The sequence below is a fragment of the Mchenga conophoros genome, linkage group LG8, assembly GCF_057382185.1.
Source record: "Mchenga conophoros isolate Kocher_MC1m ecotype Shallow Benthic linkage group LG8, M_conophoros_male_GT1.1, whole genome shotgun sequence".
Lineage (NCBI taxonomy): Eukaryota > Metazoa > Chordata > Actinopteri > Cichliformes > Cichlidae > Mchenga > Mchenga conophoros.
Genome location: NC_140533.1, coordinates 12,146,976 through 12,685,216, shown reverse-complemented (window position 1 = coordinate 12,685,216; position 538,241 = coordinate 12,146,976). Strand labels below are relative to the sequence as shown.

At 40.7% G+C, this 538,241-nt stretch overlaps 44 protein-coding genes, 1 long non-coding RNA gene and 2 pseudogenes across 104 annotated transcripts; 24 read left to right on the top strand and 23 right to left on the bottom strand.

Moving 5' to 3' along the window:
• Positions 1-29,124: 29,124 nt before the first annotated feature.
• On the top strand, positions 29,125-41,774 carry nlrc3 (NLR family, CARD domain containing 3). The gene is made up of 17 exons (XM_085284232.1): positions 29,125-29,338; positions 29,975-31,721; positions 31,793-31,879; positions 32,121-32,204; positions 33,063-33,146; positions 33,246-33,329; positions 33,402-33,485; positions 33,759-33,842; positions 33,993-34,076; positions 35,464-35,547; positions 35,934-36,017; positions 36,563-36,646; positions 36,880-36,963; positions 37,049-37,132; positions 40,462-40,545; positions 40,896-40,979; positions 41,055-41,774. Exons 1-17 carry the CDS (start codon positions 29,155-29,157, stop codon positions 41,143-41,145), a joined length of 3,201 nt encoding a protein of 1,066 aa, XP_085140358.1. The 5' UTR covers positions 29,125-29,154; the 3' UTR covers positions 41,146-41,774.
• Positions 41,775-63,736: 21,962 nt separating this feature from the next.
• LOC146568274 (XK-related protein 8-like) lies at positions 63,737-68,363 on the bottom strand. Its single transcript, XM_085284230.1, has 3 exons — positions 67,912-68,363; positions 67,339-67,529; positions 63,737-65,665 (listed from the first exon to the last, which is right to left on the bottom strand). Exons 1-3 carry the CDS (start codon positions 68,217-68,219, stop codon positions 64,941-64,943), a joined length of 1,224 nt encoding a protein of 407 aa, XP_085140356.1. The 5' UTR covers positions 68,220-68,363; the 3' UTR covers positions 63,737-64,940.
• Positions 68,364-68,499: 136 nt separating this feature from the next.
• LOC146568273 (XK-related protein 8-like) lies at positions 68,500-72,525 on the bottom strand (annotated as a pseudogene). The gene is made up of 3 exons (XR_014893589.1): positions 71,926-72,525; positions 70,755-70,942; positions 68,500-70,670 (listed from the first exon to the last, which is right to left on the bottom strand). The product of XR_014893589.1 is annotated as an XK-related protein 8-like (transcript).
• Positions 70,763-80,281, top strand: LOC146568272 (uncharacterized). Its single transcript, XM_085284229.1, has 11 exons — positions 70,763-70,869; positions 72,920-73,147; positions 73,377-73,530; positions 73,730-73,802; positions 74,049-74,391; positions 74,875-74,970; positions 75,503-75,813; positions 76,941-77,122; positions 77,528-77,697; positions 78,263-78,477; positions 78,988-80,281. Exons 1-10 carry the CDS (start codon positions 70,850-70,852, stop codon positions 78,405-78,407), a joined length of 1,722 nt encoding a protein of 573 aa, XP_085140355.1. The 5' UTR covers positions 70,763-70,849; the 3' UTR covers positions 78,408-78,477; positions 78,988-80,281.
• Positions 80,282-86,974: 6,693 nt separating this feature from the next.
• On the top strand, positions 86,975-94,883 carry LOC146568271 (glucagon receptor-like). Its single transcript, XM_085283379.1, has 14 exons — positions 86,975-87,002; positions 88,519-88,602; positions 88,888-88,990; positions 89,110-89,220; positions 89,835-89,956; positions 91,124-91,230; positions 91,528-91,684; positions 91,944-92,103; positions 92,425-92,485; positions 92,565-92,634; positions 92,754-92,845; positions 92,949-93,087; positions 94,080-94,121; positions 94,472-94,883. The coding sequence occupies exons 2-14, from the start codon at positions 88,543-88,545 to the stop codon at positions 94,541-94,543; spliced, it is 1,296 nt and encodes a 431-aa protein (XP_085139505.1). The 5' UTR covers positions 86,975-87,002; positions 88,519-88,542; the 3' UTR covers positions 94,544-94,883.
• Positions 94,884-96,286: 1,403 nt separating this feature from the next.
• wdr90 (WD repeat domain 90) lies at positions 96,287-115,668 on the top strand. 4 transcript variants are annotated; one of them, XM_085284214.1, is made up of 43 exons: positions 96,287-96,573; positions 96,716-96,807; positions 96,958-97,134; positions 97,238-97,376; positions 97,720-97,890; positions 98,173-98,299; positions 98,634-98,701; positions 98,963-99,036; positions 99,632-99,832; positions 99,994-100,056; positions 100,146-100,214; positions 100,305-100,415; positions 100,510-100,655; positions 100,758-100,815; positions 101,044-101,162; positions 101,697-101,858; positions 101,961-102,091; positions 102,247-102,363; positions 102,871-103,106; positions 103,203-103,339; positions 103,420-103,550; positions 104,044-104,174; positions 104,277-104,438; positions 104,687-104,815; positions 106,055-106,188; positions 106,272-106,306; positions 106,430-106,546; positions 106,799-106,873; positions 107,072-107,154; positions 107,227-107,329; positions 107,585-107,706; positions 108,511-108,664; positions 108,811-109,001; positions 109,178-109,346; positions 109,505-109,628; positions 110,694-110,865; positions 111,962-112,084; positions 112,273-112,441; positions 112,651-112,781; positions 113,463-113,606; positions 114,586-114,702; positions 114,848-114,932; positions 115,075-115,668. In XM_085284214.1, the coding sequence occupies exons 1-43, from the start codon at positions 96,561-96,563 to the stop codon at positions 115,230-115,232; spliced, it is 5,370 nt and encodes a 1,789-aa protein (XP_085140340.1). In that variant the 5' UTR covers positions 96,287-96,560; the 3' UTR covers positions 115,233-115,668. The 4 variants fall into 4 exon arrangements, with proteins under 4 accessions (XP_085140340.1, XP_085140339.1, XP_085140338.1 ...); XM_085284213.1 differs by having other exon boundaries at positions 106,799-106,933; XM_085284212.1 differs by having other exon boundaries at positions 106,799-106,951.
• A 541-nt stretch (positions 115,669-116,209) lies between these two features.
• On the top strand, positions 116,210-126,129 carry rhot2 (ras homolog family member T2). Of its 2 annotated transcripts, none has more exons than XM_085284216.1 (19): positions 116,210-116,413; positions 117,084-117,142; positions 118,038-118,119; positions 118,253-118,296; positions 118,607-118,660; positions 118,748-118,800; positions 119,151-119,259; positions 119,437-119,538; positions 119,678-119,776; positions 119,867-119,975; positions 120,092-120,212; positions 120,430-120,514; positions 121,193-121,338; positions 121,445-121,545; positions 122,871-123,001; positions 123,126-123,206; positions 123,297-123,419; positions 123,937-124,139; positions 124,800-126,129. In XM_085284216.1, exons 1-19 carry the CDS (start codon positions 116,377-116,379, stop codon positions 124,915-124,917), a joined length of 1,857 nt encoding a protein of 618 aa, XP_085140342.1. In that variant the 5' UTR covers positions 116,210-116,376; the 3' UTR covers positions 124,918-126,129. The 2 variants fall into 2 exon arrangements, with proteins under 2 accessions (XP_085140342.1, XP_085140343.1); XM_085284217.1 differs by lacking the exon at positions 116,210-116,413 and adding an exon at positions 116,603-116,891.
• Positions 126,130-126,417: 288 nt separating this feature from the next.
• rhbdl1 (rhomboid, veinlet-like 1 (Drosophila)) lies at positions 126,418-194,714 on the top strand. Of its 7 annotated transcripts, XM_085284225.1 has the most exons (9): positions 126,418-126,497; positions 126,586-126,683; positions 149,229-149,387; positions 158,019-158,243; positions 159,201-159,349; positions 159,470-159,582; positions 184,868-184,968; positions 187,775-187,835; positions 189,799-194,714. In XM_085284225.1, exons 3-9 carry the CDS (start codon positions 149,322-149,324, stop codon positions 190,068-190,070), a joined length of 987 nt encoding a protein of 328 aa, XP_085140351.1. In that variant the 5' UTR covers positions 126,418-126,497; positions 126,586-126,683; positions 149,229-149,321; the 3' UTR covers positions 190,071-194,714. The 7 variants fall into 7 exon arrangements, with proteins under 7 accessions (XP_085140351.1, XP_085140347.1, XP_085140346.1 ...); XM_085284221.1 differs by lacking the exons at positions 126,418-126,497; positions 126,586-126,683 and adding an exon at positions 135,299-135,410; XM_085284220.1 differs by lacking the exons at positions 126,418-126,497; positions 126,586-126,683 and adding an exon at positions 141,536-141,997.
• h1-0 (H1.0 linker histone) lies at positions 127,367-128,794 on the bottom strand. The gene has a single exon (XM_085284228.1). It carries the CDS (start codon positions 128,532-128,534, stop codon positions 127,941-127,943), a length of 594 nt encoding a protein of 197 aa, XP_085140354.1. The 5' UTR covers positions 128,535-128,794; the 3' UTR covers positions 127,367-127,940.
• A 60-nt stretch (positions 194,715-194,774) lies between the features above and the next one.
• LOC146568266 (uncharacterized) lies at positions 194,775-197,564 on the bottom strand. 2 transcript variants are annotated; one of them, XM_085284226.1, is made up of 6 exons: positions 197,462-197,564; positions 197,165-197,314; positions 196,821-196,914; positions 195,555-195,714; positions 195,215-195,367; positions 194,775-195,041 (listed from the first exon to the last, which is right to left on the bottom strand). In XM_085284226.1, the coding sequence occupies exons 2-6, from the start codon at positions 197,287-197,289 to the stop codon at positions 194,860-194,862; spliced, it is 714 nt and encodes a 237-aa protein (XP_085140352.1). In that variant the 5' UTR covers positions 197,290-197,314; positions 197,462-197,564; the 3' UTR covers positions 194,775-194,859. The 2 variants fall into 2 exon arrangements, with proteins under 2 accessions (XP_085140352.1, XP_085140353.1); XM_085284227.1 differs by having other exon boundaries at positions 197,423-197,512.
• wdr24 (WD repeat domain 24) lies at positions 197,556-207,190 on the top strand. Its single transcript, XM_085284215.1, has 10 exons — positions 197,556-197,600; positions 199,304-199,788; positions 200,228-200,405; positions 200,549-201,221; positions 202,576-202,688; positions 202,777-202,901; positions 203,254-203,358; positions 203,477-203,814; positions 203,992-204,176; positions 206,577-207,190. The coding sequence occupies exons 2-10, from the start codon at positions 199,308-199,310 to the stop codon at positions 206,743-206,745; spliced, it is 2,367 nt and encodes a 788-aa protein (XP_085140341.1). The 5' UTR covers positions 197,556-197,600; positions 199,304-199,307; the 3' UTR covers positions 206,746-207,190.
• A 99-nt stretch (positions 207,191-207,289) lies between these two features.
• Positions 207,290-215,493, bottom strand: anks3 (ankyrin repeat and sterile alpha motif domain containing 3). The gene is made up of 16 exons (XM_085284210.1): positions 215,414-215,493; positions 214,878-215,059; positions 214,599-214,797; positions 213,592-213,713; positions 213,414-213,495; positions 213,094-213,211; positions 212,818-212,967; positions 211,953-212,078; positions 211,266-211,381; positions 211,032-211,184; positions 210,821-210,945; positions 210,252-210,393; positions 209,900-210,158; positions 209,759-209,830; positions 209,579-209,670; positions 207,290-209,488 (listed from the first exon to the last, which is right to left on the bottom strand). Exons 2-15 carry the CDS (start codon positions 215,042-215,044, stop codon positions 209,588-209,590), a joined length of 1,914 nt encoding a protein of 637 aa, XP_085140336.1. The 5' UTR covers positions 215,045-215,059; positions 215,414-215,493; the 3' UTR covers positions 207,290-209,488; positions 209,579-209,587.
• Positions 215,494-216,316: 823 nt separating this feature from the next.
• lg8h8orf33 (linkage group 8 C8orf33 homolog) lies at positions 216,317-218,448 on the bottom strand. 2 transcript variants are annotated; one of them, XM_085283377.1, is made up of 5 exons: positions 218,197-218,448; positions 217,610-218,046; positions 217,434-217,524; positions 217,094-217,240; positions 216,317-217,013 (listed from the first exon to the last, which is right to left on the bottom strand). In XM_085283377.1, exons 1-5 carry the CDS (start codon positions 218,225-218,227, stop codon positions 216,799-216,801), a joined length of 921 nt encoding a protein of 306 aa, XP_085139503.1. In that variant the 5' UTR covers positions 218,228-218,448; the 3' UTR covers positions 216,317-216,798. The 2 variants fall into 2 exon arrangements, with proteins under 2 accessions (XP_085139503.1, XP_085139504.1); XM_085283378.1 differs by having other exon boundaries at positions 218,256-218,448.
• Positions 218,449-219,339: 891 nt separating this feature from the next.
• h3f3d (H3 histone, family 3D) lies at positions 219,340-221,240 on the top strand. The gene is made up of 4 exons (XM_085284207.1): positions 219,340-219,498; positions 220,239-220,381; positions 220,532-220,685; positions 220,774-221,240. The coding sequence occupies exons 2-4, from the start codon at positions 220,254-220,256 to the stop codon at positions 220,900-220,902; spliced, it is 411 nt and encodes a 136-aa protein (XP_085140333.1). The 5' UTR covers positions 219,340-219,498; positions 220,239-220,253; the 3' UTR covers positions 220,903-221,240.
• Positions 221,241-221,407: 167 nt separating this feature from the next.
• uqcc4 (ubiquinol-cytochrome c reductase complex assembly factor 4) lies at positions 221,408-223,248 on the bottom strand. The gene is made up of 2 exons (XM_085284208.1): positions 223,065-223,248; positions 221,408-222,177 (listed from the first exon to the last, which is right to left on the bottom strand). The coding sequence occupies exons 1-2, from the start codon at positions 223,148-223,150 to the stop codon at positions 221,853-221,855; spliced, it is 411 nt and encodes a 136-aa protein (XP_085140334.1). The 5' UTR covers positions 223,151-223,248; the 3' UTR covers positions 221,408-221,852.
• A 289-nt stretch (positions 223,249-223,537) lies between these two features.
• Positions 223,538-233,896, top strand: chlsn (cholesin). 2 transcript variants are annotated; one of them, XM_085284205.1, is made up of 6 exons: positions 223,538-223,787; positions 223,978-224,114; positions 224,192-224,305; positions 230,697-230,908; positions 233,092-233,173; positions 233,554-233,896. In XM_085284205.1, the coding sequence occupies exons 1-6, from the start codon at positions 223,652-223,654 to the stop codon at positions 233,731-233,733; spliced, it is 861 nt and encodes a 286-aa protein (XP_085140331.1). In that variant the 5' UTR covers positions 223,538-223,651; the 3' UTR covers positions 233,734-233,896. The 2 variants fall into 2 exon arrangements, with proteins under 2 accessions (XP_085140331.1, XP_085140332.1); XM_085284206.1 differs by having other exon boundaries at positions 223,546-223,787; positions 224,195-224,305.
• Positions 224,364-227,231, bottom strand: LOC146568260 (G protein-coupled estrogen receptor 1 pseudogene; annotated as a pseudogene). The gene is made up of 2 exons (XR_014893587.1): positions 227,186-227,231; positions 224,364-225,974 (listed from the first exon to the last, which is right to left on the bottom strand). The product of XR_014893587.1 is annotated as a G protein-coupled estrogen receptor 1 pseudogene (transcript).
• LOC146568259 (uncharacterized) lies at positions 228,238-230,423 on the bottom strand. The gene is made up of 2 exons (XM_085284202.1): positions 229,928-230,423; positions 228,238-229,590 (listed from the first exon to the last, which is right to left on the bottom strand). Exons 1-2 carry the CDS (start codon positions 229,928-229,930, stop codon positions 228,511-228,513), a joined length of 1,083 nt encoding a protein of 360 aa, XP_085140328.1. The 5' UTR covers positions 229,931-230,423; the 3' UTR covers positions 228,238-228,510.
• Positions 233,897-235,053: 1,157 nt separating the features above from the next.
• Positions 235,054-238,593, bottom strand: gnptg (N-acetylglucosamine-1-phosphate transferase subunit gamma). Its single transcript, XM_085284203.1, has 11 exons — positions 238,434-238,593; positions 238,291-238,345; positions 238,144-238,211; positions 237,527-237,581; positions 237,309-237,392; positions 237,118-237,211; positions 236,586-236,700; positions 236,432-236,514; positions 235,628-235,756; positions 235,452-235,533; positions 235,054-235,375 (listed from the first exon to the last, which is right to left on the bottom strand). Exons 1-11 carry the CDS (start codon positions 238,498-238,500, stop codon positions 235,296-235,298), a joined length of 912 nt encoding a protein of 303 aa, XP_085140329.1. The 5' UTR covers positions 238,501-238,593; the 3' UTR covers positions 235,054-235,295.
• A 14-nt stretch (positions 238,594-238,607) lies between these two features.
• Positions 238,608-245,954, top strand: tsr3 (TSR3 ribosome maturation factor). Its single transcript, XM_085284204.1, has 6 exons — positions 238,608-239,032; positions 239,221-239,431; positions 240,544-240,737; positions 240,843-241,013; positions 245,248-245,302; positions 245,522-245,954. Exons 1-6 carry the CDS (start codon positions 238,912-238,914, stop codon positions 245,658-245,660), a joined length of 891 nt encoding a protein of 296 aa, XP_085140330.1. The 5' UTR covers positions 238,608-238,911; the 3' UTR covers positions 245,661-245,954.
• A 287-nt stretch (positions 245,955-246,241) lies between these two features.
• On the top strand, positions 246,242-254,522 carry pdpk1b (3-phosphoinositide dependent protein kinase 1b). Of its 3 annotated transcripts, XR_014893586.1 has the most exons (15): positions 246,242-246,404; positions 248,529-248,819; positions 249,033-249,075; positions 249,161-249,298; positions 249,394-249,538; positions 249,646-249,743; positions 250,191-250,266; positions 250,350-250,418; positions 250,543-250,639; positions 250,755-250,928; positions 251,135-251,352; positions 251,598-251,655; positions 251,949-252,101; positions 252,214-253,218; positions 254,435-254,522. XR_014893586.1 is itself a non-coding variant. In XM_085284196.1 (14 exons), the coding sequence occupies exons 1-14, from the start codon at positions 246,381-246,383 to the stop codon at positions 252,325-252,327; spliced, it is 1,698 nt and encodes a 565-aa protein (XP_085140322.1). In that variant the 5' UTR covers positions 246,242-246,380; the 3' UTR covers positions 252,328-254,522. The 3 variants fall into 3 exon arrangements, 2 of the variants coding, with proteins under 2 accessions (XP_085140322.1, XP_085140323.1); XM_085284196.1 differs by having other exon boundaries at positions 252,214-254,522; XM_085284197.1 differs by lacking the exon at positions 246,242-246,404 and adding an exon at positions 246,810-247,088 and having other exon boundaries at positions 252,214-254,522.
• A 273-nt stretch (positions 254,523-254,795) lies between these two features.
• Positions 254,796-276,114, top strand: kctd5b (potassium channel tetramerization domain containing 5b). 4 transcript variants are annotated; one of them, XM_085284198.1, is made up of 8 exons: positions 254,796-255,178; positions 264,432-264,540; positions 265,221-265,312; positions 265,412-265,507; positions 265,746-265,850; positions 268,260-268,385; positions 270,500-270,567; positions 272,120-276,114. In XM_085284198.1, exons 1-7 carry the CDS (start codon positions 254,855-254,857, stop codon positions 270,542-270,544), a joined length of 897 nt encoding a protein of 298 aa, XP_085140324.1. In that variant the 5' UTR covers positions 254,796-254,854; the 3' UTR covers positions 270,545-270,567; positions 272,120-276,114. The 4 variants fall into 4 exon arrangements, with proteins under 4 accessions (XP_085140324.1, XP_085140326.1, XP_085140325.1 ...); XM_085284200.1 differs by lacking the exon at positions 265,746-265,850; XM_085284199.1 differs by lacking the exon at positions 270,500-270,567.
• A 447-nt stretch (positions 276,115-276,561) lies between these two features.
• On the top strand, positions 276,562-283,569 carry ube2ib (ubiquitin-conjugating enzyme E2Ib). Of its 4 annotated transcripts, XM_085284192.1 has the most exons (8): positions 276,967-277,238; positions 278,245-278,339; positions 278,590-278,668; positions 278,776-278,859; positions 279,144-279,216; positions 280,538-280,647; positions 281,429-281,508; positions 282,798-283,569. In XM_085284192.1, exons 3-8 carry the CDS (start codon positions 278,603-278,605, stop codon positions 282,859-282,861), a joined length of 477 nt encoding a protein of 158 aa, XP_085140318.1. In that variant the 5' UTR covers positions 276,967-277,238; positions 278,245-278,339; positions 278,590-278,602; the 3' UTR covers positions 282,862-283,569. The 4 variants fall into 4 exon arrangements, with proteins under 4 accessions (XP_085140319.1, XP_085140318.1, XP_085140317.1 ...); XM_085284193.1 differs by lacking the exons at positions 276,967-277,238; positions 278,245-278,339 and adding an exon at positions 276,562-276,690; XM_085284191.1 differs by lacking the exon at positions 278,245-278,339 and having other exon boundaries at positions 276,981-277,238.
• Positions 283,567-290,635, bottom strand: LOC146568252 (interleukin-21 receptor). Its single transcript, XM_085284190.1, has 8 exons — positions 288,747-290,635; positions 287,455-287,581; positions 287,187-287,368; positions 286,946-287,100; positions 284,980-285,157; positions 284,762-284,867; positions 284,591-284,669; positions 283,567-284,505 (listed from the first exon to the last, which is right to left on the bottom strand). The coding sequence occupies exons 1-8, from the start codon at positions 288,844-288,846 to the stop codon at positions 284,086-284,088; spliced, it is 1,347 nt and encodes a 448-aa protein (XP_085140316.1). The 5' UTR covers positions 288,847-290,635; the 3' UTR covers positions 283,567-284,085.
• A 126-nt stretch (positions 290,636-290,761) lies between these two features.
• Positions 290,762-296,314, bottom strand: LOC146568251 (uncharacterized). Of its 4 annotated transcripts, none has more exons than XM_085284188.1 (14): positions 296,208-296,311; positions 295,937-296,005; positions 295,754-295,852; positions 294,750-294,909; positions 294,383-294,613; positions 294,165-294,293; positions 293,865-294,044; positions 293,427-293,587; positions 293,175-293,336; positions 292,963-293,075; positions 291,787-291,901; positions 291,527-291,625; positions 291,261-291,432; positions 290,762-291,175 (listed from the first exon to the last, which is right to left on the bottom strand). In XM_085284188.1, the coding sequence occupies exons 3-14, from the start codon at positions 295,793-295,795 to the stop codon at positions 291,042-291,044; spliced, it is 1,698 nt and encodes a 565-aa protein (XP_085140314.1). In that variant the 5' UTR covers positions 295,796-295,852; positions 295,937-296,005; positions 296,208-296,311; the 3' UTR covers positions 290,762-291,041. The 4 variants fall into 4 exon arrangements, with proteins under 4 accessions (XP_085140314.1, XP_085140315.1, XP_085140313.1 ...); XM_085284189.1 differs by having other exon boundaries at positions 295,944-296,005; XM_085284187.1 differs by lacking the exon at positions 295,937-296,005 and having other exon boundaries at positions 296,208-296,314.
• A 126-nt stretch (positions 296,315-296,440) lies between these two features.
• On the top strand, positions 296,441-301,111 carry cfap119 (cilia and flagella associated protein 119). Of its 6 annotated transcripts, none has more exons than XM_085284183.1 (9): positions 296,441-296,754; positions 297,419-297,453; positions 297,567-297,627; positions 297,717-297,880; positions 298,207-298,277; positions 298,389-298,505; positions 299,188-299,266; positions 300,298-300,372; positions 300,479-301,111. In XM_085284183.1, exons 3-9 carry the CDS (start codon positions 297,584-297,586, stop codon positions 300,631-300,633), a joined length of 705 nt encoding a protein of 234 aa, XP_085140309.1. In that variant the 5' UTR covers positions 296,441-296,754; positions 297,419-297,453; positions 297,567-297,583; the 3' UTR covers positions 300,634-301,111. The 6 variants fall into 6 exon arrangements, with proteins under 6 accessions (XP_085140309.1, XP_085140305.1, XP_085140306.1 ...); XM_085284179.1 differs by having other exon boundaries at positions 297,562-297,627; XM_085284180.1 differs by having other exon boundaries at positions 296,441-296,769.
• phkg2 (phosphorylase kinase, gamma 2 (testis)) lies at positions 300,699-306,346 on the bottom strand. Its single transcript, XM_085284176.1, has 10 exons — positions 306,032-306,346; positions 305,678-305,789; positions 304,353-304,528; positions 304,199-304,253; positions 304,025-304,090; positions 302,972-303,135; positions 302,799-302,889; positions 302,559-302,712; positions 302,289-302,414; positions 300,699-302,194 (listed from the first exon to the last, which is right to left on the bottom strand). The coding sequence occupies exons 2-10, from the start codon at positions 305,770-305,772 to the stop codon at positions 301,949-301,951; spliced, it is 1,173 nt and encodes a 390-aa protein (XP_085140302.1). The 5' UTR covers positions 305,773-305,789; positions 306,032-306,346; the 3' UTR covers positions 300,699-301,948.
• Positions 306,185-325,016, top strand: rnf40 (ring finger protein 40). The gene is made up of 20 exons (XM_085284171.1): positions 306,185-306,577; positions 306,983-307,130; positions 307,252-307,419; positions 308,414-308,708; positions 311,307-311,507; positions 313,321-313,442; positions 313,584-313,730; positions 314,792-314,866; positions 314,990-315,109; positions 315,232-315,411; positions 315,821-315,956; positions 316,317-316,438; positions 316,543-316,814; positions 317,086-317,203; positions 317,314-317,463; positions 321,370-321,582; positions 321,698-321,823; positions 322,376-322,516; positions 322,604-322,705; positions 323,011-325,016. The coding sequence occupies exons 2-20, from the start codon at positions 306,993-306,995 to the stop codon at positions 323,185-323,187; spliced, it is 3,003 nt and encodes a 1,000-aa protein (XP_085140297.1). The 5' UTR covers positions 306,185-306,577; positions 306,983-306,992; the 3' UTR covers positions 323,188-325,016.
• Positions 325,017-325,506: 490 nt separating this feature from the next.
• Positions 325,507-334,488, top strand: LOC146568247 (uncharacterized). Its single transcript, XM_085284185.1, has 5 exons — positions 325,507-325,974; positions 330,307-330,405; positions 331,904-332,047; positions 332,635-332,683; positions 332,906-334,488. Exons 1-4 carry the CDS (start codon positions 325,893-325,895, stop codon positions 332,673-332,675), a joined length of 366 nt encoding a protein of 121 aa, XP_085140311.1. The 5' UTR covers positions 325,507-325,892; the 3' UTR covers positions 332,676-332,683; positions 332,906-334,488.
• A 3,053-nt stretch (positions 334,489-337,541) lies between these two features.
• znf646 (zinc finger protein 646) lies at positions 337,542-345,787 on the bottom strand. Of its 2 annotated transcripts, none has more exons than XM_085284170.1 (4): positions 345,714-345,787; positions 341,529-344,332; positions 340,224-341,300; positions 337,542-338,463 (listed from the first exon to the last, which is right to left on the bottom strand). In XM_085284170.1, the coding sequence occupies exons 2-4, from the start codon at positions 344,129-344,131 to the stop codon at positions 337,569-337,571; spliced, it is 4,575 nt and encodes a 1,524-aa protein (XP_085140296.1). In that variant the 5' UTR covers positions 344,132-344,332; positions 345,714-345,787; the 3' UTR covers positions 337,542-337,568. The 2 variants fall into 2 exon arrangements, with proteins under 2 accessions (XP_085140296.1, XP_085140295.1); XM_085284169.1 differs by lacking the exon at positions 345,714-345,787 and adding an exon at positions 344,871-345,033.
• On the top strand, positions 345,023-348,596 carry znf668 (zinc finger protein 668). Of its 2 annotated transcripts, XM_085284174.1 has the most exons (3): positions 345,037-345,103; positions 345,413-345,529; positions 346,124-348,596. In XM_085284174.1, exon 3 carries the CDS (start codon positions 346,132-346,134, stop codon positions 348,091-348,093), a length of 1,962 nt encoding a protein of 653 aa, XP_085140300.1. In that variant the 5' UTR covers positions 345,037-345,103; positions 345,413-345,529; positions 346,124-346,131; the 3' UTR covers positions 348,094-348,596. The 2 variants fall into 2 exon arrangements, with proteins under 2 accessions (XP_085140301.1, XP_085140300.1); XM_085284175.1 differs by lacking the exon at positions 345,413-345,529 and having other exon boundaries at positions 345,023-345,103.
• Positions 348,597-349,132: 536 nt separating this feature from the next.
• gjz1 (gap junction protein zeta 1) lies at positions 349,133-350,140 on the top strand. Its single transcript, XM_085284184.1, has one exon. It carries the CDS (start codon positions 349,133-349,135, stop codon positions 349,889-349,891), a length of 759 nt encoding a protein of 252 aa, XP_085140310.1. The 3' UTR covers positions 349,892-350,140.
• LOC146568243 (circularly permutated Ras protein 1-like) lies at positions 349,639-360,075 on the bottom strand. Of its 2 annotated transcripts, XM_085284172.1 has the most exons (21): positions 359,981-360,075; positions 359,679-359,774; positions 358,519-358,728; positions 357,672-357,899; positions 357,456-357,578; positions 357,297-357,368; positions 357,085-357,158; positions 356,715-356,900; positions 356,581-356,622; positions 356,333-356,422; positions 355,741-355,892; positions 355,558-355,639; positions 355,041-355,171; positions 354,438-354,522; positions 354,240-354,346; positions 354,023-354,135; positions 353,004-353,121; positions 352,375-352,515; positions 350,745-350,829; positions 350,632-350,658; positions 349,639-350,536 (listed from the first exon to the last, which is right to left on the bottom strand). In XM_085284172.1, exons 2-21 carry the CDS (start codon positions 359,761-359,763, stop codon positions 350,465-350,467), a joined length of 2,223 nt encoding a protein of 740 aa, XP_085140298.1. In that variant the 5' UTR covers positions 359,764-359,774; positions 359,981-360,075; the 3' UTR covers positions 349,639-350,464. The 2 variants fall into 2 exon arrangements, with proteins under 2 accessions (XP_085140298.1, XP_085140299.1); XM_085284173.1 differs by lacking the exons at positions 358,519-358,728; positions 359,679-359,774; positions 359,981-360,075 and adding an exon at positions 357,986-358,064 and having other exon boundaries at positions 349,929-350,536.
• Positions 360,076-363,227: 3,152 nt separating this feature from the next.
• On the bottom strand, positions 363,228-371,899 carry LOC146568242 (protein kinase C and casein kinase II substrate protein 3). Of its 2 annotated transcripts, none has more exons than XM_085284166.1 (10): positions 371,704-371,899; positions 370,158-370,228; positions 369,907-370,063; positions 369,420-369,655; positions 367,122-367,277; positions 366,590-366,765; positions 366,379-366,499; positions 365,590-365,657; positions 364,683-364,762; positions 363,228-363,851 (listed from the first exon to the last, which is right to left on the bottom strand). In XM_085284166.1, exons 2-10 carry the CDS (start codon positions 370,212-370,214, stop codon positions 363,739-363,741), a joined length of 1,164 nt encoding a protein of 387 aa, XP_085140292.1. In that variant the 5' UTR covers positions 370,215-370,228; positions 371,704-371,899; the 3' UTR covers positions 363,228-363,738. The 2 variants fall into 2 exon arrangements, with proteins under 2 accessions (XP_085140292.1, XP_085140293.1); XM_085284167.1 differs by lacking the exon at positions 371,704-371,899 and adding an exon at positions 371,377-371,632.
• Positions 365,919-388,282, top strand: LOC146568241 (uncharacterized). Its single transcript, XR_014893585.1, has 3 exons — positions 365,919-366,064; positions 378,122-378,226; positions 387,864-388,282. It is a non-coding gene; the product is annotated as an uncharacterized LOC146568241 (long non-coding RNA).
• LOC146568240 (SH3 and multiple ankyrin repeat domains protein 1-like) lies at positions 375,729-421,518 on the bottom strand. The gene is made up of 30 exons (XM_085284165.1): positions 421,280-421,518; positions 421,120-421,173; positions 409,132-409,183; positions 406,544-407,102; positions 402,779-402,982; positions 400,603-400,674; positions 400,417-400,525; positions 400,173-400,324; positions 399,303-399,470; positions 398,957-398,998; positions 398,192-398,308; positions 398,009-398,086; positions 397,798-397,864; positions 397,430-397,605; positions 397,178-397,308; positions 394,965-395,104; positions 394,552-394,665; positions 393,976-394,054; positions 388,163-388,245; positions 387,912-388,036; positions 386,987-387,122; positions 386,747-386,827; positions 386,334-386,342; positions 386,120-386,146; positions 385,973-386,029; positions 384,885-385,006; positions 382,453-382,579; positions 379,129-382,363; positions 378,143-379,039; positions 375,729-377,861 (listed from the first exon to the last, which is right to left on the bottom strand). The coding sequence occupies exons 4-30, from the start codon at positions 406,997-406,999 to the stop codon at positions 377,810-377,812; spliced, it is 7,056 nt and encodes a 2,351-aa protein (XP_085140291.1). The 5' UTR covers positions 407,000-407,102; positions 409,132-409,183; positions 421,120-421,173; positions 421,280-421,518; the 3' UTR covers positions 375,729-377,809.
• A 7,041-nt stretch (positions 421,519-428,559) lies between these two features.
• On the top strand, positions 428,560-432,233 carry LOC146568239 (uncharacterized). Its single transcript, XM_085284164.1, has 6 exons — positions 428,560-428,674; positions 430,002-430,037; positions 430,202-430,420; positions 430,527-430,808; positions 430,915-431,049; positions 431,149-432,233. The coding sequence occupies exons 1-6, from the start codon at positions 428,641-428,643 to the stop codon at positions 431,595-431,597; spliced, it is 1,155 nt and encodes a 384-aa protein (XP_085140290.1). The 5' UTR covers positions 428,560-428,640; the 3' UTR covers positions 431,598-432,233.
• Positions 432,234-435,092: 2,859 nt separating this feature from the next.
• Positions 435,093-450,739, bottom strand: LOC146568238 (vesicular glutamate transporter 1-like). The gene is made up of 13 exons (XM_085284163.1): positions 450,251-450,739; positions 443,703-443,955; positions 442,557-442,675; positions 442,344-442,458; positions 442,153-442,240; positions 441,949-442,035; positions 440,273-440,409; positions 439,679-439,828; positions 438,470-438,602; positions 437,622-437,732; positions 437,373-437,500; positions 437,204-437,273; positions 435,093-437,078 (listed from the first exon to the last, which is right to left on the bottom strand). The coding sequence occupies exons 1-13, from the start codon at positions 450,310-450,312 to the stop codon at positions 436,786-436,788; spliced, it is 1,746 nt and encodes a 581-aa protein (XP_085140289.1). The 5' UTR covers positions 450,313-450,739; the 3' UTR covers positions 435,093-436,785.
• Positions 450,740-452,189: 1,450 nt separating this feature from the next.
• On the bottom strand, positions 452,190-454,375 carry LOC146568237 (uncharacterized). The gene is made up of 3 exons (XM_085283376.1): positions 454,180-454,375; positions 453,110-453,259; positions 452,190-452,706 (listed from the first exon to the last, which is right to left on the bottom strand). Exons 1-3 carry the CDS (start codon positions 454,373-454,375, stop codon positions 452,477-452,479), a joined length of 576 nt encoding a protein of 191 aa, XP_085139502.1. The 3' UTR covers positions 452,190-452,476.
• Positions 454,376-458,831: 4,456 nt separating this feature from the next.
• LOC146568236 (sodium-dependent neutral amino acid transporter B(0)AT2-like) lies at positions 458,832-471,079 on the bottom strand. Of its 3 annotated transcripts, XM_085284161.1 has the most exons (13): positions 470,971-471,079; positions 469,745-469,871; positions 468,719-468,932; positions 467,867-468,024; positions 467,393-467,513; positions 467,114-467,289; positions 464,215-464,325; positions 463,884-464,125; positions 463,559-463,742; positions 463,258-463,459; positions 462,666-462,825; positions 462,413-462,575; positions 458,832-461,122 (listed from the first exon to the last, which is right to left on the bottom strand). In XM_085284161.1, the coding sequence occupies exons 3-13, from the start codon at positions 468,930-468,932 to the stop codon at positions 460,886-460,888; spliced, it is 1,968 nt and encodes a 655-aa protein (XP_085140287.1). In that variant the 5' UTR covers positions 469,745-469,871; positions 470,971-471,079; the 3' UTR covers positions 458,832-460,885. The 3 variants fall into 3 exon arrangements, with proteins under 3 accessions (XP_085140287.1, XP_085140288.1, XP_085140286.1); XM_085284162.1 differs by lacking the exon at positions 469,745-469,871 and having other exon boundaries at positions 470,971-471,065; XM_085284160.1 differs by lacking the exon at positions 470,971-471,079 and having other exon boundaries at positions 469,745-470,234.
• A 405-nt stretch (positions 471,080-471,484) lies between these two features.
• LOC146568235 (epidermal growth factor receptor kinase substrate 8-like protein 1) lies at positions 471,485-483,432 on the top strand. 2 transcript variants are annotated; one of them, XM_085284151.1, is made up of 20 exons: positions 471,485-471,537; positions 472,817-472,981; positions 473,964-474,057; positions 474,135-474,293; positions 474,405-474,554; positions 474,668-474,750; positions 475,964-476,076; positions 476,322-476,368; positions 476,452-476,581; positions 476,672-476,760; positions 476,841-476,915; positions 478,220-478,368; positions 479,150-479,294; positions 479,677-479,708; positions 479,814-479,916; positions 480,063-480,188; positions 480,305-480,458; positions 480,764-480,929; positions 481,074-481,206; positions 481,904-483,432. In XM_085284151.1, the coding sequence occupies exons 3-20, from the start codon at positions 474,028-474,030 to the stop codon at positions 481,988-481,990; spliced, it is 1,971 nt and encodes a 656-aa protein (XP_085140277.1). In that variant the 5' UTR covers positions 471,485-471,537; positions 472,817-472,981; positions 473,964-474,027; the 3' UTR covers positions 481,991-483,432. The 2 variants fall into 2 exon arrangements, with proteins under 2 accessions (XP_085140277.1, XP_085140278.1); XM_085284152.1 differs by lacking the exons at positions 471,485-471,537; positions 472,817-472,981 and having other exon boundaries at positions 473,807-474,057.
• Positions 483,019-489,647, bottom strand: luc7l (LUC7-like (S. cerevisiae)). Of its 3 annotated transcripts, none has more exons than XM_085284157.1 (10): positions 489,420-489,647; positions 486,636-486,730; positions 486,323-486,421; positions 485,572-485,682; positions 485,298-485,441; positions 485,013-485,189; positions 484,788-484,876; positions 484,678-484,707; positions 484,405-484,566; positions 483,019-484,131 (listed from the first exon to the last, which is right to left on the bottom strand). In XM_085284157.1, the coding sequence occupies exons 1-10, from the start codon at positions 489,478-489,480 to the stop codon at positions 483,990-483,992; spliced, it is 1,110 nt and encodes a 369-aa protein (XP_085140283.1). In that variant the 5' UTR covers positions 489,481-489,647; the 3' UTR covers positions 483,019-483,989. The 3 variants fall into 3 exon arrangements, with proteins under 3 accessions (XP_085140283.1, XP_085140285.1, XP_085140284.1); XM_085284159.1 differs by having other exon boundaries at positions 487,852-489,646; XM_085284158.1 differs by having other exon boundaries at positions 486,636-487,922; positions 489,420-489,646.
• Positions 489,648-489,712: 65 nt separating this feature from the next.
• On the top strand, positions 489,713-497,236 carry fam234a (family with sequence similarity 234 member A). 3 transcript variants are annotated; one of them, XM_085284154.1, is made up of 12 exons: positions 489,713-489,852; positions 490,792-491,094; positions 491,172-491,282; positions 491,365-491,547; positions 491,825-491,955; positions 492,136-492,268; positions 492,873-493,005; positions 493,098-493,238; positions 495,241-495,322; positions 495,434-495,586; positions 495,676-495,778; positions 496,095-497,236. In XM_085284154.1, the coding sequence occupies exons 2-12, from the start codon at positions 490,827-490,829 to the stop codon at positions 496,301-496,303; spliced, it is 1,647 nt and encodes a 548-aa protein (XP_085140280.1). In that variant the 5' UTR covers positions 489,713-489,852; positions 490,792-490,826; the 3' UTR covers positions 496,304-497,236. The 3 variants fall into 3 exon arrangements, with proteins under 3 accessions (XP_085140280.1, XP_085140281.1, XP_085140279.1); XM_085284155.1 differs by lacking the exon at positions 489,713-489,852 and adding an exon at positions 489,977-490,101 and having other exon boundaries at positions 491,825-491,949; XM_085284153.1 differs by lacking the exon at positions 489,713-489,852 and adding an exon at positions 489,977-490,101.
• A 950-nt stretch (positions 497,237-498,186) lies between these two features.
• cox6b1 (cytochrome c oxidase subunit 6B1) lies at positions 498,187-500,211 on the top strand. Its single transcript, XM_085284150.1, has 4 exons — positions 498,187-498,343; positions 499,023-499,149; positions 499,431-499,531; positions 499,948-500,211. Exons 2-4 carry the CDS (start codon positions 499,044-499,046, stop codon positions 499,999-500,001), a joined length of 261 nt encoding a protein of 86 aa, XP_085140276.1. The 5' UTR covers positions 498,187-498,343; positions 499,023-499,043; the 3' UTR covers positions 500,002-500,211.
• A 255-nt stretch (positions 500,212-500,466) lies between these two features.
• katnip (katanin interacting protein) lies at positions 500,467-519,465 on the bottom strand. Of its 10 annotated transcripts, XM_085284147.1 has the most exons (29): positions 519,253-519,465; positions 518,555-518,677; positions 517,227-517,315; positions 516,784-516,959; positions 516,241-516,353; positions 516,022-516,123; positions 515,727-515,867; positions 515,240-515,483; positions 514,940-515,071; positions 514,679-514,830; positions 514,390-514,496; positions 512,501-512,597; positions 512,111-512,320; positions 511,618-511,755; positions 509,978-510,833; positions 508,686-509,453; positions 508,391-508,599; positions 508,119-508,197; positions 507,840-508,017; positions 507,561-507,726; positions 506,763-506,929; positions 506,604-506,668; positions 505,537-505,647; positions 503,542-503,681; positions 503,356-503,457; positions 503,112-503,272; positions 502,464-502,490; positions 502,114-502,199; positions 500,467-502,015 (listed from the first exon to the last, which is right to left on the bottom strand). In XM_085284147.1, the coding sequence occupies exons 2-29, from the start codon at positions 518,564-518,566 to the stop codon at positions 501,957-501,959; spliced, it is 4,887 nt and encodes a 1,628-aa protein (XP_085140273.1). In that variant the 5' UTR covers positions 518,567-518,677; positions 519,253-519,465; the 3' UTR covers positions 500,467-501,956. The 10 variants fall into 10 exon arrangements, with proteins under 10 accessions (XP_085140273.1, XP_085140267.1, XP_085140266.1 ...); XM_085284141.1 differs by having other exon boundaries at positions 503,356-503,681; positions 519,187-519,465; XM_085284140.1 differs by having other exon boundaries at positions 503,356-503,681.
• A 137-nt stretch (positions 519,466-519,602) lies between these two features.
• dcun1d3 (defective in cullin neddylation 1 domain containing 3) lies at positions 519,603-528,114 on the bottom strand. Of its 3 annotated transcripts, none has more exons than XM_085284129.1 (5): positions 527,591-528,114; positions 526,480-526,542; positions 525,567-525,617; positions 524,910-525,456; positions 519,603-521,706 (listed from the first exon to the last, which is right to left on the bottom strand). In XM_085284129.1, exons 4-5 carry the CDS (start codon positions 525,344-525,346, stop codon positions 521,163-521,165), a joined length of 981 nt encoding a protein of 326 aa, XP_085140255.1. In that variant the 5' UTR covers positions 525,347-525,456; positions 525,567-525,617; positions 526,480-526,542; positions 527,591-528,114; the 3' UTR covers positions 519,603-521,162. The 3 variants fall into 3 exon arrangements, with proteins under 3 accessions (XP_085140255.1, XP_085140257.1, XP_085140256.1); XM_085284131.1 differs by lacking the exon at positions 527,591-528,114 and adding an exon at positions 527,351-527,546; XM_085284130.1 differs by lacking the exon at positions 526,480-526,542.
• lyrm1 (LYR motif containing 1) lies at positions 527,142-534,308 on the top strand. 7 transcript variants are annotated; one of them, XM_085284133.1, is made up of 6 exons: positions 528,304-528,372; positions 528,497-528,548; positions 529,900-530,071; positions 530,171-530,231; positions 530,803-530,834; positions 530,916-534,308. In XM_085284133.1, the coding sequence occupies exons 2-6, from the start codon at positions 528,535-528,537 to the stop codon at positions 531,027-531,029; spliced, it is 393 nt and encodes a 130-aa protein (XP_085140259.1). In that variant the 5' UTR covers positions 528,304-528,372; positions 528,497-528,534; the 3' UTR covers positions 531,030-534,308. The 7 variants fall into 7 exon arrangements, with proteins under 7 accessions (XP_085140263.1, XP_085140264.1, XP_085140261.1 ...); XM_085284132.1 differs by having other exon boundaries at positions 528,348-528,372; positions 529,876-530,071; XM_085284137.1 differs by lacking the exons at positions 528,304-528,372; positions 528,497-528,548 and adding an exon at positions 527,142-527,281.
• The last annotated feature ends 3,933 nt before the right edge of the window (positions 534,309-538,241 follow it).

Sequence of the window (538,241 nt, the reverse complement as noted above, 5' to 3'; positions counted from 1 at the left end):
TCAAAAATGAGCAATCAGGAAGGAAAACCAGAATTTGTCTTCACTCTGCCAAAGAGTGCACTCGACAACCTCATGCTGGTTAGGAAAGCCTTGCAAAACACTCTGACTGAAAACAAACTTTTAAAAGAGGGTGAAAGTAGAGCCAGACAGCAAATCAAACAGATGATGACTCAAATTTCAAACATGCGCACCAAGCTGGAGCTGTATGAGAACCAAGCTGCAGGAGTCACTGACGAATCAGTGTCGCGCAAACCGCAGGTGAGCAGCGCCACCAAAGAAAAAGAGCAACAGACGTGTTCAGATCAGGAAAAGGTCAGCAACCTTGACCTTGAGATGAACTGTCTGAAAGAGCAGCTTCAGCAGAGGGACAACGAAATCCTGATGCTGAAACAGGAGAAGGACACTCTGTCTGCCAAGTTCACGCAGCTCCAGAAACATGAAAGAGATCTGAAAGAAACTATGTGGAATGCTCTGTGGAAAGAACAAACACTGAGAGAGAATCTGGAGCAGGAGAAAAAAGTCCTGGAGGAACAAAATAAGAAACTCCTGGAAGAACAGAAAGTGGTGAAGGACACAAAAGAAGAAGTCAAAGAGGCCATCACAAAATGTCAGGATGCAGAGAAAGAAGAGAAAGAACTGGAGGAGGACAAGAAAGCTCTGCAGCCACAGAGTGAGGACTCCAGCGAGATTAAAGAAAGTCAGGCAGAGACAAACATACCAGAAATGCAGACAGAACTGGACACGCAGAGAAAAGAATTAGTAGAGTCTCAGACTGAAACACAGGAGACGGCAACCCCAGAGTCGTCCTCATCTGATTGTCTGAGTGGGGAAAAGTTGTGTGTCAACAAAGTGATTGAGTTGGTGGTTTCACAGGCCATAGAACAAGTCTCCACTAAATACAAGCTCTTCACAGAGCGCCTCACTGCTGACTGCATCAGCGATCGCCTGATGGAAAAAATTTGGCCTGAAATTGAGCTGAAACATTTGGATCTATCCCCCAAATGGCTGAAAAACATAGACAAGGCCATTCTCAAGGATCTTTGCAAAAGACACAACTGCAAGGGAAAATATCTGATTTTCAATCTGAGGGAACAGCTTGATAGTATTACTGTCCCAGCCTTCACCAAACACCTGTTGGCATTACCAACAAGAGTACTTAGTGTCTCTAAACACAGGGAAGAGTACCAGGAGGCTGTGAAAAATGTCACCAAAGATCTGGTAATGCACGCTATGAAGGGAGAAAATGAGGCAGCTACATGGAATGCAGGAACATCAGAGTTTATTGTACAGAGGCTTTCCCACAAGATCTGGAACAAAATTTTGTCCAAAAGCTACAAAATGTCCATGGAAAACATTGAGCAACTTGGCCTGAAAGTAGCCAATGATCTCCGTGAAAAGTGGCCTTCTCCAATACTGTTAATGAGGTCAAGCAACCCAGTGGTTGACGAAGCGGTCGTCAGCATATTCAAAAAACATGCCAAGCTGAGGAGCCAAAATGTCATCTTGAGGGTTTTCTCATGTGCACGCTAAAATCGAACTGAAACGTGCACGTGATTCTGTTACAAAACTCTTAAACTGGCGTCAAATGTTCTTTTAATTCAGCAACCTAAATTACATTTTAAAACCCCAACTTCCTTCCCTCATCACTAACTGGCCGAGGCAGATGGCCACCCCATCTCAGAGCCTGGTTCTGCCGGAGGTTTCTTTCTTTTAAAAGTGAGTTTTTCCTTCCCACTGTCGCCAATGTGCTTGCTCTAGGGGGTTCGTTTTTGTGCATTCTTGTAGGGTCTTCACCTGACAATATAAAGCACCATGAGGGAAGTGTTGTTGGGGCTTGGCGCTGTTTCTTAGCTCAAAATGTCCAATTACAACAGGACATTTTGAGTTAAGAAACAGCGTCAAACCACAAATTAAAATAAAAAAATTTAATTAAAAAAACAACTGTGACTTTGTGCTTTGTTTCATTTGCTGTAAATTTGCTAAGAATGTAATATAAGATTAGAATAGTGTTTATTTGTCTGCTTATTTATAAGGAACTCCATTAGCTTCCACAACAGTGGTTGCTAGTCTTCCTGGGGCCTAAGCCATCAAATACAATCAATTAAAATATTACACAATAAAGTGGATGCAAAATATCCACAATTTGGCTCTTACATCCACAGTGAGATTTTGCAATTGTGAAAATATAAGCATATAAATATCAATAACACTGAGGCAAAACACACCAATAATGTTGTTTAGATATTCTACTTTCCATGTTCCAGATCCCCAGAATTGATATTTTCACCGAATGGTCTTTTCTGTCTGCCAGTGTGTCATGCAGATTTCAAGATTAATAAGCGCTGACACTCAACCTGACAAAGTGTGAATTTGCCAAGGCCACTGTAACATACTTGAGCAGGGAAGTGGGACGTGGTCAGGTGCGGCCCCTTAGCGCCAAAGTGGTGGCGATTAATGAATATCCCACACCTAAATAAAGGACTTGAACTGTGCAGATTCCTGGGAATGGTAGGTTATTACAGGAACTTCTGCAAAAACCTCTCCTCCATAGTCCAGCCATTAACTGATCTACTTAGTCCAAAAGTGGATTTTATATGAAAGTGCAAAATTCCTCCTCTGCCACACTCCTGGCTGTAATCTAAAGCACAGCGTTAACATAACTTTATGGCAGTTCAGGTACTACCATAAACAAGGTATAGCGTCACATCAGCAGTGACAACATCAGTGACATCGCTTCACGTCCTTTATAAGATTTCTTTTTTTCCTGATGTGTCATGATTTTTAGTATTCCCCAAAATCCGTAATTAGTAATAAGCTGTTGAAAAATAAAAAGATCACCTTAAAAAAACCTAGTACACATATTCTCTGTGTTTTAATTTGATGCAGGATGAAAGCAAACATGTCACACTGATGTGTTACAGCATTTTTCTTTTTTTAAATGAGTGAAGTTATCAAACCAGAAGCCAAGAGGCTTGATGTTGTGTCCACTCCTACTGGATCCCTACTGTCTGTTTAACGAGCAGGCTGTGAAGTGTTAACAGCTCAATGTTGCTCTTTTTTTTGGCACCTGTTAGATGTTTAGTAATGATGCTGGATTCCTGATTCCTTGCAAGCTTTGTTTACTATGTAACTGAGAGACATTAGATGCAAGCAGCTTGACTCCCGGGGGCGGGTCTAGCGTTAGACGTTTTCTCACTGGCTGCGTGCGCAGAGTATTACTTTGAACAGGAATAGGAAACAAGCATTAATGAACAATACTAATCAGATGTTCTACAGCACCTGAAACATTTGAACAAGCTAAACAAACACTGGATGACTGAATAAAATTAGCACTAAATCTGGTACTTGAACACAGTGAAATCTCTTCATTTCTAACATATTTATGGCTGTGATGAACACGCAGCGCTCTGAAAATGGGCTTAGGTTAAATTTAGAAGAGGGATGAATTAAAATTTAAAAAAAAACAAAAACATATTTCAAATTAATGTATGAATTTAACTGACAAATTCTGAGAGCCTGTGGGCGGGACCTATTTTCAATGGGCGGGACCTATTTTCAAACATCAAAGCAAAGAGAATGAGGCCATGACATCACAGTCACCAAAATTCTATAAATAGGGGTGAAACAGCACACTGGTCAAGCACGTTTCTTACTTACAGTCACGAGCGATTCACTAGACGAACTTTTGTTCTGCTACAGCCAACTTCAAACCCTGATTCACATTTGATTATCGAACTCACATCTGAATATCTTATTTAGTGTAACACGCTAAATTTGTTTCAAAGTTAAATATCAAAAATGAGCAATCAGGAAGGAAAACCAGAATTTGTCTTCACTCTGCCAAAGAGTGCACTCGACAACCTCATGCTGGTTAGGAAAGCCTTGCAAAACTCTCTGACTGAAAACAAACTTTTAAAAGAGGGTGAAAGTAGAGCCAGACAGCAAATCAAACAGATGATGACTCAAATTTCAAACATGCGCACCAAGCTGGAGCTGTATGAGAACCAAGCTGCAGGAGTCACTGACGAATCAGTGTCGCGCAAACCGCAGGTGAGCAGCGCCACCAAAGAAAAAGAGCAACAGACGTGTTCAGATCAGGAAAAGGTCAGCAACCTTGACCTTGAGATGAACTGTCTGAAAGAGCAGCTTCAGCAGAGGGACAACGAAATCCTGATGCTGAAACAGGAGAAGGACACTCTGTCTGCCAAGTTCACGCAGCTCCAGAAACATGAAAGAGATCTGGAAGAAACTATGTGGAATGCTCTGTGGAAAGAACAAACACTGAGAGAGAATCTGGAGCAGGAGAAAAAAGTCCTGGAGGAACAAAATAAGAAACTCCTGGAAGAACAGAAAGTGGTGAAGGACACAAAAGAAGAAGTCAAAGAGGCCATCACAAAATGTCAGGATGCAGAGAAAGAAGAGAAAGAACTGGAGGAGGACAAGAAAGCTCTGCAGCCACAGAGTGAGGACTCCAGCGAGATTAAAGAAAGTCAGGCAGAGACAAACATACCAGAAATGCAGACAGAACTGGACACGCAGAGAAAAGAATTAGTAGAGTCTCAGACTGAAACACAGGAGACGGCAACCCCAGAGTCGTCCTCATCTGATTGTCTGAGTGGGGAAAAGTTGTGTGTCAACAAAGTGATTGAGTTGGTGGTTTCACAGGCCATAGAACAAGTCTCCACTAAATACAAGCTCTTCACAGAGCGCCTCACTGCTGACTGCATTAGCGATCGCCTGATGGAAAAAATTTGGCCTGAAATTGAGCTGAAACATTTGGATCTATCCCCCAAATGGCTGAAAAACATAGACAAGGCCATTCTCAAGGATCTTTGCAAAAGACACAACTGCAAGGGAAAATATCTGATTTTCAATCTGAGGGAACAGCTTGATAGTATTACTGTCCCAACCTTCACCAAACACCTGTTGGCATTACCAACAAGAGTACTTAGTGTCTCTAAACACAGGGAAGAGTACCAGGAGGCTGTGAAAAATGTCACCAAAGATCTGGTAATGCACGCTATGAAGGGAGAAAATGAGGCAGCTACATGGAATGCAGGAACATCAGAGTTTATTGTACAGAGGCTTTCCCACAAGATCTGGAACAAAATTTTGTCCAAAAGCTACAAAATGTCCATGGAAAACATTGAACAACTCGGCCTGAAAGTAGCCAATGATCTCCGTGAAAAGTGGCCTTCTCCAATACTGTTAATGAGGTCAAGCAACCCAGTGGTTGACGAAGCGGTCGTCAGCATATTCAAAAAACATGCCAAGCTGAGGAGCCAAAATGTCATCTTGAGGGTTTTCTCATGTGCACGCTAAAATCGAACTGAAACGTGCACGTGATTCTGTTACAAAACTCTTAAACTGGCGTCAAATGTTCTTTTAATTCAGCAACCTAAATTACATTTTAAAACCCCAACTTCCTTCCCTCATCACTAACTGGCCGAGGCAGATGGCCACCCCCATCTCAGAGCCTGGTTCTGCCGGAGGTTTCTCTCTTTTAAAAGTGAGTTTTTCCTTCCCACTGTCGCCAATGTGCTTGCTCTAGGGGGTTCGTTTTTGTGCATTATTGTAGGGTCTTCACCTGACAATATAAAGCACCATGAGGGAAGTGTTGTTGGGGCTTGGCGCTGTTTCTTATCTCAAAATGTCCAATTACAACAGGACATTTTGAGTTAAGAAACAGCGTCAAACCACAAATTAAAATAAAAAATTTAATTAAAAAAAACAACTGTGACTTTGTGCTTTGTTTCATTTGCTGTAAATTTGCTAAGAATGTAATATAAGATTAGAATAGTGTTTATTTGTCTGCTTATTTATAAGGAACTCCATTAGCTTCCACAACAGTGGTTGCTAGTCTTCCTGGGGCCTAAGCCATCAAATACAATCAATTAAAATATTACACAATAAAGTGGATGCAAAATATCCACAATTTGGCTCTTACATCCACAGTGAGATTTTGCAATTGTGAAAATATAAGCATATAAATATCAATAACACTGAGGCAAAACACACCAATAATGTTGTTTAGATATTCTACTTTCCATGTTCCAGATCCCCAGAATTGATATTTTCACCGAATGGTCTTTTCTGTCTGCCAGTGTGTCATGCAGATTTCAAGATTAATAAGCGCTGACACTCAACCTGACAAAGTGTGAATTTGCCAAGGCCACTGTAACATACTTGAGCAGGGAAGTGGGACGTGGTCAGGTGCGGCCCCTTAGCGCCAAAGTGGTGGCGATTAATGAATATCCCACACCTAAATAAAGGACTTGAACTGTGCAGATTCCTGGGAATGGTAGGTTATTACAGGAACTTCTGCAAAAACTTCTCCTCCATAGTCCAGCCATTAACTGATCTACTTAGTCCAAAAGTGGATTTTATATGAAAGTGCAAAATTCCTCCTCTGCCACACTCCTGGCTGTAATCTAAAGCACAGCGTTAACATAACTTTATGGCAGTTCAGGTACTACCATAAACAAGGTATAGCGTCACATCAGCAGTGACAACATCAGTGACATCGCTTCACGTCCTTTATAAGATTTTTTTTTCCTGATGTGTCATGATTTTTAGTATTCCCCAAAATCCGTAATTAGTAATAAGCTGTTGAAAAATAAAAAGATCACCTTAAAAAAACCTAGTACACATATTCACTGTGTTTTAATTTGATGCAGGATGAAAGCAAACATGTCACACTGATGTGTTACAGCATTTTTCTTTTTTTAAATGAGTGAAGTTATCAAACCAGAAGCCAAGAGGCTTGATGTTGTGTCCAGTCCTACTGGATCCCTACTGTCTGTTTAACGAGCAGGCTGTGAAGTGTTAACAGCTCAATGTTGCTCTTTTTTTTGGCACCTGTTAGATGTTTAGTAATGATGCTGGATTCCTGATTCCTTGCAAGCTTTGTTTACTATGTAACTGAGAGACATTAGATGCAAGCAGCTTGACTCCCGGGGGCGGGTCTAGCGTTAGACGTTTTCTCACTGGCTGCGTGCGCAGAGTATTACTTTGAACAGGAATAGGAAACAAGCATTAATGAACAATACTAATCAGATGTTCTACAGCACCTGAAACATTTGAACAAGCTAAACAAACACTGGATGACTGAATAAAATTAGCACTAAATCTGGTACTTGAACACAGTGAAATCTCTTCATTTCTAACATATTTATGGCTGTGATGAACACGCAGCGCTCTGAAAATGGGCTTAGGTTAAATTTAGAAGAGGGATGAATTAAAATTTAAAAATAAACAAAAACATATTTCAAATTAATGTATGAATTTAACTGACAAATTCTGAGAGCCTGTGGGCGGGACCTATTTTCAATGGGCGGGACCTATTTTCAAACATCAAAGCAAAGAGAATGAGGCCATGACATCACAGTCACCAAAATTCTATAAATAGGGGTGAAACAGCACACTGGTCAAGCACGTTTCTTACTTACAGTCACGAGCGATTCACTAGACGAACTTTTGTTCTGCTACAGCCAACTTCAAACCCTGATTCACATTTGATTATCGAACTCACATCTGAATATCTTATTTAGTGTAACACGCTAAATTTGTTTCAAAGTTAAATATCAAAAATGAGCAATCAGGAAGGAAAACCAGAATTTGTCTTCACTCTGCCAAAGAGTGCACTCGACAACCTCATGCTGGTTAGGAAAGCCTTGCAAAACTCTCTGACTGAAAACAAACTTTTAAAAGAGGGTGAAAGTAGAGCCAGACAGCAAATCAAACAGATGATGACTCAAATTTCAAACATGCGCACCAAGCTGGAGCTGTATGAGAACCAAGCTGCAGGAGTCACTGACGAATCAGTGTCGCGCAAACCGCAGGTGAGCAGCGCCACCAAAGAAAAAGAGCAACAGACGTGTTCAGATCAGGAAAAGGTCAGCAACCTTGACCTTGAGATGAACTGTCTGAAAGAGCAGCTTCAGCAGAGGGACAACGAAATCCTGATGCTGAAACAGGAGAAGGACACTCTGTCTGCCAAGTTCACGCAGCTCCAGAAACATGAAAGAGATCTGAAAGAAACTATGTGGAATGCTCTGTGGAAAGAACAAACACTGAGAGAGAATCTGGAGCAGGAGAAAAAAGTCCTGGAGGAACAAAATAAGAAACTCCTGGAAGAACAGAAAGTGGTGAAGGACACAAAAGAAGAAGTCAAAGAGGCCATCACAAAATGTCAGGATGCAGAGAAAGAAGAGAAAGAACTGGAGGAGGACAAGAAAGCTCTGCAGCCACAGAGTGAGGACTCCAGCGAGATTAAAGAAAGTCAGGCAGAGACAAACATACCAGAAATGCAGACAGAACTGGACACGCAGAGAAAAGAATTAGTAGAGTCTCAGACTGAAACACAGGAGACGGCAACCCCAGAGTCGTCCTCATCTGATTGTCTGAGTGGGGAAAAGTTGTGTGTCAACAAAGTGATTGAGTTGGTGGTTTCACAGGCCATAGAACAAGTCTCCACTAAATACAAGCTCTTCACAGAGCGCCTCACTGCTGACTGCATTAGCGATCGCCTGATGGAAAAAATTTGGCCTGAAATTGAGCTGAAACATTTGGATCTATCCCCCAAATGGCTGAAAAACATAGACAAGGCCATTCTCAAGGATCTTTGCAAGACACACAACTGCAAGGGAAAATATCTGATTTTCAATCTGAGGGAACAGCTTGATAGTATTACTGTCCCAACCTTCACCAAACACCTGTTGGCATTACCAACAAGAGTACTTAGTGTCTCTAAACACAGGGAAGAGTACCAGGAGGCTGTGAAAAATGTCACCAAAGATCTGGTAATGCACGCTATGAAGGGAGAAAATGAGGCAGCTACATGGAATGCAGGAACATCAGAGTTTATTGTACAGAGGCTTTCCCACAAGATCTGGAACAAAATTTTGTCCAAAAGCTACAAAATGTCCATGGAAAACATTGAACAACTCGGCCTGAAAGTAGCCAATGATCTCCGTGAAAAGTGGCCTTCTCCAATACTGTTAATGAGGTCAAGCAACCCAGTGGTTGACGAAGCGGTCGTCAGCATATTCAAAAAACATGCCAAGCTGAGGAGCCAAAATGTCATCTTGAGGGTTTTCTCATGTGCACGCTAAAATCGAACTGAAACGTGCACGTGATTCTGTTACAAAACTCTTAAACTGGCGTCAAATGTTCTTTTAATTCAGCAACCTAAATTACATTTTAAAACCCCAACTTCCTTCCCTCATCACTAACTGGCCGAGGCAGATGGCCACCCCCATCTCAGAGCCTGGTTCTGCCGGAGGTTTCTCTCTTTTAAAAGTGAGTTTTTCCTTCCCACTGTCGCCAATGTGCTTGCTCTAGGGGGTTCGTTTTTGTGCATTATTGTAGGGTCTTCACCTGACAATATAAAGCACCATGAGGGAAGTGTTGTTGGGGCTTGGCGCTGTTTCTTAGCTCAAAATGTCCAATTACAACAGGACATTTTGAGTTAAGAAACAGCGTCAAACCACAAATTAAAATAAAAAATTAAATTAAAAAAAACAACTGTGACTTTGTGCTTTGTTTCATTTGCTGTAAATTTGCTAAGAATGTAATATAAGATTAGAATAGTGTTTATTTGTCTGCTTATTTATAAGGAACTCCATTAGCTTCCACAACAGTGGTTGCTAGTCTTCCTGGGGCCTAAGCCATCAAATACAATCAATTAAAATATTACACAATAAAGTGGATGCAAAATATCCACAATTTGGCTCTTACATCCACAGTGAGATTTTGCAATTGTGAAAATATAAGCATATAAATATCAATAACACTGAGGCAAAACACACCAATAATGTTGTTTAGATATTCTACTTTCCATGTTCCAGATCCCCAGAATTGATATTTTCACCGAATGGTCTTTTCTGTCTGCCAGTGTGTCATGCAGATTTCAAGATTAATAAGCGCTGACACTCAACCTGACAAAGTGTGAATTTGCCAAGGCCACTGTAACATACTTGAGCAGGGAAGTGGGACGTGGTCAGGTGCGGCCCCTTAGCGCCAAAGTGGTGGCGATTAATGAATATCCCACACCTAAATAAAGGACTTGAACTGTGCAGATTCCTGGGAATGGTAGGTTATTACAGGAACTTCTGCAAAAACTTCTCCTCCATAGTCCAGCCATTAACTGATCTACTTAGTCCAAAAGTGGATTTTATATGAAAGTGCAAAATTCCTCCTCTGCCACACTCCTGGCTGTAATCTAAAGCACAGCGTTAACATAACTTTATGGCAGTTCAGGTACTACCATAAACAAGGTATAGCGTCACATCAGCAGTGACAACATCAGTGACATCGCTTCACGTCCTTTATAAGATTTTTTTTTCCTGATGTGTCATGATTTTTAGTATTCCCCAAAATCCGTAATTAGTAATAAGCTGTTGAAAAATAAAAAGATCACCTTAAAAAAACCTAGTACACATATTCACTGTGTTTTAATTTGATGCAGGATGAAAGCAAACATGTCACACTGATGTGTTACAGCATTTTTCTTTTTTTAAATGAGTGAAGTTATCAAACCAGAAGCCAAGAGGCTTGATGTTGTGTCCAGTCCTACTGGATCCCTACTGTCTGTTTAACGAGCAGGCTGTGAAGTGTTAACAGCTCAATGTTGCTCTTTTTTTTGGCACCTGTTAGATGTTTAGTAATGATGCTGGATTCCTGATTCCTTGCAAGCTTTGTTTACTATGTAACTGAGAGACATTAGATGCAAGCAGCTTGACTCCCGGGGGCGGGTCTAGCGTTAGACGTTTTCTCACTGGCTGCGTGCGCAGAGTATTACTTTGAACAGGAATAGGAAACAAGCATTAATGAACAATACTAATCAGATGTTCTACAGCACCTGAAACATTTGAACAAGCTAAACAAACACTGGATGACTGAATAAAATTAGCACTAAATCTGGTACTTGAACACAGTGAAATCTCTTCATTTCTAACATATTTATGGCTGTGATGAACACGCAGCGCTCTGAAAATGGGCTTAGGTTAAATTTAGAAGAGGGATGAATTAAAATTAAAAAAAAAAACAAAAACATATTTCAAATTAATGTATGAATTTAACTGACAAATTCTGAGAGCCTGTGGGCGGGACCTATTTTCAATGGGCGGGACCTATTTTCAAACATCAAAGCAAAGAGAATGAGGCCATGACATCACAGTCACCAAAATTCTATAAATAGGGGTGAAACAGCACACTGGTCAAGCACGTTTCTTACTTACAGTCACGAGCGATTCACTAGACGAACTTTTGTTCTGCTACAGCCAACTTCAAACCCTGATTCACATTTGATTATCGAATTCACATCTGAATATCTTATTTAGTGTAACACGCTAAATTTGTTTCAAAGTTAAATATCAAAAATGAGCAATCAGGAAGGAAAACCAGAATTTGTCTTCACTCTGCCAAAGAGTGCACTCGACAACCTCATGCTGGTTAGGAAAGCCTTGCAAAACTCTCTGACTGAAAACAAACTTTTAAAAGAGGGTGAAAGTAGAGCCAGACAGCAAATCAAACAGATGATGACTCAAATTTCAAACATGCGCACCAAGCTGGAGCTGTATGAGAACCAAGCTGCAGGAGTCACTGACGAATCAGTGTCGCGCAAACCGCAGGTGAGCAGCGCCACCAAAGAAAAAGAGCAACAGACGTGTTCAGATCAGGAAAAGGTCAGCAACCTTGACCTTGAGATGAACTGTCTGAAAGAGCAGCTTCAGCAGAGGGACAACGAAATCCTGATGCTGAAACAGGAGAAGGACACTCTGTCTGCCAAGTTCACGCAGCTCCAGAAACATGAAAGAGATCTGAAAGAAACTATGTGGAATGCTCTGTGGAAAGAACAAACACTGAGAGAGAATCTGGAGCAGGAGAAAAAAGTCCTGGAGGAACAAAATAAGAAACTCCTGGAAGAACAGAAAGTGGTGAAGGACACAAAAGAAGAAGTCAAAGAGGCCATCACAAAATGTCAGGATGCAGAGAAAGAAGAGAAAGAACTGGAGGAGGACAAGAAAGCTCTGCAGCCACAGAGTGAGGACTCCAGCGAGATTAAAGAAAGTCAGGCAGAGACAAACATACCAGAAATGCAGACAGAACTGGACACGCAGAGAAAAGAATTAGTAGAGTCTCAGACTGAAACACAGGAGACGGCAACCCCAGAGTCGTCCTCATCTGATTGTCTGAGTGGGGAAAAGTTGTGTGTCAACAAAGTGATTGAGTTGGTGGTTTCACAGGCCATAGAACAAGTCTCCACTAAATACAAGCTCTTCACAGAGCGCCTCACTGCTGACTGCATTAGCGATCGCCTGATTGAAAAAATTTGGCCTGAAATTGAGCTGAAACATTTGGATCTATCCCCCAAATGGCTGAAAAACATAGACAAGGCCATTCTCAAGGATCTTTGCAAAAGACACAACTGCAAGGGAAAATATCTGATTTTCAATCTGAGGGAACAGCTTGATAGTATTACTGTCCCAGCCTTCACCAAACACCTGTTGGCATTACCAACAAGAGTACTTAGTGTCTCTAAACACAGGGAAGAGTACCAGGAGGCTGTGAAAAATGTCACCAAAGATCTGGTAATGCACGCTATGAAGGGAGAAAATGAGGCAGCTACATGGAATGCAGGAACATCAGAGTTTATTGTACAGAGGCTTTCCCACAAGATCTGGAACAAAATTTTGTCCAAAAGCTACAAAATGTCCATGGAAAACATTGAACAACTCGGCCTGAAAGTAGCCAATGATCTCCGTGAAAAGTGGCCTTCTCCAATACTGTTAATGAGGTCAAGCAACCCAGTGGTTGACGAAGCGGTCGTCAGCATATTCAAAAAACATGCCAAGCTGAGGAGCCAAAATGTCATCTTGAGGGTTTTCTCATGTGCACGCTAAAATCGAACTGAAACGTGCACGTGATTCTGTTACAAAACTCTTAAACTGGCGTCAAATGTTCTTTTAATTCAGCAACCTAAATTACATTTTAAAACCCCAACTTCCTTCCCTCATCACTAACTGGCCGAGGCAGATGGCCACCCCCATCTCAGAGCCTGGTTCTGCCGGAGGTTTCTCTCTTTTAAAAGTGAGTTTTTCCTTCCCACTGTCGCCAATGTGCTTGCTCTAGGGGGTTCGTTTTTGTGCATTATTGTAGGGTCTTCACCTGACAATATAAAGCACCATGAGGGAAGTGTTGTTGGGGCTTGGCGCTGTTTCTTAGCTCAAAATGTCCAATTACAACAGGACATTTTGAGTTAAGAAACAGCGTCAAACCACAAATTAAAATAAAAAATTAAATAAAAAAAAACAACTGTGACTTTGTGCTTTGTTTCATTTGCTGTAAATTTGCTAAGAATGTAATATAAGATTAGAATAGTGTTTATTTGTCTGCTTATTTATAAGGAACTCCATTAGCTTCCACAACAGTGGTTGCTAGTCTTCCTGGGGCCTAAGCCATCAAATACAATCAATTAAAATATTACACAATAAAGTGGATGCAAAATATCCACAATTTGGCTCTTACATCCACAGTGAGATTTTGCAATTGTGAAAATATAAGCATATAAATATCAATAACACTGAGGCAAAACACACCAATAATGTTGTTTAGATATTCTACTTTCCATGTTCCAGATCCCCAGAATTGATATTTTCACCGAATGGTCTTTTCTGTCTGCCAGTGTGTCATGCAGATTTCAAGATTAATAAGCGCTGACACTCAACCTGACAAAGTGTGAATTTGCCAAGGCCACTGTAACATACTTGAGCAGGGAAGTGGGACGTGGTCAGGTGCGGCCCCTTAGCGCCAAAGTGGTGGCGATTAATGAATATCCCACACCTAAATAAAGGACTTGAACTGTGCAGATTACAGGGAATGGTAGGTTATTACAGGAACTTCTGCAAAAACTTCTCCTCCATAGTCCAGCCATTAACTGATCTACTTAGTCCAAAAGTGGATTTTATATGAAAGTGCAAAATTCCTCCTCTGCCACACTCCTGGCTGTAATCTAAAGCACAGCGTTAACATAACTTTATGGCAGTTCAGGTACTACCATAAACAAGGTATAGCGTCACATCAGCAGTGACAACATCAGTGACATCGCTTCACGTCCTTTATAAGATTTTTTTTTCCTGATGTGTCATGATTTTTAGTATTCCCCAAAATCCGTAATTAGTAATAAGCTGTTGAAAAATAAAAAGATCACCTTAAAAAAACCTAGTACACATATTCTCTGTGTTTTAATTTGATGCAGGATGAAAGCAAACATGTCACACTGATGTGTTACAGCATTTTTCTTTTTTTAAATGAGTGAAGTTATCAAACCAGAAGCCAAGAGGCTTGATGTTGTGTCCAGTCCTACTGGATCCCTACTGTCTGTTTAACGAGCAGGCTGTGAAGTGTTAACAGCTCAATGTTGCTCTTTTTTTTGGCACCTGTTAGATGTTTAGTAATGATGCTGGATTCCTGATTCCTTGCAAGCTTTGTTTACTATGTAACTGAGAGACATTAGATGCAAGCAGCTTGACTCCCGGGGGCGGGTCTAGCGTTAGACGTTTTCTCACTGGCTGCGTGCGCAGAGTATTACTTTGAACAGGAATAGGAAACAAGCATTAATGAACAATACTAATCAGATGTTCTACAGCACCTGAAACATTTGAACAAGCTAAACAAACACTGGATGACTGAATAAAATTAGCACTAAATCTGGTACTTGAACACAGTGAAATCTCTTCATTTCTAACATATTTATGGCTGTGATGAACACGCAGCGCTCTGAAAATGGGCTTAGGTTAAATTTAGAAGAGGGATGAATTAAAATTTAAAAAAAAAACAAAAACATATTTCAAATTAATGTATGAATTTAACTGACAAATTCTGAGAGCCTGTGGGCGGGACCTATTTTCAATGGGCGGGACCTATTTTCAAACATCAAAGCAAAGAGAATGAGGCCATGACATCACAGTCACCAAAATTCTATAAATAGGGGTGAAACAGCACACTGGTCAAGCACGTTTCTTACTTACAGTCACGAGCGATTCACTAGACAAACTTTTGTTCTGCTACAGCCAACTTCAAACCCTGATTCACATTTGATTATCGAACTCACATCTGAATATCTTATTTAGTGTAACACGCTAAATTTGTTTCAAAGTTAAATATCAAAAATGAGCAATCAGGAAGGAAAACCAGAATTTGTCTTCACTCTGCCAAAGAGTGCACTCGACAACCTCATGCTGGTTAGGAAAGCCTTGCAAAACTCTCTGACTGAAAACAAACTTTTAAAAGAGGGTGAAAGTAGAGCCAGACAGCAAATCAAACAGATGATGACTCAAATTTCAAACATGCGCACCAAGCTGGAGCTGTATGAGAACCAAGCTGCAGGAGTCACTGACGAATCAGTGTCGCGCAAACCGCAGGTGAGCAGCGCCACCAAAGAAAAAGAGCAACAGACGTGTTCAGATCAGGAAAAGGTCAGCAACCTTGACCTTGAGATGAACTGTCTGAAAGAGCAGCTTCAGCAGAGGGACAACGAAATCCTGATGCTGAAACAGGAGAAGGACACTCTGTCTGCCAAGTTCACGCAGCTCCAGAAACATGAAAGAGATCTGAAAGAAACTATGTGGAATGCTCTGTGGAAAGAACAAACACTGAGAGAGAATCTGGAGCAGGAGAAAAAAGTCCTGGAGGAACAAAATAAGAAACTCCTGGAAGAACAGAAAGTGGTGAAGGACACAAAAGAAGAAGTCAAAGAGGCCATCACAAAATGTCAGGATGCAGAGAAAGAAGAGAAAGAACTGGAGGAGGACAAGAAAGCTCTGCAGCCACAGAGTGAGGACTCCAGCGAGATTAAAGAAAGTCAGGCAGAGACAAACATACCAGAAATGCAGACAGAACTGGACACGCAGAGAAAAGAATTAGTAGAGTCTCAGACTGAAACACAGGAGACGGCAACCCCAGAGTCGTCCTCATCTGATTGTCTGAGTGGGGAAAAGTTGTGTGTCAACAAAGTGATTGAGTTGGTGGTTTCACAGGCCATAGAACAAGTCTCCACTAAATACAAGCTCTTCACAGAGCGCCTCACTGCTGACTGCATTAGCGATCGCCTGATGGAAAAAATTTGGCCTGAAATTGAGCTGAAACATTTGGATCTATCCCCCAAATGGCTGAAAAACATAGACAAGGCCATTCTCAAGGATCTTTGCAAGACACACAATTGCAAGGGAAAATATCTGATTTTCAATCTGAGGGAACAGCTTGATAGTATTACTGTCCCAACCTTCACCAAACACCTGTTGGCATTACCAACAAGAGTACTTAGTGTCTCTAAACACAGGGAAGAGTACCAGGAGGCTGTGAAAAATGTCACCAAAGATCTTGTAATGCACGCTATGAAGGGAGAAAATGAGGCAGCTACATGGAATGCAGGAACATCAGAGTTTATTGTACAGAGGCTTTCCCACAAGATCTGGAACAAAATTTTGTCCAAAAGCTACAAAATGTCCATGGAAAACATTGAACAACTCGGCCTGAAAGTAGCCAATGATCTCCGTGAAAAGTGGCCTTCTCCAATACTGTTAATGAGGTCAAGCAACCCAGTGGTTGACGAAGCGGTCGTCAGCATATTCAAAAAACATGCCAAGCTGAGGAGCCAAAATGTCATCTTGAGGGTTTTCTCATGTGCACGCTAAAATCGAACTGAAACGTGCACGTGATTCTGTTACAAAACTCTTAAACTGGCGTCAAATGTTCTTTTAATTCAGCAACCTAAATTACATTTTAAAACCCCAACTTCCTTCCCTCATCACTAACTGGCCGAGGCAGATGGCCACCCCCATCTCAGAGCCTGGTTCTGCCGGAGGTTTCTCTCTTTTAAAAGTGAGTTTTTCCTTCCCACTGTCGCCAATGTGCTTGCTCTAGGGGGTTCGTTTTTGTGCATTATTGTAGGGTCTTCACCTGACAATATAAAGCACCATGAGGGAAGTGTTGTTGGGGCTTGGCGCTGTTTCTTATCTCAAAATGTCCAATTACAACAGGACATTTTGAGTTAAGAAACAGCGTCAAACCACAAATTAAAATAAAAAATTAAATAAAAAAAAACAACTGTGACTTTGTGCTTTGTTTCATTTGCTGTAAATTTGCTAAGAATGTAATATAAGATTAGAATAGTGTTTATTTGTCTGCTTATTTATAAGGAACTCCATTAGCTTCCACAACAGTGGTTGCTAGTCTTCCTGGGGCCTAAGCCATCAAATACAATCAATTAAAATATTACACAATAAAGTGGATGCAAAATATCCACAATTTGGCTCTTACATCCACAGTGAGATTTTGCAATTGTGAAAATATAAGCATATAAATATCAATAACACTGAGGCAAAACACACCAATAATGTTGTTTAGATATTCTACTTTCCATGTTCCAGATCCCCAGAATTGATATTTTCACCGAATGGTCTTTTCTGTCTGCCAGTGTGTCATGCAGATTTCAAGATTAATAAGCGCTGACACTCAACCTGACAAAGTGTGAATTTGCCAAGGCCACTGTAACATACTTGAGCAGGGAAGTGGGACGTGGTCAGGTGCGGCCCCTTAGCGCCAAAGTGGTGGCGATTAATGAATATCCCACACCTAAATAAAGGACTTGAACTGTGCAGATTCCTGGGAATGGTAGGTTATTACAGGAACTTCTGCAAAAACTTCTCCTCCATAGTCCAGCCATTAACTGATCTACTTAGTCCAAAAGTGGATTTTATATGAAAGTGCAAAATTCCTCCTCTGCCACACTCCTGGCTGTAATCTAAAGCACAGCGTTAACATAACTTTATGGCAGTTCAGGTACTACCATAAACAAGGTATAGCGTCACATCAGCAGTGACAACATCAGTGACATCGCTTCACGTCCTTTATAAGATTTTTTTTTCCTGATGTGTCATGATTTTTAGTATTCCCCAAAATCCGTAATTAGTAATAAGCTGTTGAAAAATAAAAAGATCACCTTAAAAAAACCTAGTACACATATTCACTGTGTTTTAATTTGATGCAGGATGAAAGCAAACATGTCACACTGATGTGTTACAGCATTTTTCTTTTTTTAAATGAGTGAAGTTATCAAACCAGAAGCCAAGAGGCTTGATGTTGTGTCCAGTCCTACTGGATCCCTACTGTCTGTTTAACGAGCAGGCTGTGAAGTGTTAACAGCTCAATGTTGCTCTTTTTTTTGGCACCTGTTAGATGTTTAGTAATGATGCTGGATTCCTGATTCCTTGCAAGCTTTGTTTACTATGTAACTGAGAGACATTAGATGCAAGCAGCTTGACTCCCGGGGGCGGGTCTAGCGTTAGACGTTTTCTCACTGGCTGCGTGCGCAGAGTATTACTTTGAACAGGAATAGGAAACAAGCATTAATGAACAATACTAATCAGATGTTCTACAGCACCTGAAACATTTGAACAAGCTAAACAAACACTGGATGACTGAATAAAATTAGCACTAAATCTGGTACTTGAACACAGTGAAATCTCTTCATTTCTAACATATTTATGGCTGTGATGAACACGCAGCGCTCTGAAAATGGGCTTAGGTTAAATTTAGAAGAGGGATGAATTAAAATTAAAAAAAAAAACAAAAACATATTTCAAATTAATGTATGAATTTAACTGACAAATTCTGAGAGCCTGTGGGCGGGACCTATTTTCAATGGGCGGGACCTATTTTCAAACATCAAAGCAAAGAGAATGAGGCCATGACATCACAGTCACCAAAATTCTATAAATAGGGGTGAAACAGCACACTGGTCAAGCACGTTTCTTACTTACAGTCACGAGCGATTCACTAGACGAACTTTTGTTCTGCTACAGCCAACTTCAAACCCTGATTCACATTTGATTATCGAATTCACATCTGAATATCTTATTTAGTGTAACACGCTAAATTTGTTTCAAAGTTAAATATCAAAAATGAGCAATCAGGAAGGAAAACCAGAATTTGTCTTCACTCTGCCAAAGAGTGCACTCGACAACCTCATGCTGGTTAGGAAAGCCTTGCAAAACTCTCTGACTGAAAACAAACTTTTAAAAGAGGGTGAAAGTAGAGCCAGACAGCAAATCAAACAGATGATGACTCAAATTTCAAACATGCGCACCAAGCTGGAGCTGTATGAGAACCAAGCTGCAGGAGTCACTGACGAATCAGTGTCGCGCAAACCGCAGGTGAGCAGCGCCACCAAAGAAAAAGAGCAACAGACGTGTTCAGATCAGGAAAAGGTCAGCAACCTTGACCTTGAGATGAACTGTCTGAAAGAGCAGCTTCAGCAGAGGGACAACGAAATCCTGATGCTGAAACAGGAGAAGGACACTCTGTCTGCCAAGTTCACGCAGCTCCAGAAACATGAAAGAGATCTGAAAGAAACTATGTGGAATGCTCTGTGGAAAGAACAAACACTGAGAGAGAATCTGGAGCAGGAGAAAAAAGTCCTGGAGGAACAAAATAAGAAACTCCTGGAAGAACAGAAAGTGGTGAAGGACACAAAAGAAGAAGTCAAAGAGGCCATCACAAAATGTCAGGATGCAGAGAAAGAAGAGAAAGAACTGGAGGAGGACAAGAAAGCTCTGCAGCCACAGAGTGAGGACTCCAGCGAGATTAAAGAAAGTCAGGCAGAGACAAACATACCAGAAATGCAGACAGAACTGGACACGCAGAGAAAAGAATTAGTAGAGTCTCAGACTGAAACACAGGAGACGGCAACCCCAGAGTCGTCCTCATCTGATTGTCTGAGTGGGGAAAAGTTGTGTGTCAACAAAGTGATTGAGTTGGTGGTTTCACAGGCCATAGAACAAGTCTCCACTAAATACAAGCTCTTCACAGAGCGCCTCACTGCTGACTGCATTAGCGATCGCCTGATTGAAAAAATTTGGCCTGAAATTGAGCTGAAACATTTGGATCTATCCCCCAAATGGCTGAAAAACATAGACAAGGCCATTCTCAAGGATCTTTGCAAAAGACACAACTGCAAGGGAAAATATCTGATTTTCAATCTGAGGGAACAGCTTGATAGTATTACTGTCCCAACCTTCACCAAACACCTGTTGGCATTACCAACAAGAGTACTTAGTGTCTCTAAACACAGGGAAGAGTACCAGGAGGCTGTGAAAAATGTCACCAAAGATCTGGTAATGCACGCTATGAAGGGAGAAAATGAGGCAGCTACATGGAATGCAGGAACATCAGAGTTTATTGTACAGAGGCTCTCCCACAAGATCTGGAACAAAATTTTGTCCAAAAGCTACAAAATGTCCATGGAAAACATTGAACAACTCGGCCTGAAAGTAGCCAATGATCTCCGTGAAAAGTGGCCTTCTCCAATACTGTTAATGAGGTCAAGCAACCCAGTGGTTGACGAAGCGGTCGTCAGCATATTCAAAAAACATGCCAAGCTGAGGAGCCAAAATGTCATCTTGAGGGTTTTCTCATGTGCACGCTAAAATCGAACTGAAACGTGCACGTGATTCTGTTACAAAACTCTTAAACTGGCGTCAAATGTTCTTTTAATTCAGCAACCTAAATTACATTTTAAAACCCCAACTTCCTTCCCTCATCACTAACTGGCCGAGGCAGATGGCCACCCCCATCTCAGAGCCTGGTTCTGCCGGAGGTTTCTCTCTTTTAAAAGTGAGTTTTTCCTTCCCACTGTCGCCAATGTGCTTGCTCTAGGGGGTTCGTTTTTGTGCATTATTGTAGGGTCTTCACCTGACAATATAAAGCACCATGAGGGAAGTGTTGTTGGGGCTTGGCGCTGTTTCTTAGCTCAAAATGTCCAATTACAACAGGACATTTTGAGTTAAGAAACAGCGTCAAACCACAAATTAAAATAAAAAATTAAATAAAAAAAAACAACTGTGACTTTGTGCTTTGTTTCATTTGCTGTAAATTTGCTAAGAATGTAATATAAGATTAGAATAGTGTTTATTTGTCTGCTTATTTATAAGGAACTCCATTAGCTTCCACAACAGTGGTTGCTAGTCTTCCTGGGGCCTAAGCCATCAAATACAATCAATTAAAATATTACACAATAAAGTGGATGCAAAATATCCACAATTTGGCTCTTACATCCACAGTGAGATTTTGCAATTGTGAAAATATAAGCATATAAATATCAATAACACTGAGGCAAAACACACCAATAATGTTGTTTAGATATTCTACTTTCCATGTTCCAGATCCCCAGAATTGATATTTTCACCGAATGGTCTTTTCTGTCTGCCAGTGTGTCATGCAGATTTCAAGATTAATAAGCGCTGACACTCAACCTGACAAAGTGTGAATTTGCCAAGGCCACTGTAACATACTTGAGCAGGGAAGTGGGACGTGGTCAGGTGCGGCCCCTTAGCGCCAAAGTGGTGGCGATTAATGAATATCCCACACCTAAATAAAGGACTTGAACTGTGCAGATTACAGGGAATGGTAGGTTATTACAGGAACTTCTGCAAAAACTTCTCCTCCATAGTCCAGCCATTAACTGATCTACTTAGTCCAAAAGTGGATTTTATATGAAAGTGCAAAATTCCTCCTCTGCCACACTCCTGGCTGTAATCTAAAGCACAGCGTTAACATAACTTTATGGCAGTTCAGGTACTACCATAAACAAGGTATAGCGTCACATCAGCAGTGACAACATCAGTGACATCGCTTCACGTCCTTTATAAGATTTTTTTTTCCTGATGTGTCATGATTTTTAGTATTCCCCAAAATCCGTAATTAGTAATAAGCTGTTGAAAAATAAAAAGATCACCTTAAAAAAACCTAGTACACATATTCTCTGTGTTTTAATTTGATGCAGGATGAAAGCAAACATGTCACACTGATGTGTTACAGCATTTTTCTTTTTTTAAATGAGTGAAGTTATCAAACCAGAAGCCAAGAGGCTTGATGTTGTGTCCAGTCCTACTGGATCCCTACTGTCTGTTTAACGAGCAGGCTGTGAAGTGTTAACAGCTCAATGTTGCTCTTTTTTTTGGCACCTGTTAGATGTTTAGTAATGATGCTGGATTCCTGATTCCTTGCAAGCTTTGTTTACTATGTAACTGAGAGACATTAGATGCAAGCAGCTTGACTCCCGGGGGCGGGTCTAGCGTTAGACGTTTTCTCACTGGCTGCGTGCGCAGAGTATTACTTTGAACAGGAATAGGAAACAAGCATTAATGAACAATACTAATCAGATGTTCTACAGCACCTGAAACATTTGAACAAGCTAAACAAACACTGGATGACTGAATAAAATTAGCACTAAATCTGGTACTTGAACACAGTGAAATCTCTTCATTTCTAACATATTTATGGCTGTGATGAACACGCAGCGCTCTGAAAATGGGCTTAGGTTAAATTTAGAAGAGGGATGAATTAAAATTTAAAAAAAAAACAAAAACATATTTCAAATTAATGTATGAATTTAACTGACAAATTCTGAGAGCCTGTGGGCGGGACCTATTTTCAATGGGCGGGACCTATTTTCAAACATCAAAGCAAAGAGAATGAGGCCATGACATCACAGTCACCAAAATTCTATAAATAGGGGTGAAACAGCACACTGGTCAAGCACGTTTCTTACTTACAGTCACGAGCGATTCACTAGACAAACTTTTGTTCTGCTACAGCCAACTTCAAACCCTGATTCACATTTGATTATCGAACTCACATCTGAATATCTTATTTAGTGTAACACGCTAAATTTGTTTCAAAGTTAAATATCAAAAATGAGCAATCAGGAAGGAAAACCAGAATTTGTCTTCACTCTGCCAAAGAGTGCACTCGACAACCTCATGCTGGTTAGGAAAGCCTTGCAAAACTCTCTGACTGAAAACAAACTTTTAAAAGAGGGTGAAAGTAGAGCCAGACAGCAAATCAAACAGATGATGACTCAAATTTCAAACATGCGCACCAAGCTGGAGCTGTATGAGAACCAAGCTGCAGGAGTCACTGACGAATCAGTGTCGCGCAAACCGCAGGTGAGCAGCGCCACCAAAGAAAAAGAGCAACAGACGTGTTCAGATCAGGAAAAGGTCAGCAACCTTGACCTTGAGATGAACTGTCTGAAAGAGCAGCTTCAGCAGAGGGACAACGAAATCCTGATGCTGAAACAGGAGAAGGACACTCTGTCTGCCAAGTTCACGCAGCTCCAGAAACATGAAAGAGATCTGAAAGAAACTATGTGGAATGCTCTGTGGAAAGAACAAACACTGAGAGAGAATCTGGAGCAGGAGAAAAAAGTCCTGGAGGAACAAAATAAGAAACTCCTGGAAGAACAGAAAGTGGTGAAGGACACAAAAGAAGAAGTCAAAGAGGCCATCACAAAATGTCAGGATGCAGAGAAAGAAGAGAAAGAACTGGAGGAGGACAAGAAAGCTCTGCAGCCACAGAGTGAGGACTCCAGCGAGATTAAAGAAAGTCAGGCAGAGACAAACATACCAGAAATGCAGACAGAACTGGACACGCAGAGAAAAGAATTAGTAGAGTCTCAGACTGAAACACAGGAGACGGCAACCCCAGAGTCGTCCTCATCTGATTGTCTGAGTGGGGAAAAGTTGTGTGTCAACAAAGTGATTGAGTTGGTGGTTTCACAGGCCATAGAACAAGTCTCCACTAAATACAAGCTCTTCACAGAGCGCCTCACTGCTGACTGCATTAGCGATCGCCTGATTGAAAAAATTTGGCCTGAAATTGAGCTGAAACATTTGGATCTATCCCCCAAATGGCTGAAAAACATAGACAAGGCCATTCTCAAGGATCTTTGCAAAAGACACAACTGCAAGGGAAAATATCTGATTTTCAATCTGAGGGAACAGCTTGATAGTATTACTGTCCCAACCTTCACCAAACACCTGTTGGCATTACCAACAAGAGTACTTAGTGTCTCTAAACACAGGGAAGAGTACCAGGAGGCTGTGAAAAATGTCACCAAAGATCTTGTAATGCACGCTATGAAGGGAGAAAATGAGGCAGCTACATGGAATGCAGGAACATCAGAGTTTATTGTACAGAGGCTTTCCCACAAGATCTGGAACAAAATTTTGTCCAAAAGCTACAAAATGTCCATGGAAAACATTGAACAACTCGGCCTGAAAGTAGCCAATGATCTCCGTGAAAAGTGGCCTTCTCCAATACTGTTAATGAGGTCAAGCAACCCAGTGGTTGACGAAGCGGTCGTCAGCATATTCAAAAAACATGCCAAGCTGAGGAGCCAAAATGTCATCTTGAGGGTTTTCTCATGTGCACGCTAAAATCGAACTGAAACGTGCACGTGATTCTGTTACAAAACTCTTAAACTGGCGTCAAATGTTCTTTTAATTCAGCAACCTAAATTACATTTTAAAACCCCAACTTCCTTCCCTCATCACTAACTGGCCGAGGCAGATGGCCACCCCCATCTCAGAGCCTGGTTCTGCCGGAGGTTTCTCTCTTTTAAAAGTGAGTTTTTCCTTCCCACTGTCGCCAATGTGCTTGCTCTAGGGGGTTCGTTTTTGTGCATTATTGTAGGGTCTTCACCTGACAATATAAAGCACCATGAGGGAAGTGTTGTTGGGGCTTGGCGCTGTTTCTTATCTCAAAATGTCCAATTACAACAGGACATTTTGAGTTAAGAAACAGCGTCAAACCACAAATTAAAATAAAAAATTAAATAAAAAAAAACAACTGTGACTTTGTGCTTTGTTTCATTTGCTGTAAATTTGCTAAGAATGTAATATAAGATTAGAATAGTGTTTATTTGTCTGCTTATTTATAAGGAACTCCATTAGCTTCCACAACAGTGGTTGCTAGTCTTCCTGGGGCCTAAGCCATCAAATACAATCAATTAAAATATTACACAATAAAGTGGATGCAAAATATCCACAATTTGGCTCTTACATCCACAGTGAGATTTTGCAATTGTGAAAATATAAGCATATAAATATCAATAACACTGAGGCAAAACACACCAATAATGTTGTTTAGATATTCTACTTTCCATGTTCCAGATCCCCAGAATTGATATTTTCACCGAATGGTCTTTTCTGTCTGCCAGTGTGTCATGCAGATTTCAAGATTAATAAGCGCTGACACTCAACCTGACAAAGTGTGAATTTGCCAAGGCCACTGTAACATACTTGAGCAGGGAAGTGGGACGTGGTCAGGTGCGGCCCCTTAGCGCCAAAGTGGTGGCGATTAATGAATATCCCACACCTAAATAAAGGACTTGAACTGTGCAGATTCCTGGGAATGGTAGGTTATTACAGGAACTTCTGCAAAAACTTCTCCTCCATAGTCCAGCCATTAACTGATCTACTTAGTCCAAAAGTGGATTTTATATGAAAGTGCAAAATTCCTCCTCTGCCACACTCCTGGCTGTAATCTAAAGCACAGCGTTAACATAACTTTATGGCAGTTCAGGTACTACCATAAACAAGGTATAGCGTCACATCAGCAGTGACAACATCAGTGACATCGCTTCACGTCCTTTATAAGATTTTTTTTTCCTGATGTGTCATGATTTTTAGTATTCCCCAAAATCCGTAATTAGTAATAAGCTGTTGAAAAATAAAAAGATCACCTTAAAAAAACCTAGTACACATATTCACTGTGTTTTAATTTGATGCAGGATGAAAGCAAACATGTCACACTGATGTGTTACAGCATTTTTCTTTTTTTAAATGAGTGAAGTTATCAAACCAGAAGCCAAGAGGCTTGATGTTGTGTCCAGTCCTACTGGATCCCTACTGTCTGTTTAACGAGCAGGCTGTGAAGTGTTAACAGCTCAATGTTGCTCTTTTTTTTGGCACCTGTTAGATGTTTAGTAATGATGCTGGATTCCTGATTCCTTGCAAGCTTTGTTTACTATGTAACTGAGAGACATTAGATGCAAGCAGCTTGACTCCCGGGGGCGGGTCTAGCGTTAGACGTTTTCTCACTGGCTGCGTGCGCAGAGTATTACTTTGAACAGGAATAGGAAACAAGCATTAATGAACAATACTAATCAGATGTTCTACAGCACCTGAAACATTTGAACAAGCTAAACAAACACTGGATGACTGAATAAAATTAGCACTAAATCTGGTACTTGAACACAGTGAAATCTCTTCATTTCTAACATATTTATGGCTGTGATGAACACGCAGCGCTCTGAAAATGGGCTTAGGTTAAATTTAGAAGAGGGATGAATTAAAATTTAAAAAAAAAACAAAAACATATTTCAAATTAATGTATGAATTTAACTGACAAATTCTGAGAGCCTGTGGGCGGGACCTATTTTCAATGGGCGGGACCTATTTTCAAACATCAAAGCAAAGAGAATGAGGCCATGACATCACAGTCACCAAAATTCTATAAATAGGGGTGAAACAGCACACTGGTCAAGCACGTTTCTTACTTACAGTCACGAGCGATTCACTAGACGAACTTTTGTTCTGCTACAGCCAACTTCAAACCCTGATTCACATTTGATTATCGAATTCACATCTGAATATCTTATTTAGTGTAACACGCTAAATTTGTTTCAAAGTTAAATATCAAAAATGAGCAATCAGGAAGGAAAACCAGAATTTGTCTTCACTCTGCCAAAGAGTGCACTCGACAACCTCATGCTGGTTAGGAAAGCCTTGCAAAACTCTCTGACTGAAAACAAACTTTTAAAAGAGGGTGAAAGTAGAGCCAGACAGCAAATCAAACAGATGATGACTCAAATTTCAAACATGCGCACCAAGCTGGAGCTGTATGAGAACCAAGCTGCAGGAGTCACTGACGAATCAGTGTCGCGCAAACCGCAGGTGAGCAGCGCCACCAAAGAAAAAGAGCAACAGACGTGTTCAGATCAGGAAAAGGTCAGCAACCTTGACCTTGAGATGAACTGTCTGAAAGAGCAGCTTCAGCAGAGGGACAACGAAATCCTGATGCTGAAACAGGAGAAGGACACTCTGTCTGCCAAGTTCACGCAGCTCCAGAAACATGAAAGAGATCTGAAAGAAACTATGTGGAATGCTCTGTGGAAAGAACAAACACTGAGAGAGAATCTGGAGCAGGAGAAAAAAGTCCTGGAGGAACAAAATAAGAAACTCCTGGAAGAACAGAAAGTGGTGAAGGACACAAAAGAAGAAGTCAAAGAGGCCATCACAAAATGTCAGGATGCAGAGAAAGAAGAGAAAGAACTGGAGGAGGACAAGAAAGCTCTGCAGCCACAGAGTGAGGACTCCAGCGAGATTAAAGAAAGTCAGGCAGAGACAAACATACCAGAAATGCAGACAGAACTGGACACGCAGAGAAAAGAATTAGTAGAGTCTCAGACTGAAACACAGGAGACGGCAACCCCAGAGTCGTCCTCATCTGATTGTCTGAGTGGGGAAAAGTTGTGTGTCAACAAAGTGATTGAGTTGGTGGTTTCACAGGCCATAGAACAAGTCTCCACTAAATACAAGCTCTTCACAGAGCGCCTCACTGCTGACTGCATTAGCGATCGCCTGATTGAAAAAATTTGGCCTGAAATTGAGCTGAAACATTTGGATCTATCCCCCAAATGGCTGAAAAACATAGACAAGGCCATTCTCAAGGATCTTTGCAAAAGACACAACTGCAAGGGAAAATATCTGATTTTCAATCTGAGGGAACAGCTTGATAGTATTACTGTCCCAACCTTCACCAAACACCTGTTGGCATTACCAACAAGAGTACTTAGTGTCTCTAAACACAGGGAAGAGTACCAGGAGGCTGTGAAAAATGTCACCAAAGATCTGGTAATGCACGCTATGAAGGGAGAAAATGAGGCAGCTACATGGAATGCAGGAACATCAGAGTTTATTGTACAGAGGCTCTCCCACAAGATCTGGAACAAAATTTTGTCCAAAAGCTACAAAATGTCCATGGAAAACATTGAACAACTCGGCCTGAAAGTAGCCAATGATCTCCGTGAAAAGTGGCCTTCTCCAATACTGTTAATGAGGTCAAGCAACCCAGTGGTTGACGAAGCGGTCGTCAGCATATTCAAAAAACATGCCAAGCTGAGGAGCCAAAATGTCATCTTGAGGGTTTTCTCATGTGCACGCTAAAATCGAACTGAAACGTGCACGTGATTCTGTTACAAAACTCTTAAACTGGCGTCAAATGTTCTTTTAATTCAGCAACCTAAATTACATTTTAAAACCCCAACTTCCTTCCCTCATCACTAACTGGCCGAGGCAGATGGCCACCCCCATCTCAGAGCCTGGTTCTGCCGGAGGTTTCTCTCTTTTAAAAGTGAGTTTTTCCTTCCCACTGTCGCCAATGTGCTTGCTCTAGGGGGTTCGTTTTTGTGCATTATTGTAGGGTCTTCACCTGACAATATAAAGCACCATGAGGGAAGTGTTGTTGGGGCTTGGCGCTGTTTCTTATCTCAAAATGTCCAATTACAACAGGACATTTTGAGTTAAGAAACAGCGTCAAACCACAAATTAAAATAAAAAATTAAATAAAAAAAAACAACTGTGACTTTGTGCTTTGTTTCATTTGCTGTAAATTTGCTAAGAATGTAATATAAGATTAGAATAGTGTTTATTTGTCTGCTTATTTATAAGGAACTCCATTAGCTTCCACAACAGTGGTTGCTAGTCTTCCTGGGGCCTAAGCCATCAAATACAATCAATTAAAATATTACACAATAAAGTGGATGCAAAATATCCACAATTTGGCTCTTACATCCACAGTGAGATTTTGCAATTGTGAAAATATAAGCATATAAATATCAATAACACTGAGGCAAAACACACCAATAATGTTGTTTAGATATTCTACTTTCCATGTTCCAGATCCCCAGAATTGATATTTTCACCGAATGGTCTTTTCTGTCTGCCAGTGTGTCATGCAGATTTCAAGATTAATAAGCGCTGACACTCAACCTGACAAAGTGTGAATTTGCCAAGGCCACTGTAACATACTTGAGCAGGGAAGTGGGACGTGGTCAGGTGCGGCCCCTTAGCGCCAAAGTGGTGGCGATTAATGAATATCCCACACCTAAATAAAGGACTTGAACTGTGCAGATTCCTGGGAATGGTAGGTTATTACAGGAACTTCTGCAGAAACTTCTCCTCCATAGTCCAGCCATTAACTGATCTACTTATTACGCCCTCCTTCCTGGGGGAGATCTTAAACCACATGAGAAACCTGGATGTGCTCATTTCAGCTGAGGAGGCCAAGGTCAAGGAAGAAGGCCGACTGCAGGATCAGGTTAACATGCTCACCACTATTGTCACTGCCAAGGACAGTCAAGCCTCTGACGTCCTTCAGGGTTTTATAGAGAGCTCAGATTCTCAGGTTGCCCAGCTCATCATTAACCACGGTAAGAGGCTGCTTCTCTCTGTCCTGTGTAATTCTTTAAAATGGTCATGGGGGTTAAGTAGCTCAGGCAACGAGTCTGGAGGAACGAAACTGCAAAGAAAATAAATCAATAAAATAATATTCTGTAAGTTCTGTCTGGCTCTGCCGGATGTTTCTTCCTGTTAAAAGGGAGTTTTTCCTTCCCACTGTCGCCAAAGTGCTTGCTCACAGGGCGCCATATGATTGTTGGGTTTTTCTCTGTATGTTTTATTGTAGGGTCTACCTTACAATATAAAGCGCCTAGAGGTTACTGCTGTTGTGATTTAGCGCTGTATAAATAAATTTGAATGGAATTGAATTATTTCCCATTTTTGTTTACTAATTAATAATTTTTAAAATGTTTATTTGTTTGCTTGCTTGCATATGGAAATATGTATATGAAATGTAGATATTAATACTTTTTCTGCCAGTTTGGTTCCTCCATAGACGTGCGGCTTTTACAAGTGTTTCTATAGTGTTTAGTGTATGATTGTGTAAGTTTAAATGCAAAGCACTTTTCACTCACTGGGATCAAAGCTTAGTACAAAGTTACTCTTCCATATTAGTGTCCTTTTTCCAGAGAATAACCGATGTGAATTTCTTTTGTTTTTGTCTGTAGATGCCATGGTAAAAGAGCACAAGGAGGTCCTCTTACGCCGATATGAACAGTACAGAGACAGAGACTCAATCAGCTGCCCCAGACTTAACATCTCATCAAGAACCTTACTACTTGTCGATGGACTTTCTGACCTCCAACAAAAGGAGCATGACCTGATGCAGGTGGGAGTGACTCGAGGAGAGAAAAGAAATCATCTTAGGCAGCTGGGGTTAGCAAAATTGTTTGAGCCCCTTACCCGAGTCAGTATGCCCCCTAGGGTCTCCCTCACAGTTGGGGTAGCTGGTATCGGCAAAACAACCTGGGTGAGACACTTTGTCCGGCAGTGGTGCCAAGGGATCATCTGTACAGACATAAACTTTGTGCTACCGTTCACATTTGCCGAGCTGAACTTGCTGGACAAGCTTTCTGCTGAGAGGCTGGTGAAAATGGCTTTTCCTCATATATCTGATCCCAGTCTGGTCCTGAACAGCTCCTGTCGGACTCTGCTCATACTTGATGGTTTGGACGAATTCCGCTGCAAATTAAATTTTTCCGACGCAGCTTCTTGCAGCGACCCAAAAAAAGAAGTGCCTATTGACGACTTAGTTACCAACATCATTCGAGGGAATCTGCTTCCCGATATAGCAGTCTGGGTGACTTCCAGGCCAAGAGTAGCTTCCCTTATCCCCGGAGGTCTGGTTGACAGGGTGACTGAGATCCCAGGATTTAGTCCTAAGGATATAGAGATCTTTCTGAATCACCATTTCTCTGAGAAGGATTTTGCCAGGAAAATATGGTCACACTTGGAATCCAATAAGATCTTGATGGTGATGTGCTACATACCCTGCATTTGCTGGATAGTAGCTGATACTTTGTTATACATCATGCAGAATGAAGCACAGGAGAGTCTTCCGAGGACTTGCACTGAGCTGTATGCCAATTTCTGTTCAATGAAAGCAGAATTGGGCGAACCAAGAGGCAGAGAGCCTGTAAAAACGGAGCAACTTCACGGGAGCAATCGGAAACTGCTGGGGAATCTCGGACGACTGGCTTTCTATGGGCTTCTTAAACACAAGTATGTCTTCAGTGAACAAGACCTCAAGAACTATGGGATTGAGCTACTGCTGACTCAAAGCAGTCTCGGTTCTGGAGTTCTTGTTCGAGAGGAGTCAACCATCAACACGACGTTCCGCTTCACACATTTGACTCTGCAGGAGTTTCTTGCAGCTACCTTCTACCATGTTTCCTCAAAGCGGGCAATCTTTGACTTGTTCTCTGAGAGCTCCATGTCCTGGCCCAAGATTGGTTTCCAGAACCACTTCAGAAGTGCCTTTCAGCACTCACAACAAGCTGAGGATGGTCACCTGGATGTGTTCGTACGCTTCCTAACAGGCCTGCTGTGCTCAGCTGCAATCAAACCTCTTGCTGGACTTCTGGCCCTCGGGAAAGACGATGGCAACAACAAGGCATGGGCAGCAGGGTTTTTGCAGGGTCTGTTGGTCAGCGGGGGTGCTGTGGTCTCCCTGCGTGCAGTCAACCTAGCTTACTGTTTACAGGAGCTGCAGCACACAGAGATGCTGCGGAGCGTAGAGGAGGATTTACGGCTCAGCAGTCTAGCGGGAAAGTTAACGCGGCCTCACTGTGTGGTGCTGGGTTACCTGCTCCACGTGTCTCCGGAGTGCAGCGAACAAACCAACCTGACAGCCTCTCTGAACGCCTCGACAGTGAAATGTTTGCTCCCGCAGCTGCTGTACTGTAGGCATCTAAGGTGAGCTTCTCAACCCAAATACATCCAATAAAAGGAAAACTCCAGATTCAGTGGTTTTATCTGCTCATCAGGTTGGAGAATAATCACTTTAAAGATGATGTCATGGAGTTGCTGGGAAGTCTCCTGAGTGCCAAAGACTGCCATATCCAAAAAATAAGGTGAGCCTTTTTTGTGGTAAAGCATCATACGAGGAACAATTGTTGTTCTGAACAACTGTATCACATCAAGCTGCTTTATAAACTCAGACAAACAGCGGAGCTTTTAAATGAAGTTATGATTGACCTTGCTGATTACTCTCAGTGGTTGTGTGATTGTATGATTGGTGAAAGTATAATTGTGGTTGTAATTATTATTAATACTCGAACAACATAAATACAATTTCTTTTATCCCTCCATCAGTCTGGCGGACAATGCCATCAGCAACAAAGGAGCCAAAGCCCTGAGTCGAGCCCTCTTGGTGAACCGCACGCTGACTTCTCTCAAGTGAGATCTGCAGTGTTTGATGTCTGAATGAACAAATAAAACCTTTTGAGTTCAGTATTTCCAATTATCTGTATATAAAGCTGCTGCCCCCAGGTCTGGAAAGTATATTTTATGGTGTCAGTAGCTAGTTTTAATTCATTTATTACAGACACTCAAAGCCAAGTATGCTCTAGAGGAGCTATTCCCAGTCAAGAGTGCTGTGACCCATTTAATAAAACAGGAAATCCCATGGAGCCCCCCCCCCCCCCCAATCTTAAATCTTCACTCTAATCAAAATACAGGAGTGGGAGTATTAAGGCCAATAGGTGATCCACCTGCCACTGGGACACAAGCGTCAATAAAAGAGCAGTGAATTTAGGTCAGAGTAATATCACTAATAACCACCTCCAAGTACCAGTTTTAATTCACTTTTTATTTAAATCAATTAATATAAATAAGTAACTGTACATTATTATGAGTCATTTCAAACTCAATTTCTTGGGAATCACTGCTCTAGAGCTTGGCTAGCTGTTAGTGTGCAGGGTCTCAGTTTCTCTTGTGTCTAGATTCAAAAACTAAGATGGCAGTGGATAAATTGCTCACACTAAAGCTTTAAAAGATGAGTAACCATGACAACATGGGGGCTACTTCCATCTTTTATATACAGTATATAATGTTTTCCAAAAACAGAACCTTGTAATAAAAATGAGTAATCTGAAATGGGGAAAAGGCTTTTAGTTTTGATGTAGTATAGTCATTCAAGAGTTGATCATAATACTACATAATAATAATGCTAAACCTGCATCTTATAATTTACATCTTATTATTGCTAAGTAGAGTTTTAATAAATCATCTAATGACCTGTTTATGTTGTTTTAGTCTTCGGAATAACAACATCGGCTCCAAAGGTGCAAAGTTCCTAGCAGAGGCTCTGAAAATGAACCAAGTCCTGACATCAATCAAGTTGAGTATAATTGCTCTACAGCTTAACTGACACACCCAGAATTCCAGTTTATTTACTCTAGTTGGTGTATTTGCTCAATTTCCCCGACTTCTCATCAGCTTTCAGAACAACGCCATCGAGGAGGAGGGTGCTCAGTCGCTTGCAGAAGTGCTGCAGTGCAACCGCAAACTGGTGTCTCTGAAGTGAGTTTGGTCTTGTTTACAGATGTTGTTTTAATGAATGTTCTGTAGATTAATGTGCATCTTTTTTTTTAGTATACGGAAGAATACAATCGCAGCAGGTGGAGCCAAAAGGATTGCAGAAGCACTGAAGACCAACCGGACTCTCACAAAGTTGATGTAATGCAGAATTAATATTCATTCAGTGATCTTGGAGATAATGTACTGAACTTCTAGGCCAGAACATTTAAAGACTAAAAGTTAATCATTACTTCTTCACATTTTTGCAGATTGATGATGAGGTGTACAGTTATGATAGCTCATTGACACACTTGTTTGTTACTAGGCTTCATTTGATCTTGTTTACCACCACACCTGAACCTGGTTCACATACTGATAACTCAGGTTTTCTTTCTCCTAATGTGTCGGGTGTATTTGTGTTCTTGTCTGCAGCCTTTGTGGTAATCAGCTTGGGGATAAAGGGACGGTAGCTCTGGCCGAGGCTTTGGCGGTCAACCACACTCTTCTCTCACTCCAGTTAGTATCTTCTGCCCATGAGTGCAATGCAAATGCATTTTAATAGTGTGGGAAGTGACATTTCAATTCATGCACCACAGAAGGGGAAATGGTGTTTGCTTTGAATGCTATTCATTACAGCTGCATTTAACTTTTCATCTCTTTTCATAGACTTCAGAGTAACTCGATCAGCAACAAGGGCATGACAGCCTTAACCAAAGCACTGAGGCTGAACCATGGCCTTGTCTCCTTGAAGTAAGGACCAAGCTTAAAGTTTCACTCTGTTTCCCTGTTTGTATTTGTGCATTAACCCAAGAATATTTTGTCTTTTTTGGGAGAACGTGATTTTCCAACAAGCAGCTGTCAGTTAAACTCAGAAGAGAGTTACTTTAGCTAAGAAATTATTTAAAACGCTGATGTTATTTTGAGCTTTAGGAGACCAATCAGTGATCAGGGTCAGTTATTTGTCTTACTTAGCTTCAGTAGGCATCTTGAAGTCCATGCAAGCTTTTCCTCAAGCTTTTCTTTCTGTGCAGATTAATTTTATTAGCACTGAAGAAAGTTAGTATGTTGTTTCCCTCTGCACCTCCGACTCTTTATGTATGGCTAATTAGCTGCAGACTTTGGTTCAACAGAATAAAGTTTAAATGATTTTACAGTTACAGAAGTGCAGTTTTTTCACATTATTTTGCCTCTGTACACCACTACAGTGGATTTTAAATCAGTCAAGATGTGATTACAGTTTAGACTTTAATTCAATTGATTTAATTTTATTTACTATTTAGGGATTATAGCCATTTCATACAGTCTACCATTTTAAGAAGCTCAAAATTAATTGGACTAAACTAAAAAAATTAAATAAAAAGATTGTTTTTAATACTTGGAGGAAAATCATTTGCAGTCAATGAGTACCTGCAGGCATCACCAAATGCTGTTTCTTCCCTTTTTATTTTTACTTTTTCAGAACTGTGCAGTTTCTTTTAGAAGTTTCCTGGCGAAGGCTACGTTAGCGTTGTTATTCTTGAATGTAGTTATTTGCACCTTCATTTTAAACCCTCTCTATTTCCATTCATCAAGGCATGTGTTTACTGCAGACTGATATTTATACGCCTACCTCCTTGAAAAACAGTTTTGACTTGGTTAGATGTTTTAAAGGTGTTTGGGTTTTTTTTCCTTTAACCATGGAAATAATTCTGTCATCATCCACTTTAGTTGTCTTCTGTGGTTTTTCTGTTTTTTTTTTGTTGTGGAGCAGGGGGGCTTTGCGTAAAGATGGCTGTAATTCCTGATTATTTAAGGCACAACTTTTGTTAAACACCTTAAAAGAAAACTGAAAGTCTGCACATCATTCACACTTGATTATTTGATATAAAATCCACTGATGTGGTGTGCGGAGGCAAAATGACAAATATTGTCTCGCTGTTCAAAAACCTATAAAACTAATTGTATCATATGTGCAGTATATCTTATCTGTTAGACACATGTGATCAGTATTCATATTTTGTGTCTCAAAAAAGGGAGTAAAAAAAGCCTCTCTTTGGAAAAGGTTTGCTAAATTGGCAGTATCTTGGCATTTTAGTGGCTGTAAAGTTGTCATGCTTGTGTCTTATGTCACTTTTCATGTGTTTTTCTGTCTATTTAGTCTGAGGGAGAACTCCATTGGGGTAGAGGGAGCAAAGAACATGGCCCATGCCCTCCACGAGAACAACACTCTGCAGGACCTCGAGTGAGTCAGCTCGTTAATAGTAGTACAGTATCATCCCTCACAGAACTGCAGGAATACCCAACTGTTCAGTAAATGTCATTCCCCCAGATCATGCCCTGTCATACAATACTGCTGCATGATGAAAAGCACAAAAACTGTGAGATAACTGTTTGTATTGTGTAGCTCTTTGAGGTAATGTGGGGACATTTCCAACCTACTGCAACACTGAGAGCAGCAGCCATATTCTAGTGTTATAATACTTCCTGTAAACACCTTTTTCCAGTGTTATTTTCAAAACTTGAAGCTTCTGTGAAAGCAGACATGTTGAAAACGCTCTGACAGTCTTTGCATTACATACAACAGTGCTCATATTTGTGTTTTTGTTTGCATATTTGTGTGTTTTCCAGTCTCACAGCCAACCTTTTGCATGATGACGGAGTTCAAGCTATCGCTGGTGCAATCAAGTTTAATCGAGGCCTGACCTCCTTGCAGTAAGTGGAGCTTGAATCGGAAATAAACACATCCAAACAGATACACACAAGTCTGAGAGTAGAAGTGGGAGTCTGCACTGCACAGCAACCGATGCATTCTCAGTGATGTAATAAAGTTCTAGTGAACAAAGCAGGATATTTATACCTACATCTTTAAGCACACACTCTACCCATAACCCTGATAAGGACAAGTGGAAGAGAATGAATGGTTAGAGTCTTTGATTCTGAAATGTGGTTGAGCAGAAATTTGAGCTAAATCAAAATAGTAAAGTAAACGATTTGGTTCTTATGTAGCACTTTTCTACTTGAGCTTTTAAAGCGCCTCATTCAACACCCCTCATTCAACCATATTTTTTCGACACCTAAATGCTTTCTAAGATTCACACGTTGATGGACACATGGAGAGCAACTTTAAGGTTCAAGTATACTTCGGCATGCAGAGTAGAGCATCCAGGGATTGAACCAGCAACCTGTTTAATAGATCTTTAATGAATTCAAGTGTATTTGCTTCATACTGGGTCTCTTCTTTTCCTCTCTTTTCACAGTCTGCAGTGGAATTTCATCAAGTCCACGGCCACTAAAGCTCTGGCCCATGCACTCCTCTCCAATTCCACAATGCAACTCCTGGAGTAAGACCAATAAACCTTTTTCACTCCTTTGTTTGTAAATATATCGATCTCAACCAAAATTTCAAAACTCTTTCCTCAAAGCCTGCGCTGATATTACTTTGAGAAAATGACTCGCTCCAGGCTTTGAGTGAACATATTTCATCAGCAACCATGCAATTATGTAAAACTTTATTCGCAAGGCTTTATTGTTATTCATAGCAGTTTCTGTGTGTGCTTCTATTTCCATTCTACAGTCTTCAAGAAAATGCTATCGGGAATGAAGGAGTCACTTATCTTGCTGAGGCTCTGAAAACCAACACGTCACTGCGCACTTTATGGTTGGCATAACGATCATGTCCATCGACAGATCAATCATTTTTGTGGTTGTGGTGGTTGTGACCCTTTTGTGTGACGTCTCTTCAGTCTTCAGGGAGTCTCAGCAGGGATGAGTGGCGCCATTAAAATGGCAGAAGCTCTGATGACCAACCAGACCCTCCAAACATTAGAGTGAGTACAAATTTTACCTTGTGTCAACCTTTCCTTTGTTTTAGCTGCATATCATTGACACGCTCTTCGGCAGTTCAGCTTTGTCAGTTAAAGTTGGCCTAATCAACAGCAGAGTGAAACCAAGCAGCACTCGTTAACTTCTATCTGAAACTAACTGTCTATCTAAACTAACTGCTAGTCTCTTATCTGTCTGCTTCTAAAGATTAATAGCTTTTGATTGGTTCCTGTTATGAACTGTGTTTATCTTCATTTGAGAATCCCAGCATGCAATTTGAATTTACTGATTGCAGTCTGGCAATGTTGTGTCTGCTTGAGGTAGATATTATTTTAAGAAGGCAGTTAGTTGTCTCTAACAGATCACTGACAAGTCACGATTGCGATCACTAGATCAAATGAGTGCGCCTCCCTGGAAACGTTCGTTATTTCCAAATGTTAAACAATAAAAGTGATGATTCATCAGAATACCTCCAGACCTTCTCTTTGTGAATAATGTGAGAAAATTCACCAACCAATCCTCAACCAGATTGAGACTATTTAAGCTCTCGTGCTGCTTGATGATTAAATGACTCAGTGTGTTTTAATGGCAACTTTACTTTTCTTTATTTTTTTTCACATGTAATGACTTGTCTATATTATTGTTGATTTACATTCACTCTGATTTTATAGAGTTAAATTTAAACATACCATAACAATATTACAATACATACAGCCATGTGAAAAAGAAATGCAACAATCCCAGTAATGTGAAAAACACCAAACTGCTTCTATAAGACTTAAGAAGGCAGGTGCTGCTAATCAAATACACTTGATTAACTGATCATCAGCAAGTGCGAGCACCTCTGTGAAAGCAAAGGTTTTGGCATTTTGCTGGTTTGGAGAATTCAGGTGTGTTAACACAATGTCACAGTCTTCCCAAGAGTGAACAGCCCACCAGTTTTCCCTGAGGTCAGACCATGCAGTGCTCAAGGAAACTGCAAAACAAACCAAGAGCTACATCACAGACTCTACAGGCCTAAGCATTAAATTTCATGATGGCGCAATGATAACAAGATTGAACCAGTGTGGCTTGTTCGAAAGGGTTGCCAGGACGACACCTCTTCTCTTTAAGAAGTTGCACAGGTTAGGATAGTAAAGTTGTATTTGAACAAACCACAAGATTTCTGGGACTTTGGACCTCATTTACTAACAATGTGCAATCAAAAATACAGACAAATTAAAATCTGGCTGTCGTAGGAAATTTCTACAGGATGTTTAGAATTACAGTTATTTTTTATTTTTAAAAAAAGCCTTGATATTAGTGCTGGATGTCTTTCAGTCTAATTTCTTGGCCCTCTCTAATGGATGCTGAAAAATAGAATTCAGTGAGTTTATTATCACAGATTGACAGATATGGTCCTCTTTGTTCTTTTTCTCTCATTCAGTTAGACTTTTTTATATCAACTTTGAGTTCCAAGCAAGTCTCAGGGGATGTGATATACAGAGCTACTATTTTGTCAGTAGGAGCCCCACTTTTCATTTTTCTTTTAAACTGTTGAAAACACTCTGGAAAGCTGTGCCTTTTCCTCTTTGGACAATTGTTTAAGTTTCTTCAGTTGGATTTTCTCCTGTTTTCCTCTTTTAGTGGTGCACGGTTCTCTCTTGCAAGATAGTAACTGCTTTCTCTGCTTTACCTGGAAGTACTAGAGTTGGATGTCTTGACTGGTCTCAAGACCACTTTTACGTGGTCTTGATCTTGTCTCGGTCTCGACGGACTTTGGTCTTGTCTTGGTCTCACTGTCTTGATCTTGCTGTCTAATGTGTCATGCGCAAAAGCATCAGCTCTAAGAGCCGTGCTTAGAGAGTGCTTTGTAGTGAATCACAAGAGTCGACTCCCAGTAAGCGAGAGCCGGCTCCTCACTTAATTTCCTTTCACTGCTCAGCTCTCACACAGTGGCTCAGCTATGCTCCAATCCCTCCATATTGTGGCCAATCACATGCGAGGATATAGGATAATATCATTATGTGAAAAACAGAGAGGGTGAGAGACGCGGCAGTCAAGTGGAGTCTGTCTTCCCAGTAAGTGAGTGAGACAGTAGACAGTGGTGAGGAGGGCTGTGCGAGTGCATCACAAAAACACATAAATATGCCCGACACCCGTAAACGAATCAGCATCTGGCTGCAGTTTAAAGACTTTTTCGTCTCGGTCTTTGTCTCGTCTCAACTTTGTCTTGGTCTTGACTTGGTCTGTCTTGGTCTTGGTCTTGTCTTGGTCTCGATACCCTCTGATCTTGGTATTGTCTTGGTTTAGGCGGTCTTGACTACAAGTCAAGCACGTACGCCTGAATGACATGGAGACGTGACAATATCCAGATTTTATGGCGATTACAAAGGGCTCTTTGTTCATAAAGAGTCTGATTTATCAACATATAAACTGTGGTAAGAATAAAAACAAGCTGGTGCACGTGTTTCTTAAATCTAAGAGTAATTTTGCATAGCCACTTGTTTGTTTGAATAGAGTAAGAACTCCACGCACATTAAATGAAGCCCATTGTCCTTTAAACAGAAAAGACCAAAGTGGAGATGTTTGGCCACAATGCACAGAGTAACATTTGGGGAAATTTGAACACAGCACAAACACTTCATAACAACTGTCAATCACTGTGTTGGAGGGATGGTGATTTGGCCTTGTTTTGCAGCCACAGGATCTGGACACCTTGCAGTCCTTAGGTCAACCATGACCTCCTCTGTACCTGGAATAATTTTGGAATCAAATATGGGGACCAAAATGCTTCCACAGTGATGTGAGACACTGATAAAAACATGCTGAAATGATTATTCCTGCTAGAGGTGACTCTACAAGCTACTGAAACATGCAATGTAGTTCGTTTTTCATCAGTAATTTGGCATTTTTATTGATCTTATTGTAAATTTAAAATGTAAAATCTCTTTGTTTATTCAAATGGCTTTTTTTGCAGCAGTGAACAAAGATTGGTCAGCGGATTTTAGAATGAGTTGGACTGCTTCTTATTTGCTGAAGTAACCAATACAAACTTTCTTCATTAGTGACTTTTTATCTCAAGATTTTCTTGATGGGTTTGTCATAACCTTTCAGGAACTTCACTAAAAGGATAATTAATTTTTTTTTTTTTGAAGCAACAAAAGAGACAATTAAAATACAATTGCCTCCAGCAGCTCATTGCAAATTGTCGTTTTTAGTCCTGGTAAACAACCAATTTCACCTGTCATTGGACGACACAAGAGAAAAGTGAGAAAAATGATAGAAGGCTCTAGTTTGATGAGACGCTCACCTGGGTGGAGCTCGGCAGCTCATTTTCCACTATGTTTTTCAGTCTGCGTGGGAACACTGTAGGAATGGAGGGAGCCAAGGCCCTGGCCAACGCCTTGAAATCCAACAGAAGCCTCAAGGCGCTGAAGTAAGCACAACTGGAACTTCATTTCATGACATAAACTACATTCGTATATTAAACCTGTGGTAGAAAAGTAAATGCAGCTGCTGATTTCATGCTGCCTGATTTATCTGTTCAATCAGGGCTGAAGTTTATTCTCCCACACTCTCCTCCGCTGTTCATCCATTATTTGGTTAGCTGCAAATAACCCCAGCTACAGAGATGCATGTGTGCTGAACTCCCTGATTTTGTTTTTGTTTTCTTCTGGAATCCAACAGTCATCAATATCCAGACCTTTACATTTGAAATTTAGAGAGTTACTCACAGATATCGCTACATTTGATCAAAAAATAAATCTTCTGTGTGTGATTCATCAGTCTGCAGGAGAACTCTCTGGGCATGGACGGAGCCATATTCATTGCAACAGCTTTGAAGGGAAACCACCAACTGACATACATCAAGTAAGTTTTCTTTTACCGTTTATTTATTGTTATTTACCTGTTTATCGATTTGTCGTATTAAAACTGTTCCTTCAGTTTGCAGGGAAATGGCATTGGAGAATCTGGAGCTAAAGTCATATCTGATGCTATAAGAGCCAGTGCCTCTGGCTGCGTGGTGGACATCTAGCCCACCAGAGAGAGCAGCCGTCACTGAGGAGGGTCATGCTACCAGCACGGGGATAACAGCTGCTGTTGTTATACAAAGCAGATGTAAACTATGTAATTTAACTCATTCTGTATAATAGTTCTGACAAGTTATTTGGTGCATTGCATTTTTATATAGATTCTGTAATATTTATTAGATGACTAAACAGCTGTTTTGAAGCTGCAGTTCAGCTTTAGACAAACACTTGAGAAGCACAATATGTAATGTAATAAACACACATTAAGCTCAGGAAGTTAAAGTAGAGCAGAATTCCTCCATTAAGGTGCCATTTTGTACATTTGCTCTGTTTGCACAATTAAATGTGGCAAAAAAAAAAAAGTAAGTTACTTCAGGAGGACCAAACTGGTTTTATAACCTTTGTTGTTCTATTTGGTTTATTATGCCTGTCTTACAAGTGTTAAATACCAGAAATACTGACATGACACAAATACACTCCAACTGAGCAGAACTGAGTAAAACCTTTTATTTATTCCAATGTTTCTTGTTGCAGTCGACCTTATTGGAAATGAGGCTTTTGGCTATTTTAAGCCTGCATGTTATAGATGCAGTTATTATGATGTTTGGAGCCTCTGAAGACAATGAACTGAGAAGGAGAACATGTATTTAAAATTGTAAGAAGAAAATGATCTGTGTCCTTTGACCCATATTTAATAGTGCTTTGTGGACCATCCAGTTCATTATTTGTCTTGGCTTGTTTAGCTAGCACCTCAGTGTGCCAATAACAGCATATATATATATATATATATATATATATATATATATATATATATATATATATATATATATATATATATATATACATACCTGCGAGGAATGGCACTATGAGCCAGTCCGCACGGAATTTTGTGGCTCAAATTCTAAGGAATGAGGAGCTAATTAACACCCTGGCAAATGCATGTTCTGGCCAACCTAATATTTGTACTAGTGTACCGCATCGTACTACTGATGAAGAAATTTATTCACTTATTCATCGTGGAAGACCAAATGCAGTGAACCTCTCCGGTCAGATAACCCCTGGTTATCCAGCTAACGTTATGGAGAACGTGCCTTCCACATCACAGGAGTGCCCCACAACAGGTCCCATCTACAATCTTAGGCTACGTTCACACTGCAGGCGAAAGCGCATCAAATCCGATTTTTTTGACCCTATGCGACCCATATCCGATCATGCTATGACAGTGTGAACGGCGCAAATCCGATATTTTCAAATCCGATCTGGGTCACTTTCGTATGTGGTACTGAATCCGATACATATCCGATGTTTTAGAAAGCGACTGCTGTGTGAACGGTCAAGTCGCATTAAATCCGCCTTTTACGTCACCGACACAAGACTGAAGCCAATTATCAGCGACAGAGAAGACATCGCGAACGCTTCCTGGCCATCCAGTGTAGATGTCAGTGAAAATGTTGGGAAGACAACGTAAACATTTTATTTGTACTGTAATCTGCAGATTCTGACAGAAATCTGCAACTATCCTTTGAAGCACCGCTCCTCTCTAAAACAGCAATAAGGATCATTATTAGGTTATTTACATTATTATGTAAATAACAAAATAACTTAAAGCAAAAATTGGGAAACGTGAAGTCCGAAGTCTTTATATTAAACTGGCGTCAAATATTCTTTTAATTCAGCAACCTAAATTACATTTTAAAACCCCAACTTCCTTCCCTCATCACTAACTGGCCGAGGCAGATGGCCACCCCCATCTCAGAGCCTGGTTCTGCCGGAGGTTTCTCTCTTTTAAAAGTGAGTTTTTCCTTCCCACTGTCGCCAATGTGCTTGCTCTAGGGGGTTAGTTTTTGTGCATTATTGTAGGGTCTTCACCTTACAATATAAAGCACCATGAGGGAAGTGTTGTTGGGGCTTGGCGCTGTTTCTTTGCTCAAAATGTCCAATTACAACAGGACATTTTGAGTTAAGAAACAGCGTCAAACCACAAATTAAAATAAAAAAATTAAATAAAAAAAAAACAACTGTGACTTTGTGCTTTGTTTCATTTGCTGTAAATTTGCTAAGAATGTAATATAAGATTAGAATAGTGTTTATTTGTCTGCTTATTTATAAGGAACTCCATTAGCTTCCACAACAGTGGTTGCTAGTCTTCCTGGGGCCTAAGCCATCAAATACAATCAATTAAAATATTACACAATAAAGTGGATGCAAAATATCCACAATTTGGCTCTTACATCCACAGTGAGATTTTGCAATTGTGAAAATATAAGCATATAAATATCAATAACACTGAGGCAAAACACACCAATAATGTTGTTTAGATATTCTACTTTCCATGTTCCAGATCCCCAGAATTGATATTTTCACCGAATGGTCTTTTCTGTCTGCCAGTGTGTCATGCAGATTTCAAGATTAATAAGCGCTGACACTCAACCTGACAAAGTGTGAATTTGCCAAGGCCACTGTAACATACTTGAGCAGGGAAGTGGGACGTGGTCAGGTGCGGCCCCTTAGCGCCAAAGTGGTGGCGATTAATGAATATCCCACACCTAAATAAAGGACTTGAACTGTGCAGATTCCTGGGAATGGTAGGTTATTACAGGAACTTCTGCAAAAACTTCTCCTCCATAGTCCAGCCATTAACTGATCTACTTAGTCCAAAAGTGGATTTTATATGAAAGTGCAAAATTCCTCCTCTGCCACACTCCTGGCTGTAATCTAAAGCACAGCGTTAACATAACTTTATGGCAGTTCAGGTACTACCATAAACAAGGTATAGCGTCACATCAGCAGTGACAACATCAGTGACATCGCTTCACGTCCTTTATAAGATTTTTTTTTCCTGATGTGTCATGATTTTTAGTATTCCCCAAAATCCGTAATTAGTAATAAGCTGTTGAAAAATAAAAAGATCACCTTAAAAAAACCTAGTACACATATTCTCTGTGTTTTAATTTGATGCAGGATGAAAGCAAACATGTCACACTGATGTGTTACAGCATTTTTCTTTTTTAAATGAGTGAAGTTATCAAACCAGAAGCCAAGAGGCTTGATGTTGTGTCCAGTCCTACTGGATCCCTACTGTCTGTTTAACGAGCAGGCTGTGAAGTGTTAACAGCTCAATGTTGCTCTTTTTTTTGGCACCTGTTAGATGTTTAGTAATGATGCTGGATTCCTGATTCCTTGCAAGCTTTGTTTACTATGTAACTGAGAGACATTAGATGCAAGCAGCTTGACTCCCGGGGGCGGGTCTAGCGTTAGACGTTTTCTCACTGGCTGCGTGCGCAGAGTATTACTTTGAACAGGAATAGGAAACAAGCATTAATGAACAATACTAATCAGATGTTCTACAGCACCTGAAACATTTGAACAAGCTAAACAAACACTGGATGACTGAATAAAATTAGCACTAAATCTGGTACTTGAACACAGTGAAATCTCTTCATTTCTAACATATTTATGGCTGTGATGAACACGCAGCGCTCTGAAAATGGGCTTAGGTTAAATTTAGAAGAGGGATGAATTAAAATTTAAAAAAAAACAAAAACATATTTCAAATGAATGTATGAATTTAACTGACAAATTCTGAGAGCCTGTGGGCGGGACCTATTTTCAATGGGCGGGACCTATTTTCAAACATCAAAGCAAAGAGAATGAGGCCATGACATCACAGTCACCAAAATTCTATAAATAGGGGTGAAACAGCACACTGGTCAAGCACGTTTCTTACTTACAGTCACGAGCGATTCACTAGACGAACTTTTGTTCTGCTACAGCCAACTTCAAACCCTGATTCACATTTGATTATCGAATTCACATCTGATTATCGAACTCACATCTGAATATCTTATTTAGTGTAACACGCTAAATTTGTTTCAAAGTTAAATATCAAAAATGAGCAATCAGGAAGGAAAACCAGAATTTGTCTTCACTCTGCCAAAGAGTGCACTCGACAACCTCATGCTGGTTAGGAAAGCCTTGCAAAACTCTCTGACTGAAAACAAACTTTTAAAAGAGGGTGAAAGTAGAGCCAGACAGCAAATCAAACAGATGATGACTCAAATTTCAAACATGCGCACCAAGCTGGAGCTGTATGAGAACCAAGCTGCAGGAGTCACTGACGAATCAGTGTCGCGCAAACCGCAGGTGAGCAGCGCCACCAAAGAAAAAGAGCAACAGACGTGTTCAGATCAGGAAAAGGTCAGCAACCTTGACCTTGAGATGAACTGTCTGAAAGAGCAGCTTCAGCAGAGGGACAACGAAATCCTGATGCTGAAACAGGAGAAGGACACTCTGTCTGCCAAGTTCACGCAGCTCCAGAAACATGAAAGATATCTGGAAGAAACTATGTGGAATGCTCTGTGGAAAGAACAAACACTGAGAGAGAATCTGGAGCAGGAGAAAAAAGTCCTGGAGGAACAAAATAAGAAACTCCTGGAAGAACAGAAAGTGGTGAAGGACACAAAAGAAGAAGTCAAAGAGGCCATCACAAAATGTCAGGATGCAGAGAAAGAAGAGAAAGAACTGGAGGAGGACAAGAAAGCTCTGCAGCCACAGAGTGAGGACTCCAGCGAGATTAAAGAAAGTCAGGCAGAGACAAACATACCAGAAATGCAGACAGAACTGGACACGCAGAGAAAAGAATTAGTAGAGTCTCAGACTGAAACACAGGAGACGGCAACCCCAGAGTCGTCCTCATCTGATTGTCTGAGTGGGGAAAAGTTGTGTGTCAACAAAGTGATTGAGTTGGTGGTTTCACAGGCCATAGAACAAGTCTCCACTAAATACAAGCTCTTCACAGAGCGCCTCACTGCTGACTGCATTAGCGATCGCCTGATGGAAAAAATTTGGCCTGAAATTGAGCTGAAACATTTGGATCTATCCCCCAAATGGCTGAAAAACATAGACAAGGCCATTCTCAAGGATCTTTGCAAAAGACACAACTGCAAGGGAAAATATCTGATTTTCAATCTGAGGGAACAGCTTGATAGTATTACTGTCCCAGCCTTCACCAAACACCTGTTGGCATTACCAACAAGAGTACTTAGTGTCTCTAAACACAGGGAAGAGTACCAGGAGGCTGTGAAAAATGTCACCAAAGATCTGGTAATGCACGCTATGAAGGGAGAAAATGAGGCAGCTACATGGAATGCAGGAACATCAGAGTTTATTGTACAGAGGCTTTCCCACAAGATCTGGAACAAAATTTTGTCCAAAAGCTACAAAATGTCCATGGAAAACATTGAACAACTCGGCCTGAAAGTAGCCAATGATCTCCGTGAAAAGTGGCCTTCTCCAATACTGTTAATGAGGTCAAGCAACCCAGTGGTTGACGAAGCGGTCGTCAGCATATTCAAAAAACATGCCAAGCTGAGGAGCCAAAATGTCATCTTGAGGGTTTTCTCATGTGCACGCTAAAATCGAACTGAAACGTGCACGTGATTCTGTTACAAAACTCTTAAACTGGCGTCAAATGTTCTTTTAATTCAGCAACCTAAATTACATTTTAAAACCCCAACTTCCTTCCCTCATCACTAACTGGCCGAGGCAGATGGCCACCCCCATCTCAGAGCCTGGTTCTGCCGGAGGTTTCTCTCTTTTAAAAGTGAGTTTTTCCTTCCCACTGTCGCCAATGTGCTTGCTCTAGGGGGTTCATTTTTGTGCATTATTGTAGGGTCTTCACCTTACAATATAAAGCACCATGAGGGAAGTGTTGTTGGGGCTTGGCGCTGTTTCTTAGCTCAAAATGTCCAATTACAACAGGACATTTTGAGTTAAGAAACAGCGTCAAACCACAAATTAAAATAAAAAATTAAATAAAAAAAAACAACTGTGACTTTGTGCTTTGTTTCATTTGCTGTAAATTTGCTAAGAATGTAATATAAGATTAGAATAGTGTTTATTTGTCTGCTTATTTATAAGGAACTCCATTAGCTTCCACAACAGTGGTTGCTAGTCTTCCTGGGGCCTAAGCCATCAAATACAATCAATTAAAATATTACACAATAAAGTGGATGCAAAATATCTACAATTTGGCTCTTACATCCACAGTGAGATTTTGCAATTGTGAAAATATAAGCATATAAATATCAATAACACTGAGGCAAAACACACCAATAATGTTGTTTAGATATTCTACTTTCCATGTTCCAGATCCCCAGAATTGATATTTTCACCGAATGGTCTTTTCTGTCTGCCAGTGTGTCATGCAGATTTCAAGATTAATAAGCGCTGACACTCAACCTGACAAAGTGTGAATTTGCCAAGGCCACTGTAACATACTTGAGCAGGGAAGTGGGACGTGGTCAGGTGCGGCCCCTTAGCGCCAAAGTGGTGGCGATTAATGAATATCCCACACCTAAATAAAGGACTTGAACTGTGCAGATTCCTGGGAATGGTAGGTTATTACAGGAACTTCTGCAAAAACTTCTCCTCCATAGTCCAGCCATTAACTGATCTACTTAGTCCAAAAGTGGATTTTATATGAAAGTGCAAAATTCCTCCTCTGCCACACTCCTGGCTGTAATCTAAAGCACAGCGTTAACATAACTTTATGGCAGTTCAGGTACTACCATAAACAAGGTATAGCGTCACATCAGCAGTGACAACATCAGTGACATCGCTTCACGTCCTTTATAAGATTTTTTTTTCCTGATGTGTCATGATTTTTAGTATTCCCCAAAATCCGTAATTAGTAATAAGCTGTTGAAAAATAAAAAGATCACCTTAAAAAAACCTAGTACACATATTCTCTGTGTTTTAATTTGATGCAGGATGAAAGCAAACATGTCACACTGATGTGTTACAGCATTTTTCTTTTTTAAATGAGTGAAGTTATCAAACCAGAAGCCAAGAGGCTTGATGTTGTGTCCAGTCCTACTGGATCCCTACTGTCTGTTTAACGAGCAGGCTGTGAAGTGTTAACAGCTCAGTGTTGCTCTTTTTTTTGGCACCTGTTAGATGTTTAGTAATGATGCTGGATTCCTGATTCCTTGCAAGCTTTGTTTACTATGTAACTGAGAGACATTAGATGCAAGCAGCTTGACTCCCGGGGGCGGGTCTAGCGTTAGACGTTTTCTCACTGGCTGCGTGCGCAGAGTATTACTTTGAACAGGAATAGGAAACAAGCATTAATGAACAATACTAATCAGATGTTCTACAGCACCTGAAACATTTGAACAAGCTAAACAAACACTGGATGACTGAATAAAATTAGCACTAAATCTGGTACTTGAACACAGTGAAATCTCTTCATTTCTAACATATTTATGGCTGTGATGAACACGCAGCGCTCTGAAAATGGGCTTAGGTTAAATTTAGAAGAGGGATGAATTAAAATTAAAAAAAAAACAAAAACATATTTCAAATTAATGTATGAATTTAACTGACAAATTCTGAGAGCCTGTGGGCGGGACCTATTTTCAATGGGCGGGACCTATTTTCAAACATCAAAGCAAAGAGAATGAGGCCATGACATCACAGTCACCAAAATTCTATAAATAGGGGTGAAACAGCACACTGGTCAAGCACGTTTCTTACTTACAGTCACGAGCGATTCACTAGACGAACTTTTGTTCTGCTACAGCCAACTTCAAACCCTGATTCACATCTGATTATCGAACTCACATCTGATTATCTTATTTAGTGTAACACGCTAAATTTGTTTCAAAGTTAAATATCAAAAATGAGCAATCAGGAAGGAAAACCAGAATTTGTCTTCACTCTGCCAAAGAGTGCACTCGACAACCTCATGCTGGTTAGGAAAGCCTTGCAAAACACTCTGACTGAAAACAAACTTTTAAAAGAGGGTGAAAGTAGAGCCAGACAGCAAATCAAACAGATGATGACTCAAATTTCAAACATGCGCACCAAGCTGGAGCTGTATGAGAACCAAGCTGCAGGAGTCACTGACGAATCAGTGTCGCGCAAACCGCAGGTGAGCAGCGCCACCAAAGAAAAAGAGCAACAGACGTGTTCAGATCAGGAAAAGGTCAGCAACCTTGACCTTGAGATGAACTGTCTGAAAGAGCAGCTTCAGCAGAGGGACAACGAAATCCTGATGCTGAAACAGGAGAAGGACACTCTGTCTGCCAAGTTCACGCAGCTCCAGAAACATGAAAGAGATCTGAAAGAAACTATGTGGAATGCTCTGTGGAAAGAACAAACACTGAGAGAGAATCTGGAGCAGGAGAAAAAAGTCCTGGAGGAACAAAATAAGAAACTCCTGGAAGAACAGAAAGTGGTGAAGGACACAAAAGAAGAAGTCAAAGAGGCCATCACAAAATGTCAGGATGCAGAGAAAGAAGAGAAAGAACTGGAGGAGGACAAGAAAGCTCTGCAGCCACAGAGTGAGGACTCCAGCGAGATTAAAGAAAGTCAGGCAGAGACAAACATACCAGAAATGCAGACAGAACTGGACACGCAGAGAAAAGAATTAGTAGAGTCTCAGACTGAAACACAGGAGACGGCAACCCCAGAGTCGTCCTCATCTGATTGTCTGAGTGGGGAAAAGTTGTGTGTCAACAAAGTGATTGAGTTGGTGGTTTCACAGGCCATAGAACAAGTCTCCACTAAATACAAGCTCTTCACAGAGCGCCTCACTGCTGACTGCATTAGCGATCGCCTGATGGAAAAAATTTGGCCTGAAATTGAGCTGAAACATTTGGATCTATCCCCCAAATGGCTGAAAAACATAGACAAGGCCATTCTCAAGGATCTTTGCAAGACACACAACTGCAAGGGAAAATATCTGATTTTCAATCTGAGGGAACAGCTTGATAGTATTACTGTCCCAGCCTTCACCAAACACCTGTTGGCATTACCAACAAGAGTACTTAGTGTCTCTAAACACAGGGAAGAGTACCAGGAGGCTGTGAAAAATGTCACCAAAGATCTGGTAATGCACGCTATGAAGGGAGAAAATGAGGCAGCTACATGGAATGCAGGAACATCAGAGTTTATTGTACAGAGGCTTTCCCACAAGATCTGGAACAAAATTTTGTCCAAAAGCTACAAAATGTCCATGGAAAACATTGAACAACTCGGCCTGAAAGTAGCCAATGATCTCCGTGAAAAGTGGCCTTCTCCAATACTGTTAATGAGGTCAAGCAACCCAGTGGTTGACGAAGCGGTCGTCAGCATATTCAAAAAACATGCCAAGCTGAGGAGCCAAAATGTCATCTTGAGGGTTTTCTCATGTGCACGCTAAAATCGAACTGAAACGTGCACGTGATTCTGTTACAAAACTCTTAAACTGGCGTCAAATGTTCTTTTAATTCAGCAACCTAAATTACATTTTAAAACCCCAACTTCCTTCCCTCATCACTAACTGGCCGAGGCAGATGGCCACCCCCATCTCAGAGCCTGGTTCTGCCGGAGGTTTCTCTCTTTTAAAAGTGAGTTTTTCCTTCCCACTGTCGCCAATGTGCTTGCTCTAGGGGGTTCGTTTTTGTGCATTCTTGTAGGGTCTTCACCTGACAATATAAAGCACCATGAGGGAAGTGTTGTTGGGGCTTGGCGCTGTTTCTTAGCTCAAAATGTCCAATTACAACAGGACATTTTGAGTTAAGAAACAGCGTCAAACCACAAATTAAAATAAAAAATTAAATAAAAAAAAACAACTGTGACTTTGTGCTTTGTTTCATTTGCTGTAAATTTGCTAAGAATGTAATATAAGATTAGAATAGTGTTTATTTGTCTGCTTATTTATAAGGAACTCCATTAGCTTCCACAACAGTGGTTGCTAGTCTTCCTGGGGCCTAAGCCATCAAATACAATCAATTAAAATATTACACAATAAAGTGGATGCAAAATATCCACAATTTGGCTCTTACATCCACAGTGAGATTTTGCAATTGTGAAAATATAAGCATATAAATATCAATAACACTGAGGCAAAACACACCAATAATGTTGTTTAGATATTCTACTTTCCATGTTCCAGATCCCCAGAATTGATATTTTCACCGAATGGTCTTTTCTGTCTGCCAGTGTGTCATGCAGATTTCAAGATTAATAAGCGCTGACACTCAACCTGACAAAGTGTGAATTTGCCAAGGCCACTGTAACATACTTGAGCAAGGAAGTGGGACGTGGTCAGGTGCGGCCCCTTAGCGCCAAAGTGGTGGCGATTAATGAATATCCCACACCTAAATAAAGGACTTGAACTGTGCAGATTCCTGGGAATGGTAGGTTATTACAGGAACTTCTGCAAAAACTTCTCCTCCATAGTCCAGCCATTAACTGATCTACTTAGTCCAAAAGTGGATTTTATATGAAAGTGCAAAATTCCTCCTCTGCCACACTCCTGGCTGTAATCTAAAGCACAGCGTTAACATAACTTTATGGCAGTTCAGGTACTACCATAAACAAGGTATAGCGTCACATCAGCAGTGACAACATCAGTGACATCGCTTCACGTCCTTTATAAGATTTTTTTTTCCTGATGTGTCATGATTTTTAGTATTCCCCAAAATCCGTAATTAGTAATAAGCTGTTGAAAAATAAAAAGATCACCTTAAAAAAACCTAGTACACATATTCTCTGTGTTTTAATTTGATGCAGGATGAAAGCAAACATGTCACACTGATGTGTTACAGCATTTTTCTTTTTTAAATGAGTGAAGTTATCAAACCAGAAGCCAAGAGGCTTGATGTTGTGTCCAGTCCTACTGGATCCCTACTGTCTGTTTAACGAGCAGGCTGTGAAGTGTTAACAGCTCAATGTTGCTCTTTTTTTTGGCACCTGTTAGATGTTTAGTAATGATGCTGGATTCCTGATTCCTTGCAAGCTTTGTTTACTATGTAACTGAGAGACATTAGATGCAAGCAGCTTGACTCCCGGGGGCGGGTCTAGCGTTAGACGTTTTCTCACTGGCTGCGTGCGCAGAGTATTACTTTGAACAGGAATAGGAAACAAGCATTAATGAACAATACTAATCAGATGTTCTACAGCACCTGAAACATTTGAACAAGCTAAACAAACACTGGATGACTGAATAAAATTAGCACTAAATCTGGTACTTGAACACAGTGAAATCTCTTCATTTCTAACATATTTATGGCTGTGATGAACACGCAGCGCTCTGAAAATGGGCTTAGGTTAAATTTAGAAGAGGGATGAATTAAAATTTAAAAAAAAACAAAAACATATTTCAAATTAATGTATGAATTTAACTGACAAATTCTGAGAGCCTGTGGGCGGGACCTATTTTCAATGGGCGGGACCTATTTTCAAACATCAAAGCAAAGAGAATGAGGCCATGACATCACAGTCACCAAAATTCTATAAATAGGGGTGAAACAGCACACTGGTCAAGCACGTTTCTTACTTACAGTCACGAGCGATTCACTAGACGAACTTTTGTTCTGCTACAGCCAACTTCAAACCCTGATTCACATTTGATTATCGAATTCACATCTGATTATCGAACTCACATCTGAATATCTTATTTAGTGTAACACGCTAAATTTGTTTCAAAGTTAAATATCAAAAATGAGCAATCAGGAAGGAAAACCAGAATTTGTCTTCACTCTGCCAAAGAGTGCACTCGACAACCTCATGCTGGTTAGGAAAGCCTTGCAAAACTCTCTGACTGAAAACAAACTTTTAAAAGAGGGTGAAAGTAGAGCCAGACAGCAAATCAAACAGATGATGACTCAAATTTCAAACATGCGCACCAAGCTGGAGCTGTATGAGAACCAAGCTGCAGGAGTCACTGACGAATCAGTGTCGCGCAAACCGCAGGTGAGCAGCGCCACCAAAGAAAAAGAGCAACAGACGTGTTCAGATCAGGAAAAGGTCAGCAACCTTGACCTTGAGATGAACTGTCTGAAAGAGCAGCTTCAGCAGAGGGACAACGAAATCCTGATGCTGAAACAGGAGAAGGACACTCTGTCTGCCAAGTTCACGCAGCTCCAGAAACATGAAAGATATCTGGAAGAAACTATGTGGAATGCTCTGTGGAAAGAACAAACACTGAGAGAGAATCTGGAGCAGGAGAAAAAAGTCCTGGAGGAACAAAATAAGAAACTCCTGGAAGAACAGAAAGTGGTGAAGGACACAAAAGAAGAAGTCAAAGAGGCCATCACAAAATGTCAGGATGCAGAGAAAGAAGAGAAAGAACTGGAGGAGGACAAGAAAGCTCTGCAGCCACAGAGTGAGGACTCCAGCGAGATTAAAGAAAGTCAGGCAGAGACAAACATACCAGAAATGCAGACAGAACTGGACACGCAGAGAAAAGAATTAGTAGAGTCTCAGACTGAAACACAGGAGACGGCAACCCCAGAGTCGTCCTCATCTGATTGTCTGAGTGGGGAAAAGTTGTGTGTCAACAAAGTGATTGAGTTGGTGGTTTCACAGGCCATAGAACAAGTCTCCACTAAATACAAGCTCTTCACAGAGCGCCTCACTGCTGACTGCATTAGCGATCGCCTGATGGAAAAAATTTGGCCTGAAATTGAGCTGAAACATTTGGATCTATCCCCCAAATGGCTGAAAAACATAGACAAGGCCATTCTCAAGGATCTTTGCAAAAGACACAACTGCAAGGGAAAATATCTGATTTTCAATCTGAGGGAACAGCTTGATAGTATTACTGTCCCAGCCTTCACCAAACACCTGTTGGCATTACCAACAAGAGTACTTAGTGTCTCTAAACACAGGGAAGAGTACCAGGAGGCTGTGAAAAATGTCACCAAAGATCTGGTAATGCACGCTATGAAGGGAGAAAATGAGGCAGCTACATGGAATGCAGGAACATCAGAGTTTATTGTACAGAGGCTTTCCCACAAGATCTGGAACAAAATTTTGTCCAAAAGCTACAAAATGTCCATGGAAAACATTGAACAACTCGGCCTGAAAGTAGCCAATGATCTCCGTGAAAAGTGGCCTTCTCCAATACTGTTAATGAGGTCAAGCAACCCAGTGGTTGACGAAGCGGTCGTCAGCATATTCAAAAAACATGCCAAGCTGAGGAGCCAAAATGTCATCTTGAGGGTTTTCTCATGTGCACGCTAAAATCGAACTGAAACGTGCACGTGATTCTGTTACAAAACTCTTAAACTGGCGTCAAATGTTCTTTTAATTCAGCAACCTAAATTACATTTTAAAACCCCAACTTCCTTCCCTCATCACTAACTGGCCGAGGCAGATGGCCACCCCCATCTCAGAGCCTGGTTCTGCCGGAGGTTTCTCTCTTTTAAAAGTGAGTTTTTCCTTCCCACTGTCGCCAATGTGCTTGCTCTAGGGGGTTCATTTTTGTGCATTATTGTAGGGTCTTCACCTTACAATATAAAGCACCATGAGGGAAGTGTTGTTGGGGCTTGGCGCTGTTTCTTAGCTCAAAATGTCCAATTACAACAGGACATTTTGAGTTAAGAAACAGCGTCAAACCACAAATTAAAATAAAAAATTAAATAAAAAAAAACAACTGTGACTTTGTGCTTTGTTTCATTTGCTGTAAATTTGCTAAGAATGTAATATAAGATTAGAATAGTGTTTATTTGTCTGCTTATTTATAAGGAACTCCATTAGCTTCCACAACAGTGGTTGCTAGTCTTCCTGGGGCCTAAGCCATCAAATACAATCAATTAAAATATTACACAATAAAGTGGATGCAAAATATCTACAATTTGGCTCTTACATCCACAGTGAGATTTTGCAATTGTGAAAATATAAGCATATAAATATCAATAACACTGAGGCAAAACACACCAATAATGTTGTTTAGATATTCTACTTTCCATGTTCCAGATCCCCAGAATTGATATTTTCACCGAATGGTCTTTTCTGTCTGCCAGTGTGTCATGCAGATTTCAAGATTAATAAGCGCTGACACTCAACCTGACAAAGTGTGAATTTGCCAAGGCCACTGTAACATACTTGAGCAGGGAAGTGGGACGTGGTCAGGTGCGGCCCCTTAGCGCCAAAGTGGTGGCGATTAATGAATATCCCACACCTAAATAAAGGACTTGAACTGTGCAGATTCCTGGGAATGGTAGGTTATTACAGGAACTTCTGCAAAAACTTCTCCTCCATAGTCCAGCCATTAACTGATCTACTTAGTCCAAAAGTGGATTTTATATGAAAGTGCAAAATTCCTCCTCTGCCACACTCCTGGCTGTAATCTAAAGCACAGCGTTAACATAACTTTATGGCAGTTCAGGTACTACCATAAACAAGGTATAGCGTCACATCAGCAGTGACAACATCAGTGACATCGCTTCACGTCCTTTATAAGATTTTTTTTTCCTGATGTGTCATGATTTTTAGTATTCCCCAAAATCCGTAATTAGTAATAAGCTGTTGAAAAATAAAAAGATCACCTTAAAAAAACCTAGTACACATATTCTCTGTGTTTTAATTTGATGCAGGATGAAAGCAAACATGTCACACTGATGTGTTACAGCATTTTTCTTTTTTTAAATGAGTGAAGTTATCAAACCAGAAGCCAAGAGGCTTGATGTTGTGTCCAGTCCTACTGGATCCCTACTGTCTGTTTAACGAGCAGGCTGTGAAGTGTTAACAGCTCAATGTTGCTCTTTTTTTTGGCACCTGTTAGATGTTTAGTAATGATGCTGGATTCCTGATTCCTTGCAAGCTTTGTTTACTATGTAACTGAGAGACATTAGATGCAAGCAGCTTGACTCCCAGGGGCGGGTCTAGCGTTAGACGTTTTCTCACTGGCTGCGTGCGCAGAGTATTACTTTGAACAGGAATAGGAAACAAGCATTAATGAACAATACTAATCAGATGTTCTACAGCACCTGAAACATTTGAACAAGCTAAACAAACACTGGATGACTGAATAAAATTAGCACTAAATCTGGTACTTGAACACAGTGAAATCTCTTCATTTCTAACATATTTATGGCTGTGATGAACACGCAGCGCTCTGAAAATGGGCTTAGGTTAAATTTAGAAGAGGGATGAATTAAAATTAAAAAAAAAACAAAAACATATTTCAAATTAATGTATGAATTTAACTGACAAATTCTGAGAGCCTGTGGGCGGGACCTATTTTCAATGGGCGGGACCTATTTTCAAACATCAAAGCAAAGAGAATGAGGCCATGACATCACAGTCACCAAAATTCTATAAATAGGGGTGAAACAGCACACTGGTCAAGCACGTTTCTTACTTACAGTCACGAGCGATTCACTAGACGAACTTTTGTTCTGCTACAGCCAACTTCAAACCCTGATTCACATTTGATTATCGAACTCACATCTGATTATCGAATTCACATCTGATTATCTTATTTAGTGTAACACGCTAAATTTGTTTCAAAGTTAAATATCAAAAATGAGCAATCAGGAAGGAAAACCAGAATTTGTCTTCACTCTGCCAAAGAGTGCACTCGACAACCTCATGCTGGTTAGGAAAGCCTTGCAAAACACTCTGACTGAAAACAAACTTTTAAAAGAGGGTGAAAGTAGAGCCAGACAGCAAATCAAACAGATGATGACTCAAATTTCAAACATGCGCACCAAGCTGGAGCTGTATGAGAACCAAGCTGCAGGAGTCACTGACGAATCAGTGTCGCGCAAACCGCAGGTGAGCAGCGCCACCAAAGAAAAAGAGCAACAGACGTGTTCAGATCAGGAAAAGGTCAGCAACCTTGACCTTGAGATGAACTGTCTGAAAGAGCAGCTTCAGCAGAGGGACAACGAAATCCTGATGCTGAAACAGGAGAAGGACACTCTGTCTGCCAAGTTCACGCAGCTCCAGAAACATGAAAGAGATCTGAAAGAAACTATGTGGAATGCTCTGTGGAAAGAACAAACACTGAGAGAGAATCTGGAGCAGGAGAAAAAAGTCCTGGAGGAACAAAATAAGAAACTCCTGGAAGAACAGAAAGTGGTGAAGGACACAAAAGAAGAAGTCAAAGAGGCCATCACAAAATGTCAGGATGCAGAGAAAGAAGAGAAAGAACTGGAGGAGGACAAGAAAGCTCTGCAGCCACAGAGTGAGGACTCCAGCGAGATTAAAGAAAGTCAGGCAGAGACAAACATACCAGAAATGCAGACAGAACTGGACACGCAGAGAAAAGAATTAGTAGAGTCTCAGACTGAAACACAGGAGACGGCAACCCCAGAGTCGTCCTCATCTGATTGTCTGAGTGGGGAAAAGTTGTGTGTCAACAAAGTGATTGAGTTGGTGGTTTCACAGGCCATAGAACAAGTCTCCACTAAATACAAGCTCTTCACAGAGCGCCTCACTGCTGACTGCATTAGCGATCGCCTGATGGAAAAAATTTGGCCTGAAATTGAGCTGAAACATTTGGATCTATCCCCCAAATGGCTGAAAAACATAGACAAGGCCATTCTCAAGGATCTTTGCAAGACACACAACTGCAAGGGAAAATATCTGATTTTCAATCTGAGGGAACAGCTTGATAGTATTACTGTCCCAGCCTTCACCAAACACCTGTTGGCATTACCAACAAGAGTACTTAGTGTCTCTAAACACAGGGAAGAGTACCAGGAGGCTGTGAAAAATGTCACCAAAGATCTGGTAATGCACGCTATGAAGGGAGAAAATGAGGCAGCTACATGGAATGCAGGAACATCAGAGTTTATTGTACAGAGGCTTTCCCACAAGATCTGGAACAAAATTTTGTCCAAAAGCTACAAAATGTCCATGGAAAACATTGAACAACTCGGCCTGAAAGTAGCCAATGATCTCCGTGAAAAGTGGCCTTCTCCAATACTGTTAATGAGGTCAAGCAACCCAGTGGTTGACGAAGCGGTCGTCAGCATATTCAAAAAACATGCCAAGCTGAGGAGCCAAAATGTCATCTTGAGGGTTTTCTCATGTGCACGCTAAAATCGAACTGAAACGTGCACGTGATTCTGTTACAAAACTCTTAAACTGGCGTCAAATGTTCTTTTAATTCAGCAACCTAAATTACATTTTAAAACCCCAACTTCCTTCCCTCATCACTAACTGGCCGAGGCAGATGGCCACCCCCATCTCAGAGCCTGGTTCTGCCGGAGGTTTCTCTCTTTTAAAAGTGAGTTTTTCCTTCCCACTGTCGCCAATGTGCTTGCTCTAGGGGGTTAGTTTTTGTGCATTCTTGTAGGGTCTTCACCTGACAATATAAAGCACCATGAGGGAAGTGTTGTTGGGGCTTGGCGCTGTTTCTTATCTCAAAATGTCCAATTACAACAGGACATTTTGAGTTAAGAAACAGCGTCAAACCACAAATTAAAATAAAAAAATTAAATTAAAAAAAACAACTGTGACTTTGTGCTTCGTTTCATTTGCTGTAAATTTACAAAGAATGTAATAGTAGATTAGAATAGTGTGTCTCAATATTATGTATCATAGCATCATTTCCCAGTTTGAAGTGGATGTCATAGTACTGTCTTTCTGTATGTGAAAAAACTCAGAAGATAAATAAAGTATAACCTGTGTTTGATGTTAGCTGGTTACATTTGTTTAGATATTCTACTTTCCGTGTTCCAGATCACTTTGCCCAGATAGCTTCCTGTATTTGAAGATATTTACAAGTATTTCTAGTAGGGCTGGGCGATACATTGAATTTTTAGGTTATTTACATATATCGTGATACAGCAAAACAGAAATGTTCTTATTTGAGATTTTCCTCACATTGCCCAGCCCTAATTTTTTGCACCCAATACAACAGGCAACATGGTATAGTATAAAGCAACATTTGTGCTGATGTGTGGGCTGGAAGCCCCAATGGGTGACACCAGCTAAGGTGATCGGGAATGACCGAATTAAGATCACGTGGGAGGTGGGTCGTGTGGATGGCTTCAGTTGTCACAGCTGTACCACATCCAGCTGTTAACCTGAGTGAATCATGATGAGCCCATAAGAAACAGCAGTCAGCTGCTTTGAAGTCTGTGTTGCAACATCCAGCGTGTGGCTGTTTTACACACAATGTGTGTGACCTCCGTCACGCAAACATGAATGACAAAGCAATACTGAAAGTAGTAAGAAGTGTGGGAAAATGAAACTGAATGTGTTTCAGCGAGGGAGTTTTCTATATGACGTTATCAGTCTCTCACATCATTGCGAAGGAATTTTGACCCACTCTTCTACATCACACAATGTTGTTTTGGATCATCAAGTTATCCTAAGTTTCTCTTGTGCACAGCTCTCTCACGGTTCTGCCACAGCATTTAAATTAAATGGAATCTGGACTTTGTGGCTGGACAATTCAAACATTCAATTGTTTTTCAGCCATTCTGTTGTAGATCTACTGCTGTTCAAATACACAGAGAAAGAGAACAATGGTTTTCTCCTGGTAACCACTGAAAAAAATAATTGTTCAGCCCTTTTCTAATTCAACTGTCATTAATATTTAACATGCTGTGGCAGTTTTTCTGAGCATTGCACTCTCTGGCTTTGGGATGAATTTTCTCCTGGGAGGTGTAACAGTCTGTTAACACACACCTGAGTGCTCTATGCTGATGCTCAGCTCTTGATCAGTATATCAGTCCTGGGGTAATTTTTGCCTAAATCTGCATGACCTAGCTTGAGTAATAAACTCTTGTCACAGGATCCAGCTGAAGGAAAAATGGTGAGCATGCACATGACATAAGCCATGGAGCACTGCCACGAACATTCATAACATGCGGACATCATGGTTCAGGAATCTGGACACACTCTTACTGACTTTGTGTAGAAGCTCTGTGTGTTTCTCTTGTTTTCCATGAATCCTCTGTGACTGAGAGCCAAACGATTATGAAACATAACCAGCTTCTCTGGAAAACAGCATTTTTGTCACACACAAGAAGAAGCAAATAAATTCAGTTACAACAAATGAAAGAAAACTTTTGTTATTGTAAGTCAGGAGACTGAGACTTGACTCATGCATCAACATTTTCCCAGTTCTTAAATGAGTCTACACACAGGCATATTTTACAACAAGGAGACGTGAAACCGATGATGTAATCTATAGATGGTTTATTGCAGCAGACTCAGCCACTGGAGTTACTGTGGTTTGGTCCTGAACCTCTGACTTCATGTCAAAGTTTTCACAGTTGGAGAGAAGCTGTATCTTCTCTCCAGAGCACACCTCCACCTCACCTGCTCCCTACTCTCACTACATATCACAGTGTCATCAACAAACATCACAGTTCACAGAGACTCCTGCTGACCTCATCTGTCAGGCAGTCCATCACTACTGCTTCATCAGTTTATGTGGAAATAAAGACACAAATCAAATCAAATCAAATCACTTTTATTGTCACATCACATGTGCAGGTACATTGGTACAGCACATGTGAGTGAAATTCTTGTGTGCGAGCTTCACAAGCAACAGAGTTGTGCAAAATACAATAATGTAAACAAGCAAAATACAAGAATGGCTACATCTGAAACTAATAAATATATGTACAATATATAATAGTATATGCATTTCTGGATGTGTATACTAAATATTTTTCTACGTGTGTGTGTGTGTGTGTGTGTGTGTGTGTGTGTGTGTGTGTGTGTGTGTGTGTGTGTGTGTGTGTGTGTGTACACATATTTTACAAATTAAATAGAGTAAACAATAAATAAAATATATAAAATAAATAAAATAAAATATACAGAGTGAGACATGTGCAAAACAGTGGCATTACTGTACAGTATGGAGTGCATAATGTTAAAGTTCCAGTAGTGAAGCTGAGGTGTCTATGAAGTGTTCAGCAGTCTGATGGCCTGGTGGAAGAAGCTGTCTCTCAGTCTGCTGGTACGGGATCGGATGCTGCAGAACCTCCTTCCTGATGGAAGTAGTCTGAACAGTTTATGGCTGGGGTGACTGGAGTCCTTGATGATCCTCCCCGCTTTCCTCAGGCACCGCTTCCTGTAGATGTCTTGGAGGGAGGGAAGCTCACCTCCAATTATCCGTTCAGAGCACCGCACTACTTGCTGGAGAGCTTTGCGGTTGTAGGCGGTGCTGTTGCCATACCAGGTGGTGATGCATCCAGTGAGGATGCTCTCAATGGCACAGTGATAGAAGGTCCTGAGGATGCGGGGGCTCATGCCGAATCTTTTCAGTCTCCTGAGAAAGAAGAGGCGCTGCTGCGCCTTCTTCACTGTTTTGTTTGTGTGTACTGACCACGTAAGATCCTCAGCCAGGTGTACACCAAGGAACCAGAAGCTGCTCACTCTCTCCACAGCAGCGCCGCTGATGGTGATGGGGGTGTGTACTTCTCTGCACCTCCGGAAGTCCACTATCAACTCCTTTGTCTTTGCGACGTTGAGGGTGAGATGGTTGTCTTGACACCAGTGGGTCAGGGCGCTGACCTCCTCCCTGTAGGCCGTCTCATCACCGTTGGTGATAAGACCCACCACTGTAGTGTCGTCCGCAAACTTCACAATGATGTTGGAGTTGTTAGTGGCTGTGCAGTCGTAGGTGTAGAGTGAGTATAGGAGAGGGCTCAGTACACACCCCTGTGGAGCACCAGTGTTCAGTGTGATGGGGATGAGGTGATGCTGCCCAATCTGACCACTTGGTGTCTGTCAGACAGGAAGCTAAGGATCCAGCTGCAGAGGGAGCTGCTCAGTCCTAGATCCTGCAGTTTCCTGTCCAGCTTCGAGGGAACGATGGTATTGAATGCTGAGCTGTAATCTACAAACAGCATTCTCACATACGTGTCTCTCTTCTCCAGGTGTGACAGGGCAGTGTGTAGTGTCAGGGCTATGGCATCATCAGTGGACCTGTTGTGGCGGTATGCAAACTGTAGAGGGTCCTGTGAGAGTCGGGTAGTGCAGAGCAGATGAAGTCCCTGACCAGCTTCTCGAAGCATTTGCTTACGATGGGGGTCAGGGCTACAGGTCGCCAGTCGTTCAATGAGGAGATGGTGGAGGATTTGGGTACAGGGACGATGGTGGCCATTTTGAAGCAGGCTGGGACTACAGACAGAGAGAGGGAAAGGTTGAAGATGTGCGTGAACACTCCAGCCAGCTGAGCCGCGCATGACTTGAGGACGCGGCCGGGAATCCCGTCCGGACCAGTAGCTTTGCGTGCGTTCACCTTCCTGAAGCACCTCCACACATCCTCCTCAGACAGTGTGCGCACTGACGTCATCCGCGGTGCGCACACTGTCCGGTCTCATGGTGTTCGCTGTGTCGAATCTAGCGTAGAATACGTTTAGATCCTCACACAGAGAGGCCGTGGTCTGCGGTGTGCTGGTTTTCCCTCTAAAGTCTGTGATCGTGTTTAGTCCCTGCCACATACTCCGAGGGTTGTCAAACTGTTGCTCCACCTTGTCCCTGTACTCACGTTTGGCTGCTTTGATCGTCTTCCGGAGTTGGTAATGTGCGTGTTTGTAGTCCGATGTGTTCGCGGAGGCAAAAGCGGTGCTCCGTGCCGCCAGTGCCGCGCGAACATCTCCGTTAATCCAGGGTTTTTGATTTGGGAAGGATTTAACTGTTCTGGATGGGACGACATCTTCCACGCATTTCCTGATAAATCCGCAGACTGAGTCTGTGTATTCATCAATGCCCCTAGCAGCCACGTGAAACATTTCCCAGTCCACGTGATCAAAACAGTCCCGCAGCGCAGACTCCGATTGGTCCGTCCAACAGTGCACCGCCCTCCGGATTGGAGCTTCCTGTTTCAGCTTCTGCCTGTAGGCGGGCAGGAGCAGGATGGAGCGGTGATCTGATTGGCCGAATGGGGCGCGGGGGAGGGCTTTGTACGCATCCCGGAAAGAGGTGTAGCAGTGGTCGAGTAGCCGATCTCCACGAGTGTTAAAGTGGATGTGTTGGTGGAGTTTGGGTGAGACTTTCTTCAGGTTTCCCTTATTAAAGTCTCCGGCTGTGATAAACGCCGCCTCTGGGTGTGCGGTTTCCTCGCTGCTGATCGCGCTGTACAGTTCCCTGAGTGCACGGTCAGTGTCGGCTTGTGGGGGAATGTAAACAGCCGTAATAATCACTGCTGTAAATTCCCTCGGTAGCCAGAATGGCCGGCACTTAATCATCAGGTACTCCAGGTCCGGTGAGCAGAAGGATTTGACCGGGTGCACGTTCGCATAATCACACCAGCTGTTGTTGATCATGAAACATACACCACCGCCTCTGCTTTTCCCAGTAAGATCCTGTGACCTGTCCGCGCGATGCACGGAGAACCCCGGTAGTTGTATTGCGGAGTCCGGTACCTTGTCCGATAGCCAGGTTTCTGTGAGGCAGATCACGCAGCAGTCCCGCATCTCTCGCTGGAATGAGATCCGTGCCCGAAGCTCGCACAGCTTGTTCTCCAGAGACTGCACATTAGCCAGTAATAAACTGGGTAACGGTGGTCTGTTAGTGCGCCGTCTCAGTCGAACCAGAACGCCAGATCTTCTCCCTCTGCGTCGGCGTTTGCGGCCTCCAGGGCCAGAGAACAAAGGCGTCTCAGGTGAGATGAATGGGGGGTCTGCAAACGGAGCGTCCGTGTTGCAAAACTTGAACTCCGGAAAGTTATAAGAAAGACCGCCTTTTATGTCCAGTAAGGTTTGTCGGTCGTACACAAGGAGACATGTGCTACTCGCGAAAAAATGAAGGAAAAGTAAAATTAAACACAGAAAAAAGCTGTTGCTTGGGGGAGCTCGCGACAAGGCTGCCATACTCGGCGCCATCTTGAATCAGAACAAAACATCATAGAAGAAAAAGAAGTGATTTAATACTTTAGTAATTACACTGAAGAGATGAAAAAGTTTTCAACAAACAGAGATTTGATGTCTAAAATATTCATTTCTTCGATTAATCAACATGTGAGCTGAACTCACAACTAACATCTTTTGTAAAAAAGGAGAAAACATTCATGTCAGAGTTTAGATTTGCATTCGAGTGGTTCAAAACAATAACGACAACAAAAACTTAATGCACATTATTTAAAGCTTAAGTGTTGTGTAGAAACCTCATAAATACAACCAATGTCATTTTCACAAATGTAAAGTTTAGTGGAAATGTTCAGATGTCCAGGAACTCTCGGCCAGAGCTTTTCAGCTGCCGGCTACACACACACACACACACACACACACAACAACACAACCTCAGGTCCCGACACGTCATATGCAGTGGAGGTGTGATGAGCTCATTGAGCTCCGCTGTGTCAGCCTCACCTGCAGCCGTGCACAAATCAAAGTGAAGTAAGAAAAACCGGAACAAACGCACACTAATCATGAAGCTACAGAGCCCCTTTACTCACATGGGTAAGGAATATTTTCATTGCATGTCCACATGTTGATGTGGCAACAAGACATATACAGCAGGTTACCCCACAGTCAGACGCCTGCCATCTACCAGCTAACTGTGTGAAGAGGAAAAATTGCTATAAATGTCTGTTTTTTTGTTGACACGCCTCCTCAGTTTATGGTAGAAGCAACTTAATCCAGTGCTAAGCACAGTGAGACTGATTACGTTGACATTCGTAGAAACCTTCTTGTCTGGGAGGAGGGATGGCAGACTCAGTCACTGCTGACAATAATTTTAACCTGTTACATTCTTTAGAAAAGATGATCCAGTGAAAGAGCCTTTGAAAAAGGATCTCTTCACATGTAAACAACAATTATTTATTACAGATTTGATAATTAAAGCCTCTCATTTTCCACCTCGTTTACCCTTTAATTTACGACTGATATGTTGAAATGTTTTGACACACAGTGAAATGATTTAATGCACAGCAGAAAGTGCATATTCAAATTCATCTCCACATTAAGATGAGTAATGCCTTGAGACATTATATCTGTGGCAAAAACAGACAAAAGGTCAGAGTCCTAGAAAACACAGCCAAGTGATCTCAAATAAAACATTCTACATGACTCGGTCTCTTTCCAGTCGTCCCATGGATATCAAGTGCACATCAGGAGTAAAAGTTCTCGGCCAGCTTCCTCATTCTTTTATTGCAGTGTGGTGATGGGGCGGGCGGATGATGAGCTGCCACGTTTGCTGCGGCTGCAAACATACAAAGTCCCACTTCACCTTCAGGTTGCTGCTTTGTGCTGGCCCCTTTAAGCTCATCTTTGTCAGGGTTTGGATGGAAGACTTTATAATAAATAATTTTAAGTATTAGACCGAGGACGTAAACTGCAATAACACAGGCACCTGTGATTAAAGCGTGCATGGGCTCTATCACAAAATCAGGAGGATCTGTGCTCATCTTCCAGCACCACACAGCACAGAGGATGCAAATATCAGTCAGTATATACCCGTGATAGAGCACAGTCCTGTACCGCGTCTTCCCCTCGGCCACATTAAACCAGTCGAAATACCAAATGATGCCAACAGTGGCTCGATAAAGCCATTCTCCACAAGGACTTTCCATGAAGTCCGTCTTGGATCGCCAAGCGAAGAAGAATAAAACCAACCAAGAGCAGATGAAGTGGGCAAAGATGAAGCAGGGCAGCACGGAGGTGAAAAGAGCGAGAGCAGTGAGACGAGAAGAGATGAGAACCAGGTTCCAGATGAAGTAGATGACTGATGAGGTTATCTTCTGGTTTTCTTTGGCAGGCAGGAAGGAGCGCAGCGAGCGATGGTAGGCCGTCACAGTGAAGGCGATAGCTGAGGCTGAGCCGACGGCTTTTAGAACTGAGGGAGAACGAGAGGCAGCGTCAGAACAAGCAAAGAGAAATGTTGTGAAGTGTGCCACTCCACATAACGACAAGCAAACCTGGTCCCAGATCAACAACTTTTAATGTATCATAACTTTGGTATATTTAGAGAAATTTTAGGTTCAGGTTGTGCAAAAGTGCAAAAGTCTAGCATAGGCCTCAGTTTTCAACAGAGTCACATATGAAAATTTTAGGTCTGAAAAAACACATTTGAAAATGTTGGCTTCAAAATGCAGATAAAAATCAGACCTTTGATATGGTAGAACTGTTTGGATCAGGCCCCATCACTCACATAAAAATAACCTGAAAAGCACTTTGTTAAGTTTTCCCAACTGAATGATCAGGAAGAAGAACAAGGATCCCATGCATCCCAAGCATCACCGATATTAAACTGGTCCAGGTTTGTGATTGAAACACTGGTTTATGCCATTAGATTAGTGGTTATTTAAAAAAATCTGTTTTCAATTTGTAACATTTGAAGTGGGTGTAAAATTGATTTGAGCTCAAACATGTTTTTCAGCGCTGAATAATTCACGTGGATATCGCCTGTATTTAAGAGTTATCGAAGATCAACAACATCACCTTTAAAACCACTCCCGTGTACTTCACCAGCCTGTAACTCACAAAGCATTTGTAGTGTGAAGGTAAAGTTTTGCATGATTTCAACAAATATGCCAGAGTTCTTATACAAGGAAATCAGCTGATTCTGTGAGGGTCATGTGGAAGGCAATGACCTGTCTTGGGTTCCTCTTCAAGCATTGTTCCTTTTAATGGTTAGGGATTTTCCTGCACAAGAAATTTTTTGATATGCATGTGATCGGTAGCTGGAGTTACAAAGGACACAAATTACATTACTTTTTTTAAAAAGTTTTTTTTTAAAACTGTGGCACAGAAGAACATGTGTCTGTATTTGTTTGGATTAGGCTAATCGTTCTAGGCCAAATACATGTTTTTGGTCTCTCACTCTTATCAGATTTTTGTGCATGTGGCAGAAATTAATCAGGAATAATACTTTAAACAAAAACATGTAAGTACAATAAACATGGCTTTGTTTTTGAATCTTTTAGCCGAGCGCCGGAAAATGTTTCAGCGCGTGGTGACCCTGTTGTGTAACTTTATGTGGTCTGCCACTTCCTGTCCAGGTTGCTGAGGTTCCTAAACACTGAGGTTGGAGTAATTTCACTTACAGATGATAAAGGAATATCTGGGAGGGGAGACATTTCACAAACTGAATGGTTACTGAACTATGGCTTGATATTACAGCACCACACTTGAATTGAGTGAGCTCTTTAGAACAAAGCATTCTTTTAAAAATGTTTTTGACAGCGTGGCTAGCTACCTTAATTATTTTGTACACGGTGGCACTGAGATCAAAGATCTGTGGCTGAATACTTTTGTATTGTGCATATTGTATTTGTACTGTGTACAAAAAGTGCATACTCTATGTCTAAGTACACTGCTAGCATAAAAATACTTTCGGCTTAGTTGAAGTGAATATGGGTGAGCTGATCTTTGATAATCTGAAGACTTTAAACTTACTTTAAAGTAGCAATGAGCCTCCCCATTTAGTTTTTCATTAAGAATTTATTTTACAGTGTCACTATTTCTGCCCAAAACATACATGACTTTAACTCGAGTAATAAACTGTACCTGTAACAGGATCCAGATGGCCCTGCTGCAGAATGATGGTGAGCATGAGTGTGAGCTGCGGGGCGCTCTCTGAAAACGTCTCTACGATTCGCAACATGCTCAGATCTTGGCTCAGAAACACAGCTACACCCTCAGGGTCAGGGAGCTTTGTGCGGAAGCTTTCTACAGCCTTTTCCAGGACTCCTGCGTGCCTGAGAGCCAAAATATAATAAATGAGTCACAACCAGGTAAAGCAAATCCAAATGTCAAACACACCTAGTTGAATTTTCCTGAAAGCATTCTTGTTATGGAAGCAAGTGAGCAAATGAAATCAGTTTGCCCGACACACAGTGAAGGAAAGAAAACAAAATGTAGCTTATCTTGTGAAACAGAGAAAATTAAAGCATGACTCGGGAATTCGGGAAGTTATAAATGCTGATTTTCACATAATAGTTCAAAAATAAGATAAAATGAAACTGACAGAACCACAGCACTACAGATGATGAAATCTGTACTCTTGTGGTTTAATGCACAAACCTGATGGAGTTCTTGCACTACAGGCACTTTAAACACGCTTTATTAATTTAATACTACCTGAAGTAGATGCCCAGCTGGAAAACATGCAACAGTTTGAGCAGCCTCTTGGTAGGCCAGCCCTCGACCTTTGTCTTCATCCTGAACTTGTCATAGCTATACCAAAGCCAGCTGTAAGCCTGAGTGAGCAGTGACGAGACCAGGAGCAGAAACAGCAGAACAGCAAGGCACACGTAGGCCTTTTCCTTATAGAAGGACACAGCGGTCCATATATCCAGCCCTATGTCAACCAGGTACAGCGGCAGGCCCACACAAGTGAAGAGGAAGTCCCAGCAGGAGTATTTAAAGTTAGCCTGAGTGCCTGACATGTTCACCCGTCTCTCTGCGTGCCTCTAACACAGCTGCATGTGATGCATGAGCTGAAAGACAACTTATATAGACAGATAACAAAAGTAAGCTCAAGATTTGAGAGTTTCAAAACCCCTCCTACCAACCAGCCCGTGTCCTGAAACTTATCTTAAAGGCACATTGTGTTAATTCACACACATACACACCTCCTGCTGGCGAATATCCCGCTAACAGTAAACATCGTCTTTGGATGACTGTCAGAAAGACTGAAACTGAAATTCCTTTCTGGATATTTTAAGCATCATCCAGAAATCCTGCCCTTTAGTCTTCTCCTTACCTGGCACAGGTTGACAGCTGTGAGGTGGGAGCCCTGCATTAATGCACCCGCTGGTTTACCTAAAGGGGAAGCCCAGATCTTTTTACTGTAAGCCAATGACTTACAGTAAAAAGATGTGCGGATGCTCGTAATCTGGGTTTGCAGAAAGACACAAAAACAAAAAGAAGTGACTTAACTTAGGTACTACTTTAATAATTGCACGGGACAGATGAGGTAAATGTTTAACAGGAAGTAATCCCCTTAACTTTTCATACCAGCTGACAGCATGCCAAAAAGTGGCTCCAAACACTATCAACTCTTTTACAGAACAGAGTTTCAACATATAGTAAATGATGTAAATGATGATGTGGAGGCAGGTTTACTGAAAAAGCTGAGAGAAGGATGTGCTTTCAGCTCTGCATGTATACTAAAGTAAAAGTATCTTGGCACATGACATATTTGAACAAGCTAAACAGATAGTGGATGGATGAGCGACAATAACACTAGATTTGGCAGCTAAATGCAGAGAAATATCTAAAACATTCGTGTCTGTGACAAATCAGCAGGTTAGCTGAACTCGCTTTACAACACAAAAGAAAAAAGTAGAAACCAAGCTAGTGGATTTAAAACACTTGACCAGCTTTTGAAAAGAAACTATGAACGAACGAACTTACAGTGAAATTTACATTCAAAAAGGTTCCAGCAGCAACTCTAACAAGATAAAATAAAACACACACACGATAACAAAGGTAATTTAAAACCTCAGAAACAAGTTTTGCAGTGTTTCAAAAACAAATTCCAATTTAGAGGGAAAATCCAGATCTCCCACACTTTTAGTAAAAAAGAAAACCCACTAGAAACAATGTACAAATGTAAGATTGCTGTTTTTATTTTACTCTTTAACCAAGTCTCTTTATTAAACCATTTATAGCTTAGTTTTTATAATTACATACTCACACTTTACAGTAATCTTTAGGCTACTAACAGGCTGGAGTAATAAAACACAATTAAAAAGCACACAAACAGATTTGGTTGAGCTTATCAAACGATTCCTGCTTCAAACAGAATGAAAAATTAAACCTGTATGCAATTTTTTTTCAAACGTAATTTATACATTAGCCACAACACTAAAACCTTTAGCAGATTTTGTATTTGCTGAGAACACCCATAAACCTACCAACCATCAAACGCTCTCACAGCTCCTGTGTTGGTAACCCAGCAGGTCTGAGAGGCTTTGACAGCATGAGAGGATGTACACATAATTAGGCAAGTGGTGTTAATGTTGTGGCTGACTAGTGTTTGTATAGTTACAGTACAGTATTTGTGGTTGTAAGAAGCCACTGTGGGAGCATCTTTGTGTAAACACTGGACTGAGCTGAGTGCTCATCAGGTATTTCATTTGACACTTCAGTTAAAAATGTATCCAGAAATCCCCTTTATTACAATATAAACACTGTCTGTATGTTTATGCTTGAACGTAAAAGTACACTTAGTGTAAATACAAGTTTATTATTGCAAGTTTCTTGTTTCATGTACGATTTTAGAATCTGTACTTTGAAGCCACAGAAGGGAATGGTTCACTTCAGACATGTTTGCACTAGTGGGAATATTCGCATTTGCAGAGGTGATATTGTCCTATGTGCACATTGGACTATGAAGCTACAAGTTGGAGACCAGCTAATGTCTGATCTTAATTTGTCAATCATTTATGTTCTTAAGTGCACTTTGGCTGGGAAAACGTCAGAGTTTTAGTGCACATTGGAAAACTATTTTAGTGCACTAAGCCTGCAGAAAAAAACTGCAGCACAAATCTGAGAAACAGAAACAGATGCTTCATTCAGTAAAAAGCCAAACATCACAGATGAGGGGGCTCGGCACCGTTTGTGCCGTGAGGGTTTCGGAGGACTCTTTGATCTGTGTAAAAATTAGTGGCGTGGCAGGCCATGCGTTTGTTGACAAGTGTAGAGGACGGGGTGCTGTCCTGGATGGAAAAGTCTCTAAAGGACACTTCTGCTTAGCAGCAGATTCCACAGGAAATAGATTAAGGAGGACCCCCATCCCTGCTTGGCTTTGTCTATGAGGAAGGCACGCAGGCAGCGGTGGTAATCCACTACCATCCAGGCTATGGAGGTGGTTGAAGCAGCAATACTTACAACTGAAAAACAGAAGTCAAACCAAGAGGAAGTGAACAAGTGCACAACTGTGATGTTTGCTTGCTGTTCACAGAGAGAGAACTCACACTGAACTGTCCTGGCCTTGTTGGTGCGAAGTATGACGTGGATCATCAGGGTGAGCTGAGGTGCGCTCTCACAGAAGGTCTCGATAAGACGGAGCATGCTCAGGTCATGTGTCAGGTAAACAGCATACTCTGACCCTTCCTCTTTCCTCCACCAGACTCTAAAGCCCTGACGTATGGCGGAGATGTGTCTGAGTGCGGATGGGAGAGCAGCGTGAGAAAATGACACAGCAATGAACAAACCAAACTCATGGAAATAATCGGGTGTGATTCATTAGGAGAGGTCAAAAACAGTGTGACTGAGCTTTTCATACCTCATTAATTCATTTTTATGCAGTCAGTTGTGCTCAGACTTACTGGATTTACAACTTACCACACCTGACACTGACATTTGTACATGGCTTGAGGTGTTTTAAAGAAAAAATATGGTTTCATTTTTGATTAGAAAATAAAGAAAGTGAAAAAGCTATGCTAAGGAAACTTTCACAACAAACAGGCAGAGGCCTTAGCTGCTGTTGAAACACTTATTGAGAAACAGATTCAGTGATGAATTCGGAGTGATTACGTGAAATGACCTTACTAACATTTAACAGATGTGTTTTACATTTACTTAGTTCCTAGAGCTAAAACCCGGGATGTTTTACTGTTTTAAATTATTAGCACCCTGAGTTTATTTATCAGTGCCAAACTTTAAAATGTTCAAAACAGGTACTACTATACCATAACACCTTTATTCATAAAGCACTTTAAAATAAACCGGGGTTCACAAAGTGCTGTACATATAAAATAGCATAAACAGAAAATAAAATCAAACATTAAAAAAAAAATAGAGAATTAGAGAAAACAGAAAAATAGAGCCAACCTTTCAAAAAGTGCCAGAGGCTTCAGCAAATAAATATGTTTTAATACGAGTCTTAAACTCAAAAGGAGAAGACGCGCATCCGAACAATCAAGCAGCTGCATTACCCCGATGTTTATCAAATTAAAAATTTATTTCAGTTTTAAATTTATGGACTGTGCACTGTTGCTGTTCAAACATGAAAAACCTAGTGTTAAAGCTAAAATAAAACTGCTTTAACCTTGCCACACTTCCATAAAATCCTGCCATTTAGTCTTCTCCTTACGGTGACAGCTGAGAGTTGGGAACTCTGCGTTAAAGCACCTGCGGGTTTACCTAAAGAGGAAGCCCAGTTGTAGAACATGCAGCAGGCAAGACAACTTCACTCTGTCCCCGAAGAGCACGCTTTTCGCCCCAGTCTGTGCGCTGAAGCCCGGCAGCTCTCGGTCGTACTTGAACCAGAACCAACTGGACCACGACGGACGACAGGACCATGAGGCCAACCAGGACTCCGAACCAGAAGAAGTCTCCTCGGCAGTAAAACTCAGTGGCCACCCAAACATCGGAGCCCCAGTCTACGAGAAAAGTGCACACTCCGATCACGGAGAAGACGAAGTCGGTCCAGGAGTACTTTGAAAAAGTTCCGGGCTCCATGGCTGAGCCTCCCTCTCTCAGCAGCTAGCTGTCCACTCGAGCTACCTGTTTCTGAGAAGCTAACCTTCAGCTAACGTCGTGTACCGTTATTTTCCTCCCAAAGTGGCTCCACAGTCTTCTTCACCACGATGAAGAGAAGTTGCAGAGGGTTTGACATTTTGAGCTCCAGTAAATTAATGTTACGCCCCAAGACAAATAAATTACGTTTAAAAACTAAAAAATACTTCCAAAGAGAAGAACGGGTGTGTTTGTGTGATTGTTGGCCACGCCCACCGCGGCTCATGCAGGTTTTAAGGGCCATCAGTCAAACAATACTGTTGCTCTGGGTCTAAACAGAGCGCGTTGTGTGTGACATCTTCTTTTGCGCATGCGGGCCGCTTTGAGCGTTCACACTAGAGCGCGTTTGCTGTCGCATTTTATTTGTAGTGTGAACGAGCAGACAAAAAAATCGGATTTGATCAAAAAATCGGAATTGAGCATTAAGACCTGCATTGTGAACCTTTTACTCGAAAGGGCCCAAGGCAGAAGAGGTAAGAACAGAACTAAATGCACTGAAATTACTAGTGGAAGGTTAGTAATAGCCCGTAGGTTTCAATTGCTCGACGAAGCTAAGTAAACAAAAATACCAGTGAGTATATACATGCAGAAATGTTTAATTTGCCTTTATCTCCATTAGGTTTCCAGCACAGCTAAGCAGGTCACATTCTGTGGCTCAGTCTTTCACCAAAGAAGTGATTCTCTTGCCAGACCATCTAACTACACATGTGCCAAGGCGTAACAAAAAAGCTTGGCTTTTTGAAAATGGACATATAAAATCTGCACTGGAGTTTAGCTGTGACTGGGACTCAGACAAAGTAATGCAGGCAATAAGGACTGCCTTCCAGCCAGTTCTTGAAGGATGCAGGTAAGCATTAGATCCTTTTTTATAAAAAAAAAATATTTTTTGTTACTTAGATTATTATACTATTAAAGGTCAACTTTGGGTATTTCCAAAAAGGATCTGGGAGCACCGATCGGATGACTGGATTGATATCTTTTAGAGTTAACAAAAATTAAGCCTTTTAATGTATTGTATTGTAGTCTGTTAGCCATAACAAAAATTTCATATATACTATGTTTTCTTCCTCCCCTAGGCTACAGATTTTGCTGGCATGCCACACCAAACTAGTTGAGCCATCACTCACTTCCAAACAGACTTTGAATGGAGACCTTGTGAAAAAACTGTTTCATCAGAAGTCAATTTATGTCAGACCTGACAAGGTCATCTTATGTGAGGACAATGAATCAGTAAGTAATCCTGATCATTTCAGCAAATGTATGTATGTTCATAAAATGAGAGTGAAAAAGGCAAAGATGGATTTTAAACTCCCTTAAACATTGTCACTTGTATTATGTTTTAATACATAATACATAAACATATTACTAATATTTATTATGACATTTTGTTGTCAGTATAATGAAATGTATTCTCTGTTTTAATTTACAGACATATTCTGATGGAGAGAGTAGCCATACAAGCAGGCAGGATTTCACAGAAACGTTGAATTCTGACAAATGCGGTAAATATTCCTATCTAAAAGTCGCTCCAAATAAACTGTAAATTAAGTTGGTTCAGTGTCTGTTACTTAGTCATCTCAGCCATTGTGTCTTTAGTTAAGTGTCAAGTCTTTGTTAAAATCATATTTAAATTTAGTTTAATATTTTGAGCAGGAAGAAATGTACCCCTAAATACATGAAAAGCAAAAGCTATAAATGTGATTAGATGTTATTCAAAAGTTAAACTCCTGTTCTTTGTGTTCTCACAGTTGAAATTTCTAAAGAAGTTCCCTCAGCCATTCCCATTGTTAACGCACAGTCCATGTCTGTTGATGATGAGGTCATCTGGTGCGTTGCAACCCAAGATGTTTGTACTGTTGAATCTTCCATCTCTGCTGACACCCTCACAATGTCCACCAATCCTGCTGTCGTTGCTACTGATGAGGATGAGCCTTACTCCAGTGGAACATCTGCCTTTGTCAGTTACAACACACCTGGCTTATCAGCGGGTTCTTCTGCCAGTGTTACTGGTGACACACGTGTCTTCTCTAGTAACACCTCCAGTGTGTCCAATGGACCTACCCAGCCAAGTTTATCCAGCACATCCTACAGGTATGTGTTTTGTACATGTTTGTATCTTTTAATCTTTTGAGCTATATTGTGCAAAAGTCATGAGCCACCCCTGCTTTCTTTGTATTTTGCTGGAAAAATAGGAAAGAAGCGCAGTGATTTACTGAAGTCTACAAAATTCTGTCCAGAAACAGACATGGAAGCGCAGTATATTAGAGTAGAAAAAAACTTGTAGAATTTTAATGAGCTTAAAATTCAAAATGTGATATGAGCTACTTTAGTCTTCAACATAGCTTGAACTCTCTTAACCAAGCTTTCTTGATGGTGATGTCTTCTTTTTATTGAATTTCTTTAAGCATGGTTCAGGAATAGTTTTCCAGGCTTTTTGTTCTGTTCTCTGTCAAGATGATCCCACACAACTTTAATAATGCTGAGGCCAATCTATGTATTGTGATAATGTAATTATGTCAACATCATTTATATGTAATTTAACTAAATAATTTACAAAACATTCTGGCTTTGCAGTACATATCTTGGCCTGTTTGAGGAAGAATACCTGTCAGATGACCCCGACCTCCAAGAAGCCATTTCAAGGTCTTTAGACTCAAGTGCAAGTGAAAGGTCAGTACAACACAAACTTTTACATGTCATGTTGAAAGGTCAACATATTAACCATTATTTTATGTTTGTTGCAGAAAAGGAGTCACCTACTGTCTAGTTTTGGATCAGTTTGAATAAGCAAACTACAAACTGCAACGTGCGATTTCTGTTGTCATTTGAAGATTACCAAGGCTATCAGATTACTTATATTTTACTTGATATATGTTTTGGTTTATTTTTACTTTTTTGAATGGAGGTTGGTTGTCAGTGTTGGATCTTGTTGTTTTTCTTGTTCTGCTTGTATTTATATAGTGTATTTATACTATTTATAAATACTAGTGTATTTATGACAAGATAAAAATGTAAACTTAATTTAACTTAAACTTAATCTTTTTTCCATTATCACAAACATTCTTGATTTGTATCTCTTTTTTGTTAAATATCAATTACAGTCTTAAGGATGGTACATCATTATTCTGTTGGTGGGTTATTGCCATTGAGACTAGTATATTTCTTTACTGTTTTTTTTTTTGTGTGTGTGTGTATGTTTCAGTGACGTCCAGAGCTTAGAGAGAATCTTGGAGCAGATTGTTACTAGAGTAAATAATGACAGCACTGTACGCTTCAACATCATAAGGCGAAATGTGTGGGATGGAGCATCCAGAGCCATGGGCAGATCCAATTTTTCACCAGAGAAAAAAATAGATGTGAAGTTTACTGATGACTATGGAATATCTGAGGGTGCTGTTGACAATGGAGGACCTACTCGGGAGTTCTTCCGACTTTGCCTCTGTGAAGTCAAGGACAAACTTGGCATCTTTGAAGGTCCACCCAATGCTAAAGTTCTTACGTGCAATTCTAAAGGTACTTATGATTTAATTAATTGTTGCCATTTGATTTATTTTACATCAATACATTACACATCAATTGGTTTGTGATTACATGTACGAGTTTAGTATCTCATACAGTTAACTAAACACATTTTTTTGGCAATGACAGAATTTTTGTACCACCACAGAGGATTTTAAAAAATTAAACCTAGATTGACTGAAGGGAAGATTGTCTGCTTTAGTTGAAAGGTTTGAAACAGTACTACATATTTAGAAATTCTGGACATTTTTATACATGCTCTCTCATTTCTCAAAAGTAATTATTCAAATGACTGATATGGTGTAATTCAACAATCAAGAGATGCACTTATGAATGGAAACACAGATGTTTTACAACAAGGTGCAATAGTAAATAACTGGAAGGACTTTGCCAGAAAACATCTAAAAGAACTATGCTATACTACTATGAAGATATGGACAGATGACACCAAGATTAACCAAAATGATGGAAGGAGAAAAGCATAGTAAAGAAAAGAATAGCTTAAGTCACACATAGTGGAAGCAGTGTTATGACACGAGCATGAGTAGCTGCCATAGAACCAAGCCACTACTGTTGTCAATGATATCACCGGTGATTTGTGAAGTGTAAAGGGCAATCTGTTCAGATTCAGCCAAATGCAAATGCTAAATTGATTGGACAGTGTAAATTGATAATAACCCAAAGCATAACAAGCCAGCTCAGTTACCTGATCTGACTGTAAGGCTGTAAAGAATTGTAAAGAATTTTAATCCTTGTATTAAAAATAATACATAAAATGGTGTTAGCTTTCAATCACTTGTCTAAAGCAACCATCTTTAAAGATGGTGGATAATGTATAAAATTGACTGTAATTCCTAATCAGCTGGTGCCATTTTTTAATAAAATACCTCGAAGGAATTGCACTTTAGTATCATCTTGATTGTTTGGTATTAAAATCCAAGGTGGTGGTGCACAGCAAAATTAAGATGATTTTGTCATTATCCAAACTATTATGGGTACAACTGTATGGGCAATATTTTTTTCAGAAATAACATTTGGTAACTTGTACTATAAAAAATGCCACAGTAACAAAAATAATGATGCAAGCTTTTGAGATGATGTTTTATTTTATTTGTTAACAGCAATGAAAGATAATGGATACTACTATGCTGGCCAGATCATGGCAATGTCAATTGCCCACGGGGGACAGAGTCCATGTTTCTTGTCTGAACTCTTGTATGAGTGTCTTCAAAAGGGTCCAGACAATGTAAAAGTCAGCACTGATCATATTACTGATGAGGAAACAAGGTCACAAGTGCAGTCGGTGAGCATATTTTCCTTTGGTTCTTTCAATTTCATTGTACCGGTAGGTCTTTTTTTGCTTGTCCAACATTTTTACTAACACTTTCCTAATTTTTCTTGCCCGAGTCCTGCACCTTTCTAGTAAAAGATCGAACATTTTAATGGCTACAAGAAGGAAGAACTAAAAATGTGTGTGGCAGGTTATGGTTCTGTTGGTTACTGCCCAAGAAACTCCAAGTTTCAGTTTTCAGAATTGAATGATTGGACTTGTTTTCCAGCTTAATAACTTATACCTCAGCCTCCTGATCGGTTATGGGGTTTCATAGGGTTAATGTACTAATTAAACACTGAAGCTATTAGTTTTGTATGTTCTACTAAATAGTAGAGTCAAATAATTCATTTTATAATTTCCTCATATTGTTTTTAGATCATACAGGCCGAGAATGATCTACAGCTGCAAGATGCAGTTGCACAGGCAGCCAGCTTGATCAGTCTTGCTGGTCACAATGTTTGCATAACACTTCAAAACAAACAAGAAACTGCTTTGGATCTGGCTCACTGGTATGTCCTTCAATGGACCCGTGCACCTTTTGAAAGGTATGTCTAAACACATACTGTAATGGTAAAAAATTAAGCCTGTCAAACTAAAGTCACTGTGTTGTGAAACAATGGTATTACCCTATTTGGGTGGTACAGGTCTGTAGCGCTCCATTCTAGTACAGTTCATAACAAAACAGATATCTTTCATTCATGAAATTAAAATTCACATAAAACGTTGTATCTGTGCCGATGTAGGCATGTGTTTAAATATGTAAATAAAAATAGATTCAAATTGAGTAGCATTTGGGTTGACTGTAGACTGACAGAAATTTGTCACTTTTACTCCAATTAATGACAGGTCCCTGTGTATCATATTTCAGCTCAGTTGTTCCATGTATAGGCATTCTTTATCTGTGTCTAAGACAGTCTGGCCCTGTAAGGGGAAAAATGTTCTTCACCTCTGATACAGCAGTCCACAGGAAAGTAAAATGTAATTAGTTCAGAAATGTCTCTTGATAAAACCTCAAAACCTCTTGTTATGATACAGGTTCCAAATCCCATCAAATACAAATATAATAATAGTAATATAAAATACAATTTGATTTTGTTTTATTTTGGCTAGGTTCAGAGATGGCTTGAGGTCTCTAGGTGTCCTAGATGCTCTACAGACATACCCTCTTCAGATGAAGTGCCTTTTCGTGAAAGCTGGAATGACTCTCAGAGCAACTGATATAGAGAATCTATTCCAGATCATTCACTCCGAATGAGGGAGTAATGCATTTCAAGATGAGTGCCGGACCCTGGCTTTCTGGCAAGACTATCTTCAGGAGGCAGAATGTGAGTTTAGTACTTGGCACATTGTTTGACCATAAATCAAAATTCTCACTTTTGTGCAGCAGCATCATGAAATTACAGACATAGATGCCATAACAAAAAAGGTAGATAGATAGTACTGATGCAAGTGCTGGGTTTACAAAGAACATTGTATCCAAATGTGATTTCAGTTTGACTTCAGTGTATTAACAGGATAAATAAATAACAGGATAAATAGGAGGATAACTAAATAAATAAATTATTACCAATCCTGTATACTGAGTACAAATAACAGGCTATTGCTGCATCCACGTACATTTAATATGTTGTGGTCTCCACTAACTTCTTTTTTTGACATTGTGGTTTCATTGTATAGCCTAAATAAGCTTCATGTGTGTCTTTCAAATTACAGCTTACTTTTAAAAAAATATACATGTTTCACTTTTGATTTAATCTTTTGGTAATTTAATGTATCTGTACATCAGTAGTCTTAGTCAGAATCTCATTATCATTTTGTATTTTTCTATCTTATAGTTGAAAATGATGTCTCTTTGGAAGATATTCTTGTTTTCTGCACTGGATGTGACAGCATACCAGCCCTGGGTTTTTCTCCAAAGCCAAGCCTTGAGTTTGTCACTAACTGCAGATTTCCAGTGGCCAATACTTGTGAAAATATCCTTCGTATACCAGTTCATGCAGTCTACACTACTTTCAAATCAGACATGGATTTTGCAATACGGAATTCACCAGGATTTGGAAGAGCATGATGTGTTTTCTTAAGGATTGGTGACATGATGAGGATTTGGGTTTTTTTCTATTTTGCATATGCATTTTTTATTTTCTTGTTTTTTGTTAATGTTGTTAACCCCGCATCAGAGTACACCCTGGACAGCAGTAGGACTGTATAGCCTAAATAAGCTTCATGTGTGTCTTTCAAATTACAGCTTAAATACCAGTTCATGCAGTGCACACTACTTTCAAATCAGACATGGATTTGATAAGCCGAAGAGAATGGATGGAATAATTTTGTTTCAGTTTATACATGTGAGGCATTTTTTTGTTTTTTGATTGTAGTTAATTTGTTTTCCTGCTTATATGGCATGTTTTGTCTCTGGTATGACCCATAGTAACATTACATTATTTAGCACCCCTGCAGTGAGCAAAATAATATGCCACAATCTCATTGTTATATAGAATTAAGTTTTCTCAAATGCTTCCTGTGTTCAACTATTCCACAGATGTGAATTTTCAAATGAGATGAGTTAAGCTTTATTTCAGTGTCCCATTTGAACATTTATGCTTTACACAGAACTTTGTATTAATATCATTTAACTTTTAGCTTAACTCACAGGTTTAAAAAATGTTTTTGTTAGGTTTTGGTAAAGTTTTGAAAAGTATTACAGTAACCCTACATACTAAAAGGTAGAAAGACAGTATCTCCAACACTGGCAGCAAAGTTGTCTATAAATGTGACAGACATTGGTTAGGTCAAACCTGGTTATGTTACAGGTTGAAATATGAACATTATATCACACTATATGACGTTACAATCTTATCAAATTATTATATGTTATCAAAGTATTATAAACAATAATAATAATAATGATAATAAACATAACCTGGTTTGCAGGGAGTGTTTTAAGGATTTTGTTTGCATATTTTACTATACTACTTGATAACACAGGCCCATTGTAGATTGTTTGTTTGTTTTTTTCCTCTTTCATTTTGTTTTTTTAAGACCAGCCCTATTAGTGCAGAATATTATTTCCTTCCTATGGGTACTGGAAATACACAAATAAAGTGTTCTGTGTTTCTACTTTTTATGTAATTTGTGTCTTTAAAAAAAAAGTTTAAAGAGTTTAAAATGTATAACATTTTATTTAATGAATGAATCATAATTCCTGTTTATTAACAGATACATTAGTACATCATACAATCATATGTAACATATACTGTAACATTTTGTACTGTGACAAGTATGGTTTGTCATGAAAGAAAAGTGTAGTCTAAACACTTTATTTGTCTACTTTTATGATTTAAATGGCACAAGTGAATATGAAGATAAAACCAGTCTTTTTATCTTACCTTACTTTTACCTAAATAATAGTCTTGGACCCTTTTCAGTATCATGATATTTCACAATTTTTAGTGTCTGGCACTCAATTACATTTTTTAATTAACACAAACAAATTTACTAATAACTTAACTGAAGCATGCGGCATGCTGTCAAAAAAACTTCTATCCCATGATTTCCATCGTCACTCAAGGGGTCGATCTGCCTCAAGTCAGCCGTCAACTGCTGGTGATGGTAAGAACGACGTCTGAAGTGCACTTGACTGAGCGGTCTGTGATGCTGAGGAAGTTGCAACATTCCAACAGTCCACAGCTGCAGCGGGGAGTGATTTTCCATTGTCCTTAAGCTGTGATGGTTCCACTGATTTACAAATTCATCCACAGATCTGTTAATTCTTGGAAGATATACATGGTGAAGAGCCCTAATATGAAATGGATCAGTGCTATCTAAAATCCCAACATTTTCCATAAAGAGGAAAAGGTCTTTAAAGTATGCTGACACAACTCTGTTTAGTTCACCCCACAATCTTTCAATTCTTTGATTATGCACACTTCGTCCAACCATAAAGCTTCCTCTGTTTGGCCCTCGATGTTCAATCATAAACCGTGCAATATCAATATTCTCACTGCCAGCATCACCCCTGACACGTTGTGGGAGGCCAAAGAGATCAATGGCACTCTGGAAAAGTTGCATAGCAGTTGATGCTCTGTTATCTGTGCAGCATCTCATGTAGGTAATGCAGCGACTGTAGCCGTCAACTCCTCCATGAAACACAAACCCCCAAGGATTTAACTTATGGTTTGTGTCAATATGCCTGGAATAAGAAGAAATATATTATTATTATGACACTAGATGTACATTAAAATAAAGGTCTATGACTTTGACATTGTACTTCTGTCATGTAACCTATTTCTGGAGATAAACAATATTTTAAACCCAGACATTATACAACATTGTTTATTAAAACACAAACAAAATATTATATTACTACAATGCAGGAAGTAATAATTAACATTAATCAAATTTAAGACGTGAAAAAAGGCATACCACACTTGATTTGGGACAGTGACATTGTAGACCCTCCGCTGAATTGCTCTCCGTCCTCTCAAAGCTCTTCCCACTGGATCAACTATTCTTAAACGTTCTCGCACTCGCCACCGCTGAACTCTGATTCCTCTTCCTCTCAAACTACCACTAATGTAGGATTCTCCTGAGCCAGGGGTATGTGTAAGAATCTCAGTAATGAGATGATCAAGATCCACATTTGAAGTATTATTAAAAGTTCCATAGTCCACTAAACCTAGTTGTATCCTGTGGTTGTACAGTGTTCGAACATTTACTGACAACATTTGAGATATGGCCATCCAACTAAACCCCAAGTCTCGCATGTCAGTCAGCTGAGTAGCTGGTATGTTGTACCTAAAAGAGTTAGAAACAAAAGAAGAAATATCTTAACTTCTTTCTTATTTCTTGCATTCATTATCTTGTTTGCCATCTCTTGACTCTTTCAAGTGCCATACACATTATGAATGAATTCGTTTCCATTTTTATCACTTACCTTGGCCTTCCTCTTTGCGATGTAGAATGATATAATGAGCCCATAACATGTGCTTCAGCTTCTGCTCGAAGTGTTAGCTCAGTTGACATCTCCATCAGTGATTGATAAATTCCCTCAAGAAGTGTGCATAATCTTCTCCCAGAAACGTTTTGTTGAACATTATTCATGAGCACTAGAAATGTTGCAATAATGAAAACGTGTTCTTCAAGGTGACGTAGTATAAATTCCAAATTATTTCTACCATTTGCAGTTTGAACAGCTGTCGCAAAACAGTTGTCAAGCTCTAAAAAGTACTGAAATAGTTCAGCTGATGCCATTTTGTAAAGGCAGAGAATTCAGAAACACATCATCTCTAAAAATGAGGTTCATACATTCTATATATTCAAGTTTCATTCTATATATATAGCCTACTCTTTTTTCATCTTTCCTCAACACAGAGATAACAATTCAGACAGGCATTTCGAAATTACATCAAAAGGGGGAAAAACAGGCAGCAGAATCAAAGATATGAAAAGATGCCAAAATGCTCTCAGAGAGTTCGTGCTCAGGCAACCTTTAGTGTTGTTTATCTCTTGGGATCATATCAGTGTAATCATTTCTTCTTCTTCTTTTTAACAGAGAACAGTCATGAAAGCTCATAGCTGTCATGGTCTCATCATCGGTCTCGATAGAGTGGCTAGTTTGTTTTCTTCTTGTGCGTGTGTGGGAGTTTGTGTGCATCATGCACATTGCTATCCACCTGTGTTTCTAAAACTCTTACTTATGGCTATTTATGACTCAGTATGTGATTTAATATTTATTTTCATAATTAAAAGAGTGCATGTTTTGTACCATCATCAAAACTGTATCTTCATAACTCAGCAATACACAAGATGAGGCGTCTAAATAAGAATAAAAAAACAAACAAAAAATCTCTCAACGCTTGTTAAGCCCAAATTTCAAAAAGACATAAACTGTAATGAATGTAGTTGTAAGGTAATGCTTTACTTTAAGGTGGACATTGGTGAGTTACACCAGTCAATCTAGCATTTCTGATCTGTTGGCACGTGGTGTTGAATCAGAATCAGAATCAGAATCAGAATACTTTATTGATCCCTGGGGGAAATTATTTTTTGTTACAGTGCTCCATTTTAAACCAACAGAAGATAACATCTCCTGTAATGAAATATTCCTGCTTATGTATTCCTGCTTAATTAATCCATCCATCCATTCATTCTGGGATGACTGGATGGAGCCTATTCCAGCTGTCTTAGGGCGAGAGGCAGAGTACACCCTGGACAGGTCGGGCTGTGCCATCAATTACTGTAAATTTAAATGTTATGGTCATACAAAAGAGGGTTTATAGAGAATACTGTTAAATGTTCCATTTCTATGCCATATGTGGGAACAATTTCCAGAGTGTGATCACAGTGCTGTGTGGGCTCATTCACATTTCAGAGAAACCAAGTGAGTCTAAAAATAGAATACATCCACTGTTAAGGCTCTTGCTTTCAGCATCTAGATGAATATTATAACTGTCCGCTGCTATTATTTTATCTAAACTGAGCACTAAACCAGATAAAAAAGACTGAGAAATCAGATGAAAACTCTGAGTAAGTGCAGGTGGATGATAGATGACAACAAACTACAATCCTTTGCCAGTGAGGGACAGGTCTAACAGTCAGGCTGTCAAATGAAGGCTTTCTATAGCTGACAATGTATTTATATAACACATAATACAATTAATATACCCACACTTGAATGATTTGTGAAACTCATGATCTGATAAGAAAATAGAAGCCCTTATTTAAATGTTACTCTAACATTTAGAAGTACAAAGTGTAAAACTGATTATATATATTATATATAAGTTGTAAAGTTACTTACTCACTGATAAGTGACTACAGCTCAGAACACATGCTCATACAGAATTACTCATACCCTCACCAGGGACCTTACCACCCTTGGTGACCACAGAGCTTATCCATGCCTAAAAATAGCCCTGGTTCAATTTGTCAGAAACTTCAACATCTGCCAGCATTCAGAGTCCAATAAGGTACTGACCTTCACTGAAAGAGACAACCATCATGGCTACTGTGCAGCATGCTTTATGTGGGTTCAAAGTAAACTCTAAGGATAAGTATGTGTTGTTATACGGCAATAGAAAGCTTTGGTAAATTCATTATACATCCTGCGCAATGATAATATAATAAGCAGTAATGTTAAAAGAACAACAAAAAGCTATAAAGTGTTAGCATTTCATTTGTCTTGTCACATTCTAGCATAGCTCTGCAAAGTATGTCAGTATTGTGATTACCAGAGCCCGCTGCCCACAGCAGGCAAGACTAATAATAAATGTCACAATAAACAATAAACCTCTCCATTGTGGCAGGGAGCACATGTCAGGCACACACACAGGTGAGGAAATTTATTATGAAACCATAGAGAAGCGTCCTGCAACAACAACATCTGTAAACGCACAAGTGTCAAGACAAACAATAACCCCAAGTACATACAGAAGACTAGAGCCTATTCAAATGCATGTGCATATTTTTACCAGGTTTAAAAAAACAAATTCACACAGCATTCAACAGTCAAGTACTGTTTTGTAGCAAAGATAGCACTGTGAAAGTTCTGCTTAATAATAATGTTAAACCGCTCAGCAGCAGCTCACAAAGGCCTGAAGGGTTACATTCATCTGGGTGCACAAATATAATACCCCAAATGTGACTCTGTGTTCAGAGGTTTAGGTAATAAATCAGTTCTCAATGAACGAGGTGCACTCAAAGTGCTCAAAATGTCTGTGAAGGTATTCATTAGAGGAAGATTTGTAAGTCTCTTCTGCTGGACTAAAACCATGTTTTTAATTACAAGGTTGAAACTAAACAATCTGATGAGGCCAACAAAGGGAAAATTATAACAGATTTTAGGGGGATGAAACTTATTAATACTAAGCAAACTGGTGGTTAACAAAGTAATGCTTTTTTACTATTGTGATAGTTAATCACATTAGCTAATAGCTCATTTTGAAAAAAAGCACCATTTATTTAAGTATTGGTTACTACTATGTAATGTGATTTGGCTTGTGTTAGAATTTAATTAAGTAACTAAAGCTTTTAAATAAATGGTTTGGCAAAAGCTCAATATTTGTTTGCAAAAATAAAGCAGAAAGCAGCATAACATGGCAATATTTCAACATTTCAAAATAAATAAAAAAAATCAAAATTTATTTATACAGCACATATTAAAACAACAGTGTTGACCGTAGTGCTTCACAGTCAGTAAAAGCATGAGACAATTAAAACAAACAATAGGTAACAACACAACAAGCTAGAACAGCCAACTAGTTAGAATCAAAAGCCAAAGTAAAAAGATAAGTTTTAAGACGTGATTTAAAAGACTGGATAGACTCGGCAGTACGAATATGAACAGGGAGGTTATTCCAGAGTCTAAGTGCCACGGTTGCAAAGGCCCGGTCACCTCTCGACTTCATTCGAGACCTAGGTTGTGCTAGGAGCCTGTGATTGGATCATCTAAGTGCTCTGTTGGGATTGTATAAGTGGAGTAGTTCAGAAAGATAGCTGGGCGCTAAATTATTCAGAATTTATAAGTGAACAAAAGAACATTTGTCCATCCAGTCCGAGACACGGTCAGTGACACCCTCAGCAGTTGTGAGTCACTATGGAAAAAATGTTTATTTTCTGACATCAACCAGTTGGAAAAAAATAAATCTCAGATTCTGGTTTGCTGGTGAGGGGCGGTATTGTACAAGTAGGGGAGGCATCATTGGGGCCACTGCCACCCCTGCCACTACTCTTGACACACCCCTGCTCCATGCTTCGATCTTAATCATCGAGCAAAATATGGACACAGAAATGTAATTACGTATGACTAAGACAATATACTACTCAAAAAGATTTGATAGTGTCACTTAATGTACATTTAATCAATGGATGCTTTCACAGCAAGAAAAGTAAAAAATTTCAAACAATTTGAGAAAAATAACATAGAGCTATATTCTAAAAATAACACCAAAGGAGAAATCGGTATTCAAAGGCAGATGGTGGGCAGGGCATCACGGATTACTCCGTGGAGCTTCAACTTGCAGTTTCTTCCACACACGCTCAGGACCAAACATCTCCACAGCCCACAGCGCATCTGAGAGCAGCGCAGTTCATTTCCAAAGGACGTAAAAGCTGTAAGTAAATACATGTTTTCTTTGTTTTCCATAACCTGTTAGAGCTGTTCCACAGATGTCCCCAAATACTGTTGTTATTTCTTTATATAAAAGGAAAGTGTTAGCACTCTGCAAAAATATGCTGCAGGACTCAATTAATTTATTTACTAACGTAGCGTCGCATTTTTAAGGGAATTTCCGAGGTTGAAAAATCGACAGATTTAAAAGAAAAAAAAGGGAAAAAAACGTTCATGCTTTCTTAAAAAAAATAATAGCTTCATTTTCAGGTTTTTTTTTAAATAGTGGAGTCTGTCAGAGATGATTGCTGATATCAGGGCAGCGAGGATAGCTATGTCCCCTGAATGTTTTTTTTCTCCCTCCACTGTTTAGTTCAAATATTTTATTTTCTGTTAATCTTCTCAGATGCTCAGTTTGCCTAAGTTATACTTGATAAATAGCCAGCACATCTCACAGGATTATTACAGTTAAACTGCCATGCGTGGGAACAAACACCACTGAAAGATATTTTAACTAACCAAAGAAAGAAAGAAATACAACACTGCTATTTTACTACACATGACTCCAGTTCAATGAGTATGTGCCTTCACCACTGGTTGAGTGGGGTGGGGTGGGGTGGGGGGGAGGGCAAAGAGGTGTCGTGAGTCAAGCCTGAGGTAACCATGGCCACACTTAGCAAGTCCCTGGCTCCAGTTGTTTACAAGAATCGCATTTCTGTCTTTGGATTTTTTTTTTATCACTACGTGAGTGACAGGCCAGAGGAAGCTCCACATGGGGCAGGTTAGAAAGAAACCAAGCCCCATGTGATCCTTCACGCTGCTGCAGGGAATGATTCAGAAATGCCGCCTGCCAGGAGACAGAAATCAGTGTTTTGGCAGCTTATTGGTACACAGTGGCAGGCTGCACTCAGCCTAAGGTGGACCTCCCACAGATGGTTGGGACATGGAGCCCCTGAGAGGCTTTTGCTAATAGTGGAGTTCCTGTGCAGTAGCACCAGTGGGTTAACCTTTAGCCATGTCACACAGCACAGAGGTAGAGAGGCGGGTATACTCTGGACAGGTCGCCAGTCAGCATTATTTTATTTAAGAAAGTCAAAAGAGGAAAAGCATTTTTTCCAAATTTTATTGTACAATTTAAACTGCTGTCTGGTCAAAGACTGATAATGAGATTTAAAAACAAAACAAAAAATACATACAGTATAAAAGTATATATATAAGTCTGATTTTAAATGAGTATGTGCACGGTGTTAACAATGAAGTAATCTTGTGATTGAGATTTTTTTTTCATTTTTATTACCTGCTAAAATGTTTGTTAGAGCTCTGATCTCTCTTAGTTTCAGCATTTTTCAGACTACCAGAACACATCTGCTCGACACATCTGTGAACAAGTATTTGTATTGGGAACAAAACCTCATTCTGCTGTAGGCAACTTCCGAGGACAAAAGTATTGACTGCTTTGAACTTCTGAGGTAGCTTCATTTCCCGGTGAAAAGGCCAAAATTAACTATCAAAGAACTACAACAAGATTGTTGAGCACTGATCCACAAACTATGAATCATGAGCTGACTGAGCTGCGAAAGGCCCTTAAAGCGAAACAGGCTGAGAATTTTCAGTTAAGCAGGACGCGTAAAGAGCTAAGCAAACCTTGCAAAGGCTGCTAGGTGAAAGAGCAGATATGTGCATCAACCTAGACAAGAACAAGGTGACAATCGGGAAACTCAGCAAGGTCTGAGGTCCCGAAAAGGAGGAACTCGATGAGCTGAGTGCAAAAAGGATGCGAATTATGCAAAAACACTTGAAATGAGCAAAATAGGAATTCATTAGACAAAGATGGAAATGTAAAAAATACAAAGAAGAAATTGTTGGAAGTCCAGAAAACACTTGAACACGAGAAGATCGAAGTGATGGAAGAGTGGGAGAGAGTGGAGATCTTGTTAGACCTCCCATGTGCAGCCCCATTTTTGTATTTTAGTACCATCAGAAACGATTAAACTTAAGAAAAATTGGTTGAATTAAACTGAATCAATTGAAAATGTCCAGGACTGCAGGACAAAGTCTGTGCTTTTAGAGCTGTAATAGCTCAGATCCATTTTGAGGTTACTGGAGTGCTTTAGAAAAGATATGGCCATTGAAGTTCAATTCATGAAAAATCACTCTCTCAAATGTTTTTACTCTGTGATCTTAACCACTTTCTAACAACTTCTAACAACTTCCATCCGTCACATATACTGTACTTCACTGCCTCCTCTCAATTTTGCAGATAAAGAAGAACAAGTCTGCAGCGATGGACCTTACTCACAACTTTATAGTGCTGACCTGCCTGCTGTTCCTCCACCCACTTAAGGTTAGCCAGTGAAAATAGACAAAGAGGATATCTACGGCTGTTTTTTTTATTATCTAACTTTGATACATCTCTTCAATTAATCCTCTTCATGAAACAAGCCGGTTTAGCTCTTCTGGTTTTAAGGTTATCCCCTGTTTTAGTAGTTTTCGTTCTGATTGGCTGCCCTTCATAAACAAAAGGTTTAAAGTGAAGGTCTGAGCCTGAGAGCGAGTAAATCATGATAGAGCCAGAACTCTTCTTTGACATCATGTTCTGAATAGTGTTTTTATATGTATCTCATTACAGGTTGAAAAGGTGAGTGCTAAAGTTCTGGAGGAGACTTATCGAAAGTGGGTTCAGTACAAAGAAGACTGTTTCAACACGATAAGAAATGAGTCACTGCCTCAAAGTAAGCAACTGTGTGGTAGAGGAAATATGGCAATATGTGATGGAATAGCAAAGGAGTTATTGAAATGTTAAATCAAACCTGGGGTTTTCTCCTAAGTTTCTTTTTGTTTGGCCTTCCAGCGGGCTTGTTCTGTAACCGGACGTTTGACAGGTATGCCTGCTGGCCAGATACTCCTGCTGGTGTTATGATCAACATCTCATGCCCTTTCTACCTGCCCTGGTATGACAAAGGTAACAACAAAAAACTGTCTGTGTCTGTCAGTTTGTCCTTTTCCCCTTTCAGTAGCTGCCAGTCTCTTCTTATTACTGGTCAGTGAGATTTTGCTGTGGATAACCAATCTTACATTTAATTGTACATTTTGATCCTCACTGCTGACACTAAAATGAAAGTAAAGCATACACTAAGTGTTGGCAGTGAGAGCTTAACTAGAAAACAGGAGATGGTGCACATTCTGTCAGAGCTAAGCCAACTGCAAATAGAAGTTATGCTGATCATCTACAAACCAAATGTTTGGATGCTCTGTAAATAGTAAATATTTATGAGATATGCAAAATGATTTATATATCTCTGGATCATGTTCATATCTGAGTTCTTCTTCTTCTTCTTCTCCTTCTTCTTCTTCTTTCTGGAAGAGTTGCAGTGACTTCCAGGACAGAATGAACTATGGGTTTTTATATAGTAGCTTTAAGTCAGTTTTTTTTCCTGTGTTCATCAATCATGAACATTATGCATCTTTATGTCCTGTGAGCAGTGATTTAGCTTGCCTCTGCATGCTTGAGCCCCCAGTTTCCCTTAACTTGTACTAGGCAGGTGGTGACTGAAGGACTAACTGTGTTTCGTCCAGTGTCCCAGGGTGTTGTGCGTAGGCGATGTGGATACGATGGCCACTGGGAGAGAGAGGACAATGGACAGGTGTGGAGGGATATGACACAATGTGAGGAGGAAAAAGAGGTTGCGTCTCAGGAGGTATGGCTACAAAGTAGTTTTTTTTCTTTTGTTTTCCTCTGTGGGGAAACATAGTTTCTTTTGTTTAGTGCTCAGTGTGTGTTAAAACTGTGGTCCTTTCTTATCACACACAGGTCTCCATGAGTAAACAACTCAACTCATTCCTGACAATTTGCCTTGTGGAACAATAAAGTATCTATTTGTATGGCACTAAATCACAGCAACAGTCACCTCGAGGCTTGTTTTTATTAATAATATTAATAATAACACAGTTGTGTACAAGAGCGTAAGGGGTTACACAAGTTCTTTGTACAAACAAGAATACACCAAAGTCATAAATACCTTTACAAAATGCACATTAGCCACTGAAAAAACAGGAATATAAAAAAAAACATTCAGTGCTGGAAAAAACTAAAATGTGAAAAAACTGCATCTAAAAATTTTGTTTTTAAAACTTGGGTAAATGCAACCTATGACGACCTGCTAAACATGACACACTGCAACGTATCCTTTTCACAGTTTTGCCAAAAACTCAGTGAATTGGACCAATTTTGTAGACGGGCCGATAAAGTCAGACAGGAAACAAATACTTGAACTTATTGCTCCTAAAGGTGGTTCTACAAGCTACTCAATCACTCTGTGTACTTCATTTTTCACACATTGCTTCATTTTGGGTTAACGTTTGTGTAATAAATAAACACACAGTGTAAAATATCAGTGCTGCAGTCAACAAGTTTCAAAGGGCGAAACGTTTACTTTTTACGGTCTCCATTTCCATTTTATTTTGTACTTTTGAAAGTTTCTATAAAGCTTGAAGAGTAGCTGCTTGTACAAAAGTCCTTCACTCCCATTCAAACTACAACTTCAGCCACATTTCTTTCACCCTGCAAGAGTGTGAGTCACTGTGAAAGCTTCCCATGGCTCAAAAATAACCGGCAAATCATTCATTCAAAATAGCTCCATTAAGAAAATTATAAGCCTGCGGTGAAAAGAAGCCAGGACGGCTTGCTTCCAAGAGCACTGGTGTATTCAACTCGTCCTGATATGGTGAATGACAATCATCTGATAATGCCAAAAGTTTTTATCTGCAAACAAAGCAGAGGCCCTTCCTGATTTGGCTTTTGTTCACTCTTCACTTTAAGTAATTTTAGTTTTTTAGTTAATAAAAGTGAAAATTTGTCTTTACAGCTGTGGTTCAAACAGTTAATGGTGAGCTTCAGGATGCTGTACACCGTTGGCTATTCCTTGTCCCTCTTCACGCTTATAACAGCTCTCATCATTCTTCTAAGCTTTAGGTAAGCTCTGTGATAGATGTGGAAATCTTGTTTTTCACTATACTGTCAAACAAAACTCCACAAAACATAAAAAGTTTGTAAAAAGTCTGATCATCAGATCATCACATAACATGCTGAAACTTTTATTTCCTTACTCAGTGATCGCTGCTAAGATCCGTAATCCAAGATTCTAAAAGCACAATAGTTGTAAATTATGTTCCTTGGTGAATCAGATCATTTTTTTAAAAGCGCCAGAATCCACAGCATGTTTTTAAATCCAGGCAATTTGAAATTGTATTACTCTGTGTTCCTTGGCAGGAAACTGCATTGCACCAGAAACTACATTCACGCTAACCTCTTCCTGTCCTTCATCCTGCGAGCTGTAGCGGTCATTGTTAAAGACACAATGTTGGAACATCACTGGGGAAGAGAAATCATGAAGCCGACTGATGTGAGTGAGATGCTCAGTCATCAGGTACGTCTCGAAATTTACTGCTAATTATTTGCTTAGATTATTTGGCAATAGATCAGTGTGTAGGACGTACTGCTTTGATGCTAGTGCATTCAGGTAATTACGTAAAGCATGTTTAAAGACCACTCCCATGGAAATGGGTGGCTAATTTGCAAACTATTTTATGAAAAATAGCAAGTTTTAGAAATTTTACAAGTGCCATGCAAAGACCTTTGATATGCAATTTGTATTTTTTATGGGGTTTTTTTCCAATTTCTTTTAGGCTGCTGTTGGTTGCAGGATAGCACAGGTGATCATGCAGTACTGTGTCCTGGCCAATCATTATTGGTTCTTCGGAGAGGCTATTTATCTGTACTCAGTGCTTATTGCTTCAGTCTTCATTGACAGCAACAAATACCTACTTTACATCTATCTCGGTTGGGGTGAGTTCCATCTCTTCGTAAAAAAAAGAATCATACATTCAAGGGGTTAAATCTGCTTTTTGTCAAAGAACACTTTATCTTGACAGTACTTTAAGCTGACATGTTGCAGAACAATAGAAATGTGTCACCACGACGCCTCTGCTCCTCTTTAGCGCTGCCTTTACTCTAGCACTCAAAGGACAAAGCACGCTCTGCATCAGCAGGAGAGCTTTTATAATATGGATACCATGGAACAATACACACAGCATGCTATTTGATTCTTAAACTTATTCTTGAAACCTGCAGTACTGAACCCGGTGATCTCTGATGCTTTCACATTAGGAACTCCACTGTTGTTCGTTGTTCCCTGGGTGGTGGCGAAGATGTTGAAAGAAAACAAAGAGTAAGTGTGCAGACGTGTCCTCATGTGACAGATCATTGTGGAGAAGCGGTGGTGACATCTATCTACCTTTTTTTCTTAGGTGTTGGGCTGTCAATGAGAACATGAACTACTGGTGGATTATTCGTTTCCCGGTTCTTTTAGCTTCACTTGTAAGATGATTTCTGCAAATAGTCCCAAAAGTCTGCATTTATATTGCATGGCTCATAATACTTTGCATGATATACATCTGAATAAATAACAATACATATTATGATTTTCTGATCAACAGATAAATTTTCTGATTTTCATGAAGATCCTGAAGGTCATATTTTCCAAATTGCGAGCCAGCAACCCAACTCATTACACTGATTACAAACTTCGGCAAGTTTTCTCAGCATTTGTTTAGTGAGCTGGATCAGAGATAGACAGATCATAGTTCTGCAGTGGGACAAGTTACCTATCTGTTTTATTTGCATTTTTTTAGGCTCGCCAAGGCAACTCTTACCCTCATTCCTCTGTTTGGAATTCATGAGGTGATTTTCGTCTTTGCTACAGATGAGCAGACGACAGGCGTTCTGCGCTACATCAAAGTGTTCTTCACACTTTTTATCAGTTCCTTTCAGGTAGGCAAGAACTTGTGAGTGACCGCTGGTTTTGCAGGCACACTGATCAGATATGACGTTAAAACCAAGTGCGTGATACTTCCTCCTCTGATGATCAGGCTTCCCTAGATGCTTGAGTGGAGTTTTTTTATGGTGTGACAGGACGCTTTGTTCACCTCAGAAAGGCGCCTCCGTGTCGTGGTCCTGAGTCTTTGGCCCAGGTTTTTGAGTTTGTTTGGACTTTTGAGATGGTTATGTTTAGTTGTTATGTTTGTTGATGTTCTTTGAGTTTTAGTTATCTTCTACTTTTGGCTACTGCTCTATTTCATGTATGTTCCCTTTTTCATGTCCAGTCTGTGTTTTGTCTCCCAGGTCTGTCATGTATTTCCATGTCTGTTTATCCCCTGTCCTAATGTCAAGCTCACATCCTTGTGAGTCTTACTGTGTATGTCACTTCCTGTTTTACTTTGACTGTTCCTCGTCTCATGTGCATTATGTTCAGTTTTGCTTCCTGTTTAATTAGTTGGATTCCAGCTGTCTTTCCACCTGTTGCCCATCCTCTTGTTATTCTGTGTATTTAAGCCCTCAGTCTCCCTTGCTTTCTTGTCATGTTGACATCGTACTTCTTCTCATGTTGTGTGTGAGTCAGTCAGTCAGTCAGTCAGTCAGTCAGTCAGACAGGAGCATTAGTGGTTCAGTTAGTTTACTCCAGCTGTGCTCTGTGTTAAAGCTGAGTTTTGAGTTAAGCCTGCATTTTGAGTCCTCTCTGCCACACAGCATTACATGAGAAGTCAGGGAGTACACTGGTGCTGAGGGGCCAAAGCTGTGACAACGTGATCATTGTAATTCTGAACACATGTCAGAGACTTCAACGTTGTGGCTGATCAATTTATGTGTGTCACTGGGGGGGGGAAGAAAAGTAAAGCTGCCTAGATGTGATCTAATTGATTCATTGAGCAAAGAACATCTTGCTCAAACTAAACTGGACTATTTTTATGAACTGGTGTCTCCAGGGATTTCTGGTGGCTGTGCTCTACTGCTTTGGCAATAAAGAGGTTTGTTGTTTCATTTCTTTCTCAGAAGGTGCTAATAACTATTAGCTATAAGTGATTTTGTAAATAACAGACAAAATACTTAAACCATAAGTTTAAAAGTGTATATTTTTAATGTTGAGACGTTGTTCTTAGGGCTGATGGGACAACATCACAATTAAAAAACAGGCATTATTGTTTCTGTATTCTTTTATTTTTTTACTCTAAATGTTCTGTTGCAGGATTTGCATCCTTAACAGTCTAATTTTAATGACATCACAACAAATGGGCTTTAAGTTTACGTCTAAACTGCCGGAAGCTTTATGAAAAAGAACATTAATTCTTAAATAAGTTATCATCCTCTTTGGGTGCAGGTGCAGGCAGAGCTAAAGAGGAAGGTGGGCAGGTGGAGAATGGCGACAGAGACTGTATGCTGTGGACAGTGACTAGCTGTGCTGGATCCTCGAGAAGACAATTTTTCCATTGCCACAGTGCCACAGCGCAATGGATCCTTTGTGTCAGCAAGTCAACCGGTGCCTGATTGTTCCCTGAGTCCTGGTAGTGCACGCATTTTGAGGCGTCAGCAGCCACCAACCTCTCCACAACCACATGCTTCTTTACAGCACTTTCCATCAGAGTTAGAGAAAGACAACATCCAAAGCCATGTGGATCAGGATGCGATTGGATTGGACAAGTCACAGGGAATGCAGGTGTCCTTCCTGTGGAGGACACCTGCATTCCCTGTGGAGCTACTCCCACATGTTGTGAATACAGATTCAGACTGAATACAGCCTTGCGTTCATTGTACATTTCATTTTCGGTGAATAGTAAATGAACTGGTACTTATATAACACTTGAACAGTAAATATTACAAGCTTCATTCACCCCCTCACTGACACATTCATACAGCACGTTCTAAATATCACTTGGATGGCGGCATCAGGAGCAATGTGGGGTTCGGTATTTTGCCCAAGGACACTTTGTGCACTTAAGGAGCCAGTGATTGAACCACCTACTGTTAGATAATCCACTAAACCTCCTGAGTCCCAGCTGGACACTACTTAGTGTAGTTTGTATGTTTAAAACTGTGAATATGAGGATGCACTTTGTAAAAACCGGTGACAGTGATGAGTTAAAACATGAGATATCACATGAGAAATGAGTGTTATAAGCAGGATAAGGATTACATGGATATTTGTTTTTACTGACACTTTTAATGTGTGAATAAAGCGGCTCTACTAAAAAGTTTATACATCAGCCAAGCAAATAGATTTGTTTATGGGTTGATGAGACCTTTCTTCTTCTTTTGGTTGCTTTAGTTGTCGCCATAGCAGATCATCAGCCTTCATCTCACCCTGTCCCTACCATCCTCCTCTGTCACACCAACCTTCTACATGTCCTCCTTCACTCCATCTATAACCTTGTCTGTGGTCTTCATCTTCATCTCCATCTTCAGCATCCTTTGTGCATGTCCAGACCATCTCAGCCTTGCCTCTCTAATTTTGTCTCACATCTTTTTGAAAGTACCACCATCTTCAAATCATATATCATAGCTTTCACTCAGGTCTCATTACCATCTTGCAAATCTTCCCTTTGACTCTTTACACTTGTGACACTCATCTCCACCTGCTTTCCCCTGCCTGCACTCTCTTCATCACCTCTCTACTTCACTTCTTCATGTTTGCTTTGGATGGCTGACCCCAGGTATTTATAGTAAAATATGACCGATGAGTAAACTAAACTGTTGTGAAGTAAAGAATAGAACAGTTCGATCAAGTCAAGTCACAGACTAGATCGCAAACTTAAAAGAAAAAGCAGTTATACACGGAAATTCGATGTAGAGTCATCTTTGCGAGATGTCCTGTAATATAGTTTGCTTTTTTCATTATTAATTTTCTTCTATAAACGTTATCACCCAGGAGTACAGGGATTGAAAACCCCAGCTTTGCTTTATGGGAAGACGGCAAATGTGCTAAATTTGTTGCAGTAATTGTTAAAAAATTAATGCGATCGATAGATATCGAAAAGACTCATAGAACATACAGTATATTTACTTTGGATATAGATTGTGCATTGCTGGACACAACTCTGTACCGAAAGGGGGATCACATGTGCATACTGCCATGTGAAACCGGGGGAAGAAGAAGAAGAAGGAAGCAACCCGCTAGTAAGCGTCATGACGTCATGGCCGTCGTGCTGTCGTTGGCAACGGCGGAGGCTGGAGCGGGAAGCAAATAACAGCTTTGATATGTATCAAATGTTGAACGAGCTGCTGTTTACACGGTACCGGGAAAACTGGAAAACCCCGCATCTTATGATGTGAACAATAAAAGGTTATGTTTGGCTTTGAGCTCCGGAGAAGGCAGAAGGAACTTTCCCGGTTATTTAGTTAACTGTCTGCTTGCTAGCTAACTTCCAGACTGGGATATCAACAGGTGGATTTTCTGTTTGCTGCATTTATCAATGGCCTACAAAGGTAAAGTGCACTTTAAAGGTTTGAATGAAATCCATATAAAATACAACAACGAAGACCGAGAGACAGAAACCCTGATTTTAAACGAGAGTCAAACGTTGTTAATAACTAGTTAAACCTAACTCCAGCTTTTCTAATTGTGCAGATTGGCAGCATCCCTACGTTAACATATTCAAATATGTCCGAGTAGAAGAGTGGAAGAGGTCGGCAAAAGAGGGGGATGTGTCAGCATACACGGTAACTTTGTACACACTACACTTGCCTGAATTACCCTTATGAAATCAGTAAAGACTAGTTTGTCTCCTCACACAGGTTGAGGATTAGTTTTTCTAAAGATAAATAGAATTTTAATTGTTTGAATGTTTTGTCCAACATTGCGTCTCTCAGGATAAGACACTGAAGTGTCCGGTGTTCAGGATCAGGGGCCCTGTTCCTGCCAACAGCTTCATCCTGCTTCCCAAAAACAGCAGCCAGTCCCTGGGGCTGACAGGACGCTTCTTCTACCTCCTCTTCAGGCCGACCCCCGGCAAATACTTTGTGGTCCACCTAGATGTCGCTGCAGGGGTATCATCCCTTATTTGGCTGCATGATCCATTGTGCATATCATTCATTTTTGCTCAGAGAAATCAAGACTGCGTTCCCTCTTTCTCTGTGCTGTGTTTTATAGGAGGGTCAGGTTGTCCGTATCTCCTTTTCCAACATGTTCAAAGAGTTCAAGTCCACAGCTACATGGCTTCAGTTTCCTTTCCTGTGTGGAGCTGCAAAGGATTCAGTTTATGAAAACACAGCTAAATCTGCAAGACGGGGTAAAAACTATTCACACTCACGCTGCCTGGTATACTTAAGCCATTTCCAGTAATTGCACAGATTGTATAAGAAGGATCTAAAAAGTGAAGCTAATGCAGAAATGCCTAAAATCAGCATTATTTCTAAGGGCTGACTTAGAGGAGTGTCAGTTTGGTTTCATAAAGAAGCCCCATCTCTGCTTTTGTATTGAAGTCTATGAGAAAACAACCCTACTGCTTACTTGAGCTATGCCCTCAGATGCTTTTTTAATGAGCTTGTGGACTCTTAGAAATCCTATAAAAGTATTATTTAATACAGAGGGACTGTTACTTTGTAAAAATCACACATTTTTATTTGATATAGGTTTGGTGGGTCCAGCTCCTACATCAGTGCGCTGGACGTGTCTGATGCTGGACCTGCAGCTCACGCTTTCTGACTACCTCAGCCGCTCCTACAGTCACCTGAAGAATATCAAGTTATGTGCCAACATGACAGTGAAAAACATGTTTACCAGTGACTTACTGCTAGACCCAGGTGAGGGCAAAACTTTCAAACAATGGACGTCTTACTGTACATGTATATATTTTATATGTGCAGTTAGTTGTTTAACTGCTGTTTTTCGTTTAAAATGGCCAGATCAAGTTATGAAAAAGAAAACTGGACAGTGTTTTTCTGTGTCTCTGAACAGAAAACTGCAAAACCAGTCAATTCAACGAGCAAAGATGATGAAATACAGCTGCACACAGACACACATGTTGAAGCTTTTAAAATCTTTAACCCAGTCATTGCTTATTCATTGTTATTATCTTTTAACAGGAGTTTCCTTCAGTCAAGCTAAGTTAATGGGTCTGACCTCGTCTCAGGGAACAGGTGCCATACCCAGAGAGATGTCATTTCCTGTGCCCAAGGGAGGCTCCTGGCATGATCTGTATGATTACATCAGGTACAGCTATAGATATTCAGTTTAAAGCAAAGTCCAGAAAAAACACTTTTCTTGATACAAAAACTGAAATTTTGGTGCAAAGTGGTAAAGATTAGTCTCATAGCCACGCTGAATATTTGTAATCCATATCAACAACTTCTTTGTTTGCAAAGTCATTTAGGCTCTCAATATGTGGACATGTACTTGAATACTGTCTTAAGGGTGGATTTTTCCTTTTGTGATGATTTTAGAAATATTTACACCTATCTGCAGCCTAAATTGTTATTGATTTAATACAGATGTTATCTGCCTTTACCACTGCTACAAAGTCATTCAACTTTTCCTAACCCAACAGGTTTCCTTCTGAAGGTACAAAGTTACCGTTTGACTCCATTCAGAATGGCAGTCCACAGTCAGAGCATCGTAAGTAATGAAAAGGACACTCGTCACCAAATATACTGAAGAAAGAGCTCGCCTCACCTCAAAACACAATTATACTTAAATCGGTTCTTTCTTTCTGGTGTTAAATTAAGTCTTAACTCAAAGAAAATGAAACTACTGGCTCAATATTACATGCCTGATTCATGGGATGTGGAATCTGAGGTGCTTGTGTTCATCAAGGTAATAATACCAGTAGTAATGTATCGTAGATGACTGGTTTCCATTTTCCATTGTATTCTCCAGGGTCTACTCCCAGCCTCAGCAAACCAGTTCAAGATCGTGTGTCCCTCATCCACCAGATCACCAACCCAAAATTAGTAAGACTGATAACATTTAGCACATTTTTCCTTCCATGGTGAATAGTACGGTATAGATACTTTTACCTGGATAAATAAAGGAATATGTATCTTTGAGATTAAGAATCCTTTTTTAAAGAGAGACCAGGCCAGGAGAACGGCATAAATTACAATAAATATTACATTGAACATGTGAAGAAAAGAGATACAGCTGACATTCAGTACAGGCAAACATCTGAATCATGTGCAGTAACAGGTCACTACATGAGCAACATCAAAACCAGTCACTCTGACCAAATGAACTGTTTTCTCACCCTTTAAAACAGATTTAAACTCCTGCATTGTAACCAGATGTAACCAGACCACTTTTAAAAGCCCCTTTTTCCTCATTTCTCACTTTAGACGGTCATTAGTAAAAATACTTTGAGAGCGTTTGCTGTACTGGTTGTCATTTTTACACATACAGTATAGACACACAAATAAGAAGAAATTGGTCCAAGCAGAGAGAACTTTCAATTGGACCAGTTTTCACTCCAAGTATATAATTAGGTGGAGGCTTATGATTTTTTTTTTTTTTTAAGCGTACATCTTTCTATATATGTTATTTTCTTCTTAGCTATCAAGAAATAACACCCCTGTGGTGGCCAGCATACCTGAGCTGGGTGTAGTCTCCACTCACCAGAATGATCTGTTGGCATCCTCCGGTTCACACAAACTCGCGTCCAGGCCGCCTTCTGAGGCTGATGATGGTGGAGTTCATGTGTATGTGCACGCTGAGGAAGGCCTGAGCAAACGTGGGGAAGAAAGTGAAGATGAGGTGATGCTTCAGTCCTCCTATTAAAATAAATGTCCAAGCTTAGGATGCCCTGTTATATAGCACATTCTATTCTTTGTACATTCTGCTGTATTTGTCCTTCAGTGCTCTTTGTACAGTTGTGTGTGAGCTTGAGAAAACCTGTCGACCTTGTTATGTTACAGTTTGTGTGCACTCCTGTTCCACGGCCTATGCGTCTGTCACTGTCCAGAGAAGCCAAACAGCAGGTAAAAGGGTGGAGATTGAAACGAAAACAGCCGCCAGGACGTGGTTTGTTTCTAAAATCTTAGCATTTTTTTTCTGCTCTTTCTTTTAGAAGCTGCTCCCAGATCCGATTCTCAGGCTCAATCGAATCATCGGCTTTGGAGGAGCTACTTTTAAATGTGTATGGTTCTCTGGAATTAAACCCCTAAATAAAACGCATAACCATCAATCCTGAAAAAAATTTTAATAACTGCACTTCATTGCACCGTAGGCCCTGTGGTCCAAATCTGGCGATGAAGTGGTGTATCCGTGCCATGCAATTATCGTCTCTATGAAGATATCCTCTAACCAGCAGAGATTCTTCATCGGCCACACCGATAAAGTAAATGAGATCCGGTGTCCTGCTCCAACTCAGCAATGTGAAACATCCAAAATAAGATACTTAAAATTCAATATTACACTTGGTGTCTTTGTAGGTGTCTGCGCTGGCTTTTAATGGTAACACAACCCTCCTGGCCTCAGCGCAAACTGGCAACAACAGTGTAGTTCGGGTGTGGAACTATCACAAAGCAAACTGTGTGGCCATGTTCAGGACTCATGCACATTCGTTATCCTGTCTTAGGTAACCGACTGCAATCACACAGAACAATAACGTGTAAGTTTGTTAAAAACCTTGTTTTGTTAAATTAGATTTTTCTTCTATTCATCTCTTCCTATTTTGAAGCTTCTCCTACGGCGGTGGCATTCTCTGTGGAGTTGGTAAAGATAAGCACAATAAAACAGTGAGTTCCATTCATTCAAATCTTATGAAAATCCATGTATGAAAAGAATTATCTCTAGATGTAGAGTCACAGAGGTCGTTAGATCAAGATGAAACAATTCTAAGAAGCTTTTAATAATATTAACCCAAACTGACCCACTTTATTTTTATCAGGCTATAAATGGCTCTTCTTGTTGGAGTCTGATTCTGCAAAGCTGTCGGGTGATTGCGTCTGTGTGTTATTTCACAGATGGTTGTGGTGTGGAACACTCTGAATGTTAGCAAAGGTGGAGAGGTGTCCATCTTGGCCAAAACGCACACAGATGTGGACATTCACACCATGAAGGTCGCCTTCTTTGACGATACAAGGTACCTCCGTACTGCATATGTGTGTTTTACCATTTGCACTTGTGTAAATGTTAAATCACACATTCTACCATACTGTATAGCATCATGTTATTAGTCTGCAACGAATGGATTGTCACTCTCTCAGCTGTTGGAAGCTTTGAGGACACTGTCCTCTGAAGGTTGATCAGTTTGATCTCTAGTGCTGACATCATGTGGATCTTGTGAAGCTCTTCATAAACTGCAAACAGGTGAAGGTTTATCAGATTTAAATGCAGGCATGCAAAGAGTCACACTGCAAACAGTGTTGTGGGGATTGTGAGGAAGAGCCCAAGAATGAAGACTTCATTGTGGAGTGAGATATTCCGCAAAGACAGTTTCAACCAATCGACTCATCATTTATAACAATTCAACCTCAGATGAACAACAGTACACTCTGCCATTAATTATTTATTAAAAACAAATAAAAATGCAGAAGCAATGTGTGAAAAATTAAGTGTATCGCACTGTAGTTGAGAATGGAGACAATGGGAAAATCTGCATGTGTGCTGATTTTAGGATGGTGTCATGCGGTCGGGGAAATATTCGTCTGTGGCGAGTGCGGAATGGCACACTGCGTTCCTGTCCAGTCAACCTGGATGAATACCAAACACTGGATTTCACAGATGTGGCCTTTGAGGAGGGAAACTCTGATGAGCAGCATCTTGATGATCGAACACTGTGAGCGAGCAAATCAGCACACAGGTTTTCTTAACTTCAGGAGAAGTGTGAAACGAATCTGACTCCACTGAACATGTTCGCTCTGTAACTTCTTCCCCATAGATACGCCAGCACTCGGAGTGGGCATATCTTTGAAATAGACTACAGCAGCGTTGTTATTAAAAACGTGAGGAGGCTGTTACCTGCACAGACGCAACATGCTGACCGCAGAGAGAAATGGACTTTTAATACAGGTGGGTTGTTAGAATTCACAGTCGTGATTCTCTTCAGGTGACATTATCTAAACTTAACTTGTCTTCAATTTAACATTTGATAATTTACATGATTAACCCCCACCTGAAAAAATAAGTCAAACGACCATAATGTGACTGTGTTCGTCCCATCCCAGGTCCAGGCATTGCTATCAACAGCATCAGTGTGTCCTCATCATTCTGCGCCACAGGCTCTGAAGATGGCTTCCTGCGGCTCTGGCCCTTTGATTTTTCTACAGTCTTCCTGGAAGCTGGTAGGCGCAGTCATGAGATGGCCTAACATTCACCTGTAGCTAACAGTTACCAGAGGCAGTGATTTAATCTTTAGGTGATGAATATTTAGAGCTTTGATGGGTAAGATTTATTTATGTTTTTGTTTCTCAGACCTTTCTGATTTAACTAATGTTATAGACACACATTAGATAACTGAATTAAAACATTCTCACTACTTTGATGACATTGTAGATGGATGGATGAGGTTGAGCTAAGCTTTAAGTGTACTCTCTGTTTTAGTGGTGTTTAAATTAAGAGTATGAGCAGTATTTGCCTGATATGAGAAATCTGTGAACTCGATACACTCACTTTCCGTCTTCAGGAGTTTCGGTGTATGAGCGGATTTGAATTTGAAGCAGCCACCTCTACAGGCTCTCCATCAAGGAGTACAGCAGCTATGGCATTTTCTGCTGTTAGTGTGGCTAACTGTTGGTGATCCTGGGCTGTTTAAAAATAGCTGGCTATGTACATTATTTGTATTTTTCCAGAGCACGAGGGACCTGTGAGCACGGCGCTAATCTCATTTGATAGCCTTCGCGTCCTAGCTGCCACCTCTACTGGTAACCTGGGCTTCCTTGATGTGAGCAGCCGTGGTTACAACACACTGATGAGGTCACATACAGACACTGTGCTCGGCTTCAGCGTCGACGGCATTCATCGGCATCTCACAACAGCTTCTTCTGATGGCACAGTGCGAATCTGGAATATGGATTCCCTCCACCAGGTCTAACTAAAAAAGAAAACAAGTATACAGAAACTGTCCCCATTACCAGTAGCACATTTATTGATCAGAGCGATGTTTCTCTTGTCTTGTGTTCAGCTGTATGATTTTGTATCTGAAGACAGCCCCTGCTCAGTAGCCTTCCATCCGGGGGAGCAGATCTTCTCCTGTGGTTTCAGCTCTGGCATGGTCAGAGTCTTTGCAATCTCCAGTGCCAAGCTGCTGGCGGATCATAAGTACGTTTTAACTAGCCCGGAGTCGGCACCGGTGGCAGTGAAGAAGCTTTTTCCATTTATATGTATTTATTTTTACACAGGCAGCACAGAGGTGAAGTGGTGGGTCTTGCCTTTTCTCCAGACGGCGAGTTCATGTACAGCGCCGACTCACAGGGGTCTCTGGCACTTTATAATTCCTCTGAGGAAGAGCACAGTGTCATCAAAGTTGTGTGTATGTATACAAACAACCACTTCAAGTTATTCTTAGTACACCATATGTTACCCATAAGTAGAACTTTTCTGCAGACACAGCATCAAATGGGAATAACTCACTGTGCCATAACATGTACTGTTTAATTTTAAAAGCCTATAAGATAACACGTAAACCAGACTTTTAGTTTGGTTATTAGTTTTAGAAAAAGTGTAGTTAAACTGGACTCTTATGTCTATCTACCCTCTGCTGCAGGCTGCTGCAGAGCCACATGTTGGATTTATCTGCCCACAAAGCTTAAAAGCTGTTATTCTTTTCTTTTCCTTTGGATTAGTTTTTTCTCCAACGTTTGTTTTATTGCAACAAAAGTGCTGATTTTCATTCATTGCACTTCTACTAGGAACAACTGTGTTATGTAGATAATGTTTTTTATTTGGTTGAACATGGTCAATTACTTACACTATTTTAAATTACAAATATAAGCTGGCTTGACACTCTATACCTTTTCGGTTAGGTAATGTGGTGGCTCGAGGCACTGAGCGCGCTCCAGACGCGCTCACAGTAAGCAGCGACAGTCGCTGCCTGGCTTTTGTCGGTCCCTCAGAGTACACTGTCACCGTTGCTGACGCACGGACTCTTGATGAGGTCAACTCTCACACCGTACAATCTGCACTTTTCACTTTGAGCATTAGAGTCTGGGTTCTTCTGTCTTACCCTGTCCACACTGACACATAACTTCTTTTGTAGCTGCTACATGTAGATGTGAGTATTTTGGATGTAGAGAGTCCCCGTCTGGATTCTGCCCTGAAGGTCTGCTTCCCTCCGGCCTCCACCAAACACTTGTTGGTTGCCACATCTGGTAACAAGATCCTCTGGGTTTGCACCAAGACAGGCCGCCTCCTCCGAGAGGTAACTGTTCACAACAGCTTTGTTGTAAAATCCATGAATTACTTGTTGAGTGGTTCCAAGACTATTTGCTTAAGACAGAAACATGGGAGATGCCTGGGGTTGGTTTTCTCTTTAGAGATATATGGTGCTACAAGACAAGAAGCTTAGAAGTTTGTCATAATATAGTAACTAAGATATTATTGTATCGTTTTATGAACACAGTTTGTATCTCTTTGTTTCTGAGTGTTGTTTTTCGGTTTTTCTGACAGCTGTCTAAAGTGCACAAACACTACTGCTCGTCCCTGGCTGTGAGTGACGATGGTCGTTTCCTGCTGACAGCCGGACACAACGCTGTGAAAGTGTGGGATTATAACATGCAGCTTGATATTAACTCACAGGTAGTCAACAAAAGAGTAACTTAGACTCTTTAGAACAAATATTATCAACTAAAGTACTTGGTAAAACTTTACAATACAGCTCATGACAAAGGGTGTAATTTTAATATGATTATATATAATAATGATGAATACAATTACATGGAATTTAAATGTATTTTATTTCAAATTACATTATAATTTTTACCTAAAAAGTGCTTAAAGGTAGACACACCAGAATTAGAGGATAACAAGCCAGGTTTTTATAGAAAGCAAGAAAATAATTAGAATGTAGGTGCATTTTAAATTGTATACACACCATACTTTTGTGTGTGTCACATCAAGGAGTGGATTACTTGTGCCTTTATTTCACCAATATAAATGTGATAAGGACTGTTCTCACTTAGAAATGGAAAGAAAGAAAATAATAGCATCAACATTTGCATCACCGTGTGACCTTATAGTGATGGAGCCAAGTCTGACTTATTTATTTTCTTTCACAATCACTGTTCAAATGTAAATTTCAAAAGTAAAACACCTTGAAATTAGGAAAGTTTAAACCCCGCCATCATATGGCCCGCGCCCTGAAAAGTACACTGTTGTACTTGTAAAACTGTAAAATATGGGGTTTTTTTCTAAAATTATCAAGAAATTATGTAGTGCTTAAAGTTGCTTACAGCATAACTTGTTTGGCCTTTTTTGAAATTACTTACAGTAATTTTGTTTTGTGTGTGTGTGTGTGTGTGTGTGTGTGTGTGTGTGTGTGTGTGTGTGTGTGTGTGTGTGTGTGTGTGTGTGTGTAAAAACCTGACTTGTTATTCCCTTATTCTCGTGTATCTATCTTTAAGTGTATGCTGTACTTTCAAACTAAGGTACATTGATTTACCATTTGATAAAAAGGAAATGATCCCTTAGACATGGACTGTATTATAAAGTATTACTAAATGTTTGATAAAGTCGTGCTTGCTGCCTTATTTTACAAGTACGGGTGACATAATCATACATGTTGAAAAAGTCTAAAGAAGGCTTATTATGTCAGTGTTTTAATGGATTCTAAAAGATTTTATTGTAATGGATCATATTATTTCATACAATTGTCTGATTGTAGTTATAGTTTTGCAAGTATTGAGTGGCTACAGGTCACATTGCACTAATTTTGATGAGGATTGTAGAAATTATGTCAGCTGTAGAGAACAGACAGTAGTAGGAGGCTGATGTTTTAGGAGTTAATGTTGTGAAGTTAAATGTGTTCATTTCTACCAGATGTTCATAGGCCACAGTCATCCTATTCGGCAGCTTAGCTTCACCCCTGACCAACTGGGAGTGATCTCAGTCGGGGACGCCATTTTTCTTTGGGACTTCCTGGCAAATCCTGTAAACTCTACAGCTCACAGTTGGTAATAATCACTCTTGAGTCTTCTTAACAAATGTTTATAACCTATATTGGTTCATATTTATTTGTCTCTGTCTTCACTCACAGCTCACCTTTCAAAATAAGCTACGCTCCGAAACCAGGTGACATATTTAGTTTGCTCCAGTTCAGTCTTGCTTTAATGATGCAAAATGCATCTCATTCTTTTGCTTTTACCAATTTGAAATAAATAGTTGGTCTTGCAATTTTATATAACAACTTAACAGACACTGAAGTTGATGATATACAATTGTCCAACGGTATGCCTCGAAAGACAGCGCCGCTCCCCTCCTCACCACCACCACGACTGGACATCAGCAGCATTGACCGGGTTGGCCACCGAGGTAAATTTGTGTTTTGTTCGTCTGCTTCCGCTTGTAGTTCCTGTCTGTGGTGGACTGTATGATTAGCTGATCAGTCTGGGACTTTGTGCACAGTCTTATACTGATGGTTTGCTCTGAGAAACTGATAATCAATCTGCTTGTAGATTTTAAGTTGTTAGAGTTATTGCCATTGATAATTTTTGTCATATAATCTGTAAATTTAATACAGTCAAGTTTGCTTTTAAAGCAACAGTTTTTTTCTGTCTCACTCAGATTTGGGGTCCTTGTTTTCTTGTGACACCCCAGCAAAGACAATCCCAACTGCATCAGCACCAGAGACTGGTTCAGGTCTTTCCTCTGATCCCAGACCTGCTGTCTCCTTCCTCAAAGTGACAGATCTGATCAACGGTTCTCCCCTAAATAGCAGTTATATGGACACTTGTAAATGCAATGTTTTGGGGGGTTTTGGTATTATATTGCTGTTGTTTAGCTTTCTCATTTTTTTGTTTGTTTTGTTTTTTAAATTGGTGCCATTTTGCCTTTCAGCTGAGTTGAAACAAAAGAAGCCAGTACGTCCAGACTGTTACAAGCACTTTATCCCACGTTTCAAGACATCATCACTTGATCAGGTAAACAGACACTGCAGCCACAATATGCTTCTTTAGATTTGCTGTCCTGTCTTATTTTCTTCTCTCTTCTAGTCTGTTGTAGCTCCAGAAGCACAAGAAGAAGGCATAAGGCTCAAAGCAGTGATTGGCTACAATGGCAATGGGCGTGGCAACATGGTGTGGAGCCCCGACCAAGGTTAAGATGATATTCTGAAAGAAAAACATAAAAGTAAAACTGAAAATATTGTGTGACATCAGAGTTATGGTATGAACTTAAGCTTGATCAAACAAATAAAAGTAACCTAAAGCACACTGGCTACTACTATTGAAACTTGAGTAAAAATCCAACTTTCAAATCAAATGCACGAAACACTTTTCTACTCATAGCAGCTTTTAAAACGAGCCACCTAGTATAGCATTGCTTAAACCCAGCAGTTATTTTCCGTTGCAGGTTTATTTGCATACTCTTGCGGATGTGTGGTGGTCGTGGAGGATCTTCATACAGGAAGTCAGAGACACTTGCAGGGCCACAGAGAAGAGATCTCGTGCCTTGCGGTTACAAATGATGCACAGGTAAAAAAAATTTAGTTCGAAACTCAGTACTCAAACTCTACAGGTATGTTATCTGAAATATTATCTGATATGAAATGACTGGTGGAGCATCAGGTGTGGTCTGCTATGATCAAGGTACAAAATAACCACATTTTTTAGTTGTGTGCTGAAACCAAACACTCCAGGTCATTATGAAAAGGCTTCTCTAATAAAATCAAAGAGAAACGAGAGGGAAAGTGACCACAGCCAAATAGTGATTGATAATTATATTTAATTAAAATGAATGCACATATAGGGAACTAGAGTTGTATTATATGAAAAGTTTCTAGAAGATTACACTTCTTTGCTTTGTATCCAAGAAGGCAACTGTTGTTTGGCCTGACAAAAGCAAGAGGAACCTGGGAACCCTGCAGTCATTGAGTCGACCATGAACTCCTCTATTTATCAAAGTATTCTAGGGTAAAATGTGGGGACAGCAGCCTGGCTGAAATGATCCCAAGCACAGCAGCAAATCTACGACAGAATGACTGAAAAAGAAAGCAATCAGAGCGTCACAATAGCACAGTCAAAGTCCAGACCTCAACCTGACCTCAAGCAAGACCGTTTGGAGAGCTGTGCACAAACAAATGCCCACAAACCTCAATCAACTGAAGCAATGTTGTAAAGTAAAGTAGGTCAAAATTCCTCCACAACAATGTGACAGTCATTTTTTGTTGTGTTTTTCCGAGAGTGTAATACTTTCATCACAGAGAGCTATATGATGTAACTGTCAGCAATATGAATCAACTGTGTATTGGGTTGTTTGTGTCTTTATTTCATTCTCAGACTATAGCATCAGCTGGTGGCACTAACTCCAGCAGGAGCCTTATCTCCATTTGGGACGTCCAGAGTGGAACATGTCGTCGCAGTGTCTCCTACCACAGCGGCGCCGTCCAGTGTCTTGCGTTTTCCAGGGATGATTGTTTCTTTCTCTCTGTTGGTCAGTGTCGTATCCGATTGCAGTTGAACTTTTCTTTTCTTTGTGTTTGTTCCGTATTATACTTGATAAAGTAGCTGACAGCAATCGTCTCATCTGCTGCAAATCGTATAACTGCTACTGGCTTGTGACTCTTCACCATTACACAGGAGACTTCTCTGACCCGGAAGTGGCTCTGTGGAGCAGTAGGAACTTCCAGATGCTGTCAAGTGTAAGGGTGTCAGGACCAGTCCACGATGCTGCTTTCAGCCCATCAGCAGCCAGTCAGATGGCCTGCGTGGGCACCGATGGGGTATACTTCTGCTTTCTCCACACACAGGGCCAGGATGCAGACCTCAAGGTTAACGACCACAAAAAATCCATAAACACACACAATAAGATTTTCTTACCTGATCAGGAGTTTTGGGCCACATAATGTAGCCATCATTGAAATGTAAAAGAAATGCATTTAGTTTTGAAGTGGGTGAAGATTTTACTTTACTTACATGAAGATTGACTTTTCCTTTACCCATATAGGTCCAGAGGGTGAAAACACCAGCAGAGGTGGGTGATGTGGAGCTGACGGCTCTCTGCTACCACATGGATGACTTCCTGTTCACCGGCACAAACCGAGGACATGTTTGCACCTGGGATGTTAGAACGCAGCGCTGCTTAATGACCTGGGAAGCCGACGAAGGAGAAATTGGTACAAATAGGCAAAATCCTCCATGTGTTCATGATAGCGTGACATTTCACCACACAGGAAAAAAACACAACAGCATCACTAGTGCAGCTTAGATAGAGATATCTTGGATATACAGCTTCTGCCACTTGAAACTGAATTGATGTGTTTTCTTGGTGTAGGTGTGCTGCTGTGTCGAGGGAACCGCCTCCTCACAGGCAGCAACACCCGCTGGCTGCGACTGTGGGAGGTAGAAGCGGTTCAGAGCTTGAAGGCTGAGGAAAAGGGCAGAGGTGTGGAAGACAGGTGTGTTGCTCAATTTTGAATGATCCCTCCTGTCTCATTATATCATCTCATTAATACAAATATACAATCCTCAGTCAGTTTACTAACGAGAATACAGGGCAAAAGGTAAATAATGTTTAACTGTTTTACTGCTTTCATCCATTGCACTGTCTGGGTGTATGTTGCAGGAGCAATAACATAATCATAGCATAGATTTACAGGTAATTCTGTATTTTTATATTTTTATATTACTGACTTGTAAATAATGGGTAGAAGAGCATAAGTCTGTGTCTGTGGTCGACTTGAGCTCTAGAAAAGAAGAGAAATGGTCTTTCATCTCTCATCCCAGAGGTCTCTTTAATTCTAGAAGAGGGGGAAAGCGTTAGGAAGAAAAGATGTTTGTCAAGTGTGTGCAAAACAACCAAGTAAAAGGTAAAAAGTTCACAGGTTATGGACAGATTTTGCCGGTTTTCCTCTGATTCAGTATTGTAAGTCAAGAGAAGAATTCTGAAGGTGTGAGCATGGTAAAATAACTCATGTGGAAATGTGCAAGTAAGAGAAACCTTGTAAATTAACCATGTTTAAAATTTAGTGTTCTTCAAGTTGCCTGACATTCGAGTTGTTTTGCACATACTTGCCATTCTCTCAGCCAGTTTGTTGTCATCATCGGATAGTCTTGAAATATTTTCCACATTTGCAGAACATTTCATGACTACTTCTCCTTCACTGTGGGCCAACTCATTCCCCCCTTTTCACTTTAGGTCTGTTTTCTATCCTTTGTCTTCATAAAAATAAGTTATCTGGGCAGTTGTCTTAAAATGTGCTTAATAAAATGGTTGTCATTGGCTGTCTGTCTCTAACAGTGAGCAGTGTTATTTGTGTTATGAATAAGAACAAAAAATGAGAAACAGTATTTATGCAGATTTCTTTTTCTCTTCGTGGTTCACTTATAAGCTGACCTCTTTCTCTGCATAATGCTCTGTCGTGTTTTTTGAAACATTAAGAACCAGGTAAAGAATAAAACAGAGACCTGTCTCTACTTTAATGGTGGATCAGTGCTTATGAGCACCTCTGTCTGTGCTTCAGTGGGACAGCAGTGGTGTTGGCGCAAGAGATAATGCTGGATGGGGCAACAGTGAGTGCATCGTTCGATAACACAATGGACATGGGGATTGTTGGAACCACGGCAGGAACCCTCTGGTACATCAACTGGTCAGATAACAGCAACATCCGACTGGTCAGCGGCCACAAAACTAAGGTACCAGTGTGACATTTAGGAATCATTAGCTCGTGACACAGAAATAATAATGTTCTTGTGGGCTGATTGCATGTTATACCTTAAATGTGTATTAATGAATGTGACTGTTAAAATATACAACTGCACATAGCATCATTATAAAAACTGATTTGTTATAGAGCTGATGTGTCCTGTGTTGTTTACAGAAGGCTCTCTGTAATGTCGACTTGACACTCTTTTCCTTTTTCATTTAGAAAATGTTTCTTTATATTTGTATAGCTGCAGGTATAATCAATCCAAGCTGCTGATTTTACCCCTCACAGATCCAGTCCATGTATGATAAGAATCGAAAGTGCTTCAAGCTCAGATGTTGAAGACTATTAATCATTTCCTCTTCATTTCAAATAAATTAGCCCACCATTATCTCTTTTATACTCAGCAGAAAACCTTTCTGCCTCTCCTGCTAATAGATAGAGTCCATAATCCTGTTTGAACAGGGAAAAATGATAAAGAAATAACAGACCTCAACAAAATTAACACTTAAATGATTATAAAGCATTAGAGACTTGGAGATTCTGGTAGTTCTAAGACAAAAGCATAAAAATGACTCCCTGGAGTTCAGAGGAACAGAAAATATAAAATTATTAAGGGTTTAATGATTAGTTAATTGGCTTCTTTATGAAATTCAAAGGCTGCCTGTCATTAAGTAAGTGCAATCTGTCCACAGCACAAAGAGTAGACTGTGAAAAGCCTGACATTATCAGATCAGTTTTTATTAAATGCTTCTTTTTTGACATTGCTTTTGGTTATTCACGTTCAGTTTACATATTGATTTGTCTGTTTATCTGACCTCCCACAGCTGTTCTCTTGTTTATTTTTTGGTCTTTCTATAAGCCTTTTTTCTCTCTTAAGAGAGATGCACAGCAGGCATTAATCACAATAATAATCTGCGCCTGATACAACAGAATGGGCTGTTGTGAAAAAATATGCAGAACCTGTAGCAAGAAAATGCCAGAAATGTCTTAATAAGATCTCTGAGGATGCTGTGTTTGCTTGTTGAATGTTATCTTCAGGCTAGAGAAAACACTTGCGTCTCTGTGTGTTCTCTGCTCTCCAGGTGAATGACGTAGCGTTTAGCTTTGACGAGAGCCACTTTGCCACCTGCAGCGAGGACGGCAGCGTGAGGGTGTGGTCAACCTCGAGCTATGAGCTGGTGGTGCAGTTCCAGGTGCTCAACCAGGTGAGTGAGTACACTCAAAGGGGATTTTGCCACAAGAATCATGTTGGATAGTTTCTACACCAACTGAAAGCATCAAAGCAAAACTGTAATGAACACATTGGCATCGATGCTAATCTCAGTAATATCACAGAATTATTGAAGCTGAAAATTAATAAGCAGCTCATGCATTTGTTTCATGTCTTCATCAGGCTTGTGACTGTGTGTGCTGGAGCCCTTTTTCCAGTGCAGACAGCACGTACGTGGCTGGGGGATACAGTGACGGGACTGTAAGGATCTTTCGGCTCGCCTCAACAGAGATGGAGATGAAGCTGCATCCCCATCACGTGGCTATCTCTGCCATCCAGTACTCAGCTAATGGTGAGAGAGGAGAGCTGAATGTAGTGTATTTACATTTTATCTGCTTTGCAGGAATAAGAGTGTGATAATATATTTCAGCTACGTCACTTTGTTCAGTGAAAATACTCACAGGAAGGACTTGCTCTTTTGTGCATTACTGTTCTGGAAGTAAAATTTAATGTTTCATCCAGTTGTAGCTTTGGAACTTTTTTTTGTCCCCCACTGTACAGGTCATGTGATCCTTTCAGCTGGGAAGAATGGTCTGGTAGCTGTCAGCAGCCCGGTAAATGGAGCAACTATTCGAGTCATAAAGGACCACAAAGGAGCGATGATCACCACAATCCAGTGTGTGATTGAACAGGTCAGCTCTCTGAAGTCAGAACAACAGAAACCGTGGCAGATGTTGGAAACCAACCACAAGAGATTAAGCAATATATATGAAAATGATATATAAACAACCTGCAGCTGAGGTCGTTTCAATAGAACCAGTCACAGAATCAAAACAGTGTTCTGAATCATTCCTTTTTGGATATTTTCATCCTTAAGTTTAAAGTTCTGCAGAGACTCACATGTTGCTCATAGACCCCACAGCACACGTTCTCACACCTGCGCGACACTGATGTAGGTACAACGTGCAGGCAGGACACATAACCCACACACTTTCTTTAATTACCTGCACTGTTGACACCTAACTGGGCCTAACTGGACATCACATAGACTGTGCTAAAGCGAAGTCTGATTCATTTGGGTATGTGCATTGTCACTCCTCTGGGTAATGTCTGCAAATCCCACTGCATGTGTGAAAATGAAGCTGAAGATGTAAATGTGAACTGGTAATAAACTCTATGGTCAGTATTAATCAGTGAGAGAAACACTAAAATTCCTCAGTGAACCCTGCTTCTTATACACAGAAATATATTAGCTAGAGTTAATGATCCTGTGTGAAACTATTTAAAAGCAAGACGTCTAACTTTAGTGATACTTAAAACCATTTTTCTTTCATCAGTACCTTTCTGACACTGTTTTATCTTCTCGACCCCAGTGTGAAAATTTTGGGCTGGAAGGAAATGACCTGTGGTTGGCCACGAGCGCTGACAGGCGCGTCAGTGTGTGGGCTGCCGACTGGATGAAGGACAAGTGTAATCTGCTAGACTGGCTGTCATTTCCTGCTCCCGCCCATTTCACGGTACAATCGGTATTTTAAGTAACAGTGCATAGTAATGAGTTGAAATGTCACTTCAATGGCTTTTTGTTTTGTTTGGGGGTTTTTGGTTTTTTTGGGGGGGATGTCAAGTTTCTGATGCAGCTAATATATGAAGTCAATTTTTGATAAGTGCATAAATAGAAACTGCTGCTACAGCTGGACTGGCATAAACAGGGTCACACAGAACTATATAGAACTCTATATTGGCTTGCAGTGTCTGCAAAAACATTCCAACAGCATAGCGAGAGCCCTTCAACCCCAATGTAGGATTGAAGGGCTGTATTTCTTTTGCTCATCCTCATTTTATGCTTGAGCATAAATCCTACCAGCACAGGACTAAAGTACATTTAGACTTTAAATATGCACAGAGTTTTAGTGAGTAATGTACTGTAAACAAAAGATTGTGTTGCTCTGTACAGTGAAAGGGAAAAAATATTAGTTGTAACCTGTTTAAAAAAAAAACTGCCCTCCTACAGTAACTTGCCAGATGACACAATGATGAGCTAATAATATGCTGATGATACGAGGATGTATCTGTATGTTAAAACCAAGAAGCAGGATTCTTCTGCCCCTCCACCTCCTCTTAATGAGTACATTAAACAAAGGTAATGTACATTCAGAGCGCTTTCCAGAGGTGACTGTAAAATATGCCTCAAGAAAACAAGTTTTTTGCAGTCGAGCTTCTAATTCGGTAACCAGAGAAATGTTGGGTATGTGCTTTGCGTTACATGTGTTTCTGTCTTTAATTCTGCTCACATGGCTCTGTTTTGTTGACGAATTTAATATGCTATCAACTAGCCAACGACTGCAGATGAAAATGAGTCTGTGTGGCTACATCAGGCATATTTATATGATGAGTTTAAGTTCTCTTGTTAATTAATAAACATTTTCCATTTTAAAGAAACAGGGTTTTTTTTACCCGTCTCCATCTAATATTTTTTGTTCCTTCCATATGTTGTAGGGTGACAGCCTGCCCCCCAGCATGGCTTCCTTCTGCCCAGCAGACCACAGCCTGGTGGTTTACACCGGCTACGGAGTAGAGAAAGAGCTGTCTTTTTATAGCCTCACTAAAAAACAGGTACCACTGTACATTTTCTCTTTGCTTCACTGCATTAGTGCTTCTAATTATTCTTTTTTTTTTTTATTCTTTTTTTTTATGAACGTATACTAGCAAATGTTGCACACAGACAGTGTGTGAAGCCTGTTTTTATTCCTATTTGCAGATAATCAAGAAGATTTCCTTCCCCCACTGGGCCACATGCATTAGCCTGTCTTCTAAGAGTCATCTTGTAGCTGTGGGATCACATGGTAAATGCTGAGGTTTTTTTCTTTTTCATTTGTTTGCTTATATTTTAAATGTGTCACATGGTTCCAGTAAAAACATTAAAGCTGCATTGGTTGGCTTCTGGCCAGTGATGAATTATTCGCTGTGTATCTCGTGTCTTATCAGAGCGAGTGCTGAAGCTGATCAAGTCAACAAGTGGCAGGTTTCAGGACTTCTTGCAGCACAGCGACTCACTGCAGACGTGCCAGTTCTCTCCCTCTGGGACACTTCTTTTCTCTGTGGCTTATAATGAGATCCTGCTGTGGGAAGTGCGAGGCCTCTGACCTGATCTGTGCAGGCTCATTATTTTTCACCTAGGTTTTATTTTTTTATGTAACCCTACTGTTTCTTAGATCGTTCAATCAGTTGAATATTTTTGGTGGAACTGGTGTTGTTTGTGGAAGACTTGTTGAAAGATTTGTCACATAAGTTTATCGACTGAATCATTTTTTATATGTATGTTTTTGAAATATGTTTTTTAAATTCAAGATCTTTTGTGTGCGTCTAGTTATTTCTATATATAGAGATGTATATATTGAGAGTTTTCATACAGAGTGTATGAATGTGTGTTAGTGTAAATGAGTGATAAACAGCTCTTGGCATTTACTATTTTTCCATTGGTGTGAAAATAAAAGGCAAGTGTAAAATTACAACATGTTTTTACTAAGGCTGTGGACCAGAATGACAGGTGGACAGGTGCCCTCCTCAGAATATGTTGTACTCATTGTCCCCGCGTTCCTTCTATAAAAGGACACACACAAGTGATATTCTGTGACAAAGTCTTGAAGTCTGGCTTCCCAGTCAATGACAGTCTCACTAATTACCAATACTAGTCACCACTTCTGTCAGGGGCTTTTCAACAGTTTTTTCTGGAAAAAAAAAAAATCCAATCATCTATACACCCAAATTATTCTGTTTACAAAAATAAGATTCTAATTAATGAAAAGCAAACTCTCTAATTATAGTATTGACTGGCAATAAATGGGACAAATGTTAAAATATAGACCCCGATGATGTGCTCCATGTATTTATATTTGCGAGGATGAAATGTGATTTAAAAATGCTAAACTGGGAGTGATGAACACAGATTGATGTGAAACCACATATCATGTTTGATATTATTTTTTTCTTGTTTGCACTTGTTGTGTATTCCCTGTGATTTCAGTGTGTAGTTGAGCAAACAAACCCTGATCCAGTGCAGTAAATCCAAAGACAACAGTGCAGTGAGTAACGCCTGGCCTGTGCCCAGCAGAGGGCGTGGTTTCACAGTCTCCTCTGTGAACCGGAAAGATATGATTTCACCTTGGCTGCATATCGCTGTGGAGTGGCACACGTTTGTTTTAAGCTAGAAATTTGACATTCAAATGAATGGTGGATGTCACTTTAGTGCCGCGACGTGTCTGACTGTTCTCCAGAGAGAGAGGAAACATGAAGCAAGACGTCAGGATACTTTTACTGGGGGAACGTAAGTCATTCACACTGACAGCCGAGCACAAGCTAAGCAACTAGCAGCCATTAGCTGCCGTAGCTAACTAACTTTTTGACTTCTAGTTGAATATGTTCTGGGTTACTGCTGATGCCAAGAGGCGATAAGTGTCTTTAAAAGGAAAGAAGTTACTCATATAAAAATATATGTTTTATGCTGGTACAATATACTCCTGTCTGTCGTTTATATTTCGCTAGCTTAAAATATTTGACTGGAAAGTTACAGTTAATAATGCGCTGCTGGATTCTAGCGCGGAGTAATCGCAATAACGTTATCATTTTATGTATTTTTATCTTATTGACTGAACAGTTTTAAGCCATACTGTGCAAAACATAAGTATATTTCATTGATCGTTTATTGTTAGTTTGAAAAGTTTGCTTTGAGTTAGGTAAGCTAACACATCAGTACTCTCTAACGGTCGATACAGTCATCAAGGAGCCATATAAACTAACTAAAGGTAAACAGAGTAACAGTTAGCTGCCAAACAATAGTATGTCTTTTATATAATCATGCTTTCTTCTGAGTGAACACGTTTCAATTAAGTGGGCTATGAAGCGGTCACTCCGCATAATAACTACTTTATAACTAGGTGCTATCAAAATACGAGCTAGATTAGCGCCTTTCATCCTCTCATTTTCTTCTCTGACAGCCAAAGTGGGGAAGACATCTCTCATCATGTCTCTGGTTGGAGAGGAGTTTCCTGAACAGGTAACTGTAAGCACAGCTCACCACTGCTGTGCCTTTCTAAGCATCTAAACATTTGCCTTTTCTTGCTATGTACACTCCTTCACTTTTTTGGGTGCACCTTTTGAACTGCCTACTAACACAAATATCTAAGCAGCCAATCAAATGGCAGCAACTCAGTGCAGTTAGGCACGTAGACATGTTCTAGATGACAAGCTGAAGTTCAAACCGAGCATCACAATTGCCAAAAGACGTGATTAAAGTGACTTTGAACGTGGCATTATGGTTGGTGCCAGACAGGCTGGTCTGAGTACTTCAGAAACCACTGATCTGATCTTCCCATGCAAGCATCTCTGGGAGTTGGTCTGAAAACCAAAAAATATCCACTGAGCAGCAGTTCTCAGGTTAGGCATCCTGTTCATGCAAGAGTTCAGAATAGCTAGATGGGTTCAAGCTGATAGAAAAGCAACAGTTACCTTGATAGTAAAAAGAGGTTATTGGAGTATGCAGAAAATTAAAGCTAAAAGCACATTATGTACAACACTAAAGTAGATACCATCCTGTCAGCTGTCAAAATGAAGTTATAGTTAGCACAGACTAACAACAATTGGATAATCGCAATTTTTTGAGTGACGACTTCTGCTGTGACATTTGGATGGCAGTCGCATTTTTGTGTAAGCAACATGAAAGCATGTAACCAGCCTGCCCTGTATCAACAGCTCAGGTTAGCAGTGGTGTAATGATGTGGGGGATATTTTACTGACGTACTGCTTGACACAAATTGAGCATGGGTTAAACACCACAGCCTACTTATTGTTGCTGACCATATCTGTCTTTTTATGACCAGAGTCTTATTATGACTGCATCCAACAGTAGTTTGTGATTATTAATTCAGTTAATGATGTTTAATTTCTAACAGGTTCCCCCCAGAGCTGAAGAGATAACCATCCCTGCTGATGTGACTCCAGAGAAGGTTCCCACACACATAGTGGACTATTCAGGTAGCACATCATTATTACACCATTGATTTGTTCTTGTTGTACACTGTGTGTGCAGTTTGTCGAAGTTGCAAATTGTGCACATGTGTCTGAATGGCATGAGTTTGAGATTAATGTTTATCTTCAACTTTAACAGAAAAAGAGCAGAGTGACGAGGTCCTTAGAGATGAGATCATCAAGGTAAATGCAGCAAGAGAACATAATAAATGTTATTATTTCCAGCTGGAGTGCACCTTTGCATACTTGTAAATAAAAATATGAAAGCTGGGGCCATAAAACTTCAGACTGATCCTTTTCCTTTCTCTGACTCCAGTTACATATATGCACTCTTGCGAAATGTAATCAGTACTTAAAGTTCTTTTATTGTTCTAGTTTTTGTTTTGTTTGTCTTTGAAATGAGTGTAAAGTAGCAATCATTTAAACCGTTTAAACTGAGTCTGCTCTCAGTTTTTAGGATTAAGATCCAACTTTCTTTTTACACCCCTTACAGGCTAATGTGGTGTGTGTCGTGTATGATGTCACCAATGAGGACACAATAGACAAGGTAGTAAACTACTGTTTGTCTTATATTGTGTCATACTGTACAGTGATCCCACGCACATGTGTTACATGCCGCCTTTTCTTTTTTCAGATTAAAACCAAATGGATACCTTTAGTCAACGGAGATGCAGAGAAGGGAAACAAGTATGTATTAGAGTGTGTGTGTGTGTGTGTGTGTGTGTGTGTGTGTGTGTGTGTGTGTGTGTGTGTGTGTGTGTGTCTGCGGCTAGGTGTCCTCTAATCTGTTGAACTTTGCACTCTTTTACAGTGTTTGTTTGCATATGATGTTGGCAAACATTGTAATCTGGGAACTAGAGCTTCTTGTGACATTTTATAAAGTGGACCTTAGCGCATCAGTGAAATTCTCAAAATGTGGAACGAGTATTAGTATTTGAATCCCACAAGTGACCAGGAGCTTAGGTTGTGATGTATGTGTTTAATAAGTCCTGACGGTGTTGTGCTGAAAGTTCTTCTGTCTCCGTTTGCTACATCAGGGTTCCCATCATCCTCGTGGGAAACAAATCTGATCTGCGCTGTGGGAGTTCCATGGAAACCATTCTACCCATCATGAACCAGTTCTCTGAGATTGAGACATGTGTTGAGGTGAAACTTAACTCACACACACAGATCTAATCTCTCCTGTCTGTACACACCTGCTTATTTTACCTGGACTCGCCTGGATTCATAAAAATATTTACACATGAACACCTTATCTGCCTTTGGGATTTCTGTGACAATGATATCTGAACCATTCTTTGCACTTTGTCTCTTTTTTCCAAGTGCTCTGCAAAGAACCTAAAAAACATTTCAGAGCTGTTCTATTATGCACAGAAGGCAGTGCTACACCCCACTGCTCCTCTTTATGACCCTGAGGACAAACAGGTCAGCCATTATTTTTTATTTATTTATTTATTTATTTTGGAGCTGCATGCCAGGTGTGGTTCTTCCTGTCTGAAACACTTCACTTGTATACAAGCATACATTCAAATTAATTAATTTTATATCTAATGTTTATCTCTAGCTAAAACCGTCGTGTGTCCGAGCTCTCACCCGAATATTCTACATTTCCGACCAGGACAACGATCGCATCCTCAGTGATGCTGAACTCAACAGCTTTCAGGTGCTCATTTTAAACAAATCAAATGTTTTCTCAGCTTTTACTTCAGACAAACATCTGATTTGTTTACTAAAAACACATGTCTTCATGTAGAAATCCTGTTTTGGGAATCCTCTGGCACCACAAGCCTTAGAAGATGTAAAGACTGTAGTTTGGAAGAACACCAGCGATGGAGTCCAGGACAATGGCCTGACCCTAAATGGTTAAAAAATAATTAAATACAAAGTTATGAATGTCAGCGTGTAACCTTAAACCAGGTTGTTTGAGGGCCATATTCAACTAATGGTGTCACGTTTCTTTTTCTTCTTCTTTTTTCAGGTTTCTTGTTCCTTAATACATTATTTATTCAGAGGGGTCGACATGAAACCACGTGGACTATCCTCAGAAAGTTTGGCTACGATGACAACCTTGAGCTGACTGATGATTACCTTTACCCTGAGTATGTGTAGTGCCTGCATCCTGTCTCAGTCCAAAAACATAACATTGCTGAAGGCCACAGTAAACCAGTGGGGCATATAATTACACTGAAAACGTCATTGCTCCTGTACAGTTACAGTAATCTGTCATCCTGTTCATCCAGGTGGTTTTGACTTTGTTTGGTTTTTCTGCATTAGTCAGAGAAATATTGAAATATCTAAATGTTCTTCTGTTGTCAGACTCAGAGTTCCTGTTGGCTGCACCACAGAGCTCAATCATCAGGGTTACCAGTTCATCCAGCAGTTGTTTGACAAGTACGATGAAGTAAGTAGCAAGTTCAGTTGTTTGAGTCATGAGCTCTATTTAAAAAGTTTCCTTGACCTTGATGCTGGAAGGTACCTCAGTACTTGTGCAATTTTGTCTATTATGCACAAGATTTGATGTATGTAGTCAAGGAAAGTGTCCGTACACACTTAGGTTTAGTAAACTGAATGTTTATATGCCTCTGACAACAAAAAGTGCACAAACTGGCTCTTGTTCTCTCTGCTTGTAATTTTATGTGTGCTGTTAATGTGACAGTATGAATTCAGTTCTGTGTTAAAGGAGGTACATAGATTTTTTTAATGACTGCTGTCTCAGCTTTGTTATGAAAAATAAACAGGGTGCCGCTAACACATAAAGCCAGATCGATTAATAGAATGCAGCGAGTGTTTGAAAGGGTCTCGTGTCATGCTGCACAGTAAAATTAGTGTAAACATGATCTCCCTGTTAAATGGTAGCTCATACCATGTTGAGTCTATCCATCCATTCATCCACAATTCACAGGATTCACTACTCCTACGGTATTGATAAGAATTTAATCAAAGTTACACACAGTGATCATCTATAGGGTCTCACAACATTTGTCATAATAAACAGTGAACTGCGATGGATTGTGAGCCAGATGAGCAGTTACATTACTGACATTCTGGTTTTGAAGAAGTGCATTGCTTTCCCTCTTAGGATAAGGACTCCGCCTTGTCACCGAAAGAGCTTAGAAACCTGTTTTGCGTATGTCCTTACATGCCATGGGGTCCTGAAGTCTACATGACTGTCCCAACCACAAATAAGGGCTACATCTCAAATCACGGCTACCTCTGTCAGTGGACGTAAGTTTCTTTGTAAATTATTGACATTATGTGTTAAGTAAGCTCTGGGTTTACACTTTAATGCACGTCCAGGAGTTTATTGTCTGCACACGTATGACCTTCACAGGCTTTCTGCATACCTTGACATCCACCGTTGCCTGGAGCACCTAGGATATCTAGGCTACCCTATTCTCACTGAACAGGACTCACAGACTGCTGGAGTCACAGGTGTGTGTGTGTGTGTGTGTGTGTGTTTGTGTGTGTGTTTAACATGGATGGTGAATAAAAGGCATTATTACTGTGACACATAGGAGATATCAGTACTTCTTAAATGTAATTCTCATATGTTAAGCTCTATATTGGAAGATTAGTCTTAATGCTGTTGAATAAGTTTAGCTTGTGCACGGTGATCTGATCTAATAGTTCCCCTTGAAATGGAAGTTTATAAATTGCATGTGTTTCAATACATTTATGGATGCATGCGTTGAAGCACAGTGCACTCTCTGCATGGCAAAGTAACTGGGTATTAACTCAATGAGTGATGAAGTTTGTATTTTGTGATTGACAGTATATGACAGGATGTGACTTAAAGATATCTGCAGACACATTGTGGGCAGTTTGAGAACAGTTTTGTAAGGATGTGTGATGTAATGTTACACATTTGTCAGGAAAACATCAAAAGTCTTTCATTTTTTCAAAGAGACTTTTTGTGCATGTGCGTGCTGGTTTTAGTTTTCTTTTAGGTAGTTTGATGTCCATTGGTGAGTCAGCCTTTTTTGTGCAAGAAAACCTGATCTTACTTTGATTTTCTTTTAAATAAATAAATTAACCTCTTTGTGTACTTTGGTTTTAGCCATGTTAGCAGAATCATTCAGGGAAAGTCTGCTTAATAACTGCCTGTCATCAGGGGTTTTTGTACTGTGCGCAGGATAAAACCTCCTCATTTTAGTGTCATTGAGAACTACATTCAGGCTAAAGATTGCACTTAAGTAACATCAGTGAGTAGAAGCCAGTGTTTTGCTCTTCTTTTTATCTTTTCTGATAGATTTATTTTAAAGTTTAAATTCTTAGCTCTATTTCTATTGGTTGCTTTGAGCACAAACTTTAAACTTTACACTTCATTTAAAACTAATGCAGTGTTTATGTGTACGGGTATTGACAACCACTAGAGGTCACTTTACTCAAGGTTTATGTTCACCAGCAACTTTCATGTCAAATGTGAAATACGGCAAAACATTTTAAGATAACTAAAGTGGCTTATTAGATGGGGCAGTAGCAAATACATGTGTTGACCAGTTTATCTTTGGGTAATTTCTACACTGTTTTTACAGGCTGATCTTTTGGCATCTTATGTTTTGGTGTTTTATGTTTTTTTCCAGAATTTTAACATCTGAAATGTTTAACGTTTTTCTTTTGATGAGCATCGGTGGTGCTCTTACAGCTAAGCTAGTTGAAGTCTAACCAGCTTCATAGGAAAAAAATAGCATATCAGTGTTTTTGCCCGTTTTGTGATTTATTTGTTTGTTTGTTTGTTTAAATGTTCATATGTGAAGTGACACGAGAGAAAAAGGTGGACCTAGAAAAGCGACAGACCCAGAGATCAGTATTTCTCTGCAAAGTGATTGGACCAAGAGGGACAGGCAAGTCGGCCTTCCTCCAGGCCTTTTTGGATCGCCACACTGTGGTATGTCCCCATCACCTAGTCCGGAGCTGAATGTCATATGTTGCATTCTTAGGTAGTGATAGACAAATACCACTCTTTACTATTAACTCTGATCATGCTAAAGTGTCTTTTTTTGCTTTAATAGAATAAAGGCGATTCCAGCAGTGCCTTCTGCCCTTATGTCATAAATACTGTACAAGTCAGTAACCAGGAAAAGTACCTTATCGTAAGTAGCTCCCATGGGGATTTTTTTTAAATCACCGTCTCTCTCTATCTGACCCTGACTATAACCTGAGCAACCTTCTCTTCTCTGCAGCTTAACGAGGTAGACGTGGAGACAGAGTTCTTGAAGAAGTCAGACGCCTCCTGTGATGTTGCTTGTCTCATGTACGACATCAGTGACCCCCATTCCTTCAACTATTGTGCCAGCATATACAAGGTCAGTTGCAGGACCATTTGAAGGACAAAGTGTCAATTTCTATTTATTTTTTTAATTTTGAGATCAGTTCTACTTTTACTGTGTGTTTTGCTGCTGTTTACCCACAGTTACCCTATCTGATAATCCAGCACAGCTCACTTTGCAGCCTCTCCCAGTCTTTACCGTTCGTATATGTAATTACAGAAAGATAAGTTTGGAGAGCTGAAGATTGCAGAGGTTAGACGGTCCAACATATTAAATAGACTTGAGACAGACATCCTTCCAGCATCATTATTAGTTTTTTAATATTTGTTTGACTAAAGAAAGATTCAGTTACAATTACTCTGCAGTTACTAAGCAACACATAAACATAAACTGTGATTTAATTTGCTTGTATTTGGACCCACTGGCTGTAATTAGTTGACAACCCCATAGTTATGTGTTATCTGAATTACATTAGGACACCCTTTTATATAAATTTGCTCCTCTCTCAACTCAGCTTTTCACTGTTTGAACTTGTTAATTTTTTTTAATTTAGCAACATTACATGGAAAGCAACATCCCATGCGTGCTGGTCGCCTGCAAGGTGGACCTTCCTGAAGTGAAGCAGTTCCACGGGATGACCCCAGCAGAGTTCTGTTATAAGCACAGACTGCCTCCACCGATGCCCTTCTCCACGCTGTCCCTTGACTCCACCAGCAAGAACATCTACACAAGACTTGCCTGGGCAGCCATGTACCCGTATGTTTCAGTTAGACAGCCTGCTGCACTCAGTCACCACCTCCTGTTTTCAGTCACCATTTAGGTTCTTTGGTACAGGGAGAACATCCCAGGTTGAGCCCATGTTAGATTTATTAATAGAGAAGTATATGTGAGGTAAATGTCTCTATATATTATATATATCCACCTATAGGAACCGTATATTGTTTTAGGTAAACTGCGCACAGATTAAAAATATCCTAAGTGCTGTCAGACATTAGATAACACTGTTACCTGTAACTGTATAGTACCAATGACAGTTTCATAAACATCATACACACAGATTCTGACAGTCACTTTGGTTTGCACGTGCAGAGGGAGATGATGGCAGGCAGGCAGCAGAAAGCCGAGGCAGGGGTTAATTGCATATTTATGGCTCTGCACATACTAAATGAAGTGTAGAGTTATATCTACCACATTTTATTATCATTAAAAATCATTTTGATATACAGAGTTTCTAGGGGTGTATTCAGGAGAAAGTTTCATTAAAACTGTAGAAACTATAAAGCTGAATGAATAAAAGGTGCTAGGTGAAGGTGTAAAGTAAGCTAGATGTTTGTAATATTAATGCTTGTTCATGGTTTTTTTTTTTTTTTTATTGCTGACCCTCTGTGATTGCTCTTTTTCCCTTTCAATCTCCAGGCACCTGAATGGTTCAGACATGAGCAACACAACATTCTGGCTGAGAGTGGCTTTGGGCTCGGCTGTGGTTGCAGTTCTGGGTTTTGCTATCTACAGAGCTGTTGCCAGACTGAAATAACTGACAAGCTGGAAAGGCTTTCCCCCCCCAGCCTGATGCTCCATCCATCAAGACCAAACCTCTGTGACCAGATGCAGAACCGCCACAGCTTGAACTAGACAAAGTCCATGTCATCTTACTTTTTTTTTTAATACCCTGAAGGCTTCCAGGACACTTTCCATATCTCTGCCATTTCCATCATCTGATCTCTTCTCCACTTTGAAGTCAGTTGATCACATCACACCAGCAGCAAGCTGATGATCGTATTATTCCCCATGCTGCCGGGCCCAGCTTTTTCCGCCTTACATTGTTCGTCCAGGCTAAGTAGTGGGTAGCCTTTCTGTGCTTGACACTCCAAGAACTGCTACTGTTAATATCCAAAAAGGTGCTTTATCAGAGGGGAGGAAATGCAGGAAGAAAGCAGTGTCAAGCCCACTGCTTTCCCCCTCAGTGTCAATATAGTGCTAATGATGAGAGATTTTTATATACGTGCATAAAGCAAAATATGCCAAATTGAAACACGAACCAAAGGGCAGCATGTGAAGCATTTTGGCAAAGACTACTTGCTGATTGGCTGCTGCTGAAACCCACACATGAGAATCGCTGTTTCTTCTGACTGAGATACCGGAGATACAAATTAATTGTATACGATTTGCCAAATTAATCCAGTGGCAGTGGGTAGTTGTAGCATGCTACTTTCCTCTTAGGCATGCTGTTTGGACTGATGAAGTATTGTTTTTCTTTTCTTTTTTAGTAGCAAAGTGTTAATGGGGAATGCTGTGGCAGGGAGAGATTTCTCTTTGTGCAGAAAGAAACTTTCCTTTCATGTGGAAGATGGTGGTTTTGCATTTGCCGGAATGTAGGAAATATTTTCTGCTCTAAAAGGAGACCAGGCACACCTACAAAATTTTACATTTTTAATGAAAAATGTGGTCATTTATCTTTGCTTCTGCTAGGTTTGTCAATTTCACTTTGAAGTTAAATTAATTTTAATCGATTTTAACTGTTTGATTTGTGCTTTTTTTTTTTTTTTTCTCCCCCCTAACACCCTTCCAATGATTTTCCTGTGTCACAGAGTCCACCATTGTATTGTTTTCCCACTCTGACTCTTTGATTATTATACCTGTTTTGTTGACTGATTTAGCTCTGAACCCACTGTTTTCCCCGGACGTTTCTTTGACTTTTAAAACAGTTTTCTTACTGATTTTAGTTGCTTAATAAAAGACCAGACCAGACTGGGTGGAGACGTCATGACTGTTGAAAGAGATACTGTGAAACTGTAATTATTATTGATGTTTAATAGTTGGCACTTTTATCTTTGGACCAAGTTTCTGTCGTTACTGAAGTTTTTTGTTTTTAGCGCTCAAGCGAGAGCAGATGTTTTTAATATCTGGCATCCGAGTGTATATGAGTCACAGGAGGAATGGATTCTCTGTAAACTTAATCACAAAACCTTATTTATTTATTTATTTATTTATATGCGTAAAGAGTTAAAATACTGAAAATTAGATTACTCCTCATTGATGCGGTTTCAACAGTGGCATGCTTTGGTTGGTCTGCCCGCGGCACATTGATTGCTCAGCAGGGAGCTTTTAAACAAGGTTAGTGCAGCAATCTTACATCCCTATATAAAGATAACAAGAGGGGAGTTATTTACATGTAATCCTGATTCCTGACTCTCATCATCAGTTGGGAATCCAGTCTGCTGCCGCCTTTGTGCCGACTGCAGTGAAGAGGAGCCCGTTTGTTCCTTCAGGACGCCACAAGATGGCAGAGTTGCTCCTCAGGTAAGGAGGAGGACGGCAAACGATGGGTGTGTCTGCAAAGGCACCTCCTCGGGGATCTGCAGCCCCTCTACATGATAGATGTTGAGTTTGATGTGCGAATGATTGTTACAGGTTAACCTGTATGTCCTCTATGTAGGAGCGTTTGAATTGTGGGTTTCACTAAAAAGCGTTAACCCCCAGTTATTTAATGCCCCTGCCATTGTATACAACTGCATTTTCATTGTATTAAAGTGCTTTATTCCTGTGCACATTTCCCGCTCTGTTGTGTGCAGGCTTCGTGCTTTATGTCACTCGGATTATAAATCAAACCTATTGTCTGCACCCACGGAGAGCAGGTTGCACTTGATAAGTTGAAGTATTGCTTCATAGTGTAAATTGCCACGTTATAACTTGAAGTCATCTCAAGTTTCACTATATTTAATCAGCTCTTATGCGATTAAAATATGTCATTAAGGCTTCCGTAGGTGGGCTTTGTTAAATCCCAGCGCATAACTAATACTATGGAAAAGAGGGTTTATATGTCATCCCAAATATCCACACATCCAAAATTGAGAACACTGTGTTCTTTGTCCTTGCAGCCAAATAAATGACATATAAGCCTTTAGAGTTTTGCTGTGCACAGTATTTTATCCATCCGCTTCACGGAGCGAATTACGCACATGCGCGCAATAAGTTGAAAACACTTTTTTGTTTTTTAGAAGATGACAAAGGTTTATTGGGTCGCAGTGTAAGCAGTCTTTAAAAGTGACTGAATACAGAGTGGTGCTTGTACATCATGAGTCGTCTGAACATGGAAAAAAATATATACAGGATGGAGTCTGAATGACCACTATAGAGGCTTTAGGAAATTCTTGCTGACGCTCGCCTCCCATGGTCTGTACATTGTGAAGGCTCAACAATGCTCAACATTGAAACATTTGTATTTTCAGCATGACCTCGTGCACTAACAACAACTATTCATGACTTCCACTGTATATACAAGTTTTCCTTATCAGCAAGATCTCACTCTAGCCCATAAGTAACCGAGGATCAGACGGGAATTAACAGTATTATTAATATTATTATTAACGCAATAATTAAAAAAACAAAAAAACAATGCTCACAATTATTTCTACAGCTTTTTTAGGCTATAGTGCAAATGGAGAGAAAACTACTGGTAAAAACAGTATAAGTTTGCATGACACCTTACAAAAATAATACATATACGAAAACATTTCCTTAAGTATTTACAGTGATTTTGCCTCCGCTATTGTCCATTCACTTCTTTTTTGATGTCTTGGCTGCCTTTTTGGGTGTCTTTGCCTTGGGCTTGGCTGCTTTCTTTGCTGGTTTTGCTTTGGGCTTGGCTGCCTTGGGTTTCTTCGCCGGTGCCTTTTTGGCTTTTACTGGCGTCGCCTTCTTCGCGACCTTCTTCACTTTCTTCGCAGCTGCTTTCTTGGGTTTCTCCGGTGTCTTGGCCACCTTCTTGGGCTTGGCCACCTTCTTGGGTTTGGCGGGCTTAGCCGCTTTCTTTGGCTTGGCGGCCGTCACCGCTACCGCCTTGGTGGACTTTTTGGAGTCCTCCGGTTTGGTGAGCCTGAAGGATCCGGACGCGCCGATTCCCTTGGTGTGTCGCAGCGTCCCAGCCGCCACCAGTCTCTTCAAGGCCATTTTAATCTGGACATCGGCGTTATCGCCCACCTTGTAGTTTTTCCTCACGTACTTCTGGATGGACTGACGGGACGCTCCGCTCCGGCTCGCGTCGTGAACAATAGCCGCTTTAATCATGTCCGAGTACTTGGGATGAGAAGCGAGCTTCTTGGGCTTGGATGCCTTCTTGGCTTTGGCTGGAGCCGTGGATGTCTCCGTCATGATGACTTTTTTGTTCTTCTTTGTTTTGAGTAAGTTAACCAGCAAGTCCTGGAAGGTGTAAGTGTCACCCTGCTCTGTGCACAGGAACGTCGAGAAGAGCGAAATAAACGCGCAGTCAGAAATGAAGCTTTTCCTCTAAGTCCAGGTTATCGGACAATGCGCTACTTTATTTCTGCTTATAAATAATAAAAAATCTCATCCACACAAAGTCACGCTTTAATACCCGGGATCAGTTTAAGTGTCTTATTCCACAGGCGCGTTAGTGAGCCTATGAAGCCTATCTGCGGACGTGATTGAGAACACCAACTGCCAGCAGCTGATCTAGCGGACTCCATGGAACTGGCGCCGTCCCGTTTGTGTTTCTTCATCCTCCAACTCCTGACAAATATAAAAACTCCCGATGAATACTACCGAGCGGAACATCACGGGCTGATAGCAGAGACATTGGGCTTCACGCCGGCACACTCGTTGTCCTCCATCCGCGCCGGCCAACAACTTTTATTCCAGGAAAACCCGCTGGAAGTAACGCGTGCCGTGAACAATTTTGCACAATTCGCATTAAATTGACCCAAACACGCGGAACCTGGGACAAAATCACCCAACGCACATCGAAACTGCATCTATGCTCGTGCTGATGCACGCTGTTCGTGCAATGCAGGAGTCCGTTTTTCCTTTTAATACATGGATACATTTTCACAACTAACACAGTCCGGCCATTGACTTTGAGTGACGTGGTCGAGATTATTTACTGTTAAACCACGTATAAATTAAATGTCACGGTATCCAAGTTGCAGGTGACACTCGGGACGGTAATGTGGGTTTATTCGGATCGTGACACGCTTCGTGGGTTCCCCGTGTTTGCTCATATTGAGGCAGAATTGGTTATAACTGTCACTATGGCAGTCTCCACTCGAGCTTCATTGTCAGGAAAGTTGCCAACACCTTCAAAGATTAGGGATTCTGATAGCGGGTCTTAAAATTGATCACACCGTTTCTGACAGGGGTCACGGATGAGTGGTCGCTGTATGACCAGGTGTGAGTCCAGCTGCACACGGGGGACCGCAGCCGAAACCAAAGTCCTTCAGTATAGGGCGCAGTGATGGCTTTCTTTTGTTCAGGAACTGGCGCATCAGACCACAGTCAATAACAGGTTGGACGTGTGGTTTTGCTCATGATAGTGAGGGTCTGGGGTGCCGATGCAAAGCAGCAAAAAATAGATCCCAGATAATGAACTTTGCAACAATTCTGCTACATTATTTCTCATTTTAATATCAGGTTTACTGTCCCTCCCTGCAACGCCATTTTGATTCCTATATGAAACTCACAGCCACAGGAGTAGTGCTCTCACTCGACTTTTGTGACGTGCTTATCCAAGTTATTGGGGACTAATTTTTGGATGGATACCAGTTTCTGTCCTCCTGCGCATCACACTAAATCTTGCACACATACACACACAAAAACCACGCCGACAACTAGGCAGCTTTTCACAGAGGAGGTCCTCCACTGTAGGCTACTGCAGGATTCTGCCCATTTTGGAGTACCCACTAAAGTACCCACTATTATAAAATTACATTTAGCTAGATTGCAATAATATCTCGCGTGCCTGTTTCTATATAAATATATATGAATGACATATAAATTATTTCTCTCCCTTGTTTATCCACCTGTGTGTTTATAGTGAGTTTAAGGACTGAGTGGGTTTTGTTTTGGGGGGCGTGTGTGTTTCTCTGTTAACCACAGTCTGGGTGAGTTAGTGGGTTAGTGAGTGAGGAGGGATTGAATGGGTGAAAACGATCAGAGAGGGGAGGGGGCGTAGAGTGAATGAATGTGTGTGTGTTTTTCCCCCCCCTTTCATGTGGTACACATGGAGCTTAAGAGGGACGGAAAAGATGAAAGGATGAGTTATGAATGGATGAGTGTGTGTGTGTGTAGGAGGGTCCATATGAAATAGTATTTATACTCATATAGCACAAGTGCACGGGTGGCGTTGGTGGTGTAGGTAGGTGAAGGAGTGAATAATTGAGCTCAGGCGAGCTGGAGGGAACAAAAATATGAATGTGGTGTAAGTGAATGGAGGAGAATAATTGGGCTGTGCGTTGCGCGTGTACGCGTTTGACTGTATAAATACTCACTGTTGGTTTTATGATAATATGGACAACATCTCTATTGTTTGTGGCTCCTTTTCGGGGTCAGGAGTAACAAGAACAGCGTTCGCGTTTCGGCTTGTTTGATTGGAGTGGAGGGCTGACTCCGGGGCAGTTGTTTTTGTCACCGGTTGCTCGCAGTGACGCGTCATTGTTTTTGGCCGCTTGTGCCCCGTTTAGGAAGCGGTGCTGAAAAACAGCAGCCAAACACGGAGTTGTAGTCCAGTTAGACCACTCCCTGCGTTCACCGGCAGAGGGATGTCCTTCACACAGGCTGGACCTCCCGAGCCCCGCTCAGCGCGCAGCATCGAAGTAATTATCGGGGTAATGATATGTAACTTGACGAACGTGGCACTTTTATTAGGACCGTCGCGGAGGCGTTTCTGTTTCACAGGCGACTCATAATTAACAATTATCCGCTGATTGTCTGAATCCCTGCCACAATTATAGCCTGCTGTGGCCCCTTCCCCCCACCCCTCCCCTCAAGCATTAGAGTCTCAGTGGTGTGGGACAAGTGATTAAGTCGATTAATCAATTAGTTGCTCGAAAGGAAATAATTTTTGATTGATTAGTATTTTATGCAAACATGGGTTGGTTCCCCGGTATCTGCTTCTTTTTGTGTTTCACATTACAATAAACTAAACAAAAGAAGCTGTTGAGGTGGCTTTGGACTCTGTCGCTTAATTACTTCTCAGTTTTGTAATAGTTGCAGCCTTATGTAGGCGGCGCTGAGATGGTAGAGCGGGTTGTACACTAATCAGAAGGTTGGTGGTTTGATTCCTGGATCCTCTACATCACAGTATTATTGGCAAGATGCTTCAATGTATTTATTAGAGTGTGAGTATGTGTACATTAGGTTAAAAAAGAGAGATATGTTAGTGTTTAGAGTGTTCAAATAGAGTAAAGAGAAAAAAAACAGTCCATACATGCTGCCTGTGACCTTAAAAGATCCTGATGCCACTTTGGTGTTGACTGTGCATTTATGGGTCATGTGTGTCTGAGATTCGCCTTACATAATGTTTGACCCAGTGCTGGTGTAGTTGTCTAAAGTTGGAGAGAGTGGAGTCGGAGTTATGTTACATATGTATTTACAGAAGACAGCTACACCATCGCGTCACGTGTGTTAGCGTTCCCACTCTAAATTTATCTGATGCCAGTTTGTAATTTTAGCTGAAGTAAACAATCTCAAATCTCGTCCTGTCGCTGGTCCAAAGCATTCTGGGTAACATCAGCCACCATTTTGCTTCTGAAGGCCTCATTGTGCTGCCTATCAGAGAAGTTGATCGGATGTCAGAGGGTCCAGAACTGCCCAGCAGACAATTACACTGTGTTACGTTTAAAAGAGCACTGCTTTAAATTCAGTATTTGTAAAACTGGTTTTATTACGGTCTCGTAAATACACCACACAAACAATTTCCCTCATTGTTTGAGCAGCATTGAGCATTGTTTGAGTAATTTGTCATATTTTACCTCATGTATATCTAGTGAGATTATCCTATGTGGAAGAGTTTCCAGTCAGTTACAGTAAAAGGACTGTTTTAAACTAAAATGTGTGACGGGAACATCTCTCTATGAATACATTTTGGAAGCGAGAGGGATGTAAAAGGCTCCAAATTTGTTTAGCTGCCAACAGTTAGTCTCAGAATCCATATCTACAACTATGATAATAAAACGGATGACTACACCACCTCTTAAACGGGAAGGTGGGAATCGCCAGACATCCCATGATACAAAATATCACAACACTCATCATATGATACGGCAGTTTTTAACATTTTGCAATAATTAGAAACGAGTATTGCAACAATTATAAAAATAATATTGCAAATTATGTCCGCAAAGTTAAACTCTGTCAGTATATGTCTTATCCAATAAAATCAATTTCTCTCAATTCAGTTATCACTTATTTATTTTAGCAAAATGAGATTGTTAAGTAAATCAACATTGTCATTAAAACTGGCCGTAAATGTTGCCATAAGACTGAGTCAGTCTATTAGTCTTTGCATGAATGCGGTCAAGTTGGAAATGACATGCAATCGGTTTCTGATAATACAGCAGTTAACTGTGTTAAATCGTCAAAATCACACATCTGTTGTTGTCCACACAGACTGAAATTTACATTTAACTGTTCCATTTGTGCTCAGCGGTCTTCCTGTACCACAGGAATATAACCAGTTGGTTGCCTCTAAAACTCTGGTTACAATTTCTTAACAAGAATGATTGGAATGAAGAGGCTAGGACCTCAAGATGGTGCGCTTATGAGCTTGATTTTTTTTTTACTTAATAAGGTAGATGCAAGTTATGAAAACTGGGCAGGACAGGGCTTAACAGTATACTGTATGTTTTATGATAAGGGAACTGGGTTTGGGATGAACTCTTGTTTGGTTGTTTATACTCAGTAAACGTGGATAAAGTGACCAAGCTATTATGTGGCATTTTGAGTCTGGCTCCCTATTAAAAAAAATGTATATTTTTGGTAAATTCTAAATAATGATAATTTTTTTAAAAAAAGGAACATAACCAGAATATGCCAGAATCAGCTGGCAGCCTGTCCCCTCTAGTTGTGTTCATTGACGGGGACTCATTCAGACTAATGCCAACATGTCGGCAATTTGTCTGCATTTATAAATTAGACAAATTATTTATTATTTGCAAACCTTTGACAGTCTCTCTCTGAGTGATTGCAGTCAGTCCAAGTCAGACTAGTGCAGAAAGCTCCCCTCCCATCGGGCAGTATGAGCTGACTTGGTTGTATTTTAATATATTTAATAAAATATTGATATTTGGTGTCCTTGTATCGATATAGTACTGACAAACAAAATTTCAAAAGTTTTGTGAATATTTTTTCCCCATTCCTGCTAAACACTGAACAAAAACCAGAGCTGTTACCTGTCAAGATCATCTTTTCCACACAGTATGTCAATTGATGGTCTGTACCATGATCTGCATGTGAGCTAGTGTAACATTGCTTCCAGAATAACCTAAATATTAAACACAGATCCTTGTACACTGTATAATTTATCCATGCTAGAAAAGGGCAAATCGAGGCTGATACGAAATGAAGCGTGTTAATCTTTTAACACTTGCACCTTCCAATAAATCCACTTTACTTAAAATCTGCTGTTTTGCATTGCTTTATGATAGACTTGAATGCAGGCCAGCCATTTAACCAGCAGCACCCAGCAGCACATTTTTGTTCTTCTGCAGGCTTTGTGCTTCAGCTTCTTTAAAAGTTCACCAGTTAAATCTTTCAAACTGCCAAGTCTGGGCTTTAGTCTGGCTGGTTTTATTTGAAAGAACCATTTGTGCCATGTTTCAGCACATAGTGGCAATATGGCAAGTCTCCAGAAGTAATCGGACACTTGGCTGACAAATGTGCGTTTGGTTCGCTGTGTGTCATTTCTGTGTTGGTTCACGCTGCTGTGGATCACAACTGCTGTACTGATTATCAGATCCTCTGTGGATCTATAAAATGTAAGCCCCTGGTAAGCCTTAGAAGCAAAAAAAACTGAGCGTAAATCACAAACATCCACAAAGAAATGAGAAGAGTTCATATGAAGCTGTTCTGTCAAACATGGTGGTGCTTCTTTCCTGGGTTGGGTTAATAAAGCTGACAATAGAAGTGGCCCAGTGGCATCTGCCTGCGATTTCACAGCTGATGGAAGCAACAAGATGAATTCTTAGATTAATCTAAACTCCCCCACTCACAGCCAAAGCAACCAAAGAGGTTTTTAGGATGAAATTGTGGAATATTTGGTCATTTTTGCTTAATCTGGTTACATCAGGAAGTCTATCCGGAGCAAAAATCTGCCAAATCAAACATGCAGATCGACCTTCTGTGGAGCAGCCGAAAGTAGTTTGTTTTTGCTCACTTAAGGGAAATGGACTTATAGAGTTCTTTTCTACTCTACCTGAGCTCTTTATGCATGCACCCATTCACACACACTGTTTTCCACACCTAAGTGCTTTCTATCCAGCATTCACACTCTGATGAACACATCGGAGAGCAGATCAGGGTTCAGTATCTTGCCCAAGGATACTTTTGGCATTCAGGCTGGAGGAGCCAGGGATACACCCACAAATCTCCAATCAATATATGACCACCTCTAGCGTGTGTCAGCTTGGTGCATGCATAAGATGATTCTGTTTATGCTGTTTATGATGTGTCTCACTACTTTAGAAACCTTTGGCACTGTCTGTATGACAACTTGTCTGTCCTTCAGTTTGTGCTGAGAGTCAAATCTCTCAGGTTGATTTGAATTGTGATGCAGTAGAGGGCCCGAAGAGTGACAAAAATGTGCAACTGCCCAAATTGTTACTGTCTGGACTGTATATCATCATTTTATCCCTGTTCAGGCTCAAAATGCCAGTTATGGATCTGAGGTGGACATTGTTTAGTTCAACTGTCATTTACTCTGTCACAGCTTTCTGTGAGATTAGACCTTCACCATGGTGACGCTAGACCTTGCTGAGAAAGTGAGAACAGCTTTTTGACACTGCAGTGGTTTTAATATTGTTGTCTTCAGGCCAGCTGGGTGTGTGTGCTCTCCGTCGAAGTCTAAGTGTGTGTTCTGGTTTTGACAGCTGTGTCATCGCTTCGATGTCGGAGCAGGTGTCAACGGCCAAGTGCTGCGCTGACTGCTGCGCATCCGAATCAACAGAGGCCGTCAGTTCGCATCGCACCAAGAGGTTCTTTGTGAGCGTCTCTTCAAAAACGCCCTCTGTCATTTTGGTATGTAGAGTAGTTAACTATTTCCACAATGTCAGCTGTCAAACCACCTCTCGTATAACAGGCTGCTCACTGGACACAGTGTGTCAGAGCACCTGCGAGCTGTCAGTCACACCAGCAGAAGCTTTGGTGAGGGATTGTCAGCTGACAGTTGAAAGATTGTTTTGGGGTTTTTAACTGAAGTGCTGAGTCATGATGTCAAGCAGCCATCTGGAGTTCTTTCAGTAAACTAAAGTTATCGTATTAAGGTGAGATGGCACAGGCAAAATCCTGTCCCATGCTACCTGAAAGAAATAGTTCCAATAATAAGTTTAAGTCTTTATCTGCAGTGAATGGGTCGTTTGGGCACTTTGAAAATTTGCAGTTGTATCAACAGTTCAGGCTGGTGGTGCTGTAATGGTGTGGGGGATATTTTCGTGCCCCTTACAACAAGCTGAGCATCATTTAAACATCACAGCACCTTGTTCAAACTACACCATGAAGAATTAAAGCAGTTCTATAGGTACAATCAGGTACTAGCAAGGTGTACTTAATAAAGTGGCCCACGAGTGTACACAGACTTTGTCAAATATACAAATGCAGCATTGGCAACTTGCATTTAAAAATCTAATTTCTGGCTGTGAATGTTTTACAGTCGGGTTTGTTTTTATGTCACCCAGAGCTCGACTAACAGAACTTTTTTCCCCTTAAAAATGGCAAAAATGTGCTTTTTCTGGCTTTTCCCATTTGTGGAAATCTGAAACAAGAATTTTGAGCAGTTGCTAATTTGCAACAAAACATTCAAAGAACTTACAATATAACAGGAAATGATTCTTAACTAGGGAAGAGCCAAAGTGATAACTGTTATTAAAAATGTAATTCGTCTGCAGTGTCTCTCTCTCTCTTTCTCAGTAGCAATAAAACTAAACCAGAGCAGCATTTAGTTTGTAATCAAACACTTATAGTGATATTTTGGTTATATGCTGTCACATCTGATTGACACTGGCACTCGTAAAGAATGCTGAATTTAGCTCTAATCCTGACTTTAGCCTTTGCCCCTTTAATACACTGGGACTTACAGTAGGTAGAGAACATGAGCAAAACAAGCTGCAGCAGCAGTCAGACACTAACTCTGAGCTGTGTAATGTGTGCCAGCTTCATTTTAATTGAACCTTTCTTTGGTTCGTCTGGGGTTGTTTTTGTTTTTGCGTTTTGGTCTTTCCCCCATTAGTTTCATGGTTTTATTTCAACATCTCCTATAAAAACTAAAATTTGATTGATTGTTTTTCGCTTTTCCCGTGCTACCAAAATATTTTGCAAACTGTTTTTCAAAAAATCTGGGAGAATACTTTTGCACATAGTGCAGTTCTGGTGTCTTGCGGTGCTGAGTTTTACCAACAGAGGGCAGTAGCATTTTAAACACAGGTTAGAAATTGTGTTATTTGGCATCTATCAACATAATCACTGACTTGAGGGGAATTCAAATTACAAAAACCGTGTCAGAAATTTCTGCTTGTGTCAGATGATGATGATGAAAGTAAATGGTTGAAAAAGAAAAAATAAATGCAGGCAGTAGAGACACTTGGGTTGTTTTGTTCATTTGCAGTTCTGCCCAGATGTTTTGTTTTATACCACCAATAATAATCAGTATTTAGTCTGATCACTGGTGGTTACGGTTACGGAGGATACGGCTTTGTGGGGCATCTTTATGACCCCCCTCTTCTTCTTGTTCGCTGAAGACGGCTCTTTATGACTGATGGTCAGAGCGGTGCAGCACATTGAATAGAAATATTTACATCTGTAGGGCCTAAAACTTTAATCGCTGTACTTCATGTGTAAAACACATGAAAGCACGTGGAGGACAAGCTTGGATTCAGATGATGCAACTGCAGCCTTAAACAGCAGAGGTCTCTCCATGACTCCCAATCCTATCAATGAGAAGATCCTCGGAAAATCTGATTTTTACACCACATTTGTAGCACTGAAAACAAAATTTGGGTCTAATCTGCACTTCATGTTTTCGTGTGTGTGTGTGGGAGAGAGAGAAAGAGAATATTGTGAAGCTTAGAGTTGGCAGAGATCATAGAATATATAATACAGTCCTCTTTTTAGTAATTTTCCCCTCTGCTTTTCCTTCCCCCCTCCTCATTTCCCTCCAATTTCTGCCTCCTTCCTCTGACTCTCTCCTTCCTCTTCCCCTCCTCTTCTGTTTTATGTCCCCAAGAAATCTTCTAAGTAGAGCAGTTTGGATTAAAACTGTGTCATTCAATGACCTGATTCATTTTTCTGCCATTTTTCTTTATTTTTTTTATCATGTGGGTGATTCCCTCTATTGCACAATACCTGCTGCTTGATATTCAGTGGCTTGAGTGTGAAGCCCCTCATCTATTTTAATCCTTGTGATTAGCGGAGGCTAACGGGTTATTAGAAAACCCCCTCCTGGAACAAGCCGTGTCCTTAATTTACAGAAGATTAGATTAGAAAACAATAGAGCAACACTTAAATGCTGAGATCAAGCACATTGGCAGCATGCTGAGCGTTCATTATATTGTGCAGACTGGATTATATTTGCACTCCAAAACAACTTTCAGACCAGCCACTCTCCCTGAGTTTATTGTCTCTTTTCTCTCAGTGAATTCACAAACTTTCTCTTCCCCCTGGTTGTTTTCCAGCAATGTTTCCCAGCGCGCACCAGACAGCGCTCCAGCTGAGCGTCCACACAGAAACATCCTCAGGTGTCGATGTGTCTCCTTCCCACTACTTCCCTTTCAACAAACCAGACAAATAAGATTTCACGAGGTAATTTCTTGTTATTGCTTTCTGCAGCGCGGTTTATACTCTTCATAGACGGGGCCAGGAATCGATGAGTCTGGCTGAGATGTTTTACTTTACTGAATATGAGGTACAGCGAGGTAAACAAAGGCTCAAGAGGTATAGTGTATCATCTTGAAGCAGTATGCAATATCGGGGCATTCACGGGGCTTTTGATTGACTGGAGTGTTTAAGCGTTTTGTGTGAAATGGTATACTAGGCATGACACATGACACATCATAACAAACATCTCCACAAAGGGAACAAAACAAAAGGCAAAACGGATTTTTCTGCCTCTTTTGTTTAACGGACGTCTTTCAAACACTGAGATGGCAAGTTGTTTGTTTTGGGGGGTTTAAGCGTTATTTTGTGAAATAGTGGCTCCTTAGAGTAATGAAACAAATACAAAAACATCATGACTGCGTGTACTCCAGCTTTTAACACAGTGTGTTTACAGGGTGAAGTGTAACTTTCAAACTGGTTGTAGATTCCTTACATATGAAGTTAAATTTAAACCTAAGGATCTGATCTCCAATAACTTCGTCTTCAGTTATGAAAACTCTAGATTTAGCCAATCAAACCTTGCTCGGTTGTGTTGTAAAAGAATTTACTCCACAGCAGACATGTGACAGCTGCCTCTTCCCAGATGCTGTGTTATTAAAGCCAAGTGCTTTAAAAAATATATATAAAATCTGTGTAGAACCTCACATTGCTGCAACAATCAAAACTGCATCGTTAACAGAGCCTTATTTTCAGTCCAGACTGAGCAGCAGGTCTGAATATCAATTAGATTTAATAAAGATTGGAACAAAAGAATTAACAAAAGTCTTTTAAAGATTGTTTAAGATAAACAATGATTTTTTCCCCCACCCTGTTTAAAATGAATCCATAGTTTGGAGTCTCTGCTTTGTAAACAGACGTATCCAACTCTCGTGCTAATAATGCTAGTGCAGGCTGTGTACAATTAAGCACACTGAATTCAGACCTTTTAAGGCATTCATTTATAGCTTCATCTTACCGCACTTTCAGTGAAGGACAGCTATTCTCACAAACACCTGCCTTATGGACCTGCAGGTCGTTAAGCTGGTGAGGAAGAGTGTAGACTGGTGGTCTAATTAACGTGCATTTCTGCACTCCCTGAACGGCCTTGTTATTCTCTCCCCATTCTCACGCAGAGGCTACACCAGTGTTTTGTCTGCAGCTCTCAGGGCTTGTTAAAGAGGAGCAGGTCTGCCTGGGCTCATCCTGCCGTCTGCATCCATCCACCAGAGGTGAAGGGTTTAGTCGGGCTCGTTCAGTTGGCGATGCTTCAGGCAGCCGAAGACTGGACTTTCTTTGGGTCGACTAATGTCACTTGGTTTCGGTTTAATGGCAACAATGATGCTTGTTTGACCTTTGGTGGGGCCGTGAGCTTTGTTGGCATGTTATTTACACCGCTGAAAATGCTGTTTACTTGCATCAAGTGCCATTTTGTTCCATAGAGGGCATTTGACTTGACGTAGTGTGGCTCAATAGAGCGGTATGTGTTTAATTTTGGATTTCTATGCTAAGAAATCTCATGAAGACTACATTAAATTCATCTTTTGTGTTCAGTTTTCCAAAGTCTGGGCGTTTCTCTTAGGAGGGTTCTCTGCTGTTTTTCTTACCGCACCGGATATGTATTTTTTTACTTGTCTATCATTGTTTGATGGAAGTCCTTTGAGGTTACCAAGGCAACAGTTGAATCCAGGTTCACTTTGGCAGCTTTTTCAATCTGTCTCGCTCATTGCAGTTTGCAGATCCTCCAGCAGTGACCTCGTAATTAGCTCGGTCGTATTCAGGCTCACAACTACCGAGTATTGGAGACAAATTAATTCTTAACATTGATTAGTAGTCGAACAAAGAACGTCATGGCGTGACTTCAGTCTTTCCACGCAGGGAGGAAAAAAATGGAATCCTGTCATCTCCAAAGACTTGGAGGGTAATTATTAAGGTTTTGTTCAAACAGGAGTGTCAGACTGGCATAATGGGAGGTGACAAAGGGAAGGTCTGGGAGCTATGCCATATTCACTGTGGCCCAGGCCAAAACCATTAGAATAAATACGGCAGTTACTTATGGCTTTGTATAGCTCGCAGGCTCCATCTGACCCAATAAAGCACAAGACAATACTGTCCTTGTAATGAGGTATATATATATTTTATTTATTCCTTTCTCACATTGAAGAGAACTTATAAACCACTTTGCATCTATATGAAGAGAAAGGTCCAAACATGTGGTGCAATCACTGCAATCGTTTCAGCAAGCAGAGGGACTGTGAGTTACACAGAAGACATTAAACATCGCCGCCTCACCCATTATCTGTTAGCTGAAGCGGTCCCTGAGTCACAGCCTTGACACTGTGCTCCACTGGAGAGGGTTTAAAAAAATAAAATAAAACTAAGATTTACATTACACTGCCATTATCACCATTGTCCTGAGGAGGAGGGGTCACTGTGGATTTGTGCAGGAAGAAAACACCTTTTAAACAATCTCAAGAAAGGACTGACGCCCACCTGAGCGCTAACAACTTCAGCTATTTTTATGTTCTCCTCCCCGCAACCAGTCTCTTTATTACCTGTCAGGTGTTGTAGATTGAACCATTGTTCTGATATTACTTAATGAACAGTTATGGGTTCTGGGTCGGTGTTATTGTTGTTGTGGTATTCGTCTGAGCTCAGTGGACGATCAGTGAGCCAGCCAAGCTGTCTGATTCAATTTCATGTTTGTGTGCGTTGGAGGTGGGAGTCCGTTTGATCATTAGAGCAGTCCTTACAACGAGCTAATGTGTCAGAGATTATAATTAGAACGTAAAGGGCTGCAGAACAGCTAAGGTTTGATCAGTGGTATCAGTAGTTCTTTTTCCTTGTGATCCTTTATGCAACACATCTCGTGTGTGGCTGAAATTGACAGACACAACATGGATAGTATTTTACCATATGTCTGTGTATTAGTAGCTTTTGTCTTGTTTACACTGTGTGGTTTTGTGTATGTATGAATGTAACAGACCAGACATGTGTCTGTGTGTGTGCATGTGTGTGGGTGGGGGTGTCTGTAGCAGTAGTAAGCGCAAAGCCGCAGTGGAACCCATCCTCTCCTCCTTCCCCGAGACGCCTTACTTGTAGTGAGGAGAGGAGCCGCAGCCCCTGGCCACTCCTTCCCCTCCTGCAATTGGAAGCGAGAGGCCGCCTCCCTCCTCTGCCTCATTGGTATGCAGGCGGTGCAGTGTGTGTGTGTGTGTGTGTGTGTGTGTGTGTGTGAGAGAGAGAGAGAGAGGAGAGGGATGAGAGAGAGAGGGAGAGCAGGAGAGAGAGGTAGCAGTCAGTGCAATGGGATAGAGGAGAGCAAGAAGGAGGAGGAGAGTGAATGAGAGCTGCTGGATCTGCCTTGCCTTGCGTGCCTGCCTGTCGTCTGCTGAAGCTGGGTTTACCACCGCGCCACGCTGTACTGACACGGAGCAGAGTCACAGTCCATTTGCACCACCCGACGAGCACTCAGCACCCCCGTTTATCACCCCGGCGACGCCACTAGCAAGAAAACCCAGGGACCATTAACAGGAAAAGGGGGGGGGGAAACACGGCAGTAACGAAACGGCCTGACGCTACTATTTAGGCACCAGCGGCTACCTAACCGTATCTCCCCCCTCCACCTTCTCCCATCTTTTCCAACCAGACCACCACTCCTCTCTCTCGCTCCTCCCTATGCCCTTGTCCTCGGCGGCTCCTCTCACCTCCCTGGCCAGTATATGGATAGAAGCTCCCTGTTTCAGCTCATACAAGAGCAGGTAAGCAAGGAAGCAGCGGCAGAGGTTTCTATGGTTACAGGATCCCGGCCACCTCGCCGTCTACCCAGGGACTGAGACATGGAGGCTGTGCTGAGAACTGATGTTGGGATTGATAGCAGGGACTGTGCGTGCACGGGCACAAATGAAAGCATCTCGGAGCGATGTTGGCCACAAGAATGTGAGGTCAGATCTTGAGCCACAGCAGGAGGCAGACCATCGTGTCACGGTCTATAGAAGGAATTCTGAAGGAGATGTGTGTGCTGATGGATGGATACTGACTATACTGAATGCATGGATGCTTGGATAGACAGATCGCTGTGTTCTCTAAATGAAGGATGGTTTTTAGTCTTTTGGTCAACTGTAAATGCTGCAGCAATCCTTCTGCATGTCTATGGTTGTGTTTGTTTTTCCTGCAGTTTAGGTTGAGTTGCTGCACTTGCCACACACCCGATATTAACACCCAAGGGTTTTGAGTTTGCAGGATTATTTAACATTTTATTTCTGAGACAGTGAGACAGTTTCCCTGAAGCCCTGGTTTTATATAAATATATATGTCATTTTTTCCCCTTTAAGGCCAAATAACAGTGTCTGTTTTTAAACTTTTCCATCTTTCTTTTTTTTTTGTCCCCAGCCATGTTGGAGGTTCTTGCCAAGTTGAAACACAGGGTTTGTGACTATATTTAGGCTAGTGAAAAATGTGCCTCTTGACATCTGTCTTCAAGCCAAGCTGCCATATTTACTCTTCAGTCATATTTATCTTTGGTCTGCCATCTCCAAATTTACCAAAACCAAAATGGTTTAAACCAAAAAAATCGTGTGCACGCTTGGGTTGGGCTGCTTGAAGGCAGACGTTCAACTGGATTTTGATGTCTGTTTTTTAACTAGCATGTCTTCTGTTTTTAATGAGAACCCGGCCCACTGGGGGCGTTCACTGATTGTCAGGGTGTATGGACAGTCATTATGTCCAAGAAGGAAGAAATTGATTGTGTGCTGCAGAGTCTAGGCGGGTCACGAGTGGCTCATCTGCAACATATTGACTCAAGGGACTGCAAACATGTTCACATTAAAGTGCTTACACAGTAAACTGCCTCGCAGACACACACATCTAGACTTTGTACTTAGGATGCGTGTGCGTTTGTGATTGCGTTTTTTATGAATGCGTGTGGTTTTTAAAGTAATTGGAAAAAGCCCGTGTGGGTTATTTGAAAAGATGCAGTGTGGTGGCACCGGTGAGTCATGCGCTGTATACGCGATTTAAGATTAAATACATTAGTGATTTAGCCACAGTTCATATTCCTTCACAGATACTTTGCAGTGTGAGGCTGACTAATCTCTGTCAATATCCATTTTCAGTGTAACAGGTCTTTAGCCGGGGGACAAAGCCAATATTTCCACACTGTAAATTACTAGTTGTTTTATTGATTTGGGGGTTTTTTGTTTTTTGTTTTTGCTTGGACCAGTATTTGCATACAGTCAGTTTGCAAGGCCACAGCTGAGCAGTTCTGTTAAGCTCAAGTCTAGACCAAAATCATTCACACTGGCTGACGACAGGCTTTCTCCACCTTTGGGACTCCATGCGGCGGCCTTTGATTTGGAAAAGGTCTCTCTAATTAAACTAAAATGAGGTGAAATCTGCCAACAGCATTTGGACGGAGAGCAGGAAAGCTTGGTTTTTTTTGTTTTTTTACAAAGCCTTCTGCCTGCCTAAACATCGAGCACTTTCCTCCCTCATCTTTATCCAGGAAAATGTTTTGCTGAACATGCCTCATGTTGATGCAGCTCTGCCCTCCAGATTTCTCTTGTCACATTCACTGGAGGCTTTCCACAACAACAGCAATATCCTGCCAGCTTCTAAGCAAATCTACAAGTGCACCTGGAGATCAAGTGCTTCTCTCAAGGGTATTTTAACTGTAGTCGGATGTAAAGGGAGATGATCATGCAGTCACTGTCGCCTCTTAGTTTTTCCGCTGTCTAGCATGCCGAATCTGCCGTCTTTTACTTTTAAAGAAAAATAGCATTCAAATTATATCCAAATCTATTTCCCTTCGTTTTAGAGTGATGCATTTATCAGACAATCAAGTCAACGGGCAAATAAAAGGTATATGTTGGAGGGATAGGTCCAAACCAGGAATGTTGTAATTATGCATCATTCATTTCACTGCTGCTGGAAAACTGAGGCAAACTTGGCCTGATAGATCCTCAGATCGAGCATCTTTTAGTTGTTGTAGAGTTTAAGCATTTGGGAGTTTCAGTGAAGTCTTCCGAAACCACTATAGGTGGAGACTTGACGTCTTATGCATATGTGAGGACTGCAGGTCTGAAGAGAGGGGTTGTTGCGGGTCTGTCAGACTGAACCACGTGAAAATGCTGCAGGGGGAGAAGAAGGCGAGCGAAACCGTAGAAACATGAGTTTATTAGTCTTTGTCTGCAGGAGGTTGTAGTGCTGAGCGTGGGCTATTTTTGGCCTATGCAGCCTCACACATAAACGCATGCTTACGGTGGCCTTTCTATTCTAGTGTCCCTGATAAGGTAACTTGATGGTTGGCAGCATTCAGCCGCGAAAGCATTCAGGTCTAATCGTATTTAGATCTCACCCATAAGGCCTTGGGGTTCTGAATGCTTTTCTGACACATTTCTGTCCACCACTCTTTTTTTCTTCTTCTTTGTATTCAGCTGTATTTGAAATTGAAATTCCCTGTGTTTGCATTGTCTTAACATGAGAAAGTGGAGTCCGATGACCGTTTGGGCGCGATTTAGATCTTAGGCCTGTGACGTCGCAGCACTAGAGCGGTAAAGTTTAACAACACGCTGATATTAATAGCACAGCAGAACAAGCATTGTGATAATTACGGAGTCGGTGGCCCAGTTGTTGGTGAACACCAGTGCATCCCGAGGGCAGCAGAGACAATTCAGAGGGTTTTGTTGTTTTTTTAATCTGATGTCATGCAAATACGCTTTGCCCTGTAAATGCCACAGCAGCGTTCAAGCTTGGTGCTCTTGTTCACAGACACCAAAGTGGACTGTCTTTTTTTTGGCTCCGTGCCACAGGGTTAGCATTGTGTCACTGAGTGTGTACCAGGGAGCCACGCCAGCAGTGCTGCTACGTTCCTGTTAGTTAGGCGTTACTGAAACCACTATCCTTCCAATGACTAAATGCTATTTATCAAGCAACCATTCATTTAGTACTTGTAGCTACTGTGCATAGCCTGTATGTAAAAGATGGACACGTCCATAAAGACACTGGTTACTTAAGTCACATTATGAAACTACAAATATGACTAGTGTGGGGCTAATTAGACTTAGAAACGAATTTGTTCAAATCTGCTCGATAGAGACTTGTAAATCCACTCTTGAAAGTGTTTTTCTTTATCCTGCTTTTTGACAATAATTTATAAAATGAAGATCATGCAGTATTTTGTAAAACTTGAGACAACAAACTCATCAGGAAAGTGTCTTCTTAGGTCGCAGACCAGGGGAGCAAGGGGTTGTTTTCTCTTAAAGTTTATACTACTGAACACATTTTGAAAACTAAAAGCGGTATTCATCAGGAAATAGAATCCTTGTTGTGCTTTTCATTGTCAGATCCACAGTCCAAAATTAAGAGCTTTTGTGTACTTTAATCAATCAGTCATCAGTATTGTTGTTGAATAATTTTCTTTAGATCAAAGAGCCCAAAAAGCAGTAAAGATTAAAGTGGATGGATACAAGCTGTAGACAGTTTAATCATCTCTGCTTTCTGCCCTTGATAATGTCACTGCAGTGTTAGCTACAGCTCCATTAGTGCTACAGAGCAACTGTCAGTGTCAGTTCCGCATGTAAGATTATACACCAGTTTTACACAGCATTTAAACCGGCTGCCCTATTGTATTCGTCCCTCTTGTAACCCCTAAACAGCTCTGGATGCAGACCCTCTGGAGGGTGTCCTTCAGTGTCTGACACTGGGACGTTAATAGAAGATCCTCTGGGTTGTGAAGATGAGCATCCATGAATCAGGCTCTGAACGTGACAAAGTAACGTCCACGTGAATGCCAGGTCTCGAGGTTTTCACAACAAAATGATCAATGTTAATTCATGTCATCTGTCAGTGGTTTTAATGTTATGGCCGAACCATGTTTCAGCACTGCCGTCTGTATCCGTGTCACAGCTGGGGGTTTGTGGTTTGTCCCTGTTCTCGAGGGTTTGCCCTCGAGTTCCTGTGGAACAGACAGATAAATCAGTCTTTGGCTGGGGTCAGTCAGTCGCTGTGCTGAAGGTAATGGAGGTCCCAGGGGTTAACACTGAGATCATTTCCCTGCAGTCAGCACTCTTCTCCTCTCTACCCTCCGCATGTATACATTTTCATCCTGTGTCTTGTCCACCTCCTCACACTTGCTCTTGAGGCAGCTCGATTCGGTTGATCCGTCTGCCTCGACACCATCATAATTTCCCGCTCCGCCTCCCTTTACATCTACACCCAGAGTTCATCGTAGCACCGCCTCATTCTTATCTCGTTGGTCTCTTTCTTATCCATCTTCATTTTTATTTTCACTTCCTGCCGTCTTTTCCCTTTTTTACAGCCTTTTTCTCTCTCGCCCCCTCCCTGTTGTGTCTTTCCTTTGCCTCTCGAATGCCAATATGTTTGTAGGGGTAAATGCAAGAAAGGGATGACACGCAGGCAAACCACGTAACCATGGCAACGCATGCAGCTTGTCAAAGTGTCGCCCTCACCAGTGTCGCCCTCACCAGTGTTGGATCGCTTCAATAACTGCTTCCCTCTCAGTGCTTTTCCCTCCTTCTTCCAAACCCTTTCTTCCCTCTGTTTCTCTGCCCCGCTCCCTTGTTCATGCACGTCAACAGCCTGTCCAAGGGAGGGGGGAAAAAGAAAAAAATCAGGCCCTCCCTCTTGCCAACACTCATTTATCTCACTGTGCCTCATCTTGGTAATTGATAACCCTAATTGGCTACAAGAACCAGTCCTCCACCTTCGTGTATCCTCTGCAGACAGTCTCCCCTATGTGACGTTCTTCCTGAATAAGGTCATACCATGGAGGGAGAAGTACCTGTGCAGTATGACAGCTCAGTGTCAACACTTGTGGTTTGTGTAAATGTGCACAGCCATATACAGCGTGCCTGTGCACTTCTGCTGTATGTGTAGGGTAGTGATGTGCTGACATATGGAGGCTGACAGTAATCAGACGTCCCCAGTGTGGCTCTCTGTTCCCCCTGTCAGCCCGGGCTGAGCCGGGAGCACATTAGAATCTGATCTATCTCTCCTCTGTGGCAAAAGGATGCAGAGCACTGGAGTGTGTCACAGCCTTCTTATAGGAAAGAGAAGTAGAGGACTCACTGCCAGACCGCTGGGTTAGCCAGACGTGCACAGACGGCAGTGAGGCATTTTTACTTTCAGTCCCGTCTCCTTTCTGGCGCTCTCCCCCCTCTTGTTTCATACCTTCTCGTCCTTCAACTTTAATCTCGCCATTTTCCATTTTCTTTCATTTCATCAACCCGCCAACCACCCACCTACCTCTTCCATTTTTCACCTCTTGCCTCCTTGCTGTCACCCCCTCCCCCCTCTATATCTCGGTACACTACACATCAACACTGAAGAGAACTGTGCTGCTGCGCTCGGTTCTTCTGTTTTAACAAACATCCGTGGAACGCAGAGTTAAGGAGATTACCTAAAAATAAACAGGGGGGCTGTGTTGTTCCTATTTTGGTTCATTTGTGTCCACAAATTTGGTAATATGTTCATTCCAGTCTGCCATGGGAGTGCTGGCTATCACATTCACAGTCAATATGTGATGTGTAAACAGTCATCAGTCAAACATAAATGTAAATTTAGTAAGTTTATGTGAGTACAAACACTTTGTTGAGGGTATAAGATTTATTTTTTCCTGGTGATGAGTTATTTAGTGGTTGTAGAGTATTAACAATATCCCTTCACTACATCACGTAGCAGTAGAAAACACTCATCCTAATTAAATCATTAAAACTTACTATGAACTTCCTGCTTTCACTAACGCTCTCCCAGATGACTAAAAAGTGTCCAGGGAGTGAAAATCTGAAATGCACACTCTCACACCAATGCATTCCCTGATTCATGTTCTTTGCTCCTTCGTTGAGCAGTAAAGCCTTTAGCTTTGAACTTCCTGCAGTAGAGACCGACACAGTGTCGGTGCAGATCACGTCCAGACTAAGGCAGCTTTTAGATCAGATCCTTCTCATGGACTTGTGATACGACCAACAATGATCCAGCATGACTGACTACATCCTGACGCAACATCTGAAAAGCTCACCTCACCCCCCCTCCCTTCCTGGGGCGACAAAAGGCCGTCGGTATGCTCTCCAGAACCTAATGAGGCACTGTTAGCATTCAGGAAACAGTCAAAAGAGAAGCAGCAAGGACTCTTCCCATGCGGTCTCTTTGTGCTGCTTCGGTTTGTCCTCGGGCACAGTCTCACAAACACAGATGCACTAAGGAGAGCGGGCATGAGAAATTAACGCTCCATCACTAAAAAGAGAAGAAAATGAAGTAGTGCTGTAAGTTATGCTGGAGAAAAAAAAGGGGCGGGGGGGGGGGAGACCCCACATTACATAAACCAAGCATAGACACACACCCTATACTTTACAAGCCATTTTTAACCTGGTGCTATTTCAAACAAAAACACTCAGATGATTTTATGAGATTCTCCTGCTTAAATCAATTTCAAGGAGCAGCTCGGGCATACAGACATCAGCAGTAATAACCCACGGGGCTGTGGGTCTTTGTGAGTGGCGATTATAAAAAAAACACACTGACTGTGAGTCGCAAATGTGGCCAAAAACAGACTCGTGTGGAGGCACCCACACAGGAATAAAGACTGAAAAGTTGGTCAGGATTTTTTTTGGTTTTGATTTGTTTTTCGTGTTTTTAGGAAACCTAGAACGACAAACTCGCCCTTCTCTTGTTGCTGCTTTCAACAGCCTAACATGTTGGGTTTCAATGGATTTGCTCCTTTTATGAGGTTTAAAGTGTCTTTTAAAGACATCATATAAGCATCAGCTTAATGAAATCTGGTGTCAAGCCCCGAATAGACTCTGTTGTGTCTGTAAATACTGGTACACCCCAGCTGTCTATTACTTGATGTGTTCTCCCAGAGGGCAGACTGACACCTGCTTATTAAAAAATAAAGATGCATAATAGTGCATTGTAGCGGCTGCCTTGCGGTTTTTACTCCAAGGGCTTTGTTTTTGTCTTTTTATTTATTTTCAGCTGGACCCAGAGAACACCGGTTTCATTGCAGTGGAGAACTTTACCAGTTTGGTGGAGCACCATGAGCTGCAGCTGGACCCATCCAAGCTGGACATGCTGTTAGCCCTCGTCCAGAGCAATGAAGACGGGCAGGTGTGCTACCAGGAGCTCATCGAGTTGGTGAGTGGAAACCGCGAGCGCACGTGCACGGGCGCAAATAGCGATGCGAGTTGGGAGTTGCTTTGTATCCCGCTGCGCACAACAACACGCACACAAACATCCCACCTTTTTTTTCCTCTTTTTGTTGGATTTCAGAAAGGTTACAGAATTGATTCAGACAGAGCCGGCGAGCTCTGCAGTGGCGAAAATTGACTCGACCATTTAGGTCGTTGTCCTCCAAAAGAAGGATCAATCTTTCCAGTTAATGTGTCGGTAAATCCAGACACTTAACCTCACAAGCCGGCAACAGCAAGTGCGGGAAACACCCACACCGAGCTGGCAGAGCACCGTGTCGAAGCAATAGATTCTGTTTATTATAACACATATATACTGAAACACACTAATACTGTAAGGAGTAACATATTAAACGCAATATGGCTGAATAGTGTTGTTTTTCCAATATTCCAGATACATCTCATGGTTTAATTTGAACCGTTTTCTAATGTTTGACTCCCTGATGAGTGATTATGTGCCAGAAAGTGTTCTATAAGCTGATGTGAGGACAGTCTGTGTGCAGTCATCTCTTAACCACAGCCACAGATGACTTAATGTGAAGCATGCATTCCTTTTAATTCATTCCCTGCTCTTCTTTTTGCAGTTACAAATTCATGTAGAGCTTTATATCTGAAAGCCTGAGTCTCTCCAAGCCCACAGATGAGCACCTGCTTTTGGCTCCTGGTGCTGTAGGGTGTAAGCATAGTGATTAATTCAAGGCAGTGCAATTCCTGGGATGTTTTCTCTTCCTTAAGCTCATTTTCCCCCGCTCCTGCTTTCTTTTTCTGTTTATCTCTTTTTCTGTGTGTGTGTGCCTCTATGCATGCTTCTGTGTTTGCATGTTGTGCTCCCTATGATTTGTAGCAAAGGCCACATGAGGCCATTCAATTTGGAGCTGGTCCCATTTCTGAGGTCTGTGCCACTACAGACTGTAGAGGTGCTGCTCCCACAGAACAGCCTCTCTTTCGCAACCATTGTTGAAGTGTGGGTTGTTTTTTTTCCGTATCCTTCTCATCTTGTTGCATCTCATCTGAATCCTCCCCTTCTGAGTCCATGCAATATTGCCTCCCCTTCATTATGAACCTGTCTCCTTGAGCACTCGGATCTCATTTCCTTCTCTTTTTCTTGTGAACATATGTTCTGCAAAGGAAAGAGGTTAAAAAAAAAAAAAAACACACACAGCCTCGCCTCCAACATCATCAGGGAGACACTTTTAAAATTGCCCATCAGCCAAATGCAAATTGCATTCGATTAGTAGCCGGCATTGGTAGTAGTCGGCAGCAATCTAAGGTAATTTGAGAGCGCCCATGTCTCACACAGATATCGACCCCCAGGTCTGTTTTTTAATGATTCGTCTGATTCGCACATGTGAACGCGAACAATACCCACGCTGTTGTGCACATGCGTGCAATTTGCATATATGCAAACATTTTCAAGAAGTTTATTATTAATTGATGCAGCCTCCCACTTCCTTGCTGTCTGTCTCACCGCCTCCCCTCTCCCTGATGTGCACAGACACACACAGACACACTGCAGGCAGACTCTCATTCATACACATGAGCCCTGTGTGTGCAGCTTTGCTGAGTAATTTAGAGGATATTTGAATGTTGATGCGAATCTGGCCTCTCATCGTGCAGCACGTGACGCGTGAGCTCTGCAGACAGAGTGCAGAGCGTAATATGACATTTTCATCCGGATCATGGGCGAATACCTTGGGCCTTCTTTCCCCTCCTCGCTCTGCGTGGCTCTCACCTCATTGGCTTCTTCGCTCTCTGAAGATTGGATTTAGTCCAGTTCTCCCTTAGCTTATTTATTTATTTTGCTTGCTTCTTTTCACATAACTGTATCTGAAGCAGATTTGTAAGTGATACTCCACAGTGTATAACAGATGACAGTCGTGTTGTCATTTGGAAGGTTCAGTGCTGCTACAGTGTTATAGCTGCTGCCTGAAGTCTGGTGTCTGTATTGATTTTGTGGTCTGGCCTCTGTGGAAAATGTAACACCCCTGCACATTATTAAAATGGACATAGCAAGATGCATTGTGTGTCTGTGTGTGTGTGTGTGTGTGTGTGTGTGTATTCTCAATCTGTGCCTTTTCAGCTCACAAGCTGGTGAGATTTCTCTCTGTTGTGTCTCTTAGCGGCTGTGTTCAACATTTTTCTTTTTTTTCCTGATTTGTTGTTCTACATTCGCTCCGTGAGTTTTGCAGCCGTGAATTCACACTGCCTCGCTCGACCTCAGTGGGTGTAAATGTGTTTTGAATCACACCGTTAGGCAACAGCTTCTCTGGTGTCTGCGCGAGACCGTGCGCGCTCGCACTAGTACAAGACAAGCCTCGCGCGTCGTTCACGTTCGAGTCATCTTTCATGCAGGGCGATCCGAGCCAGAGAACTCCATCAGTTCAGCCAGAGGGGTGAATAAGTAACGCTCTGCTAAAGCCTCTCTTGGGGAACTGTGCATACACTCACGCACGCCTGCACACACACACTCGTACATACACGAAAGACTAGTGGTCTGTGTCTGACTGCTAATCAGTGCAGACTTCTGCACAAGGAAACCAATAGATATTTTCAAGCAGCTCCACAGTAAAACGCAGACATTTGATCAATTCAGAAGGCTAAAAGACACCTGAGGTTTCAAAGGTCATACATTAGGGGTTTGGAGGGGATGAAAGTGTGAAAGATGAGCATGGGTTTAAGAACTCGGGGAAAAAGGATTTCACCGGGAAGTCTGATGTATTCCTATCCTATGTTTAATTTCACCTATTGAGCCCTCTGATGCTATCATGTTCCAGCTATGTAGCTGAAGAAGTGTGTCACCGCTCTCCTTCGGGTGGTAATTTGGCTAATGTTCGAAAGAGATACAAAATGGCAGCCATGGTTAATTACATGGGTGAAGTGTGTGCTTCAGAGATTATAGCAGGGGTTTCTCTGTGTTCAGGTTGAAGGATTTTTAGGACTTCGCCTTTTCCTGTTTTCATTTTTATCCTTTTGCCCAGATGTTGCGCTAATATTCTCCGGTCCCTCAGGAGGTGATGTTGGGGAAACACTTTTGAATTTGAATAAATATTAAATGTCTTAAACTGAGCGTTTGAGAGTCAAAAGTCTAGTTAAAGTTTCATTCTGGAAGTAGGCGATTACAGCATTTTTAAAGTTTCCAAGGTCTCCCAAGTCACAGTGCTCACGGGGCATCTCTCTCCTGGGACACAGATGCTACCTATCAGCATCCCACTGCACGCTGAACTCCAGTTGAAGCTTTGTGTTGGAGATGGGTTCCCAACTAAAAGTAATGCACTTTGCCTAAGTGTCCTGGAGTAAAGGCTTTTTTTCTTTTTGGAGTTTTAGCGCTGCAACTATTAAGCCATGAAGGAGGGTTGTGGCCGCAAACTGCTGAGAGGGAAAGGGGGAAAAAAGAAAAAAGGTGGACTCTGATTTTTTTAAAAGGATTTGAGTAAGAAAGAACCTGAGTATCTGGGTCAGGGTAGAATCAGCGAGGCTGAGATCCGCAGTGATTTAGAGGCTGCTGCGAGAGAGCACGACAGAGTGAGAGAGAGTAAAGGAGAAGGGTGCTTTTGGCCCTTTGGATGACTCGCAAATTAGATGGTAAATGCAAACAGTGACGCTGTTAGCCTGGTGATGGTGAATCTGTAGCACTGTTAACTGGCACAGCCTTCGATTCTTTCGGCATCGATAACTGATTTATCGCAGGAGGAAGGAAAGTGGGCATAATCAGAATCATTTATGGATTGTTTTGCAGCTGCAATGCAGACATCTGGATGGCCATTAAGATGCTTTTTCCCCCCCAAATTGTTATTGCTAATTAGTATTGAGCTGCATGGTATTGACCATGTGGTGTGGCTAATTAATCCATCAAGAACGATTGACTCGAGCTGAGAGCAGCACGTACAACCTGCAGCCACCATGAGGCACACACTGCTGTCAGTCTGCTCCAATCAGCCATCCCTAAAGGAGAATACTGCCTTTATATGTGTTTGTGCTCTTTGCCTCTCCATCACTTATTTCCTAGCAGACTGTGCCCCATCAGGGAACTGATGCACACCTCAGAGATTTTCCCTTACAGCACTATACTGATGTCATGTGAATTAATTTTTTCCTCCCTGTGCACTTTGCTTTTTCACTCCTCAAGTTTTGACTTTTGACGTTTATGTGTGTGTGTGTTATTGTCTGGTTGCCGTCTCTCTCCTGTCGTCACATCAAAAGACTGCTAATGCTCACTTTAGTGTTGGCAGTCCTGCATGTCAGAGAAGGTGAGGCAGAGTGACAGCCGTGCTTAACCGTGCCTTCAGGGAACAACTTTTCACTCAGGCAATATGAATGGGAGAGAATACAGTAGCAATGCAGAAAGAGGCGGTAGGTGCTTTCACTGAGCCAGATTAAATAAGCTGTGATCTTATTTGGAAAAGAAGCCAGTCCCATTTTCTTTGTTTAAACTGTACATTCAGTTATATTAAGACATCTCACCTTTCGCTGTCCACTGGTGGCCTCAGAAAAATCTGTTAATCAAACTCATGCAGACAGGCATCTGATCTCCCCGTCTTATGTTTCCCATCTCTGCCTTCTAATGTCCCCATGCTCCTTTTGCTCCGCTTCCACTTCCTGCCTCAAGTATTGTATAATTGCATTTTCCAGGCCTGATTTCCATACTAAATATGCAACCCTCCGTCTGTGGGAGAGCCAGCAGCCCAGCTCGACATCGTTCTGGTTATCGCTTTGCAACAGGCCCTTACACCCTCGCTGTACAACCACCAGTATCATAATTACCCACAGTTAGGATAGTTACCACATCCTGCTCTGTTAGCTTCCAAAAGGGATTAGCACTTTTTTTACCCCCCGATTTTTGCCTGAGCAATTTCTTGAAGAGGAGGGAAGAAACAGTCGCCGCTATTTGCATTTCTTCATTATTTGTTCATCTACATTTACAGATTTTGTCTTCTAGCATGTTTAGCTCATTAGCTTTTATAGATATTGACCCACAATTTCTTCCACTGTGGCTCCTGCTGTGTCTATGTATAATGAGTGTACAAGCAGCAGGGCCTGGCTAATGAATTACTGATGTTGTACCTTTAATGGTGGGTTGTACTTCCTGCAGGTCCCCTGAAGAGGTTCTGTTACACTTCACATGAAGCTGCCATGTTTGTCTAAAGTTACTGTTACGTGAAACCTGTACGTACAGTAAGGTTTTCTGTTGTAGCTGCTGCCTTCTTACTCTCTCTAGAGTCTCGTTTCGTCATACATTATGAGGCGAGTCTGCCAGCTCGCCTCATATGTTTTAGCTACACCAGAGATTTCCACCATCATCATAGCTGTGACTTATGCGTGCTCATTTTCTATTAGGAAATACAGATATTGAATCTAAAGTGCCCCTGCTGTGGATAGCCGGTCAGGCAGTATTTTCAGTGGTAACTCTGGTGGAAAAGAACTCTGTGTTGTTATCCTAGCAGTTCTCTGGCTCGGCTGTCAAAATCGTGGCATTAGGATATTTTTCATCCTAAGCCTCTATTAAATAACTTATCAAGAGCTGGTGCTGTCAGCCTGCAAGCTTCTGCACAGGCCCTGCTCACTAAGCAAACCTGGAGCCCATGATTAAAATGAAGACATACAAACACACATGTACAAATGCCCTCTTTCTTTCCATGCAATAGTTCCTTTCAACTAAGATTTGCTTTTCAAGAGCGGACACACTTCAACAACATATTATTACAATGCCTGAGGAGTAATTGATCTAGCCAGCAGTCAGGCTTACATTTGTCTAAATTAAAAAAAAAAGACCCTACTCATTGAATAACTTTCTTATCTCTTTTTTAAAAATCTGTTGTGTGCTAAAAACCAATCACATGTTTTTAAACATGTAACATAGCTTTTGTAGGAGGAAAAATAAAAATTCACATGCTCTCACAAATTCATTAAGCACTAAATACCTCTCAACTTCTGCTTTAGTTAGAATAACATCTAAAGCTCGTCATGAACATATACTGTGTAGTTTCTGAAAGAAGCGTTGTAGTTAAATTAAGTGCTGGCAGATAGATTTGCCATCATTAAACTGTTGTTTTACAGTGTACCTAATGTAATCTGCAACATTCTGCATTGTAAAAATATTACTGCCTTGTGCTGTATGGAATAAAAGCTTCACAACAGAATATTGCTGGTTGCCATTACACTGACATTATACTCAGTCATGCCGGCCTTATGAACAAAACTGTAACAATGTTCTTGGGCGCACGAACAATAAAGGTTGAAACACAAAATAAAAACGATAAGCAAGATATTTGTATTCAATCAGTAAATGTATACAGTAATTCACTATCAAAGGAACAGTAAGTAAGCATCTGAATAAAATATCCTCCTCATTTCTTCTTCCTCACAAGCTTCATCTCCCTAACTGAAGTCAGTGCTCTAAAACAGAAAAACATGCCTAAACATGCTCATATTTAGGCATGATATTGTCGCAATCGCTTATTGTCAGCAGATTTCCAGACAACTGATAAGAAGTGGGCTAAACAATAAGAGCAGCTGGTGATGGGCTAACATTATGCCAGCTAATGTTATGCTAGTGTCCTAAAAATCGCACCTTCCCTCTGATAAACGGTTTGATTGCATTCTCACATTGTGTTAGAGCTTTGGGGGTTTTGTTTGCCAATTTCCAAGTCCAACAGTGTTAGATCCACTTCAAAGAACATTTTAGTAGCATCAACTAACAGCAGCTAACATGGGTTAACAGCAGCTAACATGGGCTAACGGCAGCTAATATGGGCTAACAGAAGCTAACAGAAGCTAACATGGGCTAACAGCAGTGCTCACTAATAGAAAAGTTCATAATATCATCAGCAACTCACCTCAGTATTGCTGTCATTGGACAGAATTGACAATATTCACAAATAATAATGCATTCCTTTAAAAATATCCAGTCTTTTTAAACTGCAGTGTATTTGTTTTACCAAATCCCTTCTGTACCAGCGTTTGTCTATCATTCCCGACATACAGACTGGCTGTCAAAGTGACAAACTAATAAACTCAATATTTATAACTTGACTTTGTCCTGCGTAAGCCATTCCACTTAGTCTAAGTTTGCAAAAACATTAACTAAACATATAGAAATCATCCATAAATGAAGAATAATGTAATAACAGGTAAGAAGTTAAGAAAACTACAGTGTCCCTAGTCTTGCCTTTGTGAAAGCAGAAGTTTATGACTGTTAGTTTGTTCTGATCCAGGGTGATTAGTCACACTGATGAGCTTCTCTCAGATTATGTGAGAACAAACCCTCCTTTGTTTTTGTTTGATCCACTTAGTGTGAGGAAAGTTATGGATTTAATTGCTGAAATGAGACCAGCAGGCGAGATGAGATCTGTTTATTCTGGCAAAGTGTTTTCCAGCTGTTGACAGTAATGCTTCTAAGGTTCTCTTGTTTGCAAAAAAACCCCTCAAAAAAAAAAAACCATGATATCATCATATAGCTAAAAATAAATAAATAAATCAAAAGCAGCAAATGAATAAAGGATGCAAGGTGCTGATTCCTTAAAGTCTTTAATCCTTTCTGAATACAATAATTAGGCGGAATTTTGGATAATAAGCTTTTGTGTTCTCTTGTTGAAAGGCTGATACCGCTCTCATGCCAGCCTTGCAGCTCATTTAGCTTACTTAGCATAATGACTGAAAAAAATAGCCTAGCTACATCCAAAAATAACAAACTCCCAACATGTTATGAATCATCTTGTTGGAACCGTACTAAAACTTAGCTTTAAAAAAGACAACTTGGCTTTTCTGCTGTCCTGTGTTTAAACTTTACCAATACTACTTGGTGGAGAAAAGACACTGGCGGCCTGACAACCACATGTTTATGTCAAGATTTCAGGAAGTTGCATGAGATGTGGAGTGTTGTATAGTAAGCTCTAAAGGTGCTGGTACACAAACTTGCTCTCTTTGGACAAAACCAGGCTTAGTCTTTCCTCCATTTTCCTGTGATATCGTTTATATTTAACCATAGACTGTATATGAAAGATGGATGTAGCCTGAAAAGTGAAGCATGTTCTCTTATTCTGTCGAACTGCCAGCAGTTGCTTGAATTTTACACTTGCACAAAGAAATCGGTCTATAGAAGTATAATGAAAACCTGCTGAATTGGATCTGTCCTCTATGTAAATACTATATGAGTTTAAAGTCTTATTCAATACAACATAATGCTTATTGAAAGTTACAGCACAATTTTGAGTCACAATGTGGGATAAAGCAGAGTTTGCTATGAGCATGCAGTCCACTCTGGTTTCAAGACAGCTGGAGGACAGCAATGGGCACATTCAGTTCAACAGCACTTTACTAATCAGCTGTGGCTATGTCCATCATTTATGTACAGTCTTTGTATTTCGCATACAGGCGAGAGAATGTTATTGAGCTTCTTATCTGGTGTTTTCCCCCTGAAATCAAACAAAACCTTCACGTGATCATTAAAACTTCACAATAAACAGTAAACAGATGTTTTTATATGCCATTAGCCTAAATTAACATTCAAACATTTACCAACAAGATGTTGCACACACTGAGTTTATGCATCTTTTTGTTTTCTTTTTATTCTTTTCCTCAGATGAGCAGCAAACGCTCCAGCAGTTTCCGACGAGCCATCGCCAATGGCCGCCGCACACTGCAACGGGAGATCCTTCTGGACGAGACGGGGTTGGGTCTTTATAAACGTTTCGTCCGTTATGTGGCCTACGAGATCCTGCCCTGCGAAACTGACCGGCGCTGGTATTTCCACCAAAACCGCCTGTGTCCCCCGCCCGTCTTCATCGCCATCGTCACCATCGTCCAGGTTAGTGGGAAACATTATCAGCTGGTTTCAGAGTGTTATAAAGTGATGGAGGTTATTCTCCTGATTCATCCACAGTGATCTGGGCATTCCTAGAGCTTTTGGCCCCCAGCATTTTATTTAAGATCCACAAAGTCAGCATCCAATCCCCTAAATATGACTTCACACTGTTCTGTTAGCTCAGTTGTTCGCCTTAGACGGCCTGAAAAGATTTTCTGCCTTTGATCACACACTTTTACTGTGAGCTTGATATGAGCTGGTAACCCATTTGGGAGTCGGAGGCTTAGTGGGTGCATTTAATGTCATTCCTCCAAGCAGAGTCCTTGAGCCAGCCTGCGTGTAGGATTTTTTTCTTTTTTTCTTTCAAACACTGGTCTTGGAACTTGGAAACCAGGTCAGTAAGCACCCTGGCCACCACCACAGTGGCTTTAATTGACCTATTATGTTAATTTTGAAAAAAGAAAAGCACCAGCACAAACGCCCTCCGAGACTACAGCTGAATGGTTGCAGATTAAGCGGCGGAAATAACCTACAGCTTCTTAACAAAACTTCATCATTTTCCCTGAAATCATCTTAATTCTTTGGGAAAGAAAGCTAAGTGCTCTTATAATGCCTCCAAATGGCACTGAATGGTCTGTAATGACAATGAGAATGTGATAATAACAGTTTGCATTCATTTTAATTCACAGAAACAATGAGTCATTATTTTATGAAAAGAAATTAATGGAATTGAACCAGATGTGCCATTTTTTTTCTTCTGTGGGCAGTAATTGTCTGCAAGACTCTAATGAGCATCAGCTGAAGAATACAAAGAAGAAGAGAACCTCATGCGCCGTTCATAAAGCACAATGGGTTTTGTTTTGCGGGGCACTTTTCACCTTCTGTACAAGCACTCTGCAGAGAGTGCATGTACTCAGCACAGATTGACAGTTTGGTGTCATCTTTGTGTCTTTGTTGCAGATTATTGTCTTCATGTGCTACGGCATCATGCTAAACAAGTGGGTCCTGCAGACCTATCAGCCTGACTTCATGAAGAGCCCCCTGGTCTACCACCCCGGCCACCGTGCACAAGTGTGGCGTTTCTTCAGCTACATGTTCATGCACGTCGGGTAAGCTCTTGACTCCTGCAGTACTGGTTTAGAGAAAATTCAGGTTAGCTGCTGCTGATGGCACACGAAGGCCAATGCTGGCAGTTTTAATCTTACTTTCATTGTGTGCTCTGTCCTCAGTTTGGAGCAGCTGGGCTTCAACGCTTTATTACAGCTGATGATCGGCGTTCCCTTAGAGATGGTCCATGGCATCCTACGAATAAGTCTGCTTTACATGGCAGGAGTGCTGGCCGGTGAGTTTTTCATTAAGTGTTTTATTGTAAGTAAAGCAAGGAGCATTATTCAGGTTTCTTACATGGTGTCATACACAAATTGCTTGAGAAACCATATTGGATGAACTATTCACTATCGAAGGTCTACGTTCTTGCCTTTCACTCAGTTCTCATGATTTATATCATTTATTCTTAATGTTTAGGAGGTTTATCACTTGCTCACATCCCGATGATTAAACATCCCTTGATTATTGTAATTCATTATTCCTCTGCCTCAGCAAATCTTCCCTGGATCACTTCAGAATGTGGTTCGAAGGTCACCGGGTCCTCTAAAACGTGCCATGTGACACAGATTCTGTCTTTCTTTCACTGGCTTCATATAAAGTTCACGGTACAATCACTTGCAGAGCCCTTCGTGGTCAATGTGCCTCCATTTATCAGTGAGCTACTACAATCACGCAAAACATCTGAATCTTTGAGCTGATCAACGCTTGTTGTCTGCACCTAAATCCAAGTTAAACTCACTTCCACTGCACCTTAGATCTGTGGATTTAAGACCCACCTGTGCAGGTTTGCCTTTATTTTGTTTTATCCCTTTATAACATTTCAGTTGTTGTATCTTATTCTATATTGTAAAGCATTTTGTGACTTTTGTTCTTGAAAATCACCACGTAAAAATAAACTTTGATTATATTTTTGTTACGTACATTTTTGACATCCACAGAAAAACATTTTTGCTTAACAATTGCAAGCATTAAAAATAAAACAAAACAAAAAAAATAACAAGACTACTGCTAAATGTGGTGACATAATGGCTTTTTTAAAATTAATGATGAAATGGCACATCTAATTTTTCATGTTTAATGTTTATCTCCAAATGGTCATAAATGCCTTCTTATGTTTAGAGACACATCAAATTGTGTGTTTAGGCTGGTTTATACACTCCGTGTGTGTGAGTATGTGTGAGTGTGTGTGGTTTAGGATTTCTAAGCAAATGGCGAGACGAGTGGAGATGATTTGGAGAGCGATACGGACCGTGCTTCCCTTAAAACAATAACATAAACAGAAGAAGGCTGTTTCTTCTCCGCTCTGCTCTTTATTCATGTGTTTCTGCCGGTCTGCAGCACATCGTACTGACCTACTTTGTTTATTCTTTTATTACTGTTTGTACAGTCGACGCCTCAGAAAAGCTTTGGGTTTTTTGGTTTTTTGTGTGGTTTCGTTGGTGGTTTATCATTTATCAAGTTAAATATGTTATATTTCTCTTCATGTTTGCTGTATAAAATACCCACAACTATCCGCTCCCATCTACTCCCAGCGAGTCAGACTGAATTTTTTTAGCTTCTTGTCCTCGAGCTAACATGTGCGGCTGCCCGATTTGATACTTCTGATAAATTTGACCCGGCCTGGCCCTTCTGGGGAAGAAAAAAAAGTGCAGAATGTAAATACAAAATATGCCAAAGTGAACGCAGCAGAGTGACTCACATCGCCCAGAGGTCGAGCTGCAGCGCTCAAGTCTTTGTTGACGGGGAACCTCATTAACTTTCATCGAGCCGGTTCGGAGATTGGAAATTTTAAATCCACACTGATTGTGAAAAGTGGATTCACTTTCTGAGTAAAGCATTTGCATTAACAGCATTGCATTTGCGAGACCTCATATCAACACTGCTGCATTAAATTCCTGTTTCACTCAGCTTCACTTCAACAGTTTTTATCATTGGGTTTCATAAGACTTGCTAACAATTATTTAATTACTGTTGAGAGGAGAAGTCTAATTCATACTGAGTTAATCATCTATTATTTTCAGTAACCTGTTTTTTTTTTCTTAGGCTCCTCTTTCTGCGTGACTACAAATTAAAACGCTCCATTTCTTGCCTTTCCTGGCAGCTCTCTGCACACAGTAAGATGGAGTTAAAGCTTCTCAAAAAAATCCCGGTACTCTGCAGAAAAAAGTCCAAAAAAGACAACCCCATTCCTCCATGCGCTTGCATGCACGCACACTCTTAACACTCATGAATTATTGTAGCTTTGATTTATTTTAGCAATGATGACAGAGAGAGAGAGCAAGCAAGCGTGGGACTTAGAGGAGGAAATATGGGTAATGCAGGGTCTCTCTCTGGAGAATTAGCCTAAGTGCAGTTTGAAATGCTGTTTGGAGATTTAAGCTGCAGCCTGAATCCAAAGGGAGGATAAAGCAGCAGGCGAGGTGACATCCGTACCTCCAGAGCACGGAGTCAGAAATGCTTTGAATTTGTGTATAACATATTGAAATCAGAGATGTGCCTCTGTTGAATTAACTCTAAAGGTCAACAGTTTACGATCAGGAATCTATAAATATGTTTGTATCTTTATATCTGCAGAAGGAGTGGCTCCTTTTCCACCATGAAGAAGAGTTCGCTATGTCCAAAACAGACTAGCCTAACATTGCTCTATACCACTGATTCACCTACCTGTTTGTAAGGACGGGAGAAGGTGAGGTCATCTGTAGATGCCAGTAAATCTTACACACATTTATCTTAAATTTTATTGCATTTACCCAAAGACATGTAATCATGATCATCATCAGTGCTGCTCAGGTGACAGAGCGAGATGTCACACTATGTCAGCTACCCAGCCAGTTTTGTGTGTGAGGGTGTGTCTGTGGGTGAACTGTCAAATCATTTTGACTGTTTCTATAAGGAGAGGATTTGCCATTAATCATTTAGCTAATGGGTTAATTTGGGATCAGCGTTTTGGACTAAAGAGTAAAAGCAAAGTTAGAAATTGGGAACTGCACAACCCCAATTCCGTAAAAGTTGGGTCCATCCACAAATAGCTGCTACTTAGTTCTAAGTAACAGAGGTAACACAGCAATAAAGCAGAACTTTGCTCAGTAAAACTAGAGCACAAACGTCTTGGATCTGGTTTGTACCACTCAGCAGGTCATATCATAAGGAGGTGAGGAGCCACACACATGTTCATGTTCATTTCACAGATATGCAAAATATGCATGGGCCTTGATGTGTGCAAACTTTAGTTTAAATGCTGTCTCCCTCCCACAGTTCTTTATTACCTGAACTTGTTAGAAGTTACCCTGTGCTAGATTGCACTGTGAAACTCTTGATTTTTTCTTTCTTCCTTTGCATATTTCTTGCCCATGGCTATCTCATGTTTATATTCATGCAGTCGTATTCTAGCTTATGAGTTCAATCATGTTGCTTGTTGTTTTTTGTAAGGCAGCAGAAATTTGAGTTTATAGTTACACTGAATGGATGCATTTATGGAGCAAAGTGCTGCAGGTATTGTGCCTTTATGTTCGCCTTAATACACTACATGAATTTCTGCACTGCAGGGCTCGCTCTCATAGCCAAAAAGAAATGTCTGCTTCCTGTTGGGATTTTTTCTTGGATGCCTTTAAATGTTGGGAAAAAATACCGATGCTTCTTCTCTCCAGTTATCTTAAAAATGAGGTCACAAAGATTTTGGTTTGGGCTGCTGATGCGTATATGCAGACAGTATATAAATCTTTGATGTGGGCCCGTTCGCGACTATGTTGTGTTGGTACTAAATTACAGTAAAAAATTAGGCACTGTCGTTAGATATGTGCCTACAAAAGTATCGATTCTCTAATGGTGTTTCCACAGTGCTGTTCAGACCCCGGTACCTGTCCTTGCTCATTTTGCATCCTCTCAGTAATTCTTTATGGTTCTGCTGCACAAAGACTGGATGAAGAGCTCCACTTGGGTTTCATGTGGAGAAATTTGAATAATGTCAGTCAGAATTTCAGACTATGTTGGCGAGATGAATGTAGAATCTCATGCCGTGTTCCAACTTTTCAGTCTGTCTCCACATTAAAGAGAAGCAGCAGGGAGTCCTTTTTTTTCCATCTACTTTCTTTTTTTTCTCCACTCTCTCTTTTGCTTCTCCTTCCCTCGGGCTGATAGCTCACTTGTGGTGATCAGGACATCAACAGGTGCCAGAACACCATGTTTTTCCTCGTAGCGCGGTGTGAGCCTCAGGGTGTCTGCCGCCTGTAACACCTACCGTTCGAGACGGTCCAAATCTTCCAGCAGCCTCTCATACGAGCGAGACGGCTGCTGGAGGTATGTCCCGCTCAACCTACATATCAGTGTGATGATGAGGTTGTAGTGTTGACATTCTGTGCTGTTTTTTTTTACCTCCTTGCCTTTTGCTACAGTTTATTCTGCAAATAGCTGGGGTACAAGATTTACTTTGGAAAGTAAAGCGAATTTGTTGTAATAGCAATACAGACTCGAAACTTCACATTATGTCGTAAAGAAAAGGTTATGAGAGGAACAAGATTAAACCACTTATTCAGAGAAAGCCAAGGCGTTAGTGCACATCCTGTAAAATGCATTCTCTTTTCTGTTTGCTGTTGCAAGAAATACATTTTGCTTGTTTTTTAAGAAAGATGTTTCACTCAGCTTTGTTCCAGTTTTATTTTCGTGTGCGCTGAAGTATTGAGCAGAAAAAAATACCACGTATAATTGGTTTGCTATGTTTATTCTCAGATGGGCTTTGATAACGAATGCTGTATAAACACAATAAAACTGAAAGAAAATTGATCTGGAAATCAAACAAAGGCAATACAACGATACTTAAAGTGACTTGCAGAAGGTGCAATTTTATGCACAAAGACTTCAGTGATATGCTGCTCTGTGCACACATGAATAACACACACGGGCAGCTGAGGCTCAGGTGTTGTGGATTAATATCAGGGTTGGCAGTTCGATCTGGTCCCCCCATTGCCAGAGACCCCTTTGTAAAGATACTGATCCCAAAGCAGGAGGTGAGCACCTTGTATGGCATCCCCACTGGTGTGCTGAAATACGCCTATGGGTACTGCCAAGTTGGAACAGCACTGCATAGGAGCAGACCATTTACCTTATTGCATAATGGACCCCAAGAAATCTGGGATCAAGCATTTTCTGAAGTTCTACAGAAGCCTTGTTGTATGATAAGTGAGTCTGACACATCTGAGCTAGCATCACGAGGACCTGCTGTAATCCTACTACCAAAGTAATTGTTAGAATCAACATATTGATAGTTAGCATTATACCATCTGATTGGAGGCAGCAGTCCAGTGAGGCTACATCCATGAGACGGCAAGTAATTTTTGGTTTTATTGAATGTAATATAATTCAAAAAGCTTCAGATAGGAGGTTGCTGCTAAGTTGCTTCCACTGGGGGAGAAGATGATACATATATAATCTGCTTAGAGTAGAATTTGCCCGGTCTGACAGCCGACTCCTGACTCACCGAATATTTATAACACAATTTATAAACAAATGAATTAAACGGTAAAGGTGACAGGCCGCACGCCATTATTTACTACGACAAAATCAGAAGACGCACACATCCATCATACACAAAACTGATGCAATTTGTCTTTCCAAACGAGGTCTGACAAACGGGTGCTCGACTCTCCCTCCTCATTATTATCTCATGCAGAGCACCGACTGGACTTTGGAGGTTTGTTCCTGAGCTACCAGACAGAGCTGCTGTTTTGGTCACACTTTACTTTGCAAATCCCAAGAAGACGTCTTCACACTACTTTAGACACTAAACACTACTTTTTTATTATATTTTGGCCAACTAAAAGTCCCACACCTAAACCTATTCAATTAGATGGTAAAGACAATGAGAGATCGTTATTTTCACAGTACATTTCTGTTGAACGTTTAGAGATATTGGTCATCTTTTGACGTAAAGGTACTAGTAAGTAATTTCTTTAGGTTATGTAATAGGAAAAAAAATGTTGCACTCATATATATACAGCGATGTCTTCTCATAAACTTAGAATTAACCCGTTAAAAATACATAGGAGTGGGCGCCACGTTGCCCCGTGAGTACACTGGTCAAGATGGACATTGCAATTCCATAATTGCCTCTTGAGATTGACCATGTGGTCTTTCTTTATAAGCTACTTTTCATTTAAAGATCATTCAAACTGAATATGACCATTTAACATTTGTACATCTATATTTTTGTCATGTCTTTCTGATTATGTTTTTGTCCTTCCCCACCACTGCTCTCTTTCCTGCACATGCTTATTCCCAATTATGTAACAGGTAGTTATTGTCAGCAGATTAGACATTACCCCCACCCCCCAATGTTAGCTCCACTTTAAAGACCATTTGATTAACGTCGCCTAACAGCAGCTAAGAGAGTCTAACAGCAGCACTTACAGAAAGGGTCAGCATAACTGTATCGCTGCCATTGACCATAAGTGAGCTTCACTGACTCAAAAGCTCCTTTATCAAAGTTACAGCCACCCTAGTTGGCATTATGCACTTGAATTCGGAGGGATATGATTTTAGAAAGTTTAAGTAAATATTTGAATGTAAAATGCTTGAGTGTTTGCAAAATAGTAGCTCCATATTTATCAGCAGTATATGAGAGAGAACAGGAACCTTTGAATTTGCTGGCCAGACCATGAGAAAAAGGTCCATGCTCACCCCACTTATTGAGAGACGTGTGGCCTGATGGGAAATGGTAATGGAAATGTGATAAATGGCTGCATGTTAGTATAACCTCATTGTTGCAAGCTAGTTAATGTTGTCATTACTTAAAAAGCATCTCACCAGGTTACATGTAATGTTTAATCCTTCAGCAGTTGATTAATGTAGCTCTGAAATTGGGCAGGACTGCAGGAGTGTCAGATTTCTTCCGCAGCCATGAGACGCGCTCTATTGTCGGCCCTAATTTAGTCTAATGATTGTTTCTGCGTTCGCTCAAGGTAATAAAAGCCCGTTCCGTCTCCAAATGACTGAAGGTCTTCTGACTTTTTTTTTCCACCTGTTATAGTACTGTGTTCACATTCACAATCTGATTGATGCTTTATGAAAGCATGCTGCACATATTAAGGCAGGGTAAATTGATTATATCTGCTGCCAGTGAATACAGGGCCTTGGTGCATGGCCAAGAGTGGCTTTGTCTATCATCTACTTTGCTGATGTTTGATGTTTAGCTCAGGCACACAAGCTAAGAGTTATGGATGCCTCCCAAGGCCTAATATTGTATTTCGGGGTTAAAATTAAATAAGGATATTTAATTTTGTCATTGAAAATATTCTTACAGTCAAAACTAGAGCTTTATTACTTCAACATTTCCAGTGTATTTGTTTCAGCTCGTTCTTCATCTCTGATAAATATGCGGTACTACGCCACAAGCAATTTGACTGTATTTTACTTTACTATTTAAAAATAATATGATTGGAGAGTGTAAGTGTAATTTAAGCTTATTTGCTAGCGTTTCCTGAGTGTTTAGTTTATCTTTTTTCAGATGGCTTTTAGTTAAACTGCAAATGAAACTCACTGTTTGTATATTCCAGCGCAGATGTCCAAGAAGCAATGACATGAAATGTTATTTTAAACAGATTATGGATCCTACTTCCTTTGGGGTTTGACATGCAGGGTTACACATCGAATGCAGCACTCAAATGTATGTAAAAGATGGATTCACTCAGTCGATGGACTTCAGTACAGACAAACCGACTGTGGGATTCAGGGTTAAAATAGTAAATAGCTGCCACGCCGACGTCACACTGCATCAGCAGCATCTGCAGCCGAGCACGTTTAATGAGCAGGGGGAGCAGATAAAAAGACAAGATGGGCCGGGACAGGAGAGAGGAAGCATTACAGAGCAAAGGGCCGAATTAATCACCCTTATTGCCGGAGGGATGTGACTCGTTGTCTGACTCTGGCTCTGGCTCTGACTCACTGGTGTAGAGATATTTAACAGCATCACTGATTTGCCTCTCTGAGAAGTTGTGTTACTGTGACAATGCATTGTTGCAGTGTGTGTAGTTTGCAAGGTGAGATTTCTGTCTTTATAGTCAACCTTGGCAGAGCTGCAGTGTGTGTGTGTGTGTACAGTGGTGCAAATGAAGAGCCTGGTCCTACGTTTCTGATATACTCCCCCCGCTGCTGCTGAGACTGAGGAAGCAGGGTGACCTTGGAGCTGTGCAGAGACCGCCAGTGTGATTATGGTAATTCCCAGTCCCTGAATTCCACCCCATAGTGAACTCTTCCTAGGTGACACCAAGCTCACTTCCTCCAGCCCCACTGATAAAAACGTGAAGGGTGGTGAATATTTTTACTGTAACGCAGCCTCAATTAGTTTAGCCCATTTGTATGGAGCGAGCTGCCTGTGTTCATAGCTGTCCGTGTGCATCTCCTGTGTGAAAGCAGCATTTGTCAGGCACTGTGATGGAGGCACAGAGGACGCCGTTTCTCCGCTCGCTCTGTATTCCCTTTACTTCAGTGGTTAGTTTCAAGGTTTTTCCGATGAAGCAGCACATCACGCTCCCTGTAGCCATCACTGTGGTGTAATATCCTTGAGCACTGGAAGTCATTTTATGCTTTTTTTTTCTCTTTTCTGTTTTTTTTTTTTGCTCTGGGATGTTGGAAGAATTTAAGTAATTTCCCACCAAGGTCAGCTATTGTGATCTTTATTTGAAAAGTAGATTTGATTTATAATTGAGCAAGCAGCGAGTTTTTTTTCCAGCTATTCTTATAGTCAGAGCATTTGTTTGTTCACTCTGTTCATTTCTGAACATTGTGCATCTGTTTCTTCCATTTCAGGCATTCTCATATGCCCACACACTCTCCCAGATCAGATTTAATTGTACTTTACCCTGACTATTGGTGCACTGCTGTGCTGAGCTGTTTCCTCTCAGCAGCTCTGAGGACGTTTCGAGTGGATGCTATTGATTTTTCTCGATGCCCCCTGGTCTCATATATTATCGTGTATATTTTTTTCCCCATGTGTAAATTTTGGACAGGGTAGAGAAATGCAAATTCTCTGAGGAAACCGTGGTGCGAGTGCTTTCACACTGACCCTGTTATCTCACGGTGAGGCTGATGAATCGTTTCTGTTCCTGCAGGCCTGAGCGTGGCGTCAGCAGCGCTGGATTCTGACTTTTGTACATTTTGACAGGAGCCATCCCGATTTATGTTCTGTTTTAACTTTGGATCTGTGTTTCTGTTACTGAAGTTGTTCCTCTAAAGATCTGCTTTGACTAGCGTGCAGGAGCGCAGGTGTGTAGTGTTTTGTCACTTTGAGGAAACTGACAGCGTGGCTGCTCCGCCGCAGCTTGACACTGCAGATAAGTAAAAAAAAAAAAAAAAAAAACTTTGCAGACTCCGTCTCTACGTGCACATCATCTTAGGGTTTTCATCCTTTCACGCCCACGTTTCACCAGGGCACGCAAAGATGGATGAAGATGTTAGATTGGATGAGGACTGATTGCAAGCCACGCTGCTCGACTTCAAGGAGCGTATCGGCGGCATAGGTGATATTTCCCTTATCTCTTTTTTGTGTGGATGACACAGAAGTGTCCATCTCCTTCCCCGGGTGGAAAATATCTTTAATGGAGCTCCACCAGCCTGACAGCACTATTATAGTTGAAATGAGGCTCAGAAATGGTCGCAACTATGGCAGATGTCATTTGAAGCTATGAGCTTTTCAGACTGTAAAGTAGACAAAAGGCCGTGTGACATACAGCCTGCCTCTAGCTTAGTCACCCAGACATTTGCTTATTTTTTGTCCAGCCACTATCAAACTCTGTGCTCATGTATCAGACCTATAGAAAGACGTCTTACAATCAAACTGAATCAGATATTATGTCCTGTGCATTATGGATAAAGCTAATGCATAGTTAATCAGTTGAGCTGTTACTACAGATCCATTTCACAACTATTTATATAATTTATACTTTGTTGTAATCTCTGTTAAAGTCTTTTCATTAATGAGGATGTTTGCTTTTGTTTTTTATGCTGAAAGCATTTTTACTTATCAAATGCCTTTATAGAGTTCATGCTTAATTAGTATTTTTATATATTTTTAAAGTGTATATTGGGCTGTTGGCTATAGAATTGAGCATTGATGTATATGCTGATGTACTGGTCAATATTTTCTCACCAGTAATAGATGAAGTGATCAGTTCATTCTAAAATGATTACAAAGAAATTTCTTTTTCGGCCCTTACACAGATCAGTATGACTCTCTCAGGTTTTACAGTTTTTATATATCAGCACATTATATATCATCTGTTCCTTACTTGTTTTTAAAGGCAGGTAAATAAAACCTCAGATAAGCAACAACTCCTGATGTAATACATTTTACTTTAAAAAAGCCTAAATGCAGAAGCAGCGTGGGACACTAGGTATAGAGTGATGTGAAAAAGTGTTTGCCTACTTCCTGATTTATTTATTTTTTATGTTTTCAGACTTAAATGTTTTAGATTATCAAGTAAATGTAAAAATTAGACAAAGATATCACTAGTGAAAACAAAAACAGTTTCTAAATGAAAGTGTTTATTATTAAGGGGAGAAAAATCGCGCCCTCGGTGAAAAAGTGATTGCCCCCTAAACCTAATAACTGGCTGGGCCACCCTTAGTAGCAACAACTTCACTCAAGTGTTTGCGATAATGTTTGCGGCAAGGAGTCTTTTACAGCGCTGTGGAGGAATTTTGGCCCATTCATCTTTGCAGAAATGTTGTAATTCAACTACATTGGAGGGTTTTCAAGTAGGGCTGGGCCATATTATACCGTTCACGGTAATACCGGTATAATGTTAGGCAACGATAGGAAAATGAATTATCGCGATAGAATATGAGTAAAACGCGCATGCGCAGTGCCTTTGTTTTCATACGCACATGGCCGATTGTTGAGTGAAACAGATGAACCAGAATTGGTTTGTAAAAATGGTGCAACTTCAGTGATGTGGAACTGGTTTGGTGTTTGTCCGTCAGATACACGACAAAGCACATTTTTTTGCAGAACATGCAAGCGGCCGTCGTTATCCGATTGTTCAGTCTGACGTCACTAGCTGTGTCTGGGTCTAAACTCCGCTGCAGGTCCATATATCAAACGATCACTATGGCATTACTGAGAGCTGAAAAACTGTCTAAAGTCTTTCATCTTTAATAAAATGATCAGCGTTCTGCTCTACCAGGTGTAACAATTGAGTTTAACATCCAGGCATCCATGAAAACGGAATTTATGACATTTAACGGAGTTAGAAGTTAGCAGGGAGTTAGCTCGCTAGCTTCTATCTAAATACAATATAGCATGTCCTGACTGCGGGGTTTTGGAAACAAATTCAAACGTACAGCTCTGCTATCACTTCCAGCATAAATGAAGACAGAAAACTAAACAGCAGTGACGTTTGTAGGGTTACTGAAGTTGAGCTACCTGGTATATAATGATGTGCTACGTGACCGCTAGCGACACAGCTATGTTAGCTTAATATAGAATAGAATAGAATAGAATAGAATAGCTTTTATTGTCATTGTACAGAGTACAACGAAATTGGAGTGCCACTCCCTTGGTGCAAGTTTCAATAATAAATATAAATGTAAAATATAAAAAGTACAAAAAAAAACAATCGTAAGTACTCAAACAATAGTATGTACAATATATACAGGATAGCAGCATTAATATAATGACAGTATGAATAGCAGCATAATATAATGACAGTGACGGTATGGAATAGGTTCAATTGTTTTTGTGCTTATTTACTACGGTGATAGCTCTGGGAAAGAAGCTATCCCTGAATCTGTTTGTCCTGGTTTTATGTGACCTGTACCGTCGGCCTGACGGTAATAGTTCAAACAGTTGGTTGCTGGGGTGAGAGTGGTCCTTGATGATATTGCCAGCTCTGCTGAGGTACCGAGAGTTTGCAGTGACCTCCAGGCTGGGCAGAGAGCAGCCAGTGATCTTCTGGGCTGTGTTGATGACCCTCTGCAGTACTTTCCTGTCTGCAGCTGAGCACCCTGCATGCCATGTTGTTATGCCGTACATTAGGATGCTCTCTATGGTGGCTCTGTAAATGGTAAATGGTAAATGGCCTGCATTTGTATAGCGCTTTTCTAGTCCATAGGACCCCAAAGCGCTTTACACTACATTCAGTCATCCACCCATTCACGCACACATTCACACACTGGCGATAGCAAGCTACATTGTAGCCACAGCTGCCCTGGGGCGCACTGACAGAGGCGAGGCTGCCGGACACTGGCGCCACCGGGCCCTCTGACCACCACCAGTAGGCAAACACGGGGTTAGTATCTTGCCCAAGGATATTTGGCATGCAGCCAGGATGCAGCCTGGGATCGAACCACCGACCTTCTGATTAGTGGCTGACCTGCTCTGCCACCTGAGCTACAGCCACCCCAGCATGTCACCATGTCACCACCAAATGTCACCAGCAGCCTCTCCTCCAGGTTGTTCCTCCTGAGCACTCTCAGAAAGTGGAGACGCTGCTGGGCCTTTTTAACCACCGCTGTAGTATTTGCAGTCCAGGAGAGGTCATCAGATATCTGCACGCCCAGAAACCTCATGGAGTGTACCCTCTCCACACAGCTCCCGTGAATGTAAAGTGGGGCCGGGTCTGCTCTGCCCTTCCTGAAGTCCAAGATAAGTTCTTTAGTTTTCGTGGTGTTCAGTTGGAGGTTGTTAACTGAACACCACTCAGTCAGTCTGTTGACCTCATCTCTGTAGTCCGACTCATCCCCCCTTGAGATGAGTCCAACCACTGTGGTGTCATCCGCGAACTTTATGATGGTGTTTGAGAGATGGGTAGGGGAGCAGTCGGATGTGTAGAGCGTAAACAGGAGGGGACTCAAAACACATCCTTGTGGAGACCCGGTGCTGAGTGTGATGGTGCTGGACCGGTGGGGGCCGAGTCTGACAGACTGTGGTCTATTTGTCAGGAAGTCCTTGATCCAGAGGCAGATGGGGGTGGAGAGTCCCAGGTGAGACAGTTTCTGGACCAGGATCTCCGGGATGATATGATTGAATGCTGAGCTGAAGTCCAGAAAGAGCATTCTCACATAGCTTCCTCTGTGCTCCAGGTGACTCAGCGCAGTGTGGAGCGCTATGGTGATAGCGTCCTCGGTGGAACGATTTGTCCTGTAGGCAAATTGGTGGGGGTCCAGAGTGGGAGGCAGACCGGCCCTGATGTGCTGACAGACCAGTCTCTCAAAGCACTTCATCACTACAGGCGTAAGTGCAACAGGCCTGTAGTCATTTGGGCTGTTATAAACAAGCTAACTTTTTTTTCCACTCGATAAGTTAACGTGAGCGTTGTCGGTGGTCAGGAACAAATGTAATCGCATGGCAGGATGCTGTAAAAGGACCAAACTTCAGCCAGGAGAACAACTGAGATAATCCATCCACAATACGAGGTTAGTCATTCATATACTGCTGCATGGGCTGGGCTGTAGTTTCATCCTAAGGTTTTAAAAACTGAGCTTAAATAAATGATTAGTGGTAATAAAAGCCGAGGGAGGTCAACGGTGATCACTGACTGTTTTAGGAGCTTTTTGAGATCAAATAGAAGAAAATACATAACATTAAACATGTTAACAACACAAAAGCCATATTAAACGCAGACTACTTTAGACCCGGAAGTAGGATTCGTCGCGTCATCACTGAACAACCGGATTGTCGTATTTGTCGGACTAAGATGCTCTTAAATCTGGGAGTAATCTGGGTCCTAAACTCCGTATGCTTCAGGTCAAACGAACACTGCAGCATCACTGGGAGTTAAAAACTGTCTAAATTCTTTCATCTTTAATGAAACGATCAGCATTGCTGCTTAACCAGGTGAAACTATGAAGTTTAACTTCCAGGCATCCATGAAAACAAAATTTATTACATTTAACGGAGTTAGAAGTTAGCAGGAAGCTAGCGGAAGTTAGCTCGCTAGTTTCGCTAGTTACCTAAGTATGATATAGCATGTTCTGACTGAGAGATTTCTGGAAAAATTCAAACGTACAGCTCTGCTATCACGTCCAACATAAATGAAGACAGGAAACTAAACAGCAGTGACGTTTGTAGGGTTACTGAAGTTGGGCTAGCTGGTATATAATGATGTGCTACGTGATCGCTAGCGACACAGCTATGTTAGCATAACATAAACAGTGAAGCTGGAGGAGAACACTAACACTTTTCCACTTATAAAAGTTAACGTGAAGGTTCCTGATAGTTAGAGACAAATGCAGTCGCATGGCAGGGTGCTGTAAACGGACCAAACTTCAGTCAGGAGAACAACTGAGATAATCCATCCACAATACAAGGTTAGTCATTAATATACTGCAGCAACATGGGAATAGAGTAGAATTCATTCATTAATAAATCAATGGTACAGAAGTGGAGGAAGCAAGAAAAATGAGTTTAATAAAGTTTGATTCTGACTGCTTTGTTTCGCTTAATGTGCCTTATAATCCCGTGCACCTTATGGTCCGAAAAATGCGTACTGCACACTGCAGTTTAAGGTTGCAAAGCACCTCTTTTTAACTTCAGTGGATATTATACATGGTTATGCTCAGGATATGTCAGCCCATTTCTACTGGAAATGCCTTTTGGTTAAACGTTCAGCAAGGAATTTGCATTTGCACTGTTACATTTTTATAAAGCTTTAATGTACATAAAAACCAGCTTCTTGTTTAAGTGAAAATAAATGGAAGGTTGTCTTTTTGCGCTAGTAATGTTGTGGAGTTGTATTTTGTCTCGTTATTTATATCGTTATCGCAAATTTTCAAATATATATCGTGATAAATATTTTTGGCCATATCGCCCTGCTCTATTTTCAAGCATGAACTGCCTTTTTAAGGTCATGCCACAGCATCTCAATCAGATTCAGGTCACGACATTGACTAGGCCACTCCAAAGTCTTTATTTTATTTTTCTTAGGGCATTCAGACGTGGACTTGCTGGTGTGTTTTGAATCATTGTCCTGCTGCAGAACCCAAGTGACCTTCAGCTGGAGGTCACAAACAGATAGGCTGATATTCTCCTTCAGGATGGTTTGATAGACAGAATTCATGGTTGCGTTCATCACAGTACATGACATTCCTGTGTTAGTTTTACGTCAGATGTAACGGGACTCAAACCTTAAAAAAGGTTTAACTTGTTGTCTCATCAGTCCACAGAATATTTTCCCAGATGTCTTGGGGATCATCAAGATGTTTTTTGGCATATGTGAGAAGAGCCTTTGTGTTCCTTTTGGGCAGCATAGGTTTTGTCCTTGATCTCTCTATGGATGCCATTTTTGCTCAGTCTCTTTCTTATTGTTGAGTTGTGAACTCTGACCTTAACTGATGTAAAGGAGGCCTGCAATTCTTTAGATGTTGTTCTCTGGTCTTTTGTGACCTCCTGGATGAGTTGTCAATGTACTCTTGGAGTAATTTTGGTCGGCCAGCCACTCGTGGGAAGGTTAACCACTGTTCCAAGTTTCTTCCATTTGGGTATAATGGTGGTCTCACTGTGGTTTACTGGAGTCCCAAAGCCTTAGAAATGGCATTGTAACTCTTTCCAGGCTGATAGATGTCAGTGACTTTGTTTCTTAGGTGTTTTCTGTAGATGGTGACATGTTGTATTGCTTTTTGAGCTCTTTTAGCCTGCTTCGCTTTGACAGACAGCTTATATTTAAGTGATTTCAACAGGTCTGCCAGTAATCAGACCTGGGTGTGTTTAGTGATTACAGTAATTGTGGTTGAGCACAGTTCATGATTTAACAAAAGGGGCAATTACTTTTTCACACAGGACCAGGTAGGTTTGGATAACTGTTCTCCCTTAATCAATGAAATCATCATTTAAAAAACTGCATTTTGTATTTACTCAGGTTATCTTTGTCCAATATTAACATCTGTTTGATGATCTGAAACATAAGTGTGACAAATATCCAAAACAGTAGGGAAACAGCAAGGGGACAAACATTTTTTGACACTACTGTATCATGATTCAGTAGCCTGTAGAAGCACCTTTAGCAGCACTAACTTGAGCACTATTTATTTTCTGCATGATTTCTTATCAGTCTCTCGCATCATTTTGAATGCATTTTGGCCCGCTGTTCTTTGCATCATTGCTTCAGTTCATTGATTTTTGCTAGCATTTGTTTATGCACAGCTCTCTTAAAGTCCTGCCAGAGAATTTTGACTGCGCCATATCCATTTGGCCATTGATTCATTGATCATTGAGCCCAGTTTTAGCCTCACATTTGACACTAGAATACTTTGGTATACAGAGAAGTTCATGATTGACTCAATGAATATAAGGTGCCTATGGCTGAAAAGAAGCCCAAATCATAACTCCTCTACCACCGTGCCTGACATTTGGAATGAGGCGTTTGGGCCAATGTGCTGTTTCTGGTCTCATCTGCCCAAAGGAAACAGTTCTGGAATTTGTTTAGATGCAGCTTTGCAAACCTGAGCAATGCTGCCATGTTCTTTTTAGACAAAAGCTGAACATTGCAACGTCTGACCTTTGAATGAATTTGCTAAGATTTCCACTCCTGGGAAGACTGGCAACTGTCTTGAATGGTTTCCACTTGTAAATAATCTGTCTCACTCTAGAATGATGGGCTTCAAATTGTTCGCCAATGGCCTTGTAACCCTTCCAAGACTACTGGGCAGCAACAGTTACTTCTCTGAAATCACTGTCTTTCATCCTTGGCATTGTGTTAACACAAACCTGAATGCTCCAAAGCAGCAAACTGCCAAACATGCTGCTTTTATAGAAGTGCTCACACTTGCTGATTATCAGTTAAGCTGATGCTTAACTGTTGTTTAATAAATAATGATGTTATAATATGTCACGTGTTGTTGGTCATGTGATGTTATATTAAACCCATTTTAAGACCTGCAGAGATTAGAATTTATGTACTTTCTTTTTACTATACCAGTAACTTGAGCAGATTTTGAACATTATTATTTGAGGCCTATTAATTACAGACATGACATTTTTGGCAGTTTTATTCTTTCACATGAGTTCATTCAGTATGGTGTGAAATAATGTCATCCTAAAAGATCTAACACCATCACCATATGTGCAGCTTTGTCTATGTATGTTGGTGTTTTTTGTTTACAATTGCATTCATATTTACACGATAAATTTTTTTAAACCCAAAGAAACAAAAGAATCCACGCAAATTTCACAGTGCGCTCCTATGTATTTGTTACTTAATCTGATTCCTATTAAAACAGCAGGTACAAGCAGCGGCATCGTGATTAGCTTGTTTAACAGGAACTCTTCTAAATGGACAGCAGAAAATTTAAATGGCAGCACACTGAGGTAAAACCTGCAGATCTGATTGCATGATTGCAGCCTGACTGTGTCACCATTCCTCATGCACTCATTCTTTCTATCAATCTACCCCTCTTCTTATTTGTGCTTAGTAAATAAATCTGATCTGGCATTTCTTCAGTTTATTAGCCAACACAGGCAGCCCTGTGATGCAGAGATGCTGACTACAGCACATCTCTGTGCAGAGCCACAAGATTTAATGCATACAGGATGTCTGAGGTGACTGTGTACACATACAGCAAACCTAAAAGCTAACAGTCTAACAGTATCAGTGAGGAGGTGTTTTCCTGCCCGATAGTTTAAGTGGAAGCTTCTTTCCATTTTAAGTAATTGAACCTTTTTATCAAGTTAACCGTTTCTCTCAAATTCTTTAATGTCTCACAGTGAAATGTATTGAAAATATATTTCAGGTCGTCTTTCTTTTGAACTTAAACCGGCAGATTGGAACAGCGAATAGAAACAGATTTCTCTGTGCTCTTTACTGACTCAACCACCTGAATAAATAAACACTCATTATCCTTTAATTGTCCTCTCCTGAGTAATTTATTGGCTGACCAACCTAGAAATGCATCTCAATCCATATTAATGTTTTCAGCCGTACTTTACATTCCTGAATGGAATCTTTAATGCGGCATCTGTTTTTCTTTTTTTTTCTTTTCGTTTTGTTTTATTTTTTTAATCTGCAGTAGTCAATATTTTTGTATTACCAATGACTCAGATGACCAACCTTAAAGTGACAGTTGTGACACATACTGAAACACCCACAGATAAATCGCCAAACTCTGCGCTTCTCCTCGGTGCTTTAGAGTCTTTTAGCTCATTATTTTGGTCCCATGGCCTGAAGCTTTGCTGGTCTGGTCCACTCTCATCGATACAGTTTCCAGTGGAAAAATTGCTAAGGCCTGACTGTAATGTACCTGACCCAACAGCTATAACACCCAGAGTGATTATCCGGTAAACATGGAGCTTAAAGCAGTTGAAAAACCAGATATTTCCCTCAAGAGTTGATGAAATCCAAACAAAGATGAAAAGAAAATACAATACTGGACATTTGTTGGGTTTTTGGAACATCGAGTCTTTAGTATTTGCTGGATGAATAGTTACAGTTATGTGAAAAAGAGAGTGCACCTCATAATTCAGGAGTTTGTAGAACCACCTTTAGCAACAACTTGAGGAAACTGTTTTCTGCATCACTTTGTCAGTCTCTCACATTGTTGTGGAGGAATTTTGACCCACTCTTCTTTACAATGTGCTGATGTGCTGTGTTTGCTTTTCACTAGTTGTGCTGAAACTAAACACAACATATCAGTTATTTTGAGTTCATCGAAGTTCCACCACATCATTTCAGTCAGGTTAAGATCTAGACTTTGACTGGATCATTGCAACCCTCTGATTTCTTTCTTTTTCAGTCATTCTGTTGTAGTTTTGCTGCTATGCTTGAGATCATTGTCCTGTTGCATCTCCAATCTCAGGATTGCATTTGACTCTGGAATACTTTGGCATACAGAGGAGTTCATGCTCAAGTCAATGAATCCAAGGAAAAACGAACCCAAATCATCACCCCTCCACCACTGTGCTTGTCAGATTATATGCTGTGTTTGTGCTGATATGCTATGATGGATGTTCTTCTGGGAGTCTTGTCGTTTGTTCAGATGCAACTTTGCAAAACCCTTTCTAAACACGCCTGACTTCTTTTTTGAATTGTACTTTTACAAACTTTAACATTTCACATGCTAAATAACATAGAGTCTCGAAAGATTTTTGCAGTTTCTCTGAGCATTGCACTGAGTTTACTGGGACGTCCACTCCTGGCAAAATTGTAGTATTAAAGCTGCAGACCAGCAAACTGCCAAAGCGTTTGATTTATAGAGGTGCTCATACTTACTGATGATCAGTTATTCAAATGTTTATGATTAGGATTGCCTGGGTACAACCCTCTGAATTACCCTCTTAATTTCTGTTGAAACAGTAAGGGTGCATTTGGGTATTAACAGGAGTGTATAAAGTCCGTTCTTTTTCACAGGACTGTAAAATGCTTCCACTATCAGCTGCCCAGGCGAGCATAGGGTGTATATGCTAATCATCTTGTTCCACTTCATAGGTGATGAAAAAAAATCAGTTAAAACAGACTATCTGAAAAAAAAACAGTCAGAAACTCGTTTTTTTTTTTTTTCAGAAAGCGTTTGCTAAATTTATCGTGCTGTTCCCTCTTGAACCCTCACTATCATAGTTTTAACCCAAACTATCTACAACCATTAACCTGCCTTTTAAACATCCATTTAATAAAATGTTCTCCTTAAGTGCATTAGCTATGAAATAAATAGTTGAAGTAGCTACGGTTGATAGTTGGCCACATAGCTGCAGACACTGAAGAGCCTCGTGTCATGTTTCTCCGTATTTTTCAAGGTTAGAACATTTACTGTACTCGGGCACAGCCTGTATTTTACTGGCTACACAGCAGCGCAGCCTCAGGCACTGTCAAACTCTGGCCTGCGATCACCTTACCACCACTTGTCCCATAGAGACTGGAAATCCCAATTTGACCCATTGCTTAAGGGCAGCCTGGAGTATCCATGTGTGGTTTGACAGAGAGGCTCAGTTCTGTGAGCAGCATTGACTTTACTGCAGCAGACAGAGTATAGCCCCGAGTGTGTAGTTGACCTATACACTCTATAAAATGCATCATTTTTACTGTCTACATTGCAGTTGACTTGAGGATGTTGCAAGCTCACAAAAAGATTTGAGGATGTTGATGATGATAACGGCGCCAATAAATATCATGTGCTTGAGATGGAAAGTGTCGGCTCACTGCTGAAGTAATCGCACTCCTCACGTCTCAGCTCCTGCTGAGTGCGAGAATCCTAAATCTTAAATCCCCTGAGGCAGAAGAGCCCACATGATGCGCTTGTTCAGTATTCATACTGTATTCAGAAGCCTCTCACCAAAGTCAGGTGAGCAGGAGGAGATAGAAATTCGTATCCTCCCTGTGGGGCTCCGCTCTTCCTCCGAGCCGGAGGTCCCAGGTTGTTTCCTCTTCCTCACCTGCAGATGGTGGTGTCACATCCCTGAATGTCTCCTCAAATGAGGTGATCTGTACTGGAGTCAGCAAGTCAGCAAACCTCTCTGCTCATAAAGCTGTTCCCAGCTGTATTTTGACATTCATTTTGGATCCTTTGAGGTCACATATATTAGGCTTTACTGATAGTAATGAACCCACTGAGAATACCCTCTCTGCAGTCCCTACAACTATGAGGAGATGTAACTTATTACTTTTAACTTTTGGGTTTTACTGCATGCAAATCATAAAAGCGCTGACGCTAACCGGCCTGATATCAGCCTAGCAGTAAACTGCAACCAGTCATATTTGGCTAAAGTAACTAAGCACTTAGATGTTAAAGGGCCAATAGTTCCCTGTAAGAGAGAGTGAACATTGTACTTTACATCTGTTAGGTGACAGAAATATGACCCAAATTCATATTTTCTGTTGGATATGTAAACAATATTTTCTATAAGGTAAAGTGATTTCTCAAAAGCAATGCAACTTAAAGTTGAGCAACCACTTTAAGACATTAGAAAATACATTATATAACACTGTCACAGATTTAACACTGTCTGTGAAGCTGGATTTAAGAAAAGAGTGTTTAGACTTCAACTTTTTGGAGCATATGTAGTGCCATCTTGTGCAAGTACATGATGGTTTGTTTGGTTGCCCAATAATCATACGTTAGTTCAATTTAGCTAACTAGTAACAGTATATCAGTAGTTGGAAAATAGCCAAACTGAAACTAAAGAACAGTCTAAAGGGCATGTGCACTATCCACGTAATCTCCCTCTTAAGTAGCAAGTGGTTCTTCATCGCTAACTAGCTGCACTGAAAGGAAGATTCCACTAGCTAGCTGCAATGCTAAGGTTTGTAGCAAGCAGTTTATAAATGACAACTATGTGGAGGAAAAGGTCTTTGAGTAAGGTGCACTGATACCAACAATCTGAATACTAATTCTGGCCGCTGCATATTTGATTTTTCCTGTATTAAAGTCGGTTGAACAGAGCGTGTCAACCAGATTGCTAGCAAAGAATTAGCTGAGGATGAGCAGTAAGCTTGACAGGTGCACAAGATCTGACCAGCACTATTTTATTTTTGTTTAATTTTGAAGTTTTCTTTTTAATTCAGTTTAGTTTGAGTTGGTTTTCTGACTTTTCCTCTGTGTTAGTTTTAGTTAACGATTTTAACCCACTCTATAGTCGACATTGGGTACAAATGTGTTTTAAAAACAAAAAACAAACAAAAAAAAACATTTCCTCAGAATTCCTTAAAAAATGGGATGGATAATGGAGCAACTGGAAAATATAATGCTTCCAGCTATAATTGCAGGCAGGCATGGAAATGGATTAGAAACTGTTAACTAAACTGAAATTCAAAGGCCAATAAAAGACTATATTTAACAACAATTGCATTAGCATAACTAAAATCCCAGATGATATCTCTCATATCAATATATCACCCGGCTCTAATGCATGGAAGTAATAAATTAACTGCAGGAAAGTCCCAGAAGAAGCGGAAAAGGGGAACTCAGAAGTTGATGCTGCTGAAGTTGCTCCAAATCAATTTTTTTTCTTTACTTTGAAGAGATCAGAGACCACATACTGTATGCTACACTGTGTAATTGCAATTTGGTGGAGCTACAAAAAATGGGCCACTGTGAATCTTCTCAAATCTTTTTCTGAAGCACCAACCTTCATATGCACCATAAATCCACATGAAATAGCCCATAGGTGTCAGAGCGAAGAGAGATGAATGGCTCAGGAACACATTCTGATTACCATCTGTCTTTCCACGATCATCACCAGCACCGCGGGCTGACAAGTCGTCCTTTAAGACCGTGTTTACTCTGTGCGGTCCCAGTGTGCGTGCATACACACACATACAGAATGTGAATCTTCCAACATGCATTATAGATCTGAGATCACAACTCCAGCAAATCCCAGCTGTGATTAAAAAGAAGCTGTGTTGTTTTATCAGCCCTCTCCGCTTCCCTTATCAGCTCATTTGCATAATTAACAGGGGCTAACGTCGTCCTCGCGAGCAAACCGCCACAGTGATTTCTCCAGCCTGGAATTCTGTCCTACTTCATAGCGTCACAGCAATCCTTTTTTCTCACAACAATTACATGGTTATACCTTTTAAACACCGTAACACTGTAAATGTGATTTTGTGTTGTGTTTTGGCTGCTTTTGTTCTTACTTTTTTTGTGAACAAACATTTATTCGCCTCGACATTCAACTCGTATAGCAAAATGTTGCGCTGTCAAGTTCGCTGTCACATTGTTTGAAGGCACGGCTCTCAATCGGCATCCTTAGGGACAGTGTGAACATGCGACGCAGCCCACAAGCATTTGAGCTCGGATAGCGATGCAGAATGAGCTCAACTTTTTCTGGTGTCGAGAAATGTGTCTCACTTGTCAGAGCAACAGTCAGCAAGGCATTTTATGTTCTAAGGGGAAGCTCCTACAATATTAGAAGCAGATGAAAAGCAATGAAAAGATGGTCCCCTTTGATCAAACACTTGGCGATGTTTGGGTAGGAAGAATCCCGTTTTCAGACCTTTGTTAGAGCCAGGCTCAGTGAGGGGCAGCCATTTTCCAACACCGGCTGGTGAGGGGAAAGAGATGACAGAAGAGAGGAGGAAAGAGACAGATGACAAAGGAACAGGACTAAACACAAACCGTGGGATTTATTTCATCGTATTTCCTGTCACTTGATTCTCTGGGTTTTGCTTGTTGTAAGGCTAATTTTAGGAGCTGTGTTTACATGACTAATGCCTTGCCAGTATTTACAGATTATTGTTTGTTTCTTTGTTTTTTAAATGCCAGCTGCCAGTGCTACATTTAATAGAATAACTGTTAACTTACACTAACTGGACCTTTTGTTAGGTACAACTCGCTAGCATGATGTTGGACCCCCTTTTTGCCTTCAAAACTGCCATAATTCTTCTTTGCACAGATTCAACAAGGTGCTGGAAACATTGCTCAGATTTTGTTCCATATTGACATTAAAGCATCACACAATTGCTTCAGATTGGTAAGAAATTACTTCCCAAACACCATTACAATGCAAAGCAAGGCAGGGTGTTTCAGACCATGTTGTTTGCTCCAAATTCTGACCCCAGAAAACAAGATCTTTCAGCAAAAGTCCAGAATCATCAGACCAAGCAATGATGTTTCCAGTCTTCTAGCATCTGAATGGCAGCCACAGTTTCCTGTTCGTAGCTGACAGGAATAGCAAGCCTTTGTGGTCTCCTGCTGCTGTAGCTCATCTGCTTCAAGTTTCAAAGATGCTCGGCTGCATAACAACACAGAGTACAGCTGCTCGATGGATATTTTCTCTTTTTCAACCCATTCTCTGAAAACTATGGAGACGGTTGTCTGGGAAAGTTCCAGTAGATCAGGAGTTTCCAAAATACTCAGACCATCCTGCGCCATGTTCAGTATCATTTCTACATGCCTTAATACATGCCTAAACAAGCTGCTACTACGTGATTGGTTGATTGTATATATCTGTGTGTTAATGCGCAGTTAAACAGGTGTTTCTAATAAGTTAGCCTGTGATTGTACGTCATAAACACTCAAAGTTTCTCATATACTTGAAAAGTAACAATAATAGCAGCTGCAAGGTTCCCTAGTTGTGGTGCGAGCCAGAACAACCTCTATTAGTGCAGAATATGTCTGCTAATTCGCTACAGACTATATCTTCATCTTTCATGTACAGAAACGTTGATTGATCTCAGAATTGCTTGATTGACTGACACGCACTTGATGTAAATGTTTGTAATTTCAGTGACCCTTTGGTCTCGTTATAAATTTCTTTACATTTTTTTTAACTGTTGCATGTTGCGCACCAAAATAAAGCCTCAGTAGGTGCAAATCCTTATTTCATAGGGCAAGTGAGAGGCCAAGAGAATTATGTAATTTAATTTAACATGTCGTGTTTTATGTAAGTGCCGCTTTTTTTCCATTTAATTACTGTAGAAAAATGCTCTCGCTTGAACAGATCATGAGGCAGGGTGAAGGTTAAAGCTTCCACACAGCTCTAGCTCACCCACTGTTGCCTGATCAGACCTCTTCTAAACATGGATCCGGGGTGGGCATGAGTGACAGCTCCTTGAAATGCACCTGTAAGGATGGGACAGGTTACATCACCGTAATTGTTATAAGGCCATACACTCAGACGACATCACATCTTTTTAAACGCTGCTCTGCCAAACCTGACCCGAGGTTCACAGTAATTGAAGACACCTGTGCACACAGTGGCTTTAAGCACGCCACTCCAAAGGAGTAAATCACAAGGCATCAAATAACTGCTGCTGGATCCCGGCTTGTTGGTAAATGAGCCTCTTCATAGCAGGCGTTTAGACGTGTCATAGTAGGAAAAGCGCAGGTGTAAATAATCCCGTTTTTGTCCCACTAAGCCACAGCAGCGTGACCATGAGCCAGCAAATGGCACTCAGCCATTGTTAATTTTATCATTTACACCTGCTGTTACAAGTCAAAACGTATTCTGTGACCGTTACGTAAGAGTGCAGTCACTCGGTGTTGGGCCATTATGCTCTTCCCTCTGTCACTGCCACTCTTTTTTATGTTTAAACTATCATTTTAGACCCATTTGGCTTCTTTCCATATCTGCACGTCCCAGATTAGACGTCGCTCATGAATTTAACACAAAGCATTTAGAGCACACAAACTGGACATTATCCTCCTCGGCAAGGTTTCGCTATGTTCTTCAGGCCCTGCTTTGATCAGACATCAGCCTCCGAAGGAAAGTCCAATTAGGAAACATTACTTTTCAGCCCTCTACGTTTTTATGTAATCAGTTTTAGCAGACTCCACGCAAACCTGCCTGAGTGTGTGTGTGTACATATTTAGGAGTGGGCCATGGATTTAATATAAACGGGCACGTGAAGGTCGGCTGATGTAGCACAGCCCCTGTGAGCGTTGTGATTTTAACACTGAGACTGTTGGAAAAATGCTGTGAGGAAGGTGACTTGTGCTGCTGCGTGATGAGCAAACTGACGCTGCCTTTGGTTTCTTTTTTCCCCTCTGCTCTAAAATGCTGTCTGTTTCTCTTTCACTAAAACACACAAAACGCACTCTCTGTCTGCATCGTGTGCGCTCTCTCACACCTACACTCCTAATATACTTCTCTCTTTCTGTCTGTGCAGGCTCGCTGACAGTGTCCATCACCGACATGCGTGCTCCAGTGGTGGGGGGCTCCGGGGGGGTCTACGCTCTGTGCTCAGCGCATCTGGCCAATGTCGTCATGGTAACTGCAATCATCATCATCATCGTCGCTTCCATTGTTATGTCTGAAAACGTTTTTTGGTAGGGACAAAATGTCAGAACAGACCAACAGCGTGGACTTCACTGTTTTGTTAGTTTGTTTTTACTTTACTAGCCCGTGAACAAGGGTATGATTCTTCTCTAATTAAATGGAATTTCAACGTATTTTACTTGAAATTACATTCTAATCATATTTATCTTGACTTACTTAAAGGTAGGTACACTAGAATAAGGAGGTAACAAGTCTGTTTTTTACAGGAAACAAAGGAATAATTATACTGTAAAGTTAAGTCGCGTGTAAGGAATTTTAAGTAGTGCGTAATTAAGGAATGGAGACACAAATTGTTCTGTAAGTGATTTGCAGTACTGCATCATTTCCTGGTAATTTACTGGAAAGACAAACAATATTTCCCAAACTTACGTTGTACTTTTCAGGGAGTGGGCTCTCTAATATAGTGGCTCAACCTTGCCTAACTTCCAGATATTTTACAGGAAAGGAGACACAATGTGCTTCAAATTATTTACAGTATAATTTGTGTTTGCATTCCTGTAAAATACCTGTAAGTGGAAACATTAAGAAATGCTTAAAATCACAAACTTGTGCAGCTTTTAAAATTATTTACAGTATTATTTCTCTTCTTTCTTGTAAAATACCCAGAAGTTAGAGGTACACTAGAATAAGTGAGTAACAAGTTGTGTTTTAGTGAAAACAAGGAAATAAGTAGTAATAATAAGTATAAAGGTAATTTGAAGTAGTGTCTAAGTATTTGTAGGTAAATGTAGTTTTATTTATTTTAAGTTGTGTGTAAAGAATTTAGCAAACCACATTTAGACTGGAAAGAAGAGAGAAATAAATGATATTGTAAGTAACTGTACTGTAAAATTCCTTGAAAGTTAGGCAAAGTTAAGCCACTCTATATTATGTCCTGTGCCTCGAAATGTACAGTGTTACAACTTAAGATGAGGAAATATCCTTTGTTTTTCCACTAAATTATCCAATACTTAAAATTACTCATGGACTATGTAAAATTAATTAGACACTAGTTAAATTTACTTACAGTATAATTACTTTGTTGTTTCCTGTAAAACCTGACCTGTTACCTGCTAGTGTACCCACCTTTAAGTATTTGTAGGTAAACATATCTACATTTTAAATAAAAAAAAGATGAAATCCCGTGTATTTACAAGGAAATTACGACATTAATCAGGAAAAACTACTGGTTGTAAAGTGTACCCAGTAGTTTTTCTGCTGCACGTGATCCACGTGTACACACGAGCACACAATATTCGTTATCTGTTATCATCTTATTAACAAAATAAGGTTAATTCTTTAGGTTGTATAAGGCTGGTGTACTTCAGACACTAGACCCTTCCTTTTTTCTTTTTTGTCATCTGTATTATTAACTCTCAAGTGAGCAAGTATTTTACTGTTTTTATTTGTGTCCGCTGAAGAAACAGGAAGTGAATTCCCACAATGCTGCTTTGAGAGCCTTCTTTCTTTTCCCCAGCATTCAATTATGTGTATTTGGCACAAGGCGGCTTCTTCATGCTCCTCTAAACTCAAGGCGGTGTTACATCTGACGACTGGCTTTAACTAATCGCTGTTGACTGTGGGCAGCGAGGACGCCAGCAGAAATGGAAATTAAAACGTGCTGACGGGCCCAAAGCAAAGCCTCTGTAACTGTAACTGTGTGCTCACAGCAGCTTACAGTTTGTTTGGTCTGTTACGCTTCATGCCGGTTTGTTGTTGGGAAATCCTTTAAGGCGCCTCTTAGTTCTGCACTGATGAGTTTTTGTCTAGTTTGGTGGGGAGGGGTTAAGAAATTCTGAAACCTTTTCCGATCTTGACTTCTTAAATTTCAAGAAACCAAGACATTTTCAGGTTCAGTAAGGTTTCAGGCTCTGTACCTCACTGCCTAGAAGACGTATAGCTCTGGATAAAATCTTTACAATCCGTCTTGGAGCCACATTAAACTTTCCTCTTATAGTTAGTGAGCAACTCTTAAGTTTTGTCTCTCTCCATTTCAGCCCCCTGAGTATTATAACACGACCTGTAACAGACAAAATGCAGTGGCCGTGCTCCGGCTACAGATTGCTCTTCACCTCCTACAAGAGTGGAAGCATCAAAGCGAAATGTGTCCCATCAGACAGAAGCACTCCCAGCTCAGACCTCCTCTCCCGCTCTGCTGTGCTGACCTCTCCCCTCCTCGACATTAATCATTTATATTTTTAAAAAAAACCTGCTTTAACTTTACCTGCATTCCTGCTCTTGGCTTGTTTTAAACCTACGGTCACAGCAGGTTTTATTTATACACCCCTCCTGAATTTTACATGGTATTCTCCATTTCTTTTTGTGCCGTGAGAGAAAAAGAGAAGCGCTGGGTCATATTCCCAACAGCTGGGGACCTGAGGAAGGATGGGACTGGTGCAATTATTCATCCTGGAAAGTAAATGTGTTATTCTAAGACAGGATGCCATTGTTCTTTCCCCCCGCAGGGATTTACAAAGGCTACTTATTGGTCCATTCTGCCATTCCCTTAAATTATCTTCGTCCTAATTAATAGAGTGCAACTGGATTGGAACCAGTAAGTGGAGAGCAGCCAGGTGCATAATCGCGCCTCTGTCTCGTGTAAGCGCCGCCGTTTCTCTCTGTCGTGGATGTGGATTGTCTTTCTTCATAGGCTAAATATGGCCTGAGGAGAGAAAGCGAGGTGTTCCCTGACGGGCTGTTATAACATGGTCAGATATTCCGTGGTTGTTTGTGCTGACAGGACACTTCTGTGTTGCAGAACTGGGCCGGGATGCGCTGTCCATACAAGCTGCTCCGCATGATCCTGGCGCTAGTTTGCAGTAAGTTTTCTAGATTTTACTCTCGTTTCTATTTCTGCTCTTTTTCAGCATATGTTTAACGTAAGCAGACATGCTGACACTTCAGTATAGCTCATACATGTTCTGAGTGGGGTTAAAAACACGTAAGGCCGATCAACATATGTGCCGCTTAAGCTATCATCCATAGTGGCTCAGAGCGAGAGGCTCCCTGGTTGAACATGCTGCTTTGTTTTCGTAGCATTTGAGTCATACTACTTGTCCCTTTTCTCCACACGAGGGCCGATACACTCTGACTTTCATTAGTGAGCAATATGTTCTCTCCATCTGTCCAAAGCCTGCCGCCCCCAAACCGAGAGAGCGGCGAGTCTCTGCTGGAATTTCATATTTCTCCTCAGTGTTTTCCAAACAGGGGACGGATATTTCAAAATAAAACGCGACAAGTTATTTGTGTGTGCAGCTGTGAAAACCAAATTATAATTTGCTCTGTGTTTATAGGATCAGTGCTGAGTGTTTGTTCAGCTAAAGAGACTTTGGAATAGCCCCAACGACCACAGGCGAATAATATTTTGAAAGCAATTTTTTCGAATAAAGTTCCATTTAAATCCTCCCGAGACCTTTGGCTGCAGAAGCAGACTTTGATAAAACACTTTAGCACAATCCCCCACACAGATCATCTTTAAGCAGTCACATTAGCCCAGCTCAGACCTAGCGTCTGATCTTTATATGATGCAAAGTGAGTGATGCACGTGGCGTCTTGTGCTTAAGGACAATAAAAAGTTCTTCTTTCAGAATCTGTGTGTGGAAATCTGAATAGACTTAAAGTTACAGATCCCTGAAAGATTTGGCATTAAAACACTCAAACATAATGAATAATTTTCAGAGTTTCATATATTTACCAACCACTTTGTGAACACTACCTGCCACAGTTCAAACTGAGCATCAGAATGAGGATAAAAAGGTGATTTAAGCGACTTTGACTGTGGTTGTTGGTGCCAGACGGGCTGGTCTGAGTATTTCAGAAACTGCTGATCTGCAGGGATTTTCCCCACACAGCCATCTCTAGTATTTACAAGAAAGGTCTGAAAAAGAGAAACTAGACATTTCTCTCACTGCTCTGGGTCACAATGCTTTGTTGATGCCACATTAGTTGGACAACTTCAAACTGATAGTAAGATAACAGTAACTCAAATAACAGCCTCCAACGTCTAAGGAGTGCAGGTGGAGCTTCTGTCAGCTAAAAAATTGTATGATTTGAAAAAAACATTGTGGTGTGACAAGTCTTGATTTCTACTGCACCATTTGGATGGTAGACTTTGACCCCCTTAGTACCTGCTGAGTATTGTTTTAACGCCACAGCCAACTTCAGCAGGAGGCTGGTATCATGGATGTGCAGCTGGCAAATGTGCAGTGACTCCGTGATGCTGTCACATCAATGTGGACCAAAATTTCTGAGGAATGTTTGCAACCTCTTGTTGAATCTATGCCATGAAGTGTTGTAGCAGATCTGAAAGTACAACCCAGTCCTAGCAGACTAGTAGAATGCCCGGTCATATAAATGCTATCATGTCAAACTCAGGATGTTACTGGTCCCACCTAAGAAATGCTCATTAAATGACTTCCTTTTTTGACTTTGAATTGTTGTTGTTTTTTAAACATCTTTTATGAATTGAATAAATTAGATATAATGTGTTATTCAGTGTTGCTGATAGCTGGAGTTTGTGACCTTTGAAAAGAGCCAGGCCAGCTGTTTCCCTCATGTTTCCAGTCTTTTTGCTTAGATAAGCTCATCAGCTGCTGCCTGCACCTTGCATATTTATCAACAGATCAATCAGAGACTGGTATCAGTCTTCCCATCTAACTCGCTCTCCTTCACAAGTATGTTTCCCAAAATGTGGACTTTGATGTGGAGATGATTTCCTCACAGCTGCAGTAATGAGCAGACACCGATGTGACAAATATGTCTTCTCCCCTCTTCCCTCTGCAGTGAGTTCAGAGGTGGGTCGTGCAGTCTGGCTCCGTTTCTCGCCGCCGTTGCCCTCCTCCGGACCGCAGCCCAGCTTTATGGCACACCTGTCGGGGGCTGTGGTCGGCATCAGCATGGGCCTGCTGATCCTGCGCAGCTACGAGGAGAGTCTGCAGAAACAGTGCTCCTGGTGGGTCATCGTCTTCTCCTTCATCACCTTCCTTCTCTTCGCCATCTTTTGGAACATCTTTGCGTATGAGCTCCTGGGGGTACAGATACCACCTCCCCCCTGATGATGGGCCCCACCCTCCCCCCTGCGGTCATATACACGGTGACTTCAGAGGTTCCCCTTCGACCATAGTTAACTTTACATTTCCTCTCAAGTTCGACCCAAATGAAATCATCTAAACTAAAAATCGACCAAGAATCCTTTTTACAAATACTTTGCAAATCAAAGAAATATGTCTCTTTTATTAAAGAGGGATTACAGTAGCAAGACGTACAGGTGAAAGGTCCTCAGATCCATTTTGAGGAGCCTAATATCATTTTTATATATATATATATATATATAAATATATATACAAAAAAAGCTCATCCACATTACCAGCACTAACCTTTCAATGAGCATTTAACCATTGTGCTCTTTTACTATCAGAAGCTTTTTTTTTGAAAAGCAGTTTTCGTCACTTATTTCTTTGAGTGCATCTCTCATTCATGTAAAAACCAAATTAGAAGAATCTGAGCTCATGACATGTGCCTGGGGCGGAAAGGAAGATGAATTAAAAAAGGATGAGAGGTGAGAGATCGGGATCAGCCGCAGCAGTGACGCTTTAAGCTAATAAGGTGTCGGTGTTTTTCGCTTAGAAACGCCTCAATCTGTGCCACAAATCAGACCCGCCAGAGAGGATTTTAGGAGAAATTTCAGGAAATGCTTGTTTTGTTTTTTCTTTTGTTTTTTAAAGGCAGCAATAAAAGCCCACAAAAGCAGTTAAATCTAAGCGTCAAGATAATGTTTTCGTTTCATTTTCAGCTGAGAAATGTTACAACTAGCAGAGCTTTTCCCTCGAACTGAGCTGCCATGTAGGACAAAAAGAAACCAGTTAAAAGTGATGAAAGAAATTTGTTACAGGAAGAAAGAAAAAAGGAAGGAGGAGGTTTTAGATTCATGATTTCTTACCTAACGTCTGTCATTTTCAAGGTTAGAAAAATTTCTGTCATTTTTCGCTTCACGGAATCCTAAAAACAAAGACGGACGTCACTATTTCTGTATTATTTCCTTGCTAATATACCTACACTGTGGATACAAAAACACACAATGACATCAACACGTGGAGGTGGGAGATTAAAGTGACCGCGTGACAGGAAGGGAAAGAAAAAGATGAGAAAACGAGAGCTGAAGTATCCTGGATGGTCATCACTTCGGCGAGCGAACTCGGACTTCAGCCACCAACTTGCTAAACGCACCATGTAAAATATGCCATGTCATGCTCTGTGGCGCTCAGCGAGACAAAGACACACACACACACAAACACACAATCTTCTCCTCTTTGTCTTTGAGAGTAGCCGCGGCCTGATTCTGCAGGTCATTGTGGGCAAACTGAGGAGAAAAACAACACAAACACACACACTGGCCTGTTCTCGCTGACAAACTGAACTGGGGAGGGCACGAATGTGTCATCACCTGACCTCTGACCTTTGTTTCCCAGAGGGCATTGGGGTCTCTATGTCAGGCCCGGTCGATACCTCAGTTTCTCATTCTTAGGGACTGTATACATTTGTAAAGGAATGTACCTATAAAGAAAAAAAAGTGTTATAAGTTGTCCCCGTTTTTCATTTGATCGTGGATGTGTATATTGTATGTTCATAACCAAGAGTATATTTATTTGTATTTTCCCCCCTCTTTAAAGGGGAAAAGAGAAAAATGGTGCAAACAAAACTAATGCTATGATTGTTGTCCTTCTGATGACTCCTGTATGGCTTTGATCCTCTGAAACACAGAGAGGCAGAATCCCCCGGGTTTGTTAGGCGACCACCAACAAGTCGAGCTCACCTGGTTTTATAAATCTTCAGTGCTTTACAAAATAAGCCATAGAAAGAACTAAAAGGAGACGGCAGAAGTAGAGGAAGAAAAAAAACGAGAGAAAAAAAACACATTTGTTGGTTTGAAATGCGCTGACTGGTAGCTTCTGTTTAGACTTCGTGTGTGTGTGTGTGTGTGTGTGTGTGTGTGTGTGTGTGTGTGTGTGTGTGTGTGTGTGTGTGTGTGTGTGTGTGTGAGAGAGGGAGAGTGATGAAAAATGATATCCTCTTTGTGAATATTCAGCAGGTGAAATGAAAAGAAGACACTCCTGTGATACCTTGGACTGTTTGAGATATTTTCATGTAGCTAGACTCATTTTCTTTTTCCTTTTTATTTATGACTTGTTCGCCAATTCGTTTGCAGCCAATGCAGCTTAATTCTGCAAGTGCCCACATCTCCCAGACTCTCTTCCCCCTGCGGCGTGCGGACGCTTCTCCGTAGTTCCTCTTCTGCAAATAACAAATTATGGACAGGGCTCCTGTCATATATTTTATCTTCTGAGTGATTCTGGCTTTTTGGAAAGTGGAGGCGAGGATGGCAATTATATTTACTCAATGCTACGTTCCATTTTTCAGTCTTTCAATCAATAATTCATTTGGATGTCCACTGGCTGCCTGAGGGAGGAAAATTTTTTTTTTAGCATTTGCCAGTCTTGCCGTCCTCAGCGTTTGCTTCCACATGAAACTGTCAGTAGTGACAGAGGACTCCATGTTAAATGAGGGAATGGGTGTTAAATAGCCATAATAAGCCATTTTCAGATACATTTAAACAAGACAAGGTCAGCCAGTAGTTGATAGCGATGTATCCCTGATGGAAACTCTTGTGTTGACTAGGAAATATTACTGCTTGAGATAGCAAAGATGTGTTGATGAATAATGCATACATACCCTGTTAGCCTATAATGAAGATAAAGCGGATGCCTGAGAGGAGGTTAATGTGCCTCTTTAACTTAAGATTCATAGGAACCCGAAAGGGTTGTAAAAAGGGCTAGTCAATGGCTATGTTTTTGTAGAACACGTCAACTGTGAATATAACCACTCCCAGAACTAGATGCAGGAACAAAGTGAAAGGCTGTACAAAGTGAAACGGCTAGTGTTTGAATTTATTTATTTTAAGAGCAAAGCGTTCGATAGCATTGGCAGGAAAAGAAAAAACCAAGTAGGAGAGAAGTTTTTAGGATTAATTTACCAGTTTCCTGTAAGCCAACTCTCCTGGCCCCTGAGCCTGAGCCAACCGCAGCAACAACACACCTGGATTCGCCTCCTTAGATGCCCCTGCTTTACATCCTCCAGCTCATCTTAAAGGAGAGGACACTCTAGCTCTGACAGCATGTGACAGTTTGTGAGAGACACCTGAAGCTTCCCCCATCCTGACCCCCCTCCCTGTGCAGAGTAGGGCTGATACATGGTTGCTACGACGACGAGAGCCCGAAGCCAGACCCTAAACAGGATGTCTTCCTTTAATAAGTGGATCTGACAAGGCGGCATGATGTTAATTTAATTGCTGTCGTTAGGTGACGTAGTTGTTTTTGACAGTCGACAGGAAGTCTCTGTGAGGGATGGCGCGAGCAGCCAATAATCCATCACTACAGATGATCCACGTCCTCCCCCGAATTGTCTCAAAATGGTCACGATGACTGCGTTATGAGATCAGGCTAAAAGTTTCTACTCGCCTCATTCAAAATGCAACTTTATAGCTTCATACTCGACACTGGCTGTTTCTGACTTCTTGGTTTTTGTCACATGTGTTTTGTTTCTTGTTTTTGCACTTCTTATAATGTACTTAACTGACACGTTGCTGTGTGCCATAGTCTCATTTGACATAATCATTCTTCTGAAGCTTTTTTCCTTTAACCTTCTTATGCCAATCCATCGTGCTGTACGCCCAATGCCTTGTTACATATATGAGCTCAAAGCAAAGCACCAGGCAGAAAGGCTGCTTCGCCGACAGCCATCTACACGACGATGCAGAGAATCCATAAGAGACGGAAACCACAGTGCAAATATCCGTGTGTCCAGTAGCTCCTCTGAACTGCTGTGTGCCACAACAGGCCGGCCAGGTCGCCTTTTCTGTGTGTTTAGTTCTGCTTAGATATAGCACTGTAGTTGATCTACAAACAAGAGTGAGTGGACATTTATATTTAAACCTTTAGGAGACTTAGTAAAGGTTCTTAAAGGGCCCCAGAAGATATTTAGTTTGGATTTCTCACATTAATCTCAATATTGATACAAAAGAAAATGATAGTCAGCGCCCACCTAGCTGCTAAAATTTAAGATACACTTGCAAACCACACAGTCATTAGTGAAGTCTGTCTTAGAGTACAGATGGAACAAAAGGTGGAGAGGAGGGAACACTGCTGAAACCTCATTTTCTAGCTTTAGTATGATCGCAAATGCTGAGCCACACGATATCATGCAAACATGTCATTTCATAAAGCAAGAGTTGAACCCCTCCCACAGTTTAGGATGACAAAAGTCGTACCTGTGCTGCTCTGGTAGTTTCTCATGAGCTGCTTACTCGTATCTATAAAATGGTGCCAAGCTTACGAGGTTCAGCCTCTCAGACCCAGACAAGAGGTTGTACCAACACAGCGTTTACAAAAAGAACAAGCAAGAAGAAGCTATTTTTTTTCCTCTCTGTCAAGAGGAAATTGAAGGACAGCTAAATTTACCTATGGATAATTTATATCAAAGTCCTCATTAATGATTTCACAATCTATTGTACTTTTTAAATGTTCTGAACGGAACCATTTTCTATTGTGTATATATATGAATATATTTTGTTTTATTTTGTACTGTTCATTGTACTTTGCTTTAATTTAGAAACAATATAAATAAAGAACAATACTGTGGCAACATCCTACTGCTTTTGACGTTATTTAACCGAGACACGTGATGGATTAGTCGATCCGCAACACTTTACCACAAAAAGGTTTTATTATCATTTTGGAAAAAGGAAAAAACTACAAATTTTAAATCGGCATTCATGTAAAATGTCCGGTTTTATGCAGATTTGAGTTTCTTTGTTGGTCTCTGGTCAGCTTCACTGTCGGAGCACTTCTTCCCCGCTGCGCTCCCCCTCACATCGATGTCCTTTAGAAGTTGGAGCTGCAGCTGTGTGGCAATGCTCATCGCCCACAAACACAGCTCCAGCCTGTGGGGCGTCCAGTCCTGCAGCGGATCCACTGAGGGGCGAGAGGCAATACAAAAGCTTTTTGGTAAAGCACTTTTACATAACACGACCATTCAAATATATAATAAAGGCATTAAAACGGCACATTAAACACAGGCCAATGTGGTATTTTAATGAGTAGTGTCTATACTGCAGATGACGACGTAACCAGCTTGGTGTCATTACCTCTGTTTAGTTTTTCGGTCCTCTCAGTCATCTTTTCCAGGTACACTGTGTAGTGCTTGGCGGTGTACTGGATGGGCTTCAGTCCCGGTACGCTCTCCATGGCTTCATCAGACATGAACGCAGCCTGTTCTGGAGCTCCCGCTGCTAACACAGCTGGAACAAGATGGACAGTCAGCCTCAAGCTACGCTGAACGCACCCATCGAGTGCATATACTTTTCTACACAGAGTACAGAGAGTTACAGCCTACTCAATCCAAGCACTGTTCTGTAAACTTGGAGAGGATCACAGAGAAATTTTCATACGTTTGTCTTCATATCCCAGAAAAGATAGTGTGCCGACCTGAAGCAGTGGCTGGACCGACTCCTTTCAGGGAGCTGAGCTCTGCGATGGCGGCCTGCACGTCAGGCAGAAGGGTGAAGGCCTTTCTGGAACATTTCTCCACTTCGTCCTCGCTGTTGGAAGCCACCAGCTGCTGCAGCCTCGGCCTGAACTTCCCTCTCTGCAGACAAGCCCACAGGGCCACTCAAGGACACATCTGATGAAGAGAGTGCTTTAACACTCTTCATGCTATTTCAAAGCTATACTACGTGTTTGAAGGAGTAATTACTGGTGCATGTGGTGAAATGTGTGAAACAGATGCACTTGTTAAGGAAGCAAGTGCTAAGGAAACATACAGAAGTACTCAGACTTTTACACACACTCACTATGGGCATAAATGTCATGGTGATTTTGGATTTTTAATGATTACTTTGAACTGTTGTTTTCCCAGGATATAATGATTGTACAGCATACATCTTTAATGATTTTAAAAAACAAGATCTGCCTCAAAGTCAGCACTTTCAAACTTAAAATATGTAGCCACCCACATGGACCAGCCAAATGCCTTTTAAAGAAAAGTTTTACGGTCAGTCAAGGCAAAGATTGAGCTATTTGATGACAATGACAAGAGCACAAGAGGTATGTAAAGGTGAGGTTATCTTATGCTAGAGATTTCTTCCTGTTAAAAGGAATTTTTTGTTTCCCACTGTTGCCAAAATGCAACAGTGGGAGATGAGAGAGAGAGCCCCAACCATCATATGATGGTTGGGGCTCTCTCTGTTTTCTTTGTATTATTGTAGAGTCTTTAGTTTACAATATAAAGTGCATTAAGGCGAATGTTGTTGTGATTTGGCGCTCTATAAATAAAACTGAATTAAAAAGCAGGGACTGTGCCAGGAAGCCAACTAATTTAAATGAACTCTACCAATTCTGCCACGAAGAGTGATTACATATTCAGCCAGAATTATGCCAGAAGCATCTTGTTGAGGTTGACATTTAACCAAATATTAGTGGGGGTGTGTGTATAACCCTGACCCTGTGTGGGCAAGTGAAAATCCAAAATAATTTCAAACTTGTACACAATGTTCTTTTTTTTTTTTTAAGTCAATAAATGATGATGTACTATGTGCAATCATTCCACCCTGGAAAAAAGAACAGTCCAAAGAAATCATTAAAAGCCCCAAATCACCATGACATTTAAGCCCACAATAAAGGGACGTAAACCTCTAATCACACCTGAATGTCAAGTTTTCATTTTTGATTTGGAGTCCAGAAATAATAACTCACAGTGAGCTTCCACTCCATCAGTTTCTTTAGCTCTGATAGAGAGACGTGTTTGTCAGGCCGACTTGAAATCAGTGAGGGCAGCTCCTGTTGGTACCTGATCACACAGACACTGATTAGGATCTGTGTACCTTTCATCCTACAGTCAAAGCAAAGCCAACTCATCCAAGTTCAATTCAATTAAAAAAGCACATTCAATTTTAAATTAACAGTCATCAAGAGGAAATGGTGGTAAAACCAGGTCAGAAGGTATCCACTATACAACCCCAACTTCAGGTCCGCTCGCAACTTTCTGGAGACCTTTAAATCGCAACTGACATGGATAAAAAGGTGGAATAGGGGATTACCACCGCTCAAGGTCCAGCAGCTTCCCAGGTTTCTTGACTTTGGCCTTGGCCTCCACTACATCCCAGTATTTCTCATACACTTTCCTCCATGCGCCTGGCTCCTCACACGCAAACAGAGCGCTCATGACAGCAGAAAGCTCACACCATCACCTGCAAACACAGAAGCATTTATTTCACACAGCCAAATAAATAAATAACATTGAGCTTAACAAGTGTTGCTTTCGCCCTAATGTATTGCGGTGATTCAGAAAATATCACCTTTATTTTGAAGTACACATGACACAAAAACAAACCCACCCAGATCGTTTCTAACGTCTGCTCAGTAGTAAGTTTTTGCCGCGTGATGGTCGCTTCTGTTATTTCAGACGGAAATCCCGCGAGATGATAACAAAATACTACTTCCGGTGCTGCAAGAAGGCGAGCTTCACAGCACAAGGTTTGTTCTTAGAAGTTGTTGTATTTTACATTATGCGCGTGAATTTTCTTAATCTGATAGCTTTTTAAATTATCTGTCAGACTGTTTAAATACTTGTAGCGTTTGCGCTTTGTCTTTACAGACCTGCTCGGCGACTGGTGCTAGCCAGCTAGCACTAGCATGTCATTCCAGTCATGTTTATGGTCAAAGTACAGAGAGTTCTGCAGCTTGTGGCCAACTTAGCAGGAGACGCGTAAACTATAAGCCAATTACTAGTCACAAATAGATGTGTAAAGACAAGTTTAGAAGTAACTATAAACACCAACAACACGTGGCATTAAGAAGGTGAACGGTTAAAGTGTTAGTATGCATAAACACTAGCCACATTGCCAGCTAGTGTGTGTTTATGTTACTTGGTGAAGTAAATCACGTGAGCACCAAGCGGCTACAAGTCGTAAGAGGATGAGTAGATCAAACAAACTCACAGGGTGAGCTTGTACTAAAAGCAGGATACGTAAGAGTATTTAGAAACTGCATGCACTTAAAGCAATAACGTGTCGGGTAGTGTAACTACACTGCAACATTTCAGAATGTCATTGCATTCTATAAACATTCACCGGCCACTTTATTAGGTGCACCTTGTTATTATCGGGTTGGAACCCGTTTCTACTTCAGAGGTGCTTTAATTAAAAGTGGCATAGAGTCAGAAGGTGCTGAAAACATTTCTCAGAGATGTTGGTCCATATTGACATGATAGCATCACAGAGTCACTGCGGATTGAACAGGTGCTCTAGTACACTGAGATTTGGTGACTGTGGAGACAAAGTGTGCCAAAAAAAATCCCCCACGCCGATTAGACCTCCATCACCAGGCTAAAGCTTTGATACAAGGCAGGGTGTATCCATGCCAAATTCTGACCCTACCATCTAAATGTAAAAGCAGAAATTGAGACTGATTTTGTGAACCTGGTTGAATTTGAATTGTATCCTCAGTTTCCTGTTCTTTTATGACAGCAGTGGTACTCACAGTTAGTGGTCTTCTGCTGCTTCAAGGTTCGATGTGTTGTACATTCAGAGATGCTCTTCCGCATGGTCTAGTTGTGTTGGGCTGTTATTTCATATACTGTTTCCTTCCTATGAGCTCAGACCACTCTGATTATTATCCTCTGACATCAACAAGTAATTTTCACCCAGAGAGTCACTCACTTGGTAGTTTTTCTTTTTCAGACCATTCTCTTTAAACCCTAGAAAATCCCAGCTGGTCAGCAGTTTCAGAAATGCTCAGACCAGCCTGTCTGGCACCACCAACAATGCCACATTTAAAGTCATTTAAATCCACTTTCTGTCCTATTCTCATGCTCCGTTTGAACTGCAGCTGGTCATCTCCAAGAAAACAACATGCCTCAGTTCACTGAGTTGCTGCCATTGGCTGATTAGATATTTGCATTAATAAGCTGTTACACATGTTTAACTAACAGATGACATACATATGACACAGGTTATTATTGATTTGTGACATGCTGCCACCCAGTCTAGAAAGTGCTGAATGACTCTAACTTATTATTTTGCTTGAGTGCCACCTGCTGGTGGAGTCTAACAGCCTTATTGTAAGTTTGTATTTGTAGCTCTATACCTAATGCCTCATGTCACATTAACTGGGTTTGACCTGATAGCGGGGACAAAGTATATTGTCTTTACTATTATTGTTATTATTTTTTGCAACAGAAACATGGAAAAAATGTCAAGGGTCACCACAGCTCTTGGCAGCAATGCGATCAGTGGCAGAACCATGTTCTGCCACTTGGACGCACCGGCTAACGCGATCAGCGTGTGCCGTGATGCCACGCAGGTGGTTGTAGCAGGACGGAACATTTTTAAGATCTACGCACTCGAGGAGGAGCAGTTCGTGGAAAAACTGAATCTCCGCGTTGGCCGCAAACCGTCGCTGAACTTCAGCTGCGCCGATGTCATGTGGCATCAGATGGAGGAGAACCTGCTGGCCACGGCGGCCACCAACGGGGCGGTGGTGACGTGGAATCTGGGGAAACCCTCTCGCAACAAGCAGGACCAGCTATTTACTGAGCACAAGCGCACCGTCAACAAAGTGTGCTTCCACCCAACAGAGGTTTACATGCTGCTAAGTGGTTCACAGGACGGCTTCATGAAGTGCTTCGACTTGCGCAAGAAGGAGTCTGTGAGCACTTTCTCAGGTAATTTAGTTTGCAACAACTCTTTCATGTGTAATGTAACGTAAGTCTTTGCATGAAACAGTAGCGCTGTTTCTTCTTAATATGTTAAGAATATGTGAAGTGAGAACTTTACAATGCGTACACTACAGAACTCCCTCTATACTGACACCTTTGATGTCTGTGGTTCAGAGCTGTAAAGGGTTGGATTGCTGTAGTTGTGGTAGAGAGATACAAAATGTAGAATTTCTCACTAAACGGTGAAAATAAAATCATGTAATTAAAGAAATACTTTTTTTTTTCTTTACAGGAAAAGAGTGATTTAATGAAGAAGGAGTTAACTCCAGTTTTAGACTAATGACACTGAACTAATAACACTTTTATGGTTCACCTAATGTAATGAAGTCTTTCTCACTTATCAGAAGTAATGATGTCATCCCTTAACTTCCCCTGTTTCTTCTAGGTCAGTCAGAGAGTGTAAGGGACGTCCAGTTCAGCATGAAGGATTATTTCACATTTGCCGCATCCTTTGAAAATGGCAACGTGCAGCTGTGGGACATTAGACGACCGGACCGCTATGAAAGAATGTTCACTGCTCACACCGGTCCGGTGTTTTGCTGTGACTGGCATCCTGATGACAGGTAAGAAAAGAAATATGAGACACAAAATAAAAATTTTCAGCTTTTCCTTGCTAACATGTTTCTTGTAACCTTGTAGAGCAGTAGACCCATTTTTTGAAGCCTGAATTAACACCGTTGTCGCCGTTCACCTCATTTCATTTTAGGGGTTGGCTGGCAACGGGGGGCAGGGACAAGATGGTGAAGGTTTGGGACATGACCACTAACAGAGCCAAGGAGATCTACTGCGTCCAGACGATTGCTTCAGTGGCACGAGTTAAATGGCGACCTGAGAGAAAGTTTCATTTGGCCACCTGTTCCATGATGGTGGACCATAACATCTATGTGTGGGACATCCGCAGACCTTTTATTCCCTTTGCTACCTTTGAGGAACACAAGGATGTGACTACTGGAATTGTGTGGCGACACCAGCATGACCCTCATTTTCTGCTCTCTGGCTCTAAAGACAGTACGCTCTACCAGCATATGTTCAAGGATGCCACACGTCCTGTGGACAAGGCTAACCCAGAGGGCCTGTGCTTTGGACTGCTGGGTGACTTGGCTTTTGCAGCCAAGGAGAGTCTAATCACCAGTGATGCCAACAGAAAGCCGTACCCCGGAGGCGACCGCCGCTACCCCATGTTTTTCTTCAAGAAACCCGACCCGACAGAACAGTTTGCACATGTGTCCAGTGCTCTCAGCGTCTTTGAGACGGACTTGGACAGTCACCGCATGGACTGGTTTGTCAAGACGGCACAACTCTACCTCCTGAGCGGGAAGCCGTTTGCTGAGTTATGTGATCACAACGCCAAGGTGGCCCAGGAGCTTAAAAGACCTCAGGTCAGACCGATCGGCACAGGAACAAATCTGTTATGTACTGCTGTTTGTTAGTGATATGAGACGTGTAATGCAAGAGATTTATATATTAAGCTATTGAATATTTTCTGTTCAGTAACAACATCAGTGTTGAAAAAACAGATTTTTTTTCTTCGGCTTGTATTGGACGACATTGTGAAAAAGACTTTGGTCCTTTTAAATAATATTTTAGATCATAGTAAATTGGGCGATAGAGTAGCTGGCTGTGTGGAGTTTGCATATTCTCCCCTTTCAGACTGAAAACATGCAGGTGAGGTTACATCAAGGTTCCCAGTTGGCCATAGGTGTGCATGTGTTAACCCTGCAATGGACTGGTAACCCCACCTCTCACTCCAGTCCCACTATGACTCTGGAAGAGAGCGGATTATGCTAAATTTTGAACAATTGGATTAGCAGTCTCCTGTTAAAAATATTCATAATATCATAGAATATTCAGAAAACGTTTGTATTTTTACATCTAAAAAACTGGAACCAAAGGTTGTTAATCACTGAGACTTTTAAAGATTAATCCTTTGAGCTCAGATCAGACTGACTGTTCCAGTCACTCACTGCATCATTAAATACAGAGTAGATTATAATTTAAGAAAGGGGGTTAGAGCAGGAGTGTCAAACATAAGGCTCAGAGGCCAGAATCAACCCGCCAAAGATTCCACTGGACAGCTTTGGAAAATAAGGAGGAAGGCATAAATTTTGGACTTGTCTTTTAATACGCTTTTCAGCTCAGCTTTACCAAAGTAATTAAGTAATAGATGATTTTTTTCTTTTTTTTAATGATCTACTGCAAAATTTCTGCAGTTAAAAAAAAAAAAAAAAAAAAAGTAAAACAAAAAAACTGGATATTTTCTCTCTTAAAAGAAACTAATTTTTTTCTTTTTCTGTAATTTTACACATTTATATCTTCCAATTATAAATCATCCTAACATTTCCTTCATTTACCACAGCAGAATTTTTTTGTCATGTAAAAATATTGTACAAATTTCTCCTCTTTTCTTATATTCAGCTATCTTAGAGTTTAACTATGTAGTTAAACTTCATGCTGATGGAAAGGCGAGTTTCACTGGCCTTGTAAATGAGTTTGCGATTCCTGGCTTAGAGTAATTGAGTCGTGTTTCATTCATTCTTTTATGAACATATTGTCTGCATTATTTAAAGTTAGGCCATATTAGCACACTGTAAGTAACACAAATGAACCTGTTGGATCTGTAACATAACGCTGAAATTGTTGCTGTGTTCCCCTTTAGGAAATACTACTGCAGTAACTCTCATTTGTAGTATATTTGCCGTGAATAATCACTTTTTTTTTGTATTTAAACCAAAGGTTTCCACTACATGGACAATGCTGAGAATAATGTTCTCTGACCCTGCAAACCTCGCTACACCCGGTCCCAACCACAACCTCGGTAAACTCGGCACCTTGCCTTTAATGAACAGGTAAACAGAGTTTTTTGTGCTCCATTCATCCGTACGATTATAGACTGAAAGGTAAAGTTTGTGTCTGTTGCTTTTTTGTTTTTTTTAGTTTCAGTTTGAAGGAGCTGGGTTCAGGGATGGGTGCGGAGAGCAGACTGGAGCGCAGTAAAGGTGAGAGCAGGCAGGACAACATCCACCTGGAGCCTGGGAACTCATACATCAGCAATAATGAAGGTGAGCTTTAAGAACGCTTGAGAGGCAGATCTGTGTGGGTTTAATTGGCACCAAAGTTATGTTCGCATGTGTCTGTGTCAACCGGACTTGTCACTGAACAGCCGTCTGTGGCGATGGCACGCAAAAGAAATCACTGTAGCGATGATGGTGCAGTATTTACAGAATATTAAAAAATAAGGTTATTAGTGAGGATTAATCTGTATTGTTTGACTTTGACCATCATTATATGATCTGTCAAAGCATTCTTGTCACGTCTGAAGTACGGTCCAAACCCAAAGGATGTAGGCAAGTGGTTTCTTAGTAGTTCTTATAAACACCAACACTCATCACATTCAATTCCATTTTCTTCCAGAAAACGAGGAGACGGAAGGCAGCGAGGGCCATCCTGAGTATATGTTCGGCGATGCCGAGTTGGATGACGATGACCTCTATTCCATGGAGCACGACAACCAAACAGGTCAGTCACAGCGTCGCCTGCTCAGTAAGGGGTTGCCGATGTCAGCGCCTGCTATTTATAACAGTCTTCCTGCTCGGCGTCCTTTTGTCTCTTATCTGCGCCTCTATTGTTTCAACAGAGGAGCAGGAGTACACGCTGCCCCAGGAGGCCTTCCAGCTGCGCCACGAGATCGTGGATAACCTATCCGCTCCGGAGCACCTTCAGCAGGACAAGGCCGACTCCCCGCACGTCAGCGGCAACGAGGCCGAAGTCACCTGTTTGACACCCATCGAATCTTTCTCTCTCATCTCCATCTCCCAGCCGCTCTTCAGTCCACATCTGCCCGCCAGCTTCTTCTGCCCCATTGTGCGGGAGATGCTGAGTTACTACGCTGAGCAGGGCGATGTGCAGATGGCCGTGTCGGTGCTTATTGTTCTGGGGGATCGGATTCGCAAAGAGATCGATGACCTCACCCAGGTCAGTTAGTGAAACAAAAAACAACAACTCTGTTTTGTTAAATGTTAGAAACAAGTGAAATTTAGGCCTTTTATATGACTTTAAATTGTATTTGTAGCTTAAAAAACATCCAAGGTTAGCGATACAGTGACAGCACGGATTTCAGTCTGAGCAGTTACTTTTATTTTTCCGTTTCAGGAGCACTGGTACATGTCCTACATAGACCTGCTGCAGCGATTCGAGTTGTGGAACGTGTCCAATGAGGTCATCAAACTGAGCACGTGCAGCGCCATCACTTGCCTGAACCAGACATCAACTACACTTCACATCAACTGCAGCAACTGCAAGCGACCAATGAGCAACAAGGGCTGGATTTGTGACAGGTATGAACACTGTGGCACCGTTTCATTAAGGTGTATGTGCTGAAATAGTTCTGGGATGGTGTTTTGGGTTCGTATGGTCAGGATTAATTGGACCTGTTCCCAGTGAGCACTGGACTCTGGCTGGTTACCGATTCAGTTCATCAATAGAATTTTTAGTTGCTGTCCACTTTGGTGCCTCCATCTCTGCTTTTTGCAGATGATGTGGTTCTTCTGGTTTTATCAGACGATGACCTCCAGCTCTCTTTGCAGAAAAATGTGAAACGGTGTGAATTAGGGCTGCCACAAACGATTATTTGGATAGTCGACTAATCAGATCATCATCCATTGGATGTAAAAGTACAGCTTATTGCACCAGCAGCATCTGCTCTAATATAACTATCATTAGCTTACAGTTTTAAGTGTTTAAGGTCTGTGCTAACTAAAAATAAAGACAAGATGATAGTTTATTAAATTTGAATGAAATTTGCAGATTGTTTCGGTGAAGTTTAATAAACTCCTTGCTATCTAAAATATAACAGGACACCGGAGTAAATTCTGGAGCATCTCACACTTCTGATAATCAGCTGTCTGCTTGACGTTTATTCAGCTGTGTAAAAACTATAACTTTAATCTCAGCCAAACCGATTTACTCAGGAACAAATAAAATACTAAAAAAAAAGCCAAACAATAACATTGTTAAGTTATCTAAGTGACTTATATATCATGTTTAACCTGAGTAGCGAAAGACAGCGGTGGGTTTGAAAACGATTTGCCAGGAGTCCGGTGTTCTCACGGCGCTAGTGAGCCTAGCCCCCGGCTCGCTATCGAGCTAGTGGGTAACAGACGTCTCTGAAAACGTCGGAGCGCTTTTGAAAATATGTGGTGTCCTGATAAACTGAGCAGATATTTGAGGTTTACACAGCTACATTCTCGCCTGAAAATATGTTAAACGTTTATTTTGTGACCCAGAAAGAATAATAAGAGTAATATTAAAACTAACTAGCTGCCGCCATTGTTGGAAACTGAGCTGGGCTGCGCTATGAATTCTGGGACACAGCTTCTTCTTCTTCGGGGTTTAACGGCAGCTGGCATCCTTGTACATGCAGTGCTGCCATCTTCTGTTTCAGTCCGTTATTACACTCTTAAATCCTACTACTTATTCCTGCGTCTTTTGGGATCTTACAAAGCTTCAAACGACGCGTCGACTATTAAATTAGTCGTCGACGATTTTGATAGTCGACGTAATCGTGACTAGTCGACTAATCGTGGCAGCCCTAGTGTGAATAAGAATTAGCGCTTCAAAGTCTAAGGCCTCGGTTTAAATACCTCAGTGTCTTGTTCATGAGTGAGGGGAGAGTGGTGCAGTGACTTCCAAGTGTAGTGCCGCATCTGCTGCATCAGTTGTGGTGAAGAGTGAAGCTTTAGATCTCTGTTGCTACTTTAACCTGTGGCTACAAGCTCAGCGTGGTGACTGAAAGAATGACATTGGGGACAGAAGCGATGTAAATCAGTTTTCTCCAAAGGGTGGCTGAGCTTGATCCTTAAAGGTGGGGTCAGAAGGGGATGTTGAGCTGATACTCCTCCACACTGAAAGGAGTGACTTAAAGTTCGAGCACCTAATAAGGATGCTTCCTGGACGCTTCCAGATAAGTGTTCGGGGGGTGTCCAACCTGGAGAAGTCTTAAAGTGACCATAATTCCCTTACCGTTTATTAAAATGAAAATGGTTTTAGAAAGACGATATTTACAGGGTATTCGGTGCATCGTGGTAACATAAAACATTCACCATGTATCACTGTCTGAACACAGACAGAAAAATCCACCTAGATTTTGCCCTGTGTGCAGAGCAAATTGTGAGAAAATTTGAATGGTTCATGAAAGATGAATTATTTTGTAATTTTACAGATTACAAAATAAGTCCAGGCAGCCTGTATGATATTTGGGGGATCAAATGGTTAAGGTGGAAATGGGAGTAAATATCAAGCCTTTGTCTACAAGCTCCTCTGAATTTGGAAGTTATTATTTATATTAAAAACAAGAACACCATTTTCATTATTTTAAATTGTAATTTTCTTATGCTTGTCTGGAACAGGGCTTTCTTTTAAATGAGACATTGAGTTTCAGTGATATTATCTGTATAAATAAAGGTTTTACAAACTTGTCTTAAAGCAACAAAACTGCTTCTTTTTTCTCCTTTGGTTAGGAAGAATACCTGCTTGGCCTAAGTCTGTTATTATCATCATCATTCTGATTTAATAAAGACCACTAAAAAACCCAAACACCTATAAGTGATAGGGCAGTATGGACCAGTGAGTATACTGGGTGGGTTCCAGAGTTGCAGCTTGTATGTTCTGCGTGAGTGTTGGTTTCTCACGGACTGACAGGAATGAGCTCTGACAGCTGCCGTGTGTCTCTCCTTCAGGTGCCACCAGTGTGCCAGTGTATGCGCCGTGTGTCACCATGTGGTGAAGGGACTGTTCGTGTGGTGTCAGGGCTGCAGCCACGGTGGACATCTGGAGCACATGATGAACTGGCTCAAAAGCAGCGCTCACTGCCCTGCCGGCTGCGGTCACCTGTGCGAGTACACCTGAGCTGCTCACAACTACTGTTAACACAGCTGGTCCTCTGTGGGAGTGCGGGAAAACACACACACAAACAGCCAGACAAGATGTCTTTATCCTTCTACGTGGACCTGGAGTGTTTGCTCACCAGGAAAAAGGAGGACGGCTTTGAAGTGAGCTTAGACCAGAAAGAATCAGAGGTTTACATGTGTCTCCTGGACGGCTACGCAAGAACAAATACAATCACGTGTTCGCAAATGACGTTTGATTCTGTTTGTATGAGCAGAAGTTTATATACATGGATGCTGCTTTTTACAGTTTTTAACCCCAAATACTGCACAGGAAGAATTGTTTGCTCTTCTTCCTCTTTGTACATAATGTTTATTTTGAAGTACTGTAGATATTGGTGCATTAATTTATACTGGAGAGGAAACCTCTCTGTTCTAGCAGTATGTTAAAGCAATAAATACTAAATTGACACATTGATTCTGAAGTGCTCATTATATAGAACATCCAATCTCAACGAGTCGGCCTGAATAAGCTCACATTCGAGGTAACCTGACCACACATTACTCCCATGGGGCCAGAAATCCCAACTGGCTGCCTGCCAGCATGTCTAGTCGCTAGTCCAGCAGCTAAACACACAGTGCGCTGGAGTGCATGATGTCGTTTGTGCCTCACATTTGGTGAGATTGAAAACGGATCAGAGTTGGAGCCAGCAGAGAGACTGCTTCTGCACTGATGAACCTCAACAAAACTGCTTTTTCTTGGGTCAGTTTTAAAGGTTTAGCCCGAAGGCAGCTGTTTGCTCACGTACATCTCAGAGATTTTTATCAGCCCAGTCCTAAGTAACTGTACATCATTTTGGACACCCCTGTGACTTCAGGTGTTATAGATGATAGTCCTCCGCTCACTGATCTTGTCTACTGTACATTTAATAAACAAACTAGTGATGTAGGGAGCCTCACACATTAGTGTTTAAACAGGGAATACTACATAATTTCAGATCAGACATAGACATACCTGAACGTCATCTTTTTCTACACTTAAAGTATAGTTTTACCTCAGCTAAGATGCACATTTTAATAGTGACGTAGATACTCGACTGGCAGTTCTGCCAAAAAAAAAAAAAAAAATTAAGACTGGGACTTTAGCCAGGTGTTTAAAGTTTGCTTATGTCACATTTTTCCATCTGAAGTAACAGGAGCTGTCCTGCTGTGAGAGGAGAGCAGTGATGTGTGAAGGCTGTGCTTATTGAAAAACCTGCAGGCTAAAAATCGGCCAACATCCACAATGTGCCAGAATTGCAGCTAAGCAGTAAGTGTCACTATTCCTGAACTAGCGCCAAGGCCTCAGGCACAGTAGTGGATTTTCAGATGAGACATTTGATAATCAGACGGGTATTCCCTGACCCCGAGGCGCAGCCTGTGCAGAAGCGCCCTGTAGTGTTGACAGATTAAATATTGACCACACAAATAGACTCGTTTTAACCACCACATAAATGTCATTTTAGCACCAAATCTTATACTTATAAATCATCTCAAGGCACTTTATAGTGTAAGAAAGCCTGGAGTGTGTGAGTCATACATCAAATACAGAAGTGACGAGAGTGATTCAGGGTTTAAGAGGAAGACTCTGAAGACCTTTGCATACATCCCAGAACACAAACTCCCAACGAGCACCGCAAATCCCAATAAGAGTGTTAGAATGAAATAAAAATTAAATTTGGGCACCTTTACTCCAAATTTACTTTTTTTTTTGGCCAAATAATTTATCACATAATTAAAACTGCTGTGGACAAAGTCCTTCAAGTTTGGTTTATGATTACATCCTAAAATATCTGTACAGGTAGGCAGGTTTTAACTGATATTCAAATACAGAAATTCTTTTTAGTTTTGGGGATTTATCAGTCTCCGTAGCTCAGTGTCTACATATGCAGAGTAATAATGCGTCGCTGTAACACTGAAGGACCTATAATGCTTTTCCTTGTGTGTGCTATCATACTATTACCACAGGGGGTGCTCACATCTTTCAGTCTTGGGTCTTTCTGTTGATACAAAGACCTGCGTGTGAGTACAGCAGCCTCACGCCTCATGTTTAAACCTTGGATGGTGTCCTCAAAAGTATAGGCTAAAGCGGTCCAGTATATACAAAAATTATTCCAACTCCTGCATAACCAAAATATGCAGTTTGAAATGTGCATAATAGACCCACTTTAATATCTTCTCTGTTCTTTAAAAGGCATTCGGCAGGACATTATTTTCAAAAACATAACAAATGACAAGATTTCATTCAAATAAACTGCAGAGCTCATTTTAAGTTTGACTACTAACCTGCTTTTATAATCTAACTCTCCATCTGGTGGTATAAACATCACTTCAACCACATTTCATACTTTTGAGTACAGTTGTGTAGAAATATCACAGTATTACAACCCCTGATCCACGATTTCCTCCATCACCTCTGTCCCCTCCATCACCGCATTTTCACAGCCCATCTACAGCAGTCCACAAACACCAGCACAGGCAAGTCAGGGTCAGGTACCCTTGTGCCTGCTTGTCATTTTCCTGCAGCAGCTGCGCCACCCTTGTTAGCCTCGTCCACATCTGGCGAGCTCTGGCCCATCAGCCAATCCCAGATGATCCGCAGAGAGGCTTCGCTCCCCCGAGCCGCTCTGGCCCTGGCGTGGCTGGCCTCGTATTTGGCCTTCTCCCATTTCAGTGACATTGTTCAGGGTGGCGAATCACCCTCCGTCAAGTGCTCCAAAAAGGTCCTTTAAAAATATGACAATAGCAAATTATGTTCAGCTATTTCAGATGCTAAAAAGCTCCTCAAATCTTCTGTGCATGCGAGCTTGTGTCACCTGAAAAGCTTAGGGTCGTTCCCAGCTATCTGAGACTTTTTCTGGGGCACTCAGTCGCCTCAGATTCTGAAGCAGCGTTTGCAGACTTCCAGCTGTAATGATGTAACACGCGGGCAACGCCATTATACTTGAGTCACTGCACTAAACCTCTTAAAATCACTGAGTATTAAACCTTCTTACCCAGTTCTTCTTCATACAAATCCATCTTCTTCATCAGCTCTTGAATACTGGAACACGTCGCTCCCTCCCCAGCTACAAAAAAGAAATTAAAAAAGTCACCGTTTGTAAACCCAAAAATTAGCACAGTCCACCTCAACTCACCTTTAACACCTGTTCCTTCCCCAGCAGTGGCAGAGCTGCTGATCCCATCTGTGTTCAAACAGGAGATCAGTTCACCGCGGCATGCCCTTTCCTTCCCCAGCATGGCACTCATGTTTTGAGCCAGCCTGTGGTTCTCCACCAACTCAGCATGGACCTTCTTCCATGCCATTTTGTCCTCCATTAGACATCCCTCCATTACTGTGCGCAGCTCCTTCTCCTGAGACACCTGGCTCTGCAGGCTCTCAACCTCCTCACAGCGCTGCGAAGGTGAGAAAAACATATGCAAAAGCTTTTCAGCAAGGTGAGAACAACCCAAGTCACAAATCTCACACTTGCAGTGTTTCATGTTTACCTTGTGTAGCTGAATGGCCATCTCTTGCATCTCAGCCTCGAGCTGGTCGGCGTAAGCCTGTTCCAGAGCATCGCTGGGTGGTCGAGCGTTGCTGTGCCACCTCGCAATGGCTGAAGTCATTTTGCGTTTGGGTCCAAACAGACTGGAGGACAGAACAGAGTTTCAAAACATGAGACCACAAACATGGATCATCTGAAATGAGGGAAGGTTTACAAGATGGTACTGAGACGTGTTATGATGTATGGTTTGGAGACGGTGACAATAAGACAAGAGGCCGAGCTGAAGATGCTAAGATTATGATTGGGAGTGAGGGTCAGGATTAGAGAGTACATCAAAGGAAAAGGTCAGAGTGAGAGTTTTTGACACAAAGGCTGATATGGTTTGGACATGAGCAGAGGAGCCTGAGTGGATATACTGACAAAGGATGCAAACGACGAAGCTGCCAGGCAGGAGGAAAAAATAAACAGAAGGCAGAAGATGATGTTAGGGATAGGGTGAGACAGAGGCAGATGGTCCGCTATGGCAACCCCTATAGGGAACAGCACAAAGAGGAAGAAGCGGCATCTTACGTAATCCCTATTTCTTTGAGATCATTTTCTGTCAGGGTGAGAAAGATCCGCAGGTCTATGTCTTGCTCTTCAAGTAACGGAAGATACTTCGAGAAGCCGATTTGCTCCAAGAACTCTGCCAGATCCTACATGAAGATGAGATTTTAGTCCTTTCCAGGAACTCAAGGAAATCTGAATAAACGTACTGAAACCTGAACAAACACAAACATGCCTTTGGGCCAGTGTAGGAAGGCGGAAGACCAGCGCCACAGTTTGATGTCCTGCTGGAGTGAGCTCCATCGCTGTTCCCGTGGCGAGTCTTGCCTTTTGAGTGATGACCCTTATTTACTCTGCGAATGCTGCTCTTTTTACACTGGTCAGAGTCCTGATGGAGAAAGATGCAACTATTTATCACGAGACACTGACGAACACAGTTTGCGTCCAAACTGCAGGCTCTTCTGTTCACCTCGTTACTCTCAACAGAGCCTTCCCAGTTGAGGCCGATCACATGAGGCAGGCCTTCGCTGCTGCTGCTGCTGCTCCTCATGGTGGGCATGTCATGGTCAAAGAATGGACTGTCATCTTCAGTCATGTTGAGAAAAACACAAAGTTTGCACTCAAGTTTCGTATTTTTTGGGAGAAAACTGGTAAGTTTTCTCCAACAAACACAGAAGTTCTCTCAGACCTCCCCCCTCCTGCTGCATCTGAAACAGCTGTCTGACGCTCCAATTATATTCCTTATTCATACAGATGTATCAAACCACACAGTTTTTGTTGTATTTTTTCAGGTGACAGCTGAAAAAAAAAATAAGACCTAAAACACAAGTTCACATTTCTGGTAGAATTCCTGTATTATTTGAAATTAAGTTGGATACATAATGACTGTGTGGACGCTGCTGAAATTACTTTTTCTTCTTCTGGTTTTTTTTTTGGTTTTGTTTTTTTAAAGAAAGTTTGCTTTGACACACATTCATATTTCACAGTCAACTAGACGCTCTTCTCCGTATTTACCGGTTGCCATGGTGACTCAGACCCCCACACACATGCATCCAGAGTTGATTTAACTAACTCCCATCAGGTTTGTAAAAAATCAGAGTCTCAGAGGATATTTTTGTTTTTTTTTTGTTTTTTTAAATCACCCACACAGACACACCTCTACTGCTGTTGCTCTGGCCATCCAGTTCATTGATAGGCGAAGTCACATCACGGTAGCAGAGACCCTCGCTCTGTTCCCCAATGCCACGAAACATCATGTACCCTGGCAGGGCGGCAGGAGGATCTGTGAGGGCAAATGTGACATTAACGACACACAGCTATTATTATAAACGGAAGCATGAATAATGTGCTCTACTTTACAGGGAAAAAATGCTTTCCACCCTCACATTTATAATTTTAATTTTTAACCTTTTTGGTTTCAGCAAGCATTTTGCTGAGCACAGTAATGCAGGAACACATGATCACTTAAAGCTTGCCCTCATTACTTTGGAAGGATGTCACACCTGCTGTCACTGTTTTTTTTGTTTACCAATGTAATAAACATAATAAGAGTCAGATGAAATATAATGACCTAAAAGACCAATTTTGAAAAGTTGAATGTAAAACATCTACATTGTATCTGCTGTAAGTGCAAGTGACCCCTAGTGGTGAATTCATGTAGCTACAATTTTAAATGTGTATGCGTAAATACCTGTGATAATAAAGAGATTGTAACTCAAAACAAATCACATTAAAGCACAGCAATTTTTAAAAACGTAATAAAAATGAATCTAATTTTTTTCTACCAATCTTAAAAATAACCACCTAGAGCAGATTTACCTGAAATGTAAGGCACTTTAAGACCTTTATTTCTTATACTTTAATTTTAGACTTTCTAAGGACCTGTGGGAACCCTTAGAAACAGCTTTTTTTTATTTTTTTTAAAATGCAATTTAACTTCATAACTAGAACAAATGTGGTGTTTAAAGTGTGGCTCAGCACAGATACGGGTTGAAGACCGGATGTTTTACATGACACTGTACCACACAGTTTGCTGGTGCCTCCTACTCGAAACTTGGCGATGGCCTGAGGCCCATCGTGGATGCTGATGCCTTTAGCTCGGTTTCGGCTGGACCGTATCCTCGGTGGTGCGCTGTCCGAGTCCTCGGAGGAGCTCAGATCTTCAAAGTGTCCTGACAAATCAGAACACACGTACCAACCCCCCCCCCACCCAAAAAAAAATATCCCCAAAAAACATTAGAAATTAAAAGACAATGAAAGACGTAGTAAAGACAGAAATTTTAGATTTAAACAAGTACCTGGTTTCATTCTTGGAGAACGTGAGTCAATGAGGCTGACAATTTTGGTATAGCCGTACATCATAGCCAGAGCACGCGCTGTCTCACCTTTGGCGTTGCGTTCATCCACTTTAACTTTCTGAAAATTCAAAGGATTACCAAATTGTGAGTGTGCGAGTCATGTCAGTTACATTTTCCAGTGATGTGGCTCCATCTTTTTAGATGTTGAAGAGGTACAGGAGATGTAGATGTGGCAAAAAAAAAAAAGGAGAATGACATGGTCTGGCTCATAACCACTTGCACTCACACACGAGTATGTTCCAGCACAGTAACCTACTCACATGATCAAGTAAGTACTGAACAATGATTTCATGCCCAGAAGCAGCAGCCTCCATCAGTGGCGTGAAGCCAGAACCTGGCTCCCTGTGTATGAGGGAAGAGTCATGAAAATCTCAAAAGTGTGAACAGATCGTTATTTTTTTTTTTGATGGTCTTTTTAGAGCAAATAAAGACACTCACTTGACATTGGCGTCAGCATTGTTATCTAGCAGGAACTTGACCATCTGTTGGTGGCCTGTGCTTGTGCAGTGGAACAGAGCGGTCCAGCCTACAGAGTCCTTCAACTCCAAATCGGCCCCTTGCTTTTTGGGTTTTAAAATGGAAAAAAAAGAAGAAGAAAAGAAAAAAAAATGCTGAATGTTCACAATAAAATTTAAAGCTCAAAAAGAGTGCTGAATCTAAACCCAAGGCCAGATTTACTAAACCGGGCAAAATTACACACGAGCAGTATTGATGATAGGTGTGGTTCGTTTTAGAGCCGATTTTTAAAACACGTCTTCAAAACACAGGCAGTTATTTTCAATATCATACAGAAAAAACATTGACATTGCTACCCCTCAGCCTCCTGCTTCAAGTGACATCCTTGAGTTATTGCATTCACAAGAAAATTCGACCTCTAACCCTTGACCTTGAGGTTGAGGTCACTGAGATTCAAACTCATCCAAGACAACGCCCTGTCATCCTTTTATGGCTGAGGGGTAAAAATAAAGAGCTTTTACACACTGGCAGTGTAAAATTAGTCCTTTAAAAATATTTTCATCTTTTCGTAATGCAGTCGTTCACACAGACTGTAGTTTCACTGGGCAAATTTGCAAATTAACACATCTGACCAATCAGACCACCTCACTTGGCAACATTCGGAATTTGAATTCTTAATTTCATGTCGTTTTTTTGCAACGTGCTTGATTTGTAGAGGTCTTAAGCATTTGGATCTTTATATTATAATATAATATAAAGATCCAAATGCACTGGAAATCCACAGTGGCAAAAAGAAGCTGCTGTATGTTAGTTTAACCTCTAAGACAAAGGTTACACGTGGGTAGGCTGTGAGAACACATAACCCCCTGTGGCCCTCTGTCTCTTTTCAAACTCTTTTTGTCATTCTGATGTTTCATCATCACAAATCTCTGTGCCATTGTTTTGTCTCCTTACCACCCCCCCACCCCCCATTCAGGGTGATTCTGTACCTGAAGCAGAAAGTATGCGATACTTTCGTTCCCACAGCTTGCGGCCAACATGAGGGGTGTGAGTCCTTTGGCGGTGGTGGAATTTACATTCACACGGGCCTCCAGCAGCAAATTTGCAATGTTGTCGTGACCAATGTAGGACGCATACATAAGTGGGGTCCATCCTCCAATGTTCTTGCCATCCAGGTCCACTTCACGCCTGAAAGCACACACAGTTATGTGAATAAGCTGTGGAATATATTAGCCCGTGTGGAAATATTGGTATTAAGAGGCCCTCACTTTTTAATGCACTCAGCCACCACGTCGTACTGGCCGATGGAGCAGGCGGTGTGAAGGTCCAGAGGGACATCCAGCTCCTCAGCTCGCAGCAGGGAGTCACCCAGCCACAGGGAGAGGCTGGCACCCAGCTGTTCTGACTCACTGGCGTCATCGCTTAACTCGGACATCTTCACTCTTTTCTCCTGGGAAACAGAGACACCATAAACTGCTCTAAACAAACCGCAACGCCCTGGTTTCACACTTTAAAACCAGGGGCTTACGAGCCTGCAAGCAGCCCTAAATGCTGTAGCTTCAGATGATGGAAAATATAAACAATGCTGACTTATACAAGCTCACGAATAGCGGCTACTTTAAAGCTAACGGTAATTTCACAGGGCTCACTCCTCTGGCTAATTTAGCTTAGCGAGGTGAGCGTCTAAACTTTTGGTCTCAATAATAAAACCAACACAGTGAGCTAAACTAATTAAATGCACAGAAGAAAACAGAAGCAAAAGAGTATTTCAGAGTGCAGAAAAACATAACGAGTTCAAACTTACAGTCAGCAGGTAGTTTGTTCTCTCAGCAGCCGAAACTTTTCTAAATGTGTGTCACACTCTAATGTGTCCGCGCTGAGCCTTGCACCACCCTATCCTGTCTGAGAGACACTTTAAAGGGAAAATATGAGGAATCACGCTTCCTTAAACGGGAAATAAACACAGGAATGTATGTTCTTTACACAAACTCTTGATTCATGTTTGCTCTCAAGGTCAACTTCTCTGTTATACACACACAGGCTGAATTTAAAAGTCTATGAACCACTTACAACACATCCAGTGTTATTGTCTGTTTTATTTGTGTGTACATTTTCATTCATCGTAATTTTTTTTTGTTTTTTTTTAATTGTATTGTATTTTAGAGACAGTTCAACTGTGTTTGTGAGTGTAGCTTTGTAAAAACGTCACAAAAAGGGACAATTTAAGAATCAACCTTAACTCAGTCATTAACAATGACATTTTAATATTTGTATAAAGTGAAGATTGAACATAAAGTGAGATTAGTGACTAAACTTTCACAATATCCTTGATTAAATCAGAGCTAACTCAACTAGTTTCCATTTTAATAAAAAGCGGTACATACAGTCACATGAAAAGGAAGGTTTTCAGTTTGCTGTAGCAATAATGCTATAATCTTCCCCAGGAGAGGACATTAATCCCAAGAAACAATTAATGCTCAAGTTGTTGCACCTAAAAGTGGTTCTACAAGTTACTGAATCATGAGGTGCATTTTGTTTTTCACATGAATGTATAAAGTCTTTGTGGAATATATGTTAGATATATGTTAGCCTTAGTGAAGAAAAAAAAATCTATTTATCGATTTGGATTATTAACTGTAAACTGTACAATTTTACTTAGAAATGTTTATTTCATTTTATCATTGCATTTAATGAAGCCACTACAAGCAAAAATACCAATTTTTTTTATTTATTTAGCAATATAGCAATATAAAACAAAAAACCTCAAATGCTTTGAACCATTTTTTCTGAATTAACATGATTATTATCTTAGAAGTCCAACAAAAACATATTTGTCTGTTTTTCTAAATATACAAGATATTTTGGCACCTCAGGTGTAATCGACAGCAATCCAGTATTTATGGTAACATGGTTCGAGGCGCCATGCTGTCAGCCTGAATGGACTTGAATACGTTTCCCTTGAGATTTGAGCAATCACATTAATTCAGTGAATGCATCACGCTTTGTAAAAATGTATTAGTTAAAGGTTTTGTCTGTAAACACAGAGATTTTGACGTCTTCTCTCCTCATATCTTCAGCGTTCACCAGAAGGTTGTCCACAGATATCTGACGGTGCCGTTCTGCCAGCCTACGTAGCACTTTATCTCCAGCATGCTGCATTGTGAAGGATTTGGCATCAGGACAGACAAGTCAGAGAAAATTGAAGTGAAACTCCTCCTTCGATGGGATAAGAACAAAAACCGGCGTCGCCTCTTGAGTCTGCGGCGTCAGCTCTGCACAGTGAGCTTCAGTGCGCCGCAGCTTCTCCTCAGCGAGTGATGTCTGAGTTTTGTCTTCAGCTCTCCGGTGGAAAACAGACTTCTTTGGGGACTCTGACACAAGTTTGACCTGGGCTGATGCGATTTCTGTCGGGCACGGAGAAACCCATTAGCCGGTGGCAGTTTTTAACCATTTTAATGAATTCGCTGGTACAAAATTCACTCACCGCTCTGAATTAGTTTGAATTGCTTGGTCTTCTCCTCTTCCATCTTCTTTCTGTAATCTCCAGTTACAGCTCTCATCACCTGCCTCTTCTTGGGCAGAGGAGCTTTGGAGCTGCGCAGAGTCTTTAGGGCACGCGAGGCCTCGTCCTCTGAAGGGAGAACATATTCAATAGGTGACACCATGCTTAGAAGTTTACTTTTTCGTATGACCTTGTTTAGATCATAGATTAAACATTAAAGAATCCTGAATATCAGTTTAATCTAGGCTACATTCACACTTTGATTCACTGTATGTCCCTTCCAACCACATCATAGTACTACTGAGGTACAAATCTCACTAACTCTGCTTCGGTGTGCCCTTCTGACACTTCAGGCCCAGCTCCAGCTGCTCGATGCACCAGTCCAGCTCCCTTTTCAGCTGCTCTTCTTGACCCTAAAACACATTCAGACATAAAATCAACCAATCAAACTGCTCACCTCAAACACACTGTAATTACTTTAAAGCAGTGCACACTGACCAGCTCCTCTGCAGCACCTTCACTCTCCTCAGCTGGCTTCTGCAGTGGCTCAATACTCGAGGAGTTTTTCTTCCCTGACTTCTTTTTCTTCTTCTTTGTTTTTGATTGCTCAGATTGTTCAGGTGGAGACTCAACCTCCTGCGAAAGGGGAGGCTTCTCCTCTGGGACGCACTGTCGGTCACCTTGAGAAGTATTTGGAGTGTCTGTTGTGTCCATGTCTTCTGCAGGAGGGATTTGAAAGTTGAAGGCAAAAGCAGAGCCCTGTTCAGTGAAGGAAATCTGGCTTGTTGGCTCAGTCCTGTCCGATGCAGGTGCTTTCTCTGAAGCTGCTGGAGAACTGTCAGGGAAGAAGTTAAACCTGAAGACGTTATTGCTGCGAGACCAGAGGGGCTCCTCGGCTGCAGCAGGTGTGGAGCTGTTCGATTCAGCTTTGATATCTGTTGAATGAAAACAAAGGACACAAAAACATTAGTTTATCTCACTTTTGAGAGCAACACTTTAACTGTGAGAAATGATAACACCGACATAAAACCCTCATGTGCGTTTCAGTTGCTTTTATGAGTTCACTTAAAAGATTTAAAACCCACGTTCAGTCCAGTAATAACAGGTCGAACACATGCATGTGTGTTATATCGTTATAATATACCGAAGTACAACAGCCTCTGGTCGGCCATGCTGAGTCTTCAGAGCTGTAGTTTTTAGGTCGAAACGCGATTTTCCGTTTTTTTTTAAACTCGATGCAAACATATTCAGTGAACCCCGCATACGTTTGTAAACATTTTTTAAATTTCTTTAGCTCTTCGGTCTCTTTAAAAACATGTCCAGTCCCCAAACCAGACACTTACCACCGGTGTTACTCGAGAAGAGGCCCGTGTACTTACACTTCCTCAACGCCCGCTTCGTTCCGCGCATGTTCTGTGCTCTCGCGCTTATTTGTCTATTTATTTTATTTTATTTTATTTTATTTTATTTTACATTTTCATGGAAAAATCCTTAAAATAAGACCACTGTCTATTTATGTAAGCTTTTAAAACCACTTTTACCTGAGATAACAAAAAGGCTTATTTTATATATATATAATTAAATAAGTAAATAAATAGTGTACAATCATATCACTGTGCTGATAGGGCTTTATTCGAGTGCGTCATTATTAGATTATTTCAAATACAAATAACCGAGCCTTTTTCGTTTATGATGGTGATGAGGATAACTTGGTCCGCTCCCGCTTCTCCGTTTTTTTTTTCACAGCAGGCACAAAGAGTTGGAGGAAATGGTCTGTTGGACGAGTTTCTGTCAGCTCCAGAATTATGTATCACACTAAAGCTTCCCATTTATATATAAAGAGGTTTATGTATGGAGCGTGTATGTCGATTTGTGAGGTACACATGTGCTTTTTCAGCACGTCTTCTGTGTACTTCATTTGCCTTTTCACATAGTGCAGGCTATAACAAAAGTATGGCAGCATTGTTCCCGCTTGTCTTAATTAGTTAAAAGACGGGGGCGTTCAGTGACCACCATATTTCCAGAAAGGAATTCCCAGGTTCTATGATTACACAGACAAAATTATATGTATAACTGTGTGGAGTAAGAGAGAAAAGCTGTGGGTGAATAATTAAAATCAACCTAACGACATGCTTCTTTTTAAAATAAGGTACATCTGACGATCCGCTCTAACTTCACACGCAGAGGCAGACAGCCTCCTTTTTCCTGAACTAATCATATTCCGTTAGGGATTTCCGTTTGGACCAATTGGATACGTTCAGGGGAGGGCTTTGAGCGCTGCTCCGCTTAATCTATAAATACCACCTCCTCAGCCCTCGGGGCAACATAGAGAAGTGACTAACAAGGAGGAGGCATTGAATTTCCCTGAACAACGAAAGTAATCCGAGGTATGGCTGTTATGTTTGTTTATTGGTTTTATTTAAAATCATCAGTATGTGAATTACATATATTATCTATTTGAATTTTGGTGTTGATGAGAAGCTTTGAAAAGCGGTGGGACTATCGTTAATCGAAAAACTGACAACAAAACGGCGCGCTTTGTAGCTAAGAGCTAGCTGATGGCTTAAATTTAGCCGATTTGACTGCTCTTAAGGTATGACTACATAATTAGAAACTAATCTTAATGTTCACTTATACGACTGAGTGCCAAGTTGTTTTTGGTGACATTAAATGGTTAATTGTATTGTAAATGTTCGCGGTAACTAGCTGGCGCCATTTTGCAACCGTCCATGCTAGCTTTAAAAATGCTCGACAGGCAAGCAAAGAAACGTGTGTGTCTCCTTTAGCTTAATGGTGGCGGTGCTTAGAGATTTGTGTACGATATTTGAATAAAACCATGAAAGTGGTAACTGTAACTTGTCGTCACTGATAATGGTAACACCACCGATGAATGAGGCGTTGGCACCCTTTATGGTAGTTTATTTTCACTGTAAACAGAAGTAAAAGGTAGGACTGTTGTTTCGCCACCTTTTTTTTTTTTTTTTAAACGACGTGAGTCATGTGTCATAGGTAGAGCCGCATAAAGGGAACAGACTCTCGTTCGGTGATTTATAACGTAAATAACGGGTTTTTGTTAAGTTTTTTTTAATTCACTTTGTTTAAATATCCACGTTTATTTGTTTTTCAGACTTGCAGGTGAGAAATGGCTCGTACAAAGCAGACCGCTCGTAAATCCACAGGAGGAAAGGCTCCTAGGAAGCAGCTGGCCACTAAAGCAGCCAGGAAAAGCGCGCCATCTACTGGTGGAGTGAAGAAACCCCACAGATACAGGTACAACAATCATACCTCTGTATTGCTGTTATAGGCATAAGTGGTTACACTGGCTGTGGAAACTAACTTTACTTTTGTTTTCTAAAACTGTGTAGTTGCTACAATGTTTTTGTTTCTGGGCACTAATTCAGAATATGGCTTGTTTCATAGGCCCGGTACTGTTGCTCTGCGTGAGATCCGTCGGTACCAGAAGTCCACTGAGCTGCTCATCAGGAAGCTGCCTTTCCAGCGTCTGGTCAGGGAAATCGCTCAAGACTTCAAGACGGATCTTCGTTTCCAGAGTGCAGCCATTGGTGCTCTCCAGGTCAGAAAATGCATCTGTTTTAAAATATGAACAAGTTCAAGTTCTAATTTGTTCTAGTATTTAATGTTTTCTTTTCTCTTTCTTATAGGAAGCCAGCGAGGCCTACTTGGTCGGCCTGTTTGAGGACACCAACCTGTGTGCCATTCACGCAAAGAGGGTCACCATCATGCCCAAGGACATTCAGCTGGCCAGGCGAATTAGAGGGGAGAGAGCATAAATGCTTTTGGATTTTTATCTTTTTATTGGGTTGGGGGTGGGTGGGTGGGGGACTGACTGGGGTTTGTTTTGTAAATCTTGAACTATTTACCAGCATGTGTGCCACCTTAAGTGATTTGTAGTTTGAGGCATGTTTTTTGTATTTCCATTTCACACACTCTTCCTTCAGCTGTCCTGTTTGCTGTAGAGTAGTGCTTGATATCTGTAACTCCTAAAGCAGAATATCTCACTTCCTTCCTCAGGTCTGCAAATGTATTTTAGGGTCTGTATCTTTTTAATCCTGTGTGTGCATGTCATAGGATTTCTCATTGTGCTGTAAATAAACTTTCTGCTACCTCACCCTGACTCAAGTTTACTGCAGACAACCTTGGGTACAAGTACAAATTTAAGAGACCCATTGGCTCAATGCCAGGGCTTCTTTGCACTATAACTTCGATCTAACAAGTTGGATGTTCATCAAGTGATCATGTGCACTCTGAAACAGTGATTCAGAACAGACTGGCAAATGCCTGTTGTTCAAGTTTATTGACATTGTAAGCCATGACTGGCTAAAAGGAGTATTTCCCAATTAATGTTAGCTCTTAAACTTAAGACGTACAGCATCATGTAATAACCTGCATCACAAGTAAATAAAGCCAAACGTGAACAGTATTTTGAAACTGGATACAGTCTGCAAATGTGAAATAGAAAAGCCTGCAACAGCTGTAGAGTAAACCAGACCCTGATGAAAACAGTTAAACTAGACTCCAGGATGAATGAGTTTAACTGAGGCCTCTTAGTCCAGGTTTGAACTAATAACCTGTAGTTATTGGAATATTTATGACATTCATGTATCAATGGACAGCCTTATTTCCACACAAAGCATTGACTTTGTGTTCCAGGTCCACACAGTACAATTCACAATAAATACAACCTGATACAACATATGTCCACATATTCCAATAAGCGCCTTTATTTTTTAGTTGTATCCTCTTCATTTGAAAGCACGCTGGGTACATGCTCATGCAGCTGCTTCTCCAAAGCTGCGTCAATGTCTGTCTCATCCCTGAAAGCGCACCACAACAGGAAGGCGGTGGCAAGCAGGCTGATGGGCACAACTTTCCACATAGGACGCTCGTACTGGCTCCCCATTGAGCGGTCGACTCTCCAGGTCCTGTGGCTGGCTTTGCTGGTTGAGAACTTAATGGGCTCGCTCTTCACCTCCTCATCATCAGCAGATTGTTTGGATTTGCACGACAGCTCAGAGCTCAGAGCTAGAGACCGCACACTGTGGAGTCTTCCAGCAAGAAAAACAGAGAAGATAAGAAATTAGTTTAGGTTGAAAGACTTAGTGGTTTGAAAGTACACTTGGTGCACTTAAACGCTACTTCACCTTAGATAGTATACTACAATATTTACTTGGATATTAATACTTGTGGACTTCTGCTTAAGATTAGAAGTGAAATATATTTATGAAACTGAAAACACTTTTTTAAAACTGCTGTTTTGTTTTTAAGAAGCTGAAACATCCACAGCTGGAGATTATAGTCCTTAATGGGCACTAAAAATATTAATCCGATCATCATTTTCATTTATACACTGGATTTATGATACATTTCCAGAGGTCAAATATCCATAGACGCACATAATATGCAATAGATGTTTTATAGAAACTGATGTTCAAGATCAACCATACAGATGATCATAGGTTCAGGAGGTAGATAGCTCCTTACATAATAAATAAATAAAGCAGTAGAAAAAAACATTTCTGAATTATTCCAATGCAAAAAATGAGTTTATGTATAACATTTTACCTTTGAATTAGCCTTTAAAAAACTTGAGGAGTGTGTCCATCTGTAAATTGTTGCTCAAAACACAGTGATGATGCCACCTAGAGACAATTCCTGAAGCTGCTCTATTGAAAATGATAAATCTAACCTCTGACACAACGGCAACACACGGACGGTGACTGTACTTTAGTTAGTCATACGTCCTCATGAAAGGAAAACTCCTGCTATCCATCCAAAGCCTAGTAACTAGATTAACGTCAAAGGACCAAGGTGTGTCTTCTAGGAAAAATTAAGAAAAGCTGACCAACAATTAAAGATACTACACTGTCATTGAACCACCATTACACATTGAATACATGCTTTCCATGAGCCGGGGAAACATACTGACACTCACCTCACGGTCGCTGCACCGCTATGAATAAATGTTCCTCGACTCAAAGCCACTCGTGTCAGACGGGCAAAGACTGCTGCTATAGACATGATGGACAACCGGTCATCTTACTCAACACTACGAAACTGAAGGTTTGCCCAGCAAAACCTTTTCAGTCAGGTCATGTAACACACCATTGTGCAACCTTCAATTCTCTCCGGCCAGAAACAGCGAGAGACGCTGGTTATGACCGGCTGTCTCTAACCCATAGAATAATTTATTATTCTATTATTATTATTAGCAGTAGTATGACTATATCTAAAGATAATGGCACATTTAGGCTTGAAAGTATAATTACTTCGATTTTACACCGTACCACCAGTCTGCATTTTATTTTATTTTTGAGCATTTTAAGTACTTTTGAGCTACAGCGTATTGTCTTATTTATAATATTCTTTCTTTTTTATTAGTGAATTGTTTTTTGTTTGTTTTATTATGGTTTGTGTTTATGTATTTATTTATTATTTATTGATTTTAAATAGTCTCCAGGTTCCCACTTCATTTAATATTTTGAGATTTCTTTCAGTAGTTTGTTCTTCGAGTTTTTAAACATGTTACACCCACCGACCAATCACAAAACACGGGTAGCCAATCGTCCAATCAGGCTTCACTTGAGCGGCACCGCTTCCTGGTTGACTTTCCACGCGCCTGTGTGCTTTCCAGAGTTTGGCACGCAACGCAGCTCAGGTTGGTTTAAGGTTTTTAGTAAAAACAACGTGGTCAAAGTAGTGTTTAGCCCATATACCTGCTGCTTGTTGTTATGTCATAAAGTGGATAATGTGTTTCTTTTGACCTTAAACCTTGTCTGTCCGTGTACTTCATTCAGTAAACGTGTGTGCTGGTCTTCAGTAATATACACGCTTGTGTTGGTTTGCAGGAGTAATTTATCTCATGGCCAAGGACAAATCGTTGAAATCAAAACCTCTTAAGAGGAAGGATCTGGGTCCATCTGATGACCGTACAGAAATAATGGACACTGAAGTAAATACGAAGAGGAAAAAGATGGATGCAGATGTGAGTAGCACAGAGAATGGTATTTTACAGCACTACCTGAAATCAGTCACAGTATCATTAACACTTTGTTTTTAAAGCAGGAGGCTCCTGCTCACATGTCTCAGCTAACAAACACAGCAGATGATAAAAAACGGAAAAAGAACAAGAAGAGCAAAAAGGAACAAGTGAACCAAACCGTAGAGCAAGCAGAGGTGAGAATGTTCACTGCTGAAAATGTGACTTAAAGACTTTATTTGGCTCTTTGTAGGTAGTCAGCTAGTTTACAGTGTTTTACCGTGAAAAAATCTTTTTTGTGACATAATCATGGTAAAGCATAGAGCAGCGTGGCAAACATGTAATAACACAGATAATGAACTGACAGGTAATAAATTTAAATTTTTGGCACTGAGACATGCTGTCATTCAGTTCAGAGAGACTTTTATGCTTGCATGATTCATTTAAATAACACTGATGTGTCTCAATTTTACATTAAAAACAGTCAGATCTGTACAAAAATTAGGATCCATGTTTTGATATTTAGCACTGAATGGTGCTTTTACCCCACAGCACAGATGATTTTCATGTGTTTTGGTGAAACCATGTATATACAGTTTATTCAAGGAGGGTACTCAGTTGGCAGGAGGATGTCACAGTTTGGATGTGATGAGTTGCTCATACTGTCGTCCTTTGCTGCTGGTTCGTTGATGGGTTTTCTCGAGGGGGTCCTGTTCAGCTTGGGCCATCGGCTTTTATCCTGGAAAAAAAGCCTCAACTTTTCCCTAAAGGCCTCCCCGAGGAAGCCGTAGATGAGAGGATTCAGGCAGCTGTTGGAGAAAGCCGCCAGCCTGACGGCGTGACCTGTCAAGGGGTAATCCTGCCACAGCGTGCCCCCGTTCGTGTCGCCCCTCACGAGGTGCACACTTATAAACACGTTCTCTGGCAGCCAGCAGAGGAAGAAGACGACCACAGCGGCTGAGATGAGTCGCAGGGCTTTCTGCCTGCGAGGCCTCTGCAGGGGGCTGTTTAGTTCCCAGAGGCTGCATTTGAGCACCCGTGCTATTCTCCAGTAGCACACCCCCAGGATGCAGAAGGGCAGCAAGAATCCCAGCATCACCTCCAGCCACTGAATCTGAGTCACGTTGGCGAAGCAGAAATGAAGCTCTCCGGCGTGTTGCACTTGAGCTACAGCGAAAGGCAGCAAGGTGAGCAGGGACGAAGACGTCCAGATGAGGCAGCAGGTGAGCCGTGCGTGTGGTATGCTGCGACCCATGGAGTTGGTCAGCGCGACGAAGCGGTCGAGGCTCATCCAGGTCAGAAAGAAGACGCTGCTGTACATGTTGGCCTGTTGGAAGAGGTTCATGAAAGTGCAGAGGCCGGCCTTGTCGTAGTAGCCCTTCTTAAGATTGAACACCTCAATCAGAGAGTCAGCTACCAGTAAGAGGTCAGCCATGGCCAAATTCACGAAGTAGCAATCTGGAGGTGTCATGCGGCCCCTGTGGTTAAGGTTTACCACTATAATAAGGATATTCCCAACAAGACCGACAGGAAACAGGAATATGGTGTAGAGGCTGGAGAGGATGAGGCTGATAAAATAATAATTATCCGAAGCTGCCTCCGGACAATCGGAGGCGACTGCCTGTGTGTCATTTGGATGTGCACTGAAGTTATTGTCAGCAATGACTTTGTAGTCCACATTTATGGTCATGTTCATGTTCCCCTTTTGTCTTTAGCTGTTGTTAGCAGCATCCAAACACTAAGTTGCCATAGTTCCTAGATTTTTGAAGACTAAGTAGTTGCTGAGGAGCCTGCGGTACCATCAGTTCCCTCTTTGTGTGAGCGGTAGCTTTTGGATAGAGTGAGGTGCTGATGCCACTGTTTCCCCTAGACAGAAAGAAGAAGCGAAATGAAGTCAACAGCCTGTTTCACTTTCTTAAAACATCAATTAATTTCAATTCACATCAATACAGTTGCATTTATATAGCAAAAAATCAAAGAACAGTCAGCTCAAAGGGCTTTATATTGTAAGGTACAGACTCTACAATGTTAGAGAGCAAACCCCAACAATCAGACGACCCGTGTGAGCAAGCCCTTGGGAACAGGGAGAAGGAAAAACTTCCTTTTAACAGGAAGCAGCCTTAAGACTAAAGGAGGGGCAGCCATCTGCCACAACCGGTTGGGGACTGGGCGCCGAAAAGTAGACGTCCAGGAGGTAATAATTCTGTACACAACATCAATAAATACATTAATTCCCCGTTTTTTTCCAATGCAGTTTTTTCTCTCCACTGTTGCCAAGGGCTTGCTCAAAAGAAAGTTACGTGCACTGAGAGCATTGCTGTATTGAACTGAACCAAATAAAACTGAGTGAAATGTGACTGGCTGTCACTGGCTTGCTTCTAAGAGGTGACACAGATTGTTTTGCTCGCTGTGGCGGGCAGGTCGTGCTGTCTAGATAGCAGCCGTCTGAATCATCATTTTAATGTGACAAATTACAAAACTATGTGATAGTTCACTGTGTTTTACTTCAGCTCTAGTTATTGCCCAAACATTGGGAGCATCACAGAATTTTCTCGCCTTTAACAAATGACAAAGAATGATTAATTAAACCATTAATCACTGATTCGTTTTTAATGGAAACAGAAGCAGAGGTACTGCAGTGACACATTATGTTGCCTCATGTAAGATGAGCAAAGCTAACTTGTCATGTTAGCAGAGCTGAAACGAGCACTCATACTGTCTAGTTGACCGTACCCTTGAAGAGATATCCCATAAAAATTCATTATTGATGCGACTTTTAAGTGGATGTGTATCTGTTTGAAGTGCAGCCGCTTTGAATATATTCATACAGTCAAAAAGAATACTTTCCGAGATCCTTCATCTAACTTATCAGATCTTAAAGATGCTTACGAGCGTTTAGAAATTTAAACTCCCAACCAGAAGCACCTCCAGGCTGTAGGATTCGTTGTATGTTAGTTCAAAGCGTTTAATATCAAACAGGTAAGCCATAACATGCTGAGGAGATACTTGGAAACTATAAGGAAAGCTAAACTGGTGATAAACAAATTAAGGCGTCATATAAAAGAGCTTGGACTCACCTGTGATTTCTCGGTCTGCGTGTATTGTCCTCCCTCTCCGTTAACGCTGGCAGTAAAAAGTGGTTTCAGTATGAATGCGGAGAAATGTTTACAGCCACCCACCACTTGCAACAAGAAACACAAACACACAATGCAGGCGCTTCTTCATATCGCAGCTTTTGAGCCAAATGTGTAAAAGTGTTTTTAAAATTAAACCTTTACTACTTTTTATTGGCAGTACTGTCACTTGGCAGTTTGATCATCCCCTATTTTTATCAGTGTGTGGGTATAATTTTATTGCTTATGATTATATCAATTTGAGACATGAGGTCGTCTTGTCAACACTGGCACGAAAGCACGCAAACACGGTCATGATTGTGTAATGTTAAAATATGTAAACATGGGAGTCGATCTGTCTCTGGACAGCACATTTACACTAAACAAGGTGGACATGCAGACATGCATAATTTCACTTAGTGTCTCCTTGTTTCACATTACTTGAAAACCCCAGAAAGACGGTTTGTGCAGGAACACAAACTGTGCGCTTTGTTCTGGTTTGTAGGGTGGTGTCTGAATCTTTTATCACTTTATATGTGATGATTTTAAAACTGTAAGTAGCATTCATAAGAGCCCCGATTTCAGCAATCACTATTGTGACAGTTAAGTTAAGACCAGCTTCTTAATGAACTCTGCTCCTGCATTCACTTTCCTGGTTCCTGGGTTTGTGTCGCTCCGTGTTGCCACCGATGCAAAACGTTATCCACGCGGATCGCTTATTCCTAGAACTGGTGCCCATGAATTTCTTGAAAAGTGTTCATCTGATTCAGTAACTTTTTTTTTCTTTTTTTTTATTCAAGCATAATTACATGAGGGCTCGTTGACACTGTTGGCATAAATATAGACTCTGACTTTGGTTTTCCTAGACTTAATTTTTCCTATGTGGCTTTCAGGGAGCTGCAGAGGTTTTTCCAAGCATTTGTCTTAATGGACTTTTGTGTAAATCAGGCTTATGCAAACAGAGTTTCCAAGAAAAGACATTTTCCCGGGAACAGGTTAAAAATTCATACAGAATCTCATGTAATAATAGCTCCTTTTTAATTCCCTGATTAAAGAAATAAATCATTTGAATTGACATAACATGGGAAGATGATGCACAGTACCAAGATATAAAGCATTTTTTTTCTCCTCTTTTTGTACATTTTGTAAATGAAATGTTAAAAAAAATACATTTGATGAGAGTTCTGCAAGCTTTCAGTGACTGGATAGATAGTGAGGTGGTCCATAACAGGTAAGACATTAAATATGATGCATGGGAAGAGCTCTGTCCTAGCAAACAGACACATTTCTTAAGACTCGATGTCCTCCAGAGTGTCTGTGATCTCAATGTGCGGAGCTATGATGTTCCTGTTGGGCTGTGGCCCTGGACGTCGGCAGCAGTCCCGCAGCCGCCTGATCACTCCATAGAGGCTTTCCCGACATGGCCTGTGCATGAACAGGACGAGCAGCAGGCTCACGCTGCTCCCTGAGAACAGCACAAACTCAGACACACTCAAAAATGCTTGCTGGTGGAACGTCAGCTGTCTTTCACTATTAATCAGAGCCCCTCTAAGCAGCGCCACGCTGTAGAAGAGCTGGCAGATGAGCGTAAAACCGGTGACCGCCAGGAACACAGGGCCTTCCTCAGAGCCGGAGAGGAAACGTCCATTCGACTCCCTCTGGCGGATACAGCCACCTATCAGAAGTCCCACTTGGAGGATGTAGGGAATCAGGAAGACCAAACACAGCCTAGCAACTGCGTATGAAACACCATCTGTGGTGGGATCCATCAAACAGTTGCCCTCTTTCTGCAAATCTCCTCTGGGTCCACGAATGCCAGCCAGCACCAGAGAAATGAGTACAGAAGTGATGCCCACTAGTGCCGCACAGACACGAGACTTTCTCAGCAGGTGATTGGATGGAGGATCAAAGGTGACGACGGATGCCATGAGCACTAAGACCAGCAGGCCACACAGAGAGGCTATGTTGATGGTAAAGGAGAGTGCGGCACAGCCTAAAGCTGTGGTGTTTAGGTAGGCAGGTCTGTGGGCCACCGTGTGCAAAGAGAGGAGCAGGAGCAGCAGCTGGAAGCCACAAAACACCCAGAGGAGGCAGCCGAGCCAAGCCAGCCTCTTGTGGGCGCGATAAGTCTGAATGAAACTGTAAAGCAGGAAGCAGCCTGCTAAGAGACCGAAGGTAGCAAGCAAACTGTAGACGTAGTTTGCATTGCTGATTAAGTCATTGGCTGCAATCTTGACTAAAACAGAGTTGTCCGTGGTCTTGACGCTGCTCTCTGTGATGTTGACGCTGCTCCGTGTGATGGCAGAAGAGATGGAAAATTGAGATGTGGGGCTCGTCGGCGTGGTAGGCGAGCCTGTGCTGTAATCAGACTGAAAATCAAAGCAAAAAACAGCCACTGATGAGAATCAGAAGATTTCCTCAAAAACAGAAGTCCAGTGATTTGAAAACACTTGAATATACGTGCATGAATCACTATGAAGACTTTCCACAGGAACACAGAAATTACAACACACAGTTCCTTCCTAAATGAACTCAAAGTTGAGCTAAAATCTTAACTGTATGCAAAGAACTTTAAAAATACACCGTGTATGAAGACGTATCAAGTAAAAAGTTGTAGTTTTGTTTTCTGTGAGGATTTTCTCTGAGTCTTTGTTTGCTTCCCTTTGAGGACCTGCCCGTTCAGTAGAAACACATGTTTCCACTTACCATTTTTGCTTCCGTCACCCGCTCGTCTGTTTTGTATCCACCGGCCCGACGCTGCTACCGCCTGAGTCAAAGCTCCGAAAACGATGCTGTTCGCATGGACACAAGTGCTCATCATACAAAAGGCTTTTCTATTTCTGTGGTCAATGCCCAGGCAGCATACTTTCAGAATGACTTTTTGGCCATGTGACCAAAATCTCTTCTTCCCCTCCCTTTTTTTTTTTCTTCTTTTCATCACCACCAGAGGTCGGCTAAATCGGAGAGCATAGTGTGTCCCTTGTTCAACTTCCTCTGGCATAAAAGTCTTTAAGTTGTGCTGTGTTTACATCCTATAACAAGGAAATGTTTTTCAAATTATTATTATTTAAAAACTTCTTCAGCAGTTCTGTGAAGCTGAATTGTTTCATTGTCTTTTTTTTTTTTTTTGTTGGCTATTTATAAACCATCCAAGTGCATGTACAGTGGTGTGTGCTCTGCGAACGCACTGCTGAAACTGTCTGGGTACTGCACAAAAAAAGCGTGCTATGGTGAACTCGTAATACTGTATGCACAGGAAACGTTGCCCAGAGCTGCAGAGCAAGAGGAAGTGATCTAAACCTGAAAACTGCTTTTGACTTTTGACTCATCTGTCTGCAAAAACACAGTAAAATGTCACATTTAGTTTGCATTTAGCGGAGTTAAAATTGGCATGTGCATAAGGAGCAGTTTGCGATCAAATGATTTCATTTTCGCTGCGACTTATTTGTGTGTTTGCTTTGCTTTGTTGTGACAGGTTCTTGATCCACCCAGCTGTCCTGAGGGGACAGCTGAGGCAGAGGGGCTCGAGGACTTGAGTCCCGATGAGAAGAGGGTCCTGGAGAGGAAGCTGAAGAAGATTCGGAAAAAGGAGGAGAAGAAAAGGCTCAAAGCGGAGGGAGTGACTTTGGAGCAAACAAAACCATCTGGACCCAGTGCACAACAGCAGGCCTTAGACTACCTCACGTGGTAAGAATAGGGTCCAGAGGATTACCAGGATGCAATCAAAATGCATTATGGGATGTGTAGCAGCTGATTTATGAATTAAAACCCAGGATATCGTATAATTATTCTTTTTTTTATGTTGTAAAAGCTCACCACTAGATTACTGGATCCTCTTTTTTACTCAAAATATTTTTATTGAACAATTATGAATACTGTTAACAAAAAAGAGGGGCAATTGATACCAACAAAACCTTTCCTTGCAAACCACACAGAAGTTAGCTGCAACACAACTGAGCTTCACATTCCCATTAACACAGTAAAACATACAGAATGGTAGGTCGTCTGACCTCTATGGAATAAGCAAATGTGATAGTCAGCAGGAAGATCCTTAAATTGAAGGTTAGAGAAGTTTTTATTCTGGCTGGAGCACTGGACCTTTTCAAGACTGAGACACGTCATGAGATGGGCAAGCCGCTGAACATGGGTGGGCGGGGCAGCAGCCTTCCACCTCGTCAAAATGGCACGTCTAGCCAGGAGGGAACCAAAAGACAGCACCCGATGTTTTGCCCCGGTGATATACTTATCATCCTTACCCACTGTACCAAAGAGAGCAAGTAGGGGGTTGAGAGCCAGTTTCAGGCCGGCAGCCTTGTTCACGGTGCAGAAAACTCATCTGGATTTAGATAAGTGGGCCCTATGAACTACTTTGAATTGTAATAGGGAGGGGCGTGCACAGAGTGATGTGGAATTTACCAGAGGACTGAATCCCAAACGTCATCTGACATAGATATACCTAACTCCTTCTCCCATGTGTGTTTGAGGCGTTCAAAGGGAGCTGAAGTTACACTGCACAGTTTGTTATAGATGTGAGAGATTATACCTTTGCCTGAGAGTTGCAAACTAAGGAGCTCGTCCAGTAAGTTAGCAGCTGGAGCTTCTGGAAAATTTGAGAGGTGGGATTGCAAAAAATGCCTGAGTTGTAAATATCTAAAAAAAAAAAAGTGAGTTTTGGGAAGAGTGTATTTTGCTGACAGCTATTGTGTATAAAGAGACCTTTAAAGTAAATAATACCTGCTCGAAACCAGACCTGAAACAAATTGTCCAAAGTGGGAGGGAGGAATAGGTGATTTGATAAGATGGGGCTTTGAAGTGAGACATTTTTAAGATTTAAATGTCACCTGAACTGAGCCCACACCCTGAGGGAGTGCTGAATTATCGGATTATATGTGAAGTCCATTGGCCATTGAAGTTGTCAATGGATAAAGGGAGAGAAGAACCGAGAAAGGAGGCAAGAGAAATACCCTGAGTTGATTCTAACTCCATGGCCAGCCAAGTGGTAGGGCCCGCTTGGCTGGCCATGATTTTAACTAGTAGGTCAGGGAGCAAATATTGGCAGTCCAATAGTGAAAGCGAAAGTTGGGGAGTGCCAGACCCCCTTCAAGGTTAGGCTTCTGTAAATGCACCTTAGCTACTTGAGGTCGTTTACCCTTCCAAAGGTTGGAGGAAATTATAGAATTGAGGTCTGTAAAGAAGGACTTAGGGATAAAGACTGGTAAAGATTGAAATAAATATAAAAACTTAGGAGGAATATTCATTTTATAATCAAATTAATTCGACCGACTAGAGTTTTGTTCAGGGGTGACCACTGTTGAAGGCTTTGTTTGACATTCTTCAATAGCGTAAAAAAGTTGGCTTTGAGAAGTTGTTTATACTTTCTTGTAATTGTAATACCCAAACAGGTAAACTGCTCTTTGACCACTTTAAAAGGGAAACCAGACAAATCTATTTGAAACACTTCTTCATTGAACAGACAAAGTTCACTATTGGACATATTTAATTTATAACCAGAGACATGACAATAGCTAGATTGAATATCAACGGGCTAAGGGTGCAACCCTGTCGTGTGCCTCGTTTAAGTTGGAATGGTTTCGATTTCTGGCTATTAGTACAAACTGAAGCAACAGGAGTCAAATATATGTACTTGATCCATGAGATGAAATTTGAACCGAACCCAAATCTTTCCAGCACAGCAGATAAATAGTTCGATCACTGGATTCTCTTAACATAACATACACGGGAAGACTTTCTCAGAAATGATTCATAATTCTAGCATTTGATAAGTTGTTGTTGTAGTGAATCATGGGGGTGGAAGTATGTACTTTCTGCAATAGTTACACTGCAGCCCACAGTGGTTTTTGCCTTTGCAGCTGGGCTGAAAACCGTTCACGGTGGAAGTTCCAGAAGACGAGGCAGACGTGGTTACTGCAGCACGTCTTTGATTCTGAAAAGGTAAAATTACCCAACATTCCTCCTGAACGATGGGGGTGACAGGGGGTTTTCTCAGCTTTGTTTTAGACTGGTCAACCGCTACGCTCTTTCTTCCTCTTTCTGTTATTAAATAACACTCTCTATTCTCAATCCAAAACTATTTGTCATTTTTAAGCAGAAGAGAATAAGTAAAAATGGTAAAGCTATAAGAAGTTGAAATGTTTACAAACATTTTCATGTAATTCATGTTATCCTCATTTTTGAATCTGTCTGAAGAGAACACTGACAGGAGATGCGCCGCATTAGCGTCACTAGTATCGTAATGATTTGTCACCCTGTAGCCAAGAGTCTCTATAATATGTATACAGAGAATCAACAAGATTAAAGTAGGTTCTTCTCAGATTCCAGACGACACGTTTTCGGTGCTGCTTCAGTACCTGGAGGGGCTTCGTGGAAGTGGGAAGGACACAACCGTGCAGAAGGCCTTATCCCTGGTGGAGGAATCTGGAAAAGCACCAGAAGACACAGTCATCCAGCAGAGGGCACACAGAGCCAGAGAAGTTATCCAGCTATTATCCTGAGCCACAAATATTACAGAGAGACTCGCAAAAAGACTAAACTCTGTTCACAGGACTGAAGGATCGGCCTGATCTAAGGCTTGGGCTAAAGAGGTTTTAAATAAACGGTCCCTGTTTGTGTTGCCAGTATTATTCACCTGTTTTAATAATTAAAAGTGTTACTTTATCACCTCTGTTTCTTTACATTACTTGTGTGTTATGTTGGTTGGTAGTTATCAGTCAGGAAAGCCATGTCATACATTATGAAGGCAGATTAATGTTTTATTCAAATGTACAGAAGCTGTTTGTAAATCTTTTTTTCAACTCCAGCAAGTAACTCAGAGGTTACTGTTCAACTTTGCCAGTATGGGCAGATCACTTCGGAGAGATGTGAATCCCTCAAAGTCAAACAGATAGCTGGAAGACCTTTTGAGTAACATCTCAGGAATGTTTGTAGCTAAGACATGTTTGTGCACGTCAAGGCCCATAATCAGTGAAGCCACTGAACTGAATAACTTTTCTTTTGCACTCTCCTTGTAATCACAGTAGCAAACACATACCAGACCGCTGGGTTATGTTCTCTACATACATTTTATATTTGCTTATCATCTGGTTTTTGTGACTAACTCAGTAAGTGTGCGGGTGATTAATTTTATCCGCATCTTTCACAGACTATTAATATAGCTGTGTTGTGCGTATCTCAATCGGGCAAAAGTGAAGTCGGAAATGACCGGCTGTTACTTCTTTGAGTGCAGTATGACAGGAACATGTGTTTGAGTCTTAATATAGGACACAAACACAGAGGAAGGAAACAAAGTCGATATCTAGCCTAGCTGTGATGACTTCATTTCCTATACAAATGCACCCAAATACAACACAAAGACATAAATGCTTTTCAGCCACTTTATATATATATGGACGATGTTTTTCGGTTACTTGCATATGCATGAACAAAAAAATTTACTCCTCATTTTATTATATCTTGTCAGGATATTGAAATATGCAAACATGGAAATGCAGAGTAAAAGGCAAAAACAGTCTGAGCTTGAAAATCAATATTTTGTGTGACTACCTTTACTCTTCAACACAATCTGAACTCCTTAAGTCTGTGTGTTAAGTAGTGTTCAGGAATAGTTCTCCAGACTGCCTTTTTGAAGAGTAGCTGTCTGACAGCCACCCTTCTACCTTTGTCCATTTCTGTTGAGGCTTCAGTGAACAGTAGGTGCTTCTTAGATTCTATGTCAGGTTGGCTGGATATTTTCCCCTCATGTCTTACGGACATGACGTTCTGCTGTCGATTTATTGTTTTAGGCTTAACAGACAAACAAAACTGGACTGTAAACATTTTCAAAGCTCATTTTATTTCTCATGCACGATGGTGCCTTTTCATAGTCTTGGAGAGCTCAGTGATGAATCCTCGACAAAAAAAAGAAATTACCCACTCTCAGCTACGCTTGCAAAATTTTATTCTGCAGTACCAACAGCCTGAGCTCTACCAGCGTTGTCCGGTTACTTTATGCGTCTCTCTGATGCTGATCAACAAACTCCGCTCAGGTGCTTTGGCTCGTTTTTGCTCCAGGTAATCTTCACTGAACATCAATGAGTCCGTTGTCTCCTCTTAAGTGTTGATCCTTAACCGTCACGCTCACTGTACCTTTTGCGTCATCTGTCACATATAGGGGGAAAAAATCATTCATATAAACTGTACGAGACTTAAATGAGTGAAGACTGACTTCACTCACTTGTCTCAGAAGTAAAAGGAATGTTATGTTGAGTAAGAAGAGCTCGCAATCTCTCAGTCTCTTCTCTCAGTTTTTGGTAGTCCTGTAGAAAAAATATACCAAAAAAAACACTATTGAGCTTGTATTGTGATTTTGTTGTAATGTTAGAAGAGATACTACTTTGAAAGGTTACATACCGCTTTACATTTCTCTAAAGAGTTTTGCCTTGCTGAATCAGCTGCTGCCTCTTGAACCTTGACTTTTACTTTCCGACTCTTCAGCAGTCCGGCGTCCTCAAAAATATCCTTTAAGAGATTGTTGTATCCCTGGAGCACATGTACAAAGTGTAAACATAACCATTCCACGAATAATTAAAATGTACATAACAAAGGACACCTTGAAATGTGTGTACCATAACAGAGCTCAATCAGAGGTGTCTGATTTTCAGCTACAATAACTGTACATAAAAGATGGACACAAAGCTGTAAACAGACCGTTTTCGGTGTTGTCATATTTTTGACGTTTTGAAAACTCATGTGATGAATGAGGAAACTGAAGGATGCTGCATGATAATATGGGTGCACTTGTGAATCACAAGTATGCTGTTTTATGTTCATTTTCACTCTAATAGACATGCTAACACATACTGTACTCAACAAAATTTGAGTACAGTATGTGTTAAGCAGCTGAGAAGATGAACTAATCTGGAAGGTGTTTACTGATAATGTAAATCAAGTGAGCAGTAGACTTATTTTCTCCTAGACGTCTGTACAACTGGACGTCTTTTTGCAAACAGGTGACTCGCCCCCTGGTGGCCATTAAAAAGAATGCAGCTTTAAAGCGCTTGAATTTTAGCTTCACTAAGTCTATTGTTTATATCCACTATATTTTCTGCATCTACATTTCATCATCTCACAGGTGGCATAAACTGACATAGATGAAAAGCATAGAGGAAGCAAGTCATTCTGCAGTATTTGTTTACCTACCAAACTGGCCCTCACCTGTTCAGTTATAAGTCCTTCATAGCGAGCCTGCTCCGCTTCATCCCATTCCTTCTGTAGCTCCTCTTTCAGAGTTGGATACACTTTAAAAGAGCACAGAATTTATAAGTAACCCTATCCCCATTGGCATGAAAGTAAGTCCTGCTTAACTTACCTAAAAGAGAATGTGGATGGCAAACAAGGGGGGTCTCAAAGGTTAGTGAGTACACACAGGTACTGGGCTCTGAGACTTGAGCGAGCTTGCTTCTTGTGCTGCAGACCAGAATCACCTGCAGATCCACGACAAGAAAGAAAGAAAACACAATTTCTTATTCATGTTGCTGAGTAAGAAAGTAATTCCCAGTTCCACATATTTATTCTTAGACTCTAGTCGAGATCTCCACTGACTGAAACAGCTCCCTTCCCCCACTCACTCTAAGCCACTTTTGTTCCAATTGATTGACCCCCGTAAAAGGCAGGTCTGAACAGCAAGTTAATATATGGCAGAAAACAAGGAAAAGCATAACTTTAAGGGCTGATGGGATGATTTGCTAGTTGTCTTTGACTCGGTTTGGCACTAGTTGTTATGTTTACATGCACAATACATTCAAGCAGTAATTAGCATTGCAAAGTGTTGGCCTCATATTCAAGACGGGGCCCAAAATCTTGTCAGTGGATTACCAGGAGGATTTTAAAGGTTTAGATACCTTTGTTTCTCTGTTTCTGTTTCCACAAGTGTCGCCGTCTCTCATCCACATGCTGGTGAAAGTGTTGTTTGCCATTTCCCACTCTTGCCAGATCCTGCAAGGACCAAACACAAACCTGACTCCCACAAGAAGCCAACAGCTTGCTTCACACATTTACATCTAGTTTGTGTTTTGTTTCTGGAGCTTCTTACCCCAAGATCCCACTGTAGGCATTCCACCTAAATGTTTGCTCATGCTGAGTGACGTTGTGAAATGGACAGAATTCATATTTATACCTGCAAAGTGAGGACAACATGCTATTGTTTGTTTTGTATTTTCCAGACGCTCAGATCCAACATGTAATAAGCTAATGGTCTGCACTGTGGAGATATGGTGGAATATACTACTGTGTGACAGGTTAAATACATACGTCGACTCCGTGAGACTGAAGCACTTTCCAGCAAGCTGATGAAGGTGCACTGGGCCTTAAGGAGGAAATCATTGCTCATATGATGAGACAGAAAATCTAAAGGACCCTTTAGTCAACATTTAGAACATTTTACATATAATTTAATGAATTGAGGCTTTAAATCAGGATTAAGTGGGCTGAAGCAGTGAAACTCCCTCTTTTGTCAGTGTAAAGAAATCTAATAAAACATTTAATCCCTGAAATGTCACAATATAAGAAAAAAGAAGTGCAAAGATAAAGAAATGCTGCTGTAGCAAACAAAAGAAATCTAATAAAACATTTAATCCCTGAAATGTCACAATATAAGAAAAAAGAAGTGCAAAGATAAAGAAATGCTGCTGTAGCAAACAAAAGAAATCTGTCAGCGTGACTCTTTGGGCTTAAATTGTGAGAAATAAATGTCAGAAATGCCAGAAAAATGTTCTGGTAGTTCATCGCCTTGAGTGTACTACAACTATAAGACAAAGGTTTTGCTATGGTATGAATGGAGGAAAACTCATGAAATACACTTATAAGTCAGAAATCTACGCCTCCTTTCCTCTTTATGTTTAAATATTTAAATGATGAGTTTGTTTTACCAGACACTGGAGCTGGGGTCACTTTAGGTTGCAGTCTGCTGCCCTGAGCCACAAAAGGGTTGTTCAGCCTGGACACAAAGTAGATCCATTAGCAGCAGGCCAAAGTCAACAAAACTGCACAATGTGAACTTATTTTGCTTCACGTACCCAAATGTGTTTGGCTCTTCGACTATCTTCATTTTACCGGCGGATCCATAGTTAACTGCATTAAAAACAAGCCGAGATCAGACACACGAGCTCTGTTTAGATTAAAATCTCTGAATGAAGCTGCGCAGTAAAGCTGTACTTACTGAACAGATACACGCAGACAAAACACAAACTTATTAAATGAGCTACTCGGTAACTGAAACAACGCATTATTATTTACGTTATGAAGGCGTTAAAGTGTTACTTTTCTGTCTACATTTCCTCTTTTGCTCGTTCCGGTCAGGTGACACGCCACGTGATCAAAATAAGCCGTGAGCATGCGTGTTTTTCATATGGGACTGCGACGTGCTTACCACGATACGAAGCCAATCAAGCTAGGTTATACTTCATATGAAAGTGTTTCCGGATGAAAGGAGACTACTACTAGTTTGTGATAAAGTCTTGAAAGTTGCTTATGTCTAATTCCTATTGCAAATAAGAAGTTTTTGCGTCTCTTTTTTTGGGCAGTTCTCTTTGTTAGACGAAACTGTTGTCAGCAGGATAGCCAGATAGCTTAAGTCATACTTCTTGGTCAGTTCATTGCAGTGACAGTCTGACAGTGACAGTTAACTAACTAGCAGCATGGGACGAAAAAAGCAGGGAAAGTTTGTCCGTCCTGACAACAAGGGCAAAGACAAACGTCACAAAATGAAAGGGAAATCTTTAGAGGCCTTTACAGAAGAAATGCACACTGCTTTGGAAGGTAGTGTATTGATTATTTCTAATGCAAAAATGTTTAACATGTTGGCTGTAAGGCATGCTATTTACATTAGCGTCAGCATCATGAAATGCTGTTTACACTAGGAAAAAGTGCCCATTGCTCAGGACTGATAACACTCGATATGGTGTAAACTCTTGAGAGATCTGAGATTGTGAACTTTCTCTCCTCAGCAAGTCTTCACAGGGAGGAAGGAGCAGAGGCCCCTCAGGTGAAGCTTCCTTGCCCACTTGCCATGTGGGAGTTGGGTCACTGCGATCCCAAACGTTGTACTGGCAGAAAGTTGGTGAGGAAGGGCTTTGTACGCAACCTGAGACTCAATCAGAGATTCAACGGGCTCATACTGAGTCCAATGGGCACGAAGTATGTGACGCCAGCAGACAGGTTTGTTCAGCTGTTTCCTCTGTACTTCAGCCAATGAAATCAAAGAATCTGTAGCCATAGACCACCTCATATAACTATTTATATACACATTTTGATGCACACCTGTTTAGTTACTCATTAACAAGTGTTCTCAGGGTGAAAATGTTTTTTTGATGCCAGTGTTCAGAGTAACAACAGTAGGTGAAATAAACACGCGTTAGGACCATGAAATACAAAAGAACATCTATTAAAATACAATGTGGACTCTTGAAGTAAATTAGATACGGCAGCAGAAGACCACACTGGGTCAGCTAAGAACAGGAAACTGAGGCAACAATTCACACAAGTTCATCAAAACTGAACAAAAGTTTTTGGAAAAATGTTGCCTGCTCTGATGAGTCTCGATTTCTGCTGACACATTTGGATGGTAAACAACACAAAAACATGGATCCATCCTGCCTTGTATCAGCAAGTCCAGCTGCTGCTGCTGGTGTAAATGTGTGGAAATATTTTGTCGGCACACTTTGGACCCTAGAGTACCAACAGAGTAGTGTTTTAGCACCACAGACTACTTGAGTTTTGTTTCTGATGATTTCCATCCCTTTATGGCCACAGTGTACCCATCTCATGGTAGCTGCTTCCATCATCTAAGCCTGGTTTCTTGACTGTAGTAAAATGACAGCTTCAATTGCCAGATCTCAATCCAGAAGTTTTGAATCATGGATGTATATCTACAACAACTGTTATATTCTGTCATGTCGATATGGACCAAAATCTCTGAGGAACAAGGTTTCAAACTCCTTGTTGAATCTATTCCATGAAGAATTAAGCTAGTTGGGAAGGCAAAAGGGGTACAACCCAGGACTAGCAAAGTGTACTTAATAAAGTGTCCCCTGAGTGTAAAGGCCCTCCTTTTAGGTTTATTACTTGATTATTTACTCCATGTAGAGCTTGATCTTAAAGATCAGGCATATTAAAAACTTGAGACATTCCAATGCATTGTTATATTAAAACAAATGTTACTATATCAAAGTGTTTTGTTGGTTATGAAAATTAAATAAATTCTATAATTTGTGTCACTGTTGTGATGCAATCCAAAGCGATTTTTTTCTCTCCATGTTTTGTCTGCACAGAGAGATTGTGGCCAACAATGGGCTCGCAGTGATTGATTGCTCCTGGGCCAAACTGGAGGAGACACCCTTCAATAAGATGGTTGGAAGTCATCCCAGGTTACTGCCGTACCTCGTAGCTGCGAACCCTGTAAATTATGGCAAGCCTTGCAAGTTGTCCTGCGTTGAAGCTTTTGCTGCCACGTTCTGCATCGTAGGTAAGGGTTTAGGTTTAGTTATTCAGGAATACCGCAGCAACTGCTTTTTGTGTCTTGTTTTGGTTATGGCAGTTAAACTGTGACATATTGTTTCTGATATTGCAGGTTTTGAGGAACTGGCATTGCTCTTATTGAAGAAATTTAAATGGGGGACAACGTTTCTGGAGCTCAATAAAGTCCTGCTTGGCCGCTACGCTGCTTGTCAGTCGGAAGAAGAGCTCCTTGGTGTAGAGAAAGAGTTTCTCACTTCTAAACCAGAGGAAGAGGAGGAGTTTGGTAAATAACCTGGGGTTCTACGCAGTGTCTGGGTTTGTGTAGCAGTGGAGGTAGAGGGTCACTGTGTTTTGGTTCAACCTCTTTCTTATTTTAGCTGTAGTTTGGCTTCACGTACAAGTAGTGGCTCTTAAATAAATCACATTTATTGGACTTTAAGAGCTTTCAGATGACAGTTTCCAGTTTTAGTAACTGTTAAGTTTTAGTCGCATTTTTCTATCTTTGTAACTGTTGCAAGAACAATAAAAAAAAAACATATAGCATATGAAACATACAATAACAAGGCAAACACTGGGTGTTGCGATAGCAACAATATAACAATAAATAACAATATAACAATTTGGAAAAAATATGTAAATGATTTAGTGCAAAATGAGACCTGCTGTAGTGCAGTTAAAAGTGGGCATGGATCATCAGTGTTTGCATTAGCTCCTACTACAAAGTAGTGATTTTTTTCTGGCAAAGAAACTTTTGATTGTCTTTTGGTGTTACTGGTAAAACATTAGCTGTGTTAACTAGGGGTGCAACAATATTCGTATCGATATTGAACCGTTCGATACAGTGCTTTCGGTTCGGTACGCATATGTATCGAACAATACAACATTTGTAATTTCTTTTATAAATTTTCCTTCTGACGATGCTGTCTGTGTTGAGCGCTCAGTGAATCTGCGTTCGACTACTCCGCCTAGGCTGCACTGTCGAGCGCAGATCCACTGAGCGCTCAACACAGACAGCATCGTCAGAAGGAAGAGCGCAGGGCAAGCTAGCGAGACAGAAGTTAAGCTCTACTTGCAACAGGCAAATTGAACCTCATTCAGATCTGGCGTTTGGAATTATTTTGGTTTTCATGTGACGTATGACCCTGAAGGTAAGCGAGTCATGGACTAAAGTAAAACAGTATGTTGGATGTGCCATGCAATGCTCAATTACATTGGTGTGAACTAGTGTGTTAGCGCAGTTAGCTCGTTAACGTGTTGGCCGTCTAGCCCCATGCACGGAGTGATCGGCGGTAGCTCGTTAACGGAGATTTGCCGTGTTGTGGCGTTAAGGTCATTTCAACGATATTAACCTGAAAGCACTAGTGGGAACACAACGAATATGACTGTACATTTACGCCGACATCATCCTAGTGCAAAGACAAGTGGAAGCAGACAAAAAAAAGCAAGCATGCTACTAACTTTAGCCGAGTCATTTAGACAGCTGTTAGCACGTGATTCTCCTTATGCTGCTGAGAATATAGCCCAGAAGAAGCGGATAGTATAGCTTTTATTTTGGAAAGAGCCATTTCTCTGTAATAAACTCTCTTTTCCAAAGATGAGTGATTCCTCAATCAGATACAGGGCTCGCAATATCGCTAGCCCGACGTCCCGGAGCTAGCGATTTTTTTCAGTCGGGCTACCAAAATCTTTCTCTTCCCTGCCCGTCGGGCTATTGTAGGAAAAATATATGTCAATGCTTTTGCATTCTTTCAGAAATGTAGCTGGGTAATTATGTCATTGGCATCGGTGAGCCACTGTCAATATGTGACATATTGAAGTCGCGTTTGAATTTGCGCTTGTTTTTTTGCTTTCACTTTGCAATCGTGCGAACTGTGTATAGAGAGCGACAGCACTGATCTGTGAGTGATGATAATTTGTGCACCAATTCCTCTGACATCGTCTTATTAATCGTTAGCTTACTATGCAAACATGACAAGTGAAATCTCCCGCAGCTTATACATGTGAGAGGTTGATCGCGCAGAGAATCGCTGAGCTTATGTGAGTGAGCGTGTAAAAGCATTTCAGTTCTGCTGAGCCAAATAAGACAGGTCAGGGTGAAGAAGTGACAGCCAAAGAAAAGCTTACCACAAAACGGAGAAGTTATGACAAATCAGACTATAAGGCAAAAAGAAAGTGCAGCTTTATGGTTTCATGGACAAAAGAATTTCTGTGGCTGCGATATGATGAGCTAAATAACCAGGGCTGCACATAAGTGGTCCGCAGGTGCGCATTCGCTGTCAAAATAAAAAACACGCACAAGGGTTAGGGTTAAATTTAAAAACTGTACTTTTGAGTTAAAATATATATTTATAATTTTAATAAATGACAAATTAAAAATGCATGAACATTTTTTTGTATCGAAAAAATATCGAACCGTGACACCAAAGTATCGAACCGAACCGTGAATTTTGTGTATCGTTGCACCCCTAGTGTTAACCCTAAAACACTAAAACAGAACGCAGAAATCACACAGCAGCAAAGCAGAAAAGAAAGAAAACAAAGAGGCTGAAACAAGAAAATAAGACTAAAGCAGGAAGTTGTGTTGAAGTGGCTAGCTGTTGCATCACTTTAGATTTCCTAATAACAAATACAAACTAGAAAAAAAATGACTTCGAAGGTAATTAGTTCTTGAAGGACCTCCTGAGTGCAAAAATCTTGAGCCACTCATGAGTGTTTCATATTTTGCGTAGAAAATGCAACGTAGGTGCAGTGATTTATTCAGACACATGCAAACAAATATGGAAATATAGCGTATAAGGCTAATACTATTCTAATGAGGTTGAAATTGAATATTTGATGTGACCACATTTATTCATCAACACAGCCTGAACTATTTCTGACTAGATTTCTGGTCCTTTTCTTTAAGTAGTCTTCATAAATGGTTCTCCAGGCTTCTTGAAGGACATTCATTCTTGGATGTTGGCTGCCTTTAGTTCTGTTCTCTGTCAAGAAGATCCCATACTGCTTCAGTAATGTTGAGGCCCAGGCTCTGGGGAGGCCGATCCATGACTGATAGTGTTCAACTGTCTGTTTTTCTATCCAGTTATGCTATTACTGCATTGGCAGTGTGTTTGCTGAAAAATTGAAGGCGTTGCCAGTTAGATGCTTTCCACATGGTGGTATCACCAGATAGTGGATGAAAATTTGAATGTACATTCTTAAGTGTGTAAATTTTGGCGAGATACATTTTCCCAGCACCTCCTGAACTTCTCTGTATATAATGATGATAATTTGAATCAAAAATGTAAAATATTTTAATACTCCATTTTTTTCAGTCCAGTACTTCTTGTTTTCCTTCTTTAAAAATGGATTCTTGACATGGATTCCATTCATCTGACAGCATTGCTGATGAAGCAGTAGAAGGATCTTTCTTTAAAACATGACTTCCAGATGTTTCTGTTTACTGTAGGTAGTATCTTTAGGCCTGCCACTTTCTCTTGTCTTCCATTTGTCTAGTTTCTTCAAATTCTTTAAGGACATATGAAGACCATTTCGAGATGTGCCAAGGTTTTAGCTAAAAGCTCTTTGGGAATCACCTTGTTGGTGTAAAAATACTATTTCATGCTTGTTAAGCTGTTATCTTTGGGATTTTCATAAATTCAACAAAATAAATGAGAACAAATGATGTGTTTTTGTAACAAGAAAGTGCCTAAAGATACAAATTAAAGTTGGTTCTTGGCTTAATTTTCTGCAGTGTAGAAACAACAAAGGTCATCTCTTGAGTTGGGTCCCTTTGTGTGCTTGATTAATTCACGAGTCTGTGTTAAGTGGCTTGGTGGTCAGGTATTGGACTGGATTGAAAATGAGTGAAAAAGCAGCCACTATCCAAAGACAAACTTTGAAAGAGGTTCAGAGAGCCTGGAGAACTATTGCTTGAAACCACTTTGGAAGCAAATATTAAGAAATTAGGGATTTTTGCACAGTATTGTTGGTCATAATCAACTGTTTGATTCAAATGTATTTTTATTTTGGAAAGGTTCACTTTAGAAATGGCTTAATCTGAGTAATTGCTAATGAATAATTAGAATAATTTTTATAGTTTCTTGTTGTGACTCACATTTGCTAAATTGTCACGGGGAAACCAGTGTTCTCATATTTGTTTATAAGATATAAAACTCGTATTATTCTTAAGACTTTAAAGACACTTAGTAATGAATATTCCAAGGGGAAATAAATGTCATTACGAACTGTTTTATCTGATTGATTATTCTGTGGACATTGATATAACTGTTCCTTGCATTGTTTCCTTGCCTTGTAATCAGGCTGCCTTGTTGTTTCTTTTTCCTTTCCTTATTGGATTTTGACTCATTTAATTTTGCTTTTGCTCTGAACACATCTGGCTGTGATTAGGAAGTCAGTATCCAGGCTGATTGTCTGGAAATGTCTAGAATCTGGATGTGTATTTTTGTTGCTGAGTGACCTGTAGTGCTGAATTAACTGCCCTCGTAATGAAAGCTACACATCTGTTTTGTTCATAGATCCATTTGATGTTAACTCTGGAGTAGAATGCATGAATCTCAACAGACGTCAGTGGTAAGTATTCATCTAGCATTCACGTATCTATTACAATAATTGAATAAATGTACCAAGAAAACTTTGGTTATATTTGACTTTATATAAGTTAGTTCTCTTAGTGGTGATGTTTATATGGCATAAAAATTACCAGCATAATTTTAAAAATGGCAAGAATTCTCTTAAAATAGGCTTTAACGATTTGTTTCCTATGTTTACTGGGTTCATTTTTGTGTTTAGTGCACCTGTAGAAGATGACTCCAGTGAGGACACAGACTCCACAGAGGAAGATGACGAAGATGAGGCAGAAGATGAAGAAACGGAAAGCAATGAGGAGACAAAAACAAGCTCACATGACCATGATGAAGAGGAGGATTGAATCAAAGACTTTACACTAAATTATATTTCAACCTTGGGTTCTTTTTAATACACGACTGTTTTAAAATGCTCAAAAAATATTTTGGCACATATGAATGGTTATGTTTTGTTTTGTTTGCTTATATGTCTACGTAAATTAATGAACTTTGATGCATGTCAACTAAATAGAAATAAAATAAGGGTGTTTATTATTATTATTATTATTATTATTATTATTATTATTACTGACATTTACACATTATATTCTTGGTTTATTGACAAAACATTTATTGGATTAAACTTGTTTGTTGAAATATACTTGGTTGCCACAGTTTCAGTTTCACACAAAGCGTTTTATGGATATTGGTCATTTTTGTCAGTTTGGGTATTTAGGAGTGCTTCTTCACTTAAGTTTAGTTACACTTGAATAAAAAAAGACCTGTAGATCCTTCTTACTGCCATATATTCAAAGTTAGTCTAAAACGGGAGTTTGTAGGCCACGTCTACTGCGGTATTTGAATATCCACAACTGCTACCGCCTGACTCCGGCCCTATCAGTAAGATGAAGTTCAGTAGGTTGTTAATGTGGCGAGGGGGCGGACACAGCGGGACTCTCCTCTGCTGTCCTGCGGTAACATTGTTGTGGAACGACGTCACAGCTCGAAAATGAAGGCGCAGAGGCAGCCATTACTGGAGCTTCTCTAATTATTTTATTCCAAATAAATACTCGCTGAAAACTCTCATGGCAAGAGCTACAAGTCAGGTGGTAAGTGTTACAACTTTGCCGTGAATACCAGCTCGAAGCCGGTGCTCAAAATGGTCAGTGTAGAGGCTTTGTGGGGATAAATAGTTACGTCGGGCCTTCATTTGAAGAGCAGTGCTAGCTGCAGGAGATCGCTTAGCCTTACGACTCACTAGCAGCTTGCTAGTTTGCTAATGTTGGCTATCGCAACACGCAGTGTTTGCCTTGTTAATTTGGATCGTCAAATCTCACACAGTATTCATGAGTCACACTTTCTCGACTTATTTGGGCCTTTTGAAACGCTTACCAGTACACGATAATAGTTACACGGGACACATGAGCGTTTTCCTCTACCAGTAACTATTGGCTATTGATAGCTTAACAGGTTCGCGCTTTCGATATCCCCGTTTGCTAGCAGGCTAGCATTAGCATTATTGCGTTCTTCCATTGGTTAGCATATATTTTGAAGGAAAGCGTTGTGCTATTCGAGTGTCAACTTTCAAATCTTCATATAAACGGCAGGAAACTAACTTTGAACACGATTAAGTGACGTTTCTTGAAAATGCCACACGGTTTTGAAGTTGCTTGTGTTGCCTGATTTGCTAACGTTAGCTAATTGACTGTTGGCGTTAAGTTTGTAACTCACTGTCAGCGATGGCCGGCATTATTTGACAAGCCAGCAGGAGCTAACATTAGCTTGTTAGCAAGGTAAGTTCGCACAGGGCGGTTGTTTCACGACTTCCCAGAGTTAGGAAAACGTTATTCGGCGTTTTCCTCCAACCATTACATGCCTGACCAATAGCAGTGACTCAGTAGGTAGTTATATGGCTAGCTGAAATAGGCCGGAATAGGCAGCTAAAATAATGGCCACACCTTGGTTTTGAATGAGAAAAAGCTAGGCCAACTGAACTAATTAAACGTAAACTGAACTGCCAGATAAACTACACACTCATTGTTCGGGTAATTCAATGTGTTTCTATATAAATGACACCGGTACCGGGAATTTTTAGGAAGCACTATCTTTAAGTTTTAAACAGGCAGTTTGTGTGCCTCATCTGCCATGTCAGTTTGATTATGTACACATAGATGGTGTGAGTTCAGCGCAGTTTGTCTCAAGTATCACTGTCATATGAAAAATTAACTTTGACATAGTTTTTACAGCCTGAACACAGGTGGGTGGGACCACCAGGCTCAGAAGTGGCTCCTTAAGCAGTTCCTTCTTATCACTGTTAGACTTTGGTCTACAAGTGGTCTCACTTGTAGTAGTATGTTTAGGTTATTGTAATTTACAGAACTATAAGCAACAATAATTTTAAGCCAGCAGCCTGTAAAGTGCTTCGTGTAATATGTGAGTACATTGCTTTCTCTTCATGTGTCATATGTATACTTTGTGAAAGAGATTTAAGATTCAGGATTAATTATTATCATAACACAACGCAAGGTTGCACAACAAAATTCTACATGGAGTTCCTTCATGCTAATAAAGAACTGCATAGCAATGTAGATATAGCTATCATTAAAAAAATAATTAATTTAGTTAATTTTCATGATGGAGTGCAATGAGAAAGTTCAGAGATTTCAAAGCATATGAAAGAAAATTCTTCAAAGTGTTGTTTACACCAGTGGGAACTTTCAGGTGTCAGTAGACTGAGAAGACTGTGGTTGTGGTGGGTAACTTCTTTTAGTTTCATCTATGTAAACATCTCAACTCACCTTTGTCACTGGTGCCGGTGATGTTCTAGGAAGCTCATGTTTTTCAGTAATTAAGTTTAGCTGCTTTTGTCGTGTGTTCTTTGGGCCATCTAATCTGTATTTTGACAACTAATAACCGCATCAATTACTAAATCCATCGCAGACTGATGGAAAAACCTGAAATTCCTCATTTAAGTGATAGTTTAAAGTGCTGAATAACAAAACACATTTTCTTTATGCATTCATTTTTATTGAAAACGTTATTGAAAAGTTAAATTGTTACTATTTTATCCTTATATTTTTGTCGTCACTGTTATGTTCAATCCAGTAATAGTTCAGATGGATATACAGTCCCTTAGCTTTCTCAAGTAAAGAGCCTTTCCACATGTGAATTGTTATTTACCTGTGTCACCCTGCTTAATAACAAATTCTTTATGGTCTCTCTTTTTCTTACAGTATGATGTTGTGCCCATTCAGCCCAGCGTTGTCATCTGTTCCTGCTCGCATCCATCAATGGTAAGAAACCACCCTGACTCCTGCTCGCCAATTGCAATCCCAGGCGCAAGCAGCAGCCACGGCCCCAGCATGGAGGGCGCAGCCTCACAGGCTTGTGCTGTAGGAGCATCTGCTAGCAGCCAGGCCCCACAGCTCTGCACACAGCCAGCCGTCCAGGCTTCTCAGCCACGCAAAAAGAGGCCAGAGGACTTTAAATTTGGCAAGATACTGGGAGAGGGCTCCTTCTCAACGGTATGTAACTTACATTCCACTTAGCTTTTGAAATGTGCCGAGGAAGATGTTGCTACATGCTAGCGTTATTTTGATTAATGTACTTGGATGAGTCATGCTGAGTTAATTTTAGGTGAAGTGACAAGTAAGCCCAAGGAAATATTATTATTTTCCCTCAACATCTGACTGGTTGGTTACATGCCATATCATCTCACTGTTGTTTCTTATGCTTAGGTTGTCCTGGCAAGAGAGCAGGCAACAGGGAAAGAATATGCAAGTAAGTAATAACGTATAATGAGTTGGACTAAAATGAAAAAGTTGCTGGGTTTACGTCTACTAATATTCTCTTTTCTCTCCTTTAGTTAAGATTTTAGAGAAACGCCATATTGTGAAGGAGAACAAAACCCAGTATGTGAAACGAGAGAGGGATTTGATGTCAAGTCTTGATCACCCGTTCTTTGTCAAACTCTACTTCACATTTCAAGATGATGAGAAGCTGTGTATCCTTTTAACAAATTCAGTCTATCAAGGCCTATTTCCTAACACGTGTTTTACTGTTTTGTTTAAGAAGTTTTCCTTAACCAGTCTGTCTTAGATTTTGGTCTTAGTTATGCTAAGAACGGCGAGCTCCTGAAATACATTCGCAAAATTGGTTCATTTGATGAGACCTGCACTAGATTCTACTCAGCTGAAATAGTTTGTTCTCTAGAATACCTACACAATAAGGGGATAATACACAGGTAAGACAACACCCTTTGTTTTGTCCTTTTTGCAAGTTTTGCTATAAAAATTTCACTTGCTGTTAAGCGTTTGTTTTTGCTCACAATTTTTATTGTTTTAATTTCAGAGATCTGAAACCAGAAAATATTCTTCTGAGTGAAGAGATGCACATTCAGATAACAGATTTTGGAACAGCAAAACAGTTACCATCAGACAGTAAACAAGGTATAATCACAGTGCTGATTTTCTTTATGCTCCTTGTGGCAAAGTATGACCAGCATAAATATAGTCTTAACTGACCTCAAGGGACTGAGCATAAGTTTCAGAAATCTGCTGTTATTAATATCACTGAGTGAATCCAATATATTGACAAAGTTCACTTGTTCATGCTACTAACAGACTTATAGCTAACTTGGGTAACTGCCCCTGCTTTTGCTTTGACTGTAGAAAGCAGTTGACGGTTACACATCAGCTTTGTTCTGTGGTTTGATTATGGCTGAAAGCAATGCAATCTTTGTAGCTGGTGAAGTAACTTGCAAGCTTGTCACCTATGTTAGATTACAATCTTTTTGCACAGTAGAAAAGCATTTAATACATGCTGCATAGAACATGTTTAAGAAAGGAGAACTTGTCTTTTTACCCTTTTGTTTGTTTGGGGGGTTTTTTTGGCAGCGAGAGCAAACTCGTTTGTTGGAACAGCGCAGTATGTGTCTCCAGAGCTACTAACAGAGAAATCAGCCTGCAAGAGGTAATGAGATTTTTATTAGGTTTTTCAGCTCAGGGTGGGCATCATTCCTGCAATTTTATAACTGTTTACTTTTTAATTTTTAGCTCTGACCTGTGGGCCTTGGGATGTATTATCTATCAGCTGGTGGCTGGTTTACCACCATTCAGAGCTGGGTAAGAACTACTGTGTTTACAAAACTCAATTTTTCTTAATTGTTTTTTTCAAGTGCAAAAAATCTGAACCAAACACACCAATGTTCACTAGTTACACTTTTTCTTTTCTCTTTAATTGCTGTAGAAATGAGTACCTGATATTCCAGAAAATAATAAAGCTGGAGTATGAATTCCCAGAGAAATTCTTCCCCAAAGCTAAGGATCTTGTTGAACGGCTTTTGGTATGTCATTGCATATCACAATAACACATTTCAACCTCCTTTGGTAATAATTTGGAAATAAGTTAATCAGTTACCTGTTTAGAAGTTGGCTATTTACGTTTTATTTAAATTTCAGTCATTGGACCCAACCAAGCGGCTTGGCTGTGAAGAGATGGGAGGGTACGAACCACTGAAGCAGCACCCCTTCTTTGACACCATCTCCTGGAGTGACCTTCACCTACAGACACCTCCCAAGCTCACACCCTACCTGCCAGCAATGTCTGAAGATGATGAGGACTGCTATGGAAATGTAAGATATTTTACTTTACTATGGTAACAGTCTTGGTATGTTTTTTTTGTTTGTTTTGGTCTGTTGTTTGCTCATTCAAAGAGAGCATCAGGTTTGAGACCTTGTTGAAGCTTAGAGATTCATCCAAACTGTAAACAAGTCATAAATTATCAGCATAACATCAATGCACCTTTCATAACGAGACACTGTCTCTTTATGACTCTCAGTACGATGACCTCCTGAGCCAGTTCAGCAACATGCAGGTGGCCCCGTCCAGCTCATCACACTCCCTGTCGCCACATGACTCGACGCCGCCGCAGAGGTCCAGCAGCAACATTGAGCAGTATATCCACGACCTGGACAACAACTCCTTTGAGCTGGACCTGCAGTTCACTGAAGAAGAGAAGCAGTTATTGCTGGATAAACAGACCACTGGAAACCCCTGGTAACCCCTTCCATCTCTCCATCCCTGTTAAAATGTCTGTGTCATGTGCTGTTCTTTGTTGGATGTATATCAAAACCAATTTTGAATCAATGTCTTTCTTGTATCCTGGAAATATTTTTCACTGCACTGGAAACCGTAAGAGATTTTTGGTGAATGATTTAGAAATGTGGATTAACAGTTAGTTATGTTACTTTGTTTTTAAAAAATTGTGTAGTTACCATTTGCGTTTTTGTGTATCAACACAGGCACCAGTTTGTGGAGAATAACCTAATCCTGAAAATGGGCCCAGTGGATAAACGAAAGGTGTGTGTGTGTGAATTCTACAGCATATATTTGAATCCTTAATATGACTTTATTGCATTGTTTCAGTATTTAAAAAAAGACATATTTTAGTACTTTACACTATTCTGCCAGCTAGACTCTGTGGAGTTTTCCAGTTTGAGTTGGCTACAGATCAGTGAAGTCACTTCCCTTTGCTTTTCACTGCTGTCAAATGGGAAGTAAAGGGGAATTCCCTGTTGTACTGTGCAAAAGTGTCACTGGCCTCGTAGCCCCCTCTGTTGGTGAAGCAATGAGATGTTTGCATTCCTTTGCAGGGTCTGTTCGCCCGACGGAGACAGCTGCTTCTCACTGAAGGACCACACCTGTACTACGTGGATCCTGTCAACAGGGTCCTGAAGGGGGAGATTCCTTGGTCCTTAGAGTTACGCCCCGAGGCCAAGAACTTCAAAACCTTCTTTGTTCACACGGTACACAATTATTGATTTGTGATGCCTTTTTGACAGATCTTAATATTTTCCTTCAGTTTTATATAAAATAAATTAAAAAAATATGTAAATGTTTTTCCTATGATGTTTGCAGCCTAACCGGACATACTATTTGATGGACCCCAGCGGGAATGCAGACAGATGGTGTAAGAAGATCCAGGAAGTGTGGAGAAAGATCTATCAAAGGCACCAAAACCCTGGCCTATAGGAGCACAGGTTCACCCTGTGCCCACTCCTCTTTAGCTCTGAGGCCAATCACTGAGCAGAGTAACACCCTCTTTAGTGCCCTTCATCACCGCAATGTAAACAAACTCTTAGAGACGCTGGCATCTAGACCTTGTTTGTTTTCCTGAGTAGAACCATGGGAAAAATACAACTTTGGATTTAGGGTTGCTTTGCTTGTTCTTTGTGCTCTCTGTGAGGCTTCTATTGCATTTTTCCATGTATGGATGATAAGACTTCCACCATGCACATCTGCTTTTTGTACATTCTGCGGGGGTGGGCAAGGGGGGGAGGAGGACAAGCTTTGTCTTGTAGAGTGACAAGTTGGGTACCGCTGCGACTATCTCAAACGCAAGGACTGGTTTCCTGCTTCGATGATGACACAAAATCTTGCTTTTGTGGACCAGCGCCTCTCATGATATCTTTATTAAACCATATCCTAATCCTACATTGTATGTGCAAGCTGTAGTCAAGCCCCACTTTTAGTGCATATACTCTATAGATACTGTAAAATGGTTCAGTCTCACACGTTTACCAAACTCAGATCCTCTCTATTTTTGTCAGAACCCAAATATTTCCCTCGGTATTTGAGTTGTTTTTTTTTAGTCTCTCGGTACTTTGCTTATTGCAGTTAAGGTCTCTATATAATAATGCAGAGTGCCGGTCTGCAGTGAGACGTGGGTCTGAACCAGTCTCTGTATAAGTATGAGCCTTCCATAGCCGAGGATGTTTTGCTAACAGGGGGGTGGGTAAACATGCCACTAGCTTGTACTTCCTAATCATAACTTGCTTATCTTTCCTGCATGGCCAGTTTTTGTAGCTCAGCCTTGTCCGCTTCTCTCCTAGGGCACTGGAGATAAAGTTTATTCAAGTAAAGGTGGGTATTTTTGACTGCATTGGAAACCATAGAGACTATTGTTGAATGATTTGGTTGTTCTGTACCATTCACTGGCTATTTCTTTTGTGGTGTGAGTTCTTAATTTTTTTTATTTTTCTTTGGGTTTTTTTATTTGGTGGAATAGTTCACTCATCTTCAGTATGCCCTATTCAAAACAAAATCTTATGTGCTGACCACCCCATGCTGAACAGAAAACCACCATCATCAACAGAGATGCATACACATACTATCATTTTCAGAAGCAATCACAGTAAAGCTGTTGTCCCTGGACAATATGGCAAAACTGCCTCATTGGGCTCATTGGCCTATTTTTAATTTTTTTTTTTAATTTTTTTTTTTCATTCTGATGTTTGGCCCAATAGAAATTAAACCGATTGATTTAACTTGTGCTCTTGTTTTAGAAATATGTATTATCATAATGCTTTTAATTTTTTTTTGTCATAGTACCTTACGGTCTTTCCAAAGGTCCTCTTCCTTCAGCTGAGTCTGTATGTGCAGTGTGTGACTGGGGACCCTCTGGCCCAGGGCCAGATGTGGTTGGATGTCAGTCAAAGAATATCTATCTCATCCAAATAACCGATGAAATTGCTGTATCTGTCTATAAAGTTGAGGAAGCACGAGAAGTGTTTTCCCTTCTAGTTAGAAAAATTGTTTGAATCAAGTCGATGGCAGTCGGTTACATTGTATGTAGAAGCTCTACCTGGCTTGTAACTGACTAGAACTGTGATGTACAGATGATGTATTATTAAAATCTGAAGCAAGTAATGCAATGATATTAGGATACAGTTTTTGTATTTTTATTCTTGTATAAGGTTATTTGATGGCTATTGTTTAGCCTATAGTTCATTCTGTGTTATTTAAATTCTAATATATGAATCATATTTGGATTGAAGTCATGTTCAGGGGCCATGTTGTGTATGTATTGAGATGTAAAGCCTTTGAATGTGAATAATTATTGTAAACTATAATATTTTACAGCTTTTTTCTTACTATATCATACATTTTCTATTTGCTCAGTGATTTAATCATATTCTGATAATTTAATGAATCTGTTCATTCTCTCTGATTATTTGTGCGCTAGGTCAGTAGATGTTGAATGATGAATTTTCCACTTAATGCTTGGTAGTCCAGTAATTAAAGCATGTAGGGATTTAGGCATACCAATAAAGCCATGTGTCCTGTCTTCTGTCAACAGCCTGGGTCATGACAGTCAAGAAACCGCATCATTCAGTGGCAATGGCATCTCACATTTTGCAGCATGTAAATAAAGTACCGGCTCATTATCACTGTTTTTGTGTCCTGAAAATTACTTTAACGCGCTTTAGTGCTAACTTGACAAGCTTGTGTAAATACTTTAAGTATTCAGTGACAACCATAGGAGTACACGAAATCTAAGATTTATTTTTTCCACCTCAGTTCCAAAGATGTGCATTTTCACTCACAATGATATTTACAGGCTCTCCGTATCAAGAGATTTTGTTCTCCATGCTGACGCGTCAGAGATCAAGCCGGGGAGGGCCTCTTTTCTCTGGAATAATTTATGCAAGTGTCTGTTAGTGCTGGTGGAGTGGGTTAGTAGGAGTGGCTGAACTGAGGAGCTGGCAGTTTGCTTTGCATGAATCGCGGACTCGAAGTTTGTGGCTGCACCTCCGATATTTCCTGTGAGCCGCACAGACAGAGCCGTGCCGAGCCGAGGGCGGAGGAGGCGAGGAGAGGAATGGCAGAGAACAGCTCCGAGACAAGCGGCTCCGTTCACCGGAGATGTTTGGGCCATTCTTCGGCGGAGCGAAACGTTTCAGCTGGGGTCGGGGCTTCAAAATGGATTCGACTAAATGTCGGGGGAACCTATTTTTTAACTACGAGACAGACGCTGTGTCGAGACCCAAAATCATTTCTGTACAGACTGAGCCAAGCTGACCCCGAGCTCGACTCTGACAAGGTAAATGCTAAGCTAGCCGAGCTAGCACTCTAGTTAAGAGCAGTTTCCAAACTTTAAGTTATTTTCTACTGAATATGCTTATATTTACTAGCGTCATTAGGATGATTAATTACAGCATATATCATCTTGTTTATTCGGATCTGCGGCATTGTGAAAATCAGTGTTTATCTAGGTTCTTGGTGTTAACTCAAATTTTTGTGGCTCGCTAGCATTAGCCAGCTAAGCTAGCTAGATTCCGACAGTCAACCCATGACATACGATCTTGCTGCTAGCTTGCGTGTATCTCTTTGTTGTGTCATTTAGCACAATAAGTTATCAGATAAAGCGGTTACACCGCTATGCTGTTGAAGGTGTGGGACACTGCAGTGGGTTTTTTTCTTTTTTAAATACATAGGCTTCGCAGTGAATCTAATAAGTCGCCACAGTAGTTGGAAACTTTTCCCCATATGAGGCCGTTGCATTGCGCTGCACTCAGCGAGGTGTCAGATGTCAAACAGTAACAGTTTACAGCAAGCTTCTTATTTCCTAGTCAGTTTTCAGTACTGAAAACAAATGCTTTTATTGTGGTTGTATATAAATTAGTGTAACTACAGGAGTAAGTTTTAAGTTTGATTGGCTGTAGTCTAATGTTCATATAATATTCGAAATTTATTTTAATGATATATTGACGTGCTTTGAATGTCCCATTTCTGTCTGTGTCCCATTTCTAGCCTTTCAGTGATTGTAAAACTACTGTTGTATTTTTTTCTTTTCTTTTTCCTCTCCGTCTCTTGAGGTTTATCTGCTTCACAGCTTTGTTTGCTCTGCAGTAGTCTGCTTCTGTACACTTGGTGAAGCTCCCCTAATTAGTACATAAGTCATTGTCAGGTGGGGTGCAGTGCTGCTGACAACTGGGATGAAGTCACTTATCTCCCTGAATGACCCCAGTGCTCCAGAAGGCGGCTGTTGGTCCATCTGCCCACTTATAACAGTAGTGCATGTGTGTTTAAAGGCTCCCCAGCACTGTCAACCACAATGTATTACTGTCCACATACATAGTGTATTGTGCTCTATTTTACAGCTCCATTGTTCACTGTTTTCATCCACTGGAACACTTTTAGCTTTGCCCCTGCCCCCCTTTATGCTAAGACGAGACAATGGCTCATCTCGTATTTTCATGCAAATATCTTAATCTCTGAATAATCAGCTTGCTTTTTTGGTCTCTATCCTTCATGAGCAACAAATCAGTCTGTCTCAAGCCCTTGTCTTAAGTGTGTATCGCACTCTTGAGCCATCTCTGGACCTCACTCCTTGCAGACTATCTAGTTTAAGGTAACTCCCACTGCAGGGCAGATTATACCTAGGTATTACTTCACTTGGCACCGCCAACTAATTTACAAGTGACCCAGAAAAGGGGTGTGTGGCTATATCTATCTATCTATAGAGATATATATATCTCTATAGATAGATAGATATATAGATATAGATAGATATAGAGATATAGATAGATAGATAGATATAGCTCGGCAAAGCGACAGAGCAGTGAAGAGCTCTGTTTTTGGACGAATGCAGTGTTGTTTCTCCCAGCCAAGGAAATGAGTGGTTCAGTTCTCAGTCACGCAGGCTGACGTGCTTCAGCAGGACTCTTGAGGAGAACTGCATTATTCATGTTGTTGACTGTAGCTTGTTTTGCACAGCGGGGTGGACCAGGGAGAAAGTGAAGGAAGTACTGTCATGTGTACAGCCACAACAGCTGACAATCACGCATTTCTAAATCTTGTTTTATGTAATTTTAGTCCAGCTGTCATGCTGGAGTGATGTAGATATTAGGTTGTTTGATTTGCTGCTCAGTCATGAGCGGGCATGTAAAAATTGTCCAGTCAACAAGCTGAGTGATGCACTTTAGTGGGCAACTGTCTCACTGGCAAACTTCTTTTAATCTGCTCTGAACCTCTTGAGTAAGGGCCCAGCTTTGAGTACCACATCAATTTTTCAAGCCACCCATCACAAAGGATTCTTGTTCTTTCAGTGTCTTATTCTTTTCATATTCATATCCATTTGCAGCCTTAAGAAATTCTCCCTGCAGCATGTGAGAGAGAAAAATATGGCTGGATTCAGGTTGTGTATCATGCCTGAGCACACTGTGGGAGACGATGTAAATATTTAACGGCGAGATATCGTCTGCTCCCGCACTGTCTTCTTGCAGTAAGTGCTCAGCAGGAAGCTGCAGAGTGCTATTGACAATTTCAGGTGTGACTCCAGTCGGATTTCATCGCCTTCACTGAAGTAATGCACGTAATCCGGGAACTCGCCATTACTTTTTGCATTGTACTGCAGAGGGTTTAAAGATTCTGTAACAAAATCGGTCAGCATGGTCAGTTTTTCACTTCTTCTTCAGTTATGATGCACCTTTCATGGTTGTCTATTCGGGAGGGGGGGGAAAAAGTCCACGTCGCAGTGATTTCCTAGTTTTCCTAGCGTGCCCTGGACCAGCAAAGCTTTTAGTGGCCTAAAAGGAGCTTTTCATTTAAGGCCAGAAGCACTCCTCAGTCATAAGTTGGTTCTGCCTTTCAGATTTGAAGATGGTAAAAAGGTGTGAAATTTGTCCTATGCTTAGCAAAGGGTTATTACTCGTGTTCAGATTATCAGCATCAAATAATGTGAAATATGAGATGGTTTCGCATAATATAGCCGTGATGCGAAGCGTGTATTATTTAAAAGACGAAGGCCTATTTGACTATGCCATTACTGCTTGTACTCCAGAGGGATTCCTGACTCTTACTTTACAAGGATCAGACTTCCACTTGGCTAAGTAGCTATGGTCATGTGACTTGGGTATCTGCTGCAACATATTTGAGCTCTGTTTCTGCCAGGCGTTTGTACTCTAATTCAGGCAGAGATGTCTTTACATTCCCTCAGAATTGCCTGACCACCTGCGCTGCTTCTACCTGTCCAACATGTATTCTTGGAATCTGTGACAGCCCATAGAACAGTATAGTAAAAATTTATCCACTCATTATTTGGAAAAAAAAAATTAAATCACACAGAGCTGAAGCAACCTATGGTGATTTATATGGAGGGGGGGGAGTCTTGCTTTTTTTACCCCAAGCTCCAGGGTCTATTCAAAAAAACAAAACATAAAAACAGCCTAAATGTCATTTTTAATTTTTTAAATCCATCAGAGCAAATTAACACTGGTGGCAAAATAAGGCAGCATCATAGTAACGACCCTGTCTAACAAAATCAGACTTGGTCCTTTTATTCATGACTCTTTTGTTTTTAACTTTGCAACAGTTCATTAGGAAAAAATTGTCGTCTGGCCAGTGGGGGCCCTGCAATACACATGAACACATTATTACTATGAGTGTTTACATTTGTGCTTTTTAAGGTGATCAGATCAATGGATGTGGCGCCTGCACACTGTTTGCAGCTCTATTTATTTATTTTTATGTCTGCAATATAAAGTGGCTCAGGTGAAGGTGGAAATTGCTCCCCCCCCGTATGTGTTTGTTCGTTCCTGTTCACTAGCATAAGTCTGTATGAAATTTACCGCTATGTATAATATGCGCTGCTGTTCCTGAAGTGATGATGCAGTGTTTTCACGCACACCTAATTTTTTTTCTCAGAAGCAAACGTGCAGCGACTTGCAATTTTTATTTATTTATTTTTTTTCAGTTGAATGAAGGATTGATTTTCAGTGTTAATGTGTCTGCAGAAAACCTTATTTGGCATCATGTGTACGAAGGGTTGGGTCACTGTGGTATTTCCTGTTGAAGGATATGTACTGTGTGTAGAAAGAATGATAAGGTTCATACAATACACTTCCCTCTTCTGTGAAGCCCGCCCTTCTAATTGACTTTTGTTTACCTAAATGTTTACTTGTCTGAGGTCATTGTCAGACCAAAAATAATAATGAAAAAAAAAGTATGTGGTTTCAATATTTCTTAAATGTGGTTTAATTGGTTCCTTATTGGTCTTGCATTTTCATTTAATTGAAGAAACATCAAGAATGTATAATTGAGGTTTGACTTTTTCATTCTGCAATTTCAGCGTCTTTTTCAACTTTCTTCTTGATTTCTCATTTCTGCCCGTCTGCTGTGCATCCTAGCAGCAGCCGTCCTCTGTTTCACTCACTGTCCACACCCCTTTGTTTGTTGCCCAGTGCTCCCCAGCCTGGGCCCCCGGAGACAGTCTTTTGTTTTTAATTAAAAACACGCTCCTCTTTGTGCACACAGGCTCATATCAGAACCCCCTTAACCATACGAAGCGGGTCACTGTGACCACCTCCAATCTCCCCATAAATGTATGCATACCCACAGGGCCAACCCCACCGAGCTCAGGGGTTTCATGCGGCCTCATAGTGGAGCTTACAAATATGCAGCAAGTTTACAGAAGTGTATGCTCGTGCCCTCGTGTTTCAGGAGTATGCAATTTTTCAGTTAAAGCTGCTGATAACTTTTGGTATGTGTGTCAACACCAGGCTTATTTGTATAGTGCATACAACATAATGTTGACTTTCATAGTAGGTGAGCACAGGTGTTACTAATAACACAAACAATAGCCATGTTTTTCAAGTCACTCAATGAGCCAATTTACACAATACCAGGAACCCTGAAACCAAATCAGCTAAATGGAACCAAGCCATCTTTTTGTTTATTGGGTAATGTGATGATGATCTGAGGAATGGGGGGTGGGCTGGGGGATGCTGCACACATGTAGTTTCATAATGCTTTTCAGCTCTCTTCAGTTCAGTTGTACCATACACGTGAACGTTCACAAAAACAACCTGCTGTGGGTGTTGGTGGTGGTATGACACACACCGTAACTTTTGGACTATTTTTTTTGTTTTGTTTTTTTATATAACCCTTTTTTGCAAGTGTCCTGGCTGTGGTAGGCAGCAGTGAATCTCCCTCTTCACCCATTTTCTACACAGTTCTCCAAAATTCTTGTTGAGATGTGTTGTCATAGAGTCACTGCAGTCAAAGTGAAACTAATGTTGAATATACCTCATCTCAGTGCCGACATGTTGACCAGTCAAACACAGGTGTAATCACTGAAATGGTAGTTGACCGTAAGTGTTGCAGTTGTCTTCTTTCAGCTCCTCCCTTTAGCGGTTGTCACAGCGGATCATCTACCTCCATCTAACCCTTCTCTGTCACACCAACCATCATTTAAAGTCTCCACTGTGTTCTGTGCACTCCTACCTTCACTCTTAATCCCTTCAAACGTGCATCCCCCCCTCTCCTCCTCCTCTGTCTTCAGCAAGCGGTAGCACACTTTCTGCTGGTACGCAGCTGGTCAAAGCACCGGTCACTGTGTTAAACCAGTAGTTTTTCCAACTACAAAAAGTCAAAGTAGTTACTGTGACATAATGACCCCACAGGTGTGGTTCAAAAAGCAAGAATAGTTGTTTTGTTGCTTGCAAAGATCTGACATGAAAAATTGCATGATTGTGGATGGGAAAGAAAAAGGAAAAAACAGCTCAGTTAAATCATAAATGTTGAAACACTTTTGTGGCTCTAACAAAGGTGCGTCCACACAGGAAACAGTTCACTCATCGTTCACTGCTTGAAAGCTAACGATGAGTCGCTAACGGACATTCCGGTCTTTTTTTAGGACCTGCTAGCTTCATGTCACCAATAATTTTTTTTTCTTGTTTTTCTTTTAGTCACTGCTGTAGCCACTTGAAGTCGCTAAATATCTTTGATGTTCTTTGGTCTCTGGTCACTGCATTTCTGTAAAACACTTCCTGTATAGATGCAGCTTATACTTTATTTATGGTATTGCGAATGTGTCACATTCGAATGCAGGTGATATAGCCTCAATATTATGTCACAATAGAAGGGGGGGGGGGGGGGGAACTGAAGACATTTGCAGACGGCAACATTTAGAAGTGTAAGTAAATGTAGGGTATTTTCCATCCTTCATCTCCAGTCAGCTGCTGTCATTGATGACAGCTTCCTAATTTAAATTAAGGTGGCAGCAGCATTATCATGTAACATTGTTGGACACATTATATCCAGTGGCAGCATACATCAAATATAAGCACAAAATGAGCCTCTAAATTTTAACTACAAGCATAAAAGAATTGCCTAAAATATCGTTTAATGGTCAATGTCAATGGTAACTTTATTGTCCCTAATGGGAAATTGAGTTGCAGTATGTCCGTACAAACAAACAAACAAGTTAATTTTTTCGTTTAGTAGTAACTAAAGTATTTTAACTCTTCGGGAGCTGCACAATAAAACTGAACAATGTTTTCTACCTGGGAATTTGTATCATGGGTTTGTGCATCACCACCTGCTAGCATCTCCTCTATCATAGCCTGATTTATACTAAACGGTGTGTCTTTTGCCTCAAGTTTGTTTTTTCTGCCTTCAGCATGAACAGTTTTCATGCACGTTTTGCAGAGTGTTCTGCTTTATAGGATGATATACTAAATCATGCTTGAAGGCTGACATGGCAGCTCTTGCGGTTCTCTGACATACCCAGGCTTTTCTTGTTGTTGCGTGCACTGGTGAGCATAAATACATGGCATTGATATAACAATGACATAGTGATGTTTTTATATCCCCTAAAACTTTATACCAGTATTATTGGGAACAATGTGATATGAAACTGGGCTAATTTTCCTATGAAGAGCCTACAGAGAGAGGTTTTCAACCAATGAAAACATGCTCCTTTGCATTCCTGCAAAATCCGAACGTTGGTCAATGTGGGTTATACTGTGCTTTCATCCATCCATCCATCTTCTTCCACTTCATCCAGGGCCAGGTCGCGGGGGCAGCAGCCTAAGCAGAGAAGCCCAGACCTCCCTCTCCCCAGCCACCACCTCCAGCTTATCCGGGGGAACACCAAGGCGTTCCCAGGCCAGCCGAGAGATATAATCTCTCCAGCGTGTCCTGGGCCTGCCCCGGGGCCTCCTCCTAACCGTGGGACATGCCCGGAACACCGCGCCCAGGAGGCATCCTTGTCAGATGCCCGAACCACCTCAGCTGGCTCCTTTATATGTGGAGGAGCAGCGGCTCTACTCTGAGCCCCTCCCGGATGGATTAGCTTCTCACCCTATCTCTAAGGGAGAGGCCAGCTCATTTCCGCCGCTTGTATCCGCGATCTCGTTCTTTCGGTCACTACCCACAGCTCGTGGCCATATGTGAGGGTAGGGACGTAGATCGACCCGTAAATTGAGAGCTTCGCTTTTACACTCAGCTCCCTCTTCACCACGACGGACCGGTGCAGCGTCTGCATCACTGCGGCCGCAGCACCAATCCGTCTGTCAATCTCCAGCTCCCTTCTCCCATCACTCGCGAACAAGACCTCGAGATACTGTGCTTTCATTGAGTGCTAATTGGTGAGTGGGTCACAACAGGAAAGGAGTTCACCAGAAATGAAAGAAGTGAGAAGAAAACGGTGGGGAAATCAAAAGATAATTTTAATGAAAAGATTAAAAAAAATTTAAGTATGAAAGTTACAAAGAGTGGCTGCTGGGTTTTGTTGTTGTTGTTGTTGTTGTGTGTTTTTTGTTTTGTTTTTTTAAACACTTGGTTTCACTGGAGCTTTGTGTATGTCTATAACTTTGCTCTTCTCCACGGTTTGGCTCACAAACCGGTTGTACTACATATTTTTGTCACTGTCCCCATCTGACAACCAACTCGCTGCCTCTGGTAGGCGGTCGTCTGTAGCTACCCACGCACCCACACGCTGAACCATAGTTTCCCCTTTTAAATTTAACAGTGAACCATTGTAGTAAAAGGTTTTCTTGGCAAATTGGGGGTGTTTGCATGTAGTTTAGACAAAGACTGACATTATACTTTCCTGTCATTTCTGACTGATCTTAAACTGCGTTTCAAGCTTGAGTGATGCACAACTTAAAAGAACAGGTTGAAGGTGTTTTTATCACTTTTTTTCCTTTTGCAGAATAGCAATGATAATCTGAAGGAGAAAGTGGAAAAACATGTTTTTTTGTTGTCATTGTTATTTCTATGAAACTCCAATGAAGATCTGCAGTGGGACATTTGTGCAACTGAATAGATAGATGGAGCTTAAGCTTCACTATGAAAGCCAAACCATCGCGTACAGAGTTATGTGGATGGCTGTGATGAGTTGCGTCCTCCATAAAGGCGTACCTCTATACGTGCTTAATCAGTGACTGTGGACTTGTAAGAATCTGACACGGAGCACTGAGACCAGAATAGAGCTCCACTGGGCTGTGGTGGAGTATTTTTTGCCATGGAAAAGGGGTCATCCAGCCAAGAGGGCTTAAAGATTCATTACAAAAGAAACTGCACTGGGACATTTTCTCATTATTGAAAATATTAATGGGTTACAAAATGAATTCCTCTCTGCACGATGAACTATCTCTGATTCATGTAGTGTCCTGAAATTTATGACTTATTGCCGGTGTGTTCTTGGGCAAATAATGTCAGAAGCAGCATAAACCAGTAATTTGCTCGGATTGTCCCCTGAAGACACATGAGCAACTGTGTCTCAGAAGCGTTTGAAGACGAGCTCAAAATATGCTCAAGGCCTTTCCTCTGTGCTGAGTATTTCATTGAATGTTACAGCACATTTTACTCACTAAATATGGCATTGTATTGAACAGCTTGTAGATTCAGTCTGGCTATTGGACGGCTGTACAGACTGTCTTTTATATTATGTGTGAGGCCAACTGTGTAACGGCCCAGACTAGGCTAATTTCTGGTTTTAAGCCAAGGTGCTTTCTCCTGGTCCCTGTGGTGGGTTAGCCCTGCGGTTCAAAATCTTTTTCTGTTCTGCTCTAATTGTTTTAGCCGCTTCTTCCCTCATGAGACGAAGACAGTCTAATCACAGAAATAGGGGAATACCCAGTAGTTGTGAAGGAATCGGGATCAAACCCAAGGCCTGTGGGAATAGCACAGTGATATCCCAGAGTGCTTGTATGTGTGGCTCTGTGTGTGCATGTCTTCTCAACCAATGTGGCGATTGTAAACACTCCTGCGTTTACAATCTCATCCCATGAGTTTTGTTCACTGATGTGCAGTGGGTGTTGTTTGTGCTCAGATTATGTTTCACTTGAAAGTACACACTGGCTCATGAAAAACAAAAAATCCTTTCAATGGACAAATGTCATTTAATGAAGTTGTGTCATATCTATGGGAGAGTTTTTAAATATATTAAAACAATCCTAAATTTACCTAAAATGCTTGTTTGGATTTTTAAAAAAATACAAAACAATGATTGCAGTTTCTGTTTTTTCTAATAACTGTACCTTTTTGTCTCTTTGATTTTTTTGCAGGATGAAACTGGTGCCTATCTCATAGACAGAGACCCCACGTACTTCGGGCCAGTGCTTAACTACTTAAGGCATGGCAAACTGGTGCTCAACAGGGACTTGGCAGAGGAAGGTAATGTCTCTGTGGAACATGAAGGAATGCTTCAATTTAATCAAACTCGTGCCAAATATTTTAAACAATAGTGATGATCATTACGCTAAGCACCCCATGGGAATTACTATATGTAAGGCTAATTTTGGGATAATAATTCCCTTAGAAAGTGATTACAGTGGTGCACTTTTGCCCCTCTTGTAAAAACCCAAACTCACTCAATGTTCAGCACATGAAGATGACCCAAAGAGAGCATTTGGATAACAAGATTTATAAGGTTTCAATTAGTAAACTTGCAAAAGCTTCATTAGTTGTTGCCTGTTTGTCTCCCAAATATTTGTTTTTGCATTGCAGCACTCACTAGGTGTAGCTGATCGCAAATAAATATTTTGTGCTATGCTGAAAACCTTGTGATTGCTTTAGATAATGGCACACTGCCTCGACTGCTCCTAGTTTGGAAGATGCTGACTTGTCTGCAAACACTGGCAAACTTGTCGCCAAGCAGTTGTGAAGCTTGGAAAAAGTAAAGTGGAAACTGAATATTTGCTGTCAAAGTAAAAGTTGCACTTTTTGAGATGTGCTGGTTGTAGAGCTAAGGCACAAACATTTTCCTTTGCTGGTTTGCTTCAAAGGATGCTTTGGAGTGTTTGTTGTCCAGTAGAATGTCTGTCTGAGATCCTTTGCCTTATTTCTTGTTTTAGGAGTTTTAGAAGAAGCCGAATTCTACAACATCACATCATTAATAAAGCTCATCAAGGACAAGATCAGGGAACGCGATTGCAAAACATCACAGGTACATGGATTTATGTGACGTTTCAATGGATTTCTCAATAATTGTAATGCCCGCCTTTTTAAAAAAATGAATACATTATGTGCTCATCCTTGCTCTCAGGTTCCAGTAAAGCATGTTTACCGGGTGCTGCAGTGCCAGGAGGAGGAGCTCACTCAAATGGTGTCCACCATGTCTGACGGCTGGAAGTTTGAACAGGTAAATCTCCCACAGTGTCCCAGCGACAATCGTCCTTCCATGTGCTTCACCCACCCCGCTATGCTCACGTTGACCCAGAAAGGGCAATTGTCCACATTGGAAATGGTTTAAAAATATATAAATAAATAAATGATTAAAAAAAAAAGAAAAGAAAAAAGCCAAACAGCAAATCACATCTTTCTCAATGTCCGCATACATGATCCGGGCATCCCTTCTGTGCTCTGATTGGTTGTTGCAGCTTGTCAGTATAGGTTACGGGCGGGCCCACCAGTCAGAGTTTCTGCTGATTGTGTCAAGGGAGGTGAAGGGAGAGGAGTCTGCTTTGCCAAACAACAGCGGAGAGGTGTGTCCCACGAATCTCTGTCCACGGGCTGGTCACTGCATGATCCCCATGTTGTCCGTACACACCCCGTTGGCCATTGTTTGTCCCAAGTAGACACGTAGCCATCGGTTAATTTTTCAGTTGATAATTTTCCGTTTTCATGTATACTGCTTGCTCACCAGTGAGGCTAAGAGACCCTGACACCTTTTTGTTTTTTGTCCTTTTTTGTCTTGTCTTGTTTTGTTTAGTTTTGCTTTACTTTAGTTTTTGTCGTTCTGTATTCAGTATGTCAGCAGCTTTATCTGTTTTGCTTTGATGTAGTCACTTTTGGAGGAACTGAGGGAGGTGGGCGCTGGAATCTAGTACTGGTTGTTTAGAAGTGCAGTGTTGCTTTTATCTGCCGTTTAGGTAATCTTCTTTGTAACTGATTTTGTCGAGCATTACAAGGGAATCCAGATGGAATATTGAAATTATGACAAAGGTTAATTTTTTATTTTTTTCTTCAAAGAGAAACCGCATGTTTGGGTGTTTGGAGTCCGTGTAATGTGTGACTGAATCTCTCTGCAATGTGGGATCATTGGCTCTCCCATCAGAGCTGAAAACCCACTAATCTCCTTATACCCGTCAGATGGGGAAACTCCAAAAAAACAAACACTCCCAATGCAAAGCTTAAAGCTCCACCATCAGACGAGGAGAGTCTTCTAGGACACGCTCCAATTATATAAATCTAATTTGTTGTTTAACTGATGGTTCACTGAGCTGTGTGCCAAGTGGAATCCAAGATGACTAGTTGAGATTATTTGAGGGGTGCTTTGTTTTTTTTGCTGTGATAATGTTGGAGAGCTCGCTAACAACAACAAGTCTGTGGCAGCAGGGCTAATGAGGCGATGCATGTCTGAACATGCACACCTGGGTACAGACTGTATACATGCAGCCTGCAGTACACACTCTTAATGTTCAACAGCAAAAGCGGATGAACACGAAATCAAATCCAGAAGTAGCCGTTTCTTCTTTTTGTTGTTTATTTTATTTTTTATGTATTTGGTTTTTTTTAAATCTCACTTGGTCATTCCTTTATTTGTCCCCTTGTGTCCTTTTGGTTTTTGTTTAGACTGATGTGACTGGGAAAGAGCAGAAATTATTGCCATGTTTTTTAAGACTGCTGTAGAAAGGTTTTATTTGTAGGCTCTTTTGCTTAAACCAAGGTGCTGTGGTTTCGTTGAGGTTTTCATTTGGTTCAAATTGTACTGGCCTACTTCAACTATCAAGTGTTGAGTAAGCCCTTGAGACAAAACAAGACCAAAAAACAAACCATTAAAGTGGACCCATTATGTTTGCTTATACCCTCCCTTTAAGCCAGCTTTCTTCTGATTGGCTGCCTCTCACAAACTGAAGGTTTTGATGGGGCTCGGTTAAGCCTGATATGACCCTTTTAACAATGTTGCCTTTGCTTGAGCCTTTGTAGTTGAAGCTTGATATGTTTATTAAGATGGAAGTAAAAGAAAAGCATAATAGGTCTGCTTTAATGAGAGTACAGCCCAACAACAGCAACAGTGTGACGATTGCAGCATTAGTGAAAACTCCAAACATTTGCCATTCGCATTATAGAAACGCTCAATGGGGCAAGGGTCAAATCTTGTGTCAAAGAGCTTTAAAATGGATCTGAATTGTTGGATGGAAGTGAGTCTGCGGTTTTCTCTTTGTAGGAGATGCTAAGCCTGGTCCTGTCAGTCCACCATTCCCCAGTGATTTTTATTTTAAATTTATTTATTCATTTTTTCACCCTCAATCAGCATGTTGCTTCCTGTGATCCGTCCCTTGCACTCGTATTCTGTCAGTAACTATCTGCTGTTCATCCTTTTCTTTGTTTTTTTTTTTTAATTTCTACAGTCTTAATTTGTGAACCACAGATTATATTTTCTTTAGTTTCCTTTGAGCTTTCCCATGTTTTATGTTGAAATCAGTGCTGGCATGTCTGCAGGTCCTGAGATCACGAATTCTTTTTAAATATTTTTTTATAACAACTCTCAGATTTTCAGTGTAGCCTTTTTCAAAATGGCTAGCTTTAACATTTGAAATGGCACACCCTGTTGCCCTCAGTGCACCATATAACTGTGCAGCTTTGCCATATTGAGATTAAATCTGACCACGGATCTGTTGTGTCACTCCCAAGCCTGTCCTACATTGCTGTCTACCTAGTAAAGGCGCTAAATGTGATGTAACTAACTCCGGGTTAGGCTTTAGGGTTTTACTAAGAACTGAGGCAGCTTAAATTTAAGGACTCTCTGTGCTCCCTGTTTGGTTTTCCACCTGTTTTACATTAGTATAAGGTATCCCTCCTTGTGTTTTCCCACCACGAGTAACCCAGATTTTTGCCTTTTATCAGTCTAATTCTAATTCTTCGTCTTTGCTCTGCTCTCATCTCTCTAGCTCGTCAGCATCGGCTCCTCCTACAACTACGGAAACGAAGACCAAGCTGAGTTCCTGTGTGTAGTCTCCAAGGAGTTGCACAATCAATCATACGGGACAAACAGTGAGCCCAGTGAGAAGGCTAAGGTAAGTGCGTGAAAGGACTTGTTATGAGTCCATAGCAAACATCGGTGAAAGATGGCCTGTGCTGGATGCATGTACATTCCTCCAGGGAGCTGAGAGCACATCTACTACTTTCTTGATGAAAACTCCCTGTAAAGGAATGCATTGTGCTGCTTTTTTTTTTTATTTTGTTGACTAACCAGAAAATTGACGAACAGAAAAACCACAAGCAACCGTAGAAAAAGAACTAATAATGGAAAAATATTACAGAGAGTAATTATTTCAGTTGAGGCATAAGCAGAACTTTGTCTTCACATCACGTAGACAAACTAAATTTAACCTGCTGTTGAAATTTCTGTTAAATTTGACCTGAAGTCTAAACTGTGTAATCCAGCTCTGGGCATTAAGATGGCACAGGTTTGTGCTGCTACTGGCAAAGTGTCTTTTAAATTAGGGCTGCTCGATTATGGCAAAAATGATAATCACGATTATTTTCACTGAAATTGAGATCACGATTATTTGACGATATTTATTTAACCCTTTAAGACCTACTATAGAACCAAGTCCACCAGAGCTTATATTATTTTTTTACATGCTGTAGTGCCATTTGTGGGAGCATTTCAAGTTGCTATACATCAATACAACTGTTATAGCCCATATTTTAATAATATGTATGCATTAAGTCCATAGTAATTACATAAATTGCAAAAAAGTGCAATAAACTACAAAAAAAATTGAAAATCGCTTTTGTTTTGTTTACATATATTTCTACTTGGAGAAATTTAAGAGGTTTATCCCTCAAAACTTTAAATACAATAAAGTTGCAAAAAATAGTTTACAACAACAGGAAATTTATTTTGAGTGTCTTCATAGTTTTATTTTGGAGATACAGCAATTTTTATATACTGCAGGAAAAACAAAAAACAATCCTATGATGCAAATTTGCAAAGAAAACAGCATGTGCATCATTTCACTGTGGGAAGTGTTACGAACAGCTGATAGGAACGGCAAAGCGTGTTTCTGGAATATTATGTTTTTGTTCCTGCAAGCGCTTTTTATGCAATTTTTGCAAAGCTATATGTGGAACGAAACCGTGACCGAGGACAAGCTGATGGCATCAGATGTAAGTACAACTCCTCCGGTTTCATATGCAAAACAAATTATTGCGCTAGCTTACACGGTTCAGGTTCTACAGGGATTTAACAATAGTTACGCAAAACGGAGCGTGCTGCTCTGACCGGCTTTAAAGGGTTAACAATGACTTTAAAAAAATAATATAAAATAGTGTGCAACACCACTGAAGTTTTTTTTTTTTTAAACTCTCTTTTCAACCAACGGCAGTCACTCTCCAAATAACTTCTGCTTAGCTTTCCGAGCTTCCCTCGGGTCCTCTTAATCAGCGGTCTCCAACCTTTTTTGCGCCACGGACCGGTTTATGCCCGACAATATTTTCACGGACCGGCCTTTAAGGTGTCGCGGATAAATGAGGGAGGGGCTAATAATCGGCTCAGTCATTTTTAATGATCGTTGAAAGCCCAGATCGTAATCGTGATTAAAATTCGATTAATTGAGCAGCCCTATTTTAAATTTTCTTTTTTTATTATTATTATTATTTTTAATTGGGGTAATAGTGGCCCACTCCTTAGAGGAAGCAGCACATGAAGACTAATATTGTTACGCCTGTATTTATGGTTTTATTTTCCTGATTATTAAAGAGATTAGAGGCTGTCAGAGCATATTTGAAGCAAATGTAGACTGTAGAGATTTTACTGTGCTCTATTCATTTAGTCTCTCCAGGGGCATCCTATCCAAATCAAGATCTTATTACTGGTTTTATATTCTGTTCATTATTTCTCAGTCCATTTTGTTATGTAGCTATTTTTTTGTTTGGGACATAATATCTAGATTTAACATCCAAAACAAGGGAACTGACCTTGGTTGGGAAGGTGTCCTTGGATTATGTTTTTGTGTCACTCTGACGCACTTCACATTGTTGATTTAATGATAATCCCCTTTGATCCGTTGTTAGTTTTACTTTTCACCTTGTTCTCCTTTTTCACCTTCATTCATTTTCATTTCTTTTACAACATGCCTTTCTTGTCTTCTTCTGTGCTGTCTGCATGCTGCATGTTGCTCAGAGCGAGGACGAAGAGACGGATTATGAAATGAATGACTCTGATTAGAGTTGAGCACTTATGACTCACTGGTGAGCGCTCAACTGCTCGTAGTCCTTCCCAGCACACCTCCTTAGTTTTTCCTTCCTCCCTTTTTCCAAGATGCCTTTTTAACGCTCCTCAAAATGTTTCACATTTGTTTTCAAAGACGGCGAGAGCTGAGCTCTTATAAGAGACAAAAGTCCAATGATAGAATCAAGGTTACAAATCAGCTTTGGACATTGGAGTCTGCAGGCCAAAGCTGGATCAAAAGCCTCACTGCTCCTGCTGAGGCAGGAGACTTTATTGCAGGTGAAGCTCTCTTTGAAACAAATGGAGCTCTTCCCATCTGGTTTCAGACCCCTGTAATTATTGACATGCTCACAGCATTGGTTAATGCTGAATCATCAACTGCTGCATTTTGACTCATTCTCCCTGAGAATGACATTGAAAGAGATGGGTGGGCTGGTGTGCACCCTCTGCCCTTTCTTTGTCATAAATAGCTGTAGGTTACAATGGTTTTATTTGTTTTTAAGTCAGACCACTCGTGTGTCTGTGCTATGCTGGTTTTTAATAATTAAAGGTGGGAATTTCGATATTACTGGCACATTTTTATGCATCAAAAGAAAAGTAAAAATCACATTTCACAAGGAAATAATTCCAGTAATGATTTGTCCTTGCAAAATATATTTTCTTCCCAAAATACTTAAGAAATGAAACCAGTTAAACAGCAGGTATTTTCTTCTTAATGTGCCTCACATTGAATTACATAAATTTTAACTCAGGAGAAATGACTCAAAGGTTTGATCTGTCCTCTGAAATTAGGAGGGAAAAAGTTCCCACCTGCCTGTCAAAATCAGCACTTTTTTAAAACTTTAATATATTTTAAAAAGGATGTACATTTTTTTTAACCTTTTTTAAAATTTTGTAAAATGTTAAAAAAATACAGTTCAAAATATGTAAAAGAAGGTTGACGTTTTACACTTTTTAATTTCCTGTATTTTCACAGTATTTTTGAGCCCTCGTAACCTTTCTAATACAGCTCAGTCGATAGCCGCGTGAAATCAGAGCTGAAACACATTTAAGCTCTTAAAAAACTTGAAAAATCAACTTCACTCCCACTCATGGTGTCACAGTTTCAAGCCAAAATCTCATTTTTGCTCAGCATTAGTTTTTCTCTGACCAACTTTGGGCATCAATATCACAGGATATTACTGCATCAACAGTAAATGAGGTACCCTCGATGTTTAGTCCATTTTCTCAAAATTCACTGAAGGAAATGTCAGAGATTCTTCGTTTTAAAAACACGGGTGTTTACATGTGTTCTTTAGGTCTTGAAGAAATCCTTAAAATCCTCAAAGTATGAGCATGTGTCACAGATCACAAATCTCTTAGGGTCTCTGAAAAGTCTCACAGTATGTATCTTTTTCTTTGCACCCTAATCGGTGTGTTTGTTTCAACCATCTTGTGCTTTAAGTGTGACAGACACTGTGACATTAATAAAGAGGTAGATCGGTGCTGGGGGACACTAAAAGTGACTGAACTGCTGCAGATTGTGTAGTGTTGAGCATTTTTGCTGATTATCTAATGTTTCTGTCTTTGCAGATTCTTCAGGAAAGGGGTTCCCGGATGTGAGAAGGACTCAGTATTATGAGCTCCAGGTGTTATGATGCAAACATATCATCTATGTGGAAGAACGTGTGGCACAATGGAGATTTAAAGTGGGGTGTGCATTTATTTTGTTTTCCCTCCAATTTCTTTCTTTTTTTTTTTTTTTTTTTAAGTTTTTTGATGTAAATAAGTCTGTTTACTGACAATTTGTGCCTGTACATTTAAACTGGACCTTTTTATTAAATTAGCGGCAAGTTTTTTTTGTTTCTAACTGAAAGTAAAGAATTGTAATCTACAAATGTTTTATGCTATAACAAATGGCCGCCATCATATAAGGCCAACGATTCACTCAGGGTCATCTGTTGAGTTAATTCTTATATCCTCCAACTCAAGGGTCTGGTAAGGGATCAGTATGGTCTTTATAACTCCGAGTATCAAACACAAAAATCATTGTTTCAGAGATTTTAAAGAAGGGAATTGTTGTATTTGCTCAACGGCTGTGAGTCAGGCTAATAACATAAAATTGAGCCCAAAAGCAAACTGGTTAAAAATGTTTACCCAAAGACTTCAGTTTCACTGAGATTTATGATCATGAGGACCTCAAATGCACTTTTTTTTTTTCTTTTAAATTTCCCAGTAGTAATTAAAAAAAAAAAAAAAAAAAAAAAAAGGAATGATCACCTTAGAGTACAAGAAATCTTGACTGTAGATAAAGGGGCATTAGGTAATCAGAGGTAGGAAATGACCTATAATAAACATGTTGCAAAGCAATATACTTTATAAAAATATATACTTCAGGTAAAAGTATACTACTAGTGTACTGTAGCTTCCATCTTTAGTAACCCAGTTAGATTGAGGTGCTTTTTTTTTTTTTTTTTTTTTTGTGCTGTTAGGTCAAATTGACTCTTTGCTTGAAAGTCAACTATTCATATTTGAACTCTGACCCTCTACTGCTTTTAGTTTATATAGTTTGCTTTTCTAGGGAGTTTAAAATAATCCAAATATTCCCATGAATTTAATAGAACTATATGTAGCGTGAGTCTGACAGATATATCTGCATTTATGACAACTAATACCTGAAAATTAAAGAAGAGACCAGAGAAGCACCCTTCAGCCATGTTAGCAGTTTTGATGTTGCATACTTTGTCCACCAGAGGGCACTGCAACTTCGCTGGAGGCAACATTGCTGCAACCAGCTGATTTGAGCGTAAGAGTGATTGCATAAGTTTCATGGATCTGAAAGGGGAAACAAATTGTCTGATTAATTGAAATGTTGATATATTTTTTTGATTTAGTTTTTTTAACTATTGGTCGGGCTCTAGATGCTAGTCGCCTTCTGGTTCTCACAGTGCCCAAAAACTTTTTTTTTTCCTTTTTTTTTTTTTTTTTTTTTAATCATTGCTCCAAAAAATCCACTGAAATTGTGAGCAGGTTTAGAAAGGTTTAGAAATCATGTGGCTAGTTGACATTATGGGTGAGCAGAGGCAAACACAGTTGTTTACGTCCTGTCACAGCCTTACATGATGGATAGGCACACACTTCCTCCAGCTGGCGGATGTAGTTCAGTCAAAGAAAATAGTTCCTGCAAAAAACATGGTTTGTGTAATTTTTTTTAAAAAAAAGTTTTAAATTTTTTAATACCCGAGTCGCATTAACGCTGACTTCTATTTCTGAGTACCACGTCATGAGTTCCATTTAGTTATAATTATATTCAAGAGGTTGCAGACTTGATGTATCTCAGACTGTGGAACAGTTTTGGATGTATCATTTGATTTTTAAGCTGAACTGTCCCCCTTTTTTTGTTTTTATTTATTTATTTTTTATTTAAGTTATTATACATTCAGGAAGTCCTCTTGCCTTTTTAAAGATTAAGAGTGATTACAGTTGCTCTGTTTTCTGTTAATGTGGACCTGTAGTAATATAAAGACTTTGAAAGGCTCTTAAGCGTAAGTTTGCATTAATTAGAATTTTCTTAGAAATGTCTGAAATTTTAAACTATTTGAGACCTCATGTTCATAAATCTAAAGTTAACTGGTAAAGTCCTCAGGACAATGGTGACTCCCCCTTCCCCGCTGTTGTCTGAGTTATCCTTAGATCGTTTATTTCATATGTTTGAGGGAACATCGTTTGAGATTGTTTTTTAAGGGTTGTTTTTTTTTTGGTTTTGGGTTTTGTTTCATTTTTTGTTTTGGGTTTGTTTGTTTTTTTGAGGGGAAGTATTTGCGGCGTTTGGGGACTGGAACTGTTCGAAGGCAGCGGTGAAGGACTTTGTTCATATCAAGATTTTGTTTTCATGTAAATAATCCAAATTCAATATTAATATTTAACTCTTAGGAAAACTGCACGTTTTGTACACTGTATAGAAAACACAGCTTCAGGTGGAAGTTGTTTATACTGGATCTTTAAAAAAACAAAACAAAAAAAACGAGAAAACCTTGGCTTCTGTTTTTTGCATCGTTTGTACAGGACTAGAGATTTCGGAGTTGGGGTTTAAAAAAACTAAACAAGGAAAAAAAAGATACTCTGTAAGGAGTCTTTCACTGACAACATGCCTGGAACATGTTTTGATAACCAATAACAAAGCTATACTTGGCTGGCTATGAAGTTGACTGTTACGTTTCAGAAAAACAAAAACAAAAATGTATTTTTTTTTTCTTGCAGTGTGATAAGATTTCTTAGCTGTTATTTTTATTTTTAATTGTGTAGATTTTCATACACAGCATTACAAGCACTACAGTGGGAAACACTGTGCACACTGCTTACAGCCTGTAATGCTGGTAATGTAAATACTGCCTTTTAGAACACTTTTTTTTTTTTTTTAAAATAGAAAGTTGTTTTCAGGTTTTGATGTGTGGTTTTGATAGGTTGGATATTTCATTCACATGTTATCATTTAGTGTTGCCTTTTTTTCCCCCTCTTCTCCCGGTGACCAAAATCCAATGTCTTATGTGTATTGAACACATCGATCTTAGTGTCAGGGATGAGTAACTTTTCTTAATGCTGGCACACTTTGTACATATAGACTTGTTAACGACACACAAACCTCCATTTACTCACACGTATACACTCGACTTAAGACCGTTTTTATATTGTCGGGAGGAAACGAGTATGGATGCATGTTTTTAAATATAGAAATATATACACACACACACACAAGGGCTTTTAAAGTGCAAAATTTGAGATCTGCAAAGAGGTTCAATCAGAGTAGACTGGATTTCCTGCCAGAGCTAGGCTATGTTTACATTTGCTATAGTATTCTGAAGCCTTCCGATTATTTACCGTCTTGCACTCCCTCACACACCTACTTGTGTGACCGCACCAATGGCAACTAGCACTCCCCATAAGCTAATATTCACTCTGACATGCTGACAAATGTTGAGATACTCCATCCATTTTTAACAGCCAGTGCTTGAGCGTTGCAGACAATCTTGCTTTCGCCCCCTTTCTTCTTAAATTTGATGAAATGTATCTGCGTAGGCTAAGAGCTAAGGTTTATACAAGTCTCTTTTGAGACCTTTTTTTTAAGTGTTTTTGTGTTTGATTTGCTTGGTTTGGTTGTAATCTCATTTAAAATGCTCTGTTCAGAAGTGTTCAACGCCCCCTCTACTTGAGCAGCTACATTACATTGAATGCCCTTCAGACAGGTTGTCTGGTTTAGAATCTGGGATAATCTTTTATGTGATGGACAAACTTATCAAATGTGTAGCCTGATCCTTTTAAGTGCCCAGTTTGTTTTGCATTCAAGTCATAAACCACAAATCACTGTAATGCATGACTGATGATGATGATCACACTTGTAATCAGAGGGAATGAATGTGTCATTTTTCCTCGATCTTAACAGTTACATTAATAAGGTTCTCATATCACTACATAGATCACTTCTATATGATCTTATGCAATGTTAAAAATATACAAACTGAGTATGACGGTTAAGGGGATAGATCTATATGGTCTTGCATAGGGTAAACCCAATAAAATGTTGTCATTCATATCTGTCTTTTTTTATTATTTATCTTCTGGCTCTTCGAAGTTACTATAATTTAAAGGAAAAAATAAAAAGAAGAAAAAAAAAAAAAAAATATATATATATATATATATATATATATATATATATATATATATATATATATATATATATATATATATATATATATATATATATATATATATATATAAAAAAAAAAAATTAAAAGCACCGTGCTCTTAAACTTTTGCAAACTATAGCAATGAATGGATAAAGTGGCGACAACAAATCGTAATATGTGATAATGGCGACCTCTTGAGTCGAGTCACGAAAGGAATAGTTGTCGTTGAGTAGTCGAAAAATATGCCTGTATAAATATAGACGACGGGGGGGAAAAGTTTTCGTTTATACCTAAAATTAAATTATCCGAAATTGGTCTTTTAGACGTATCGCTCATCTTAACTCTTTGGTAACTGCGCATAAAATATTTTAATCTCGTTGACAGTCGTAGGTTTAATGGGCTTTAGTCTAAGGCACCCAAAGATTATATATTACAGAAGAGAGAAATCCGTCTGGGTTTAAGACCACGCGGCTTACTTGGGTATGAAATTAGAAAAGATTTTTGATTTGTATTTTCTATAAAGTGTTTAAAAAAAAATCCCAGGTAATCTTCTATACTTTGCAATAATGTATCATATTTTCACTTGAACCTTTGTCATTTTTTTTTGATAACATAAACGGCGCTTGAACGAAGAGTACGAACCGCAAAGGTAGAATTTCCCCATCGACATAAACTTAAATAACAGTTTTTCTAACGCACTGCGCTCTAACAACGGCAGCTAGGCTGCTCGAATTAAATGAAAGCTAATAAACGACTAGTTCGGGAAACTCTTTCGGCTAAACCCAGGGCAGGTGAAGAAATACATTCAAAATATTAAACCCCCGAAAGAGAAATGCGCAGTCCGATTTTCCAAGAGGTATTTAAGCAAAGACGGAAGTAAAGGACGGATGAGTGTTTCGCATCGCTGTCTCTGGCTCGAGACGGAGCGGGTGGTTTTTCAGGAGGGAAACTTTACAAGGTTTAACGGGATTTGAGCACGATTAATTCATTTCGCTTAATTACTAGAGCCAGTGCAGCCATACTGAAAGGTAGGAGTACACCCTGAACGCGGAAACGTTCATTTTTGTCGTGTATTATTACATTTTACCCGCTTCAGTTTGCGCCATTTTCGCTAGTTTGGTAATGCATAAATGTGCGCATTTTAGCTCTGGCGTTCTTTGTCCCTATTCTTTAAAAGATAATGATGTGGTTCATCCCGGTGGAAAATCTCACACCCCTGTTTCTACAAGGCAGTTGCTATTATTATGCGTTAGAAGAGAGCAAGTGATCGTTCTTCTCCCATCCAAAAATTGTCTTCGAAATCAAGTGCAATTGCGCAGTTTTGTGCTGCATCAGGCCGTGTCAGACGCTAACAGCGCCAGCGCCTGTTGGGATGTAGCTCCATTCTGGCGCACATGAGTTAGCTTGTGAAGCTAACCGGCTAGCGTGCTAATCAAATAGCTTTGATTGTCAGTTTGTCAAAGTGTCTGTTGACGGCAACGTCACGCCGAAGTTCAGCAAACATATAATGAGTAAGATCTTCATGGATCCCCTTTTTAGCTTTAAAACCCTGGTCGCGGAAACGGTAGAAAATGGTAGAATTTTTTTTTTCTTCCTCTGGAGCGGTTATCTCCACCGGCTAACTTGGCTAGCCTTTTAGCGTCGCAGACTTGTCGAAATAAGCTGTACTTTTACACACACACACGCCCCGAGGCCAATAAAAACAGTTTAGCTTGCATACTAGAACATCAGTTTATGATGAAGTCCGTTTGTCTCGTACTGATAAATTGCGGTGGTCTTTAATCACTAGCATTGTTTTGTTGCTTTACCTCGTTGTCATTAGCTTCAGTGTTTAGCGTTTATAGACATTCCTATGCAGCATCCTAATTGCCACCGACGCTAGTTGGCAACACGGTTGGGTATGTGACTCGATGCAAGTCAGAAAAGTACCAAAATTAATATGCGCCATAAACAGGTTGAATGTTGTACGTCGTGTCCGTGTGATTTCACACACGAGAAATGTTAATATCACAATACTTTGTTTTTTTGGAGTAGGGTAGGGAGGGGGCTCATAACTTAAACCAGTTGGAAAAGGACCTGAACTGATGCTGCTCTGTAATAACACTGGATGCCCTCTTGGTTTCTTTACAGTATGGAAACTTTCAGTTTTTCAAAATTTGGCTGCAGCTAATGGTCATTCTAGAGTATGATTTAGGTTAAATTGTTTCGACTAGCTGCCTAAAACTTTAAACATGTCGAATTAGAATACTAAGGAAATTGTTTCTTTTTTATTATTGTTATTATCTTTAAAACAAAGGAAAGCTAAAGAGCTATTCGTTTCAGAAGACAGGACAGCCAGATGTTTGGGTTTCTAATCAACCTGACCCTCTTTCTTTGCAGGAGTCCACAAATCATGTCAGGCATTGCATTGAGCCGGCTTGCCCAGGAGCGCAAGGCATGGCGGAAGGACCATCCTTTTGTAAGTATTGGCTCACGAGATCCGTGCGATGAAAGCCTGCCTGAGTGTTGGTTAGAAAGTGTTTGCTTTCTAACAAACTTTCAAATTTCAACTCTTACTCTTCCCAGGGATTTGTTGCGGTACCGACAAAAAACCCGGATGGAACCATGAATCTCATGAATTGGGAATGTGCTATTCCTGGCAAAAAGGGGGTAATGTGTTTCATAGATTTGTTTGCATGCCGAGTAGATTTGTTTTACATAATTAAAAAAGACTCAATGGTCTTTCTAGGACAATGAGAATACTGTAGTGGATGTAAAGCATACTGTATGAGTAATTGCTCTGCAAAAACAACCCAAAACAAATTGAACCATGATAAGTTTTAAAAATAATTTTACAGTTTGACTGGCAGTAGTAGTAGTAGTAGTAGTAACTTTTAAGAGTCAGTGATGTAGCCTTCTGTTTCTAAATTGATCTAATGATCGTCTCTCCTCAGACTCCGTGGGAAGGAGGCCTGTTCAAGCTGCGCATGTTGTTCAAGGACGACTATCCGTCTTCACCTCCAAAATGTGAGTTGCTGTGCATTCAGCCTGTAAATATGACAAATACACTAGCTATCATTTTGGCCTGCAGATGCTTTGGGAAATCTATTTGGAAGTAAAACCTGGAGCATAGTAGAGTTCCCATATTTTCAAGAGCCTTTAGCATTATCAGATACAATTTGTATGCCAGTACAAACTTGGTTATGTTTATCTACAGTCAGATCAAGTTAATTATTTATTTTTTTTAAGTTTTGATGGTTTGAAATGGAACAGAAAAGTGCAGGCTCATGGGCATCCTCCAGCCTACTCGGCACATCTGTAAACTGTCTTTAAAAGCTAATTAAGGCTTCCTCTCATCAACATTTGGCAGCACTGAATGATGAATCTCTTCAGACATGTTAGTTTATTATGGTAATGAGAAAGAGGCTGATTTAAAGCCAAAGGTTTTAATTTAAGGTTAGTGCAGTAATCCTTTGGAAACCTGTGTTTAAGCTGTCAAACTGAAGCTTAGCAGTGCTGGGGATGTTCGACACCTCGGCTGTGATTGGTTGAATACATGACTGTTTTCTGGTCTTTGTGGGATAATTACAAATGTCGAGTTTTCAACTTTAATGATAGAAATCTAAGCAGCTTCATGTTTTTGTTGTTATTATATAAACAGCAGTGGAAACTGGTTAAAGTGTCTTTATTCCAGTGGCTGTGATTAATCTCTTTGGGTTACATGAAAAATTCTGCTCTTTAGGAAAAACTCCAGAATAACCTTTGCTTGACCTTTACGCAGCAGAGCAAATACAGACTTTCTCTTCTAATTATTTTAATTTGGCAGCGCTATTAAAGCCATTTAAGTAGTGCAGCAAGCATGTTGGAGCTGAGGAAGCTTGGCGATATAACAATGTTGCTGCAATTTTGGTGTTAATTCAGGGTCACGGCCAATAGATGCTTTCATGCATGCGTCATTTGCTGTTCCTTTTAAACGGGTTGTGCAAGATTTTTGCCAGTTGATTGATTTTTAGACCTGATATTGTTGTAAATTGATGGTAAAAAACTGCTTACAAACAAGTAGCAGATTCCTGTTGTGTGTCTCAAAACACTACCGTACTTACCTGCCACACAAGGCCAGAGCACCGTGGCTTACACCGGCTCTAATCCTGCAGCACGAGCTCCACGTTGTCTGAATGTCAAATTAAAATGACCTAAAGGCACTGTTTGTGTAAACAACAGACGCTGCTGTCTTCAGTGGAACAGTTCAGTCTGGGCACGCAGTGACTTTAGTAGTCTAACCCCTTTTGTTTGGTATGTATAATATACCTGAAACATAAAGCCCACTTAACATTTTGCCATCTTTCAGGTAAATTTGAGCCTCCACTCTTCCATCCAAACGTGTATCCATCAGGCACAGTTTGCCTATCGATACTAGAGGAGGACAAGGACTGGAGACCAGCCATCACAATAAAGCAGGTTTGTGTTGTAAAGTGAATTTCATCTACAGTAATGACCTTAAAGCCTAAGAGCGTGAGTGTGTTCACATGGTCTCTTAAAGTTCCAGATGTTTTCTGATTTTAAGATGACATTTCTAAACTGGAACCTTATCTAAGTTTATCAGGTAATCAGTCAAATTTTTTGATGCTGATAGGAAAACGAGACGCGTAGGCTTTTGAATCCCTCACTTAGCTTTCAGGCTGGGTGATATTTTAATAATGTTGGTCATGAAGCACAGACGGTGGCCGTGCTGTCATTTTAAGCCACGTTTACATGTAAAATAATCACACAGTAAGTTTGTTTTGTAACTCCTCACACCTGTCTACTGAATGCCTATCTCCTAACCAAGGATTGTACACAAAGTGGCTACATTTGTCACCAAATTGTTTTTTTTTTTAAATTTTTTAAGGGAAGAAAAGCTCAGCTGTAAATTGGCGACATGACAGTCCTCCAGATTAACAAACACACTTATAAAGCAGACGAGTCTCGATGGGCAGTGAAGTGTGATGTACGCCTGTTTCTATTGTGCCTGAGAGGCAGAGAAGCACAACGCTAAATCGAGAGTCAAACCATAAGCTTAAAATATTTGCATCACAATTTGTATTCAGTGTTTAGCAATAGTCAATCATGACTATTATGTGGAGCGAGCAGTGTTGCATAAAGTGTGTGCACTCAGTATTAAGTTGACTGATATTAAGGAGCCTTCAGAGAAGCATCCCAACCTGGTGAATTTCTGAAATGTTTCATTTTTATCTTGTAGATCTTATTAGGTATCCAGGAACTGCTAAATGAGCCAAATATCCAGGATCCAGCCCAAGCAGAGGCTTACACGATCTACTGGTGAGTGACGATTAATTCACATGAAACCAGCAATTTATTCACAAATGTAAGGCCACTGACATCTTAGGGCAAATTATTAATTAAGTGGGAGTTGGAGGTCTTGTTTTACAATAAATGAATAATTATTTAAACCAAATAACTGTTGATTAGATTTACTTGAATTTGAAACCAACATGGTTTTAGAAAGGAAAGCAATGTAGACCATGGCTGTTTATTTACTAATTTATATGCCCACAAGAGCAGAATTATTATTAGTGATAACTAAGACGGGGTTCTTAAAAAAAAAAAAAATAGCATTCATACAAATCTTTAAATATGTACATCTTCATGCAGAAATATAGAGGGATCAGACTTTTTCTGTGCGCACTGGAGGGCTTTTTATAATATGGTGTTTCACTTCTTTCTTTTTCTTTTTTTTTTTTTTTTTTTTTTTTTTAAAATCCACTCAGTGAACCTCAGACTTGATGACAACTTTTTCTCTGGCTTCATCATTCCCCTCGTTTTTCACCCAACATCCACAGTGAATTTGCCCCCTTGGGTCAGACTCTTAATACGGAGTTCTACTTTAATGTCTCGAGGCATCTGAGGGAGAACATTTAGTGCACACGGTCTGATATGTGTGTCAGTTGTGTTTTTTAACTACGCCAACACAATCATAGCCACCTGCACCACTTGCCAGATTTGGCACTGTAACAACTTTCTCATGAGAATGAACTTTTAAAGGTTGTCCTGGAGATGATCCAGCACACGTCATAGATTTGCACCTGCAGGTGGTCAAAATGGGGAATTCCACAGTGGGGTCAAAGCGGTCTGAGCAGTATAGAGCAACACAGGAATGCAGAGTGGACAAAGGCCAAATTTAAATAAGAATTTTCAGATTTCACCTCATATTATTTTAAGTTTATAACTAGCACAGGAAACTATTTATTTATTCATTTATTTATTGGGTGTGTCTCTGGGGACTAAGCTTGTGAAGCGTCTACCTATTTTAAAGTACACATGAGATCTTAACCCTGTAAAACCTGAACCCTAAAAATTCAATGTTTTTGAAGCAGGAGTTTTTATTGAACCTTCTGACGATTTAAAACACATAAGAGGAGTTTAAGGGTTTAAAAAGAAATCTCATTGATGTAGAGGTCTCAAAAACTCCTGTATCACACATGAACTTCTAGGGTTTTCCACTGACTGATTAAAGATGTTTACTTTTTGAGCAGCATGCTGTGCCTGTTTTGAGTAAGCAGTCGTAATAACTGTTGTTTCTGTTTGTTTTGTTTTTAATGTCTTTTCAGCCAAAACAGAGTAGAATATGAAAAAAGAGTTCGAGCACAAGCCAAAAAATTCTCCCCCTCGTAAGGGCGAAGACGGAAGGAATGGGTTTAACAAGAATCACCTCCCGGCTCAGTCTCTCTATGAATGTGCTCCTCTCACATCGGGACTTGCTTAAAGACTTCTATTTAAACTCCACATTCTGTGCCATCCGTTCTCCTCTGACCTATCAGTTTTTTTTGTTCTTAATTGCCGGTTGGCGCATAATGCTGGGAGGGAATGGGTGCGTCAGCACCCTGGTAATTTCTTTTTAAACAATAATTGTCTTATGTCGTGCAAGGGACACAGCTTGGTACCGGTTTCATCAACTCCCATGCAAGCTGACTGTCATCAATATTTCAAGGAAGAAAATGTCGTTTTGTTTTATTTTGCTCTTTCACAGGGTCTTTTTCTTTTTGTTTCCTCCTTTATTTTCCATAAATTTAATGTAAAATTTAGCTTACTTCATTGTCAGTATTTCAACTGCTGTATAATGAATGGCACTTTTATACTGTTGTATCTCACTAGTGTCTCTAGATGGCTCTGTCTAATTCTCTTTCCCAGGTTTTCTATTCAGCATGCTGTAATATACAATAGATTCTGCTGCCTTGGCTGTCTTTTTGTTATTCAGAGTGTTTGCTATAAATAAAAATGGCCACAGTGACTGAGGCAGGTAGGCTTACTTCTGTATCAGACTTTAAGGTTATATGGTGCTTTGTTCATGTATGTGTTGGCTTAATAAACCTTTCTACATAATGTATTTTCTTTATTAAGAGCAGAATATACACAGAAGTTCATCTTGCATTTCAGTGATGCAGAAACAAAACGGATGAGTCACAAAATAAGACTTTCACCCTGTTTCCAGACAGGTTTGGACTGTGCATAAAAGATAAAAACATCAGTGAAGTAGTACATGGACAACATGTAACTAAATGCTACATAAAATCTGTAAAAAAAGGAAAAAAAAATTCAAGGTGCCGCAATGGCCCAGAAGTTTAGACCACAGCCTGATTGAAATCCTGTGGTGGGCCCTCAAGAGGACTATTTATAGCTTAATGCGCAGAATTAACAATAAACTGAAGTAACATTATAAAGAAGAGCATGTCAAAATTACCCCACAACGAGAAGGACTGATAAAATGAGTTATTTCTGCTACAGGTTCTATTAGCTACTGAATCGTAACGTGGACTACTCCGTCCAGTGGAAAAATGTTCCTTTTCATGACAACTTTCAAGCTTTCTTGAGTTGATCCCTGTTGGGCAAGACTTGTTTTTACAAGCTCCCATGGTGCTCTGCCAGGATAGAACTGGACTGCTGGAAAGCACTCAGGGTGCAGTACTCATTGCAGTACCAGGGAGGCTCCCTTTCTAGGGACGTGTCACTGCAGAGCCAGCAGCCCGAGTCTCCAGAAGGACTCCCTAATTGGGAGTCTAGAACCAGGCTGTTCATTGGGCTCCCCTGAGCTGAGAGTGGAATCATGGTGCTCACAGCGTACGGGACGCCCAGGAGAGTGGTATCACAGACCGAAGGAGTTATGTTGCTGTAGGAGCTGCCCTCCATCACGTGCTGGTCAAAGTGGGGTGGACGACAGTCATCCTCCTGGACTTCTGCACACTTTGTCAAGGTGTCGATCTGAAGCGTTTCCTCTTTTTCTAGCGTGTCTGCTGTGTTTTCTTGCGTAACCACCCAGCTCTGCAATCACAAGGTCAGTTACATCCTAATGACATTAAGTTTGGGACTTTTTTTTTCTGTTTTTTACATGAAAAGCTGAACTTACCTTGAAATCTCCCTGGCAGTCACTGTACAGGGTGTGGAAATAGGGAGCCGGAGTTGGGATAAATACATTTTGCTTCCACCTGTGAGCATAGAAAGTGCAATATAGTACAAAAATGACTTTATATGAAACTTAATGTTTTGTGAAGTGAGGCTTTACATGATATAACGTTACTTTTTAACAGGAGCGTAGCAGATCAGTATGACGAATAGCACCAGCCCACAGATGGGAATGAGCACCTTCTTACACATTTCAGAAATGAACATGCGCGTTGACAAACCTGTGTGGGGAACACAATAGAAAATACTGAAGCAGAAGAAATCCAAGAAATCAATTTCTGCTTATGATTGTTTTATCTAAATCTAGCTGCTTTCTTTTTTATTGAGACTCACCATCCGCAGCAGGGTTAGTCCTCCAGTGAGCCTCATCAGACCAGTGACTCCACTCGCCTTGGTACGTAGCCTTATTGGGAATGGACCGTACTCTAGCACTATACTCGGTGTCTGGTTCGAAGTTCTGATCTTCCAAAGAAATACCCGTACTTTGTGTGCTAATTTCACGAATTTTTACCTGAAAGAAATAAAACATAAAAGCATCCCATTAATTTTCAGAAGACAGAAATGCCCTGTTCTGTTCTTCTTTATAAACTTATTTGCAGGTTTAGTGTCATCATTTTCCCCAAGAGTATCGATTCTGTCACTAGTTAGATAAACTAATGTAAGTCTACGAGCCGCAACCTACCAACCACATGACGTCACGCTCCTTACTGGCCCTGCACGTTCTCAAAACTAACTTTAAACACTAGTTTAGTTTTTGAGAGCAGGCCTCAATGGTGTAAATTAGCCTTTATATTATTTCATGCCCCAAATTTTGGAACAATTTCGGCCTAATAAAAAGAAGTCGTAAAACCTTTAAATATGTGATCATCTACAGAACATAATACAAGAAGACTCCGAGAATTTAGAGAAAAAGGCCGAAAATTGGTAACACATGCTCCCATTCAGGGACCTGTTTACCCATTCATTTACTAAACTTAAGTGTCCCAGTACTTATGGTCTGCCTTGAATGGTGTAAGTTTTTTAATAGCAGATTTTGACACATTTTACTTTAATAGAAGAAAAAAAAACTGAAGACAAAATTTTTGGCTGCTTTCTGTCTCCCAGATTTATCTCTGACACACATTTATCCAGGCCTAGGGACCATCATTTGGAGCACATCAGCATGCAACACCCTGAATGTAGATTTGAACCAGAGATCTTTTATATGCAAGAGAGGGTGAAAAATAGGGTGTAAAAAAAAAAAAAAGACCCTGCGTGCTGGAGTCCGGTCGGCAAAAACTCAAATCTGGCCCAGTAGATGGTTTTGGAACTTGTAAAGGAGGGGATAATTTTTGAACTTTTAATTGTATTATTATAGCTGTTAGTAACAGATAAGCAATTAAATAAGAGAAACTTTCCTTCACTTTCCTGTTTTTTCTGCTAACTACTATAAAGACGACTGTTTCTTTTCTCATTTCTTTTTCTCTTTAAATTATTTCTTATTTCATTTGAAATAACAAAATTGTTCTATTAAAATTACAGGACAGTTTGGGCAATGAACTACCAGAACTTTTTCTGTAGTCGTGCTGACAGATTTTTCACTTACTCCAGCAGCATTTCTTTATCATGTAGAAAAACCGAGACAAACACTTGAAACTGCACTTCTTTATCTTACATTGAGATATCGCCGAGATGAAACGTACAGTTAAACTTTACACCAACAGAAAGGGGAATTTCACTACTCTGCCTAATGTTGTAAGATGTGTTTGACATGACTGCACTACTCGATGGAGCTGTTTGCATATAAAATGTGTAAAACCTCTGTTTGATTGTGTCAGATGGTTAAATGCCCTGTTTTAATTCACTTTTAGAGTTTTTACTCGAGCAAGTCCCAGCATGTAGAGGAACTGTGGAAGTGTGAAAACTCGTGCAATGCTCTATTTAATACAAACCTCAACTTGCCAACAGGTATAACCTGAATCTTTGTGCTCACAGAGACAGAATCAGATCAACAAGCGGTGTAAAATGCCTTCAGCTTGAATAAATTCACAGTTTCTGCCGCAAACTGTCGCCACACTGAGCTAACACCCACAGCACTAGCAGATAAAAACACTGCAGCTGTTTGACATCTCAGTTTAGAACTAGATATTTACCAGAAAGTATAGAAGATTTCAATTTTTTATTCTTATTTATATTATTACATTTGGAAAACTGTGGGGTTTTTTTTTTTACCTCACAACATAAAAAACAGGTTTTCATTTGTAGATTTTTACCATTCAGTTTTACCCTTTGTCATTCCTGCTGATTAGCTGAAGCATACCTTATGTTCTCCCCTCTTGTAGTAATGGAGCTGATACTCCAGGTTGTTGGGCAGAGCAGTGAAGCTGGTATAATTCTCGTAAGTGCTTTTCCAACCAAAGTGGTGGTGACTTGAGCTGTGGCTGACTGAGAGGCAGCACGGTGCGTTTGGTTTAACTGATAAGAAGATGTGTGACTGTTAAAAAACAATAATTCATACATTTATGAGTCCTGCCAACACAGATGATCATTACGCTGCTTACTGTTGTGCACAGGTAGGTACTGTTCATCTAGCACGTCACAGGTTTCAGACTCCTCATTTGGGTCGTGGCAAAGTGAGATTTTGTATACTTCTAAATCTGCAAACGTATCGTCATTATCGGGCGATGTTGTAAATGTGCAGAAATAGTTCTCTTTGGTGTGTGTCAGCATGCACTTGTACGTTCTGTGAGAAAAAGAGAAGCAGCAATAAGGTGCATGGCGTTAAAGGTGACCCATCATTCTTAAATGCGTTAGTAAAAAGAGTCTCACTCGAAGTCTGTAAAAATGAGCCAGTAGGAGCTGTTGCTGTTTGAGGTGTTTTCTGATGGAGTGATGTTCAGGGAGCAGTAGACGGTGGTTAGGTAATCATTGACACAGTGAAGATTGTAGTCCGCTCCTAGGAAACCCCATAGAAAAGATAGTTATGATTACAGAGCAAAACAAAATGAAGTAGAAACATTTCAAGTCCATGTTTAACTCAAGACTGTTAGTGAATAAGCATGTGCTAGCCAGTCCAGAATAGAATTATATTGTAATAGCTTAAAACACTCATGACTGGCCTATATATACACTGAAATTGTGTTTATATGAGAGACAATGAGATCTGCAGTGTGATTAATGTTCTAATCTAAAGAGAGCTAAAACCATAGATCAGGTGTCAGTATCAGATCAACAAGTCAAGTGCAGCTCTTACAAACGTGCATTAATACTAGTGCTATTTTTTCCCCCTTTGCGCTACCTTCTCTGCCTCTGCCAAGAAAGCAAACAATTAGAAGCGAAGAACCAACAGGAAGTTTCAGAATTATTCAGAAAGCATTTTTACACAGTCCCTATTGCTTGAAGCAACTGAATCATGATGATTTGCACTTTGATAATACTTTTCTATATTTTTTTTTTTTTTTTTTTTTTTTTTTTAAATAAATAGGACAGGGGGAATGAATGAGAGAAAGAGGGGGAGAGAAAGAAAGAAAACCAAAGGGGAGAAGAGACGGTGAGAAGGGGGGGGAAGAGAGAGAAAAAAAAATGACAAAGGATGAACTGAAGCTCTGCCATCACGTAATGTCGCATACTGCTGTTTCTGATGTCATTTAAAAAAAAGAAAAAAAAAAAAAGATAATACTTTTCTATCTTTTTGAGTGCACACAATTCATGACTTGAGCTGCTGGCTGATCAACGTTTTGGGGTTCAGTGTCTTTCTCAAGGGCAATTTGACATGACGGCATGAGCACCAGGAGATGGACTTAGCAAAATAATGGACAACCTGTACAACGACATAGATCCAGGCATCTCAAAACATCATTTAAGTGCTGCTTTTGATGTATCATGGTTGTTGTAGATTAGCAACTAGGGTGAAATGCACAAAAACAGTAAATAGTTTGTCACTTTATTGTATAATGAAGAACCTCATTTGAGAGCTTAAGCTCATTTAGCCATTTAATCTAGCCGTTATTGTGTTAGTGTTGTTACATCTAGTGCTTTAAAGCTCTTACACTTACATTTTACAGCTGTACAATTGTCTTTTATCTGACGGAAAAACAAAAAAACAAAGTAAGAATTATAACCTGCTAATGGACTTCCATGTAGCCTGACGATGTTGGTAGATTTGAGCAGGAACACAATCAGCAGCGTCGCCTTCATCCTCAGGGGTGGATGCCAATCCATCGCACCAGACGCCAGCTCAGCCCAAAGATTGAGTCATACTGTCCTGACTCTTTTGTAAAGCGGGTTTTAAACGCAGACTGAGAGGCGTAACCGCTCAGGCTTCTCACACAGATAGCTGTCACTCACCACTATCATTGTCACTGGTGGGAGAGGATGTGCTTTTTAAAGAGAGCAGCTGTTTATGAAAGCGTGTGAAAAGAGTTTAACCTAGCAGTGTTTCATATTACAGTCTGTCTGACTGTGCACTTGTTTGCAATTGTCATGAAATCTTTACCAGAGCCCGTTTAGCTTGTTTAGAGGAAGCAAAAGGTGAAGTGCTTTGGGCCGAGATGCTCCACAGCCCACCTGCTGAGGTGCATCTACAGTTTTAAGGTTACTTCATGTAGTAACTTTCTGAATGGGCACAAAGCTGGAAGACACAGCCGTCTTATCATCCAAACTCAGTTTGAATGACTGATGAGCTGATAAGCTGCAAAAACGATGAAGCCTGAGATGCCATGTGACAGAAATGACTATATAAACACCTTTCACTGAGCTCTAAACCTACAGCATAAGATATCCACTCATTTCTGTCAGACATTCATCTGCTTTAGGGACACAGATTTAAAACACACCTCTAAACACATATTTGTGTGTTAACATTTTCTGCACATTGGCTGTAAATGTCTAAACAGGATTAAGATTTTTACCTTTTGTATACTGCACATCAACATCTTTTGACTTTCATATAATATTTTTTTAAAAGTAGGTTTTCTTTGCTATTTATTCCTGAGTTGTTTTATTCATATTTACAGAAAACAGTACATTTACGTGCTCTTCCTGTGGAATCTAGACAGCAAAAAGCCACGCAGTCCAAGTTTGCATGCCTTAATCTACCTTTAAGCCACCACAGCACTTTCTATATCATTATTATTATTACTTCAATTTAACAAGTAACCTGATATTAGAGTATGCTAATTATTGTGCAACCTGCAAGGGTGTTGTGCAACATGCACTGAGAGCAGATTAGCTGAAATTGGGGTTGTGTACGCCTTTGGTGAAAGATGTTACAAAAGATAAGAGCTGATGGTGAGTTTCACGGCTTCCTCTAGGGTTCATGATTTTGTTTATTTACAAATGTGTAAACACACTCTAGCAGACTGAATCTCACTTTAGCTGGATGTGTCTCGTTCATCATGCACTCGTGTTTTTTTTTACGGCCTGAGGGCCCAGTTACATAATGCATCGCCTGCTTTACTTGTGAAGTATGCTGCAGCAAGTATTAGTAGATATTGTGATGGGAATACCCGCAAACATTTTTTTGCGCTATAATACCATTTCAACAGGAAATGAATAAACACAGAATGGCAATGTATAAATGCGATTGCAGAGGTTAGGTTTCAAAAATACCTGTTTACCTCCGATCGTCTTACTTTACCACAGAACGAAACTGAGGCTTATTTTTACTAACTGAAACCCAAATGACTTCTGTCCCCCCCTTTTTCCTGTTAAGCAGCATTAAAACTTGCTTGAGATCAGCAATGGTGATGGTCCTGGGATGGAACTAGTGTTCGAATCTTTATATTGTGCAAGAAGAGAAATCTGCAACGTGCTGCAGTTCTTCTACATCTGATACAGTTTTTTTCCTCTGTTTTTAGTACTTTGATAAAAAAAAAAGTTTCCTTTTCGTGATAAACACTCTGAGATGATAGCAAATAGCTAGAGATGTCACATGTAATCACACTGATACAAATCTGAGAGGCTGATTGAAGCTGCAAAAGTTGTACTAATCAAGTTAATGGAAAAGTCCACAGGCTGATAACACTGTGGGCTTTTTTTGTCACGGAAAATATCAGCAATGTAATGTTTAAATAATAAAATTCATTAAGTAAACATAGAGAACGATTAAATATTTTAAATATGACTCTTCGCACACTTTTAATACTGTTAATGCCGTTAATCAATATTTAATGGGTAGTTTTCACATGGTAATCTTTCACATTTGAAAAGTTCTTTGCACATCTGAGAAATATGAAAAGTAAACCCTTATTTTAACAGTGGTGATAAAATAGTAAACAGCCCTATAAAATAAGTCTCCTCTGATGTCTGTGGCATATTAAATGTATATGTTAGTGTTACAGTCCGGCAGGATACAGAACATGAAAACTGATCCTGTGTGGGGATCTCTTTAAGCACTTGAGGCACACCAGCATCGCTCACTCGCAGGCCAGCTTGCCATCAAAGGATGAGAGGGTGATGGCAAAAGCTTGCAGGGCACACATAGGGAAACTGTAGTCCATCGAGAAGACGTCCTCAGCTACGCGGCCAAACTGCATCACGATGTAGTCCTCTGGAAAAAACAGGAGGGCATTGAAGTTAATGAGCCAAATCGTTTCTCCAGTGGTTATTCAGAGACGGACAATAAGTCGCCCTACCATTGTCAGGGTGGATGATCTGGAAGTTTTTGACAGAGGCCTGGGTGACACGTCCGTGAAAGTTGAGCACGTACGACTGAGTCTGTTCGTTCCAGCTCGGGGATTTGTTCACCAAGGTGACCAGTTTGTCTGTGTTGCCATTTGCATGGCGGGTCAACAGAGTCTCCAGGTCCTGGAATAAGAGGATAAGATAAGTTGATCTGAAATAATTCACTCCTATCACAGGTTTAATAACACTGTGAATGAGTTTTATGTTTTACTTATACATTTTTGGGCCGGATGACCACTCTTTCATCATTCTCCAGCATGCCAGGGATGAGCACCGTCATCTTCCTTGGACCCTTGAAACCCAGCACATTTGTCTCCTGGAATGTGATAAATGGTTGTGATGCATGTTGGAAAGCTTTGTCTGTTCTGCAAATAGCATGCATGTGTGTGTGTGTGTGTGTGTGTGTGTGTGTGTGTGTGTGTGTGTGTGTGTGTGTGTGTGTGTGTGTGTGTGTGTGTGTGTGTGTGTGGTACCTACGTAGCAAATTGCTGCTAGCTCTTGCCTCACTGATTCACACTCTTTTATGAAAGGTTTTTTCTCCGGGTTTTCACCTCCATCATAGACTGTGAACTTTGTACCTAGCACATTTGACCTGAAACAAATGAGTCCTATCACAATCATGATCTAAAACAATTTGAGCTAGCACACACACCACAGATGCTTTGATGCTCACTTATTTTTTCCGGTAAGTCAGCATTGCAGATCTTTGTTAGGGAAAAGGCCAGAGTGGTGACAAGTGCTTTTAAACCCCAACTATTAGCCGGGCTCACTCTTCAGATGGCTGTCAGTTCACTTTGGTCCAGATTGGAACATCAGCAATCACAGATGGAGTGCAGTGGCTTTTTTTTTTTTACACATTCGTGGTGCTCTCACACTAATCTTATGGTGCTTTTTCTTGAGTTCTTTATGTCTGTAGCTGGAGCCTCCCATGTGTCATAGATTCTATTGCAGGGCAAATGATTTCTGGCTAAGCCAGACAGGTTACTGTGCATTTGAAGTGTTAAGGAACAGTTGTTAGACATAAGGCAACTGGGCACGTGCCTGACACGAGCTCTGAGTATCATAAAGGAAATGTGAAGGAGTGTGTACTTTGGTAGTGGTGAAGTGGGAGATCTGTGCAAGATATATGACGGACGCTGCTCGACTGAAGCCAGTTTACTTTAAAACCACGCAGATATTTCATACCTCTCAAAGAAGCAGTCAGCTGGTATAATAAAGCAGACCCTTTCCTGCTCTGTTCAGCTGTCATGAGAACAGTTTGACCATATGGCATGTAAGAAGTGCCAATCCATCTTACTGGAGGTGCTTTGGAGGTGTGAAACGCCTCCAGATTACCTTAACAAACTTACAGCGAGAGTGGCAAAGGTCGGCATGGCTGTGAATGCTGCAGATAAGACAATTCTTTAAAGAAAGCAAAGTAAAAATCACAACTTTTACTTTGCTTTACTTTTACTATAACTCGCTGAATTAATTTTTATGAAAAACCTGAATTTTCTATGTAAATAAAAAGGTTTAAAAAGTGAGTTCAGCTGTCCAAAGATCTCCAAGGAATTTTGGGATGAAAATGACCGAGGTTACAACCGATTAGAGCTGTGGCACAAGACCAAAAGACCAGATCATACTACATTTTTTCATTTTAAATGGTGAAATCACCTTAGTTTTCCTATGTAGGAGTTTGTATCTCTGGATAGATTTGTGGGGTCAGTAGAGATGAGATAGTTGGATGTTTTGCACTTCTTTCTCTTTCGGCCCGCCATTAGAAACACCTAGAGGTGGCACAGTGGTTAAACAGAGGGAGAGAATGATGCTTTGACACAAATACGACAGCAAAATGAAATTACTGTAGCTAAAATCAGTGCACCAACCCTCTTTCCATCCTCTTTCTCCATGTGGAGGTAGTAAGTTGGGTAAATGCCCTTCTCCATGCCTCTCCTGTCCCTCGTGACCCTGCACTGGATCGTCACATCTCTAGGAGCAGGACGTAAGGCAAACTTCTCAAGATCTTCCACTGATATTGGAGAAGTTGGCTGAAAAGAAAAAGGATGTAAATGATTTTTTGAGATCTTTTCCATTTGTTTTTTTGTTTGTTTTTGCTTCTTGCGCCTGTAACGTCTTACTCTTTCATTAGATTCACTGGCTGTAGATGAACTCTCCCTGTAGTTGGAGTTCAGGGACGCTAGACTTTGTGTAGTTTTCTCTGCTTTGTGTGACTTTTTCTCTTTTTTCTCTTTCTCTTGGACCTCCTCGTCTTTGCTCTCGTCACTTATTTGGCATCTGGCTATGGAGATAAACAATGACAATGTTCTTTTATAAAACTTTAAAGAACCGGGGATCATACAGAATACCTCCAGATGTTGATTCTGTTCATCTGGACGTGGCGTTTTGTGGGAGAAACGTTTCGTCAGTCGAGACTGAAGAAGTCACTTGGATGAGTGACGAAACATTTCTCCCACAAAACGCTACGTCCAGATGAACAGAATCAACTTTTGGAGATTTACTTTCCTGGATGATTGAGAATGCATCAAGACATCATGCAGAACAGATTTTTCTCTCACATGTGTCCAGGTCTTTTTTCCTTTTAGGTGTTTGAGAAGCATTCCTCTGAAGCCCATCTTCTTCTTCTTCTTCTTCTTCTTCTTCTTCTTGTTCAGCTTCACTTTGATCTTGTTTAGTCTTCTCTGGGCTTACCTCTGCTGACACTGCTTCAGACGTTAAAGCCTCCTGTAGGTTCTTCTCTGTAAAAGAGCAGACATTTGCATAAAGCTTGATGTGAAGCTCCTTTAATTTAATGGAAGTGGGTTTTTTCTTGTTAGATGCAAAGCTCTTAGAGTGGAAGTGTGAATTTGTTTTATTACTTTTGCGCTCTTGTTTGGTTGTCTTATTTGTCTTCGGTGCGTCGACAGAGTCTTTGCTCTTCTTCTTTGTTTTTTTCTCCTTCTTCTCCGTGTCTTTTTCTTTCTTCTTTTCCTCTGTCTCTTCCACCTCTGAAAAAGCAGTTAGTTGCTGATCAATAGGCGTCTGTAACGAACAGCGTTCATCAAAGCACGGGACAGTTTCTTACATGACCGCTTACGTTTGGCTTTGTCCTTTTTCACATCTTTCTTCTTTGTCTTTTTCCCTTCCGCTTGGGCTTCGTTGGCCCCTTCGTATTTCACCTCAGGCTCTCTGTCAATCTCCAAGTTCATTTTCTTGGGAACGACTGGCTTCTCTGCAGGCATCTCATCTAACTCCACATTTGCTGTTGTGTCACCTTCACCAAGTGTAATCACATCCAGTGGGTTATCATGGGCATGCTCAACTTGATCTTCAAAATAAGCAAAAAACAAACAAACAAAAAAGATTTATAAATGATGAAAAAATAAAAAATTAAATCACACATTGTAAAGACATGTTTAGTTTTTTTTTAATGATTTATTCTAATTAATTATTCTAACACCAACCACTAAGAGAAGTGCTACTCAGTGATTGGCTGATCAACAGAGGCGTCTCATCAGAGTGGACAGCTTTGTGCTTTCGATTCTTCTCTCGAGTGTCCCGGTTGGTCAACACCATTTGAGAATCAGCTCTCTTCTTCTGCTGCTTCTTCATCAAAAGGGTTCGCTGTGGGTCACACATCAGACAAACTCAGTCTCTACACAGTGTTCACACATGGAAATATATTTACATAGATATGGTCCAAATGGGCTCTTGAGAGTCATTAATAAAACAATGTTCTGCTTTCTCTCTCATGCAACTGAATTCAGTTGAATTCAATTTTATTTATGTATTGCCAAATCACAACAACAGTCACCTAAAAGTGCTTATATTTAAGGTAAAGACCCAACAGTCAGAGGACGAGCACTTGGCAACAGTGGGAAGGAAAAACTCCCCTTTACCAGGAAGAAAGCTCCAGGAGAACCAGGCTAAGGGAAGGGCTCTGGGAAGTTAGATAGTGAGTTGTAGTGGTTTTAATTCTGGACAGCCTAAATGATTGCTCATGCACCTGCATTTTCATTTTCACAGTTTACTACACTAATACTGCTAGTTCTTAATTTAGGATTAGTACTTTACTACTATGGGTTACGTGCTGACGTGACTACTATAGGGCATATATGTAAAGCTTAAATAGATCAAAACCGCATACTGTATAGCATAAACGTGTCTGGGACTTGAAGTTTAGCAGCTCAGGAAACAGCAGGTGGTTCTGACACAGACTGTGACCTTTTCCAACTGGAGAAAGATTTTTTTTTAAATGTATCTATTTTTGTAAAGCTATGCTTAAATGTTAGTACTTGTGAGCAACAATTGACAAAATTTTAGTGTTTGCTCCAGTCTCACTGTGACAGTCTTGCATGCTTTTTACAAAATGGTAAAACCTATGTAATGTTTGCAATTACGATTCTTGTACCAGTGGAAACTAGAATATATAAAAGATATATTTAAATTATAATCATTGTATCTTCACCTGGTTGTCCAGCTTCTGTTGTCGTATGTCGGGCTCCTCCATGTCCGGGTAAAACCTCCCTATTAACTGATGAAGCAGTCACTAGATGAATCAGAGTATCTGCAAACAAAAGATGAAGTCCACCATCAACGCTCAAGGTGAGAACAATTAAAAAATGTCGACTGTGTCCAGAGAAAAACCCACTACGTGCAATTAAGGACGGAAAGCGGGTGTTTGATTGTGCCGCCCAGCTCCATCTGCCAGTCTGTCCACCTGCGTGCAGCAGAAGGCAAAGTAGATTAAATGGGGATAATGTTCTTAAACTGCAGCGGCAGCTCAGTCAGGGTGACGAGCAGCCTGTTGAACAGGCTTTCCATACTACTTCATGAAGATGTTAAGGCCTGCAGCAGAAACGTGAGGCAAGAGAAACAGGAATGTGGTGCCCCCATCCACTCCCAGCTCCTCCATCACTTACCCCGTAAACAAACACGGAAGCCACAGCAGTCGCACAGATAGCCCCCAAAGCTTCTCGCTATTAGGTTTGCTATGCATCGCTTTGGATTCAGTTAATGACACCCCCCCCCCCCCCCCCCAAAAAAAACAAACAAACCCAAAACATAAACATAAACAAAAAACAAAAAAACAAAAGCACACAGCTGTTGACAGAAAACTCAGGCAGGTTTATGGCGTTGCCATGGTTACAGCTTCACGCAGCGATGGAGAGCTTAAAAAGAGTTCCAAACCCAGCATCTTTAATTTTCTTTTATTTATCACACAACAGCCTGGCTCATTACATCTTTCGCCTGCAATTTTTTTTCTCTCTGTTTATTTTTAGATTTAACTTTCGACTCTTCATCCTGCATTATGTTGGCACTACGTTTGGCATAACGATCCGAAAACATACAGCCAAAGGTCGTTAGCCTCCTATTTTCAGCCACAAGAACAAGAAATCCAACAGCAGATGGATGACTCCCACAGAGCGCTGATCTCATCATCATGGGTTTAACCGAGGACTTGCAAATGTACCAAGTGATGAGGTTTTTAATTAATTCATTATTATTGTTTTGGTTTTCTTTTTGTTTTGTTTCGTTGTGTGCGTGTGTGTGTGTGGGGGGGGGGGGGGGGGGGCACTTCACTTTACATTAAATTATAAGATAATAACAAATCAGTGCGGCTCATGCCGTTACCTTTAAGAGCATTGCTGCATAAATAAGATCTATTAAATTATATAACATGATGTATAATAATGTGATAAACAGTAAAGAAATGTTTATTTAGTTGTTTTATTTTGTAGGACACTGAACCGGAAAAAGAAAAAAGTGGCCTGTTGCTAGGATACAGGTGGCTAACAAAACGGAGCATACTCCAGGCAGATTTATTTTCTGATATATTTTCTTTAAACTGTAAAACATGTTTTGAAGTCTGTCCATTTTAACTATAGCTAGTTATTTCACCTAAAGAAATAATAACTTTTAAAAATGGATGGGACAATTAAGGTATGCTCTTCAAGTTTTATTCGCTGCTTCTGTGTTCGGTTCTCTTTACTTCCTACTCATTTAGCCTCTGTTAATTAAAAAAAAAAACAATTTTGGCATAAATATTCATGTTACATCTTACAATTGACAGAGCTTTTATTATTATTTGTAATGGATTACAATGTATAAAAAGCATCGTTTTCTTTTGTAGCTACCACATGACCTGAAAGCTAAAGTGATGCTATGGTGAGAGCTGGGTCACACACACGGTGCAGATCATTTTCGTTAGCTTCCATTTTATTTACACTTTGCCTGCCTGATTGTAATATTTATCCATGAATCTATTTCCCTCAGGACAGATGTAAGCTACCATGATATGGAAGAGATCAACAAAATGCAATCCATTCCCGATCTGGAGAGGTTTCTGTCACTCATTTATAAACAATAATCACTCAATTATAGGGCACATACGTTATTTAGGGGGGGTTACTTGTTCTCCTCTGTGACAGTGCTCTGTGCAGTGTGCTTCGAGTTGACCTCCCTGAACCCAGAAAGGGAGTTCTTCTGGAGCTGTACGTTCAGACGGTGCTTTTCTGCAGAGAGCACAGCTTCAACAAAGAACAAACGTCTACTCTCTTGTCCATTATCAAGTCAATTCATGAAGCCAACGTGGGTAAGCAAAGTAGCTTTATCTTAACTATGTGTAGTCAGCAAGGCGGGGGTCTATGTGGCTTTGAAAATGATGTGTTTAAAATCAAAACAGTACAAATGATCTCTTCTCCTCACAACATTTGTTTAGCGCAGACTCAACTCTTCTGTTAAGTCTGTAAAAAAAATACAGTATTTAGGCAATTGAAGGAAATACTGTACAATCTTATGAGTCAGTGATTAACTCAGTAAGATTGTTGACCTAGTGTCACGTGACTTGCATCACCACCATTAAATGCCAAAGTATCCTTTAACTTTACATGACATGTGTCTGAACCTCCTTTCTTGCAGAAACTCCACTCAATAACTCGGAGCAGTGTTTCAAGTACTGCAGAGAGCTTCTGTTATGCCACTCAGTCAGGGTGTGTGCAAAATTTGGCAGTCACTGTTTCATTTTCAAACTCATACAGATCCACGACTGTAATGCTGATTCATAGTGTGTTTGTGTGTGCGTGTGTGTCTCCCCTCTACAGCGGCCTCCGTTCAGCATCAGCCTCTTCAATGCTGATGAGGTTAACCGTGTCTTAACATACATCCTCAACAACTACATGAAACACTACAAGCTATATAAATATATCTTTACCACACAGGTAAATGTCATGAATTAACTGACTTGAGTTTTCAGTATTTGTCATTAGGTAAAGTAAAATGTATTTCTAAAGCACATAGATTGTATTTAGTGCTACATGCTTGTTTGTGAAATAATAAATTATATCACAAATATACAAACAAACAAATATAGAATAGAATAGAATAACCCTTTATTGTCATTGTCATACAAGGAAATTATGGGTGCTCCACGACAGCTGTGCAGGAGTAAAAAAAAATAAAATAGTAAAGACATCAGGAATATATAGGAACAGAAGAGATATATACAAACTAGAGGAATATGTATATATGTATGTACAAAGCAATAGAAAGGCACACAATGGAGAGCAAAGTGCTTGGAGATAGTGCAAAGAAAAGACTTGGTCTGAATAGATTCTGAGTGGCTAGAGGTGGGTGGGTGTGTTGTGGGGGGATAGTGTTAACAGTCTGAATGGCCCAGGGCAAGAAGCTGTTAGTGAGTCTGGAGGTGCCTACCAGGGGTCACCTGTGATGGCCCTGGTTTTTCCTGAGACAGGAGGATCTGGTGATGGCCTCCAGGGGTGGCAGTGGGCAGCCAATGATTTTTTTGGGCCATGTTAGTTACCCTCTGTGCAGCTTTCCTGTTCTCAGTAGTGCCCCCTGTGTACCAAATACATTTTAAGTAAGTTTTTTTTCCACCAACAGGTGAATCTTGATCTGTCTTTGAGATACTCTGGGATGCCGGATATTGGATCCCCTACCGTGGAGGATTCTTCTGCGCCAGGTAAAAAGCAAAGTTTTTAGTAGCATTAAAGTTACATATAGCGGGGGAGAGCAATTATATTTTATTCTCGCCTTTATTCTCCCCTGTTCCCTTTTTTCTTTCTCCCTCTTTCTTTTACCCTCCTGCCTGTCAGTTTAGACAATGCCATATCACACATATACTGTATTAACAGAAATAACACGAATAGAAATGAATAAACAAAAACAGATAAAAGTAACACACGAAGAAGAGCCTATAGAGAATTTACAGAGTTCATCTTGGAAAAGCAAACGTGTTTGGCACAAACAAAGCTGTCAGACAATGAAGACAAAAAAAGGAAAAGCAATCTGAAATCATACAGTGTTAAGATAAGAAAGAAAGTAAATTCAGATGTTTTCAGTCGCATTGCCACAGATGCATAAAATGAAGCAACAAGCTACGCAGTCTGCCTTTACAAACATTTGTGAAAGAATGGGTCGCTCTAAAGAGCTCACTGAATTTGAGCGTGGCGCTGTAATAGGATGTCGCCATTGCAACAACTCATTTTGTAAAAATTTTTCTCTCATACATATTCTACCATCACCTGTAAGTGAGATTATTGCAAAGTAGACGCTTTTAGGAACTGTAGAAACCCAGCCAATGCTCTGCTGGCTCACTTAACTGCAGAGCTCCGACCCTTCTCTGGAATTATCACCAGTACAGAAACAGTATGCCGGGTGCTTCATGGCATGGATTTCTTTGTATAGCTGGCTCAGAAATTCAGTTCATGTAGTGTATAAAAATCGTCTTCTACCTCTTTGCAGTGACTACATGTGTGATCCAATCTTGCACAGTTGTGGTTAGAGTGAAATTGGATCAGATGTACTCTTGCAAAACATTCTTAATCTCCTTTTCACTTCCTGTGGAAATGAATATTAAAAGAAAAAAAAAAAAAAACTCCTCTAATCCAGCACCTGCCTTGTTATGTGTTGCATTAAAAATGGGATATTTAGAAAAAAAAAGTAAAAAAAAAAAGTACTGGGCTATATTTATTATTACTTTTATCCGACCAGGTGTTGAGAATGAGACAGAGGCGGAAGATGGGACGTCTTCTGAAACACAGCAAGCCTCCATCGCGGCCCCAGCAGGTAAAAATCACGGCAGCGCAGCAGTTATGCTGCAGGCATAACTTTTACAGTCCAACACAGCCCAAGCAAAGTCATGCAAGGAACGGCTTCATTTCCTCTCTTTCAGGAGCCACATCTGAGCTGAAGGCGCTGATAGAGCAACAAGTCAGAGAGCAGATGATGCTTGTGTCTGGGCAACTAGATCAGCGGATTAAAGAAAAAGCATCTCAGCAAAACAGTGCTTTAGATTACTCACAGAACAGCCACAAAGCCAAAAAATAACACACTTTTTTTTTACCCCATCTAGATAGGTGGTAGATTTCAAATAAAGCACTCCTACAAAGCAGCACGATTAAAACATTTGTTTTATTGTCAATAAAACCATTTTTCTCCATGTACAGCACAACATACTTTATACCTGCATTTATATAATTACATGTTTTTTTCCCCAAACAGGCACTTCCAGGAAATCAAAAGAACGTAATTCTCTCTAGATGAAAGAATGAACTGAGTTAGGAATGGTGCTTGTTAGTTTTACAGTCGCAAACGATGTTCACAGTTAGTCTTGAGTGGGTTTCCTGTTGAGGAATGCTTGCATGCATGAAACACGACAAACACTCCAAATATTTAACTTGAATATTTCACACATGTGCCCCAGTGCTGACTTGTAATACTGGCATATATGTAAATCTGAGCTTTAACGCAGCACTTCTATGTACCTGTATGTGTCTAATAAAGGAGACTTATTATGCTTTTTCCTTATTTTCTGCTGTTTTTGTAGTATTACAATGTTACGTGTTTATATTAAAGTTTCAGGTAATAAGGAAGAAAGTTGGCTTAATGGTCGTGTGGCCTGAAGGTCTGCACTAATGCGCAGTAAAAGACATACAAGTGTTTTTATGAACCGTGAATCATGCAAAGCTACTCAAGTAGAGTCAATATGAGCATACTAGGTATATAACTAATAACTAATCTCAGTGCTTTGATTTCCACTTAACCTACACAGTGCTTTCTCTACATCAGAGGGGTCAAACACACACACTGTGGGCCACTCGTCTTGTAAGTCATTAAGAGCGACACTTAATTTCACCATCATCTGTTTAGTAAATGTAGGATTTATTAAATACATAATTGTACTCGCCGCTAAAAGAAAAGGAACATTTTTAAGATTTTTTTAAAATAGATTTTTATTATGAAACACTTTTACTTGCGATCAAATTGGGCTGCATGTGGCCCATGAATTAAAATGAGTTTGACGCCACTGGCCTACTCAGTTATAACGGACGATTAACACATAAAATCCTAAATATATATTATGATGAGTTTTACTAAAGAGATCGTGCAAGGTGTCCTCAACGGCAAATTGCACTGCAAACCGGATGACCTGACAGGGAGTTTCAGACAACAACAGATAAGGAATATTAAGTGGTGCATGCTTATCTTGAACTTTCAGAGCCACGATGCGCATTAAGGCACACAAAGATCCCCCGTCCCTGCATTCCTTATCTTGAAACAGTAACTCGATGGAGCAAACACCGCAATGACAGCACATGCAAACGGATACATAAAAGCGTTTTTGAGCGACGAGGTTGACCTTTTATGTTTCAAACTCCTCCAGCTCTAGCAGCATGATCTTAGCAGTGTTCTGAAAGAGGGCTGCTCGGTTCTGCTGCTCCCCTTTCTTGACCCAGTGCCCGTAGATCCGGAAGGCGCAGCCGTCGATGAGCTTGCGCACGCCGCGGATGGAGTAAGGATCCCTCGCCAGCACCTCTCGGGTTAGCGGCCGCACCCTGCGGTAGCGGCTGTACATCCTGATGCAGGCGAGCACGCTCACTATCAGAACCTGGATGCATGGAAGCATGTGGAAGTTATTTCCTTTTTCCACAGACAGTTTAAATCAGCGGCAATAACAATGCTGGGCTAACACAGCGGCTCACCCTAAACGTCTTTCTGGGGCTGAAGAGCCTCACATCCTCCCGCTGGTACTGCCTGAAGAAGGAATGGGCCAAGGCTTGCTCAGCAGTGAGACGGTTAGCTGGGTCCACCACCAGCAGCCTGGATATCTGAGTATCACAAGCACAAAGATTACAGAAGTACACATGAATGATTTAAGAGATGCAAATACTGCAATATGATTTATTCTTTGCACTGAAAATGTCAATATTAGGGTTGCTGCAGTACAGAATAAGCTGACTGTATGAGCTTACCAGATCCTTCACAGTGTCAGACCGGTCGTCCCACTCTGGGGAGCTGAACTGATAGCGACCCTCCATTATCATCCTCAGCATCAGCATCTGCTTACGGTGCCAGAATGGAGGCGAGCCAGCTAGTAAGGTGAAGAGGATGACTCCACAGGCCCAGCTTAGAAACACACACCATGCAAATGTTAGAAACGGCAGTGAGAAGTAGCACGTTTGTAAATCTCCGCCAAACAAAGACAGACTCACAGATCGACCTCCTTGCCGTAGCCTGGGTGCATTTCATCCATGGAACACTTTAGTATTTCGGGCGCCAAATAACCAGGTGTCCCACAGAGCTCTGATTATAACAGAAAAGATTGTTTTAAACTAATAATGGATGAACACTTGTCACAGGATATGCTCATGATCCACAGCCATACCTCGAAGCTTCTCCCCAGGTTGTAGCTGCACGGAAAAACCAAAGTCAGAGAGTTTGATATGGCCATAATCGTCCAGGAGAATGTTCTCCGGTTTCAGATCCCGGTGTACGATGTTGAGGGAATGAAGGTATTGCACGGCCTCCAGCAGAGCTCGTATCATGCTCCTGTAAAGAACCGAATACACACATTTGATCCGTGTAAAATAGATTTCGTCCGAGCGTGTCTAAGGTTCAGAGTAAACACTGTGTAATATGTTTGTGTAATTTTAATCATATCTTTGGCTTGATTATTCATGGGATACACAACATTGCTGGCTTCACCAAGTGATTAAAATGATTGGGTATAAAATGAAAATCTTAGAGAATCAGAGCTTCTCAGAAATAAAGATGGGTAGAGAGTCAACAATCTGCAAAAACCTGCATCTAAAAATTGTGAAGCAATTTTAGAATAATGTTCCTCAATGAGTTGCAAAGACTTTGAATACCTCATTATCTACTATACATAATATGAACTCCCATAACCTCAACTCAGAGAATCTGGAGAAATCTCTGTACGCAAGCAACAAAGCTAAAAAGCAGCACTGCGACTGTGATCTTGCACATCTGGAAAGGCAACATCTGTGATGAAATGTATATACAAGTTTTAGAGCAACATGTGCTCCCATCCAGACATTTTTTCTGGGAAGGCCTTGCATTTTTCAGCAGGACAATGCTAATAACAAACACTACAAAACTACAACAACCACCCCAAAAACATGAGTGTTTTTCTTTTTTAAAGCTGCAGCTTCGAGGCTTCGGCTTTTTTGATGTGAGATTAAGTTGGGCTGCGTGACACGAGATTAAAAGTGGGAGTCGACACCAAACGTGTGATTATATTTAGATATTCAGCAGCTCTTTAACGCAGAGCTGCTCGCTGGATAACTTTTAAATAAAATCTTGAAAGGCGGCATATTTTGCAATATGGTCTGCAGAAACAGAACTTTATGATGTGCCCAATGCAAAATGCTGCTAGTATTAATTAATACAGATATAGTGCAGTCATGCTGCGGCTCACCTGGTTTCCTTCTCACTTAAGGTAACTTTTTCTGTGAGGTAGTCAAACAGCTCTCCACGTCTCATGCTGTCAACAAAAGACAGCAAATTGACAAATGTTGTTGAAAAAAAATTGAATTTCAGGTTGGGAGTGTAAAAAGTATTTAGTTTAATAGTTTTTTGTCCTCATACTCACAGATCAAACACCAAAAATATGAATGTAGCAGACTCATAGGAATCAATGAGGGTGACTAAAGGGAATGAAACAGAAGAAAACTTTAACACTTACCAAACTTTATGGAAAGAAATTTTATGATTCCTTAACAAAAGGAGAGAGAACAGCAACGTACTGATGGAGGGGTGTCCCTTCACCATGTTGAGCACTTGGATCTCTTTCAGCGTGGAAATTTTCACCTCCTCCAACTGCTGGATTGTCATCTTCTCAGCTGTGATCTCGATAATCTTCACCGCCAGCTCCTGGCCCGTGTGTCTGTGCACACACCTGCGCACCACACTGCTCACACCCCTGACAATGAGCATACAATACAGTGCATTTTCAACATTATTAAAGAAATGACACGGTTTTAAAAATGTACACAGTAGCTCTGTGTACAGTATTTGTGCACAGTATTTGCCCCATTCCACTTACATGTTTCAGATCATTATACTCATTTTAATATTAGACAAAGATAACCTGAACACACTTTTGTTCCACTCTTCTTAGAATTCAGATGTGGACTTGCTGGTGTGTTTTGGATCATTGTTCTGCTGCATAACCCGTGTGGGCTTGAGTGTCAGTGGCTTAACAGACTGCTGTACATTCTCCTTCTGGATCTTCTGGTAGAGCGCAGAATTCATTGTTTCATCAATTATAGCAAGTTATTGAGGTTCTGAGGCAGTAAAGCAGCTCCTGGGGCAAGTTAGGCCCACAGTTCTTTAGATGTAGCTCTGGGTTCTTTTGTGACGTCCTGGATGTTGTCGGTGGCATCTTGGAGTCATTTTAAGGCCGGCCACTCCTAGGAAGGTTCACCGCATTTTCAGGTTTTCTCCATTTCTCCATGGAGTTCCAAAGGCTTGTTTTTGTAACTCTTTCAAGATTGATAGATTGATAGATGTCAGTAACTTTTTTTTCCACCTTTAATAAACAAAAACTGCATTTAAGATAAGATAAGATAAGATAAGATAGAACTTTATTAATCCCTCGGGTGGGTTCCTCTGGGAAATTCGATTTCCAAAAAAGCACAGCACCGACAGAAGTTACAGAGTTATACACACACACATATATATAAATACAGAGACAATATAAATAAAATATACGAAGGGGATAAATAGAATAAATAGGAATAAAAATAAAAATACAAGTGAATTGCACATTTCAAGTATTGAGTCTATTGCACCGTTGACTATTTACAAAAGTATTGCACAAAAGGTATTGCACAGTGAGGTGAAGAGGCACTACAGCTTAGTTGTTCCCTCCTTTGTCCTCCTGTTTCCCCTCCCTCTCCCCTCCCTCTCTCCTCCTTTCGAATTTATTTGGGTTATCTTTGTCTAATATTTAAAATTTATTGATGATATGAAACATACAGTGTAACAAATATGAAAAGCAACGACAGCAACAAACAAATCACGATGGATGCTTTTTAACAGCATTGTATATCTATTTTGGTTGACTTACCTGCCAATCACCTCTTTAGGATCATACTTCTGATAAAACTCCTTGGCCCCCACCCAGTCTGGTAGTTCGTCCCCAACAACGATGTCTTTGGTCATGTTTACAGCTTATGGAGCTGTTAAAAAAAATAGTCACGTGTCTTAGTTTGTACCAGTGGTTCTGAATAAACAGGAACTAGTTACCTAACTCTTGTGCCCTTAGCTTTAGTTTAAATCTAGTTAGCAGGTCAAACGTGTATACACACATCTCCTCCTCGACCTATTGTTATTTAGAAGTCCATCAAAACGGTTAGGTAACTGTCTTTGCTATGGCCTTGATACAGCAGCAGGTTCACTGACCGAACAGGAAGCTACTCACCATTTATGCAATCAAACGACAAGACAGAGAGGGAAACGAGGAATCAGGAAGCCCTCTCAGGTCGAGGAATCTATAGTGAAGCCATAACGTGTGCGATTAAGCGGCTACAGTAACGAAATTAGCTACCGTTAATGTTAACAGCAGTTAGCTATCACCTGAGCACTGTTTACATTCTGGTCACAGTCCTGGAAGTTATTATTACAGTGTGCCGCAGGAGCGCCCCCGAGAGGCCGGAGGGGACGTGACAGCATGGTTTGCATTTTTGAGGTCTCGAATACACTCTCCAGATAAATTCGAGTAGCTGCACTTCAAAGCACCGTATCCCAAGGAAGTAGTCCGTGTTTTGAGTGATTTTCTTAATTTTACTTGTTGTTACCAACGGGAATACTTAATCTTTACATTATGTGAATTGCAAGCAATAGGCGGCGCTAATGCTCTCCCGTTATTGTAAGGAACATTTAAAACCAACGAAGAAGAAGCGTTAGCTGCATATTTCCTGTTGCTTCTCTGATGTCCTGACTTACGTTTCAGCTACTGGTTGTTAAGGTTTGTAATGATAACATTTCTCTTGTGAAAAGACACACATATGCCTGTTTAAGAACATTTTGTGTATGTAGGGATGGATAATGAATAAAAACCCCGACCACCTCGGAATCTTGAACCAATAACGCCGTCCGTTAGCCTTAGCGTAGCATTAGCATGGTTAGCAGTAGCAAGCTGCAAGCTTGCAAAAGATCTTTAATCTTTGTAGCAATATGGAATTAAGATGGTTGGTAATTCTGCAGGCATACCTTTTATACAGTAATAAGTCGGCATGTAAATGCTAGTGGACCAGAAAAGTGAACCTTTTAAAATTTAAAATTGCATTTTTGATTTAAGGCTAACGCCGTCCCTTTGCTGTCACAAAATGAATGAATTATAATTCTTCATGCCTTGCTTGATGTAATGCAGGGAAGGAAAGATGTCAGGTGCTGGGGGAGGAAAGCGTCCCCCAGGCGGGGACAGCCCCCCTGGCCCACCTGAAAAGAAAAGCAAGAAAGAAGAGAAGACCACCACCACGCTAATTGAGCCAATACGCATAGCTGGAGTCTCCTCTACGGTGAGTTATATGGTCCTCACACTCTCAAGGCACAATCTGTCATCTATTTTTGCCAGACAACATCTACAATCCCTAACACTCATTATTTTGTTTCTCTGTTTGTATGTGTTTGTTAATTCAGGAGGAAATGGACATGAAGGTTCTCCAGTTCAAGAATAAGAAGCTATGTGAACGCTTGGAGCAGAGACAGGCAATGGAGGATGAGCTGAGAGAGAAAATTGAGAAGCTGGAGAAGAGACAAGCCACTGATGACACTACCTTGCTGATTGTTAATCGCTACTGGTCACAAGTAATTCTGTGCATTTCATTATATTGTTAGAATCCATTCTTGAATTTTAGTTTCCACTCTAACCTGATTTAAGAACTGGCACATTTTATAAAAACCTCATTTAAACGCAGCGGTCAGATGAATCTGTTTTTTTAGCACGCTTGCATTTGTGTGAGGCAAACCAATTTGGCTTATATCTGGTAATTGCAGATCTTAATGTTTTTTCCTGTTACCAATTATAGCAGGCACATGTGCATGTATAAATTAAGAAAGCATTTCCCAGCTCTTCCATCTGATGGATTGTCATCTTTTTGTAATTTGTAAGGATCTGAGTGTTATAAAAATAACTCCCAAAAGCTATATAGGTGTTATAGATAATCATGGTACCTTAGGCAGGTTATATAGTAGGTTTCATCCAGATTGATCAGCATGTCTAGGAGGATAGTTGTTATATACATAGGTCCAGGCTCCACGTCCTATGTATCCTGTACATGTTTTCCACCTGTCTGCCTTAACCTGATTGTACACATAGTGACAGGTATTGGTTGGTTATCAGGATGTTTAGAAGTTATTTAGCAACACGTTCTCCACAAACATGGGTGCACAATTGGAGAGGGGCGACTGTTGTTCGGCCGTCCCCCAGTTCAGTCACAAACAGCTCTCCTACACCGGCGGGCTGTTCAGTCATAATCCCACAGATGGTAGCTTTGCACCTTTGGCTCCTCAGCCAAGCACTAGACACCAAATGTCTGAACCTGCGGTTCCTCTTGTACTGAGCAGGATTACTATTGCAACAACACATCATCAGGTGGTCTAATCCCAGCTCACGTTCCCTATTGGTACGTGAACAATCCAACGCTTGGTGAATTCTGCGTCACAATGATAGGAAGAGCTTACATCGAAGGATCACAAAGCAGTGTCGCTATACATATACTTAGCTGTACTAAGGCTTAAACTCATGGTAATAACTTGTAAAGAGAATTAACACCTTTTTCTATGTCTATCTGACTTGCAGTTGGAAGAAAACGTGCGCATTCTGCGCAAACGTATTGAGCCAGATCCTCCAGTTGTTTCTACCCCCGCCCCACCCTCAGCAACCATCCCCGATCAAACACCAATGGAGGAAGATGGTGTCAACCTGGCTTTGCCTTCTGGCGTGCCTCCCCCTCCTGTGCCAGAGGCCCAGAACGAGGGTGAGCGGCCAGAGCAGCAACAAGAGGAGTGTCAGGAAGAGGAGCAGCAGCAGCCCCCTCCTCCCACTGGAGACGATTTACTGACACCAACAGAGCCGCAATCGGATACAAAAACAGGTTAGAAATTTTTTTTTTTATGACAAATCGTCTGTCATAGACTATTGTAATCTGCTTTATTCATTCATTCTCAATTTAACTTAGTGCATCTTTATGACTTTCATTACTCATGAAGTTACATCAGTCTGAGTCACTACTATTTATATTGATAGCTAATTTTATGCAACAAGACTGAACTTCAGGCCTTGTAATTTAAGGATATTCTTGTTTATTGTGTGTTGACCATTATTCAAGATGCGTATTAAATTATAGCAGGGGTAGGCAACCTTTCTAATGAGTGCCATCTAGTTTCCTCAGAAGTCAGTGTGCCATATAATTGCATTAGCAATAAATTTAATAACGCTCTATATGAACAGTTACACACTACATAGAACAACTTTATACAATTGTATTTGTTTGCAGATGTTGGCAGCTATCAGTAAATAGTTATCAGCTATTTTGAAACAAAAAAAGACACTTTTTATCCATAACAAAAACTCCATAACAGCAAATGAACTGTACAACAGAAAACGCAAGTGCTATTTATGGTCTCCTCACAACAATGATAAGAAATAATAAACTGGGCCAATGTGGCATGTTTGTTAATACAGAGATACACATGTTAATGTGATCTCTGGTCTCCCACTCAGAGACACAGGTCTCCGAGTGTCCAGAATTCAGACGGCTACCTGAGGACACTCTTCATGTGAGAGAAAATCTGCTCACACAGACATGTAGAGCCAAATACTGTCAATAAGGCCTCTGCAATGTTCTGAAGACAGTTAAAATTGTCAGGTAGTGATGTCCAGCAGGTGAAAATGCAAGCTCCATGAACATGCACAGCTATGGATTCCAACTGCGTTTGTAGTTCTGCAAACTTTGACCCCCCCACAGAGTCGAGCTTTTCAGTTCAATCAGCTGCATTTTGATGTCCTCTGTGTCCAGCCAGTTAATGCGAGACAAATCCAGCTGCTCATTAAACCTTTCTGGTTTGATCAGAAAAGAAAACATTGGTCCATACACCTGAAAGTCCTAAAAACACATTGTGAATTCTGTCTCGAGCCTACGGATGTATCTGTGTATTTCCGTGGTGCTGATGCTGCGCTGAGCGGAAAGCTCCTGAAGCATTTGAAGTGTTGGAATGTGGAAATTTCAACATCGCTTGAAAAAACTGCCAGCTAGCAACATCCCTCTCACCGGTAGGCTAAGTGATTTTTAGCCAATTACAAGTTGAATCTGGTAGTTGGGGTTGTTGGCTAAGATACTCTCATTAAGAAGCGGCACGACTAATGTGTCTATGCGAGCTGATTTGCGATGTGCACTGCTGGCCTGGCTATTTATGTTTTAATGCACCTTCTCAGATTAATTCACTACGTGTCTTGCCCAGGGCTGGACTGGGACAAAAAATTAATTACAAATAAATTAATATTAAATAAATTTAAACAACAGCTGATCAAGCTTAAACGTGCTGCTGTTGTTTAGTGCGACATCCGCTGGTTTCTTCTTTCTGGTGCAAAGTAGGAGATAAACAAACAAGAGAGAAAAGCCGATCAGCTGATCATTGATCAGTTTCATGATTGAAGTAACAACAGGAGAGGGAGGGGGAGAGAATGAGAGGAGAAGAGGCAGCTGTGCAGCATAAAGACAGAATAAATCCAGCTTTGTGTCTTTGTTTCATTCTAGCTGAAGTACGGGACAAACTGTGTTCCTTTTTGGCTCAATACGAAACGCGTAATATTTTCTCTGAATGTGGGACGATTCCATTTTTTACGGGACGGTTGGCAACTCTACTAACGTACCTTATGAATAAAAATAAAGTTCACTATCAGTAACATCGTACGAGTTATTGTAACTGACTGTAAAAAGTCAGCACAACGAAAATAAACTCCACCTAAACTTGGTTTATATCTAACCCAGATAGACTGCAGGTCATAACTTCTTACCTTAAGTTCAGTTCACCTGACACTCGGCGCCCGCCTCGGGTCTCTCCTCCTGCCTCCCCTTTCCCTCATCCACCTGCTGGCCTCTGTGGAATCTCCGCCATTGCCACCACCAAACAACGGAGTTATTTTTACACATCGGCCAGCACCTGACCAGTCCACCACCTCTCATTGTTTATTACCGTTACTAAAAAAGAAAATTAAAAAAAAATCTTCGGCCCATTAAAAACGAAAAATCACCAACGGCCGATGGCCAGTCCAGCTATGGTCGTGCCATCAGTTAACACTTCGCGTGCCAGCTGTTGCAAGCATGCCCAGGGTTGCTGACCCCTGAATTATAGTGAGGCAAAAGGGAATGATAGTGGGCTAAAGAAGGCAACTGTTGCAGTATTTCTTCCATCTGTTAGCATGTACTGCTGGCTACAAACTGCAGAAATCTAGAGTATTATCAAGACTTTAGTCCCAATCTACACAGTCTGTATTTGGCAGATTTCTTTTTTCTTTGCTTTGTATTTAAATAACAAATTACTCGGAAAATACTTGTTTATACCAGACTTTACCACATTGGACTGTGCCAGCAATAGATTACTGTTTTAATTGTAATTTTTTTTTTAAATTGATATTTAAGAATTCTATCAAATTGTTACTTGCTGACTTTATCATTTTTACATATGTGCAGATACATCACCACCACCTCCTCCCCTGAGTGAAAATGCCAAGGGTTTCTTGTCGACTCTGGAGCAGAGCAGTGAGGAGGAACTAACTCTGCACCTCCAGGACCGCATGCAATTCAGCAAAGAAGCCATCGCCTGCTTGGTCTGCGTCTTTGATAGGCTGCACAGTCACATCAGTGACATGTGCAAGGTGGTCCAAGCTGCAGGTAACTGTGGAGAAATGTTTGTTATTGACACTTAAATGTACAGTTATAGTCAGAAGTTTACATACGTTCATCATAGTGATTTCTTTGAACTGTTCTTTTTCTATTTTTTTTTAATCTTCAGTGACATTTAAAAGTCAAAAATTAGGTGCACAAGTTTGAATTTCATTTGGATTTTTTCTAATTTACACAGGGTTAAATTAATTTATACAGAATCAAATATATACATGAACTCATTTAAATCTGTAAATATGTTGAAGGTTCTACAGTTTCTTTTAACTTGACAAGGTTCAGGTTTGTTAACTTCTCTTTGTGATCATGATGGACTACAACTAGTGGTTTCTCTCTGTCAGCATAAAAAATATTTGTTTGACAGCACTCTGTGGACTACCAATACTCAGAAAAATAGGAAAGTCCAAAGAACTCAGTGAAGATCTGTGAAGGAGAACTGTATTTACAAAAGCTGGGAATGTCTCCTGCAGTTATTTGTGAAGAACTTAAACAAATGTGCATAAATACAAATTATTCAGATGTGTCACAAATTTGCAAAATATTGTAAGAAGACCCAAATTTTCACTCTCAGATGAGAGGATGTTGGTTAGGATGTTCAGGAACATCCCAGGAACTGGAAGCTGCTGAAACACCAGGATCAATGGCCAGAGTGAAGGGAGTTTCACATCGCCATGGACTGAGAGGGCGCCGACCAAGAAGGAAGTCTCTGAACCGAAGTTGACACCTTCAGGCTCAAATGAAATTTGGATCAGCCCAAATTTCACAAGCCAAATACCTTCAGGAGAAAAGTGTGTTGTAGAAGGCTCTCAGTCATCCAGGTCATTGTAGTCTAAGGAGCTTGGAAAGAAAAGTGTCTGGACTTTAAGTTTCTTGAAGGCGTGACAAATGGGGCTTAAAAATCTGGGACTCTCCACCAGTTGCTCTTAGAAGTGAAGAAGCTTCTCGGATGAGAGTTGAAACCTCTTTGAGCCGTTTGGACACAATGAAAGGAGGTATGTTTGGAGTAGTAGAGATGAGGCTTTCAAATCTAAGAGTTGAGTTGTCAAACATGGTCATGCTTTGGGGCTGTTTTGCTGCCTGTGGTGCTTGTACATTGCACAAAGTGGATGGAATAATGACGGCGGAAGAGGACTACCTCCAAATTCTTCAAATTTCATCTCAAATCACACACAAAGTTTGACAGTGTGACACAGGTGTTCCATTGGGACACTGATGCCAAACACATCCAAAATGGTTTTGAAAAGGATAAAGCAGGCTAATGTTAAGCTGCTGGAACGGCCTTTCCAAAGCATCGCTCTTACCCCAGTTGAGAATTTGTGGACCATGTTAAAAAGCCCAATCTGTGCCTGGAAACCAACCAATTTAAACGTAACAATTCTGCTAAGAGGAGTGGTAAAATATTCAGCAAGAAGCATGTTGATGGATATGAAAAACATTTGATTGGGGAGCAATTTGCTAAGGGATGTTTGATCAAATATTAGTGGGCGTGTGTGTGTTTGGATATGGATACGTTTGACCCTGTGTGGTTTTGAAAAAATCAAAAATAAATTCAAAATCCCTCTATCCTGAAAAAAAGAACAGTTCAAATAAATCAAGTCCAAATTACCCTGACATTCATGTGCATGAGTGTAAGTAAACCTCTGAGCACTGTATCTTACATCATTTACATTAAACTAATTACTAGATTTTTGAGTTTAATGCATCATAACTGAGTTGTTGGAGTGCTTCCTTTGATACTTGTTAGTTTGGCCAAATTAGAATGACAGTATTGGGGGTTTTGGTTTTTTTTGGTTTGGTTTGGCAGGATTTGAAGATGACAGCCAGTCTGACATCATCAATCTGAACTGCACTCTGCTGGACGAGAACACTCGACTGCGAGACTTAGCCACTCTCCTGCAGGGAAGACACCATAAGATGTCCATGGAGGTACAAAGTCCTTAGTATTGTTTAAGTGACTCACCATACACGTTGACTGTTTGCAAGTGTAGTTATTTCGAGTGTTTCAGGGTGAATGAATGAGGAAAACTAGTGATGCAGCAACTATTCACATGTCCCACTCTCCTGCAGTATAATGAGCTCGTGGACAAGGTGACCAGCTCAGAGACCAAGGTGACTGAGATGGAGACAACGGTGGAGGACCTGCAGTGGGACATTGAGAAACTGCGCAATAGGGAACAAAAGCTTAACAAACACCTAGCAGAGGCCATGGAGCAGGTGTGTTTGTTTAATGTCCCTTTGCAACTTTTGCATCAGCCCCCTTTTTTTTTTCTTTTTCTTTTTATAGTGTGCATATTTATTTTTAAATCTTTCCACTAGGCGTAGGCTCTGTCGTTTTCCCTCTAATACATGAGTTGACATTGATAAGGCTCTAAGCATCAATGCATGTCAAAACAGCTGCTTCTACTGGTGCACAGCTCAAAGGTGGGCTGTGCATCAGTAGAAGCACAGCAGTTTTCTGATCATGAAAATTGGATGTCAGAAGAATTACAGAGTAGAGTTGTATGCTTTTGTTCACAAGTACAGACAAACACAATCTGCTTTAACTAATAAGCCAAATGTATTCTTTTGAGTCTTTGTTGAACACATTACTTACATATTTTCATCATAGTGCAAATTGGAATTAGTTTATTTTGGCTGGTTGTTAGTCCATGCTTCCTTACAGAGCTGCTTCAGGTCTGGCATATTCTTAGAAAGTCTGGTGTGCACTTGAGGTGGATTGGATTAAGATCTAAGTTCAGAGTGGTTGTTTTGAAAGGCAGACTGCCCTTTTTTGTAGTAAGCTTTACTTTGAAGTTTGACAAATGTATCCTGCTGGATCATCTAACACCACAGATTTTTTTTCTCTCTGTAGGCTGATTGCAGGTCTAATTTGTGAATTTCCATCACTATGCAAATCATCAGTTTTAGTTAGAAAGTGCAGGGACCTGCTGAAGTCACCTCAGCAGATGTTTCTTCAAACTAAATATTTCTCCCTTTGTGAGTTAAAGTAGCTCTAACCCCAAACTTCCAATCTTGCTTCATGGATTTGATCTCTAGCCCGGGTCGGCAAGATTTGTTTGTCTTTTTCTTTTTTCCTTTTAAATGTACACTGTAAGACTTTGATGCAAACTATGTGGATATGCACACAAGTGTTTTTAGTTAAAATAGCTTGTTTGTCCATAACTGCATGTGCAGATGTGACACTTTTTTCTTCTTTTTTTTTAAACGCACACAATAACAATCATTTACTTTATGTTGTTACTTCCTGACACATTTTCTGTGTTTTCTGTCTGCAGCTCAAGTCAGGATACAGCAGCACTGGCAGCTCAGGTGGGCTGGCTGGAGGCCAGATTACACTGAACATTCAAAAGGTTAGACGAAAGTACATGTTTAAATCTTTACTTAGTGTTGTGTAACACGTTTTTATATGCAACTTGCCTCCAAAAGTCCACATTTCTTTTACAATGTGGTCTTCTTTTCCCTTTTTTTAATAGTTTGAGAGTCTCAATGCAGAGCTGGAGCACAACCAGGAGCTGGCAAATAGTCGCATGGCAGAATTAGAAAAACTACAGGTGGAGCTCCAGGAGGCTGTGAGGGAGAGTGAGAAGCTCAAGGTAAATGTATTTGAATCTGCATACCTGTGAGACGGGAGGCTAATTTCATTTTCCTTCTTTATTTGAATGATTTTCATGGTTTAGCCCTGCATGTCATCTCACTCCACATCTGGGCTTTTCAGATGGACCTGCGTAATATTCCAGAGGAGGTTGTGAAGGAAACGTTAGAGTACAAATGTCTGCAGTCTCAGTTCTCCCTCCTGTACAACGAGTCTCTAGGAGTGAAAACCCAGCTGGATGAGGCACGGGCTCTCCTGCTCACGGCGAAGAACGCCCATCTCCGACAGATTGAGCACATGGAGGTGACTCTCAGAGCATTTCTTTGTGTGTTTGTGTCAACATTAATATGATTCAGAGAAAAGATGAGACTCCGGAGCAGCTCCTTCAGCCTAAGCTTGCAGTGCATTGCAGTATATTTTTTACAGTTTAAACTTGTATGTGTTGTTATTAGTGCTGTCAGCGTTAATCTCATTAAAATGACGTTAACGCCATAACCGCATTAATCCGGCAAATCTCCATTAACGAGTTGACCACGCTAATGCGTGGTCAACTCACCGCGGGTCGATCCGCGGTGACTCGTTAACAGACATTTGCTGCGTTAATGCAGTTATGGCGTTAACGTCACTTAGACGAGATTAACGCTGACAGCACTAGTTGTTGTTAACGCTCAGAAACATGGAGAATAATGTCTCACTGTTTTTAACCTTTCAGAGTGATGAGCTGTCTCTTCAGAAGAAGCTGCGGACTGAGGTCATCCAGCTGGAAGATACTCTGGCCCAGGTGCGCAAAGAATATGAGATGCTGCGTATTGAATTTGAGCAGAACCTGGCAGCCAACGAGCAAGCAGGTACCTTTTCAAAACACTCTCACACTTCAGTCAGGGACATTGTTTTGCGTGTATATTCGTCTGTCGAGAATGAAACTGTATTTGTTATATTTTTTAATGTGCTTCAAAGCTCAGTAGAAGAAAGAAATGTACCATATTTTGTGGGTGGTACTCGAGTGGATATTAAGGAAGATATCAGTCAGCAAACTAATCCTCTCTCAGCTCTGCAGAGAATATTGCATATCATCCGTATCAAGCTGTCAGTTCTGTGCACTATGTGATTAAACTCATCATTTACAGCTTCGTGATGCTAGCTGAGAGTGCTGAATGAGTCAAACTCAAAAACACCCACTGACTGTCGGGCTTTCATCTTTTTCTCAGGACCGATCAACAGGGAGATGCGACATTTGATCAGCAGCCTCCAGAACCACAACCTGCAGTTGAAAGGCGACGTGCAACGCTACAAGAGGAAATTGCGGGAAACGCAGCTGGAGATCAACAAGGTAGGTTACGTCATTTACTAACATGCGCTTACATTATCTAATTGAGGTGTCTGTTCTGAGGTGTCTGATGATGATTCTCAGTAAAACCGTTGTGCCATCAACAGTTACGCTGTCAGAGTGGCGACACTGGAGTTCTGATTTTGGAGGAGACGACGAGCGACAGCATTGACGTGAAAAAGGAGGAGGATGAAGACCAGGAGGAAGAAGAGGAGAGGAGGAGGGAGCTGGAGAGACAGCGAGCCCGAGAGAGGGAGCGGGAGAGGGAGAGGGAGGCCGAGCGAGAACGAGAGAGGGAGCGGGAGAGGGAGAGGCAGCGCAGCGACGAGCTGAAGAGGAAAGACTCAGACACACTGAAGATGCTCAGAGTAGAACTCAAGTACACTGCCCTCTATTTAACTCCACATTCATATGTAGTAACTAAATGCGATAAACACACATTTCCTAAAATGTTGTTACTCTCATGATGAATATTTTCAAATTATCTTTATTATAAAACAAATAGGAAATCTTGCAGATTGTAGGAAGTCTAGTCATAGTGTTACTCTAAGAACTGCAAAGTCTGCCAGTGTTTTGTTTTCATAATTAGAAGCACTCTGCTAATTAAAATGCCATGACTGTTTATTTTAATGTAATCTCTAACCAATCAGGAAAGCCCAAGAGTCCCAGAAAGAGATGAAACTTCTGCTGGACATGTATAAGTCAGCGCCAAAGGAGCAAAGAGATAAAGTGCAGCTGATGGCGGCCGAACGCAAATCTAAAGCTGAGGTTTGTTTTGTTTTTCCTTTCCGTTTGTACTCTTTCACTTGCTTTTTAGAGCAACTGGTAGGTTAGATATTTAACAAAACAAAGTAAGCTCTCTGTCTCTTATGGTCCAGGTGGATGAGCTGAGGATGCGAGTGCGAGAGCTCGAGGAGAGGGAGAGGAAGGAGAGCAAAAAACTGGCTGATGAAGACGCCCTCAGGAAAATACGAGTGGCAGAAGAGACCATTGAGCACCTGCAGAAGAAACTCGCTGCCACTAAACAGGTGTGTGTGTGTGTGTGTGTGTGTGTGTGTGTGTGTGTGTGTGTGTGTGTGTGTGTGTGTGTGTGTGTGTGTGTGTGTGTGTGTGTGTGTGTGTGTGTGTGTGTGTGTGTGTGTGTGTGTGTGTGTGTGCGCGCGCGCGCGCGCGCGCGCGGTGGTAATCTTCTCAGAGCACTTCACCTTAACCTGTGTTTTTACCTCCTCGTTATTTCTCTTTTACTTTCCAGTTTATAAAAAGTTAATGTCGGCAAAACGTGATGCCTAAGAAGCTCGTCCTAAGCTCTTTGTCTTCCATGTGACGAGTTTTGTACCTAATAAAATATTTGAACCATAAACCTTATAAAAATGCCATATTTAAGCTTTTGGGGTTTCCACCGGCGTTGAATATAAACAATCAGCGGTGTTAAGATTGAAAGTAGTGCAGTGAGTATTGCATTTGCCTAAGGAAGGAGTTCTACTAATCTTAGACGACCAAAGAGGAACTGAAAGCTTACGCTGTGGCCTGGCTCTGATCAGCTGAGTATGCTAATGCTAACCTGCTGGTAATGTTTTGAGCTGTCACGATTATTGTTACTGGCACCAGCCCTTTGATAATCCATGCGCTCAAATTTGAATTTCTTTTGCAATTTTTACTTTTTTATTTTTTTGCCCTTTTTTAGTAGGCACTCCCAATTTCAGTGTTAGGAGATACGTGTCTAGTGGCACTTAAAAGCATTTGTCTTTGCTGGAGTACCAACAGCTCTCTTAACACCTGAAATGCTGAAATGTCAGCACATTGTCTGTATTTGTCTGTTTTGACCTGGTTCACTGGAGACAGGACAAAGTGTTTTCACTGGGATGTAAACTACAGATTTTGTACTAGAAAGCTGGCGGGTTAAAGTTCCCAAATGGTAAAAGTTTCTAATGAAACAAAGATAAACAGATTTTCTTTTTTTTAGCACCGTCATTTCTCTCTTTCTTCCTCTTCGTCGTAAATGTGCAAAGGTTTTCTTGCACAATACAGTCTAAATTTGTTGTTCATTTTGCATAACATAAGCTTATGTCATGATTAGTCTGTCCATATTTCACAAGAATTGTTATTCTTAGAGTGTTGGTTGCTCTTCACTCTAATTTTACTAATGATCAGGATCAGGGTCATAATTGTTGTTTTTAGCAAAGCCTTCAGGCACACTGCTTACAACTTCATCAGATTCTCACTGGATGTTGACTGAATCTAATGTTTTCCGAACAAAATCTCGATGTTGATACATTTTGCATGCACACATTGATAAAGAGTGAATTTCCTGAAATAGCTTGAAAGATCACTAAATATACAATATCCTGTGTTGTATGGTGATGATCATGACCTTGGTCCTGCTGGCTGACTCCCATGATGTTTTGTGCCTTCCTATCACCATTGTGTTAACATAAGTAGTATGGTCAGCGCTTGGGCATGTGCATGTGCATGCTTTGTGTGGCTATGGTTACTAATGATCATGTGGTCACCAGACTCCTGAACTTAAATGCTTTAATAGAGCAAGGTTATTGTGTCCTGGATATGGCTGTTTGTGCAATAAAGTCTTATCACTTTCTTTTTGTACTCAACACTTTATACTAACCGGTGAATTGTGAGTCAGGTGAGCTGCTATGCCACTGATGTTCTGGTCACTTTGAAAAGCAACTTAAACTTTATGCTATCTAGCAGAAATATTCACCCTCTTGTCTCGCAGCAACACTGTGCCACGATTATCCTGACAGTTTAAGGGGAACAGTTTTAGACCAGAGTGTGAGAATTCATTTTGGGTGGGGACATATTATTATTATTATTTTTTTTTGGGTTGATCCAATGTGATATATCTTCAGTATGCAAAGCACTCTGAGCTCACTCACTTGGCTGTGCTGTCATGCAAATGTTGAAACACTTAAGGAATTTCATTTGTAAGAAAATGCAGAAAATAAGAGGGCAGATACTCATGACATTCAAATCTTTATCAGCCTTGGGTTAAACGCTGTTCAAGTCATGTCACTGTTATTCTGCATAGATGGTGGCTACACCCATATTAGATAATGGGATGCTTTTTTTCTTTTTCTTGTCATGATATTAATTTTGCTGAGAGTAGGAGAGGTTTATGAATAAATGTTAATCACTATCTTCACCTATGTCAGCCAAGAAATGATGAATTCTGGTGCAAATAACTGAACATTAAGAAAACAGATGTTGAGCTCTGATGGTCTGTATGTCCTCATGCTTGGGAGGTCTTGCAGAACATAATTAACAGGAGGTAAAACACAGCCTGCAGTGAAATATTTATTCAGCTTTTCACTTTTGCCTTAATATCTGGTATAAAGTTAAAGCGCAGCAACTAAAACTCCAGTGGTGTCAGATGTGTTTGATTTGTTCCCCTCAGTCCTCGGCTGCCAGAATTTAACTGCCAAAACTATCCAATAAACAGGCTACTTATGAGTTCATCTGACTTTTGTTTATAGGCCCTAGCTGGTTCATAAAAAAAAAAAACAGCTTGAACCAAAATTTACAAATAAAGCAAAGCTAATTTTTTACCTAAAAACAAACCAGGTGTGTCTGTATTGAGACGTCCGCAGTCTTGAATAGTAGGGTGGGAATCTTTGGCAGTATCTTGATTCAATTCAGAACTGACTGACTCATTAAAAAGAGAGGGAGAGTGGCACAAAATCGTGGCTCTTAGTCCAGTGTACTGTGTCAAACTTCTGCTTTTTGCCCACTGAGCTGCAAACACCACCTACATGAAAATTCAGCTAATTGATCTTAATGTGCAACATAGTCTCAAGAGAAGAAGCAGATAATTGTGTACAAGTATAAGGCTTTTCCCCCCTTTATTTTTTGATGCATAACTTATGCATTTAACTAAATGCTTCTCTTTTGTCAGTAGTGTTGAACAGCTGTTGAGCAGCACTGCTAATGCTGGGGAAAAGCCATCTTTATCCCAAAAACAACTTTGTTTTAGTGCTGGAGCTTGTCATAATGTTAGTAAAAGCTTTATGAAATGAGTTGTTCTCTAGAGTATATTATACAATCATAAAATCAAAATACAGCCTAACAACTGCTTTTAGTGAAAATTAATAAGGCGACAAGGGAAGCATTTCCGAGCTGTAGACCAGGGGCTGTCAAAAACGAGGCCCGGGGGCCAGAATCGGCCCGGCAACGACTCCAGTCCAGCCCCTGGAAAGTATTGGAAAATACATTTTTGGAATTTTAACGGTTTTCTTAATTTTTTACAGCTTTTCCTATTAATCAAGACCTACCCTCAGCCATTCATACAGTAGCAATGTAGTAACAGATAAACAGCTAAAAGACAGAAAGGTTTCTGTTTTTCACCATCTATAGAAATTGCACTTTTTCTTATATTAAGACATCTCAAGGGTTAACTGTGTAGGTAAATGTCTTTACACTGACAGAAAGTGGAGTTTGATTCACTCGACTTCAGATCAAAACAGGTTGTGTGTGGTAGGCCATGTAAAATGAGTTGGATGTCCAAATTCTGTGCTAGTTTGATATCATGAACTAGTGATGGGTGACTATAAGTTTAATGTAAGATAGGATGGCATCCCCAGATGAAAAGAGCTCAGCAAGTTGCTCATTCTTGATGGCACATTGATCAAGGATGCACAGGTTTTCAGAACTGGGGGGGAAAAAGAAAAGAGTCTCTGTTTATGTCTTTGAGTCGTAAGAAAGTAGTTTGGAAAATTAAATCCTTGTGATTCTTTTACAGTTATTTAGAAGTGGTACTTTTGGAGGTCAAACCTGCGTGTCCTCGTCACATTCTTATCTTAAAGACTGAAAACTGCTGTTGAAATCGAGCCCCGCCTGTTTCATAAACTGGAGGGCAGAAGCAGCACAGCTGACTGTCACTCTTTTCACTGTTTTTAATATCTGACGCATGTGTTTTTCAGGAGGAGGAAGCCCTGTTGAGTGAGATGGATGTAACAGGCCAGGCCTTTGAAGACATGCAGGAGCAGAACAGCCGGCTGTTGCAGCAGTTGCGCGAGAAGGACGATGCCAATTTTAAGCTAATGAGCGAGCGAATTAAATCTAACCAGATCTACAAGCTGCTGAAAGAGGAGAAGGAGGAGCTGGCTGACCAAGTTCTTGCTTTCAAAACCCAGGTGAGGTACAACTTTAACCTGACAAGGCAGCACTTGTGTGTTTAAAAAATAAAAAATAAAAAATTGCGTCAGGGCAGTGAAGCACTCGCTGGCTACTTTTTGCTCCCTCTTTTAGGTGGATGCCCAGCTGCTGGTTGTGCAGAAATTGGAAGAAAAAGAGGGAGTCCTACAGAGCACCCTGGCAGCTCTGGAAAAGGAACTGGCTGTCAGAACACAAGCACTAGAGCTGAACAAGAGGAAGGTGAGGAGGACCATCAATCAGAAGGATGTTTTATATAGAGAATCCACTTTAGAAGACCCCTGTTTATGTTGACCCAAAACAAGCCAGTGTAATCACTCCACACTAACACTGGGGCTGCAGGCCAAAAGCACAGGCTCTCATTGTCATTTAAGCATTTAAGCATGTAAAACGTTCAAATATTAGACCCAGAATTTGTCCCTGTGGCCACATTTGCCTTTTTTTTTTCTCAAGTAGTTTTGGTTTCGATGTTTCTGGTAATTGATGGGAAACACTGCAGACACTGAGACAAAGTTATTGAGGTCATCTTGTCACATATAAGGATTTTTATTTATTTTTTTATTTTTTTATTTTTTTGCCCACAAATAAGAACAGTCACCAATAACATTAAAATGAGTCCCAAAACACGACAAAGGGACTGCTTACGTAATCGAAACAGAGTTGAAGAATAGCCTAAAAACTCATAATGCTCACCATACCACCGCCACATTACATCTGAAAGTTGTCATCGTTGGGTGTTTTTATTGAGTGCGCCTGTTTCCTTCCTCGCTGCAGGCAGTGGAGGCCGCACAGCTGGCAGAGGACCTGAAGGTGCAGCTGGAGCACACGCAGGCCAAGCTGAAGGAGATCCAAGTCTCTGTGGCTGAGAACCGCACTGCCCGGGAGAGGGAGAGCAGCAACCTGAAGCGAGCACAGGTATGCATGCACTGCGAGTGTCACTCCAAATCTAAAGCTCTGATTGGAGGATGCAGGTCTAACATCTTGGGGATTCTGTCCTTACAGGAGGATCTGTCCAGGCTCAGAAGGAAGCTGGAGAAACAGAAGAAGGTGGAGATGTACTCGGATGCAGATGAGATTCTGCAGGAGGAGATCAATCAGTACAAGGTGAGAAAGAGGAGGCTGTGTGCAGAGAACACAAACACACCAATAGCTCCCAGGCACAGTCTGAAGTTGGATAGCTACATAAAACATAACTGTCTAGTAAAATTAATGCAAATGCTCCGGCTTTGGAATTTGCTTTACTGGCTGTGTTTCAGTTGTGAGCACGGGCCATTCAGTGATTTGTCTGCGCTTCAGGGACATGAAACTTGTTTGTTATACCCTTGAGTAGTAGTTATATTACTCAGGAAAATTAGGTAATGACTGAGCTCACATATGGCCCATACACATGTGTGTTTGTCTGTTTTCAGGCCAAGCTGCGTTGCCCCTGTTGTAACACCCGAGACAAGGAGACGGTGCTCACCAAGTGTTTCCACGTTTTCTGCTACGAATGTCTGAAGATGCGTTACGACACCCGACAGAGGAAGTGCCCCAAGTGCAACTGTGCGTTCGGAGCCAACGACTTCCACCGCATCTACATCACTTAAGTCACTCTGGAAGAAGAAGAAAACGAGGCGTGACTACAGAAAATAGTAGACAGAACCAAAGGAGAGAAATAAATAGAAAAGTGATAAAGGAACTGGAGATTTATTCAAAGAGGCAGACATTTCTGGGATCACAGATGAGTGTGTCCCCTGTTTTTAATCTCTTTGGAAGGACTTGTTTTAATCCATCTTGGTTATTTTTTTTCATTAAGTTGGTGACCAAACAGAAAAGCCCTTTTCAGACATTAAATGCACGACATCCTGTCAGTCAAACACGGGTCATTGTTAATGCTCCTAACGGCTTTACAGTGACGCAGAGAGCCACTGTACGCTCCACACTTCCCTAACGTTTAGTCGTCTTACCTGCTGTCACCCAGAGCAGGGTTTCTGAGTCAGCACGCGCTGCAGCAAATGATAACAAAATCCTCCCACCCCTATCACGCCCACTCCGAGAGCAATCACTCTTCTGAATTGGGAATGGGGGGAAAAAGCATCATGGAGGAGTGTTTTTAATCTTATTTTAAATGGAAGAAAAAAAACGTTCTTAAGCACATGCTGTTGGTGTCAAAAGCATTGCAGTGAGCTGAGCAACTTGCAATGTAAATTCATAAGACTTTAGTGAGTGATCAAGGTTGTTAGGTCCAAATTAGTGAGTTTGCTGCTGTGAAAAAGTGATCAGGGTGCTGAGTCAGACTGAAAGCAGGCCTGCTCATGAGTGCATGTCTGAAAAGGGTTTTAGTGACACATCGGACTGAGTGTTTGTTTTGTAGTTAATAAACAGTTTTTTTTCGTGCACAGCGATTTTTCTCTTACAAGTTGAGCTGCTCGGCACTGTTCTCCTGTCTTTGCTGTTCTTTACTGTGTTAAAATGGTCTCTTTTTCACATACCGGACCCACTTTTGCAGTCTCTCTCTCTCTTTTATCTTTTAATGTATCGTTTTAAAAACTTGGAACTGCAGTGAACTGTGTTCGATCATCTTGAAATATTGCTTTGAATTGTTTAAGTCCTGCTGGTTTTTTGGAGGTCCCATAAAGTCATTGAAGCTGAAGTTTAAACTCACAAATTAAAAGAAGTCGTTCTTTACATCCCCCAGGCTCGCATGGTTACAACTAAATATGTTTCTAATATATAAAGTAAAACAGCCAGAGCTGCCTTACGTCTTTAGTTATGCTATAGTATTAACAATGCCTGAGAGACATCAGCTAGTTTGGCTCCCACTCAGCACATGCAGGAGTGTTTGGATCACCTTGGGCAAGGCCCTCTGTGTGTGTTCATCCTGTTGCCATGGTTCCTGCCTGAGAGTTTGACACAACATCTGCAGCTTATAGTGCCTCATTACCGATGAAATCACTGCAGTGGAAAGTCGGCTCATATGGGTGTCCTTAGTGGGCTCTGCTGCTCCAGGTCCTCTTTAGACCGCTTTCCTAAAGGTTAGCCGTGACAGTCAAGTAGAAAAACATCTGTGCAACAACATGCTTCGAACATAATTGAGCCAATGAAAACGACTTTTTTTCCTCTCTCTCTCTGATCTGATGATGTGAGCTATTTAGTGGGAGGTTGGTTAGCGTCTGTTTGACGTTAGCTTGTGTGGGAAAGGCAGTTTGCACCATGTTACAAACACATAAAAAAAAACTTCCAGGCTGCATAGAAGAAGAGTGGATATGTGAAAAAGAGGCTTTATAGGGCATTTGGGAAGTGTTATCCCAGCCTTCCCTGAGAATTGGCTCCAAGTGCGCCAAAATAATTAGATACTTGAATACCTGGGCACTGGCTGTTTGAATTCATGTGAGTATATACATATGGATGCCATGAATAAATCAGCAGACTTGTATGTCCGTGTGCTTCAACCGATGTGGTTTTTATTAATGTATGATGAGATAATGCTGTGACGGAGGCCAGCCTGATGGCTCTCCGAGCGTGCGTCCACTGGCTTTGTTATTGCATATTTGTGCTCCAGCAGCAGCAGCAGGCTACACCCAGCTCCAGGCATTAATAACAGGGACTCTTCCTATTCAAACGCAGTCTCCAGACCATCACAGAGCTGTTGTGTTTTAGCAGAGGGCTGAAGAGTGGACACAGATAAACCTCATCTTACTTGAATTTTAAGCAGAATTTCCAAATGTCTTTAAAAAAACATAGTAGAAGAAAGAAAAACATCTGAGTGTCATCTGTTTTTGCCTCGGTTGCTGTTTCCCCCCTTTTTCTGTGTATGGGACCCAGACTCATGCCAGAGAGTTGTGTTTTTTGGCAGGGAGGACGGGGTGACGTCGACAGGCGTGGTAATAACAATGAGAACACTATTAAGTCCAGACTACGCGGGGTCTCGGAGAAAGAGAGAGAAGGGGAGAAAAAAATGTAGGGTGTGCCCTTAAAATATGACATTTATGTATTGAAACTCATACCTGAGGTGGTAAAAAACTTTCACTCGAACTGAAACAAATGCAACCACACTTTATGGCACTGGAGTTTCCTGTGAGTCGGGGAGTGCGCACAGAGAATCCGAGCAGTACAGTACATAGGAAATGACTCATAGGAGTGGAGCTGTTAGCGTGGGTGTGTGCGCGCTATTAAAACAAGGCGCAGACTCCTCCGTATGACTCACTCTGATGCTCGCTTTTCCATGCTGAAAACCAGCACGGACTGTTAATCAGATGAACTTTCGGGAATTGTGTAGCCGACAGCGAGCAGCTTTCCCTCCGCAGACATCATGGCTTTAAACGCTCTTTGCGCGCTCTGCGGACTTATTATTGCGGCGGTGACCACTTTCCATGGTGTGAGCGCGCAGAAAAGTAAGTGAAATACGTTTTTTCCCCTCCCTCACCTTTTTTTTGGGAAAACAATCTTTACTAAAAGAAAGAAAGAGCAGGGGAATACCTCGTGTGCGTTAAATGTTCCCATTTTTTATTCTTATTCCTAAATTTTAATTCATAAGTGCTGGCGTGTTTTTGCGTGAACACTGGTCAGAGTCTGGTGGTTTGCTCTGCTTATAATGGAGTCAGATAGTGGGGTCTGCTTACAGAGCCGCTTCCTTTACCAGCTGCATTTCTCACCGGTTCCGCATTCCGATCGCCTTATTTCACCTCATCCATCCGAGCCTCTCGGTGAGAAGGACAAGCCACATGGAAATGCTCTACCGCCTGTGTCCATTTTGGACAAAGACACGTTTATAGGGCCTCGAAAAAAACAAAACCCGAAAAAACAGAAAACCCAGCTTTTTAACTTTGTTTCCACAGCGCTCTGAAGTTTTAAGTCTTAATCCCACCGGAGAACACCAGGCGCAGAGTGCACCAAGAACATAAAACTCTGAATAATTAAATGGGTTAGGGCCATTTCCTCAGGCATTAAAGTGCCAAATGCGTTTCCAAAGAACTAACAGCAAACCCTGTGCTTTAATCTTGATTCTATCTGTGGGAAATCTTCTCTACATCTGGACATCAGCTGTTGATCCACCCACCCCTTCCAGTTCATGACAAAATACAACACCCCCACACCCAAAACACCCTTTGTCAGACTAGGTGTTGAGACTTGCCAAGGTCTCTTAGTCAAAAAACAAAACAAACAAAAAAACCTAACATTTTGGTTTTTCTCTCCCACTCCACACTGATTTGAAAAACTTAACCACAAGAAACACCTGTGGTATTAAAGAGATGTAGAGATGAATGATTCAGCTCCTTAACCTTTTAGCTTAATGCTTGAAATGTTATCAGTCCCATCAAGTTTCGGGTTGCAGAGGTCACCCAGCAGTCAGGCTTCAGTTCCTTCCAGTTACCTTTTGAACTCTTGTGCTGAAGTCCAGCTACATGATGTAGTGCTGAAATCATGAGGAGAAATGCTTTACAAGGACTGTGACACATTTTTTTACTGTGACCAGAGCTATAAAATGAGTCAGTCAAACCCTGGAGGGAGACTGGCTGTGGAGGACGGAGAGTCTCTGAGGGCCTGAGCATGTGGCTGTAATATAACCAGAGAGTCAAAGTCAAAGGAGGTCAAAATGTTTCAAACATGAGTGTGTGAGCAGGTGGCTTTTGACTACAGATGGTCTAACAATGACCTGTACTCAAAAACCATACAGCGGCATACTCATGCAGGTCTCAGAGTTAACTCTGGATTTCTTCAAGCTGTGACTGATGAGACAAATGAAGTGAATGTAAAATGTTTCCCAAGTAAGGTTCAGTTTGGACTGGTGGATTTGGCCCAGTGCTCTCCACATCCCGCAACACAGAAACATTTGTCTTCTTTAATATTTAGCTTTCATTAATCAGCAGCATAGATGTGACAGCTTTTTAGCCCAGAGTTCCTCCTTCATTCTCATTTGGTAGCTTCTTATACTTTCTGTAACCTTCATTTTTTCTAATGGCCAGCAGGGGGCGACTCGTGTGGTCAGAAAAACAGTAAAAATGACCATACCTCTTACTTTCTTTAATACCTCAACACCATGTTTCTGATGTGTTCATTGTCCGATTTGCTAGTTTCAACTTATGTGTAATACAACCTGATGTTCATTTTGTAAACTATGGTTGCCATTAAAAATAAAACCGACACCAAAGCCGTGGATGCGTCACTGTGCGGCTCGCTTATGAATTTAAGCTGCTATGGTCTGAATATTCATATGATGGCATCTTTATTTAAAAAAAAATTAAGATGTTGAGTCTGAAATACTAAATTTGAGACTTCAAGAGATAAATCCCCATCAGTGATGTCGCAGTGGCTGTGGCCATCTTTTATCTACAGGCTATGGTCAGGGCCCCTTGCATTTTACCCCTTAAGCACAGATTTTCAATGTGCAAGCTCTGATAGCCTTCAACAGATGTCCCTCTGTCTTTTGTCCTGTCTCCATGATGGAGACGGCTGCCTCTCCCTGAGCCTGGTTCTGCTGGAAGTTTATTCCTGTTAAAAGGGAGTTTTTCCTTCCCACTGTTGCTAAGTGTTTGCTCATACAGGCTTCTGTATTAATGTTTATTGTTACTTTACAACATAAAGCAGCTTGAGGCAACTGTTGCTGTGATTTGCAGCTATATAAATAAAGTTGAACTGAACTGAATTAACTCATCATCTGAAAACAGATGTCCATAGACTGAACCCGAATGTTCCCTGCTGGTGTCGTCATTGTTGAGTGATTCGTCACCATAGCTAGTTTGTCTTCCAACCTGTGGTTAGAATTGTGAAACAATGTATTTTAACTGAAACCATGACCTTTTCATAAGCCTAACAAAGTAGGTTTGATGCGTAAACCCAACCACACGGCAACTGACAAAAGTAAAAAACAACAACACCCATCAAAAAATAGCATTCCCAGAATGGAGGGCAAGATCTGTCTCCTGGGTGGAAGTCCTCCAGCCGACTTCAGCCTCTTCATGCAGACTTTTTTTTTGTTTTGTTTTCAATATCTTTTCAGCCAAGAAGGTGCTGCTCTGGAGCACTACCCCTGAATGTTGGAAAAAATGTTGAAACCAAGCATCAGTAATGTGACGAGTTCTTAGGTAGCAAGCTCTGGTTTGACCTGAAGTGCATCCTAAATACTAAGAATATTTTAATGTCACGCTTCCAGTTTGCTATGACGACTTCTGGTAAAATATTTATGAAGAAAAAAGAAAAAAAAAAACACACCTCTGAGGCAAAGCCGAGATAAGCCTAATAATGTCACGGTGACATTATTAGGGCTGAACCATAGATACTACGCTTTTGTTTCAAAGCCTATTAATTACTCCTCCTCAACTAGAGTGAATTATCACTTCAAGAGTCTTTATTATGTAAACTGTTTGATGCTCGTTAAATTGACACATTATTAAATGTGGGATCTATTTTACTTCATTTGCTGCAACTTTGTTTCACACTTTGCTGATAATACTTTTATGTTACTTTTTAAGTCAGGCTTTTGAACCACAGAGTAGGTCTTGTGATCAGGAGTAAAGGATTTGAATACTTCAGCCATAGCACAGTACTAAAGAGATTTACTTCATATTGGTATTCATCACTTCTTTGTTTCGTTTTTCTCCAAGCCTGCCTGATCTGTTGTAGTTTCTACTTTCCCCTTTGTCTGCTCCAGCACTGATGAGGCGGTGCATCGTCTCCTGAGCTCGGTGTAGCAATATATTTGTTACATGTTACTGCCGCAGTTTCCTATGCCTTCATTTCCCTACTTTGATATGCGTCAGGTTCACCTCTGTGAGTTTTGCTATTGCTGTCAGCGGTGGTTAAAGCCAGCAGTTATGAAATGTTACCACAAATCATGACTCGGGTAGTTTCTTGTTAAAATTGTTGAGCATAAAATATGTTTTTTTTTAATTCTATGCAAATGCGTGTCTTACACATTTGATGAGGAATGATTATCATCATTTATCAAGTGTCTCTGGGTGGTTTCCTTGTTGTTATCTGTAATGCTGTCATGTCTGGTATTGTTTGACCTCATTAGGTTGACTTTGTGTTGTAATATTGTTTTTGCAGAGATCGTACTTCATGCATGTCTTCAGGGCATTAGTGCATATGTGTTTCTTAACCAAATGCAGGATGTTAAAGCTGGAGAGAAAACCGCACACTTTTAAAACAATAAAACGGCCTCTGCTCTCAGCCTGTCTCACATCTTTAGCCTTGTCCTTTCCTTATCATCTAGGAAGTGCATGGCTTTAATTGTCCGCCTGGCTGGCTGCCAGGAAAAAGAAACGAAGCTGTCCATCGTGGCTGCGGAGGTAGACGTTTTCTGTCTCGCTAAACCAAACTGCCACTTCTTTTTCTCACAGATGCAAATTTATTCTCTGGAAGTCGCACATAAACGCGCATAAGACAATTCGACGGAAGCACTCTGTGAAAGCACATCCTGCTCTTCACACACATGGCCCGAATGTTCACGCACGCCAAACCGACTACTTGTCTGTCGTGCAGATGAGATGCACCGACAGATTCTCCACAAAGGAATTTCCCAGTTTCACTTTATGAGAAGAGAAATCATTTGATGTCCTGTTCAGGTCACATGTTTTTACTGTAATAAGTGGATGGAAACCTAATTTCTCCTTCAAACCACCTGATTATGGTTTATTTGGTTACCTTCTAGGATTACAGTGTAAGGTTTGAGATAATGACCGGAAATGAAATGTCACGACTAACCTGCTTCTCTGTGTGTGCAGGTCCGTGTCGGAGCTCGGAGTTTTGGAGCTCAGACTATGATGGTTGCTTGCCCTGTGAATCATGCAAGCAGTACCCGAAAACCCCGTCCTGCAACACATGTGAGCCACTGAGTCGCATCTGTTAAAACATCTGTTAAAACTTGCTTGTCGAGTGTTAGAGCTACCATGAAAAATTATTTGCCCCCTTCCTGATTTCTGGTCACACTTACATGTTTCAGATCATCAAACACATTCTAATATTGGACAAAGATGAGCTGAGAAAATACAAAATGAAGTATTTTGGTGAAGGTTTCATTTATTAAAGGGGAAAAAGCTATCGCAACCAACCTGCCCCTGTGTGAAAAACTAACTGCCCTGTCTTGTTAAATCAATAATTAACTGTGATTAAACAATTTTTTGGAAGGTTCTGCTCCATTTCATGAGCCAGACACAGACCTGATTACTGCCAGACCTGCTGAATCAAGAAGTTACTTAAACAGAACCTTTCTGACAAAGTGAAGCAGGCTAAAAGATCTCAAAAAGTAACACATCCTGCAGGATCTGAAGAAACCGCTCAGAAACAAAGTCTCCGACATCTATCAGACTGAAAGAGTTACAAAGACTTTTCTAAGGCTTTGGGACTCCAGTGCACCACAGTGAGAGCCATTATTATCTACAAATGGAGAAAACATGGAACCTACCAAAATTACCCCAAGAGCACATCAATGACTCACCCAGGAGACCCCAGAACAACATCTAAAGAACTGCAGGGCTCACTTGCCTCAGTTAAGGTCAGAGTTCACGATTCAACAATAAGAAAGAGACTGCACATCTTGATGATCCTCAAGCCGTTTGAAAAATAATCTGTGGAACTGACGACACAAAAGCTGAAGGTTTGAGTCCCGTTACAGCTGGTGTAAAACATCATACCAACAGTCAAACATGGTGATGGTTATATGGTGGTCTGGGGCTGCTTTGCTGCTTTAGGACAACCTGCTGTAATTGATGGAACCATGAATTCTGCTCTGTGCCAGAAAATCCAGAAGGAGGATGTGCAGCCATCAGCTTGTACCCTGAAGCTCAAGCACACTCAAGCTCAAGTCCACCTCTGAATGACCCGGAGACAGCAACATTTTGGAGTGGCCTCATCAAAGTCAGGACTTAAATTAGATCGACATGCTTTGGCATGACCTTAATCAGGCTGTTGGTAATGGACAACTCTCCAGTGTGAATTAAAATGATTCCACAAAGTGGGCCAAAATTCCTTCACAGCGATGAGAAGACTCATTGCCAGATAAGGTGGCAGGACCAGTTAGGAGGTCAATACCTTTTCACACGGAGCCATGTAGGTTTGGAGAGGTTTCCCCTTAATAAGTGAAATTATTATTAAAAACTAGTTTGCACTTACCCAAAGAATGCCCTCTTCTTCAGCCTGTTAGTAAAGCAATCTGTCGTAGAAAAGATGTGAACCAAATTTTCAGTTTCTTGTCATTTATATTGGTGAGTTTTGACATTAATTGCCAATAAAAAACCCCAAATGGCTTCTTTTAGCTGTGTTTAACACAAAAGTGTTGGTGTTAAAGTGGAATTCTAATGGTGTTTTTTTTTTTTTAAATAGGCAAATCAGTGGATGAGACACCTGACGTGTGGAAACTGGCAGCAATCACCAGCTTCTCAGTACTGGCTGTGGTGCTGGTCAGCGCTGCACTGATCATCGGGGTCATGGTGCATCGACGCAAGTCGCACAAACGGCCTTTACGTGGTAAGACGCAGGAGAAAGGTGTTTCCTTTGATGCATTATTTTAGTGTAAAATGAAGGGAAATGAAGTTCACTGCTTACAGTTGTTTTCCCGCTGTGTGGGAAAACAACTGTATTTTGATCCTGGAGAAATCTGAAAAACTGGAGGATGCTTAGGGAAGGCCAATAGTCTGCTGTGCATTATCTTGTAATTATGAATTAAACGTAGTTTCGTAGTTTCCGTCAGCTACTGAGTATCAGTGGTAAGAGCAGCATTTGCGCATGCAATTATGATTTCTTGGACGGGGTTAGGTAATCCTCTTAAAAATTGTTTGGCGTCTCTGGTGTAAAGCAGTTCTTGGTAAACGCGAGAACAGTGTGTGCTGCTCCTGTTTTGTTTTTTTGTTTTTTGGTGTGAAGACTCTGCAGCTGAGTCACAAAAGGCTCAGGATGTATTTTATTGTATTCAGATTCACCGGGGCCTTTCTAACAGCAGGAAAAGGATAGCTAAATTCTTGATGCCCTTTGTGTTGTCACAGCTGTTTTGGAGGAGCGTCAAAAACATTGTTTTAAAATGCTCATTCATTTTTTTTAATCTTCACTTATTACAGAACCTATCGAAGAAACTGCGGGGCCACTTTATCAAGCTTAAACCACTCAGTAAGTATCACATGACTCTCTCGCTGTGTGGTGCAGCCAATCACAAGAAAGGTAGAAAGAGGCACAAGTGTTATTTCAGACGGCGTACACAAAGAACTGCGACTCCTTCAATGCTAATGTGAAAAATAAAAATCACAGAGTGGGAAACCATAATAATGGGTCCACTTTTGAAAATGTGACTGTAAAGCGAGGTGGACTAAACTGCTGTCACTGCCCCCACAGCCTCATCGTCCTCTGAAAACTGATGTAACAGAACCAAGGAGCCACTGGTTACTAGCCGGGAGGAGGAAACCTCTGAACGACGAACCGTGTACTCTGACTGCAGGGTATACCTCGACCAGAAATGGACCCTTTTTATTTTTTTTTATTTATTAGACTGGTTGGTGAAGAGATAAGCTCAGTTCTCATGCTTGGTGTAGGTCCAGTGGTTAAGACGGGACTTGCCATGAGCAAATCTCACACCTCTGTAGGTATATTAACAGCATTATACTAGTGGTATCATCTTTTAGAACTTGTGTGCCTTCATATTCCACTCCGTTGAGATTTTGATCTGGATCATTGGGGGGGGGGGGGTTAGGCAGGTTTGACTGAGAATTAACCGTAAAACTAGAGTCTGTACGCCTGCATTGCGTTGTGCTGTTTTCCGCAGGACTCCAGTGAATGTAACACAGCTACATCCGCCAGCTGGGCCACAGTTTGATCCCCCCTGCCGTTCAGCGGGGTAACACAGGGCCTCTCTGCTGGTCATTTACCACAACAGCCTCTGAAAGATAGATCACATGTGAGTAACACATACTGTTTGGCACATTAAGGCCATATGAATGTAGCTACCTTTTTAAAAATCTTTTTAGGTGAATTGTACTCCAACCTTTGTTCCTGCCAGTACCTGTTCTTGTAGTTGCCTGACGCAGTGAGAACGCTGTTGAGTAAAGGAGCAAACTGTACTCATGCACTGTTACTGGGTCTCCTGAGACCAACACAGACCATTTATTGCAGGTCTCTAAAATATTGTCTTGTCTGGTTTTTTTCCTTTTATTTCATTTAGAGTTTAGATATCATTTTTGCCTAAAACAAACCCTGAATTCACATGACTGTTGCAGCAGCGCTTTGTAACCCAGGATGCTTGAAACACTAGACGTACAGCCCCAAACTGCTAACATGTGAGAATGTTGTGAGGAATGTACTGCAGAGAGGAAAACTAACTACACCTACAGTGTTTTAAACAGAGCTTCAGCAATCACAGCGCTTTTCAGATCTGCAGCAAGGCAAAAAAGAAAAAAGAAAGGATGGTTGCAACTGCAGTGGTCTGTAATTTTGTTGCCGCTGAAGCCAACACGAACCACAGCGGACAGGGTTGTTGTCTTCAGCTTTTATTTTTAAAGTTTTTTTTCCTTGCGATAATTCGACACCGACAATGTTTCAGGTCACGGATCTGTCTGCTTGTGGGTGAACCCTCTGGCAACAAAATTGGGGAACCATTTATATTGTCTGTTTTATTGTTTATTTCTTTTCTTATTTTTTAAAAGAGGTCTATATTATTTATTTTAGTATGTTGAGCTGTTGTAATGCAACAAATGTGACAGACAAGCACAGTTTTAAAGAGACACCAGTGAAGATCTTTTCAAAACGTCCACCAGGCCAGCTATTACTGAACAATATCTTAACATTTTCTACTTGTTTCTCTTGCCTTCTAGTTCTTCTTGTATATAATGTAAATGCACTGGCTTTTACTTAATGCAATCTTTATAAACTGCTTTTTGTGTAGCAAATGTATTTTCACAATAAAACTGACAATTTCCATCACTGCTGCAAGTGTTTTTCTTTGAATTCAATTCAACTTTATTTATATAGCGCCAAATCACAACAATGGCCGCCTCAAGGAGCTTTATATCTCATGAACCCCTATGAGCAAGCACTTTGGCAACAGTGGGGAGGAAAAACTCCCTTTTAACAGGAAGAAACCTGGCAGAACCAGGCTCAGGGAGGGGCGGCCATCGGAAAAATACTTCAACCTTCAGCAGTGTAAAAACTTGGACAACAAACACATTTTTCCCCAAGTCTTTTAATTTATTTCATCTAAATTTAAATAATTTTCTCATTTTTTTTCTAAACTAAGTTCTAACAAAGAAGTAAAAATCTACGCTTTAGAGTGACAAAATAGTTATATAAATATTAATTAAATACTAAGCAGATATATATTTTAACACTGAAATCCAATAAATGAGAACATGTGGTATATGTATTTTTATTACACAATAGCTAATCTAGCAGTTTTCTTCTGTTGAAGAAAATGCAAAAAAACAAAAAACCATTAAATAAATTTACAGAGATCCAATCATCATCTTCGTTCTAATATATACAGCGCACTGAAATTAAACACGAACCACAACAGCAGACTGTGATAGTGATCAATGACAGATCAGTGCGAAAGGTTAAGTGCCAAATGAGGTGAGACCGAGAATGCGGTGCAAAAACAAGTCAGTTTAACTCAAGTGTGCATGTATCGTTTGACATCTTACAGGCTACTGTGGCATACAAAAAATAAAAAAATAAAAAATTAAATCTGACAGTGAGGTCAGTTAAATTATTACGATTGTTACACAATGACTTTAAAAAATGTAACAACATGGCACAAGGCAAGCTGTGATATTAGAATCAGTATACTGAATCCGATCCCGCTCGACTCCATACAATGGTTAAGACAAATGAGACGCACTCGACTCGTGCACTGAAACAATACTTTCAGCATATTGCTTAAAACGTTACGACCCGCACACTAGCTGAGGTGATTCATCAAGCAGCCGACTTGTCGCTTGTCAACACGGCCCTCCTTAGGCTACAAGTGTCGTCTACACATGTGCAAATATAAATCTGAAAACCACAAACTGCAAACAGACGACCGCGGTGAGGAGGAAACTGTCTGCACAAACTAAAAGCCCTAAGTCTGATGCTTCATCCGTGCGATTACAGTGTATTCTCTACTGATAAGCTGTATGAGGCATTTAAGTAGCAGTCTGTCAGGAAGGCAGGGCATTCGAGGTATTTCATGCTTTTATGACCAGTGCCAAACAAAAAAGAAAAAAAAAAACGTTAGAAAAACAATTCCTGCGTGTCTACTTTTGATAGACGCCTAAAGTGTAAGAAAAAAACAAAACAAAACAACAAAAATAAAACAGGCACATTACACAACTTGACCAAAAATAATAAAAAAAATAAAATAATTGCACATCTTGCAACAATAACAGGTTTATGAACAGTAAATATGAAACCGGTTTTCACTATAAATAAAGCTCTGGTAAGTTTGTATTTTAATAATTGTGCTTAGTAGAAATGAGGCATTATGGCCGTGGACAGACAGGCGAAAAAAAGGAAAAATAAAATATCCCTGCAGCAGAGGGATCCAGTCTCATTCATATAAAGTGGTGGGCAATGTTTCTGGTATGTTTAGGTCTTCTTGTTCCTTTAGAGGTGACGCGTTATACTGCCCCAAGAGGGGTGGGGGGGGTGGGGGGGGGGGGGGGGGGTCACTGAATGGTTTGATGAGGATAAAAACGATGGTGTCAGGGCTCTCACTTTAGGGCCTTGAGCAATCATGTTGGTTTCTCCTTTAATTTGTTGCCTGTTTCCATAAGCATGGGTGCAATGCTAGTGTTGACTGTTTTAATGAAAGTGTAACTAGAACTGAGGAGATCCAGGTCCAACGATACATTAAACAAATTTACAATTAAATTAAATTTACCATTAGAAAAAGAAAAAAACATTTAGAGTATAACGCTCAGAGAGAAATGAGGTTTGTTAACATCAAACTGCTACAATCAATGTACGTTTTAGGCACTGGCACTGAAATGTGACTGATGCTTTTCAAAGATGAAAGAAAAACAAAAACAAAACACAACCCAAAAACAACTATGCTCAGTTTGAGAACAGATTTTCTAGAATGTATTACACATCAGGTACGTTCCTTTTAAAGGTTAACCCTGAGTGCTAACAATAACACACCATCCTTGGCTCGCTCGGTCCTGCCTATTCTGAAAATTAATGAGTAACCAATCGACTGATGAGAAATCCCTCAAAGGCTACATGAGTTTTAGAAGACAGCTTTTACAACATTCAGAAAGTTTTTCCTAATAAAATATGCGAATAAAAATAAGAATAAATTAATAAATACATCCAATTTAGCATACGATGTCACTCGACGTGAATGTCAATATTGAATATTATTAGCAGTACGACTATTTATTTCGTAATATGGTTTCAGTTAATCACTTTGACCTTTCAACACACCCAGAGGTATTTGACTTAAAATTAACCGGCCTGCCTGATATGAGGAAGGCGAGCAGTCCCTCAACACTGATGGCAGAGCTAACAAAAAGATTCAGAGTTATATACAGTTTGTATATTTAGTTTCCCAGGGAACTCACAGAGGCACTGAACACAATTATACATAGCGAGAGTTATAACAGTACTGTTGTACAAAAATGTGTCATCGGCTTTATGTTCTTACATGAACCTTCTCTGTTCACTTTGGTTGGCTGGTTCATCATTGACGAATGATGAGTGAATACTAATCTTTTCATCACCTGCCCGGTTTTAAGGGATCCAGTGTATCCATGGGAAACATTCAGGCCTTATTAAAAGCTGACTAACAATCCCTCTGGAGATGTCCCATTGATGTCACCATCTGTTTTTTTTTTTTTTTTTTTTTGGAGGTAAGACTGGAAGTCAGTGATGAAAAGTGCGTATCTTCAAAGGAGCATCTGTTAGAACCAAGGAGCACTTTCTGAAAAAAAATAAATACTGTTTTACAATTACTGATCGAGGGATAAATAACACAAGCATATGAGGACCATATGTCCTCTTCTTTTATATGCCATTTAGTACTTCTTTAAAGAAAAGACCCCATGTCAAGGTCCATAAATGCATTAGCGTCCATGTTAAATGAGGAGTCGAAGGTCTGGGTGTTCTGGTGCATCTTCTGATGGTGCCGCAGGTTGGACTTGCTGGAAAAGCTCTTGTCGCACAGCAGGCAGGCAAAAGGCTTCTCTTTGGTGTGTATCCTTCGGTGACATATGAGCTGAGTGGACACCCGGAACGCCTTCCCACACTCCAGGCACTGGTAGCGCTTGGGCTCTGTGTGAATCCGTCGGTGGTTCTTCAGGGCCATCAGGTTGGTGAACTCCTTCTGGCACACTGAGCAGAAGAAGGAGCCCGTCTTGTGGCTGTTCTTGTGGTTGAGGAGGGAGCCGGCGTGACGGTAAGTACGCCCACAGTGCTCGCAGACGTGGCTCTTCTCCTCTGTCGCAGAAGTGTTGTTGTTCTTCTCTGAATTAGGAATGCTTCCTGGAATATGGGACAAAGGTGGTGGAACTTCACTGTGCATCCCTCCCATTCCCATGGACTGACTGACTCCTGAGTCCCAGCAGAGGTTGTTATCTATAGCGTCATCCTGGTCTTGTTGGTAGTGGTCCTGAGCCACGTGGTGCATGTTATGGTGCTCCTGATAGCTGGCTGCGTCGGGAAAGCTCTGCTGGCACAAGCTGCAGACCACAACCTGGTCCTTTGAGTGCACCTCCATGTGGCTCTGTAGGTGGGTGACCAGACAGAAGGTCTTGCCACACTCGGGGCAGCATTGACGCCTCATCTGGGAATGTATCTGCAGAGTGACGGGATCGGGAAATGTTTGGAGACACAAGGTGCAGTGGTGGAGGCTTTCGGAGTGTGTCTTTTTATGATTGAGAAGGGAGCCCGCATGGCGATAGGAGCGCCCACACAAGTCACACCTGTGGCAAGAAATAAATAAAATTAACAAACAACAACAGGACACTGCAACTCAAAATATGTTAACCAACAGTGAATGATTTATAAAACTATTTGTGACATTACAGTTAATGTTCGGTACATTGCAGAATCAAACTAGAATTACTGTCTCATAACCTCATACCCTTATTAACCAGACAAGTTATAGCCGAAGCCCACAGGCAGCAGTTTTTGTATTTTTCACACAAATCCTATGAAGCAAAGTGTTGCAAAAAAGCTCTCAGTGCTCAGCTTTTCCCCCCCTCTCCCACTGGTCTCACCGTACTTTCAGTCCAAAACTTGTCGAACATCACATAAATCAACTTTAACCTTGATGCACACTCAATCATCCAGGTAAGGAAATCCCCAAAAGTTGATTCTGTTCATTTGGACGTAGCATTTTCAGTGTGAGAAATCTTTAGTCAGTCATCAAAGTGGCTTCTTCAGTCTCAGCTGACTGCAGGTTTCCCCAACCTTTTTAAACAAGACATTTGCATAATGACTGAAATCACCCCCACAGATACAGCGGCCAGGGAAGCAGAAGAACATCATATCAAGAAGGCCCTGAGTAAATGTGGTAAGCCACCTAAAGTATTCTCCAAGGCGATCCAGGAGAGATCAGCTGCTGCCTAAACAAACACCCTTAGTGATCCCTTATGTGTCAGGAGTATCTGAACAGCTTAGATGCATTTTCTCAAAACACCGCGTCTCTGTGGCTTTTAAACCCCAAAACGCGCTGCGCCAAAAACTGGTCCATCTCAAGGATCGGGTCCCCTGACACACACAGAATAATGTAGTGCATGCTGTTAAGTGTCAGGAGGGTTGCTGTGATCCATTCCTCATCAGGGAAACCAAACAACCTCTGACCTTGGATGGCACATCACAGAAGAGCTAACTCATCAGGCAAGCACTCTGCCATCTATTAACACCTATAGGCCAGTAGCCACTCTTTCAATGATGGGGATGTACACATCCTGGACAGGGAGGAACTCTGGTTTGAGCGAGGAGTCAAGGAGGCCATTTATGTGAAAAAGGAAAGACCATCTCTAAATCAAGGAGGCATAAGGGTACATCTTTCACCATTTCGCAACGCTGTGATTGCAGCCATTCCCCAACTCTGTGAATGATACTCACAGCCATAGGTCAAAGAGTGTTTGAGAGGAGTGTTGTGACAATAAGGTCACTGATGCTTTCAAAAAACAAACAAACAAACAAACAAACCAAAAAAAAGAGATTGTCCATTGACCTTTTGGATATGAACATTTATCATTTTAAACATTTTTGTATATTTCTGATCATAATTATTGAAAGAATTCTCTAGTTGTAGCTAAACAAGGTCACAATGACATCTGACCTCCAAATTATTACCACTTCATCCTCACATTCAAACTCAAATGATATCAGGTTAACAAGAATGGGATAGAAGGTTTTACAATTAAATTTATGCACAACTTTAAAACAAAATGCTTTAAACCATGGCTGCTGTTAGCACTCATACTTAAAAATGAAGCTGTCGGTACTCTCTAGCAAAATTTGTTGCAGTGATATTGTTTCTTATGCAAACACAAGTTGCTTAATATGCATGAAAAAAATCCCAGCTTTGTCTGCGTCAGTTTAGCAGGGGATAACGTATCAGTCTGGCCAAAGTCAGGCTTTATCAAAATGACACACACACACAAAAAAATAATCAACAAGTGAAAGAATTAGAAAACCACTCCAATAATAATTAATAGAAAAGACTTACATGAAACACTTGTCTCCTCTCTCTGACTGCTGGACTCCAGATCCTGCGTTCTCCTGACCTCTGCGGCAGCGATGCCTCTTCAAGCCAGACCTGCCCTGGAAGCTTTTCCCACATGAAGAGCAGCTAAAGTGATTCACCGCCCGATTGTGGACCCTCTGGTGATTGTGCAGAATGCTGGCGAGACGGAAGGCCTTTCCGCATGTCAGACACACGTATTTCTTCTTTTGCGTGTGGATGCGTGTGTGATTGCGCAAAGCCATGGGGTTAGTGAAGGGCTTAGAACAGAAGTTGCAACAGTAGTGCCCCGTCTTGTGGGTATTTTTGTGATTCAACAGTGAGCCTGCATGGCGATAGCTGCGATTACATATGTTGCACCTGAAAGGTCGCTCCTCTTTATTTGGAAACGTATTTAAATCTGCTTCCCTGCTACCCGAAGGTTGATCACAGGTGTGGGCTGCCAGCTGGTCTGCAGAGAAAAAGGCCTGTTTACATTCCTTACACTTAAAGGCTTTAGATTTTAGACCCCTTCTGACTCCAGACCTATCTTTTCTGAGGTCTCCACAGACATGAGCTAAAAGCTGCTTCCTTCCTCTAAAGCCCTTTCCACAGTTTTGGCAAGAGTGCCTTTTATATGCAAAGTGGGTGCGTAAGTGGTTCTTCATTGCTAGCTGGTTGGTGTAAGTGTTGTTGCAAACTGCGCAGGAATATTGACCCGTTTTATGAGAGTTTCTATGGTTAACCAAACTTCCTGCATGGCGATACGTGCGACCACACTGGTCACAGGCAAAAGGTCGTCGGTCACCTGCATCCTCCGATTTCACTGACATCTCCGACTTTGTCTGCGTTTCTCTTTCTTCAGTTGGCTCCTTGCAGCGCAGAGCAGAATTACAATCCTGATTGGCATCTGAAGCTAAGGGCTGCATTCCTCCATCTGACCTGGTCCCATTCATCTGCATAAGGGCCTGGATCTGGCTATTGAGTTCCTGGATTTTGGCTTGGTTCTCTTTGTGCCTTCTCAGGTGATTCAGTAGCTGCTTCTGAATTTTGAAAGCTTTCCCACACTCGTGACACGTATGCCTAAGGAAGGAGACAAGGGTTATAGTTAATTCTATGTTTGAAAAACTGGGCACAATCTCCACAACAAGTAAAGCCACAATGACAGAACACTTTGACTCCGTGACAGACAAAAACACAAATCCGACCCTATAAGCAAAGCTTTGTTTTTAATCCCTTCTTTCCAACAAGCACAGATCATCTATAAAATTAATTAATAGTATTAATAGTGTGCATTCATGCCAAACTAACCTCTTAATATCAAAATGGGATCTCTGATGATTTTTAAGGGCCAGCAGGTTGTAGAAGCGTTTCTGGCAGACGAGACATCTGAAGACACCCGTTTTGTGTGACTTTTTGTGGTTGAGGAGGGAGCCAGCGTGCCTGTATGACCGGCCACACTGATCACACTTGTATTGACGTTTCTCAGTATTGACCATGTCTTTGTCAGCACCCGTGTCTTGGTGCTGGGCAACCTTGTTTACTTTCACTTCCTCCTTGCTGTCCACTAACTCCTGTTTCCTCTCAGCTGTGCAGTTGTGGTTCTCAAGATGATGGTAGCTGGTGCAAAAGATGCCACAGCTTCCACAGATGATGTTTTGCGCTTCCTCCTTGCTTTCAGAAACATCATTATTAATGTGGAAAGGTTTAACATTATCTACCTGGTCCTGATTGTGCACAAGCTGATGAGCAATCAAGTCTTGCTGATTGGCAAAACTTTCCCCACATGTACTACAGATCATCATTTCTCCTAACTCCCCATCTTTCAAATCTTCATGAGAGGATGTGGAAGAAGGACCTGAGCTTGTAGGAGTGCCGTGGGATTGTGTGTGCCCTCGGAGATGGCTCCTGAGAGCCCTCATGGTTGTGTAGCTGTTGCCACATATGGAGCACTGATAAAGGTCACCATCATCTTCCTCATCTGTGTTAACATCTTCTTGGCCACTGTTCAGCCGTTCACTTCCAACATTTTCTTGGAAATTTTGTTCAAAGTGACTTTGGTTGTGGCTAGCATTCAGACCCTGGAACTCAACATTAATTCCTGGATTTCCAACTTCACAATGGCCATTACTGACCTGGAAGTTTAAACTGTTGTGATAGTCACCATTAGTAGTGTTATGTTGCTGATTCAGCAATGGGCAGCTGTGAGACTTAATCCCTGCAATATCTGCAAATGTCTCACCACAGTCTGCACACATGTGCCTCTGCATCAGGTGTTCATTGTGAGGTAGATGCACAGTCATATCCTGGGAGAAGTCCTGATTAAACTGCTCGTGGTACAGTGCTCCATTCCTGCCATCAATTCCATTCTCCTGATCCATACAAAGCACAGGATGAGCACTGTTCTCTTCTTCATCCTGGGAGGAGAAGCAGCCCTGCTGGTTATCCAAAGTCAGAGGCTCTGAGGAGAGCCAGTCTCCCTCAGCACTGAGATTAAGAGAAGACGGCTGAGCTTTGTGGAGGCGAAGATGACTTTTGAGGGCTGCCAGGTGAGGGTAATTCTTCCTGCAGATGGAACACTGGTAAATCCCAACCTGATGTGACCTTTTGTGGTTGATGAGGCTCCCAGAGTGCCGGTAGCTTTTACCGCAGATCTGACACTTGAAGGGACGCTCATCAGAATCTACAGTTGAAGTCTCTTCAATTTCAGGTGCATTACAATTATTTTGTGTGGGCATCAGGGTAGGACTGAGAGTGTTTGTGTCCATGATTGGGGGATCTCCCTGAGTGCTATTGGACGATGGGGTTTGATTACTGGAGCAGTCAGAGTACATGTGAGCGTTACTTCTAATCTTCTCTTGTGTATCAAAGTCTCCATGACTATCCATTGATGACACCGGAGGAATATTGTTTATAGGAGAAGCATAAAAGTTGGACTCGGGTGAAGCAATACTGTTTTCATATGATACACTGTGGCTCTCTGACAATGGATCTTGAAGACCAAATGACAGAGATGAAGAGTTATGCATTTGGATGTGTTCCTGGAACTCCTCATTGTTTGGGAAAAGTACCTGACATAAATGACAAAAGTTTACTGGAGCATCTTGGCTCTGAGGTGAAAACTGGTCAAGAAGTGTGCCTGCGTATGACCCACCTGTCGAAGTGAGGTCAGTCCCGCCTCTCGCCTTGTGTGTTCGCTGATGGCTGTAAAGGGCAGCCATGTTACTGAACAGTTTGAAACATACTGTGCACTCAAATGTTCCCACTTGGTGAGTCTTTTTATGGTTGGTCAGGCTTCGATGGTGTATGTATGACTTGTCACATAAATCACACCTGAATGGTCGATTTACTGCATCCTCTGAGGTCTCCGATTGCACATTATAAACAATCTCAGCCTTGTCGTCAGATGGGCCATTTACTGTGGAAATCCCAACGCTGGCCAAGTGCTCACTAAGATGATGTGGGTGATCGTTTTCAAGTTCATGTCTGTTTTTATATGAGGAATATTCCGTGTCCACCTTCCGATATGACTGCTCTTTTGCTTGTCTGGCAAAATGAACCCTCTGATGTGTAGCCAGCTGCGTTGCCAGGCGAAAAGCTTTTCCACATTCCGCACAGGAATACTTTTTAAGGGAAGTGTGGCTCCGGAGATGACTCTTCAGGGCCGAGGCATTAGAGTTTTCTTTTCCACATATATTACACTGAAAAGAACCTACTTCGTGAGTCTTTTTGTGGTTAGTTAGGCTACCAGCATGCCTATAACCACGTCCACATTCATCACATTTAAACTTGCGTTCTTCATCTCGCTCCTGATGGCACTCCATATGTTCGACTAGACTGGGCATACTGGGACACACCATACCACACTGTTTGCAAGGAAAACCTGTTGTCCTGCCATGGTCTTGCAAAGCCATCACAAGATATGGACTGAATTAAGTGCGCCAGACACAAAATAGGGCGGAAATGCATTAGATGCCTTTCTTATCCATATAAAAAGAAGGCAGTTCTTTATAATATGATGCAAAGACTCTCTATGGGATATAGCCACAGAAATACGTCAAAAACAGGTCCCATCAGATCACTGAAGTGAGTTTGAAGAATCCAGACAAATGGAACTGTGGAGAACAGAAACAGTATTAGTTTTATAAAGCACGTCAAATTAGACACTTTAGGACGCCGCAGATAACTCATTACTATTAAACTCATACAAATGAAAAGTACAAACTTTTAGATAACTATATTACAGAGTTAATGTGTTACCACCAGTAGTCAACATGCATGAGGGAAGACGTAATAGCGGAGTGTAAACAGTCTGACAGGTTTTGCTATACCTCTGCACCAACAGGCTAACTGAACTAGCTATGTCAATACACCAGGAAAACAACGCCTGTCAATGCAAATGTACTGACACTGTAAATCCGCATCACTCTCCACATCGTGATCAAAAGCGGAGCGGATTATGCACGCTGTCGTTGAGTTTTTAGGAAGAGGAAGAAACTTAAATATGAATGGTTTCAAAATGCAGTGAGCTAACATTAGCGGAGTATGAGCTAGCATCATCTTGGCTAGCTAAACAAACATTGCACCTACTGCAGCAGAAAGCGTTTTTAAACGCGAAACTCCAAAGACCAGCGACTGCACGGAGTTTAATACCTGCGGGAGTAGTTATTCCAAGCGAGCCCCAAAGACCTATATTCACTCGCTTTTTAAAAAAAAAATCACTTTTGTGTAAAGGGCAGCCCCCCTTTTTCCAATTGTCTTTTTTCTTCCATCCCCATTTCCACATTGCGCTTGTTGCTAGGAAACAGGAAATGTGCAACAGAGAAATAATTCCCTCTCAAAAGTAACTCTACTAGCTCAAGATGCAGCAGCTAATCGATAAACCGGTAAAAAAAATAATTATATATATATATAATACGTTGTTTTTAAGCAAATAAAAAGCAGGAGGTGAATGTTCATTTTTAGTTCATTCTCAAAATATCTTACATAATCCGCCCCAAAACATACTGGTTAGCTAAAATAGCTAGATTTGCATTTAAGTTGAGCAGTTGGGCAAGCATCTTTCCATTTTAACACACAATTGTCGAACTTTATTGGGACTGTAGTATCTTACTAGAGGGCTTATTGTACATTTATGATGTGTGTTATAAAATAAAATTTTATAATTAAACGTATTACACGCTTGGCTTTCCAAGAGCTGTCGTCATCATGGTCCTAGAGCCGTCCGCTCTCGCACAGCCAGTCAACGGCAGCCACCGTGTCTCACAGTAAACGAAGCCCTTTACCGAACGGCGATTAATGCCCTGATTCCGGTAAGATCGACTTTTGTTTTTCTAATACACGCAAGCAACTAACTTAGCTAAATACATGCTGTACATGTACAGTAATGATGATGATGGCACTGTGGAATGAATCGGTACAGCCGGTCCTAAAGCCAGCCATTTTGAGTTAGTGAAAATATCTAGCAAGCTAAAGCTAGCGGAGGGGTATACGTACATAACACGCCCGGGCTGCTCGTAGTACCATCACCCTAAGCTGCGATCTCTGGTGTTTTTCTCTGGTCGTGCACATGCCACTTGTTCATCTTCATGCACTATGATCTCTGACATTACCTCGCCAACTTCCTTTGGCATTAAAGCGGCTAGCTTATTGTCCCTGAGGTCCTAATGCCAGCCATTTTGTTATTAACTGCACACCCACATATTTCTTTTATTATCTGACTGATTATTTCTTATCCCTCAAAACCCACTTTCATTAAAGTTGTACTCTTCAAATCCATAAAAGTCATAGGACTTAACACCCTCATGTCTGTGGAAGAATTTTTATCCCAAGCTGCCAATGGTGTGTTTTTATTTTTTACATTGTTATTAAACGGTACATTTTTTTGCCATCATCTTTTTTTGTAGATGTAAAGATGGCCTCTGCTCAGCCTGCAAGTCCACCTCTTGCTGCGGAGTACACCCCTCCTGTGCAGGATGAAGAGGGCCAAGAGGAAGAGGTGGAGAGGGATCAGCCTGCAAAAAAACGTGGCAGAGGCAGGCCTCCGAAAGCCAAACCCCTTTTCAAATGCACTGCATGCACAGAGGCCTTTAAGAGTCTGTCAGCTCTGCAGAGCCACAAGCAGTCGGCACATGTGAAGGAACGGCAGCAGCACCCATGTCCCGAGTGTGCCAAAACATTCTCGAGCAAGGCTCAGCTCTCAAAGCACGAGCGCACTCACTCAGCCCAGCGCCCCTTCCAGTGTCCCAGCTGTCACAAAGCTTACAAGACGCCCACAGAGCTGCGTAACCACAGCCGCTCTCACACTGGGGAGAAACCTTTTGTATGCACAGAATGTGGCAAGGCCTTCATGCAGGCGATATGCCTCAGGATCCATATGACACAGCACAGTGGAGAGCGCCCGTACTCCTGCCGTCAGTGCTCTAAGAGCTACCCAACCCTGTCCAAACTGAAGGTGCACATGCGCTCTCACACGGGAGAGAAGCCATACTTGTGTGCCGAGTGTGGGAAGAGCTTTGCTGACCCCTCAGTGTTCCGAAAGCACAGAAGGAACCACCAGGGCCATCGACCGTATGCTTGTGACGAATGCGGCAAAACATACACTGAGCTGAAGGACCTCAAAAACCACGAGCGTTCCCACACTGGGGAAAAACCCTACCTGTGTTCGGACTGCGGCAAGGCCTTCTCCCGCTCCTCCTCCCTGGCCTGCCATCAGCGCATCCACTCGCAGAATAAACCCTATAAGTGCGAGCAATGCACTAAAGGCTTCACCCAGCTTTCTTCCTATCAGTCCCATCTCCGCACTCACTCTGGTGAGAAGCCGTTCCTCTGCCCACAGTGCGGCAAGATGTTTTCAGACCCCTCCAGCTTCCGTCGGCACCAGCGAGCCCACATGGGATTCAAGCCCTACCCCTGCGATAAATGCTCCAAGAGGTTCCGGCAGCCGGCCGACCTGGCCGTACACGAGCGCGTTCACTCTGGAGAGCGCCCGTACAAATGCCAGAGCTGCGACAAGGCCTTCGTAGCTTCCTGGGATCTGCGGCGCCACATGCTCGTCCACACAGGTCTGAAGCCATTTATGTGCACAGAGTGCGACAAGTCATTTGCTGAGCGCTCCAGCCTCAACAAGCACCGGCGTGTGCACTCTGGAGAGAGGCCTTTCAAATGCGAGGAGTGTTTGAAGTCATTTGTGGTGTCCTCAAGCCTGCGCAAACACGAAAGAACTCACCTCGCTGAGCAGTCTGAGCAACAGCAGCAGCAGCAGGAGACAGAGGCTGGGTCACCCTCAGGCTTCACTGCCCACACAACTCTCCCTCAGTTCTCTTGTACTCACTGTGATGCTACATTTGGTACCTGGGAAGAAGTTCAGACCCATGAAAACCTTCACCCCATTGACTCTACCCAGTCCGTTGCCAAAATCGTGTCGCTGGGCTCGCACATCTGTAAAACCTGCCACGAGGAGTTTGCACAGCTTGCAGACCTGCAGGAGCACGAAAAGCAGCATCCCAAGCCGAGGCCGCACGTCTGCGACAGCTGCGGCAAGGGTTTCCTCAACAAATCGGGACTGCGCAAGCACCAGAAGATCCACTCCAACAGCAAACCCCACAGCTGTCCCCACTGCGGCAAAGCCTTCCTGTTCGCCGCGTACCTTCGCAAGCACTTACGGACTCACGCGGACGCCGCACCGGTTGCCACGCAGCTCGCCGACATAAACATCATTCACACAGACCCCCTGCCTTCTCCTCCGACCCCCAGTGAGGTTTCTCCCTCGTCGGTCGAGCCCGGCACCATGTCACTGACTGTCCCGACCGTGACTGTCCCCGTCACCGCTTTCCAGTCTCTTCGAGAGTACTTAGTCAAAGAAGAGGGGATTTAAGCTTCTCTGTCATTTTAATTCCACACATATTTACCCCGTGGCCTTAAAGCTGTTTTTTAGATGGGTCTGACTTTTCAAAATAACTTCCTTAAGAAACATCAAAAACGCATTATCCTTATGTAAACGGTCGACATTTGGTCTTTGTTTTGTATTGCTGCAGTATTTTTAAAAACAGTTATGTGTATTATATGTTAATGTATTAAAATATACAGTATACTGTACTATAAGTACCTTACTATAAAATTGTCGTATCTGTTGTAATCTCGTCATAAAAATCCACCATAAAGAAAACAAACGAAACCAACAATTAAATCCTTGGCTTTATGGCCGACATGTTTTTATAAAACATTTTTAAATGTTTTTTTGAATCTCTTTTGTCTGAACAATTTGTAACTGCTTCACTGTGTCGCTAAAACAACTTGTCAAGCTGCAAAAGGTCGCTGGCATTCAGAAATGCCAAGAGGAATCACATTTTTATGCCAATAAAAACGTGTGTGCAACAATCAGTAATAATCGGAGATTCACTGTGTTGTGGTCCTGTTTTTTTGGGGGGGGGGGGTTTGTGAGTCCGTGTAGTGTTTCTGTTACTGTTGAGGATGAAGATGTACAGAAAAAACTGAGACCGTGTCAGCAGATCGTTTGGTGAGAAACTAACACATATATTGATGACCGTGACGTTTCTTGAACCCATAAAAGATTGAAGGCAAAGCCACAGTGATTGTGTTCTATTAGTGCGCTGTGAGCCTGCAAGGTAATATCTCTTGTCTGCTTTACTTGACTCCTATTATACACTAAGATGCTCAGACACAAACAGAGCTGTATGCATTTGCTGTGACATTTGTAAATGTGTATAAAATTAGTGTTTTTAAAAAAAAAAAAATGTTTGATGCACTATAATCTGTGTCCAGTTGTAGCAGTTTGTTGGTTTTGTCTGTGTTTGCACATTTGAAGATGGAAAACCCAACGTTGGAGATGAGATCTACAACTTAACTACCATAATTTAGCACAAAAGCCAAATGATCTCTCATCATGACCTAATATGTCACCTAATTGTTTATATGTTTCACCAGCTTCCTCTTTTATATTACCAGGAAAAGTGACAATGGCAGCAATAGTAACGGGCCTCATCCCAATCCTGAGAACAGCAGTGGATACCACCGCCACCTACAAGTGCCGCTCCCTGTGGTTCGGCCTGCTGTGTGTCCGACTTGTGGTCCTCTTCTTTGCTGAGCTGCCCTTCAGCAAACTGGATGCTGACTTCACCTGCAATAGCAGCACCCCCGATGTCTGCACGAAATTCTGTTTTAATGAACGATTCGACAAGCCCATGATAGTGGCTTGGAACTTCATGTTTGTCGTGGTTGTCATCTCTGTCCTGCTCATGGAGTTGTTCACCTCCCACCTCCGCACAATGGCGCAGAAGAGGAGCTTCAGGATGAAGGCGGATGAGAAGCCGGAGACTCAGGGGGCAGAGGAAGCTCAGACGGTGGTAGGCAGGGGCAAGATGATCATAGATCTCCACAAAGACAGGAGCACCGTAGGCTTCTACCTGCTCAGCATAGCTCTGCGGATTCTGGTTGAAGCCTGCTTTTTATTTTTGCTGCTTTATTGGAACCTGCACGCACTCCGTGATGAACACACGTGTACAAAAGAAGGCTGCAAATATGTTTGCATTTTGAGGGCTGCCCCGGAGAAGCGCATGTCTATTTATGCTTTAGCTTCTATCTCAGGCATAATCATTACTTGCTCAGTTTTGTTTTGCGTTTACTCTATTGTCCACTACCTCTGCAACGCTTAAATATCAGACTCCATGTACATATTCCGTGGGTATGAAATGTGCATACATACATATCCTGTTAATTTTGTGTCTTATATTTCTATAAACAGAGCTTTATGGTTATAATTAGGAATATTATACATGTATAGTACTACTGAAATAAAAATCTCAAAAACTGCTTTGTTGCATTTCGTTATGTTAACTTTTGTTTTAGAGTTGTTAAAAAAAAGTGCTATGAGATCTATTTTGCTGACATAAAGGATCTGGGTGTTGGCTTCATGGTGGTGTTTCTGAATCATGTCTTTACTTGGTCAGTGCACAAACTCAGGCGCAAGCGACACTGTCAAACACAAAAGCAGTTCTAACTGTAAAACTGCATCAGTAGTTTTCTTGTGTAACATAAAAAAAAAATCAAGCATGAGAAATGAGGTGTGAGATATACTGTAATGCATTATTTACAATGTGAAATATTTGAGGGATATCCATCCAGCCAAATAATCAAAGTCTAAGTGCAGCATTTGGCCTCGGCATTCAGACTCGAGTTGCTTTCCAACGAGGTAAAAGGGGAAGGAGGACAGTTGGCTGGGCTTGTGTTTATTCTGAGATAGATTTCTTGTTTCTCTGCTTCATGGTGTAGAACAGCGCTGCAGCAGCGTCTGTGATAGACTGGCGGGAAGAGAAGAAAGGAGGATTTATAGAAAAAGGAATCTGGACAGCATAGTAAGTATTCTAATGAGAAGCAGTATAAGAGAATGAATTACCTGTGAGTCTGAGCTGACGGTGTTTTTCTGGGGAGGGGAAAGGAATTAAGTGTAAAAGAAGTCTAATGTGATGCATTCAATCTAATAATAAAAACACACAGTAAAAAGCTCACCTGTGTGCAGTTGGTGTAAATCGGCTCCATGGTTTTAACCCATTCGTTGTATGTTTGTTCTGCCTCTGCACTGTGGTTATGCTTTCTGAAAACAGCCAAACATTATGCATAAATCATTATCTATTAATCACAACACATTATCTTGATATTACCAAGATAAGGAATATAAAACATACAGTTCTGTGCAAAAGCCTTGACCCAATCTTCATTTCTTCATAGTGGTCTTGAGCAATAGGTTCTGGATTTCTTGATGCCTTTGGACATTGGCTGCTTTTCCTTCTTTCATTTATTTATTCATTTATTTTTAGAAATGATCTGACACAGGACCTGAGAGATGCATCTGACCCTTCAGTTGATGCATCTGCTGTTCACTGAAGCCTCATCAGAAATGGCCTCAGTGGAAAGGTGGCTATGAAGAAGCCATTCTTAAGGAAGAGAAACAGGAGAAAAAGGCTGATGTGTGCCAAATTACACAAGAACTGCACTGAACAGGTTTTATGGAGCGATGAGCCCATAAATGTTACATTTTTAGGTTGAATTCTCAAAATATATGGATGCGGTCAGGCGAGAGGAACAGCAGTGATTGTCTAACGCCATCTGTAAAACACGATGGCGGCTCTGTCAAAGTTTGGGGTTGCATTTCAGGCAGTGGTGTTGGAGATTTTGTCAAAATTGCTGGAAATATGAATGCAAAATATACCAGCGAGATTTTGTTTCACCATGCATTACAATCTGGAAAGCATCTGATTGGCAGTGGCTTTATTTTTCAGTATGACAATGATCCCAAGCACAGAGTGGAACACCATCAGTCATGAATTGGCCTCCCCAGAGCCCCAACATGAACATTATTGAACCAGTGTGGGCAGAAAACAGAACAAAAGACAGCCAACATCCAAAGAAGAACTTTGAGTGTTCTTCAAGAACCCTGGAGAACTATTCCTGAGGACTGCTTAAAAGAAATGACAAGAAAGCTCAACTACGAGACTTCAGGCTGTGTTTAAGAATAAAGGTTTCCACACCAAATATCGACCTTTGTTGTGGAAACTTTAACAATAACCTGCAACGCACACAGTGAGCGTTTTGAAGTGATTTAAGCAGATGGAGCCTCAATATCTGTTACAGTGTGAGACCATAAGGCCCATTTGTAGCACACATGCATACAACTAAGTGAGAAAGTGATATTACTATTACTAATGTGATATGATTAAATATGTGATTCAACCTTGTTAAAATTGCACAAACTGTTTTTGCTTGATAAACTATATTTCCATCAAATAAAGCATTTTTGGTGACTCAAGACTTTTGCACAGCACTGTAAATAAAGTCAACATGAGAACTTTTAATACAATTTAAAAGGAAAAAGTGAAAAACCAAGCTGCAGGGTAACCTTTGAATCAGAAAGTCTGGGATAATAATGGTCTTAAAAGCACAGGAAGCGCCTGAGCTTCTGCTTCTCAACGCAGTCATATTTCTCATCTAAATACCACATAATGCCAAATGTGCTTAAACTCATTTTTTCACCTTCTTATTTTCATACTTGTGTCATTTTGTCTGTCGATTCAGCCTTATTAAATGTCAGAATTCAGCATAAAACGATGGCCTTCAGTCAGAGGTCCCTGCTGCTACTCACATCGCTCTCTCAATAAGCTGCTTCTGCATGTCTCCTTCCCTCCTGGCGTAGAGCAAGCGACCTCTGACAGCCAGAGCGGCGCTGGCTTGTGACGAGTTGAGCTGAATGATGGCCAGACACAGTGAGGACAGCACTGCCGAGCTGGGGAGGGGGCACAATGTGTTCACAAGAGTGCTTCTCAACATTTACTGCATCGGCATTGCCATTATGTTAATGTGGAAAAACACACAGGCCCCTCTCTGGATCTGCTCAGACGATGAATTGCATGACCTTCACTGAGCGTGTGAAGACTGGGCTGAGCGCTTCATTTACTGTGTAACTAAATGTTAGAATGGATGAGGCATTATTTCTGCACGAAAGCTCTGGTATCTCAGCAACAGTCAGTCTCCTTGGATTATCGAAACCTGCTTTGCCTAAAGGTTCACTGAAATTGCCATAAAATAATACATCTAATCACTTGTTGTCCTGAGGGGCAGAACGTCTCGCTGATTAAAGATGTCAGAAGATAATGGCTTGTTTAAGCCATCCATAGACATGCAAATATCTCTGTGTAGTAAAGCTGCAAGTGGAGGAGAATTCAAAACTAAAAAGTAAATAAAGCATTGTAATTAAAGATTTGGCATTATCACCCATCATCAGTAACTTCCCGGTCTGCAGTTATCAGTCTGAGCATGGTCCGCCCATTCCTCTGCCTGTACTTGATCTGCAGCTGGATGGATACACGGCTATTAGGAGATGGTGGCGGCACTATAAAGAAAAAAAAAAAAAAAAAGGAGTGATTTGACAGTTTAAAAACAAAACAAAACAAAACGAGCTGTATGAATATTTTAACTCAAGAGGTATGAGTAAAATCTGCAATTACCCCTGCGTGTGAATCTGCGCCACACTGTTTCCTGCGTGTCATTCCCCTGACTCTCTCTCCCTGCTGAGACTATCTGTGGTGGGTAAATGAGTTAAATGTTGCTCTGGCCTGCATGATCAGTCCCTGGTCAGTTTGGATCAAATGAAGCATTTTTCGCCCATCTGATGCACATATCTCAGAATTCAGGCTAAATCCCTCAAGGCAAGTGTTCAGTGATCCCGAGTTGAATTTGGCCTGTAAGTGAATCTGTTTATGTTGAATAAATTCAGATGGTAATTTACCAACACTAGATGGAAGAGCCTTTTACCAATGTGTTTTGCCACAGGGATTTCGTCTCTATAAAATACAGCTGGACACACTAAAGAAAATGCACAGCCATGGTGGGATCAGAGTAGAAGTCAGGGAACCATGACTTAATTTACTGAAATCTTTTTTTTCCTCTGCTGTATTTTTTCCCTGTTTCTTAGTTGTTATTGTCTTGTTTTTCCAAGTCCCAGTTATCAGTGTAACATGTCTGGGTCCACTTTGTTATGTTTGCTTTGTTAGTTTATGTTCAGATGCTGTGACTCTGGCTGCGTCCCACTTTGCAGTGTTGCAATGATCTCAAACTGAAATTTCTGTTTTTCATGGTTGGCAACAACAGAAATCACCACATGTCACACTTTCCTCAAAGACCTGGCAACACGCGGCAGCTGCGATATTGAGAAATTCAGCACAACTGCAGCTGAAACTGAGAAAATAAACGAGCCAGTGGCGTCAGTCTATAAGAGTGTTTATTTTCCTCACCTTCTGAGACCTTTTCATTTGCTCTAAACTGGAAGGTGATGTCTGTATCTGGGTCCACATTCCCCACCTGTCTGGTCCCTTTGTGTCCTGCCTCCTTCTCTCCCTTCATGCACCTTTACCCAAGGAGAACATGACTCAGTGCTTAGGGTCATTTAAATCTCTAGAGGACCAATTCAATGAGCTCATTTTAAGTAATTATGTGCAGTGCAGCTCTCACATTGATTTTGGCAGCAGTATAATTACAGTACAGTGTGTGGCAATGGTCCGGTTTTGAATGATCTGCTCAAACTCTGGATGCAGCCTGCTGGGACTGGCTATTACCACCTAGACTCAAAGGGAAAGCACAGATTGACACCATGAGATTGTGCATGATTTGATGAGTCATATGCTTCGCCATGGTTACAGTGCGCCTTACCTTTCCTCTAGTACGATCAGCAAGTTTCCCCAGCTCATCCAGTCTACAGTCTGTTCCCTCTATGGACAGCACAGACACTGTGACGCTAAAAAAAGAAGAAATCTGAGGATCATCACAGTGCATCGAGACCTTTCATTGGGTAATATGAGTACTAGTGCTTTTAATAGAGACTTAAATACATAACTGCCTCAACAAGTTCATTCACTGTCTCTTTTTACGTTAGCGTAGAGCAGCGGTGTCAAACATAGGGCTCGCGGAGCCAGAACAGGCCCACCAAAGACTCCACTCTGGCCCACTGGATGAAGGGGGACTTTTCACTGTATTCAAGTTTTACAGCAGTATGTGATAAACTGTTAAATGACAGAAAATTTCCTGTTTTTACATGATCTATTATTTAAATTCATGTTTTTTCAGTGGGTCCAGAGTAAAGATATTTTCTGTAATTTTACACATTTATCATTTTCTTTTCTAAATGTACTTGTATATTGTTCACATGTTGAAATAAATTACCAATCAATCAATCATGTCTGGCCCACTCAAGTTCAAACTTAAGTGAATTAGACATGCCTGACGTGGAAAATTTAGTTAGAGGTATGTGCTCACCCGTTATCAGCAGCAAACTCTCCCAGCTCCTGGTAGAAGATGGTGGATGAGACGGGAGTAAGAGCATCGGTGTCTTCCACTTCTAGATTTCCTAACTCTGTGTTGGCTTTCCCGTCTGTACAGATAATCACCTTCAAGATCAACAGGGAAAGAGAATCGGGAATGCACTGTTTAGAAAGCTGAACTGTAATTGATTACCACAAGGAGGTCTTAAAACATTTTCATGCAGTAAATATTTATATAGCCCAGCTAACTATATGGTTCAATCCACTTTTGGTAGGTAAAATAAAAAGCAGTTTGAGTCTAGCTGGAGAGATTTGTTGCATATTTTCCACCTTGCTCTCACTCTTTGTTTCCTGCCTGCCTTTATCCTGCTCACTTACCCGTAAAATTACAAAATCCTAAAGAAGCTCCATCAGCCAAAGGCCCAAATTCTCATTAGTGTTGTGACATAAGATTCAAGCAGGTAAGCAGGACGCATAAACTGGATAAAAACTGATTTGTTGGCCAAACTTACCTTTGAGCCTGGTTGTCTGGAGGCAATTGCAATTGCAAGCAGAGCAGCTGGACCCAGAGCGGTGGCTCCACTTGCAGACAGTCTTTAAAATAAATCAGCAATAGGAAGATCAATACATATAATGCAATAATCTAATTAAAACAAAACATCTAATTTTTTAAAAAAAGAATTTTTTTTCCATACCCCACAACTTGTCTTTCTAAATACTCCTTTGTCTGTGAAAGTGGAGGTGGACTAGGAAAACTGGCCGCAATCTCTTTCAAATAAAGGCTTTCAATCAACTGAGCCCCACTCAGACAACGTGATTTGAAATTCTCATATCCGTGCATTGTCACCTGAAGATGCAAACACCGAAAGATGAAAAAAAGAAGTAATAAATAAGTTTATACCAGATAATAAAGAAAACAGTGAGGAGAATCAAATAAAATCCACCGTAAAAAACAGCATTTAATGATTTTAGACAAGGAAAATTCCAGTGAAGCAGCTGTTTTGTACACTGAAGTGAAAACTTATAATAATTTTACAGCTTCCACCTCACCTCACTCCTCCTCCTATCAGAGAGAAGAACAAGGTACAGAAGGTTACCTGCCTAGTGACAGAGACCATTAGCCTCGTCACAGCAGGTAGTTTGCAGTAAATAGTATTATGATCATAGTTTGCGACAACAGCTAGCCTAGTTTGTGCTTGTTCTTCTTCCTCCTAACACAAAATCTAAGGTCAGCATGACTCTGCTCAGGAGCAGGCAGTGGAGATGCAAACAGCGTCACGTATGTACCTCATGGTTGAAGGAGATGAGCCCCACTCTTGTGCCAGGTTGTTGATCGTTTAATCTCTCAAAGCACAGTGACACAGCTTCTTGGACAAACTGGTTAGGATAGAACAATCTTTGATTTGTAGCGTCTCTTCACATAATTGTCAAAAATAATATCACACAAAAATTCTCAGCCACAGATTTCAACTGGCAAATATCCCGAGTCCTTCAAGGTAACTTCAAAATAAGGAGAAAAAAGAAAGACAACTCACCTGGAGACGGGATTTATTCACAGTATGCTCTCCCTCTGACACCTAAAAACAGTAGAGACGCCACAGGTTGTATTCATGAACACCTGCTGTCACAAACAGCCTCGTGATGCCAAGTGTCTGTAGTGTTGTTGTACCTCGGAGGTGATTTTCATTGAGCCTGATACATCAATGCAGAAGAGCAGCAGAGGATCCGTATCGCACAAAGGCTTTTCATTAGGATTGAGTAAAAAGAGTTCGTCCTGGTAACCATTTAGAGGACTCTGCAGTAAACTGGGCGTGTTGGAAAAACTGGAGGATTTACAGAAATAACACTCATCAACCTGAAATGCAGCAAAAGGAGAGAACACAAACTCAGGATCATTTAAACCAGACAAGTTGTCCATGTTTCCTTATGATGTGATCAACAATGTGCACGCTTCTTTCAGGTTATCCATTTCTGAGATCAGCGCCTCTGAAATGTGAATTAATAGTTATCGGTTTTCAGGTTTAATACGATGCAATTACCGTATTGTCATAGCAAGTGTCCACCACGGAGCCACATTGGGAGCAGAGGCTGTGTACTCCCTGTATGGGGTCAACTGGAAAAGAACAAAAAGGTCATTGCCACCATGAAGTATGAACTGAAATCAAACTAGATTTTTTCAAAAACAGAATCACAGCCAATCAGATTAATTTTTATTGGTATGATGTTGATGTGGTGATAAAGGTTTACTTACCTTTTTCCTCTGAGAGTAATTTTCCTAAACTTACAAGAACAACATTAGGATTTCCTGGCAGATCTGCTGATTCTGGGTTTGGAATAAATTAAGCATTAAAAATATGCATTTCATACTACATCAGTTTTGTAATGGCTCAGCAGGGACTGCTGTAATCACCTTTAGCACTAGGGGATAGAGGAGTGTTCGGAGAGGTTGAAGGAAGTGAGTGGGACGAAGGTAACGGCATTATGTACTCGGGGACTAAATTCATGAATTCAGGTCTTGGAGGGATGACTCGGGCTAAGATGAGAGGAGAAGAAAGGAGGATGATCTGGATGAGGATGTCCAATCAAATTAAACTGTGTTAATAAGATAAAGAATGTTGCCTTTTACCTTGTGATGACACAATGCCAGAATCAGCCGGCAGGTTCACTTCGCCACCAGTGCCTTCTGGTACACTGTTAGAGTAGTTTGGGTCCTGGGGTTGTGCATTTAAATCCGGCTCAGATTTTGGGACATCATAGGCAAGTTCTTGGTTGATGATACTTGATTGAGGGCAAATGAGCGGCTGGTCGTAAGAACATGGCTCTGATCTGGTTTTCAGGGGAGGTGGAAGAAGAGCTGGTAAAAACAAGCAGAAACAGAGTGTTGATCATAAATCTACTAAACTGCAGATTGTGCTAATGAGGCACAGTAAGAACCCAAACCTAAGACTCAAAGGCTGACATGAAGGCGCAAAAGATGAAGGTTTATTACAACAAAGCCAACATAGCGGGAAGGAGACATGCTTATTTATACACAAGGAGGGTAATCAGGGGAATGGGAAACAGGAGGGTGATGGCACACAGCTGGACATAATCAGGGAACAGAGAGGAAGTAAAACTAAACACAAGACACAAAGGATGAAAAAAAACTACAAAATAAAACAGGAAATGTAGAAAGTTCCGACCCTACAAGGAGTTTGAACCCAGGAGCTTCTTGCTGTGAGATCAAGTAATAACCACTGCACCACAGTGCAACCCTGTTGTGTGTGTATATGTGTGTGTGTTTGTTTTTTTAAACAACCACAACAGCAATGACCACAAAAAGAACTCTTAAAAATGGCTGCATTAGTCTAAGTAACTGATAAAATAGCATCCAACCTTTATGTGTGGTTTCTGTGTGGTTGGATGCTAAATGTAGTGTGAGCAGTTTAAAATAATACATTCAAATGACAATATCAGTGCTACATTCACTGTACCTGTCTTTTTAGGTGGTGTTGGCTGCTCAGGTTTTACACTGTTCAAAGAAGCTGCTGCCAGTATAGTATTTTCATAGAAAACAGAGTTCTCCAGGACTTTCTTCACATCCTTGCTATTTTCTGACTCTGTCTCAAGGTGCTTTCTTGGTGGGACAGGCGGCGGAGGAGGAGGAGACTGAGGACGAAGCCGAGGATTAGGAGGAAGAAGAGCTAATAAAAAACAAACAAAATACAAATTAATAGAATAGAATAAAAAGAAAAAATCTGTGCAGTGTTGACCTTTGTGCTGTGACTCAGGTGGCTTTTACTGAGTAAACTACGTAAGAGTAAGCTCTACTCTAATACACACAGGAGAGGATGTGTGCAACTGCTTGAATAATGGGACGACCAAACAGTCGTCCAGAAAGCTCAGATGAAAGAAAAATCCACCTACAGATACTTTTACGTAGTTATGCATCATCAGCGTGTGATATTCAAAGCAAATATCTAAAGTCTGCAAATTTAAATAGTCTGTTTTTATTTATATGAAAGAAACTATATCATGATGTTTTTTTGTTTTGCTTTGCTTTGCTTTTGTTTCATTTGTTTGTTTGTTTAATTTAAGACTAAAATAAATTTAAATGAATTAGAGGTAAAATTTGAGGGGGTAGGGTCAAATAAGTGTATACTTCTGCCTACTCCTTTTCAAACAATGATATTATGTAATGATGGTGAATGTATATGTTTGAAATAAAAAATAAAATGAACTGATATGAAAGTTGTTATTTTGTGCTTATATGTTCTTTAATCTGTTTTCATAGTTTTATACTAGCTAACAACTTCAAACATTTCCTTTGGCAGAGACGGTAAACAGGTTACAAATGTAGCTGAAAGTATCAGCTTTGTGTCTATTAGAAGGATTTCACCATCAGCAGTGTCTATTTAAACCTGCAACTGCAGAATCTGATGTTTCCTGTTCTTGTTACGCATAGCTGAAATACTTTCTTTTGTCAGAGTTGACCAACTGTAAAGTGTCTGTGTCTATTTAGCAGCCAGTGGGACAGAAGCAAAAAACAAGTTGACACAGGAATGTAACATCTGAATTTTAAAAAATTAGTATGACTTCCATAACTTAAATTTCCCCTGTGGTAACGCATGCCGGTGTTTGACTGAGATCATACCTGAACGTTTAGTGATGTTTGGATAGCGTCTCTCCTTCTGACTCAATGATGGCGGCACATAAACAAACCCACAAGCAAATTCCATCGTGACTCTACCTGCCAGTGACAGAAATGACGCGATTAAACAAGACAATGAGTGACATTTAAATCAGGACGCAGTCCCACCCAAAGTATTTAAATAACTGTTAGCACAGATGTCCCTGAGTTGCAACTACTGTAAAAAAAAAAGAAAAAAAAAAAAGGAAAACAAAATTAGGTGACATGAACGGATTCTTTAAACACAAGTAAGTAAAAGTACTTACAACATAGAAAGTTCTTTGAATTCAATCCGTACAGTACAGCGAAAAATATACTTTCAACTCCGTCTGGTCTCAGAAATGTTTCAGTTGCTGTTCTGCGTCGTGTCTTTCATTGAGTTATGTCTCAGACATCTCATCCAACAGGTTTCTTTCCTCAAGAGACTTCACTCGTAGTTTGCTGTGAGGGTGTTTACCCAACTGTGCTTAAAAAATATCCCGAGTGTTGGCAAAATGGATGAATGTGCTGGGAAACAGGAACATTTGTGTCTTTTTTAAACCTCCAGTTTTAAACTTATTTTCTACTTCACCTACTGGTTATTCCAACCATAACAATCCATCCATCCATCCATCTAATTCATGGTCACAGAGGGATGGCTGGAGCCTATTCCAGCTGTCATAGGTGGAGAAGTGGGGTACAACATTTACGCTGTCATCCAAAATGTTGGCACAAAATTCAACTATGAATTTTTTAGTTTTTTGTGGGTTTTTTTAATTTTCTTTTTTTCTTACTTCAGTATATCACAATCCTCTCTGGACAAACACCCATTTTCAGTTCAGTCCTTGTACCTGATCATTATTAGAGGAGGGGTTTTGTTTGTTAAGCCAGCTAACACTGACCTATGAATCTTTCAAACATAAAAAAGGTGCCAACTACATAACTAAAACATAACAAACATAAATAACAAAAAAATTACAGAAAAAGAAATTTACAAAGCAGTTGTAAATTGTATCTTTAGGCACTTTGTTACTAGCAGCCTGTTGTAAAACAGATGATTTGTTTCCAAAATCATGGCCAATTGCCAAACCATTTGGCTACTGGCCAGAAACCTGGACTATATCAGCATGTTGTGCAATGTGCTCTAAAAAAACCCCAAAAAACTAGTGGCAGATCTACTAAAAAACCTACAGCAGATGAACAGTATCTTTTTCTGTCATCATGCGCTAAGAAACGGGAAAAAATCCAGCAAAGATCTGACACAAGATCCGACAGAGGCATCTGAGTCTTCAGTTGATCCATCTACTGTTCACTGAAGCCTCATCAGAAATGCTCTCAGTGGAAGGGTGGCTGCAAAGAAGCCATTCTTAGGGAAGGAAACTGTGAGAAAAGGCTCAAATGTACCAAATTACGGAAGAACTGCACTTAAATCAATGGCAACTCATCTCATGAAGTGACAATCCAATATTTACATTTTTGGTTTAAACTGTCAGATTGTACAAAGGCGGTCAGGCGAGAGGTACAGCAGTGAGTGTCTGTAAAACATGGTAGAGGCTCAGTCATGGTTTAGGATTGCATTTCAGCCATGGGTGTTGGAGATTTTGTCAAAATTGACAGAATTACGAACACAGAAAAGTGCTGTCAGATTTTGATTCACCATGCAATACCATCTGGTAAGTGATTGGCAACAGCTTCATTTTCCAGCTTGACAATGACAAAAGTATTCACTAGATCTGGAAAAAGAAATGATATGATAACTATATTTGTATAGCACTTTTGTTTTACAGTGACAAACAGTTACAAAGTGCTTCACAGTTTGAATAAAACCACACATTCAAAACAATAATACATATTGCAGCACACAGACACACGGTCAATCACATGGTTAACTAAAAAGTGACCATTTAAAACAAACCACTGATTCAGCTGACCTTAAGTACCTGAATGTGTTCCAGAGTTTATGTACTAGAACCTCAAAAGCATAATCACCTCTGGTTTTAAAATAATGGTGTCAGATTATAATCAGATTATCTGACAGGCTAACTGTCATGGTCCCAACTGGCCAGGAGGGTTTTTCTCTTCTTTTCTTTTTCTTTTTTTGTCTTTCTCAGTGTGTTTCTATAAACTCAGTTGGAGGGATGGACTTGATTTTCTGTCTGACCCACCCTTTGGATGGTGCTGGGATTCCTGGGGTTCACACCTTCAGTCAATTCACATAATCAGGCAGTGCATTATTTAAGGACTGGCTGGTTATTAGTAATTTGATCAACTTTTTTGCCCTTTCATTATTTCTTTTTGTAGTTTTATAACTGAAGCTGGATTATTCAAAAAGACGTCTCTGGTCCTGATTCATCACGCTTACCTGTTTCTCTCTGACTGGTATTCTTGGTTTGGAAAAGATTTCCCCGAAAATGTTCTCCATCTCCTCCTGGATTCTTCTGGCTGTAAACCTTCACATGTAGTCACCAATCTGTGAAAGTAAGAATTAAATTCTATTCCACCCAAATTAAAATTGCAGTTGAACTCCTGTCTCGTTCCCATTGAGCTACACTTACTGGAGTTAATTATTTCTATTCCCACATTACCAGTAAATAAAATCTGTAAACCACTGCCAGCATAGAGTCCTGCATTTGAGTCGGCGTTCTTCTTAATTATGATATGACAGCTAATAGGTCTCAGAAGCTCTGCTATATATGTACGAGCCTGTAAAAACACACAATGGAAGACTATCTAGTTATGGATCGGCCTCCCCAGTGTCGTTTTGTCAAACTGTTGAAATCATGAATGCAGAAAAGTATAGTCAGATTTTATTTCACCATGCAATACCATCTGGCAATGATCCCAAACCCACTGCCAGTGCAATAAAAAACACTACCTGTGCACTCAAAGTACTTTACACAACATGCCTCATTCACTCAAGCACTTTTTTCTATACTTTTTCCTACTTAAGTGTTTTCTATCCAAAATTCACGCTCCAATGGATGCATCAGAGAGCAACTCGGGTTTAGGATATTTGGCATGCAGAGTAGTCAGCGATTGAACCACCAGCCTTCACGATTAGTAGATGACCTGTCCTACCTAGCTACAGCCACCCAGGTGAAAGCATATCTGGGTAGAAAACAGACAGCAGAATCTCCCTAGAACTAAGCCCTCAACAATATCGAAGCAGTGTGGGATCATCTTGACAGAGAATGGAACAAAAGGAAAAAACATCCAAAGAAGAGATTTGAATGTTCTTCAAGAAGCCTGGAGAAATCTTCCAGATGACTACTTAACACGAAGGTTTTCCTGAGAGTTTAGGCAATGTTGAAGAATAAAGGTAGTCACATCAAGTATTGACCTTGAGCTTGTTAGAGTTGTACAAACATTTATTTCTTTATTATTATTGCTTTTTTTTCAAGATAATTAGAGGTATAGGCTTGGTTTTTACCATATATACCGGTACTGTATTTTCTGTATTTCAAAATCTGCACAGAGATTATTCTGCTCAGTCAAGTAAGAACCACAAGCAACAAAAAGTAGGCGGCAACAAAATAGAACAGAGGAAGAGATTACTTTTATTTTGATAATTCCTCCTGCAATCAAGCAATTTTCTGCGCTTAATATTGAAATAGGCATTAACATTGCATGCACACATCATTGTAAACTTGCACTTGTGTAAACCCCAACAATCACTATCAGCTTCATCTGTATTACAGTGATCTAATGACTGAGGCATGATGGCAGTAAATAAATATCTTCTCTTATTTTCTTGTGTTTTCTCTTAACATGCAAACACACTCACACATATGCACATCCAGCAGAAACAGTACATTCTATTCTCTCATAAGTTAATTCATATTGAAGATGTACTTTAATCAAGTGGGTTTCGATATTAAGGCCTTAAACATTAAAAAAATGTCTGAGAACAGATACTATATGACACAAGCTCAACATCAGTGTGACAACATCTTAGACGATAAATAAGTGGTATTTATAAAGAATTTAAAAACCAAGTCTTTGTAAGAAAAAGGTTCAGGGCATAATATGTTGAACAGTGTTAATATCACTCTGCAACTTCAACATAATTAGCTGGGTAGAACCCCTCCTTCCCACCGCTCAGTGCTCCTCGGCACCAGCCTTGATCGTCCTCTTCCTCGACCTTCAGGAATACCTCACCTGGCATCAAACAGAACAAAACTCAGTTCAGTTATGGGCATACAACACGGTGAAATTAATGTTAATTAAGGCAAAAAATTCAACTGATGTTGTAAAGACATATTTCAAAAGGAGATTGGAGTCATATATATAAAAGAATATTAGAGTTTGGACATCTTGCTGTTACACAGCACTAAAATAAACAAGCGTGGAAGTGTGCCGGGAATAAAAACACACATCTGTTTAGGTTTCATGTTGGCTTAACTGACAGTAACAGTTGTTTTTTGCTCCATGTGTCATCCTGCGGTTCAGATATGGGTTTCCAGGCAACCTTGCAAATGCTGTCTTGTGTTTTTCTGCGGTTAAGATTTCGGCACCCTAGGGCAGTGGGTCCTAACCTTTTTCTGGTAAGCCACATGCACACAGTCTATTAATTTCATGATCCACATTGCATGCTTTTTTGGTGTATCATTCAAGAGATAATAAAAAAAGATCCAAGTTGAATTTAGTGAAATAATGATCAGCATAAAAGCATTAACAAGCTCTTGTTTGTTTACATTTTTATGCACAAATCATATTCATTCAGCTTAATTTTACTCCATACTTTTCCCGTGGCCATTTACAAGTTATTAAAATGAAACTACAGCAGCATAAACCATAAAATATCACATTAGTAATTCCACGCAGCACACTTGTGTTCACCAGCCCGTCTATCATCATTTTAGAAGGACTGATTACAATTCTGTCCTCCTACGCGTATTTATGTTGATGTGGCGGTTGTAATTTGGCATAAACATCTTGCCTTTACACCGAGAATAAAATGGCGTTGTTGCGTCACACTGTATGTGTCACCTGCTTTAAAGGACAGCTCATCACCCTCCTCTCCCACGTAGTCGTACAAAGCTCGCACCTTCACACCCCCAATCATCACACTAGGAGGAGAGGAAAAGTAAAAACGACGAATATGAATCAGGCGGAAAAATGTATTGTCCACCTCTGGATCATTATTATTTATTCAGACGTGAAAAAGAAAGTTTTCACAGGACTGCATAGCGTGAATAACTAACTATACCCTATGATTCAGCAACTTGTAGAATTACCTTCAGCAGCAATAACTCAAAGTAATCATTTTCTGTGTGACTCACATTATTGCAGAGGAATTTTGACTTAATCTTTTTTACAACCTTGCTTCATCTCATTGAGGTTTGAGAGTATTCATTTATATCCAGCTCCTGTAAAGATCTGCCACAACGTTTCAGTCAGACTTTGACTGGACCATCGCAACACCTTTGATTCTTTTCCTTTTCCGCCATTGTTGTAGATTCACTGCTGTGCGTAGGATCGTTGTCCTGTTGCTTGATCCAGCTATCAGACAGATGTCCTTACATTTTACTCTAGAATACTTTGGTATTCTAGTTCATGGTCAACTCAATGTCTGCAAACTGTTCAGGTCCTTTGGCTGAAAACAAACCCAAAAAAGCACACCTCCACCAGCGGTGACAGTTGATATGAGATGGCAATCCTTCCAAACAAGCCATACTTTTCCAATTGTTCAGTCATAAACTTTAACATTTAACACGTTAAGTCCTGTAGCTTTTTGATTTTTGCAGGTGATAAACTTACTGATGAAAAATTAAGCAAATGCATTTGGTTACTTGATGGTTTTTGGCTGCTAATTAAGTTCTTAATTCCTATGGATGGTGTAGATAGTTTTTTACAGAACTGTATAAAAGCACACACACCACTTGGGGTAACTTACGGTCGGCTTTCCTTTCCTTTTTGGTCTCTCTTCTTTCGCTTGAGCTTTTTTACTGGTGGGACCCATTCCTGATGTAACATGAAAAAGAATATATAGGTTAACATGTAGCTCCCTGACAAAAACTGCAAAAATGAGCTGCAAAAACACAATTCATGGCTCTGAATTCAAAACACCTTGCATATTAAAATTCCCAAATTTACAGTAGAAATTAAGATGTTTACCACCTAGTATTATTGTTTTTATCAGCTAATTTCCCCTTTAATTATAATTGCCGAGATGATGTTTTTAAAAGAAGGCTTAAAGTTGCGCATTATTAGCAGTGACGGTTGGTGATAACTAGGCAGCTAACTGTCTGCTAGGCTTCATCTCACTGAACTAGACTGCTCTGCTATTTTCGTGGGGTTTTCACGTTAATTTAATTATCTGACAAATAGTATTGCTCTGCCATCTACAACAGGTTTGCCCTCAAGTTCTGGTGAGTAAAAGTTATTTTATTTGTATTTTAGCGCTAACATACCGTGTCTGTGATTCAGCTAAACTAGGTAGCATTAGCTGATAGCTTAGCACTCTTGCTATTAAACTAAATATAAGACCTTTCTAATATAAAAAACTGCAACAGCCAAAACGTTTCATAAGTGGATATTTATTGTGGATACACTTAAGGTTATGAAATTTGTTTATATGTATAGTATATGTATACAAAATATCGACATAAACACAATAGACTCAATTAGTATATAGTGTTTATGTCGCACATAGAATAATACAGCTGTTTACATGTCTGTGTACCTCAATCTTTGGCCAGTCGGTGGGCATGCCTGGACCGTGATTGTTCTTCCACCATTTGAGATCATCTTGCTCATCAATGGCCATTAAAGTTTGGTGGAGCTCACTGTAAACTGCCTTGACACTGGCACAAAGATGAAAAGACAGTCAACGCTACCACTTATGCTAATAAGTAATTTGTACACATAAGCATTCAAGGATTCAAGTTGCTCACCTTTCATTGTTGGTGACATCCAAGTGTCTATGGATGGACAGGAAGACTTGCTTGAGAAAGCTGATCCTCTTCCTCTCCTCTTCCTGCGACTCTTCAAAAATGGCTTCCATCTCCTCCATATATCGAGGTGTGTAGGTCGACACGTCCTCCAGGATTTTCTCATATTTATCTCTAGCCTGCAGGCAGAAACAGCTGCATGATGCAAAGTTGAGTATCCTCCCCAGGAAGAACCTCCGCTGTGTGGCTTTAACAGAGAATCTAATACGTATAAATCATCTGATGCTCTCTGCTGTTCCCATGCTGTGCTCCATAAACACTGAGCAGAGTAACAATAACACATCTCCATAGAAGGAAATTGCTTGGAACAAAAACTGAAGGCTGGGGCTCGTGTTTAGAATTTTTCAACTGAGTAAATATCAGCAGATATGAGTCGTGAATAAGAAATGGTGAAATTAGAAGTCCTATCAATGCATCCCTAATTAAACATGCGTGACTGAGTGAAATGTTGCAATGATTAAACATCTCTCCTCACCATTTCCTTCTCCTCCGTGGCCTTCTCTCTGGCCTCAGTCATCTTCTGCTTTTTCTCTTGGCTCATCTCAGAGTTTTCGTTTGCTTGCTTTTCTTTCTCCAGAGCTGCTTGCTCCCTCTGACAGACCTTGTGGTATGCAACTCGAACCTTCTCCAGCTGTTGAATATACATTTGCATGTAAATATTATTTATTTGATGGAAAACAGATTTAGTAAATATGCAGTTTTTAGCCAGATTCTTTCTTCTTCATTTTTTGCTGAGAGTTAGATTAAAAAGGTTAAGGCCACTTACATCTATCATTTAAGTACAAAGCTTTTGCCACGATTAGTTTATCTTTGTACTGGAACTAAACTGAGCTTAACTACTGTTGATCTGCTAAAAAGTAAATAATAAGGTCCATCCACTATAGCTAGTTAGTTGCATTACATCATTTTTATATACAGGAAAGTCAGATAAGTCAATACTCAGATTTCACCAGGAAATAGTCTGTGTCCAAAAGGTTTCGGTGACTCTTCAATTCAATTCAATTCAATTTTATTTATATAGCGCCAAATCACAACAAAAGTCGCCTCAAGGCGCTTTGTTGTTGTGTACCTGCCTGCCTTATATGACAGAGCTGCTTATAAATTTGAATTCTCTGCTGTGAAATTCAAGGGTCAGAATTTGAATAACATAAAACATCACTAACATAAAAGCATGGATCCATCTCTTATCAACCGTTCAAGCTGCAGGTGGTGTAACGATGAAGGGGGATATTTTCTCATCTCTTTTTGTGCCTCTCGTGCCATTTGAGCGATGTTCAAACACCGCAGCATACCTGAATATACTGTTAGTGACTATGTTCATCTCTTTATAACCACAACATTGCCATCTGGTTTCATGAACATAAGAATGTGTTTACTGTACTCAGACGGCCTCCACAGTCACCCAATTTCAATCCAATAGAGCACCTTTGTGATGTGATTGAATGGGCATCATGTATGTGTAGCCCAAAAATCTGCAGCCACTGTGTGATGCTATCGTGTCAATGTGGACCAAAACCTCTGAGGACTGGGAGTCAGCGAGTACATATTAACATTCTACTACAACAAAGCTACAGCTACAGATTTGTTGATGAGCTGATGATAAGATCGATCTATTTCATGCCTTTTTCAGTTATAATTTCTTCAACACTTAGCTAGTATCATCAGAAAGCTGTAAAAATCCGTTTTTTCAAGGGGGGTACAGGACAACAGGGCAGTTGAGTGATGACAGAGACAAAGGGCTCAGGGCGAATTCAAACCCAGGACTCTGTAATTTACTTGCAGCATACCATCTCAGCCTGAGATGCTAACCTAGCACACAGTTGTTATTTAGACTGGTCAGAACGACATCATAGATATCCTGATATCACGTCATGTAACTAGTCAAAGTGGTATATTGCTACTTATAATGTTAATTTCAATCAAACTTACTAAATACATATTAAAATGATTTGTCATAGTGTTTATTCAAATGGTTATTAGCATAATAACCAATCATAGCAGAGCAACCCTCTAGCTGAGCCGATCTACGACCGGCCCTCTCATTTCTTTCAATAAAACATGCAGCTAGTCAGCAGCTTTGGTCTAACATCTGATATGGAGTTCCTCATAAAACCACATCATTAACAAATGTGGTATAATGTGTTTCTTTTATTTCTTATCAAGGAGGGAGGGCAATGGAGCCTATCCTCACTATTACTGGGTAGCCTGGATGGGCTTCCAGTCCATCACATGGAGCTGAGAGCTAGCCAACCATTTATACTTAAATGTATGGTTACAGCCAATTTAGGATCACCAATAAACCTGTCTTTGGACTTTTGGAGGAACCCAAAGTACCTGCAGAGAACCCATGCAAGCACAGCAAGAACATAAAAGATGCAGCCGGCTGGCAGATTTGGACCTAGAACCTCTTGCTGTAATATTTTCCCAGCAAACATTGTCCCTTGGGGCCTGTGTGGGACAAGTGTGGGTTTGCTGGACAGGGCGTACACTGGCATGTTTGCTGGGTTACTACCTTGAAAATGAAGCCAAATCTCTTTTTTTCTATTTTTCTGCTAAGTGAAGCTAACAGGCTGCTAGGAAAAAGAAACATTTCAGGTCTTCTTGGGCAGTCTTCATCTGCGTGTCTGATATATCTTATGTTTATTTCTTAGATATATCTTTCATTTGCTGATTAAGAAAATGACATTGCCAAAAGCTAAGAGGACATTCAGCCTGTTTGGTATTGCTAGACCATCATTATAAGTTCACAGTGGTGGATGTATGTGTGCTGCACCTTCATAAGCTTCTTGGACCAGGGTTTCTGCGCACGTGAAAAACTCGTATTGGTGTCGTAGCTCTCCCTGAACCCGCAGAAGATTTTCTTTGGAAAGGTCTCCTTTTGCCAGGTCTTCACCCGGACTCCCTCCTCTGAAGTTAGCGACTGCGAAATGGAAGAATGGAGCGCGGACAAACGCTCAGTGGAGGTGAAGAAACACTGCCATGCTCTCATGAGGGAGCCATAAAGTGGCCCTGAGGAAGCAGGAAAAAAATAGAGGGGATGAGGAATGAAACAACACAGGGTGCAGTGATGAGTCATGATACTAATAAAGAAATAATGACCTTAATTTTTACACTGAAATTTCAGGCAAGCACAGATGTGCTCATAAAATAAAAATCAGTACTAATTTTGACTTTGTGAGAACAGAGATGGTGAGAAAAGGCCTGGGAGTGTCTGTTTTTAAGCCAACATGTCTTCCCATGACATAGCTTCTTATACTTACGAGAATCCACTATGGACTTCCACTTGCTGCTCCACTGGCTGAGCTGCTGGGCGTACTGTTTTTCTACCTTTGCTCTCTCCATGAAGCAGGCCACTATGTCGTTGCATGCCTGGAAGGACCGTTCAGTTCGATGCACTGTGCGTACATAATTCCCTGGCTGGTAGGAAAGCAGGAAAGATGTTGATGATATGTGAGAATAACAATTTTTTCGAGTAGGCACACCTACTCTTAACCATAAATATAATCCTCACCATCCAGAAACTCTGTTTCCTGGCATCCTCGGGAGGCTCTTTGGGAAGGCTTGCCATTATTGGGAGCACGTCTGTCTCATAAAGCAAAAGATTTGTTATAGAAGATAGTTGCTAGACTGGTTTGGATACATAGCAGGCAGAGAAAGAGAGTTTTTATTGGCAGGCAGAAGACGTTGATTATCATTGCAACAGGTTGGACGTCTGCACTGTGTGATGTGTACAGTTTCCTAGTAAACAAAACCGCTCCCCCTGTATGGGAAGTGCATCTGACAGAAACAAAAACTGACAAAGCTTTGTAGTTGTGTGTTTGCTTATGTCATTGTCATCACAACTTGTACAGTTTTGTGTAATTTATACTGTACAATGCCCAGATAACCCCTACTTGGAGTCTTCCTGCACTATTAAGGGGAGTGCCGTTCCAGTGGCAGACTGGAATTCACAGGGGTGGGGATCTGCCAGCAGGAATAGAACAGCTGCTCTAACATTCTTCCTGTTGCCTTCCCAAAATAAACAGTGCGGAAAGGTCATCTTTCCCATTTGCTCTGACTAATACAGGCCCTGTTAGTACCAACAGTCTCCCACTCTGACTCTTGTTGCCATTCAGTTCAGAGATCATGTCTGCAAGAGTGCAGAGGCAGATTTCTGATCTGGCAACAAAAAGTGTGATTTTAATGAAATAAAGTGTCCACATAGCAGCCGTATTTGCACCGCATGTTATGTATGACCCATTGGGCAGACAGAAGAAGAGAAACTGAACAGAAGAAGGCAGATGTATCCACAAATTTGTCACAATCTGGCTTCTGTCTGTCTGGGTAGCGCGTTGACACATGGCTGGCTGAGTAATATGAAAGTGACTAACCACACCTCATCACAAGACTCAGCATGACTGAGAGTCAGACTCATAGCTTCTTTTCTATAGATAGCTGGTATCCGTACTTGTATTATCTTGTTTAGACTTAATTTTTCTCACTTTCTATGAGCTCCTACAAGGTTAAAAAAAGTCCCCCCAGGCGCAACCTAGACTTGCTTCATCTTGACTCTACTGTTCATGCAGAGGAAAGGAAGAGAAGCAACAAGCGAACAAATGTGAACAAGTTTTAAATAGTTTGTCAGACATATGCATTCAAGTATTTTAACTCTTAAAAACTCGCATTCGCAAGCCAAGAAAGCATTAAAAGTGGCAGCAGAGCACTCATGCCAGGGAGCAACCAGCACTTACATTTCTCTCTGAATCACCAGTGATTACTCAAGTGACCACTTGTTACTGTAGTTCAAGGGCTGCTGAGGATTTCTCTCCATGACTATCTCCCCCTCTCCCAGTGTGCCTCTCCTCCTCTAACACATGCTCCTCTCCCTCTCTCACTGACCCAATTTTCCCTTGGCATTTAAAGTTACACATACACGTTGTTGATCGCAAAGTGGGTGTGAAACGCAGAGAAGCCAGTAGGAAGAGAAAAATAATGTTAAACAAATCAGAACATTTGCATGGTAGCTGATTCTATGCTAAACAGCTTCAGGGCAAACAAATGAGGAGGACGAAACTTACCTTTCTCGCTCTCCTACCCGTCAGCTGTGCTTCTAGTTTGCAGTCATGCTACGACAAACTATTCTTCCTCTTTTTCTTCTGATCCTTTACTTTAGCCCCATCCTTTTTCAGCTTGTTTAGCTCTTCTCCCCCTCTGTGACTATCCCCGTCTCACTTTCTTTCCACTCTGTTATTAGAAAAACAGCTGGAAGAAACTCCCCTCCTTCTTTCTGCCCTGCCTGGCCCTCCCTCTGTCTCTCTCAATATGGTGCTAATGAGATGCTGAACCTTCATTTTGACTGTTCACTGGTCACAGAATCATGTCAGTGTGGCACACAGTCATGTGAGCCTATTAGTGAGAGTGTGACAGCAGGAGGGGGGCTAGGCAGAGGGGGGCTCCCGTGAACTGCCACATTAGCCCTATGCTCCACCGTGACCTGCCCTTCTCTCTGGTCGGGCCTAGAAAGAGAGTACAGCATGCAGCATGTTCACCTACTCACTGTTTATTCTGCCCTGCACTCTTTTGGATGCGAGCCAGGAGTGAAAGGAGAGCACCAGTGTCATCCAGACTTACACTCTATTCACTGCTGTCTCTAGCTGGTCTCATTGATTTGCTGAGGCTTGATGGAAACAGTGGAAACTGTTGTGAACACAACATTGGCATGTTACATTTTCAAACACAGCTACGTTTTGGCAGTTTTAAATAAGTTATAAAACAATATTGTGATTGATTTGGAGCCTATGGTAGTCCAGTTATTCTTATTCCAGTGCTCATTTTGTTCTTTTTTTAGCTCTATTTGGTCAGTTTGGGAAATTTCTGTCTCTTTAACTCCTTGCCATTAATATTGCCTGTATGCTTTTTGGTGCACAGCAGGTATTGGACTGTACAAAAGATGCCTTTTGTGCCTTATGTACACTGATGCCTGCTCTGTTCTGTGCTGGGGTCTTTCTCAAGCTGCTGCAGAAGAGATGCACATTGGAAGGCAGGAGGAGGTCTCAGAACAGATCCATGACATCAAATATAAATTGCTGCAGATGGAAATAACCACTGTAACAATAGCAACTGTTGTCGCGCTGCAAAGAGGGGTTTGAATCTAAGCCTTTCTGTGTGCATATGCTTGCATGTTCTCCATGTAGATGCGTGGGTTCTCTGCACAGTCGAAAGACATGTTAGGGTAAATCATGATTCCACATTGACCACAGTAGTGAAGGTTTGTCTGTTTTTGTGTTTGCCCTGTGATAGAACTTTTGACCGGTCCAGAGTGTACCACATTTCTCACCCCATGACAGCCATGCTGGGCTCCAACCCCCCTCCGACCATAAGGATAAGAAGATGGATGAAAGAAAATAACAGCATTCTTTTAACTTTAAGGGTCTTTGCTAAAATTATTCAATTCTGACAACTTCACTAAACTAGCAAGTAAAGTCACAGTATGTCCTGACAGAGATTAATGAGGTATAATGAAAATATCTAAGCCTCCTGCTACACTTGGATCGCTCTGTGGAATTCCAGTTTTTATCATTTGCATTTCCACATTTGGGATGCATCCTATTTTTTCAAACAAACAAAACAGCATCACTTCAGTTTTGTTTTGGGGAAGAGGATAACACTGTATGAATTCAAGTTTGTATGGGGGGGGGGGGGGGGGGGGGGGGGATAGCTGTGTAGACATGGCCGAAAGCCTCCTGCCTTCTCCATGTAAATTGAGTTGATGCACAATGGCAGGTATCACATTTTGCATCAGAGGTTTTTCTTGGAAGATCGCAAGACATTACAGTAGAACACAGTGTTGACAGTTGAAAAACAAAAAGCAAGCAAGCAAACAAACAAAAACAATGAGCACACTCCTGGTCATGCTCCTGACCTGATCTGCCTCCTTCAGGCATGCACATGTGCTTTCTTTTTACACTGATAACTGCTGTCTGGTCTCTGGGTTGTAGTCAGAGACCCATCTGTTATCAGCATCACCCATGACATACAAGTCAGTCTGACACAGAATTGGATGGCGACTTTCTGGACAGGTTTGAAATCCATGGTGAAAGCACAGATATGCACGTGTACATGGTTAGAACGAGACTTCCATTAAAGTCTTTTTGAGAAAAAAATCCAGGGTATATAAGTAACATTTAGGGGTCAATGTGTCCAAACTGTGAAAGCGTTTGTTTTCTCACTTGGTAGATGTCTCTAGTAATAGAGTTTGTGACTTTGTGTGTCCTGGTTTCCGAGTAAGCATCTAAGATTTCTGCTGCATCCTCGAGACAATGCAAGCCAAGCGAATAGTAATTGTGCTCATAGCAATGGAAAATTACATTTTAAAATTTAAAGACCATTATATATTTTCCAAATCACAGACCTGAATGCTACTTACTATTACTTTTCAGACCTTGGAGAAACAGAGTTTAAATTAAAATAGAGATTGGTGACAAATTCAACAAACAATCCTGTTATTCAAGTGAAAAAAAGAACAAGTGTAAAGAAGAAAATATCTGTAGGAAGAACAGAAACAGTGTTCTACATGCTTTAAGTACAAGTTTAAAGACTTGTTTCACCAGTCAGATTGCCCAGTTATGTGATGGTTACTCTTTTAATTTGTACCAGATATGCAGTCCTTATGCAAAATGAACTTGAAGATATCAGTAAAGAAAAGTAACTTTGAAAAACCCTTATTAAAACTACACATGTTGTGAGTAAGTGGTAGCCTCTGGGACCGAAACATGAAGCCAACAAGGAGCTGTCAGAAACTGTAATTCCTGGATGGGCTATTTGAAGCTGTCTCTAAAACTGAATCAGTTTTAATAAGTATCCATGTTAAAATCTACATTAGAATAAAGCATATTTACAGCCTGGTACAAAAATAGTTTTTATTAGTATAACTTATATAGTCCTTTAAAAATTGGTTTCCTCTGTTTGTAAAGCCGCAAGACCTCCCATGAAAAACACCTGAAAACCAAAGACTGCATATAAAAGATGGACATAGCCATTTTCGTTGTTTTCCCTCCAGTCCCAGATCTCGCGATGCTAACAGTGTGTAACACCTCACCACTAGATGTCAGTAGATTGCAATCAACTGAATTTTGTCTTCTTACTTACTCTCTCAATTCAAGTGCAAAATCCAACTGTGGTGACCACTGCAGGATAAATGACTCTGGCCACCATTTATGTGTAGTGAGTATGCGGTGTCAGTCCACTGTTTACCTTAGCTGTCAATATACTGGGTGTCCATGGCAATTTACTCTGGAGGAGGCTATAAAAGGAGTCAGTATGAGTTGATGAATCAGTGAAGCTGATAACAGAGGTGAGTTGTTGAGGATATCCTGAATTTTTCTGTTGGTAAGACCTGCTGAGCCTCCCTGAGCCTGGTTCTGATGGAAGATTTCTTCCTGTAAAAGGGAGTTTTTCTTTCCCACTGTCACCATGTTCTTGCTCAAGAGGGTCGTCTGATTATTGGTCTTTGCTTTATATTTTTGGAGCGTCTTTGGTGCTATAAAAAAATAAATTAAATTGAATAAGTTCGATTAAAAGTATCCCCATGAGAAGAAAACAGTTGTGGCTTTATGACACAAAGAAAACCGATTCTTGGTAGTTTTCCTAATTGTGTGCAAAACTCAACAAAAAGAAATGCAAAAAAAGAAAATAAATGGGAAAACTGGCACGAAAAAATCAGCATGATTACATTTACAGTTTTCCCCCATGAACCTTAAACTGACCACCACGGTAGAAAACAGTCATTTCTTTCAAGTTGTTTTGCATTGTTCTTCATGCCTCACGGGCATCATTCGTTTTGCTGCATGAATGCAGCCAGTGTTTGCTTTGAATCAAGCCATCTCATCTTCTTATCCTTGCTCTCTAAACTTTTGTCCTATTAGCTCACTGAGCCTGATGGGAAAACAATCCTGGACCTGAAAACAATGTTGTGTTCAACCACCCTAGGGCTGAGACGAGCTGCTGCCAAATGACTCAATTCAAACACTGCACTTGAAATTGGATCATTATGTGAATCTGTCAGAAGAGGGAATCCAACATGAAATGAGAATCACAACAGGGCAATAGTTTATTTTAGCATTTATTTCAACACCTTAGTTGTACCTCTATCATGTTGTTTACCAGTATACTGTATTTTATTTAAAACAAAAATTATATATATATATTTATATATTTATATATACCTTTTATCTCTGCATACTTATGCTCAAACTGTATGTAGTCATAGTCGTTATGCATTTCACTAGACCTAAAATGCTCTTTTAAATCATAGTATGTAATGCTTTCTACACTACTGCTCAATCCTTTCTCCTTTTCGACCATAATGTGATAGCAACTCGTCATAAGAATACAGAGCCGTAATTTTAAACTCACATGTAGAAAATATGCAGTATACTAACGTGTCAGCTTCACAGGGGTCACCACAGGGCGAGCAGTATAGAAAGCATTTACAGAAAACCCAAAATGAACCATAAACAAAACAAAGCTTCAAAGAATTTTGCCCACACTATTTGGAAGACGGAGATTCTTAAAATGTTTACATACTTAATATTATAATCTTCATTATACTATATTTTTATATGTTATCTTTGTCGTTGCCATCATCATCATTACATACAGAGCTATAAATGATGTGTTTTTGCCTTACAGTTGATTTTACTGCAAATGGCTAAACTGGCACGTTAAAAACAAAATCCAGGATGTTCATGTTCACCTCTATGCAACACTCATAGTATTTTAAGTTTATCGCAGAAAAATCCCTTTTAAAAGTGAGTCAGAGCTTTTCTTTCTGAGGGGTAATGTGTGTGGAACAGTGAAACATTTGGATTGTCATCTGGTGAGAAAAGATAAACAATGCTGTCTGAGCATTATAAATACATTTTGAAAAAGGCATTAGAGAAAGAAAGGGGCTCAGGGGGCAAAGCATTTGACTACCAACGCAGGCAGATGGACACACACGCACAAAATCAGACACACACAGACTCACAGAGGCTTAAGGTTGAGGAAGTCAGGCAGACAAAAGCAGTAAAAAGCCCTTTTTGATCACTGCACCTGCTGTGTGAGAGAGAGGGCGTTCAACATTATGGCATGGTAGAGGATGGAGCCACCCTTTGACCTGTGCTATGGCCAGTAAACACCAAGAAAGTCTAAGAAAAATGGTTTGAAATGACATGCTAAACATTTCATTTCTAATATGCCATTTCCTTTCTGCAGAATAATCAAGACAACAATAAAAAGATTAATTTAACAACAACAGTTTTTCAAATTTCTGTCCTCGTTTTTCACAACTTTGATTCCAACGTTTAGAAATACCCTGACCAGTTTGAAATGAATGATTGCAATCAGCACTTAGTACAAAACAAATGGTTTCTACTAATAGTGAATTCAGTTTAACATGGAAGATATATTTAGCGCTTGCAAAGTACATACATACAAAGCATACTGGGGCAACCTTTGGGGGAAAATGGCAAATATATAAAACAGTACTGTGGTTGTTTAGCTTTTCTTCTATCATCATTTACAAAAAAAAGCCTTTCTCCCACATTCTGACTTTGGCTCCAGTACTCGCAGCCATCGATACTCTGATCTGCTTAAAGCTACAAAACTGATGTTAGGATATGGCCCTCTGCTTTTACAAGAGTTTCTGGCTCAGACATAATCAGTAACATTTAATTGGGCTTCACCCTTTAAGCAGCAACTTTGCAACTTTTTCTTTGAACTCAGACTCAAGTTTTCTCATTGCTGCAAAGCAGCAGATGGTGTGAGAATCCATCTGTCAGTGTGTGTGAGAATATGAGTGCAAGTACGTATGTGTGTTTATTCTTTTACAGCACAAAACGGTGTGTTAATTAAATGCCTGTCCATCAAAAGTTTTAAAGTATATTTTCAGATGAAAAGCATTATCTGTAGAAATTCTTATTTTCTTCATCACCTCTTTTGACCAATAGTTCTACAAATTTCCATCCAGTGCTCTAAAACAAATGTGCAAGACAACATGTTTCTCCACATATCCATGGATTCGAACAAGTTCAACGCAAGCTGTTGTTGTCCACTGTTCTTCTCTTGCAAATCTTCTGTTACTGATGATCTTTGTCATTTCATTTCTTTCCCTCTTTTTCATCTTTGAATCACACCTTCATTCTCTCAGTCTGTGTCTCGGGGAGGAGTACTGACATGCAAAGGAGAAGAGAGCCGCCTGGGAAGAAAAGGAGGCCAAATCAAAGAATAAGAATGGGTGGAAACTTAAAAAAGATGGAACGACTAAGGTTGATATGACTAAGTTACTAAAGTGAAAGAGAAGGGAATGGAGAGAAGATGCGATGACCTTATCAATTTATATGCCTCTAATGAAGGAAGGGGATGGTTGAGCTAACTTGCATGGAAGTAATGAGACTCTTTGACTTTCCTTCATCATCCAGTGCTCCTTTTTGACCTCGTTGCCTCTCTGTTTTCCAGAGTCTATTAGTCCTCCCTCACCTGTCAGTGAGTTTCTTCAGTGCCCTCTCGATGTTCATTCGATGCCCCACACGTGTCACTCCTAGATCCAAGAAGTCATCCTTGGTGAGTGAAGGCAGATGTGATCCATCTATCTCATTGTCTATAAAACGCTCTCTGTGTTCACCCAGATTCAGATAAGCCAGCCAGTCGGCCACGTCATACTTGGTCCAGTAGGGTAGGGGTTTGATGGCAAATGGTTTAGTTGGAGGAGGAGGATTGAGATGGGGATAGTTGAGACAGGAAGGGCTAGGTGGTAAATGCATGGGGGAAGAGGCTCCAGAGAGAAAATGAGTGGGGGAGAGTGAACGGGAGACAAGCAAGGGATTTGGACTTGGCACACCAGATGGAGAAAACAGTGGAGGAGTTGAAGCTTTGTAGGCATCTCCTAGAGGGATGCCAGGAGAAGGAGGAGTAAGGGGCCCGGGAAACTCAAATGGGTTGCTGTAGACGGGTGTGCTTGGAAGGATTGGGAGAGAGGAGGGTCTGGGAGGGGTGGGGCTTTGCTGTTCAGTGTTATAGATAAGAGGACTGGGAGCCCGACGTCGAGCAACTGAAGACCGCATCTCTTTAGTAGGACTGCATGGAAAATCAAAAGTCTGTCTACGCATCTTGGACCTGTGCTTAGGTGATGTTGGGTATGGGCAGTAGGTTGGAGAATGGGGAGGATGTGAATGAACTGGGGACGAGGGCATTTGTGGAGAAGGGGATTGGGTCCAGTTGCGCTGAACTGGGACTTGAGGGGAGGGCGAGACAGAAGGTGTTGCCGAGAGGTTTGGGGTCAGGGTCTGACGATGCTGTGGGGAGGAAGTGGGCAGCGGTGAGGTCGAGCGTCCAGTGGGAGGGCTATGAAAAGCATCACTGTAATCCGCTGAATACCTAAAAGACAAATAGAATTATCCTGTAAAATGTAATTCACACTATCAAATATCTTTCATTTAGTTATAATATCAAGAAGATCAGCAAACCTATGCATGGTGGGAGACTTTGGAGTGTGGCTCCACTCATCCATGCTCTTCATGCTGCTCATCTGCTGTAGCTTGGAGCTTAGTTCATTGATGATGCTGGCTTTCACACCTGAGAGAGGTGAGTGAATTCTGCGGCCATCCAAAACCAAAACGCCTCTCTGGACTCCAGCTTGCTCGTGTTCTCCAAGGTCACTCCAGCCCACTGATCGAGTGTCCATGGGCCTCTCTAAGCAGGCAGCCAGGGCAGAGCTGAAGCCGTCTTCCATCTTGGATCGACTCTGCTTGTGCTTCCTTTCATCTGAAAATCCTCCATCTATACCGGTGTCTTCTGGGTTGTTTTGTCTGTGTAACTGCAAAGGAGCGGGATTGGTGCTGTTCTGCCTACGTAGTGCTACAGATGGGCCCCTCCCTCCACCCTCCTTGTAATGAGTCATCTTCGGAAACACGGGATTTGCCAATTTGGCGCTGTGCACCTCAAATGTTTGCCCACCTGAGTAGGTTGTGCAAGGATCCTGATGTTCACTGATTTTCTCTCCCTCTCCTCCTCGCCCATCTCCTCCAACCCCTCCTCTCTCTCCTCTTAGCCCACAGAGTCCCAGCATTTCTAAATGGTGGTCACTGCTACTGTGACTGTCCAGCTCTTCAATTCCAGAATCCACCACAGCTTCTTGCCAGTCTCCGCTCTTGTGTATAATAGTAGTCTGATGAGTGTGGTCAGATGCTTTTCCCCCTGTGGTGAAGCCAGCCTTGGGCCCAGCCATAGTCATACTGTAGTCAGAGGATGCTGGAGAAGTTGTGGTGGTGGTGGCAGCAGCAGTTGCAGTCATGGTCGTGGTAGCATAGGTCATGGTAGTGGTGAGGGTGGCAGTGCCTCTGTCCTGTGCTGGGGTATGAATACCTATTGAGGGGTCGTTAGAGCTGCTGTAATAGGTGTGGGAATGGGACATGGGCTGGGGTCTGTGCAGCGATGTAGGAGGCAGAGAAGCAGCAGAGGTGGTGGTGGTGGTGGTAATGGAGGTGGAGGCAGAGGGAAAGATCTGTGGGGATGGATAAGATGGAGAGAGAGCTGACTGCGTGAGGTTGGCCACTTCACTGTCATAGGAAGTAAGGCTGGAGGTAGCGGAGTCGCCACCCTGTGAAGTGGGTTGGGGAGGATTTGAGGTCTTGGGGGATGGGGGAGGAGGTGGGGCGGGTGGAGCAGCAGAAACAGAATGCTGACCCTGGTGTTGACGATGTTGTGAAAATTCCCGGACCCTCTCATTCTTACCATTAGCAAACTGCAAAGGAGGGGGCAAGGGATCTGCGAAGACAAACTCATCGTCTACGTCTATTGATGGAGCTGGTGGAGGCAAAACCATGAGTCCTAAATTTCCACCTGCTCCCGCCCTAGCTTCTTCCATTGCTTCGTGTGCTTGTGAAGGGGCTGTGGGGACAGTATACTGAGGAATGTAGCTGGTGTTGGGAGTGCTTTCCATCTGAAGGAAGGAAGGTCTGCGGGGGGCAGGTTGAGTTGGTGGGGGAGGAGGCTGTATGGGTGGAGCAGGCCTGCTGTCATACACCTCCTTTTCTCGCTCCCTGGGACTTTGTGGGTAGTACTGGGTTGAATATTGGCTGTTTCTGTCTTCAGAGAAGCGAACTCTAAGACCTTCCCTGGGTCCTCCCTCCTTTTCTCTTTCCACACGCTCCCCACCTGCCCCCCCCAAACGTAATATCCTTGGTGATTGTGGCCGGCTCAGAGATGCAGGAGAGGTGGTAGTGGTTGGGGAACTTAGGTGGAGAGATACTGGAGAAGTGTAGGCCGACTGCGTTGGCGTTGCAAAAAGAGAAGGCGTTGGAGTCTGAACAGGGGTGGGGAAGGCTCCTACTGTGGAAAGTTGCCGGCCAAAATGTCTGTCCTCTCGTCGTGTCCTGCGATCATCTTTTAGAGCCCGCTCTCTTGCAGCCAGGGCCAATCCCAGAGGGGATGAGGGGTCCAGAACCTTCCCAGTAAGTGGGTGAATGAAGGTAGTGGCAGGCTGGGTTCCATACATTGAGGGAGCTGACTTAGGCTGGCCGTCCTGATTGAGGACAGGGGAAGAATACTCAGGCAGGCCAAAAGCTGGGGGCATGCTGCTGGAATAGCTGACGTAGTTGTCTCCAGAAAACATGCCTTCATCTATAGACTTGGAAGGCCGAAGCCGAGGGGTGGGCACTTCCATTTGTGAGCCCTGTAAAGGCTGAATTCGTACCCCTTGTATTCCTCCTCCCTCTCCAGCTCCACATCCTGCTTCCATTTGGATGTCCTCCTCTGATGAGAGGAAGAAAGAAGCACTCTTTCTCCTCATATCTCGAAAGCGTTCCCTTTCCCTGCGTGCTCCTCCACCCGCAAATGTTGTACCAAATGCTGAACTATAATCCAAGTTTTCTAGGTTTTGCTGTGAGGAAACCAAAGGGGCAACAGTTGATGAAGGCAAAGAAGTCGATGTTGGAGGTTGAGGTGGCACAGAGGTGAGTGGTGAGGGCAGGCTAGTATTAGGGCTGTCTGGGGTTGCCTCTCCAGAGGTTTGGTCTTCCACATCTTGGGAGGGCTCAGCCTCCATGCTGCTACCCTGGCTGCTTCGACCACTGCTACTGGTGGAGGGCGCTTTGACAATGATGGTGGGAATGGGGATAGAGCTCTTCTCTTTGGTTGCACCTCCTTTTCCTCGATGCTGTCTCAGACCATCTTCCACTTTTGACTGTTTCATCAAAGCTCCCCGACCTCCCCTCCTTGCCACCCCTCTGCCAACTCCTCCACTCTGATCCCGGTTGGACACAGGTGGTTGATGCTGGGGTGCTTGTTGTTGGGCCTTAGGCTTAGCACTTGTTGGGGGTGTAGCACTGCTGTAGCCTCTCCTTAATCCTCCCATCTTGCCACCACCTCTCCTGGGCGCCTCTGGCTCTCTGATGCACAGTCCTTCTGACTGCCTCCGAAGGGTGGGAACCATGACCTGCTGGTTCATTACACCTGGTCCTGCCCTTTCCCAGCCAGCTTGGGAAGGATGCCCTGGCTGAGAGTGGAGCTGGTAGTGAGGTTGAGATACAGGAGGGATTGGCATGGCAGGTCCTCTACCCGGATGAGGGCCTGCAGACAAAGGTGGCTCTGGAGCAGATGTGTTTGGTGGTGGGGGGATTTCTTCTGGTCCAGGCACAGACAGGCTGCGAGCTAACTTCATAGCAGGTGGGTGAAGGTACTGCCTTTCCTCCTCTGTTACACCTAAGAAGAAGGTCACACACATTTAGAAACATTTACAAGAAGAAGCTGTACTGAGCTGGCAGATATCTCATAAGAAGAACTGACATTACCAATAGATTTTTGACGCATCATGACTGCATGCTGGGGACCGTGGCCTGGTTGAAAATGAGCTTGGTTGTAGTCAAAACCAGGTCCAGCTTGTACCATTGCCAGTGATGACTGCTGATCATATGGTTGCTTCAGGTACCAAAAAAAAGAAAGAAAAGTAAGTAAAAGAGAATGAATGAGAATTTAAAATGAAGGAGGTTTATAAAGAGAAGAAATGCAACAGTAATTTAGATATAATCAAATAAAACTGATGTTGGCTGTTGTTGAGTAGATATATACAGAATAATCCAATACATAAAAAACAATAAGTCTGAGTAACAGTACATTAGGCAGCAGAGTATAGATGAATGGACATAATCTGACTCACACTAAACAAATGTTTTGGAGTGGGTGGTCAATAGTCAATCATTTTCTCTAAAGTGCAGCGAGGGCAGGAGAACACCCAGAGCTAAAGACCAAGTTGGTTTAGAGATTTGAATTATTTTTGTTGGTATTAGTCACCTCCATGACTAAATACTGTATGTGCTAAAGCAGTGGAGAAGATCTGAGAGGGTGAAATAGCTGTTGAGTAATTGTTTGTGTGTGTGTGTGTGTGTGTGTGTGTGCGTGTGTGTGTGTGTGTGTGTGTGTGTGTGTGTGTGTGTATATAGTTATATATATTTAAAGATCAATAAATCGATAGATGGAAATACAGTAAAGAAGGCGAAAACAGTTTCTACAATTCTAATGAGTTTGAAAGATCATTTAGTATGATTAGCTTTGTTCTCCAACACAGTAATCAACAGCTTTTTTGTTATTTCTTTAAGTAGTCTTCAGGAATAGTTCTCCAGGCTTTTAAAAGACATTCACAACTCTTCTTTGGATGCTGGGTACTTTTTGTTCCAATCTCTTTCAAGGTTTCTTGTGGGATCATCTGAATCCAATGCATGACTGAGTGTGTTCTATAGTTTGTTTTCCTATCCAGGTATGCATTGACAGTATGTTTGGGCCCATTTTCATGTTGAAAAATGAAGCAATTGGCAATCAGATGCTTTCCAGATGGTATTCTGAAAAATCTGATGGTACTTTTCTGCATTCATAATTTCATTGATTTTGACAAGACAACACTAAAGCCCCAAATCCTAACAGAGGCTCCATTGTAGACACTCACTGTTGTACCCCTCCCTGATCTCCTCCATACATACTGAATCAGAATTTTCAATTTTGGATTCATAACACACAAACTTTTCTCTGTATTTGCCTTCCTCAAAACTTGAGACCATTTCTGATGATCAGCAAACAGTAGATGGAACCATTAAAGGTCCAGATGCATCTCCTAGGTGACTTTAAAGCCCCATTTCCATTAGTACCTCCTCGGATCGACTCGCCACAGTTTTCAGCAGGTATATTTTACCTTGACATCCACCCTTGTTGTAGTGTTCGTGTCGCATATTAATTACATCATGGGATGCTCAGATGCGTTGCTATGACAACGTCCATGCACATTAGGTAGTACTCAATTGTAATGGAAAACCAGTTGATCTGAGCTGAGTCATGGCGAGCTATGGCGAGTTGATCCAAATAGGTACTAACGGAAAAGGGGCTTTAGATACTGCTCATGTGCAGTAGATAGTTTTGTTTGTCCTCCACTTGTCCAGTTTCTTTAAATTTTTTAAGGACACGCTTCTTTTAAAAAAAACAAACAAAAAAAACCCCCAAACAGTTTTCATAGCTAATTCATAACAAATGGGAGCATATGTTAATTTAGCAAAGTGTGTTAGTAACAAAATGCACAAAGATACGATTCAAAATCCGTTCCTCTCATTAAAAATGATGAAAAATGACAAAAAAGCCTATCTCCTTAGAAGCAAAATATAAAGAAAGGACGGGTGATTATATTCAAAATTGCTCCTTAACGTGAGTTCAAGCCATTCACATTGCAGCAACTTAGTGCATTTAAGCACATGGACATGATCCAGACAACCTGCTGAAGGTCAAACTGGGCATCAGAATGGAGAAGAAAGGAGATTTAAGTGAGAGAAAATAACCAGTGAGTGGCACTTCTCTGGGCAAAAAATGCCTTGTTGATGTCACAAGTCAGATGAGAAGTGCTTTGAAACGATACAAACGCAAACGTAACCCAACAGAGGTCATCAGAAGAACGTCTGAGGAATATTTCTAGCATCTTGTTAAATCTTTGATTTTGTGCCAGAAAGAATTAAAAGGGGTGGGGTCCAATTGAGGCAATAGGAATAGCTTGGTATAAGAAAAGGATTTTCTTTTATGAACTGTGATGCATGCAGAGCAATGTTAGTATAATCCAGGAATAACCAAAAGGATAAAAAAAACAAAGGTCAAAATGAGCATTAAAGGCCCCCTTTAATAACTTGTTGACATGTATGTGCTACAGGAATGACCTCAACTAGGACAATTTCCTCACAATTCCCAACAGTACCTCCTTGGACACATTGGGAACAATACTCTTGCTTCGGTCCCTCTTGCCTCCATGACCTCTCTGGCCCTGGTTGTCTGATGTCATGGTGTGTTGAGCGGCAGCCAAGATTTCATCCAGTTTATCTAAAACACAGACAGAGCAGAGGGCATAAGACACAAGGCGTAAGTCAGGGCATAAGGAAACAGAGGAGTAGTGGAAGAGCCGTAAATAAAGAAGCTAAAGGAAGATTTCAGTGATCCTACTCCTCTCTCCTTAAAGGTACAGTGTGTAAAATTTCACCTCTAGCACAACCCCAGCTACGATGGCACTGTGGGACAACAACTCTTCTCTAGTGAATGAAGGCTATCAGTCCACTGGTTACCTCAGTCATTAATATGTGTCCATATCTATTTTCTCAGGATGAGGCTGTAAAGCTTTATGAAATGAGTCTGATGAGTCAGTGATGGTCACTTCTGACCAGTGACAGCGAGCTGCTGTTATCTAGTGTTAGTGAAACTTCCTTTGAAGTGGATCTAATGCTGTTGGACACTTATCAAATAAACTATCATACATTTTGTGTAACGTAATCAAACTTTTTTACTAAATATTTTTTAGGACACTCCAGCCCAACATTAGCTGGCATAACGTTAGCAGAGCTGCTGTTGTATAGCTGGCTCATTGTCAGCAGCCCTGAGATGGGAGGTTCACATATCTAATCTGGTGACAACAAGTGACTGCAACACTACTGGGAATAGATAAGCAGGTTTATGCACATTTCCATGTGACTTCAATCCAGATGATTAGGTTTGATATGAGGGAGGAGAGACCCGTGGTGCAGGAGGTGGAGAAAGACAATACGAAAAATGATGATAAAAGTATACATGAGCAGATGTTAAATGGTCATATATAGTTTGAAAGAGCCACTGTATTTCTCAGCCACTGAATACAAGATGGACTCTGCCTGTATGAGCAGTTTATGATGCAGCTATATCAGTTTGCTGGAAGCCATAATCACATACCAAATAACCTCAAAAAACTATGCACTGTACCTTTAACGTATCTAAACACCTTCTTACAGTATCACAAGAGCAGTGAGAGTGATTTCTTACTTAAAGCCATCTGATAGACGGTCCTCTTCTTATCAGGACCCTGAGAGGACTCGTACTCTGGAAAAATAAGCAAAAAAGACATCAAACTGACTGATTTTTAATTAAAGCTCAGAGGCTGATAGGGGTGATGATAACACTGATACTCACCTGCTTTCTTTTTCCACGGAGAGGCAGCTGTTGCACGCGTAATTGGGGAAAGAGAAATTAGGTGTGACTAGAACTTCTGCAAAGTGTATAAAGCAGATGAAGAGATGAAGTACATACTCAGACACATGTGATGGTGTGAATGCTGATGTGATGATAGGGATGTTGATGGGGACAGAAATGATCATGAGAGCACACAAATCTGTGATTCTCCCACCTTTGTCCACTGCATGCAGCACATTTGGTTTGAAAAGAAGAGAGAAAACAGAGCTGTTTGTGACAAATGACATTTTAAATGCATCATTTTTACAACATGCCGCTGCTTTTGTATCGCTTAACCTCACTGTTTAATTGCCACCTTTCCTCTTCATGGCTAACATCATAAGTGCAAATGAATCAAAAGACTTCTTCCCATGAAGCTGTTGCTAGTGAAAAAAAATGCACCACTCTGGATAATTTTCTTGGCTTTCTGCATCAACTTGGTTAATATTTAATGCTGTGTTTCCTTAATAGTACCACAGTACTAAACCATCCTCCTGCAGAAAAACTGCTAACCCACCCCAGAAGAAGCCTTTTCAATGTGACCCCCAGAACTCATGCTTTTGCGCTTTGTCCCTTCTTTCGTCTTACCCATATCTTCCAGCTCTGATGTCATTGACTTGGAGCGCAGGGCAATGGCAGGAGGAGTCAGTCTTTTTGTCTGCTGTGGGGCTGCCAAGGGAAGCCAGCCAAATGCAGATTTAATGTTTAGAATTCTTGTATACAATCCATTGCAACAGGCTTTCAGGTTGACGTAAACATGCAATCAGCTTAATCATCACATGATAAACACAGAATTCAAATGGCGTAAGACGAAAATCTGACTAGTACCTCGCTTTCGAGCCGTGTCCTCCAGCTCAGGGTTTCGAGCAACCATGACAACTTTCACCATGAGACTGTTGCCGCCCTGCCGGATCATGTTGACAACCTGCCGATGACCAACCTTCACCACATTCTGACCGTTCACCTGCCAGAAAAACACAGAACAAAATGAAAAATCCACTCTAGTCGCACAGAGTGGATGAAAAACCTGAGACAGTTTGGAGTGCACACTTTAGGCATTGTCTCCTCTTACCCAGTGGTTCACTTTAACAATTTGGGTTTCTTGTGTGGTTTAAAACATAAATCTTACTGGTTTCTGGGCAGGTGCACCAGCAAGTCAAGCTGCAACTTAATAACAGTTACAAAAGCTTGGGCAGCTATATAAGTGACTCATATTAGGTTGAATAGTAATGAACAGCTTCTGTCAGCTGTAACAAAGGTTTGACAATCACCATTTTTAGTGCCAGGGTTTTAAGGGAACATACAGGAACTCTTAAAGGCCAGAGAGTTGCAGCAACTACAAGCACAGCAGCCTCCAAATGACCATAACTAAAATGCAAATTATATATTTAGGAGAAGTATAGAAATAATCGCATCAATGCATCATATCCTGCACATATTTTTAGTGCACACAAATGTCTTTACCCTGTCCATTCTCTGTTGTCTTTATTGTCTATTTTTGCTGTTATTAAAGGACATACAATCACTGAACAGCAAGTGAAGAAAGCACTAGCATTTTTAAAAGAAAAAATGCTAATGCTGTAACGTGTTTGTTGTAACGTGTAACGTGTTGTAACGTGTTTCCTGCAGCTTCCTATGTTTGTTGCATAATACATGAACATATGACCCCAGTTTCTGTTTTACAAAACTACTTTCTTCTTCATAGGTCTTGAATTGAAAGTAAAAGTAAAGCTTCAGTTAGCATGCCGGTTACCTCGATGAGGAAGTCCCCCATCCTCAGGCCCGCTCTCCACGCCACGCCCCCCTCATCAACAGACTCCAGGTACTGCAGCGCGGGGAATGCTGGCGTTGGAGTGAACTCCTCTATGGGAGTCTGAGCTGTAGATGATAACAAGACAAGAGGTTCACCACAACAGGAGCATGGATTTGATCATTATGCAGTAAATAGCTAACAAGACTTAGAAATCTTTGGCAATACGTGATGAACTTTGAGAAGACGCTCACCTTTGGCTCCCCTGAGTACAAACCCAAAGCCCTCATTGTCTTTCTTCTGTAGGAGCACAGTCTTCTCCTTAATGATGTAGTCACTTGGAAAAAGTAGAGAACGGGTATATGAAATGAAGGAAGGGGTGAATAAAAAAGAGAGAGTTGGAGATGAAGATATGATTGTCTAGTAGAAGAAAAGTGTTACGGTCATGCAATTAATGCATCTTCTAAATGTGGAAAACAGCTATACTGCAACACATTCTGAAATCACACTGCAGCAAAAGATACTTGGGCTTGTGGATGTCATACAAAAAGCTTTGGTACACAAAAGAGGGTTGATGGGGGGGATACAGTTAGTGTCACAATGGGAGGAATTGTATATGAGATGACATTCCATACTATGGAGTAATCCAGCTAGAGCTGACAAGCACTGGGCCGGGGGGAACAGCACATTAGAAAAATGTGCACATCCACTGATAATGGAAACTTCCAAATGCACCCAAATCGCTGCATTAGCTTTCACCGCCTCTGGCAGCTTTTGCAAGGATACTGCTTCACCGACTCCTGCGCAACCACTACCGGTCATACATGACACTTCAAATTATGTACAAGAAGTCAGACGGGCCTCTAATCCACCCTCCACCATCACAAACAGCTCCTCTTGCTCAAAGACTACAGTCCGAGAACATAGAAACATCGATCACAGGCTTTGGCGATGCAATCTTATTATGAGACGGCTTGAGTAGTGGCTCAGCAAGCTCCTTCATTATTCTATTACCATGTCTGGGACGTTTTGGCCAGGCTGCTTTACAACACTTTCTCTAATACAGGGCCAGTTAAATGGACTCCACACTGCCACACACAGCCACATCTCATGAGTCATTTCTGGACTTGACTTTCTAACAATGTCAATTCACCCTGCCCCTGCTAGAGAGCCCGGGGCTCGAGCAGAGTTGTATGATTAAAGAGGAATTCCAGATATTTCTTTCACAGGCAGCTCATTTTTTGTGTTAGTTTGTGCTGCTTGAGTTAACTCAAACTGACACTCCAACGGAAATCAAATCAAAGGATTTGATTTCCCAAAGAAAAAAAATGGCAGAACAGTGAGAGAACAGGAAGTGTAGCCTGGTTGAAGAATCGTCCTTATTTATAGTGATAGCTCGACTGCCAAAACATACACTAAAACTGCTCCGGGTAGGCTCAAGGACAGAATTTGTTTTTTCCTGGAAATAAGCTGTTTCGTTCATCCTTCTTTTAAATGGGAAGTTAAAATAAACTGTCTATTTATTTCATGATAAGTACGTGATAAGTACTGAGTAGAGGTAGGATTTTTTTGGCTACAAGGTTGCACACTAACTCTGCCTTCACAAGGGACGTATGAAAAATAATTTACCATGAAAAAGGGACAAAATGTAAAATATTTTTTAGGTTTTAGGCAGCAGATGTGGTGGGGGTTTTTTGTGTGTGTGTTTTTTTTTTATGTCTGGCGAGTTCTCAGTACTCAGTTCTTATGCATATAACCCCGCAAACAATGTTTTGCCTGTGCCTGCGCAACCCGGGTTCAGTGGACTCATGAGCATTGGCTGACGGGCCCGAGGATCCAGACTTTGACATGAAGCTGTAACTTTAGCACTGAACAGACGATCGCTAGTTTCCCCTAGTGAGGTCCATCCCTTGTGTGTTCTCCATCAATGTTACTGTTTCGCCAACGCTCAGCCGCCTTCCAGCCATCTGCTCCTCACACCTCATTCCTTTTTCTCTCACCCTGTCCTCCATCATGCCTTCCCTCTCTGAGGATCAAAGTAACACAGAGTGGGTGGACAGATCCATCGGGCTCTTCATCCATCTACTTGTATAAGGATAACGGGGAAGGGGGGGCACGGCCACAGTTGGTCTTTTGGGGGTTTCTAATTTGCATTGCTGGCTTACAGTAACACACCTGATTCCCTTTACGTATGCAAAGCTATGTAACTCGTCTGTTGCTACAGAGTCCACCACGGCCCAGCCAAGCAGGACCATAAAAAGCACAAACGTCCCTGGTTAATTAGCAGGGCACACTCTCAGTGAACTGGCTGGAATAAAGCTGTAAGCCTACTAGAGACTAGAGTTATTATGTACCCTCCTGAGTCATCCTCTCTTCTATCCACAATCACTGAGAAAAAAAGGGAGCTTTTTTAACCATTCACCTGCTGAATGTACATGCAAATACATAGCTTATGTGGAGACATTACACACACATCACAAGTGAAGCACTTGACAGATGTTTAGTCACACACACACACGCACACCGTGGATGGAGACATGGTAGACAGATGAAAAGCGCACAGATAAATGTGCAGGAGAGACACTCCCACAGCGAGCGCTATGACATACACACTTATATGTGAAAGCCACATATATTTGATTCATTGTATATAGTCACATGCATTCTCACATCAAGAAAAAAGCACGCACACACACAAACATGCAGAGAAATGACCGCTTTTCCCACATTAGAGGGAAAAAAAACACTCTTTCAATTTACTGACTTTCCCAGTACAGTAAAAATACCACACGTCTCTAATGATACAGTGAGAGACATTGAAAAAATGATATGGGATGTGACAATGGCGTTTTTAAAGCAACAGAAATGTATGGGAAGTCCTGGTGAATTAAAAATATCTGCTTACAGAAATCATGACTCAAAGAGAATGAAATACACCCACACTGTCTGACTGAAATGCATCAATATGTGCTCTCTTTCATGCACTAACACACACACACAAACACACACAGACACACACACACAGTGTTCAAAAACGCACGGGAGGAAGACACAGAAATAAACATGCTGCATAGTCTCCATTCAATAGCCACTTCTGTACCACAGATATACACATGCATAGGAACAACACGGATTTAAGACGCACACGCACATATTCGCACACGCACGCTCCAAGAGGCACACACACAGAATACACAGCTTATTAGTCTGTCTTTGAAAAGGCACGGCCTCTCAATAGCATCATCTACCTCTCCCCTCTCTCCATTGTCCTCTCCTCACATCCATAGCCAGCCAATGAATGAGGAAACAGCCGCTACCTGTAAATGAACCACACGCTCCTGTTTCTGGGGCCCAGTGACGGCCACGAAGAAGAGAGGGAGAGAGAGAAATCTCTCTCTCCGCAACCCCCCATTGCCATGTCCCCCCCTCCTCTCTCGCGCGCTCTCCACCACCTCCTCCTCCCTCCTCCTCCTCCTGCCTCCCTCCTCCCGGTCTTCCAGCGAGAGCTCAGCCGGAGAGAGCCGCGAGAGTCGAGGAGAGAGCGAGCGAGAGAGGTGGGGGATGAGAAGGGAGAGAGAGTGCGATGATCTGCACCCTGTGCACTTCAGACAAGAGAAAGACAATGTGTAAGAAAGATGGAGAGAGAGGAAGAGAGTACCAGTGACTATCACAAAAGGGAAAGGATGTATTGTCTGTGTGTGTGTGTGTGTGTGTGTGTGTGTGTGTGTGTGTGTGTGTGTGTGTGTGTGTGTGTGTGTGTGTGTGCTGGTGGATGGCAAGAAGAGGGTTTGGTTTTTAAATAGGGGGAGAGGGAGAGCTGGGTTTCTGGGTTTGTGGGGAGGGGATGCGGGGGATGGGTACAAATGTGAGGCAACACCGGGGAGAGACAGCGCTTTCATTTTCACATCCACTAACTGGTAAATCACAGATATGCTAACAGCTGATTCCCACCCTGGATTTGATCTTGCACACATTTGCCAACTTTGCTCTCACTCCCTCCTATCCTCTAAAACCGAGCTGTCATCACCACACAGGCTAACAAACACTCTCCCTCTCTCCATCTCTCTCTGAAATAGTAATTGACATTCTCCCAAATGCCCAGCTGCAGTGACAGAACATGCTCCGGATCACCTTGCTCTTAATTGAGCACCACTTCACCACAGCTCTGCAATTACGCTTAACCAACTTAGCATAGGTAATGTAACCCCAGTGGCTGCTATTTCCATTTGGAACACAAGCGCATCTGAATTAAAGCGAATGCCTCCTTTTTTTTCCTTTTTTTTTTTGAATGACACTGAAATCTGCTCAGCACAAGGGCAATGTCAGCTGTAATGCGTTAGCAGCTATAAAACCCCGAGACGGGGGACCAGTGAGTCCTTCTCGCTGTAGCCCAGGGATCTAACCAGCACTTGGTGCTTCAGCCTCCTCATGACTCATCAGCAGAATGATGTATGTACACTCAGAGACGTAGGCATTTTCACATTCACTTGCACACCAACTCTAAGCAAACATACGCAGCTTCACAACACACAACCTTCGATGCCAAGGGATGAGGTTGCTGCTTCAGAAGAAACTCTTCCTTTATTACAGCATTATTGCTCTCAGTGAATGTGAGCAACAAGAGCATGTGGATGGAAGAATGAAAGAGACAAACGCATTCGTGTCGTGGAGTTAAAAAGGGGCAGGGCTAAAAAATGACACCGCTGCTCTTTGTTCTTTTTAAGCGTTGACGCGTTCACATAGCACAATAGAGAACAAGTGCTGTTCAGGATCGGCAGAAAACTGCTGAGAACTGACACACACAGACGCACACACACTAAACACAGCAGGGGGAACAAGTGTGCACACATGCTTCGCGCATAAGAACCTCCCTTTAACTAAAAAACAGCATTGTGATGACTGTTTCAATCACCTAGACCGGCCTCACGGTCTTGCCTTGCAACAGTTTGCTTGCTGCCCACACTGAAGTGGCAATCCACAACTAGAGCCACGTCGGAGGCTGTAGCCAATCAGGATTAGATTAATATTATTTTATTAATTTTTTTTTTCTATTTCCTAAAACCAGCATGCACTTTGTGGGAGGTTGGGGACAGCTCAGAATAAACACTATCAACTTGAAATTTACAGCACTTTAGACTTTAAAGTGGACGTATTATGCATTTTGTTATTTTCTGCCATATATAAACTCTTACAATGACTGATGCTCACATTAAGTATCACCCAAGATCTAAAAATAAGGTCAGCATACAAAATATGGACAACAGCATCAGGCCACACCTGTTAATCTTTGAACTCAGGTGATTTCATTGGTGTTGCCACACCAGGCCACACAGTCTGCTGAATTTGAGTGTGCATTTCAGAACCACAGCAGTGTAAATCTGTCGACCGGGGTCACCGAGTGCTGACACGCATATGCTGTAACTGCATTTAACTGTGTCAGACCTTCTCTTGCATTAACATAGGCACATCAGTCTACCCTCGGAGCTTCGTAGCATGGGTTTCCATGGCTAAGCAGCTCCTGTAGGTGTAATCTGCAGGTCGCTTTTTCCATATAACATATGTGCTGTGATCCATATGAGCCAAAAGCTCTGACTTCAGACTGCTCTGCTCCTCTGTGTTCTAAAGTTTTTCTCTACTCTTGGATCTAGATTAGATCATTGAGATCAGAAAACCCCAATATGGTCATCTCAGGCACACAGCTCTGGCTCTGAGCACAAAAGTGTCACCCACCCACTTTCTTTTGCAGCAAATCAGAAGAAAGTTGGCTCAATGATAGAAGTCTCAAAAAGGCCTTAAAGGAGCTTGTTTGATGAGATAATGGATGAATTGAGGTGCTGGAACAAGACCCTGAATAGGATAAATATGGATTATTTTGAGCTTTGAATCAAACAAAGCTACTCTAGTAGCGTCCAAGAATAAAAGGATAGTGCAATCCAGATTAAACACCACAATTTGATTTTAAGACTTGATTTCCTGATCGATTAAAACACTTTCCACCCCATCTCACTCAATGACTAATACCCTTTTTGCACAGAATATGAAAGTCACAGCAGCATTTTCTTTGTACCTGGGGCCATCAGTGCCATCGTAGGCTCCAACGGTGACGTTACGGAAGAGCTTCCTCTTGGCTTTCTCGCTGCGCGTCTCTGCAAGGAAGGCACATGCAGGCAAAACATATGTCCAATTCAAACATTCAGCTACCGCCATGACACCTTCTCTGTCTTTGTGCTGAAGTGTTGTGTCGTCAGCAGTCAAATGCATTTACACCCTGTTTTTGTCTCCTCAGCGTGGCATATGGTTTGCTTCTTGTGTGAGCAGCTGTGAAAATAGAAGACAAGTGAATAACTCTGCTGCACATGCATGTAGCACTGGTCGTTACCGAAAGCACCAACTACTGAACATGAGTGTGACATGTGGGTGTTACAACAGTTTAAAAGATAATTCCAGCCTAAGGAAATATGCAACCCGTTTTCTAGCTTGTCCCTTCACTAATCCATGTACTATATGTGCGTGTGTGTTTATTAACCCTCCTTTTGACATACTTAACATGAATGAGTAATCGTCTTCTCCCATCAGGCACAGCACTGCTGTATGTTAGCTTTACAATCAGTCTCCAGAACATTCAATTTGGTGCTTATCTCACCTGGTCGATTGTCTTTGCTGGGAGCTGGTACCTCTTGCACACAGTCCGAAGGAAACCAGCCAGTGCGTCCTTTCACTGTTCCCTCCCAGTATCCACCCTCTCCTACACTTAACACTGAAACAGACAAAAGGACAGAAATATTTTACATTTTTGTTGTGATGAACTGGGATGCTGATCCTATTCATTTCACTTTTTTCGGCAAACCTCTTTCCTTCTCATCTACATCTCCTCTAAACAACCGCCTAAATTTTTATTCAGTAAACTATATCGCAGCAGCATGACTAGAAATTTATATAACAAAGAATTACTCAAATATTGCCCTGCTAAACAATAACATGACACGATTCCACTGGTTACTTCTACTCAGAAGAGTAGAAATTGTTCAGCATGTGAAAATTCTGAGCTTTTCTCACCTTTGACTTTGTCCCCCTTGTTCAGCGAGAGCTCTCGGTCTCCACTGGCAGAGTGGGCACGAGTGGCCACGTACACTCGTCCTGGAACTGCGCTGTACATGCGCTTCATCTGACCCCCACCGCCACCCGCCGAGGTCGCACTGCAGAAAGACAAGCGCAGTGAGTGCATTAGAAAACCAAGAGATAAGACTGAGTGGCACACTGTGGAAAAACAAATGAGACAACATACAGCCTGTCAGGCCACATCAGAGACAGCTGAGTCATGCTAATCTGTCATACCAACAGTAAGATTTTATTCTGTGCTGGTGTATTTACACAACAGCGTCTAGTATTTAGCATGACAGGTGCATACTGTAGAAACTTCTGACAATTTCAGTCAACAAAACCAGCTCCTTCCCTTCATTTTGCACAAAACTAATGATATTAGTTATATATATAGTTTGTCTAACATTTAACTTCATAAATTTCTGTCACTATATTTCAGAATTTGACACATCACATGCATCAAATACTATTATTTTTTTCTTATCACCAGGGATTTATTCTTTCATTTTTGTCCAGTGGTTGAGTCACTGCTTTGACCCGATCAACATTTCTGATGTTGGAAGGGTAGAATAGAATGAATGGTTAAGCACATCTAATAATTATCCATCCATCCTTCCATCCGTCCATCCTCTTCCACTTATCCAATTCAGGGTCATGCTGGAGCCTATCTCAGATGCCTTAGGATGAGAGGCAGGGTACAGCCTGGATAGGTCACCAGTCTGGCAGGGCTCATTATAACACCAGTTTATGATATTGGTCAGTACTAGTCAGTTACCAGCAAAATACATTCAGTTCTAATGGTGCTGCTGCACTTATTTTTAGTTCTAACACACAAATCAAACAAGAGTACAAACCTCCGCCAAGACAGCTCACTCTCTGGGCAGTATTCACTTTTAAGGGAATGGTATTATATTTTGTATCTATTCATTTCATTTTTTAAACAAACTTTAAGTAGTTTTTAGTGCAATAAAAATCAAAAGGACACTTTGTATTATACTAAAGTATGTCTGTGTAGGTTCTCAGTGATTCAGGTCATAGTAGAAATAATTCTAACTAACTTGGGAGCTCATTGTCTTTCTCTTGACAGTACCTTCTTTAAAGATATGACACATTTTGAGGTCAACTTGAAATAATGTGAAGTGTAAATATGAAATCAGAGGTCAAATGAAACATGAAATTTGGATGTACACTTATTATATTTTTTTAGAGATTAGAGATAGATATTTAGAATCCCCATATAACAGGATCCTTTCCTAAATGTTGTTGGTAGAAACAAAGGCAGTAGAATTTGAAGCACAGTTTTAAAGATAAAAAACATTTTATGAAACTTTGACCTTACTTGACCTGAAGGAAGAGGTCAGAAGTTTGAAGCAAAGTGATATTTAGAATCCCTATTTGTCTATGTTTTCAATACAAATGAAAGCAAGACACATAATTTATAATAGCTCTGTATAGCATTATTATCACTTTGATCTTCAGATCAATTTATTGACCTTGAAAGAGAGGTCGGAGGTCAAATGTAACATGATATTTTAAATCTTTATATGTTACTTTTGGTATGTTGACAATACACATTTATTATATTAGAATGATAGTTTCTAAGTTTTAAGCCTTTTTATCCGCTTTGTTTTCTACCTTGAAGACTTTGGTGGATGTAAGCCAAATTATAATTAATTGTAATGGGACCCCACTCTACATCCCTACAAAGTTTTATCATAAGTCATGCAAAATGTTTCGCTTTATTGTGTTTACAGACAAAAAGAAATGACACGCACGCAATGCTACCAAAGCCACAACCTCTTTAGTGGAGGTAAATATAGACAATAGTAAATATGCACATCGTGAGATTGTTAGTTTCTTATATAGTTGCTAACCATAACTTAAAGAACTTGTGTGCTTAACTAAGTCTTTTTTACATTTTTAAACCTTCTTTTTTAAGGTAAAGTGAATGTATCCTAAATTTCTTTTGTTTACACAAAAACGCCGATTTATACCACATATAAACAAATGTGACCTTCTTGCAATTGCAAATAGTAAAAGGTATGCATCTGAGACATAAATAGTAATTTCTTTGCATGCAGCTAAAGATAATTGGAGATGACTGACTTCCTACTGTTGGATGGCCTGAAAGGACCTAGTCAGATTAAGATCCCAGCAGGCTTCTTTACCCCTGTCTGCCTCGTGGCTGCCTGTGCCTCTCCTCTGTGTCACTTTGGCCTCCTCTCCCTCTGGAGGGCGAACGGGTACGAGTTCTGGGGCTGCTGGAGCTTCTCATACCCACTGAGGCCCTGCGATGACCCTGCAAAAAACAGCCCCGCGGAGAACGTCAGTATTGATCATTTCAGATGATGAGAAATCATCAAGCGAGCTACTATTACAAAAGATCAAAACATGGACATCCACCTAATGCTGGACAGTACCTGTCCTGGGTTGGGATTGGTCGCAGCCTTGTTGGGCAGGGCCAGAGGGTCAGACTGGGTCATGGTGTTATCACTATTAGCACGCAGTAGGGGGTGGGAATGAAGCAAAGGGAGGGGCAGTGTGTGGGAACTTTCTTTTCGCTTTGGAACAAACTTTGGTGACTCTAAAAACGGCACTAAAGACATAACATGATGCAGAGGTTTGGTGTGACGGTACAGGTGAATATGTGAGGTGTGACAGGATGAAAGGGAGGGAGAAAACAGGTACATTGTTAGGATTATATATTTGGGAAAGAGCAAGGCAGACAGGTGTTGGGAAGTGACGTTTGAAAGTCCCTGCAGAAGAAACAGTTGCCAGGGAATCTTACCTATATCAGAGTCTTTGTGGTTTTTGATGATTTCCCCGAGTTCAAAATGACCAGACAAAACAGCTAGCTGCAAACAACGAAGACAAACTGAAATATTATTTGTTCCAGCAGGTCAAAGCTACTCTACAAATGCAATTTCACTCTGCAGACAGAATAATAAAAAAGCAAAACATGTTCCTCAAAACTCTGGATTATTTTTTAAAACATTTACCTGAAACGGGGTCTGACCATGCTTGTTCTTCGCCTCCTTATTCGCCCCCCTGTACAGAAGAACACGGACGCAGCTTTCCTGGTGATTCAGAGAGGAAAAGGAATCGGTTAACATCTGTAGAAGATATAACAGCAAACATTATGGTAATAATAGTTTAATAAGGGATCTTTTTGCCATACTTGCCTTGTTGTACAGGGCAGAAATGTGAAGCGCAGTGTTCCCTGAGGCATTTTGAGAAGTGGTGTCTGCCCCATAAAACAGCAGATGCTCCAAGTGTTGTGCAAAGCCATTCTGGCAAGCCTTTTAATGTCAAGAGTATGATAGAAATATCCCCAATATTATAAAGTATAGAAGGACACAAGTTGGACTAAAGAGAATGGTTTCAAACGGGATAAGGAGAAGATGGTGTAAGAGAATGGGGAAGAAAATGAAAGACATTGAAAAAAGAGATACGAAAAATAGGGGAAGGGGAAATCTGTCACACAGTAGTCTAACAGAAAACAAAGAGGTGAGAGCAAATTACAATTCACCACAGTGGAAAAGAAAGGGAACAAAAGCCATTAAAACGACAGAAATGAGCCTTCAGCAGCCTGAGAGGTTCCCTCATATTTTTCTGCAGGGATTAAAATATCACAAGATACGTACAAAGTAAAGAAAACACAGAGCACGGCAAAACCAAAATAAAATACCATGACAACCAGCTTGCAGTGCAAACACAAATTTCCCAGAATGTCACAGAGACATAATGTAGGCAATGCACACATATCTACGCTGAGAGAAAGAGCTAAGATACAATGCTCTTTCTGCACTGGACTCATCTCAAGATGAGCGAGACGTGAACGGGTTCGAGGAAACAGTGTGGTCACCTCATTCCCTTTTGGTTTATTTACGTAATAGTCACAGCATGGCTTTCTGTTAGGGATGAAGGGATGGTGGGATGAAGGGTACCTTATGTATTTCTTCCATTCCAAACTCCTCTTCATCCCTGTGCTATGGAGAGAGAGAAGGAGGGGAGGAAGGAGAGAGAATGGAGAGACGAGTGAGGAAGGCAAGGAGGAGAGAGGTGTGAGAAAAGGCTGAGAGACACTGAAGGTGATGGTAGATCTCATCAGTCACATAAATAAGAAAGGGAAATGTTGGTGCATTGCTTAAGTTAACATGAAGGAGACAGAAACCAGACGGGATTTAACTATGATGAAACAGACATGATGAAAACTGTGAATCGTGGGAATCTGCAAAGAGGCGCACAGGGTGATTGATTTGCATTTGTAGCTGATTAAAAATCTAAGCTTACCTGATGGGATTCGTCCCAGCCGTTCTCGTCCCTTGTGCCCAGCTTTGCCCTGTAATAGAGCAAGGTCTCACAGCAGGAAGTTTCACCCCCTGTCAGCACAGTGTGGTACAGCGGGGTCAGGCCACAGCGGTCTTTGGAGTCTGGAGATGCTCCGAGGGACAAGAGAGCCTGGCAAGTTGACACATAGAGGGCAAAGAACAAGGATTATTTTAACCAAGTGTGTGTGAATGTGTAGAGTAGTAAAATATAACAAAGGCTTAATAGATTTTCTTCACAGCGATTATTAAATCAAATACTAAAACAATGCAACAGGAATATGAAATGTTACAGATAGTTCTTATATAAGTACATCACATGTACCATAAGTGCATGTGGTACAAAGTTATTGTGATGAGTGGGGGTGGGGTGTATATGTATGTGCGTGTGTGTATGGTGGAGGTGGTGTTGTCTATATAATAATAATTTTAAAAAAGGAGAAGAGAAAGAAATGTTATCACAATTACACACATTACAAAGCATTCGGTGTGTGACTAAACCCGCAGCTGAGGCAATTCTCAGAACTACAAAAGAGGAAAATTCTCGTAGTTTATTCAAAGAAAAGGAACAGCGCTCACAAGTGTACACTAACCAATAAGAACGCGAGAGACATAAAGCCAAGAGAAAACCACTTAGAAATTATTATCATATGACCCACCTCTGTAATTATCTTCAAAGGTAACAGCCTGTTTCCATGGGGCATTTATGCTATTTTGCTTTTATCCTTTAATTAGAATCATTATTCCGTTTTAATTTATTTTGTCCACACCGCCCGCTCTACTTGAGTGTGTTTGTACTCTGCATGCGTGTGACTCTAACTTTTTTAGCCCTTACCAGCAGCCCAGCGTGATTGTGAGCCCTAACAGCTTTGTGCAGGGCCGTCATGCCGTCTCTGCTTCTGAAGTCCAAGTGAGCGCCGCCCTGAACCAGGACCCTGATGCCCTCCACCGACAGGCCAGACTGCATGGCCACAGTGAGGGGGGTTTCTGACCCACAGAGAAGGTGAGAATGAAAGTTCACCCTCGTATGCTCTTGATATTGCTAAATATTACTGGCAAAGAATAAAGGTAAAACTCACCTCCGGTGTCAGGGTCGTGAAAGTTCGGATCAAGACCTTTATCGAGGACTTTTCCCATTTTGTCTATTGCTCCGGTCTGAATGTAATCCAGAAATTTCTTCAGACTGGCCTGAGTGTAGGGAAAGATGTTGCTGAATGCAATTAAGCACAACAAAGTTCAAAAAACACACAAAAAAAAAGAAATACCTTTGTGCTGAGTTTAGCGAGAGCCTTTTCATCCAGATTGGTCTGTTTATAGACTCTGGTTTTGTACCTAAACTGAAGACCGGAAAACATAGCACACATGAAAATGAGGATGATGGTACTTAGCTGTTCAGTTTCTTGGTGACAGCCTACACTGGAGGATATAACAAAATGATTACAATTTGTGCTGTGAAACCGTAATTCAGAGAAAGCACCATTATTCTTGTCAGATGTTGCTGAACTCTCGCTGTTTCCAGAGATCTGTTCTCCCACTCGGAGTCGCTAGAATGACTCCATAATTGGCTTCTTTAAAATATTTGTGTCAGATTTGTTTTTACGTTTTGGGAAAAGGCTAAAAATGGTTAACTCTTCAGCCTCACAATGTAATAAGTTGGATTTGATGTTTCAATTATGATAATTTAAGCGCAAGCAAAGTGATGCAAATGAGCGGCTTGCGCGCACAGCTTTAGAAAGGATCTAGGGAAGGGCTCTATTAAGTTAGATTAATGATTAATGAGGGCTTTTTTTCCACAATGCGTTGGTTAAGGTTTGATTAATGACATTTAAAATAATAATACTATTAATGCAGTTTTCTTTAAATCACACTGACAAGATTAATTTATCATATAAGGTGATTTACATCTCAGGAACTGACAGATTGCACATTAGTCCCTCATTACACTGATTATATGCCCCACTGCGTTATTCTAAGACTGGTTTCTCACAGAGTAAAAGGGTCTGAACGCACTGCAAACTGCTCATTTTAAAATATTTTTTCTATTGTTTTCCACTGATGTTCTTGTGTTGAGGCAGCAGAGTGTTAATGTGTCGTATTCTTAATGTCTCTATTTTGGAAGGAATAAAGATCAGAAGGGGAAAAAACATCAGCCTAAAATTTGTTCTTGAACAGATGAGACTAATGAGTGTACTGTGTTTGGCTGGTTTTGCTGTTTTTACTTGGAAACCACCTGACTGGGTGTGTAGTCCTCACACCAAATCAGTTAACAGCTGAGGAGCTTTGAGGTAAGAAATTTCTGTCTAGCAGCTCAGAGCTGAGCTGCACCTCGCACTATGCCCCAGAAAACCAAGTAAAGATGGGTTTAGCAGCCACAATACAAAAGCAATCAGCCCTAAAAGTCTCAGTAAAACAACTGCAGCAGTACAACAGGAGCTAACAGGTAGATGTACTTAGTGGAACAAATGCGTTTTTTTAACTGATACTTATAATACATTCTGTTTGTTTCTACTTCCTTTAATATGACTTCCCTTACCATGACTCTAACTGACTCTGTCTTTACTTTAGTGTCAAAAACGCCTAAACTCTATGCAGTCTGCTGTGGGGTGTGTGGAGAGTGCAGTTACAAGGCCTCATCAGTATGCAGACAGGACCCCATCTCAAACGTTTCGAGAAATATAAACATTCTAATTTGAAGCTAAACTTTTGAGCTAAAGAAGATGCTCTTTCCAGCCCCGCCCAACTCAGCAGCACATACAGGAGCTGAGCCACCAGAGGGCACTGTGAGATAATTGTATTACAGCAGGAAACCTCAGATTCATGCTGTCTCACAACCCACTTACCAAAAAGCCAGGCAATACAATGTAATTAGCAGGTTACATAATATACGTAATGCATTTAAATCCATCCAGTTTTGTAAGGATTTCATTTACGCAGTCCACTCACTCTGTGATGCAGGGGGATTCTAATAAACACAATGCAATTTGGAGTTGCCTGCAATTAGAGACTTTCTTTACTCAGTTATGAGAAAAAAAAGTTTCAGAGTATCATACAGGATACTTCATTTCTCTACAGAAAGTACAAATCATTAAAAACATATCTGTATTTACGTTTGCTTTTTTGATCACTAATTTTTAGCAAGATTATTCAAAACCCATAAAAGAATCTATACAACACCACTGTAGAGTAATAATAAGTGCACTTAGGTCACAACTTCTGTAAGTTTAGCAGGAATTAGGGGAATCTGATATTTGATTACTTCCAGCTGAAGAACTACAAATACATCATCACGGTTCTGAGAAATGAAATTGTTTGCAGTACAACAATATTTATACAAAAATCAATCAATATTAGATTTGACATCATTTTACATCATTTTAAGAAAGAGAGAAACAAGTGATGCTCTAAGGGGGGCTTACACTGGGTCACAGCTCCCTTTCCTACCTCCAGGTACGGCACCCCTTTCTCGAAGGACTGTGAGTAGTCTCTCAGGGGTCTCTCCTCCTCCAGGAACTTGGCGTCCCGTCCCTCTCCAGCTGGCTGGAAGAGGCCATAGTTGTAGACGTCCCATAGGGACTCACTGAGGGAGCAGATGATCTGCTGCTTAGCGTTCCACACTGTGCAGTCCTGATCAAACTGGAGACATCTCTGTCAGACAATGGACAGGACAGGGGCGGGGTTAGAGGGCTATAGTACACCTGTACTAAGGTTGAAACAGTGGTTAAAAATATACAGGTTTTACAGCTGTTGTAGTGTACCTCTGTCAAAACATTTTTAATGGATATTTTCAGTGCTTTGAGCACCAAGAACAACCTAGTGTTTCAAATCAGATGTTGATGAGCCCAGTTAGCTGTCTGTACGTTAGATAGCTTTACAGGATGCCCTTGTGGATCGCTAACTGCACTATAGTGCTGCAGTGTTTTTGTTTTTGGATTTAGGACAGGATCCCCTGAGTCTAGATGTGGATGGTGATGAAGACTGAGAGTGAGGTAGAGATGGAAACGAGGTAGGTTGCATGAATGAGAGTCTGAAAGGAAGAATGACAGAGCACTGAGATTTAAACCACGCAGAGCGGTGGCTGATTGACTCAAAGAAGGTAAATAAAAAGATGGCTGGACTAGTGTAATGATGTAAGTACTGAGAGCGTGGGAAAGTCATAACGATGTAAAGAACAGACTAGAAGCTGATCTTCCTTATTGAACTTATACATAAGTTTTATCTCCAGTCAGCACTCGTTACAGCCAAGATATGCAGAAGAGCATGTCTGAATGCACACCCCATCAAACTTTCCAACAGAAGACTGGAAAAGCATTTCCTTGTTTAATGAGTCCCATCAGTCCTGTCTTGTATTAACTGTTAAGGTAATGGTGTGGAGAATATTTTCTCAGAGCACTTTGGCCCCCTTAGTAACAACCGAGCATTATTTAAACACCGCAGCCTGTCTGCAGTCCTTTTATGACCACAGTCTACCTAGTCTCCGATGGCTGTTTCCAGCAGGACAACACGTATCTTGAACTACTTTCTTCAACATGACCCTGAGTTCACTCACTGTATTCAAATTGCCTCCAAAGTCATGGGTGTGAAGCTGACAAATCTGCAGCAGCTGTGTGGCGCTATCATGTCAATATGGAGATCTAGATCTCTGATGAATGTTTTAACCACTTTGTTGAATCTGAGCCAGGAAGAATTAAGGCAGTTCTGAAGGCTAAAAGGAGTTTGTGCATGATGAATGTATATGAGTGTGACGTGCAAAATATGAATGCATTACTTTTAATGAATCACCTGCCACATTCATGAATTATAAGATGACTCATTCTGTCCTTTTAGTCTGTGGTATCAGGTTATTTGGATCTATTTCACTTTCATTTTATACCCTATTTTTTGATTTTCTCTGCTAATAAAGAAGTAAAACTCACATGCATAGATAAATATTTTGCTATTTCCTCCTTGTCCAGTTTACTCCATTATCCAGAAGAGTAGGAGCAAACTTTGTGGATACACCCAAAGGCTACAATTACAAAACACCTCGGATGTATTGTGTGTGTGTGTGTGTGTGGATTTCCTAACATGATTTCACTGTGATTGTTGCATTGTCCATTTCCTCATATTCTCCCATTTCTGTGCAGTTCCACAGGAAAGACATCTTTCTGGACCTGGAGCTCGAGCTGATTGGAAGCTTGAACAGCAGGAGAGCTGAGACGTGTGAGAGATGTATGTATCCATACTATTGTTCCATTTCAGAGGGCTGTGAGTAAAACTGCACAGCTCAGCACACTTCCATGTCCCTTCTGCCCCCCTCGAGCCCGCACTCGGTTGCACTATTTGATAGTGTAGCAAACTCTATTGGCATGGCAACCAGTTCATTAGTGGAGGCAGGCACCCGTTGCCGTAGCAATGTCTTGGTGGTCCCTGGGAGGTTAACCACATGATAGGGATGAGCATGACTGTGTGTATGTGCATGCATATAAGTGAGCTATAAACTGTCTGTGTGTGTCTTCTTATTGGAGTGCACTTGTGCAGTGTAGTGGTTTTTCTTGTGTGTGTGTGTGTGTGTGTGTGTGTGTGTGTGTGTGTGTGTGTGTGTGTAACAGAGATAGAGTGGCTAATCCCTCTGAGTGAGGTCTAATGTAATGTATACTGTATATAACAGTGCTGCTTCTCTCCTCATCGTTTCTTCTTTAATGCAGTTTTCCTGAGATGTTTCTGGCAGTTTTTATTATTTAGATCTTCAGTGTGCACTATTACAGCACATATTTTCCTCTCTTTTCATCCTTTCCCCCCCTTTCTTCAGTCTGTCTAAGTAGCTCCTAATATTCAGCCCCTCTCTTTATCCCTTTTTAATTCTGTTCAATAATACTTCAGCTTCCGGGTTTGCAGTGCCGAGTGTTTGTCAGTGATGTGTGGATCTCGGTACGCTGCCTGTGGCTGATGGAAACCTGAGAACAGAGACGCCTTCCACATATTTCTTCCCTTCGACAGTCACTCACTTCCTCAGCTCTCCCAAAACTCATTAAAAACCTATTAAATAATTAGCAATTACTGTTGTATTGAGGGCAGATTAGCTGACATGTAGAACAGTCGGCATGTTCAGGGAGTTGAAAATGGAGAAAGGAGGAATGGGGGAGGGGTTACAGTGGGGCACCCATTCTCACCTGGATATGGTGCGTGTGGGCTGGCCAATTCTCGCCTGCTGCCACCGTAAGGCTGAGAGCTGCTTCAAAGTGTGAAATGAGACTAACTTCAGTTTTGGAAGCTAATTATGACCACCTGACCCAAGGCAGATGCTTGCATGGTGTTGTTGACTGAATATGTTTTCCCTTGCAGGGTGCTCAGCACAAGCTGAGCTCTGTGTGAGTTCCTACTTCCCTTTGGGACTCATCTCTGAGCCCGCGGGATAACTGGAATGGAAAAGCCTTGAAATTAGAAATGTGCTTCTACAGTTGTGCACACTGTTTGACTTATATAAAAAAAATTGTATGCTTCAAGCCACCCATGCAGTGTTTTCTGTGAATAATTTGAAACAGACATAGAATCAGCAACGCATCAGTATTATTTGACGTGTTTTAACTCAAAGGATGGAAAACGGCTGGATTTTAGAAGAGAAGCGAGAAGGGAGGGAAGCAAATCAAAAGACAGGAAGAAAACTGAAAAGCTTCTGAGTTTTAGGGGAGGTAATAGCGAAGGAGGTGACCAAAGCCCAGTGTTCAGCTCTCATTAAATGGCTGTTGTCCTTTTCTTTTTTTTAATAGTCACAAATGTAAAAAATACATTTTTGGAGCTTTTTGTCTGCAGTTGGTCATAACATCAGAATCAGAAACAGCAACATTAACTAAATGTATACCTGCCTTAATGGTTTAAATAGCCTGAGATATTATTTTTGAAATTCTGTTTGTCACATTAAAGCTCTCTGTCTCTGAGGCAGTAATACCAGGGAGACTTGGCTTGAACTACTTCCTCATTTGGAAAGACCTCCAGTGCAGTGTGAGGGAGACTTCTTTCTTTTTCTTTTTTCTTTGACAGGGAGAACTAAACTTTTAAACTGTTTGATTTGGACTGGTTTTGACAAGTTTTTTTCTTCAAAAAATTCTGCTTCAGCTACTTTATTCACTTTTAAATGATCAGTCAAGAAGCTCCAGGGACGGCTGTGCGGGCCTCAGCCTTTCATGAATTTCACACACACGTTACGAGCAGTGTCTTTGATGCACCTACTGTTTGTTTGATGTCGGGGATTCCAATGCGGAACACCATCATGGTCAAGTAAGTGTCCTCCAGTGGAGCCACTGTGGTCATGCTGCGCTCCATGAAGGCTCGTTTCTTTGCTGCCATGAAATACTGCTGCTTATTGGCAGCTTGATGATGTAGCGGGGCTATATTGGGCATGTAAGGGATCCCCCTGTTGCCGTGATTGCCCGGCCTCAGCGGCCGATCTACTCTCTGTCGACCGACCACAATGGCTGCTGGTTTCACCACCTCACCGCCTTTCCCTTCCCAGGATTGTCGTCCTCCTGTCATCTCCTTTTCCTCCAGATACTCTAGTCGTCCATTCTCCATGTCACGTTCACCTTCTTCTTTTCTGTTTTCTCTTCCCTGCTCCTCTTCCTCCTCCTCATCCTCCCCATCTTTGTCATCCTGACTGGGATAAAAGTGCTCATTATTTCCCAGCATCCTTTGCTGTGCAGAGGTCACTGCAGAGAGGGCTGAGTGATCTAGCTGTCATGGAGACAAAACATGGCTATCCCATGAGACTGGCTTCATCCTTAGAAACATGCTGTAGGGGAAAAAGGCAGAAAAGGGAGTAAATGTCGGTCATTTGACTCGTATCTTTGCTTTGATTGAGAGAGTGAACTTAGTAATGCTGGAATATGAGTAATTCAAGTACATAAAAGACACGTGCAGTAATAGAAAATCTAGCCACTGGCAATGCTAATAAGTCCACATGTGTGAAATAGCACAGAGCTGGTCCACATTTTCCATTTAGCCACTGGGAATGCGTCTGGGAATAGCAGACTTATGAAAGACAGGCTAAATATAAACTCTGTGAATTTGCATCACAGGTTTTCTGCAGGAGGGAGTGAGTTGGAGATGCGATCTAGCATCACACGAGGTCAAGATCATTGGTATTTTGTGACAATGGAGGAGACCTATGTTTGAGGCACAGCCCAGGGCTAACAGCTAAATGTGCGCTTCTTAAAGGAAAATTCCACCCTTGCACTCTGTTACTGTTAAATACAATTTAACTCGTTGACCTTGCCCTATCCCTCATCCTTGACAGCCTGTTTTCATTCCCAAGCTGGTGGCATTTCCAAATTTCACACGAGGTCTCCTGTGCCATGAAGTAACAGGTTTAGGAAACAAGGTGGCAGGTGTCTTATCTGGATGCTTATAAAGAGCCCCTTGGTGTCTGTGCTAAATCACGGGGTAAACATCATTTTCTTAACTTTTCCTAATCGTAACCCTTAGTGCAGGATTTGACACCCTTGGATGCAAACGTGTTGACCTCCAGCATGTCTGCATGGTTCACCAACAGGATATGAAGGATAGGATGGCTGGCAGTATACTCCAGATTAGAAATGGTGTTTTTTTAATAAGCATGAATCTGCACAACATCCAACATATTCTCATTGGACAGCTTTTAAGCTTTGCTAATCAGGCCATTATCAGACCGTGAGGGCTTGTTACAGGAATTGGGTTGTTTTCTCTTAATAGCTGTCTACGCCAGATTGAAGGGGGCTTGGGGTTTTACACAGCAAAGGTTTGTAAATAACTCAGTGAATCAGCAGCTTCTGGAAAGTCACATCTGAGTGTACTGACTGGATTTGCAGTTGTTGACATAGTTTTAAGAAAATGCCCAAATTATATTTACTTTTCCAGCTGAAAGAAAAAGTCATGCTCCTTCATAAAGGAAGCGTTGTGGAGGAAGGGTTTTCTGGTCTAGTGAACTTTCAGTTTAATTATTTGTGTACTGTACATATTCAATTCATTTGAATTCAATTTTATTTATACAGCGCCAAATTACAACCACAGTCACCTCAAGGTGCTTTATATTGTAAGGTAGACCCTACAATAATACATAGAGAGAAAAACCCAACAATCATATGTGCCCCTATGAGCAAGCACTTTGGCAGTGGGAAGGAAAAACTGCAATATGGCATTACACCTCACAACTTTACACAGTACGGTAAAGAAGAGTTGGAGAATTGTATTCTTTCTTAAGAAAGCACTTCTTGACACTTTGAGGAGAAGCAAAATTTCAACAGGAACAAAGGAGGGAGAAGCCACCGTCTTCCTTCATGAGTGCAGACATAAAGTCTAGGAAGAGTACCTTTCTCTCTGATCACTAACAGCTGTTTTAAAAAAAAACGTGACTTAGGGTGGATTTTTGCTTTAAGCTTGTTCCATTGCATCTTCATGCTTCAGATTTGGCATACTGGTGCCTCCGTATGTTTTGTTCTGGTTTTTCTGTGGTGAAGTCTGGCTACAGGGCTTTGCCATCATGCAGATCTGGACCATTGCCAACAGCCGCCTTAATGATGGGGAGTGATGCAGGGAATCTCCCACTGTTTCATTTGCAGAGTGGTGCTCTGAATATCTTATGAGCTGAGTCTGACATGGATGGGAATCAGAATGCACAGATGGACAGATGGAGCACAACGCGAATCAGGACACAGAGCTAACGTCAATCAATCACAAATTACCAACATGCAGATAATTCAATCGGTTATTAATAGATTATGTAGAAAACGTGCTGATGAGGGTTAACGGGGCATTAAGTGATCTAGGACTTTTGACTTATCAACCTCTATTGGGGACCAAGGACATCGACAGGTGTCTGGCACAGCTTACAGTGGCCTGCAATGGACATAAACAATAATGCAGAGATGAAGAAGCCAGCCAAGAGCCGGACACCCAACAGGAATATTGATGAAGAGCATACTCACTTTTAAAACACTCTAACATGGATGCTGCTTTTGTAATTCCTGATTGTTACACAGTTTGAAGTGTTTATGTTTTTGCGCTGTTTTGAACATTTTTGAAAAAACCACAGATGTCTCCAGTCACAGGCAGGTGACAGAAGAAAAATCCCTAAGGTGTTGCATGTTGATGGTTGGTTATAGGCAGGTGTTATGTACCATTTTGGATAAGAATTCAGGTTTTATTCTCTGTTTAAAAAAAGGCAAATATATAATAATAATAATAATAATAATAATAATAATAATAATAATAGTAATAATAATAATAATAATAATAATAATAATAATAATAATAATGGATTGGATTTATATAGCGCTTTTCAAGGCACCCAAAGCGCTTTACAATGCCACTATTCATTCACTCTCGCGTTCACACACTGGTGGAGGCAAGCTACGGTTGTAGCCACAGCTGCCCTGGGGCAGACTGACAGAAGCGAGGCTGCCATATCGCGCCATCGGCCCTATATAAAAGGTAGATGTAGCTTTCAAATCTAAAAAGTAAAGTCAGTGGGGATGTCTGCTTTCTTTCTAATAGTGTGCAGGGAATGGCTCCTGGTTGGAATTCTATGGAGAAGAGGACCCTGGGCTCCCTTTACTATGACCACAATAATCACTTTCCTCATTTATGTTCTCAGTCTCTAGTTACAACACATAAAGCTAATTCCATACATGTTTGCTCCCATTAGTGTTCAGAAAAACAAAGTATATTTTAGACTGACAAATTGCAAATGAGCATGCAGCGTCTCTCTATTTCACAGTTTGGCACATCATGAGGTCTAGTTAAAAAAAAACTGAGATGGTGTCAAAGCTAAAGGTCCTTGAGAGGCATGCAGACTACTGGGTTGCTAGTTTCAATTTTTAATATAATTTTTGGGCTTTTTAGCCTTCATTTACACAGGATGACAGATAGAAAAGCTGAGAGTAAAACATACAGCAAAGAGTTTTGTGTCTCATTCAGGCTTCTAAAATAGCCTTACAGTAAATGGTTTGCCTGCTAAATATATATAACGGAATGCATGGCCATCTCTTATATACAGTCTATAGGTTTGAGACAACCGTTTTGTCTTAAAAAAAAATTCCCAATTTTGATATGTTTATCTTTACAAGTTGGCGTTCCACAGTTCAGAAAAAAAGTCATAAAAATAAAGTTTTATACCTCCTTTATTTGAAGCGCCTCCACATGTATGAGGACCCTAACCCCTGGATTGGTGATGACTGAACACAGATTAAGTTTGGTTTGGGATTAGAGAAATCGCTGTCTAAAACAAGTGTGTATACCAAGACCTTTCAAAATATTACAAGAGTGAGTTATGGAGAGAGATTGGCTCAGAAACAGGTTTTTTTTTCCATATAACAATGAAAAGTGACCACACTTTACACCGTTGCACTATGTGTGTGTGATTGTTTCATTCTGTGGAAGAATACAGATATTATTTGATGGATGCTTGCAAACAATCGGTTTTTAAGTGTCTATAGTGTTTGAAAGACGGAGTGGATATATGAGAAATGGTCATCTCACTGGCCAAAAGAAAGTCTGCTGGTTGAGCATTTCTGAGCGAAAGCATAGCGCAGAGGGAAGCAGAGTGACCGTGGTCAATTCCCACAGACTCTCAGAGAGTGACAGGGTGGGTCCTTTAAGTGCAAATCCAATGTCTGTCAGAACAAGTAAATGAAGGAAGACTGGAGGACAAAACCAAAGGATGGGTTTAGAGAAAAAAATGTAGGAACTTTGATGAATCTGGGAAAACAAATAAGCACCAAAAGCAATAACAACAAGGGCTCTGGAGAAAGTGGCTCAGTGCCTATCAAGAAGCAAAAGAGCTCTGCTACTGAATTATCAGTTACCTGAATCATTCAGGGCATATTTAACCCTCCTGCCATCCTTTAAAAAACTCACACCCATCACCCTAGGGACCATTCTCAGCCACGCCATAAAAAGACCATATATCCATATTTTATTCCACTTTAAATTAGCCAACCTTGTAAAACTACTTCTCCCTGAAATATTCATGTAAAGTTTTAATTATATTTTCGTTGTTTTAACCCTTCAAATCCCAGTGTTATTACATGAGCGCCCTGTGTTATAAGCCCCAAAAACCAAAAAACGAAACTAAATATTTCCACAAAAAACCAGTTGAAGTAATATGTGATTGTCATTATAAGTAGGCCTTTAGATGGACCAAAGATTGGCACCAACATACATTTTGACCTGCCATTATTTTTTTTGCATTTTTTTTGCAATTTAAAAATTAAAACTTCAAGGCCCTGAGTCTTCATTGACATCCAAGAAAAGAAGAAAAAATAAAATCATATGATGATAATTTGGGGTTGAAAAATAGCGTTTATAATGGAAGTCAATGGGCAGAAAATGGTCCCCAGGGTGATGGGTGTGGGGATTTCTGCTGCTCAGCCATTTTAGGCTGATTTAAGGAATTCACACTGGAATATTAACATTGACAGGTAAAAACTATCCTGTGGCAAGTTTGGTTATATTCCACTGAACACAGTGGAAATGGCAGCCATTTAACACATAGCAGTGGCACAAAAAGGTCCCAAGAAGGCAGGAAGGTTAACCACCTCTGGTCATATGTGTGATTTACATGTGGCATCACATTTTAGGCTGAAAGCGTCTCTGATCAAAAGCTGACAAAGAACAGCGTGTTAACACTTGCAAGGTTTTAAAGATTAACACTATCATCCAAATAAATGAGGGAATAGAGGAGGCTGATTTATGAACAAAGTCTCATCAAATATTGAACAACACAATGCAAGATAAAGGAAGGAGGAGGACAGGCTGAGAGCAGGCAGGAGTCAACTACATGTTTGTAACTGGGATGTAAAAGCGAAAGGGGAATACACAAGGGGGAGAGACAGAGAGAGCTGCAGTTTGCATAAAGCAGAGTAATCAGATTGGGAGAGAAAAGGGAGGCGGGATGGGGAGGGAGGGAAAAAAAGATGGTGAAAAAGGCGTGAGTGCGAAAGCCAAACACACACACAGTACTGTTAGGCTAAAAATGGGAAACGATGAGCATTATGTAAAATGGATTAATAATATAACTGTGAAAACTCTAATCACAAGTCCGAAAACTCTCCTCTTAGCCGTCATGGATGTCAGACTTGTCTCATCTTTGCGTCTTTGCCTTCTCCATCGTGTCACTCAACTCCTACACTCCTGCAACAACAATAGCTCAGTCAGTCTGCTTCTGCCGGCTGTTTCGCTCTCCTGTCTCTGTTGCTGGCCATCATCTCACATCTCGTCTTGACTTTTCTTCCTCTTGGGAGAAAAGCGGTGTAATAAGGAAATGAATTTCACCCCTCTGACAGAACAGTCTTTTTGTGCAAAACTCACAGTTCTCATTTCAGCCACTTACTTGAATTGTTCTTCAATATGACTGTTTTTTTCTCTTCGTCCATAATTTGTTCCGTTACCTATTTTGCTTGTAATTTCAGGAAGGAATTTAGATTTAATTTGGGTGGACTGTGGGGTAAGATGATGATGCATTTTCATAAAAGGAGAAACCTTAACAATGAACTAGGCTGTAGTCATTTTTATAAGAAACTTCTCAAAGCTTTTCTTGGCATTACAGCTGCAGAACTGTGCAAATGCCTTTGAGCCAACTCTCATCATTTTGCCATGAAAATGGAAAATAGGTGCAATGATTTATTGACATTGAGCAAAACAAAAAGGTATCTACAATTCTAATGAGCATGAAAGTCAATATTTGGTAGGATCATCTTTATTCTTCAACATAGCCTGAACTCTCTTAGGCAGTTTTCTTAAAATTTCTTAAAGTAGTCTTCAGGAATAGCCCCTGAAAGAGATTCAAATATGTGGGTGTCAGTCAGTCCAGCTTGGCCTGGCTCCAGCTTGTACAGAATGCTGCAGCTCGCCTTTTGACTCGTGTGAAGAAACACCAACATATTACTCCAGTGCTTGCTTCCCTTCATTGGCTTCCAGTGTGTTTTAGAATTAAATTCAAAATCGTACTTTTGACTTATTAAGTGCTAATTGGCCAGGCACCGGACTATTTGTCTGACCTATTGCAGCTTTATACGCCCTCTAGAGCCCTTCGATCAAGTGATCACCTGCTCCTTACCTTACATAAGTCTAGGATGGTTCATAGAGGAGATCGGGCTTTTGCGGCTGTGGCACCAAAAATGTGGAATGATCTACCTCTCCACATTAGAAAGGCCCCAACTGTTACTCTTTTTAAATCGCATCTTAAAATATATTTTTTTTACTCTGGCTTTCAAAACTGTAAAACTGTATGAGAGTTACCAATTCTTTTATCCTAATTTTCTTTTAATTTTCTTACCTGTCGTTGTTGTCAATGTCATTGTTTAACTGTTACTTTGTACAGCACTTTGGTCAGCTCCCTGTTGTTATTAAACGTGCTTTATAAATAAATAAATGAAATGAAATTAATTATCTTTGGCATTTTTCTTAGATTCATCTAAAGAAATGGGAACAAATGATGTGTTTTGCAACAAGCTGCTGGTAACAAAGCGTCTAAAGATTCAATTTAAAATAGTTTTCTTGGTAAGTTCTCTGTTATGTGTGGATACAACACTGGTTATTGCCTTGATTAAGGTGCCTTTTTTATGCTTGAATGATTCACAAGTCCTGAGAACGTGTTAAGAAACAAAAAAACATTCCTTGGAAAATGGTTTAGGTACGAGGAGAGGACAGAAAGTGAGTGAAAAAGCAGCCAATGCCCAAAGACAAACTTTGAATGACCTTCAGAAAGCCTGAAGAGCTAGTGCTCGAGACCACTTTAAAGGGGCAAAGTCTGGATCTAACTGCAAATATGAACATGTATGGCGAATTAGGCAGTAAGTATTCCCACCTAGATGTTGGCGTATTTACCTTTGGTCTGATTTGAAAACAACATTTTTAAATGATTACTCTTTCAGGAAGCTAAAGGGAAAGTGCTAGTTGCCCTGCTGCAGTACTAAGTTAGCATCCAAAGAGAGTCGCATTAAACAGCCCAGAACTGTTGTCTCAGTCTGACGGTGAGAGTAAACTGTGCTGAGACGTGCTTATGATGAGCAAACAGCTACGTGAAAACTGTGAACCTATCCATTAGTATCTAAACATACAGAATATTATGTAATGCTAAGCTAGGTCTTCGTAGAAATATTTTATCAGTGTCATGCAATCCTACAATTGCTATAAATCATGATCTCCAGACAAACATTTAACATGCATGCAAGGTAAGAGCAGAAACGAAACACAGCTTAAGATTTCAGAAGTTGGTGAGTCTCTCTGCCCTTGGGACATCAGCACTGCAGCATGATGATTAGACCCTATGAGAAGAGTATTTCCATAATCCTGGTCGGATGTGGGTCCAAAGACAGTAATGAAAGGTAGTAATGAAGAATCAGGAACTGATTAATCATGATAATGATGACAGAGACGGATGCCCTCCTTAGACCCCTAGAGGGCAAAAATGGATGGATGGAGAGGTTTACAGAAAAAGTTAATGGCTAACAGTCATCCCTATTTATATCCGTCTCTTCTATGATATTCTTGTACATTTTGCTATTTGGCAAAGTTGTAGTAATAACCTATTAATACCAAAACACCATGCATGTTTGGGTGAATAAGTCAGAGTCACGTTTTTGGCAACACCAGTTATAAAGGCTGCAGGAATCATGTTTGATCTGCCCAAAATTTGTCATCCCCATTGTAGTTTATTAGATTATGCTACATCACTTTTTAAAAGATCTTCCTGTAAATGTCTTATCCGTGCATGTTGCAGTTTTTCTCCTGTTTTGGCCACAGAAAGCACATCCCCAGCACACTACACTGGAAAGACCTTATGGCCAGTCGTTTCAGCTCATTTTCATATTTCGTTTTTGTCAATCTCTCTCTCTTTCTCTCTCTTTTTCTCTCAGTCTTTCCCTATGTAGGACAGTGCATGTGTATAGATATATTTTCAGTGTATCGGTCCCCGGAAAGTAGAATTGGAGATCATCCAAGGAACAGATTGTCCCACTTTTACGTCCTGAAAAAGTGGAGCGGCCAAGTTCTGTCCTCTATATCCCTCTCTTTGACTGGGTCTCCACCCTACAGCCTTTTTCATACGACCAATGACGAAGAACCGTCAAGAACACGCCGGGCCTCCTCCAGTGTAAAATGGACAGAATGAGCCACTAACATGGAGAGGAGAGGGCAGTTAGGTTTATATGAATGGTCTGACGTATGAGTTTACGGGGGAAGGGCTAAGCTGAGATCTACCCTGCATCATCATCAGCTCTCATTAAGGCTGGACAGCATAATTAAAAGATCCTGTGAGTTTTCGTGTTTACATTCTCCAAAGCAAAAGTGTAAAAAGATCCACAGAGGAATTTATTCGCTTCATTTACCCTTGCAGTGACGAGGCTTGGCATTTTCAGACTGTAATTAAATCCGTGCCTCATAAAATCCGGCGAAATGCGAGTGTTTAATCGACAATCCTAGCATACTGGATTCATTTTAAAGACGGGTAACAATGCCAGCAGTAGATACATCCTCTGTGCACCCAGAGACTGGCAATTCCCGCAGCGAGGATGGAGGTGGGGGATGGTGGTGGTGGGGGGGTGATCCTATCAAACACAAACAGATGCGTTTAAATCAGCTGCTTATCTCATGCTGATCAAACAAAAAAAAACGATAATACTGCTATTGGGTGATTAAATGGATGATTAAAATAATTACCCCCCAGCTCTCCATTTCACATAAAACATCCTTCTTCTTTCATCTGCAGGCCAAAAACCTCACCAAGGACTGCCCTTCTTGTTTCTCTTCGCAGAAAGGGGCCACAGTTGTGCCCCCCATAAGTTACTTGCCGCTCACCTGATGTTTCGAGCACAGTCGATAGTTCTTTAAGGAGCAGTCAAACACATCTGTGCACATCTGTCCAGAGGAAAGCAGCGTTAAGCGCCAGACCAGTCAGCCCAAGCCTGGCTGGCGGTCTTGTGTAGATCAAAGTGGGCTATCTTTCCCCTCAGACTGGATATAATTGGGTCAGGTGGAGCGTGCACTGAGGGCCTCGCTTGGGCTAAACTTGGTTGGTTGGGCCGGGAGACCTCAATGCAGCACAGATTTAGGAGTGAACATCCCCCGTGCTATTTCTGAGACTTCTCTCTAACTATAAACATTAATCTGATAGCACGGCTTATGTTGTGTTGTTGCCCACGCAACAAAGCAACAAGAAAAAAGGAAATCTAAATCAGGGTTCTTCAGCTTCTCCTTTTTTTGGCCCATGACCTTGTTTTCATAAGTTATGGTTAAGTTTGTGTGATAACAGCAGAGTTTTTGTATATTTTAAGATCTTTTGACTCTGAATATAATATTAAAATGCTCCTCCATCTGAAGACAGAGGACCCTCCCTAACTTAAAATCTGCACTTTCACGCTTCATGTAACATTACACCAGCATATTCTGCATGCAGTTTTGCTATTAAACACCCTAATCGAGGTCCATGTGCATGTGTCCTGTAGCAGCGCTGAATCCAAGCTTGTTTTGTGCAACCGGTGTGTGCTAGTGGATTGAACCCAGTGTCTTCACCAGCTTGACTGCTTCACCTAACTGCATTAAACTGTGGTGCAGTGCTGACACGTACAGTACCAAACATCATACAGCAGTCGTGTTTTTTCAACAGTACCCTCTGTTGTCTGCTAAAACACGAGCTTCCCTTTCACTCGCTGCAAACGGAGTTACAAAAAACTCATTAAAATGTCAAGAAAGCAGAGACTTCAGAGGCGACTGTACAGCAGGTTTCCTTCTGTTTCTCAACAACAAAAGAAGGAGCAGGAAGAGCAACAGCGAAGAAGTCAAAACATTTCCAACCAGGATAGGCGTCCTTGCGTTCAGCAAGCTTTTCAAGGAAACCCTTTTCTTTCTATACTAATGGCAGAGCTCCTGCCTTAAAGCATTAAATGCAATGAAAAGCATGCCACAAGCAAACTAGTCAGACATACGGACATGAGTGCAGGTTTTGCGGCTTTGGGGTGGATTTTATGGCCACAAATTAAGTGTCCGCTAGTGACAGTTTTACTTACCTTGCACGTCCAGCGACTTAAAGATAACGCTGAGAGACAAAAATCAACAAGGTACTAATAAATGCTGTTAGACATGGCTGACAAAGTGAGAACCATGTCAGTGGCTGTCAGGACCCATTAAAGTTTATCCACCTTCCATGTAACAGAGCATAATTCATGCTACAGTCTGGAGAAGCCTTCATTAATAACTTTGCAATTTCACTTTATTCTCCGAGTTCTCCGAGTCAAGAACTTTGTAATAAATCTTAATCTGAAACCAGGAACAGTTAAGCTAAAAGAGAAACACGATCTCTAACATTTATCCCTGCATAGTAGCAAATGGGAACGTCACTTCTTATTTTCTTTTCCAAACTAAGGTTAGATGTTGGACAATAAATACATGTTTTTTTTTTCTTTTTGCACCTGTTCTTCAGTGTGACAAGATGTGCACCACCTCATTACAGCTCTGAAGTGAGCCAGAAGGGCCTGGAAAAAAAGCAACTGAAGGAAACAGTGAGGTTAATGAGCTGAAACAATTATACTAAGACCTAAAGGTGTGCGATCACCCACTTGCGCTGGAGCTCTGTCACCTTATGATGTATTACTTCTGTTTTTATGTAATAAAGAAGATTGAACTCTCACTTGGTTTCTGCAACAACAGCTGCCAAGAACACAGAAGTGTGTTCCTCCTTTTTTTAAGATGCTTGTAATCAGGGCATCTGAAATGCAGCTGCTACTCTCTGAGACGTCTTCGTTAAACAACTGCGACTTAATGGTTCAATCATTAATTTGAAGTTGCGTTCAGAAACGGTAAAGCTCAAGGTGTTTGAGTTTTTGTTGCAGTTTGCTGGCATCTATTTTCATGGCTTACGGCAACTCTCCAGATCTTTCTCCTTGGGGAAATCTCCCTGTATGTAATAATGAAAAGCCTGCAGAGTCAGGGGAAACAACTCGTCTCTCCTGTTTCTTCTTAATGAGCACAGCAATGAGACTCTATCGACTCCACAAATAACAATTAGAAGTGCATTAAAAAATTGCTTTTCAAGGTTATTTGATGACAACTAAATGTTAAGCAGAGAGTGAGCCAGGCCAGTTTTTTTGTTTGTTTGTTTGTTTTTCAACCAAATTTTCAGATCAGATTCCCCTGATATACATGGCACTTAATATTTGTGTGTAAAATATGCGCAAGTTTATTTTGCTTATGTATTGGTTTTTCATAGCTCCATACCCCTGTGGGACTGATTTACAGGGTATTTTGTTTCAGGGTTTGCATTTCTGCTTCATATATATACAGTAGAAGCTTGTTGCTAATGGAGCCTAGCTGTATTCTTCCACAGCAGTAAGCTGTCACTGGAAATAGTCGCTCAGAACGTCTGTTTTTTTGTCCTACACTTGCTCCATACCAAACCCTGGGGAATTGCAGGGCTGTATAGCATTGTCACATCTGCTACACTGACCAGGCTGCTAATGGACTCCCGCTCTTCCCGATTGAGGAGGACAGGGCAGGAAAGAACACCAGGAGACGAGACAGGATGAATCGGAAAACTTGATTTCTGAGACGCTCATCTCCGCTGACACATCGAGCCGTTTGGCTTGTCCAGCGTATTTCATCTTCCACTCAATTGCTTCATAATCACATTCTCTTTTGGCGTTACTCACATATTATGTATAATCGCTCAGTCCCTTACTGGCATTGATAGTGTCGCCCAGCTTCCTTTTGTTCCATTATGATCAATTGTTCTGTGTTTTGAGGAGGCCATTAATCTTCCATTGCCCACTCCGCTCCAAATTGCCCTCTTTGTTTATTTTCTCCTTCTCCCAAATGAATTCCCCTCAGTGTAATTCTGCAATAGAAAAAAGTATGCTTTTAAAGCCAGCGTTGCTTGTTGTGCATTAGACAGTCGGGCCAGTCTTAGGAGGTTGTGCGAAGTCAATTAAGTGGTATCTATAGGATGAAAGGGCACAGAGTTGGAATGCATCACTGTTGCATAGCTCTAGCTAATACTCTGGTGCACTTTTTTCACCCAAGCCTGAACCAAATGAGGCGTTTAGGTGTATGTGTGTGTGGCTGCATGCGCATGGCAATCGGTTCTCTAGGGTCCTTAGAGGGTTTCCACCTTTCCACCAGCTGACACCAAAAATACTGCGAGCAGGCAACGATTTTGACAAGTCACAGCTAAACAAGTGTGTGAAATGTGGGTGTTGATGAGCTCCCGTTTGATTCTGCTCACCTTTCCATTTCAGCGCCTTTTTCTTTCTGAACTCATCCCAGCAGAAGTGTCTGGGTGGTAGTAATACAGGCATGTAGGTAGCTTTTATATAAGCATAAGTATTAACCGTTTTTTTCTCCAAACGTCCACTTCTAACATACTCTATCAGCTATTCCACCATTTCTTGTATTCATGGATCACTGTCATATTACAGGCCATAACTGACTTTGTAAATGGGGTAATAGTGAGCGATAGTCACAGTCCAAAAATGTATGGTTATAACTCAAAGTGGAGTCAGATTAACAGCTCCTCTAGAACAAATGGTTCTCGCTAAGCTCTGGGCCCAGGTAGCTCTTCATAATGTTAAGACCTATTTAGCTAATTTGGCTTCACCTAAGAACGTGGACAGAGTCAAGAGTTTCTGTGTTTTTCCAATGAGCCAAGCAGGAACTGAGGGCGAGGTATTAAAAGATACGCCTGTCCCATTGTTGTAAACAGTCCACATGTGTAAATATGTACCTTCTCTTAATCAGAGCACTCCCACAGGATGACTGCTCTAGGGGTGCCACGTGGTCTGCAGCGACACATTCCCCAACCCTTCATTCTCCCCTCTGTGTGCTGCTTTTTGTTTCATCATGTTAACATTGACAGTGTCTTAAAAACATCCTCTAGATGAAGTGAAGGTTAAAGCCAGAGTGCATATATTATGTTTAGAACGTAAATAAAATGCTCTGGGTGGCAGAGGGTTGTGCTGATGGAGGCTGACCAACAGCACAGTGTTTAACAGGAAGGTATTTTGTGGACTCTTTGGCTCCTGGTCCCAAACCCCCGGGGGGATCTAGGAAGCCACCTTGAGAACCACTGACTTTCAATTTTCTTTGCACAGAGTCCAGTAAAAACACAATTTATCTCACTGTACTAAAAGGAAGGTCAAGGTCACAGTAAAATAGCATCGGCGAACTCGGCATTAACCTTTAAGCCTGTATTTGGTGACAAAGGGGAGAAAGAAGAATCACAATTTTCTGCGGGACAGAAAAACCATCTGCAGGCAGTGTTGTAACTGAACTTCCAAGGTTTACATCTCCTGTGAGCAAACAAATGTATAACGATCGTTCCACATGCTGAATGCTGTTACTTTATCTATTAAAGTGTGCATTACATTAGAGCAGTGTGCGCTCACTGATTCGTCCTACAGCTGTGAGGGAGTAATTTGCTCAGTTGCTACAGACTTTTCTTTAGAGGCACTGTGACTTTTTTTGTTTGTTTTCTGTCCCACTTTTCTCATCCTACATAAAACATGTGAATTAGACCTCAGAGGACATGCATGCCCCCCCTCCCCGTCACAATTTCAGCAGCTTCTCCTTCATAAGCACTGTGACTTTCACCTCGCCGCTAAAGATCATTTCCTTCTTTCCTTCTTTTCAATTTACGTTCGCACAATAAAGATGTTAATGCTCCTTTGTATTGCAAACACTTTATATTAGTTTAGTTGTGTGATACACACACACACACACAGAAGCACAGCAGTTCTCCTTCAGTTACATTCTGTAAGTATTGAGGAACACAAAAAACTAAATACCTCTCGGTCTGTAGTTCAGGCTGTGTTGCTCCTTGTTGTATCCGTAGTGACCTCCTTCATAAACCACAAAGAGAGTAAAAAGGGACCAGGATTAAAGAAATGAGAGAAAGATCCAGTCAGTAAAACATAGATGAGGGGAAAAAATGAAAAAGTGATTTGCCTTTTTCTCTTTCAAAATCACATTTTCAAGCCTTCTAGTCTTTAAATATGCATCGGTATGAGCCAGCCCGAGCCCCTGTATTGTGCAGCTTCCCTTTCTCTTTTTCATTCACACACACACAAACACACACACTCTTTCACCTACTCTATGCCCTGGTATAGCTTCTCTCTTCCCCTCCCTCTCTCCGTGTTGCACACACATTCATGCACTCCCTCTCCAGCATTGCATACTCTCTTTCTGTCTTACTTCAGCTGCTAGATTGATCTGTCTCTCCTCCATTCTCCTTCCTCTCTGTGTACCCACTCTTCACCATCTGTCAGTTGTTCTCACTCTCCCTCTCCCTCTCTTTTTTCATACCCAAGTGCTCTTCTGTTCAATTATCCCCAATTTTCTTCATTATTCTGCCTCATTCTTTCAGTTTTTCACGGTCCAACCACCTCTCTGGTGCTCCATAGCTCCTCTCCTATTATGTCAGCCAATTTATCAATCAGATACACTCACGTCACTGATTTCCACCTTTTATCTGTCCCACACACAATCTGGCCATGGGTTTGCACACTGCACAGCTCCCTTTGTCTCCTTGATGCTGAAAGGTCATAAAAAAATAGCAAAAAAATCTGTTTGTGTTTGGGAACTTTCCAGTGATAAATATAGCAGGCGTGCTGCCTTGTTTTAGCATGTTTGCAACTATATGTGGAGCATTTACCAACCAGTCAAGCGCTGTGATAACCACTGGTGTTCGACTTTGAAGAATCTGTGAGGGCTGGTGCATCTTTGTGTTGTTTTCTCAGCTGTCTTGCCGTTTATTCTTTAGAGCCGTTTGGTGCTGGCACTTCCCTGATCCCAGTACAGTGGACGTGTTAGCCTTTTCTACAATCGGAATATTCAAAGAAAATTAAAAGTGGTTACCTTGAATTACCTAATAAACCTGAAATTCATTACTTTAACAGGTTAAGAAACTGCTAGTTTATGTTCACACAGTACTTCACTGTGATGGCTGCAGTTACAGCCCCACAGTGGTAATATCAGTGTTACAGTAGAGGCTTACACATAACGCTATTTAAGTTTCCCCTTTATCTTGATTAGGTAGGTCTGTGTCAGCTTTTGAGTAGAGGGCTGTTACGTTGCCCTCTTTTATGGGCACAAGATTTTGATTTTTATGTCAGATTTAACCAAGTTTGTTATGGAGTTAAATGTTAAATAAAAAAACTTTAACCTCTACCTGACTTTCCTTCACTGCTTGGTCCGTCACATTCACAGTGAAAAGGCTTTTATGTACTTCTTATTCTAAAATACAGAGATGGAAATGTCTTATTTGCTGTCATGACTGAAATTTAAAAACAAATCTTTTATGACATGTTTGAAAATGGCATCAACACCTACCTGATTATAAGAGATTGGGAAGACATGGTAACGCTTCTCCTGGGAATAATGCTGCCACTATCAAACAATCTTTACTTTAAATTTACTCAAAAAGGAAGAGTTGGTTAAATCCTACTAAACTTTTCATCTCTTTTCACCATCCATGCTCCAAAACCCTAAAAATTATAACAGCAGTTGTTTTTGTCATTACTGATATCGTTTTAATTTCTACATGGCTAATATTTGACTTTTGAAAAGACCAGCACTCTCGGAAATAATACTTTATAAAGGTAAAAAGATGGACTGTTATCAGTGTCCTTTAACAAGAAAACAAATAAGATAATGACACCTGCAAGAAAACAACAAAAAAAAAAACATGCCAAAGGTAGCAAACATGTGCCCACAATCAGCATCATTACACACTTCTACAAAAACACTATCAACACAACAGTACACAACAATATTAAAACCACTGGGATATGATGAATCAGAATCAGAATACGTTATTAATCCCAGAGGAAATTATGTGGTCACAGTCGTTCCAAGACAATAAGAAGATGTCGGTGTCGATTCTCAGTCATCCAGCTCATGGTAGGAGATTGGAAAGAAAATGACTGAACGTCTTGGAAATTATTGGAAAAATAAACAAAAACCCGTGTTTTCACTAAAGTTATCAGACACTGGAAAATTCATTCTGTAACTAAATGAAAAGAGCAGCTTAACAGTTCTTCTTCATTCAAGTCTTTGTGGCTTTGTGTGCCGTACAAATCCAATATGCTTCAGTTTGTAGCAATAATGTTTTTCATTTACGGCCTCTTTTAAGAGCAGGTATCATGTCTATAATATAAATAAAGTGAATTACAATTACAATGGGCACAATTTAAACACAGAAAAATGCCATTTGGGAACCTAGATATGAAAGCTAAAGAAGTCTGGGAAGAATTATGGCAATCAGCCCTGATGAATGTATCTCCCGCTCTTAAAACCTTTGTTTGCAAAAAATGGGCAAATTCTTAAACAAGTCGGCAAATAAAATCTGAGTTTACTGACACATACTGTCTTTTAAACCCTTTAAATAAAGGGGAAAACATGAGTGTCTGTATTATGGATATAGTATTTGAATTTTGAAAACATCATGCATTTATTTACCTTTGTTAGTATTTAAAATTTCCTTGAATATATATATAAAAAAGGATGTTGCAGTCAGGAGAGAGACCCTGCCTGCCAGTCCAAGCCGAGGTCTGTGGGTACACAAAGGAAACCGTTAATGATCATTAATTATCTACAAGTCTGTCAGTGATCAAAGTTTCTTTGAAGTGAACGAAACATGCCGCAGTCTCATCGGCGGTGACACTGGGCTTTTAGGGAGGGACTGCTGTAAAAGAAAGAATTTTGATAATTGTTTTATAATCGTCATAACTAACATTAATCACCCAGCGCTAAGGCAGGTTAGGTCAGGTGTGGCCTGGCTTATTAGTTACAGAAATGTTGAATTCCTCCCTTTTCTGACGTCATAAAAGGTTGTCGGGGTAGGTTTTTCAGACATTTTTGGACAAGCTCACAAACTGAAGCGAAATCTAATTTTCCAGAGATGATAATTAAAAGTCTCCCAGTTCTGTTGATGGTGACATTGCGTGTAAATTTCCAAAGACCCCACCAGGCCACTAGTTTCTGGTGACGTCTGCTTGTTTGTGACACGCTCAAGGTGTGGTTGCGTCAATCTGCATCCCACTGGGAATCTCCCATGACAGCTACATGTCACCTGCTGCAAGGGCAGGCTGCCAGCAGAGGAAAGGTAAACACTCAGAAGCAGAGCAGCAGCGGCTTCCAGTTGCTTCTGACATTAACCCACAGCCAGCCTGCACCCACATTTCCTGTGCATGACCTACCCACTGAAGCAAAAGATGACATGAACTCTTCACTCACTAAACAGCAAAAGTTGCAAGACTGCTGTCTTCACGAGGTAATAAAAAAAAGATAAATTAGGAAATGATATATTCCATGCTCTAATGTCAGATAAGTAACTTTATATAACAAGTATCTTTCAGTGAATAGCGTTTATGCTTTTGGAGTGTTTGAGTGAAAAGACTGTCCTGAGGCTTGCTTTATGGCAGCTTTTAGAGCCCATCAAAGAGACGGATGGAGGAAGCAAAGCTCGGCTGAAATACATTAATGTGCACAACAGTACCCTCTGCTAAGAGGAGATGGAGATGAATCCTGCCATATCCAGCCTCTTAAGGACAACATGACACCTGCATTGTTACCCCTGATAAGAGCTCTAGTCGTTGCTCTGCTTTAATGGTGCGCCACTCCATAGTGCATATTCACCACACTTTTCATCCTACCTTGATGCTTACACTGCTTTTGCCACCCAATGTCCTTTTTTTTGTCTTTTTTAATGAGAAACTAGCTTTCTTCCTGCTTTCTGTGTTAACCCTCTCAAGCAAGGAGAGAAAAGTGGGTCATGGGCAGATGGAGCGTACAGTAGTAAGAACATGCCGGGTAGATTTTTATTTATTTATTTTCCTGTGTGTTTTAGTGAATTCAGCTTTTTTTGTAGACGTGGAATCAAAAAGGCAAAAAAAGAGAAAAGAGGAAGGATGAGAGACAAAATATTGATCTATGAATCTTAAGCTGTGAAGCACTTTGAATCGCTGGTTTGGTGTAAAAAAAAAAATTCAAGTCACAGTTTCTGTGTGAATGAACTGAAACGCTACAAACCCAACTGCATTCATGTTAGCCTAAGAATAAAAATCCCATTTTATGAGTTCTGCACTCACAAACTTAGACTGATTTGCATATTCACAGCCCTAAATGCAGTTATTCACTCTTAAAATTAAATAGTTTTTTATATATTTATTGGAGAAGTGCTTAGCATAAAGACATTCAGTAAAAACAGGCTCAGATCTGGCTTAAGGCCTCATTCATGTGTTATTCTCAAGGAAAACTGATGCAGTGCTGGGCTCTGGTGGCCAATTAAAGTAACTGAAATACTGCATACATTTCTTCAAGTTATCAGAAAAATGTGAGAGAAACAGGTGAAAAGGAAAGCAGTAGAAACAAGTTGTCTTTTAAAAAAGGATTAGGCTTTCTATCTCTTCTGCTTTTTTAAATCTATTTCTAAATAGATTTTAAAAAAAAAGAAAAACCTGTAAACTGTGTTTAAATTCTTGGAAACAAAAACAGAAGAGGAGAAACTGCACATTGTCAGTTTTTAAGGCAGACAAATCCACTTCTTATTTTGTTAGTTCTTTATTTCAGCTTTGCCTCCATAAGGGGAAGTTGTTTTGGTTGTTTTTTTTTAAACTAGCCCTGAGTTAGCTGTTACATTAGGCCATGGGTGATCTAACACATAAAACCCACAGTGTCCTGATGTGACCTGCGCATATAAAGTCACCAACTGTCATGTAACTATTTGACCTGAAGATTATTTCCAGTTAAAGTTTTTAGTGCTACAGTGCAGTTTTTAAACCTGAAATGGGGAACTCTAGGTTTGCGTTAACTTACCGTAGTGTGGTCACCATGACCTTTTTATTTCTTTTTGATTTGCATCATGTTGTGGTAGCAACAGCAGTACAGCTCATCTCACCGTGTTTCTGTTCTCAGTCTTTATAAGGGTTTGCAACAGTTTGAACTGGTGAGAAACTGCAACAGCTTCCCCTGAGTTTCTCAGAACTGCTTCATGAAGACCAAATACTGAGCAGAAGGTCAGTTCTGAACACTTATACTGCAATGCTGGAAGAAACAAAACAAAAACTAAGAGGAAAAGCTCCTATTCTAAGAACTTTCATGAGGCAACCTCTTCAGAAATTGCAAAACACTGAATGCATCATATATCTTAATAGGCTGACAAGGCTACCAAAGTGTTGCTCAAGATAAACACAATGAGGTAGCAAATAAAGAAAAATAAGAGAAACAAGGGTAACATGTTTAGTGTGTGACTCTCCTTTGAAGATAGCTAAATTTAAATTGAGGGAGGATAGAGTTAACCGATACACACTCTACTACTCATATAACTCAGGCCACTGGTAAACCACACCATAGCGCTTTTCTTTTACTCTACCAGACTCAAAGCACTTTATACAACTTGCCTCAATCACACGAGCACTTTTTTTTCTATATCTATGCAACAATCAGTATATCAAATTTTAACATGGAAAAATTGGAGCAGCCAGAGACTGAATCACCAAGCTCCTGAGCTACAGCCACCCGAGATGGTGGTGAGTGGTCAGAAGGCTCTCTGATGTGGACTGATAGAAGATGGGCTGTAAGTGATGAGGGAGGGGAGTGTGCAAATAATATGAGATGCCTGTGGTCCATGTGAGGTCAGCCAAGATGTGAACAGCAAGGAATTGTAAAGGTCTCTACTACTGCAGAGTGCTTAGTGTGCATTCATTTCTTGAAGTCCATTTTTTTTTGTGAAGAAACAAAGAACTCTCTTTGAGTCTGATTATGATATTTAAACAGAGATTCACTCAGGTTGTTAGTTGTTGATGAGATTGAGTTGTGTTGTTTCACATATCGGCTGGTTGAAAAATAAAAGCGCCGCACATTCTCTTAGGTCTGTTGCTCGCTCTGCCCAGGAATTCCTGTATTTAGTTTGGAAGTCCAGAATCCTGCAGCTCAGTGTTGCTCACCAACTCATACAGTTGACTTGTACCAGACTGATCCCATTATGTGGTAGATTTAATTTAATTCACTCCAAAATAAATAAATAAATAAAATCCCCATAAATTGTAAGATGTAAATTGTAAATGTAAAGCAAAAGCCTCGGGTTTATTCTTCGGTCTGCACATCTTTGCTATTATTCCAGGAATTTCAAACAGAAGCCAGTAGTTTTCATCTCTGCCAAAAGGGGACTTTACCTCAGAATGACTCGCATCATCAGTCCAGTTATGATTATTAATCACAGAATTTAGACCTGAAAGCTCTTGCTGAGACATTATAGCTTTCCTTGCTTTATAACTTTATCTGTGACTCGTAATGAAATGAAGAGCTTCTCTATAGCAGTGCTCAAGTCACAGATTTGAAATCTTGATCGACTTTTTTTTCAATCTGGTTTTGGTATTTTGACTGTTTTTGCTTTTGCTTTCTACAGCTTGTCTCTTACCCTTTATACCGCACTTTGTCACTAACGGTACTAACTACTAGACAAATACAGCATCCTATATGTTTAGTTGACACTTGGGTGCATCTGCTGCAAAACAAACACGACAGCAACAAAAACAGGAGGAACTTTTTTAAATTTGATATTTTCTACAAAGAACAATAACGTGCCACTGTACCTTTCACATGACAAAAAAAACTAATTTTTGTGATAAACCCACTTATTTTTGTGTTGTACTATAATTTAAACTACATTTTAAGAATTGTCTTATCTAGGAAAGTGAGCTCAGTTACTTATGTGATTCTTCTGTGAACAAAATCTGTAAAAAAAATTAATTCTGTACAAACAAAATATGAAATATGGAAAGGCCTTTATGAAAAGAAGAACTAACCAACTAAATAAATAAATAAAATGGCGCACTTGAGTGGTTTGTTTCAGGTGTTCTTCACCGTTATATGAGGTAAGCATGTATGTTCAATACCTTTAGTGTCCCCAGAGCCCTCTCCTGCATTATCACAGGAAAGCTTTCGGAGTGCTAAAACTTTCCCACCCTTCAAAGTTCCCAAGCTCCTCTCTTTTAGCTTACTGGAACAGTTTTATCACTTGTGTGAAGAAAACTGCCGCAATCATTCCCGTTTTTCTCTGTCCGTAGCATTATAGGACAAAATACTGCGGAGGAGGAAAACTGAGGAAAAATCTAAGTCAAAAGCTGAAGTATACTAAGATGATTAGATAGTTTTTAAAAAAAATAGTTTTCCTCCAGTACTATTATGCATGGCCCTCCCTCAACTTCCTCAACATGACTCATTAAGGGAAGCAGCCAGTTAGTCACTTGTCACTCCTCCGTGACTGAGTTAAAGTGAAGCTTCTCTTGCCCGTCGTACCTTTGATCATGGCGAGTGGAAAGCATTTGCTGCTCATTGCAGGTAAGAAAGCCAGCTGAGACATGATGCAGGACTTTTGTTTTTGTTGTATGACGCGAACATAGCTGGGAATTATTTTTATAACTTTGCAATTGTAATTTCTTAAACTTGAGAAAAAAATTAAAAACTGTACTGCAGTTAGCATTTAAGTAACAGGAGTTATCTATTATTCATTATATAAAAAATATTTGACAGTTTCGCTGGAGTTATTTAATTTGAAGAAAAAAGCTTTGTGAGTTATGACAAATGATTTTATGAAGCAGTATGATGTTTATGAAGGAGTATTAGGACCACATTAAGAAAAAAGATATATTATTGATCATTTTGAGAAAAAAGTCAAGATGTATAGTTAAGAGTTGTTGTTTCTAGACAAAGTGCCACGACTGAGTATTAGGACCACATTAAGAAAAAAATGATTAAAGTCAAAAATCTAATTTGAGACAAAAGTTGCATTGTGGAAATTCCAGCGGCTTTATCAAGGAGAATTCTCCTCTTAATGAATCGGGTTTTATGTGTAACAAGAACAGATTTTATTTCTCTTTGCGCACATAAACACAGTCTGGTGATCGGTTTAAGGACGTCGAAAACATGGTGCAGAAAGCTGCGTGTGGTCAGACGGAAAACCACACAAACGTAGAAGAGTGAATTTGTACAAAATGAAATGACTGGTAATGGACAGATGCAAGGAAACAGGACTGATGGTTACACCGTCACACAATAAAGATGTTGTCTCACATTAATTTGTTTCACTCATCTAAACAAGGCATTTCTCCACGATTCGACTTTTTCTCAAAATGATGAATAATATTATTTTTTCTTAACGTGTTGGATAAATGTAAAGTTAATCTTTCATACATATGCAGGCAGTTAAGCAGATATTTGACAAATATTATTTCCATCCATTCACTTGTCCAATTCAGGGTTACAGCGGCCTTTGCATACTCAGCTGTCAAATGGGAGAAAGGAGGGGGGGGGGGCACTAAACAGGTCACCAGTCTATCAACTAAAATGTTATATTTACAACACCCAGTGTCTCATAATTACAGCTGAATTGAACAAATACTAATTTATACTTAATTTTAAAAATTCTTAATCCTAACCGCAGTAATTTTAGGTTACTCTGAGTCACAAATGTATTTTTTTTATTTAAAAAATAGTCCGTGAACCACTAAGTTACTTCATATTTGTTGAAATAATTCCACTGAACATGCTCTTGTATTCTCCTTTGTTTTAACAGTGCCAGTACCTGCTCAATGTCACACAGATAAAAATCTCATTTGGTGGTAAATTTGTTCAAATTAAAAAGCACTTTTTTGCTCTTTTGTTACAGTGTTGCCACTCATGGTAAGATGTCAAAAACCACAAGGTAATCCATATTCACTTACTTCTAAAAATGTCACTTGTACATGCTGTATTGCATTTATTGCCCTTTATTATTTGCTCAGTATGCGCAACAGTATATTTGTAGTTTTTCTCAGAAGGGCTACACAAATACTTGATTGCATTTCTTCTTTTTCTCTCGTTTTTTAGTTTTGATGGTACCTGCATTTAAAATGGCCTTCATTGGGGATACAGTTTACTTAAAATGCAATCCAAGTGCGAGCTCAGTGACATGGCACAAACCTAATGCTGAGACAATCGACGGACAAGACACTTTGAAAGTGGAAATTAAAAACTCAAACGACGGAGGCCCTTATTGGTGCGAGATCAGTAGGACAAAGAGTGACCCTGTTTCAGTCAATATCATGGGTGAATTCACAATCAACACATATTAGAGCTCAAACTTCCACAGATCTAAAGGTAAATTCACAATTCACACATAATAATGAGATGATTTTCTTTATTTGTCCTGCAGAATCTGGTCTCAGCGCTTCACTCACCATTGAGACAGGCTATCAGAACATGTGGAAGGGAGGTGCAGTTATCCTGAAGCTTGAAAATAAGGATGGTCTGAAAGGGTGGAGGTGCTGGGTGTGCAGGGGTGGAGAAAGTCTAAAAATGGTTTCACTGAAATTGGAGGGCGTCAATAACAGTATGGTGTTTCAAACTGCTGACCTCAATGTCGATGAGACTATTTACTGGTGTACGGATAAGAGTCGAACTCACAGAAGTAACCAAGTAATTCTCACCACCTCTGGTAAGCATATTTTTCATTACGTCTTCAGTTTTATTGAAATGAAGTTAATGGGAGTACAACGAGGAGACTCATGACTATTAGATTTATATATTTTCTGTTCCCACAGATCCATGGAAGCTTCCAAAACCACCTAAGACGGAGGGGAAGTTGGGGATGGTGTTGGGAATATTGTTGGTATTGGTGGGGATGTTGGTGGTGATAGTGGTGGTAGGTTTACGACGTAGGAGAAGAAGTGACGGAGGTGAGTAGCATTTTTTTGTTTCTTTGGATTGTTTACTGTTTTTTAGGTATGGTAACAGTCACTGTATTCATACCACACTGCATGCCGTACTTTTCTCAGGGCGGATTTATGAGGATGTGGCACTGAGATCAAAAGAGCGAGGTGATGACAAGTATGAAACTCTGGAGAAGGCATCTGGGAGGGAGCGAGAGTACGACACCCTTGCAGGAGCATCAGGCGGAGAGCCGAAAGGTGGCGAATATGAACCACTGAAGAAAGGCGAAATGAAAGAGGGGGTATACCACACTTTAGGGGCGGAAGGGGCGGCGGGTGGAGAGGGTGGATATGAAGCACTGAAGAAAGGCGAAATGAAAGAGGGGGTATACCACACGTTAGGGGCGGAAGGAGCAGCAGGTGGAGAGGGTGGATACGAAGCACTGAAGAAAGGCGAAATGAAAGAGCAGGTATACCACACTTTAGGGGTGGAGGGTGCAGCAGGCGGAGAGGGTGGATATGAAGCAGTAGGGAAGAAGGATAAGCCCAGTGAGTCTGCAACAGCGGGCGAATGAATAAAAAAGGCGCTGCGCCACTGCAGGAGAAACAGGTTTAATGCTGCAAACCTAAACCATGCAGATGTGTTGATCTCGATCTCAAAATTAAGATTCCTTGATTTGAATGAATGTTTAAGAAATCTGACAAACTCCAGGAGTCTTTCAGGCGTGAAAGTGTCAATACAGATTGACAATCAATAATAAGTAATGAAAATAAATCTGTGAGAGACTGTAGGGAACAGCTAGAGTGAGGTTTTTACAATAACAATTTTTTCAATGGCAGGGAGAAATGTTTCTAATATATTAATTAAATCAAATGATACAGAGTACAATTTCAGCAAAATCCAAAAGAGCAGCAAACACTTTGTGACACCAAGTCAACAAACAAGCAACACATCCACACTTTACATTCAGTTTAATGTCTACAAATAATCTGCTTTATTAACTGATCGTGTCCTTCAGCTTTGATGCTACAAGCTAATATTTGCAGTGCTCACTAGCGTTTCTGCTTACATCATTGCACATTATTAATTCATCTAGTTTAGGCATTATCACATGATTTAGATTTCTCCATCATATTTTTAATGTACTGTATAATGAGCATTTCTGAAAGCTGTGTTTTTCTTTGTGATATATACAAAAATATAAATAAATTAGCTCATCAGCAATGGGATAAATATTTTGCACTGTGAGATTCTTTTTAGCACTTAAGCCACTTTCTTAATTGATACTATGTAATATTTTGACAGGTCAATATCAGATAAACTGTTTTACAAAAATGGTATCATCATTTTTTGAGTATGGAAGCTACAGCCTGAGAGTACAGGCAACAGTGAGTCAAGCTCCACGGTCAGTTTTTAATTTTTTTTAAACTATTCCTCGTACAAAAATGAATCATCTTCACACCATTATTTGTCTTTTTAAAGTCATGCTGATTATAACGGATCAGCTTGTTGTCATGTTGCTGAATTTCTATTTTGAAGGCAACGCGATTGAAGTGCTTTGTGTTTCTCGTCTTTTATCGGTTTCCACCATTTAGTATAAATCAGTTAATCACAAATTTATGCTCAGTGTAAACGAACCCTTGCTTAGCGTCCTATATTCAACCATTTAATATCAATAACATTTTTCTCTCAATAAAATCACACATACAACGCAGATGTATTGTGGCTAAATGTGTTGCAACCAGTAAATTGAGATGCTATTTGACCGGTTTTATTGACATTGTTTTATTTCTTTTTCTTTTCTGAAATGCTGGAATGAGACATTAAGATTTTTTTTTTTTTTTTCCATTTTGAGTCGTGTTAAAAGGAAAAAGAGTTTTGCCTTTACGGGATTTTGTTTTGTTTTGGAAACGTTTTGCATTTGCTTTCAGGGTTTTTTGTTGTTGTTTTTGTACATACGGTAGATTATTTAATATTCTGTGCTGAAAGACTGTACACGATTCAAGATTCAAAGATTTAAAGCGTTTATTGTCATGTGTGTAAAGAAAAAGCATTTCTCTGTACAATGAAATTCTTTCTCTGCTGTCCACACGCAGATCCTGGTTAATATGTACAAATAGCTAAAAAACAAATAGCAGGAATAAAGGCTTGAGATAATATTATTACTACAAAGATGTTTTGTGTCATTTTTTATTCATTTATGTCCTACAGTGTCTCCTGTGCTACAGTGTGAGGCTGCTAGTCTAAGTGTCACAGTCCTGGGTCTGTGACCCAGTGTTTTGTGTATTTTTATTGTAATTTTTAGTTTCTAGTATTTAATATAAGTTTAGTTCAGTGCCTCTGAGTTTTTTCTATGGATTTCCTGTTTTACTTTGAAGGTCTGTGTCTTATGTTGATGTTTCTAGTTTTGTGTCCCATCAGTTAATTTGTATCAGCTGTGTCCCCCATCTGGTCTCATTCCCTCGTGTTCTTCTTGTATTTATTGTCTGTATTTTCATATGTTCAGCGTTGCGTCGTACCACCGTATCTGCCTCTGTGTTCTGTTCCCGTGTTATTTCAGTTTTAGTACTCTGCTAGCAATAAAGCTGAGGTTCTGTTAAGTTAACTTCTGCCTCCATGACTTCTGCACTTTGCTTCTTTTCCTGACTACCTGCACACAGACCATGACACTAAGGCTGGGAGGAATATAATTCATAGCTTTGAAACTTTGAGGTTTTAAAATAAAAGCACAATATGTAAAATAGCCTTATGTAATTATCTAACATGTTCAGCTTTAGTCATGGTGTTTATGTGATTGTGTTTAAGTGATAAGGATGAACACACCCATCTGTGATAAATTACAGCTGTTACAGTTTCTCAGCTGAACAGTTAGTGTTTTCAGTTTTAACACAGGACCGAAACTACTTTTTATCTGTGTCTTCACATGGAATATGAAAAATGCATTTGTTTAAAGATGGCAAAACAATTTCTGTAACGATGTGTTTTGGACAGACAACCAGAGAGAAGATGTTTGTCCCCTATCGAACACAGCCCTAACCCCTGTAATGTAAAGTGATGTAATGTGGGGTCTGAGCCACACAGGTTATTTGAACCAGGATCCAATTTGCAGTCATGTGAAAACTTTACCAATTGTCAAGCACGGAGGTGGAGGGGTAATGATTTAGGCTTGTTTTGAAGCCGCAGAGAACGGACAACTTGCAGCCAGTGAGTTGACACTTCAAGTTACTGCTGCTTGAGATTCTACAAACTACTGAAAAATAGGGTGTTGGTTATTTAACACACTGCTTCTGCATTTCTTACTGGTTGTGCTAAATAAAATGTGAACGATGGTAATATGCTATGTCATGTTTTGTCGTTGTTTGTGGTTTGAAAACTTAGAATGTATTGCTGTGATCATAGAGGAAATCTACAGTAGTTCCAGTAATGGTTTTATACACACACACACACACACACACACAAGATATTTGATTTCAATAGAAAGCTAATGCTGACCCTTTACTGTCATAATTTTTTTTTAGGTCTTCAGGCTCTCTTAAGTCCATTCTTTACTGTGTCCTTTGCCTCTGCACAACATTCATACTGGCATGCAATAGGGCAAGTAAATTACACCGGATGCAGTGCTGCTTATCAGGTATCATATACTGTATAATATGTTATATGTTCAATCACAAATGGATGCATGATGATACCACTGATTTTAGAGACCCCAAGGCTTTGTGCTTCTTACCGGCTGTGCCGTCAAAATCTATTTTTCCGCTTCATTTCCAAATGCTCACAGTTAAGCTCAGTGATCAATATTCTGTCTGGGATGGAGCAGAGCATTAGGGGTAACATGAAACCAAGGGTCAGGAATGTTTAAGACCTGCACACTTAGTGTCTGAATCATGCATGAAACAGAGCTGACATGGAGAAAACAGATGTTTTGTTTTACAGTGGAGTACAAATCAGGCGTAATAATGAACTTATAGCGAGACGTACTCTGTACCGTCTGATATGAAAGGTTAAAACATTAAAATGGCAGCAATGCATAAGGGTAAACTGCCAAATATAAAGATTTGTGACTACTGTGGAAGCTATCACCTCTAAGCTTTATTCTTCAGTATTTTTCCACATTCCTTTACACATAGATTTAGTTTATAATTAAGAACAGAACATTTAACAATAAATGAATGAAAAATGACAGAAATAGTAAAAATCCTAACATTTAATATCAATCCTATCAGTAAACAGTACCATCCCATTACTAGTTAATGACTAACTAGATACATGACCACATGTACTAACAAAGATAAATTGTACAGAGAAATGCCATTGGGATTTTCAGCATTTTTATTAACTGGTCTTGGTTTTAATTGATATTTTATGGATTATTAAACACACATGAATTCAATTTAAAGTCCATCTTTAAATGAGAGCGCTACAAAACTGATCCCACAGCCTCAGCTTGGTGCTGTTTGTGCTTTGCCACTTCACTGGAGACAGCAAACTGCTTCCTCTGATGCCAGCCTCAAACACAGATGGAGCAGAACAAAATAATACCAATAGAGGACGTATTAGATGTTAATCATACAAAGCAAAATTCTGTTTTTGCAAAATTTCTTTCTGTTTCTATTTAGAAATAGAAATAGAAACAGAAAGAATAGAAACAGAAAGAAACAGAAAGAAAAACAGTTTCTAACCTAAGAGTCTAATTTTAAAAGAGGATGTTGATGTTCTGGAGATTTAAACTAATCCTATATGCTTTTTTTCACAGTATGACAGCTAGTAGGCAAGGTAGTAGTCCACTACATACAGTGGTTAAAAACTGCATCTAAAATGTCTATGTAGACTTCCCAGAAAGCCAGATGTGGTGTTATTTGCAGATGTTCAGTTCCTTTTTCAGTGGATGAATAAACCAATACTACAGAACATTATATATTGTGTTGTATTGGCACATGATTTTTTTTTCTAAAATGTGCACATTAAGGACAATAATGAAAAAGAAAAACAAAAAAACAAAAACCTGTTGGGGCCAGGGGCAGAGACAAGGGGTGGCCATGGGTGGCTATGTTCAACTATATATTAATGGAAAAATTACATCCAGAAATTACTATATCTTCAGCAAACCTGTTTTGTCATGAATGAGAGTATCTCAACAGGTGGTTGCAGATCTTTTTTGTTTTGTTTTTTAAATCAAATAAGGGTGAAAAATAAAAATCAAACAAATATGTTATTATTCTATGTAGTAAATGTACCATGTGACTAGGAAGACTAATACATAAACCTACAGCAGGTTGTTTCTCTCTTGGCCACCCCTATGAAAAATCTTGTCTTCGAAACTAATCTGACAATAGATATCAATTTCTCCTAAAAAGAAAAGTCAGTGTGATCATTGTGCGCCTAAAGATGTGTAATCACGAGTGATTAAAATACAAATAAGAGGCATAGAAATGAAATCCATGTCATGTCAGTCCAGTTTCTACAGTTACAATGACTAAGCATCAAAGAACGCCACACCAGGCCTAAAGCCGTCCTCCGACATGTCTGAAGGTGGGCCGGTGACACCATTCTGCCACACAGCGTATAACGACTGCACTCATGCACAAACACATTTTACGTTTACTACTGTCTTCATCTCTACTGTGCAGTCTCTGTGAAATTCTTAATTTATGATAAAATAGTCAGACCTGCTGAAAATTGTCCATCCCCACATTCCCACCAGTTTTTTAATGCCATTGAGTGAAATTCCACATTGCTGATAAACTGTGTCTGCTGGCTTTACGTTATAACTCTCGGTCGCCCTCTCCTCCGTAAAGATAATTATTGGTTCCGGCTGGTTGGACATACTCCTCAGTTTTGTCCCAGTCTGACACCCAGCCTCCTCCTCCTCCCCCAGCCATGCCCCCTCCGTTGGGATCCGATGCCTGGTTCGTGGCTCCGTAGCCCGCTCCACCGCTTGTGCGATACAGTTCTTCCGTCTCATTTGCAAGCTCGTCCTCGTCCAGGATCCCGCATTTCTCGTCACTCAGCTGCTCTGGCTCTGCCCAAGATTGTTTCTCTCCAGATGCAAAAATACCTGCAGCAGACACACAAACTCACTGACTGCTATAGCTGACAAGTATACAGAGTTTTGCTGAATTTTCCTCATTCAGAATTTTTGTAGTTGATCCGGTTAAGCACAAGAAAGGAGACTATGCATACCATAGAACATAACACCTCCATAATGGACGAGTGAGGCAATAAGAAACACGCCCTGCCACTCTTCTCGCGTCTACCAGGAAAACGTGAGAGAGAACCATGAGAAAGTTGATTACACTTACAAGCACACATTATTATCAGTTAGAGTCACAAATTCAGAAACAGTTCTCACCTTATGCTTTGTCATGGCACCGACTATAAGTGGGCAGACCATCCCAGACAAGGTGCCTACGCCGTTGGAGATACCCATGAGGATACTAGCATACCGCGGTGCAATGTCCAGGTGGTTGACATTGAAACCTTGTGAGGAACCATTAATATTATTACCATCTTGTGATAAAAACAGAACTATGTAGCTGCTTAACTTTCAGTCGCATATCATTTATGATTAAAATCTTTGAAGGAACACTTCATATTTCACCTGAAATGGCGAAACCAGAGAAACCCACAGCCAGGACCAGGAATGTAATGGCAATGCCTTTTGTGTGTGAAAAACCAACTACCAGCAGCAAGGTAGCCTCCATCCCAAACCCTGATGCAAGCAAGCAAAAAACAGACATATAAATAGTTTTAAAATATAACAGTGTGAGTGCTTATTTTGTTGCCTTGTGTTCACACTTTTCGCTAACCGAATGGGCCTGGAAGTCTTGTCGATTGGTTAGAGATAAGTGCCTTGCAAGCTTTCACTTTGGTGTTTGCTGTTTGGTTTCTCTGTACAATGTAAAAATAGCGGACAGTGGCAGGGCTTCTGTTATTGGTGAGTCATCATTTGCCTTATGTGGTAAATGACTTCTCACCACAGTCGTGTTACTGTGCTTGTTTCTTCAGTGTCGCTTGACTCACTTCAAAGTTAGCGCATGCAGAAAACAACATAAAATTCAAATAATTTTATGTAAGATTTTGAGTATGTGCCAATTTAACCTCTCAAAATTAAAGGACCATATATACCCTGCTCCATAAACAATTAAGGGAGCACTTAGTTATTGCATTGTCAGTCTGTCCAGTTTGGAAGCATAACCTGCAGCCCTTACAGGCTGCACAGATAATGAGAGTCCATGAGCGTGGCATGAGAGCTCGATGTCCTTGAATGAGACCTGTGCTCACAGACAGGTGCTGTGTCGATTGACTGGCATTTGCCAGTTATTCTTCACAGATGTGAGCACGTCCACATTGCCCTTGACTTCCCAGGCTGTTTCTGTCCTGTCAAATGTGATTGTTTCATTTATGCAAGTTTTCGTTTTCCCTTCCCTTTAGTTGGTTCTTTCTTACCTCCACAGTTCATTAGCTTCCTGACATTCGTGGTGGTCATGATGTGGTTGCATCGCAAATAGTCAGCAATCTGGCCACCAATGGGCACAATGATGGTCATAACCAGATGAGGAAGAGCAGACACTATCCCCACCTAGATGAGAACAAGAAAAAAGCCTTAACAGGTGCAAAACATCCATGGAAGTTGGCACAAACAGTGCGATCTCTGCCATGTTATTGTACGTACATTCTCAGAAACCTGGGTAAGGAAATATTTTACATTTGGACCCAAGACTGTTCACCACTCTATCGCAGCAACTTCTGTCACTACAGTTATAATCTGCCTGGACTGGAGCTCAAGCTAACGTGCTTATGAGGCACAGAAAAGTACATATTCATATAGTTTCTTCCAGACTTTAAGGTGCAGTTTTGAAAGACAAACTACATTCAAATACAAAAACAAATTTAGAAAACTCTTATTTTTCACCAAGATTTTAAATAAAAATTTAAGTTCATTAAAGGTCAAAGTTGAGCTTGAACATAAATGTCAGCAGTGTAGATATAGCATATGCAAAAGCATGGAGAGAGGTGTACAACACACTTTTTATTTTGTCAAGATAATGCTCTGAGACATCAGAACGATGGCTGACATCAGGATCTTGTAATAAAAAATTCAAGGTCCAGGATCCTTCCTGCGGAAGGAACATAGAGAGCATTTCCTGTCAATGGGCAGTTGCACTCTGTGCATTCTCCTGTTGCTTATTTCCAGCAGGGTGGTGCAGACCATTGTAATGGTGCCAGAATGGCTCTAGAAATCCTCCCTAAAGCCGTTGTTCTTCTGGTACTCTGGTTTCCTCAGTCAAACATACAGGATATTTAATTAGTGATTCTAAATTGGGTGTATGTGTTAATATGAGACAAAGCTTTGAATGACCAATAACACTAAAATAGAAATGCTTCAGTGTAACAGCCTATAAATGAATTGATATTAAAAAAAATGTTCCATAGAATAACACAATTTAAAAAATTAAATTTTAGTAAATTAAGGTGAAAAATTGTTGTCAGTGCTTCATGATTTGTCAATATAAGGTGTGCAAACTGCAATGGTACAAATGAGGACATTTAAATTTACCACTGCAGTGGCAAGACACGCAACCAAAGCTGCAGTGATGTCCTTTATTTTCTGATATAACTGCTGAAAGGTTTTTGCTTGTCGGCTGCACGTGTTACCTTGCTAATTTCAAACCCAAAGACCTCCTCAAAGTAAGCAGGCTGGCTGATGAGGAGCAAGTAGAAAGTCCAGCTTCGGCAGAAGTTGGCTACAATGATGGCATACACTGGCATGGAGGTAAAGAAGGCCCTCCACGGTGTGTTGAATTTCTGTAAGGGAAAAATGTGATGATGATTTTAGTGATTTTGTAAAGAAGTTCTCTGATTTTGTCTCAAACGTGTATAGCTCTTTGCTTGAACACGTAACTAATTAATTTCTTAAATGTTTTCCTTTGAAACAAACGAGCATCACAAACGACAACAGAGCAGGGTGTGTGGAACTGAGTTTTGCTTGACTGCAGATACAGAAATGAGTGCTAACAAAGAGTTTCTAAATCTGTCACTGTGACAGATAAACAATTGAGCTTTTGACTCAGTGTTTGCTTGTTTATCATCTCCGTTATCTCACTTTGAATCAGCATATAAACTCATCTATTTTTAAGAGGGTTTTTTTTAACGTGGTTTCATAGCAATCCTGTAAACTAGTGAAATGCCCTTGAATGAAGTGCAGTGTTTTAATTGAGAGAGCTTGAGAAATCTGTTGCATGTACTGACCGTTACTGTAAATTGGGCTGACTCGCCAATGCTTTCCTCAATGTATTTCCTCTCCTCCTCGGTGATGGTGGGGTGAGCTGCCGGACTTTCATACGAGACCAGGATCCAAAAGCAATACCACATAACACCAAAACTTCCTGGGGAAGGAACAGGCAGATTGGAGAAAAAAGATTATTTTTTTACACACTAACTCATTTGTTATTACAATACTGTGCAAACAAAGACCAGTCATTTCTTTAGATTCTTCTTCCAAGTAGCCAGACTTTGCTGTAACTTTTAAAAGTGGTCTTGAGCAATGGTTCTTTAGCCCTCATGAGTTTTTCTTTAGACGTCGATTACTTTTCAGGCCAGTTTTTGTACCCATGCCTGACTATGTTCAGAAGAATGTGTTTATTTGTTAAGCCACGTGACACTGAGCTGATCCGACTCGAGGGATGAACCAGTGTTGTGTCTACACATTGCTAGTACAAATAATTTGCTCCATTTCTATCCAAAAAAAATATTTTTTTCCACCAACAAAGTGATTCGCAAAGACCTGTCTGCTGAATCTTTAAGCACTCAAAATACTTGAGATGTGCTGAGCATATCTCAGCATGCTGTGCAGTGCTTCCTTTAAAAGTTTTGCCGAAACTGGACAATTGCAGGTCAAAAGAGGAAGCGGCACATCTAAAAAAAACTATCTGCAAATGAAGGCGATCCGAAAGTCCTTAAGAAAGAGTAAAAACGTTGGTAGCACTTCATAAAAGTGTCACATGGTAAAATAAGTGCTTAATTAAACATTTATATATCATTACTCCTCCTTAGTATGTGCTTTATAAATACAGATATGTTTATCTGTCTGTTATTGTTACATCATGTACAACTATCACTGGTATTACATCACTACTAATAATCATAATAACATTCATAATAATACATCTGTTTTTATGAATGTCAAACTAATGAGGAGTAATGCTGCAAAAATAATGAATTAAGCACTTGCTAATACCTTAATAATGCCTAACACTGTGACTTTAAGTGCTCCCAAGAAATACATCAATCTATTGTTCACTGAAGCTTCAACAGAGTTTGTCTCAGTGGGAGGGTGGCTGTCAAGAAGACAGAAGGGAAACAGGGAAAACACACAGTTGTGGATTGGCCTCCCCAAGTTTACCTCAGCACTAATTAGGAATGTAGGATCCCCAGAGAACAAAACAAAAGGCAACCAACATCCAAAGAAGAGCTTTGAATGTCCTTCAAAGAGTTCAGATTTTGTGTGCCAAAGAATCAAGGTAGTCAAATATTGACTTTCAACTTTGTTACAATTGTACTGAACTATTGAACTAAAACTGTTTTTGTCACATATGCTGTTTCAATAAATTGCTGCGCTGTCGAAAAATAAAAAGAACTAAAGCATTGCTCAAGATTCGTTCCACGGTACTGTGTCCGAACGTATAACAGTTTTGACACGACATGTGGTGTAATTTCTTTTTTACCATGAGACTACATCCTTCTGGTATTTATGGCGCTGGTCTGTTGTGGTTTTCCTTTTCTCATAGTTTCATTATGAGTGAGGCTCTACTGTGTGCGTTCAGTGTCGTCGCAAGCATCCGCATTTTCAGTTAGCTTATTAGAAAAATGCATATTCATTCCAGACTGAAGGGTTTGAAATGAGGCCCAGGTTAAAGGCGTCTTACCATACACATAGAAGACAGATGACCATCCTGAGTACTGGACTAGGATTCCAGCTAATGGCATGGCAATCACAGCACCAGCATAAGAACCTAAAACAGGAAAATTTTGATTTTATTTTGATATTGTTTAGATATATTTGTTGTTAATTGTCTTAATCTATCACACATTGTTTGCAGGCAGAGCAGGGCCACTGATCACGGACTCACCACAAAAGGCTGTTGTTGCCAGGCGACTTCTTTCAAGAGGTGGTGCCCATTTGGCCCAAATACCATGACATGCTGGGTATGAAACTCCCTGTGGGAATAGGAGTAGAATGTAGGAATTTGCATGATTGTAAATAATCTCAACTGCATTATGTAAACAGAAGCACATTGCACTTCAGGGGAGAGAGAAGCACCTCCACAAGTCCTTGAAAGATCCTGACAATGATAACGCAGCCAAAGTGCATACGAGCTGCTGTAGGAATGAGCATGTTCAGGAAAGATGTTGCCACTATAGCAAAGCCAAACACCCTGAAAAAGAAACAAAACACGGAGAAGAAATTACCCCATTGAATATGCTGTGCGACAAAAGGTGATTATTCCTTGCACGGTGCAGGAGGTTAACAGACCTGTTTGCTGCAAACTTTTGACAAATGAACCCTCCTGGGATTTGAGTTACAATGTATCCCCAGAAGAATGAACCGTGGATCATTCCCACCGTTTCAGGATCCCAGTCAAACTGTGCTTTCTGTTGGGACACACAGTAAGACACATCATTTAAAATCATATCTGGATATGTGCAGATGAGTTATTCTTTCACTTCTCAAAAGCAAGACTGTATTTAACATCATCTAAAAGTGGACATTAGATAATTAACAGTAAATAAGAACCATAAAAAAACAGATGCTGACCACTACTGACATCTGCTGACCAGCCACAAGTATTCCACCAGATCTCTCAACTATATCAAACATTCACTAGCTGGGCCTGCGTCCTCATGTTAGGTTTGACAACGTTTAAGTAGGTAAAGGTGAATGCTTGGACACGAATTGAGCTGCGGTTTGGGGGGGGCCTCAAAGGGAACTGCCGGCGGCTCCCAGGCCTGGCAGATCCCCGTGTACTAAATAGCATTGAAGAAGTTAAAGAACTGAAAAGGGGAGGGAGGGTGAGACACGTAAACAAGAGGGAATAGCTTGTAGAACTGGGGGAAGCTATAGATGAGAACCGGAAGCAGCGTGTTTGGAGGCGTGGTCCAATACTTAATATCTAATTATATCAAACAGCTGGAATTGGAATAAACCTTTTTCATAGCCAGTATTTTGTTTTTACTCTGACTTTGTTTGATTTGGTGGGTTGGTTTTTAGGATGCCTGCATTGTTCAGTCCTGGTTAGTTGCGGAAATTTGCTCTTCTCTTTATGACTAGTTAGCTTGGGATCATAGGAGGTGCTGCCTTCAGGTGATAATACAGAGAGAAATCATTTTCATGAAAGTACTGCTGTGTTAGTTTTAATAATCTGACACTTTGTTACGCTTACTCGTGTTTTATCATTCCAGTCAGTGTAACATTTTCTCATGTTGTTAAATCCTAACTCAGCATTTTATGAGTCCATTGGACATATATAGTCATATGTAGGGTACCTAGCACAACCCCCCATGGCCAAAACAACCTTAAAACAACATAAACATAAACAGTCATATTACACAATATGTAATTTGGCTGTGTCACTTCAGGGGAGAATTTAACATTAACTCAGACTCATCTGCTGTCACTCACCACTATAACCTCCTTGTTGTCTTTGAAGATGGTGTGGCTGTTGACCATGCTGACGATAGCCACGCCCAAGTTACACCGGATACCGAAGGAGATGCAGAAACCAATGCCAGAGAGGATTGCGATGATGTAGCGCCTGGGCAGACCGAAGCACGTGCAGTCCACCACAGGCATCTCCTTCTCCTCCACCAGCTCTGGCCGGCCCTCTGCCGACAGCTCGATGGTCTCGCCATTTTCCTGTTTCTTCTCGATGGCTCTGAGAGGAAAAGTGGGTAGATTAAAAGTGTCATCTACATTTAGGTCACTTTATTGTTCCTGTATCACAAATCTGACAAGTTATCTTTGAAGAGGGGGTAGATAAACTGTATTCTTTAATAAAGACAAAAATATTTGTATTTCTTATCTCTTAAGCATAACTTGCTAAAGAAATAACCTTGAAAATACACAACAAAACACTCTTGCATGCAAATGAGTCATTTCAAAAAGCTTTCTCCTAGCAGATAGTATTGTTTACTGATTTATTTAAGCTAAACAATGATTCATAAGTGACAGGAAATAACTAGGTTCAACAGTTACTAAGTCCTGAAAGCCTAATGCATGTCATTGATTTAACTTCGGAGGAATCAGTAAGTGGGCCTGAGGTTTTCCAATCTCCTGCTGGCACAGTGAAAACAGATCCTGAAAAGCTTGTTGACTGACAACTTGGCCTGATGAAAGTGAGTGGGTTTAGATGTTCAGACAGTCCTCTTGGGTGTCTGTTTGACTGCTAAGTCAAGCATCTTAAAAAAAAAAATCACAGTCAGCACAAATGTCCATTAGCATCCCACTGCTGGGACCTGCTGTTAACACTTTAACTTATCACATTAAGTTAATACAATCAGGATTTCTGCGCTGCACCCTCACAGAAACCGCCAGCAAAAAAGAAAAGCCTAAAGCAAGCTGCTCTTCTGCCTCACTGCAAAACCCTTAGAAACCACACGGACTGTCAGCCTCCGACAAGCATCAAATATGCATCTAAATGTAGCAGTCATCTATTAAACATGACATGTGAAAAGCTGAGTTGTAAGATAAGACCACTGCAGGTCCAGCTCCGATCGCAGAGATGCACAGAGTATGGCTATACTTCGCCAAAGCACATCCACAAACTCAAACCTGCAGCTTTTAGCCAAAAATCAACTGTGCAAATGTAGAGCAGAGATCATGGGAATGTTTTGTTTGACAACTTGTACTGAACGAAAGGAGATTAAATGAACCAGATTAGCATTCATAACCGACTCTTCCTGATTTTTAATTACCCACAATTTTGACAGGTTAGGAAAAGACTAGAGCAGGTTATGATACTGTAAATCACATTCATTGTATGATTACATGGAATGCAACAAACACTTCAGTGAAACAGTGACAAAAAAAAAAGCAATCATGGAGGCAATAATCAATAAAAGTATCAATAAAATCTAATTTATATTGGATGTATAACTATATCCAGTTTTATCTTCTTAGGGTCAGTGCATCTAAAAGCCACAATAGTTTCTATGTATTGTTTCATGTTTCAGAGGTGGACAAGTAGGAAGTGACAGATCAGTTTTTAGCTCATCCAGCTAAAGGACCAATGAGTTCATGATGCCGTTGGTCTAGCCTGTTAGAGCGTTAGTCAGATCACACTTGTTATTAATCTCTGGCTCTCTTCTACAGCAAGTCCTTCATCCTGTCTTCTTCCTCTGCCCCCAACCAATCACAGCAGATGGTCGCCCCCCCCCCCCCCCTTCCTGTTAAAATGGAGTTTTTCCTTCCCATTGTCGCCAAAGTGCTTGCTCATAGGGGGTCATATGATTGTTGGGTTTTTTTCTCTGAATGTTTTATTGTAGGATCTACCTTACAATATAAAGCGCCTTGAGGCGACTGTTGTTGTGATTTGGTGCTATATAAATAAAATTGAATTGAAAATGTAAGAATAGATTTTAGTGAAACTTAAAACATTGATCACCTAATCATGGTCAAGGTCACATTTGCCATTTTACAGGCAGTATCTTATAAATTGTGAAACATTGAGCTGGATGAGTTACTACATCACTGCCCTTTAGGTTTTATATATACAAGTGAGCAGCTTCTATTGACCTGGATCAGCCATGCAATTTGAAAACCTCTTCCACTGTTGTATACGTCGCTGTGGTAAATGTGATCACAGTGAACCTCTGATGCATCACCATACTCTTCCTAACCAAACAGACATTGTGATCATTGTAATTATTAAGGAGACTGAAGGATGGCGTGAGACATTCAAGACCAAACACAAATAAAGCTGATAAAATTATCCAAATCAAAATATGCACACAAAATAACCTTTCACACGCTGAATTTTGTACAAAAAAACCCCAGTCCTGATGGCACATTTAAGTGATTCTTATGATTCTGATGCTGTAATATTTTTTTCCTAGATTTAAGTGTATTTTTATCTAAGGTCACTGAAGGTTGACAAACAAAGGAAATCGCAGAAGTGACTAGGACATATGACAAAACACCTCAGGTCAAAACACTTCCCAGATCTCTTTTTTTGTTGTGAGTAAATCTGTGTGTCATACTTGCGATATTCAACAACATTTAGAGCTTGTTCATCTAGTGGCAAAAGCTTTTATAAGTACATCTGTTGTGTAGGCCCTGGAGTTAAGGCAGTTGTTTATATCACGCTATGTAATATATTTCCTGCAGACTTTAAAATGACATGGTTATTACCAGAGAACTGCTGTGAGGCCATTTGTGTTCCTGCCAACAAATCTGTCCAGAACATTCATACAAAATACCAACACGATTGAAAACAGCTATGCCGTTATAAAACATGCTCTGTTGGTAACTGTAAGCAGGGGTTCCAACAATCTTCAACACCGATCAAATATTAATGATTTTCGTTGTTAAATTATTAATATCGCTGGCTCTCTTGGACTATTTCTGTCTGGGCTGGCCTCTCTCGTCTTTCTTCCTGTCTCCTTTTCATCTTTAACTCTGCTCCTTACCGGCATCTCCTCTGACTCACACATATTCTCACACATAATTCACAGCAGTCCTTCCTTATTTTACACCAGTTTATTTTCCTAGTGTCCATATATGTAGTTTTTTTTCCACTAGCTGTACACTTGTAGTGCTTTCGGTCTCACTTTACAGTAAAGCTCTCTCTACTTATGATGTAATTTCTCAACATTTGCCATGTAATTTTTGTCATTTTTAAGCATCTCAAAACACAACTGACATTTTAAAAGGAAAGGTATTATTAACACTGAGCATTTCTATGCAATTAACATATTTTGGGTATTTTAGAAGAAACAGCCAATGATGTTTCTTCTTCTTACATTGCAATTGCACATTATTGTTAAGGGCATAATGTGCATAATAGAATATCATAAACACCCCTTCTTTCATTCTAATTACACATTGTTTTGGTGCGCAAGATGTAATATGCTTCAGAGTTGTCCTATCTGATTAAGGGGGCACTCCAAGTCATTTATTTAGAAGGTATGTCCACCAGAAAACACAATAAATGAAGTATAATGCAACAAAATGTGGACAATCTGAAAAGGGGAGATTACACCATACAGCCAAAACTGCTAACAACACTGTGTAAAGAATGAAAACGTGTCTGTATTGCCTTAAAGTTTTGTATTATATTAGAAATAGTCACATTATAAATTGTGCCTCCTTCTAAATTAATCTAAAGGTGTTCAACACTTCAAAATGCAGGTCTCGTTTCCTTTAAAACCTCCTTGCTCTGCTGCACTGACATTTTAGACTCATTTGGAATCAGTTAGTATTTTCGATACTGAATATTACACCCTAGAATATTACACTGGCTGCCTGTCCGTTACACTGGCTGCCTGTCCGTCAGAGGATAGACTTTAAAGTTCTGATGCTGGCCTATAAAGCTCTGAATGGTTTAGGACCAAAATACATCAATGACCTCCTGACCCAGTATGAACCTTCCAGATCCCTCAGGTCATCTGGATCCGGTCTTTTATCAGTTCCCAGAGTCAGAACCAGACACGGAGAAGCTGCATTCAGCTTTTATGCTCCTTATATCTGGAACAAACTCCCAGAAAGCCTCAGATCAGCTGAAACACTCAGTTTATTTAAATCCAGGTTGAAGACTCACCTGTTCTCAGCTGCATTTGAATAAAGCACCAAATCCACACTTTAAGCTTAAATTTCAAAACTTACATTTAACTACTGATTTTATCTACTGTTCTGATTTTATCTGTTTTGATTTTATATACTGTTTTGTTTGTTTGTTTGTTTGTTTGTTTGTTTGTTAATTAGTTAGTTTATTTGCTTGTTTTAATCAATTTTAAATCATGCTTTTTATTTGTTCTTGTTTCTAATGTCTCTGTAAAGCACTTTGAATCACCTTGTTGTTGAATTGTGCTATACAAATAAACTTGCCTTGCCTTGCCTTGCCTAGACTAATTGTGGTGAAAGCATTTTGACAAATTATACTATAGGTCAAGGACTTTATTATAAAGGGCCACTATATTTTTAATTTTATACTGTATCAGTTGCAGTGACTTTTCATGACTGACCCCAGGTTAAGGAAAATCCGTCGTAATCCCTAAAAGCTGCCTGACCTTCTCTCCCTTTCTCCCGTTACACCTTGTAGAAAAGCCCAGATTGCATCATTCCTGTGGAACAATTGAACTCAATCCCAAAAAAGTAAAAGTTCTGAATATTGGAGTATAGCAGAGCTGAATTCTATATTTCCTAAATCAATACAGTTCCGTCAGCGGGTTAATCTCTTAATTCATACATCAAGGACAAATGTAGGGCAGACCGTCAACTCGGACACCTTGGAATAATTGATTAGATAAGAGAAAGTTGATGGTCTGAAAATGCTCCATGGCATTAATACAAACTTAGTGAACTAAGTCTCCTAATATAAAATGTTAAAATATCCTCTATCGGCTCATGTGGCAGTTATAACGGACGAAGGAAAAAAGTATTAGAGAGTTAATCATAAAATACTCTCGAGGAACGAGTTTTCCAGGTAAATGTTTTGAGGATAAAACCTGAGATAAATAAGAGATTCAGAGTGTCTTTGAGTCAAATTCCTGCTTAACCTGAAAATAAAGACAAGTACCAGCTGTCTACTGTGATCACTGACTGAAATCACAGACGATCGCGTGACTGCTAATTTGCGCTAATCAATTTTGAAAAGAAGAAGATGACGCTTGAGAAGTAAACATCAGGCGGAGAGTTGTATAATAAAACAGGCTAAAGGTTTAGTCATTTACAACAAGTAAATAAAGAGTCATTTTCGAATGTAAGGTGCGGATTTCGCGTGCGGAGAGTCGGAGCGGTCAAGCAGGCCGGTGAGCCTTTTACGCAAAGCAGCCAGGTACAGCACGTGAGAGCAGTGCGCTCCAGTGAGATGACCTGCGCTCTCTGCCGCAGGCCGGGTGTCCTAATCCCGGCTATGAAGGGGGGGGTGCGCGGGCGAGGGACAAGATGACAAGCTATGTGGCTACTAGAGAGGAAGAGAGACGTGGCCAAGGTGTACGCCCTGCAGGGATTTACGTGGGCCGACAGCTTGGACAGGGAGATGCTATTTCTGGAGGGGATTTAAGTGTTTAGACGCTGCATCAAATCCCGAGAGAAAGAAAGGGGAGTCCACCTATGAGTTTCTTGCTATCAGATAACTGCCCAGGTTCTTACACGCTATTTCTCAGGAGTGCCCAATGAAGGTTTTTGCTTTGTTTTGTTTTTTGCCACCGAGTGTCAACGGAATTGGTTGCACTGTCGCTATAAACCTATAAAAGTGTCCCAATAAGTCATTAAAATGATACCGAGTTCTTAAATGTCTGTTTTTCTGTTATTCTAACCGATATTGTCTAATCTCTAAAAATGGTAGAAAGTGAAACACAGAGTTTTATTAGTCTTTCAGAAAATTCCAGATGGACACCCCCTCCCCTCACACACACACACACACACACACACACACACACACACACACACACACACACACACACACACACACACACACACACGGTGTCACAGTGTCTCTGTAATGTGACAATGTAAGAGCACGGCAAGCTTAGGAGAAATGGATCCAAATATCGATCCAGCGCGTCATCTTACACTGAGAGAACATTTTGAGCCTGAAATGTAACTTCATTCTGTTTTTTTGTTCTTCGGGAACAAAGAATGATACACACTGCTTATAAAAGAGAGTTTGAAAATTAATTTGGGTTTCTTTTTTAATCTCTTATCAGCTACTTTAAGTCGCCAGTGCCACATACAGCGAGTTATTGTGTACACATTTCTTATATGAAAGATTTATAAGCGGACACATATTTCCATATTATTGATTCGGGCCTCTGGACATTATATTTCTTTAAATCTTCTTAATAGAAACACTGATAGACTAACAGGCCATGTTTCAGCATCAGTAAGAATGAACTTCCCCTCAGGTCCGCAGCTTAACCGCTAAACACAAAGCTCCTTTTTAACATTAAAGGTCATCCAGCAGATGTTTCTGCTCTGTTTCTGTTCCCCGAGGAGGAGATTTTACATACCCGTATATTTTCCCAAGAGTTTTGGCTGCCACGGCCTTAAACCTGTCCGGCCGGACCTCCATCCTCACGTCTCCAGGACCGGCCCAATGTGCAGTCTCTGCGCGCTCCCGACTGAGCGCACAGCCTTTCTCCTCTGCTTCCCGGCTTCTTGCTTCTTACTCACATTAAAAGAACCGATTTGGTTGGGTCACCAGCTTTCGTAACTCACGCTTTCATGTGAAACGAGACTCGTAATTAGCGACAGACTGTCCAGAGATTTGACTGAGCCTCCTTCAAGTCCCTTTATATAAAACCAGTCGAATATGCATGTTCAGCCCCACTTTTCCGGATACCCTGTCCAAACAAACTTCGTCACACTGTTTGGTGTCCGTAAAGGTTCACAGAGAGTCGTAGGCAACTTTCGATAAGATTCATATCCAAACGTTGTCTCTGGCCATGGTCCTGAAACAGATTACTGCTGCCGCTAATCTCTCCAAGTGTGTAGTGAGAGGAAGGTATACGGCACTTCCTTCCTCGTTTTAAGCACCGACTATCCAAGCCGCGGCTATTCTTGGACTGCACAAGCCTTGAATGGGGAGTTAGTGTAAACACTGTCCCACCAAGAATATTAATAGAGTTTCTGGGTATTTGTAAGAAGGTACGCAGACTCACCTCGGGACAGTGGTTGTGGATTAGATTGCAGGTTTTTTCGCGTTTATGACCAGAAATAAATTTTAGAAGGATTGAAAATCAATAGAACATCACAAATGGAGGAGGCGAGTCTTGATCTCTTCATGATCTGCACCTTACCAGCAGGGACAGAGGCAGGGCTGCTATATGTCATTATAAGTTAATGGAGTCACTTATTTGGTGCGTATTGGCGAGCTGCTTTCTTTTCGAGACATTTTTTGTTACATATAGAAATGTCTAAACTAGCGTAAAACAGGCTTAATGTAACTGTATACTGTAGATAGAAAAAGTGGAAAAAGAAAAACTGCATTGAAGTATTTTATGTATGTGGGTCGGTCTTTTAAAATCACATTTTCGTTTGTCCATCAACAAAAGTGTCAGTATTGATTTTATCTTCCAGTCTCTTTACACTGGAAGTGCTGCATATACAGCTAGGTTCATGAGGATTTGGACAATAGGAGCTCTTTTTATAAACAGTCCCTCATTTTTAGAGGCTCAGATGTAACTTGACAACTGAGTGAGAAGCAGTTTCGTGGCATTTCTTTACCTTGAGAAACTCGCCATTGCGTTCATTGTTTTATAACTGTGCCTGATTGTTGATTTGGCCACTCATAAAGTTGTTGCTGCTTCTCTGATAGATTTATTTGGGCTTTTTTTCCCAACCCAACAATGGCTTCCTTCATATTAACCAGCATCTCTTTGACAGTTCCAGTGAAAACTGCTGAAAAGTCTGTCATTAATCTTCAGCCTCTGAAAATGTTGAACTTTGTTTGGCTTGAATTTCCTAAATGTAATGTTATTTATGTTTGTTAAACCCCTGAATTAAAGCTGAAAGTCTGCAATTCAATCACATCATGGTTGTTTGATGTAGGAACCACTGTGGTGGTGTGCAGAGACACTATAGAAAATCTTCTTACTATCTAAATATTAAAGATGTACCTAACTTTATATTTTCAAAATCATCAAATATAAAGTATTATACATAAAATATCAATTCTGAAACAGTAGTCAAGATAGTTTTAAAGAGGCAAAACACCTTTCCCAGTCCAAGAGTCTGTATTCCTTTAACATGCACAGATTAAATCAGGCGTGTTAGGTTTATTTTGCTTAAGTCATTAGTTAAACTTGCACTGCAGCTCATGAAGTAATTCATGGAGCTGTAATTGTTTATCACAAAACTCGAAAGACATATATTTTTTTTAATTTGGAGAGTTTATTTTCTAATTAGAGGGTGGTGCAGCTTTGATAAGATGCTGGAAATATCTAGTTTATTATGTGTAATAAACAAAAACACGGCAAAAATGACTACAGTTCATGCATATGACTGTGAATGAGAATAATGGGCAGTGAGGTTAAAGGAAGTCATGATTAACATTAACAGAACTGGATGTGAAGGCGCCGTATATCGCTAAGCTGTGCCTTAGTTTCCTCTTTATTTTACTGCTGTTGAGTAAAATCAAAAATGAGTCTATGTGTACAAAAAAACAACACAAACATTCAAGTAACTGTAACTACTCCCTTATCCATCATTCAAAAACAGTAACCTACACAAGCATGTCATATGTAACTCTTCTCCAGATCCTTTGCTGATATAGTTCTAAGAGAGCGAGAGGAGAGGAAGAGGGCAGGCGGGGGCATGGCAGATGGAGGAGGGGACAAACTGGGTGGGACAGAAATTATGGATGGAGTGTCCGAGAGGGAGCCGTAACCGGCTTTCTGCAGGTCCATTACACTGGAGCTGACGGAGGCGTGAAAGAACACAGGGGGGGGATCCAGGGAGTCTGTGTCTGCAGACAGAAAATAAAATGCACTTTTAAAAGTTTTCTTTAAATAGAAAAGCTTTTTTAGATTTTAGCCTTAAGATAATGTAAGGACAAGACTCCAAAACAACAGAAAATCAAACATAATCAGTCTTGTTTATGGCGTATAAATTACAGATTTGCATTTCCACACACTAAAGCATCACTTTGCCTCTAAACAGCAGCAAACAGGAAATGCTTTGCTATCAACAAATCAGACAGAAAAGATGAGAGAGTAATTTTCCCGCTGATGATAATTTATAAGTGTCTTATAAGTGTTGCTGTTGACAGTCTCTCAGGAATAGTTTCACATGCTGCCACACAGGTTCTGATCATTTCTGTTTCCCACTCAAATTGAACATGGTTCTACCTCAGAAACAATCAAAGCTACCTGGGTCATTGTTGAGCTGGGTGTGCATGTACTGCTGTTTGGTGTAGAACTTGTTGTAGATGCAGTACACTGCAGCCATCAGAGCAAATGTTCCCATGGCTGCTGCGATGAACAGACCCACTTTGGCGTTATCTTTGTCTACAAGGGCATCTGCAGAGGCACAAACACAAGACGGTGTTCATCAGAGCTTTCACGTAAAAATCCTTTTAAAATTGAGATGGACAGGAATTCAGCATTTAGCACTGCCAATTCAAGCAACTGCAATATAAAAATCCTAAATAGTTCCCAGAAGTCTAATTTTTCAAACAATACATGTGCCATTTGATTATAAACACTTTACATTTAGCTGTCCAAACTGAGCCACTCAGATATTTTCAGTGGGTATAACTTAACTTTCTTCCATCTCTCCAATTACTTGAAGTTAATGTAAACTCTTCTGTGTTGTCCAAACTAGTCAGCCTGTACTTTTTAAATTGAACTATAAGCAGCATCACATTGTAATAGAAAACATATTATTTTTATATAACAAAACATCAGTGGAGTGAACTTGAAATGCACTTGACAGCACTTCAGTTAATCATAGCATGGATCAATCTGCAGTCTGTAAGCTCTTACTGAAAACATTGAACTTTCCATATACTCACACAGAACACTGCAGTGTTAATGCATTAAAGTGCAGACTGAAGCTGACAAATAAGCGTCGGCTGGTCATTGCTGTTGCTCCCCTTTCTTCCTGTCTGTCTTGAAAAGATGCAGTGATCCCTACAACGGTGTAACCCTGCACACGTTGTGCTCTGCCCAGCCTGACATGGCTCATATTGATGCTTTCCTATTAACCCTAACCAAAGGTGATATCATGATGATATTAGGGCCATACACTCCTATTGAAAAGTATATATCTAACTTTGAGTAGTACTTATTTAATCTAAAAAAAAATTGTTCAAGTTTTTTTTTTTTTTAAAGGAAGAATTTACATGGATTTACATGGTACAATTTTTAACTAATTATCTTGTCTCACTGCTGGATGGCAGTGAACATGAAGCTCTCTTCACCAGTGTTTACACACTTACATGTCCGCATTGCGTTTAAATTATTGGTTTCCTCCTTTTGGAGTAGGTCCCTTATGTGTGGGGGTGGAGGAGGAGGAGCTGCTCCTGGGGCCTTATGGGCGCTGATTTTCTGCTCAGACTCCAGCGTGCTCTGGGAGCTGCTCAGTGGAAAAATAAACAGGAGACACAGAGCCGCCAGGCACGCCATGTTGGTCATCTATGAGTACACCTACAAATAAAAACAATGCTTATAATAAAAATAATAATAAAACACAAAACCTTTGCTTCATTAGTCTGCATCTTACTCATGTTAAAAGTGAAACATATACATTACTGTGCAAAAGTGTTGAATCATCTCTTGTTTTTGTTTATGTTTTGGTTTCTTGAGCAATAGTTCTTCAGGCTTTCTGAAGGTCTTTCAAAGTTTTTCTTTGGTTTTTCACTCACTTTCAGTCCAGTCCTGTACCTGACCTGTTTTTGTTCATTTGGTAAGCCTTTTAATAGTTACCTATGACTCATTCAACCATAAAAAGGCACATGACTCAATGGATGAACCAGTGTCTTGTCTACAAATAACATACAACTTACACTGAATCTTTTAACACTTTATTACTAGTAGTTTTTAATTTGTTCCCATTTCTTTAGTTGGATCTTTTTTTTAATGCCAAGGCTAAAACAGTTTGACAGGCATAAAATTGTATTTTTGCACCAAACGGGGGATTCTCAGTGCTATTGGTTAAAAACCTGGCAGATAATCTGCAGTATGTGCTTAAGAATTTGGAGGAGACTTTTGAGGATAAATTGAAGAACAGACAAAGTGCCAAACCTAAAAGAATGCCCATAGCAGATGATTAGCAGTCAAGATAAATTCTAAGGGACGCCAAACCACACAAGAACTGGTCTGAAAATCAGGAAACAGGTTTTATGGAGCATTCATTTTTTAGCATGGCAGTGATCCCAGAAATACTGCCAAAGCATAACTGGATAGAAAAACACACATTGAAACACTATCAGTCATGGATTGGCCTCCCCAGAGCTCGGACCTCAACATTACTGAAGTAGTGTGGGATCCTTTTGACAGAAATGGAACAAAAGGTAGCCAAAATTCAAAGGAGAGCTTTGAATGTTCTTCAAGAACCCTGGAGAACTATTCTTGAAGACTACTTAAAGAAATTACAGGAAAACTTCAGCCTGTGTTGAAGAATAAAGGTGTCCGAGACAAATATTGGCTTTCACGCACATTTGAATTGTACAAACTGTGCTCTGTATACTCGTTTGCAAGTTTTTCAGTAGATTACTGCAACTATTTCCAATTTTCCTAGCAAAATATAAAGAAATTAGGGATAATTCAAGACTTTTGCGCAATACTGTGCATTGTACAACAGTTATGGTGACAAACTCAAATGATCAAAAGAGAACTGCAGATGCTTTCTTCTACAGTAATAATTTTCATGTTGTAAACCAGACCCATTCCTGCTTTAAAAACACATATCTGGAACCATTTAACTGTCTATCAAATATTCACTTACTGTGACAAAATAATAATAATTAATATAAATTATCTGTGCTTACCTGAGGTCAAACCAAGGCTGCCGTTTTTCTCAGAGTTGGGCGTTGGTCCCTTCCCCCCTGCCTCTCTCAACAACTGAGCTGAGACTGCATCCAAGACAACTGAAGTCCCCAGACACTGAATATTTCCAAGGGGACATACGTGAGCACGCCCAAGCATATACATGTGGCAAGTGCTAGGTTCAGGTAGACACAGATATCTTTTTTCCATTACTATGACTTGTGAAAGTTCAAAATATCAACCTATTTGCTAGTATTATTCTCTAATAGATATTTTTTAAAGTAACTGCATAAATCATACAGAACAGCGTTGAAACTACTGCTATGCACAAAGTCTGGAAGAGTCTGGACAAATATGAACATTAAAAAGGTGTCTGTGAAATTCATGTATTCTTTCATCATCTGTAGTGATTCAGACAGATGCTAAATAATGTAGAAAGTAGAAAGCATGTACAATCATAAAGGTGGAGTTATTATGCCTGCTTCCAGCTCCAAATTGTCTTTCTAACTCATACATGAGTTGCTTTGCATGATTTACAGTTAATTATAATGTTTATTTTTCTCATACACCTTTACACCTTAGTTTATTTGCTAATTTTTATTCCCTTCAGTCCAACTTTCTCCTGATTGGTTGCCCCTCGCGATCCAAGCAGCAGCTGTGTGAGCCTGGTTTGGTCACAGCTCAGAGCTGTGTCTCTGTTTTTGCTGCTGGTTGGATGAAATGGTTTTTGCAGCACACTCAGGTAGCACAGGTAGTGCAGCTCCTCTATCATGGCACAAGAAGGTTTGCTGTGTCTCTGAGCACACTCTCAAGAGTGTGGAGGAAATAAGGAGATGGGCCAGTACACTAGAGTAGCTGGACAGAGCAGCAGAAGGGCATCAACCGGGCAGCAGAACCGATATGTAATCGTTTGTGTGATGAAGAAAAGGAGGAGCACAAAATGACCTCCAGCAGGCTACTCAAGTTTCAGACCATATTGTGGGAAACAGACTCTATGACTGTGTCACGAGGTCTTAACGTCCGTTAGTGGGACACGCGATCACAGCCCAGCACCACCATGTAGCTTCACTGGCTTTCACCAGAGAACACCAGAGCTTTCATTCCAGCCAAGGAATGCTGTTCTCTTCACAGATGAGAGCAAATTCATGATTAATAATACGGCAGAGCACTCCCTGAAACATCATCCAGCATGACCGGTTTGGCAATGGGTCAATCATTGTCTAGAGAGGTATGCACACTGGCACTGCTCCTCCTGCAAGACCAGATACTGCTGCTCCTGTTGCTGAGTTGAGTCCTCAGCAGAAGTCAGTCAGGAAGATCGTCTGTGTCCAGCACCTGCTAAAACATTTTAAAGACTGTTTTGTTGTAGTCGCTCAAGTGCATCAGGTGAAATGGAGTCACTATGGTTGATGCTTCCTAACTGCACAGACTGATATCTCCGAAGTTTAACTGACTGTGTGATATACTGCAATGATTAACAAAGTTATTATAAAAAACTAAAGCTAAACTAAAAACTAAACACTGTAGTCAACTAAAATAAAAATGAAAACTAGGCTTTTGGAAAAATATAGCTAAACGAAATTATTTTGTGAACTTAAAATAATAATATTTATATTAACAAGAAAATGTACTCTGGAAACAGAATCTGAACTGAGCTACAATAGAAAAAGTTGAAATGAAATAAAACTACTGGTAGCCTCAGGTGCTACACCTCAGCCTCCTGACAGGGGGCGCAAGTCTTCATGAAGTTGTAGAGCACATGCCTGCCAGGTCGCCTCTGAATTACCTGTGTCACCACAGGCAAACATAATTCACTAAGTCTTAAGGTATGAATGCTCTTAATCTTAATCACAGTCTGTTCTTACATGTATTGTCAGGACAGCACACATCACCACACAGTGTCTGAACTTCATTGCCTGTTTTTGTCAAAGATCTGTTTAAACTCATTAACTTGTGTTCCCAAGATTTTTCAGAAAACTTGACCTTTAACCTTTACCTTACCTTACCTTTAGTAAATGCACTTATGGCAGAGGTGTCAAACATAAGACAAACACTCAGACCCACTGGACTGATTTTAAAAAGGTCAATTTTTGTGTTTAAGACCTCCCCCCTTGTCATTCATACGACACCAAGACGAATAAGATGTAGATGAACAATAAAATGATAGAAAGTTTCCCATTTTTTCACTATCTATAATAAAAATTTCTGACAAATTTGGCAATGAATTGACAGAAATTTTCCTGTCATTTTATATTTATTTCTTACAATGAATGTTTAAAGATGCATGCTGACAGACTTTTTTCACTTACTACAGCAGCATGTATTTATCATGTGGGAAAATTGCACTTCTTTTTCAGGATTTAAATGTATTAAATGTGTAGTTACACTCTGAATATTAGGAGCGAGCAGACGTACAGCCCTTTCAGCTTAATATTCTGACAGTTAATCATCTAAGCCAGGGGTGGGGGACTCCAGGCCTCATGGGTCGGTGTCGAGCAGGTTTTAGATGTGTCCTTGATCCAACGCAGCTGAATTACCTCTTCAACAAGTCTTGACGTTCTCCAGAGGCCTGGTAATGAACTAATCATTTGATTCAGGTGTGTTGACCCGGGGTAAGGACCCAGGCCCTATTTAAGGACTGAGAGATAAGAAAGAGAAACAAAACAAAGAAAAGCACTGACTGTTCTCTTTATCTGACAATTAAAACACGGATTTGAAAGCAAAAGCTACAATAGACCCACCCCCTCATGTTTCATTTCACCTGCACTCCTGTAAATGAGCTGCTGGGGATTTATAGAAAATGAAAAGTATTATGTTCTTTCTTTCTGTTACAGCTGGAAAGAGTCAGAAACAGCTTCTACTCTTTCCAGCTGTAACAGAAAGAAAGGCTGTAAGAAAAACAAATGTTCATATTGTCGTTGTATCATTTTTGTTGTAGCTGCACAGACATTTACCTCTCGGCGGGTCTCGATATGCTTCAACTTTCCCAGAAAAATAACTGTGCTGATGGGCAGCAACACCCAGCAGGTAGTGGAAAGAGCATGTTTTAGTAAAGAACGGGACAGCAGAAATCTACACTTTTTCCATTATCTATCAAAACTTTATGAACTTTAAAACACGAATGAGATGCTAAAGTTTATTAAGAAAAGAACAGCAACAAATAATACAACAATAGTATCTTACATACATTTTGAACACTACTGCAATGTCAAAAGAAATGTTTTTAAAGTTACAAGAATGCTAGGATGCTTTTAACGGTTTGTTCATTCTGCCCTATTAGAGCTAAAGGCCCCCGGGATTAAACAGCATAATGATCCATCAAGTCAATTCATTCAACTATATCCTGATAAAACGGAAAAACTACACCAGAAAACACACTGCAGCTGTGAGACGATATCACAGAGCAATGAAGTCTAAAAAATATATTAATCTTTACAAAAAACATACACAAAAGGTCCTTTAGGCAATTTTCCATTTACAACTACAAAAAAACTACTCAAATGTTTAGCAATAAAAACTATTTTACATGTACCATTTACATACATACACATCATATAAATATCTTTTTATCTTTTTGTTGCATTAGCATGATGTCACTTGACAACAGCTTCAGTCAGTCTTTGTACTCTAAATACACAGATGTGCAGATTTTGTTTTGCACTGACTTTGTTACCGAAGAGTTTAAAAAACAGAGGACATAAAAACCTCACCACACACTTATCAACTGTGTCCTTGAACAAATAATGCTAGCCTGCATGTTTATTATAACCTGGGCAGCTACACCTGCTTACGTAGTGTAAAATGTCTTATCGAGTTCAAACACAGAGTCTGGTCTCGGTTGTTTTTTTGACTGTAAACATGCTGTGCTGAACAGCAGCATACGTAGCTAAAGCGACTCATTTCTGGAGTAAACGTGATAGTAAACCTGCACAGTGTTGTACTGTAGGTATTAATCCAAGTTGCTCAGGAAAAATATAAACATACAGTGAAAATACTTAGCAGTCGCTACAAGTCTGACTTCAACAGAGACAGCAGTGACAGGTTAATGACGCGGTAGCTCAGCCGGCTCATGATCAATGACAATTCTCAGGTTATCATAATGAATGACCAACAGAAAGAAGAGAAACTACGAGAGTGAAAGGACGATGTAAATGAATGTTAACTATGTAACAACGTTAACAAAACAACTATAACATGATCTTTATCATCCTCTGCCGTTTCTGGATCTGCGTTTCAGGGCTGCTGCATAGCAGAGATGGTCAGACCTCTGTCCGTCTCCCCAGACACTTCCTCTGTCTCATAGATCTGACCCAGGGCCTCCTTTGTCTCACTCCCTTTGTTAGCCACGGTAGAGTTGAACACCCATTAGGAATATAGCCCCTCGTACGTTCCGCCACAGCAAAATTGTCCTCAGTGAGGGGGCCAGCAGGAGGTACTGTGGGGTTCCATACATTGTGGACTGGGCAGTGGTCAGGAGCAGAGGCTCTGATGGTCCAAACCCTGGTTTCCAACACTGGCTTTGGGATCATAGAATATTTACGGCTTATATTAAAAGCATATTTTTGCTTCTTTGGACACTAACTTTGGTAAAAAATAACTTAATGGAAATTTTACCCAATAGTTTTCACAAATCAATAAATTATCTGTTCCATACTACAAACTTTTTAAAAGCTGCTGGAGCATCTTTAGCATCTAGATCTAGTTTGACTTTAAAAGTTTAAAAAGAAAGGAAAATATTAAAATGGCCGTTTGGAATATTTCTGACTAATTTGGCAGCATCTGTAATTAGTGGCAGTAACAGAAAACGTAGTTTAATACTACAGGTCAGACTCCTGGGAACTCATGTCCTTTTAGTGAAGACCTTGGATTACAATCAAGCTTCTTCCATCATTCTGTGAGCAACAGCAGAGAAGCTGTGCAGCTCACTGTGGCTCATCTTTCTTGCTTAACTTCCTCTTTTAATGTAGTTCACCGCCTTCACAGAGGCCATGACGGATATGCAGTTTAACAGCTGGCATTATGTAGATGTGTTTCTGATTTTGAACAAGTGAGGTAACTGCAAGGCTCAGTAACAAAATGACTGTCCCTTTATAATGCATCAGCTTATATATCACTGATAAGTTCCTTCTCCTTAAATACAGCCCATTTGTTGAGGGTTTAGGAAACCGGAGCAGCGTCCCCATTCCTATGTTCCAGTGCTGAAAGGTCAGTCATAGCAGTTTCCTCAGTGTTAACCATCCTGTAGTGACCATTCTCTGCATCCCTACTTTGTGTGTTTCTCTTCTGTAGAAACGCGTGGATGAAGCCCACTGGCACGGGCAGTGTGGCAAATATTATTAATAAAGCCAAAACAGCCAGAGCCCAGTCAGGATATTCCAAATGCTCCTCAGAAGCCTGAAAAATCAAATCAAATGAATCATTCAGGAAGTTAAACAGTTAAGAGCTTTAGTGTATTGTGAAAGATAGTAATAAACTGAGCTTCAGGATATTAAAAATAAACTCCAAAAATCTCTTCTCAAACTGATGTTTTCTTTCCTGCAATCACAAAGTGCATATCTTTCTAAACTAATCTGCAGTAGACTGGAGCCACCCCTCATTTCTTTATGTTTTGCTTCCAACGAGCCACACGTTCTTATACTTTTTTAAAGTGGTCTTGAGCAATAGTTCTCCAGGCTTTCTAAAAGTCCTTTTTTGGCCGTTTAACACTGACCATGAACTGTTCAAGCATAAAAAAGTCACTCCACTGTGTTGTGTCGACACATAAGAGACAATTTAGCAAAGAACAAATTTAAATTCTAGGCACTCTGTTACTAGCAACCAGTGGCAAACACACCATTTTTTGCATTTCTTTATCTAATCCTTTGAAAAATGCCAAACATAACAGTTCGACAGGCTTAAAAAAGACAACAATATGATTCCCAACGAGCTAATAACTCTCAGCTCGGTGTGCTCTTTAAAAAATGAAGAAATCGGACAAGTGGCGGACAAAAGAAGAAACGACAGGCCTAAAAAAACTATCAACAGCAGATGAGCAATATCTGAAAGTAATGTCCTGATCAAATGGGGGGGGGGAAATATCTGATTCAGGAACTGAGCCTGGCCTTTCAGCTAATCCATCTAGTGTTTTCCAAAGTTTCATCAGAAATTGTCTCAGTGAAAATGTGTCTTAAGGAGGAGAAACGGGGAGAAAAGGCTGAGCCAAGTCCAGTTCTCGTCTAATGCTAAAAAAATCAATTTCAACAAGTCTTATGAAGGGTTTACATTTTCAGCATGACAGGGATTCCAAACAAAAACACACAGTGCAGCACTGTCAGTCATGGATTCCCTAAAGAACAGACCTCCACATTCTTATAGCAGAGTGTGGGATCATCTTGACAGAGAACAGAACAAAAGGAAGGCAACATCAAAAGAAGAGCTTGGAGTAGTCTTCAAGAAGTCTGAAGAACTATTCCTGAAGACTACTTAAAGACATTGCACAAAAAGCTTTCCTAACTTAGCTGTGATGAAAGTGGACATATTAAATATCTGCTTTCAAGCCTGTTAGAATTGTAAACATTGTCTTTGCCTTATATACTGCGTTTGCATGTATGTTTGCAGATGCTTCAATAAATTCTTGCACTTCTTTCTCATAAGGAAATGAAGTGTAGTTCAAGACTTTTATAAAGTTAATAAATAACTTGATACCTTTTCCTGGTTCCATGACATATACGTGGGGCGAGACAGGAACATGCGGATAGTGGTGGCTCCGAGCAGCCCAAGCATAGCAAACAGGCAAATGTATTTCCACAGGTATTTGTAAACAACACTGGGACGCCAGCCCAGCATTCCTTCAATGTCATTAAGGAATCTTTAGTGAGAAGGGAAAAAAAGTACACAAGACTTTAGTGAGATTTATGGTTAAAAACACACCTCACTTAACCACAATCAGAAACCTCACCTATCAGCTCCATACAACCAAGACACACTGAAAGTCTCAAAAACCACCACGATGATGAGTGGCAGCGTCGCAGAGTAATCATCGAACATCATCATAAAGTAGTTCCCACAGCGCTGAGTGAAGAGCAGGCCAAGCAGAAAGCCAATGATGCAGCTGGCAACTGCAACAAGACACACATGTTGTTATAAAGAAAAAAACATCTTCTTTAATGTCAGCATAGAGCCTTTATAACAGAACTCAGTGGATGACGTCAAAATGTTATTAAAAGACATCAGTTTCAGATTCAAAGTCTGAAGCTATGCACACACTGGAAACGCCTCACTTGTCACTTTGAAGTGAAGGCTGGTCACTTTCTGGCATTTCAGGCTCTGGTTGCCTGGGTAACCATCTAATGTATTTAATACCAAGTTATATGACAGTCGTTCTTCCTTCTCATTGGATAGTCTCTTCAGTCTCAATTGCGTACAGTGGCTACGGAGCTTTATAGTATTGACAGATGTGCAGTTTAACAGCTGTCAACGACCAATCTTTTCGATTGCCTTGAGTCGTGCATGAATTTTCAAACAATAGAAGAGGTAAAACTGGTTCTTACTTGTAAGCTTGGTTTTGTTCCTCGCCAGACATTTGAAGCGTTCACTCAGGGGGGCGAGGATGCCCTCCATAGTGCCAAACATAGTGCTGAGTCCAAGATTGAGTAGCATGAGAAAGAAGAGGGCGGACCAGAAAGGGCTGCCAGGTAGGAGGGTCATGGCCTCTGTGAAGGCGATGAAAGCTAGACCTGTTCCCTCCACACCCTGAACATAAACACAGCTTTAGTCATCATGATTTGCAAGCCAATTATAACATCATCTACGTAAGCAAACTGAAACTAGTCTAAGAAGCGTAATGTTTACCTTCTGCATTTCTTTTTCCAGGTCACAGTCTGTTAAATTGCCAGGCACCATAGATGCATACTGTTCAAACCAGTTACTGTAGTCCTTCAGAGCCACAGATTTGGGATCAGAGTAGTTAAACGGTGGCATCACGTTATTGGGCACAAGACCGTCGTGAAAGTGTTTTGACAGGTCATTCAAGTTGCTATAAAAAAGACAACAGGATACAGAAAAATATTACATTTCTGATTTTGAAAATCCAAACACAATTTCCCTCAGCTACATCAACAGTGTTCATGACACGGTACATGCAAAACACACATTTTAGTCTTATAATTAAACATACCTGGCTACACACTCCATGACCTTGTTTTTAGCTCGGAAACCAAGGACAGCAAAGACCACCAGAGTAGCCAGCACAGATGTGAGGAAGTTTATGAAGGAGACGGTGAAGGCATCACGGTGGCAGTTGTTGTTCCTGGGGTTGTAGGAAGAGTAGGCGATAATGGACCCAAAGCCAAGGCCCAGCGCAAAGAAAACCTGCGTAGCTGCCTGCCGCCACACCTGCACATCTGCCCAGATTTCCAACTGCATTGCAGAAACAAAAGCTGTGTCAAAGAACTATTTATATCTCTTTCTCTTCTCTACACTGAACCAGACGTTTTATCTGCCGATACCTTGGGGTAGAACATGAAGCCGATTCCTTCAAATGCTCCATCCAGCAGGAGCCCTCGGATGAGAAAGCAGAACAGCACCACGTATGGGAAGATGGAAGAGAAATACATCACCTAGGGAAGCAGAAAGAATAATTACCTGTGTGCAAAACACATCATAATAAACACATAATGTTAAATATAGAGGTCAGCATGGTTTTAAATATTAAAAGCTATTTACAGACGTGTAAACTTTGTTTACTGCATCATTACAACTGCATATGAAATTAAAACAGACTTATTATGCTTACAGTTCAAAATAACCCCTATTCATCATGCACTGGGGCTCAGCCCCTTAGTTCATCCTGTGACTGAAACAAGCCATTTTAGCTACTGCCCCTTTAAGTGACCTGTCTCCTGATTGGCTGCCCCTGGCAAACAGAAGGTTTTAACTGCTGGCTTTATTTGATGTCATACATGCCAGGAGAAGGAAAAAAACTGTCTGAGACTGAGCGTTTAGAGCAGTGTGGAGCTTGAGCTTTATTTATCCCATTTATATAGCAATTTCTTTTGTTATAGCCGTTGAATGATTAAAATAAATGAATACAATATTTTAAAATGAACAAAAAAGTAGAGATGGACCGATCCGATATTACGTATCGGTATCGGTCCGATACTGACCTAAATTACTGGATCGGATATCGGAGAAAAATTAAAAATGTAATCCGATCCATTAAATATCACGAAAGCACCTCACAAAACTTGAACTCGCCTCAGAACGTTAGCACGTCGGAGCAGTAGGCATCACGTGATAGAGCGGCTGTGGCATGCGGGACCTGTCGGTGGTCTGGATAGCATTTGGAGCTTCGCTAGCAACCCGGCATTTCATCTCCGACAAGGTTATCCCGAGAGAAGTAAAGCAAGTGTGTAAGTCCATCCCTGAATGTTTGTAAAGCATTCCTGCGTTAAGCTTAACAAGCGACTGCCTCTTCTTGCTGCTACTTCAATCATGAAACTGCTTAATGATCAGCTGATCGGCTTTTCTGTCGCGAGTCCGTCTCTCTGGTTTGTTTTTGGCCCACTTTGCACCAGAAAGAGGAAACCAGCGGCTGAACAACAGCAGCACGTTTAAGCTTGATCAGCTGTTGTTAGAATGTATTTATTATTACTTTCTACACCAGGATCTTTTTCTACGTAGCTGACGCTGGTAACTGTGCAGGGGCGGATCTAGCAAAGTTTAGCCAGGGGGGCCGATAGGGCATTAACAGGGAAAAGGGGGCACAAAGACATACTTTTCTTTCTTATTCTCATTTAAAATGTCTAGCTTTTAATAAATAATTATCTGACACCCAAAGTTTTAATTTGATGCAAAATGAATAGAAGTCAATTACTGTATATAGTGACTATTAAGTCTAATATATATACCCTAGTAAGCTATAGTACTTTTTACTTTGGGAAGATACCATCTGTGCAGTCTGCAGTTTTGTTGAAGAAAGATGTCAAATCTATTTAATATTTCTTGAAAAATTATTGATTTCTGTGCATTTTTTTTCACACTGCATCAAATTAAGGTTGATTACGTCGATTAAGCATCATGAGGTGGAGCGTGAGGGGTGGTTCCCTATTTTTTATTTATTTATTTTTGTTGTTGCTGGGAGTTGGAACCCTATTAGTTAGGTTGCTTAATATTTATGCTAAGTACTCTTTAAAATACCAGAATAGGGAGGATGGTGTAGGTTTAAGTTTATTAGATTGATCAGTATTGCTGAACTATGAAATATTTTTTTTGTATACAGGTATAACAGAATAGCTTTAGTGTAGTTGTTGTTTTAAACTTGAGTATGAACTTATACAAAATGCAGCAAGATATTTAAAAAAACAGTTTTGTTGATTAAAAAACACTATATCGGATTCATATCGGTATCGGCAGATATCCAAATTTATGATATCGGTATCGGACATAAAAAAGTGGTATTGTGCCATCTCTACAAAAAAGCAAAACAGAATTTTAAATACCAATGCAGTAAAGAAAGAGGACAATGGTGTGAGAATGTGCCAACAAATTTGTCCTATTAAGACCACAAGTTTTAACTGGGCCTCCCTCGCTGCCTGCCTGTGCTTATCACACCAAAAACATATGGCTCTTGTGATTGAAACAGCAGGAATCATCTGATATGAGCTCAGTGAGTGAGCGAGTGACGTTAGCATCAAAACACAGTATACAGCAAAATATATCATCCCCATCATGTGTTTACTGTAGGCAAGACAAAATTCTTGGACTTGAACCACATAATCCTTTTTTTTTTTATGTTTGTCCCCCATTGTGGTGTACAGCACCAAAGAGAAAAGACTGTTTAATGCATTAAGGGAAACAAACACCACGGTATGAACCATGAATTAAAATTTACAAAAATATTAAAATATGTGATATAGTTTTTGCCATTTGAGGTCAGCCAACACGTAAGCCACGCATTCCACAGATTCAGGCACTCACAGTAACCCTGAAATCCAACACATGACAGGGATTTAACCCAACTGAGAGACGTAAACAGCACGCAGCGCTGCATGTCACTGTTACTCAGCAAGACAAATGAAGGACTTGTCTTTTGTTATTTTTGTTATATTTGTTATTTTCTAATCAGCTGATTCCTGAGTAAACACTAGAATAAATATTTCATTTCCAAAACAGTTATTTTCTTTAAAGCTACCAAACAAACCTGTTCCAGCATTATTTCTAATGGAGTCACCAGTTTTTCCTTTAAATGTGATTCACACAACACCAGTGTGTATATTACATTGTGGATAAACACACTCATCAGTCATTTAACACTGAGACATTTGAAGAAGAGACTTATATATATAATAAAGATATAATAAAGGTGCTTCGCTATAACAAATGGACACAATAAGAACGGACAGGTACCTTTACAGACGTCTTGATACCCTTGAACATCCCCAGACACACGATGGTCCAGGCTGCCAGCAGACAGCAGACGATGTAAGTGTTGAAAGAGCCCGTCTCATCGATTGAATCTGTGATATCCAGAGCTTTGCGGTACCAGAAATACGACGTGGGAGAACTCTTGATACATTCCTTTACTGGTGAGAAAAGGAAAAGTACACATCAAATTACAACGCTTACATTAGACACCACTCATGCTCACAACTTTGTGAGTTTTGAACCTTAATGCGCCGCGTTTACCTGTTACATTCCCCTGTTCTGGGCACTTCTCCCAAGGTAATGGGTGCTGGAATGAGTTCCCGAGATAGAAAAGACTCCATGCAAGGATCACATTGTAGTAGAGAGCCACAAAGAAACAAACCTGAGAACAGTTGAAAACAAGATAATACGTTAAAACCAGAGAAGAAGAAAGTATGCGCATTGCTGTAGGCCGTACAGAATGAAAGAGAAAGTCCTGTTCTCATAAACTACAACTGTCCTGACATTCAAGATGGAGAAGAGAATGTGGCCCTGACAGACTAATACAATTATTTGATAACAAATAACAAATTTGGTATACCACTCTATCCAAACAACTTTTAATACATAAACAGTACTTTTTCCTTCATAAAAACTTCCTGCACAAAAAGACATCTGTATATCGCACAGCCCCAAACTGATAGCGTTAGGAAGAGGAAGCGAGGAGGGTTAATTATTCAACAGTTGTTATCTTACCACACAGCTGGAGTAACCAATGCCAGAGAGCCTGGGTGAGATATATTTCCATACTCCGATGCTGCCCTGTCGGATGGCTTGACCGGCTGCCAACTCCAGGAAGAACAAGGGGATGCCCACAATCAGCATCAGCAGGATGTACAGCAGGAGAAAGGCTCCTGGGAAGAGAATGACTCTCAGTTAGCAAAAGAGCAACACCACGTGTGCAAAGAAGAAGCAGATGTTTATACTAGCACGACAGCTCTGAGTGCTTCCTCTACCAACACCAGTTTGATCTATTTGGCTTATACAGATTAGACTGCAAACACACAACTCCACTGTTTCATTTCTGGTGTTGGTCTAATCACATGCTTGTCCAGTAATGCAAAGACAGTTACTTTGTTTATTAGTTTCTGAGGGAAAGCAAGAATATCATTACAAAATAATATTTTAAAAGTTCCTACATGGAGAGGCGTATACCAGGAGCTGAAAACAATATCCTCTGCCACACAGCCACCCACTTCTGATACAGCTTTACTCCCTTATTGTTGGTAACTTAAAGTGAACTTCTCCAAATAGGAGCAAAGTGATGTGAAATGCCACACGTCACATGACCTGTACTTTAGTAGTGTGGTGTGATTTTAACGTGTTTTGTGTTCGTTTAAGACACGGAAACACAATCTAATAAAGACAGTGAAGAACAAAAAGAGTGCATTTAACAGTGAACGTTCTTCACATGTGTTTGCCTGCTTCACTGAGCAGAGTAGAAGCTGCACATCCTCTCCCTAAAATGACTACGTTTGATCTCTTGAACCTTCAACGAAGTCAGTGCGTGGCAGCGATCTACTGTGGTTAAGAGTTGCAGACGATTACCTCCTCCGTTCTGGTGACACAAATACGGAAACCTCCAGACATTGCCGAGTCCAACGCTGAATCCCACTTGAGCCAAAAAGTACTCTATTTTACTGTTCCATCCGGCTCGGGCGTCTGGCTCAGACGTCTCCTGCGGGCTGCTCTCTCCAGTGAGCCCATCAACTTCTGTGGCTTCTGTCCTGTCATCATCAGCTGGCAAGGGCTGCTTCTCCATCTGAAATTGAAGGGAGCAAAATGAAAGATTTTTAACTTTTCAAACAGATTAATAATGCAAATCAACACTTTTTCCCAAGGTTCTGCTCACATACAGACACCACAAAGAAGTCTGTCTGTACAGGTGCTTGGACATCCAGGTCACAGTAGCTTAAGTTGAAGGCGACTAGATATCGTTGTAGATTCATAAAGATGTTTCATCACCATCACCTCACTCAAGATGCTTCCTCAGTTCTACAAACTGATGGAGAGTCCTAGGTAGCATTTGATTGTCACCTTGGCGTTTAAGCCTAAAAAGGAATCTAGCCTATGTGGTAGTGTCTGTGTGGATTCTCGGTTTTCACATCAGTAAAAACCCTTTAAAAAAAACCAACTTCCTTAATTTTACCATTTCCAGGTTTATTTTACATTTTTTACGCAGTTGTTCGTTATAATTTTGGGATCTGTACTCAAAGAACACTGGACTGAAACATGCTACAACTTGAGGTGTTACTAATATTTAGGCCATAACAATGGCAGGACTAGGCTTAGTTGCATGGGGCACTGTACTGTCTGTTACCCGCTATGCCGCCAGACGATGAATGAATTTTCCTGGTAACCCAAGTGTAAAATCATTCTTGACACAAGCGCCAATTATATACTCCATATCACTTACAGTTACTCTCAATAACACTTAAAGCACCCCAAAAATAGTCCCTTCTAGTGACTTTGCGCGGTAAATGGGCTGCTGCAATGGCATCATGGCTAAGAGCATCCTCGACCATTTGACTGGAGCTTACAGAAAGCGGACAATTAACATGAAGCCAAACTCACCTGGCAAGCAGCGGGTGCAGTCAACGAAGAGGTAGAAAAAGCGACAAGTAACGAAGAGCAGCGACGATAATCCTTTATCCCTCCTTTTGGTTAGAGGAAACGGCCACGTGTCGCTGCTGAATTATTACTAAAACAACATCGAGCTCAGTTATTGTTCTGTTTCTATATTTCTTCTTTAATGTAACATGCTAGAAATTTCTCAAACCACTATTATTAAATTCTTAAATACTAAAGTAAGACCTAAAACCGCTGACTATGTTATAAACGCGGCATTTTCGTTGTTAAGCCGTTTACTACGACGTAGCTGCGTTCTTCCGCTGTCTCGCGCCACGACGCCGTGAAGCCACTCCCATTTGTGTGTTCGTGTAACTTTCAAAGTAAAATTGAGACAAAACCATCGCTTGTAATGCAATAAATCATGAAATACACAACAGTACGAAAGTTAATATGAATAAATAAACGAATAAATCTGAAATATTAAACTATGACAAACTTAATAAGAATTTTATAATTAAAGTTTTTTTAAAGACGTGTAGAAATTACAAATACATTTGATGATGTTTTCTTTTTTATTATTATGGTACACGCGGTCTATGGAGTGTTAAAAAGTTAAAACTGGGCTTTTAATTTAGTCTAACTTCAATTAACTATAATGCACCACTGTTTACCCACTTCACCCACAGTGGGTAAAGCTTTCACCTAGATTTTAGCGATTTGAGCCTGGATTGCGCACATAACAGGCAGAGCCTTAACTCACCACTGACACGTGTTCATGTATGATGCCAGGTAGATGGTTAAAATCCGAACACGTGGGGAAATACCACTTCATCCAGGTTAAGTTGTTACCTTTATGTTTGCCACCACTAAATCTTTTTTCTCTGCTCAGTTTTCGCACTTTTATCAAAATAAGAAAATAAAAGAAAACAAAGGAGGCGGAGGCTGATGCAATAGTCTCAACATGGCTTTTACAGCCTACTGGGATTAGAACTTCGTGCCCGTGAGTGGTTGTAGCAGCATTGTTATTGTTCAGATTATATAGTTAATACATTTAAATTCTACTCCGAGCGAGGTGCGACATTTTTCTCACGCGTACAGACTCACACAATGCCACGTATGCCGGCTTGGAAGTTTTAAATAGAGCTGTCTAGTATCACTCATAAACTCATAAACTACTAATCTACGCATTTAGAAATAGTTAGGCGTATTAATTAATAATTGATAAATACCTTGTGATACAAACAAAGTCCGTGTAATGGAAGAGGTTCTTGAAATAGTTTTTCAATTGTCCATAAACCAAAGGCGAGCTTCAACCTCACCAACTTCACTGTCTCCGCCCCCACCTCTCTATTGGAGGATAAAGTGGGACTTGTCTTGTCAATTACTGTTATGAATTATGACACCCCACTTGTGAGTTTCCCACCTCATCCCTTTAAATCAAACATGTACACTGTGCAATCATGCATCACCCAACCACCACACACACACACACACACACACACACACGCACACACACACACACACACACACACACACACACACACACTTCTTTTGATTGTGTGAAATAATAATCTTTATGTTCTAATTAAATTCCAAAAATGTGAAATATTGAAATCGGCCATCGTGTTATCATTTTTCACAGGAAATAAGATGGTAAAAAAGCAGCAGGTGTTGTTAATCAAATGCAATTTTTTGACGCTCGGCAAGTGGGAGGACCTCTCCGGTTTTCTGGTGTGGAACAATAATGCTTCTCCAGTCCTTCCCAGGAGTGAACATAACAGCAAATTCACCCCAAGGTTAGACTGTCCAAGAAAAGAAAAACCCAAGAGCTACATCTCAAACCCTAGAGGTCTCGGTTAGCATGTTAAATGTTGAAGTTCATGAAAGTACAGTTGCACAGTGGAGAAAGGCTTCTTTTTAAAGTTGCATTTAAACAAACCACAAGACTTCTGGAACAACATCCTTTGGACAGATGAAAGTGGTGATGTTTGGCCAGGATGCACAGCACCACCTTCTGGAGGAAACTAAGCATATCATCACAAATACCTCATACCAGCTGTCAAGCATGGTGGTGGACGGGTGATGATTTGAGTTTGCAGCTAAAGCTCGGCACAGAAACTTTAATTTAAGGCCGATGAAACCCAAGCACACCAACAAATCTACAACAGAATGGCTGAAAAAGAAAAGAATCATGGTGTTGTAATGACCCAGTCAAAGTACAGACCTCAACCTGATTGCAATGCTGTGGCAGCAACTTAAAAAGCTGTATGTGAATTCATTTCAATACTCCAGTGAAGTGAAGCAACATTGTAAAGAGAAGTGGGCTGAATTTCCTCCACAACGATAAAGTCACACAGAAAAGGATTACTTCAGGTTACTGCTGCTATAGGTGGTTCTGTTGAATCATAGGGTCTACTTTTAATGGGCTTGAATAGAGTCTTATGACAACTTCTTTAATATGTACATGTGCAGTTGCCAGCTGCATAACCTATCAACAGAATACACAGCTCTACTTCCCCTCCCTTTGCTAAGCACACTAAATAACTCCCGAAATCTCCTTCACTTGCAGAAATTCTGACTTCATCAGAAATTTCCCATAACAGCAAAAGATAAAGATTTTTGGCCCTTTGATCCCATCAGAACTGTGTCAGTGATTTCTCAATTGCCTGATTTCTTTGGGTCCTGAAACAGCAGCTCTACACGTTTCATTTGTCCTTCTCGAACTCTTTTGGCATGTTCCTCCCAGAAGCCAAAAACCTTTCCACCCCACAATTTGCTTCAAGTACTGACAATGAAAAATTATCTGAGCTAATCAACCTCTGGTTTGTTTTATTTTCCTGCACACTGCACCTTTGCATGGACCTCCCTTCCCCCCGTTACTCTCCGTGGCAGCCCACTCCAGTGGCACAGCGACTAGGTTCAATTCAGGCCTCTGAGCATTTATTTTCACCCACTCACTCTGTGTCACCGTTCACCAACTTTATCTTCCAACATTTTAACCTTTACATTTCCCTGTGTGGAATGCACTTGTAGGTGTACAGGAGAGAGAAACAAATATATATTTTTATCTTTAAGGTGGGGTGAAATACTGGGCGGGACTCCACAGTGTGACACACCTCTGCTTGTCAAGGCTTTCATACCTCAGGGTGAGTAAGATACCTCTAGTCACACTAAGGCTCGAGACAGGTTTTGGTTTCTGCTAACCTCAAGATCCAGGCACTGGAAGTATACTAAGTTACGGTAAGCTGATTTGACATCTATTTCCAGTCTCTGACATCTCAGGTCTTTGATTATTTGACTCTCAAATACATTTAGATGAGTATGGTAAGTCATTTTATTGTATGTTGTATAGGTTTCTTGGATACTCATAGTAATTTATGAAGGTGTAACCAAACATTTACCAGTAATTCAGTATTTGTGATCAGATTTTGAAGGTTTGCTTATGAAAATGTACTAAAATCAAAAGCACCATGGACACTTGACTTAATTCTGACTTAACCTGGCATGATTGTGTTACTCTTCTTACCTAACATCAACAAGACCACAGCTCTTTCTGTCAAATCTATACAGTTAAGTTGCGCACATAGAATATATTTTGTAAAAACATATTGGATGGATGCAAAGTAAAGCTTTGTTTAGATGTAGAAATGTTTCCTTGATTTAAAACAGTACTTTAACTTATAGTTTGTGCACAAATCATCATGCTTACCGCACTGTCCCAGTGTTCATTTTGAAATGCCACACTATATGTTCGTGCAAGACCAGGCTGGCACTGAGTGCTCATAAATGTGAGGTTAAGTGATATTTTTTTTGTGGGCAGAGTTTTTAAGTGACACCATGTGAGTTATACCAAGTGTTTGCTGTCTTTGATGCCGGTGACGCTTGTTCAGTGGTCACTGAGAAACAGAGAGGTTGGTATCATACTTTGAACTGTTACCAGACAGGTCGGGTGGCTCGCTCGCTCAGTCACTCACTCACCAGAATCCTGTGTTACTGAAGCAGAGCGGGGATAGACAAACATAAGCTGGAAAAGGGGAGGGGCAGGGCACATTTGAATGAGGATATTTCTTTTGTGAGTAAGTCTGTTTAGCTTTAGGAAGTAGGAGCTGCTGATAACTTGTTAAAGCAACACCATCGTTCCTCTCTCCATCTACAAATGTCACTCGTAACTCTGTCCAGAATGTGTTTCTGAGTGGTCCTGGTATTCTGCTTCCTTTTCTAGGTCTGTGATTTTTTAGGAAAGCTGCTTTATCTTACACATCTCCAGCTGACAGAGTGGAAAAAACATGACAAACATCACTCGACATATCGTCACAGTGAGTGCCTTCCCTTGAGTGATGTTTTTTATCATGCATTTTTCCTCATGTGCTCATTCTTCCTCATTACTTTGCAGCACCTTCTGACGTTCTCGCTGCAGAATGGGGAAGTGCGGAACGTTGAGGAAGCTCAGAACCGTCTTTCCTCCCTGGCTCAAAATAAAAAGCTATGGAGTCAACAGATGTACCTGGATGTGGGAGCAGGGGGCATTTATCTCAGAGACGTACAGAGTCAGGTGAGGGCAGGCGCATCTCAGTGGATGATGAAGAGATTTAAATGTGCTCAGCTGTGAAATACCACACATATTTGCATCCACAATGACCATCAGTTCTATCTGCCCTTGCAGGACGAGCTGGAGAGCTACGCCTTCAGATCCATCTTCCGCTGTGAAGCTGTTAACACAGAAAAACACTTCCCATCCCTCCTTATGTTAGTCTGCCAAGGTGAAGATCAGAAGAAGCCAGACATTCACTTCTTTAACTGTGAAACGGTGAAGGTGAGTGCTGACGGCGCGAGGAGTTTCCCCAAGTGTTGTCCTGGATGAGTCATAGGGTCTATTTGCATCAGGTTTTACCAGTGATGCCACTTACATTTTGTCATTTTAAACAGGCAGAGCAAATCTGCGACGAAGTCACGTTGGCAGTTTCGAATTCCACCGCCAGCAAGCGTAAGCTGCTCCCTGATGACCACAGGTACAGTGACTGTCATAATCACGCACCCACGAAAGTGCATTTCTCGGCACGGTTTTAATGGGAGAGCACGCTTCTGTGTTCACAATCACATGGGCGGAGTTTAATTGGCAGCCACAAAAAAGGAAACTCAGACCCACATCCCATTTAAAGCAGTTTGATTTTCGCCGTCGTTGTCATTATGTCACATTTTTCCACTGAGTCAAAGCAGCTTTGTGTTGCCATCCACCTGTGTGGAGGCAGAGAGAGGGAGGACAAACAGTATAAACAGCTGAGCGAGAGCAAGCAAAAGACTCGTTCTACCGGTTTCTACATAACTTAAGAAGGTGTGACAGAGATAGCAAGGCCATTGTGACGGCGAGTAGAGAAGGCAAAGGGAACAGAGGCGAAGGCTCTGGGCATAATCTGGCTTTGAGAACATTTCTCTTTAAAGGACACGTGAAGGGCAGAGACATGTGGTAAGAGACACAGCAGGAGCCTTTTGTATTTACATCAGAATTTAATTAAAATTTCTAAAAAAGTGAAGTCATCACTGTTAGGTTACTTGTATTTTTTTGGGGATAAAAAAGTCAAAGCGGACTCACTGTTTTTATTGCTTGCTAATGTAAAGTGTTTGTGTTTAGCGTGGAAACGAGTATGCAAAATTAGGATGTTCACTCTTTCTTCATGGTTGGATAAGGGCTGGAGGATTAACTCTTTAGCCCTTGTAAGCCTACTGGGAGTAACCTTTAAAGCTCCTTTTTGAACTAAGCATATTTCAGACCTGCTTATTGGACAAAAATGACTGGGTTTGCATTAGAAGTTAGTGAGAGTGGTCCCTGTTTACGCAGCTACCCTTGGAAAAACCTGGAAACTGTTCTACTGGTCATAAAACCACATCTTTATTGATATATACTGAGGTGTCAAAACCCATCGTTAAGAGTGCTGGGGAGGTCATCAGATGTCTTCTTTATAAGGGAAAGGGCTAAATCTTAGAGGCGCCGCGTTGTGCACTGCGCTCATAGAGCTGTTTGGGGCTCTTACCAAGAGGATGCTGCTGTTACGGCATTGAATGTGAGCTTGTTAATATGACTTCTTGAGCCCTTGCTGAAGGGCGTCTCATTTGCTGGCGCTGAGTGTACACCTGCACCATCATCAACAAAAACACTGTTATCACCTTTTAACCCGTAGTGCCGTGTTGTGGGAGAAGCACTGAATCTCTCCTCTCGCCCCGCAGGCTTTCTCAGAGTGGAGGAGATATGTTCGACCCCTATAACATACCAAGTCCTCCCGTGCTGCATGCTCCTAATCCCCCACCTGTCAACCCTCCACCTTACCCTGGACCCAGAGGTAAGAAAAAACATAGAAGACTTCTTTTTCCACATGCATGCCTGTTCAGTAGTGCTTCAGAATTATTCCGAAGGGTTGGGAAAGTGAGCAGGAGGAAAGGAGAGAAGCGTCAGGTATTCGAGGCAAAGGTCTCTCCAGAGCACAGAGATGGCTTTGTCAGCTTGTGTTTGTGAGAGGGCGGCTTTGGGAAGTGCAGAGATGAATGAACATGGATAAACTGAGTCCCTTGCTCTATTTCACGACAGCAAATGGCGGACCTGATATCTCTTTCCTGCGAGCAGAGAGAGAAGTGGTAAGCCAGCTCATCTCTTTTGTGTCTTTTGTCGCCACTTTTGGCTGCTTTTCACGTAACGAAGGCAATTCTTCTTTCCTCAGGGGATCCTTAATCACTGTTTCGACGAAATCGAGGCCTTCATGGGCAAGCTGCAGCAGACTGCTGAAGCTGCGACGGTGCTGAACCAAAGAAAGAAGAAGAAGAAGAAAAGTAAAAAGCAAAGCGCTGAAGGTAAGAGGGAGATGCATAGATTTCTCCAGTTTCTCTAGTTCGAAGCAACATATCCATCAACTGCTGTTATATTTTGTTCCCAAACAACAGACGAGCTACTCGCCACAAAGGCTCGCCCTCCACCAGATGGGGAATTCGTTGATATCTTCCAGAAATTCAAATATTGCTTCAGCCTCTTGGTATGTATGCCATCAAGTCCAGCCTCATTATTTGCTTACTCGTGGCAGCTGCATATTCATCGCCTCTGTTTATTTCTCAGGCTCGCCTGAAATCAACCATCACCAATCCTTCTTCAGAGGACCTCATTCACCATGTGTTCAAGCCTCTGGATATGGTGAGTCAGGGTTATAAACTCTACCTCAGCAACTGTTGTTGCTATTGCTGTAAATATGAGGTGTTGTCTTTCACTGCAGGGGAGCATGACCAACCTCTTCGAATAAATCCGTGTGACACGTAATGCCATGCGGGGGCAAAGTCAACTGGGGGTAAATGCCTAGATTCAAAAGACACATTCTCTGCTTGACGGCCCAATCAGGCAGCGTTTTTGTTCCTGACATCAGTGCAGAACTGTAAGCATGTGTCATGTCAAAATAATGGAAAGTCTTCAGAGTAGTTAAGTGATGTTGTCAGAAGCTACAGCTTCTATTCAGTGTTTACACAGGGCAGTTCCCTGCAAAGCGGCCTGATTGAAAATCACCAAAAAATGCAGCATTTGTTTGATCTACGCAGTTTCCTTGGCTGTATTTGTATGCGGGCAGGGGTTGCTGGTGCATACCTCTCAAACATTTGGTTTAGATTTGAGCTTGTCTCGACACTAGAAAGGCCACTTTGTTGTCCCTCGACGCCTGTTTTAAATTAGGACGTTGGTAAGTTCCATCTGGGAAAAAAAGGTGGGCCATTCGTGGCTGCTTTTTTAGAAATCAAGTGCCTTTAGATTATCATTTATTTACTTTGATTTCATGGAAATGTCCAATGCCCTTCATTAAAGTATCAACATCACTCATGATGATACACTGTGAGTTAGCAGAAATGAAAGAAATATTTCAAAGTATGTGCTTTAATTTTTCCACTCCAGTATGAATCAAATAGGGTGAAAAGGGTGTGTTTGATTCGTGTAAACTGACACACCTGAATGGGAACACGCAGCCTTGTCTCTCAAAGACGTGTGTGTGCTTCTTCTTGTGTGCTTTGGCTTTTGTGTGCAGATGTATCCATTAGTTTTTTGCATTTGTTGTTACATCTGTGGTTTGATGTTCGGCTATCGGGCAGAAGGATGGACGGTATTGTTGTTGCGGTTTGCTAGAACCATCAGCGATTGTTAAGACTTTGAATGCCAGATCCATTACAGCAGACGTGGGAACATCAGTTCAGTTTACTTTATATAATGCCAAACAATCCCAACAATAACTGCCTTAATGCGTTTCATATTGAAGGAAAAGAAATTATAATAATATAGATATAACCCCAACAATAACTTGGCCCCTTTGAAAAAGCACTTTGGCAACAGTAAGAAGGAAAAACTGCCTTTTAAGAACCAGGCTCAGGGAGGTGCAGCCATCTGCTGCGAACACTTGTGGGTGAGGGGAGGAAGAAAGGATAAAAGACACACTGATTTTTTCTCATCTGTATGTTGCACAGATGGTAAAAACAACAGGAGGACCAGCTTTTGGAGCCGCCATATCCAGTCCTGCCCTGACCAGCTCTGCTGTGTCCCTTCTACAAGATACCCTGACTGAGGAGGAGAGGCAGCTCTGGACGTCGCTGGGACCCAACTGGACACAACCTCGGTCGGTATCAATGCTTGTCTGTCTCTTACTAGTTGTGAAACTGGTGTTTTACTTTCCAGAAATCTAAAAAGGCAGCACATTAAAAACTTCCAGTCTTGGTGTTGTATCAAGCTCGACTCTGGCCAGAGGCTGTGGAAAGGGAGCATTTTGCCTCTGTTGATAGTTATGTGTCACCTTTTTACATTTTTGGGTTCACTGAAGATTTTATCTGCTGAAGAGCAACATCTTTGTTTCAACCAAGCAATATTTTTGTACTTCGTTTCTCTTGAAATCCTTTGTTTTACCTGCGTTTTGAAATAAGCAGATTTTTTGAGACAGGAGATTAAAAAGGACGTTTTTTTGCTCATATCCAGTTCCATATTTTTATTCTTGGACTGAAAGACTACAAAGCAATCCCTATCTGTCTTCTTCGGTCTTTTGTCACAGCACCTCAGTTTCAGCTCATGGGGTGAGGGTCCCCTTACTTTAAGACAAAACTTTCTTCTGATGTTTAACAGGACCCTCCATCAGGTTCCATTGTGACAGTATTTATATAATAAAAAGCATAACAAATCCACTTAAGGCATTTTGGGATTTATTGATTTCTCATGTTAAGAAAAGGGAACCGATGGATTAGCTGTCAAATGTACATAAGACCTATTATATTTAATATTGTAAGCAAGCTTTAAGAGGAAAATCCAATGTCATAACTTCCATCAATGAAAACTGCTTGAATAACTATCATAGTTTTGGTTGTTGAGCTCATTGAAGGCCAAGGCAGTGACTTGTTCTGCTCTCTCAGGTCTCAGCTGCGTGGGCCTGTAGCTCCATACACCCCAGTGTTCTTTGATGGCTGGAAGCCAGAAGCCTTGAAGCCTGACGGGCAGGTTTGGGAGGATCCGGTCGAGTCACAGCACAAACTCGAAGCCCTTCGAGAAAAACAAGAGGTGTGGAATACTTCTATAACGTGATTTAGAAGTCATTAATCGTAGATCAGTGGAAACAAGAACTACGGATGAGTGTGTAAAAGGACAACACAGGGGTTTAAGATACTAACGCATGAATAAACCTTACGTACAGTAAACAGTGGAGATACACTTTCCGCTTTTTGACAGGTCAGCTCACATTTCTGTCCATCCCTGCTAAAAACTGTATAAGGTTCACAGTTAGTTCTTTGTTTTTTTAATAACACCTTAGTTTCTCAAACTTTAATGCAGTCAGCCTTACCCAGATATACACTGACATTATATTTCTCTACATATTTTGTGCATTTTGTGCTAACTTGTGTTGTCTTCACTTGTCTATTTTTTTTTTTTGCTCCCACAACAGCAACAACCACCTCAGCCACCAAACGATGACACGTAAGTCATCTACAAGACATAAATCAATGAACTGCTGTTTTTCTTGTTGTTGTTGTTTGTTTTGACCTTGACTAAATAAAAACAAACTTTGTCTCGTTTGGTCAGAAATTCACTCCCACCGGGGCCTGACAGACTCTACTGCTGCAGTTATGACTTCATTGCCAGGAACAGCAGTGAGCTTTCAGTGCAGCAGGGGGAGACACTGGAGGTAACACACAGTGAAGCAAGTCATTTTATGGCGCACTCAAGGAACCATCATAAAAGTCCTGTTATTCGTTGTTTGACAAAAGCTATTTGCAGTTGTTGATACACTTTACAGCCCTCTCCCTGACCGCAACCCTCTCTGTCTGACAGGTGATCGAGTCATCCAAGCGCTGGTGGAAGTGTCGCAATCGGTTTAACCAGGTCGGCTTCGTCCCCTTCAACATCCTGGAGCCCATGGCTCACATAGAGAGCCCTGTCCACAACAACCCCCCCAGTGTAAGACGGCAAAAAAGACACCCACACACATGCATGCACGTGTGAAACACACAAGCTCTCATCTGATCATTCCATCAGAGCAAACTCATTTTTTTCTTCACTCCACGTTCCTTCAGGTTCCAGCTGCGCCTCCACTTTCCAAGAATGTCACTCTTGCCCCACCCACCCCCCCTGCTCTTCCCAAAACCACCCCCACCCACTCCCCACAGCGCCCACCCAGCTTACCATCATACAACCAGCATGTGCAAGCTGTTGAGGACAATGACAAAGGTAACGGACTACAACTTTATGTGTCCTAGACTGTGGCTCTGTAGTGTAGCGGTTTGCACGTTTGCCTAACAGGTGAATATAAGATTTATTTAAAAAGTATATAACCAAAAAAAAGATACAAAAAAGCACAGTGATAGGCTTCTCATAAGTCACCTAATTATGGGTTCATTATTTTGGATTTAAACCACGTTCTCATGTTTTAAGATGCACTTTTGAGCTATGTCTTTCCTCCACTGAGTCCTGCATTTATATTATTATTTGAGCATGAAAGTGACCGTTACCTCTTTAAACTCCAAACTTTTCAGTCACGCTGGTAAATGATGAGCTGCTCCAGAGACTGACGAATGGAAAGTCCAATATGAACAAACCCCTCGTCATCCCTCGCTCTGCTGACACCTCCCTCCCCCTTGACTACCACTCTCCTCCAGAGGAGGTGGCTGAGTGGCTCAGAGGGAAGGGCTTCAGCAAACCGTAAGTGACCGCAGACCAGATAAACCACGTTTTGTGTATAAGCAGGGAATGCTGGCTCTACACGTGCGTTTTGCCATTACATGGATGAACGCAGCGGCTCCACCGGAGTATCCTCTGAAATCCATTATGTTTTGTGTCCCTCAGGACAGTGTCATGTTTGGGTGTGCTGACAGGCGCCCAGCTGTTCTCTCTCAACAAAGAAGAGCTGAAAGCTGTGATTCCAGAGGAGGGCGCCAGAGTGTACAGTCAGCTCGCTGTGCAAAAATCACTGCTAGAGGTAAGCGAAAAGAGAACAGCTATATCTTTTAAAGGGAAGCCATATCAAAGCCTTCAATATTGACATTTTTATTGGTTTTAGGAAAACTAAACATGATCATTTTTGGCAGGATGCAAAAACACAAGTATGAGTGTAATCAGTGATTTAAAATTACTTACTTTTAACATATTTTCATTCATCTTTTACCTTTCATGCTGGACTGAGGACATATGATACATTCGGATCAGCAGACAGTCTAATCCAAACAGAACAAAATTCTTATTTTCAAGTCCCACGTGCCATCCAGATTACCCTGGAAGAGTCTTATAATTCAGGAAAAGATTAAGAGACATTAAAAATGCATTTGTATGTGTGACAAATTTTACATTGGTATTTGGATTATTTTGGTAAGAAAGGCCAGCATCATTTTTTAGGCTTTTATCGACGTTTATCTCTAGTTTTTGTGACGTCCAAACTTCGTCCCATATTTTGTGTGAAAGAAACATGCTGGAAACGTGCTGACAGGCCATTTAAAAACATCTTGAAATGTATTCTACGTATATGGATTTCACAAAAACCTTCAGCGTTGAGCAGAAGGCTCACAGTAATTTGAGATGGAATGACCTGAACTCAGTAGCTTGAGGTTCAAATTACTGTAAACAGCTGATGCTTTTCATCTCATTGCTACACAGTCTAAATTGATTTCTACTTTTTACAGGATGCCAGAAGGGCCACAGAGCTGGAGGCAGTCATGGAGAAACAGAAAATGAAGGTTGATCTGAAGCTGGAGAGCAGTACATTGTGAGGAACAGCATCCACATTGTGAAGAGCGTTACATGAAGGACTGTTTTCCCGTCCCCAGAGACCGAACATGTGGCAGTGACTTGACTATCTAACATTAAATCACGGCATGAGGGTCACTACGGTATTATTACCTGATGTTAAAACCGAGCTTTCTGTCAGCAATATGAGACGTAGGAATTTAATATAACCAGGTGCCGTGCAAACTAAAGGGGACTGATTTTGCTTTTCCTTATTTTATGCCATATATGTACAGTTAGTGTTTTTTGTGGATGCTCATATTAAACATGGACACAGTTTCAAACAGCGATCGGAGCACGTACAAGTAAACCAGGAGTCAAAAGGTCAGATTTCAAAGGCCTCCACCAATTTTTATGGAATGTTTTTTCTACTCTTGGCTTTGTACAGTGGTGCAAATATGACACACCTCAAGTACACAGCTCGGGCTGTTTAAACCCTTTGGTTGCAAGGGCCAGCCAATCAGAAGAAGGCTGGCTTAAAGAGAGGGGAAATGGAACTAGAGTGGTTTGTTCCAGGATGAATTGAGGTGATGGACTTAGGCCCAGTATAAAAAAATAAGAATTAATCTGAGCTGTGAATCTTGCAGTGGTTCTCCAGTAGAATGCAATAAATCTAAAAATGGAAATCAGTGTAAGAGATCCCCTTTAAATATTTTACCACTGCAGTGCCCCGTTTGTAATGCATGTTCATTTTAGTGTAACAGCTGTCTTCTTCTCTGCCTAATTAACTTAAATGAAATGTATTTATCTTTGTAATACACATTTGTAAAAATTCAGCCATTATTATCACATCTTAACAATGACAGGACCTTGTCAACACAATTCAACACACAATTAAATTCCAAATGGTGCTTTTTTCTTTTTTTTATTGAGACTTTAAAGAAAGGTTTCCAGCAGAACAAACAGATATGACTTCACACATTAGGTAAAGCAGTGCATCCATTAAAATCTGTTTGCATTTAATCATAATGGAAAAGAAATCTGTTCAAGTTGGGCCAAAAAAATGTTTAAATTTTTCACTTAAAGGTAAGTAGATCTGAACTTGATCATTTCTGAACCTACTGCTTCACATGCTGACACAAATTCTAAAGATATTGTTTATTTGCAGTATGTTAAAAAGAAATCAAGATAGAAAGAAATGATAAAGAGACTTGCCACCAATATAGATCAGAAGATTTCACTTATACTGAAGAAAGTCACCTGTAACCTGATCACTTATGATAATAAAAAAAAGACAAAAAAGGGAGGCAAGTCGGATACTAATGCTAACATCTTTAAAACCTTTGAATGTAAAACTTTAAGTGGGTTTTAGAGAACTAAGTACTGAGGACCATTATGTGGACAGACATTCGAGAACTGCACTGGGACAGCGAAACGAAATCTTCAAGGAGGGAGATGAGGAGGGGAAAAAAAAAAAACCAAGAAACTACTTGACAAGACTAGGCTTTTTCAGACAATTAGTCAGCCTAGAATATATTTACAGACAGATTTTTTTTTTATCAAAAGACCATCAGATAATAATAAAAAGAACATGGACCAGTTACATTTTTATGCTCCAGTCCAGCAGATCAGTTTGCCTTTTCTAGTGGACACATTTCAGGGCAGTAACAAGACGAGGGATGGACTGGATACAGACAAGTCACCGAGTTACAGATGTGGGTATTAAGAGTACACTCCACTACTGACCAATAACCTGCCAAATCCCCAAAAATCTGATGTATCTGATGCTATAAAAAAAAAAAAAAAAACAAGAAAAAAAAAAAAAAAAAAAAAAGAAAGGAAAAAAACAACAACAACTAAACAAAAAAACTCAATTCTATACTTGATAGTATGTGTGCACTCTGGCTGCACTAAAGCAAAGAAAGGAGGCAGGCGGGAAAACAGAGGGGTGGGGTGTCGAGCCAAAGTGTTTAACATTAGGATATTATAAATGGACAGACGGGAGGAGGCTGTGGTGTTGTGGTCATGGATGGAGTTTGGTCTTCAGAGGTCCCCCACGTCTCTGTCGTCTGCCCTGCGCGAGTCCGACCTGCCGTTCATACCATCCCTTCTGTCTCGCTCCCGTGACCGGTCTCTGGATGAGCGGTCACGGTCCCTGGACGAGCGCTCTCGATCTCTGGACGACCTGAGCGACAAAACGATATGAGATATTCAGGTTAGTAACACAAATACAACAGAGCAGTTGAAAAAAAAAAGAGAAGGATTGTATGTGTAAAATGCCAAAACACAAGCTTGAAGCTGAATAAAGGGCTCAAAAAAAGCCCATGTAATTGTTGTTTCCTTTTATTTTCACTGACTGTTCTTAGGCGACGCAATCAGTATCCCACGGATCTCCATGTGTTTGCTCAATTCTCTTTCACGGGAGTATAGATTAATAAGGGTTTTCGTCTGTGTTTACTTGTGTCTGGAGCTCTGCTCGTGGCTGTGACGGTGTCCTCGGCTGCGTGAGCGGGATCGGCTGCGATGCCGTCTCCTCCTCTCCCTGGAGCGTGAGCGGGAACGGCGCCTGTCTCGTGACGAAGAGCGTGAGCGTCTCCTTCTGCGGTCACGAGAACGGGACCTGGCAAAGACAGCAGACAGCATATTTCATTAGCTGACTTGAACAGAACAAATCGGACTCATAAAAGACTGGAACGAATGAACTGACAGACAGAAGAGGGAGCTTCCTTACCTTCTGTGCTCTCTGCTCCTTGATCTTGTCCTATAAAATAAAACCCCAGAGTTAAACAGTAAAACACGCACTGCTGTAAAAGTCATCTGGATTTTAACATCGGCACTCACCTCCTCCTCATCCTTTCCTCCTTCTCCCTTTCTTCTCGTCTCTTTAAGCGCTCCTGATTCCTCTTCTCTTGCTTCTCGACCACAGTTTTCTGATAAAAATAAATAAATAAAATAAAGTCAAAACAAACATATCTAAAGCCTTTACATCATCCTCCCTTTCTAGCAAGTATTCAGCACCATGTCACTCATATTTTTATGAGTTGGCTGTAAACAAGTTATACACACCTTTAGCTGGTCCAGTTTTTCTCTGATCTGAATGAAGCCGAGGTGAAGCTTCCCGCCAAAATGGTCAGCCAAACGACGGTCGTTGTCATGGAGACCAAGGTAAGCAGAGCACACCTCACACACCCGAAGCTTCTGCTGCTGAAAGCTTGAGGCTGGCATGGAGTTTCTGTATTCTTCCTGAAATGGTTCAAGAGGGAATAAAAGAGGCAGCGAGGTGTCAGAAGTTCAGAAAATTAAGAGACGGAAAGCACCACAAGCTCGAAGTTCTAAGAGCTCACTCCTTACCTCTGCATCCTTCTTCTTCGTGCGGACCTTCTCCACCTCTTGCAGGACTTTCTGAGCCTCATCCACATTGCCCTCAGCTCCGAGCTGTTCAGCCTTGGCCAGGAGCTTTCCTATTTCCTCATTTAGCTCATGCACCTTCTCTGCCTACAAAACAGCCACACCAACACAAGAGACAACAGGTTATGTTGAGCGAAAAAACACACTGACAGGGTTCACTGGATGTTGCATAAGGAAAGCCAGACTTTATCAAGCATAAAAATGTTGCATCATTCACCTTTGCTGCCACCTCTGCACTGATCTCTTCTTGGGTCTCAGCCAGGCGCTTCTTGGCCAGTTCTGTCCTCCGATCACAGTCCACAATAAAAGACTCTAGGTGATCCACTGCCTGTAGGAGCAACACCTTTTATTAACACACTCAGCAGTCACTACTTGGCAAGTACAAATGTTTTGGTTTGCACTTGCATCATTTCAAAAACGCTTTTGGCATGAATGGTGCTGACTTGCAAGACAGATAGACATTTTATTCATTCACAAGGGAAATTATTGTGTTACAGCAGTACGATAAAGAATACAAATAGTACTCTTTAACTATGTTTATTGTAAAGCAAAAGTGCCACAAGCGCACACCTAGGGCCTTAAACCGTGAGAAAAAGCAATTTTTTTAAATATGCACAACATTGATAAAAAACAAAGAAAACATAAAAATGAGTTAAAGAAAAGTGAAAAGTCTAAGATTGTGCAACTTGCATTAATAAATAATATGCACACAATAAATCAGGGAAACAGCTGCAAGAAGGTATAAAAATAAAAAAAAAAAGACTTCCTGAAGCATTCTTTTTGAAAGCGGGGTTAAATCATTTTAAGGGAGAAGGAGTTCTGCTGCCTCGTTAGTGTGGAGTGGAGCGTGTGAAATGGGCCATGATGGAGAGCAGTTTGTTCAGTCACGTCCTGTCCCTCACTCACTCCAGATTATTATTAATTAATAATATTATTAATATATTATTAGTAAAAGGAACCTCACTTACATCAAGCTCAAAGAAAAGATCTCTCTCCTTGGAGGCAATTTCATAATCAGCCCGAAGTGCCAGGTCATGGATCTTAGTGCACTCCCCCAGGTCCATGCGCTATCACCAAAAAAAACCAGACAGACATGAGTTATGCTGCATAAACTCAAACATAAACAAATGATAATGTAAAAAAATAAAAAAAGACTGCAAAAGTTAAAGACACTTATAGCACTTTTTTTTTCCTTTCTGAAATTTCTTTCCAACCTCTTAGAAATGAACTGAGTTTTTAAAGCTTTCAGGATGGGTCAGAACTGAAGTTTGTCTCACTTACAGTTCCAGAGAGGATGTCATGTGGGCAGCAGTTGAGAAGGTGACTTTTGCAGACTCGTTCGTCAGTGAACTTGACCCTCTGCCGCGTCTCATCCCCTGAAACAGCCCAAAAGAAGAACCAGTGAGACAGCCCTCACATACTCGATAACAGTGGCGAGGTATCCAGTGCTTCAATACATATTAATGTAATTGTACTACATACCACAGTTCCATTTAAATACTTTGTACCTATCCAAATGAGTAAAAGCTATTTGTATATTGCTGCTTGTCAGGGTTTTCATTGTACTTTATTAATGTAACATTACAGGTATCCATTAGTAGAGTAAATGTGCCTCTACTGGACTATACTAATGTATTAATGCAGTAATAAAGGTTGCTTTGTATGTGTGTGTTACTTTGTTCTTATTCTTAGTGCTTACCTTACCCAAGCCTCAAATGGATTATTATCAGAGCCTCAACTCAGTTAACTTTTTATAAGGCTCAACGCCCACTCTATAATGAGGGTCAAAGGATTGGGCTGGGAGCGGTGTAACATAACATTATAATAATACAATTTAGGTTTCAGTTAAGTCGTGTCAAGTACAGCTGCTACCTTAATGCTGTATCATTTTCATTAGAAAATGGAAGATGGCCACTACGACTATAAATAGATTTACATTTTTAAAATCAAATGTTCCAGCCAAGCCTTTATTTATAACTGTGAACATTCAAAGGAAATTCAAAACAAGGATGCAAAAGAAATCCAAGGAAAAAAATTTAGGTTATACACACTGCGACTTGCACCACATACTGTACCCTTCTGCATCTTCAAGACCTCAGCTGCAGAATTTTAAACCCGCTGTAGAAAAGTATAAATGGGAACAGTTTTCTCGCGCACACCTGTAGTAAGAAGTTGGGAGTCATACACAAGTCAGATTGTAAATGCTGTGTGCAAAGTTTTTTTTGTGTGTGTGTGTGGACTGACTGCTAAAATTGCCTTCTGAAAACAGACGTGTAATGGAAAACTGCTCGTTTGGACTCAGCGCGACCAGACGTCTTAGCTCAAGCTGTGTGATACTACTTCAAATAGTAATACTAGTGCCACTGAAGATTTACCTATTTGTGTGATTTTTTTTTTTTAAGAAAAAAAAAAAGAAAAAGGCTACAATAACTTCCGGAAGGCAAACAAATTGTTTGGATATTCACCATAACAGCTTTAAAAATTATGTGTGACTCACGGCTCGATGAACATGAGGCTTTTCTGCAACTCCTTTGCAGATTGATGTAGGCTGGCAAAGATACACTGAACCTTAATGAATAAAATAAAGGGGCCACAATTGTTCAGTCTGTATGCAACAAAAGTATGGGAAGAATTTGATATCATATCTCATCACACATACACCCACAAGCTCACCACACAAATTCACTCTTACTCTAAAGCTCAACTTGTTAAAAAAATGAAAAAAAAAAAAAAAAGGCTCAGAGCTTCAAATTTTACACAACCAGCTGTCAGGATAAAATATTTATAAAACGGCAGGGCTGCAAGAAACTGCAGTCAGACCTGACAGCTGATATATTTACACACACATACATACATTTAAATTATGCTTCTTCAAGCGTGTATTATACATGTTTTTCTAACATTGCACAGCACCGATGTTACAGGTTATGCTGCATCTATTTATTCTATTCTAATCTGCTGCTGTAATAATGTATTACACTTCCAATTAATCCCAACTATGGGACTAAATCGGGTTATATTATTTGCCAATTAATGTTTGTATCCAAACGGCTGGAAGCTACTAAAAAAGAAAACACTTCATTTAGGACGTCTGTCCACTCATAACTGCGATAATCAAAATTAACGAGCGCAGTATTGCACTCCGTTTCTTTTTAAATAAAATCTAATCTCGAGTTAATCTCGAAAGTGTTTTATTATCGAGTATATGTGCTAAATTATTTTGTTCCTTTAGAAAAGTGTTTCATTTTGTTTTTAGAACTCCTGCAAGACCGACTGCAAAGTACGGTCCGTTTATCGTTTAACCCTTGTTTGGTGTGAGATTACGCTTTATTTAATCAATACAGCCATGACGACTAATGCAAAGATACTTGATCTCAAATCCAAGCAGTACTGACATACATGGAAAACACCTGTAAGAGCACAGTAATGAAGAAACGTGATACTGGTTTTAGTGACAGAATGTAATGAAGAAAAATCTATCAGAAAATATGGGTGGAAAAACATTTTTATCCGAAAATATGTTATCCAAGATATACATGGGGCAAGCTTCCATTGTTACGTTATTGTAAGCAAAGAAGGAAGGAAGAATATTTTTTCTCTTTCTAAACACTGAAAACCTTGAACACCGCACAAGGGTTAAAATTATGCCAATTAAACTATATAAATGGATACAGAAGATATCTGGTTTACCATTAACTAAACATTAATTAACGCCAGGAATATATTCTTGTACACTGTCCAATGCATCCTAGCTTGGCGCCTCACAGTCCACAACAAGTAGCTACGTTTAGCCAACGCACATTACAAGCTAGGAATTTAGTAAATCCTAGAAGTAATAAAAGGGAAACTACAACCTATTAAACTGCAATGAGCCACGTTGGATGCAAACATTAAATCCTCTCATTAATCCTTAACAGGCTGCCTGAATATAACGTTACTTTGTCCCACAGCCCTCTGCAGTACATCCATTCATGCAGCTCTGTCCATCACACGCCAACACAAGCCAGCCTCAGCAGTGGCTCCATCTTGGCTAGCTAGCTCGGCTAGCATGCTACAGCAACTCACCGTCCCTCGCTGTTCCCATCAGCTGGTCGAGCAAAGCTCTCATTTGAGCTTGGGCAGACATTACTGCGGTTCTTCCGTCGACGGGGTTAGATAAAAGTCAATCAACTTGAAAACGGTTCCTCTGTTTTATCGGCTTATTTGAGAATTTATTTATCCAAGCATCTCCTTTTGCTGCTTCTCCCTCTATTTCTTCAACTCGCCCGTTTCCGTCCAATATCCGGGAAATGACGAAACTATTCTGTAGCCTCGCTAAACCAGGAAGTCCCCAGATTCCGTCTAAATGTGCCAATCGAAACGGCCAAGTACGCGTACAACAACCAATCACAACACGTTTACTGATAGACCCTGAGCTATGACTTTCAGGCAACGGCTATTCGCCATAGGCATTCATCATGTTGAAGCACCTCTTGCTACAAGCAATACCCAAATTTAGGTAAATTAATCTTAATGTTAAGGTTCATGTTGTTTCGGAGGTTTCAATATTATTTGAATGTGTACATTTTCAATGTGTAGCGCTACCTGTCAGACAAATTCGGGGTACGCGAACCTTTTAGGACGGTGGGCTTGCCTGTGATTTGTTTACGCAATTGAGGTTGACAGGCAGTTTTGTTAGCCTGTGTCAGGCCTGCTATCTAAAGTTAGCCGCACCAAAGAACGCAGGAGTCGGCGGTGCAGAGTTAAAGTAAGAAAAACCTTATCTGTATCTGCTTAAACTATTGAATTAACCTCAAATCGAGGGCCGCTTTCTGTGGTAATATTACACACAGTCCCTTTTTTCGGGGCTGGCCTTCGTTCAACAAGTTAGCAAACTAATCCACCCAGGTGTTGAGGGTAAACTTTTTTTAATACCTAATCTCGTTAATATAGATAGCTATCCGGAACTGACTAAGGCGAAGAAAAGACTTTCACGGCACGGTCTCGGGGCGTAAAATAATTTTGTGCGAGTCTGTTTGTAATATACATAAGGAAGTTTGTAGCACACGCCCTTATCTTTCTTTTTTCTTTTTCTTTTTTTACGTGTGAGTAATAAGCCTGTTGCTGCAGAACAAATAATATGGTGTGCAATCCTGAGCGATGTTTATTATGGGTCTGCTCTTTTTGTGCTGAGAAGCGTCTGGATCTGTGCTGGCACATCTGAATAAGCAGAGATTCACAAAGGTTGATGCAGCAGAAATAGCTGGACTGCTAGACACTGCTGCCTCCAGTATTATTTCCCACAGAGTGTATCTGTGAATGCCAGCGAGTTTTGTATGGTTACTTTGACACATGCAGGTTTATAATCCGCTCCACACTGGAACTGTATATGACTATTTGTATTTGCAGTGGTATGTATTTACGTAAGTGTTTACCATAATCTCTTTTCTCCTTTTAGGCAGGTCAGTGGGCCAGTAATGCGTTAAGGCAGTGATGGAGACCACAGACCAAGCCACTGAGGGCGACCCTCTGAAGACAGGAGAAGATGGTGCAGAGGCAGGAACAGTACCATCAGCAACAGAGCTGAAGAGAAAGAGCTGCAAGGAGTTGGGTTTTTCCAAACTGTCTCATTGGCGAACTGCAGTCTTTTTCTTGTCCTTGTTCCTTTGCCTCACCATCGTGTTTGCCTTCTCCTTCATCATCCCCTGTCCCGTGAGGCCACAATATCTCGTTACCTGGAACAGTTCATTCCCTGGAGCAGGTGAGTGCAATTTCACTGCTTGACAGTGTTATAGTTGCGAGATAATTAGGCACTACTTTCTCTTTTCTTCACCACAGCAACCTACAACTTCTTAGCTTTTGAACATGCAAATGAAGACAAGGTGATGGATGTCCTGTTTATTCTCAAAACCACAGAAGTGACACAGAACAGATCATGTGCTGATAAAGGTAGAGACTGATCCTCTGTTTATGAAAATACAATACACCCATTGTGTGTTATGTTTGTTTAGAAAAACTGTGGGTTTTCCAGGTCTATCCTCACCATGCGTGTTTCTGTTGGCACTGGATGGCACACATGGAGAGAACCTGTGGGACTGTCCGCTGGAACCCGACTTCCACTGGGCCCAGTGTGGCCTCGAAAGAGAAACGGGCAGAACCTGGGACTGTCTGCTGTCCCATTCTGACAAACTCACAGCCATCGACAAACGTACAGGTTAGTGAAAAAACAAACTCAATGCAAGTAGTGGCAAATCAAATCCTTTATTTAATTAAGAGGAAGAGAAATGGGGATTTTACTGGCTAAGAAAAAAATTGTACCCATTTCCAATTTGTTAGCGGCAACAAATTACTGACATACCATTTAATGTAGTGTTCCTGAAGTCTAGTTAAAGAAAGGAAGTAAAGCAATTTTAACTTCTAAAGATCCGTTTTAGGTCAAGAAAGATGTCTTTTGTAACCTACGTTGTTACTGTGTGGTGTGGTTGTCTCAGGTACGAAAATCTGGCAACAGTCTCAGCCTACTGGGCTGCGCAGCTCTGCGCCCGTTCTCAGTGTCCCAGATCTGGATGGGGACAAAGTTGGTGATGTGGCTCTGGTGGCATCTGATAACACACAGGTAAAGGTGAAGTTAAGAGTTATATTATTCTGTTTCTTGGTTTTTGGTATATTTTATTATGTTTTTCTCTTGCTGTAACAAGACTCAAATATGGAAATGTTCCCCATTGAAAGTGTTGATATTAATGATAATATTAAAGCAAAAATGGAATCGTCCCAGTCTCAGTGTCTCCTGTCATATCTGCAGACTCAGCTGGTATTGCTCTCAGGGAAGACGGGTGACCAAATCGGCACTACGGTGGTTCTCGATTCCACAGAGACAGCCAGTCATCTTCTGCACCGCACTGAGAAAGGTTCTTACTACGTACTACTGCAAAAAGGTTTGTGTATGAAATCATCCATGACAGTTACTCTGCAGGCAAACCGGTTGAGCAGGTTCTCAATGATAAGTGTTGCATTTTATCCAAGTACAGTTGCAAAACTCAAACTGTTACAGATTTTTTTTTAATGCTTAGTCATAACAAAAGCTGAATAATAACAGCTGCACTGTTATACCTTTTATAGGATCACCTTTAGTCTAGGCTTAAAAGATTATGTGAATCTTTGTCCTGTAACAACTTATTTAAAAGTTGAATAAAGTCATATGTTCTGATTAATAATAACTTATGGACCCAAAGAAAATTACCCGCAGGTATTAGATGTCTACAAAGGAGGTGGGTCAAAGAGATTTGGTTAGGGTTCAGGTGTGCATCAAACGCTTCAGTAAAAGAAACGTTATCATAGAGATGTTTGTTAAATATTGATATTACCTGATATTAACCTTGCTGCATTTTTTAACAACAGTTCTTACAGTGAGGCTCATTTACTGTAACATTTCATCTTTACTCACTTTTCAAAAGATTCGTCAGCTTTTAGTTTTCTTCCTGTTGTTGATTCTAGGACAGGAAAGGGAATTATTGAGTGAGTGAGTGTATTTACTCGTAGACACTGGGCTGTATGGCTGGGCACTGTGGAAGATCGCTGCCAAGGCTAAAGCAGGGATGGATATGGGTCTGAAGAAGGACCAACACCTGGAGAGAAATGCCAGTGGCACAGACGGCCTTGTACCCATCTACGAGTAAGAAGGAACTTTGATTATCACTTCTACAAAACCGCCTGTTGTCATGGGGATTTTTACCCTGAGACTTGCTATTTGTTTCTGCTTTATAGGTCTGAAGTGAGTCGAATGCTGAAAACCGATGAAACGGATGATTCATCCAACCTGCTGGTTGTGGCTGGGAAGGAGGTGGCATTGCTTGATGGCAAACATTTGGAGCTACTGTGGAGATTCAACACCAGCTCAGTCCTCAGGTAAACCCACTGTGTATGCTTTAGATTTCATGTGCATAGAATAAGAGGAAAGTGCTTAGTTACACAGCACAGCAGCTTAATTAATACCTCAGTACAGAGTGCTTACAAGGTCGATACCGTTGAGATTGCTGGACAAATTCCATAATGCCATGGATACAGAAAGGGAAGAAAAACAACAAGAGCACTTACCTACATCTTTCCTACCATAATGAATACATGGCATGCATTAGTGCAATAACATAATCAGTGTTTACAGATACACTAACATTTGTGATTCTAAATTTAATACTTCACCTAAAAAAAGTTAGGCTATTAAGTAATTACAGAAACAAAAAACATCTTTATTTTATTTATTTATTTTTCCCCTGGTGAGCTGCAGTCATAGCTGTGCAGCACTTGCCTCACAGCAAGAAGGTCCTGGGTTCAAATCCAACATCTGGCCGAGGCCTATCTGTGTGAAGTTTGCATGTTCTCCCCATGTTTGTGTGGGTACTCTGCCTTCCTCCTACAGTACAAAGACATGCAGTTTGTGGACTTAGGCTCATTGGTGATTATAAACGTGTGAGTGTGGATGCATGGATGGTAAAGCTATATCATTTATAGACCTGGAAAAATAGTCCCTAAATGTACTGTAGACATGTCCATATCCACTAAATAATTTATACATCTCATTAAAATAATATATTTGCTCAGAAGTCAGATTGTGTTAAAACACAACAAAAACCAACAATCTCAAACATTCAGTTAGGGCTGCTCGATTATGGCAAAAATGATAATCACGATTATTTTCACTGAAATTGAGATCACGATTATTTGACGATATTTATTTAACCCTTTAAGACCTACTATAGAACCAAGTCCACCAGAGCTTATATTATTTTTATTTATTTTTTTTACATGCTGTAGTGCCATTTGTGGGAGCATTTCAAGTTGCTATACATCAATACAACTGTTATAGCCCATATTTTAATAATATGTATGCATTAAGTGCATAGTAATTACATAAATTGCAAAAAAGTGCAATAAACTACAAAAAAAATTGAAAATCGCTTTTGTTTTGTTTACATATATTTCTACTTGGAGAAGTTTAAGAGGTTTATCCCTCAAAACTTTAAATACAATAATGTTGCAAAAAATAGTTTCCCACCACAGGAAATTTATTTTGAGTGTCTTCATAGTTTTATTTTGGAGATACAGCAATTTTTATATACTGCAGGAAAAACAAAAAACAATCCTATGATGCAAATTTGCAAAGAAAACAGCATGTGCATCATTTCACTGTGGGAAGTGTTACGAACAGCTGATAGGAACGGCAAAGCGTGTTTCTGGAATATTATGTTTTTGTTCCTGCAAGCGCTTTTTATGCAATTTTTGCAAAGCTATATGTGGAACGAAACCGTGACCGAGGACAAGCTGATGGCATAAGATGTAAGTACAACTCCTCCGGTTTCATATGCAAAACAAATTATTGCGCTAGCTTACACGGTTCAGGTTCTACAGGGATTTAAAAATAGTTACGCAAAACGGAGCGTGCTGCTCTGACCGGCTTTAAAGGGTTAACAATGACTTTAAAAAATAATATAAAATAGTGTGCAACACCACTGAAGTTTTTTTTTTAAACTCTTTTCAACCAACGGCAGTCACTCTCCAAATAACTTCTGCTTAGCTTTCCGAGCTTCCCTCGGGTCCTCTTAATCAGCGGTCTCCAACCTTTTTTGCGCCACGGACGGTTTATGCCCGACAATATTTTCACGGACCGGCCTTTAAGGTGTCGCGGATAAATGAGGGAGGGGCTAATAATCGGCTCAGTCATTTTTAATGATCATTGAAAGCCCAGATCGTAATCGTGATTAAAATTCGATTAATTGAGCAGCCCTACATTCAGTATTAAATTCTGGTCATTTTTGTGGGAGAGCAAAATAAATATCAAAGTAAACCATTTGTTGTTATTAACTAGGACTCGCTGGGTGGAAAAACAGCCTTTTCTCTTTATTTTTTTCAGTGAACCCTCTTTTGGTCATTTTAACAAAGATGGTTTAATAGATGTTGTCATTGAGGAGGATATTGGCAACAACACAAAGAGGGTAAGTTAAATTGAAAACGTGACAAACAGCTTTATTTCGATGCCTGACTGCTGGCATGAGGTGATCAGTGTGAATCATAGAAAAACTAGACCACTTTGGTTTTAAATGTAGATAATAATCCTGGATGGGAAGACTGGCGGTGTGCTGTGGGAAGTCCAGCTCTTGGCCAGTCCTAATTCCCCGAGACCCGCTTCCATCGACACCACCAACTACTTCTCAGTCTTCATGTTTTGGGGCTTGATGCCCTCAGAGTCAAACTCATCTGTAAGTACACTACCTTTATGAATATGATCATTTTACACGTTTCTCACAAACAAAACTGCTCCCTGACAGCTGCAATGTTTTCCTTTCAGGAACCAGTAACAAGTGAACGACGCTCTTACATGCTGCATCCTCTCTATTCGAATGCTGTCCTCGAGTCCACTAATGTCGTAGACCACATTATAGCATTTAAAGGTACCTCTTGTTCTAGCAAAGGTATTACTGGTACGATGTATTTCCAGGGTGTATCTTTATAACAACACCCCGTGTTGGTGTTATACCTGGATTATCTTAATTAATGTTGGTCCAGGTTTAACATTGCAAGTGACCAATCACATGTTGATGACATAGTTTTGCGCCTTGGAATAAAAAATCCAAGCAACGTGATTGGTCACTTGCGATGTTGAACCTGGACCAACAATAATTATTTTTAAGAAACAACACAAGGAAATCAGATTGAGCAGTGTTTTTTTTAATTTATTTTTGGGTAACTTATATATTTTCATTGTAGCCACGCTGATGGAGCGTGGGCGCCATGCTGCCTACATCCTGCTGATAGGTCCTAAGGAGGAGGGAGCCGAAGGCACCGTGGTTCTCAGCAAGCGCAAGCTGAAGCAGGACGTTCCCGACAGCAAAGTACTCCGTTTTGGCGACGGGACTACAAAATCCAACGAGGACATTAAAGAGGCCTTCAACCGACTCCGCTTTAGCGATTGGTGAAAAGGCCGGCTGTAACCTGTGCAGTATATCATCGGTTTTATGCTGACTTAACTTGATTTTCAAAACCAAAGTTGTTGTACACTAATTGTGAGTTTCCAACTGCTGACCAGCAAAGAAACTCCTTTATCTTTAGAAGACTTTAGGTTGATTTGCTTTGACAGGGATGTTCTCCGGTGGACAAACTGGACACTGTCTATATTCACTCTTCTTCACTGCATATCCTTCATATTGTCAAAACTCTAAACCTGTATAGAATCAGAAAAAAGCTGCTGTTCACTGACAATCACTCTACTCAGACTGCTGTTCTCCTGCTGATAAACCCATCAGATCTGCCTTTATGTATTGTTTCTAGCAATTTCATGCATTGGTGCAATGATCGTTAAAAACAGTAGAAGCTGGACTGTTCAGATCTATGCAACTGTATGTCACGCTGTGCTTTAAAGGTAGCAGATGCATGCAACTACAGAGGCTTTTCCTTAGTGTGTCAAATTAAAAATAGCCTAAATAAAATAGATACTCAGTTGTAAGGCTGGTTTATGGTATAAACTAAATGTTATGTGTTAAATTTGTAAGGGATCCTGTCTGTGAAAGTATCAATAAGGCACTCTGGCAGTCAACAGTACTGATGTTGACATCGATGACCCTTTACTGTTACTTACTTAATCCAACATGCTGTAAGATGTAATGCTATATAACGCACACTGACAATTTAGTCAATGCTGTATCAAATAAGAGTTATTGCTGTGGTTGAACAGCTCCTTGTGAAGCTGTTTTCCCTTGGTAACTTATATTAAGGTTGAAGACGAGGTTCTTATTTTTGCTGAACATGGACATATTGAACCTGTGAAAGAGGCCTTTATTGGAGATGACTTTACTTTCTGACTTGTAATGAAATGTTTGGATTTGAGCTATATTAAAATATTTTTAAAGAAATTGGTTTTGTTTAATCTAAATGAATAAAAACAGGCCGTTTGTCGCCATCTTGTGCACGCACACACAGAGTGCAGTAAAGCGCGGACAGACCGTCGGCATGGATGTATGCAAGGCAGTCACGTATCTCCGGGGCAGTACCGTGCAGTTTACTCCCTAAATACGTACACCGCGTCATTTATTTACCGTGACGCAAGACTGTCGTGGGGCTCCTCCTGAATACATGTGAGGGGATTGAGAGCCTCTCCTTGTAGGGAAATGCTTGGAATTTTTATGGAAAGCCGCACTTGAGGCAAAATAGGAGAAGGCGCCGAGACTTGGCTGGAAGGGAGTGGACCCGCGTGGACAGCGACCGGAGACGGATAGGCGCGCGGATAGTGCAAGTGCACTACCTGTAAAGGAGTTACGCGCGGAAATGCAGCTCATGCACTGAAAGTGTAGTTAGTGCTCCTGAGGCACTACACGGTTAACATGTCTCCGTCACTCTGCTTATTATTATCAGGCTAATAGACCTGCCACATAAAAAACGGACTGCTCATCTGTTCCGTGTCTTAGCTCACAGCTGGTAGGTCCTATAAAGTGCGCCTGCAGCACCTCCATACGATTGCAGGCATTTCTTGACAGAGTTCCTGGTTTGGCCAGCTTTACTTCACTTGAAATCCGAAATATAGGAAGCCCACATGAAGGGAAAATTACTTTTTATGGCCATCCAACTCAAACCCATCCAGCTCATATGCTTAAAAACATCATATTAATGATTAACAGAAACACAGAGGAGCCGAAAACTTCCGGCTTCATAGGAGTAAAACCTCGAACAACAAATTAAAGCTAAAATAAACACCTCCCGCTGCGCCCCTGGGCTTTCACCCCTCAGGGCTTTTATTCTCCAAAACACGACATAAAGCAAACATTTGCGTGTAGACAAAGTGTGACTGTGAGAGTCTTGTCATTTCAATGTGACCTGTATCCGCCATTCCCTTATGATAAAACTGCACGGCTCCAATATCTTCAGACCGGAGCGCACGCGTGGAGCGCGCACTGTCTCTCAGAGTAACGACACTCACCGTCCGGTGTAAAGTCACTTGAGCCGAGCCAGCATCTGCGACTAAGGTACCGTTTACCTGCATGCTCTAACCCTCTAAAGTACCGTTTTCGTCTTGCGCAGACCGTCCGCTAGGTATTATTTCTATTTATTCTATTCATTTCTGTGTGTAGTCATCAAAATAACCGCTCGGGAAGTGGCGTGTCAAAAATGGCACCACTAATTCTGGGTATCGATAGGAAGTGTTTTAATCGGTTTTCAGTAGCATTCTTAAAGAAACTAATTACACTGCAGAGAGAAATAGCGAATGTGTTACCAGGTTGTGCGAAAAAGAAAAGAGAAACTGGGCTACGTGCGAAGGAAACGCTTTTTGGCCTGGTAACTAAGGCTATTGATTACTGCCAATACCGGCTAATAAGGCGCATTTTACCATTTAGGGCCTTCCCACTTTGTCCTACATATTTAATCACTGCTTATGTTTGACTGTAGTTTGATATTATAGATTGGACGGTGAGAAGAATAGCTGATGAAAGTCCCGCATTTCTAGTAGCAGCCTTCAGGTGCCGCAGACAGCAATCCGCTGCACTTGCCCAAATATGAAATCTTAAGGCGTCACAGATCGTCACCGCCGGCCACTGTTCAATCTCCGCACATAGAAGGCAACCTGCAGATGTTATCCTCACAAGAGGCTGCCACACACAGGCTAATGAGTGGCTGTTTCTTTCCCCTTTTGCACCCATTCATTAGATTCTCCTTCCAGAGGTGAAAATGGCCGAAGACATTAAAGCCAAACTTGAGAAATACCGCACGGCTCCCTTTGACTCCAGATTCCCCAACCAGAACCAGACCAGGAACTGCTGGTCCAACTACGTGGGTAAGACTACACCTCAAGGTTGTTTTCTCCAAATGTGTGAAAGCGACTAGAGGAACTGCCGATTAAATCAAGACTATGCTGTGCTTTAAAAAGGCAATAACAACCTAGTACAATTTTGGATTATTACAACATTATTCAGTCACAGTAATCATGAGAAAGGCTTACATAGCTTCACCTACTGACCCTGACCTCTGGCCTGAAGATAGCCCAGTCAGATTTCTTCACAGGGTCTACTGGAAGGTTATTTTTGATATTCACCATTGTTGTTTCTCTATTTATAGACTACTACCGCTGCCAGAAAGCTTTGGATGCCAAGGGATTAGACACCCAGCCCTGCGAGTGGTACAAAAGGGTCTACAAATCGCTGTGCCCCATCTCCTGGGTAAATATAAGAAATGTTACCATCTCATTTCTAACAGAAAAGCCACTTTGCTGAAAGCGTATTGGCAGCATGTACATGGTAATTTAATTGGTGGGAAGAGTTTATTTAGCAGGGGTCAAACAACTTTATGATTCCTCACATTCCTGCTCAGCCCAAACAGTCAAAAATAAGGAAAACATGGAAAACACAGTTTGGAGATTTGCCCCTAATCACACAGCTGACTAAAAATACAGCAACATGTTGAGTTACTTTATCAGCCAAAGCAATTCCACTCTCTAAGCTTTGCTTAACATCACAAGTTGTACAAAAATGTAGTTTGAGGATTAACACTCTTACATAGTTATTAAATCAACTAAAAATAAATATTTTTGTCTCAAAAGTTTTCTTTTTTTCCTCTAAAATTTTTGTCCCTTTAGATCCAGAAATGGGACGAGCAGAGAGAAGATGGGACCTTTGCTGGAAAAATCTGAGGCTTAAGCATTTCGAATGCCGATAGTCTGCAGAGATGTAATCTTTTCAGTAGAATGTTTGTACGAGTGGTATAAAACCTGCAGTGTGCCTTTCCACTAATGCTCTGTCCTGAGATCACACCGAAACTGAATGGTCATTCCTTAAAGATATCATGAAATGTACAGCAGATTCTGCATTAATAAAAAAGATCTCAGGATATATTTATGGAACTGGCTTGTCCTGTCTTATTTTGTCTCTTTACAGCATGCTGCTGATCCCCTGTGAGGTTATTCATAGACTCTTTTTTTGGGGTTTAGTTCAGATGTGTGTGAGAAAGAGTCAGGGCAAGGAAGTCTGAACATAAGAGATCAACAGCAAAACCCAAGTGGCCCGCTTATAGAGTTTGATGCAGATCACTCCAGACATCCCCCCCCAAAAAAAAGCACAACAAGAGGATGAATTTCCAGAAAACTGAAGGTAAACTATTACTTTTTTCACATTTTATTCATTCCAATAAACCTACTTCAAATATACATATTTAATCAAGATTAGAAAAATAAATATTTCAAAACACTAAATGTCACGGCTACAATAATGGCCACCACTCCACAGAGCAGAATGGAGATTTGGAGTAATGAGTATCACTGCTGCGGGACATAATGAAATTAAATACATAAAACTGCATTTCATATACAATGACTCCCAGCTATAAGGAGTGTAGAATAGTTTATACTGGGGCTCAATGACGCAGTAAAAACACCTAAAAAAAATTAATGCTGAGGAGTTTTTCCCATGCAACAAGTTAGTACAGTGAACACTGAGCGGAAAAAAAAGTACAGCACAGACTACCAAGTATTTTAGTGAACACAGATTCCTATTTATCCCCTTTTAAACAACTGCTCTTCTTAATTTGAGGTAAGTTTATAATATTTGCATATTAGAAGTTGTCTGTTATCTACTCAAACGCTAAAAGTGGAAAATTGCTTCTATTTTTTAACCGAATTAAAAAGACTGCTGTGGAAATGTTTGCTGGAAAAAAAAAGTCAAACAATCTAGTGCATGTGCATAGCAACTTCAATAAAGGTCACTTGGATTGCAAACGAGCTTTTTCTACTTGATGCGAAGCAGAAAAAACAAACTGACCTAATTGTGTGAAGCCAAATAGATATTTGTTAGTATTAATGTGAAGCTTTGAGCGGCTTCAATTCTCAATGTTCCTCGACTTCGTCTATCGCATTAGTCGTTAATGTGAATCTTGCAAATGTAAAAACCTCTCTGAAAGTACTTCCACAAGTAAAACCACTCACTTTTGAAATATATTATCCAAGAGATATAAATATTAATAGATATAAATTAGTGGCTGCATAGCATTAGGCTTGGTTTGTGCACTGGTGGGAGTGTTTTCATACCCATTAGGCCGAGAGCTAAATGACTAGGCTCGTTGGTGAATCATGTTAATTAATTAACGTAGCGTCCTGATGTGACAGTGTACTCATGTGGCCTTTGAGCTTTTTTTTTTTCTTTTCCTGGATTATGTATACGCCAGAAGCAGCATTGGGATATGCAGCACAAGTCACAAGTCACAAGTAGCAGCCACAGATTATAGTGTTGGTACTAGGCACAATAATATGGCTGATAAAATGCAGCCTCGACAGTTTTTTCCTGGCACTGAGGGAGGGACGACTATACAGTACATGTTCAGGATATCTGTGGACTCGTTTTCACAGCAAAGAAAAGGAGAGAAATCCAACCATAAAGTGGAATCTTGTGTGTGTATAATCTCTGTCCTTTTAACTGTGGACCGTGTGAGATGCTGGGGTGACGCCTTTACAAATGACAGCTGGGTGGCTGCTTTGGGACTTGGTGTAAAGGAGGTTTTCAAAAGTCACCCACCAAAAAAGTGGAATAAAAGAGTCAGCCACAGGTTCTTCCCTTCAGCTCTCCTCAAACTGTAAAAACACTGACTCCATGTCAGTCAGTACCTCCTCCTTCCATGTTTCCCGCCATCAGTCATGCAGGTTTTAGGCCGTAGAGCTGAATTGAGTGAGAACAGAACAGAAGAGTTAACAAAGACATTTTAAAACAGACGAATCCATCCATGTTAAAGTGCTCCAATCGCTTCTCTGATTCACCTGGGTCTGCCGTCTGCTTCTTCTTATTGTGATGAACTATCTGGTTCTCATTGGTCATCTTCACATCCTGATCCTCCACATAATTACTACAAGGCAACACAAGAAAAGGAAGACACAGCGGATGTTTTTCTTTAAAACTGTAGTGCCAGCGAGAAGCGGAAAAGGGCAATAAAACACAAAAGGGAGGGTTGACAAAGCTCGAAGTCAGGGAGAGGAGGGACTCTGGGGATCACAAGTCAAGCAAGTGGTAAGGAGGATGTGGGATGTTTGAGGGCACTGGAGGAATCTTCAGTACAGGGAGTGACCACAAGGAGGCAGCAGCACTGGGTTTTTACTATCCTGTTACTCACTGTTGACGGTGTCTGCTGACACGGGGGCTGAAGTGGAGAAGAGTACAAGTCTTTTCAAAACTACTGAGTTAATCTAACACAATTTGTCTGTAAATCTGTTTGATTGTCAGAAATGCAACAGGCCTGTCAAAAAGCATTTTACATGACAGATCACGGGTGTCATTTCAGTTCATGGGCCACATGCAGCTCAATCTGACTTCTAGAGGGTCGTACACCAAAAGCAAAGCAGCATTCAAAATACATTTAAAAAGTCCTCTCATACATTTTATCCATTTACAAAAAAGATGATGAGCAGTGTAAGATGTCTTTAAGAAGACTGTGGAATTATAAATCTCAGTAGGAGCATGGCTCCTTGGATTAACCGTCACACTTCAGTGTAGTATGGGATGACAAAGATAATTTGTAAGATTCTGGAAAAACACTTTTATGTTACCCATTCTTAACATCCTGCAACACAACCTCCTCTGCAAATTTCAGACTCTGCAAGGCGTCCAGTCGGCTGGCAGCCGAGTGCATGTCTGATACCCCTTTTCTAAATAAGGCAAACCTAAATAACAATCAGCATTTAGCCTGTAAGCAAGCAGCCGTTCATGAATTCATCTTTCCAAAAAAAAAAAAAAGATAAATGAATACAAAAAGCCTGAGTACCTGATGACAGTGTTCCTCTCTCTGTGAGTAATGTAGACGTCATCTGTGAACAGGATGGTGTGGTAGGGCACCACAGGGTCGCAAGTAGGCAGGATGCCTCGTGTCACTTGGCTTACGCAGTCCAAGATGCCATTATATACCAGGAGGTCATCCACCAGCAGCTGGACTCACGGAGAAACATGCACCATTAGTAAACAAACAGAAGCGATTGCTAAACCCGCAGCAGAGAGAGAAGTAGGCTTACCCCAAATTCTTTCACTCCTCTCTGAGGAGTCTTTGAGTAGTTCCACAGCTTGATCATGGACACAGTCACTGGATGATCAAAGATGACATACACACGGTTCACCTGCATGGAAACAGAGCATACACTCGTGTCAGCTGCAAACAGTCTCTCTCTTACACACTCACACACACACACTGTCTTTCTCACCAGGCCAGGAAGCACTGGGGCTAACCACATGTGTCTTCCATCGTGGGTGCAGTTGACTCCATCTATTAATTTATCTGGAGTCCTCACATCACCGCTCACATTGTCCAGCACATTCACACTGTCTGGAAAAGCAGCAATGTCTGGTGGACGTAATGTTGAGGTCTGATCATGTTTATTAATATAAACACAGCTGCTAATTACCCACAACTTTACTCAGAGTTTCATGAGAACAGAGTTTTACAGTAGTCACAAACTCATTCAGAGATATATTATGTAAACCCAAATCAAATAAACTAGACTACTTTTTTTATTTGAACCCCTTGAATATACTAATAAAATGCACAAGTATAATTCACACTAAATATTATTTCAATTTGATTGTCACAGTTACCTATAAGAGTAAACAACCATGCACTACTGCTCGAAATCCTTATGTTCTTAGAGTAGGATGTAATGTTTGATCTTTTAAGAGGAAAACATTAACAGCTAGTGACTTAATATCTATCAATCTAAAGTGACCGATTTACAGTTGTTGTCAGAAGTTTCATCCAATCAACATAGGCATGAATGTCATGCTGCTTTTCCGGGGTGGAACGATCATACAGCATTTAATAAATCTTTTAAAAAGAACTGGGTGAACAAATTTGATTTTGTTTTGGATTTTCTTCAATTCACACAGCGTCTTTTGGTAGCCATAAACAAGCAGGTATAATTCTACCTCGATATTTGATCACCCTTCTTTGTTAGAGTTCATTAGAGTGACTTGTAAGAATTTTAAGTGAAGTCCACAGATTTTCAATAGCACTAAGGTTGGGGCTAGAAAAGGTCTTTGGATCTTTTGGGATCATTGCCCTGTTGGAACACCCACCGATGTCTCAGTTTCAACTATTTAGTGATTGATACTCCTTCATTATTCCATCCACTTTGTGCAGTGTATCAGTACCACCGGCAGCAAAACAGCCGCAAGGTATGATGCTACCACCACCATGCTTGACAGCTGGTACAGTGTTCTTAGGTTAGATAATCTCACTTTTACCTCTCCATACATACCTGCACTCTTGTCATTGTTACCTAATAGCTCAATCTTTGCCTTGCCTGGCCATAAAACTTTTCTCTAGAATGCATTTGGGTAGTCCATGTGGGAAAATGCTAATTTCACTCAAGCTTGAAGGTGTCAATTTTCGAGTAGGGCCTTCTTTCTTGGTTGGCACCCTCTCAGTAAGGCTCACTTCACTTGACAGTGACACTGGTGTGTCAGCAGGTTCCAGCTCATGGCAGGCTTGGCCCTTCATGGTTCCTGAACATCCTAACCAATTTACTCCCATATGAGGGTGAAAGTTTGGGTCTTCTTCCAAAACTTGTCAAAGTGGTGAGACATCTGAATAATTTGTACATATGTACAATTGTTTGAATCAACGGTCCTGGAATCTGCAGTTGTTTAGAAATGGCTCCAAGAGACCTTCCCAGCTTTTGTAAATCTACAGTTCTCCTTGTTGGATCTTCACTGAGTTCCTTGGATTTTCTCATTATTCTGAGTATTGGTCAGTCCACTGAGAGTTGGCAAACATATCGTTTTTTTGTTAGCAAAGAGAAACTACCAGTTGTAGTTAATCATGATCACTAATGAGAAGTTAACAGTTCTTGGCCTTGTCAAGTTAAAAGACATTGAAGAACCTTAATTAAAAGACAAAAGCGATGTATGTAAATAATTGTGAACCCAAATCTTTGTCTACCCAAGTCTTTAAAGATGCATGCTGCAAAATCATTCCACCCTGGGGAAAGAACAGCCGAAAGAAACCATTAAAAGTCCAAAATTACCGTGACATTTCTCCCCACGATGAGAGTATGTAAACTTCTGACCACAACTGTACACCACGCATTCTTAACCAGGCACCCATCTGACCACATTAACAGTAAACATTAACATATTCCAGCAAGTGAGGTGAATTCGAGCCAGTGAGGTCAGATGCAAGTCTGAATCATGAGAAAGGATACTGTTGTCACTGAGGCTGATCTTCTCATGGTTCTGATTGTAAAACTCAAGGCCGTTCAGACCAATGTAGTATGGATCTCCCCAGGTTGTTAACAGCTGGAGCTGAAAAATGACTGACAGGTGAAAGTCAAGGAAAAGACAACATCGAGCATTTTAGATCCAGCTTTTTCCTTTTCTAGCTGCTTAGAAAAGGAAAAAAGAAAGATAAGAACATTTTTACCACTTTACTGGACAAAAACAAATTTTCTTTAACAAGTCTATAATGTTCAGCTTTTGTTTAGAGTTCAAAATGTGTACAGTTACAGACAAATGATTATTCGGATGCAATGGGTTAAATCTTCCCACTACATTTTTAAGGCCTGGTCTTAATCTGATCCACCCAAATTCCAGGTGGTTCTTCTGGCTGGTGTACATTCACCAGTCTGAGGCATGGCCTGTGATTTTAACCACTTAATTGCATAACCAGCAACCTCAGAATAGCAGTCACTAACCACCAGTAACGAATCATTCATATGAAACAAAGGTTTTTGCTCTGCCTGTGTTCACATTATTTCACAAAGTTAATAGTTCCAGAAAGAGTAAAATAGTAAGAGGTTACAGAGGTGAGCCCTGGCTGGCTCCTAGACCGAACGTGAAAGGAGGGCACATTGTAATGTCTGTGAGAACAGTGGATGAAAACACGAGCTCGATAAAGTGCTTAACTTATCACTTATCGCTACACCAAACGATATAGTGATTTTTCTGTGTTAAATACATACTAACCTGTCAGCCAGTTTTCACTGCTATTTTCTGATATGTGGAAAGGTTTTGCGCAATATCACAACACACTGAAATGACTGGACACATTTCTATTTCTCCTCCAGCCAGACATTTTCCTTCTGTAAGCTCTTGATGAGCATGTGCGTGCCAGTGGTGTTGCCAAAGCAACCAATGCAGATTATTTAACGTGGTCTGAACTCAATCTGATCCGTGCATTTAAAAAATATCCACAGAACATTTTTGGACCAATAGGGCAGACAGGAGCACAGCATGCATAAGCATGTGTGAAATCTGTTTAGAAAAAGGATACACCCACAAGGCATGATGGGAGCCTCATAGTCCATGCTGGGCTGTTCTTGTTTCTTAGAGTGTCCTCTGAATTAAAAATAAAGTTATAAATAAGGAAAGGCAGTTTTCAGAATTTCTGATGAAACAGCAGTTTTACTCAAACTCATACTCTGGGCTTCACCTGTGGTAGTCTTCGTTACTCCCGTTATCAGCTGGAGTCTGGAGAAAGTCAACAAAGAGAATCTCCTGGGCAAAATCAAAGTGACAATTGCCCGGTCCCTTCCTGATCAGTAATCCCTCCGTTGGTGAGACAGGAACATCATCCAAGAACAGATGAATCAGTTTCACCTGAACCAAACATGTGGACATTTTTATGTTTTCTAAGATGCATAAAGTGTTCTGCAAAGAACTTCTGTGGTTAAAAATAAAAATCTGTCACAATAAGTAATCCATGCTTTGCAGCATTATACACAGTCATCAGCACGTACTGTTCTTTGTACAAATGAGAAGTCAGATTCACAGCTTCATAAATCCATATTAAGGGTGTCATACAGTGTGTTTACATACATTAATTTTCATAAAACACTGTAATATTGTTGCTATTTCTCTCACACAGTATTTTATCTCTTGTCTCTTTAAACCCTCCAACCCCAGAAGGGCCCAGTCTACATTGATTGGTCAGCTAATATGTGGTCTGATACTGCATGTATTAAAACTGGACTTTGGGCTTTGTAACCACAGACCTTTTATAACCGCAAAGCAGAATATGGCCTTAAGTAATATGTGAATTATACTTGTTCAAAATTATCAGCTGATCTGACTCCACTTGAAGGAAGTGGCACTAATTCAGTTCACAATATTTTGTTAATTTACAAATGATCATGTAAAGTACGAAATATCATAAACACGTTAGTATTTGAAGTAAACTTTATTCTGCATCATAACAAATGTGGGTTCAGCCTGGCAGAAACTGTCTCACCCCTCTGTAAGAGTCCTCAGGAGACTTGTTGTAGTTCCAGAAACGGAGACCAGCGATGGTCTGGGCCTTGCTGAAGGTAATGGTCAAGGTGTGGGACTCTCCATAGGAGAAAGGAATCAGCCACATATGCTGGTCATCGGTGGTAATGTTGTGGCCATCAATAAGTCTAAATAATGACAGTAGACATTATACACTGTATCTTACATAATAATGATGTAATCTTTGCCTGGACTTTAACTGTAATATCAAAGGGCATGTTACATTTAGTGTCAGGCATACTTATCAAGTGTGCGCAGGTCATGTCCATAATCAGGTAGGTCGTTGAGGTCCCTGGGTGAAGCAGCGATCATACTAAGATCTAAAGGTAAAGTCTCTCCATCCTTCCCCACAATCTCCAGTCCTGTCAGGCCCATGTAATGGGGGTCGCCCCATGTCAAGGTCATTTCCAGTCTAAGGCCTGGGATTAAGACAGACTGTAAGCATCCAGAAACATCCAAAACACAAAGCCAAAAACAGAGAGGCAACCATAATATGACAGGATATGACTGATGTACTCACACTTTCCTGTGTGCATCCCAGGAATGAGCTCTAAGCTCTCTTCAGATTGGCTCATAGTAGAGTTGAGTTGAAGTTTCAGCTAAAACAAAACAACATTGCATTTAAAGCATAACTGTACCACACAGTCCTGTTGATGCTGTGGCTAGTTTGGCCTTTGTGCCTGTCTGCTCTGATCATTTGGGGCCACATAATGAAAGTCAACTCTGTCACACTTTGGAATAAGTTGCTTTATGAATTTATGATTCAAATTCTCGAATGAGACCAGTACTTACAGTGAGGTCTTCCTCTCTGAAACCAGCCTGGGTAAAAGGTCGTTCCTCTCCCTCTCCATCAGCAGTGCGTGGTCTCTGCAGCTCCTCCTCATACACCATGCTCTCAGGACTTTCACCTTCACTAAGGAAGGTCTCATCATAACGAGACATCGCCTCCAGTATCTCATCATCAGTGGTGAAGAGGATAGTGTCGCCAAACTGGTCCAGTCCTGAGCGCATGAATAAAGGATAATTTGGTCAAAAAAACAACACACAATGGAGCATAAACTCTTGTGAAGTTGTTCTGATCAGATACCTCCAGAAAGAGTTCCAGACGCTTTTGCAATCTCCCCCCTGAAGATGCACCTTCCATCCAGAAGCATTTCTACCTCTTTCACGCCTCGGAATGAGTGGATGCGCGACTTGTTGTAGTTCCACACACGGATCATGGCCACTTTGTGGGGCACTCCAAAGTCCATGAAAATGGTGTGGCTACAACCAGGAGTAAATGGGGCTAGCCAAAGATGCATGTCATCCTGAGTCCGATTGATGCCATCGATTAAGTTGGTGACTACGCGTGGATCCTTGCCGTATGCTGGGAGAATGTTGATGTCTGGCGGGTCAGCGTGGATATGAACAGGTCGGAGAGGCTCTCCACTAGAGCTGAAAACCTCCAGGCCGTTGAGACCCACGTAGTGACGATCACCCCAGGTGGACAAAATGTTGATTACCAGCCTTTGGCCTTGCGGCAACACTGGAATCTCAAACTCGTCCTCCCGCTCCATGGATGGATCGTCATCAGGGCCTTCGCAAAGTGTCCCCTGAGTGGTTAAGGAGGACAGAGGGCTTCTGGGTGATGAAGAAGAGATGGGTGGGACTGTGGGTGGACCACAGCCCTGGCGCTGAAGAAACTCATCAAATATGTCGCCTTCGAACGACATGTTGGAGATGCGTCCACGCTGACATTGGTTGAACTTAGTGAGTGAATCCCAGGACTCCATGAGGGTGTCATCCTGCTGACTGTGCAGCCGGGCCCGAGAGCTACTCTGCCTTCTGCTAGCACTCACCAAAGACATGGGCTCATCTGGAGAACACACAAACATTAGACTATAAATTACTAACAAACCAAAAGGAAAGAAATTAGCCTGTAAGAATTGTCCGACATCAAATATAACTAAAATCTACAAGTCTGTGTATTTCACTAAATATCCACTCAAAATTTTACATAAATGAACCCAATGCAAATGAATCAGTAAGATTAAAGAGCAGTAATATATTTGCCAAAGTGATCAACAGCAAAAAGAATGACAATGATTAGATCAAACAAATGACTGCCAGTAAGGTGAGAATAGAGACTCTAGTTAGCTAAACTATATACATATTAATGTTATTCTCCTAAAGTCTCCAAAAGTATATTCCTTTGTATTTTTAATCAGTGGATACGATTTCCTTTGAAAGGACTGATAAGGTAATGAAAACTCCTACCCTGACCGATGATACCCTGATATTTTTAAAGATGAAATAGAGCTAAATTTATAGAAAGGCTGGAGTAGCCATATATACAGATTTGTCTCTCTGTTTCAGTATGAAAATTCTGACAATGCATACCAGCGTTTGTCAGTGCTGTAGCTCTGAGGTGTTGTTCCTCTGTCTGCCTTACACTGGCTGTGGAGTTTCTGAATGAGCTCCTCCGTCCGCTGATGGGCCTGTCTGACCTTTGCTCCCCGACCTCCTCAAGCAGGTCGCAGCTCAGGTCCAAAGAGTCAGCCTTCCACTGAACCCCATTCGCCGTCCTCTCCGCCCCTCTGCACACACGCCCTGGGTTACATGGCAACTCTGGGAGCATGGAAGAGGATGATGCTGATGGCTGTTTGAGCTCTGAAGAATGCTGGGGTACCAGCCACCGTGGCCTCTCCCTGCTGGTCTCACATCCCTCTGGAGCACCTCTGTTCAGAGGCTGCAGCCACTGCGGGGCAACCCGTGAGGAGGATGGCTGGGTGGTGACTGTTTGCTCCATGGGTGCAGACTGCTCCACCTGCTGCCTGAGAGAGTGGGTCTCCTCTGAGGCAGACAGGTCAAAAGAGCTCCTTTGTATCGAGTGACGAGTAGAGGATGACACTCCCACAGAAGCAGTGATAGGTGGTAGTGGTGTATGTGATTTCTCCTGCATGTCTACCACATTCTGGCCTGCTGTGTCAGACAATGCATTCAAACTTTGGTATCTCTGGGAGATGCTACCCTCTCCACCCTTACTGTCTTCATAGCAAAGGGGAGTGGCCCCTCTTAGACTGTGTCCTGAAGCCACAGGGCTGGAAAACACAGAGTCGGAGACCTGAAGATCCTGAAGATCAATTGTGGTGCTGTAGTCAAAGACTTGGTTGCCACAGCCCTTCTCCAGCTCACCTTCAAACACCAACGTGCTGTTCAGGTACAGCTTTATATGTCGCGCACCTACGTCAAGCTCCTGGCAAAGATACAGCACATCAGTTTACAAGCGTCTTTAATTTAGGATGTTTAACAATTTCAAAAGCATTTGATTTTAAGCAGTAAGTTATGCCACAAAATGAAGAAATAATGATTTTCACATTTCAATTCTTCACAGAATTAACACCAAACATTTGAGTGAAGCTGTAAAACCAAATGGTGGGGAAATATTTAGCATTTCATTTCTCTGTATAATGAATGTTTGATTAAAATTCAAGCAAAAGGATGACAAGCTGCAACCTGATGAGTATTAAAAAAAAATCTAATTTCATAAAACACACTATTGACTAACATGCTCTAGCTAGCTGCTAATTAGTGCAACTGCGACCTTTTGATCCTCTAGACAATAAACCACTATGAACCCAGAGAAGTCTAGAAAATACTCCAAACTCCTTACCTTACAGGCTCTTATTCACAGTCCGGTACAAATATTGCTAAGTACTAATGGTCGGTGTAAACTAGGAAAACCTGGGGTCTTTGTGCCCCCTTCTTAACAGCAGAGACGCTGACAGACAGAAGCCCATGTTACACTAATCCTCTGAGGCTAATCTCTCACTGTTCCACATTTGGACAGACTGAGTGGCAGCTCAGACAGCCACTGCTTAAAGAGCAACGCACCTGTGACGTAACCAAACCAACACAGTCATCCACTGTTATAATGGAAACGCACAATCACGCACCATCTATCAGCTTGCAGCAGAAATCAAACAGTTTGTAACTGAATGTGTTGAAGAATTGATATAAAATTTATTGAATACACATACATTGAAGCTTCTGTTGTAGTTCCAGATTTTAATACAAGATATTCCAAAGTCTGGAGAGCGCTCGGTGTTCCTGATGATGAAGTAGAGCTGAATGGGTGGGTGGAACGGACACGTCCACATATGACGGTCTTTGGTGGTCTGTCAAACCAAGAGAAGAACAACAAAATGAAAAACAAAAACAGCAACTTATTCATAAGAAGGATGGACAGATATATAGTCTGAACATCAGTACTAGCTGATTGTGGCCTTGTTGGCTGCCAATGGTCTCTTGGCAAGTGCTGTGGCATTTATTGATGGGAGCAGCTGATGTTTAGTTGCTGTGTCACACAAACTTTGTGCTTGTTAAACTTTCAAAAGTAGTGCAATGAAAAACCATAAAGAACTCAAAACAGCCACTTTTTCATAATGGCAACTTATTTATTTCCCACAAGATGGGGAATAAATTACAACACACGCACACACAAACACACACACTACAGCAGAAGAGACTGACCTTCACTTTCCCATTGACGAGCGCCCCCAAATTACCAGGGAAGTCAGCATTCCTGATGTCTAAGTCATGAGGCGACACATAAAGCTTCTTGTTTCTGAGGCAGAAGAACTGCAACTCAGTCAGCCCGACCTGCAGCGCGTTCCCCCAGTTTGACAGTATCTCCATGGTAACATACAATGCAGGTGTGTACTCTGGTGACGACTGCCTTCTCTGCAACAGCGATACAAAACATTAAGACAAGACAAGGCAAGACAAGACAAGATAACCTTTATTAGTCCCACATGTGGGAAATTTGTTTTGTTACAGCAGAAAGCGGGCAGTTCAGAGGTATCCCACCCAACAGCATCAGGATTATTCATTCTGATCTGGGAAAGTGTGTCATTAGCTCACCGGCTGCTTGGTGTAGTCTGTTTTCACACTTTGAGGGATGCTGCAACCAGGTCCACCTTCAAGTTTCTCCAAGGCTTTCAGCAGTTTCTGTTGTTGACTAAATAAAAGAATGACAACACTTTAGCTTGCCTGCTCTGTTTATCGTTCCATTTATTTATTTATCCTCAATCTTCATATTAACGCAAAGCACTGCAGTAGCTAAAGCCATACATAATTTCGAGGTCATTGGGTATACACTCATTGTTATATTTCAACCAGTAGGTGTTATAACATCAAAGCATTTACCGAATTGCCACAGGCAATAACGAGATGTACTAGGAAGTGAGATTAATGAGTCAGCAAGGTATGCTGAGCCTAAAGTCAGACTATTTTGATGTCAGGTGGCTCCTTTTTTGGATACATCACCATAGTAACTTGTGCTGGACACTTTATACGCTCTCACAGAGGACAGGTTCAATTACCACCAATAAAACTGGGTGTAAATGCAACATTTTCACTTGTTCTTTTCTTGCTGATGTGTTCTATGAGTTATACAGATTTTCTGCAGATACACAACCTGTTGAGGGGAACATTTGTAACACCAACAAACAAAGCTGTGAAGTCACAGCCCGCTTGGTCTGGTAATAGAGCCAACATAACACAGAGTAAAGACTCTTTGTTGTTTATTACAAAAAAATATTCACACAAGAAGATTAGTTTCACTTTGTTATGGCCAAAAATTAAACTGATTTCAATGCCTCCTTGATTATGTATTGGGTTAGAATTGAATTTGTGTCACGCATCAAGTTTAACTGGATCATGGTTGAACAAATATTCCAGTGTTTCCAACAGAATTGATTGAATTAGATTGCATTTACACACCATATGCACGCAAAACGAGGCATGTATGATTTTTTTAAAGAAACTGATAAATAATGTCATATACATATGGTGCAATAATCTGCCTCTACAGTAAGTTCTTCATCATGTGAACAGACTCCACTTCCACTGTCTTAAACTGCAGCTGGTGAAACAGTCCTTGTTCTGCTCTACAGGCTCTGTGAACTTTGAATGGTAGCCCATGAACTAGTTTTGCACCTGCAGCAGGTTCTGGTTAGAGTGATCCTCCAGCTTGCAGCAAATCTACAGCACAGAGCAAGCACTCCTCTCTCCAGCTGCAGTCAAAGATGTTAGTTAAATCTGATGAAATGCCTCAAGAAATGTCACAAAATGAACCTGATCAGTCCGTCAGAGAGAAATGGGAGACAGCTAACTGATTAGCGCTCACTCACCCAGAAAATAAGGCAGTAACTGCCCACTGCTGTCTTACGTCATTCTCCCAGACAGATGCATGTTTTTTTTTAAATTACAAATATCTCTGGTAATGTCTCTGACTGAAGTAGGCATTACTTGATCGATTAATGTTTAGTGGAAGAACAGTCCAATAACATGTTACACATGCCTTTTATCGTAGTGTGCACATATGGCCTTAACTGAAAAGCCTGGGATAACAAAGAAAGTTAATAATCACCATCATAATACCTATTCTTTGTTGCTGGGCTTATAGGTTCTGTTGAACCACCTACTGCAAAGAAAGTCCAGCTATGTTAGGGGCGGCCAACTCCAGGCTTCGAGAGCTGGTGCCCTGCAAGTCTTAGATAACACCCTGGGTCAAAACACACCATCATCAAATGATTAGTTTATTACCAGGCCACTGGAGAACTTCAAGAAATGTCGAGGAGGTAATTTAGCCATTTAAATCAGCTGTGACACATCTAAAAGGTGCAGGACACCGGCTCTCGAGGCCTGGAATTGGCCACCCCTGAGTTATATCAAAATTGTTTCATAGTACACTGTAACTGTTAGCGTTCTGTTCCTGAGTGTTTAAGTATCTTTTTCTGTCACCATACCTGGGACCCATGAGTGTGATTCTCTGCATGGCCAGAGTGACATTGTTGTCATCCTTGTTGTGAGTGTTGTAGTGCACTAAACCATTCATCACCTGATGTCCCTTGACCTAGAGGACAAAGAAACCAAATCAAACCGATGTGAAAAATATATGTATGGGACAAGATTCACATGTGAGTCAAATCCAGGAAAATTCAATTGAATAAAATCAAAAGTAGGCAAAGTATACAGTTACAGATGAAAATGAGATGTAATAACAGATGTAAGAAGTGAAGTGTGGCTCAGGCAGACCGTGTGTCGACTGAAGAGCTCTGCACTCTGCACTGGGTTGTTTTCTCTCTGTATGGCCTGGCGTACCCTGATCGCAACCTCCTCTGGGTCCCGGTCCTCGACAGAAGACTTTCTATTTGCCGACAGCGGCCTCTCCACCCGACTCCTCGGCCCTTACGCAGAAAATACACATTTTTTATCCAGCAACAATCATGTGGAATGGAATATCTCAGCCACATTTTCATTCAAAAACGGGAGATGAGTTTGTAAAACATGACTTACTCTGACCTTCCCAGCTCTCTTTTGAAGGTGGCCTATCTAATGTCTTGCTCTTCACCAACATAGGTTTGGTGGGTATAAAAGTCTCAACACTTTCTTTCCTTTTTGCAGACAGTGAACGCTCGATCTTACGACCTGGAAAAATAAAGGAAATTGATTAAGATCAGGAATAGATGCTTCTTTTCATATGCTGACAACATGCCTAAAGACATCCTTAGGTCAGTGCTGATGACGCAGAAAAGCAGGGGATGTTACCTCTCTTGCTTCGCCCTAAATCAATAACAAATTTCCATATTAGCCTACCTTTAGGTGAGGGTCCAAAGTCCAGCACAATGAGGTTCGCTGAGTCAAAATGGCTTTGGGAGCCACTGGGCCGAGAGCTGTTGGAGGATGACTTGGAGGAGGGGAGAGGCAGCCCCAGTTCATCCAGACTCTCTGTGCTCTCATCCCTCTCAATCTGCTCCTCTACCCACTCTTCATCTGACTCCTCCCCAGCTGAGCCACGACTGCTCCGTCGCATGCTAACCTCCAGGCTTCGACGCAAAACCTAGTTTGCAAAGGTCATCATTTATATATTCATCCATGCACAAGTCATCGTCCTGCGCACTCACAGGCACAGACCTGTATACTGACAGTTTAACCATCCTCGTGATTTGACAAACTACCACTAAAAAGTGAAATAAATTCCCACCAACAGGCATAAACCAAATTACGATGATTCTCTATATCTAATTCATCTTCGACAAGAAGACACAAAAAAAAAAAAACGCATACATTTTCATCCACTCACCTTCACTTCCTCAAGGTTGAGAAGTACCTTCTCACTGTGCTCCTGGTCTCCTCGGCTCTCAGGCCTGGAGCTGAAAGAGTGCGACACCTTGCAGGTGTTCCTCTGGCAGCAGGGACTACGAGGGGAGCGTGGACTGGAGCTCTGGATGAAACGTGATGATTGGATAAAGGGGAAATAGCAGAGATAGAGAGATGCTAAGTACTACAGACAGCTGCATCTGGCACATAGTCCCTCCCCTAAAAATAAAACACCCACACATACAGGCTTAGTAGGCATTGTTATGTCTTCACTCTACCTCCATGTCTATGCTTTCATAGGGCTCAAAATCATCAGAGTAGCGCTTTGTTGGGGAGATTAGCAAACTTGGTCCATCCTCTGTTCGAATTTTAACAGGATCCTGCACATATTAGAAAAGAGGAAATATCAAACATGTGTCCTTAAAAATAGGAAATGTCTATTTTTGCTGAACAATAAGTGTTAATACAGATAGGATAAGGATATCAGATGGCTGCACCTGCACCCATTCTTTCCTCTGGACCTTTCCTGGGGCAGTGTGGCTTCTCTTCCTGTGGGTCTGCTCCAGTTTACTACCGTCTTCAGTTAGCTGGTGGGCGCTTCTACAGACATCTGCCGATGAGTCACAGCACAGAAACGAACATGAGCAGCGTGCAGCAGACTAATGCCTCGGAGGAGAAGGAACACACAGTCACATACACAGATGGTCCACAGCACAGAGAGGAAGACGAATAAACTGCCTGCCAGCTACAACTGTCACTATCATTTATTCACTGGGACTGGACACGGGATCCTGTCACACAAACTACAAGCTGAGGAGTGGTGGCTATTAGCTGGTTTTCCATATGGTTCATGGGTGACAGTAGCAACAACAAAAAAAGAGCATGAGATAGTACCTTTGATTTCTCCTAAACATGACTGAACACTCAAGAATAATACATCTGCCTGCATGACAGATTCAGAAAAATTTAATAAACAAGAAGAAAAAAAATCAAGTGTTATATAAGAATATCTAGTTTTGAGTCTAAGTGCAAAAGCATACCTGCTGTACATGTAGGCCTCAAAGGTGGCTGTGAGGAGGGAGACCTTTGGTTGGAGCCCTTGGCTTGCTTCCTACTGGCTTCGGCATTGGCTCCATTAAGATAAATTGAAAAACCTTGCTCAAGCCGTTCCAACTCAATCTCCTTGGGGTCTTTGACTTTAAGGCGCTTTAAGAGCCTGGAGAACAAATAAAGAGCTAATAAATAGCTTTCGAAAATATAGCAAATCCTATCACAGTTTTGACGTGGCTAACAAAGGATTCAACATGACACATTCCAATTCCAGACTATGTTACTTTTTAAAATATATGTATTGTTTCTCAAGGGAAGGAGGCAAACCAATCAGAGCTCCAATTAGGCAGCACTGAAAGTCATGCAGGAGTTGTCCGTTTCCCCTGTGAAATCCAATCTGTCTCTTCCCCGGCAGCCTGCACTAACACTTCACCTGTTTTTGTGTTGGAGGGCGATTAAATATTCATCCAGAGTGTCATCTACAGCAGAGGCGAGCTTCTCTCCTTGGCACGTCTTACTCTCCTTCAAGAACACACACATCAGTAAACAGACACACACGATGAAAGGTCGGAAAGGCCTACATCAGCGGTTTGTGGGCAACAAATTGTCATAATACAACTCATTCTTGCACAGGTATGCACATTCACTTTATTGCGTGCATCACCACAATTATGCAAGCAACTTGCTCCTCCGCCGAGTGTGGAACTAAAGCTTTAGTGAAGGATGCGTAATGTGTCATGACACAGGGGTTACGGTTGGATTTAAAAACCATTTAGTCAGGATGTAGCCTAAGGTTAAATGGGTGATGGAGAAATGAATTAAGAAAGGTTTTATTGGTTAGGACCATAATAAAAACTGATTATTTGTAAAGCAGCACCTGATAACCTTAACACAGTATTAGTCTCTACAATATCTGCTGCTAAAGAGCCGCAAACTCTCAATTTTTATATGAAGCCACACAATTGATCATAGCAAAAGATACTGCCAAAAAAAAAAAAAAAATGAGCCCAAGCTGAGCTCTCACGCTGAAACTACTGACTCAGCATGGGCCAATACTTGCATGGCTTGTCAAATTCAGCCACTTTTTCACAAAGGCAGCCCTACTATATCCTCAGTGGTGATCACATCCTGCAATAATATGTGCACAGTGCATGAAGTGTAGCTCTTTAGCTGTAGTTCAAGTGATGGATTGTAAAACGATATCTGTCACGTTAAACCAAAAATCCCAAAGTGAGGACCCCTACGGGTTCTACCACCCTGACAGCATACATCTTGTTCAGACATTTCTGCACTCAGCTGAAATGAAATGGCCCTTATTAAAAGACCAGATGTCTGCCTGCTTTAAGCTTAATAATGCTGGCTGCAGTAAAATTAAGCAGATTAAATAAAAAGTGGGTCTCGGAGGGAGCACTGGTTGACTGCATAACACAATCGCCTAAAGCTCATGCCGTTTCATTTGTTATATATTTTTAAAGAAACATGCAAGATGAACAAAGAAATCACAAAGCCTTACTCAGTTTCTACAAGTCAACTAGGCTACAGCATCTGTCAAGGTCAGGAGCAGAAGGGAGGCAGAGAAATGAGAAGCAAGGGTAGAAAATTCTTGTTAGTGACAGAGTATAGAGACAGGGTGACAGCTCAGATACTGGTGCACAAAATGGCATGCCTTTAGTTTAGAGTTTCATGGTCGTGAAAATTGCAGTGTTTAATGAAAAGTGTATCACGTAAAGTAAAATGGCAGATGATCTGAACTATCATTACCTCGTTATCCATCGTGTGATTGCAGATGATGCTGCTCACATGACCCTATCCCATATTTCTGAAGAGAGGCGATCACTCCTGCTCAAAACGTATCCCTCAAATCTGTGTCGTATTTGTCCATCACTGTAGCGGGACACACATGATAACCCTGAGGTTAGCCGTGACATGAAACCTAAAGTACCTTGAGTACAGCTCGTGGAAAATGTCGCCACACCCGCTGGCCGATTCAAGGGACCAAATACCAAACATTCACGATTGTGTTAACGTTAGCATCTTATTTTAAGCAGGGGTTGACCAAAACTCGTTTTAAACCACCCCAGGGTTTTGTTTTCATCAGCACTCGTGCACGGAGTTGGCTTGTCGGGTAGCGTTGCTGTTACAATAATTTCTATGCTATTAAGAGCTAACGAGCTAGCCATTGTTGACTATGTCAACTTTAAGCGAAAGATAACGGGTTATCAACCTCCTATGCGGTTGTATCGCATGAATTAACTAGTAGGTGTAGTGGCGCAGGCGACGTTAGCAAGCAGCCGATAGCTCAGTAAAAGCAGTGCTGACGTTCATAACTAAACTAAAAAAGCTAGCGAGTTAGCCTCCAACTACTATTAAAAGACAGATATAAACCTGCGTACCGTCTTCATAATCTCAGAAAGCCTTTACTTTATTTCGACTCTGATATATGCAAGAAAAATACTCACGGTCCATTTAAAAAAAAAAAAAAAAAAAAAAGAGTACTTTGATAACCATTATCTTTGAAATTCACGAGCTTTTTAGTGGTTTCTCATGTGCCCAGTGTTGTGTTGGTTGGTAACCAGGATAGCTGTCCACCAATGGCGAGAGCCGCATCAGAGAGAACCACGCCCCTAACCGGTCCGCTCTCTACCTCCTGCTCCGACAAGCCTCCACAAAGCCTCCTACTGCCCAGCCACACTCCATCTGACTGAAAGGGTATTAAAGCACTGCCTATGACACCAACAGAGCAACACAGCAGAAATCTACATAAAGGTAAAATCACTGAAGAGAAATGAGACAAATTTTCAAGGTCAAAAATTCAACACTGCTTTTATTTATTATAAATCAATACATTTTATATAAAAAAGGAAAAGGGAAGAGGAGGGGTGGGGTGGGGGAGTTAAAATAAAACCATTGTAGCTGTAAACCAGACAAATCAGGTTATGGTCACCCTCTTACACTGAACCTCCATCGGAGACTCTTGATTAACCAGTCTAATTAACACTCACTCATGGCAAAAAAAAAAAAAAAAAAAAAAAAAAGAAACCTCTAAGCTATAGATAAAATTAATTAACATTTTTGAAGAGGGTTTCGATGTGGTTGACATCAATCTCTCTGCAAAGCGTTCCCAAGTATAGCATCTTAGCATGCCATAGGTTTTTGTGCAATTTATTACAACCATCACCAGCAGCAATCAACTTTATTTGTGAAGTGTGCACATATTCTATTTTTGTTTAGCAGTTCAAGACTGTGAAGCTTCAAACTCCCAAAAGTAAACAATATACAATAAAGCTTCATGTCGCGCCCAGTGTAATGATCCTGAATATAACGCAGGCTTAGGCATCTTCTGACCAGAAATGACCAAGACCTTGCTTTAATAGATTTGTTGAGATACAGGTTTCCTTATATTGGAAAAAAAGGCAACATCATTGTGTTGTATATGACATTTTCTGCTTCTTGAAAATAGGTGGACAACAAAATGGTAGAGAACGGAGTACAGCAGCAGCTTACACAAGCTAAGCTGATCACCGCACTGTAAGCACTCAAAAAAAAAAACAACAACACTCAACACAGATGAGAAGTTGTATCTGTAACCATGGAAAGCAACTTGGATTTAAAACTAATTGAAACTTAAGTTTGTATCATTTTTTTAAAAAATGAAATGCCCTTGTTACAGAATTGTAATCCATTACTATTAGTTGAGTAATTGCAGGCAGACAGTTGTGAAGGCAATTCAAGTGGAACCAATTCAAATTTCACAGCACTGCAAGATAAAAAACATACAATGCAACTATATTAATCCAATTTCACTGACTCCTACCCTTATGGTAAATCTTGTGTGTGGTAGTAAATTATCTGTGGACATGCTGCCCGATTTTCCCTTCGTCTTTATTATTATTATTGTTATTATTATAATCATTATTATTATTATAATAACAACCATTTCCTTGTACAAGATGAGTGGTACTAACAGGTCGAAATCCACTTTCTGTAATTGTAGGGGGGAACCTCGTGTGTTGCCCTTTGAAACAGAGCTTTAAAAAGAGCTAATTTTGCTGGATTGTGGTAGGTAGTTGTATGTTAAAATGGACTTCTTGTCCAATTACTAAAAACCAAACAAAACCCAAATATGGGAGGACAGAAGAATAAAACAATAACTTAAATAGAAGTGCATTAAACACAACAGTTCTTGGAGCCCTTTGAAAAACCAAAAAACAGGGTTGGAAAAGCAGAAACCCCACCCCAACAGAAAAAGGGGAGCAAAATGAACAGCTGTTATGGTAATACTAATATTCATCCATTGATTCACAGATGTATAGTTCACTCATATAGGTTGTATCCTTCCCTCCTTTACAAATATTCTTTTGTTTTCTGGTCAGTGGCCCCCCCACGTCTGTGAGCCGCGGCTTCCCTCTGTTTCAAGTCTATCTGAGGTGGGAGAGCAGTCTGTCTCAGTACACCTCCCCTCTTCCTCCTTTGCTGTTAGTGCCTGCTCCTCCTCTTTTTTCCTGCGCTCCAGCTCCCACTCTACAAACGTATCAAAGAGGCTGGGCCAAGCCTCGTCCTCGCTGTAGTTGCTCAGGTCGGGCCCAATCGCCTGGGTGAAGTTGAGGAACATGTTCCACGTGTCCCTTGAGATGCCCCGAATACCTGAGGGGTTCTCTGAAAGGAAGTCCAGCCAGCGCTCTAGGATCGGAGGTGTGTCCTGCGTGAAAACCAGCCGCCATAGGGCAATGGCAATTTCGCGCTGCAGCGAGCGCTGCCCCTCCTCGGCGTCCAGGCCAAACTGGAAGGTGAAGCGGTACAGGTCTTTGAAGTTCTCCTCACCCTGGGCCTCCAGCAACATGCAGGGGAACCGTGAACAGATGCCTTCGAGGCTGTCTGCTTGGATAGCCTTGCATCCTTCGACAAACTCCTTCCTGGTGATGCAAACACGAGAAGCGTGGACATCAGAATCACAATCACAATTTCCAGTCAAGATAAGCACCAGAAAAAAATCCATTTACTTTTCCATAGAGCCATATGAGCACAAGTAGACTGAATTAAGACCTAAATCTGCAGAAAATGTACAACAAAACATTGTGAAGACATGTCAGGCAATCACCAGGCTTTATCTTTAACACTACAAACATCAGTGACAAATCCCTGTACTATTTAAGAACACATTATCAAATTTATAGAAAACTTCATTCTTTCATTGCAGCTTTGAATAATATTACAGTCATTTCATGCTGAAAGCACTGACCCAGGCAGATATACCTCCTTTGACCTCTACAACAGTGCAGGCTTTTTTAAAACTCAAATGTAATATAAAGAGCATCAGTAAGCATCAGATCACAAAGAAACATGTTGGGTACCAGAGTCTGGTACTGTCCAAAGCCTCTCAATAGAAAAGTGCTGAGTTCAAAATCTGGACGGACTAACGACCATGCCAATAGGCAGCTCTATTCAACTGCAGACGATCTACTTCCCGTGTGTCCCTTGAGGACCAGCTTGAGACTTATACTTTTGAGAATGAGCACATAACAGGAATAAATGATCGTCACCTTTAAAGAGCTGACTTGTTAAGGGAGAAAGTCAAATTGAGATTTAGTGAGAGAAGACGGGACTTAGTCTGTCACATTTAGTTGAGATAAGGAGATCGTTATTAATCAAATATGTAAAATTCTACTCTGTCATATGTTGTTATAGCTGTAATTCTGTATTCTTTGACTTGTTATAGTATTTCTAAGCTGTTTTTATATATGTAAAAGGGTTAATAGGGACATATGCTAGGTATTAGGGGTGCAAAATATAGTGGTTAACAGCATGTGACAATCTTTGCCTAAAACATGTTATTTAAATAGCTTAAATAGGGGAACAGTATTAAATTCTCAACACATAAGCACATGCAGTTAAGAACCTTTTGACTTCCCCAAGGAAAATGCATAAAAAGTAACCAAGTGTGATCATAACTAGTCATTTTATCTTCCCATTTTTATTAACCCAGATGTTTATCATGCCCCAGATTTAATTCTTTAATGGTTATCACACCAGCCTTAAGAACACAGAGCCTGATCGTAGGTCATGTGAAGACTGTTCATCAGTTTGTCTTTATGACATGCAGCTTCCTGGAGATGAGTCAGTCTACTTACTAGTCTGCCAGCAGCTTGATGGCACACATTTAGATTGCGCTTTAGTCTTACTTACCACTTGAAGTGCTTTAAACCACAAGTCACATTCAACCTGTCATCCATACACTGATTTATCTTATACTGCACATCCACTGCTATTTTATAATCACCAATTAAGCTAATGTGTGTGCGGGTCTGTGGGAGGAAACCCACACAGGCACAGGGAGAACGTGCAACTCCAGCAAATAGTGTTACACAGTACAGACGTGGAAATCTGTGTCAGGAGACTTGGACTGTCTCCCTTATTAGCCAGCATTAGGGACGAGCAATCATCTGTGTTTTGATACCATCATATTGTCATTAAAGGCGACTGCCAAATGGTGAGCTAATAGCAGCGGGTGGCAGCAAGCTTTCTCATCACTCATGCCGATGACTGGACGTCAGTATAACGAATCTCCAAGCTCAGTGGACAGCTCAGTGATGCGCAATGTGTTTGCCTGCAACAATTTGGTTCGCCCTCACGCCTTTCATGGCTCACAGTAGTTGCAGGAGCCATACGGAGAATGGAGATTTGTCAGAATACACAAGGAACTCGTCAACTTTCGAGACAGAAAAGAGAGAACAAATGGGCTGCTTTAAATTAAGGAGAAGAGTTACATGAAATAGAAAAATAATCTGTGTTTTCACCTTTAACTCTTGACTCTAAATCTAATCTCCTATCAAGCATAGCACCAACAGCACTAATGCAGTAGAGTATCTGTAAAAAGCTACCTACTCAAGAAGCAAAGTGATCTTTTCTATAACGACTGCCTCACGCATGCTGTTTGCAAATCTGTGTTAGGAGGGTTTAAACGTTTGCCCAGGCTGTGAGTGGTTATTCCACCAATCCCTACATTGTTTTGAATGTAAACATAGCAAGGAGAGGGAAGGTTGCCAGCGCTCTGTGCTACTGCTATTGGGAGTTCACAATGGTACAACTTTTAAAAAAAAGAAAGAAAGAAAAAACTGCCTCTGTGGCTCACTGGCAATCACTGAATCAACCCAAGAAGAAACAATTCAGGAGAAGATAATGCAGGTCCTGAGCTATCTGAAGGGCATATCTATTCACCAAGAACAAACAGAAAAATCCATGAAAAGAAAGAACACTGGAGAAACATCAGCTGTCTGATCTAATCAATGACAACTTCTAAGATACTACTTTAAGAAAAGAAAAAAAACTTTATCACATTCCCTTATCATTCCCTCTGAAGCGCAACCCACTCTATATGTCCACATGATGAGATTATATTATATTATATTGACAGCAGCCGACGATGACGTAGTTGCTGCTACAACTAGAAGTAGCCAGCAGCCAACACTGTACTGTACCCTGCTGCAGTGATGGAAACTGCTGGCTGTCTGAGAACAGTTTTAATGTTTTTTTAAATGGATAACAAGTTTGGAAGTATTAATCACACAGACTGAATGTGTTACTGTAAACAAATCCCACAGTAATCAAACTGTATATAATAGACAATCAATAATACAGCGATTGTCCTCATTCCAGAGGGATCCCGCCTAACTTAATCACATGTTTCTGACAATGTGCTACAGAGAAGAAAAGGACTGGTTTCATGGAGGAACATTTCTTGGGAAATTTCATTTGAGACTTTAAAAGGAAAATTATTTTTCCCCCTTTTTGACCTTTATTTGCTTGACTTACAATGAAGAAAGATGTGAAACATGGTGAGACTAACTAACAGGAATGAGCTGTGACAAATGAATCTGACTTTTTAAAAATGTGGACTTGGGCAATCTTGTTTTAATGAGCATTTTCATCATCTAACACCTGTCAGACAAACAAATAAGTGCAACAGCTATGTGCTGTGGTACATCGGACAAAGATACATACTTATCAGTATCATTATAATCACACAGAAGTAATAACTGTGTAGTGGTCATGCTAGTTTATCCTGATTGACAAACATGGATAATGACAACACGCCCTGTTCTCAAAAACTCCACCTTACCTTGTAAACTTGCACATGGTTGCTGCTTGAAACTTCCAGGCAAGAACCAGGACACGAAACTCAGCCGGGTCAACGCACAGGTCATTACAAAACCTCTCCATGCCCTCTTCCAAGATGGTATCTTCCTGTTCATCTTTGTAACAGCAGAACAGCTCCTCAATGCGCTTGACCGACAGCCCATCTCCATCCAGAAGCTCATCCTTGCGTGTGTCCCCTGCAGTGATGATGGGCGTCTCCACTGTGACCTCTAAAGGTTTGGTGCCATTTGACAGCTCATTGGTGGCTTTGCTACACTGGGTGCCAGGATCCTCTTTGTGGCTCCCGACACCACCAGCGCTGCCACCTTTCTTGTGAGACTTTCCTCCGCTTTCCTTGTCTCCACTCTTGCTGCCGAGCGAGGATGTCGGATTCTTACACTTGGTGACACACTGGCCCATGTCTTCCTCCCGGTCCCTCGTCTGTCTTTCCTCCTCGCCTTCAGTCCCCGTCTGAACCACCTAGACGCCTCTTCTCTGGCCTCACAAGACGTCTCAACATACCCTCAAGCCTGAGGGGGAAGAACATTTATTAAGAATAAAAAGTTACACCCAGCGACTCTCAAAAAAAATGTTAAAATGTGGATATTAGTACAGAGGAACACAGAAAATGTCAAGCTACCTCTGCTAAATCTACCACGATCCAAGTCTTCAATGGGAAGATTTAAAAACCCTGAAAAACAAAGCAAAACAAAAATAATCTATAGGCATTAATTCAATGCTTAAACATTGTTCGGGTTACCATAGAAACCTTGTCAAAAGTAGTACAAGAGGAGTATCACCCTTAACCACAGAAGCCTACCGGTGGGTTGTGTGTTAAGTCAGAAGACCTATATAACTCTTATATGACGGCTGTAGGAGCTTTTCTTGGTATTACCATAGAGTTAGTTATAGGTAATTAAAATAGGAATACAATTGTATAAATATTGTGATACAAATAACTGCATTTATAGGTCATCCTCTGTGCCGTGTTCACATAAACGTGTGTGTGTGGGGGGGGTTCTCTTTGAACAGAGGAAGTTTTACCTCCTTTTATACTAAGCAGTAGATTATTGCACAATATTGCTTCTTCATTCTCTACTAGCAATAATGAAAGCAGATGAAAAATAAAAACACTGACAACACCAAACATGGACCAAGAATACAGGGCTACTATGGTTATCCATGTCTTTTTTAGGATTTTACAGCAACATATGTTAATTACACTGGCTCTATGTAGTTAGGATTTTTTTTATACTAATATTTTGCATCTTGCAAGTTAGCATACAGGACTTTCTAGGTTTTCTAAAGGACTAACAAGTAAAATGTGGCAAAAACACAAAAGGCATACAAGATTATGAGATACTGACCAAGTTGCAACTGAACTGGAGTTTACATTAATCAAACTAAAGCTTGCTTTGTAAACTGCTTTCTCTACCTACCCATTTAACTTAAAAAATGTTTCTTTGATGAATGCATGTTAATGAAATTAATCAGTCAGACGGAAAAACATGAGGTGATCATGTGTCTGATAACTAATAAAATAGCTGACTTACAATCCTTCAGATGGCATTGTCTTTCTACTGAGCTCCATCATTGTGACCTTGCCATCCACAATGCTGAAAAGACACATTATCTTGTCATCATAAGCAGAAAGTGATAGCTCATCATTTCCAAACCTGCAGGTCTATTTTGGTCAACATGCTATTAATATGTAATTTGAGAACTTGCAAAGAGTTTGCCTTATTTCAGGATTTTTCATTTACTTGTTTATAACTGCAAATAAGTTAGCTATGTTGCATACTGTGAACTGTGAAAAGCTGAGCTTTGACACCGTTGGCTTTAAGGAACTACATCTCAAAAGGGCCGCAATATTCCAGTTTGTGATGTAAAAGCCACAACTTCAGGAAACTTCTCAAACCAACTTCTACCTTTCGCAGTGATCACTGACCTAACAGTGATATGACCCTTGACTTCATATTTAATGCATGGATTCAACATCAAGGCAAAAAGCCAGTCCTGATCAATACATGGGGCATGTAGGGGAAAATCTCTCTCACGTCTGCTGTGGCCAAGTTCACCTAACTAAGCTCAGATGGCCGTCTGAATTTATATTTATTAAATTTTGTTTATTTGGCTACATATAATCCGCAATAAGCTGGCACTGGAGTTAGTAAACACTAAGCAGCCTAATGACCTATACAGCCAGTAGTTTAACCAGATTATTAGCTCGTCCCGAGGTGAACTGGAATACGACTGTGTTACATATGCAACACTGTTATATCGATATATCCTCAGCGGCCCTTTACCAACATCTACAATAATATCATTTCAATCAAGTTAACGTTTGTTGGGAGGGTGAGTATAACAACACAAGTACAACACTCAAAAATATAGTGTAAACCGCCATTAAATAATCACCCGCACCTCGGACTTTTAACTATTACACACAAATTCAGATGGCAGTCGTTGTTAAGCTGCTATTGAGCCACATTAGAACACCGCACCGGGCCATTTAACAGCTCCATCCCAACTGCCCGGCCCTGGCGACGTCGTCATAGCTAGCTAGCATCAGCTCGATTAACTAAAAGTTAGCTCTCGGCTATGCTAGGTATTTTTCGATTAAGACATCAAGAAATAATAAAATTATCACCGTAAAAAACTTACCTTTAGGGGAAAACACATTCGGTCGAGTGTGGATGTACATCACTTTGTGAATAGCTGAAGAAATTTAGTAGTTAAAGAAGTTAGCCAAAAAATACGAACTGAAGCAAACTCGTCGCGTTAACTCAGATTGCTAGCTAACTAGCTAGCAGCTGATCACAAAAAAAAACTTCCACATCAATGTTGAATTCTGTTCCACGCTTAGAAAATAAGCAAGTAACAAGCTAGCAACTAGCTTTAGAGTCCATCTTCAGTTGTGTTCGCTGTTAGGTGTGAGTTAAAACGCCAGCTCGGACTAAATCACCCAATTTCTTTGTGCTTCCCCCTTTTAGTCATTGAGTGGAGCTACATTATGGACATTTTCCTGCATCACTTCCTCCCTGCCTACAAGCACCCAACAGCTGATCCTCGCGTCTGCGACGCTAACGTACATCCTTTTATTTTAACCAATTGATGGAAGTATTCATATGACAAGGAAAAAGTCGATGTTTTGTAGATCACAGTAATATCCAAAATGAAAAATGACTCAAAAACCCCACTGTAAATTAATTACAATTGCTCATACACATTGAACTGTAGAGGTGTTTATATTAATTTCTGCCTTATTTCTACTTTTTATCCACTAACAAGTGAAACAAATACAACTTTGACTAAAAGTATATGAACTCTTTTATGTTTGTGTTTATTATTTAGCTTCTTCCCGATTAGTCATGAGTAAGCGTCATCATTAGGCGACTGTCCTCGCAAGCGGCTGGTAAATTAGCCTCTTCTTCAGATACAGACGGGTATGTCAATTCTTCGTTTGTGGTGTTAATTAAAGTAAGATTCGCGACAATTCGAATTCAAGTTGTTAATGTGACAGGCAGTAACATTGCCTTTAATTTAATGTCCCTGTCTTTGTACGTTTAGGTCAGTCACAATAAGGGCTAGCTTCAAGGTTGCAATTGATGCTAAAACATCAGTGAGTACAAATAACGAGAATGGTTTTATTTAATATACAACGTAATTCAGTCTGCGCGCATACTAGAACATACAGTTAATACCTCTCCGTCAGTCATGTAACAGTTTGTTTAATATCTCAGTGTTGATTTTAGTGGCATCTAGCGTTGAATATGGCTAATATATTTAACTATAATTTAAAAATCTAAAACTACAGTACTGTGCAAGTCTTTTCTTTATATTTTGCAAGGAAAATTGAAAATCATTTATATAATAGAAATATAGTATATAAGGCTAAACCGAGTTTTGCAGGCCTTGAAGGTCAATATTTGATATGACCGCCTTTATTCTTCAACAAAACAACATCCTGAAGTCAGCTTTCTTGCCATTTTATTAAGTAGTCTCCAGGAATAGTTCTCCAGGCGTCTTGAAAGACATTCAAATCTCTTTTGTTTTGTTTTTTATTTTCTGTTCACCACACTGTTTCAGTCATGTTGAGGTCCATGCTCCGGAGGCCAATCCATAGCATTTCACAGAGAGCTGTAGACACTCACTGTCATTGTTCTCTACTGACCTCCTTTGTACATACATAGAGTAACAATGATTTGTAAATGAATTTGCAAATTTGGATTCCTCTCCATTAAGCTCTGTTGCCACTGATTTTTCAGTCCAGTTCTTGTGTAATTTGGCATACCCCAGGCTTCTTGAGACCATTTTTAATGTGGCTTCAGTGAACAGTTGATGGATCGACTAATGGGCCAGATGCATCTCTCAGGTCCTCTGTCTGGTCTTTCCTGGATTTTTTTCCCAATTTCTTAAGGACGTGACATTCAGGTACTGTTCACCTGCTCTAGATAGTTTGTAAGGGATATTTTCATCCTACGCCAATTTAGTTTCCTCAATTTTTTTTAAGGACCCTTTGGACACCATGGAGAACTATGCCAAGTTTTCAGCTAATCGCTTTTTGGGAATCACCTTGTTAATGCAAAGATGCTGTGTTATCTTTGACATTATTATTGGATTAAACTCAAGACTTTTGCACAGTACTGGAAAGATGTTCATATATTCATTTACTAATTGCTTGCTTAGCATGCACATTATTGTTATGTTTCTCATTATAACGCACTTCATGTCTTAATTGTGCAGTAAAGTTCTTAATTAAAGTCCTAGTAGTTAAAGAAAAGAGCAATAAATAATGTCACATCTAGCTAACTAACCACCAGTGGTATAATCGAGTAATAAAGGCTGCAAGTATAGAGCATCCATCCATCTTCAGCTTATCTAATTCAGGGGCACGATGTGGGGGACGGAACACAAACAGATAATGCAGTAAAAACTTTATTTTGCAGGTATCTTTTGTTTTTTTTCCTCAGATTCGGAGCCCCGATGACTGCCTCCACCCGTACCACTGTGCTGTCACTGTACATGCGTGTTTTTCGCATTGCCCGAACCTGGCAAGCACAGAGTGGTGTTGCAAGTGACACGGAGACAGAGAGGAAGTACATACTGCAGGAGGCCCGCAATCTGTTCAGACGGAACCAAAAGGTGTGAACGACACTCTGCTCTCTAATATGCTTTTTTTTTTTTAAAGAGAAAATGGCTTTATGGCATCTTTAAGACTTTGTGTGTTGTTTTGTTTTTCAGCTCACAGAACAAGAATCAATAAGAAAGTGTATAGAGGAATGTGAAGCAAGGATAGAAATCGGTAAGAATGGAGAAAAGCAGCAAGTTGTTGTTTTTTATGTAGTGAGCATGTCAAAAGGCCACAATAGTAGCAACACCATTTTTTGATTTTCATGTGTCTCAGGGAAATATACTGATAATATGTAACCTTTCTAATTCAGTTGTATCAGTGATTTTGGGATGTCTTCAGCCTGAAAGCATGCAGAATGGTGTTGTTGACTGAATGTACTGAAACATCTGACGTGCACAGACATTCTGAAAGGGTTAACAATAATCCAGTGCCGCGTTTACGCAACTCTTACACATCACACACTGAGTCTTTGTCAGTTGAAAGGTTTTCAGCATGTCAAGCGTGAGTAAGCAGCAAAGCTGACCTGATGACCTGAATGATTTGGATTAAAAAAAATCGTGGTTGAAACTGCAGAGAAAAAATAACAATACAAGCCTGCGGTAACAGCATGAGAAAAGTGCTATGTTGTGCTCTTACATACTTACCCAAACAATGATTTTTCTTGGCTTTTATTTTGTAATTTGTTTATAGTTTGATGTAACGTTGTCACTGACACGTTGTTATTTTTAAAAAAATTTTAAAGGTCTTCATTACAGAAACCCATATCCAAGAGCTGTAAGTAATTACACTTTATTAGACCATAATGGGTGAAAATTTTGGGGGGGATTTTATTTGCATACTCTGTGTGTGTTGCAGACGTATCTACCACCCATGGGACTGGCAACTCAGAAGGGCAGGAAGCTACGAGCACAACAGCGCCTGAGGAAACAGGCCAAACCAATTTACTTACAGTCACATGATGAGACCTGATGCTCGACATCCCCGATCTTTGTCAAGAGTTCAAGTTACCAAGGAGAGAAAACTAGAGAGCTGTTGCAGTCGAGATGCTGCAAGCACTCAATGATGCAGGAACGCACGTCATTCAGGATAAAGCCACTTTTCATTGTATTTTCTTTTTCAAAACACAATCATGAGTTGTAACTGTAGGTGAAGAGTGTCAGATTCCTTTCAGCTCAGGGAAGCTCCCACTGTACCACTTTCTAATATCATACAAGTTTGTATATTTTATTTATTGTTGAGTTCATTTGATTAATAAAATTGTCTCAATGTGGAGGATTTCCAGACTCTTTTAAACTCACTGTCAGAAATCATGAAATTCACTAAATATTCTCTAATAAGCAATTTTGTTAGGACCATATATTTTTTTAGCTTTTAATTTAGTTAATGAAAAATTAAACAAAAGGTGATTAAAGCACTTGTCAGATTGTACTTTCACAAGCATTGTATCCCCTATCTCTGTTTCCTTATGGCAGTACAGGATCAATTGATACATCGGTCTCTATTTCTCTAGAATTTTAGAGCTTTGTTGTGGTTCAGTATGGTTTCCTCTGACCCAGTTTGTGCAGCTGTATCTCAAATCTCGTAAAAAACCCAGAATGCTATGAGAGCAGTTTGCTTTGATATGTTTTATTTACCTCGAGCCCCCCATAATAATGACACAGAGAATACAGAGAAAGAACAGCTCGGGGCGTGCATCGCTTTCAGTTCCATTTGGGGATAACTCGCATATTGATTATAGTGGCAACGACCTGCAGGTGGGGTCAGTGATCCATGTCTAATATGACTCATTGATTGATTGATTGATTGATTGGTAATTTATTTCAACATGTGAACAATATACAAGTACATTTAGAAAAGAAATGAGAGAAAAAAAATATACTATACAAATTACATACAAAAAAACATTCTGATTAATTTACATGTTGAAAGGGAGTGGGAAGAAGTATACACTTATTTAATCCCACCCCTGTCCCATAAATTATCAGTGAATATTTAGTCAGCTTCCTTACTGATATAATTTGTAATAAAAATAGTGAACAGATTTCTGATATACTATATACTATAATATCACATCATGAATTTTTTGTTTGTTTGTTTTTAAATAGAGACATTCACTTAATTTAAATATTTTCCTTTTCTTTATAGATCGAGAAGATCATATTTTTATAACTCTTTTTGAACAGTTTTATGTTTGGACATTACTTTAATTCCATATTCAGTTTGTTCCATAGTTTCACTCCTTGAACAGAAACACAAAAGCCTTTTCTTGTAGTACGTACCTTCATTGTTTTGAAGTTACAAAAACCCCTTAAATTATAACTTCCTTCTTTCAAAAAAAACATACTCTGAATATTACCTGGCAGTTCTTTATTTTTTGCTTTGAATAGAATTTGTGCTGTTTGGAATTTCACTATATCGTCAATTTTCAATATTTCAGACTGCAAAAATAGTGAGTTTGTATGTTCCCTATAACCTGCATTGTGGATGATTCAAATTGCTTTCTTTTGAAGAGTAAAAAGTGAATGTAATGTGGTTTTATAGTTATTGCCCCAGACCTCTGCACAATAGCTTAAGTATGGTGAAACCAGTGAACAGTAGAGAATATGAAGTGATGTTCTGTCGAATACCTGTTTTGCCTTGTTTAGTACTGCAATGCTTCGTGATACTTTGGAATGAATATATCTTACGTGAGCTCTCCAGTTAAGTTTTTCATCTATTATTACCCCCAGAAATTTATTTTCACTGACTCTTTCAATATCAACACCATTTATTTGAATCTTTGCATTTGTATTTAAACTACTATTTCCAAATAACATAAGTTTAGATTTATTCAAATTTAATGATAATTTGTTTTTATCAAGCCAGAACTTCACTTTACTTATTTCATTAGTCATATCCTCCAATAAATTCTGCAGATCATCACCAGAGCAAAAAATGTTTGTATCGTCAGCAAAGAGAACCATTTTTAATACTTTGGACACTTTACAGATGTCGTTAATGTACAAGTTGAAGAATTTTGGACCCAAAACTGACCCTTGGGGTACACCACAAGCAATGTCCATACATAAGGAGCAACCACCATTTATTTTCACAAACTGCTTTCTGTCACTTAAATAACTCCGGACCCAATCTAAAACTACCCCTCTGACACCATAACGTTCCAGTTTTCTTATTAATATATCATGATCTATAGTGTCAAATGCCTTTGTCAAGTCTATGAATAACCCAGCCACATATTGCTTTTTGTCTATGGAATTTGTGATGTATTCTATTGAATCTAATAGTGCCGATGATGTTGATCTGCTTGATCTGAATCCGTACTGACTCTCAGTGAGTAGTTTATGTTTATCTATAAATTTTTCCAGTCTGTTTTTAAACAGTTTTTCAAGAACTTTTGAGAATTGAGGTAGTAAAGAGACAGGCCTGTAGTTTGTGAAATGGTGTTTGTTTCCAGATTTGTATAGAGGTATAACTTTTGCTATTTTCATTCTGTCTGGAAATCGACCAGTTTGAAATGATAAATTACAGATGTATGTAAATGGTTTTATAATAGCCTCAATGACTCTTTTAACCACTATCATATCAATATCATTACAATCCAAAGATTTGTGATTTTTACATTTTTTGACAATTTCAAGAACTTCATTTTCATCAACAGCTGTGAGAAACATAGAATATGGATTTCTGTCAATCAGTGTATCGGGTTTTTCCTGTGCTTTCCCAGGATGAGTGATTGTTCTTGCTAAATTTGGTCCAGCAGTTACAAAGAATTCATTGAGACTATTTGCCACAACATCCATATTGTATTCTTCATGGTCATTACAAATGAAATACTTGGGATAGTTCTTTTGTCCAGTCCCACATTTTATAACACTGTTCAGGATTTCCCATAATCTTTTATTATTATTTCTATTTATATCTAATTGCTTCTTATAGTATTCCTTTTTACTAAATCTAAGTATATTAGTTAACCTATTTTTATATCTTTTGTATCTGATTTCAGCATCTTTAGTTCTCGTTCTTAAGAACTCTCTGTATAGAGCATTTTTCTTTATACATGCATTTTGCAGACCTTTTGTTATCCATGGACAGTCCATATATTTCTGTTTCCTACTATATTGCTTTATTGGACAGTTGGTATTGTACAGTAATGTAAATATTCTAAGGAATTTATTATAAGCACTATTAACGTCCTGTTCCTGATATACTTCACCCCAGTTTTCCTTCAATAAATCTTTTTTAAATGCATTCATTCTTTCTTCTGTTCTTACTCGTCTGTACTCTTTTTTACTGTCCATTTTATTGATCTTGTAATTCCTATCATAGATTGTAAAAATTGGAAGATGGTCACTTATGTCGTTAATCAGGAGTCCACTTACAGTCTTATTTTCAATGTCATTTGCAAAAATGTTGTCTATGAGAGTTGCACAATGTGATGTAATCCTGGGAGGTCTAGTAATTTTAGGGAATAGATTCATACAGTGCATTGTGTTTATAAATTCCTCAGTGGTTTTATGTTTATTTGGGTTTAGCAAATCAATATTGAAGTCTCCACAAATGAAAACTTTTTTGCGAGGTATTTCAATAAATGTTTCTTCTATCCAGTCTTTAAATGTCTCAATACTACTACCTGGAGCTCTGTATATACAGCTAATGATTACATTTTTACTTTTTTCTTTACAAATTTCAACTGTAATACATTCTAGTACATTATCAATCACCATCGTCATCTTTTCCACCACATTAAATTTCAAGGATTTGTCCACATACAAGGCCACTCCTCCTCCTCCTTTGTTTCGCCTAGTTATAAATGTGAATTCATAACCCTCCAGTTCAAAGTCTGTTCCTTTTTCCATATTGATCCAAGTTTCTGATAAGGCAATGACACTAAATGGATGTGAAAACTGGTTAAGATATTCTTTGATATGACTAAAATTAGCATAGAGACTTCTACAGTTAAAGTGGATAATTGATAATTTATTCTCAGTTTTTGTCAGTTTATTCTCATGTTATTGTTGACTGAATACTGAGTCATTTTTCAGCACAGGCTAAAGAGCATTCGCTCTCCCTGTAAAATGATCACAAATATTCTGCTTTCTTTAAAAGTTTACTTGCTCTGATCACTGAACACCTCTCATTCACGGACAGCAGGTATTATGCATAGTGACCCATGTGCAATTTATAAAATACACTAAATGCACAATAAAGGATGAAATTGTGATTTGAATTAATAAACCAAGAAAGCCAATTAACTTTACAGCAAACAATCAGTGTTTTTATCAATAAGAGGAAACTTGTTCATCTTTAAAAGGGAAAATATTTCTGTGTTATGGTGGTGTGAAAAAGTGTTTGCCTCCTTCCTGATTTCCTATTTTTTGAATGCTTGTCACATGTAAATGATTTTAGATCATCATAGATAACAAGTAAACAAAATGCAGTTTGTAAATGAAGTTGTTTATTATTAAAAGGGAAAAATATCCATACCCACATGGCCCTGTGTGAAAAAGGGATTGCCCCCTTAACCTAATAACTGGTTGGGCCCCCCTTAGCAGCAACAACTGCAATCAGGCATTTGCAATAACTGACAATGAGTCTTTTACAGCGCTGTGGAGGAATTTTGGCCCATTCATCTTTGCAGAATTGTAATTCAGACACACTGGAGGGTTTTCGAGCATGAACCGCCTTTTTAAGGTCATGCCACAGTATCGCAATCAGATTCAGGTCAGGACTTTGACTAGGCCACTCCAAAGGCTTCATTTTGTTTTTCTTCAGCTATTCAGAGGTGGGCTTGATGGTGTGTTTTGTATCATCATCCTGCTGCAGAACCCAGATGCCCTTCAGCCTGAGGTCACAAACAGATGACCAGACATTCACCTTCAAGATGTTTTGATAGACAGAAGAATTCCAGGTTCAGAGGCAGCAAAACAGCCCCAGACGTTCACACTACCACCACACTTTACTATTGGTATGACATTCCTTTTCTGAAATGCTGTGTTAGTTTTATGCCACATGTAACGGGACTCAAACCTTCCAAAAAGTTCTGCTTTTGTGTTGCTTTTTTTGAGATCTCTTAAGTTTGTCAGAAAGGTTTTATTTAGGTGATTTCTTAATTCAGCAGGTCTGGCAGTAATCAGGTGGCAGTGAAACCGAACTCAACTTTGCAAAATATGTAGTTAATCACAGTTAACCAATGTTTTTACAAGGTGGAGTCAATCCCATTTTCACACAGGGCCATGGAAGTTTTGATTTTTTCTCCTCCTTAACAATGAACACGTTTATTTAGAAACTGCATTTTGTGTTTAGTTGTGTTATTTTTGTCTAATATTTAAATTTCTTTGATGATGTAAAACATTTAAGTGTAACGAGCATATAAAAATAGGAAATCAGGAAGGAGGCAAACACTTTTTCACACCACTGTAAATATAGGGTCATTAAGTTCTATGACTGATGAGCCTCTACAGTAACTTGGTACACTTCAGTGTGCTGGCTGGAGCCCAAAAGTACTTGAAAAGCCCTCTGTAGCTGATCTATTCTGTGGGGACCAGAGTACATTTTTATGTTTTGCCCCACTTTCCTGAAGGAAGTGTAAGAAAAAAAAATCAAAAAATGTAGATCAGCAAACATGCCCTCTGGTAATCTCAGTGGGGCATGCACTTACAGTTCAGTATTTTTCTCTGGTGATACCGTGCTGTGTGACATTGAGCTGTATCATATTTTATCAGGTCCTTTTCAGTCACCCTGTGGACTGGGTCACCTTGACTATAAAATGCCTGTTCTCTTTTAAGACAGTTAGAGGTCATTCTGCTTATCCTCTAGTGTCACATTAGCCCGCATGCAGCCACAGGATGGAGCTCAGTGAACACCAAATTAAGGGAAGTGTGCAAGTGCTTTTGGGTGACGTCAGTTGAGCGGCTGACACATGAGGGTACAACCTCAGGCTGTGGCGTTGGCGTATTTAGAAGTGAACAGAGCCCTTGTAGGTTTAAATAGCTTTGGTTCAAACATAGAGGTACATAGCCCCGTCCCCAAACCCTTGGGGAAAGAAAAAGAGTGGGTTTCAGTCACATGGACCCAGTTTGTGACGCACGCGGAAAATAAGGTTTGTAAAGGAAACCTCAAGGGAGATCGCCTGTAAAGTAATCTCTTAAATAATGGGGGTCAGACAAGGAGACAGTGGTAAGATGAGCCTGTAACAACATCACAATTAACTAAACAAGGCTCTCTACAAAAAGTCAAACCTGCCAATAAGTGTGGGCGTTAAAATGTGATCATGATTGTGTGGATGACTGATGGGTGATTTAGGAAACAACAGAAGTGAATTAAAGCGAACCATATTCAAATGAAGAAATTGTAAATATTTCAAGCTCATTACATACAATATTTTTTGAAACCACGAGAAAGGGCGCACCGAGATGACTCTCCCCCCTTAACAAATTTAATAGAAGAGACACTGTGCAAAGTGAAATTAAACTCCAAACTAGGAAAGCACCGAAACTGATCTCTTTATCCACCAGGGGTCAGCCACACTTAATCCTTAATTCTTGTGCAGCTCAGCGAGTTCATTCATAAGAAATGTGACCTAGCTTTACCTGATTTAGTGGACCACAGTCAAGGTACAAGTGCCAGAATTGTTCAGGTAACACAAACTCTGTGATCTTTATACAAAAATCAGCTTGGTTATGATTAAATTCAGTCCGACTCACAAATAAAACATTTCACAAGAACCTGCAAACAGATGCTCTCTGATGAGGAATTCATTACCACTTCAGACTGAAATAAGACTGATGCATTTGTTTAATTTGTGGCATTATTGCTTCTTTTTTCAAACAGTGTTACCTGAGTGACAAAGTACTGTCCCTGTAATCCTTTTCTGCATGGCTTTATCAGTCTCTCACATAATTGGGATGTAATTTTGGCCCACTCGTCTTTACAATATTGCTTCAGTTCATTGAGGTTTGGGAACTTTAATTCATACACAGCTGTCTTAACTGGAGGTCTGGACTTTGGCTGCTCCATTACAACACCTTGATTCTTTTCGTTTTCAGCCATTCAGCTGTACGTTTTCTGCTGTGATTGCATCACAGACCCAGATGTATGACCCGGATTTGGCCAAGCTTTAGCTGCCGGACAGATGGCCTCACATTTGATTCTGGAATATTTTGGTATACAGAGGATTTCATG

What these genes read in the sequence shown, in the direction of transcription:
- nlrc3 (XM_085284232.1), top strand. Translation starts at nt 29,155, where the DNA reads ATGAGAAACCTGGATGTGCTCATTTCAGCTGAGGAGGCCAAGGTCAAG. An exon ending in AGAAGCCTCAAGGCGCTGAA is followed by an intron (nt 40,546 to 40,895) that starts GTAAGCACAACT and finishes GTGATTCATCAG; the next exon opens with TCTGCAGGAGAACTCTCTGG. An exon ending in CACCAACTGACATACATCAA is followed by an intron (nt 40,980 to 41,054) that starts GTAAGTTTTCTT and finishes CTGTTCCTTCAG; the next exon opens with TTTGCAGGGAAATGGCATTG.
- LOC146568274 (XM_085284230.1), bottom strand. Translation starts at nt 68,219, where the DNA reads ATGTCAGGCACTCAGGCTAACTTTAAATACTCCTGCTGGGACTTCCTC. An exon ending in CAGCTGGGCATCTACTTCAG is followed by an intron (nt 67,530 to 67,911) that starts GTAGTATTAAAT and finishes TTTGGCTCTCAG; the next exon opens with GCACGCAGGAGTCCTGGAAA. An exon ending in CCATCTGGATCCTGTTACAG is followed by an intron (nt 65,666 to 67,338) that starts GTACAGTTTATT and finishes GTTCTCCCTCAG; the next exon opens with TTCTAAAAGCCGTCGGCTCA.
- LOC146568272 (XM_085284229.1), top strand. Translation starts at nt 70,850, where the DNA reads ATGCTCAGGTCATGTGTCAG. An exon ending in TTATCCAGCACATCCTACAG is followed by an intron (nt 74,392 to 74,874) that starts GTATGTGTTTTG and finishes CTGGCTTTGCAG; the next exon opens with TACATATCTTGGCCTGTTTG. An exon ending in CAAGGTCACAAGTGCAGTCG is followed by an intron (nt 77,123 to 77,527) that starts GTGAGCATATTT and finishes TATTGTTTTTAG; the next exon opens with ATCATACAGGCCGAGAATGA.
- LOC146568271 (XM_085283379.1), top strand. Translation starts at nt 88,543, where the DNA reads ATGGACCTTACTCACAACTTTATAGTGCTGACCTGCCTGCTGTTCCTC. An exon ending in ATCATTCTTCTAAGCTTTAG is followed by an intron (nt 91,231 to 91,527) that starts GTAAGCTCTGTG and finishes GTTCCTTGGCAG; the next exon opens with GAAACTGCATTGCACCAGAA. An exon ending in ACTGCTTTGGCAATAAAGAG is followed by an intron (nt 94,122 to 94,471) that starts GTTTGTTGTTTC and finishes CTTTGGGTGCAG; the next exon opens with GTGCAGGCAGAGCTAAAGAG.
- wdr90 (XM_085284211.1), top strand. An exon ending in ATATGGATTCCCTCCACCAG is followed by an intron (nt 103,107 to 103,202) that starts GTCTAACTAAAA and finishes TCTTGTGTTCAG; the next exon opens with CTGTATGATTTTGTATCTGA. An exon ending in ATAGCCTCACTAAAAAACAG is followed by an intron (nt 114,703 to 114,847) that starts GTACCACTGTAC and finishes TCCTATTTGCAG; the next exon opens with ATAATCAAGAAGATTTCCTT.
- rhot2 (XM_085284216.1), top strand. Translation starts at nt 116,377, where the DNA reads ATGAAGCAAGACGTCAGGATACTTTTACTGGGGGAAC. An exon ending in TTAGAGATGAGATCATCAAG is followed by an intron (nt 118,297 to 118,606) that starts GTAAATGCAGCA and finishes CACCCCTTACAG; the next exon opens with GCTAATGTGGTGTGTGTCGT. An exon ending in TTTTGGATCGCCACACTGTG is followed by an intron (nt 123,002 to 123,125) that starts GTATGTCCCCAT and finishes TTGCTTTAATAG; the next exon opens with AATAAAGGCGATTCCAGCAG.
- h1-0 (XM_085284228.1), bottom strand. Translation starts at nt 128,534, where the DNA reads ATGACGGAGACATCCACGGCTCCAGCCAAAGCCAAGAAGGCATCCAAG.
- rhbdl1 (XM_085284219.1), top strand. Translation starts at nt 142,076, where the DNA reads ATGGAGGCTGTGCTGAGAACTGATGTTGGGATTGATAGCAGGGACTGT. An exon ending in GTTGGCCACAAGAATGTGAG is followed by an intron (nt 142,181 to 149,228) that starts GTCAGATCTTGA and finishes ATTTATTTTCAG; the next exon opens with CTGGACCCAGAGAACACCGG. An exon ending in GATCCTGGCGCTAGTTTGCA is followed by an intron (nt 187,836 to 189,798) that starts GTAAGTTTTCTA and finishes TTCCCTCTGCAG; the next exon opens with TGAGTTCAGAGGTGGGTCGT.
- LOC146568266 (XM_085284226.1), bottom strand. Translation starts at nt 197,289, where the DNA reads ATGAGCGCTCTGTTTGCGTGTGAGGAGCCAGGCGCATGGAGGAAAGTG. An exon ending in CGGTCCAGCCACTGCTTCAG is followed by an intron (nt 195,368 to 195,554) that starts GTCGGCACACTA and finishes ATCTTGTTCCAG; the next exon opens with CTGTGTTAGCAGCGGGAGCT. An exon ending in GACCGAAAAACTAAACAGAG is followed by an intron (nt 195,042 to 195,214) that starts GTAATGACACCA and finishes CTCGCCCCTCAG; the next exon opens with TGGATCCGCTGCAGGACTGG.
- wdr24 (XM_085284215.1), top strand. Translation starts at nt 199,308, where the DNA reads ATGGAAAAAATGTCAAGGGTCACCACAGCTCTTGGCAGCAATGCGATC. An exon ending in GACTGGCATCCTGATGACAG is followed by an intron (nt 200,406 to 200,548) that starts GTAAGAAAAGAA and finishes ATTTCATTTTAG; the next exon opens with GGGTTGGCTGGCAACGGGGG. An exon ending in AGGAGCTTAAAAGACCTCAG is followed by an intron (nt 201,222 to 202,575) that starts GTCAGACCGATC and finishes TTTAAACCAAAG; the next exon opens with GTTTCCACTACATGGACAAT.
- anks3 (XM_085284210.1), bottom strand. Translation starts at nt 215,044, where the DNA reads ATGTCCGAGTTAAGCGATGACGCCAGTGAGTCAGAACAGCTGGGTGCC. An exon ending in TCGCATACTTTCTGCTTCAG is followed by an intron (nt 213,714 to 214,598) that starts GTACAGAATCAC and finishes AAACCCAAAAAG; the next exon opens with CAAGGGGCCGATTTGGAGTT. An exon ending in GCTCTGTTGAGAGTAACGAG is followed by an intron (nt 211,185 to 211,265) that starts GTGAACAGAAGA and finishes TTTCTCCATCAG; the next exon opens with GACTCTGACCAGTGTAAAAA.
- lg8h8orf33 (XM_085283377.1), bottom strand. Translation starts at nt 218,227, where the DNA reads ATGTGTTCGACCTGTTATTACTGGACTGAAC. An exon ending in GAAGGGCACACCGAAGCAGA is followed by an intron (nt 217,241 to 217,433) that starts GTTAGTGAGATT and finishes TTCTCCCTTCAG; the next exon opens with AGGACGAGGCCTCGCGTGCC. An exon ending in ATTCAAACTAATTCAGAGCG is followed by an intron (nt 217,014 to 217,093) that starts GTGAGTGAATTT and finishes CGTGCCCGACAG; the next exon opens with AAATCGCATCAGCCCAGGTC.
- h3f3d (XM_085284207.1), top strand. Translation starts at nt 220,254, where the DNA reads ATGGCTCGTACAAAGCAGACCGCTCGTAAATCCACAGGAGGAAAGGCT. An exon ending in AAGAAACCCCACAGATACAG is followed by an intron (nt 220,382 to 220,531) that starts GTACAACAATCA and finishes CTTGTTTCATAG; the next exon opens with GCCCGGTACTGTTGCTCTGC. An exon ending in CAGCCATTGGTGCTCTCCAG is followed by an intron (nt 220,686 to 220,773) that starts GTCAGAAAATGC and finishes TCTTTCTTATAG; the next exon opens with GAAGCCAGCGAGGCCTACTT.
- uqcc4 (XM_085284208.1), bottom strand. Translation starts at nt 223,150, where the DNA reads ATGTCTATAGCAGCAGTCTTTGCCCGTCTGACACGAGTGGCTTTGAGT. An exon ending in AGCGGTGCAGCGACCGTGAG is followed by an intron (nt 222,178 to 223,064) that starts GTGAGTGTCAGT and finishes TCTTGCTGGAAG; the next exon opens with ACTCCACAGTGTGCGGTCTC.
- chlsn (XM_085284205.1), top strand. Translation starts at nt 223,652, where the DNA reads ATGTTACACCCACCGACCAATCACAAAACACGGGTAGCCAATCGTCCA. An exon ending in TGGCACGCAACGCAGCTCAG is followed by an intron (nt 223,788 to 223,977) that starts GTTGGTTTAAGG and finishes GTTGGTTTGCAG; the next exon opens with GAGTAATTTATCTCATGGCC. An exon ending in AAACCGTAGAGCAAGCAGAG is followed by an intron (nt 224,306 to 230,696) that starts GTGAGAATGTTC and finishes TTGTTGTGACAG; the next exon opens with GTTCTTGATCCACCCAGCTG.
- gnptg (XM_085284203.1), bottom strand. Translation starts at nt 238,500, where the DNA reads ATGCGTTGTTTCAGTTACCGAGTAGCTCATTTAATAAGTTTGTGTTTT. An exon ending in GAAGAGCCAAACACATTTGG is followed by an intron (nt 238,212 to 238,290) that starts GTACGTGAAGCA and finishes CTTTGTGTCCAG; the next exon opens with GCTGAACAACCCTTTTGTGG. An exon ending in GACCCCAGCTCCAGTGTCTG is followed by an intron (nt 237,582 to 238,143) that starts GTAAAACAAACT and finishes TTCCTCCTTAAG; the next exon opens with GCCCAGTGCACCTTCATCAG.
- tsr3 (XM_085284204.1), top strand. Translation starts at nt 238,912, where the DNA reads ATGGGACGAAAAAAGCAGGGAAAGTTTGTCCGTCCTGACAACAAGGGC. An exon ending in TATGTGACGCCAGCAGACAG is followed by an intron (nt 239,432 to 240,543) that starts GTTTGTTCAGCT and finishes TTGTCTGCACAG; the next exon opens with AGAGATTGTGGCCAACAATG. An exon ending in AGAGGAAGAGGAGGAGTTTG is followed by an intron (nt 241,014 to 245,247) that starts GTAAATAACCTG and finishes TTTTGTTCATAG; the next exon opens with ATCCATTTGATGTTAACTCT.
- pdpk1b (XM_085284196.1), top strand. Translation starts at nt 246,381, where the DNA reads ATGGCAAGAGCTACAAGTCAGGTG. An exon ending in GAGAGGGCTCCTTCTCAACG is followed by an intron (nt 248,820 to 249,032) that starts GTATGTAACTTA and finishes TCTTATGCTTAG; the next exon opens with GTTGTCCTGGCAAGAGAGCA. An exon ending in CAGACCACTGGAAACCCCTG is followed by an intron (nt 251,353 to 251,597) that starts GTAACCCCTTCC and finishes GTATCAACACAG; the next exon opens with GCACCAGTTTGTGGAGAATA.
- kctd5b (XM_085284198.1), top strand. Translation starts at nt 254,855, where the DNA reads ATGAATCGCGGACTCGAAGTTTGTGGCTGCACCTCCGATATTTCCTGT. An exon ending in CCGAGCTCGACTCTGACAAG is followed by an intron (nt 255,179 to 264,431) that starts GTAAATGCTAAG and finishes ATTTTTTTGCAG; the next exon opens with GATGAAACTGGTGCCTATCT. An exon ending in AGCCCAGTGAGAAGGCTAAG is followed by an intron (nt 268,386 to 270,499) that starts GTAAGTGCGTGA and finishes CATGTTGCTCAG; the next exon opens with AGCGAGGACGAAGAGACGGA.
- ube2ib (XM_085284193.1), top strand. Translation starts at nt 278,603, where the DNA reads ATGTCAGGCATTGCATTGAGCCGGCTTGCCCAGGAGCGCAAGGCATGG. An exon ending in GGCGGAAGGACCATCCTTTT is followed by an intron (nt 278,669 to 278,775) that starts GTAAGTATTGGC and finishes TACTCTTCCCAG; the next exon opens with GGATTTGTTGCGGTACCGAC. An exon ending in CAGCCATCACAATAAAGCAG is followed by an intron (nt 280,648 to 281,428) that starts GTTTGTGTTGTA and finishes TTTATCTTGTAG; the next exon opens with ATCTTATTAGGTATCCAGGA.
- LOC146568252 (XM_085284190.1), bottom strand. Translation starts at nt 288,846, where the DNA reads ATGGATTGGCATCCACCCCTGAGGATGAAGGCGACGCTGCTGATTGTG. An exon ending in TGCTACGCTCCTGTTAAAAA is followed by an intron (nt 284,670 to 284,761) that starts GTAACGTTATAT and finishes CTATGCTCACAG; the next exon opens with GTGGAAGCAAAATGTATTTA. An exon ending in ACTGCCAGGGAGATTTCAAG is followed by an intron (nt 284,506 to 284,590) that starts GTAAGTTCAGCT and finishes TTGTGATTGCAG; the next exon opens with AGCTGGGTGGTTACGCAAGA.
- LOC146568251 (XM_085284187.1), bottom strand. Translation starts at nt 295,795, where the DNA reads ATGGAGGAGCCCGACATACGACAACAGAAGCTGGACAACCAG. An exon ending in GAAAAAAGACCTGGACACAT is followed by an intron (nt 293,588 to 293,864) that starts GTGAGAGAAAAA and finishes TTATCTCCATAG; the next exon opens with CCAGATGCCAAATAAGTGAC. An exon ending in TGGTCATCCGGCCCAAAAAT is followed by an intron (nt 291,433 to 291,526) that starts GTATAAGTAAAA and finishes CTCTTATTCCAG; the next exon opens with GACCTGGAGACTCTGTTGAC.
- cfap119 (XM_085284177.1), top strand. An exon ending in AATATATCTTTACCACACAG is followed by an intron (nt 298,506 to 299,187) that starts GTAAATGTCATG and finishes TTCCACCAACAG; the next exon opens with GTGAATCTTGATCTGTCTTT. An exon ending in GGAGGATTCTTCTGCGCCAG is followed by an intron (nt 299,267 to 300,297) that starts GTAAAAAGCAAA and finishes TTATCCGACCAG; the next exon opens with GTGTTGAGAATGAGACAGAG.
- phkg2 (XM_085284176.1), bottom strand. Translation starts at nt 305,772, where the DNA reads ATGACCAAAGACATCGTTGTTGGGGACGAACTACCAGACTGGGTGGGG. An exon ending in GAAGGGACACCCCTCCATCA is followed by an intron (nt 304,254 to 304,352) that starts GTACGTTGCTGT and finishes CATTCCCTTTAG; the next exon opens with TCACCCTCATTGATTCCTAT. An exon ending in CTGACACTGTGAAGGATCTG is followed by an intron (nt 302,415 to 302,558) that starts GTAAGCTCATAC and finishes TGTGATACTCAG; the next exon opens with ATATCCAGGCTGCTGGTGGT.
- rnf40 (XM_085284171.1), top strand. Translation starts at nt 306,993, where the DNA reads ATGTCAGGTGCTGGGGGAGGAAAGCGTCCCCCAGGCGGGGACAGCCCC. An exon ending in TAGCTGGAGTCTCCTCTACG is followed by an intron (nt 307,131 to 307,251) that starts GTGAGTTATATG and finishes TTGTTAATTCAG; the next exon opens with GAGGAAATGGACATGAAGGT. An exon ending in AACGCAAATCTAAAGCTGAG is followed by an intron (nt 317,204 to 317,313) that starts GTTTGTTTTGTT and finishes CTTATGGTCCAG; the next exon opens with GTGGATGAGCTGAGGATGCG.
- LOC146568247 (XM_085284185.1), top strand. Translation starts at nt 325,893, where the DNA reads ATGGCTTTAAACGCTCTTTGCGCGCTCTGCGGACTTATTATTGCGGCG. An exon ending in AACCCCGTCCTGCAACACAT is followed by an intron (nt 330,406 to 331,903) that starts GTGAGCCACTGA and finishes TTTTTTAAATAG; the next exon opens with GCAAATCAGTGGATGAGACA. An exon ending in GCACAAACGGCCTTTACGTG is followed by an intron (nt 332,048 to 332,634) that starts GTAAGACGCAGG and finishes CACTTATTACAG; the next exon opens with AACCTATCGAAGAAACTGCG.
- znf646 (XM_085284170.1), bottom strand. Translation starts at nt 344,131, where the DNA reads ATGGCTTTGCAAGACCATGGCAGGACAACAGGTTTTCCTTGCAAACAG. An exon ending in TCCCATTTTGATATTAAGAG is followed by an intron (nt 341,301 to 341,528) that starts GTTAGTTTGGCA and finishes CTCCTTCCTTAG; the next exon opens with GCATACGTGTCACGAGTGTG. An exon ending in AGAGGAGACAAGTGTTTCAT is followed by an intron (nt 338,464 to 340,223) that starts GTAAGTCTTTTC and finishes TTCTTGCCACAG; the next exon opens with GTGTGACTTGTGTGGGCGCT.
- znf668 (XM_085284175.1), top strand. Translation starts at nt 346,132, where the DNA reads ATGGCCTCTGCTCAGCCTGCAAGTCCACCTCTTGCTGCGGAGTACACC.
- gjz1 (XM_085284184.1), top strand. Translation starts at nt 349,133, where the DNA reads ATGTCACCTAATTGTTTATATGTTTCACCAGCTTCCTCTTTTATATTA.
- LOC146568243 (XM_085284172.1), bottom strand. Translation starts at nt 359,763, where the DNA reads ATGGAATTTGCTTGTGGGTTTGTTTATGTGCCGCCATCATTGAGTCAG. An exon ending in AAACATCACTAAACGTTCAG is followed by an intron (nt 358,729 to 359,678) that starts GTATGATCTCAG and finishes GTTTTTTATTAG; the next exon opens with CTCTTCTTCCTCCTAATCCT. An exon ending in ACACTTGCTATGACAATACG is followed by an intron (nt 356,901 to 357,084) that starts GTAATTGCATCG and finishes GCTGCATTTCAG; the next exon opens with GTTGATGAGTGTTATTTCTG.
- LOC146568242 (XM_085284166.1), bottom strand. Translation starts at nt 370,214, where the DNA reads ATGGCAAGCCTTCCCAAAGAGCCTCCCGAGGATGCCAGGAAACAGAGT. An exon ending in GAAGTCCATAGTGGATTCTC is followed by an intron (nt 369,656 to 369,906) that starts GTAAGTATAAGA and finishes CTGCTTCCTCAG; the next exon opens with GGCCACTTTATGGCTCCCTC. An exon ending in GATGTCACCAACAATGAAAG is followed by an intron (nt 366,500 to 366,589) that starts GTGAGCAACTTG and finishes TCTTTGTGCCAG; the next exon opens with TGTCAAGGCAGTTTACAGTG.
- LOC146568240 (XM_085284165.1), bottom strand. Translation starts at nt 406,999, where the DNA reads ATGCTGGGAAATAATGAGCACTTTTATCCCAGTCAGGATGACAAAGAT. An exon ending in TCACGACCCTGACACCGGAG is followed by an intron (nt 400,325 to 400,416) that starts GTGAGTTTTACC and finishes TCTGTGGGTCAG; the next exon opens with AAACCCCCCTCACTGTGGCC. An exon ending in TGGGGGACTTCCTCATCGAG is followed by an intron (nt 387,123 to 387,911) that starts GTAACCGGCATG and finishes TTTTTCTGGCAG; the next exon opens with GTGAACGGTCAGAATGTGGT.
- LOC146568239 (XM_085284164.1), top strand. Translation starts at nt 428,641, where the DNA reads ATGGCGAGTGGAAAGCATTTGCTGCTCATTGCAG. An exon ending in GCATTTGCTGCTCATTGCAG is followed by an intron (nt 428,675 to 430,001) that starts GTAAGAAAGCCA and finishes CTTTTGTTACAG; the next exon opens with TGTTGCCACTCATGGTAAGA. An exon ending in AAGATGTCAAAAACCACAAG is followed by an intron (nt 430,038 to 430,201) that starts GTAATCCATATT and finishes CTCGTTTTTTAG; the next exon opens with TTTTGATGGTACCTGCATTT.
- LOC146568238 (XM_085284163.1), bottom strand. Translation starts at nt 450,312, where the DNA reads ATGGAGGTCCGGCCGGACAGGTTTAAGGCCGTGGCAGCCAAAACTCTT. An exon ending in GGCAACAACAGCCTTTTGTG is followed by an intron (nt 442,036 to 442,152) that starts GTGAGTCCGTGA and finishes TTCCTGTTTTAG; the next exon opens with GTTCTTATGCTGGTGCTGTG. An exon ending in TGGAGGTGTTATGTTCTATG is followed by an intron (nt 437,079 to 437,203) that starts GTATGCATAGTC and finishes TGTCTGCTGCAG; the next exon opens with GTATTTTTGCATCTGGAGAG.
- LOC146568237 (XM_085283376.1), bottom strand. Translation starts at nt 454,375, where the DNA reads ATGACCAACATGGCGTGCCTGGCGGCTCTGTGTCTCCTGTTTATTTTT. An exon ending in TTTAAACGCAATGCGGACAT is followed by an intron (nt 453,260 to 454,179) that starts GTAAGTGTGTAA and finishes GTGCCTCTGCAG; the next exon opens with ATGCCCTTGTAGACAAAGAT. An exon ending in CCAGCTCAACAATGACCCAG is followed by an intron (nt 452,707 to 453,109) that starts GTAGCTTTGATT and finishes TTCTGTCTGCAG; the next exon opens with ACACAGACTCCCTGGATCCC.
- LOC146568236 (XM_085284161.1), bottom strand. Translation starts at nt 468,932, where the DNA reads ATGGAGAAGCAGCCCTTGCCAGCTGATGATGACAGGACAGAAGCCACA. An exon ending in TTGGTTACTCCAGCTGTGTG is followed by an intron (nt 467,514 to 467,866) that starts GTAAGATAACAA and finishes AACTGTTCTCAG; the next exon opens with GTTTGTTTCTTTGTGGCTCT. An exon ending in GTCATGGAGTGTGTAGCCAG is followed by an intron (nt 463,743 to 463,883) that starts GTATGTTTAATT and finishes TCTTTTTTATAG; the next exon opens with CAACTTGAATGACCTGTCAA.
- LOC146568235 (XM_085284151.1), top strand. Translation starts at nt 474,028, where the DNA reads ATGACAAACATCACTCGACATATCGTCACA. An exon ending in TTAACTGTGAAACGGTGAAG is followed by an intron (nt 474,555 to 474,667) that starts GTGAGTGCTGAC and finishes CATTTTAAACAG; the next exon opens with GCAGAGCAAATCTGCGACGA. An exon ending in CCCAACTGGACACAACCTCG is followed by an intron (nt 478,369 to 479,149) that starts GTCGGTATCAAT and finishes CTGCTCTCTCAG; the next exon opens with GTCTCAGCTGCGTGGGCCTG.
- luc7l (XM_085284157.1), bottom strand. Translation starts at nt 489,480, where the DNA reads ATGTCTGCCCAAGCTCAAATGAGAGCTTTGCTCGACCAGCTGATGGGA. An exon ending in GTGCAGAGGTGGCAGCAAAG is followed by an intron (nt 485,442 to 485,571) that starts GTGAATGATGCA and finishes GCTGTTTTGTAG; the next exon opens with GCAGAGAAGGTGCATGAGCT. An exon ending in AAAAACTGGACCAGCTAAAG is followed by an intron (nt 484,877 to 485,012) that starts GTGTGTATAACT and finishes TATTTTTATCAG; the next exon opens with AAAACTGTGGTCGAGAAGCA.
- fam234a (XM_085284154.1), top strand. Translation starts at nt 490,827, where the DNA reads ATGGAGACCACAGACCAAGCCACTGAGGGCGACCCTCTGAAGACAGGA. An exon ending in CTACGTACTACTGCAAAAAG is followed by an intron (nt 492,269 to 492,872) that starts GTTTGTGTATGA and finishes ATTTACTCGTAG; the next exon opens with ACACTGGGCTGTATGGCTGG. An exon ending in TTGGCAACAACACAAAGAGG is followed by an intron (nt 495,323 to 495,433) that starts GTAAGTTAAATT and finishes TTTTAAATGTAG; the next exon opens with ATAATAATCCTGGATGGGAA.
- cox6b1 (XM_085284150.1), top strand. Translation starts at nt 499,044, where the DNA reads ATGGCCGAAGACATTAAAGCCAAACTTGAGAAATACCGCACGGCTCCC. An exon ending in CTGCTGGTCCAACTACGTGG is followed by an intron (nt 499,150 to 499,430) that starts GTAAGACTACAC and finishes CTCTATTTATAG; the next exon opens with ACTACTACCGCTGCCAGAAA. An exon ending in CGCTGTGCCCCATCTCCTGG is followed by an intron (nt 499,532 to 499,947) that starts GTAAATATAAGA and finishes TTGTCCCTTTAG; the next exon opens with ATCCAGAAATGGGACGAGCA.
- katnip (XM_085284139.1), bottom strand. Translation starts at nt 517,333, where the DNA reads ATGTGTGTGTTCTTGAAGGAGAGTAAGACGTGCCAAGGAGAGAAGCTC. An exon ending in TACAGCACTGACAAACGCTG is followed by an intron (nt 509,454 to 509,977) that starts GTATGCATTGTC and finishes TGTGTTCTCCAG; the next exon opens with ATGAGCCCATGTCTTTGGTG. An exon ending in CTGAGGACTCTTACAGAGGG is followed by an intron (nt 506,930 to 507,560) that starts GTGAGACAGTTT and finishes TGTTTGGTTCAG; the next exon opens with GTGAAACTGATTCATCTGTT.
- dcun1d3 (XM_085284129.1), bottom strand. Translation starts at nt 525,346, where the DNA reads ATGGGCCAGTGTGTCACCAAGTGTAAGAATCCGACATCCTCGCTCGGC. An exon ending in ACCATGTGCAAGTTTACAAG is followed by an intron (nt 521,707 to 524,909) that starts GTAAGGTGGAGT and finishes TTGCATCACCAG; the next exon opens with GAAGGAGTTTGTCGAAGGAT.
- lyrm1 (XM_085284132.1), top strand. An exon ending in TGTTCAGACGGAACCAAAAG is followed by an intron (nt 530,072 to 530,170) that starts GTGTGAACGACA and finishes TTTGTTTTTCAG; the next exon opens with CTCACAGAACAAGAATCAAT. An exon ending in TGAAGCAAGGATAGAAATCG is followed by an intron (nt 530,232 to 530,802) that starts GTAAGAATGGAG and finishes AAAATTTTAAAG; the next exon opens with GTCTTCATTACAGAAACCCA.